Raw genomic sequence first — 429,678 nt, forward strand, 5'->3', positions numbered from 1 at the left:
CTCCAAAAGGATCAGTCGGAGATTTCATTGTTTTTCTCATTTTAACTAATTGTCATCAATTGATTCCACTGCAAAGGAGACGATAAATTACATATAAGGTTATATTTATATTTAATCAGTGTTTTTCAGTGACAAGTGACTCTCATTCTTTGTTTAATTTGCATATTTTAATGCTAATAAATGGTTTTGGCTGAAAAAGTTATATATATTGAGCTTTGAGACCTTGATCTTGCAGTTATTGCTCATCAAATTCACTCTTTCCCATTGTTCGCATTAATTCATCATGGCTGTTATTTGCCCTTGTTTATAAAAATTTATTTATAATCTGAAAACATTACTGCTCAACTGAAAAGGAAGTTTGGCTCAACACTTTTGGCAGATTAGGTCTTTCTCTTTGCTCTATAGGGGTATCACCATACTGGTCACAGAACTGAATTTATTGCCTTCATCTCTACTTTTAAAATTTTGGGATCACCGTTTTAATTTGAATGGTGCTATAATATATCTTAATTCTCTTGTAAGTAATTGTAAAACATTTACATGATGTGTCGATTACGAAAGAATATTTATACTGTCACACGCAGAAACAAGTGGAGGATTCTCTGTTCAAGTATTAACGAAGTGGTTTACCAAGAATTAGGGCAAATAAATAAAACCCTTAACTGACCATATTAAAGTTTAGGGCAATCACAGAAGCTTCCTTTAAATTCGTCAGAGACGTTTCAAATGACTGGATTATCCAAATTTCCTTCTGTTGATTCATTGCACTGTTATGTGTTTGTGCATTTATGATCCCGTATTGAGAAGAAGATGTGCATTTATGTTATGTGTTTGAGTTGTATATTTTATTCTCAGTCTCTTATTCTAGGTTAAATAGTAACTAAATAATAAATAGTGCAAAATTAACTAGCTAGTATTAGATTATATGAGAATTGTCTTACAAGGACTAGCCGTTCTATTTGTAATTTGATTCATGTATTTCTTTTTCATCATGGCCTGTGAGAAACTAAAATTGAAAAAGAATTAAATCATTATCGTTCTTAGAAGTCGCCGACAAAGTGTTCTTGATGGGCCTAGTTTTTCTTCGCATTACAAAAGATCATAGAAACGTAAAGAATCTTTTGAATGACCAGGGATTTGATCGTTATCCATCAAGGAACATTTTTCTGCAATTTGTTTCATGGGTGAAATCATTACCCTAAACTAGTGAAGCTAAGAATTATTGGGGTGACGAAAGTGTTGAAACAAGGATGAAGACCCTAAAACTACAGCAAGGATTGAAATTTTCGCATCACAAAGTAATGGTGAATAATGTAGCAGCAGCAGTAGGAGAGGACTATGATTAATTAGCCTTCCAAAATAACTGGAGAATCGACAAGCATAGTTACAAAATTATTATTCTACTTGGAAATATTAAAGACATGGTTAAACAACATTTATCTTCTAGTTCAGGTGTAGTTAGGCATCTAGCTATAATTTGTTTGGACTGATGTGATAATCTATGCATACGTACAAGCTAGCTGGTGTGTCAGCCACTGCGGTAACTGTAGAAAATGGAGATGAGGTAATGAGGGGCTAACATTGGGTGGCAGTAAGTCTGCCAAAATTTACCTTCCCAATATGGTGTATGATGAAAGATGATTTAAACATATGCATGTACCATTCTCTCTGTTAAAAGAAGGTCTCCCCTGCCTGCATTTGGCAGTTAAAAGAAGACCTCAAACTAGCTTTTCATTTCTTAATTTGCTTAAAAAAACCCCTTACGAGGACATTCTACACCAGCCCTCCAAACTGACTGTCAAGCTTCTCCATTTTACATATTGTTTTGATATTTAGTCTGACCCTAACTTGATCATTTGAGTGGTAAAAAAAAAATAATAATAAGATGGTAAATATGTTTGCTAGGGTAACAAACAAAACGTTAATCTCCATCCTCTCCTAGCATCATGCAATTGGGAAATTACCAAGAAGAGAAAGCAATACGCAGAGTTCAAAATTACCCACTCACTCGTACGAGAATCCCGCATTATACGGTCAATCTGACGGGACGTTCGATTTGACAAAAATAGGGAGGCGGGTCCCAGATTTGACCCAGGACCCCACCAACCGTGCTATCCCCACGTGCAAACCTGTCATTTATGTCGGCTTACTTCAGCAAGTCTACTGTTAATTAATTTACCTTAAAATTAATTTAAACCCCATCGCTAATCTAACTGCCAATCCAACGACATCCCATTTAAACGGTAGGTAGAAATAGGACGAATTTGCCCTCGGTGTGGGTGGTCCGTACGGGATCCTCGTGGCCTCCTTATCATTACCTTTTTTCAATACTAAATAGTGTCCAAACAGTCAAGATCTTGGACGTTGTTGGTGGGATGAGGCCTATCATTCCAATTTTCGCGGTTTGATTTGTTTATTAATAAAATATTTTTGTGTGTACGGACGCGTTGCTTAAAAGTTTGAAGTGAAGAAATAATAAAACAAAACAAATAAAATTATTTTCTTTTAATTTGTCAACAGAAATATATATATATATATATATATTTTTTTAGAAAAAATAAATTAAGTGGAAGATGTCATGTGACATTGAAGAAGAATAGGCTTTGCAAGAATGTGAGATTCTCATTGGGTCCCAATAATTCTTTCTTGTTTGAGTAAAAACAAACTCCTTCCACCTTATTTTTTACCCTCAAAGACAAGAAGAAGATAACGAATAATTTATAATGTCACCATCACCACTACAAATCCTGTATGTATACCCACCACCACCCCCCCTTTCTTAAGTGTGGACAATTATTGAAGTGATGTATTTAAAAGTGACAAGAAATCGAAACCCATCTGTCATTCACACAACCTTATTGAAGAGTTAAGCTAAGTTTGTTTTGTTATTAATGCTAAAAGAAAAACCTGACATCAGTTTTAATTACCAGCTAGGATGTACTGAATGAAGAAAGGAGGAGGGGGGGGCCTCTTTCCTCCCTCATCAACCGCATGCTTTGATTGTTTGCAGAATGCAGACCGGTCAATAAATGGCATTTATATAAATGTACTAATTAACGTAGATTGGGGAACCTGCCACTTCCGTTCTTAACAATTTATCGACTGTTTACCACGTGTGTGCGGTGGTTAGCTAGCTTCTTGCTTTTTAAACTGTATATTGTACGGTTTTGTCAGGTGATTTGTGATAGTTCTGTTTCCGTAATAAGACGACGACTTCTAAGCATCTGTGCTCGTTTGTCTTCAATGGCGCTTTTCAGTCTGAATGCTTCAAGATTGACATCCTACCTGTTTTTTAATTCTACTGATCACCTTCGAAAATGATAAATCACCAAGATTATTTATGGGCGTGGGAATCTCTGGTCCCTCCTTGTACAAATTAGCATGCATGGCTGAGTTATCAGATGAAAATCCAAAATCCCATAAAAAATATGAAACATTGTTATAGAAATTACATACCACAACACAGGAAAAAGTCTGATTAACTCTTCCTTTTTCTCCTTACTTTTTGTATGAAAAATTTTAAAATGGAAAAACTGATTCTACGTAACTTTATTGTATAATAGGGTTAAGCCTACGCATAAATATATATATATATATATATAAAAGATTTCAAAAAGTTTTGGGTTGGATGAAAGATAAATTAAATGTGACAAACTAGAGAAAAGAAAGAAAAAAGAGTCCAAGGATGACACCTATTGACATGATATGGTCCAATAGAATAACTAACATTAGAATTATGAACATTATTGCATCAATTTTTAATGCAAATCAGATTATACTTATCAATGTTAACAATTCTAGAGACATGGTTCTAGATAAAGTAGTGCGACAAGAAAATAATTTCAAATGTGACCCTATAAGCTAGTTTTTTCATTGTTGGTCCGTTGTACGATTTCTTTATCTATGTGCTTCAGAAAAATAAACTAGAGAAATCCAATTCCTTTATCAATATACTCCAATAATAAGCTAAAAAAATCCAAGACTTCATTGATCAGCCAATATGCCTTCATGTAATCAAAATGGGGTTATCAAATGACATACAATTGTAAGACATATGATGCAAGTAAGCTCATGTTAGGAAATGGTGTGTGAGGAAAGAGAGCAGCACATTTTCAACGGTGCGTGCGGGTTAAACTCTAGCCTTTAAAGACACTTATGTCATGAGTTTTGAACTTTTCGAAGTGTATGCCTTTTGTAGGTTACATCCACATGTGTGTAAGAATATGACCATTTAAGCTCCACCTTTGTATCACTATCGAGAATTTTGGAAGATATGTTTTTTCTAAGGTTGATACGATAAGAGAATGTATTCACATTTTGGCAAGTGTTTGGTAGAACAATATGTCAAAGATTGATGACATGTTAGCGTGTTCAACAATAAACCCTTTTTTTTAGGTGAGATATATTATTACTAATTTGATATTCGTAATTCAATGTCTTACTCAAGATAGACTATGATATTAACATTAAAGATCATTTATTGAATTTTAATATTCAATACTATTTAGAGTAAACGCAAATAAAAAAATGGACACAAAGTGGTTTTTAACACGGTTTGATTCATTGTTTGAAGCCAATGTCTTATAGTATTAGTAACTTTTGGGGAATGTCTAAACAAAATATCTTTATATGATTACAAGGAAGTGTCAAGGGAAGGATCCGATTGATGACAAGAGTCTAGGAGAAAATTATAGGATTTCATGGGAACCTCTTCACCTAACCTAAGGTGACTCTTATCTAATCCCAAGTATCCTCCTCTACTTCTTTTCCCCTCAATAATCTTTTTTATTTAAAGAATGAATAAAGCCAAATACCATCATATCTATTATATTCAAAATTGAAATAATAATTTTTAGTCATTTGTGTTTAAAGATAAGGTAATGATATGAAATTGACAAGGCAGGATGTTGTTAATTACCTTTTTACCATGGATAGATGAAATAAAATGGACGTTAATCCATGAATTATGTTCTATGAGAGATATGCATAGGCAAGTGCAAATGGTTGTTTCTGGAGTACAGTACAGACTCCGCACCGTATAGCATCAACCATGGGAGGAACTTTTGCATCTTGAAGATGATGGACTAGCTGACCGCACCTCAAAACTAGAAAGACAGATGGGTTTAATTTAGATAATTCATTGTTTGTGTTCAGATCAGTCAGCTCTGTGACCAGTCAGTTTAGATTAATTACGGCTACTTTTGAGACAATTTGGACGTCCAATCGTATTTACACCAAAATTTCTGCTGTTGGGACAAAATGTATTTATGAAGTGTGAAACTCTGAATGTCGCGGTTCTGATGTTCACTGGGCAACACGGCTCTAGACAATCTGTACATTTTTGCCTAAAACTGTTGAACATTATGTTTTGGTCCATGGGCTCAAGCAGTGTTGATAAGTCAGGCCCAATTTGTTACTGATGGATCAAACTCACCAATATTTGACGTGCATCACAAGAATGAAAATGCCTGAAGTGTAACTTTCTTTCCGTCCCATCCCATCCCTCTTTAAAATGAAGCCAGCATATTTAACTCCACACAGAAACCAAATCATGCCGCCGACATGAAAATCGTTTTCTAGTTTCTTCATTCCAACATTTACCGCCAAAATTAACGGCATTTAACAGGCTCTCTTCCTGCCATTCCCGTTAAATATTATTGTCTTCTCCTATGCACTCGCAGATCCGAAACCCAAACAATAAACAATGGGCTCTCTCCCTTCATCTCTAGACTTGGCGTCTCCCAAAATCTCTGAAAAAACCCTCTTAAACCTTTTCAAATCTCAACAAAACCACCTTAACTACTTCTTCCAACACCTTTCCTTGCCTCAAACATTGTCTTTCACCCAAACCCTCCTCAAATGTCGGGGCACAATTTTTTTCACAGGTGTTGGCAAGTCTGGATTCGTCGCCAACAAAATCTCCCAGACATTGATCTCTCTCGGTATCAAGGCCGGTTTTCTCAATCCTGTCGACGCTCTTCATGGCGATATCGGGATCTTAAACGATCAAGATGTTGTGGTTCTCTTTAGTAAGAGTGGAAACACGGAGGAGTTGTTGAAAGTCGTCCCTTGCGCCAAGGCTAAGGGTGCGTATCTGGTGTCGGTGACGTCGGTTGAGGGGAATGCGCTCGCCAGTGTTTGTGATATGAATGTGCATTTGCCGGTTGAGAGGGAGTTGTGTCCGTTTGATTTGGCGCCGGTTACGTCAACGGCTATTCAGATGGTGTTTGGGGACACGGTGGCGATTGCTATGATGGGCGCTAGGAATTTGAGCAAAGAGGAGTATGCAGCTAATCATCCGGCTGGAAGGATCGGAAAAAGCTTGATTTTTAAGGTCAGATTTGGATTAATTTTTTGATCTTTTATGAAGAATTGATATGTTATTGATTGAATATGAATTTGCCATTGTTTTGATATGCAATGTACAAGTTGTTACTATAGATAAACTTTTGGCTTTGGGTAAATTTAGGCCTTGTTCATTTCATTACTCTGTTAATTGTTTAATCTGGGTAGCAGAACATTTGATAGGGAAATTTTACCACAGAAAGTTTGGAAATTGTGTAGGTAACTATCTGTTGATGTTTTAGCCCTCTTGGTTGTGCCTGATCTTAGGTGTTTTCTTATTGGATTGGTAATAACGTGATAGTAATTATTTAGTTGGCTGTGTGTGTTTGGCGGTGCAGGTGAAAGATGTGATGAAGAAGCAGGATGAGCTTCCCGTTTGTAAAGAGGGAGATATGATAATGGATCAGTTGGTGGAACTCACCAGTAAAGGATGTGGGTGTCTGCTTGTTATTGATGAAGATTATCACCTGATTGGGACATTTACCGATGGTGATTTGCGGCGCACTCTCAAAGCTAGTGGAGAAGGCATCTTTAAGCTCACTGTGGGTGAAATGTGTAACAGGTAAATGAAATCACATTTAAAATTCTTTTTTTTTTTTGTTCATTAACTTTGCAAATTTCCTTGTGCACCATAGATTAGATTACATATCAGCCTGAAAATTCTAATGTAGTTTGTATATATCTGAGTAATGGAAGCTTAGAGTTTTTCATCCTAGTGCTCAATAACAATGAGCAATGGTGATCATGAATTAAGTGGGTGGAAACTGGAAGCCTATTTACGCACACACCTGTCCTTGCTATTAATGGAAGCTTACAACCATTTCAATTTTTTTAATCAGGAACCCAAGAACAATTGGCCCAGATGCAATGGCAGTGGAAGCTATGCAGAAGATGGAATCACCACCGTCTCCTGTACAATTTTTGCCTGTGATTAATGACCAAAATTTATTGATTGGAATTGTCACCTTGCATGGATTAGTTTCAGCTGGCCTTTAATTTGTGTAGCTGCCTTGTGTGTATTCTGAATATTAGCTGTAGCATGATTCATTGTTTCTGTTAAAATTTGTAATCGCCCCATTGGTGGGTTCTTCGCACACTTCAATTACTATGTCATTAGTTGAGATGGTATGGTTCGTCGAGTTATGAGAGAACTGATTTTTTCGCTTGAGATGCAAATATGAATTTCACTGTTATGCTATAAATACCAAATTGGATTAAAGAGAAAAAATATTACAATAAAATTAAGTATATACACTTTTGAATACACAACTGATGTGAAGTAATTTAAATTAAAGATAAAATTATATAAAATTATATAATAACATTTCAATTATATATTTAATTGTTTCTTAACAAATATATATATATATATATATATATATATATATATATATATATATAAGCAATACTATATGTATCCACTTTTAAATATACAAATATATATATATTTATATATGTTATTATGTGATTAGATGTTATTTTATTTTTTATTTAAAATTATCAAATTATATAATATCACAAATCAAATATATACTTATTTATATATTCAAAATAAATATATATAGTTTTATTTTTCGAGATTTCACCCGCTTAGGGTGAATTGCTTTCTTTCGTAAGTCTCTAAGATGGTAAGAACGTAAAGAAATTGAAGAGGAAAACAAAGTTTACAAATTAAGAAGGAAACCGTAAGAAAGGCCTACGTTAAGTAATAAAAATGTAATCCAAGTTATCCAAAATATGAAATATATCAGCTACTAGAATATATTTCACCGCTACATAGCGTTGAAGAAGATTACAATCTGTGTATATCACATCTAGGAACAAAAGTAAACTTCTTTAAGTAACAATCATCTAACAATGTGTGCCGTCCAAAAAATTATGCCAACTGAGTTATATGCATTACGCTGCTGTTGCATATTCAGCCTCTGCTTCAGCAAATCTATTCATGTTGGTCAAGTTTTTCTTTTGGCATGAAAATTTTGTTGAATGCACTGTAATGTAAAGCAGGCACACTAATGGCCGTGGTTAGTCAAGCTAAACACCAGTAAGGACCAAATTCTTCTTGGAGCTTTAATATGCTCAGCTTTGGAACTCAAACAGAGTATTTCCATGTTGTGCTCACCAGAAATACCTTTCAAAAGTCAAGATGAAAAAACTTCTGTTTCAGGATGGCCATGAGTATTTGAGATTGAAGCTAGGGATCATGTACTTTTGCCCCAACTGAAAGCAAGATCTTATGTCTACTCAGACTCTGACAATGAGACACTAGAACTGTCTTCTTCAGAAGAAATTTCTAACAACTCCTGTCTTTTTAAAAGGGAGCTATTTTCTACAGTTCTGCTTGAAACAACTGAAGGTTCTGAAGTTTTCTCTTCTTCTTTTGGTCCAAAACTTGAGCAATTTTTTTGAAGTATCCGGGCCTTCATTTCTTCCCTTATGCTAGAAAAGGCCTTCTTCCCAGTGCCATTCAATGTAGCAGCATCTAGGGATTTCTGATGTTTCTGTTTTGATTTTTCCGCTTGTGGGCTTAGGTGTAAACCATCTTTGGACACAGAAGAGTGGAGAGACAGCTTAAGATCATTCCTAGCCCACCTGTAGACTGCATTCAGTTTTCCTTCCAAAGCTTCAACAAGAACATTCAATTCACTGATCTCATAGCGCAACAAAAAAATCTTTTCACTCCAAGCACAAGAACAGAGCAGCTTTACATGATTTAGACATGAATATCTATTGGCAGAACAGGGACAACTCACTGCTGATAGGTGTAAATCGTAGAGACATATGCCGCATGCCCTTTTGCTGGAAACATCAGAGTCTTCATCCATGCTCGTTGATCTTAAATAGGAGCAAAGATACTCTCTTCTGTTGCTTTCTAACTTGATGCGTGACTACAAATGAGAGAAAATGGACATAGAAAGAAGAACAGATAAATAAATGAAAGTAAATTCCTCCACAAAATCACTTAATCAGGCTAAAATGCAGTTGTGTAGAAAAATAAAAGAAAAAAAAGGTAGAAAGAATCTGAAAAAACATGCCTCTACTGCCCTAGTGGGGAAGTGAATTTGACAATCACATCAATAAAGTTAAGGCAAACTAGTTCATACTCAGTTGTGTCACAAACAGGAAGGGAAGACATGAAAGCCAAAGGATTACCTTGAGTGCCTTTGTTAATATCCCATCCTTTCCACAAGCATCCTTCCACATTAAATTTTCTAAGGTTTTCTTACTTAACAGCAAAATTTCCCATTGTGCCTTAACAGCTTCCCTGGCTGCATCCAGTAACAGCTTATCATGGGATATAGATGTCTTTCTCCGCTGTTCTCTATAGAGTTCTACAGCATTCTGACCATGAGGTAACCAATCAATGGGAGCGAAATTTACTGCCTCTGAACAATTGAAGCCACAGTCAAATCCTGAATAATAAGCTCCGGGAAATACCAGAACAAACTCCCCAGGATACTGAATGCAATGATAAACAGGGATACCCTCAGACTTCAAGGCAGAAGGAGAAAGTTTTGTAACCTGTTTCAAATATTTTGAACCACATTACATGAAAGAACTCTTTGATTATATAATAATGTGCAACAATAAAATCTCAAATTTCCTCTTTTTTCTCATACAATAGCTTTAGCAAGTGGCCACTAAAACGATAACCCTTTATGGTAACAATGACAGCTCCTATAGTGAAGCTTAAACATTATTAGCAAAAATTTCACTACAAGATTTTCTGCAGAAGCAGCTTCTTTTTGTGTGAATTCACATACACATGTTTTCACAATAACAATTAACAAATTGTTCAGAGGCTGGAAACAGTGTTATGCTGTAACAAAAGGATCTTCTTTTTTGGCATCTACCAAGTGTCATAAAGGTTATTTAACTTCTTTTTCATTTTTTCCTTAAATTCTCCTTTCCATTATTACAATTTTCTTTGTTTCTATACAAACACAAAGAGGCACACATGGCCCCAAAATCATTGCTTGTGTTTCAAAGTTAATATTTAGTATCCACAAAGTTTTCCTGTTTCTTATGCCAAACAATACTTTCAAGGGTGGAGGAATGTCAGAAATCATACTTTAAAACCTGTTGGAAGCAGAAACAAATATTTAACAGAGTACAAATCATAAGATTTCTCTATGCCCTTGCCTCATTCTAGGGGAAAAGCATGCCAACAAAGTACTAAACATACATCAAATAACACAACTTATTGAACAGAAGCCTTTTTTTCTTACACAAAGTGATAAATAAAGAGGTAACCACTCACCGTCCTATCACAAATCTTAGACTGTTCAAATAACAAATCTCGAACACACTTCTTCCTAGCAGTGTCAAATTTGACAGCATATCTCGCAGAGATACCTTGCCAAATTTTAGGCGCACCCATATGCATATACCAGAGTGAGTATAAACAGTGCTCTTCAACTTTCTGCTTTCCAAATCCATTTGGATGATTAAAAGCAAGAACCAAAAAAATGGAAGGAAATTAAGAACTATGTAGCAATGACTAAAAGATAGGAGGAAAACAAAGAACTATGTGTAAGATGAACCTACAAAAATAATTATTCACAAAGCATAAGAAGTACTTCAAGATCTATAGCAATCACCATAAAGTACTTAGCATGAAGATGATGTAATTGAATGCAGATGTGCAACTAACAAGCAATGGAACCATCAATTTATTCCAGGGCAGAGGCAAATAATTAAATCTTACCCAATAAACTGAAGTAAAGCACATTCCTATCCATAGCCGAGGCACCAATATACCAGAAGTATTGCAGTTATGAGAAGAGAGAAGAGAACCAGGAAGCCTAGGTACGTTATTCAAGTTCCAGCTTGATTTCAAATACTTCTGGTAGTCAGAAGTTTCCAAAGAATTAAATAAATTTGGAAATCCACTGCAAAAATTCCTAGTATCCAGATTATAACCATAAAGCACCTACAACAGAGCACTAGCATGATAAATGAAATACTCAATATTAGAAAGCTTAAAAACTCACTGAACTCATTATATCCTTTCCCTACATACCTCAATTTCCTCAGATGGATTATTGAAAATACGTCTATATTCACCCTCAATGTTTTCCACTGATGGTTCTGATTGCTCTTGAAGCACTGTGGAATTGGGATCCACACTCTTAACTGTATCTTTCAAGCAAAAATACTGTTTCTTGAAATCATCTGCATATTTCTTGAATCTTTCAAGAGTAAATTCTGGACCAGGTTCAGATTCAAAACCCTCAACATTGAAGCATCCAACTTCATCTGAGAGCATGCCACATTCATTACCAACCCCACGCCCTAAACAAGCACTCAAGATCCTTCCCCTTTTGCAGTTCACATTTTGATCAATCTTAGCTGTTTCACTCTGCAAATACTGATTTTGAATCTTATCAATCCGTTGAATTTGAGTGACAAACGTAGAGCTACTCCATACATTTTTTTCCTTTAAAGGGCATGGTGGCTTCCAAGAAGGAGGTGGAACAATACGACATATTCCATATTGTTCTGATTTGAGACGTATGCTAGCGATATACTTAAGTGTATCACTAAATTCCTGCATATAAAATTCAAGCTCCTTCAACAAGTATGAATGCACACAGAACGCTCTAACATCAAACAGAAACGGAAGCAGAGCCACTATACTGTTCAAAATTCACTTATTACAGTTACAAAAGAGAGACCTCATCAGTTGGGTGAAAGATAGGAGCCTCTTCAAGTACATCTGTCTTAGCATCTTCAGGACACCACCTTGCTGTCACCTGTTTCAAAATTTAATTAAAAGTTCCATGAACACCAAAGCCTAAGAGAGAACTGTTGTGGAACGTACTGAAATTTAAATCTCATATAATACCTTCAGACAATCATCACAATCTGGGCAACCACGGGTAACACCTTTTGGAAGACAAGCTTTTGAAGGGAGTTCCTGTCCAAAAAAATATTACATAATAATTAAAACTTTAAGCAAACATAGAAAAAATAAACTAACCCAGTTATATATAGGGCTGGATTCGAGCCGAGCCAGCTCAAGCTCGAGCTCGGCTCGGCTCGGCTCGGTTAGAGCCCGAAACGAGCCAGGCTCTGCTCGGCTCGATCGAGCTCGAGCTGGCTTGGGTTGGCTCGGTAATTTTTTTATTTTATTTTTTATACAAAACGACGTCGTTTTGATCCATATATATATACAAAACGGTGCCGTTTTGATATGAAAAACGAGCCGAACCGAGCCATAAACGAGCCGAACCGAAAACGAGCCGAACTCGAGCCGAGCCGAGTTCAGCTCGAGTCGAGCTCGAGCCGAACTCGAGCAGGCTATAAAAAAACCGAGCCGAGCCCGAGCTGGGCTCAGCTCGAATCCAGCCCTAGTTATATATGTAATTATCCTCAAAGCCGTCCATCAGTTTAGCGAAAAAACAGGAGATTTTCCCTCTCATAGAAGTTTTTCAATTTCAAGGTTGCATAAGGACTAGACTAACTTATAAAATACCAAATATCTGAATACCTTAGTTAAATGTTTTAACCATATTAAATAAACTCATAAGTTTTGATCCATTCTATAGATAAAAATGATAAACTTAATATAATTTTCATCCAAACCACTATTTCTTCCATCAAATCATTCATTTCATGATTGCAACCCAACCCTAACCCAAAGAGTAACAATCTAGCAAAAAGAGGACAGCTAAACAAAACCCTCCATTGACATTTCTACCATTTAGAATATCTACAAATAAATGATTGGCTGCCAAAAACAAATAAATCAAGAAAGATCAGAGTATTTTTTATTGATGTAGTCCTTGGTCTTCTATTTTAGCACATCTCTCACTGATCTCATGATTAAACTTATTGAAGTGCCTCAATCTACAAGCCAAACCTTTCTTCTCTTCTCATTCATATCTCAACAACTTAATTTCCATGTATTTATGACGACAATACAACTTTGTAACATACTATGTGAAAGCATGTTTGCTCAGTTCTATGGATATGTGCATGTACATCAACTTCTCCAACCCCCTACCCCAGCCAATCAAACCTTAACTCACCTACACAGACCAAGTGTCATCTACATGATAAAATTAACAGTTTATAAATAGAGAACTCCCCATAAGGAAAAGATATCTAACCTTAACAGGTTGCCCAGACTCAGATCCCACTCGATTCAGATTGTTCTGTTCATAAAGTATCCAGGGCCTACTGCCACTAGATCTCTTTAGTATGGCATCATCAACTGTGCCAGAAACAGTGTTTGTCTGCTCTGAATTTTTGAATGTATCATGTGATTCCTCACAATTTTTTACCTTCTTCAGTAGGAAGGATGTACGAGACGTGAAACCTGGTGGAACTGTAAGTGTGTCCAAATCTTCATTTTTGGAACGTTTTTTTACACGTTTTGTCACCATTAGCAATCTGAAAAGAAGATTGACATTATTACTATAGATAGAAAATTATAGTATATGAACACATTAAAAAATAGAGTAGATTCCAAGTGTCAATCTCACTTTGGCAATTGCTTAACAGTTCACACTTCACACCGACCTAAAGCCGTAAGCATCTGCAACAAGTGAACAACAGAAGATAATGCATGAAAAAAAGCTTATAAAGATTAGGGATGCCAACCCAAATGGGTTAAGTTAACAGGACTTCTGTTCTCAGCTCTGAAACTTACCTACGCACAGTTTAGAAATATATATATAAATTGAATGTTTCTTCTGCCTGTCTGCTGTTTCTTCACTCAGCGGTTTCTAAACAAGGATGCATATCAACATCTGACGTGGTTTTCTATTTTGCATATTTCTTTAAGTTCTGTTCGCAGAGCTTAAAATATACAATGAGACAGCTATATTGATCTCCAGCTAACAATTAGAAACCAGGGCTTTTCTGCAAGAAGCAAACCACATTAACGGGTAATGGCACCCAAATGGCTGATGTAACGGAAAGAAATGAAACTTGGAAGCATTTAACCACTACTCAAAATGAATATTCCTCTAGGCATATTCTTTGGCGAATGGACACTTCTTATATATCGCATTGCAAATCGAATTAGTACAAAGTTCCTTATCAAATTTTGCAACATAACAGTGACATCATTACAACTAAAATTCCGTGTTTCAGCATAAAGGAAAAAAAAAAGATTAACATCTTCTCTTCATAAAAAAAAAGAAAAAAATTAGTAAAACCCAGAACAAAGGCTCAAACGGCAAAAATAGAAAAAAAACCATGAAATTCAAATTCAAATTAAAAAAAAAAAACAGAGACTCTATAACACTAATCATAGACTACACAAAGATAGTGTATAAGAATCCAAAATGTACATAAAATTCACTTACCAAAGATAAAAGATCGACGAAATACTTGAGCCAATACTTGTTGCGTAGTATACAGAATTTGTCAAGCCACAGATTGATTGGACGGTATTTGAGTCGGAGGCCGGGAGTCGGGAATCGGGAGTCTCAGTTCCAGGCGGGCCTCAGTTTGAATTTACGATTAAACCCTTCGCGCGTAATGCCTATTGCCTAAAATGTACTGGCTTGTCTAAAGGTTGAGAGAATTCGAATACTTCACAGTTCTCACTGGTTGATCCATCTTCCTTCCAGGGTTCTTAATTGGATCGGATATAATATATCATAAATTAGGGTATTTAATTAATTAAATTACTCAGTCTAGAAGATTATAATATTTTAACCTACTGTAATACTTGTTTCTAAACTGTTACCCTTTGAAGAAAATATAACTGCGAAAATAAAATACAAACTGTAAAATCTTGTTCATACGTCTCATTCATTGACCATGCCCTTTCATAATCATCGCTCATCTTTTTTTTCACAAAACATAGAAAAACGAAGAATGACAAAATGTAAAAAAAGATTTACGCACATTGTTTTCTCTATTTATTTTTCTTTTTTTCTTAGCGCAACTATGATGACGTAATATGTAATCTCTCTTAACAAAAATTAAAAATTGTAAAGGAATTTATAAAACATTTTCTAAAAACTTTACTTGTTATATTGAGTAAACTAGATTGAAGTAGAGATTTGATGTCATGATTACGTGAGTGACATAAACTCTCGTAATTTCTTGTGTCATGCACATAAAACATGAGTGAACTATCATAACACTCTATCATGATCGTGTGTGTGAAGGATTTTATAAGTATTCTCTCACAATAGCTCTTGTGAAAACATATCACATACTCATAAAAAAAACATATATTTTTCGGTGTTCATAAAATTGTTAACTCTTGAGATTAGGGCCCACAAATATGACTACATAACAATAAAACTAGGTGTATAAATAATATATATAACTTTATGCACAAATAATAACATATTATCATGTGATCGAGTATTATTTTATCTTTAATTTAAATTACTCAATCATATGGTGACATTTATTATTTGTATATAAAATTATACACATAACATTATTCAACTACATAAACAAGTCTCTCATAAAACTTAAATGCATTGAATGCTCTAGACAACATGTTAAATGCATACAACCACCTCATCTCATGCATAAAACTGGATATGCTTTCATATATCAGTAAACAAAAATAAATTGATTGAAGCAAATTTCTACAATGTAATTTCTAATAAAATCCAATAATTCTATACATAAGGTTGTAAAACACTGTAATTGAATTGTTGAGATTTTAGATAAACATGACTGTGCAATCTGAAGAAGAGATTGATTTGATGCAGCAACCCTTTCAATCAACTATCGATTTATGAACTGATCTTCTTGTCCGATAACCCACATAACAAAATTGCGATGACTATAAATGGTCACATGATTGCTTTTATATGCTTTCGAAATGGGACTTAACTCTTTTATAATAAATTAATTAGCCCTCCCATTAAAGGCCCAAAAATTTACGACAACCCACACTTTTTATTTAAATTAGAAAGTCTAATATGAAGTGTAATTTTGGAGTATATATTTACCTGATTTTATTTTAATAAAATAAAAATATAATCAACATGTGCTCACATAAAAAGTTCAATACCATCATGTGTTCATGTTCAAGCTCAAAACAATATTCTCATTACTTAAGATGTAATACAATTAAATATTTATCTCATAATTTGAATTTAACATTTTTCGTTACTTAAATTCATATTTTTTATATAAGATTTTAAGTAAGAGCTTCCGAGATATTAAAAATGGCAGCTAAGGTTTGGAGATTTTTGGGTACTTGTTGAAAGGCTAAAGATAAGGGTAAAAATGTACATTAAATTAATTTCATTTATTCCTAAAAAGTGAAAATATAGTCATTTTAATTAATAATTCTTTCTTATATTATTTTCCTAGTAACTATATGAACAAACTCAATAATCTATTCCCATATGATATTCTTTCTTATATACCTAAGACTAATATTATATACATAATTTTTATATATAATTTTGTGTATAAATAATGATATGTTATCGTATAATTGAATAATTAAAAATTAAAGATTAAACAATATATAATCATATAATGAAATATCGTTATTTATATATATAATATTATTATATATTTAATTCATGCAAATCTAATATTTCCTTGATGGGTATTCTAAAGGTACCAATTATTGCTCCCATAAAAGTAGTAGGAGAGAAATAAAAAGGTGATAATAACAACATAGAACAGAATAAGATTCATGATTTATACATACTTTGACTGTTTTTCTACTTATAGGTAAAATGATATAAACCCTAAATATATACACAACCACGTGCAATCTTCTAATCAACATCCCATATCATCAAACATCACTTCTGTCTTTCAAAATACTAAACAACTTAATTGAATAGACCACCATCGATAAATTAGTAATATTTTCTGGTGTAAGGTTGGATGCTCTTGTTCATAGGAGAACCATATTATTATCCATATCAAATCTCATATCCTCCAGGTTTGAAGTCACCCCATGATCTCCCAAGCTGTTTCCTTGCAGCTCCATGTCCCATATGAACCCATACTCATCATCATTATGTCCACCTTTGGACCCGATTTCAGAGATGTGACCGGTGTTCTTCTCTTGCGAAAATTGCAGAAGATTTAGCATAGAATTAGTTTGACAGTGGCTTTGATAGAAAGGAGTTGGCTGATATCCATAAGGCATATTGGTTCTGTCAGTTGCAGGAGATACAGCTGAATTTAAACAGGGAGCATTTGCTGTGGTATCGAAAATAAATTCTGGGCTGAGTTTGTTGCTATTCTCCCCCCTGCTCTTGTGAAAAACTCTACACAGCACCCAGTCCTCCTGTGCTCAAAGAATTTAACGTACAAAAATAATCAGCACACAAGAAGACACAAGTGAACAAGCACAAAAAGGAGTTTTATCATTACACTTAGGTGGAGGAAATTAACTGGACAGCAGCCAGGCCTGGGGCCAGCCACTCACTTTCCTTCCAATTAATTTGCCTTTTGGATGATTAATTCAGATTTTTTCAGGTGGCAACACATGGCAAGTGGATTTGCACTGCAGATGATGGTAATCCATGTCTAGCAACATCATCACTATCTCTGTCTCTAAGGTTTCTATAGAATAATCATGATAATAGTTAAAAAAGTAAACCGACCTTAGGGGGCATATGTGGGGTCTCCAACCGAAATTCATGCATAATCCATCCCGTTTTGATTCCATGGGGTGCTCGGTTTTTGTAGAATACCAACGTCTTCCTCATTCCTACCAGCTCACGTGTCGCCGGATCAAACACTGTTCGATCTTTTCCGGTGGCTTTCCAGTATCCAGAGGTCGTCGCACGATTTGTTCGAAACCCAGTTGCATATTTTCGGTCCCGGAAGCTAAAGAAGTACCACTCAGTTGCATTCAGCTTTGCCACCTCTAAAGTGATAAAAAAATAAATAATATTATTTCCATTAAAACAGTATATGCATAATGATAGCAGCAAGTTAAAATTTGGTATGGTTATGTAACTTTGCTTTCACTCTACTTGAGAAGATCAAACTAAGATTTGCTATGTCATCTTATGAGTTATGTTGAAGAAAACTGAGTTAAAATGATTTGGGTACTAAAAATAATCAAAGGGAAGTTTAACTTTTCAGTGGGCGCCCAGGTTTAATCAGATGCATGCTCTTCAGTAAAAAGGGTACCGCTTTGAATTTACTCATGGGGAGGTAGTGAGGAATGACGCCATGACTTAATAGTGTGAGAAAGCTTCTACCCCTTGTGATTTTGATTAGTTGCCACAGTTGTACAATTATGTCTGGGCAGTCACTGATGAATATGATGAGCATAGAATTGACAGACAGGAAAGAGATGCTCCAGGTAATTATAAGTGCTTTTACAAAGAAGAAGTGGCCCAATTACTTGAACCACAAGACAAATTCTCCTTCAGTTCATAGAAAGACTTGCGTTTACAAGAATCATCTATAATTTACTATTAGGCGCGTTCAAACGCCACGTCTTCTCACCATTATCACCTAAATATCCAATAATGTTTAAAACTCTGAAAAATAAATAAATAAGAAAGGTACTTTCGAATTGAAAATCTCTAATAACTTTAGTAAAGCAATTACCATGTGCTTGCTCGTAAAAACTTTTCCCATCGTGATATAGTGACCCATGTTTACTTGAACAGCAAGCTATGTTCGGTGATGATTCCTATCACCGTTTACAGAGCGAGCTATATTTCAATAGGCTTGAAAGACTATGTCATTTAAGTTTAATTTATATATAAAATCTAATAGTCATAAATGGATTCACACCTACACTGCTTGGATCTTTTTACTGGTGATGGCAACCCACATAAAGTTCTTCTAAACGGGGCTATTAACCTTAGCTAGTTTAATTATAGAAAAACAAGCTTCCTTGTGGGTTTGACTGTGTTTCTGGGTATAAGATATAAGAGAGGGGAGAGATATAATATATTGAAAGAAAAGGGAATTACCTATGAATGAATATGTTGGGCACCGTAATCCGGAATTACAGTAAAAGTAAATAAGAAGGATAAACATTATCAACAACATTATCAACTACGTTGATAATATATATGAATATGATGTTATACTATTGTCAGAGGTCATCAAAGACATTATTCCTTATCCCTTTTTTCCTGGCTATTTGGTTTCTATGGCTAGTCATTTACCATTGAACCAAAAGCTGCGAATATTCCCATCATATTTGAAGGGAGCAAAGGGATAATAACTTTGAGGGGTGTCTGTCTTGGTATATTAGGCCTGAATATTGGTTAGAAACTGAAAACTTAAAATCTAATCGCATTTGGGCATTCTCTCTCTCTCTCTCTCTGTCTCTCTCCTTCTCTCTGTACAAATATATTAGGAAAAGGGGATGACAGAACTGTTCTATCTAAACTAAACATTCTTGTGGAAGGGTGTCACTGAAGCAAGTTTGGCACTAACATCAATTCAGATGAGTGAATGAATGACATGTCGTACTGAAAGAATCAATCCTCTTTCTATATCTCATTCTCTCTCAAATGGGAAACATGCATGTTTGTAAGTACAAGTTAGCCATCTAGATCCATCATCCACAACCATGTCTGTTTGCCTAATATTCCATCAGGTAATGTCCTCCGTATGCTTTAAAATAGATACTAAACCACCGAAAAAACATATTCAAAATTGATTAACTTTTCAAAATCCGTGACCCAGAAAGATAAAAAGAAGAATATTCATAAATTATCACACGCAGAGAATAATCAAGTTAATTAATAAGAAAAACTTACCCGGGAGCTGCCATGGCTCACACGTATGCAAGTCAATCTCCACCAAAGTTCCCTTCAGAACATCCTCATTTGCAATCTTTTTGTAGAGATAATGGCAAACCAGCTCCTCATCACTAGGATAAAACCTGAACCCAGGAGGCAGTGTAGCTCCAATGTCTCTCAGACCCATGTTCATAAACTGTTCGGAAGTTGCAGGACAAGACAAGAAAGAAAACTAAAAATTATTGGTTTCGAGAGGAGAGAAGTAACACAGATGATCTAAAAAGAAGATAAGGAATATGAGACTTGAAATATAACATGGAAGAAGAGTGTGTGTATATATATATATATAAAGGATAGGATGACGAGTGCCTTTGCGCGTTAGAATTTCTTATAATATAGTAGCAAAGGCCATGCTTGTGTAACCTGTTAGTTATAGTAGGAAGCTTCAAGAAAAACCAAAATTACAAGAAATCTGTCTGCCGCAATAACAAATGGACAAACATCCAAACCAATTTATTAGCAGAGAAACCCTCCAAAACACGCCTTTTTAATTTATTTCTTATATCGATACTCATTAATTATGAACTAATTTTCAAAGACACATATTATTCCTGAAGCTTACTGATCAAGGTAACCATATAATTCAATTATATATTCCCACTTTTCACGTGCCAACTTAATTAATTCATCATCAAATCAATTAATCATATTGATATGTTTACTTCCCACGTATAAACTTTCTTGTGGATACTTTCATTAAATTACTTCAGAGTTCAGACGAATTAAATTTTTTTTTCTTATAGAAAGGCTTACTTATTTTACATGTTGATTAATACTATGAAATTTCATCTTTTTAGGGATCTTCCTTAACCTGTGTGACACTGAAAATAAATATTTTTTTTTAAGCTAAACTGATTAAATATTATTCAGATTAGACAAACACAAAATCAGAAAATCTTTGTAAGGATTCCTTGTCTCTCGCTGCATCCCATCCCCATTAAAAAAAAAAAAAAAAGCCCCTTCGTTTGAATAATATAGATAATTATCAACCTAACACAGAACGAACAAAAACAAAAATTGATAATATTGCTGACAGCATTTATAATGATTTATATATTACAAGTGAAATACAGATATACATGATACAAAAAAATAATGAAGAACCGAGTGAGGCTGTATCATATGTCCTATCAGTTTGATTGTTGATCATAGAAGAAAACTTTGGATGGATGCGAAAAAGTGGACCATAGAATTGTCTATGATTGGGGGCCACAATGATGATCAAGTAGATCAGAGCCATCATTCATAGAGAGAACTTATCTTTATTAATTTGGTGATTTTTGTTTTTGAGTGAGTAATGTTATAAAGGCTTTAATAATATTGGAAATATGGACAAAATGATATTTGTCAAATTTGTATAAAATTATTGGCATACTATACAGCAATTACAAACAGATGATGACTGGACTGGGGTCACCAATCAAAATGCCACCACTTCAGATTTTGATATAATAATTCAGTTCAAATTAATTTAGTTCATAAGTATTAAATACCCTTTATACAAAAAAACAAGTCTGGTATTCTTCAACAGAACATAATATTGGTTTCTTACGAATTAAAAAGATGAGTTGTTTGAAGGATATCCACAAAATCAAATAGAGTCAACATACAATTCATCTAGTTTTCTCAAAGCGTTAAGTTATTAAGTAAGAGATGATGAATAATGATAATTAAGAGTAAAATTAAGATGATGAATCGAAAGGAAACCCACGATTAACGGGAGAGGAATGCGGCGGAAGACATGTGAGACCACAAAGAAAGGTACACGTCATAGGAAGATGACGTAGAGAGAATTATAATTGAAAAAATAAATAAACTTTGAGTACCCAAGTAAAGAAAGGTTAGACGAATGATTGAGTTTTAGGATTAGGGTTTATTTCCCAGCAGGGAATTTTGGTTAGGTGTGAGATGTGGTGATGTTAGAGAAAGAGTGACGGCTTAATATTCCTTCCGTGGGGGGCCAATTCTTACCATTGATCTCTCCTTCTATATATGTCTTCTTTTTACTTTCATACTCTTCCTTAAGTCATGGCCTCTTTCTGGGACATACCCTCATTAAGATCCATTTTTACACGCTGCTTGCCCATCAAATTTATCTATTTCTAAATCAAACAATTGATGTTACAAACATCACCACTAAGATTATTATCCCTTTTTTATATAGAATAGTGTTATGCGTTCATATTTTAATTATACAAATAAATACATATTTAATGTATTTCATCAAATAATTGAGTGTTACTTTATCTTTAATTCAAAATTATCGATCACTTGATGAGACATATTAAATATGTATCTATTTATATATTTTAAATGAGTACTTATATTGTGGGATTTGCATTAATAATTATTTCTTGGTGGGCCAACTTAATTAATTCCATAAACATGACCATTGTCTAATGTTCATTGGCAACTTGTTCTTGATTGAAGAATCATGGATTTAATATTTTAAGTTTTTGAATGATATTGAAAGATAACATGTATTTCTACAATAAGTAGACAGCAACATATCTTTTAAGTTTATACGTTCATGGCAATATAAATATTTAATTGGGAACTGCTTCCTTATTTGCAGCAAGAAAAAACAATACTTTTGATTAATTTTTACCCTAAAAAAGTAGTTTTGGATGTGTTGGCGTCGGGCAACTTTTGCCTTAAAGATTAGCTTCTTAGCTTTTGTGCTTCGATTCCCTTTTGTCAAAAAGAAAAAGCATGTCGTTTCACTTTTGAATTTTGTGTTATTCGATAAGATTTTTATATCATACAGTGGTGTATAGATAAATATGTATCATCAGATAACGTTTCCCTTCTATCAGTATCCTTAGTGATCAATAAGCATTGTCTTGCCTTGCCTAAATTAATCAACGGTTGGGGTACAATCTTCAATACCAAACGTAGATCCTGATATTAAATGAATTGTCTTCACGTACATAAATAGAGTTCAAAGTTTAAAAATCTTTTCAATCAGCAAATAAATGAACTCAATCGATCATACATTTTATATTATTGGATGTTTCTGATAAGAATATGATAATAACTATTACAGAAGAAAAAGTAATTATTAAAGTAGGAAAGTCTAAATGACAAGAAACTAGATACCTCTTTGTCAACAAAGCTATCGTAGCAGCAGCAGGCAGCCATCAAAGGTAATTTTCAAACAGTAAATTTGAAGGTGATTTGGCATAAAATGGCGCTCTCAATGGCTACATGATTAGTCGGACAGACTGCACAATTTCCAACTTTATGTCTCTTTCAAAGTTTTAAAATTAAAAATACATCAAAAGATTCGGATGATAACTTCAAAACGTGGGAAATTGTTATCTACAAGTATAAGCTAGCGACATTGCTCCTGGATGTGATTGAATCACTATTATAATAAACTTTTTCTCCGGCATCTACAGTATTATCAACGCCTTCTTCCTCCCTTCAAAACACGGTTTTTGCAGCAATGGCGGCCAGTCTTTTCTGGGTTAATTCTCAAGACAAATGAAAACAAAAAAGCTTTTAGGATTTGACCACCCCACCCTTATTGCGTAGCAGGGTTCTTGTGGCGACAAATGGCTGAGATGATTGAGTGAGGAGGCTAGCGTGTGTGAGGAGGCTGAGTTGATGACTTACATACATGCCAGTGCCAGCTTTTAACAATTTTTGCGCCGCAAACGTGTGTGAGCCACAACTGAGAGACCAAGAGATCACAGAACATAATTTCGAAAAAATATATATATAATTGAATAGATCCAGATGATGGTTTGGTTTGGCAGAGGTGATTTGTTTGTAGAAATATAATTAACGTGGATGAGATGGGCTCCCTTCTATTATTAGGTTGAAACGCAAATGCATGGATGATTAATAATTAAATTAACAATAAAGCTCCTTTTCCCTTAATGTATCTAAATCGTCATAGCTTTCTTGTTGCGTTTGAAAGCTATGTTCTAACTGAAAAATCTTTCTCTCTTTATGGTTTTATCAAATTGCAGTTTTGGTTTAGACTTTAGTTTCTGGCTCATGTTTTCACCTTCTCTCTCGTACAATAATAGAGATCTATTGCCTGTCACTTCCACCAAAGATAGCTTAGAATCCGTGATCTTTAAGTTAAAACGAGACTTCTCACATACATTTCGGTTAAGATTCACTCCCTATGCGCATTTACTAATTGAATAAGCACAAAAACAAGGCCATGGTGCTATGCATTTCCGAAACGTTTTCATTTATAAAAACCTAAAACTAGCTACGAAATGTTTCAAACACATTTAAGAAATATAAAAAAAAGTAAAACACGGTTTCTTTTTCTTAGTTTTTAATCGATTAAAAATCAATTTCATATTTTACTATCCTTTACAATTTCAAACTTTAACTTTAATTTTTTTTTTTTACCATGTTAAAACTCATCTATTTATCATATCTAATAATTTCGCCAACTATTGATAAATATTGTAGAGATTAATTTTGTCAAATCTGATATACTCTGTTTATTGAATTGTTATTAATAGACTAATTTAATTGAGTGTAAAATTTATTGTTACTAAAAAGTAATTGTATTTAAAAAAAAAAATTCGTATTGCTGTATTTTTTTAAAGAGATTACTAAAAAGTAATCTCTCTCTCTCTCTCTCTCTCTCTATATATATATATATATATATATATATATATATATATATATATATATATATATATGCATGCAAATGGACCTACGAATTCTTGTAAGTATATGTGATAACACTAATATTTGCAATTATCAAATAATAATTAGTTTGGACTAGTCTGCATGAATGATCCGGATAGATCAAGGCTTGATTGGATTTAGCATATTGATTTAACATTAGAAGCCACGTATCCCTAAATCACAACCAATTATTATTCAAAACTTCAATTCCGTCACCTGCTTCATTAGGTCGGTAGGTGGCTAGAATTAGGCTTTCCCTTCAAACAAACCATCTTGATTGAGCCCACTGTTCGTTTTCGTTGTGCTTGTGGATAATTAACTTGTTTTCAATTTAATTAATCTGTTTACTTAAAATTAATCCTAATTTACCCAACTCCAATATCTACATATATAATATTTAGCTAGAGATTCGACTCGACTGATTCTCAACATTTAACCTGTGTTATTTATGTACACCACATGACATCTAAGAGAATAAAGAGTCTTGATCACTATATAAATTATTAATTTGCACAGAATCTATACTTTATCTTTCTCTTTTTTTTCTAATCTCATCTAAAGATAGACTAATCAGAAATCTGATGTGACCTTATATAATTAAAGATTAATAAGCCAACAAGTTTCCCATCTTCATCATCTCTGCAAATTATAGCAAATTAAAATACATTCCCAAGAGGCTAATAAAATTTCTCATTTGCTTGCACGACATTTTTTATATGGCTTTTTTAAATTAAGTTTTGCATGCACCAATATTATGACCTAAGGTCAATAGATTTATTTTGTCTTAAAATGACTCTAATCTTTTATCAGTTTGTACAGTAATAGTTTAGCCTCTCTTAAACGTGTTCTTCTAACTAACCACAATATGTATGTCCCATGGTTAGAACGCCCCAACAAGTGACAACAAAACTATATACGCTCACTCTTAAACACGCTTACCGACCTTGAGATGAGACACTAACCCTATACTCGACTGTTCTGTCCCTTTAAGTTTCTGCCATTATCAGCCTGATAGATTCAATGCTCTTCAACTACGTTTCAAACAAACAATCTTATATATCTAACTAATTCTCTCTTTTATATAAAAATATGCTTATAATCCAGTCAAATATTTAGCCCTTTTGTTTCAGCTTGATTTATGCTTCAAAACTATCCTTAGCAGACAAGAAATTAAAACAAAGATATTCTTTCAGCATGCAGTAACGTATTTACGTGGCTCTGAGGAGGAAAGATTGAGGGAACTGATTGATTGTGATGCATTTCAATTTATCCTTTTTTTAACCCACAACCACAAGAAAACTCTAATCACCATTCTACGCAGAAAGATCTCTCAACAGTGCAATGATGCCAAAGTTTTCTTTTCTTTTCTTTTTTATTTTTTGAACAAGCCACTTAGATTCCATTATCTTCTAATTAAAATCTTTATGTTCTTATCATGCATCTTACTGGCATATTCCCCCAAGTCTTCGCCAAAACTTTTCTTTCTTACTAGCTAGTGTTGAAACTAAGTTTCGTGGAAATACGTTCTGTTAAAAGTGTAAATAATCCAAGCAGCCATATCTGACATTCCATTCCATTCCATCCTCCTTTTTATATGAAGAATATTGCTTGCTTACAGATATTTTGGTCATAGAATTCTGCACATGTTAACCAAGCTTCAACACAATTATATAATGAATATTTTTCTTTAAAATTAAGCTATACATTCATTTAGTGCCAAATTCTTTAAGTTAATTTATTATTATAACCTGCCCTTCTTCTTTTTTTTTTTTCGCACGATTAGGAAAACCAACTTTATAATGTGTGTGTCATCGTCAAATAGTTATATTTAATCTCTCAAGGAGGAAAGAGATGAAGATTAACATTTAATAGGTGAGGAAGAAACCCTACCAGACTGGCAGCCCCATGACAAATTATTAATGTAAAAGTGATAGTCGAAATTCCAGCCCCATGTTCAATTATTGGCACCACACACAGCGATGTGGCCGTTTCGCCAATTAGCTCTTTTTCCTACAAAGGGCCGAATAACCGTTTCCTACCCCAAATTTAATGACAAGACAAAAGTTCATCCTTTCCCGGCCCCAGATCTGTTAAATTCGTTAATAAATTTTATTCATTATTTTATAAAATCTTTTAAAAGACAAAGTTACCCTCTATATTTACTGAAGCTAAATAATGATTATCCCAAAAAAAATTTATAAAATTTTTAGCACCCTGTTTTTCTCTTAATGTTGCCACTCATGCATCGTTGTCACTCCATCTTTCAACTTCCTAACTCTATGTGACAAGGTTGTTTCGCTCTAATCACATCTTCAACCATGTGTACACCTTTTTTGTGTTGTTATCTTTATTCATCGTTGATTCGATTTAGATTTGTTATATCTCACTCAAATTTTTCGTACACTTCTCACTTAGATATGTTACTAACAAGTCTTATTTTAGTTGATTTTATTGTTTCCACCAACCTTTAACATGCCTCACCACTTGCACAAGACCCTAGCAAGTATAGATTCATTGCTTCCCCCATGGGTATTTCCAAGGTTAAGAAATGAGAACGGAGAAAGGAAAAAAAAATAAGATTGGAAGAAAAAAATATAAAGTAAATAAAGTTAACATATAATTTGTTTGTACTATTAAGGATGTACGTCATACTCAATTTATTATATATATTGTAAAAAGTGAAATATCTTTTGACTATTAGAATTAATGTCTCACTTTATATTGAGACAAATTATCATTTGGTCATCTTTAAATTAAGACATTATTACTGATCAATATTTAAGTTGATGTACCAACTTAAGCCACTTGTAAAAGGACTTGTAGCTGTAAGAGCCTGAGCTTAATGAGCCTGCGCATGGCCGCTCCTTGCAAGATGACTTTATGAGATGCCACACAAACGGAGACTCCGGGAGTAATCTTCTCCGGATATAGCAAAACCGGGAACATAATTAAATTAAGCCAGAAATTACCCTACGTCTTATCTTGTAAGAATGAGTAAAATGGATGTTGAAGGCAGATGGCAGAGAGGCTCTTCAGTATTAATGAATTGTTCAACCTCAATCATAAGAATCTTTTTAATGTTGGGCGATGATGATACCTCACTGTCTTTTGTTACTTTGGTTTGATAATTAAGTGGAAGCGAATTGAGTTTTCTAGAAACATGGTCCCTCAAGCGACAATAATTCAACCATGGCTGGTCCAATGACGTGGAGCTGCCGAAACCCGGCCCGCCCTCATCGAACTCTTGTCAATCACTCTCAATTTGCCCAATTCATTACATTGAATTCTCAATCAAGCCTATTGCTATCACAACTTCACTTTGACTACGACCCTAACCAAGCATCTAATTAATGCATTATTCAACTAGTTAATTAGTTTTCCCACAAAAAATTAAGGTTGTAAAACAAATTTTATTTCATTAAAATGGGTTTTCGACGGATCAGATTCAGAATGAATGTCCTGCGCTGCCCCCACAACCACCACCCGTCATGTCATTCTTTAATCTGATTCAATTCTGTGTCCCGCTCTAAAGCTCTAATTGAGCCACTGATGCTTGTCACTTTGCCATAAATTTGTTTTCACTTGTTTTATACGTGACCGGGATTGTGCCTACATCAAATGATACTGTTTACTGCTTATATGACTTCTACTGTTTTTGTCTACCGCCCAGGTGTTTGGTATTGCAATAATTGAATCAGAATTTCTGTATTATATTCAAGACAATATTATAAGCATATTAAATAATCTTTGCAATTTGCCACAACACCAATTGACGCAGGGTTAGAGTGCCAAAAAAAGGCAACTTCCGTGAAATGTAAATTTGAAAAGCCTAAAAATTGACTCTCTCTCTCTCTCTCTCTCTCTCTCTCTCTCTCTCTATATATATATATATATATATATATAAAGCAAAAAAGAGCACTAATTTAATTAACATCCCCATAACTTTTGCATATAAAATGGTTGAAATTTTAAACTCCAGATCCCAAACTTCTCAAATTTTTTGGGCCCCTTACTCAGTTAAGTCTCCACACTCAAACTGAATACCCCAACCCACTGAGAATCATACTGAAACTGAAAACCTCTTCTGATCCATCTAAATTATCAGTCTGCCTATATTGTTTGTACAAACTTATTTGTACAATCTGATATGACAACTTATAATTAAATTATATAAGCATTTATTTTTTTCACACTTCAAAATTACCAAATCAAATGTTAATATTTCAATTTGTATAAATAAATTTACACAATTTATTTATACATGTAACATTACTCCTAAATTATATGCTTTTATAAATAGACACATATATTCCTTTTAATCGAAAAACTTATTTTCCTCAAAGCATAACCATTCTTCATCTAGCTCAGCCATTTATATCAACAATAAACAAAATGAAGAGAAGCCAACTTACTGACACGCAACACATGAAACTAGTATAGCAGTGTTGAGAATGACTGGAAATTCTGATTATGGCACAAAAAATAGTGGAGTTATGTACAATAAAATATTCTAGAACAGACTTTCTGCCATGGTTCTTTAGGAGGACTATGATAAGATGCTGCATAAATGACCTGAAGTGCTTTTATTGTTGAATCTCCCAGAGTTTCAATTAAACATTGAGAAGTTACAACTTGGTTCTAAATAATCAAAGTAACAAATAATAAATGATACAAGACCCAGAAAGAGAAAAAAAGACACTCGCACCATCTTACCTTCATGATGCTGATGCAGATGATCGCCTGAAATCCATTTTTGGATCTCAGTTTGTCAACCTCAAGAAGCATTGTACACGTTTAAGTGTTAATTTATAAAATGAATCAAAGCTAATTATTCTTAAAGAATGAGCAAGTGAAACCTCTTCTCATGATTGACAGGCAAAAGAGGAATATCACAAACCAATAGGAACTGGTATCTTCCTATGTTTAGTCTTTTAAAACCCGAACAACTAAACCAGTTGGTGCATGACTGGTTTTGAGGTTACCAGATCCAATCAAGTCACGAAGGTGAAATCTCATATCCAGTGGAGAGAATCGAAGTCGCTTCTTCTCTAGAGGAGCCAACATCATCTCTTTGTATCTTCTGCGGTTTAGTAAAGAAAGAAGTTCCTTTCTTCCCTGGATTGATAGTGAAAGAATAAATAAATTTATCTGACATTTGAACAGAAGAAAACACCATCGCCACATGCCACACTGTGCAATGAAACAATTTGTTAAACCCAGATAGCATTCGGGCAAATTTTCACTTTGTACTCTCGCTTTTGAAAAGCTAATTTTTACAATTATCCCTTTCTCTACATTGTATGAGTGGTAATTTACTAATTATTTTGTTGCATTTTTGCCTTTAAAATTTGAGAGGAAAACACTTTTAAATGCAAACCCAATGGTGTCCTAATTATTAAAAAATTAACACAACTCCATTTGAGAACTAATACTCAAAATGAGCACCTTTCTGTAGTTTGCTTCGATTACAACATAGCGCTCATGTTCAATTTCTATGCCTATGCCAAGGACCATAGGAGCCTTGGAAGTTACTTCCTAGGTTGTAGTCCAAACAAATATATACCTGCTGAGTGAATAAACGAACAAATACTTCCTATATCTAGCACTAAGTAAAGAAATAAAAAGCCTCCACATACCTGAGAAAGGCCCTTCAGTACTGAACCAATATTAGGAATTGCAAACCAGTACATGTTTGGATCAATTAGTTGGCGAGTCTACAAAGCACAAGTCAGTACAGAAACCATCAATGTCATTGGGGGCAAAAAATAAAATAAAAAAATGTTGAAGAAAAGTAAAATTATATAAGATATATTTGGGAAATTGAGAACAATTACAATTAACTGGCTATTCCATATTATACAAGTTAAATGGTTAGTGACACATTTATATATTTCTAACTTAAGTTTTCTATCATACATTAGCAGTAAATCACCCTGAAATATCATCTAGCTTAGTGAACTTGACCAAGGGAGCCTCAAACCTGCTCCAACTACAACAAATACAGGAAACTTACAATAAATAAATCTAAATTACCAAAAAAAGTACTTACAATAAATAAGTCTAGTTACGGTTGTATGATATAACCAGACTGTTGGAAAGCTTAAGCACTGAACAAATAAAACAAGAGGATGTCATGGAAAGCAAGTATCTAAGAACTGTGAAGACAAAAATGCATATGACATCCACTATATGAAGTACATACATATGAGGCACATTTGGGATAGATGTAGAAGGACAAAACTCCATGTACTCTCCCGGAAAATTCCTGTATTTCCCTCTAATCCATTAAGGTAAATAGCAAGGTTCAGATTTCAATCACTGCAACAATTTGACGGACTTACATTTTCATTTAAAAGCCTCCATGCATCATAATTCAAAATTGTTTAATTCTTCCCAAACAAATGGTGCATATTGGATCATACCGCAAAAGAGCCAACAAAATACACAACAAACAGTCAAGGAATTCAAACTGCCGCAACAATTTAATAGATTAAAGAGAAGACAAATTTCAGTTCACTTACAAGAAGTCCAGCATTAATCAATAGGGAGATGTGCTCATCCTTCACCTTTCCACCAAGTGATAGGAGTGAACACTGCAGAAACCAGCAAAACCATAAAAATTGAAGTAAACATGCACCTATTAGGGATTTTTTGAGTTAAGTTGAATTAGTTATACTTAATAAAGGATTATCAATAGGAATTGACATAAGAAGTGAAGCAAAACGAATGAACAACATAAGCGATTGACTTCATAACCACTCACTAGCTCTTGATGCTCAACACTAGGCTCAAGCTTGGAATCAATGACATGTTCTCTAAACCACTCAAAAACTTCAACATCGCCCTGCTTCTTTTCTTTAATTCTTTTCACAGCACGCTCTATCTACGCATGAATTTCAATGACAAGGTAAAACATTGTTTCCCATTTTTTTAAAAAAAAAAAAGAACATGACATTGAACGGTATTCGCCCACAAGTTAGTAACAAATCAAACCTAAATTTTTATCAGTCAGAAATTCAATTGAAGAACCTGATTCAGATAGTCATCCAAAAACATTATAGCATGATCATCTTGTCCCGTATTTAGTTTGAAAACGCGCAATACTTTCTCCCTCCTCAGAGACTACACAAACCAATTTCAAACTCAAAATATAACCAGTCAAATGAACCTAGGTTTTTATAAAACTTCACAATCACAGAACAATACCTCTAATTCTCTATCCACTTGTGTTCTGTCCTCTACACTACTGTATAATTGCGATTTTAAAATGAACGGTTGAATTGAGACCTGAAAAAAAAAACCACATTGGTGATTCAACGACTTAATTGAGCTTGTAAGAAACTTGTAAATCACTTTATGCGCGAAATTAATATAGCGTAACCTTGTCAATGTGCGGGAACTGAGCTCGGATTATGCGAAGCGCCACCAAAGTGTCACTAAAAGTAAGACTCTCCTCTGCATTCATCAATAATTTCAATTGAAAATACATAAAAAAAAAAAAAAGTCAAGAAATAGATTATTAGGAGAAAAATTGGATAGTACCGAGTGAAAAAGTAGAATCATCGCGGCTGCTTTCAGCTTCGATGTCTTCGTCTCGTTGGCGTTTTCTCGTTTTGGATGAATTTGAAATATTGTTCATCCTGTGAGTCCCAGACTTACACCATACCTGTCCCGGCTACACGGATATTGACTCGCTTTTGTTTTCAACGCGAGTTGGGGATTGGAATCTAGACTCGGTGCTTCGTGGCGGTTCAGCCTGACTGCTTCCAGCTCGCGGTTTAAATGTACTTTCCTTCCAAAACGACCTGCGTTTTAATGAGTACTGACTCAATAAATAAGTAAATAACGTTGGCCTTCATTAACTCCGGAAAAAGTACAATTACACCCACTTGATTTAAATAAGAAACCTTGACCTCCTTTTACTGGAATCTCCCAGGATTCCCTTTCACCCACCAACTCTACACTATGTTGGTGAGATCTAATAAATTGCTAAAAACACAAATATACCCTGAGATAGCAATTATTACAATATAACGAGAATTAGATAAAACACAAAAATAAATAAATATAAAATATATTTTTTAACGTGGTGTGATTTGATGATATTCTAGATCCCCAAATAGTATTCGTAAATGCGATTGTAATTAAATCATACATAAAATGATAAAATTTGATAAAATAATATTTTTAAAATCGATTGTGGTCAAATCATATTATCCAATCAAAAATAGAATTTTAAGTGATTAATATCCAAATTGGTGAAGGAAATTATTTATTTGTATTTTTAATGATATTAGTAATATTAATCCTTTAATATATATTCAATAAACGAAAGAAAATATTTTTCATTGCTAATATATGAATTTTAACAATGGATGGAAAATTTTTTTTTTGAAAATACAAAGGTGGCAAACCTGGGATGAAAATGAATTATTCATGTGATTAAAATATGAAGTTTCTATTTTTTTAAAATCTCATCAGAAGGAGAAAAGTATTGAAAAATAATAATAAAAAATTAAAAATTCCAGATTCATAATTTTTATATAGGAATAATGGTATATTCTTATATAATTAAATATTATTTTATTTTTAATTTTTAACTATTTAATCATATATGAATAGATATATACATTTTTTTTTATGTACAAAACTTACTCATAAAAAATATATACAGTTAATAATTTTATCAAAAAAAAAAAGTGTCTAACTCCTATATTTCACGTAAAATAGCTGTCGTTACTCATATCTTCATGATAATCACCTGCAAAATTTTAGGATAATGCAAAATCTTATACGAATTTTCTCATATATCTATCTATCTATGAATTCAAGACAGAGAAGATATAGCTATGGAGGTAGAGTGTCTGTATATGTAAGGAGAAGACAATGAAATATAAAAGTTGAATGTTGTGGATACATGGAAGATTGACAAATTCCAATTTCATAGCTAATTTTAACTGACAAGAACATCTAACGGAAGAATCGATATCCTACACTATCACCACACACGCATGCCCACAAAAGCGTCTACATTTTTTGAGACTTGTCACAAAAAATTCCATCTCCTTCTTCACTTCAGATCTCTCTTAATGCTTTTACTTCTTATTTTCTCTCTATTACAGGTATATTTCTATTCGTTTCAGATCTCACTGGCTTTTCAGGTCAAAATCTCTTCTTTTTTTACGTTGCACGGTGTTGTTTCATTGTCGTTTTCCTACATTCATTGCAACTATATGAACTTCGAACAATGCCGACTTGTTTTCGTTTCCTTGAGTGGGCTTGAATTATGAAATTGTCAACTGGGTGACTGGGTCTATTCAATCTCTTTCGAAGCTTAATTTTGCGGTGTCATCTTCGCATTGTAGCTGGCAACTGTCGGTCTGCTATTGCTTTATACTTGTCAATGCATTATTATTGTTGTTTTCCTTAGTCAGACTTATGTCCTTTTTAACATGGTCATTTCTCAGTTTTGATAGAATTTATTCAACCTTTTTCGTATAGATACTCCCTTTTGTCTCTTTTATCTCTTTTTATGATATGTACTAGTGCCTTTTAGATTCTTTTGTTTAGTTAATGCCATAATCTTTGTCAGTCTCTGTCTCTTAGTCGTTGCATTGTATATAATAGTTGTGTAAATTTCACATCATTCTCTCGTTTGATCAAGCTATGAGGGTAATGTTCTTCTCTCTTTTTCAATTATAAAATGTGTTCATTTGGCCAATTTGGGACCGAGTTTAGTCTTTGGATGAGTTAATGAAGCTTGGTTGTTTTATGGGTGATTCTGGTTTCAGAGCTTTTCTCGGTTGAAACATTCTGTTAATTGACACTTCTGATTTTTGTTGATTTACATTTCCGCAGCGTTGTTCATCAGTAGGTTTAACATAATTTGGTCAAATTCGAAGAATTTGAAGGGAAACATTCTATTTGAAAACTTTGGCCGGGGCCAGATTTTGTTTTGGGTTTTCAATATTCTACATGTTGCAGTCGAAGTAGAAGGCAGATTTCCTTTTGGTGCTTAGGGTTAGAATAAATAATAATGAGGGGGAGATCTGCTGAAACTCAAAAGAAGCGATTAGTCACTTGGGTAGTAGTTTTGGTGACCATTTGTGTTGTACTTTATATGTATCTTCAAAACCATAGCTCTTCTGCAGTAACTTATGGTAGAAAATCTTTGAGGAAATTTGGTTCCTCATATTGGGGTGGCGATGAAGATACTGATGATTCTTCCACCAAATTAATTGAATATGTAGATGATGGTCATCTACTAAGAAGTATTCCGGTGAGCAATCTGATGACAAGCTAAATATCTCTAACCCAGGTTCTTATATTGGTCTCTGTGTGTATATATTGAACTAACATCAGCCTCTGTTGTTGCATATGGAAGGTTTGTGATAATCGGCATACTGAACTGATTCCTTGCCTAGACAGGAACTATATGTTTCAATCAAGATTGAAACTGGATCTCTCTGTGATGGAGCATTACGAGAGACATTGCCCACCACCTGAGAAGCGCTTCAATTGCTTGATTCCTCCTCCACCAGGGTACAAGGTGAGATTCAGTTATGAAAACAAGGAAAAATGAAGTGTTAAGTATTTTACTAACCTTGATGGTTACAGATCCCAATCAAGTGGCCCAAGAGCAGAGATGAGGTATGGAAGGTAAACATACCTCATACACACCTGGCTACAGAAAAGTCTGACCAGAATTGGATGGTTGTCAAAGGTGACAAAATTTTTTTTCCAGCGGGAGGAACTCACTTTCACTATGGAGCTGATAAGTATATTTATTCACTAGCCCGTGTGAGTCAAGTTGATTGACCCTTTGCAGAGGAAAAACACGTTATGATCATTTCAATTCAATAAATGACTCTCTCTTTCTTCTGTATGATAACAGATGCTGAGGTTTCCACACAACAGAATAAACAACAGGGGAAAAATCCGGACAGTTTTGGATGTTGGGTGTGGGGTTGCAAGTTTTGGAGGATACCTGCTTTCTTCTGATGTTTTAACAATGTCATTAGCCCCCAATGATGTACATGAAAACCAAATCCAATTTGCCTTAGAGAGAGGGATTCCTGCATATCTTGGTGTTCTAGGGACAAAGAGACTTCCTTACCCAAGTAGATCTTTTGAATTTTCACATTGTTCTCGCTGTAGGATTGATTGGCTTCAAAGGAATGGAATTCTTCTTCTTGAGCTGGATAGGGTACTCCGGCCTGGCGGTTATTTTGCCTACTCGTCTCCAGAGGCCTATGCACAGGATGAAGAAGATCTGACAATTTGGAAACAAATGAGCGCCTTTGTGGAAAAAATGTGTTGGAAAATAGCTGCAAAACATGACCAAACGGTTATATGGGTTAAACCTCTGACCAACGATTGCTACATGGAAAGAACACCAGGCACTGAACCTCCACTGTGCAGATCTGATGAAGATCCAGATGATGTGTGGGGTGTGCCAATGGAAGCCTGCCTCACTTCTTACTCTGACCGTAAGTGACATTGCCTCTGTTTGCATGTATAAGATCAGAAGTTCAAAATGCTGCAATTAATTCTTCCTTTTTTGTTGGCCTTTGACTAGAAATGCATAGAGCAAGAGGCAGTGGGTTGGCTCCTTGGCCTGCTCGCTTGACAACTCCTCCTCCCCGTCTAGCTGAAATTGGCTATTCTAAGCAAATGTTTGAAACGGACTTGGTAATCTATCAGGAATTTTCCATCACAGTTTTTTTTCTCTCAATGACTATTATGGCATGTAAGTCAGGTGGGTAATATGATTAATGCATTGCAGGAACTTTGGCAGCAAAGAGTGGGACATTATTGGAGTCTTTTGAGCTCAAAGATTGAGCCAAATACACTAAGGAATATAATGGACCTGAAGGCGCACATTGGTTCCTTTGCAGCTTCTCTGAAGAACGAAGACGTCTGGGTTATGAATGTGGTGCCTGAAAATGGACCAAACACTCTCAAGATAATATATGACAGAGGTTTGATAGGCGTTTTGCATAACTGGTACGTATAAAAATTGAAATTACTCCTACTTGACCATTCTTGATTTTCCTGAGGGAGAAGAAAGCTAAGCTTCTTAAATGATGACGGCTCCATCATGCTAAGCAATTTACAGGTGTGAGGCATTTTCAACCTATCCAAGAACTTATGATCTGCTGCATGCTTGGAATATCTTGTCTGATATTGAAAAAAAAGGCTGTAGTGCGGAGGATCTATTGATGGAGATTGATCGAATACTGCAGCCTAGCGGTTTCATTATTGTGCGGGATAAGCCACCGGTGGTGGAGTTGATAAAGAAATATCTACTTGCATTACACTGGGAAGAAGTAGCAACAGCTGATTCCAACGGGGAATCACAACAATATGAAGATGACATAATCTTTATAATTCAAAAGAAGATGTGGCTTACTAGTGAAAGCCTTAGGGATTCAGAGTAAGAAGGTGAGTATTCTCTTGCCTCGTTCAAACAAAAGCATTGCGGGGCTTGATGTTGCCCAAACCGTGCTGCTGGTGCCACAAGTGATTAGCTTTGATGCTTTTGCTCACTAGTCAAATAACCTTCATTGGGTCAGTCATATTTTAAGATGATTAAATGTTTTACCATAGATAAAGCTCGTATAGGGAAATGTCGCAATCCTTTGAATAGTATTATTATTATTATTATCCCTTTTTTTAATGGAACAAAGGAAATCAAAATGAATATAGAAAAATACACCTCAAGTGGTAAAAGAAAACATGCCAGGACATAAATTGCAATCAAACTTCAACTTTCGAGATCCCTTTTCCAACGGGAACCTGCAATTTTATTCAAGGAGCATGAAACGGAACATCTCATCTCATGGCCACATATTCCTTGTCATCATGTTTAACCTATAATTTTCACTAGGCAATACGCTTAGCTTACATTATGCAGCACAAATGTCATGAATCAAAAACTAAAGGTATCAGCTTACCATAACTCTGGTCATTGAATAAAAAGTTTGATCTCCCTGAAGTTTCATTTAATAAACTTCCCTTTTCGAATATCTAAAATAACAAGTTGCTCATTATGGTCTTTGTTCCACTAAACTTTCTTCTGCCTTCTGCAAACTAACCAACCCATTGTGTGTAAGTGAGGATGGTTGGAGACTGTAGATGCCCGTCCCATCTTAAACTTTTGTCTTGGTCCATACAGGCACAACCAGGAAAGAAGAATCTAATAGTAAATTTGATGTAACAAACTATGGCAACTGAACTCCAAGAGAAAAAGATGCTGACCTTCTAGTTGCTACCATACAATCTTCACAGATTGGCAACACAAACGAGGGCCATGCGTGTAAATAAACTTTCTTTCCGGTGTTTCATTGTGAATGTGGACTGTGTGTACTAAAATTCTCAACAGGTTAATATAACTTTACTAAATAAGAGTCCTACAAAACTTGACCATGATGTCCATTGCTTCTCCTTTGAAGGAGAAATTTCCCCTCATTTTTGTCGAGTCACTATTGAAAAGGAATTTTGTTAAGCAGATTTCACTTTGGCTGAAGTTGAAGCCAGGTGTGAAAGGGTCCTGTGACCAACGAACATTAAGAAAACACTCAAGAAACCAAGTGCCTTCAATGTTGTGAATAGATCCAACTGCAGAAAGAAAATCACCAAATTTTAATAAACAACCAAAAATGTAATACTTTGACATAGTTAATAAAGCTCTCATCTGTTGTAAGGCATATGTAATTTAAATTGTATGTTCGGATCAAGGTACAGCCATCCAAACAATGGCCAACTGACCAGTACACACTAACTGAAAAATAAATAAAGATAAAAAATAGAAACTAACCTTCAACCAGAAAAGTACATAAAGTAACAGCACTGCTGCGATGCTGAGGTGGAAGAGGATGGCAAATGTAGCAGGCACGGTTACAGTAGGGAAGTTCTTCAGGTTCACCCCTAATCGTAATAGCTGTCCAAGACATCAAAGTACAGTTCAAATATTACTCACTGCACTGGAAAAGACAATTGGGACACACAAAGCTGAATGAATAATCCAAAGGCAATATATCATTCATGACTCACCCCAATTAAGAACCCAAGGAATGGCAAAAGAATGAGACCTAAGAAAGCAAGGGACAGCTCCTGAGGTGGCCGCTTTTCTGGCACCCTGAAAATGTGGGTTATCTCCGCTTTGGGCCCATATCTTGAATAAGGATCAACAGGTAATGCTGGAATTCGGGGTGCCTTCTCAGGGGGTTCTGGCAGATTTAATTCAACATAGCCAATCTCTTGTAATAGAGAGTTCTCCTGTAAAGAAGCACAGCATATTTAGCTCAAATTGTGAGTACACAAGGCCAAAAAATAAATAACGAAATAAAGAAACAAACTCATGCTCACCATGACTGCATCACCAACAGTGAGTTGAATCTTGTATCTACCTGAGAGATAGAAAAACTTCTCAACCAATCCAAGAAAATCCTGCAAGACAGATTGCCAAATACATGATCAACATAAAATTCTTATTTTTTTCCCAAATGATGGCAAGTTAAAAAATACAACTTTGTCTTTGATTTTGAGAGTCAGGCTAAGAAACACTGGCACACATTAATAGGTGACTGACTGAACATAAAGTTAAGAAAAAAGGGGTGAAGGAGATAAAAAAAGACACTTAACTAGAGTTATCTGAAACTTTTTCCCAGAGTTTTTCACCACAAAGATGTACTCAACCTTGCTCTCATGTCTCAGCTTGAGAAACGCCTGCACAGCAACAGAATATCTCAAACAACTATTGTCAGTAAATTCCTAAATAGGTGTTTAAACAACTACATACCTGATGTGGTATAAATGCATTCCCATAAGGGGTGATCAATTCAAAGGATAGATGAAACTTCTGCAGGTGGTTTGCTGATAATGCCACAGCATTATCTCCACCCAAATGTAGCCTATAAAAATTATGGGTGGAAAAATAAAAATCCAAATTATATGGTTGAAGTATAATTAAAGCAAGAAACAGTGAATTGGAATGGCTTCTAAAAGTATCACATCCAGGTATTCAAGTAAGCCTAAAATACCAGCATCAGTAATAGGTAGGAAAAAACTATGGCTAAAATCTGAAAACAGTAACAACATACTTTTTCTGTGTTTCTATGTTCCCATGATCACTATCAAGAACTGCAATTTCAGCATTGTTGATCTTAATAAGTCCAGTCACAAATATTGGTATTTGAGTTTCGGTTCCAGCAGCATAGACACTTTGATGCTCAGTATCATGAAGCACCACCTACAAAATTCAAATTTGGCATCAATCTACATACAGAAATATAGATATGAAGTACGATAATTAGTCCCTCACTGTAAGGGGTAAAAAACTGATAATGATGATGATGATAATAATACCTTAAAAATAAAAATATAATTTCCAACATCAACAGGCTTTGGCACCGAATCTAAGAAATAAGATTCACTCTGTGGATCATACTTGAGTTCCTACAATATATAAACAACAAAGAACATAGATTCAAGTTAGCCAAACACGAAAAGTATATTGCACCTATAGAGGCTAAAACAAGGATATTTTCCGCACCTGGTCCTCAACAATGGTAGTTTCCTTTGACCCAACGGAGAATGCCCGCACAAGTTTCACTGTCAGAGGAGGAGCATTTGCACCAAGCACAGTAGTGACCTTAATCTGATTTACAGAGCATAAGACAAGAAAGTCAAAATTAAAAAAAGAAATCATGTAAAACAGGCCTATAAAAATCAGAAAATTCAAATTGTCACAGGGCAGTGACAAGTTCTGGCAGAAAGGCATCCAAGTCTAGATATAGGACCACCAACACAAACCACATCGATTCTCAATTTGTAAAGGACACTGTAAATGTGATATATTACACTAAAAACATTGGAGGCATAAAGCAGCTGTAATAAGCATACACATTTCACTTTTTTACTCAGCAAAGACTATATTAGAAAATGGAGAGAATGTTGATACATCTAATGAAGATAGAACCCCAGAACATATCAAGAAAGAGTAAGAAAACTGAAGCAGTAACTAGGTGACAACGAAAAACATAAATGAAGTCAACTACTGATATCAGAGAAACCAGCCAATCAGACAATTACACAACTGCATCACAAACACAGGACCTATATTTGGACACAGACCTTTAGGTGCTCATCCTTGGTCACTGAAAGCACTGTATATGGAAGTGATATGATAAGCGGAATGGCAATTCTGCACAAGAAAAGGTAAAATTCAGTGCAAGTAAAAATGTCAACAAGAAAAGGCTGCAATGTAGAACCCCATAATTTAGCCTTTTTTTCTCTATACTTGAAATCCCTCCCCTTCCCTTTTGCTCACTGCTTTTTAAACTAGATGCTGCTTCTGACCTTACAACTTTTACAGCTAGTAAACTTGTGTGATATTATATGCAACGTAGGTGGCTTGAAGGAATTTGAACCTATGACCTCTAGGTTAGAAATATGAAATCACTCAACCTAACCCTTGGGATTAGAGAATTCAGCTATAAAGCTGTAACTGCCATATATTGAAGAATGGAGTCTGTCTTTTATGTTCCAAGAAAAGATATTGTTTAAAACTGTTCTTTAAGAAAGAAACAAAACAAAAGAAATGTTGTATTTCAAAGACAAGTCAGTTGATTGCTATCAAAATGAGTCTATCTGACAGCAGCATCACATAAATGTATTATATAGAAAGGCCAAAATACCGAAAACTCAAGAAAACAACTTGCCTATTGCTTTCCAAGCAAGCTAATGAGTCCACTTGGTTAAAGAAGTCTTTGGCATCACCAGGAATTCCAATGCCAAGGAAAAATTTCGCTAAACCGAATATTTTATCCCCTGGAAGCTGCAAATAGAATACAGAATCAATAGAACATTGTCCCATTAAAAAATAGCTTCTCAGGGATGTACTAATGAGTGAATTCCTACTCACATCAAAACTTCCAGTAGTTACAGCAGCAAATGCAGTCAGCCCTCTAACAACTGATGAAGTAATTGAAAGAGGACCAAGCTGTTCACGTGTGATAACACCATTCTCATCAAAGTAAAAGGCCCCATCATCTACAATAAGGAAAGTTGATTAGACATGGATACCTTCAACTATGAATTCAACATGTAACACCAGTTAAAAAACCATCATTTGGAATAAGTAACTGAAAATCAAAACATCCCAAAGAGGGGTATCTTACCTTTATGTTCAATTTACTAGGGGTGTGTGTGCATGTGTGTATGTATATCATAAAAAATTGAAAAAAACAAAAAGCAAGCTTTCCTAAAAGAGAGGTACCTTAAGCTATAGAAAATCAAACTAATAGGTACAATATAAATATGCATACAGTTCCATTCTTGATTTTCTCTAGAACCTATACTTCATTCTACATGCCTGCCTTTCCAAACATCCCTATCCCCAGTTATGCTTATTTCCCTACAATACTTCTCCACCATCTAATATATAGAAAGATAAGACAATATTTTCCCTTTATATTATCTTGTAAATGTTCTCTTTATACTCTAATGGGTACTCCCAAACAATCATAGAAGACCACAGACATAGCCATTTGATCCAGTAGGTTCAATTATGTGGCCAAGATCCTCCCAAACTTAGGACATATGATTCCTAGTAAAATTTTATTGCAAATTTGAAGTCCATGAGCATAAAATCATTAAATGAAAATAAGGATAAATAAGAAAAACACATTATTTTCAAACCAAATTCAAGGTAGAAACTACAATACCATATTTCTCAATACTGTCGAAGAGTTTCAGTACATCATTTTTTACAGTACCAATCTGACAATTGTAAGTAAATGCAGAATATGAATATCACTCAGCTGAAGAAAACAATTACAAAAAATGGTAAAGGCAAGAAGAAGAATATTTATGAAGAAAAATCATGTACAAGCACACATGCACGCATATGAATATAGGCAAAAGCTAATGAAAAGAAGTCCAACATCCTTTGAGAAGTTCCAAGATACCATAGATTGATCAATCTCAGAAGACGCTAATGAGATGACTCCAGCAAGTGTTTCAAGTGCTATTCCTGCAAGAATCACAATAAGTTAACAGAATAAGCAAAAGCCCATTTTAACAGATAATTAAGAATCAGAATAATAAGCAACATATGCATAGAAACTATGTTCAATAATAAAACTGAACTTGTATTATAGCTACATGTAAAAAGATTATAAAATAACACAAGCATATAATTACTATTAGCTGCATCCTTGAATATAATTACCAGCAGCAAAGGTACTTGACTCAGGATTGTTAGAACTATAACGCCACCTTCCATCACTCTGGCTCAGAGCCTGCAATCATTACTTCAATCATTAAGAAAATAATTGCCATAAGTAGAACAAGAAAGTGGTTGTAAGACTGAGAGTGACAAATGGCAGTTTCAGTTAGATCCAACAATAGACCTTCTTCACCTACTCATTTCAAAGTCAGTCAGGTTCTAACACAGACTATATTCCACCATAAAAAATATTGGTGGGTAAAGAAGCAACTTACCTTTATAGAGTATAAAACTCCTTCAGCATCACTAATATGTAAATCATTTCTAGAAGTTTGATCCTGCATCAACAAATCAATAAATTTATTTTATCAAAATGAGAAAAATGTAAAAGGCTATAAACTATTGAAGAGAAGATGCATTAAGCATCCCTTCAACAACCTTACATCAGTAAAAGAATTTCACAACCTCAGACATATCTTATTTTTCTAGAAATATAAATAAATAAATAAGTGAATAGAAGAACTAGCTTAATCCGTAAAAATAAAATGAGTGCTGAACCCTAAATTACAAGAAATTATATGTTTAAATCAGAGTTTACCTTAATAAGTTTCAAACTTCCAATTGAATAGTAGAAGTCAAGCAATGAACTTGCATCTTGTACAGCGGTTTGGAGTCTTGAAATGATTTCCTTTATAAAGAATAAAAAATTTAAACATCTTGTTCACATACTGCCACATAAAGGCAATAATTTCCAAACTGGGAATAAAGCGTCAGTGACATTAGCTCAAAGATACCTCAAATACTTGTTCTTCAATCTTGCATTTTAAAATGCCATTGACTTTCAACGCATACAACAAATCTTTTGAAGTTGAAGAGGATGACTCAAGGGTTTTTGATACAGAACCACAAGTAGTCTTGCTCACGTCAATATTTCCCTCAACTCCAAGAATCTCACAGGATCTGAGGGCCTCATAAGTCTCTTCTAAGCTGGTATAATCAAAACAAATTAAACAGTTGTTTCACATGAATGATGATGAGGATTATAATGAGAAGAAATGTTATATAAAAATTTTGTAAATTCAAACTGTCAAATTCAGCTGAACTGAAAAACTCATCTCTGAAAGCAATATCTAAAAATAAAAATCAAGACAAATGATCATAATTCCCTCTAACCACACGAATGGAATTCATCTCACCTACAAATGAAAGTGGAAAACTGCAAAGAGAAAGCAGATTCAAATCTTCCATTTTCCAATGTATAAACCCCAATAATTTTTTAAACAAAAAAAAAACACATATTTCATTCACAAGTAGACTTTCTATGAAATTCTTACATTGAAAACCAATTTTCTCAGCAAACAACCAAAGTAAATATAAAAAACAGCACATTCGCTTCATAATGCATACTGAAATCACAGGGAAAAAAAAAGAGTAAATCAGAGTCATAGAGTCGACATGGTACCTGCCAAAAGATCCATCGACAGGTTTGAAGACGTCTAAGGCAGCGGATCGGTGAGAGTCCGAAATCGGTTGAACGATCGAAGCAGCATGGCAGATCGAAATCGCCAAAAACAGAACCAGAAATCCTACAAGACTCGTGGCCATTCCTGCATTAATATTTACAGAATCAAAAAATTAGAAATAGAAATCATATAAAGGGAAAATTGAAACGAAATTGCGAAAACTAGGGTTTAGATCGTACGTAGCATTTGTGGAAGTAAGTCAGTATTCAGAGTCTGCCAAGACCGGGACCAGGACCGGCTAGAGTTGGAGGGAGGGAGTATTTCAGCTGTTATAAAATTAACCAAGTTGGCTGTGTGTTCCAATTTGTACAAATATACGGTAATACGACTACCACTTTGGTATTAAAATCGTCAACTTAATTTTTTTTTTTTTTTTTTTTTGATAAATTACGTTTCCTCGTCCAAGGATTGACCCAAAAATACTTCTTCATTGTTGGTGAAATCCAATATCAGAAAGAAACATTATTCCTACTATTTTATTTAAAAAAATTATCATATAATTTTAAATGAACAAAAAAAATTAAAATAAATTATATTACAATTATTTTATATTTCTTTTCTTTCATTATAATTTTTATTTTATTTTATTTTCGATCAATTTTTGCAATCTCTATTTTTTCAACAACTCATTTTATACTACTAATCACTCAATGTATCTTCTCTCTCCACACTGTCATTGTTCCCTCTCTCCGTCGCACATGACGTACCATTCCATTGATATATGGATTTTCCTTTAAAATCTAGAGTACTTATGTTTATTTATAGAATAAATTGTGGGTCAGAATGGTTTGATCATAAAATGTGAGTTTTTTCAGAGGAGATGATGCACTGTTTATATTATGAACTTGATTAAGAAAGATGGTTTATGTGTGAATAGAAATATCTTTAGTCGGATTCAGAATTTGATCATATGAGAAGGTCTCTCATATGAATAGCAAATATGGCTCAAATCAAACATTCAATACTTGGAATATTAACCATCCAACTTTACATTACAAAACCATTGAAAGATGAAAGATGAAACATTGCATTTAGAAAATATAAAGTTGAAAAATAAGCTCCTTGGATATAATTTCAGTACTTTGGGGGCGGCTTCTGAGTGGGCAAAAGTCCAAATCGCTTCTTCAGAAGAACTCTCTGCCTCGAGAACTTGTCATCAGGGGAAAAACGAGCTGCAGTTGGAACAAACAAGTTAACAACAGGAAATCACTATCAGTAGCACTTAGGCACTACACAGATTTTCATTACAACATATTAAAAATCTCTGAAAAATGAGAGGGATTCAGTTAATAACAGCTGCAGGTGAATGCAGGACGAACCCCAGATTGAATCATCTTCTAAAATGTATGCATGTGCTAGTGTTGCAAATTGGAGAAACAATCAAAAGACTGGAATATTTTTAGCCATCTCCAATACTTTCAGGCAATTACAGAAACAGACATGACTGTTATGTATGAGGCATGTCGTACCAAAACTATACATAACTGATTCAAGGGGAAGATTGCCTTCAAATAAAGTAAGACATTGAAGAAATAATCGAGATATAGTAGTACCTGGATGAGCAGATTGAGTAGGAATCCCTAGAGGTGATTCTTTCTGCATTCAATGATACAGTCAAAGGTTAATAGACAGATTGAACACAAGAAGATTCCACAGATAATAAACTTGAACCCAAAAACAAAACATACCTTAGTGGTATAAACTTTATCGCCATTCTCGTTTATGTAGAACTGAAGATACATCCTCGCAACTCAGAAGCTAACAGAAGACAAGTGAGAGAACTGGCAAAGCTAGGGTTTTAAAAGAGGGTTTTTCCTCCCCACGTGCCTCGCACGTGTCCTGGTAAGACTAACTTCTGGGCCGTCGTGGACCAGGCCCAAAAAGGGGATGATGAAATAGTTGACCAATCAGATGCCACGTCTCCGCAGCAGTGTAGCTTCCTTTTGAGTGATATGATGTGAGAACTTCTCTTCGCTTCTCTGGTTTCTTGTTCCTTTTCGTTCCTCCTGAGTAAATTTTTCAAGTCAGTGAACGTTTCTTAAATTTTCTTGCGAAACTACGATGTCGTTTGACGATGAAGAGTCATCCGAGCACACGCTCCTCGTAGTCCGCGAAGTCTCCGTGTACAAAATCCCCCCGCGTAGTACCTCTGGCGGCTACAAATGCAGCGAGTGGTTACAGTCCGACAAGATCTGGTCGGGTCGGCTCCGAGTCGTCTCCTGCAAGGACCGCTGCGAGATCCTCTTAGAGGATCCCAACTCCGGCGAGCTTTTTGCTGCTTGTTACGTCCATCCGGGCCAGCGCGAGACGTCCGTAGAGACTGTCCTCGACTCCTCCCGGTATTTCGTGCTTATGATCGAGGATGGAACGGGGAAACACGCGTTCATTGGGTTGGGTTTTAACGAGAGGAACGAAGCGTTTGATTTTAACGTGGCGTTATCGGATCACGAGAAATACGTGAGACGAGAAATCGAGAAAGAGAATGGTGAGACGAGTGAGAGCGATGGTCATATTGATATTCATCCCGCTGTTAATCATAGATTGAAGGTATGCTCAACAAGTTTAAAATAAATTTAATAATGATCATGATTAGCTCTTCTAGTCTTTCTTACTCTCATTGTTTTATTCTTCGACTGTCTCTATACTGTTATAAAATTTATGGGATAATTTTTGTATTTGATGTATAGCTTACTCAAGTTTGCGTTTTTCCCATCGGCTTCTTATTATTTGGATTTGCAATTTCTGTTGTGTAGTCTCCATTAATGAGAGAGTAGAATTTCGATTGATCTTAATTTTGGGTTTTTTGATGTGGGTCTAAATTGGTATTTATGTGTTGATTCAGGATGGATTTGACTTAATTATGTTTCCGATAATAGGAAGGTGAGACTATCCGGATCAATGTGAAGCCCAAACCAACTAGCGGAACTGGTATGCTTTCAGCCGCTGGGTTAAAAGGAGGGCCTTCTGCTCCAGGAAAGCCAAAGCCTAAAATTGTAGGGCTTGCCCCGCCACCTGAGACTGGGAAAATTAGGTCTCCTCTTCCTCCACCTCCTAATGATCCTGCTGCTGCTCAGATGAACTCTGCTAGTCCAAAAGTTGGCATCTGGGCACCAAAAGAAACCACAGGACATTCTACTATGGATGCTTTTTCAGATCTTTCTCAAATTGAGGTATGCAATTTGTTGGTAGTATTATACCCTGGGCTTATCAAGGAAGGTGACAGAATTTTGAGACATTCTGGTATGCCTGTTGATTTAAAATTAATTAATGAAATCATTTAATGTGTATTTGGTTATGAATGGAATTAGACTTCCAAAATATACAAACTTGTTGCATATATATAAACAAGTTTCATCATTCATGTCTGTTAGGACTACATATTCGTTACTGTAAGTGACAGAAAATTGGGGGCATAAACACAAATAAGTTGTTGGCAAAAAAAGAGCAGACCACTAAAGGGAGAAGGCAACATGGCTAAGGGTGAAGAGAGAAAATTAATAAAATGGGGAGGCATGAGAGAGGAAGAGAGGAGAATATTGTTTTGGGTTTCCAGAGAAGCCTTTGACTGATTGAGGGAGAGAATCTAGTCTCTCAAAAGTTTGACAAATTAAAGAGAGATTTGGGCCTCTTAGAAGCCAGACCTGGGGTGTTTTAGTTTTCATTTTCTTATTTATTAGTGTTGTCAGTGTAGGAAGCTTGAAGTCTTTTGTAAACACAGCCAACAATCAATACAAATATCAACTATTTCCTTCATTTCTTTTGTCATTTACACGATTTGTATTGGTTGAGGATTGGATAATTGTTGGGTTCATTGTAGTCGGAGCATGATGAGAATGGAAGCTAGGGTAGATGGATTGGAAAAGGACCTTGATTCGGTGAGGGGTTGGATGGTCTAGGTGCTAAACTGGAAAACTTGAATTCAAGATTGGAAGGTAGGAGAGTTGTGTAGTACCTCAGGGAGTTGAGGGTAATGATGGTGAACAAAGAGTTGCATGGTGGTGACCGAGGAATAGTGTCAATGGAAAAACCTTGTTGCTGGTGAGAGAAGCGATGCCACCTCCGCTAGTAGGGTTGGATTCAAATCAAGCTCAAGACTAGCTCAAGTTTCGTTTAAGTTTGAGCCTAAACTGAGTTTTGGGTTTGATTTGATACTAAAATGATGTTGTTTTGAAGTGTATTGGTTAAAATGGCATCATTTTGAAGTGTATTGGTTAAAACGACGTCGTTTTGATGCATATTAACCAAAACGACATTGTTTTAGTCAATTCATATCAAATTTTTTAGGTTTGTTAGCTTAACGAGTCGAACACTCTTAAAGCTCGAGTTTAAAAAAATTGAACTCTAAAACTCAAGCTTGTTTGAGTTGAGCTTGTTTTAGGTTCGTTCGAGTTTGAGCAAACTCGGTTCAAATTTAATCTTATCACTAGCAAGACAGGAATAGCATGTGACGGGAGAACAGAGGGTTGTTGGTGAAGGAACAATAGCATGGGAGACGGCCAGCGAAAACTAGGGGTTTGGTTGGTGAGACACATCTCACAAGTGATTGAATCTACCAATTATTATCGGCAATGACCTGTTAGGATGGATTTTTTGCATGAAACGTTATTACATGGTGAACTGATTGACTCAGGAGAAGCTTACCTTTATCGTCGTCTGTGTGGAGGGAATGACACTCAACTGGCTACAATGGCGTAAATCGAGCGGGTTTACCAATTGGATTGATCTAAAACATGCCTTTTTTCATCAATTCCAGTTGTGGCAATGCGGCAAACCATATGAAGAGTTGCTTGCATTTTGACAGACTGACACAATGGGAAAGTTTAGATGTTGCTTTGAGCTTCTCTTGGCACCAATGTAAGAAGTTTTATATGATATTTTACTTGGGGCATTTCTTAATGGACTAAGAGATGAAGTGAGGGTAGAAGTCAAGTTATTTGGGCTAATAAATTTATAAGAGGCAATGGAGCAAGCTCAAAATTTTAAGGAAAAAAATTGGGTCATTCAAAACCGACCTGGTCCAAGACCCATCTGGTACAACCCAAAAACTAACCCAACCAACACAACCCAATATGTTTTTCACCTTTTGTTTACCATTTAAGCCAAAACACTTTACACCCATCACCTACCACTCAAACCCATCTAACGTTACACAATCAAGCCAAAAATCCTCACCCATTTTAGCCCTAATATACACCACTTAAACTCATGCACATTAAACAATTCAAGCCCAATCCAAAGCCTAAACCAATTAACTCATTTTCAAACAGTTCCAAACACCTTGTTTTCACCCAACCGAACAATTCAGTAGAACAGAATAGAAAACATGCTAGCTCCAGCGGATTGATTTCAAGTGCACAGAGGGATGGGAATTTTCAAAGGTTATTGGATATCAAAATTCAATCGAAATTAGAAAAGGGACTGTTTTTTTGGTGTGATGAAAAGTATGAACCGAACCATCATTGCAAATTTTTGGAGTTGCGAGTGATATTAACATGCAAAGAGAATAGGGAAGAAGAAGAGAAATTTGTGCATACCGAAGACAAGGAATTAGAAGTGTTAGGCACATGATGAGGTGCTTAAAATATATATCTTAGATTTTAAGTTTTTTTATCCATTTTTACTTGGTTCTTCAAAAAAAAAAAATTAATTAAATTAAAAAATTTAAGAGCACCTTCCAATAGCCCTACCTTAAGGACCACGTATTTGTTATTGTTACCATAGGTGGCAAAAACATAAATAGGCTGTTGGCATAAAAAAAAGGGAGGACCAATCAAGGGAGAAGGTGATGTGGCTAAGGGTAAAGAGAGAAAAGGGATAACAAGGGTAGGTAGAAGAGGGAAGAATATTGTTTTGGGTTTCAAGACAAGCCTTTGGCTGATTGAGAAAGAGAGTCTAGTCTCTTAAAGGCTAATTAAATTAGGAAGAGATTCTAGCCTCTCGGTAGCTAGACTTGGGGTGTTTATTTATCCTTTTCTTGTTTATGGATGTCAATGTAAGAAATTCACTGTCGTTTGTAAACACAACCAACAATCAATACAAATATCAACTATTTTCTTCATTCTTTGTCATTTCTGTGTTTTACATTGGTTGTGGATTGGATAATTGCTAGGTTCCTAACAGTATATTTTCTCAATCTTGGAACTTCACTGTCGTGGTTAGTATTCGTATTTTGTGCTCTGCTTAAAAGTTACTTTTGAAGCCCATGTTAAGAAATGTACATTAATATAGCCTTTAAATGTAATTTTACCCAACACATATGCAATAGGTTGCGATTATCTTCCTCTTTGTATAATTGCAATTCTTTTGTTTCTGTCATAAAACTCATTTTTTGATATCTAGGCTTTTACCAATTAATAAAGGAGTATTTTGTATCCTGTCAATCCTTGTGAAAATGTTTTTTAGATCCTCTTGTTTTCTTTTGCCATTTCCTGCTCGTGAGTCATGACCAAGCAAAACTTTAATTTATATTGACATTTAATGTTTCACCTTGAACTTCTGTCTATCCGATTGGTTTTTCCTTTCTAATGATTTCCTTCTGTGGTGTTTATACGTCTTTCTTCTGCATAAACATTACAATGTGCTCTGCCTTTGATGTTAATCACTACTTCTACTGCTATAAGCTGGAACATTTTTCTATTAATTAAGGACATTGGTAAAAGACCATTTGCTTAGTTATTTGTTGATTCGTGCAGAGCAATCTCCCCTCATCTATGACATCAGGATCAAGCAAGACTACTACCGCATCAGGGTGGGCAGCTTTCTGATTCTGTGAGCATTTCTTATGTATAAGATCTTTGTTTGATGTTTTGTCCAAGGGAAAAATTTTTGATGAAGAAAAATTGAGGAAAAAATATGAAAGAATACTAAATACTTGCATAGTTTATGATGCTATATTGATGTGTCTTACTTCTTTGGGACTCATTATGTCTTATTCAGTATGATAGAGAAATTAATCATTTTTCTTTCTTCTTCCAGTTTGGCTGCTGTGTATATTTGTAATCTGCTCCAATAATGCTTGCCAAGCAGCTTGTATCTTTAGCACATAAAATAAAGATATACTCAGTTTGTTAGGCTTTTCTGGCAATGGTATTGTTTAACATTTTACCGAATTTGGCATTTCTTTTCTCCATTTCTCCATGTGGTTTTCTTTTCTTTCTTCTTTTTTTTTTTTTTTGGGAAATAATAATCTTGATTATATTCTTATAACTGAAAAGGTTAGAACTTTTATACGATGTCAATATCTCTCAAATAGTATTTTTACGTTACTAATCTTGTAAATTAGTAGAAATACTAATAAACAATAGTACAGTCTTTCAAAAATTAGCAGTGAAATTTGATGTTAGAAGAACTTCCAACTTTGTACTTACCGGGAAAAAAGGACCTTCCAGCTTTAGTCTTTGGTTAATCAAGGTATGGAATACACTGCAAATATTGAAGAAAACCTAGTACTCAGATCTGGAGCCTTCTTCCTGTATTGACCATCTAATCAACCTACCAATCATTATTTACACACACACACACAAATGTTCTATAAAATGTTCCATACTGTCAAGAAACCTATAAAATGCCCCAAAAAAAGAAAAATTCAATCCATTTGTGGATATGGGAAATGTAGATATATACATCATTGTCTCTATCTCCAATGATCTTTTGGTAAGTTAGAAAAAAAATCTTAGTGATATGATTAATGGCAATGCTGAAGCAATCATTCCGGTTGTTGAAACTCAGGCTTCAGCACCCAACATGATCCATTTGGGTCCTTTTTAAGGATAGCCATTTCCTTCAAAAGATTTTTAAATAAAGGAAGATCCTGTGGGGGTATCCTATCCCTAAAATGCTGGACTATGCTGGCTGAATCAGTGCTTCCACCCTCTTGTTGGATAAAAGTACATATTTGACGAATCAATACTTCAGGCTGCACACTAGAAACATTGTGAGATGACCGTGAGGTCCCAACATCTGTAGATCTTGATCCGGTAGCAGAACTTGAGTTCACCTTATGTCCAAGTCCAGCAGCAGCTGTCTTTTCTTGATTTCCTTGTATTTTAGATAGTAATTCAGATGAAGATAATGCCTTTCCTGCAGATGCCCCTGCTGCAAAGCCGCCCAACTTGCTTGTTTTGCTGCTAGATGAGTCATCTGAGGGCTTAATCAACTGACGGTTAACAGTTGAACCAAATTTCTGGCGAACAGATGATGGTGCACCAGCAATTCCAGATTTCCCCGTCCATGTCGGGACAGATATGTTGTCACAACTTCGAAGCATTCTGGACTGGCGCAAAGCTTCTGCTGCTCTTTGTGCAACTTGAGAAGCTTGCTCCTGCAGCCTCATCTTCTCTTCATCATGGGCATTCATGATTATGTCATGGTTCACAGCACTCTGGAGATTCAAAAGGGAAAGAGAAACAAAATCACATGATGGCAAGGAAAACCAAGTGAAAGAAAAGAAAACAATATATGCAATAGGTACAGTAATGGAGATCACTGAGGGTGCGATGGTGTTTTACCATCATTTTTTTTAAGTTCTTTGTGCTGAATGCCTTTTACAATGTGGAAAAAGTTGTTAAATATCTTTTGTACGAACAGTTGAGAGGGAAGACTCTTCTAACACAGACTACATCTCATGGATCAAACAAAATTTAGGAAGAAAGGCAATACTTCATTCCAAATAAAAATTACAAATCTTAAGGAAATGCTGAATTCGAATAAAGAAGGAACATCAAAGCACAAGTTCTACAACCATAAGAACAAACAGAGAGGAAACTTACATGTATGCCTTGTGCATCAAAAAGACTCTTTAAGATATTTGTTTCTTCATCCACTTCACCATCATTATTATCAGCTTTTTCTTTCCCTTTTCTTCTGAAAGATTCAACCTCTAAGTTGTTTTCTTTATTGCCTGCATCATCATCAGCATTTGTTGCAGCTTTTTTTCGTTTCAGCTTCTTTTCTTTCTGAGCCCCAACAACAAGATTCACATCTTCAGACAACTGACTGAAAATATTAGAAGTTTCAGTTGATCCACTATCCCCGTCATCATTAAAAGTGAAAAGATCCTTCATATCTCGAGCCTTAAAAAACCTTCTCTGCTGTGGGTTCCTCAATATCTTATTAGTAAGAAAATGCTTGTATATCTGGCGGTGATACACCTTCTCCTCAATAGTTCCACGTGTAATCAATCTATAAACAGTTACATCCCGTTTCTGACCAATTCGCCAAGCACGCTCCCTGGCCTATTATAAGCCATAGTTTCTTTTAATTCTTACATGAACAAAGTTTCCCAAGCTAATTACTAAAATTGAAATGACAACATGAACAGAGTTTTACACTAGACCATCCAACTTCAATAAATATAAGCCCTATGTAGAAAATCATGAAAGACAGAAGTGTTTCTTGTAGGCATTTCCAAGGAAAAAAGAATAAAAGAAGATACCATGAATAGGACAATAGTTAACACTTTCTATCTATATGTAGCAGAAATTGCACAGATATTTAAAATTTAGCAATTTCATACTAAAAAAGAAGATGAGTGGTAAAATGAAGAATAAATTACACAAGTACCTGCATGTCAGTTGAAGGGTTCCAATCAGGGTCAAAGATGATCACCCTGTTTGCACCAGTCAAATTTGTTCCCAAACCGCCAACTTTTGTAGTTAGAATGAATATAAACACATCGCTGGAGTTATTGAACTCATCTATTAAGGCCATTCTCTGCTTGACAGGAGTAACACCATCCATTCTCCTATAGTCATAACCATTAGAAATCAAGAAATTCTCTAGAATATCAAGCATCTGTTGAGTTTGACAAAAAAGAAGAACACGATGACCCTGCTCCTTCCAAACCTTCAGAACTTGGGCAACAACCTTCATTTTCCCACTGCGCTCAGGATTCCCGTAATCTGGGTTCTGGCAGGAATGCTCTCTCTCAAGCAGATCAGAGTGGTTGCATATCTTGCGCATCACATCGATTCCATATAAAGAGTTTTTTCTCCCACCCAGTATCTGTTCCACCTCAGAGCTAGCAAGAAATGCTCGATATACAGACTGTTGCTCAGCAGTGAGGCTGCAGAAGAGAACATGCTCAGTTTTTTTGGGAAGCTGAGCATTCACGTCAGCTTTCATACGCCGAAGAAGATAAGGCATGATCAAGTCTCGTAGGATCACAGCACATCTGCACAATGTCATTTTAGAATTAAGAAATTATTCAGAAATATCCGATTGGACATATCTGGTTACAAACAAAGATGCAGAAATGAATGAAAGACCATCTTAGAATATTCAGAGAAATCATAACTCACACCTGTAGGCTGTCGATACTTGTAAAGGAGAAGCATTGGCATAACCACCCACAGCTATTGGAACAGCAAATTCTGCCTCAAAAACAGGCAAAACCCCCAACTTTCCAGGGAAAACAAAATCAAACAAGGACCACAATTCTGAAAGCTTATTTTGAATTGGTGCCCCAGTCACTATTACCCGGTGAACTGTCTGTAGTTGTTTGCAAACTAGAGTAATTTCAGCATTAGGATTCCGAATTCTATGTCCTTCATCCAGAACAGCATAACCCCATTCAATATCAAGCAACTTTTCCCCTAACAAGCGTAGTTGCTCATAAGTGGTAATAAGCAGCCCAGATTCTGATCTTAAAACTCGATTTATCAAGAAATCCCATTTTTTGGTGTTTTTAGAGGACCATTTTTCCTCATAATCACCGTCCAATGAACCTTCACTATCATAGTCACTATCAGAAGATTTGCTTCTATTACCAGGATCCTGAGCAGAATCATGCAATATCTCCACACGGAAGCTAGGATACCACTTTTGTGCTTCCCTTTTCCACTGTTGCAACAGTGTAACTGGGCAGACAACAATGCTTGGTTTGTACATACCACTGAAATGCAATGCCCCAAGAAAGGATAACACTTGAACAGTCTTGCCAAGACCCATTTCATCTCCAATAATTCCACCTGCTCTCTGGCAATGCAATTCCCATAGCCACTGCACTCCTACCTTTTGATAATCAAAAAGATTACTAAAAATGTATTCTGGAATTTTGAGCCCACCTTCAAGTGTTACAAAAGCAGGCTCACTATCATCTGTATCTTCCACATCTTCTTGCTTTTCTACCTCATAACTGGAAGTAACCAAGTTATTTCTTCCATCTTCAACAAAGGAAAAAGCATAAAAGTTTCAAAAAATAAGGATACATAATACTGGCAAAAAGTGCAGTCTTAACATACAAAAATTATTTCTTGTATAGCTCAGAAAGAGATAATGCAAAGGGATATTATAAACAACAAAGGCAAACCTCTAATATGTACACTAAAGTCTGTTGTTTCTCCACAAAAAATATGATGTAGACATTGAAATGAAGATGCAAATCAAACAATGAGGTAAGTAGTGGACAACTTGAAACATGAACAAACCTTCTAAAAGACAAGGCACTTTTCTGGACTAAAAAGGGGTATTTTGTGAATTATTAAATGAGGAAAGCAATTGCTAGAGTTGAGGAATTAAATAACCTTTCAAAAATTATCGCAGCAAAAGCTTTACCAAACATAATTACAAATACTTAAAACCTAAGCAAGAATAATATTTAACATACCATTAGCTTCCACACCCGTTTCTTCAAGAGAAATGCGATTCCTCCACTTCTTGTTAGGCAAAGGCCGTTTCTTTTTCTTTTTGGTACCTTCTTTCTTTTCAACCTCACTTTCGGGAAACACAGGAATTTTCAAAGGTGTTTTTAGCCTCTGGAAAGGATGTGTTGGTCCATCAAGCTTCGGAATTTCTTCTGGATCAAGAAGCTTGGTCGTTGGACGAATTTGTGCAGCTTCTGACATTGACCGAACAGCTCTGTCAACACTAGCTGAGAAAAGATCACTACTTTTGCCTTCTTCTTCTAAGGTTACATTGTGCCAATTAGATGGTCCTGGTTGTTGAAGACGACGTTCAAAGCCCTTAAGCTTGTGAAAAGGAGTTAAAATTCCTTTGCGAACCAATTCATCCCTTTTCTAAGACATACATATAAAGTTAAGAGTCCACTGAATTAAATTTTGAAAACTATCAATTAACTATGTTAGAAAATAATGAGTGGATATATTTTGCGTCCTATCATAAATCACATAAAGCATTTTTTAACAAATAAAGAACTTTGTATGACTCACTGTTTCAACAAATCCTGAAGATGCTGCATCCAATACAGAATCAAAATCAGCATCATCATCAAATGAAACTGTTTTCAGCCTTTTTGACTGTTTTTTGCCTGGTTTCTGAGTTTCTTTTGCCTTTTTCTTGGGTCTGAATTCTTCCTTTACCAGATCTTGAATAAGTTTATCATGCTTAATATCCTTGGAAGTCTTCTCAAATTGATAAATTGAAAGTTCCTTCTCAAGCTGAGCCTTAGTTTCTTTGAGGCTTTCCAGTCTATCAGTAGCTAGGGCATGCTGAAGAGACAAACCATCGGAAGATGCCTGAACAACACTTTTATCATCCTCAATATCCAACTTTCCCTTGCCAACGTCAACATTAGTAGCTTGATCTTCTTCATCTTTTTCCCTTCTCAGATGATCAACAGTGTAAGCAACAGCATTTATTTCAAATTCTACAGCCCTTAATTTATCGTAAAGTTTCTCTTGACCAGTGGAGTACGGATCAATATTTTCCAATTTAACACAAGGCTCCTCCTCATTTCTCTGTTCGGCTTCATTGCTGTTTCCAGCATCATTTTCCACCTACAAAATAACAATAGCTTGTATCAAAGTGTACATCTAATAACTATCGACAATTCATACCATCTGAAAAAACAGACGTCATAAAATGTCTCCAAATTCCCAAGAACCTAAGTAGCACAACAGTTACCGACAAGACAAGAACAATCCAACGAAAAACTCCCTTTAATAAAAAATCTCAATCATCAATTATAATGTAGGGCAATGTTACACCTCTGCCACTAATGACAATAGCAATGATATTAAACACTGCTGAGTCCATAATAAAGAAGATAAAGCAAGGAAGCAAATACCGCGGCAGCAATTACATCACGTTCGATGTCCTCAGGATTTGCAGATGTCACACCCAAACTTTTCAGCAAAATCCTCTCCTCTTCTTCCTCCATCAGTTTCACCAATCAAGCAATCGCTCCCTCATTCCGCCATTCATAGCCAACTACAAACACCTGCTAAAACAGAGAACATGTCGAATTCAATCTTCACCGGCATCACATGTTAATTTCGTAATACTCTCACACATCACAAATACAATTTATATTATCAATTTTTCCTAAGGAAGAAATCAGCTCTTCATCCTCTAATTAACATTGAACTTCAAGTCTACAGTTACTTGCCGTAAGCTTCTCCGATCAAATACTAAACAGAAGAAAAATACTTCAATTTTTCTTTAGGGATTTTAGAAAAGTTATCAAATTGCAATGCAAGAATTATTATTCAGTAACAACATATAATGTAGAACCATTTGATTGAGGAAAAAACGCTTACCAAAAAAAATTATTATTCAGTAAACGTTTGCCCATAATATTTTACGGAATGAATCATTTTGCTTGGACCGTCTCTTTGGTTTCTCCCAGCCTGTATTGGTCGACCGGTCGAATTTAGACGGCAGCACAAAATGTTTCCACACAACACAACCCCGTTTTGACAATCTTTTCACCCTTCAGAAAAACGATATTCTGTCACTCAAAGTAAAACATTATCATAATTAACTTTGTTTTTTTTTTTTTTTTTTTATATGATTTTAATCAATATTTTGTGAGTTATACAAATATAACCAAACAAATCCATAATGTCGAGAGTACCCTTGTACTAATTTTGAACAATTTGAAAAATGAAAATATAAGATTGCTCACCACATCAATGCCAACTCTTATCAATCAATTTTCAATAAAAAACAATAAAATAAAATAATAAATTTAAATATAAAAATATATATTCGAAAAATATCAATATTTCTATTAAAAATAAATAACACAACACTAATTCATTGTGGTTTGGAAATCTAATCCCGAATATAACACAATTTTAAATAATAAAGGTATAAAAATTAACACCAGACTCTAAAATACATTTAATTAACAGTTTGTATTAAACCCTAAGCTTATCTAAAGCAAGTTTTAGTTTTAAAAAATTGTGATTTTTTTTGGGTCAAAATTTCTTTATTTTTATTAGATTTATGGGTTAAATACAGTTGTGCTTATTGCAAAACCTCCTTTATACAAGGATGAAATCGTCCAACTCTATTTTAATGGCAATATTTGTATAATTTATAGAAATTTAGTTAAAATTTAATAAACCCCTTAATTTGGCTAATTTAATTAATTACCCCAATTATTTTATTAATATTTGATTCAAAAACTTTCCCATATATATTTTTCACTTTTAAATTAATAATTATAAAATAATTCAAATTGTATTAAAATAATGTAGTTTGACTAAAAGCATACTTAGGATAATACATTCCTCTCGAATCGCATTTGATATAAAATAAAAGGATCGAATCACATTCTCTTTAAACCAACTTTTATCGTATCATAATTTTTAAATGTGATTTTAGTTAGATCTCTCGGATGTGATTAGTTAAGACTTTGATTAAAAATACTATTTCAATCATATAAAATAATTTAATTTGAGTTTAAACTAAACTCTAAATCTTAAGGGTAAGTGTTTTTTTTTTTTTAATTTTAAAGATAAAATTTTTTTCATTTTGCTGTTTAGACCAATCAAACTTAAGTGTGGATTCTTTCTTGAAAACGTGGCCCGCGATCACGTTAACAAATTTAAGCTCACTTAAACCGACGACGTTTCATTAATTAAATATTTAATGCCTTCCGGTTAAAGAGGGAAGCATCGTGGCTAACTGATGGCCTGCGAAACCAGAGAACACGCATTGAAATAGTATTGGCTGAGTTTGGCTACATAGACCCAAATAAAACGGCATGGCAGTCGTTGGTGCTCCGTAAGAAAAAATGGCGGAGAAGGACAAAGAGAGTGAGAAATCAAACAGCAGCAGTGTTCGAGTATGTGGGATGCAATTTTCTTACGACGGGCAGACTCCTCTCTTCTACGATTTCAATCTCGATATCTCACCGGGATCTCGCTGTCTTCTCGTTGGTGCCAATGGATCTGGTGATCTAATTCACTCGAATCTCTAGATTAGATTGTATTGTTTGAATTATTCAGGTACTTGAAATGTTGAGAATGGTGCCTGCATTGTACAGGGAAGACGACGTTGTTGAAAATTTTGGCCGGAAAGCATATGGTGGGAGGAAGAGACGTTGTCCGAGTGCTGAATCGATCAGCCTTTCATGATACGCAACTTGTTTGTAGTGGTGACTTGGCATATTTGGGAGGCTCTTGGAGTAAAACTGTTGGCTCTGCTGTGAGTTATAAGATTCTTCCCTTTTTTAACCTAATCGAGTTTATAGCTAACTGTAGGATAATCTTCGGTATCTTCTTAGGGCTTCTATTTAAATACTGTAGAGTTGTGAATTTGTGATTATTGAAAAGGCTGGTTTTTTACAGTTTCTTATGCGTTTTTAAATACATCAATTGATTCCTGTATTACCCCTTAAGTCCCTGATACTGGCATGCCAATATTTTGATGGATAGCTTATTGACTTTTTGCCAAAGTGCCGGTTTTGCTCTCCTGAAGTATTGCTTGCTAGCAATCAGTGACACGCAATAAATACTTTTTAAGTTACTGTTTGAAGAACTTTGCCTATTGATTCTTTGATTTCCAAATCATTGTTCTTCTGTTTTTCACTTTTTGTATTTACAAGCATGTTCAGTTGGAATTGAACTTTAATTCTTGCAAATATTCAGGGAGAGATTCCACTCCAGGGAGACTTCTCTGCAGAACATATGATATTTGGAGGTGGGTACCTTCTATAATGGCGAGAGGAGAAGGCCTCTGAGGACTTATTTAACTTTCAATTTCATGAGAATGTAGCAGATTTTACACAATGTCCTCTGTTTTATGAGCAGTCGAAGGTGCTGATCCTGTTAGGAGAGAGAGATTGATTGATCTGCTGGATATTGACCTGCAGTGGCGAATGCATAAGGTATCTGATGGGCAGCGGCGCAGAGTCCAAATTTGCATGGGTCTTCTTCACCCTTTTCAGGTAATAAAAAAATTATGAAATGTGATAACAGTAGCATATTTACTAAAAGCAAGCCCTTTGTAGTCTGTAAAATATAGTTTGATGATTATGGCAATAGAATGTTAGGCTTCTCTTTGTATCTGCTTTGTTAAAATCTGTTTGTTTCCTTGTACCATGAAAATATATTATATCAACGTAAAGAAGAGGGTATATAGCATAAAGATCAGATTCCATTTATTCAGGACATGACTTCGTGATGGTGTAAGAAAAACTAGATACATGTCTATGTAGTTATTTGTATACCTGTGACGAGATTTGGTTTGTCAACTTTCATTTGAACACTCTGCTTTTAACTTAGTCAAGCCTTTTTGTAACTGTTTAGACATATCTTGTCAAACTGATTGTTTAGTGCTCAGATATACATTTTTTTAATTCCACTAGTTGGCAGTTTACCATAATGCCAACTGCTGAAAGGGTTGATGTCATATTTATGACATTTTTTGGACATGTTATTTTGGGGGAGGATTTGGCTTGAATTTTTCTAATTATCCAACCCTGACTTGACCATGAGGTAGCGAAGTTGACATTTTTTTCTTATGACTCATCCAGCCAAAGCTATTTGCAGTGTTAATTGCTGAATCATTTTGCATTTGGTGTCTTTCCATTATCAAAATATATGTTTATTCTTTTCATATATCTGTTTTTTTTTTTTTTTAAATCACAAACTATAAGCAGTTTTTGTTTTCATTGCAGGTTCTTTTGCTGGATGAGGTTACAGTTGACCTAGATGTTGTTGCTAGGCTTGATTTACTCGACTTTTTTAAGGAAGAATGTGACCAGGTATTGATTTTATCCTCCTATAAGCATTTGCATGCTCACTTGGATACTGTGATGAAGGGCTACAAAATGTGAGACATTCCATATGTATATGGTGCTGGAGGCATAACCTTTGGGTTTGAACAGGGAATATAATTTGAAAAGAAACACTATAATCATTTTTTTTAATTATTTGCGTCCTTTTTTTTATTTGGTCCAGTGCTCAATCATCTAGTTTCTATCCAGAGAAGATATATATGCTGTCAGTTTTCTATTTTTTATTTTTTAAGGGGAAAGGGAATTTAGTCAGAATTTTTCAACTTAAATTTATCTGACCATGCATTTGACCATTACTTGATATAAAATAATAGGTTCATAGTACACCCTCTCACTAATGTTGTCCCTTTTAGAGAGGAGCTACAATTGTATATGCAACCCATATCTTTGACGGATTGGAGCCATGGGCTACTCATCTGGCATACATCCAAGATGGTGAGTTGAGAAGGGCAGAGAAGTTAACAGAAGTTGATGAGTTGAAAAGCTCGGCAAACCTTCTCTCAGTTGTTGAGTCCTGGCTTCGTACTGAGACCAAACTTGAAAAAAAGAGAAACATCACCCGTCCAGCACATTTTCAGAACTCCTCTTCCATTGGTTCCTCTCCTTTTATGTCATCCAGGCACATGGCATACTACCGTTGATCATTCTATTTCAGCAATTTTCATATGGGATTCAAGTATACAAGATAATAAATCATTTTTATAACTATTCAGTCATCGTTGACACACGTATATTTCTTATTATTTGAGTGTATTTGTATTCTGGCGGAGCTCCGTAAAGAAAGGAGTTTGCTCTGGTAAATGGTAAACCTAGGTTTTATGCCTTTACCATACCAAATCATGTTTTAATTTTAGCTTGTAGTCAATTGTAACTGCTGTATCATCTATGGCTTCGGGTATATGAAGCGACTTTCTAAACTCAACCTCTGTAACCTATTGAGCTCTGCAAACTTCCACATTCGAATGCCCACTTTGTGGCTCCTACAACGAATTTACCAACTACTAAATTGGTGCGATCAAATCACATAACTTTCGAAAGGAGACACTGTAAGAATAAAGTAATATGGAGCTCTTGATTTTTTTCTAATCTAGGCAAAATTATATGGACAATTCTTATAAATCTTGAGTGTGGTAGAAAGAGACGATGACGGGAACACCAAAATAGGCAATCAAGACATGAGAATTGCTTGTGCTGGCAGGCAGGCCACAACTTGATAGGTCTTCTTCTCCAACTTTCACACAATCAACCACCCCACATGGCAGCGCAGCAACACCTTCAGTTAAATGCCGCTTTATATTTGAGAATGTTGATACCATGTCATCTTGTTGGCCTCATCATTGGCTTCTTCATAACTAGGTGAAAAGACTTATTCCCACCCAAGGTATAGTGAAATCCCAAACATTCTCCCTCCAACTTTCAAAAACTCAAATACCTACTCATGATTTAAAAAACTAACAATTTACCCCTAAAATTAAATTAGGGATAAGGGTAAAATCATTATTTAACAATAATATTTAAATAATAAAAGTTTATATCATTTTACCTTCTTAAATTGAAAAACTAATAATTTCCCTAAAATTAAGTTTTGAAAAGTGATATTTTTACCTTACCTAGGGTTTCCAATGGCTGATCTCTCTCTCTCTCTCTCCTAATGTCGTCTTTTCCTTCGGTACTCAATATCAGACCGATGACGTTTGGATTCGATAAAATTCAGACGAAGAGTCAAAACTTTTCGTTTGGATCTTTGTTATCTAGATGAAGTTGGCTTCATCTGGATGACAACGACGACAATCTAGACAAGGTGACCGTCATCGTCGTCCAGATGAAGTTGACTTCGTCTAAACGATAAAGATTCGAACGAAAAGTTTCGATTCTTCGTTTGGATTTTGTCTGAATTCTATCAAATTCAAACATTGTCGATCTGATATTGAACACCGGAGGGAGAGATGACACCGAGAGGAAGAGAGATCGGCTATCGTTGGTTAGAAATTCATCGGTAAAATTGGATACTCTAGGTAGGGGGGAAAATGTCATTTTTTAAAACTTAATTTTGAGAAAAATTGTTAGTTTTTCAAATTAAGAAGATAAAATTATATAAACTTTTATTTTTTAAATATTATTATTAAATAATAATTTTACTTTTAACTCTAACTTAATTTTTAAAAAATTATTAATTTTCTAAAGCCCAAACGACTATTTTCCACCCAATGTATGTTGTAATGACAAGTTTCCACCCTTTAACTATGAAAACACCAAATACCCACCCATGACCGGTTAAATTTAACAGAATCCTAACGCCTGAAAATTTTATCTCTTTTTGCCCCCTAAACTTTAAAAACTAAAATTTTCCCTCAGCCCAAGTTTTAAAAAATGACAGTTTTACTCTAGAGTTTGGTTTTGAAATCTCCGACGACCTCTCCGGCTCCATTGCCGACGACCTCTCCCTCCCGAAGCATCCTCTCCTTCCGGCGATCTCTTTTCTCCCATTTGGAGGGTCGATCGGCGTCGGAGACGCCTTGAGAGACGAAGTTCGTCTTCCCCGACGAAGTTCTTCATCTCCCAAGGCATCTTCGACGCCGATCGGCCCTCCAAATGGGAGGAAAGAGATTTCCGGAAGGAGAGGATGTCTCGGGAGGGAGAGGTCATCGGCAATGGAGCCGGAGAGGTCGTCGGAGATTTCAAAACCAAATCCTAGGGTAAAATTGCCATTTTTTAAAACTTTGGCTGGGGAAAAATTTTAGTTTTCAAAGTTTAGGAGGGTAAAAATAGATTATATTTTAGTTTATTTTTTAATATTTTAGAGAAAATGATGATTTTACCCTTACCACCGTTATTTTTAACTGGTAATGGGTAGGTATTTGGTGTTTTTATAGTTAAAGGGTGAAAACTTGTCATTACAGCATATCTTGGGTGGGAAACAGTCGTTTTGCCTTTTCTAAATTATAAATAAATTTTTAAATTTTTAAAAGTTAAAAAATAGTTGTCTCAGATTTTACTGTAACTAAAGTGGGAATAAGTCTTTTAGCCTCGTAGCTAAACCAAAACATACCACTACTGCGGCATACTCAAACTGAGCTAATTGTATTTTGCCTCAAAGTATAATTATTATATTAAAAAAAAAAAGGCCTACTCGTTAATATTTATGCTCAACAAGAGGACAAGAAGTCATACTCATAAGGCAGGCAAGCAACAGGCGTCCGCCGCCGCATCGAATCTTCTCGGGTCAGTTTCTCGCGGGATCCAACGTTATGAAAATCATAAACTAATTATTATAAAATAAAAATACATGAAAAAAGAATTAATTAATAGATGAAAGGCAACACGTATTATAAAATAAAACGGACACGGCAGGAAATACAAAGGAGAGAATCAAGTGGACCGGACGACAAAAGAAAAGCAAAAACAAGTCTTGCTTCTGTTTTCGTGGATCTCGTTAACTTCTCTCTCTGATTGACTTAATTTTCGCGGTAATCCGAATTCCCAGCCTCCTTGATCCAATATTTATGTTTTGGTTTTCTTTTTTGTCTTTTATGTCCCCATTTTTTTTCTTCTGGTTTCATCACATCCTCTATGGTTCCTATAATTTTGGTTTGATTTTATGGATTTTGAAATTCTTTTTTTTTTTTAAGGTTCAATTGTGATTGTAATTTCATTGGAGTTTGGAATGTGTGTTGGTTTTCTTTTATTTTTTCATTAATGTTTTTATGTGCAGAAAGTGGGCGTTCGAATTGGAGAATAAAGGGGATGCTTTCCTTGTAGTTTATTGGGAGGGAGAAATGGATTCGGCGAGAAGTTGGTTGCAGAAGCTTCAACCGCGAGATAAAGTGAGGGGTTTGAGTAGGAAGAAGGAGGCTGGTAGCAATGGAAGTACCGACGACTGTACGGATGAAGAAGGTATGTCTAATACTACGAAGCAGAAGGTTGCCGCAGCTAAGCAGTACATTGAGAATCACTACAAGGAACAGATGAAGAATCTGCAAGAGAGAAGGGAGAGGTGTGTTCTTCTATTCGTTTTATGATATGGTATTGGTATGGTAGTTGCTTGACTTAGTTTTTGGACGCTATTAAAGCTTTTTTTCAATGCTGGTTACTGCCAATACATGAAGAAAAGTATGGCTAACAATTTTTCTTTCCAAACTGAGACCTCAATTATGAGCATACATCCATCACATTAAACCTTTTCACCGCATGTTGATCTTGAGCAGTGAGTGGAAGGAGCGCACTATTAGTCAGGGAGATTGATTTTTGTAACTGGAATCATTTGTCACTTAATTTTTTTATTCTGAGAATTCCCCTTTTTGTAGAGAATGAATAAGTTGGTGGTCTTCTAAGTTGTATTTGCTGCACCAATTCCATAAGCTTTTCTTTTATTACAATTTCTTTTAGGCTACAGCCTAGGCATAAGCTCTTGTGGATGACTTTTCAGAGCTTGGTGGTTCAAAATTGTGGGGAAAAAAATTATTTGGTAGTTGTAAATTTCCTCTTTCTTCTCATTGTATCTTTTTTTCTTCCAGCAGATGTAAGTTAGAAATGATGCAAGGGCAGATTCTCAGTTTTTCTATTCAGAAGTGGTTTTGTTTCATTATTATTGATTGATTGAAGCCTGTCTATTTTCATAGTTTAATTTTTCCTGTTCAGCTGTGCTTCAAGTATACTAGGGTTTGGACACTGTGTTGGATCATCTATTGTAGTGGTTTTCTTATGCTTCCATCTAATTATCCGAACATTATCTGTTTGCATAGTGTACCGCCCTAGGCAAATCTCACAATGACAAAACTCAAGATATATGTTGGGTATGTATAAGTATCTCATATCACTTGGGGATGGTAAAACAAAACTGATTAAATAACATGTGAACTCCTAAACTATCAAGACATGTTTTGGGTTGTGGAGTTCAAAAGCAAAATTATGATGGGTTGTGTACAAAGCAAATAGTATTTTGATAATGAGTCGGACTATTAAATCAGAGAGGTTGGAAATGGTATCGAAGTTACTTTGCACGTCCTTTTGAGCAATGATGAGATCCTTGAGCAAAGACGCAAGTCCCGTATAGGGAGTGAATATAATACCCTAAGCAAATCTTATATCGACAAAGTATGAGAGAGATGTTAGGTATGTAAAGGTATTCCACATCACGTGAGGATAACAAGATAAGACTGGTTAAATAATTTATAAGTATTCCTAAGCTGTCAATACATGTTTTAAGTTACAAAGTCTAAAAGCAAAGTCATGATAAACAGTGTGTCCAAAGCGAATAATATCTTGATAGTGAGTCGAACTATTGAAATAGGGAGGTTACACATAGAGTTTTTCAATAAATGTCATATATATATATTTTTTTCTTTATATCCTCAATTTAAAACGTAATCTAAGTTTCTTCTTTGGAAAATTATATATTGTGGCATTCTAAGATCTAAAAGCTTTCTAATCATATTTCCTTCTAAATAGGCGCAATATATTGGAAAAAAAGTTGGCTGATGCTGATGTCTCAGAGGAAGATCAAAATAACCTTATTAAGTTCTTGGAGAAGAAGGAAACAGAATACATGCGCCTTCAGAGGCATAAAATGGGTGCTGATGATTTTGAGTTATTAACAATGATTGGGAAGGGGGCATTTGGGGAGGTATTTTCTTATGAATATGACATTTTATAATCTTTTTTGCCTATCTTTTCTTTTCTATATTTTGGAACAGCATGTTAGCCCCTTGTCTTTCAATGAGGTACTCTGCAGTTGGTTGGTATTTTCACAGAGTTCTTACCTTGCTCAATATCTGTATCATTGTAATTCTTCGTTCTACATTTCTTGGTTATTATATTTATCTTGTCTAGTTATGACAGCCTTGATTTAGTTGTTGGTTCATTCTTTTCACATTTGATTTTCAAATAATCTTTTCCAATGTTTGTAGTCTTAGCAATTTGCTAATTGTCCCCGGGTATTCGAATATTGTAGATGTGAGGCTTCTCTTTTAAGTACTTAGTATTGTAGCAATAATGATACGCACATAAAGTTATGTATCATGGATGAATGAAGTTTTACATATTCCCCATGGATGTGTAGTACCTAATCATTCTTGTCAGAAGATTTTATGGAATATCTTGTATTATTGTATTAGTTTTGGCTTATGTATTCAATTTGACACAATGCTGGTATTCTGTTATTGGTTTACGATTTTAATAGCTTTTGGTTTGTGCTGCAGGTTAGAGTATGTAGAGAAAAGACAACTGGTCATGTATATGCTATGAAAAAGCTTAAGAAATCAGAGATGCTTCGAAGAGGCCAGGTATGTATTTATCTTTACTAAATCATTCACTACTGTTTTGTGCACTATATTTATTGCCAGATGCATCTCAATTTCTTAGGTTGAGCATGTGAGAGCAGAAAGGAATTTGCTTGCCGAGGTTGATAGCAACTGCATCGTCAAACTCTACTGTTCTTTCCAAGATGATGAGTTCCTTTATCTTATTATGGAATATCTACCTGGTGGAGATATGATGACTCTACTTATGCGAAAGGATACCTTGACTGAAGATGAAGCTAGATTCTATGTTGCAGAGACAGTTTTGGCTATTGAATCTATCCATAAACACAATTACATTCATAGGTTTGTTGACAAATGTATGAGTGCAATTTTCCACAGTACAAAAGGTCTGTTTTTTCGGTTTGGAAAAAATGAGCTTACCTTCTTTGGTTGTTAAATGTTGTAGAGATATCAAGCCCGACAACTTGCTGCTTGATAGATTTGGGCACTTGAGACTCTCTGATTTTGGTCTATGTAAACCCTTAGACTGCAGCACTCTTGGAGAAAATGATTTTTCTGTCATGAACAATGTCAATGGGGCTGCACAGAATCAGGAGCAGCCAGGAGTGCCAAAACGGACGCAACAAGAGCAACTGGAACATTGGCAGAAGAATAGGAGAACACTTGTAAGTCATCTCCCTTTATTTGTGATTCTTCCCTCTCTCTATATACTGTAAGTGCAGGTTTAGCAAACCGGAGTACTGGGGGATGGAATGAGTTTTGTAGACTTTCTTTGTAAATCATGTTTGGTGGTCTTGTGGGTTGCTCCACCGGTTTCATCCCTCTTCCCCCTCCTCTTTTTAGTGATTTGAAGAATTATTTTTTCAGGGTGTTTTAAGAGAGAATCATTTTCTTTTTCTTTAATAGTGATTGTTGAGCTTTCTGTCAAAAATTTGCCTGTGACTATCAGAGGGATTTATTTTGTTTAATTAATTGCTGTTGACTTTGCAGGCGTATTCTACTGTTGGCACACCTGATTATATTGCTCCAGAAGTCCTACTGAAGAAAGGTTATGGTATGGAATGTGACTGGTGAGTAATTATGCTTGTGCATTGATGTGCATTTGTAATATTGAGTATCTCATGATATAAATTAATTGGTATCTTCTGCAGTTGAAATAGGTCCACTATGTTTAACAAATTCCTCAAATCTTTTTTGGACTGATATTATCATTATGACTTGTGTTTTTTATTAATCAATCAATTAGGTGGTCACTTGGTGCTATTATGTATGAAATGCTTGTGGGATATCCACCTTTCTATTCAGATGATCCGATGTCAACATGTAGGAAGGTAAACCAAGAGTCTTGTTTTCTTAAATATCTTACTTCTTAAAATATCTGTGTTCTGAAAAATCTTCTGTTTAGCTGCACACCATACTGTTTGCCTGGATCTTTAATATCATACATTGAAACAATACTGTTTCGAAAAATTTTACAGTGCTGCAAACCTCTATACCGTGCATAGATCCCTGCCCAAAAGAAGAAAAGGGACTCAAAATTGACCAAGAAGAGTCTCAGGAAAAGTTACATTGGCAGAGTAACATTTTTTCCTGCTCTGTTTTATGCAGATAGTAAACTGGAAAGCCCATTTAAAGTTTCCTGAGGAAGCAAAATTATCTCTGGAGGCAAAGGATCTTATTACCAAACTCTTGTGTAATGTCAACCAGAGATCGGGATCGAAAGGTGCAGATGAAATAAAGGTGTCGTGTAGTGTGTCTTATTCTGGATTCTTTTATTTATCTGATAAGGTAGTTGCTAAAAAGGGATGACCTTGTGGCTTTCCAATTTTCAGGCTCATCCATGGTTTGATGGTGTCAACTGGGATAAGCTTTATCAAGTAGAAGCTGCTTTTATTCCTGAAGTCAATGATGAGTTGGATACTCAAAATTTTGAAAATTTTGAAGAGGTATTATCGTCAAAATTCATGTTGATTTTGTTGAGTCACTTGTGTTTGGAGATTTTATGTTGCTAAAAATTCTTTGGCTGGTGCTTCTTTTTAATATGCAGTCTGACCACCAGCCTAATACGTCGTCAAAGACAGGTCCATGGAGGAGGGTAAGCTAAGTGTATAACCGTACCTTATCAGTTTTTCTTAATTTCTTTGTGGTATCAAAGTCTTTAGTGCCTTTCACATTTCCTCAATTTTGCAGATGCTCTCATCGAAGGACATAAATTTTGTGGGCTATACTTACAAGAACTTTGAAATTGTCAATGATTATCAAGCAGCTGGGATAGGTATTTATCTGTTGTATTTATGTGGAGGAATGATTTATTATGTTATAGGCTTGGTTCAGGTTTCAAATTCACACATCTGCACATATATTTATCTTTTCTTTTCTTTTCTTTTGAATAATATGTCGGAAGATATAGAAGCTTTTTATTGTGCATTTGGAGACCTCATTTAGAAGGGGAAGAAAAATGTTATCTTGGAATAGGAACTTCACCAACACATAGCATATATGTATGCCCATAGAATTCTTTCTACCGATCAGGAACTCTTTTTCCTGCTTCTATGAGTTCGTTTAGTTTGAAAATTTTTTTCTAGGCATCTGATTTTGATTTCGTCTACTTGTAGCTGAATTGAAGAAAAGCACCAAACCAAGCAGGCCCTCCGTCAAGTCACTTTTTGGTAGCCTCACCTCTTCCACCATATATTCTGAAAACACATGCTCGCTTTTTGGTGATTTTATTGTTTGATATATTTTGCATACATGTACAATCATCTGTGAACGAAATATATATTTCCTTAACCCTGGGCTTCCTTGTGGCAGAGAATGAGGTGGAGGAGACATCAGAGTCGTAAGAAACAGCTGCCGAAGAGCAACAATCAGCCACTAAGGAGTAAAAATAGCCTACGCAAGGGAGCTTAACAAATTCACTGCCCAACCCATGAGTAGAACCGACTCAAAATCTGAGTGAATCCATTTATCTAGGCCAACCGACCTCTTAATATTTCAAACAGAGACAGCCCTCCTGCTCGCAACAGTTGGTAGATTATAACATTTCAGTTAATTTAGATCTTTTTGATGTTACCATTTTCATTCGATTTAGTTGAACGCTCAAATTCTTGAGGCCTGGAAGAAAAGTACTGGATTTTGATGCTACTGACCGGAGCATTGATGTATTTTTTTTTTTTCCCCTTCTTGTTCTTTTGGCACAAAGCATGGAAACAGGGAAGAGAAACCTAATGGCTAATGCTCTGATTCATTCTCCATACTTATTTAACTTTTTCTTTTTTTCCTTTAAGTTTTGGGGGCCAATAGTTGTGCAAAGGATACTTATTTTACTTGTACCCAGCATACATACATGTGTACATTTTATAAATGATACAACTTGTGTAATACAGTTTGTTTAGGGAAAAAAAAGTTCCTATCTACAGTGACTTGCCAAACTATCCTTAACCAATTTTTCACTTTTTTTTGTTACAAATGATTGTGAATGCATTTGATTGGTCCTCCTTTTGTCACATAAATTGGTATGTCACCCTACGGGTTTTAGCCATTTGGTATACTCTGGCCGAGCGTTTAAATTTGATTATAAATGTAATGGGAGTTACCTTTAATTAATTGGCAGGACTGGATGACTAGACGTTGACCCTCGGTCAAAGTTTGAAGATTTGACCAAGCAGTTTGGCAGATTCAAACTTTACTGTTAGTTGGTTTGGTACTAGATGACCAACTTGCTTTCATCACACTTCATCCCTGTGTACGTTGGGACAGAAAGGATCTTTTCAATGCTTGATTTATACCTAGAGGGACAATTTTGATCTGATTTTAAAACTCTAGACTCTAATAGAGAGATGATTCTTCGATAAAAATGAAAAAGGATGCGTGTGTCTCCTCCCTATCCCACCTCCATCATCGTTTCTTTATATTAATATATTTACTTAAAATATTAAATATCTTTATAGTTTTAGATTATTTAGGTTTTTAAAATTTATTTAGATTTTTATTATGCATATTAAAGTGGTTAATATATTATATCTGTAACATTTGAAATAACAGATTAGTTTTAATTTTACTTAATTTTGTTATTTAATATATTTATATTGTATTTAGAGAATATAAATAGAAATTTTTTTCTTACGATATAGAGAAAAGAATTTTCCCCGCAAGGATGGGGAGGGCAGGGGATGGAAAGAAGGTTTTTCTTTATAGGGAGGAAACAGAGAATCATTTTTATTCTTATAGCAAAGATGGGTCAGGGATGGGAATTAATATCCCATACGAAGACGGGGACGGTGATTGAGATCCCCTCCCCGCCCCTCTCTATTGTCATCTCTATTCATACTTAGATTGCTCTGTAGCCACTTGCTCTTCCTAAGCATCCCCATTCATCGAGTTATGAAGCGGGGGGAGATTTTCATATGGGAAATCTCTAAAATCTTTGAAGAAAGGCATAAACAGAAGTAACATCAAGTGAAAGTAATTGTGTTGATGGTAATTTGCGATTGGGTATGTAAGTGTTATAAATATTGGCAAGTTTTTATAGATAAAAGTTGGGTTGGTGGTGATTTCAATATTTGGTCTCTACCCTGCTTAAGCTTGAGCTCTATCTTCCTTTGACTCAATTGATAACTCAAGTTGTTGAGTAAGTTCATCCATTTTCTTCATCATCAGTCTAATGTAAGCACTTGCTTCAAGCAAAGACTCTTCTACTTCTAGTATCTTTGAAAAGACATCCAACTACACTTTCACAAAATGCATTTCACAAGCTTCCTCTTTTACCTTCCTACATAAAGCCCTTTTCTACAAGTAGAGTCATCTTTTCTAGTAAAAGAGTATCTCCACCCAAGTGTTGTCTCTTTTGACCAACGCACTAATTCTAGCACTCCAAAACTCTAGTGACATGATACTCCCCTAAATTCATATCCTAAACATACATTTCTCATATGTAGTTTTAGGTTGGTTTCAGTTCCTCGTGGGGTGGAAGTAAAATCGAAATCTGGATATCCAACGATTTCAATTCTAAATATGTTTTTTTCTCACCTCTATCCACCATTGATATTGTTGCCACCCTTTTGCCTCGACAAACTATTAATTGTGACCTATCCCACAAGATACCTTTTCATCCTCAAGCCCTTTGCCTTGTGCCATAATTTCATTGACATCAAAATGGCCATCATTATCCTTGTCGATGTGGTCATATCCAACGAAAACGTCAATTCCACCATTGTCAACATTAAAAAACTTGATAAGATCTTTGCATAAAAATCAATTTATGACTTCTTTGTCCACCTTAAGAAAAAACAATAAGTCGTTGATAACATCTCCAAGTCCTAAGTATTGCATGGACACAATGAACTTCTTTAATATGTCGATCAATTCTAAAAGGTTAGACATAATTAAAGATATAATGAAAGAGTTTGAGAGGGTAATAAATTTGCAACATTAAAGTTTTTAAATTTAGGATTATAGAAATTAAATTATAAGTTTTTAGATTAAAGTAAAATATTTAAAAGAATAATTATTTTTAGGCTTTCTTTTTTTTTAATTTTTGGGAGGAAAGAGTATGGATTTTGTGCCTAGTGATGGAAAAGTCTAAGGTATAACAACACGTGAAAAAAGGGTTTTTATATAATATTTAAATTTAAGACACGGTTAGTATAATTATATTATGTCATATCAATAACAATATACGTATAATTTATATATATAATTTTTAATTATCTAATTATATAATAATACATTATTATTTATATAAAATTATATAAAAAATTATAAAAATAACTCTACTCTGTATAATGCTAAGACAACTAACCAAAAAGGAAAATTCTATTGGCTACAAGAAAGTGGATATATATGTATATTTTTATTGACAGGACCTCTCTGTCTGCCATGTGATCAGCCGCCAGCTTCAACGTTTATCTTGACTTATTCTAGATTATAGAAATGAGCATACCAATCATTTCATCCTAATCCCTGTAAGCTCTTAATCTACCGTATCATTATTGATGATATCATGAGTCAAATCATCCTGAACCCACTTACATATCTCTGTAATGCGGATGTTGTATTCGAAGGCTTTACTGTAATCATAAAACTAGTAATTTAGATGGTGGGTAGGGTAGTCGTTCTTTCACCGTCTTGCTAAATCTACTCGCTAATTAAATCTTTCTGTCTTTTGATTTAAAGATTTCGGACCTCAATCTTTTTCACTGCTTTTTAATTACATCCCATATATAAATTTGAGTTAATTAATTATCAGAAAATCACCACCATGCTAAGTAAGGTGACTTAAGGCCAAGAAAAGCTAACAGAGAAGTTATTTTGATGCCAATGGCGGCGAAGAGCTACAATGGAGTAATGAGCTTGGAAACTAAACAAGCATCTGTGAAAGTGGATCAAGTAGTAGAGGATTGAATAGGTTAGACGAACAAGGGTTTAAGCCTAAAAACCCTCCTTTTGGAGTGTGCGGTTGCTAGCTATTTAGGTTGATGATCTTGGTGAAGCTCATAGAATGTCACTTGAGCTCACTCAAATGGCTGCACCATAGGGTCCTTCTTGCGCCGAAAGGGTTGCGGCTTATTTTGCAAGGGCCATGGCCAGTAGGGTTATCAATTCATTAGCCGTGCATTGGCTGCAACATTCATTGTATGATGCCACAGGAGCCAATTGGAAAACAATGAGACTCCTAGAAGAATTGGCACCAAGAGTTATTATCACATTAGTTGAGCAAGAACTCTCCTATGGTGGATCTTTCCTGGACCGTTTTGTAAGCTCTCTGCTTTACTAATCAACCCTATTTGATTCACTGGGAGCATATATATTTGCCTAGCGATGATCCGAGTAGACATGGGGTTGAGCATTGTCTGCTTTAAAGAGAAATAAACAACATATTGGCAATAGGAAGATAAGTTCAGGCATTGGAGAAGCAAGCTCTCAAGGAATTGCTTTATGCAAGTTCCAATGAGCAGCAACTCAATGGCTCAGGCACAACTTATACTAAACATGTTCCCTCCGCCTCATGGATATAGCCTCGTTCAAGGAGAAGGAACACTCATGCTTGGATGGAAAGATACTAGCTTGTTTACTGCATCTGCTTGGACCTCTCATGCTTCAATATTGCAACTAGGTAGCTAGCTGGGCAGTCCGGTGTGGTTAGTTTCCAGCCCACGTTACATAGAGTGAATAAGCTTTTGTCTTATACAGACAAAGGAACAGGAAAACAACTGTACCTTTTTACTTCTTACGAGGGAGCAGCTAAATCTCCAAATCACCAACCATCAATGAAATTAAAATTTTAATGAAAACATATTTTTTTAAAAACCCATTGAAAGAAACATGCCTGTTATTTACCCATGGTTACTGGATAGGTTGAAAGTGGGTTGAAATGATCAACCCGATATGACTTTTACTAAATGGGCCCAAATGGACCGGGTCAAAATGATGACAGAGTTAAAAATCAAAGTGACAGACAAATTAAAAGCAAAAATGGACGCACGAGGCGGCACAATACACATCCGCCACGTCACCTTCACTGCTTTCCTTGAAATCTGATATATTAATTAACAATAAAACTATATATACCCACTTTAGGTACATAAATATATACACATTTATATGTGTCATAATATGATTGAATGATTTTGAATTAAGAATAAAACAATAACTAATCATATGATGACACATATAAATATATATATATTTATGTACCCAAAATAAGTACATATAATATTGCTCATTAATTAAATTAAACCAAGCTGTTGCCTTTCGCCATCTCTTCCCCTCTCTCTCTCTCTCTCTGTTTTCAACACGTCTTCGTGTTTTTTCACAACACTTTCTTTGTTTTCTCTTTCTCTTCTCTTTTCTTCTCTTTTCTTTCTAATTTTTTATCATAAAACAAAACTTGTTTTTGTTCGGCTTGTCTTCCAACATTTTAAATTTCCACCATCGTCTCCATTTTTGTTTTACTTGCATCTGCAATTGAATTTCTGGTCAATGTGGCTGGATTTCTTCCAAAAATTAGGGTTTCCATTTATTTATCAATTTTAAGATTTGGGGGTTTTGGTTGCAAGCAATGTAGTTATTGAAGATGTTCTTTTTTCTTTCTTAGCTTTCTGATAATCATTTCATCCTCATTTTGGGTATTCGATTGGTTTTTTATTCTCATTTTGGCTATTCTTTTTTATTAATGCTAATAAATTGCTACATGCCACAATATTTGATTATCAATTTGGTATAAGATCGATTCAAGTGGAGATCTTTTGACTTTTGGGCGTTTAAATTTGGCAAATCTGTTGATTATCATTAAATTGATCACAAATCCGGGTTAAAAAAAAGCTAAAATCTGCCTGGGAAAACCACTAGATTGAGCTATCTCTCTGAGGTTTATTGAAGAGAGATTGAAGATGGACCATGTGATTGGGGGCAAGTTTAAGCTTGGGAGGAAGATTGGGAATGGCTCGTTCGGAGAACTCTATTTAGGTAATGTCTTAGTGTAATTTCATTATTTTTTATTAACAATGTAGGTTTTTCCTTTTTTGTATATTAAAGTTTTGTGTTTTGTGGTTGTTTGGTTTATTTGTAGGTGTCAATATCCAAACTGGAGAAGAAATTGCTGTTAAACTGGTATGTAATTTGTTTGGGTCTGTTGATGATTATGGTTTAGTTTTCCTTCTATATTTGTGATGGTGATTTCTTTGTTTATGTATACATCCACTTTACTGCACAGCTTCATTAATTAATTGTTAGAAATTTAATTCTTGTTTTTATCATTTTTTGTGACCGGTCAGCTTTAGGAGTTCCAATTACATTTTATTTTTAGAAGTTAACATGCTCTGTTTTTGGCAATTTACATCTGTTTTCAGAATCTGATTGTGCTACTAGATATACATGAAAAGCACTAGGAAGTCATTCTTTCTGAATTTTTTTAATGAACCTTAATATCCAGCTGAGTGGTAAAAGGAAGCTAAGAATGAAATTGAACCTAAGGGATTGGTTCACATGGTACCAAAGTAGCACGGAAACTTACAATGGGATGCGTTTCCACGTTTCGGAAACGTTTCCGTTTCCGAAACTCCTTGAAACTTGTAGGAAACGTTTCGGGGTCATTTCGAAATTTTTGAAAAATTTTGAAACACGTTTTTTTTAGAAGAAAAATCATGAAATCGATTAAACACATATCTTTCGTATTTTCAAACTGAAAATATCTTTAAATCTCATATTAAATTTATCTCCTCTCTACTCTTCGATGTGGTACTCATCTCTTCCCCGACATATCATATAGATTGATGTGTATTATTGCTTTTTTTTTAAAATATCTACATATTTTTGTTCAAGAACAATTTACAATAAGTTATATGATTATATTTTATATTATTTTTTCTCTTCATTCTTTTTTTATTATTTATTTTTACATTAAACAAGTTTATGTATTTTTGTCATAAAAAATTTAATATTTATAAAAAAACCCTTATATTTTTTATATTTATAAGTTTCCCCACGTTTTCGTTTCCTATATTTTTTTAAAAATGCGTTTCCACGTTTCCGTTTCCGCATTTCCACGTTTCTCCGTTTCCGTTTCCGTGCCTTGCTTACCAATTAAGAGGTTAGACATTCAAATTCTCTTGGTTGTAGGGTCCAATAGTGTCCCAATTCTGGAATTCAATGCATTCGCAAGAGGTTTCTTTATATTGAACATAATTGGAAGAGTGGGGTATTACTTTAAACATTTATTGAACTCATTTGTAACTTTTTTGTTTTTAATCTGATATTATATGTCATCATTCACGATGAAGGAAAAATTGATGATTTCTTTGATGGTGCATCTTTTTTTTTTTTTAATTTTTATGTTAAACCTCTATGCTTAACTGTTTTCCCTCCTAGACTTGCCCGGTGGTTGTTGCCCAATGCTCTTTTCTTGCAGATCCTTATTATAATTTTTTTTCTTCTTATTGTGATAAATTTTAGGAACCTGTGAAGACCAAGCATCCACAGCTTCACTATGAGTCGAAATTGTACATGCTTCTTCAAGGAGGAAGTATGCCTCTCTCTTTCTTCCTCTTCTCCCCCACCCATCCACCCACACACACTCACAGTGCAAATGCATGCATGCAATCTCAAACAAATATATAATAGTCAAGGTGTTTATGCTGACTGGATAATGTGGAAAGTACAAACTCCCCTGCTAACATGCACATACACCTTGTATGTTTACACTCACATTTCACAGGAATTATTATATACTGGTTGTTTACTTTTGGAAGTAAAACCTTTTTGTAGCGCTACTATCTTCTTACAGTTAGGAAAAGAAAAAACTTGAGTGGAGGGGATTGAAAACCCTTCAGTGGTGGGTCTGATGGGAACCAATATTCACTTTATTTACAAATATAACCCTTTCAAATTCACGGTTGATCCAAATAGCCGCCTGTAGAGAACTATAGCTTATCATCTTCCATAGTTGTTACATTTTCCATAATATATCCTCCCTATGGAGCAATGTATTTTGAAGCTCACTATGTTTTGTCATAAATTTTGGAAATGAAGCGGGAATTCCCCACCTCAAGTGGTTTGGAGTTGAGGGGGAGTACAATATCATGGTTATTGACCTGCTTGGGCCCAGTTTGGAAGATCTGTTCAACTATTGCAATAGGAAGTTCACTTTGAAAACTGTGTTGATGCTTGCTGATCAATTAGTAAGTGCATGCAACTCTTCTTAATCAAAGCCTGATTCTGGAGCCGTTAAAAAATGCTTCTCATTTTTGTTATATGTTCAGATTAATAGAGTTGAATACATGCATTCAAGAGGTTTTCTTCACCGTGACATAAAACCTGACAACTTCTTAATGGGCCTTGGCCGCAAAGCGAATCAGGTACTTTTCCTATGTTTTTCTCATCACATCAGCAAATTAAAGTACTTGTTCATGCTCATCAGATTGCAAGTGGTCTATCTTGAGAATTCTTTGAGGATGCGAGTGCTCACTCTCTGTTTACAGATCATCTGTTCGTTAAAAAATTCATGCTCCAATTATACTGTAAGAAGTTTTCTCTTGCTTCTACTTTTAATCAAATAATATCTCTTTATTATTGTAATGCAGGTTTATATCATTGACTATGGCCTTGCAAAAAAGTATAGGGATCTTCAGACTCACCGGCACATTGCATACAGGTAAAAGTGTGTCTTTTTTTTTTTTGGACTTTTTCAGTAAATTTTCACAATTAGATTGGAATAATTATATGTTGTGTAGTGTGATATATGTTTATCGATGAAAGAAACCAGAAGAATGTTTCTGGCTTATTCATCCCCTTTTTCAGGGAGCTTGTCAGTAGGTCTTCACAGTTCTTCCGATTTAATGCTTCAAGTTTTTCGTTACGCTTCAAGGTTCTTCCATTTTAAATGAAGAATGGCGTAATGATATGTACATTGTTTGTATTTTGTTTGAAGTAAAATTTTAAGTTTTGTTGGTATCATCAAATGATAAGATGATGGCAATTGCATTGGACCTAGTTAGGGAGGCTAAAGTTGGATACAATTAACCACAATTCAAGCTTTGGTTCATTTGTGATTAGCATAAATCCTTCCTCTTACGTATTTGATTTACTTGCCACAGGGAAAATAAGAATCTCACCGGCACAGCTCGCTATGCAAGTGTCAACACCCACCTTGGTGTTGGTGAGTTATTTATGTGTAGTGATAAAGCTCCTTCTAATTACAGGAATAAGAAATTTGACAGATTTATATTTATAGGACTCATAAGTTATGTTGCTGTGTTATAATTTTGCTTGCAGAGCAAAGCCGAAGGGATGATTTGGAGTCGCTTGGTTATGTCCTAATGTATTTCCTTAGAGGAAGGTTCAGTATAGAGTAGCTGTGCACTTTATTCAATTTTTTGAACTTGATGTTTGATACATTTGCAAATCATTCCCGACTTTTGCATTAGTAATTTATTTGTTTGGTGTTGTTATTACAGTCTTCCCTGGCAAGGACTAAAAGCTGGCACAAAAAAGCAAAAATATGATAAGATCAGTGAAAAGAAGGTGTCAACTCCAATAGAGGTTTGTTGTTCTACTTCACCCTTTAGAATAAGGGATTCCTTGGGAAAAAATTTTCGCCTTGAACCCATTAAAGAAATTTGGTTAATGTGATTGCAATTTTGACTCCCTGCCAAATGGATGGCTGTTGCCTGATCCTATATCTTTGTAGATCTTGGCATGTCATCAAAGTTTAAAAGACAGGGTCAGGCTTGAACCTATCTTGTCTTAATGTCCATACTGGAATTGGACCCATGAAATCCAACCTTACAAAAGCTGTCTGTAATTTTCCATTCATGATAAAACTTTGTGTTCTTTACTCAAATATGTTGTGTGTTTTATTTGAACTATCTATTTGTGGCCGTGTGGCCCAATTGATTACTGGGACAGCATTAGATTTCAAGTTCTGACGCAGCCTGGTCTATTGTTTATGGTTGTATAACAGATGCTTTGTAAATCATATCCATCTGAGTTTGTTTCATACTTTCACTACTGTCGGTCATTGCGGTTTGAGGACAAACCAGATTATTCATATTTGAAGAGGCTTTTCCGAGACTTATTTATTCGAGAAGGTGAATGACCAACCATAGCTGTATTTTTTCTCTTTCTGAGGTTCTGCCTTTAATTGAAAATATTTATGTATAATTAGCCTTGCACACAACTTAAATTATGAGGAAAGCTTATATTCATATATGTGTGTGTCAGTGTTTGTGTGTGTATACATACGAAATTTCTCTAGTCACGAAAGACCTGATATAATTATATTAGGACCATGTTTGAATTCCATTGGATCCACCTAGTGGACTTAAATCATATTTACACCAATAGTGAATAATTATGGCCCTAACATAATTATATTAGGATGGTTCTTACTAGAGAATTGCTCTCTCTCTCTCTCTCTCTCTCTCTCTCTCTATATATATATATATATATATATATATATAAAATAGGAAATGCATAATATTACTCAAAAATAGCCTATGATTTTGCACAATATTCGCTGTTGAGATAACTTCTATAAGAGACCTAGACTAAACTAAAGGGATCTTTTTCATTAAATTTGTTGCAAGAGTTAATTGTATTTTTCATTATGAATATGCCAAAGGATAAATGTGAAGAGGAAGGAAAATCTAGTTTAGTGATGGAGGATCAATTTATTCAGTGTACCAAATCCATGAACCTTAATTCTATATAATAAGATGTTTTTGTGGCAATAGTTGTTTTTCTGTGGGCCAACAATTACTCCTTTTATCTAGTAAGTAGTTATATAAACACCACAGACATAGACAAGGCAGTTTATTACTATTTAGTTGGCTTCTTTTAAAACTCTTTTCTCTTCCTTAACAATTTCAGTTTCTTATCAATGTAAAAAATAAAAATAAGATTTTAGTGGTGGAAGTTGAGTTATTTGTTCCAGCTGTAATTTAATCGCATATACATGTATGTGTAAATATATTGAGTGTAAAGTTGTATTTTTGCCCCACATATTTTATACTGCCTGGGTGCAGGGTTTCAGTTCGACTATGTATTTGATTGGACTGTATTGAAGTACCCTCAGATTAGTTCCAGCTCTAGAGGAAGGGTAAGTTCCTGCTAATTTGTTGGTGAAAATTTCTGTTTGCACAGGAAAATTACTTTGTGTCTCTATTTTTCAGCATAACAGTGGGAAGGTGGCTGGAGCTCCTGGACCGGCTGCAGAGAAACCAGAAAGGTTATCGGGTTCGTACTTAAAAAAAAATATATTCTTTATGTTATTTCTAATAAGAAATGGAGTATTCCTTAAACAAAACTGTTTGAAGAATTTTGTGTGAAGTACTGAGAGTCCTAAACAACAATTATGGAAATACTGACAAAATCTTGGTTGGTAATATTGTGATACTATTGTCTCATCCAGTTGGGAAAGAGATTCGAGACAGATTCTCGGGTGCAGTTGAAGCATTTTCCAGAAAAAATAATTTTGGTACTCTGCATCGTGAACATACAAGACACAAGACAGCAGAGGACTTACCTTCATCCAAGCAGGTGGTAAGTTTTAAATTTCCAAGACTATTTTGCTAAATTTCTTGCTTGATATTGTACCTTTTGGACAGTCTGTATTGCATATTTAAAAAACCTAGTGTCAAGATGATTGATGGATTCCATTAGAGATACTAATTATTGTTGTCACACTGCCATTTTTACTTCAGACTTCAGTGTGAAAGAGAACTAAGAATATTCTCTGTAGATAAGGTGGCACATGCACATGTTACTATCGAGTGTTGTTATATGCAGACTTTGGGTTATATTTTGTTTTCTAAGGAAAGTTTATTGATAATTGCTAGTTATCGAAAGAAAAAAGGAAGCAATGTTTCTAAATTCTCTGCTTGTGAAATTTTTTTTGACTGAATCCTGCAAGCAAAACAATCAGAGCAAGTACATCATATCTACAGAATATTTACAGATTTATGAGTAAATCTGAAGCAGCAGTATTCTGATTTTGTTTCCCTTCACCACTATCGAAATTGGAACTGAAGTACCAAGTTGTTCTTTCAACTGTTGTTTTCTTCAGCTTTGTTTCTCATGAAGGCTTTTTTTGGTTGTCAGATTCCTGATACTGATAAAGGACAAAGTTCCTCTCGATATGGTAGCACTTCAAGAAAGGCTATCATCTCAAGCAGTAAGCCAAGTTCATCTGGTGAATTCAGTGAGTCCCGCTCTAGCCGATTAGTCTCCAGCAGTGGCCGATTGTCTACCACACAAAGGACCCAACCTGGATATGACTCTAGACAATCATCTTTCTCCCGCACTGCTGGCGGTAGAAGCAACCATGATGATCCACTTCGGAGTTTTGAGATGCTCTCAATCAGGAAATGATGAGTAAATGGTTGTGAGAAGATATTGCATAAGCATGTATTAGTACTCTTTGAAGTGAAGAAATCAAATCATTCAAGTCATATTCTCACTTTTGTATATGGGAAATTATCTAGTCAATGGCATAACATGTCATTTCACTGGTACCACATTTCCTGAGCCCTTTCCTACTTCCTGCTTCCTGTTTCTTTCTTTCGTTCTATATTTTTTGGCATGCGGAAGCTTCAGGCAGGCCATTGTAACGTTTTTAGACATATCCAAGCAAGAGGAATTTCTGTAATGGAATTTTTCATTTATATACGAGACCTGGGTAGCTGTAATAAATGTTACTTTTGAAACGAAGATTAGTAACAAATCTACCTCGATGTTAAGAGAGAATTTTGCTTTCTTTCGGGTACTGTGTGGTTGGTAATTTGTTGACCCCCCGGTTGTGGTTGATGCTACTTCACAAAAGGCTGGGGTGTTTTTCCTATTTTCAAGGGAAGGGCAACTTGTGCTTTAGGTGATGGATTTTTCCCCCCAACTTTGAGTAGTACTTTAAGCTTGTTGGAACCCTAGCCTCGTGAAATTGGTATCGCAATGGTAAGGTTTTGGCCATTTTTATAGCAATACATCCCATGCATTAGTAGACGTACAGAGTTCCCGAAACATTGAATGGAAATACATCTTAACCTAAAATAGTCGGTGCTTATGATAAGTGGTTTATATGATTATATATCTTAATTTTCATCATTAATCAATATTAATTAATTGAAATTCAAACTCAAATTATCAAATATAAATATCAAAGGTACAATAATGAACTAGAAAATCCATACTGAGTAACCTATCAGAATGACATTTACAAAGCCAAGACTATCTGACAGCATATGAACTTGCAGGGATAAACTGTAGGCAGAAGAAGCAGAAAGACAATCAAATGGGGCTCGGTTTGAAGTCCTCAGCTCATGGATTTCTGAGAGCTGCCAACCGCTGCTCAAGTTCATCAATGCCCGAACTGCAGAGTGAATAAAAAACTAAGTAAACATATAGACAAATGACACGATTTACTATAACATGTTATGTTTTCAACTTCCTCATTATGTTTGAGGTAAAACAAGGTTATGGAATCATAGCATCGACTGCCACTACATCCATGTTTACAAGGCCAGAGACTATGATAAAATTTCATTAGTCCAAAATGAATGATGAAAAATTCTTGTGCGTCAAGATATTTAAGGAAGTAAATTGGGTATCTCAAGCAGAAATAAAAGGAGGGGAATTGAAATACTTGTTGGCATCAGCTGTACTTTTTCCAGCAACCTTGCCTTTTGGAGCTGCCGTCAACTACCAATGTTCAAATGTGTCAAATTAGCATAAGTTAAAAAAAATATTACCTATTGACCAAAAAAATACCATTACACAAACCTGTGAAGCAACATCAATACCAATTTCATCTAGCACCTGGGGAAGAAACATTTACAAGAAATATGTTATCATTTATTATTCTAAAAATCATCTAGCGATAATATCCACAAATATGTTAGATCTTAAAAATCATCCATCTACAGTTTTACAAACACTGAAGTAAGTGACCATCACTAAACAACATTCTTTCAACAGTTGTTTGGATTAACAAACTTGTTAGTAAAAGTTTAGTTATCAAAAAGCACTTCGATTGAAAATTTTCATTTTAACTGGAAGCTAACCTGATTTGTCAGCTCTTCAGTTTCTTCTTCAGCCTCGTCATTGTCCAAGGCATCATCAATGGCTTCAGACATCATTTCAGTCTGCAACAATAAATGTTAACAGCTGAGTTCCAAGAATATGTGAATAACAAGCAAATATGAACCTAGCTCCAACTTCAGAGTACTAAACTATTTAAAAATAAAAAAGATGGTCTTACAGTCATGTCCATTTGTGCTGACTGCTTCTGAAATTCCCGTACAACCTTCACTTGCTTTGTAGGGTCCATTTGCTGCAATTATAACAGACATGTCAACAGAAGAACTAGGAATAAGACAAATGAAGAAATCACAAATATTGCACAATTGTCTATATTACTTTAACTGGTAATGACTCTACAAAGCAGCTTCAAAGTCAGAGCTTGCTATCAGAGTCTAGTTGTAATCTTATAACAAATGAACAATATTCATACTTCCAACTTCAAAACTACATTATATAATACATATAGGAACATTAAGACCTTGCTCATAGCTGCCATTGCCTTAGTAGCCCCTTTCATGCCAACAGCAACTGAGGACTGTGCATGCATAGCCTGTGAACAGCACATAATCATTGGTAAGAGCACAATGCACAGATGCATTATCACAAGTTGAACCGTATAAAACTTCATAATCAATGAAAATAAATAAAGAGGTTTTGACATTGCACCTGTGTATGAGTGGCTATGCCTCTTATTTGAGCACGACTACCCTGTAGATTAGCTATTTGTTTCCTAAGCCTTATTAGTTGCTGTGCCAGAATTTTAGTCGCTCCCTAAGAAATGAATTAACAGAGATAATTATGAAATTTCAGAAAGGAGTAAGAAATATAACTTGTCCATTCTTGATGGTGGTTATATAGTCACTTTTTTTATCTGTTCAGATTAAAGTACAAAATATACCTCATTTCCAGTTTTAGCAGTTCTCTTAATCTCAGCAACAAGCTTCTTCTCCTGATGTGATCAAGAAAATATATATTAGATCTGAAGCACCATGTTAAGGCGACAACAATCCATCAGTATAAACTCTTGACTTACTTCCAATTGCAGTGATCCAATTTCCTTCTCTATACCTGAAGCAACAAATATTTGAGACAACAATATTAGTATCAGAATTGCTTCAAACTCAAAACATTATAATATAGGGAAGAAAAACAATATTTCTACAGGTAGATAACTGTTAATACCTTGCAGCATTCTGAATAGAAGAATGATGCTAGGTGAAATTGTAGATGGATATTCTTCTATTCACAACCCAAAAGAGAAGAATATCCAAGTGCTAAATTTACAAGGGAAAAATACAAGTAAGAAATAAATAATTGTTTGAATAAAACCTTAATTCCATTCAAATTGTCCAAACGGAGAAAAATAACACTCTCTCCTCGGACATTCTATGCTAACAATAAGCAACCAATAATAATAACAACAATCAAAATTAAAATAGTCATGATGAAAAATCAAATTCAATTCTTCGCGTCCCAACACCAAAAAAATAAAAAACCCTCAATTAATAAAGTTGGAGACAAACAGTACCTCTGGTCGCGTGTTGCATTTCTCGCTTGCTCTCTCGAAGAGCCTCTGAAATCAAAGAGAAAAAATTACAATTAAAACCAAAACCAATTTTATAAAAAGAACAAGTACTGTGATTGAATCTTTTGCCAACAAAAAAATCAACACAAAATCGAACGCGCGAATTTTCGTGCCCGAACCAAATCTCAGGCAATTACTGACAAATTAATCCGACGTGGATAAGAAATTAGTGAAATTTTAAATTGTCTGGTACCTCTAGGGTTAGGTTTTCGGGAGAATATGCTCATTTTTTCTGGTATTTTATGAAGATTCCGTAATAGAGCTGTATTATTACTAGAGAAACGAGGAGGAAGAAATAAAGTGATCGGCGAATGAATGTGCAGAGAAAGAACGCGGAAACCTTGCGGGAGGGTTTTCCTCAATTTTGTATGCAATTATTTAAAACTATCATTAATCTATAAATTATTATTAATCGTTATTAATTTGCATAGGCCAAAAAGATATTTAAAAAATGGCCAAACGACTATTTCCCACCCAAGGTTTGATGTCTTATCAAGTTTTCATCCTTTAACTATGGAAACTAAACACCCACCCATGACCGATTAGATTTAACAAAATTCTAATGGTGGTAAGGGTAAAATCGTTATTTTTGCTATAATATTAAAAATAAATAGAATATAATTTTACCCTCCTAAACTTTAAAAACTAAAATTTTCCCCCAGCCTAAGTTTTAAAAAATCACAGTTTCATCCTAGGGTTTGGTTTTGAAATCTCCGACGACCTCTCCGGCTCTGTTGCCGACGACCTCTCCCTCTGAAGCAATCTCTCCTTCTAGCGATCTCTTTCGTCTCATTTGGAGGTCTTATCGACGTCGGAGACTCTTTGGGAGACAAAAAACTTCGTCGGGGAAGACGAAGTTCTTCATCTTCTCTGACGTCGATCGAACCTCTAAATAGGAGGAAATAGATCGTCGGAAGAAGAGGTTGCTTCGGGAGGGAGAGGTCATCAGCAACGGAGCTAGAGAAGTCGTCGAAGATTTCAAAACCAAACCCTAGGGTGAAACTACGATTTTTTAAAACTTTGGCTGAGGGAAAATTTTAGTTTTTAAAGTTTAGGGGGTAAAAAGAGATAAAATTTTTAGTCGTTAGAGTTCTGTCAAATCTAACCGATTATGGATGGGTGTTTGGTATTTCCATAGTTAAAGGGGGGATATTTGAGAAAACATCAAACCTTGGGTGGGAAATAGTCATTTGGCCTAAAAAAATTTGAAGTCTTACCCATCACCCGAGTTCTATTTGAGTTAAAGGTAAAATTATTATTTTATTAAAATATATTTAAAAAATTATAGTTTTACCTCATTTTTTTTAAGTTGTAAAAAGTAACGATTTCATTTCAACCTAAAACTTTTTTAATTTAAAAAAAAATGGTTTTTCTCCCCTAAATATTTAAGGTTTTTATCTTCCATCTTTGATCATCATATTCAATGATGGGAATCATCAAATAAAAGAGGAAGAGATGACAACCATCTCCCAACAGAGGAGATTCACTATTGATAAAGAGACAAAGAGATGATTAGTTTTCATCTCAATCGATGAAGATATGTTGTTGTCTTTTTGTCAACATCTAGGAAGAGATGATCTCTTCTTAGACATCGACAAAAAGACGATGATGTCTCTTTGTTGACGACGAATCTCTTTTGTTGGGAGATGGTCATCGTCTTTTTCTCTTCTGTTTGATGGTTTCTGTTGTCAGATATGATTGTTGGAGATAAAAGATAGAAATTATAAGGATTTAAGGGGAAAAAAACCTTTTTTTTAAATAGGAAAAGTTTTAAGTTGGAGTGAAATCATTATTTTTCAAAACTTAAGAGAAAAATAAGATAAAATTTTAATTTTTTAATTTTTTTATAAAATAACGGTTTTATTTTTTACTCTAATAAAAAATTATAATAAAAGTTAAATGATGGGTAAGATTTTAAATTTTTAAAAATAGATGGATAAGAATTTAGGTTTTCATTAGGCGGTGGGTGGAAATAAGTCTTTTGGCCATTTGCGTATGGTTGTGAGTTATGTGATTATAAATTAGAAATTAACACTAAATTATATGCTTATAAATCTATGCATAAATATTAATATACATAGTTTTATCAAATAAATAAGATAAATTATTCTTTTCATTTTCGTTAACTTATACCTATTTGCATCCTCTAAAAAGTGAGATTCATTTTCTACCCCCTAATTATCATAAAATATCTTTACTCCCTCATTTTCGGAAACACTCGAATCCATTTCAAATTCGAACACTAAATATAAGGTAGACATTTTTCCTTCCCTTTCTTTTCTTTGATAAATTTTACACCTTCAAACTTGGAAAACAGTATTTTTGCACCCTTCATCAAAAACAATATTTTTAACTGTTAACTTTAATAGTCAAAAAATAATTTTGTCATTTTACAAAATATATATTATAAGATTAAAATCACTTATACTCTTAAATACAATATTTTAAGAGTATAAAATTGTAAAAAATAAGTGGTATAAAATTTTCTCAAGGTAAAACTATAGTAAAATTGTGCTATTCAATTAGGGCTGAACTCAAGTCGAGCCAGCTCGAGCTCAGCTCGGTCGAGCCCGAAATAAGCTGGGCTTAGCCGAGCTCGATAGAGCTTGAGCTGGCTTGATAAATTTTTTTTTTAAATTTTTTTATACAAAACGACGTCGTTTTGATCAAAACGACATCGTTTTGATAACGAAAAATAAGTCAAACCGAACTCGAGCCCGAAACGAGTCGATCTTAGCCTAGCTCGAGCTGAACTCGAACCGTCCATATATGAACAAAGCCGAGCTCGAGCTGGCTGCAAGCCGAGCTCGAGCTGGCTGCAAGCCGAGCTTGGCTCGGTTCGAATCCAACCCTATATTCAATTATAATAACACTAAGATGGTGCAATTATTATTAAACCTAAAATTAATATAAAATAAGGCAAAAACTCATTTAATAAATTTGAGAAACAAAATATTATTTAGCTTAAATAAACAATATAAAAAATATTTTCATATTTTAAATACATCTACCATATAAATTATATAAATTTATCTAATTATATAATAATACATATCAAATATTTACCTATTTTATTTATATAATGTCTCTATCGTAAATCAAATAATAAAGGCCAAAGGATATATTCCCAGCCAAGGTTTAGTATATCTCCAAAGTCTCATCCATCAAGTTTTAAAAATTCAAATATTCAATTATTAATTGTTAAAGTTAATTAAATCAGTTAGTTATAAAGATAATTAATAATATTAAAAATATAAAATTTTATATTATTTTTCTTTTTAATTTAAAAAACTAACAATTTTTTTTCAAACTTAAGTTTTGAAAAATGACATTTTTCCCTTATAAGGATTCTTTTTTCCTTCCAACATTTTTGGCCATCAAAATCCATCTTCGACCGCTTCTTCAGCAAGATCTCTCTCCCTATTGATGCTCCTACTCCCTCCTGGCACTAAGCGATGCAATCTCTCTGGCAATTTGGTCGCCTTCTTTAGTACGAACTGAAGTGACATGTTATCGCGTCTTTACCTCCTTGGTTTCGTTGCACTTAAGTCGTCTGTGGTCAAAGACGAAGACAACTCTTTGTTTTTGTTGACGACGATGATGGCTTCATTTTCATTAATGACATCGACGAGAGTTTGAGAAGAAAAGGGGAAGAAACGAAAAAAACTTTATAAGAAAAATGTGATTTTTTTAAACATAATCTTAAAAGAAAATTATTAGTTTTATAAACTAATAAAAAAATAAATAAAATTTTATTATTTTTAATATAATATTAATTAAATAATAATTTTATCACTAACACTAACTGATTTTATTAATTTTAATAGTTTATAAATAAATATTTAAATTTTTAATAATTATCCTATATTAATTTGGGTGATCAACAATTCTTGGGTGAAAATAGTACAATGGCCAATAATAAAAAGGAGAGAGAAAACAAGATAAGCATGAGCCACACCTTGGTCCGACCGCGCTTTTAAGTTAACCTAAGTCAAGAAGACCGTATAAATTACGTATATATGTATACCGTAGCCGCTTCATTCTTACATCTTGTCCAGTCACTCACTGAGGGCTCTGTCAGTTTCAGTTATACCGTACACCATTCCCTCAACCCTTTCCCCTATTCATTTTTTTGCCTCTCTTCTAGACACTTATCTCTTAACTGTATATCAAAACGCAGTTTCTTTAACAATTCATCAACTAGTGTTCCTGGAGAGTGCTTTCCCTGCCAGGTGCATGTTGCCGTTTCAAGACTTGCATTTGAGCTCTGTAATCTTTGTTTCTGGTTCGACCTTGAATTGTATTGTTGACTCTGGTAAGCGTACCGAGAGCTTTCAAGAAACGTCTAAGGAACATTCAAGATTTGATTAGTTCAAGCCTAGGGTTCCGAGAGCAAGCATTAGCGGTAATTTCTTAACAACTACTTAAAGCCCGAGGTCCTTGGAGCGTGGTTTAAGTTAATTGAGTTAGAAATACGAGTGATTGAATGTGATTAGTCATGATTTTAGCTTGTTAATGTGTGGTTGTTGATGGTTTATAAGAAGTAGATTGTTGCATTTGCGGATTGAACATTTAGGTTTCTGAGGTGAATATCCATTCAATGGATATTGATGAAGTGGAGGATTTTCCTTGTTTGGACCCCGAGCTTTTGCAGCTTCAAGAGCTTTCTTCTTTAACGATCAAACTGAGACCACAACTTGCTGAGGAGTTATTTGCTCGGTGGCTTTCGCTACCAGATACCGTCCGACTGGTATTTTTTTTTTAAGTTTCACTTCATCATAATATTTTTTTTTTCCCTCTAAGATCGTTGGAGTAGATGATCTTTATAATCTCTGGCTACTGTGTGTAGTTTCTGTTTTAAACAAATAATTCATCTGTGTCATGTGAGTGTAGGTAAAATCTTTGATTGCTGATGCTAAGGCAGGTGTCCCGATTAATGGACTTGGGAACTCTTCTACTGTGAATTTTTCTGGGAGCAATTCATTGCCTTCAACGTTTCCTGCTGGTAGTACACCTCCACTCTCACCCAGAAGTTCTTCTGGTTCTCCCCATTCCCCTCGCATTTCAAAACAGAGAAGTAGCCATTCATCTCTTGGGTCTCCATTAAAATTCTCCATTGAACCGGTGCAAGAAGTCATACCACAGGTTTGACTTGATTCTGCTGACTTTTATACTATTCTGACTTTTATTGACTTGATTCTGCTGACTTTAATTTGTGTAACTGTGTATGACTAGCTCTGTAGCCAGAGCCTTATATTAGCCATGTCAAGTGATGGCTGCCTACACGGCAGCTCTGATAGCTTGGCCAGTAAGTCCTTAATTACAGTGACCTCCTCTGGGAGGATTTTTGAACTCTGTGCTTACTAGCTGTTTCTAAGCAACTTGTAAGGCCCTAGTGTTTGAAACTTAACTGCCTGTTCTTCATTGTCACGGTGACCTCTTTTGAAAGCTATCAATCGGAATTGTAATGTTTAGCTTTGAAAGATAAGGTATCAGAAGAATATCTTTTCGCTTTAATTCTTTAGTATGGTGAGTTGCCATATTCTTTGACATGTGATGCATCCAATTATTAGGAATTGGCCTGAGATTCTAATGAGTGATTCCTGGAATTCCAGCATGGGACCAAGTTATAATCCTCTTTTCTTTACTGCCTTTCTGTTTCTGTTAATCTAAAATTACTGCAGTTTCCATCCCTCAGTTAACTTTATACCACACAGTTGCAGCCTTGCCTACCTCTTGCTGTTTATCAAGAGAACTTTAAGCTTTTGTGCCTCATATTTTTGTATTAAGTTCCATGGAAAATTTAATTTCTTGTGTGCAACATACTGGAGACTTTAATTTGCATATTGATATATGCTTGCAGTTCTATTTCAAAAATGGCTACCCTCCATCAAAGGAACTAAAAGAAGAATGTCTTTCGAGAATTAATCACCGTTTCAATAATCCTCTTGGCGGATTGCAGATTGATGGTGAGAAGATTATTTGACCTAGAAATGTCCTTATTATACTTAAAATGAAAGAAGGATGTTCCTTGGAAGGAATTAAGGCCACTTCTTTGTTTATGCAGAGTTTAAACTAGTTACAAAGGAAATATGCCGGCTACCATCCTTTTTCTCTTTTGCACTTTTTAGAAAGATAGACATTGACTGCACTGGCATAGTGACCAGGTATACACTTTTGCTACACAACCACTGTCCCATCCCTGCTTAATTTTTGTAAAGCATTATAAATGACCAGAGGAGTTTGATGTAATTAATCATGGACTCCATTAGAGTTTTGCTTCCTTTTTGGAACTATTATCTTCTCCTAATTTATTTTGCCAAATAAACCTTTATTTCCTTCTATTCCTCATAGTCTTGCTGAGTGCAATTCATTCTTTGTATAAATACCATTGCATATTCGCATAATCATACCATTTTTCTGTAGAGATGCATTTATTAGGTACTGGGTTGATGACAATATGGTGACAATGGATACAGCAACTAAAATATATAAAATTTTAAAGCAACCAGACTGTGAATACCTTACTCAGGTTTGTTTTTCAGGTCCTATATTTTCGCTGAGCATTTCTAGACAGTAATTGTATATTCATAAGGGCCTTTGGTCTTTATTTTGCTTGTATTTTTACTTAATTCTTATTCTCCATTTTATACTCAAACCTTTGCTGGACTTGGATAAAGGGTGACTTCAAACCTATCCTTCGAGAACTTTTGGCATCCCATCCGGGTCTGGAGTTCCTACATGGCACACCTGAATTTCAAGAAAGATATGGTGCGTGCTTAATCATTTGTCAAGTGATTTATTTGCTATCTAGTTGCAACAATAATCCATCCATGCTTTCTATTCACATTTTTTTCCTCATTCAAAAAATTTCAGTTCAGTAATAAGAATATGCTTTAAATTCTTGTTTGATTTCAATGGACCCTTTAAAGCTCACATGGAAGTTCTTATTCTCTGTTCTTTTTTTTATTTTTTTTGTTCATTACACATTCAATAGTACTTATTACTGATAGTGCTTATATAAATACTTGTGTTAATGGCCCAGCTGAAACTGTCATATACAGAATATTTTATCATATCAATAGATCAGAAAATGGTCGTCTCACCCTCGGGGAGCTGAAACGTGGAAATTTGATTGCTGCCATGCAACATGTAGATGAGGAAGAGGACATTAACAAAGTTCTGAGGTTGGTCTTCTGATTGAGCTTTTTACATGAATTAGTTCAAAGAAACAGTGACCAGCAAAACTCCCAAGCCTTTTTCTGAAATGTATCACTGCAACATGAATCTTTCAAATTGCAAAGCCCTATCTTTCGCATACAATGTTATATAAAATTCAGAATGTACAACTTTGCATTATAATTTCAAAGTTACATATTTGGCTTTCTCCTTATATGGATGCAAGAGTTTGGACCATCTGGAACATCACTTGCATCTTTTGTTTATTATGTTGTAAGTGTTCATAAAGTATTATGTTGTGACTATATGTTTCCTCTCTCATCTAGGTACTTTTCATATGAGCACTTTTATGTTATATACTGCAAGTTTTGGGAACTAGATACGGACCGTGATTTCTTAATTGAAAAGGAGAACCTAGTCAGATATGGCAATCATGCCCTTACGTATAGGATCGTTGATAGGATATTTTCACAGGTTAGTTATGTCTGAAAATAACTTCTTTTTTAATTTTTAAATCAAAAACTTCTCTTTTGAAGAGGAAACAATTATTTTTCTATTTTTTGGCAAGGTTGTTTTAGTTTGGTTTGATTATGGCTCAATTCATCTCAGGTCCCAAGGAAGTTTTCTAGTGGGGTTGAAGGGAAGATGAATTATGAAGATTTTGTTTACTTCATTCTTTCAGAAGAAGACAAATCATCTGAGCCTAGTATCAAGTATTGGTATGTTTGCTTTCTTCATCTTTCCTTATTTTATTTCTTGTTAAAGAAAATTTTGTGGAATTCTGTGTGACTTTGAGAAAAAGCAGCCTCTTCAGACTATATACAAGCTTGTTTGTAACCATGTGTATGGATGGATTCTCATGATGTTCATTTTTCTTGTTATTATTTAGTGTCAATTTACATTTCCCTTCACGAATCTACTGATGTTGCATTTGGAAGGAACATATGATCATATCTAGATTGTGAGCATGTCAAATTCTTGAAAGCTTCATGTTGATATACTTTGATCTTTTTCTAGGGGAATTTCAGTTTCACCAATTAGTAATTCCTTTGAAATATACCATAAGTAAAATAAGTACTATCAGAAACAGCTGTTTATTTGTGGCTAAATCTTTGTGTTCCTTGTTGGGTCTACTATATGCCTTGTTGTATCAAGAGAACCATACCTCAAAAGCTTGTTACTGAGATTAAAGAGCCAAAACCATAAATACTTCACAATAGAAGCTCATACTTTTTTATATGAGATCCAAGTCTCATATTTTGCACTTGGGATCCTAATGTATCACCACGTTTCACAATCCTGACACCTACATGGGTTGTTTGTGCGCTAGCTTCCAACTAGTTCTAAGCAAACATGCAATGATGGCATTACCACCCTATGTCGCACAATTGCAACTAAGAGACATAATTGTGACTCTGATACCAAATGACGTAAACCTTAAGAAAACCACACCTTAAAAGCTAATTGATAAGATTGGAAAAGCCAGTTGATAAGATTGGAGAGTTCAAAGTCATATAAAACCCATACCAAAAGTTCATATTTTCTGATGAAAGATCCAAGTTTCATATCTTGCACTTTGGATCCTAACAAAATAGACATATATGTGATAGGCAATAGGGGTTGAAGAATATAGCAGTTGTCAAATTGAATATAGTGACAAGATGCTAATTATGAAATAATATTGGCAAACCTGAAAGATGGGAAATCTTTGAACATTAGATAAAGGTTGAATTCATTTTTATATGCAAACCTCTGTGAACTTCATTTTATGTAGTACTTGAGCTTTTCTTTGTGTCTAGTTGTGATGTGTAACACTTACTTGCTCTTGTGTTTTGAGTGGCAGTTCCTCTTTGTTACATTAGCTGCAACCATTTATTAGGTTCTTTTTACAGGTTCAAGTGTATAGATTTGGATGAAAATGGAGTGCTTACACTTAATGAAATGCAATTCTTCTATGAGGAGCAGCTGCATCGTATGGAATGCATTTCCCAAGAGCCTGTGTTTTTTGAGGATATTTTATGTCAAATAGTTGACATGATTGCTCCACAGGTCTTTTTTTTTTTTTTTTTGTCTGATAGTCCAGGATCTTCTCCTATTTACTTGTTCATCATGAATTTATCATCGGCTACATGATTTTGCTTGCAGAGGGAAGATTGTATAACACTTCGTGACTTGAAGGGATGCAAATTATCAGGAAATGTTTTCAATATCCTTTTCAATCTTAACAAGTTTATTGCCTTTGAATCTCGGGATCCATTTCTGATTCGCCAGGTACGTTAAACATTTTTCTGTGTTTTAGTCATTGCACAAATGTCATAATGGTGATGGGTGGTGCTAATTTAGGCATCTTTGAAATAGCCTCATTTACAGTTTTGTTGTTGAGCAGGAACGTGAGGATCCATCTTTGACAGAGTGGGATCGCTTTGCACGTAGAGAGTATATCAGGCTTTCTATGGAAGAAGATGTTGACAATGTCTCAAATGGAAGTGCTGAACCTTGGGAGGGATCACTTGAAGCTCCTTTTTAAGATCATTGAGGTGAATTTCCAAAATTGCCAAAATTGTGCTGTTCTATGGTTTATATTCAGAAAGAGTACTACATGTACTAACTATCCATTGAAACTCTTCTAGAATCTACACAAAATGACTTTACCCTACAGAGTGATTTCATCTCTTTTTTTTTTCAATCAATACAATTCCATTATCATTAAAATAAGGCTAAAAGACTTATTCCCACCCAAGGTATAGTAAAAACCTAAATATATACCTGTCAACTTTCAAAAACCCAAACATCTATCCATTATCCAACTTTTGGTAGAATTTTTTGTTGGGGGTAAGGGTAAAACCGTCATTTTACCAGTAATATTTAAAAAAATGATAATTTTATCCTATATTCTCGCCCAAGTTTTGAAAGCTAGTAATTTCACCCTATTTTAAAAACTTTTCCAATTTTGAAAAGTTGCTTTTTCCTCCAAAATCCCTAGGTTTCTTTCCTCCCTCTTTTATGAAGGCAATAGCTGCAATGAGACAGCGACAGACATCTCTGTCTCCGTCGATGAAAAAACATCTACTGAAGTCTCGTCTAATTTGCCGCTATTGCTGAATGGCCGCTGGAGAGGAAGGGAAGAAACCTAGGGATTTGGGGGGGAAAAAGCTACTTTTCAAAACTGGAAAAAATTTGAAAATGGGGTGAAATTGTTAGTTTTTAAAATCTAGGAGGAAAAATAGGATAAAATTATAATTTTTTTAATATTACTGATAAAATGATGATTTTGCCTTTAACTTAACAGAAAATTTTAACGGAAGTTGGGTGTTTAGGTTTTTGAAAGTTGATGAATATGTGTTTGGAATTTCACCATACCTTGAGTGGGAATAAGTCTTTTGGCCTTAAAATAAAGCTATGTATCTCTAGTTTCAGTATAACCCAACTGTTGCCACCAAGTGATTATGATTTCCACATCACTTAGATGCAAAAATTGAGATAAAAACTAGGCATTTTTGGAACATTTTATTTGTTAATTTGGTCCTTTTTCTAGAATAAGTATTTTATGGTCTGTGTCCCAGGATATATGGATCATATTTGGAAATATGGGATTTGATTGCTCATCTATGCAAAATCACATGTATGAGATACAATGTTACGCATTGAATGCTTGACTCTTTTATTTTTCCTCCCTAATAAAAATATTAAGAAAATGTTTATCTTTTGGCATATGTCAGAAACTTTTTGTGGAAAATTCTATTTCTTGAATTAAAAATTAAAATATCATATTGTTACAATCTTTATTCATTGTTCTATAAGTGATAAATCTAAAGGCTAATATCTGTTTTTCTTTTTATTTTCATATAGTCACAGGTGCCTACAGCAAAGCTGCTCCTTTTATTCCTTCATGTGAGCAGTGAATAACAGAAGACTGGTCGTGTTGAAGACGAATCTTAAATAGAACTCATGAGGTGCTGCAAACTTGATCACTGAAAATTTGAAGCTTGGTCATGTAAGCTGATGCACATATTAACTCAGTAGGTTATACAATTGGTTTTTTGTGGCCAAAGAGTTCAGGGAACGTCTCTAGACAGAATTTTAGCTGCTCCTTAACAGAGAGAGTGCTAGTCTATCTGGTGACTATCATCATGGGTATCAAAATCATCGCCAGCAATGGTTATTTGTGTTATAAGCAGATGAGCTCCATAGACAACGTGTTCTTTTGATGCCTTGTTGGGTGGCATGTAAAGCCTTTTCTAGTTCATTCATTGGATGATCATGTCATCTTTCTATCCCTCTCGTTTCTGTACAGTGTATATGTTCTTTGATTGGATTACATAGAAATCGGACAGACGCTTTCACTAGTCTCTCATCAGGAAAGTTTGGTAAATATCTGAACTGTCTGTCCTTTTTGCTGCATTTTATGTGTTGATTTACATTGAATATGTCTAATCATATTAAATAGAGCAATGCTTTCATGCTTTATGCACCCAATCTCTCTTTATATCTGATTAGTTATTTAAAATTTAACACATAATTTTATTATCTATTTACAGGATTTGATCTAAAAACTAACTATGAGAAGATAAAATAATAATTTTATTATTCAAATATTTTAAAATATAAATATTTTAAATATGATAATTTAATTTAAACTTTTTTTTAATGTTAGATCTAAAAGATCTGAAATTTACAAATAAATTTTTACAATTCTTTGTGAAACATAGTCATTAGCATCACTTTTTCACCATCACTATGATTTCACCGTTGTGGGTGTGTACTGCCTTTGTTGTTGTCATCATAATATGAGTTATTGTCAACAGTTAACTCATATTGCAACATATCAAGCACGAAGCAGGAAACCAACTGATTGTGTTGTGACATGGTGGTTTATTGCTGGTAGTCACAGTTTCTATATTTCAAGTATGAAGTAATTTTGTAACGTTTGTTTCTTTTGCAGGCTCAAAAAGCTCAAAAGGTAAAAGTGCAAATAAAGGAAGCAATTCACATAGCTTTTTGGCGGTTTTGTAGATGGACGGCGGCTTACTACTATAACATTTATACCAACTCAGTAGACAACTTAATCTCCTATAATGAGTGATGTTTTACCATATGTACCTTGTATGGATTTAATTTATTCATAGCACATGGTCTCTCCTTGGCATCCTCAGGCCCAAGCAGTGTTCTCCTCCATGCATCTTTTAGTGAGCTTGTGGTTGATTTGATCTTTATAGGCCTGCAAAATTTTCAAGCAGTACCAGAAACAGGGACTGGTCGTGAATTTAACTCAAGAAGGGCACAGTGGAAAGAAAAAGAGTTTACTTTCAAAAGAATGCTCACTTGATATATATGCTAAGCAAGCAATTGACCCATAAAATGAAAGACATGAATATTTGTTGCATTATGATTAAATAAGGCAAAAGATTAAATATTTATCTCAAAAATTGCATTCCTCTTGAACTTACCAAAATCATTAGGAGAAGCTCTGAGAAGAGTGTTGATTTATTGCATGCCTATCAATCACAACAGGAACAATGCTGCAATTGCAATTCAAAGCGTATAAAAAGGAAGATTATATTAATTATTGATTATTTACTACCGTTTTTTTTTTTTTCAAAAATTCTACTGCTTTCTTTTTGTCAATGGCGAGGAGAGGAGGAGGAGGAGGAGATAAGCTAAGAGGAGAGTGTTGAAGTCCGATCAGTCTGTGGTTGCACACGGCCTTCTCTTCACTTTCTCTTTATGAATTTTCATTTCAGATTCCTTTTCCACCTCTCCACGTTCACAATCCCTTCTCTTTCTCCAAAACCAAATGCTGGCTTATCTTTTTGAATCATTCAAACACAGAAAATACGAAGTTCAGTATTTTTCAATAGGATGATTATTAGTTTCAATTGTAACTTGTAGCCATACATGCTGCAGTGAGAAATCCATCAAAGAGGTAAGTCTTTCAGGTGTAAAGACCAGCTTCATGGTTATGGATGAGATAATGCCGGGCACCAGCGACGAGGTCTTGCGAGATATTGAATTGTTCGAGAAGTACGAGTTGGCGAAGCTGATCAGAATCGGAGCATTCGCCCAAAACTTTTTTATTTTTGAAATCGAACAGTAAAACTATTTTTTTATTTTTTTAATTATGATGAGTATTTATAATTAAATTAATAAAATTACTCAAATTGGACAAGTAAAGGTAAAAACTGTAGTTTTGGCATAATAGGGGTAGGAAATAGTCGTACTCCCACAAAATGATTCAAAAGAAACTTATATTATAAGAATTGATGTGCAAGTCCTCGTCAAATATTTGTCACTCTCCTGAAAATATCCGAAAACGAAGGCGTAGAAGAAATTAAGAAAGGAAATTTCCAATGACGATGTAAGCGTCTTCATCGCTTGCAAACATCAACATCAAAATCAGCATCTGTTTAAGAATCCCGCTGAACAGTTTTTTTTAGTTTATGTATTTGAATTAAAGGATTTGCATGAAGACAATCAATTAGCAAGGGATTGGCGTTGGCGGGAATGGCGAGCCTATTTCGCAGGAAATCTGGAAATGATGATCTTCAAGCCTTTTATCCAATTCGACCCGAATGCGTTGCTGACGTCCCCAAGGCCCGTTTTAGAAACCGGGTATATTTCTTGTCTATTCATCTCTTGCAGCAATACCAATAAAATTTGGATTTTATTGGTTATTTGGTTATGGTTCTCTTTTTGCAGTTTTGTTGATCTATGTTGTTGGAATTTCTACTTTGTTTGGTCACAGGCTGGGAAAACTCTTAGTCCAAGAAGATGGCAAGCCGCATTCTCTGATGATGGTCATTTGGATATAGCAAAAGTGCTTAGACGAATCCAAAGAGGGGTACCTTTCTTTCTTTTTTATTTATATATTTCTTGTTTTATTGGGCGTTCTCAAGTTATAATCTGGATCTCTGATAGCAGTCTCTGACACAAAAAATTATTACGAAGATGGACTCCCTGTAAAGCTTACTGGAAGGCTTAATCAGGATTTAAAACCCGTCCCAAACTGGCAAGAAGTTGTTTGGAGCTGATCAACATAAGTTTCTTTCAACTTGCGTGCTTAGATTATTAGTCAATGTGGCCAAACTTGATTCAGTCAACAAAATTTGAATGATTTTGTTAATTTTATATGAGTTTTTCACATTTTGTTTGCTCCTGTAAGATGGCAAACGGTTTATGTAATTGAATAGCCCTGCATGTGGATTTTTTTATCTCTCTCAATCCACCCGGACCAATTATACATGTGTGATGTATATCAGTAATCTTGTAATAGCATTGACTTCCTTCCATCCTTTGAGGTTTTAAGATTACATGCTGGTATGCTTTATTATTATATAACCAACCTTTTCAGATATAAAATTACTCATTTTAATGAGAAATGATAACTTTTGACGGTGATGTTATTTTACTAATATATAGTATACTCCGCCTACATGAAGGCTGATTCTTTTTATTTGTGAAATGTAAAAACATGTAGAGTATTCGCTTCTTACTTGGATTCTTTGCTAGGGTATTCACCCTCAAATCAAAGGGTTCGTATGGGAGTTCTTGTTGGGTTGCTTTGATCCCAACAGCACCTTTGACGAACGAAGTAAACTGAGGGAACGAAGGAGGTAATGTCTCGTTGAGTTTATGATTTTGACTTGTATATTAGTAAATGAATTCGAGCATCATGGCTAATAAAATGAATGCTCTATAGTCTCCTTCCACCTTAGTTTTCACCAGAGATTTATAATTGTGTTGTGGAAACTGTATATGATTAGACAGTAGTATGAGTTTACATGCATCTCTGTGTTGTCTAGGTATATCTGTGTTGTCTAGGTACGTTGGTTGCTTCAGCTGAGAAGCATTTTTTTATGAAAGCAGCCACACACAACTACTACATTTTCCCAAACATGCATGTGTGAGTGTGTGTTTGCACGTGCGCGCATACATTTACCATCACATTAAAAATAAATTAATAATTCATATGCTTCTCACAGCCAGCATGCTGAACCATTTGATATATGAATGATTTGCCATTTCACAGTTTTGCCCTTGGTCTTTAAGTTTGATATCATTATCTTAATTATAAAAAGGTGTCTTTGCACGTGCCCCTATATGGCCTTGTATTACTGGTTAGTAATAAATTCCGTTTCTTCTTTACTGAACATAGTTGCTTAAAATCTTATGCCAATCATCTTAGGGAACAATTTTGTGGATGGAAAACTGAATGTCAAAACATGGTTCCCACCATTGGTAGTGGAAAGATAATTACAACTGCTATTGTATCTGATGACGGGCAATTGTTACAAGATCCTTTAGCAAACAATGATTCACAAGATCAGGATTGCCTTGTAAAAAGTGCTATTTCTGATAAAAAAGTGCTTCAATGGATGCTTTACTTGCCTCAAATTGGTATATATGTGGTCCATTATTTCATTTTCCACTGAATTTATATAATTATCTTGTGATTCTATTCTGTCTTTTATTAACTTACAGAAGTAACTAAGAGATGTGATAAATATATGGGTTGCAGGTTTGGATGTTGTTCGCACAGATCGAGCTCTTGTCTTTTATGAGAGTGAAGTGAATCAGGCAAAACTTTGGGATGTTCTTGCAATTTATTCATGGGTTGACAATGATATTGGTTATGTTCAAGGTGAATTACTATAAGCTGAATAATGTACTGCAAAATTGAAATAATTCTGAGTTCAAATAGTTATTTGGGATTATTTTGTTGGGCAGGAATGAATGATATTGCCTCACCAATGGTAATTCTTCTTGAAAATGAAGCAGATGCCTATTGGTGTTTTGAGCATGCAATGCGAAGACTGGTATGCTTCAAATTCATGACATTTTTGCTATAAAATCTTTTGTGCAAGTAGTGCACACTACCTCTTGTTTTTTTTTTGCTAATTACGCGGACCACCTTTTTTACCTTCATCATTAATAGAATAAGTATAAGAGAGTGCTTAATAGTGACACAATCCGACTGTTTTGGGAAAAAAATGACTTGAGTTCCTCAGTAATATTATTTTCTTGAATTATGCACTTTATAAATGCTTAACTGTATTCAGAATAACCTCTGCATGACTAAGATACTACCGAAGTTGGATCAAAGGAGAATATATAGGTCAAAATCATGTATCTGACAATTTCTTTTCTGTACATATAATTGGACGGACAACCTACTGTATGGATGGTTTTCACCTTACACTTAGCATATGTTACTTGTTTTGATTTAGTTTCTGCTGATTGTGATTCTACATGGTGATTTTGAATTGGTATTCCTCAAAGCATTATTTAATTTAATTCAATGTTTATAGCTTTTTGTGATTTGCTTTTTCGTTCTGAAATTTTCTTTCTTTAGGTTCTGTGATGATGAATGATATGTTCATGATATATTAGTGCCAGCTTTCTGTATTATTGACTCCAGCTTTTGTTTCTATAACAGAGAGAAAACTTTAGAACCACTACAAGTTCAATAGGGGTGCAAGCACAGTTAAGCACACTCTCACAAATTATTAAAACCATTGATCCTAAGCTTCATCAACACCTTGGTATGTGATCCTGTACTTCATTTTTGGGTGCAACTTATATGGTTTAATTTTTACTAATTCTATTATGTTGTTTTTGCATATTGCTTGGCATCATTGACATTGTTAGTTTGATTTCTTACTTGCTTAGCTACATCATGCAGGAAAGGTAGCCAAACAATTAAAATTTCAAACTGTTTTGAGACAATGGTGTCTCTAATCTGCATTCCTTTGAATTTGACTATAAGATTTTTTGTACATGTATAAATGAATAATATAGGACTTAAATGATGTGGTAAAAATTATGTAACTTCCTTAAGCAAAATTTCAGAATTAAGCTGAAGAGAAAGTTCCAGCAATAAAGCAGATCACAGTAAAGGTAAGAAAGATTGAAGTTCGGGCAATGAAATGCCAATTTTTTGGCTGAGTTCCAACAAGAAAAAAAAAATCACATATTTAACAAGTACAAAAACACAGGGCACAGCAGATTAAACTAATACATTTTGCACTCCCCACTCTTCTCTCCTCTTAACAAAAATATGTTGGATGCATGTTCTTGTGTAAGCTAAAGCCTCATTTCTTTCATTTGGCAGAGGATCTAGATGGCGGAGAGTATTTGTTTGCATTCCGCATGCTGATGGTTCTTTTCCGGAGAGAATTTTCCTTTGTGGATGCATTGTATCTTTGGGAGGCAAGGATGCATTATTGTTGTTTGGAATTTTCTTTGAAATGGGCTATATTTTTTTTAACTAAAAAAGCACTGTTTCCTGTGTTTTGACTGAATTTAAAGTCTTATTGATATATTAATATTGTTAAATTCTATCCTTTGAGTTTTTTTGTCATAATTTTATATTAATATGTAAGATAGATTGGTTTCAGCTGATGTGGGCCATGGAATACAACCCAAACATCTTTTCAGCCGATGAGTCAAATTCAAATAACAATGGTGCATGTATACTAAATGACAAGCAGCTAAAGCGGTATGGAAAGTTTGTGAGAAAAAATGTGAAGTCTGGACAGTCGGACCAACATAGTGCGCTTGCTGTTTTTCTTGTAGCAAGTGTTCTTGAGACCAAGAATAAGAAACTTTTGAAGGAGGCCAAGGGTCTGGATGATGTTGTCAAGGTCTTCCTCTCCCTCTCCTCTTTGTGTGCACGTGTGTGCATCAACATTCATCTAATTGTGGAATGTATTTTTTTCAGATTTTGGGTGACATTACTGGAAATTTGGATGCTAAAAAGGCATGTCACGAGGCATTGAAGATTCAGAAAAAGTATCTTAATAAGGTAGTAGAATTCATTCTTTTATCTATTTGCCTTTTAAACTTTTTTTATATACACTTCCCCATCTGTTGAGACAAAGAAATTTTGTTTGAAAGAAGGAAAGTTTATACAGTTGATCTTTCTAGTGCATTAAAAATTCGGAGCCTCCTGATTATGATTTATTTGCTTTCAAGAATCCTATATCATATATGATATATCCACTATTATTCAAGTGTAGTCAAGACTTGTTCTTTTTTCTTAACTATAAATCAACTTTATATACTCAAATAAAAGTTAGATTAGTAGAAGATCCTGATTGTTCAAATGAGATGGGTCACGAGGTTTTTAATTTGAACTGAATGATAACACTGATTCTGTGGAGGTTGTCTTCTTTTTTTACTGAAACGAAATTTGTGTCGCTGTCAGTAAAATCTAGATGTAGAAATATGTTGATGTATGTATGGTTGTGTTTGCAGACCAAGAAGTGACAGATGTAGCTGGATGGCATCACTCTGCATACTGGTTTTCATTCCCAAATTTTTGGTGGCATTCAGCAGAATTGCAATTTCCTGAGATTTTGGTATTTTTCTGATAGATTATTTTTTTAGCTCGCCCTGTTGAGTATATAATGACTTCCTTCTTTGGAAAAGCTAAGTAAATGAAGTATTGGCTTCAGCAGCATTATGAGATTTGCCAGTTTGTGATTCTTTTTCAGTGTCACTTTTATTTAGAGCAATATACAGAGATTGGCCTTGTGTGAAAAACAGAGTTACCAACATTTTTGTGATGTAATTGCAGTAACAAGTACAATTTATTCTTTAAAATCTCTAGAATTATATCTGTTTGCAATCAACTAAGTAGCTTATGGTTGTTACTTTATTCAGATAATTAAGTATGAGGGTTTTGCCACATAAATTATTGTCAATAATGGTATATAGAAATTTTTATTTTTGTGTAGATGAAAAATGGTAATAATTAATGAGGGCAATCTTAAAATATTTCATAACTTCATATCAGTTGAAATTCAAGTTATGAAACAAAAATCTGGTTGGATGTTGGGGAGTAGTAAATAAGCAATATTATTAATTTTGTATCTTCCTGTTTTCAACTCTTTAAAAGCTAATAGATTCTCATCTTCATTCACTGGTTGCTCCGACTCATGACTCAAAGAAGTGTTCATCCTGATACAATTGCTTATATTCAGTGGCTACTGCTTGGCAAGAAGAATTAACCATGCGAAAAAGCTAGTTGATTCTATGGCAAGCAAGGGTTATAAGCCTAATGTTGTTAATATTTTGATAGATGGTTTTTGCTCGGCAAATAAAATTAAGGAGTTATGCAAGCTATGAGTCTTTACTCAAAAGGAGTTAGGCCGGGGCATAGGTCTTTTTCTTACATGTAAAGATGGATATGCAAGGAAACTATTTGGGGAGATGCAACTAGATAATGTCCCACCCGATTTAATTACACATAATATTCTTATTGATGGGCTCTGCAAAAATGGGCAATAAAACTATTTCATACTTCCGAATATTGAAACTTTCAGCCTGAATCCATCAATTTACTACTGTCTCATTGATGGAATATGCAAAACAGGAAAACTCCGAATTGCTTGTGAGCTATTTCATATGTTATGCAAAATAAAGGTTAACATAATGATTGAGGGGCTTTTGAAAGAAGGGCTCATGGAAAAGGTAAATGATTAATTATTAGATGTGGAACAAAAAGGTTGTGCTCCAAATGTAGTCTTATTTCTACACCATAATCTTTGTTGTGGAGCATTTTAATGAAGTCAAATCGATGAAGCTGATGGGATGGATTGATAATGGTATGTTTTTTTTTTATTGGCTGCAATCGAAAACCTAATATTAAAATGTTCAATAAAATTATATATATTTATTTTGAGTATATAAATAAATATACACTTCATGTGTGTTATTATATGATTGAATGATTTTGAATTAAAAATAAAATAATATCTAATAATGTAAAAACACATATAGATATATATTCATTTGTGTATTCAAAATGGGTACGTATAATTTTGTTCTTAAAATGTTTAGTTTGTGTTATTGATGGATGGATTGTGCAAAACAGGTAGACTAGAAATTGCCTGAGAAGGAGACCCATCAAATCTAATATTAGATTGGATTATCATGTGGTAAATGAACACATGGGTTTGAAATTTCACTTAAAATTATCTAAGTTTGACGTGGTAAAAAATAAAAATGGATGAAGAAGCAATTTGAAATCCTATCTTACCCCAAAATACAATATTCTTAGATTAGATTACACCCAAAATCAACTTAATCCGATGAATCTGGAGAAGCGAGAACCAAAATCAACCCACAAAAAGCTATGAAAAGTTCATTTGTGTCACACAGGCAAATAACAAATGGACTAGCCATTCAAACAGCCTGTAACAGGACCTGTTAAATAAAACCTTGCTAATTTTAGCCACCCATATACAATATTATTACTCTTCCATTTCCATAACTCAAATCTCGATCAGTTTTTGGTTATTATTCATGCCTTCTTGGCCATTGATTTAACTAAACTTTTGCTTTTATCTGCATTTCCCTTGCTTCTTCATCCCTTTTCTCATCACTGCCTCTGCCTCTGCCCCTGTACCCTCCTCATGCATCGTTTTTGAATCAGTTTTTGGTTTCTCCCTTTCATTTCTTGTTCATCTTCCAACACACAATGATTTCTATTTGAATTGAAATCTATTTCATGTGGCCGTGGCTTCTCAACAAAATGCAATCTAAGACTCTTCCTTGCATCAGCTGCTGAATTTCAGCCTTCACGGCAAGTTTTCTGTAATATCAATAAGTTTAAAAACAAATTTAATTTCATATTCATTGCTATTTAATTTAGAATTGCAGAGTTCAACAGGAATATCTTATCTTTTTTGTTGTTTTATTTGTTTCAGATTTTTTAATATTTCACAGCAGAAAAAATGTCAAACAATAAGATGAAGGGCCTCTTAAAAGGCCTGAGATATATTTCTCAAATGTTTGGTATGTATTAAAATTCTGGCTATTATAATACAATACAACATTATTCATCAATTTTGATTAATCATACTGATGCAGAAAATGAGAAAGAGGCTGAAATGCAGATTGGTTATCCCACTGATGTAAAGCATGTTGCCCATATAGGATTGGATGGTCAATCGGTAAATTGTCCAAGCCCTGTAATTTCAGATACATTTTGTGTCAATAATTTTCACCAGTCTGATAGAGATACATGTTCAATAACTTGCCCAGGACGTGAAACCAGCAGCACCCAGATTCGTATCGGCACCTTTAATTCTTGGGGAGAGGGTAAGGAAGCTGTGATATAACATCACATCAGCAATGTTTTTCATGGCTTTCTTATTTGTTGATGTATTTTTGATAAAATTTTGATTTAATAGTTTGATATATTGTTAAGATATTGTTCGTCCATAGACACCTAACATCAGCACTGTATTTTGATTGCTGTATTCATTCATTTGTGTAGAATCAAGCAACAATGCAAACAGTTCAAGCAATAATGCAAACTGTTCTCCAGCACGAGACTTGCCTGATGTGCGGAAAGCAACAAGACGCCACGCATCCGCAGGTTCCGCGGCTGAGACCCCCATGAAGGAGAAGCCAGAAAAAACTAAGCAATCAAAAAAGTCACTTAATGTTGGCAAATCCAAAGAACCAAGCCAAAGCCAAGAGGGTGACTCACCCACCAAACGACCTGAAATTCCCAAAAAATCTCGGAGGAAGAAATCTGAGTCCATGGAGGGATCGTCCAGATCTTCAAGATCAAGGAGAGCTCATGGGCACAAGGATCAAACTTCTGAATCTGAGTTGGTATCCAGAGCAGCTGATCATTGTCAAAATTCTTCTGAGGGAGGGGAAGACAAGGGATTTATAGGGATTTCTTGAAAAATTGGTGCAATTTTAACTGTTACGTTTGTAGCTAGAAAACAACACTCATTTTTATATGTCACTCAGCCTTGTTTGACCAATCAAACAGTACATATTCATTGTTGAATCAATTCAAATTTTCTTAGAAATGTGAATTAATGATTTGTATCTTATTAATCATTCGTTCATACCATCTGCCCAGATTTTGTTATTATTGCTAGAATCTTAAACATACCCAGATGAAATCTACAGTCAATAATCCTGATAATGACCATTACGGCTCTCTGCATGTCCACATTAAGGCCAATTGCTCTTCATTTGTTATCTTGTCTGTCAATTACTTGTATTCCTGCACAAGGCAGTGTTCTTCTTTTGTCTCAAAAATAAATGCTATGCCACAATCACAATTCATAACTCCAACTGATGCATGAAGTTGCGTGATAACACAGTAGATGTTTTGTTGGCTATTAAATTGCAGAAGTTTAAACAAATTCAGAAGAACAGGGCATGAAAAGATGGCAACAATTTAGCATAAAAGTGTGCATAAGTCAGTAGAACATGTCACTAACAATCTCCACATTAGAAGAAAAATGTAAATAGAAGTGAAACCGGCCTTGATTGCTTGAACTCAAAAAATCTCCAGATTAAGCAAACTTCATATACAATAACCCATAATATATGCACCTGTCACTATCAAAAACCTAGATAATTACACATTTCGGCCCAAAAAAGAAGAGTCAATATAACATGTCCTGACTTATATCACTGTTTTTGGACACTGTAATTCTATCCTAAACCATCACCGTCTCTTTGCATTACCAAGCAAAGAGAATAAAAAATCCAAGAAACAACAGCACATGAAAATATGCCAACAGCCCTAAAGAAGAACCGCCATTGATTTGGACTGCATTGGGAATATCAGGCTTCTTGCACAACTTCAAGTGCCCCAGGCTGCCACTAACATTCTTGCTAATGCTGAAACCTTCACCAACACATAAATCTGGATTGCCATTTAACTTCAATTTGTGCCCAACTTTTGAGCTAAATTTGGCAGAAAATGGAACTCTACCGCTTAAATTATTGTTCTCCAGATTGATTTCGCTCACAAACTCCAAAACACCAAACTCCTCAGGCACACCTCCTTCAAGTTTATTGTTATCCAGCCTCAAGTAGCTCAAGTTCTTCAAGTGCAGGCCCATTGAAGCTGGGATTTCCCCAACAAGATTCATCGAAGAAAATCCTATCCCCAAAATACCCCTCAGATTTTCCCATATTTCTGGGATCTGCCCTCCTAACAAATTCCCACTCAAATACAATTCTCTCAGTCTCGGCATCTCAGCTAAGAACAGAGGTACCCCAAAGTTACCAAAGCGGTTAAAACTCAGATCAAGAAACTCCAAACTCTTCAAGGAACCAAAACTCTCTGGGATTTTACCAGAAAAGTTATTGTTACTCAAATCAAGCTTTAACAACTCTGTAAGATTACCCATCTCATCAGGGACATTTCCGTCAAAATAGTTTTGGCTTAAATCAAGAACTCTCAGTTTTTTCAACTTAGCCAAACCAAATGAAACCCCACCGCTTAGTTTGTTTCTCGAAAGTGTAAGCTCTTCAAGATCAACCAGCTCACCAACTTCATCTGGAACGTTACCATAAACTCCATTCCCTGTGAAAACTAACCTCCTGAGGTGAGGATAGCTTGCGATAATGCCACTCAGAGAACCAACCAATGATGGGTTCTCAATAAACACCAGCTCCTCAAGACTTGACCCGAAACTCTCTGGAAGGTTATCAGGAACGGAAACGGGCGTTTCGGTGAAGCATTGATAGAAGAAGAGCTTGCGAAGGTACTTGAAGGAGGTGAAAATAAGAGGACTGAGAGTAGAGTTTGGAGTACAAGGCGGGTTTGGCGTGTAATCGGAAACATACCCAAAATTTAGCTCAGTAATGTGAAACGTCTCGGTTTGAAGGTGGGAAACGGTGTTGTTGGTGGGCTCAATGAAGTATCCACAAACGACACCATGGGGAGGAGACGAACAAAGGTCGTCGGAAAAGAGTGAACGCCAAGGAATAGTAGGGTTAATGGAGTGAAGGACTTGATAAACAGCGTCTTGCTCAAGGGAGTCAAGAAGAGGTTGCTGGTTCGAGAAGAGGCAAAAGGACAAGAGATTTATGAAGAGGAGGACGGAGAAGAGAGAAACAGGAACGGCCATTTCGGTAGGAAGAAAAATGCAAGTATGAAGGCAAGTTCTGTTAGAAGAGAACTAAATAGGGAGGCGCGGTTAAATCAAGGGGATTTGTTTGTATTTGTGAATTTACGGAAATAACCTTGTCATTAATTGTGGCGTTTTGAGGTTTAGGCTAAAGGAAAGAGGACAGAAATAGGAGAGGGATAATGCTTGCTAGGTCACCATGGCTATCGTAATAATTGATCATCTTTAGCTTTGTGATTAATGGGGAGGGATACATCAATTATTATTGCAAAATAAATATCTTTAATTTTTATATATAATATTATAATGTTACAAATTTTTTAATAAATAAAAAGTTGGTTATTTTTGCAAGCGTCCAGGGTCATTTTGGACTTTTCATGGTAGACCGTACAACTTTACCATTGGCATGCTAAAGATCATAACTTTCGGAGCCTCAACCAATTTCGAGACTACCACATGTTAATAAACCTCGATCTGTTCAGGACGATAATCCTTTAAACCAACGGCTAAGATCACTTTCAAGGCTCGTCTTGGTTTTGGGTTGGCTCAACTAGCAGAGAAAAAGGAAAATAAAAGGAGCAGCCGACAATAACCTGCGGAGGTAAACAGCCGGGCAAGCCGACAATGATGCGCTGCAGCCGCCGACTTACTGTCTGATCTGATATGAGAGTGCAGAGAGTTGCAGTGACAGCGACATTTAACAGGAGTGGAACCAACGAGCCGAGGCGGGAATGGAATTTGTTGGATTACGTGTCGAGGTGGCAGTGGTGAATTTGGGACAGATACGTAGGTATAGTACGAAATATCGTTTGGGAGAAACGACGTAGCATGCCAATTCCATTTCCTTCTGTCCAGTAGAATTTCAAATAGTCATGACAGTAGATCCGTTTTATTTGTTAATAAAAATATTTAAAAAATCAAAAATATATTATTTTTTATTAATTTAAAATTTTAATAATTTTTTAAATATAAAATTTGAAAAATACCTTTCACTCTCATAGAGTTTTGACATCTTTAGTAATATCCCATATGGCTTCTCTCTCCTTCCCTCTATGATTGTTTTCATTTTCTCTTCGAGATTTTTAAATAACAAACATACAAATTAAAATATATATACATCAGAATCAATAATTATGGTATGATAATAACATATTTAACCAATAAGTTAATTCAATTTAGTAGGGATATAATATAATATAATATAATATAATAATCATACTTAACAAAAAAAATTCAATCAATAGAAGATGCCGCTTGAATTAAATTAGTGAATTATCCATATCTGTTTAACATATAATATGAGTAAAAATGAAAGATAATGTTTATCAAATTACGAACAAAAATATATATATAATAACGGCATTTCAAAAAACTGTGTACTCAGTCGCCAACTCAGCCCAGCCCAGCCCAGCCCATAGAATCCATCAGTGACTAGCCCACCCACAACCACGAAGAGTTAAATTAAAATGACCAAAGTTTGACTTGACATGGAGCGAAAACCTTGCTACCAAACCAATTACTTTACAGAAAGTGTTGGAATTTTAGGCGGGGGCGTCGGCGTCAACTTCACAACTCACACTATTCTTGATTCTTCCTATATTTGCTGTTCGCTGCTCTGCAAACTGATCGAAGGAGAGGAAGAAGTGACGTCGTTTCTGAAGAAATCCCTAACTCACATTAATCAAAATTTTTAACTTTTTGCTTAATTTCAACGAAACGTATATTTTCCATTACAAAGAGATCCGGTAAAAGTGGGAAAAAAAATAATTACCAAAATGGCAATGGCTGGTTTGTATAGACGAATGCTTCCTTCTCCTCCTGCAATTGATTTCGCATCATCAGAAGGAAAGGTATTCCTCTCCAGTCTGTTTCGATATCGTTGGGTTTGAGTTTAACCTTTTTTCTTTCTGTTTTTGGGATATCGTTCGTTCAATATGCTTTGAGCCGTCCAGTATTGAATTGAACGAAAATGTTGTATGTCAAAGAAATTAAGTGCTTAAATTGATTCATATGTTTGGGTTCTGCCGGTGTGATCTTTTTCTTTTTGGTGATCCAAGTCATGGTTATGATTTGGATGCTTAATAAATTTCTTTTTTTTTTTTTTGGAATTGCAGCAACTTTTCGTGGAGGCTATTCAGGGTGGGACAATGGAAGGTTTTTATAAGTTGATTTCTTACTTTCAGACTCAATCAGAGCCAGCATATTGTGGATTGGCTAGCCTTTCCATGGTGTTGAATGCCCTTGCCATTGACCCTGGGAGAAAATGGAAGGGTAACATTTTAACTTCGTTTGCATCTTGTGGAAAGTTTGTTTCTTCTAGATTCCTTAATCCTGTAACGGTGAAGTTTGGAAGCCGTCATATCTTATATTTTAGTTTTTCATTTTGCTGTGGATGAGCGTCAGAGTCGATGATTTTTATAGTTTCTGCATCATATTGGTTCTACTTTGAGAGTGTAGCTCAAATAGTTACTGATTTCCCATGTAGGACCTTGGAGGTGGTTCGATGAATCTATGTTAGACTGTTGCGAACCTCTGGAAAAGGTTAAAGAGAAAGGCATATCTTTTGGGAAGGTTGTTTGTTTGGCACACTGTGCAGGTGCAAAAGTTGAAGCTTTCCGCACAAATCAAAGCACCATTGATGACTTCCGAAAGTATTTAATGAGATGCACTTCTTCTGATGATTGCCATGTCATCTCATCATACCACAGAGGGATTTTTAAACAGGTAATTATGAACTTGGAATTAATTAATTCCCTTGATTTTCATTAGTTGGCTCCAATGTTTTTGTATATTCAATTCTGTGAGCCTTGTTTCTTGTTTCATATAATTGATAGGTATCATCTTCCTTGTTTTAAATTTATTGTGGATGTTGATTTTATGCAGACAGGAACAGGTCATTTTTCACCTATTGGTGGTTATCATGCTGGAAAGGACATGGCACTGATTTTAGATGTTGCGCGTTTTAAGTATCCTCCACATTGGGTTCCACTTTCACTGCTTTGGGAAGCCATGAATAGTGTTGATATAACAACTGGACAACACAGAGGGTAGGTGCTTGCATATACTTCAGTACTGAAGTACCATATAAAATATACCTTAAGTACTGGGAATTAATAAGTGATGCAATCAAATGAGCCAGAAGAAACTATTTAGGCAACCTCCCGAGAAGAGTGTCTTTTAAGTAGTTGGTCTGCTCTTAGGTTTTGATAATTTTATCAATATGCTTTTTAACTTTTGCTTGCGGAGAACTGCATCTGAGACATTTTTCATTCTACTGTTTTCCCATTTTTATATTATGTTTATTGTTAGGGAAATTTATGAGTTTATGTATTTTTTCTCTTTAAACGTGTTTTATAAACACTATATATGCATTCTAGTTTTGATTCTTGTTGACTCAAGAAATTTGATGTTTTTCAGTTTCATGCTCATATCAAGGCCTCATAGAGAGCCAGGACTTCTCTATACGTTGGTATGATTACTAAAATTTTCAGCTTACCATGCACACACACTCACACAATACTCAAGCTTGTCCTTTCTTTATGGATGTGCAATGCGACATAATCTTTCTAATCTGTCTGTCTGCTCCCACCCTCACCTCCGCCCAAATCAGTTATCAATTCTCTCTCTCTCTTTTTGGTTGACCTTCCTTTGTCAATATTTATTTTGTTGTCTCCACAGTTTATGCAATAAAGTTTATTTTTTTGCTTTGTTTTCGTTTCTTTTGTATCTTTTTCAAAAAGTTGAGAGTTATTCTTTGTTGGAACTCCTCGGTTTATCAAAATTATAATTCAGACTGATCACAAATACTGAATGTAGGAGCCTTCTGGTTATCTGGATGATCTTAGATCATTTATCATGTCCAAAACTCTCATAGTATATTCCTTCATAGATTTTTATACGGCTTCTTTGTCTTCATAGAACCAAGTAGAGTGAGAGCATCATCACAATCTCACAGACACTAGATATTTTACTTGTAAATCATCCTATAATCACAATTCACAGATCTTATCAGTTTTCAACTTTCCTGGACAAATTTGATTATTGTTATGCTGCAGAATGTGGAAATTGAATCATTTTGCTTGGGGATTTTAATTTTGGTAAAATTAGTTGGTACAAACATTATTCTGTAGGGTGGTATTACATAGTTTAATGAGCTCCTTTCACATGTTCATCTTGATTTTAAATTTATATGCAATTTAAGGACATTGAGAATGTTCTCTCTGAAGGGTGGCATCTGAAGCTTTTCTTCTTATATTTTATTATGCTGATTTAAAATATGTTATTTTGGTGCTTTTCACAGAGTTGTAAGCATGAAAGTTGGATAAGTGTTGCCAAGTATTTAATGGAAGATGTTCCTAATCTTATGAAATCAAAAGATTTTAAGGACATTGAGAATGTTCTCTCTGTTGTTTTTGCATCACTCCCACCAAACTTTGGAGAGTTTATAAAGCGGGTTGCTGAAGTCCGGAGGCAAGAGGACGGTGATAACAGACTAAGCCAAGAGGAGAAAGGAAGGCTTGCTGTTAAGGTGCTTATGAGCTTGACCATGACCCTTTCCCCCCTTTTTCTCATGGAGTGAGACTTCAATATACTTTTATTAATATACCTCCAAAGTTTAAAAAGCAAATGTTTTTCTTTTTCTCTTTTAGGAAGAGGTGCTAAAGCAAGTGCAAGAAACTGGTCTTTTTAAACACGTTGTGGCATTTATATCTTCAGTAAATTCTTGTTGCAGAAACATGCCATCTTTAAGTCATAAAGACAATCTGCCTGTTGTTGCTGCTAGTGTGTGTTGCCAAGGGGCAGAAATTTTATCAGGAAAGTTTGGTTCCTCAGAAAGGTTTTGTTGCCGGGAAACCTGTGTGAGATGCTTGAAGACAGATGATGGTAAGCCCATTACTGTGGTGTCAGCAACAGTTGTAGATGGTAGCAGTCAGCAAGGGGTTGATGTGCTGGTTCCTTCATCCCAAATGGGATATGATTGTAGTTGTGGCCCAAGTAATTGCATTGGGATGTACCCAGCTGGAAATGATATTTTAACTGTTCTCTTGCTTGCCTTGCCTACAGAAACATGGTCTGGTATGAAGGATGAGAAGCTTTCACAAGAAATTCATAACCTTGTTTCACTAGAAAATCTTCCTACTTTACTTCAAGAAGAGGTAATTACATTATCTTGGTCTACTCTTGTTCTTTTGCTTCTGTTTATGAAAAATGAGTCTGCATGTTCTATTAGTGGTACTATTCAGAAGATACAGGGAAGCTTTTTTTCCCTGAAAGGTGAAGATTATGTTATCACTTTTAACAAGTATAACCATCAAATATGGATTTGGCAGGTTTTGCATCTGCGGGGACAGCTCCGCCTTCTCAAGAGACGCCAAGAGAATAAGGTAGACGAGGATCTTGCTGCACCTTCCATGTAGCTCCCTCTTCATCCATGTATATTGTTTTTATGGTCACTCTTTTTTGTAACCAAAAAATACACTTTATGCACTGAATATGTATAATTTCACAAATGCATTGCACAAAGCCATTTAATACACATTTTTAGGTTTTACTGGAGGAAGCAAACCATGTATCCCCAGGATCGAAATGTCTTTATGAAGGAGCAAAAAGTGTTTTCCGGAGATCAAAACCAAACCCTCACTATGATGGGTTGAGAGGTATCCTTCAGGGATCAAAATCTCGCGGTGCAGAGGAAAGAGTTGTATTCCGTAGATTAAAATGTTCAAAATGGAGTCTGAGTAATAGGCCGAATTTTTGGTCATATACTAATTTATGTTAGACAATTACACGCAAACTCAAACTGTGATTTGGGTCTTTTCTTGGCCTGGATTTTCAAAAGCGAAAGGAGTTAAATTCACTTTTACAGCCTCGTGGGGTTTTTCCCCCCTCTTAACATCTTGAATAATGCAGACTAGTAGTAATTTGTTTTTGTGCACGACGCTGCTTCATTAACTGGTAAATGTGTTGTAATAATTTATCAATTAATATTCTATGCACAAACGATAACATGTCATTATGTAATTGAATGATTTTAAATAAAAAATAAAATAATATTTAATTATATAATGATATATTATTGTTTATGTATAAATTTGTATTCATTTTTTGTATACATAATATTATTGATAATTTATTTGCTTTTGGGGAAAGTCTAGATAGCAAGGTTTTTAAAACTGAATTGGTGATTCAATCAATTGTCTCACCAATTTACAATTTGATTGGTTCAGTTTATTCTTAAATGATTATATATTTCTTAAATAATATTAAACATTTATCATATTTTTTAACATAAAATATATGAAGTTCATTGAAAGCAACACCATATAACCATCAATAACAATTAAGTATATTTCCTTCTTTTTAATATAAATTTCAATTCAATAAAATACAAAAAAAGGTTAAAGAGAAATAATTAAGTTTATCGGTAATGATAGTTAGAAAAATTTTAAAGGAGAAAGTTCATTTTTCATATTTTAGATAGGAGTATTTATTAAATTTTAAATTCTAATGGGGGGCTGTGATAAATTTTTAATAATTAATATATCAACAAAAAGTCGGTCTCCACGGGTGGGAACTTTGACCCATAATTTATTGCATGATGGGACACCAAAACTAAACTTTATTTTATTGTACAATAAATTCATAAATTTTTCAACCAATTCGCATCCAATAATTAGTTTGCTCATTACTGCACTTTAACGACCCACCTACCCATCAAGTGCAACACTCAAAACTATAATACTCGCCTTCTTCATCAACACAGCAGCAAGACAAAAAAGATACAATGAAAGGAAGACAGAGTCATCCTCTGCTAAGCTGTGGAAATAAAGTGTTAGGTTTTAGTCATGATTTTTCTCCGGCTCAGATCCAATCTCTTGCTGCTATCTGTGAAACTCTTATACCATCCCTCCCATCTGATATCATCGACAAACAACACTCCGATAACCAGGCCATTTTTTCATTCTACAAGGCTTCTGCCTCTCACCCACCAATCCCACACGAGGTAAACTAGATTTCCTGATCTCTGTCCTTTTTTTTTATTTTTACTTTTCATAGAGATTTTTCTATCCTTTTCTGATACAAAGTTTTTTTTTTTTTGACTCATCTAAATGGGAAACAGGTAGCAGGAATAATGGTGAGGAGGGGCCAACCAAAAGCTGTGTTCGTAGTGGGCATAATTTTGACACTTCTTTCATACAGATTGGGAACACTATTGCTTTGTGGGTACCTTTGCTTAGATTCGAAATGGCCCTTCATTCAGAAGTTCTGTGAAATTCCTGTGGAAAGGAGAGAAGAAATTCTCAATAAATGGTCAAGGGAAAAGCGTCTGCTACCTCTAAGAGTAGCGTTTGTGATGATCAAAATCTTCTGTTTATTCACCTTCTTCTCCAGGGTATTGATGCTACTTTACCGCTCACTTTCTTGCCTTTCATTTTTTATTTCTTTCCATAATACTTGATGATATTTATGGCTCGATATCCCTTAAAGGTAGGATAAACTGTATAAATTAACGCTGAAGATTACAAAAAGATCATTTTTTTTAATTTAGCAAGTTGACTTTCTTCTCCGGCTTTCTGTCTGGAAATCAAGTCTGATTTTTAGTCTTGGGCAGTAATGATCTCTCGGTCTCAAAATTCCAGAAAGAGATAATAGTGAAAAAGGGGGGAAATGGATCTTTCTCTAAATGTAATTTTAGCCGGTAAAAAGTTGGGTTGTCATGAGAATTATGTCCATTTTGCCCCTTTCTCTTTCTTGGTATATTCTTTCGGTATTAGAAAATTGAGTTTCATCAGATTCAGCTGCTTTCGAAAGTGATACGTTTATTTCTCCATTTGCGCAGACTGATGAAAACTCACAAAACGCTGCGTGGGAAGCAATTGGATATCGCTTAGACACCAAGGAAACAGTGAAGAGACCCAAAGAAGAGAGACCTCTTCAGAAGGGAATTATAGAAACCATTTATGAAGATGACTTAACGTTGCTCCAGTGTTTCACCCAAAAAGGCCTTCAAGTAACTGAAGATCCAGAAGACAATGCCTATGAGATCAAATGTGATGTTGTGATTGTAGGCTCTGGTTGCGGTGGAGGAGTAGCAGCTTCAGTTCTTGCAAAATCTGGTCAGAAAGTGATTGTTCTTGAGAAAGGGAACTACTTTGTGGCTGAAGACTATTCTTCTCTGGAAGGCCCTTCCATGTTTGAGCTATATGAGTCTGGTGGCTTTCAATCAACTGTCAATGGCAGTATCATGATCATGGCAGGTTCAACAGTGGGTGGAGGCTCTGCTGTGAACTGGTCTGCCTCCATTAAGACACCAGATTCTGTTCTCAGAGAATGGTCTGTGGATCATAAGATTCCTCTTTTCGGGAGCTCTGACTATCAATCTGCAATGGATGTTGTCTGGAAGAGGATCGGCGTTACAGAAAAATGCAGTCAGGAAGGATTTCAAAATCAAGTTCTTCAAAAAGGGTGTAAGAATCTCGGTTTAAAAGTCGAGTCAGTTGCAACAAATTCGTCAGAATATCATTACTGTGGTTCTTGCAATTATGGTTGTAGAACTGGAGACAAGAAAGGAACTGATACTACTTGGCTTGTCGATGCTGTAGACAATGGTGCAGTGATTCTAACAGGATGCAAAGCTGAAAAATTCATATTCGTAAACAACAATGGTAGTAGAAGAAAAAAATGTTTGGGAGTTGTTGCAGCCGCTTTGAATAAGAACATAAAAAAGAAGCTGAAAATTAAGGCTAGAGTAACAGTTTCAGCTTGTGGGTCTCTCTTGACACCCCCTCTAATGATATCCAGTGGCTTACAGAATCCAAATATTGGCAGGAACCTTCACCTGCATCCTGTTCTTATGGCTTGGGGATACTTTCCAGAGCATATGACCGAACTAAAAGGCAAAAGTTACCAAGGAGGAATCATCACTTCCATCCATAAGGTGGTTTCAGAAGAATCTAAAGTTCATGCAATCATACAAACTCCTGCACTTGCACCTGCTTCTTTTGCAGCACTACTTCCCTGGACTTCAGGGCGTCAAATGAAGGAGCAGATGGTTAAGTACGGAAGAATTGCTCACCTTTTTGCTCTGGTTAGAGACCAAGGTTCTGGAGAAGTTAAGAGAGAGGGCATAATTAAGTATCGGTTGGATCAAGTTGATAAAGAAAATATGAAAGTTGGGTTGAAGCAGGTTTTAAGAATTTTGATAGGAGCAGGAGCGGTAGAAGTAGGTACTCACCGGAGTGATGGGCAGAGAATCAAGTGTAAAGGAAGGAAGGAGGAAGAGATTGAGGAGTTTCTTGACACTGTTGATGCAGTCGGAGGACTTTCGTCCAAGCACGAGTTTTGGAGCTTGTATTTTTCAGCACATCAGCTGGGAAGTTGCAGGATGGGTGTTGACGAGGAAGTAAGTGCCGTTGATTTTAACGGTGAAAGTTGGGAAGCTGAAGGCTTATTTGTGTGTGATGGCAGTGTTCTCCCAACCGCAGTTGGCGTCAATCCAATGATCACTATTCAATCCACTGCTTACTGCATTTCGACAAAGATTGCAGAGTTATTGCACAAAGACTAAATCATTCGCCTCCCAGCATTGATGTTGAGTTATGCATAAACGCTTTTTATCTATATTCTGTTTTATAATCCAATAAGAACTTGGCATGCCATTTCCGCTGGATGAAAATAAATTGCAAATTTTACAGTCTCGCTGGGAAGAATTTCTCACAACTTTAAAACTCATTTCTGAGACAATCAGAATTTAATACCAAAGAGAAAGTGAAAAATAAGTGAATGCAGAAGATACTGACAGAAATAATCGCAGGAATTTGGTTACGGTATAAAAAATATCCAAAAAAACACTACAACCCTCTCAACCACACAAAAATCGATTTTGAGAGGTTGAAAGGCATCAGAAGAATATTTTCTCCACCCTGCTTTATCAAAGATTCAATGAGATTTCTCATCAAAACTCGTAGGAATTCTAAAAATTATGAAGAATACGAACAAGAGGTTTGTATCTTTGATTTACTCATTTGGCAGTTGCTTTGACTGCTTTCTCGGCAGCATCATCCAAATCTTCGGCTGTTATTAGTGTCATACCACTTTCCTGTACAGCCATTAGTTAAAAATGAGTACCCAATAAAATTGTCAAGTCAAATTACTTTTGTTAGTAAGATTAGTATCCGGTCAAATTTCCCATTCAATAGAGGTCTGATACCAGATAAAGTCTAAATTTACCTTCAGGATTCTCTTTCCCTGGTCAACATTGGTGCCTTCAAGACGAACCACAACTGGTACTTTTAGGGAAACCTTGTATACAAGACCAAAAATAAATAAATAAATAATTCTGTTAGTATAATTCCTGAAGATATTCAATTATCAGCCATTGGCATCAACAAATTCTCCAGAGAAAATAGGTCTATTCCCTTCCCCTTCAATTTCATTGGCACTTTTTCAAAATTAGAATTTGTTGAAAAAGCAGGAAAAAAAAAAGTTGATACACAGTTATAAAATGAGTTGGTGACTAAAATACAAAATTTACTTGCTGAAAAGGGAAGATAGTTTAAAAGTAGAATTGTTCCTGTTTGACAATGAGATCTGAGCTAAAACTGTTTTATTAATTTCAATCATTTAAATTGGTAGAAATTGATTTCAATGAAAACGAAATAATTTGATGCACTACTCACCTGTTTGGCAGCATTAACAATTCCACTTGCAATCACATCACATTTCATTATTCCACCAAAAATGTTTACCAAAATTGCTTTGACTTTCTCATCAGAAGTCAAAATTTTAAATGCCTCAACCACCTGTTCCACATAATTTGTGAATCAAATGATAAGTTAGTTTGCAATAGATGGCACACAGATGGGACAAAGTGAAAAAAAAAACTACTGGATGATCAGACGAGTCTGCCCATTCAAAATCATTGTCTGAGCAGGTTAGTGACATGACAAAGCAGTAAAAACAGGGTCTTTAATCATTACCTGCCCTTCAGAAGCATTTCCACCTACATCTAGAAAATTGGCGGGAGTTCCCCCATGTAATTTGATTATATCCATAGTAGCCATAGCTAACCCAGCACCATTCACCATGCAACCAATTTCACCATCTAAGCCTATGTAATTTAAATCTGCTTTGGCAGCAGCCACCTGTCAGAAGAAAAAGAGCACAACTAAAAAGTAATAAATATAGCACAAACCACTGTTCAGCTATTCTTATATGCACTTGAGAATCTTTGTAATTGAATAAATCAATTCTAAGGTTGCAAATTGATATCACAAGCCATTAAGAAATGTTCCAAGTGAATAGTGAACAAGCAGTAAACACATCCTAACCTCACGAGGATCCTCCTGTGATGGATCACGCATAGCAAATATCTCTTTCTGCCGGAAGGCAGCATTATCATCGAAGTTCAACTTTGCATCAGCGGCTACTAACTGGTTACTAGAAGTCTCTGCAAGGGGATTAATCTGTTCCAAGGAATAAAGATTCACCCTAAGATATCCATTGGTAAATATAAACAACTAATGAAGAGATTGTGCAACACCTAAGTCTTAGAGAAATAGCACTTGTGACCCTCCAGACAAAAAATATAAAGACAAGGATGAATAAGATATCAGAAACGTTTATGCTCACTTCCAGTAATGTGCAGTCACACTTGCAAAAGAGTTCATACAATTTCTTCACTTGTTCAATGGCGTCCTTTCTATCAGCAACCTTGGGTGCCAAACCATCTACAACCTTAGCAGCATCTTCATCTGTGATTCCTTTGAAAACATCTATAGGCACCTATCAGAAATAAAAGGTGCATCAGCTATATTAATATGCAAACTTGATGGTCATGTTAAATCGGCAACAATGAAGATGAGGATATAACCTTAACAATCATGTCAGGGTATTTCTCCGCAAGATCCTCAATGCTAGTTCCTCCCTTGCTACACCCAATTATTAGCTGAAAAACAGTCATGGAGACATCTTTAATATAAAACAAAAGTAAGAACTACAGATAGGGGTAACACACATACCGGACCAGCACTGGTACGATCCAAAGTGATAGCAAAGTACATCTCATTGACAAGAGACAGTTTTTCACAAAGATAAACCTGTAAGCAAAAAAATATATTTATTAAATGAGATTCAAATGCTGCACACAAAGAAAAATAAAATATAACCTTCATCATGAATCAGTTTTACATATCTCAATGCTTGCTAAAGATGCAATAACTAGTAATTCACTTATAACGCAATTATCAATCATTGCTCACAATCATCCTCAAGTACTAGATATAAGCCCAGTAAAATCAAAAGTAAAACAGCATGTCATATGAAATTTTCAAGTAAAACTGACAATATTCGACCTCAATGAATATGAACAAGACTGTAAGATGAAATATAAATTTTCTTTTGGCAGTTGGAGAAGCCAACCTTGCTGACAATTTTTCCTTGCGAACCAGTTTGTTTGGTAACAAGTATTTGCCCAAGCATCTTTCCTGTAAGCAACAAAATCAAAAGATGCATATTGTACAATATGAAAGAAAAAGATATCAGTGTATAGAGTCAGAGAAATACAATTAAAGTTTCTTAATACAATAAACAACCCAGAAGCAGAAATCACAAAAAAGGAATATTTCATACGTTAAAATGAATCAACCAATTGAGGCATTGAACCAAATTGGTTATCCTAGGTTCTCTAGGGTTGATTGGTAAGGATCTAATTTTCTATCTTACAATGCTTAAGCTGAGGTGTTACAAAATGAACCTGGGATCAACTGTTCCTTACAAGGAGAAAGGGTCCAACTACAGGACTTTAGGGAAAGTGCGAAAAGTACTTGACTACAGTCCAGTACAGTAAGATGTGAATATAAGAACGGTTTAGTAAGGTCATGCAGGAATAGCATCTCATATAAGAACTTCTTTATAAATTGCATATCATCTCCTACATTATAGCATCATCCACTGCAAACAGGCCTACCATAGAACATAAAAAGAACCACAAAAGAATCAAAATCATATTATAACCGAAAAAAATAGTCGTTACCAGCTATATCTTCAACCTGGTCAGCCTTAACAATATGAACTCCACCCTTAAGACCAGATTTGAATGTTCCCAAACCTCGTCCACCAGCCAAAATTTGGCTCTTAACCACCAGCTGCACCAAATCCAATGTTAACATCACTAACTTTGTTTTAGGAAAAATCCAATAACACATTATAAAATTTCAATATTGATATTCCCCTAGATTTATTACTTCAAGAGTTAAAAACTTTTGCGAACAATCACCTCGCTTTCAGTAGGAAAAACATCCTGAATAGTCTTTCTGACTTCATCGACAGAAGAAACAGCCACACCTTTCGGGACATTGACTCCATATTTGCCCATCAACTCAGCTCCCTGATTCCCAAACACTAAAAGCTATCAATTTTCACATTCAATCAAAACAAATCTGAACATTTTTAGACAAAAAAAATCCCTAAGTACTCTTAACGATCACAAAGATCTAAAAGAGGCGAGCCCCTATGCGTATTGTCAGAAAACCTCTCATTTATTGGTAGGGAAACAAAAATTTAAAAAAATAAATAGAATTTTGTTTAATGTGCGTTAGTATAAGTCTATTTAAGGAAGGTGGGGCAAGATAGGAAACCTGATTCTCGTGGATGTTAAGATGGCGGAGCTGGTGGTGCTGCCATTTACCGGCAACGGAGAGAGCGCGATAGGCAAGCTTGTTCAGTAATGTTCTCACCATGAGGGTATAACTGAGAAGATTTCAGAACGTGAGAAGTACGCCAAAGGATACCCTAACGAAGAGAAAATGGAGGGTGGATGATCAAGTCGGCGAGCAGGAAAAAGAGGGCAATTAAGTGGAAGTAAAGGCCCCAGTTATTTCATTTATGTGTATTTATCAACTTATTATAATGAATTATAAGCATTTTTAAAATGGTCAAATGCTTCCCACCCAATGTTTGATGAATTTTTCTGTTACCCCTTAAGATTGAAAAAATTAATTTCTCACCTGTTATAAATTTTTGTAATTAAATTTTATATGTTTTTTGAAAAAATAATTGTTTCATCATTTTATTAAAATTACAAAACTGTAACTAACATTTAAAGTAAATATTAAATTACCAAATATATTTTTATCAATTTAAAAATTAACACTTGAATTCTTTAAAAAAAAATCAAAACTCTAATCAATTTTGCATTTTGGTTAAAACTATCTATGCGCATATTTAAAAATTTCAAAAACATTTATAAAATCTTTTGAATTTTCAAAAAAACCCAAAAAATTTGTTAATGTCCCAAACATTTTTTCAATTACAATTCATCCTCAAACTCTAGAAAAGGGAAAATAAAAAAATTAGGGGGAAAAGAAAAGGATTAAGGGAAATTAGAAAATTCTACACCAAATAAACTTCCTTCTCTTTCATTTAGTTAAATTCACTATCGAAAATGGATAATGGATAAAAGTTTGGTTTTTGAAACTTAAATGTAGTAATTTGTTAGTCCAACAAACATTAGGTGGCACATAGTCCTTGGCATTTTATAATATTAGGGTGTTTTAATTGGATAGTTCTTTATTAACAAAAATTGAAAGATTAAATTAATATTATATTTGGATAGGTTAGTACGTACAAATAATTATTATAATTGATTTGTGATATAAAATATATATATAAAAAACTAAACAATAATCAATATTTAAAATTATAATAAAATTAAGATTAATTTTTTAATTTTTTAATATGATAATTAAAATATCTCTTATATTATTTATTATTTATAATAAATAATAAATTTTTTATTTTTTATTAAATTTAATATCAATAATAAAAAATAAAATTATAGTTTATTGATAAAATCTTTCATTCCTTGAACTAAACAAACCTTTATAACTAAACAAACCCTTATAAATAGACTCAGAGACTTTTTCTCCGGCAACTAAAATCATCTAGTTTGGAAGAAGGATGACAATAGAGTTTTAAGGAAAAAAAAAGACTATTTGAATTAATAACCATATACTTTATTTTATTTTATTTTATAGGTATTATCTCATCTTTGACACACAGAATAATAATGGTATGGTTTTACAGAGTCTTCTGTTAAAATTGTGTATTTGGATTAATTTCAAGGAAAATCAAATGAAACGATGATACAGAAGCTCAACAATTCATTTTATTATAATATGAAAAAGATCAATTTATTGACTTTGAAGAGAAATTTGATGGATGTATGAATTTAGCAATCATAAGTGCACAAGCAGACGCTTCTACTGGGGTCATTTTGGCAGAGTCCATAGCCTTAAGGATACTCACGGTTGCACTGCTCCTTACAAGCTTGAGTAGAGCCAGGACAGGGCCACGACTGTACACACTTCTGATGATCGCACACCACCCCATCTTCAGCTGTCTCCATTGCCAAACCCATCACAATGAACTACTTTTAGGCACAAGGCCACCAATCAGCATTAATAATTAGTGTGGAGAAAGAAGACAGACCTGTTGCCAGCAGCATGAGCAAGAGAATGCAGGAGATTGAGGACAGCTTTGCGGCCATAGCTTTTACCACTATCTTCACTCGAATGCTTGCTTTTCAACATTTCTCGACCCATTTATATTTACAATGTACATTAGAAACAACCCGATTGCTTTCATACCAAGATCATGTATATCAGAAAATTTACATCTATTACTTACGATTTATATGTTCTGACAAAATGTAAATGCCATCCAATGATCCTTAGGTGCACTGCATTTGCTTCTGTTAAAACTTTTATTACCCAAAAAAATGAAAATGAAACCCTCCAATGAACCTTTAGCTGCTTTTGGTTCCGGTAAATTTTATTACCAAAAAAAATAAAGATTACCATATACATTATTTGGAAGATTCCTTAATTTTATTTTCTTTAACAACAGGTGCAGTAACTTTTTTTTACTTCCTTTTTTTTGTTTTTTTTACCAAGATAGGTTTCACCTCTTATGATAATTGTGATTACCTTCATACATTACAGATTGGAATCAGGGCAGATTGAAAGAAAAATGTATCATTTTTATGTGAAAGAAACTTTCTATTGTTTTTATTGTGGCGAAGTTTGAAATACAAGTTTTAATCAGAAAGCTCTATGCTCTTAAATCGTATGCAAGTCACCATTGGAATATTAACACTACAATTATCTAACCAAGATTGGACAAATTTGCATACAATATTGGACTAAGACATCAGAATCGTTCAAGATCCACAATCATTCCTAAGCAGAACTGATTTTTTGCAGGAAAATACATTAGCGTTTGGTCCTAAAGATGTCCCTAAATATTTCTTTTGCCTTTAATCTTTGGTTTTGCACATTGAAGCTTCTGAACAAGAGTGACCCCTAAGAGCCTAACTCAATTCAATATAGCACCATTTCGGAGTGCTTTGGATTCTGCAGCAAAGCAACACTAGATATGTCCGGCTGGTCTTCAGTCTAACAGCTACAGTCTGCCAAATCAAGTTACTCTTAATCGTAAACCACACCTCGCTAATGCATGCCAAGGAACTACAATGAAGATTCATAAGAAAAGCAATATTCAGAGGGAATAGCTGAGAAGTGTAGCGGATGATTAAATAAAACCTAGCACAAAAAAGAATTAACCTTGAAGAGAATTTAGATTGGATACTAGATTTACACTAATAACGACATATGGCATCTTTGTTGATCCATGAAGGCCTCTTTGCTTTGTAGTAGAAATGTGCGATCATTTGGACCAACTCATCTGCTGTGCGAAACTCTGCAAAGACCATCATTAATTGCAACTTGCCAAAGAAAATAAAATAAGGTAAAACTAATAAAACCATGCTTCACATCACTCTCATGAGAGCAAACTGTGTCTTGCCTTTCTCTCGGTACATGACCACGTTTCCTAGTAAAAATAAAATTTGAGGGCAGTCCTTAACTTTAAGAGCATATGCCAAATCTCTCTCGATATTGATGTCTATCTTAACTGCCTGTTTCCAAGAAATTTTGAAGGCTGTCATGATCAACATATAAGCAAGAGAAAACAATCTGAGGCAATCCAAGGCCCACTAAGTTTTTAATGGCTAAGTTTACCAAGTAATATAATGTAAAAACAGGACAAATGAAAGTACAAAATACCCGAGGAGGTAGTCGATCTTTGGCACTCCAATATACTTTGATTGCCTTCTCCAGCTCTTTTAAAGTCTTCCAGTTATCAGTTGCCCTGTTAATGAAATCATAATGGAATGGTGCTAACTCATATGCTATAAAAGTTCTTTAAGAAATGTGAAATTTAGAAATTATCAAGAGGAGGGTTTCTTAATCGAAGTTGCAAGTTTTCTTCTCTTTCACTAATTTTTCCAGAAACCAAAGAGAACACAGAGATCATCTTGAAGTGGAAACAATTAAGAGCATATACTCTGAGAAAAAGTTCAACATAGATCAAATCCACTAACAATCTAGAGGCCAATTAAACGGAGCATAAGAATGCAACCTTCAAGATGATCAGTTTACTTGTTCAACCCACAAGATGATTATAACTGGAGATATTTAAAGTGAAACTTCATAAGCACAAGCCCACTGAACAATCTACAATTGTTAGAAAAATTTGGTATAAATTGCAATTATGCACAGTAAATCCTACCGACACAACCCAACCAGCACCATTACGCACTTTCAACCACATACTTCTTTAAATGCATATCTACCATGATCAAATAATTTAAGCAAAAATTAAAGCATACATATTACATATTCTGCAATTGTCTTTGATTATTAGTATAAATCCTACATTCAAAGCAAGTTACCTATTGTATCTCTCAAAAACAAGAACCATCAGAGGGCTTGGATGGAAAGCAAAGCTCTCCCACTCCAGACAGTTGATCTCCTTCACCCAGCTATCATCAAGTTCTCCTTCCCAGTCAATCTCAAAACCATCATCCCCCACAACATTCTTGATAGGATGCTGCTCAAAATACTCAGAAGCTCTAATTCCCCACCCAACATCAGCATCTAATGGCCAATTTGGATCATCTTCCTCAACCACCATCTTCTTTTTCTTTCTCCTTCTACCAACATCCCCCTCCGCCTCCTCCTCCTCCTCCTCCTCATCATCATCATCATAATTTTCATCATCACTGGTTTCCAAATCTACATCCTCAACAACTCTTTCTCTCAAAACATTATCCTTATTCTCCAAAACTTCAGAGTTCTGCTGTCTAATAGATGCAAAGGTACGCTCAAGCCTGTCCCGCACAAAATCTTCGACTGCAGCCGCTTCACTCTCACGACCCCGCCTTGGCTTTCTTGGAGTAGTGGTTGGGAAGATTCTTTCGGTGTCAGGACTTTCATTTTTGCCCTCAGAAAGTTCTGTTTTTTGTTTGATCCTTCTAGTTTCCTGTTTACTTCTAGGCACAGAGCCAGATTCAGGGTCAGGATTTGAGTCAGATTTTCTTGAAACGGCAACATAACTAGGAGATTTAAGAGTGGAACTACGATTTCTTAAAAATGGCGACATGGGTCCAGAGAAAGAAACACGAAGCGGCGAGAATGATTTTGGCATAACGAAACCCTGTAAGATAAACATTTTCCCCAACCCAAAAGAAAAAAAAAATGTCGAATTCAATCAGCGCAGCACCCAAGTGGGTTCCAGAATCCAGACTATAAAAATCTATCACCCATAAAAAGTTTCAGAATTTGTGTCGTCTCATATCCAATATAACCAGCCGCTAAAACTATTCACCTGAGCCTGCAACCAAAGAAAGTAAATACTAAAATTTAATAAAATGGAAGAGGGGAAAAGCTTCATAATCATCAAACTTAGGATGGAAAAAAATTTGAGTGATTTTAGGCTTGAGTTCACCCAACTGGCTGGATAAGAAGTTACGCTTTTGGTTGTCTTTAGTTGAGATGAAAATTGTAACTGCGATTGAAGAAGCATAGGAAAGAACAAACCTGAAAGGCTGGTATTAAAGCTCGAGTGGTTCAGAAATGGTTGTGCAGGAAAAACAGAGAGTGCGACCAAGGAGTGTCGCAGCTTCCAACAATACCCAGACTAAAATAACACTGTTTTCAGCTGGTCGAGATTTTATTTTTCCCCTCGAGGCTATTCTATCATTGGAACGACGTCGTTAAAAGTTTTGTTCGTGAACTTTCATTTTTTTTTTTTAGAGAATTTTTATTTTGTAAAGCTACTGACTTATCTATCTCTCTCACCTAACTTTTGTTTTTTTTCAATTTTATGCAACCGAATGAAAATCTAAAATACATTGAATAGGCTTATAACTATTATATTAATTAAAATATTAAAAATCAAAATTTTATAAAAAATGTGAGTATACATAATAGAGTTTGATTCGGTAACTCAAGCTCGCTTGAACTCAAACTTGGCTCGACTTAATATTTTGATGCAATAATCTATTTTGCTTGATTTTATATTTTAGGTTTGAAATAGTAGAAATGCTGAGTTAAAAATTGATAATATTTAATGTTTTGTTAATCAGAATATCAAAGACAATATCAAAATTGTGTTATATTAAGGTAATTGCCTAGATATGATTAGATTTAAAATTAATTATTTTAATTAATATCTCTATAAATAAATGAATATTCTTATTGAGGCTTACATTGAGTAAATTAATTTGTCCCCCCAAGGTTTGATCAGAAAACACTTTCATACCTTAGATGGACTAACAACGTTTTTTAATCTAAAATAAATATTTTAAAAGAAATTGAAGGGGGTAAAAATAAAAATAATAATTTTATCATCCATAATTTAAAAAACAAAAAAAAATTTAAAATTCAAATAAGAATATTTTAAATATAATAATTAAACCCTTAAAAAATTTTAAAAACTTATAAATCAGTCTCTAAAATTTTGTAAGAACCATAATGTCACCATTATTCTTCACCACTATCACGATTTTACTATCATAACCCCCAAGGCTTAAAATATTATAATGACACCCTTTCAAACTAAATTAAAATTTGTATTTTAGGGATGTAATGTTATTTACTACAACTTTTGAAAGACATATGGATATTTCCCTTTTTTTGGGTTGCACAAATAATGTTCACTTTATGTATATTTGAAAATATTATTATAATTTTAATAACTTGGAATATAATATAAACACATTTGATTGGTTGCGTTTTATTATATTTTGAAAAAATGTAATTATTAATTTTTTAAAGTACAAATTTTAAAAATTTTCAGAGCACCCCAAACTTTTTTTCAAATTTTAGAAACCCTCTAAAAATGTTAACACTTTTAATTTTTTCAAAAATTATAATTTATGATCAGACATACATCTATAAGTTATTGACACTTATATCTAATTTTTATTAATTTAAAGTTATATAATAAATTTGAAACATAAAATAATGAGAATAAGATGGTAATTTAACTTTTTAATATCGTGTCAGGTTTCCATTATAATAAAATTATACATACACATTATAGTATATAATTTAGAAACATAAATGATGTGTCATTATATTATTAGATAATTCTTAATTAAAGATAATATAATACTCAATCATATGATAATACATCATCTGTGTATCAAAAGTGTATATATACAACATTGTTTTTTTCATTAAAAGAGTTTGATTTTAGATAAAAATGTGAGAAAAATATTTTTTATAATAAAATAATATGTATCTATTTTGAATATATAAATATATACATATTTATATATATTATTATATAATTAAATAATTTTAAATTAAAAATAAAATAATATTTAATTATATAATAACATATATATATTTATATACTTTAAATAAATACATATAATATTATCCATATTTTAAAGATACATCTCATGAAAACATTATTTTCACGCTTACATTTAATCTTTTAGGTAAGTATGGAATACTAACAAATTAATTGCCCTGTTTCAACAGGCATGTAAACGCCTGATTTGTTACGTCTTTAAAAGGATGCATGCATTTGTTGTGCACCTAACCCAGATTTTACGGTAAGGTAAATTATAACACTGACTTTAAACTTGAAGGTATTTAACTATTTATTTTTGGCCAAAGAGCTATTTCTCTCCAAATATACCTATAAAAATTAAAAAGTCAAAAGTTTTACCCATTTATTTAAAATCTTAGTTAGAATTAGAGATAAAATCATCGTTTAATAAAAACATTTTTAAAACTAAAGTTTTATTACTTTATCTCTCTCAGTTAAAAAATTTCACAATTTCCCTTGTTTGAAATTTGAAAAATCAATATTTTTCCCGTAAAGTTTGCAAACCGTTATCAGAGATGGTCGTCTATGACTGCGTTGACTCTCTTTCTCAACTTAAATCTATTTACTTATCACATCCTAACCACTAGTACAACTTATTTTCTCTGTCTAGGATAAAATCGTCTTTGTTAGAGTGTTTTTGTCTCAAAAGAAGGTAATTTTGTCTTCGCCTGAAATAAAGACTACCGTCGGAGGTCTCAGATGGAGACGGCGTGACTGTCTGAAACCTTCGATAGTCGTTTTTGTCTTAAATGAAGATAAAATCATTTTTGTTCGAGATGAAGACAATTTCATCTTCATTAGAGGAAATAAATTTTGTCAGTGATTGAGATGTGATCAATAGAGAGTTAGGTCAAGAGGGAGAGCCAACATAGCTGGAGACGATGAAATTCTTCGTCTTCGACAATCATTTGCAAACCCTAAACAAGAAATATTAATTTTTCAAACTTTAGGTGAGAGAAAATTATGAAAATTTCAAACTGAAGGGGGTTAAAATAATAAAAATTTAGTTTTTTTGTTAAATAATAATTTTACCTTTAACCGTAACTAAGATTTTAAATTGATGGATTGAATTTTTAGTTTTTCAAATTTTACCAGTATGACTTTGAAAACGTACCTAAATTTGGATAAAAAATAGTCCTTTAGCCTTTATTTTTTTCCTAAATTAAAAAAAAAAATCCATTATTAAATATAAGAAAACAAATTTCAATTCATTAGAAAAAAGAAAATATATTGATTGAGATGTTAACATTGATTCATGAAATGAATGCATGATTGAGTCTTCTTTCCAAGATTAACACTCAAATCTCTTGGATTAACTCTCCTTAACCTCCGTCCCCCTATTTTCACTACTGCCACCAGCCTCTCCAACGTCGTCGTTTCTTCTGCACGGGAAAATCAGATAAAAGTCCACAACTTTAGAGGAGAAACGATGACCAATGAGATTTCTCCACGTCCTCCAGGCTTTAAAAAAACAAAAAAGAAGAAAATGCTCGTAATACATCACATGTGTAAGAAGCGCGCTAGCTGCGTAGGGTTGACAACGCCTGGGATGCGGGCCCCACCTGTCTTTAGCAAATTTGCTACTTCCACGTATCGGTTATAATATTCCTCCTTCTGCGGCTCGGCTTCATCTTTCTTTTCCGGTTTAATCTTCCTTGGCTCCGCGGCTGATACTTGACCCGAACCCGGATCCTCTTGTACTCCGGCTGCATCAAGAGGCTGACCGAAGAGCGTACCCTTGGTAAGGTACTCGTAAGCCAAGTACCCGGCTAGTAGCTGATTAGAGGACGGATCAGGCTCGGGAGCTTTAAAAGATTCGGCTTGGGCGGGAGTCGGCTTGAGCAATTTTGTAGTTGGCAGTTTGTAGTTATCTCTCTCTTTCCGCTTGGTTGGCGTCAAAACGCGCCGAGGAGGGAGACGCATAGTTTTGGTATTCATACCGGTTTTATAGGTGCATGCCACGACTGCACAAAATATACCATAAAATAGAAATATCCCCTCTTAATAGGGAAGTATTTTAAAAAAAACAATTAATACAAAATTGTATTTTATCCCATAATTGATGGACAGTAAAAGGTACAAATCCAGAAAAGGTACAAAGGTGAAAAAAAAAAATCAGAGGGAAAAAAAATAAAAATAAAAATATTTTTTCCCAAAAATTAAAAAGATAAGAGGTGGGAAGATTATTATGAATTAATGAATTTGGCGAGAGATTGGAGAAATTGAGAGACAAGGGAACTGAATGGGAAGGAAATGAGAAGATGTTAAGGAATGAATTGAAAAGAGGATTGCGAGCATATATAGAGTTTTGATTAACTAATTACCCTTTCTTTCCAACTTATTTACAAAGCTACCACGGATGATTTGGAGTGACTAATATACCCTTCCATCTGAACCACGATTTTGTCACCCTTTTGACATTTAAAAAGCCAAAAAGATGTGAAGATTCCTGTTTAGCCACAGCCAATATTTAGCTAATTTACTTTTATTTATATTTTTTAAATATGTGTATATGTTACAAATAATTATAAAAATTTTGTAAATTATTTAAATATGTTTTGATCCAATCATTTATTTACACGGTCAATTAATTTGATACATTTGACACATAAAAAAAATAAATCCAAATTAATTATTTTTTACATGAATTCCAATTCAAATTATATTTGAGTAAACTTGTTTGCAAATTGGATCGATCCTTCGTAACATGAATGTTTTATAAAGATGAAACAAAATTTTACCAAATTCATTTATCAGTCTAATGGTGTGTTTGACCTTATTATCCCTACTATGTAACTTATGTATAATTAACCTCTAAATGCGCATGCTTGTAGGTTTTAATTATGTTTTTAATGCTTAATTGGTTTTTTTTTTAATTTTTATATATTTGCATAATTTTATTTTTATATATAAGATATGATATGTAAACAGTGATAGACCTAGAAATAAAATTAAGAGAAGTCGATATTGAATAAAAATAAAATATATTAAAATCAATAAAAAATTAAAATTTTAAGAATTATATTAATATTTTATATATGTAAAATGGATTTTTTTTAAATCTAGGGAGGCCAACGAAATTCTGTGTATATCAGGCTAAATTTGTTTAAAAGTCAAGAGGGTTAGTTGACCTTGGCCCATCTCGGTCTGCCCTTTTATGTGAATGAATACTAGTTTTATACTTTGAAAAAATTCGGTAAAGTAATAAAGTCATGCACGTGAAATATTAATTCTAAACATAAACATATCATAATCTCAAACAACTTAGATGATGTTAGGCTATCGAAGTCTCCGCCAAATTAATATGAGCGGCCAACGCCTCATTAATTAATGTCTACTTCACTTTAAACCCAAGTTTTTAAGGGTGAATTCTTTTTTCCCACCCTAGGTTTGAGGAAAGTACAATTTCCATCATTTGAATGGCTAAACTTTAATGGGTCAAATGGTGTAAGCCATTTAACGGGGTGTGTATAGGTTTATAATTCATTTTTTAAGCCCGACATTAGTTTTGAATGATTATTTGAAAATATGTCTAAAAGAACAAAAATTATATATATAAACAAATTATACAAATTTATCTGTATAAACTGACATAATAATTTATGATTGGATGATGTAATTGTTTACTTTTTTCGTTATTTCAAAATCATCAAATTAGATACTACTATATTAGATGTATAAATAAGTTTATATAATTTATTTACATATTATAGTAATCTTTTTAAAAACCGTTTTGTCTACTAAGTACCACATGATTTTTACTTATTATTTGAAAATCAATTTGAACATGGGGTTGAATATGGGTTTATGGGTAAATAAAGCTACTTCTGGCATAATTGGTGTAAATCTATAATGGGTTGTAGAACATTTTGGTCTTGCAGTCATCAAAGTAGGCAAGTAAATTGTTGCATAAGTAGTTAAGACAAAAATGATGTAATCTTTTGAAATATCGAATTATTTCTTGTTTTGAATTCAAATTTTATGAGCAAAAACCTATTTTTAATTACCCCACACATCGCGAAATCAACATTATAACACTATTAAGCCAAGGATACGGTTACAATTGAGTTGAGGTAAGTATTATTGGGCTTGATTTCAAGATAAAAACCATTGACTCGAATTTGATTTAAAAAATTACAATTAAATTTTATAAATTATATATTTATTAGTAATTTTTTATAATTAAAATCAAAAAATAAAATTGTCAGAGTGTAAGTGAATGATTTTAAATTTTTAAAAATTTATTGATATTATACTTTAACAAAGTTATAAATTTACCGAACCAAGTAACAAGAAGTTTGACTTTACAATAATCAAGTTAATTTGAAAGTAACTTTGACTCATTTGGTGCTCTAACGAGACATGCTATAATATACCAAATTCTAAAAATTATGAACCCCCCATTGTTGATTTTAACGAAAATAACTAAAATGCCCTTGATTTTCATTTGTTGTTTGAACCTTGAAGTTAATCTTTTTGTTAAATTCAATTATAATTACAAAAAAAGGGGAAAAGGTTTGTACCATTTCGGTTTAATACAAATTAGTTTAATTAATTAAATAATTAATTTCTTAAAAATAATTAAAGCTTACCAGAACTTCAATCCAACTACTCACTCAAAGATGTGCAAAACTTTAAACATTTATGTTTTTAAAGATGTTTTTCAAAAGGACTTGACAGGGACATAGTAAAAGGGTCGATCTGATTTAATTAGTAATTAAATAGTTTAATTGATTATTAAATTAATTAATTATTTAAAATAATTTATTTAAAATATTAAATTTAAATTACTTTAAGTTTAAAATAAACTAAATTTAAGGGTATAAATATTGGAAATTGGTGAATGATATTTTTTGTTTAAGTTTCAAGAGAAATTATAATAAATGTCCAAAATTAGAAGGTGTTAAAAAATTGCCCAAAACTCTAAGCTTTAAGCAAAAATACCCTCAATTTGAGAAATGACCAAACTACTCATATATATAAACCCTACATTTCCCATGGTTTTGCTGTTTAAAATCAGAGAAAATTTGAATCTCCCACGGGTCAACAGGTTTTCATCTTTTTCGTCGACTTTTTATGTTTTCTGATAACCGAAAATAACAAATAAAGTTAGTACATCATCCCACTTCTTATTTGAATCAATTTATTGTTAGAATCATTGAGACTGAGGGAGATTTTGAGGTTTGAATATTTAGGGTTTCGATTTTAAACAATACATAAATTGTTTTGAGTTTTGGTTGTTTTGCTTGAATTTCTTGAGGGTTTTTGTGTTATTGGATGTGTAGATTTGATTTGTGTTGAAATTAGAGGTTGAAATACCGATTTTTGGTCGGAAAATGGGTTAGATCTATCGGCGTTGTAGTAACTCCTACGGGTGCCCGTGGGGTGGGGGGGGGGGGAGGGAAATTTAACGTTTTCAAAATTTTAGGGGGAGGGGGAACAGGGGGAGATCTACGGGGGTCCGTGGGAAATTTTATACTGAATCGTAGGGCAGTCTGTGAAAACCGTGGGTTGGGTGGAAATTAACTTTTTTTAAAACTATAGGGTCTATATGAGATAGACTTTGAACGACCATAACTTTTGATCCAGAAGGAGTTACGGGGTCTGTAATATATCAACGCAAAGCTCGTTTCGAGCTCTATAACAACAATCAGCTTCGCTAGTTGCACCAAATTTGGAGGCCAAAATAAAACTGTTTCAATGTGTATTATGCAGTTTTTTTATTTTATCAAATTTATGATTTTCAGTTTTTATGATTTTGAGTTTGTTTGTGACTGCGCTAGACTTTTTTGATATGTAATTTTCAAATTTGATATTTGTAATTACGATGTACTTTTTTAGATACGTTTTACAATGTAATTACGAAATTTTTGATCGATTTTTTCGTTCATAAGCTATTTGAACGTATAGTTTTCAAAATTCAGATATATTTTTTTAGATTTTCGAGTAATTTTTTTATTATTGACATTCTAGAGTATTTCAATATATTTATTTATTCATAACATGTTATTTTCAATGTAGTTTTTACGAATTAAAATTTTTCGATTCGAATTCAAAAATATGAATTTTTTCTTTCTGAACGACTGTAGTAATTGATGTTAAGTAAAAATGAGAGTAAAAGTGAGTATTTAAGTTATATAAGAAATGCATGTAATGAGAGTGAGAGTGAGAGAGTTTATATAAATGTGGTGAAGGGTAATTTTGGTATTTAAAAAAAATAGGGCATTTTTGTTAGAAATAGTGAAATTGAACATTTTTGTTTAATAGAGGGGTAATTTGGGCATTTATTATAATTTCCCAAGTTTCAATAACCAAATTTTAAAAAAAAATTAATTTTTTATGTTAACAGTAATAAATATATATTTTTTATCTAATTTAACTATTTAAATTGTTTGATTCAATCCGATCTAATAAGCAGACCGATGTGTCCGGTCCAATCTTTGAAATGTTTTCAATGAGTTGACGCACCCTCGTTCAAATGACATGATATATTCCGGTACAGCCGTTAAAACGGCAACACAAAGAACGAATCTGCGCGGTAACAACTTTCCCGTAAACTGAAATCTGAATTGCAATTAATAAAAAATAATTTCATCTGGGAGTAGGACCCAGAACACAAGAGAATCCTCTTGATTTTCATCCTAAAAATCTTCTGTTTTACAATTCAATTTAAATTATATGCTCTGTAATTTTTCACGGTCAGAATTGTTTTGTATATAAAAGGAAGTTGTAAATTTGATAAAGGGGACAAAAGAGAAAAGAAAAAAAAAAAAAAATATATATATATATAAGTGAAGGGAACATTTTTTAAAGGGATGATTCTCGAAAGGTTTTGCTTTGGATGGATGCTTTAATTCATTCAAGGGATAAGCAGAATTGAGGAGATGGGTATTGTTGTTGATGTGTGGTTGGCTCGTTTTGCCTGCTTTTCTTTTTGGAAATTGAAGAGGTAAGTCCTTTTGGATTAGTTTATATGTTTGATTGTGATATATTTTTTTTAGAATTAGATATTTCCCTTATGGTGTATTTTCACTACTGGTTTGTGTTTGAAGCTTTTTTTTTCTTTTTTATTGGAATTATCACGAGGTAGTTGATAGAGGGACGTTTTAATTGAATTTGAGGCAATTCCTGAATCGGGGTTGGTGAAACATTTATGAGTTTTTGGTTTGGATTATCAATTTCTTGTCGGATCAAGTGTTTATGGTTTGAATATTGCTAAAGTTTCTTTTTTGTCATTCTCCTGAGAATTTTAAGTCTCCTGTGTTTCAGGGTGTTGAAATTCATTCCCATTTTGTTTTCATTAGTTGGACATTATAGTGCATGCAGAAAACAGGCAGAATCAAGCCGGAGTTTGAGAAGTTTATGAAGTGCATCTTCTCAGGGCAGCAACTAAAAGCAGCAGGGCAAATGATACCATCTTCTGAATCTCAAAATTGTTCAGCAAGCGGGTATTCTTCTAGACCTTGTGAGGCTGAGAAGCAGCCAGATACTGGCAATTTAGAAGAAGCAGAGTGGTCTCTGCGTGAGAGTAGTTCTTTGAATTATGAGGTTAGTTTCTACAAGTGCCTCATGTAACAAGTGACAGAATTCATCATTCATTTTTTGGACTCAGTTCATGTTTTTTTTTTTTTTCCGCTTTTGATGTATATGTTGTCTGTATTTTTCAGGAAGCAAGAGCATTGTTAGGAAGAATTGAATATCAGAAAGGAAATATAGAAGCTGCTCTACATGTTTTTGAAGGAATAGATATTGCTGCAGCAACTCCCAAGATGAAAATTACACTTGCTAGTAAAAGAGGAGAACGGCATAAAAGACATTCCAAAAATTTTGCATCACCACCAATGTCAAACCGGGCTGTCAGTTTGCTTTTAGAAGCTATCTTTCTTAAAGCAAAATCATTGCAGGTTCTTGGGAGATTTAAAGGTAAGTTTTTGTTGTACGTTCAATTCGATTCTTATCATAATCTGGTCTCCTTTGTTTATCATTATCACGAAATTTTTCAGTATCCTTTAAATTGATTTTTAATTGGAAATATTACAGATTCTGCATTATCGGTAGAATTTTTTTGAAATCTAGAGCAGCTTCTTTTTTAATTTAAATACGGGGAACAGTCTTGTTGTTTCAATTGCTGTAATATCTGCATGGAATGAACTGATTTTTTTTTTAATTTCTTAACACAGTATGGTAGTTGAAACTTAAATGAGCTTTTTAATTTTTATGTTTCTCTAGGACATTCATTTGCTAAGTATTGTCACTTTCCTCCCAATCCTAAATGGAAAACAATTAAATGCAATATGCTATGGTACCCAGTTGTTCAAAGTGAAAACAGACTTCTTTTTTAATTATTTTAACTGTTAACAACTTGAATCCAAATCACTTTGAGCACCATAGCTGACATCGCACTTGGTATCTTTTATATAGAGCTCAATATCTTGAGTTTGTGGTTGCCGATGTTTTGCAATATGTTAATCCCTTTAATCCATGGACACTTCACATGGTTTTGGTTGTATTCATTGGTTTAATGGTTTCTTCATTGCTTGTTATACTCTCTTGTTATACTCTCTTGTTTCGTCTCATCCTCGTATGCACTTGTACATTAAGGATCCAAAAAGCTCTTTTTGTCTCATCCACATAAGCAGTTGTATCTATTAAGGAACCCAAAAGCAAAACAAATATTTCTGTGGTATACAGCTTGAATTGTAAATCATCATCTAATGTATATTATTTTCAATCATTCTTGCAGAAGCTGCACAAGCTTGCAAAGTTATTCTGGACATTATTGAATCTTCATTACCTGAAGGCTTTCCTGAAAACCTTGGTGCTGACTGTAAATTGCAGGAGACAGTGAGCAAGGCTGTTGAGTTGCTTCCAGAATTATGGAAACTTGCCGATTCTCCTCGTGAGGCAGTCTTGTCTTACCGACGAGCTCTCCTCCATCATTGGAACCTCGATACTGAAACTACTGCCAAGATTCAAAAAGAGTTTGCTGTTTTTTTGCTGTATTTTGGAGGTGAAACAATCCCTCCAAACCTACGCACCCTAATGGATATTTCATTTGTACCCCGAAACAATATCGAAGAAGCTATACTTCTATTGATGATACTATTGCGAAAAGTTTCTCTTAAAAGAATTGTTTGGGATCCATCAATCTTGGATCACCTATCATTTGCTCTGTCCATTTCAGGTGACTTGAGGTCTTTAGCTAATAAAGTTGAAGAACTGCCTCCTGGGACTATCAGTAGGAAAGAAATGTACTACATTTTAGCTTTCTGTTATCATGGAGCAGGTGAGGATGCGGTTGCTTTGAATCTGTTGAGGAAATTGTTGAGTAGTGTAGAGGACCCAAGGTGTGTTTCAGCTTTATTATTAGCGTCAAAGGTTTGTGCAGAAAACCCTGATCTTGCAGAGGAAGGGACAAGTTTTGCTTGCAGAGCTCTTGAGTGCTTGGAGGGTGAGTGTGATCAGTTGGAAAGCACTGCCAATTGTTTGTTAGGTATATCACTTTCAGCCCAATGTAAATTAACCATCACTGATTCGGAGAGAATCACCAAGCAGTCTAAGGCACTTAAGGTTCTGGAAAGCACTGGGAGAAGTACAGGCATGAGAGACCCAAATATTCTATACCACCTCAGCCTTGAAAACGCTGAGCAGAGGAAGTTGGATGCTGCACTTTATTATGCCAAATCTTTTCTAAAACTGGATGGTGGGTCTAATGTCAAAGGATGGTTGCTGATGGCACGGATATTATCAGCTCAGAGACGGTTTGCAGATGCTGAAAGTATTATAAGTGCTGCTTTAGATCAGTCTGGGAAGTGGGATCAGGGAAACTTGCTGCGAACTAAAGCTAAGCTTCAAATTGCACAGGGTCAGGTAAAGACTGCTATTGAAACATATACTCAGCTTCTTGCTGTTCTTCAAGTTCAGAGTAAAACCTTCAGTTCTGGGAGGAAGCTCCACAAGGTCAGTTTACTAATATTCAATCTCCTATTCAACTTATTGCTATAGACTGATTATTTTATCAATTGGAATAAATGAAACACTTCAGAAACTTGTTTACCCAAAATCTACGTACTTTGCATCCTTGTTGGTGGTTAAATAAGATTTTTGTTTGAGGAATCAAATTTTCCTTTGAGGTCACTGTTTTTAGGGGGAAAACGCTAGTTCTTTATGGAATGCAAGATATAAATGAAGGTTCCTGCAAAAGCTTGGGAAGGTGGAAGAAGTATCTTCCTTCTAAAATTTGGCAAAGCCCTATGTTTTCTTAGAACTTGATATCAGCCCTATGCGATTAACATTTTTTTGGCTCTGTTTCCAAATGAATAGTATCTGCTGGGCTATGATGTTATTAATTCAGCCAGGCTGGTTATATTTAAATTTAAATAACAGATAGGAGACTTCTACTCTGAAAATTCAATTATTGGGTCCCTTTGCCAAACCTTGATCTTTTTCAATTGAATGCTACATTTGGAGTAAATTTGCTTCAAGGTAACAAGTTTTTATAAACTATTTTCTTTATTCCATCCATGGCAGGGCTGTGAAAATCCGGCTAGTAGTTTGGAGTTGGACGTATGGCATGATCTGGCTTTTGTCTACATAAGCCTGTCACAGTGGCGTGATGCTGAGGTTTGCCTTTCCAAATCGAAGGCCATCGGTTCTTTCTCTGCTACTAGATGTTATGCAACAGGTTAACTTTTTTATCCCTCAGTGTATATTATTTTCACAAGTTCTTTTTAATTTGCAATGAGTATAAGCTCCTGGACATTCAGTGACTACACAATTTTTTTGTTTGCTAGATTTTCTCCTCAATATTTCAAAAAGTGGTATAAAATTTTTCATTTTAGGGTATCCTCTCCTAGATTTCTTAAAAAAATATGTCACAAATTTAGTATTTTTTTTCAGATGCTTGCTTCCTTGGCTCCCTTAAAATAGGAGTTGTGAGCTGTAAATTGATATGCTTCATCTTCCCAAATTGTTTATGTTTTTTTGCCTCTGGGACAAGATAAATCCATTAAATTATTTGTCTTCTTGTCAGCTTCCTTTCATCCAGAATGATTGGGGATGGGAAGGGCTTGTTGCTCTGTGGAATAGACTCATTTTAATGTGTTTTTTGAGTGATCTGAAATTTGTTGATTTCACAGGTGTACTTTATCAAAGAAAGGGTCTCCATAAAGAAGCTTTACAAGCATTTGGGAGTGCCTTGGATATTGATCCCACCCATGTACCAAGCCTGATATCAACAGCCTTGGTTCTTAAAAAGCTAAGTGAAAAATCAAATGCAGTCATCAGGAGCTTTTTGATGGCTGCTCTTCGGCTTGATAGAATGAACCCATTTGCATGGTATAATCTTGGCCTGGTTTACAAATCCGAGGGTACTAAATGTTCAGCGCTAGAAGCTGCTGAATGTTTTCAGGTAGCAGCAACTCTTGAAGAGTCAGCCCCGGTTGAACCCTTCAGATGACCTGCCCCTGCAAACTTTGTGTCTGTAAACTGTAACAATTTTTTTCATTTTTTTGTGAATTTCTTCAACTAATTTGTATTTCACGTTGTATTAATAACCGAAATAGCAATAAGAAAAGTCCCTTTTCTGATAGATTTCATTCATGGGCTCTGTTTGTAATTGAAATTATACTAAAAAAAAATCAAGTTCAAGCTAAAACTAGATATAAAATTTGATTCGATTCTCATTCCAGAGCTCATTGCAATTTTTATGTTCATCAATATCAAAGATAAAACTAGTTGATTAAAATTTCTCGAGGTGGCCCAATTAGTTAATTTATCCTCAATAAAATGATAAAGACAAGCTGATGCCCCCATTTCAGTCAAGGTGAAGCTACCTTTTGTATTAATGGCTATCGTCTACCTGAACCAGTGGGTGCTCGTAAAAATAGAAGTTCACGAGAAACACTAGCTACTATTAATGGGGAGAAGACAAATAAATTTGGGACGTGTTGTTCCTTTTTGAATACTCATATGTTAATAAATACCTGTTCTTCGTCTTTTTGTTCATTCAATTTCACTGAGATAATATGGAGTTAGGAATTTAGCAGAAGAATGGTTTAATTAAGAAAAAAAAAAAAAAAAAGCAAGAAAACGACTACAGCTGGAAGGGAGAGAGAACGTGGTCGGAGATGCTGACGGCTGTCAAAAGTGCTAATAAAAAAAGCTTTATGAATATACTTTTTAAATTATAAATAAAAATAAATAATTAGATTTTTAAATAATAATATAAAAAAATGATATATTATTATATTATTAAATAATTTAAAATTAAAAATAAAATAATATTTAATTATATAATAATTTATTATTGTTTATTTATATAGTTTTATTATTTTAGTTTAATGATATTTTTATCTTTAATTTTAATAATAAATATCTGAGTTTTTGAAACTTTACAAATATAAGTTTAAAATTGAATCTTAGGTGGAATTAAGTTTTTTAATTTAATTTAAAATCATTTAATTATATAATGATACATTAATTATTTATTTAAATAGTGTATTAGGAGTGTTTACATGGAATTTTAACGGAAAAAAATTTATAAATTTTAGGAGGTAAACATTATTTAACTTCAGTAAATACAAACTGTAACTTTGTCTTTCTGCTCTACATGCAAAATTTAAGAGAATTATTAACAAATTTAAGAAAATGACAAAAGCGTGGAAAATCGCCTCACCAAAGTTTGGGTGGGAAACAGTCATCCCGCTTAAATAAAATAATTATATATAACAAGAAATTAGTTATTTTTGTAAAAAATTTAAAATAGAAAGAAAAAAAAAGTGAAAGCACAACATGCATCATGCGGATGCTGAACCACCATAGTCAAGACTTCACAGCTTTTCCCATTGCCATTTTTGACCGCCTCACTGGTCTGGTCCCCACTACTTTCTCCCACTTAAACAGTCTTCTCATTGTCACTACTGCTGTCCGCTCTTACATTTTAACATTTTTGTCTGATGCTCCTCCAAAGTTTTTGAATTAATCGATAATTTTGTTGAAAATGATTAAAATTATGTTCAACTTTGTGGTCTCCACTGTGGACTCTGACGCCGACACTATCCGTTCCACGCATTCATCACTCTTTTTTAAGACAGGAACGGACACAGACAGACCAACAAACAAACAAACAAACAAACTCCCTCCCCTGCAAGAAATACATAAAAAGTGTTGGAGACACACAGTGACTGAGAGAGGGAAGCTAATACGATTTTGAGTTCTGTCTGTATTCTTACTGTTTATTGATAAGTTTTTCATTGTCATTTGTCATCTTTTGAGCACTAAAGTTTTTCTTGTTTTTTATTTTTTTAATTATCGAGTTTTAGTGGAAAACTTGAAAAGGGTTGGAGCCCTTTTACGGATTGTTAAGTTACTGTAGAAGAAGGGAGAGGGAGAGGGAGATGGAGGGTGGAAAGAGAGCAGAAGCTGGGACATCAAGCGGTGTTGTTGGTGAGAAGCAAGAAAAGCTAAGAGAAATGAAAAGTGAAAAACCGCCAAGTGAAGTGTTTGATGATAAAGATGAAGATGAAGATGCAGAAGATGGCAAGGAAGGTGCTGGAATTGTTACTGCTGGTTTTGTTCCCGGGCCTTTGCTTTCTCTTAAGGAACAGGTTGAGAAAGACAAGGTATTTTTCCTTCTTCTCTTTCATTTTTTACTCTTTCGTTCAAGATGCCATAAATTTCTGGGGTTTCTCAGGTTTGCGCAGTTACTCATAAACTATCTTTTAAAACTAAAAGCACTCAAGAAAGTTGAAGGTATGGCTGTTGGCTGAGCTCTAACATGGTTGAAGTCTCAATTTTGCTTGGCAGGATGATGATAGCTTAAGGAGGTGGAAAGAGCAGTTGCTTGGCTGTGTTGAAGGCGATTTAAATGGTTTGTTTTACAGGGGTTTAATGTTTTAATCTTTTACTCCCCAATTTCATTTCTCCTTCACTGATAATGTTTGATTTCTACTTTGTTAGGGCAAATGGAACCTGAAGTAAAATTTCATTCAATTGGAATCATATGTGATGACTTTGGGGAAATTAATACTCCCTTGCCTGTAGCTGAAAATCAGAGTGGTGTTCTTTTCACTCTCAGGGAGGGATCTCGGTATCAGCTGAAATTAACATTCACTGTTCTGCACAACATTGTTTCTGGTCTAACTTACTCCAACACAGTGTGGAAGGCTGGGCTCCAAGGTGAAGCATTTTGTCCTCAACATTTAAGGTTTAAATTAAACAAGTTAGGCCAAACTATGAGTTAACTAGCAAAGCAAGCTGCCGGCTTTCTGTTCGTACGGATGGTGAAGGCTTTGCAGTCTCACTTTTTGGTTGAAACTCTTGTGGATCTGGATCATATTTTGTAATGTAAGTGTTTTCTTATTCTTTGATTATCAGTTGATCAAAGCAAAGGGATGTTGGGCACTTTCGCTCCTCAGCGGGAACCATATGTGCATACTTTGGATGAGGAGATAACTCCATCTGGTGTGCTAGCTCGGGGTATTTATTCAGCAAAGCTTAAGGTTAGTTTCACTGCCTGCAATTACAGAGGACTATCTTGCTATAATCAAGACTGTCTGTCATATTTATTGAACCTTTTTCCCTCAAAGTTTTTCATGTGTCTATTTTCTATTAATCGACATATATCAGCTTTCCTCACAGAAGTAAACTTAATATGTTTCATACAGTTCGAAGATGATGATAGAAGATGTCATATGGAACTCAAATATTCCTTCGAAATCAAGAAGAGCAACTAGCCCAATTATTTTTTCATGTCTCGCAGTCTTTTCTCCTATACTGTCATATGACCTAAACACTTGTTTCTTTAAATTATTGTTAAACATTACTTTGTAGGGAATTTTTATTACAGTTCAGTTTCTTTTATTGATTTGTGACTTTGAAAAAAGCAGATTTCATCCTATGACCATTTTCCATGACTATTAACGTCTATGAATTTAACTTATAGTCTGAACAGACAAGCAACAGAGGATTATCAAAACACAGTTTTGAGACTTCTGGCAAATGGAAGCAGAGGATAATTGAATGTTGTGAGCTGCAGGAGTAGATCAGTCATAACATATGGCACTTAAAACGACAATATTGGTTCAACTAAGAGAGCAAGTTAACGAAGAACCAATATACTTCAATTATTATTTCACATATCATCATTAAAAATCAAGAAATTGAAATGAATGACTACAAGTGTAAACGATCTAAATGAATGGCAGGGTCTAGTCTTGTTTAATGAAGTTTTGACTGCCGACTGCTCTTCCCAGATCGCGTATGTCGCAGATAAGCCAACACATTTCTCCATTAATCTACGCTATACTATGGTCAACATCCGAAACATACAAATTATTTGGTTCTCAAAAAAAGGCTTGGAGCAAAGTTGCAACACCGAGGTAACTAAAGTTTGTCAGATCTCAGATGATTCTGCAACAAGCAGTCCAACGATGAGACTTACCTGGTTCCGTGTTATACCAAAAAATGACTTGCTACAGTAACAACATATTATAAGAGACTAGATCCTTGTGGGCTTCATCATTCAAAGTAATTATGACCATGATCGTACTGCGACTTGAATTGCGTGATATGTCACCTGAAAGAACAACGACGAATGAAATATTGCATAAATTATGTATGCCAACATCCTTTTGTTCAAGAGCCATGACAAGACTGAAGGGGACTGTACAAAAAATTGTACTCGTATTCCTTGATTTGAAATTTCAGAGTAAGCATTTCAGTTCATTCAGCTCTTGTCAAAGAGCAGACAAAACTATGTATAATAATAATAATAATAATATTATTATTATTATATAATTAAATATTATATAATTTTTAATTTAAATATTATATAATAATATATTATTATTGATATTTAAATTACTCATATATATAATTTTATTATTTTAAAAATAAAATTATAATAAATAATATTAGCTATATTTATAATAAATACTAATAATGATATATTATTATATGATTAAATATTATTTTATTTTTACTCTAAAATTACTAAATTACATGATACGAAAAATCAGTACACAAAAAATTTTATTTGAACAATAATACATTGACAACAGACCTGGACTAATACCTCAACGGATAAAGACTGGTGGTGGAGTTCTGGCAGGCTTTAGGTGAAAAAATGACGACAACATTAAAAAGAAAAAAACAAAATTTCACGGATATCTAATATAAACCAAAATCATAATGGAAAATGAATTGTTATGAGAGGTCAATTCAAAGGGTTTGCAAAGTACAAGCTCCTCACATGATCAACGCTTAATATGTAAACTATACTTTTCACGGAGAAAGAAGAATAAAAACGGAGTTACCTTCTGATTTTATACGTAATGCAAGAGCAGATCCGCTGAAGAATTCTTTAGCCTACAGCTCTGTCCTAGGTGAATATCCCCAAAAACATACCTGCCTCACCAAAAATAAAATATTACATTCTCTTAAAAGCTCAGCTATATAGGAAATAATAATAAAAAAGATTAGCAACCTATATTCACAGTGCTCAGGCCATGCACAGCGAGCTTTCCCATATTCCCAGTAACAGTCCTTATCTCTCAGAGGTCCCCGCTTAGCTATTGTATATTATTTATCAGTTAAGAAAGATCAAGGTGAATCCCAAGAGAAGAAACAGAAACATGATGCCAGATTCACCTTTTGTTACAAATTTTGATGTTGCATCAGGATGAATATCATGCCACATCTGGAGCCACAACTCCCGCATTAGAATTGGGGAACGAACGATGTTCCTGTGATTTGCTACATGAAGATAGTGCCAATTTGATGTGAAAGTCATAGCCAAAGATAAATCTAACAAGTATTATGTAACTATTCCACCTACTTTTATCAAGCTCCCAAACTGCTGTCCTCCTCCCAGGGATACTTTCAGAATCTTCATAGTATGTTATGTACTTAACCCTTGGGATTCTTGTCATGTTAGGAACTATATCGGCATCATGATGATGTCCTACATTCAGTTCAACTTGTACATTGGATCCATCATGCTCAGACTGCAATTTCAAAAGAAAGAAATAAATATTCTGCTCTCACAACGCTCTTTAAAGAGCTGTTGAAAGAAGAGAATGCAAGGCCTGCCCAAGCATTCATGCATGCCACACATGCATGTATGCAAACACACACATACATTATTTGCTGCACCGCCTTCAATACCTGAGGAGCCCTAGTTATGTTTACTTTTGGTCCAAGCCAACTCTTACACCAGGAGAGAGAATGGTATGGTACCTGTAACAAAACTATGCAGTTTGGAAAAGTAACTAGCTTGTCATAAAATAGATGCTAGGGATCTTAGATAAAAATTATGATTGAAAAAACAATGACAAGTCAATTTCTTAGGCTTACCGTCTCATCCCCACTTGCTCTTCCTGGATTTCCTTCAACTTGACTCCCTGACCTGCCCCAGATCAATACAGAAATATATGTCACCACTTACAGGGTGATTGATTCTAGTATGCTTTAAATATTGGTACAACTCTGCTTAAGCCACAAGCAAAAACTGTAACAACAACTTTGTTTGAGTATTAAATATATAATGTGTTATACATACATATCTATTTCCAATACACAATTTCAAGTTACTGAAATGGAAAATTGGAAGGCTGTTGGTGATGGAATTTACAGGTGATATCACTGATTCTACTAAGCATTGGTAGGAATGGATACAAAGTAAAAAATGAGGCAGAAAGTTTAGTTTAGTAATAAACAATTCACAGCAGCAGATGTCTAGAAGACAGTTCCATATTAAATGAAGCAAGGGGAGTGGTGTATATTCTACTCTCGTGATCTAATATGACACTCAACTACAAAAATTTTCAAAATTCATAATTGTTTATGCAGAAGATGAAATCATGACCACAGGTAGAATCATTGTTTAATCGCTTGATTGAGCTTTGAAAAGCAGAAGGGCAGTTAAATTCAAAGCATAGAAAACTAAATATAGGTCATGCAGCTTCTATTAGTATTAACATTTCTTCCATTAGTTTCCTGTTGGAAAAGGACATAAAACATTGTATTTCACATCAGATCTTTATACATATGCTCAAGGATGTAGAGTATTTGGTGGATAATTAAAATGTAAGAGTACTTTGGCGGATACTATCGAGAAATTCTTCTTTATGTTCTTGCATGTGTATAGATCCTGTATGGTCTTACCTTGACAACAGAGATCCTTCAATCTCATATATGACATCTGTTATGATCCAATTATCAGGGTAAGGCTTGCCACTTGGCGCATAATAGTATCCCACCTAATTTTCATTGCCAATAAATCAAAACTATAATTCATCATAACAAGGCTATAATCTAAACATAGAATGGGAATCAACATACTTGTCAGTCATAAAGGGAAATATAATGAAATGGATTTGTAAATGATGTGCAAAAAATGTAAACACTATATTCAACAAAAATGACCACAAAACCTGTGGTCCAATACACACTCTGTTGCTGCTTTAGAACCAAACATGTAGATAAATCCTTCATAGACTCCACAAAGCTAAATATTGAAACTGGAAATCCGCTTTTTAATAACCAATTATAAGTAGAATAGCACCACACATCCTATTGCACAAACTTGGGATAGACAACTAGTACAGAGAAATATGTATTCCTCACTGAAGTCTCACCATCTTTTATGACTAAAAAATAAATGACTTTGCAACTTGTTTCAATAAAGTTAAATAATATGAAGGCCAGAACATATATATTAATACCACAGCCTCTCATCCAAATTATAAAGTTATAACAAATGAAATGTCCAAGACAATTAGATTTTCATATCTATTTGGAGAATGCAGTTTACCTCAGTCTTTAAGTCTATTCCATAGATACAAAAAATATTTTTTATAGGTGGTCTCTCCCAGGGTGAAAGAGGATTTAGAACAGGATCACTATGATATGACCTAAAAATAAAGCATTGCAAACACAGGTATATTAGAAAGCAGAATAATGCACATCATTTATATTTGATCACTCTATATATTTCAAAGAAAGAGTAGTAGTAACAGAAGTTTTTATATAGAATTAAATCACCAAAATATGAACACAGATTGTGAATGAAACGTTTGAAAATTTTTTCTTTGTCTGAATTTATCTTTGTACATGGCATAGATGCAAATCAATGTAAAACATTTATAATAAAACAACAACATTAAAGTTGTGAAAAGATTCTATAAGACAACTGAAAAATTCAATTCAGGCCCTTAATAATTTATTTCTTCCATTACAAAATTTACATTGCAGAATAGCACCAAGGGACTCTATCTCCAACATGGGCATTAATCATGAATATCCTTCCTTCCAAAAACTTCTAAAAGGTATCCCACTATCAAGCAGATCACCTTAGAACTGGAGTGAGAGGAGCTAAAAACCATAGCTGATTACTAGCATGGATACTGAGCATCTGTTATAATAACCTTCTAAAAGTAACAATGATTATAAAAATAAAATGAAGTCTATTTAATTGAAGCAAAAGATGTAATCTTGGGGTTCACCAAAAAGTTGCTCAGAAGATAAGTGGATTCTTCCTTGGCCAGGGTAAATTAATGGGAAAAATTTCATTATTTGATCTTTCACATTAAAGAGTTGGCACATAACATAAGGTACAAAAAAACTGAATTAACTATTGGTAAGAGCACACCCACTTGTCTAATAGATACAAGAGCCTTTTGCTTTCTGGGTCATAATCCTGTATCGATTTGAAAAAGGCACCATCTGATACTTCACGAGCAGAGAAGGATAGTTGACTAGGATGTCCACATTTCACAGTGGATAAGTTGGTCTCAGATTCTTCTGAAATTGATGGATAGGATACCAATCCTGCTAATATATGAGGTAAACAGAGCATATAAGCAAGATAACAACATTTTACTCATAAATCATTCTTAAAAGAGCCCGCGATCTCACCATGTACTAGAGGAATTTCAACATTGACTATATTAGTCGGCCATCCAGAGAAGTTTAACTGAAACTCCTGTGCATCACACTGATAAGCGTGATGACCATTTCTGGTATTCCCAGAGAAATGCTTCCAATAAGTGCTATCACCTATACAATGCTTTGAAAATGGCATCATCCATAATGAAGAACCAAATGAATTAACCATCAATCGAGCTGTTCCCTGATACCTTGCCAAAATAAATATTATCCATGTGTTAAGGAGCAACCAAACCAAGAGCAACAAATAACAGTACTATAAATTCCACCAACTTTGAAAAACTAGCAAAAGTCACATTGGTTCAATTTCAATTAAACTACACCACTGTACATAAACTAATTTAATACAAACATCATAGCGAAATTATTTCACAACATAAGATTAACATTTGAACCCTTACAAAACATTTTGGTACTTAACCATAATGACAGTTCCACTTAACATCCAACCAAGTTAGGTTACTAAAATCCCAAACAACAAGCTAGCTACCATGTCAAGACACCTAAAACTACAGACTAAAGCAACTTCATCTAGAAAATTCCATGCTGAGTAACACAACTACATATTCGAGAAGTAACTTTTTTTATGTAAGATAAGGAAAATAGACCATCAAGTTATCAAACAAAACTGAAACTACTAGAAGTGAAATGTAAAAAGAAAACCTCAGAAACAGGAAGACCAAAGGTGAGACCAGAGAGTGTTGCTTTAATTGTCTCAGCTGCACCAAGAAAAGGAGATCCTGGAATCAAGAAACAGAATATAGCCAAATAAATGTCATATATCATCATCCTAAGCAACTCTACCTTCTAAGAAAATAGATTTGATGTAAAGCAATCATACCAACAGCAAAATAGGCATGAATATGTTCATCCAGCCACTGCACATATTGTTTTGGAGCAATTTCTAGCTTAAGCCACTCCAGAAAATAACGGAATACATTGTTACCCAACGAATGGGCAAACACTAAAGAAGGGCCACCATGAAGTTTCAAGGCAGTTTCTAATGTCAACCTGTAATGATAACAATATATTTGAAAACTCTCAATCCTCATTCAAACACATGAAGTCCATGTTCATAACACAATTTAAGGACAGAAGATTAACATAATAAGGAATGTACTATTTCAAAAATTATTCTTGCAACGAAAAGAATTCACTGACATCAGTATCAACGACATATACTGGAACTTCAACTTACACATTTTCATTTCAGTAGAAAAATGATGTTGTTCTTCTCTGAGTTTTAGAAATGTAACAATAATTAAGCAGTGTCACCATAATCAACATTCAAGTCAATTTCAATTCTCAAGAAACAACCATATTATGTATCATACGTTCTTGCATAAGAAGAAATTCGTCAAAATATGGGACAAGGTAAATAAAAATATATATAAAGGAAAGCTTTATAGACAATTAGAAGAAATTCAGTTGCTCTAATCTTGTTTCTGGATCCAAAAGAGGGAAAAACTATTGTTAAATTTTGTTGCAGAATCTGTAAATTAGTAAATAAGGCTTAATTATAGGAATCAAATATAGGAATCAAATATTCATATTCCTAATACGGAATACCTAATATGTATATAAATGTATCTCTGTAACAGTAAAGATGAAGGAAAATAAACTATTAATTTCAGTATTTTACATGGTATCAGAGCCCGGTTTGCCCTGGTGTGCAAATACGGAAATTTCTTCTAGCCTGAGTGAGCAATTTCGTAGCCCTTGAGAGCAATTTCGTAGTTTATTGGTGTAGACTGACCATTAGTTTTCACCGCCGTCCTAGAAAGGAGCGCGCTTCGCCGATCGTCAGTTGTCTAGAATCCGGCCACCGGAAGCTCAGCGCGTGACCCACACGTGCCGCCTGTTCCTTCTGAAAACGAACACTCAGTTCTCCTTGTTTTGTGTCGTGTTGATTCTCACCGCCAGCACAGAGAGACTTAGACGACGCCGATCGTTCAGATCGCTAATCTTCCGTCACAGTTCTCTGTCGGACGCGCCGTCGACGTCGCCGGAACAGTCGCCGTCGACGAATCTCTCTCTCTGACCAGGTTTCCGCTTCTTTTTCACTGTTCTGTGTCGCTTGTGCAGTGTTGTCAGATCTTAGTTACTGCAGAAATCAATTTGTGCAAGGGTTTTTTCGCTATTGATTTTATTCGGCTGTGTTGAGTACTATTATGGCAGATATTAAACCGATAACCATGGCAGAGATGGTTCCTGTAATGTCAAAAATCACTGAACATAAGCTTAATGGTTCTAATTATCTGGAATGGAGTAAAATGGTTCGATTGTATCTGTTGAGTCTAGAGAAAGATGATCACCTTACGCAAGCTCCTCCTGTGGATGGTACTAGACAAGCATGGCTGCGAGATGATGCTCGATTATTTTTGCAGATCCGGAATTCTATTGAAAGTGAGGTAGTAAGTTTAATTAATCACTGTGAATTGGTTAAGGAGCTAATGGAATATTTAGATTTTTTGTATTCTGGAAGAGGTAATCTTTCTCGTATATATGAGGTGTGCAAAGCTTTCTATCGTGCAGAGAAACAAGACAGGACTATCACTTCTTATTTCATGGATTTCAAACGGACTTATGAAGAACTTAATATGTTGTTACCTTTTAGTCCAGATGTCAAGGTTCAACAAGTTCAGCGAGAACAAATGGCCATCATGAGCTTCCTAGCGGGTCTTCCATCTGAGTTCGAAACTGTCAAGTCTCAAATTCTTGCGAGTCCTGAGATTTCATCTTTGCATGACACTTTTACTAGGGTACTTCGTACAGAAAGCACCCCATCATTTCAGAATAATAGCGCTCTTGTTAGTCGAAGTGCTGAAACTGGACGTCCATATCATAGAACTGGTAATAGAGGAGGGAGCAGTGGTAACCATGACAGGGCGATTGATCGGAGTCAGGAATCTGGAGGGATTGTGTGCTATTATTGCCATGAGCCAGGCCATACAAAGCGCACTTGTAGAAAATTGCTAAATCGTGCTTCAAAATCTCAATCAGCACATGTTGCAGCAACTAACACTGCTACCAGTTCATTGTCTGGAGAGGCTATTATGATTTCTGCAGAAGAATATGCCAAGTTCTCTCAGTACCAAGACTCACTAAAGTCTTCATCGACTTCTATCACTGCCAGTGCTGAGTCAGGTAAATCAAATACATGTCTTGTTTCCTCCTCCTCCAAATGGGTCATTGATTCTGGTGCTACAGATCACATGACAGGTAATCCTAGTGTCTTTTCAACCTTTCAGTCATTTACATCCCCTTCTAGTGTTACTTTAGCAGACGGATCAATGTCATCTGTTCTTGGTTCTGGCACTGTTAATCCAACTCCATCAATTTCATTGTCATCTGTTTTGAGTTTACCACAGTTTTCATTTAATTTACTCTCTGTGAGTAAACTCACTCGTGCTCTTAATTGTTGTGTCTCATTTTTCCCTAATCATTGTTTATTTCAGGATCTTACGACGAAGCAGATTATTGGTAGAGGACATGAATCTGGGGGTCTCTATATCCTAGATATGCAAACACCAAGGTCTACTGCCTGTTCTAGTGTTTTGACCCCATTCGAAGCTCACTGTCGGTTGGGACATCCTTCTCTACCAGTGTTGAAGACTTTATGTCCACAGTTTCGTCATATATCTTCATTTAATTGTGAGTCATGTCAGTTTGCCAAACATCATCGTCTGTCTTCAGGGTCTAGAGTCAATAAACGAGCTAACTCTCCTTTTGAGTTAGTTCATTCAGATGTTTGGGGTCCTTGTCCTATGGTTTCTAAAGTTGGATTTAAATACTTTGTTACTTTTGTTGATGATTATTCTTGTATGACTTGGCTTTACTTAATGAAAAATCGTTCTGAAGTGTTTTCGCATTTTTGTGCCTTTCATGCTGAAATAAAAACACAATTCAATGTTTCTATTCAGACTTTACGTAGTGATAATGCCAAGGAATACTTTTCTGAATCCTTTCAGTCATATTTGAAAAATAATGGCATTCTTCATCAATCTTCTTGTGCTGCCACCCCATCTCAAAATGGAGTAGCTGAAAGAAAAAATAGACACCTGCTTGAAACAGCTCGAGCACTCTTGTTTCAAATGCAAGTTCCCAAACAATTTTGGGCTGATGCTGTTTCAACATCTTGTTTTTTGATTAATCGCATGCCATCTTCAGTTCTTCAAGGTCAGACTCCTTATAATGTTCTTTTTCCAAATAAATCTTTATTCCCTATTGAACCTAAAATATTTGGCAGTACTTGTTTTGTTCGTGATATTCGTCCTGATGTCACCAAACTAGACCCCAAGTCTTTAAAATGTGTGTTTCTTGGCTACTCTCGTCTTCAAAAGGGTTATAGGTGCTTTTGTCCGACCTTAAACAAATATCTGGTGTCTGCTGATGTTACCTTTTTGGAGAATATTCCTTTCTTCTCCACTTCTCCTGCTTACACCATTCCGAGGGAGGATGATGATTTGTTGGTGTATACTGTTACCTCATCTCACCCTATAACTGTTAGTTCTTCAGAACCTTCTTTACCTGAAGAATCAAACCCTGTCAGACCACCCATTACACAGGTCTATTCCCGACGTCAACAAACCCCAGATGCATGTCCTGAACCAGTCTCTTCGTCAGATCCAGTTTCTACTGACATTGATCTACCAATCGCCCTTCGCAAAGGTAAAAGACAGTGTACTTATCCTATTTCTTCTTTTGTTTCTTATGGTCATTTATCCCCTATTTCATGTTCCTTTGTTGCATCACTCGATTCTATTTCTATTCCTACTACCACTCATGAAGCTATATCTCATCCTGGTTGGCGTGCGGCTATGATAGATGAAATGCATGCTTTAGCTAATAATGGTACTTGGGACTTGGTCAATCTCCCTATAGGCAAGAAAGCCATTGGATGCAAATGGGTGTTTACAGTTAAGGTTAATCCGGATGGATCAGTGGCTCGTCTTAAGGCTCGCCTGGTTGCTAAAGGATATGCACAAACTTATGGGGTGGATTACTCTGATACTTTCTCACCTGTTGCTAAGCTGACATCTGTTCGTTTATTTATTTCTCTGGCAGCTACTTATAATTGGCCTTTACACCAGCTGGATATCAAGAATGCATTCTTGCATGGTGATCTTCAAGAGGAAGTATATATAGAGCAACCACCTGGGTTTGTTGCTCAGGGGGAGTATGGAAAGGTTTGTCGTCTTCGCAAATCCCTGTATGGTTTGAAACAAAGTCCTCGTGCTTGGTTTGGGAAATTTAGTGAGGCTGTTCAAAAGTTTGGCATGATAAAAAGCAAATGTGATCATTCAGTTTTCTATAGACAGTCTGAAGCTGGTAGTATTCTTTTAGTTGTTTATGTTGATGATATCATCATTACTGGAAGCGATACTGTGGGGATTTCCTCTCTCAAATCATTCCTTCATACTCAGTTTCAAACAAAAGATTTAGGAGGGTTGAAATATTTCTTAGGTATTGAAGTGACGAGAAGTAAGAAAGGTATCTTTCTATCTCAGAGAAAATATGTGCTTGATTTATTGACTGAGACAGGTAAATTGGCAGCTAAACCATGTAGCACTCCGATGACTCCTAATCTCCAACTTACAAAAGATGGTGAACCGTTTGAAGAACCTGAGAAGTATAGAAGATTGGTGGGAAAGTTAAATTATCTTACAGTGACTCGTCCTGACATTGCATACTCTGTCAGTGTTGTAAGTCAATTCATGTCATCTCCGACGGTTGATCATTGGGTAACTTTAGAGCAAATTCTATGCTACTTGAAAGGGGCTCCTGGACGTGGCATACTGTATGGAAATCATGGTCACACTAATATTGAATGTTTCTCAGATGCAGATTGGGCAGGTTCCAAGATAGATAGAAGGTCTACCACTGGTTATTGTGTTTTCGTGGGAGGGAATTTGGTATCATGGAAGAGCAAGAAGCAAAATGTTGTGTCCCGATCTAGTGCAGAATCAGAATATAGAGCTATGGCTCAGTCCGTGTGTGAAATAATGTGGGTATATCAACTTTTGACTGAAGTGGGTTTCCAGATATCGTTACCAGCGCAATTATGGTGTGATAATCAAGCTGCTCTTCATATTGCCTCTAATCCTGTGTTTCATGAACGAACTAAACATATTGAGATTGACTGTCATTTCGTTCGAGAGAAGATTCAGCAGAATTTTATTTCTACAGGATATGTGAAGACTGGAGAACAGTTAGGAGATATTTTCACTAAGGCTATAAATGGGGTTCGAATTGATTATCTTTGTAACAAGCTGGGCATGATTAATATTTATGCTCCAGCTTGAGGGGGAGTGTTGCAGAATCTGTAAATTAGTAAATAAGGCTTAATTATAGGAATCAAATATAGGAATCAAATATTCATATTCCTAATACGGAATACCTAATATGTATATAAATGTATCTCTGTAACAGTAAAGATGAAGGAAAATAAACTATTAATTTCAGTATTTTACAAATTTGAACTACTTTCATAGCCAGTGTCAAAATTTTCAATTCAGTAGCAGATTGTGCTTTGTTTGGACTAATGTTTATGTTGTAGCGAAAAGCAATGTATCTACAGGTGTTTCCTATAGCTACAAACAACAGTATGCGTTAAAGATATGTATGTAGGAAAATACAAACTTTAGCTTGTGAAAATATAGGTCTCGCTCTTCAAGCTTTGATGGCGACAATCTCCAATCATATGGAACAGCAATGATTGCATTAGCTTCTATGCCGAACTCAATGCACCATTTTATCCATTCTTTCCATATAGAGGACAGAGGACCTGAAACCGTGAAGCAAGTTTTAGTTGAGCATGTAATTACATGAAAAAGCTGAGGAAAAAAAAAATCAAAATATCCTGTACACATACTGCAAGCTGAAAAATTAGCAAAATGATATTAAAAAAAAAAAAGATTACCTGTTATGTAGCCTGGATCAAGTTCTGTAATAGCTGAAAGACCACTATCTGGCCGAGACTTGCATTCAGGATGATCTGTTTGATTGTAAGGATCTAGTATCATGCACTTGAGCCAACAGTTCACAGCAGATAGAAGCTGCGTGACACATGAATAAAAACCATCGGTTCATGCTATACAATTCATCATCACCTCTTTTACTAAACAATTCTTATAAATTAATGTTGTTGAAAATTCATCATAATATCTAATTACGTGTGGCCTCACATCTACTCTCTACACAAACAGAATTATATTAACCAACTTAAAACGTGAGAACTTATGTCTATCTGATTAAATTCTCCTGAAAGGTCTAAGAGCAACACCTTACCTTTAAAAAAATTGGCAACAATAATCAATGACATTGAAAAAAAATTATGGAATATTATGACTATTTAATTTCAAGAGACACAAACAATAGAAGGAAAACAAGATCATAAATCTTTCTAAACCATTCATCTTTACACGAGAGTTCGACGAAAATGAACAAGCAACATAAAGTAGCAATACGCAAACGCAATTAAAAAGAACAATACAAACACCAAAAGAGTGTACAGAACAGTTATAACGGTGAAAATTTACTTTGGTTGTGTCGAGCCAGACGAGGTCGAGAGGATTGAAATCGAGAGGAGAGTAAGGACAGTCGAGGATTGACCATGCTCTCAGTCGAGTGGAGGCGAAACCTGGTATAATGATTCCTGATAACTTGGAGTACTCTCCACTGAACTCGCCTCCACCATTTGCGGAGGCTTTAGGAAGAATTAAAAGGAGAATGAGGATGACGACAACGGAGATGGAGACGAAACGACGTGGTAGAACTGTTATTGGAAGAGCGGAGCTTGTTCTGACCATTTGGTGCTCTCTGTGACACGGGACTTTTTTACTTCCTAGAATGCCCTTTTATCGTTTGATTTGAATCTCGCCTTTTATATGATCAGTAAAAAGGGTCCCGTTAGGAAGGACTGTGGTTTCGTTGGATGCACCTGCCAAAAGTGACGGCGGAAGGGATAGCTGACTTATTAGTGATAATATTATATACGTAATTTTTATGTATAATAATAATAATAATTATTATTTTATTTTAATTTTTAATTATTTAATTGATGATAATATATTATTATTTATATATAAAATTTTATATATAATATTATTTATTTATTATATAGAAAATGATGAATTGTTATCTTCAATCTAATTTTTTTCGTCAAATTAATTATATATAGATTATAATTTTAAATAAAAATAAGAATAACAATATTTTTTTATTTTCCATTTTAAATAGGTCCCTTTTTCTTCACACCTCATCATTCGGCAACTCTTCCTTGAAATGTCCGTGACATTTTGTCAAGTTGCAAGAGTTTCAACAGCAAACGGCATTCCTGACCGGCCTTTGGGGTTCAAACTTATGTGTTGCAGTTGCAAGGCCAAAATGGCCATTTCCTTCTTCCATTGGCGTTAAACTGCGTTACATAAATTCAAATTCAAATTAACTATTCTCCTATCAAAGAATATAATAAATTATTTAATTAATATTTATGCGACTTGGTTCTAAATAGTCGAATGAGAATATTATTTTATTTTCTGAGGCATTATTAATTTGTCAATATGTTTAAATCATATAAACCCATTTTAGCAGTGGAACAGCAAAGAACAAAACGTCAAGAGGGCAAGACAAAGTTTTCAATTGAACGCAGAAACCAAAGTTTTCCGAAAGAAACAATGGCTCAAAAAGACGCAAGAGAGCTCCAAAACGTACCTTTTCAGTTCAGTTCTCCAGCAGTGGAAGTTGCTCGCAATCAAATTACATGGAGAAGTCTTCCTCGTCATCAAGATTTCGGTTCAGAGATCATCAAGAAAGGGAGAACTCGGCTCAATCCAGCACTAGTTCCGATATTTCCTCCGATTCTCATGACGAATCTGAGCTCCAATCGATGACAGCAAAGGTAATGTTCTTTCCTTCTCTCTTTCTATTTTTAAGATGTGTCTATGGCAGATGTGTTGATTTTGGTTCATAGATACATTTTTGTAATGTGGTGTTGATTATAGGGGATAAAGCATCTTTGTTCAGAACTGCTTGAGTTAAAGGCGGAATCAGATGAAGATTTTCACAGGAATATTTTTTTAAACTATGTAGCTTTTGTTAGGTAATGTACAAATATTTTCATCATATATATTTTATGGATCTCTATTGTTAGCATCGTCTGTCTGCATTAATTTAATGGAGTTTTAGCTGATATTTCTTTTTCCATATTTTCTGGATATCGTTTTTGAATTATATCTAGATACTCTAAATTGTTGCAGAGGTTATCTAAAATCATTTAGGTTTACATAATCAAAATTTTGAATGGATTTGCTATTTTCTGGTCAGAGTATTCGAGGAAGTGAAAGGTGTGGAAGACCAAGTGATGCAACTCAAGTCCCAAGTTAATTATCAGAAAAAACTTGTAACTGACCTTATGGATGACATATATTTAAAGGCTTCGTCGAAAGAGTCAATTGAATCGATCATTGAGGAATCTGTAATTGCTGAGCCATCTATCCCAAGTGAATTGGAGGCTCACATCAGTGATTTATCAGAAATCATGGACATACTCCTGGCTGAAAATAGAATAGATGAAGCCATAGACATTTTAGAAATGGAGGACGAGAATTTTCGGAGACTACAGTATGATGACAACTATGAAGAATCAGATGCGTTACTGTTATATGACGCTGCAATTTCTGAAAGGAGGGATATGCTCATGCTGCAGTTGACATTGATGGCTGAAAACCCAAGAATAGCTGCACCGGAACTTCAAAAGACACTAGCTCAACTTTGTAGACTGGGTGATAGCCATCTTGCAACTCAGTTATTGCTTAAATATTATCATTCACAGATTGCAACTGGGATACGTGATTTGCAGGGTTCAAAATCATATTTACATGGATTGTACATTAGGGAACTGGCAAAGTTTGTTTTTTCTATGATTTCTCAGGCAGCAAGGAGTTTTTGTATGCTATATGGGGAAACTTCACCTTATGCTTCAGAGCTTATTCAGTGGGCCTGTGAGGAAACTGAACTGTTTGTTTCTTATTTTAAAAAGTATGTTAAGCTCATCTCAGAAGTGAGTGGTGGATTGTCCATGGCGGTAGAAGGTGTAAAGTTTGCACTGTCATTTTGCACATTGTTAGAAGCTCAGAAATTAGTTTTGCGGCCATGTTTGATCAAGCAAATTCGACCTTTTATGGAAGAAGTTGTATGGATACATATAGACCATTTTAAGAAAGTCATATGTATCTTTACAGCTACTGATGCTTGGGTTTTGGGTAGATATCTTGTGTCAAGAATCTTGAATGAAGGGGGATCTTCACTTGTTGTTGGCCAACAACCAGAATATTGCTTGCTCACTAACAGTGGCCGGAAGTTTATAACACTGTTGCAGGTTTGTTTCATGTGCTTTCAATTAATTGTGAGAACAAACCCTCTTATTTCTATTGCAAAACATAAACTCAACATGTAAACAACTAGGCAGTGTTTATGTCCTTTTGATGAAACTCATTTCTTTTCATATCCTTTCTTCTTCTTCAGACTATCACCGCTGATGTTGTCCCTTTATTATCACTTAAAATGGAAGGTTCTATCCTCAGAGGACTAATGGACCTTTTTAAAGAATATATTGGTATCCTTGAAAAAGTCCTTACCTGTGAAACTAGCGATTCTGAGAAGGGAGGTGTCAGGATAAATTTGGCTGAGTCACTGCCACAACAGGTTTCTGTTCTGGCTAATCTATCAACATTACAACATTTCCTTTTTGGCACTGTTAGAAGCATCTTCAAAAACATCAATGAATTGGTTGGCCTTCAACAGAGGGAACTTAACAGTTGTTTAAAGTTCATCCAAGCAGCTAACAATCAGCTCAGAGTTCATTTTTGTCAGCAATTAATATATAGAATGATGTCTCTCAAAAGCGGTATTGGAAGTATGCCAGAAGCTTGCACTGACAATGTTGTTAATCGTGACATGTTGCCTGATCTGATGCCCTCTCATGTCTTTCAGGTACCTGCTTATTTTAGATCAGCACGAATTCATTACTTTTTATAGAAGGTTTATGGTTATCCTTGAACTCTTGATTAGAACTTAAAAAGGAGGAAGAATTAAACACAAATGGAGAATAGATTTCAATAATTGACATCAGTACGTCAGATTGATGTATATCTTCACACTTGTATATCTTGGGAAGCCTTCTTATGAAGTGTTTTTATGTTTCCAGTTTCATACTCATTCCAATAGTAAAGCTGCTGAAGTTGTCTTCATTTGTTAATCTTCTGCATGTAGTGACAAGAAAATTATCCTTACAGATAAAAAAATGTTAATTACTGTTTTCAATGCAGAATAAACATGTAAAATTAAAAGACAGATTCATTGATTTGTTAGATTGAAAGGAAAGAAAGAAAAAAAGGCACCAAGGGTTTATATGTACTGTCTATGTAAATCGACCTGTAGCAAGACACTTACTGCATTAATATTTGGGTAAAAAGCGGCTCTTTGATTTGTTTGTGCAATTGTCAGGATTTATTTTTAGAGCTAAGAGCATTAAACAAATTTGCCGAAGACAATGCTTTTGAACTTGATTGGCTGAACGAGCTGCTGAGGGAACTACTAGAGGCCATATTTGATTGGATTTCAAGCAACAAACAGATCTGGGTGCCTATCGAAAAAAAATTGATTGGTCAAAACTCTTATGATCACAATCAGGCATGCATTGTTATTATTGCTTCACCTGTTTATAAAGCTTGATACCTAATCCTTTTTCATATTGGAGGCATTCTTCTGTACTTAATGCTAATCTTTTTCAGTGTTCTGTACAGGTACTTTTGTCAACTCACAAGTAAATATTTTTTGGGCATTATAATTTTGATTTGCATTTTAATGTATTCATTCTTGTTCATTGTTATTGGAGAAGTTTGTATTCGACGTACATTTCCTTGTCGAAATCGCAAGGCATGGAGGGTATTTCTCCAGCAACCCCTCAGTTCTTGTGGATCTCATGAATTCAGCGTTTATTTCAGCCGGGCTGGATCCTAGAAGGTACTATGCCATCATTTACTGCACTGATGCTCATTGTGATTGGACTGAACCATCTTTAAGCAACTTGTAGATTAAAATTTATGTTATATTTCTAAATAATGTATGTCAAGAGAAAACATTTGTTAACTGAACTGTAATCCACTTTGTTTCTAACTAGAAGTCTTTTGTGCAGGGATATTAATGATGATGGATGGATCAGGAATTCTGCAGCTGAAGCAATTCAAAGGCTCACGGAGATTCAGGAATTGAAACCTCTTGATGATGCTGTAGAAGAAGATGAAACTGAAATGAAGTATGTAATCGACTCTTTTCAGGATGATGATAGGGGTTCTTTAGAGGATTCTGAGGCGTCCTCAGCTGCATCCGAAGGTTCCCTTGATACAGAAACGGTGACATTGGATACAAAATCCAACCCCCTTGAGAGTATTGTTGAAGCTTCTGAAGAAAGAGTCTCCTCAAGGGAGATATGTGCAAACAATGCACCTAATGCAACTGAATCTTTGATCAGCAAGCAGTCTGATGAAGCAGAAACAGAGTTTTTAGGATTTCAAGTTAATTATATAGAAGATTTTGCTCGACTACAAGGCAAAGATGAAAGAATCTCTGAAGAGAGATGAATGCCTTGGTTAATGAAAGATTGTGCAGGCAAACAGAAACTCAAAATTTGCAAACTGACATTTAATATTCATCAAGTTAATTAAGAAATATAATCACGTGTTTCCAATTTCTTAGCTCAATATCTAACGATATTCGCAGAAGTAATAATATCCAATTTTTAACATCGAAATTTTAGTATTTTACCTTTGTTACTTTTTGACTCATCTTATGTAAATGAAATTAATACGATTTAATAATTTTATATAGATTTCATGGATTTTTTATATATGATTTCTTTAATTGAGTTTTTATATGAAACAATTTAAAATCATTTAGTCAATTTGCATGAAATTTTTCAATAAATTTATGGTAGAGTAAATTAAATTTCGCATATGCCTTTAGTTTTGATTATTTTAATTAATAACCTACTTTTAAATATATTGTTTATAAATAAAATAATTACGTAATTTAAAAACATGTCTCCTAGCGGGAATTCTTTACAATCAACAAATGAAACGCGCGCGAATTTGGAAATCAAGTTTTGGTTACTTGGCTGGCCCTTTTGGCTCCTTAATTCAAAATACATTGCCACTCCCCGCTTATTCCTTGAAACCAAATCCTAACCGTCCACCTGTCCACATCTCACCTTTCTTCCAGCGAAAAAGCACTCTCACTCGCTACTATAATAATCCCTGTTCCCGCTACTGTTGAGACACTTTTCAAGTGTTTTCATTTTCATTTCTCTTTCATTTCGAGTTCAAGCGCTTCCTAACAATGGCTGATTCTACTAAGACGAGCCTCCGAGTCTTAAACCCGTGGGTCCTTCATGTTCAGAAGCTTGGTCTCGAACTCAAATGCCCTCTCTGGTTTGTATTTTTCAATTTATTTATTTTCTTCTTAACTATATATTGTTTCCGTTAAAGTGCACGATTAACAGAGATATTTAAGCCAATAGTATTTATGCTTCATTATGAGTTCGTGATGGACTGATCTCAGTCGTGCCCTTACAGCATATGTTATAGTTACAGCTAATTTATTCAAATTTGGGGTTTACATGGACGGACGGCCTAGGGCAAGTTGCTAGAATGTGGATGTGACAATATTGGGTTTTATATTTTGTTTGGATGTCTATATTTATGATAATTATAAACCGTAAACTAAATAATCATGTTAATTCCTTGCAGCTTAAGCCTATTTACTCGGCCATTATTGCTGCCTTGTGATCACATATTTTGCAAGTATGTAACTTATCCTTTATCTCCCTAGAAAGTTATTTTTCTTCTACATTTTTTACGGGAAATGTAAGTGTTGTATTTTGAATTATCTTTAGTAAATTTCCCGCAGTTCATGTATACCCAGATCACCACAGTTTGGTTCAGAATGCCCTGTTTGTAAATCTGAATGTTCTGAAGCAGGTATTGTTGTTTACTTTTGATCTTGATCAGATTATTGGAATGATTAGAATACTATTCAATAAGAAAATAAACTCTAGTTAAATTTTGTGATGTTGTACTATGTTTGACAGACTTAAGGCCTTTGCATTTTGTGGAAAATTTAGTGACAATCTTTAAAGGATTAGATGCTTTTTCTGGGGCCAATCTGAGTCATTGTCCTTCTGGTAGGTTGAAATTTATATCTTTGTTCAATGCTTTTTTAATTTTCTTTCCATCGTGTATCCTATGTTATTCTGCTTTGTCAAATTTAATATTGCAGTTGCTGGGAGGGTTTTGGACCAATGCCCACCTCAAGAGGATAATTCAAGTGGCCAATCTGTGTCAGCAAATAAGCTAGGTCAAGTTACATATGTGAGACAGATTGCATCTAGTAATGGTCAAGGTCCTGTATCATCACAACCAAGTACCCAGATACAGGGTGAAGGCATCCAAGAGTGTGGAGCTGGGAAAACTGATATGAATTGTGTGGAACAGACATTGCTTGGCAGTCCCCCTTCATTTGATGATATTAAGGGGTCAGATAATGAAAGTAGTGATCAGGGCAGTGAGCATGTGAGTATTTGATAATTGTTGCCTTCATATCGGTTTGAGCATGAACATTAATTGAATGGATTTTATTTTCTTATTGTGTGACTTGCATCATGCGCATGGTTAAATGTTGTTGGATTCTTCATTGTTTAGCTTGGAAACACTTCTGTTATCATGGGATAATCAGAACATGTAATGTTAGATTTTGTTGTTGAGTACCATAATGCCTTTTGGTTATAGGATAAATATTTTGGTATTTTTTTTCTTAATTATTTGAACTGAATGTGACTATGAGAACAGTAAGATATAAGTTTTTCTTTGCTTTAGCTTATGGATTGACTTTATTGTTTTGACAGAGTCCTGAAACTTATGCAGCCAATAGGCCAATCAAGAAAAGTTTTGATGGTAGGAAAACGCTGGAACATGGGTTTTCTGCTTCAGAAGTTGAAGATCATTTGAGGGACTCCAAGAGACAAAAGAAATTGAACTATAGTTGTGAGGATATGTGTGTGAAAAGTGCTGGTAATATTCAATCAATGGTTTTGTCAAGTGAAAGAATGGTGGCTTCAAATCCTGTATTGGAACCTAAATCTGGAGTACCTGTTGTGGGTGCAACACTGCCTAAAATTTCAGATAGCTCTCATGCATTAAAATTTATCTGTGGATTTTGCAAGACCAGTAAAGTCTCAGAGGTAGATCACTAGTAATGTTGTGCTTGCATATTAATCAGCATTATTTTAGCAACATATTAATGAACTTTTCCAGGCAACTGGCTCCATGTTGCATTATGCTAATGGGAAGCAAGTAATGGGAGATGATGCAGCCTGTTCAAATGTTATTCATGTTCACAGTAAATGCATTGACTGGTATGTAATCTTGCCACTTCAAATTATGAATGCTCAAGCGATTCAATGATATCAGCTCAATATGTTTTTGCAGTCTTCAGTTTGAAATACAGAACAGATCCACTTACAGTGAAGTAACTAGACAAGGCTATTTAGAATAATTTGCATGACAATGATACATATAAACTCTTTACTGCCTTTTATTATTGGTTGTTAGAGGAAGACATGAACATGGTAGCATTTAAAATCTCAGGGCACCACAAGTATATTATGATGGAGAGATGGTTAAGAATTTGAAAGCAGAATTGGCTAGGGGTGCACAGCTTAAATGCAATGCATGTGGCAAAAAGGGTGCAGCATTAGGCTGCTACATGAAATCTTGTCGGAGAAGCTATCATTTTCCCTGTGCTTTGGAAATTCCCAAATGCCGATGGGATAATGTAAGTGCTTTGTGCTGATCTACATGGTATTTGTGTGTAGTGCTTGATTTGAAATCTGATTATTTTAATTGTGATATAGATCAAGTTTTTTGTTAACAAAAATAAGTAATGCTTGTTATCTTTGGTTTCTTTCAGGAAGACTTTCTTCTGCTCTGTCCAATGCACTCTTCAGTCAAATTTCCAAATGAGAAGTCCAGAAACTGTGTTGTAAGGAAGGATCCTGTGCCATTGCAAGTGTATGCTCTCATTCCTTGCTCTTTCAATACTCCAATGACTTTGACAGATTTTTGCTGCTTGGATAGCTTTGAATAGTTGGGAATTGTTTGGATTTGACTGAGAAGTGGAACCCCATGATTTCATGTTTCTTGGTATCTAGCATCTAACATTGATAATTGGTGAAAGCTTAATAGAAATATGGTGAAAGAAGTATTGAAAATTGGTTGTGTGATTTGAACTCGTACTTATAAGCATGAGGCCTACCTACTTGTTTTTAGTTAAATATGGTCATCTACAAAAAATAATTATGATTTGGACTCTTTTAAGGTTCTAAATTGTTATGTTTGTCTGCATGCAGAACTCCACAGCAGTGCAACTTTTGGTCTGCCTCGCCTTATAAAGCAAAGAAGTGGGTTTTATGTGGATCTGCTTTGTCTACTGATGAAAAGGTCAGTTCATGTAGCTTGATGTCCGTTTCCTAAAATTGCTTGGGAAATTTTTATTTCTATCTGTATCTCTAAGTATAATCTACATCAATTTCATCTCAGAAGTGACTGCTAATTTCCTGATTGCAAAATCAATCATGAATTTCAGCTGATATATTTACTTGCACAAAGTATTAGGATCACTGAAAATATCTGCATTGTGGGTGCTGTGTTGTCAATATTCTTGTGAAAAGAATTTCATAATTGCGTGGCTGGAAAGGCATGCTTTATCTATTAATTTTGATGTGTTCTCTTATTAACCTGCTAATATGTAGTATTTGCCCCCATGTGCTGGTGCAGATTCTTTTGGTCAGGTTTGGGAGCAAGTTTGGTGTAACTGTGTCCAAGGTCTGGAGGCCAGATGCCACACATGTGATTGCAGCCACAGATGAAAAGGGTGCATGCATGAGGACATTGAAAGTTCTCATGGCCATTGCGAATGGTTGTTGGGTTCTTAAGATTGACTGTAAGTTAGACACAGAATTTTGCATTGACCAGAATACTTTTTTTTCCCGTAAAATTTTACTTTTCTTTACCAGTCATTACATGATTCCATAGATGTTGGTGAGTGCAAGGAAGATATATATTATGTTTATTTCATTGATCTGTGATTGTTAGTAAAGCTTCTACTTGACACTTTCAGGGATAAAAGCTTGCATGGAAGCCATGCGTCCTGTATATGAAGAGCCTTATGAAGTTAGTCTTGACAATCACGGATGTCAAGATGGCCCAAGAACTGGCAGACTCAGGGTGTTGGAAAAAGTAAGTCACTTAATGATTTTCGCAATCTTACTGTTGCACATAACAATAAATTCTGTTTTCATCTATCTGCTGCTGTACACTTAATAATTTGTGTGGTCTCATTGTAAGTTTTGTTTCCTTTCCTTTTCAGGCATCAAAGCTCTTTGATGGCTTAAGTTTCTTTTTTTCTGGTGACTTCATTCCGGCTTTTAAGGAAGATCTCCAAAGTTTGGTTATTGGTGCGGGAGGACTAGTTTGGAAGAGTGAGATTGAATTGCTGGCACAAGAAAGAAACGACAAGGGATCTCATTCAAAGATACTAATTGTCTATAACCTTGATTCGCCACATGGATCCCAATTAGGAGAAGAGGTTTCAATAATTTGGAAGAGACTAAATGAAGCACAGGAATTGGCAAACAAAGTTGACTCCCAGGTGATTGGTCACACTTGGCTTTTAGAATCAATTGCTGCACATAAGTTGCAGCCTCTTGTCAGCTGACAAGCATTCACGACTACTTTTTTGTATACAATTATGCCCATTAGAGTTATAATTTATTGTCTACCGACCAAAAATTAACAGCCCAGATAACATGTACTCTGATATGCGTGTAAAAGCCTTAGAAGAATAAATTTCAGTTTTCATGTTAAGGACATCTCGTATCCTTGGGTAATCTGTAACAACTGTAATATCTTGAGGCGTTTGTATTTGATTGCCTCTCAATATCATATGAATATGCTCATTTTTTTCTAGCAAGCGACCTCTTACAAAATGTGTAAACACTACTGTAGCAGAAATAGCTGGACAATCAAAGTTTTTAAGATACAGGGAGCTTTATGGGCTAAGTTTCCATGGCTTCAGGTAAGCCTTTATCCTGTGAAATTTCCAATGCTTCCTGCAAATCCCTTCTGTTGTCGACATCTACATTATAGACAAAGAACTTAGCCACAAGCAAATAGAAGAGGAAATTGATGAAGCTCAACACAGCTAAGAATGCATAATAATAGTCTAAGTGAGACGTGTTTAGATTATCCAAAATCCATCCGTTGTGTCCATCCTTCTTAGTTATATCAGAAACTGTTTTCAGCAGAAAACTACTGAGGAAATTCCCAATTCCCAAGCTACTTGTAAAATAAGAAGTTCCCAAACTTTTCATTCCCTCTGGAGCTTGGTCGTAGAAAAACTCAATCTTTGCAACTTCAACGAAGTTATCAGCGACCCCCATCAAAGCAAACTGAGGGAGAAGTATGAAAATAGTTAATGGAACGGTGTCGTGTTTACCAAGAGTGCCATGTGTTCTTGCAACTTCAAGTCTCCTCCTCTCAGCAAAGCAAGTGATGACCATAATAACAGTATGCATGAAAAGACCGACTCCCATTCTTTGAAGCAATGTGATTCCTCTTGGGTTGTTTGTGTAACGCCTAAGCAATGGAACGATGAAGCAATCGTAGATGACAATGCTGATTAGCATGAAGATGGTGACGAAGGCTGTGAGACATGCCGGAGGGATTTTGAAGTGAGGTCCTATGCTTCTATCCAGGGTGGTGCCTTGTTTAACAAAAAGTGTGCTCACTTGAGCTATAATGGTGCTTGGTATGAATGAGACTAGCAGGATTGGCAGCATCTTCACCATTTGCTTCGTCTCTTCTACTTGAGTCACTGGACATAGCATCCATGGCGACCCCGATGCACAGTTTATAGCAGCTTTGTCAAGGAATCTGCAGGTAACTTAATGAATTGTTTTCCTTAAAACTATAATAATAAGAAAAAATTCTGTTAAAGCTGTAGAATCTAAAAAAAATCAACCTCAATGAAGGGGTATGATCAATTCTGAATTTCCCAGACGCTGAGTACTCCTCCAAGCTCAGTTCATGGAGCTCTTTTGGGTCACTTGGAGCAGGTTCCTTCCATTTCCTCGCTGCAGCCACAAGCACCTGTACAATTCTTGTAAGAGGGCTCCCAGAAGGCAGTTTGTGCCTGTAAAACTTGGAGCCCACAAGGAATACCAATACAGAAACCATGAGCCCAATGGTTGGGAGTCCATAGCCAAGAGTCCAGCCCACATTGTCTTGTATGTAAATCAAGAAAGTGTTGGAGAAAAGGGTTCCAAAGAAAATACTAAACATCCACCAATTAAAGAAAGAAAGCTTTTGCTTCCTCTCTTTCGGCTCAAAATCATCGAACTGATCAGCACCCATTGTTGAAATATTCGGCTTGGTTCCTCCCGTTCCTGCTGCAATGATGTACAATGCACAGTAGAATATCCCCACTTGAAGAGCTGAAGCTTTCTTATCACAGTCCTCATCTTTGACCCCGGGACATGATGGTGGCCTCAGGGCTGACACTGAAACTGCTAAAGTTAACAGGGACATTCCCTGTAATTTACACATAATTTATGTTTAACATTTAAGAATAGTGAATTGAAGTTATCAGTTAATTAAGCAGATAGCAAAACAAGCTTATTATTATGAATGGTGCAACAGCCTTGAACAGTCTTACCAAAATTAAATCATATCTGGAAACTGTGGTCCCCACAATGAATAATAAACATCAGATTTATGTGGTTTCTGTTTCTTTTATGAATAATTACATTCGTGTTCCATTTTGCTTGGTGCATGGCGCACATGATCTATGTTAAAGAAACTCTTAAGCCATGGAAAAAAAATTAGGAAGAGCAGGTGATTCTGAGTTGGGTTCTACAGATTAATAATAATTACCGTCAAATAAATGGCGGATGCAATGACAAAAGTCCGGTAGCGGCCAAGAAAAGCGTCTGCAATATAAGCTCCTATAATGGGAGTCATCCAAACAGTGCCAACCCAGTTGGTGACATTGTTTGAGGATTTAACAGTGCCTTCATGGAGCTTGGTTGTGAGATACAGCACTAAGTTTGATGCTATTCCATAATATGCCATCCTCTCGAACACTTCATACCCTGCATTATTTTCACTGTAACTCATCAATATACTTGAAGTCTTAAATAGTTCTCAGTTTAAAATCTCTTGAATTTATATTTTTCTTACCTACAATGAAGGAACAGGCTCTCCATCTGCCAGTTTTTGATCTGAGGACTGGTCTCCCTTTGAGATCCACAGTCCCATCTTCTGTAAAATCTTGACTCCCATCTGCAGGGCCCTTATCTTCAACCTGCGCCATAATTTTGGAGAGAGGGAGAGGTAATAGGGACTTGGGTTGTGTTTCTAGTTGAAGATCATGTGATATATGTTAGCTTTATATAAAGTTATCTTATTGGCAAAACCTCACACCTCAAGTAATTAGGATCTTTCAACGTCTAAAATTATGTGTGTGTGTGTGTGTGTGTGTGTGTGTATGTATGTATAATAGTTCTTCTGTTGCTTTACTTTTGTTTGTACTAATGATATGACTTCCAAGCTGAGATTTGCCTCAAAATAATCGACAAACTATAGCGGCAGTGGGAACAAGACAGACATGTTGCAAGAAGCCACATGCAAAGTATCGTGCCACAAACTATCCCATATAGGAAAGACAAAACTCTCCTTGGGTTAAAGCCAAAATGTTGCGCAACAAAATCCACTTAAAATAATATAATTGTTCATTCAATCTTAATCCCTAATGGTAAGGTCGCTTCATTTGGAGATATGAATAGGCCACAATTATATTTTCCATTGCAATTAAAATGACTATATTGTCTCTAGTTTTGTTTGCTAATTTGAGCATCTTGGTTTCGGTACTAACGGTTCATTTTCCAACTTTGGCATCATATTAATTTCTTTTTCTTTTTCTTCATCAAGATGCTTATTTTAGTCCTTATCGAATGCTTGACCAAAGAGGTCATTTATGGATCATTATCTCAAGAAAACTCATGGAAATGATTCTGTCCTTGGGACTATTCTTTACTAAGTGTTTCAGAAGATTGCGCATAGAAAATTGACAAGAGAGCGATACAGACAAGGATCGTATGATAGGACAATTAAGTTCTTATTGTTAGATACAACCAATGGAATCATGGATATCTAGAAAGCTTAGCTGAAACAAGGGTTAGAATTTAAAGCACAATTGCCAAATTGGTGGCACATAGGATGATTTCAAAATGATATTATAATGTAAAAATGGGCAAGGGTTCATTTTTGCCGTCTGAACCATGAAAGGAGATTGTGAGATTGAGTCTCTAAACACAAGTGGCAATTTAACAATTTGTGACAACGGCTAAGTTCCAAATGAAGTACATAAAATTCCAATGAAAAGAAAATGGAGAGACTTGTGTTGAAACATTCCATACAAATTTCATCAGTCACACACTGGGCTCTATATAGTGTCTAGTATTGCATAATTCAATCTTTTCATTTCAGAATAGCATTAAATACATTGGTCACTTTCTGCCCTGTTGCAGTATAAAAGCAATCAACACTCTGTACAGATAACGATGTACTTCAAATGCTGCCGGAAGAGGGCTATACCACTGGTTATAGAAATTGATCTGCTGGGATGCATTGAACATTAAGTATAGAAACATTATTAGGATTACATTGCCATGGTCATAATGCCATATATTAGTGTAAAGAGGGCTACATAAACACCACATAATGCCAAAGCTTTCATAAGCCGTCTGTCAACGAAATAACATAAACTTATTTACTTTTATAACCTAAATCCTCTATAATGAATTGGCAGGGCAGTTTTCTTAATTTTTAATCTTGCAGTAGAAACAAACAGAAGAAGATTATAGAAGATGAAAAAATTAAATCAAAAAGGTCAGTTACTCTTAAATTGACACATACCATGAAGAGGTCAGAGACTTGGAAGACTCCAGCCACATTCATTTGCTGTTAAATCATGTGAACAAACCATCATTGAGCAAGCCCACTTTAATTTCCTGTCAACGCCAGAAACCCAATTAATTATCAGAGTTCCTCGACTTCCAACTTTCAGTATGGTATAATCTTAACTCCCATACAAAAAAGGCAAATATAGGAGTAAAATAATTATGTCTTTATAATGTCAACTACCACTTTGGTCCACTTCCACTCTCTAGGCAGTGATCATCGCTAGAGGTCAAGAGATCCAATCAACCAAGCAATCACCAGATTTCATTGTTTCAGAATCTCTAATCTTCAAGGATCAACCTCTATGATACCAAATAAAGGCAATACTGAAACACTGTTATTAAAGCAATAATTTAAAGAAAGGTATACGTGCAGAACATGATGATTAAATTACTATCCTAGCAAACCACAGAGATGACTGCTAATAAAGTGCACTAACCAAAAATTGATATCATCAACCCTCACAACAATAAAGAAAGCCCATACAACTACGCTAGCCTTCAATAAAGCAATTCCACAAAAAAAAAAAAAAAAAAAGCAGACAAAACAACGAATAACTTCAAGTTAAACACTAGGACTTGAAAGCAAAAACCCTAGATAATATATTGCCACTACTTGTAACTAGAGGCCACTGTATATGCGCAGAATGACAACTAGTAACTAAAACCGAAATTCAAGCAATCCAACAATTCCAAAAATCTTGTCACAGTAAATTAGGTTTCCAACAGGGAAAGCAGTGGTGTATTGAAGGATCTCTGATCATTGCTGGTGACCCTGTCTGGAATGCGAGCCACCATACCCACCATTAAAAGCACTAGAACCCTGGGAAGGATCAGACTGCCAAGCCACATTTGCATACCCTGAATTTCCATTGGTATCACTATAGTTATCATCTCCTCCAGCGCCACTTCCAGCATGCCCACCAGCAGCCCCATAACCACTAGAATAAGGACCACTGCTTCCACCATAATTACTGTAACCACCATAGCCTTGGTTCCCATACCCAGGAGCCCCACTTGGAGACTGACCCACAGGAACAGAACCAGTGTTTGAATCATAACTTGAAAAAGTTTGGCTTCCCCAAGAACTTTTCAAGGCACCAGGTGCTGCATTCATATAACCGGAATTTGGATTTCCATATGCCCCTGTGAGACCACCAAATCCAGTAGCAGCACTTCCATAACCACCGATACCATAACTGCCATAACCACCATATCCAAGTCCACCAGTTGCTGCTCCATAGCCATACGCTGGTCCCCCATAATCAGAATAAGATGGGAAACCACCTGCAGTACTTTGGGGCTGCATATATCTGTTTCCATCCATTCGGCCATCAAATGAACTACTATTGGCACCAGAGGCACCGTAGCCCTGGTAGCCTGCTCCACGACCCCCACCACCTGGATTGGCATCTTTAGGGAGGGCTCGCTTTACCTCAACTAGCTTACCATTCAACTCATGGAATACCTTGTGCAAAACCGTATCAACTACATCTTCTGTGTCAAAGGTGATAAAACCAAAACCACGTGGCCGCTGCGTATTCTGGTCATACATAACTACAACATCAGTTACATGACCATAATTTTCAAAATACTGGCGGAATCCATCCTCGGTCAAAGTAGGTGGTAAACCTCCAACAAATATCTTTTTAGTTCTAAAATTTCCTCCTTCAGTGCCTCTACCAGAATTAAAATTTCCTGATCCAGAGCTGTGTCGTTCTTCTCTTGATAAAGCCTTTTTTGCCTCCACCTAAGCAGCAAAATCAATTAATTTCCTACATAGATACAGCTATATCTACATATTTACATGTGTCTGCTTGTCAATATAATCAATATATAACTAGACCAGAAGCTTTACAGTTATACAGGTAAACAAATAATACGTAATCATCAATCAGAAAATGAACAGCTTTTATTTGGTTCCAAGACACAGAATCTAAACCAAGGTTTTAGCTATTGGGTGGATAATAGCATAACAAATACTTACTCAAGCCATGCAGGATATTTTAGCACTGATCTTAATACATAGCATATAAGAATCCAATTCAATAATGACAGACTTAGTTATAACACTATCAATTAGCAAGCTTGTGATCTTAAAAAAATAAACAAAGAGACATATAAGTAAAATTTCTAGAATACTACATGGGCAAGATATAAGAGGCAACATCAACTAAAAATTAATCTAAGATTTTTGGTTGAACAACCAGATAGTTAGATGAAAAGTAAAAATAATTCCACAACAATGAATCAATAAATCTCAAAGTGAGCTGACAAAAGCGAAGGTAAAAGAATCTCAACTATATTAAGCTGGAATAAGGTGCCCATAAAGGCACACAGAGTGGGGCTCCTTGTTACCCAGGTTCCTGAACATTAAGAAAGCTTATGATTCAAAATCTTAAGTTTCCTCCATTATCCCCACTAATCCCTCTGACTTATTTATTCAAAGCATGACTCATATGATCATGTCGGAAATATAAATTGGGTTTATAAGTGTGAAGATTGAAACTCATATTACACAAAACCAATTGGTTTGTGTTAAAGTCCAATCCACACACTTATATACCACTCTTTTATGTTCTATTTATTAGATGTGAGACTTTTTCTAGTCTCTAACACCCTTGCTCAACTGCAACCACTAAATTTAACATAAGCCAATTGGTTTTGTGTAATATGAGTTTCAATCTTCACACTTGTAAGTCTAATATATATTTCTGACATGATATCAAAACACAAACCAAACAGCAGACCTAATAGTTTAAAGTGTTTCTAGATACAAATGACAACGCACCCAGTCAAAACTGGTTGAGCCAAACGGCAGATATAACAGTGTAGGTGGTTATACTTGAACGGGGGTGTTGAAGACTAAAAAAGTTTCACATAAGAGAGTGTTATATAAGTGTGTGGATTGGACTTTAACACAAACCAATTGGTTTTGTGTAATATAAGTTTCAATCTTCACACTTATAAGCGCAATATATATTTCCGACAAAACATAACAAATCTCCACAAATCAAAACACTGACACTGACACAAAAACGAAAAAGCCTCATAAAAAAAAAAATTAAGTAATTAAAGGCAAAAAAGAACTTGATTATAAATCAAATAGAAAATCCCCACCTAAAATCGTCAACTAATACCAGTTAAACCACACACAAGCAATAAAGAACATAAATATTGATTGAAATAATCCAATTTCACTCCCTTCTAACAAGAAAAAACTTCAAAGCTCAAAGGGAATCTAAGTGTAAAAAGTATAGATATAATTGAAAGGGAGACTCACAGTACGGCCATCGATGGTGTGCTTATCCTGGAGGACTTGATCGAGAATAGAGGGATCAGAGAAGATAACAAAGCCAAAGCCACGAGGACGACCGGTGGTCTTGTCACGCATAATGACAACCTGAGAAACGTCACCGTATCGGGTGAAGTAATCTGTGAGCTTGTCTTCAGTAGTGTCCCAAGCTATTCCTCCAATGAATAGCTTCCCATCGTCTGAGTCCATTTCTGTGGTGGCTTTGATTTAGTTTGTTTTCTTGTTATAGTTGTGCCTCTCTCTAATAAACGAGGGCGGGGTTAGGGTTTGTTTTTGGTTTCTAATGTTTAGCTCCGGTGGAAGAACTGTGTCGCTACTCTTTTTAATTCTATTTTCCAATTCCGAAGCCTTGCGAGTTACGACTCTACCCGTGCAAATGAATGTATTTTTAATAAAATTCCTAACTCCGAAGTCTTCTAATTATTAACACGGTGGTCACTTTCTGCTTTCCAGTTTCTGAAGTCGCGGGTTCGAGCCGCAATTCACCCCGATTCCATTTCGACATTTTACTTTAAGGTTTGATTTCCTCTCACCCCAAGAAAAATCATCTTCCTCCTTTTTACTTTTTACTTCAAAGTTTGATTTATCTATATATAATGTACCAGAGTTTGAATACAATTCCACTCCTATATGGAAAGAAAGTAAGAGTAATTTTTTTCCTGCCAAATCTACCATGAGAAAACTTGACTGTAACATTAACAAACTCTTAAGCTTTAAAGTCTAAATAAACCATGCTTGGCTTTTAAACTATTTCCTTCATTTCATCTCTACTTCTGATCTTTCCTTTCCTATTTGGCACTCCGTGATGTTTTCTTTTATAATTTTGATAGTTATTTTGAACTTAATGATTTCTGATTTTAAGATGATAAAGATTCGGTGGCATTGTTCAGTAATTGATGGCTAAAAGACTTACCAAAATACACACGGGCACAGAGCTTGTAATAAAAATAGAGTTTTTATTTTCATAGGCCAAAGTACTTATTTTCACTTAAAGTATGTTATTTTCTCAAGTTTTTCTTTGTTAATTTAGAAAATCTCATTTATCCGTTTATGACCATTTAGATCTGTTAGTTTTAAAGACAAAATCGTCATTTTATATTTAATATTAAAATAAACTTAAATTTGATTTCATTTTTTTCTATAAACTCTAAAAACTAACTATTTCCCTCAACCCAAGTTTTCAAAAACAAAATTTTCCCCCTTAGGGTTTCTAATTTTTTAGATACAATTTTTTGATGACAAAGAGAGTTCTCTGGTGAATTCTAAGCAATGTCTCTTCCTCTTCGGCCTGTCATCTTTTTTATCGTCTTCCCCAGTGTCATTTCGTTTTCGTTGATGAAGAGTCTTTGTTGTCTCTAAACAAAGACATCTTTTTCGCCAGAGACGAAGATAAGAGGAAGACGAGTCGTCTTCCTTGACGACGACACCAAGGAGGACCACCGGAAGGATGATGCATCAGAGAGGAAGAGATATTGTCTGGAGATCGCTGGAGAACTCTCTTCATTGTCAAAAAATTGCATTTGAAAAATTAAAAAACCCAAGTGGGGAAAATGTTGTTTTTGAAAACTGGATAGGGGGAAATTGTTAGTTTTCAGAGTTTATGGAGAAAAAATGATATAACTAATGAACTTAGTTAATTTTAACTGCCTATAGGAAGGATGATGCGTCGAAGAGGAAAAGACATTGTCTAGAGATAGCTAGAGAACTCTCTTCGTCATCAAAAAATTGTATCTGAAAAATTAGAAACCTTAGGAGGGAAAATGTTGTTTTTGAAAACTTGGATAGAAAAAAATGGTTAGTTTTTAGAGTTTAGGGGGGGAGGGAGAATGATATAATTAAATAACTCAATTAATTTTAACCGTTTATAAGTAAATAAATAAGAGTTTCAAAGTTAATGAAGAAAAACTCAAGAAAACAATATGTTTTGGGGGAGGGAGGGAATAAGTTCTTTGGCCCTTTTTTATATTAGAAAGACTGAATTTTTAAATTTTCTCATCAAAAAGATTAAATTTTTAAATTTTTATATTGAAAAAATTAAATTTTTATTATTTCCTATAGGATGTATCAAACTAATCATTTTACTTAAAAAATAGAATAAAATAAATAATTTTAATGATATTTATTTAATACTTTTAAAGGAAACTATTGAAAGTTAGGCTCATTCTCTGAAAAAAAAAAATTAATAGAAATACGAGAATTTGATACCTTTGCCACAAATAAACTTTGAGTTTCTTACATCCAATTGAAACTAAAAAAGAATTCGTAAGTAAACAATCAATTAATTTCATCACTTATCAGTCAAAAAACAAAAGAATTACAACAATCAAACGTCACAGCCTACTACAAAACTATAATTCACAGAAGTAATCATAAAAGAAGAGATGTTGAACACACACACACAAAAAAAACTCCAAAACCTCTCAATCAATCCTTCTGACAAACATTAAACTTATGAGTTGAGTAACCAGCAGAATTTCTATTCAAAGCTCTCTCCAGCCTTGTTTCAAATGGGGTAGAGTACCAATTTACTGCCTTATCCTGCATACTCACACAATACTAATATCAGAACCCAGGAACACCGGATGCAAAAATTCCATGAAAGCTTACTTCATATAGTGTACCTCTCTGTACTTGCTAGTGGTGTTTGGTATGCCTTTATAAGAAGACACTGAGCCAGAATCCTTGGCATTGCTTGTGGGACTCCAATAGCTCCCAACACTCCCTATTATGGGCATCTCATCAGGGCTTCGACTTGGTGACTTCCTTGGTGAAGAAGAAGACGAAAACTGCTTGATTTCTTCCAGAGTTAGCGCACCTAAAATAGGTCTATCTTCTTGGCTCCACAGTGAGTTTGATCCTTGTGACATGGTTTTCTCGGGTGTAGTGTTCAACGAAATTGAGCTACTCTTGTTAATCGGTGTAGTTTCTGAAAATGGCAACCAGTTTGAGAGGCTAGCATCAACTGCAACTTCTTGGTTTGGCGGCTTCTTGGATTGATTGCCAGATTTTGTTTTGAAGCTTAAAGATAATTCCTTAAAACTCGGCTCCAAGCTAAAAGAAGCCCGGGGTTCTTGATCGTCTGTGAAATTCTCTTTCTGGTGCTTCAATTGCGGTTTCCCCTTATTCTTCACAGCTTTCCATTGAGTGAGATTTTCAACTGGGTTCAAAACAGAATGGACATAAGCACTTCTATCTCTTACCCTTCGATTATCCTGAATCGGCTTCAGACCTCCCTCATCCAAACGACTTGTTACCAAAGAACTGTCAACAGCCTTTCTTGTATCAGCTTTGCCCACAGCTATTCTTGATTTAGCAACCATATCATTGTCATCATCCTCAGACATATCATCAAAATCCACCTCCTTGTCATCCTCCTCGTCCTCGTCATTATCAAGATCACTATCCAATTCCAGTTCATCTTCTTCATCATCACTTTCTCTGCAGTTTTGGTATCTATAATTTGAAGGATAAGAGCCCGAACTTGATGTAATGGAACTAGCTTCAGAAGAAGACTGAGATTGCTTTGATTTCACTAAATTTTCCTTCTCTTCCTCCTTCTCCATCTCTTGCTTTGATTTCACTAAATTTTCCTTCTCTCTCTCCTTCTCCTTCTCTTGCTTTCTAACTTCACTGATCTCTGGTAAATAACTAGTGACCTCCTCAGGCAAAATAGGCTCAAAGGTTTTGACATTAGAATCGAAAGTAACTTTCTTTCGAGTACCCGAGCTCAACTGCTCCTCATCAGCCTTAATCCTACACCAGCAGCCCCAAAATATTAGTACGCAACAATTAAGAATGCTTAAAAAAGAACAAACGCAAAAACAGAATGCAACAAAAATCAGAACAAAAACTTCAGTTTTTATCACTCACCCCACTCCTGAAACAGGGGTCACAGGTTTTTCAGAGTATTGCTCTGCTGAATAAACCGTAGACTTCACCGGAGGATTATAACTTGCAACTCTTAGCTGCAATTCAACAAACAAGTAAGCTATATATAAGTCTTTAAGCCGGTTTGGTTTCCTAAAACAAACCGGAAATTCAGTTATTACTAGACCATATTAAACTTGGAAAATCTGAAAATAGAAAGTTAAAAAAACGACAAAATAGATAAATAAAACGCGCAATCCTTACATGACCGGGAGAGTGAACCCGGTGTCGAAGTTTGCGGTGTTTGGCATCTTTTGATGCACCAAAACAAGCAAAAAAGCAACCCATTAGAGAAGATGCAGTTGGATTCGGCAGTTACTTGTTTGTTCTTGGTTTCTCTGTAGATGAGAGTAAAGGGTTAATCTGGTTACTGAGATTCCATTTGTTCGGAGATACAGAAGGAGGAGCGGAAGAGAGGAAAAACAGTAGGGGTAAAGTCAAGGAATTTGAAGTTTGGAGGAGTGTATGGCTTTTAGAATTGAAAATAGAAGATGACCGTTGGGCTTGGGACTTCACGATTGAGAACACGAACTCTAAAGTGGGACCTTTTTAAAATTTTTTTTTTATTATTTTCAAGACCTTAATCATAAAGTTATGAATTTCGTTGATGATTTGGACCGTTGAATGGTAGGTCCCACGACGGCAAGACTCAAGAGTTAAAAGCTAATCCAGTCGGATTTAATTGGACACTCAAATTATTGAAATAAATATTTATATTTTGCATTGATCAAATTATATAAACAATTTTTATGTATAATTTTATATATAAATAATAATATATTATTATATAATTAAATATTATTTTATTTTTAATTATTAATTATCTAATTATATGATAATATATTATTTTTTATACATAAAATTATACAATTAACACTGCTTTTTTGCATTATTTAGTCATAATGTGTTGCATGGTGTTGCTAGAAACCAATTTCATGTCTTTCATCTGATGGGTCAACTGCTTAGCATATCAAGTGAGCAGTCTTTTGAAGGTAAACTCCTTTTTTTTTCACTGAGTTAAATTCACGAACAGTCCCTGTTTCCCGTGTTGCTTGAATAGTTAATATGATATGATCCATCTGGAGCCTTCAAAGGCACTGGCCACCTCAGAATCCTTGTAGCTTGAGTTTAAAAAAATTGCATCAACCTCCACACTAGACTTACCATGAGTGCCACTATGACCATGAGGGCACTCATGCAAGACTTCACCCCCTATGACCATGAGGGCCATTTGGTTAAAAGTTTATAAGAAATGTCATTTTGATCAAATGTAAAATGAAAAAAAAAATCATATTGAGAAAGGAATTATCAAAACTAAAATTTGCAAGTTTATAAAGATCAAATAAAAAACAAGGTCACTCAAAAATGCACAGAGAACACTGCTTGGGCATGAGGATGCCAAGTAGAGACCATGTGCTACGAATAAATGAAGTCCATACAAGGTACATATGGTGGTAAAACATAATTCATTATAGGAGATTAAGTTGTCTTCTGAGTTGGTATAAATATAATAGTAGTATGCCGCCCGTCCATCTACAAATCCGCAAAAAAGCTATGTGAATTGCTTCCTTTATTTGCACTTTTACCTTTTGTGCTTTTTGAGCCTGCGAAAGAACTAAACGTTACAAAATTGATTCATACTTGAAATATAGAAGCTGTGACTGTCATCAATAAACCACCATGTCACAATCAGGTGAAAGCTTAAGAGTTCAGACAGAAAACAACAGGCCTCCTGGAGAAGAAATATTACAGTGTTTGAAAAAACATGGTTCATGCCACCAGATGATATGAGCAATTAAACCAAAATTTATATGAAAAACAATAATTTCCATATTTTTTTCATCTCTCAGAGTGAAGAAAATTGACAGAGTCTACAAAATGGTTAAAACAATTTATGATCGATCTAATATTTGATGATATCAACAGCACAGGTAAGATTCTATTTATTCTGTTACTTGTCCAGTGGTACAAAATTTAGACCCACAGTCAACATTTATATTAGCACTAGATGAAAGATTAACGTATACAGATATTTGCAAGAATCTTAAGATACCTTTGTTATCTACTTCCATGTCATCAACATCACTGTCGCTGTTGCTATCTCCCATAGCAGCTTGACTTGTATTATTTGCAGAACTTTGTATTATGTCATCCAAATCCCACAACTGCGTGAAGGAAACATAACCAATTTGAGTAGAAAAAAATAATGAAGGTAGCAACAACATATATAAGAAAACAAATAAGATGACAAATAAGAAAACTGAAACCCTAGAATATAACTTAAAAAAATAGAAATAAAGTAAAAATCAAAGCAATGTATGTTAGAAATCAATATTAACTTAACAAAATGATATTTCCACAAGAACACCTAATTTACTGTTGCTTTGCTGCCCCCACAGCAATCTTGAATAATGCACCCACATTTGATCATATGAATTACACTTTTGACAATTTGCACATTATGTAAGTGCATAATACAATACAGAAAGAAGGCATACCCACATACCCACACAAAAACACATACTCACACAGAAAGAGAGTGAGAGAGATGGCATACCTTCAACATTGAATCATGTGATATGCTTCCAAGAAACTTTTTATCATGAGAAAAGGCTACAAGACCAAACCAAAGCGTTCATTAAACAAACTTTCTTTATTAGTCCAGCTTTGAAATGTGCAACTTAACGAATAGTGTTTTAAAAATAATAATAATATATGAAGTTAAAGGAAAAAGGATGTCAATCTTTGATGTGATATTCAAATGGTAGTTGACAATAATCAATATTTTGATAACACCATAATTATAATTTCTTGATCATTTTCATGAAATAGTCATTGTTTAGAACAAGGTCACTTCTATAATATGTTCATTTTAGTAACAAGGTCATTGTTAACAGTCTTGTCATCAGTACAGATATGTCATTGTTAATAATGTGATCATTACTAAAACATCATCATATAATAATTCTGTCACTGGAAAATATGGTTTTTATTAATAACTAGACGCACCAAATGACACCCTAAATTTAATTAATTGTTTCAGCATATAAATCTCTAAAAAGTATAGCAGAGCATTTGTTACCAAGGCCCTCAATCGGATATTCTGAATGCTCCGCAATCGGCTGAATGATTTTGTTCGGTAAAATGCCAACCAAGCTACAAAACAAAAGAGAAAACCAGGCAAAGTTAGTTAGGTAAATATTAATAGAATTATAATCCAATGTTTAAGATAGAAATTTCACCCCATGAAGCACATCTGTTTACCTGATGAGGCCATTCTCAGATCCAGTAATAACCCTTTCTTCATCAAGCTAAGAAAAGGTTTCATAATATAAATATTTCAATATAGTAAGCTCCAAAGTAGTCTAAACACTGAAAATTCCTACAATATTAAACAAACTCACCTTTAATAACACATCAACAGAATTGGGAGATAAACCAGTAAAGCGATCACTGCATATCCAAAACACCTATTTTACCCAACATGGACAAGAACATATACGTATCTATGGGTGCAAGATAAAGCAAGATAGACAGAACAAGAAAGATTGTAATTAAAAACCTGCAATCCTTGAAATATCCCCAAGAATACAGCAACAAAGTTCCATTCTGTGATCCACATACTACTTTACGACCATTCTGACCACATCATTACATAGCATATCAAAAAACAGTAAACAGCAAAATCAGCAAAATATGTGCATATAAACTTGTAGGTCTTTACTTAATAAATTTTAGAGAAAGTTAGTGGCAGGCAATACAAATTTGGCATTTGGTGAAGTTAATTTACTTTTGCAGGTTACAAAGAAGACAGGTCCAGAGGAATACAAAATTACAGCAGTTCAAGGATAAAATAAATCAAACCTTCATCAAAACAACTGATGTTAGCTCTTCTTCAGAGAATTCAGACCGACTTTGGACCTTTCATTAACATAGAACACATTTATAAGTTAGCATATTTCTGAAACCAAACTATGAATCAATTATTCAAAAACATAAATCTCAGAAATCAAGCACTATGAAAGTGCTTATCATTAAAAAGGAGCTTACTGTATTTTTTCGTAGACTGCAAACAGATAGGGTACCATCTCCACTAAAAAATGAAAATGCAAGAATAATTAGCAATTTTTTGTCAAAAAAGGAAGAGTGAAATAATTAACGGCACAACCTCTTTAAAACTATTTTTCTTTATATTCTCAAAGAGGTGAAAAAGAGTTATTGCAGTATACCTTGCTCCCAGCAGTTTCATGGCATCAGATGCAAAAGTCATATCTGAAACATAGTCCTCATGAGCATTAAAGGAATTACAGAGGGTACGTTGTCTGGTATCCCATACCTGCAACAAAGAAAAAATAAAATAAAAGATGGGTGATCAGTTTCAATTAAACTATTCAAAGAGTTTACACAGAGCCATCCAAAGCCATCAAGGAGGAGATATAAAAGACTATACCGAAGGGTATGTGAAAATAGAATGTCCAGATAAATTTTGACTCAAGTTAACTTTACAGGTATACACAATAAACGAATGATATATTATGAAATGTGTATCCATAAATGCCCAACCGTACTTGATATATAATTTAACCAATCTAGTAGATATCTTACTGGGGAAATGTACAACCTTAATGCAGCCTTGATCATCGCCAGACGCAATGGTAGACTCTGTCAGGTTGATCAAACTATATATGGCATCCCTGAAAAATTATAACATATTAGAACACAAAACCCACATCCTTTGAATGATCAATTACCAAAATTAGTTTAAGAACTTTCAAGACAGGATAAGTAAACTACTCATGGGAATTTTCAAGACGGGCAATAGGTGATCCCGACTCCAAATCAGTGGCCAAAATCGAGCGGTCGGTTGAACCTGTCACAATTGCTGCACATGCACACACCGAGTGCCACAATTAATAATGCAAAAAGTATGCAGAAACTACAAAATTATGAGCAAAATTCAAATCACCTTGTCCACCGTTAATGAATCGAACGGCTCTGCAGGATTCCTCATGTGCATGAACATTCAACAACCTAATGTCAACAACAGGGACCAGAAATTACGATTTAGTGAATTTTATTAACAATAAGTAGAAAGACTAGTGTCTGAATTGTAGCGTACTTCTGTGGTGGGGCGTCAACACTGTAACGGTACAAGTGAAGGTCGCCAGTGATAAGAGCAGTAGCTACCAGCTGGTTCGAGGGATGAAAATCTAAACCAAAGGGCAAATTTCCTAAATTTATTTGTATCTCCATCGCAAGAGGAAGAGCGAAAGAAACCGATTGCTAAACCTCTCCTCCACCGCTTAGGGTTTTACAGGAGGGTACTTTATACAATTCTTTTTCCCACCCAAAGTTTGATGTATGCACAAAATTCCACCAGATAAGTTTCACAAACATAACCTGTTAAGGTTAATAATTTCCGTTGAGAGGAAGGGTAAAATTATCAACTTTGGGTCCAGATGGGCTTTGGGGCAGAACTGCATAAAAAAGAATGAGGCCTGCGTCGGGTGATGTCACATAGCGATTCTTTACTATGCCCGTTGGATCTACTGCTACATGTGACATAATTTAACAGACGGTCAGATATCACTGTAACATCTGTCTTTTTCAATTAGAATTGAGTTTTTAATAAGGGTATGAAAATAACTTTAAAATGCCGTTTTGTGCCTTTATAACTAGGGTTAGTAGGATAGATGTTTCCATTTTATTTGAAAGGAAGAGTTATGAAGAACTCAGGGTTCTGCTATAAAGAGTGAGAACATTTTTGCATGAATTCAGAATACTGATTACACAAGAGAGGTTGATTATTTCTTGGGTGAGGGCTGCAAAAGAGATCATGGTAAAGTAATTGGAAATTTTTGTCCAGGGTAAAAATTGCTGATGGTGTTGGTTAATAAATGTGCAGATTCCATTTTCATTTCGTGTCAACTCAAGGTTTCAGATCCTTGATCACCGAATCAATGCCCTAAATGCTGCCATACCAGACACCACCGGCATCAGCTCTGAAGTCTGAATCAACTCAAGTAGAAGTTGGATTCGTCCTTGATCGCCGGGTCTGCTGGTGGTTTTCTCTGTTGAGTTGGGCCACATTTTGATGATTCCCCTTTGTTGTGGTTGATCATAAACCCCATATGAATTATGTCAATAAGGCGGACAGAGAAACATGTAAGGCCGATGCAATTAAAACGCAAAACAAAGAATTAAATATTGACAGTATGTGATAGGTTGAAATTTGGATGCTTGTTTGTTTCTGTTCAAGATTTGGAATTCTCAGTATGCTTGCAGGGATCAGAAAAATTAAAAGGTTGCTACACAAGAATTATTATTATTATTATTTGTGGTAATAATTGGGCAAAAGAATTTAAGTATCATCCCCCTAACCTACATTGATAATAATATTATTTATTTTCAAATAAATAATAAAAATGCCAATCATGCTCAAATATAATAACACCACTTACTTGCTGAGTGGCCTAAATGTCAAAATTAAACTCCTAATTTAGAAATAAAAAAGTCAAACTTCTGGCAGATGGGGGTGGAGCTGGACCTAGTTTTCAGTGGACAATCTCCAGCTTGATGAATTTGGTCAAAGATTCAACTCAACGACTTCTTATTTGCCCATCAATTTTATCTTTCTCATAAAAATATTAATTTCTCTGAAGTTGGACTTCAAATTGGTAAACTTTGTTATGGATAGGATTGTGATACCCAATGGGACGGATCATAAAAGATAAAAGTCAAACTATTATAAGCTGAAACGTTTCAGCGGGCGGGAGCAATGGGCGAAGAACATCGGAATATCTATCTAAGTCACCATGCATGCACAGCAGCAAACGAAAACAAATGAAATGAAATATAAACGTTTATAGTCAAAACATCAATGGCGACTGGGACTAGGACAACACGGGTTTTGGATGGAACAGATATAATTACATTGATCCATTATTATCAAGGTTTTCTTTTCGTTAAGTTATCCTTCAACGAGAGTACTCACTCACCCTCATCGTCCTCTTCTTAACTATCTAACATGTCTTCTTCATCAAACAATACTTGTCTGTTTCTCTTCCAGGTTCTGATCTTTTCGTTACTTATATTCAACATCTCTGAAACGCCCGCAACTCAAGCTGATGCTCTCATCAAATGGAAGAACACTTTCACTTTTCAACCTTCTTCTGTTGCTTCATCATGGTCACTTACCAATATCATCAACCTCTGCAACTGGGCTTCTATTGTTTGCAACTCCGCCGGAACGGTTTCTGAGATAAACCTCTCAGGGGCAAACATCACCGCGGTTCTTTCAGAATTCAACTTTACTGAATTTGCAACTCTCACTCGCTTTGACATTAGCAGCAACAATTTTGATGGGGATATACCCTCTACCATTGGTACTCTCTCTAATCTAGTTTACTTGGATTTGAGCTCCAACTATTTTGAAGGCATCATTCCTACAGAAATGGCGCAGTTGAAGAAGCTTGAGTATCTGAATCTTTTTAACAACTATCTCAATGGAACCATCCCTTTTCAACTTAGCAATCTTCAAAAGGTATGGTACTTAGACCTTGGGGCAAACTTGTTAGAATCCCATGACTGGTCCAATTTTTCAGCTATGCCTCTGTTGCAACACCTTAGCCTTTCCTACAATGAACTAAATTTGGAGTTTCCTTCGTTTGTGTTAAACTGCCGAAACTTGACCTACCTGGATTTGCCATTGAATATGTTGAGTGGTCAAATACCAGAACTTGTCTTTACAAATCTGGGCAAGCTTCAATACCTGAATCTCACAGATAATCAATTCCAAGGACCATTGTCAACAAATGTTTCCAAGCTTTCCAATCTCATACAACTTCGCTTTGCAAATAACAAACTTAGTGGGCCAATTCCAGAGGATATAGGTTTGTTGTCTGATCTTGAAATGATTGAATTGTATAACAATTCTTTTAGTGGGAAGATTGCATCTTCTTTAGGCCAACTCAAAAAGCTTCAGATACTTGATCTCCGTCTCAATGGCTTAAATTCGACCATACCCTCTGAGCTTGGCCTTTGTACTAATCTTACATACTTGGCCTTGGCAATAAATCAACTCAGTGGGGAGTTGCCTTTGTCCTTGTCAAATCTGATCAAATTATCTGAATTGGGTTTGTCTGATAATTTACTCTCCGCTGAGATTTCACCTAATCTCATTTCAAATTGGACTGAATTGGTCTCATTGCAGCTCCAAAACAATTTCTTCACAGGGAAGATTCCACCAGAAATTGGCTTGTTGACAAATCTTAATTACCTTTACTTGTATAATAATAAGCTCTTTGGCCCTATTCCTTCTGAGATTGGAAGCTTGATTAACCTAACAAGTTTAGACCTTTCTGGAAACCAACTTTCAGGTCCAATTCCTAAATCATTGTGGGATCTCAAGAACCTTCAAGGCTTACAACTGTTCTTCAATAATCTTAGTGGTACGATTCCTCCAGAGATCGAGAATTTGGCTTCATTGGTTACTTTTGATGTCAATACAAACCAGCTGTATGGAGAGTTGCCGCAGAACATTTCTCGCCTCCCTGCTTTAAAGTTAATCTCTCTGTTTAGCAATAACTTCTCTGGCAGCATTCCTACTGATTTTGGGAAGTATAGTCAGTTGACCTATGTTAGCTTCTCTAACAACAGCTTCTCCGGAGAATTGTCACCCGATTTGTGTAGTGGTTTTGCTCTTGAAGATTTTACCGTAAATGGCAATAACTTCACAGGATCGTTGCCTGCCTGCTTTGCGTAATTGTAAAAATCTGATTAGAGTCCGACTTGACGGCAACCAATTCACGGGTAATATCACAGAAGCTTTTGGAGTTCATGAAAAACTGGACTTCATTTCTCTAAACGACAATCCATTTATTGGTGAAATCTCCCCTGTGTGGGGGGAATGCAAAAATCTCAGTAATCTGCAGTTAGACAGAAATAGAATTTCTGGAGATATCCCTGCTGAGCTGGGAAGTTTGACTCGCTTGGCAGTTCTAAGCCTAGACTCCAATGAACTAACAGGGGGAATTCCAAATGAATTGGGAAACTTAGACAGGCTGTTCATGCTCGGTTTGAGTAATAATCACTTGACAGGAGAGATCCCTCATACTATAGGTAATTTAAGTAGGCTTGAGTATCTTGATTTGGCGAATAACAACTTGACCGGAGATATACCTCAAGAACTCGGGAATTGTGAAAAATGTTTGAGTTTAAACTTGAGCCACAATGATTTATCCGGAGAAATACCACTTGAGCTTGGCAGTTTGTTTGGACTACAGTATATGTTGGACCTGAGCAGCAATTCACTCTCTGGTACAATGCCTCAAAACCTGGGAAAGCTTACAAGGCTGGAAAATCTTAACTTGTCGCATAACAAGCTCTCAGGGAGAATTCCAGAATCGTTTTCTAGCCTGATCAGTCTACATTATATCGACTTCTCCTACAATGAGTTATCAGGTCAAATTCCAAGCGGCAGCATATTCCAGAGTGCATCTGCTGATGCTCTTATTGGAAATTCAGGTCTGTGTGGAGATGCAGCAGGATTACCTTCTTGCAATGTACTATCGGCTCCTGGAAAATCCACAGATAAGAAAAAGAAGGTTCTCATAGGTGTCACTGTTCCTCTATGTAGCCTATTACTTCTCGTGATCATAATGACTGGAGTTTTAATTTATAGGCACAAAACCAAACTCATTGATGAGGAGACAAAAAGCAGTCAATGGCGTAATCGTTATGAGTCACTGATATGGGAGAGGGAAGGAAAATTTTCTTTTGGGGATATTGTAAAGGCAACACAGGATTTTAGTGGGAAGTTCTGCATTGGAAAAGGAGGATTTGGAATTGTGTACAAGGCGATATTGCCAGCGGGTCAAATGGTTGCAGTCAAGAAACTTACTCTTAGTATGTCAGACACCAGTGATGTTCCCTTATCCAATCGTAAAAGCTTTGAGAATGAGATTCGTGTGCTGACGGATGTGAGACACCGAAATATTATAAAGCTACATGGGTTTTGTTCCAAAAGAGGATGTTCGTACTTGGTTTATGAATATGTAAAAAGAGGCAGTCTGGGGAAAGTTCTGTATGGGGTGGAAGGGAAAGTGGAGCTTGACTGGGCTGAAAGGGTGAAAATTGTGCAGGGAGTGGCTCACGCAATTGCGTACTTGCACCATGACTGCTCACCACCTATTGTACATCGGGACGTATCTTTGAATAATATCTTACTGGAGGCAGATTTTTAGCCACGGCTCTCTGATTTTGGCACTGCAAGACTGTTGAATCCAGACGCTTCCAACTGGACCACAGTTGCTGGCTCTTATGGCTACATGGCTCCAGGTAATCAAAACTTTATTTTGTGCATTTTGGTCTTGTCTCTTCAGAAAAACTTCACACAATACAGATTACTCTGGTCTCCTAGATAAGAAATTTTCCCATTATACTTTGTCCTTGAGACCTACTTTTATCTCTTTTTGATGCTAGATGTAGAATGTGTTTATATGAAAAATTTTTTACTTAATAAGCTTGGATTGTTAATTTACTATTAATGTGTAGAGCTAGTACTCACAATGCGAGTCATAGATAAATGTGATGTTTATAGTTTTGGAGTGGTGGCATTAGAAGTTATGATGGGAAGGCATCCGGGTGAACTCTTAACTTTTCTATCTTCATCAAGAACGTCTTTGTCAGAAAATCCAGGACTATTTCTGAAGGATGTGTCAGACCAGCGGCTCTCACCTCCCACTGGCCAATTAGCAGAAGAAGTTGTGTTTGTGATAAATGTAGCATTAGCATGCATGCATACCATTCCAGAGGAACGACCTTCTATGTGTTTTGTTGCACAAGAATTATCAGCGAAGACGCGGGTTTGTCTCTCTGAACCATTGGGTTCAATAACTATAAACAATTTAATGAACTTTCAAAAGTAGAACGAGATTTCATTGGTGGAAATTTGGGATTGGAAAGACCACTGCCAACGACATACTCATTCTTATCCAAGAAAGCTTGGTCCTGCCTTCCTGCAGTTGTATGTTTCAGAGATATGTATACAATAAGACTGTTGGGTCCTAGGTCCACCAGTGATCACTGGTGGGTATATACGTGTAAAATAATTTGCTTTTTTTTTTTAAAAATTAAAAATCAATTAAATTAATATTTGCCCTTCATTCAATTTTGAAAATTGCCCAGTCTTTGGTGCATCCGCAGTTATTGCTTTCTCCCTTGTTCAAAGATTTTCTGGTGATTACATAATATTTTGTATAACACAAGCCTTTTCGGAGATGTAGCATGAACTTTAGATGCCAGATTCAGACATGGACTTTAAACTGAATTGAGCTAGATCATGATCTGGATTCTTTGTTCTCAAACTGTCAAGACTGTGTTCCATTGAAACATGTTCGATGCAGTACTTCTTCAATTGCAGAATATTGATTTTATATCGTTCCAAGTATGCATGATGCCGGTGGCATCACATTAGACATAAAGAATAGAAAACATAAGGACTATAATAAGTATAACCTTTGTACGCTAACAAGTGTCTTTAAAAGCTTCAAATATTTGGAGAAAAAAACCAAGAAAAAGCTTCACAAGGCTGAACAAAGAATCATGCAGGAGAAAGGTAAAGGACAGCCGGAATCAAGACTAGCAATCCACGCCACATTGCTTGAGAAGTGGACCTGTTTGCTTGGGCAAGAAAGGATCAATTCGAACCCAGAGCAGGGAGAAAATTGATGCGAGAAGGACCGACCAAAGGACCACAATGGTCGGAGTCCTGTTCTGCTTTCCCATCAAACCTTTGAGGAAAGGATAGAGATGAACGATGACCCAGAATGCAAAAAATAGTTTTCCAAATAATGGACCCCATGAGCCATAGCCATTGTTAATTGCATCAGAAACTCCAGCCACGACTCCCACCATGTTTAAGATTATAAGAGTGGTCGGCGGGATAAGAAGGGTAGTCCACTTGAAGAGGTAAAGTTCCCCAAAATCTTCATCTTCTGCTGCTTTTGATGTTACAGTAAAGCTGGTGTCAACTCCAGCGAGGACCTTGAGCAGGCCTTGGAAGACAGCAAAAAGATGGGCAGAGACACCACCGATAACCCAGAATTGCTCATTACGCCACCAGTCTTCAATGCTTACGCCACTCCATCGAAGCTCAAGCACACCAGTTATGATGATGGAGAGGAAAAGTGCCAAGAACCATATGCTGGCAAGGTTGTTCAACTGTAGAAGCCAAATTTGGCACATTAGGCAAACTGAGTTAGCTGCATTAGAATATTTAAGAATCATTATTTTCTGAAAAATTTTGGAATTATACTTACAGTCGGGATGATAAACTTTCCAGTCAAAAGGCAGACAGCTGGAATGGTACAATAGGCAAGTAAAGGAATGGAAGTGAAAGGATAAACAATGGTGTTGGTGTAGGCAAGCCTCTCTAGCCATTTCAGCTTTCCTCCATAGCCATACCATAATGGGCAGTGGCGACTGAGACATATTTCAACAGAACCAAGAGCCCATCTCAGAACTTGGTGCAATCGATCTGATAAATTAATAGGAGCTGATCCCTTGAAAGCTGGTCTCTTAGGCATGCAGTACACTGACTTCCATCCTCTACAATGCATCTTAAATCCTGTCAAGATATCTTCTGTAACTGAACCATAAATCCATCCAATCTGCAAAAAGGAAACTCTACTAGTCATAAAGGCACATGTTCAACATATGTGAAAGGAAGTTAGCTGATTAATTGTTACCTCTTTGCCCCATTCTGTTTTTTCTTCATAGCCACAGCTTATCACGTGAATGGCTTCCTTGACAAGTGATGCGCTACTAGTTCCTTCAGGGAGGCCACCATCTTCTTTCAGTGTGGATGCAATAAAAACTGGTGACTGCCCGAATCTCTTCTCAAAATTTTTCTGTGACATAAGTGATGATTTCTCCAACTCTTCGTATCCTTCGAGTCCTTCTTCAATCTCTTCGAGATCAAAGACATGTCCGGACCCTTTCCTCACATAGTTCTTCCCCATCATTTTTTTCTTCTTGGTGTATAGTCCGCTGAACAGGCTTCGCTTTTCACCTTTCCTCTTTGACTTTGATTTCCTGGAACCACCACAGCAACAGCAGCACCATGAAGGCCAGCAGTCACAGGTCATCTTAGGCCGCTTCTCAGACACAGGTGGATCATAGCCATACAATGCCTGTCGATTGAAGACACATCCTGTGCCAACATAAACTGGTCCTTGGATCCCATCTAGGCCTTTCATGTTAATCTGTTACCCAAATATGGATGGAATTAGTTACCCGATTCTGATTGAGCTCAGTAGAAACCAAGAATGTGAATCAAATTAGTATGGCTTACATCAAAGAACACAATATTGCGATTAGCATATCTATCGTGACGATCAATACCATCAAACCTCTGCGGAAATTGGACATAACAGAGCTTTTTCCCAAGCTGGGGGTCCATTAAGAAACACATAGCTTCTCTTACGGCCTTGCTGTTGTTGATATAGTGGTCACAATCCAAGTTCAACATGAAGGGTGCATTGGTAAGTACTGCAGAGACTCGAACCTATTGATTAGATACAACAAACCAAAGAAATGCGAACCATTAATTGGATATCAACTGAATTGATGAACAGAAGTTGAACTTGAGATAAAGAGATACTCACAAGAGCATTCATGGCACCGGCTTTCTTGTGGTGGTTATAACCAGGCCGTTTTTCACGCGAAACATACACAAGACGAGGCAGCTCCTTACCCTCTATGTCAAGTGCACCCTCACTTCCCAAATATACCTGCAGAGCAAGTGTGAATCTAATGAAATCTGATAACTTCAGTAAGAAGAAAAAAAGAAGAGTAAAAAATCTGATCAGGGATGATCTTCCAAAACCTGAAGCATGCCAGGATGATCACGAGTGTTGTTCCCGGGCCATGGGGTACCATCCTGCATCACCCACCCTTCTTCTGGTTTTTTCTGAGCCTTTGCCACCAGTGCATTAATCCTCACTTTGAATTCTTCATACTCTCTCTACAATAGGTATAAAAAATCCATTAAGCTTAATTTAATAGTAGAAGTGAAACATTACTTAAATTTCTGGAGTCGGCTTTCTTACTTTCATGGCTCTGCGCTCCTTCACAAAAGTAGGCTGCACCTTATCTTTCAAGTAGTCAATCTTCTGATTAAAATAGAATTCAGGAGCCCTTGGTTCAACTGCATACTTCTTACAGAATGGTACCCATCTCCTCGCAAACTCAGCAGTTTCTGACAGTGAGTCGAAAAGCAGCATGGAAGCACCATCATCAGATACATAACAGCTCACCTTCTCAACCGGATAATCTAAGGCCAAGATTGACAGAACTGTGTTTGCTGTAATGATTGGCGGTTCCTTAAGAGGGTCAACTGTACTCACATAAACGTCAATTGGGGCCAGGCGGTTGGGTTCGCCCTCGCGCTCAAACCTCACGGACAGTCGATCCAGGTAGGTTTCTCGGGTTATGGGACACCATTTCGGAAATTGATCAAGAATCCAAGAGAAGGCAAACCATACTTCACAAATTACGGAGATAAGCCATAAGGGGTAAGCATCATTGGCTGGAGTTAATATACGGAAACGAAGGAAAAACCCCAGAACGATGAAACGGATGACAATGACAATGCGATATGGGCTGATTTTGCTCGAGGGGATGGGCACTTTTCGCCACAGCGGTTGCCTAGCTTCAGCCAAACTGGAGCAACAAAATGTGCTTAGTTTAGCATTTCAATGGTCCTTTTTTTATTTATTCAAATTTTTTGGACAAAAATATATTAAAAAATAAAATAAATCAACACATACAGGAAGTCATCTTCATCCCCTTGGTCATTGCCCCCATCATCTTTGGTGACTAAGCCTCTCTTTTCTTGCCTAATTTTCCACTTCTCAACTCTTTCTTGCCACTCCGCGCTGGTGTAAGCCTCCTTCTCACCTTCGAGGTCCTTTTCAGCAACTGCACCAGATTCCAGCATCAACTCGTAAGCAAACAAAAATTATTATTGTAGGAAAAAAACAAGAACCACCAACTAAGTAGTATGGAAACTTATAATACGATGCGTTTTCACTTTTCGGAAATGTTTCTGTTTCCAAAACTCCCAGAAACTTGTAGGAAATATTTTGGGTCATTTCAAAATTTTTGAAAAATTTTGAAACAGGTTTATCTTAGAAGAAAAATCATGAAATCAATTAAACACATATCTTTTATATTTTCAAACCGAAAATGTTTTTAAATCTTATATTGAATTCATCTCCTCTCTACTTTTTGATGTATTACTCATCTCTTCTCCGACATATCATATAGATTGGTGTGTGTTATTGTTTTTTTCTTAAATATCTACATGCATTTGCTTAAGAACAATTTACAATAAATTGTATGATTCTATTTTATAGTATTCTTTTCCTTCATTCTTTTTTTATTATTTATTTTTATATTATACAAGTTTATATTTTTTTATTATAAAAATTTTAATATTTATAAAAAAACTCTTATATTTTTCATATTTATAAGTTTTTCCACGTTTCCGTTTCCTATATTTTTTAAAAAATACGTTTCCACGTTTTTGTTTTCGCGCTTCCACATTTCTCCATTTCCGTTTCCATGCTACATAGACCACCAATATTGAATATTATAACGAAGAGAAATAACCGAGCATACTTACAGCTTCCTGCAAAGGAACCGGGACCATTGAGATGCCATGGCTGTTGGTTATAGTCCCCATGCTCCTGCGAAATTCAACAACTTGATATACACTCCTTTTACTTAACGAGAAAATTAAAGCGCTTGGTGGAGCTATAAATTAATTGTCATTTTGAAAGGGTGCAGGAGGTGTCCTATTTTATCAGTAGGTAATAGTTCACTGTCAGTTTTTCTCTAATATTCAATCTTTTTTTTTTGGTAAGTCTCTAATATTCAGTCAGTAGCTAGATTTGAATATAAATCTCCAACTGAGAGATTCCAAGTTAATAAGGTGTATTATATATCAATTACCGAGCGAGCAGTGACATGATTCTGATCTGGGTTGTCATCATAGCGATTTTTAATCTGAAACTCATCCTCAAAATCATCCACATCAAATTTTTCTTCCTCGTCTCCTGCAACTCTAGGACAACCTGCAATAGAAGAAATTAAACACCGAGCACGATATCTACAAGTATTTGATTTAAAAGAAAAAAACAATGCAGCTTTTTTGAAAAGCATAAAAAGAATGGCAACAAGAGTACGCCGTACCTTTTTGACGCTTGTAGCGAGAATTGCAGCCAGGACAACATTGGTTGCCTTCACTCCTTTCGTACTCATAACAAGGCCTGCAGACCGGGAACCCACATTCATGACACGCCACAAACAGCTCACCACTCTCTTTCAGTCCGATCTCATCACCACAAACTCTACAGGTTTTTGGCGCAGACTGGCGGGTGGGTGACCGGTTCTGCCACATATATATATTCATAAGAAACATGCACCACATTGATAGACAATTAAGAGAAAAGATCACCAAAGTAGTAAAAAAATCATGAAGAAATAGAAAAAGGTACCTCTTCAGAAGCATGCATAACATGGAGCTCGTTTCGGGTATGAGAACCAGCAACAAGACCAGCCATGGGGTTTGAAGCCATGGCAACGAAAAGAAATGAAAGAAAGAAGAAGAATGGTCGGTGAGAGAGTGAATGGGAAAGAGGGTGGTATTATAAGGAAGAGAAGATGATGAGTATGGCAAAAGAGAGAACGTGAGATATAGTGATGACTGGGACGTGTCTACCAAACTGTGAGTTGAGAAGTCGTAGGTTTGAGTCTAAGAGACGTTAAGGTAGCTAGCTAGGAGAAGCATATAGTTGAAGTTTGTTAGTTCGAAAGACGCTGGCAGAAGTGGCAACAGCTAACTTAGATTCAAAGAAATGCGTCCCTCCCAGTCTCAGGTGCGAACCTCTTATTAAACTAATAAACTAGATGAAGGGCTGAGACAAAGTATTATGTCGCTGATATTTCTTGTTTCTAGATATCCGAAAAGATAGCACTCATACACCAAATCGAAGGTGAATTAAGCTCAATGTTAAATCATAAGAACATCACCACTCAACCATAAAATGACCAATAGACGACACAGTAACTAAACATTAACATCATCAAACCACCAACACCAAATCCTTCATCTAGTATTAATTTCTTCTTGCCTTCTTTTTCTTCCTTAATACGACATTAATTTAAAGGTAATGGGTTTTAATCATCAAGTAATATGGAACATTAGTTTACTAATGTTATCAGATCAATCATAGCCGCAAGCTCAGTTGAATTATTGGGTAATATAGTATCAATTATGTTAATCTAAAGAATATAGACCCACTAAGTACACTATAATTATGATTACATACTTTTCTTACTACAGATATAATATGGGGCCAAGTTCATATTTCTTCTGTTATTAGTATTCAAGATTATATCCTATATATATGGTTCATTTCTCAGAAGTAACAGTTGAGTTAATGCAGAAGGGAGGGAAAGGGAGTATAGCAAATTACAGAGATAAATAGAGTGGTTTTGCTTTGGATGTGCAAAATGACCAGGGATTTTATGTAGAATGAGTACAAGGTGCGGCTTCTAAGCTTTTCATCTTCTCTTACATAAAGATGGCATTGCTGGGGCTTGAGGCTTATGTTCCTTGTTGACTTTATTTTTGTCGACCAAACAGAAGAGTCCACAGACAATGGCAGACATGAACTCAAGTGACAGAAGAAGGGAGAGGACTTCAAACTGCAAAAAGAAAAAAAAAAAAAAAGAACTCTTTCTATGAAATAAAAAAATTTCATGAAGGATCGAGCAATATTAATATTGCTTCGCTATCTGCAGCCGGTTACTCTCGCTCATCCATTATACTTGGACAACTTGAAGGTTTTAGTTGATTCACACGAGATATTAGGCTGCCTCAGAATTCTCATGAGCTTCTGTTTTTTGTGTGTATGATTCTTGTTCCCCAACTCAGAGTTGCCATTAACTGTCATAGATTCTTGATTTTCCATATTTGATGAGGATGCTCAAGTTTATCAATGACTTTAGTTACATGGTAAAACTCCTCTTTGTTTGCATGTACCATACGCGTGGATTATGAACAAAAACTAGTCGCAACAGCAGCGAGTCAGCGGTTAAACATGTCCCTTATCCATTAATCATCCAAAAGCACAGATATACCTCAGGCTCTTGCGTAGAGATGAAAATAATTTCACAAGAAAGTTAATTTTCTTAATATTTATAAAATTTTTTTACCCACTTTCTCTGGTGTCCACTGAAAAAAGGTTTTTGTGTTATACCAAATCAAGATCATGTCTAGCTCAATATGAATAAGAATATATCTTAACAAACATTTTTAAATTATGAATAGTTAAATTTGATTATTTAAATACCATTTTTTCTCGATGGGAAACACGCAAGGTTAAATTGAGTTTATCGCTAGTGTTATTATTACATATAAGAATTATTCTAAAATAGGATGGAAGACCATTAAAGACATTTAGTTATATTCCTTAAACTTGGTGTTTTCTTAATACACATCTTATTGTCTTTTAGGTTATGGAGGGAGGGAGGTTTCTGATCATACCAAAACAAACACGTTAAAATTTGTCGTGTTCCTTTTTTTTTTGTCATATTTAATTTATTCAGCGTCATGGTTGAACATGATTGGTTAGCATAGATTATTAACACTTAAATGTCTAAGAAATCTCATCATTAACTTGGTATATGAGATATCAACTTAAGCTAGCTTTCCTGCTTTTATGTTCCCTAATCCCGACGAATTTAATGAATCTTGAACTTGAGGACAGGCCCCAGCTCAGGAACATCGAGCCAAATCATACCCAGGCTGAGATTTTTCCAATTCTTTTCAAATTGAAGTTGAACCTGAATTTTGACATTCCAAGGGACTAGGAATTTGGAATGTTTTATTCGAGCCAACCCCAGTAAGCCAATATGTTCGTTCAGCTACAAATTCACATGACAAAGGCTTCTACTTACTTTTGGTGATGGCTTTTACTTGTTTGCTATCTTTTATATGTTTAATGTTTCTTCTTAGTTAGTATCCATGTAGTCGTCATATTCAGTGTCGGGATTTTCGGCAGAAAAATGTTACAAGCCTAACCCTAATATTGAGTTTTAGGACAAATTATTAATGAAGCTGAAGTCAAAATATAAAACAATAAAATTATTTATATTCCTTTGAAATATATAAATGATTAAATAATCTTAAATTAATGTTTATCATGACAAAACTAGGAAAGAAAAGACGGCTAGAAGTGTCTTATGTATTGTAACATAATCTCAGAATTTATCAGCACTACAGCTTCTATGAGATACACATCTCAATAAAAGTGTAACAAAATCAAAATTATCTTAATAATCTTTTAAAAAATAAAAATGGTAATAAAAGTAACTCATATATTACAGTAATATTTGATAACTTAACCAATGAAATGCTTTTGCAATCCAAAGAGTGGCTTTCTCTTGTTTCTTTACTTCAGATTCAGACTTTTTGGGTGTTGGAAAGATTAAAATACAGTACCAAAGAAGAAGAAGATGCTTTGTATATGCACTATTACGAGCATTTTAATCACCTGTGGTTTCATCCTTACTTAAACAGGGTACAATTACGGGAGTTGAAGCCTATAATAATAATGCTCAATTTATTGATCAATATTATTTCTCAACTAAACATAAGAGTGCAGGAGCAATTGCCCACAAGGGCGTAGAGAAAAGAGGGGAGGACTTCAAAAAGCTTTATCCATTAGATAAGTTAACTGACTCGATATAAAAATCTTCCTCTTGATTACCTTTGTCATTCTATGCTCATATGTCTTATTCATCAGTTCTGGGCCGCTTTCTGGGTTGAGAACTTGAATCTGAGACACTTGGCTCAGCATTCTCCGAAGTTTCTGCATTAGGTGACTTTTGCTTCTCGCCAACCTCCTGTGAACTTTCTTCCAATGTAGCTTGGGCATCAACTTTGCAATCAATTGTCTTTACAGGGTCCACCTGGGTGCCTTTCAATTCGCTTTTAGCAAGGGCATCTTCAATCTCATCTGAAGATGGAGTAGAGGGATTCTCCAGTTTTGATGGTGATGATTTCAGTTTCTCAATGCCTGACTTCTGCTTCTCAAACATCTTTTGCAGGTACCTTCCTTGCTCTTCTATCCGCAGCTGTAAATTTCTTTGAATCTGGAAAGAAGAAATGTAGTTAATAAAGAACCACATAATTTGCATAAAACCTAAAGTATCAGCACAGAATGATGGGCATGATAACTAGGCATGACAAAATAATAAGCTAGAGGAATGAGGGGAATTCCCGAATCAATAACAGGTTTAAGGCCAGAACTAACCGGCACTCAAGACCCAATAAACTTTAGACCCCAGAGCAGAATTCTTACTAAAAATAAAATCCCTTTCTGAGGACAAATCTATACCTCAAGTTGTTCATGCAGCCGCTTTTGAACTTCCATCTGTAATCGCAGAGCTTCAGTAATTTCAATACCCCTGTTATCAACATCAAAATAAATAATAAGATATTCAGTATAACACTGAACACAAACAAGGAGGCAATGATACACAAACCTTGTAAAGAAGGTTGAACTATAGAAAATGCAGAACTGGTGGACTCAATGGGCTCCTTTAGGATGAAATCCCTCTATCATAGTTCATTTTAATTCTCTTTGTTTAAAACTAGATGCATTAAAGATCCTTAAAAGGCTCAATTTTAAAATGATGGTGTACCACGCTTTATTGTAGTCCCATTACAGTCAATAAACCAGCCAAAATCAAACAATTAAATATAACTTGCAGTGCCTGCCTTAGGACTATTTCACTCATTCAAGAACTCTGATTGAACTGCCTAATCTCTTCTGACGGTGAAAAGCAAACAGTTCTTAATTTATAGCAACTGGACAATGCACACAGACAAAACTGAAAAGGCAAAGGGCAATGAAATTGCCATATACTCACAAAGCAATTTTTTTTCAGTCAGGTCTCTTTAAGTGGCTTTAAAAATACATATATGAAAATGGGAAAGTTTTCCACTTTTCAACTTATCAAATACAGTTATAAAAGAAAAACATCATAAACTCGTGGATGCTACAACTTAAAACAATATATAAGACTTGGCATCTGTGCAAGGGTCAGGAAATATCTACTTATCAACCCTTCTATGGTTTTAGGTTGATATCTACCTGTGGAAGTGACACTTCAACCAGTACACAGAAAAAAGAAACTAAAATTCCAATTTCAAGAAGTTACTGGTACTTACAATTTCCCATATTTCAAACCCATTCACACAGAAATCACTATAATTGTTACCCCATGGTGTATATATTTGGGTGTGATACCAAAGTCCCCAAAACAAGCATCACATGAAATAACCATAACAAGACACTAACAAATCAATATATCACATGACATGGTTGAAATTCTTCCATACAAAAATACAGACTTACGTTTTTAAGTCAAGAGAAGATATTTCATCAAGAGGAGTCAATCTTTGCTCTGAGAATCCTGCAACAGTAGAGAGCACCGGATTACCTTAACTGCATTCTACCAACAATGTCTTTGTATATTTCAGGATCATGAATATTAAGGTATCTGCCAAAAATATCATTTAGGTATAAAATAGAGGAAGAAAAACAATAGGGTTCAAAAATATTAATCTAATGTGCTTTCTGGAGCAGAGTGTTGAGAATCCACAGAAGTACAGTGATCACAGAACAAAAGGGACTTGTGAGATTAATAAGAAAATGATTATCTAAATTGGTATGCAGAATAGTATATGACTTCGTTAAACACACATAAAACAGTTAAACCACCCTTAACAAGATTCATAATTCCCAACTATATGCCTCTCCTTCTCTCTCTCTTATCTGTGAATGGCCTCTATGTTGATCTCTTCATAATGAATTACTCCAATGGAATGCTAAGTATACATAGAGGGTTTGGAAATATATGTGAGGGGTAGAATTATACACATACTAGCATCAGGGAAAAACATCCTGCCTCCTATAACAAATATCCATGTCTGAAGACTCAATTTTCCGCAAAAAGAACCGCAGAACCCAAATGTGAACAGCCCTTCCCCTCCCGAACCACCCAAATCCAACAACGATAAAAAATACATAATATATCAGCTTCTCCATGCTGATATTTAAAGCCACTGTTACATACCTTCCGTTGAATCAGGCCTAAACCTTGCTGTCCTATATTTCTGCAGTTCAAGGAGCAAATATTCATAATTAAAAGAATAATATACATCCAAATGCATACATAGAGGAACACATTAACAAGCATGTGCTGGCATGCATACATAAATAAATTGTTTGAATAACGAAGTAAACTCCAGGAAAAAAAAGAAAAAGAAGTGTTTGTACCTGTAAGTGGCTTTTCACATGGTAAATAGTCAAGCCATCAACTTTCATGAGCTTCAGCACACCCTTTGGAGTAGCTCCTGTGAGTAAAATACAAAACAAATGAATGGCAGTGTAAACCTCACAACTTAAGACAAACAAGAGGCCAGAGAAGAAACACACTTTCACTACCACCAAGTTGGTTAACAGCTTCCACAAAGGCCTCATGAAGTTCTGGTGTCCAACGCATCCGCTGCTTGGCTGGGGCACTATTTGTAGTGGAAGAGCGGGTAACAGCAGTGTGGATTTCTCCAGACGGAGCAGGAAGCTGGTGATTAACTTGGAGTTGATGTGCTGGGATACTTGTAAATGGTTTGGAAACCTGGTATGACATCTGATGCAACAAAAGTTGGAAATGAAGCACAAATTAGCACTAGAAAGTATTCAGTTTATTTTGCAAAGGCATCTCAATCACCACTTTTAGTGAGAAGCTCAAACCTTTGGTTCCAGGTCTGTCATATTGGTGTCAACAAGAAGATCATTCCAGTTAGAAGCCAAAGCATCATCATCAGTAATTAGCTGGTCCGCCCAATCCTGCCAATCATTTCGTTTACTGAAGTCCTCTGATGACATGACACCACTGCAACTACTGCTTTCTATTTGACTATTGTGGACAGGAGTGTTTACAGGAAAATCAAGATAACCTTGCAGTGACTCTGGACACCAAGAAGCACTACTCTCTTTGGAGTAATGACTGGATGTTGTTGACTGAGGCATAACTGAATGGGAAGACTGTGGTAGTTGCAAGGATGCAACATTGGTTGATGTTTGAGGAATAAAGGGAGAGTTCATATGCTTTTGATGAGGTGATACAGATGAATAATGAAGATCACTCGAAAGTCCAGATGATGATGAAAACATGTGCCCAACTACTCCACTGTTTGATGATACATGAGGTGCAGGTGTTTGTGGCCTTGTCTTAAGTTTCCTATCCGTAGAGACCTCTTGAGAATCTAGTAACTTGGTATATGTATCTTCCAGAGGGGTTGGAAGGACCGGTAACGATGAAGACATTGTTCCAGACACCTCCACACTGCTGAGCTGCCTAGCACCAGATCTCTGAATGGACATAGGACGCGCCTCCATTGTTATCCTTAAATCAAATAAAAAATCTGTCATTCAGTCAATTGATAGTATCTTAGTTTGTGCACCTGCATTTTTCAAATGAACACCCACCAAATAAAAATTCCCTGAAAGTACCTTTCTCACTTGTTTCCAATATAGTGTCAAGGGAAAGGTCATCAACTTATACCGGTCATAATAAAGATAAATTAATAAATAAAAAGGACCAAAGGGAACGCACTAGTTAAAAGTTGTTTCCTGCAGGAATAGTTAATGAGAGGCACCAACTCAGAGGGATACAAACAAAGATAGACATGTCCAAGGTTAGGGCTGAACGACAATAAAGCACTTCAGTGAAGGCAATCCAAAAGAGTGGCCAAAATTTTAATGTTGCAAACACATAAAACAACATATAACAAAGACACAGCCTTCATCACAGGAATAAGTCCTTAACTCCAATGCTTAGAAATCTTACAGCTTGTATCACATGCAAAAAGATATTTTAGGATGAAGCATAATGTATAACATAGTATGCCATCAATTGTCAAAAGACTAAACAATACATTGACTTGGATGAAGGCCTTAAATCATTGAGGTTCTGCAGATTACCCAACTCTGGAGACAGTGACATCTGAACTCAGAAAACCGAGCCAATCATAATAATCCTGTGAAAACCCTGTGAGTGCTAATACTGCCCTAAAGATTATCCATACACCAAAAATTTCCTATGCAGAGGTCACCTCTCACTCAACTTAGTAACTATAGTTACAGTCACTGCATGGAATCCTGAATTAAGGTTCTAATATTAAGTTGGCATATTAAAAAAACACATAAAGCTGGATGAGACCTTCCATCAGTGTGGTAGCAATTTTTGTATCCATTTGTTAAGTACATGGAGTGTTGTTTCCACTGGAGAATACCTTGCATATCAGACCCATGACAATAGATGCCATTTCAAGAACATGCTTTCGTCCAAAAACAAGTCCAGCATCATAATCAACCAAACAAGACCAAAACATCACACTCATGATAAAAAACAATATAACAGTCAGTCAATATACCGCTAGACATTTCCATTTGAAGTGAAAAAAAGAATTGCTCAGATGAAGTTTCACAAATTTACCATGCTTTAAGCCAGGCCTTTAGCTAACCTATAACATCAATACGGTTTAGGTCCACTAAACAATTTTTATTTTCCTTCATACTTCAACAAGTCATCATAATTTATATCATCACACCGAAAAAAAGGAAACTAAATTCGGTTCAAATATAAAGATTTTCTAGACCCGCACCCATCAATCCAAAACCAAGAAATTAAAAACACAACTGCTAGGCACCTCAACATGTAAATTGCTAAAATACTTACCATGCAAAAGCAGTAAAATTAAAAATAATACTAACAACAAATTTGAGATTGCATAATTCTAGCTGAACCTATTAGAGATTAAAACAAAAATGGGCAGCTGGAATCTAACCTGAAAAGAAAGGGAAAATTAAAGCAGAAAATTATGAAATGGGCATGTCTAATTGTTACCTGCAAATCCAGAAGAAACCTATGGAAATTGAAACCCCAGAAGAATCGAATCAAAACTAAGTGCCAAAAAACGACAGAAAGTATCTGGCGAGACAGGCAGGTGATTTAAATTGGGTGACTGGCGGTGTGAAATGATATTACAGAGAACGGTGATTACTGATGAGTGCGTTGCTATCGCTCTCTTTTTCTCATGGCGTTTTGGCCGTCTGTGATATTAAAGAACAGTGATTGGTCCTCCATGCGCTTTGAGGAGCGCGTGTGGGCTAAACTCTGTGGGACACGAAGTAAATAATACGTCATGAGTTTGGGGATCACTTCGGGAGTGTGTGATTGGACAGTGATGAAATATGTGATGCTTGCACGTGGAGTTAGGGTTCTGTCTTATGATAAGAGAAGTGTTCTTTCGGTTTGCCTAAAAGCCAATAGGGCCAAAGACATTTTCCATGTTATTTTTAATTTCTCCCCCGAGCTTCCACAAAGTCTCATTTCTCGTCGGGTGAATTTCTAAACTAAATTTGTATTTATAATCTTATATTGTTAAAAAAAATTAATAATTAAAAGGGCGTAAATATTATTTTTCCCACAAATTTCTGAAAAAAAATATAAAAGAATATAATCAAAATCATCGATTCACACTATTTTAGTGCTATTCTAGAAGATGCATGATTCAATAATATGACATCTAAAGTCGTACAATAAGATGATATCAATTTTATTAAATTTAATTTTATTACACTTTTTTTGAGGTTATCTTATTATATTAAATTTCTTTAATGCAATTCTAATGATTATGACCACTAAAATATATTTTGATTACGATTTCGATTTTTAGATTATATTTTTTCAAGTGCAATCTAATTGGATTCAATAAGATCACATATTAATTTGTATTATTTTATTAGATTAACCTCAATATAATTCTAATAATATGATCTAATTAGACTACTGATAATCGTGATTAAAGATAATATGATAATTTTAATAATAAAATAATCATGTATATTATAATAAGAGATAATATGATAATTTTAATAATAAAATAGATACAGATATGATGATAGAATATGAATAAAGACATATCGAAAGAGATAAAACAAAGAAAGTAAACTAGACATTATTCCCAACTATGAATTTTTACCATATTTTAAGGTATTGGAAAATTTTGGTGATTCTCATTTGTTACTGATTTCCTCTTTTTTGCATGATCAAATGGCTAATCCAAGGAATAAATCTAGGTTATTAAAAGCTAATTTACAATTATTTATTTTCTATCCATGGCATCATTTTGTATATCAATAAAGCTAAATCTTTGTTAGTTCTTATTTTTAACGGTAAAATCTTGGCTGGCTGCTTGGATAACAAATATAATAAAATCATATATACCTATTTTGAGAGTATAAATTGATATATATTTGATATATATTATTATATAATTAGATAATTTTGAATTAATGATAAAATAACGTCAAATCATATAATAATATATATAAATAAATATTTATTTATATATTTAAAATAGATATGTGAAGTATTACCGTAAAAAATAATTGTGACATGATCTGCAAGTTGAACTAGAGCCAAAACCCAACTGGGTCCAAATGCCAGCTTCGCCATTTTGTTGTTTGTTTGTTTGCTTGTATTACGAACTAATCAAAGAAACTTCACTGTCTAACACTGTCTCATCAGCAGATTTTATAATGCAAGAACAAAATTTTGCACTCTTGAATGTTTGTGAATAAATGATTTTGTCTCCCCCAACCTCAGGAGTCCCAAGTGAACCAACAAGGTCCATCTGTGCATAGAAAAAGTTATGCCAAAACCAGAGCTTATGCAGCTACATGTAGCTACACCACAATTTCCCACTTTCTGTTTGTCATTTTTGTGTTAATTCCTCGGCAAATTTTTAAGTGTCAACTGTTTGTCTAATTCATTATCTGAAAATTCTAATCATGTTTATGCAGAAAACACAAAGTCCCCACTCACCCTTCTGCAATTATGCAAGATTCTATAGACCTTATTACTAGTGGAGAGTAAAGTTAGTGTCACAAGAAGAAGCTACGCCCCAGTATGAAGAATAACCTCTATATTCTTTCCTAAAAGCATATCTACTTTATATGGATTTTCAAAGCTAGACTCTTCAGCTTAACTGTTGCCAGAGTTTTTGATTCATGAAGCTTCTGTTTACGTGGGAAAATAGGACGTAAACTGTTAAAGTTCCAATACTCATTGATACTTGACATGGTTTTGCCGCTATGAAACTTCATTGTGAGGCATTATTCTGCTTTGCAAAGATGGTTCTGTCTTCCACTTGCAGACTTGATAGAGAAACATCAAGCCCTTATCATAAATTGAGCTTTAGTGTTTTACTAGAGAAACTTCAAGATTTTTTAACAACAATCCCAAAAGGTTACTAAAGAAACAATGAAAATTTGGTAGCTTGAATGTTCTTTTTGCAGTGGGGAGTCCTTCGAACTGCTCCATTGATCTCCAATTATGGCCCAGATGTATTCATCATCAAAACCCTTGTTTGTATAGCCAATGGTTGAACCAAAATTAAATATCTGAACTCCACTAGGATTCTTATTTAAAAAAATTTCCTGAAACAGATAAAAACCAAGAAAATGAGATTGGAAGATGTGGAGAGTGAAGTGACCTTAATTCAAGATTAGCCCATCCATGGTAACCAATTTTGATGAGGTTGCCAACAGTACAAGATCTTAGAGTTTTCTTCTTGAAGAGACTAGGAAAATCTTAATCCCTCTTATGTTTGATGGCATGGTAGAGCTTGCGTGTTTGCTAAAGAGCTTCCATGATTCCAAAGATGTTGCATTCAGTTTTTCTCCCCTATTTTAATTTATGATTGAAACAGAAACTACATTTACATCAATAGAAACAGAAACCTTGAGTGTGGCTTGTGATTCAATTAAATCTCTAATGAGGAGGATCTGTCAGAAAACCAGATGGTGGACCTTTTTAGGCTTCTCATAAGGTGAAAAGGGTTTGTGGCATTTGATTCTTGGGGCTTTTAGTGGGGGCAGAGAATGGGGAAATGGGTCCATCTTCATTGGATTCTGTAAAGCTGTTGGAATCTCTTTCATTGATATATTCTAAAAATCCAAAATAGCTGTTTATTTAATTGAAATATTATATAAGAACAGTTATCATACAACCTTAAAATTAGAAGTTAAGTTTAGGCCTAGAAATAATTTCTTATGGGCTATGGGGGATCATATCAGAATTATATCTGAAGATCTTTTTTATCAATCAAACTGAAGATGCATAGCTTGAATGGAGTATAATTTTTGGAAGGGGCAAACTTGAGCTTAGAGTTTGGATCTAAATCTAGTCAACTAGCTACACTTTACCTTGAAACTAATAAAAAAATATGTTGAGTGATATACACGGGAGAGGATTTAGGATCCCTTACTTATGAATATCTTGTTGTCATTGTTAGTGAAAACTAATAAAAAAAAAATATTGAGTGATATACACAGGAGAGGATTCAAGATCCCTTGCTTATGAATATCTTGTTGTCACTGTCGGTGAAAATGAGTGATAGTTGAGTAAGAAGTCGATATTCACATTGTGATTAATCTTTATGGGGGAACTGAAATTCTTAATAATGATGATATTATCATGACAACATCGTTTATCCATTGAGTGACAGCGGTAAGGTCACTAATAACTATGTTTAGTGTCGTACTCATACTAAATATCGAAAGTTGCATACCAGTTACTGGGACTCGTTGATCTTCAATGGTAAGACTAGGTGATCCTAAAAGGGTTACATAGTCACTTCTTGAATATTTATTTTTTGTGATTTTGATAAAAAAAGAGTTTCAAGACACAACTTTACAACTCTTAACATGGTAAACACTAATGTGTTTGGTTCAAATAATCTTTTGTTAAAAAAAAACAAAAGATTGCCATAAAAATATATTATCTATAAAATTATTCGGTGTAAATAATTATTATTATATTTGATAAAAACATATTAGAATAAATTATTATTATGGTTGGTTAAATTTAATTAAAAAATACTAAGGTCTTATTTTATTTAAATATCTATGATATAATTACTCTAAAATATTATTTATATTATTTATTATATTAATTAAAAATTAAAATATTTTTATTTTAAAAAAAATAAATAATAATATAATTATAAAAAAAAATTAAGATTACCTTTAAACTTTAAGAATGAGATTGTAATAAAATTATTATTTATATTTCTTAGCTTATAAACATTACCAAAAATATTTTATTGTTTTATAAATCACACAAAATAAATTATTATAATATTCCTTTAATACCCAACCAAACACCCAGCGCCAACATCAATCATAGGTGCTATCCAAGTACTTTACAGGACGGTTCCTTCACAGTAAGTAATCTCACAGCATACAAGCTAAAATGATTTTTTGTTGCAATGGAAACCAAGAAAGGCAAAATTAAATGATGGTGATTCAGACAAAATGGATGCAATGATCCAGTGAAAAACATTGAAAAATGAACGGAAAGAAAAGGTCAAACTGGTAAATTCAAACGTCTGATTAGACAACAAAGAGAGGCATAATTTGGGGCATAAACTTATTTGGAAGATACATGGATTCAGTATTATCCTCTTTCTCATATCTCAGTTTAATGCTGTATGACTAACTTACAAGCACAATCCAATACTGTAATATGAAAAATTGTATATCTGGTTGTCTCACACATGACTTATTTCTGAAGTTCAAACTAAAATTTCTTCAACAACTGTTGTGCAAACGGTGATCAAGAAAAGAACCATCATCAAAGTTGAGAGAGTAACTGTGGATATCATAGCTATACTGCACATTCATCCTCTGCCATCCCAATGCTTGCTTCCAGAGAGACTTAAGTTTCCAGAACAACTGCATCACCACATAAGATGTACTGCAACCACCGCCACTCGGGTCTTTTCTTTCCAGACTCACAAGTGTGACAGCGGAACCGGTGCTTCCCATTTTCTTGCCCACTTCAAGAACTGGATCCCCTTCAACCTTTGTATACAAATTCAGGGAAGATGGCTTACAAGACCAAAAGCAAAAAGGAAACCAGGAGAAAATATAGTTACAAAGAAAATAATAAGACCAATCTTTCAAAGCATCAATGCCCATTATCATGTGTCATTGTCCATAACATTATGTATTTAAATTACTTTATTATCACTGGCCCATTCAACTTTTTCAACTAGGCCATCTGTCTCAACTCACTGTTCATATTAGGCTACTGATGTTATGTCACTACTGATCAGACCACAGTTTTGATATTAGCTAGTCCACCAAAGAGTTGCCAAGTGCTTTAGCCTTTGAGACTTTGCTTAAGTTTTACTCTAGAGTTGAACTTTCCCAGGAAGCATCTAAGGGAAAAAGGTTGCATGAGAGTGGACTGCCCAAGAAAAGTTCTCACCGTCCATTACTAAATGAGTGATAATGACATGATTAAACACATTCTTCCATTTGCAAAATTCATAGCTTTCTCAGTTAAAGTTTGATCACATTTTATCCAGAAAAGGCCCCCACAAGATGTGAAAAAGACATTGTGGGGCAGATAAATTGATATTTTTAGAATAAGGTTCAAACACTCTTCATTCAAGCAAAGAATGATCGACAATGATATATATGCATCAGATAAAGTTTTCTATCCATGTTTGTTCTATTCTACAGGAGATAACTTGTGAGCTCATATTTTCTGCAGTGTAACAGTACAGATATTTTATAATGTACCAAGTGTACACGTGTGAACACATGAATGTATCAGTCAGGGTGTAATTAATAAACTATACTCCTTTAATTCATTATCTTGTGTCTAGATAGATATAAGCTTTTACTACTGCAGTATTATACCAGAATACACATGATCAAAAGCAGTATCAGAGCAGAACACACATGCTCTATATTTTTGTGAGGACCGAAATTGAAACCCAAAGCAATCTTGAGCCCTACAACATGCTCACAATCAAAACATCAGAAAGCACCAAAACAGGTACTTATCTAAAAGAACTATCTTCTGTGAAGATTGGCAATAAAGAAAAGGAATTATATAAATGTGGAAAAGAGATTCTTACTCAAGAACAGAGGTAATGCTCAAGTTCACTGTCAAGCACTACTAGCACCAGACATTAGATGAGACCCACAAATATGAAATATGTAAAGCAACCAGATCCTTTCAGCAAGTTCACCTGAGAATAATTAGATGTTGATTTCTTGTAAGATTTTAGTAGAAATCTATATAATGATCTTTGTAATATAAACATAAGTGTAGTTTCATGTCATTTGGGCAAGGAGGACAAAATTTAATAAAATTTGCAAAAGATATTACCAAGCAGTAAATAAAGAAAAGAAATTTTCATAAGTTTCTGTTGTCGGGTATAACCATGCATGCAGAGCTTGTTTGTATCAAGGAGTTTGATTAAGCAGGTTGAACCTCTCAGGTAACAAACAGGCCAATGCCAATTTCTAATGTTCTTTTAGAAATTTCATTGTCAGAAAAAATATGATCTCGTAAATCTAAGAGGATTCTATGTATGCCAGACTTCATTTAAAAAGCCCTCAGTAGCATGACCATTTTCTATTAGTTCTCCATACCAGGCTCAAGTTACCAGAGCAGAGTATGCTTCTAATCTGTTATCTGCATAACAATTCAGGTTATGGTAGCTTAATTTGATCGTAGATTCTTTTGCCGAGATGAAAAATGCAAGAGACGTGTAACAAAGGAAATTATTATTTAAGTACTTTGATGCTCTGTTTTCAGTTCTATGCAAGAATATATCAATATCCTCCCCCTGCCTTAAAAAAAATGCTCATTTAAATACAGATCCCCTTTCCATCTAAACTTAATGCCATTAATTTTAACAATAAATCACCATTAATATAATCAACATATAATACATAAAAATGACTAAGCATCTGAATAGCTGCAGGGAAAAGAGACAGGAGAATTGAGATACTAACAATCCTTGTGTTCCTTCCCATCTTTAAGACATGTGCAGAATCTGCTAAGAAAATAGTTGTCAACTATTGATGGTAAGAAATATGTACCCAGAAAAAATTAAGATAATTTTTTTATCCTTATTACTATGAAACAGAAGGGGAGTGATAGTACAAACCTCATTGTTAAAGTATCTCCCTTGTAATGTGTCTCTATCTCACTCAAATAAAGTCCAAATAAAGGTGACCTGCAATACCAATTCAAAATCTTCAGTTGTCAAACACGCAGTGATAATGAGTTCTCCATCTCTCTATTCTTCAAGATCTTCCTTTTTTTTATTTTCTTTTTGTGTTAAGTTGAGTGTCTTTTGAATAAGTGGGGGATAGCAAAGTCTCATAATGTAGGTACTCATTTCTTTCCTACATGAAGTATGTGAAGTCCATAGCATATGTACAGAAACAATGAAGAATCATAACAGTACCACAATGGAATGGCAACTGATACAAGGACAGGCGGTAGTTTCCAGAGGTGATGAAGTTGACCACTTAATAATTTAATCAGATACTCCAGAATGCAAGTATCCTACATTAAACCAGCAAAAAGATCATAGAAAGTAATAAAAAAATTATAGGCACACACAAGCAGCAAAGAATTTAGAGCTAAAAGCTGGCTTAGTAGTTTCACTCACAAATAAATAAAAAATACATAACTAAAACAACAACTACAGCTCAATCCAATTAAAATTTGACCCAAAGTATAATTCATTTTCCCAAGGTTTATATAGTGATTGTATACTGAACAACTTCACTAACATGTGCTTTGTAAAATATTCTTTGGCACAAAAGAACTGCAGACATAATCTACCTAAATAGATATCCTTTGGACCTTGGATAAAGTGGAAATGGGGAGTGGTTTTGAGTAGATCCTAGGTTCTATATTTGATTAGACAAAGAAATATAAATATTTAGATGACATCAGGTTATGTATTAAATATTGAATCAAGCAAATTTTCATGATAGATGATTTTTGGTATACTTGTCCATTGATAAAGGGTAGATGAGGTACTAAACAGCTTTGAATTCATCATAAAAATAAAAGACCTTAAAGTTCATCATTTCCTCTTTAGAATGTAAATGTCGTATTCCCTTGCATAATTCATGATACTGCTTTGAGATAGGTAGGGAATCATAAGAAACTGACATGAAATATTCAATCAAACAACTCCATTTGCTTCCAATGCATCCAAGTAAGAGAAGCTCCTAAGAAAAAAAAGACAAATAATTTTTATTAAGAAGAAGAAGATTATCTAACAGAAATCAGCATGGAAATTGGACAAATTGAAGAGCATGACCTATAAAAAGCCACTATATGAACAAACTCAAGGTTAATTTAGCAATATGCCAACATAAACTGTATGGACCCGAGCAGAATCTTAAAAGACCAAATAATATAACTAACTGAAAGCAAAAAAATATGATATTTCCTTACGAAACCAATATGTGATTCAACCTAGCAAACAAAAAAAAAATCAGCATTGATTTAGTCAATACACACAAAATCAATCATAATGAATCTTTTACAGGTGGGCACATGTCTACAACTTGTATCAGTACAAATTACAGTAGCAAATACATCTGTACAGTTTACTGGATGAAATCAAGGCTTTAGAATTTGCTAGAACTATAAAATTTATATCATCTCGTTATATTTCAAAATTTCAAACAACTTACAATGATTTCACTGAAATCATCATCAGAGCCTTCTGCTGATATATGCAGCTGTTCAAATACTTGTACCCACTGGCTCTTGGGTGCAGAAAATATCATGCTTGCACCAGAGGCCAATCTAACGGTTCTCATATCAAGGAAATACAAGAAATTTCTTGATTTCCAGCAGTTCCATGTGACAAAATCAACCAAGTCATATTCACCCCTGGGAAGAAACTAAAAAACCTTTAGTTCAGACCAAAACAAAAGGATAAAGAAAAGTTAAGCAGAAAAGGTATAGAAAACAAATAGAGATGTTCAGCATTGACTAAAGGATCATTCTAATTGGTTATTTAATCAACCCAGCAAGGCCCACAAACAACTGCTAGTGGTAAAACATTGATATTTCAATTCCACCACTTAGGCAACTCTACCACATACCCCATCAATGCCAGAGCTCTAACTTGGTTCAAATTTTCTTCACTGAAGCTATTATAAGGCCTGGTGCAACTACTGTGTTTCACAGCAGTGGAGAGGACATCTAAGCCTGCCTTAACTGTTGATATGCATGACAATGCTGACTGCCTCTTGGACAAGCCTTGAACAGCAAACGAAGTGAAATCACCAGCCGTACATTTATCAATCTTCTTAAGTGGAGAAACATCTGAAGATGACTTATATGAGTCCTTCACAAAACCCCTTGGTTCCAGAACCAAGTCAAGTGATGAATCAAGAAGCATCAACTTTTTGAGATACATATTAAAGCAATCATCCACCATCTTGGAAAGCTCATCAAGATCCATCTCCACTGTTGCTCTCAGGAAAGCGCTGAGATGTGCATCCCTCAAAGGTAAAGCATGTATGAAATATTCAGAAACAAAAGCTCTGGCTCTACTGAGAGTAGAACATGATAGATGGGAAAGACCCTGATCACCACAAATACATAAAGAGCTATCACATCAAACTTACAGCATACTACTTAATATCTAATTGATTTCAAATCTAAATGCAGTGTAACAGTATAGGTATCGAAAGGCCAAATATAATCCAAAACCTGAGGGAAGGAAGGATTGGCTGTCATTTCATTTACAGTTGCATCAAGTTCCTTAAATGAGTCCAGGTAAACATCTTTAGAGCTCAAGTGCCTAATAACCTACAAATCATCACCAGATGAAATTTAATTTTAATAACCCAGCAAAGAAAAATGGAATTCATATACAAACATATTAGCAAAACTCAGTCTGAGAATGAACCTAAATCAAAATTCAAAACCATAACAGAAAAGTGGGGATATTATTTAAGGGAAAGAAGCGAGTCAATAAACCCCACTTATGGCAGAGGTATAGCACGTAACAAACACAATGTCCCCAATAACATTTAGCAAGTGAAGGCCAGGACTTCATTAATGATCACAGAAATTTCACTGACACCTGTTGTATTTTTAGTAGGCATTTCTAAATATACACAGAAATAATGATTTTTCAAATATTTCCAATACTAACTACAAAGTAAAGAATGCATGGAGGACGAATAATGCCTTTAAAACAAGAAACTGGGTCAAAAAAAAAAATGATAGGATCGTTTATTTAAAGAATTATAGATATGCTTTTCACTCATTGCTAACAAAATGCACCAAAATTGAGTAAGTACAGTGTTATAATAAAGACAGTCGATGAAAGAAAAGCGATAGAAAATGATAGAAGGTACTCACATTCTCAAAAAAGAGAGCCCATTGAAAAGCTTTCTTAATATTGTGGGCATCCCAGTGGGCAGGAAAGCCAGAAGACTGATACCCAGATGCCAGAATGAGTATATCTACAAACCCTTTTATCAATTTCATCATTTCATCTAAAGAAATTTCTGGGTAATTCCAACCCATAATCTTCTGTGCTTTGAAATGAAACCCAATTCGGTCGCTAGCGATCCAACTCAGTGGGTATTGAGTATCGCGTAAATAAGGGTAGACTTTTCCGTCATCGAAAGGGATAGGCGCTGCCGTTTTCCTGCCTCATACGTTGATGTTATGTGTTATACTAATACTTGCTGCTGCTGCGGCGCGGTTTAAATTCGAATTAATAAGGGAAATTATAATTAAAGGCCAAAATTAAGGGGTCTAAGTGAAATTGTCTAAAACAATCAGGGTAAAACAAAAAAATTCAACTTTTGTGAAATGACCAAACTGCCCCTATATATAAACAGGGAAAATTTTCATATTTCCCACGGTAAACTTCCACGGTTCACTGTACAAATCCAAAGAAAAATTACGCTCTTTCCATTGTCCCACGGTCATCGCACGATCAAACAGATTTCTGGCGATTTTCATGCTTTTCGACAACCGAAAATGGTAAAGAAGGTTAGTATATCTTCCGTAATCTTGTTTGGATCAAGTTATTGTTCATATTATTGAGATTTGAGTGAGATTTTACGGTTTAAAACTTTAGGGTTTCGATTTTGAACAATGTTTAAAATATTTTGATTCTTGGTTGTTTTCATTAAATTTGTTGAGGGGTTTTGTGTTATAGCCTATGTAGATTTGATTTATATTGAAATTGGAGGCTGAAATGACGAATTTTTGGCCGAAAAATACATCCGAAGTAATCAGCAGTGGGAACAGTGTATCCCACGATCATGACGAATACTCCCATGGTCAGGAGACATTGACCGTAGGTTAGGGGGTTAAGTAGTTTTTTTAAAACATTAGGGAGCTGGCCGTCATAGATTAGTCCACGACGAACGTTTCTAAAAGTTGTCATGTGATAGTGGACTGCTGCCGTGAATACCATGGGTTGGGGGGGAAATTTACTTTTTTGAAACTGTAGGGGCACTAATAAATTCAAAAATTACTAAAGGGGTAAGAGATAAATATTGGACATGTTTGCAATAGAAATTTTCTCACGGGGTAAATTGACATTTTTCACATATAGGGTTTCTCAACGTATAGTTTTTGAATTTTATATCTGTTTTTTTTTTTTGTTTTAGGGTTTTCAATATGTAATTTTCGAAGTTGAGATTTAGTTTTTTTATTTTTGTGCCTTTTTAACACATTTTACTATATAATGACGTAATTTCACTCAACATTTCGATTTTCTTGTTTATAAGATATATCAACTCGTATTTTTGAATTTCAGTTTCGTTTTTCTGAATTTCGTTGAATTTCAGTGTGCTGATTTATAATGCTCTTACAATATTTACTATCAAAATGCCCCCCATATTTTATAACATTTCATTTGACCTCTCATAATTATCTTTTTCTTTATTTAACACCCTTGTATGTTGTCTTGTATCAAAATATACCTATCTATTCTTAAGATGTTATTTAAATCCTTTATATATTGTATAATATCAAAATACTCTCCATATTTATCTAACCTTGCATTTAACCCCTATATTATTATCTAATATTTAAGTACCCCTTTATATGATATATAAAGTAGATTTAACAAATAAAATTAAGTTTTTAGATTAAGATTCGTATAAATACATTTTTTCTCACAAATAATCTTTTTTTGAATCGAATTCAGAAATACGAACTTCTTCCGTCCCAACGAACCTGTACTAATTGATATTGAATAAAAATGAGAGTGAGAGTGAGTATAATAAGAGTGAGTGAGGGGAGTTTATATAGATTTAGAAAAGGGTAATTTTGGTATTTTAAAAAAAGTTTAGGGCATTTTGTTAGGAATAGGAAATTTGGGCATTTTTGCTTAAGAATAGTGAATTTGGACATTTTTGCTTAATTGAGGGGTATTTTCGCTATTTATTAGAATTTTCCAATTAATAATATTCTAAAAAATAATAGAAAACAGTTTGAGGAAAAGCGAAGGTAATTTTCAGACAGGAGAGTTTTTATAAGATAATCCAAATTTAATACATACACTAGAAGAGCTATTCGGAATGAACTTTTATATTTTTTGGCAATTTTTAAGAGCTGTTCAATTTGCTGAAAAAATTCACAACCAGCTACATCATCAAACATTGTCAACATTGGCATTTAACAAATCAATCTTGAGTACTAATATTTCAAATCTTATACATAGTTTCCTTTTCCATTATTTTCGTTTGTCTGCATTCCCCAGTTCAAATCGTTTCTATTACTGAGAGATTGACCTGACCATTGACAAACGCTATTCTTCCTAAGAAAATCACAAAATGACCTCTACCATTAAGGAGGTTTCCAAAAAAGAATCAACAGAGTGCTTGCACTTGCAGAGTTCCTTATAAAGATGTTTGTGGGCAATTTCCATCTTGTTTTACTATGAATTCAATTAATTTAACATACAAACCAGGTAAAAGTTTGTTTCTTTTTTTCCCAAATTTGCAAGGTCAATTGGGATCGCAGAGACAAATTTGAATTCATTTTGATATCAAGCGTAATGCAGCTGCAAAAGTTACAGCAAAAGCTATCATCATGTTTGCCATAGCCAGTAGCGACCATAAAAATTCTTCTCCTGCATATCAATAGGGAAGTGGAAGATAAAATTAGCCCTAATGCATGTTATATGGCGAACACCATTATTAACTTGTCATGAAGAATACTGGGATGCATCCATTTGGTTTTTTGGGAATTTTCTTGGAAAGTTGAAGCGATCTATCAGATTAATACTTTCAAAATTCCATGAATTTTCATCCAAAGTTAATCTCATTAGCATTTTTCCACAAATTTTCAAAAAGATATTTTCTCACCATTCAATTCATTTAATCAAATCTGGTTGAAAATAAATGGCCCCAAAAATATATTAAATAAAACAATAAGACTATTCATCCACACTTTAACTTTACCATTTGGGTTTGTGTTTTCATATGAATAAATAATTTTGAATTAAAAATCATATAATAACATATTAACACATTATCTATGTACTCGAATTGTATACAAGTAATATTGTTGAACCCTTGCAAAAGACAATAACAAGAATTGCTGACTCCTACAGGGGTATCATTTCATGGTTTTGGAGTTACTCATATTTGAATTTCGGAAAAATCAACTCAAGATTGGGGTTGAGTATTGTTTTTAACTTGAGAGTTTGGCAATCACAGTGAACAAAATTGATCAGATCATACTCACAACACCACATTCTATAACAAGAAATACATAAAACAAAATTAAAAATCAGAATTAATACTTTCAAAACAAAAATAAAAAAAAATAACTCAAATCTCATCAGGCAAAATTACCAACCTAAAAAAATTTCAATCTCAGACAATAGCATTGGCAGCGCTTGCAATTCTTGGCCACAAATCGGCACACTCCTTTCCAATTGGTCCAGTTATAGCAGATCCTATTATCAAACAAATCATGTGTCACTTAAATGTTAATCAAATTACATTAATCAAAGTAATCATTCATATTACCTTTCATTTCCCCCTTCGGATTCACAATCACACCCGCATTATCTGCAAATAGAAACCTAAATCAACAATCTAAGCGCATAACTCATATGATCTAAAATTAAATATTCCATGGAGTTCAGTTGAACCTTCGAAGTACATGTAGACGCCGTCCTTTCGGCGCCAGGGCTTGCGCTGGCGGACGATGACAGCTGGCATGACTTTCTTCCTGAGATCGGGCTTTCCTTTTTTGACGGTGGCCATAACCATGTCCCCCACGCATGCAGACGGCAGTCTGTTGAGGCGGCCTTTGATTCCTTTGACTGATATTATGTAGAGATTCTTAGCTCCCGTGTTGTCGGCGCAGTTCACAGTTGCTGCCACTGGGAGACCCAGCGACATCCTGAACTTGTTCCCTGCCGACCCTCCCCTTCCTATCACAAAATAAATTAGATTACAACAACTACCTAAAGAATTTAGTAGCAACAAAATTAAATTAGATTAAATGAAAACTGAACCTCGCTTCGACATGGTCGATCGGCTCTATGTCTGTCAGCGATTTCTCAACTGAGATGGAAACAAATGGTTTATATAGGTGTAGGGTTTTTTAGAGAGTTTCTGAGTGCTTGGATGCAAGGACGAGAACAAACTTGATAAATTAATTTAACCACACGACACCGTATACCCTCAACCATATTTAAATGTTCTCCACGCGCCGTTTCAGCTCAGTAGGAGACGCAAATAGAGACGGTAATGCGTGACATTTTAAGGCTCTTTCATTGTTTGTCTCAGACTTGTGTTTCGATAGTCATTCTAGTGTTATGTTTGTATTGTACTCTGCTTGCTTTTCAACTGGTCGCAGTCAGGGCGGAGGCAGAAATTTTTCTCCCGGGGTGTGGGGGCCAAAATAAATTTTCAATGAATAAAGGGGTCACGTGAGGAAGCTACATTTAAAGGACTAATTTAATATCCCCAAAAAGAAGTTATCTCGAACTCTTATACAACTCCTTTGAGATGGCATTGGAGTCTGAACAAGGGGGGTATATCACCCACCACAACCCTTCAACAGTATATATTTTACTGGCTACCAATCTACAAATTCTGGTGCCACAGAGCAGTAAAACAGAAGCTGAGAAACGCTTAGTTTTACCAAATTACTGCTGTCAAAGTTTTGCCCCAGGCTATTTTTCAGTAAGAAATACCTGCGTATCAAAATCGCAACTATCTGGGACAAATTTTCAACATATTTACTAAACCCTAATACAACAAAAGCCATTTTGAAAAGAACTACTCCCAGTGCCAAACTAAAATCCATTTCATCTGTTTCCTTCATCAAGGGAGATACTAATATATAATTGAATGCCTCACAGGTTGGTTCATCTTGTATTCAGCATAGATTTGGATCCTGCAGTACAAAACAGAACTTAAAAGATTGGTTTAATTAGATCATAATTAGTAAATCATAATCTAATCAGGCTTTTGGTTAGTCTATTAATGCACTAAACAACAGTGCTCTTGCAAATTTGACAACGGAAGTTCTAGTGAATAATCAAAGTGACTCTGAGATGAGGCACAAAAAAAAAAAAAACCCATTAAATGATGAACGTCAAGTGGCTAAATCTCTCTTGAAAAATAAAGTGCTTTGGTGGAAGACCAAGGGTTACCAAAACCAAGCAATAGGACGATAACTTGTCATTCATCCCCTCAAAGTCTCATACATATCTTGCTCAAACCACAATATACTAAAGAAAAGAACAATTTTTTTTCTGAAACAAGCATCCCAACTGAATGCACTCATCCAATTTCCACACTGAAATAGTATTTTTACCTTGCCATCCTCTTGCCTAGCTAGCAAACAAAGATTTGCCTCCATGGACAGGCATTCAGATCAAGAGAAAAAGCATGCATGCATCACCTGACGCTCTCAAATCTATTTAAAATCTTGACCAAAATGCCAAGGGGGTAAAAATTTATTCAAACTCAAAATGCGACTTACAAGGTTACATATTATGTCAAACTTAGAATAAGAAGCCAAATTCATGGCGGATCTATGTAGTAATATTTTTTCATACAAACTAGCTAGTTTGCATTGCCATGGGTGAACTAGTTATATAGTAAACTTGCAGAAACTAGAAGTGCATACATAAAAAAGAATCAGTTCACACAATGACAATGCAAACTAGAAGTTTAATCATTCACAAGAATAAACAACACAGAGCTGAATAAATCATTCACACAGAACTACAGAATTTATGCAGAAGTACTTACTATATGAGCGTTTCATGTTCCTGCAGAACTTACTGCCACAACGACACCGGAATGCATTGGCAAGATGATCATGATCATCAAAATCAATACCATAATCCTGCAAACACATTCCTTAAGGCTTCTGAATAAAGGGCAAATAAAGATCTCATATAGAAACTTATACAATATAAAACCGATAAGTGCTACACAGATCATGAAGAATGGGAAATACAGTGAGCACACATGTGCTTATGCACCAAAAAGTTTGCAACAGGTTAGTTTTGCTATTTCTTCTATTTTTGGTTTCTCTTTTGAGGCAAGTGCACAAGCTTACAATAAGGAAGAATTGCAGGTGGCTCTTCCACCGACAACATAGAATTAATTGTTTTATTCATTATTCCTTTTAGTTGTAACAACACTCATACATGATGACCATTAAAAATATTGTTCCTCATTCAAAAGAAACAAATGCCAGAACGAAAAAATGATAGGCACAATTCTACAGGAACAACAACATAAGCTTGAAGTTTAAAGACTTTCCGAAACAACTAACAACTAAAACCTATTAATAAAAGTCTACTCACCCATGTTAACTCTTCAAACGCATCCACGTCTCTTGTTGTGAAAAATGCAAGCTGCATAACAGGTGAATAGACTATTTAGAGTCACTGTAGCAGTGAAACCAATGTCAGCAACAAAGGACAAAACAATAAGCATGAAGGTGGAGCTTCTAATGGGCTTTACATGATAGTAATGATGCTCAGGACTCTCAATTTCAACTGGAATCTCAATCAAGTTTGCATCAAAGCATCTACAAACACAAAAAAATATAACATAAATAACTCACAAGATGCTCCAAAAACTAAACCCACAGAATATATATTCTTAACCTACATTTGGAATAGGAAGAAACCTGTGAGATTTACACGGTACATTAGTAATATCTGGACAATTACCTATGATTTAAGAACCTGGCAACATTTCCATAGCATGTGGCATCCAAACAAAGAGCTTCTTCATCTTTTGGAACTCCTCCTGAAGCCCAATATGCATCTAGTAGAACTGGACAGTTATGGCTCTGCGAGTTCCTCTCGTACAACTCTGTAATGGTTATGATTTCTCCAACAAACTCACATACAAAAGCACCTTTTGGAAGCTTCTCTAGAGTTCTAAGCCCCCATCCCTTTCCATTAGGTGTAAAAAACACCTAACATGTAAAAGAAATCAGTTATTGAATACACATGTAACCAAAAAAAAGTTATCAATATGAATAAGTAATTGATGTTGAGTGTCACAATAACTCCAATTTGAAGAGAACTGAATAATGAACAATCCATAAAACATTTCCAATAATTTAGCTATTACAAGTTCCAGACATAAAAACGAGTGGCAAAACTTTGAGAATAGGGAGATACAACCTGCAGTTTACAATTTATGCCGCGCTGCACCACACGATTGCCACACTGTCTGTAACAGCCACATTTGCTCCAACATTCCTTTATAATATTTCTCTTCAAGTGACCCTTACATGGTTCTATAATACTCTCATTTCTTGATCTTTCAAGTGGGCAATATCCACAAGTCAATAGGCACTGTTGTTGAGGATCACGGGTCATCGAGATCCACTCATCTAAGAACTCCTCCTTAAGAAGGCCTTCTGATGTGTATACAAAATTCTCACTTTGGTAGGTGCAAGCACAAGCTACTGCTGATGATAGACAATCACCAAAACAAGAAGAACAACAGTTCTCATCACCAATCCGATAAAGAGACACATTCACACGAGCATTTTGGAATATCAAATTATGGGATATGTAGTGGAACGGGGGTAGACACTCATTGTTTATTTCATTAATCCAAGGAATTGCAACTCCTTCTTCCCCTTTAGCTATGTCTTTGACATCATGTAAAATCCTTAATTCATCAGCATTTAATTGACACTGCGGAACTACAACCAAACTAGATGAATTAGAAAATGCAGAGTCCTTTAGTTCTTGTTTTTTATCTCTTTCAGCTGCACCATTCATAGAAGATGATATGTACATATTTTCTTTGCTACCCCCAAAAAGAAGAGCATCCCCAGCAGTAGACTTCCTCAATTGATCAAGAGGTTGCATCACAGTTACCTTTCCCTGCGATTCATGAGATGAATTAGTGGCCAATTCCAAGAAGCACTCACACACATCTTTCATCAGATTCATGAAAGAAAAACTTGGGTCAATGATCTTATATGATCGAAGACACCTCAGTTCCATCAATTCTCTTAGTTCATCTAGGGTTGGCATATGAAAATTTGGACTTCCAACAGCAGGATTGCAGCTCAAAGAAATCTTCACCTCTCCCATGGTCGTAGATGATATCTCTAAGGAAGGGTGAGATCCTTCAGGAACATTTGCAAGCTGACAATTGGATCTCCTCTCGGTCAATGAAGGTAGATCCTCACTACTTCTAGATTCTCCCCCAACATGTTGGGATGGATGAAGCTCCTGCCCAACTGGCTCACACATTGAAACATTCCCATCAGATGAATTTCTTAAGTCTAATGAATCTGTGAAATTAAAAAGAAATCAAACTCTAGTCATGAGAAAAGCATCATTTGAAATTTTCACATAAGGTTCATGGTTTCGGATGGAAAAGAATGTGATCAATCACAAAATAACTAGCAGACAAACCATCACCAAGTATATGTGGATCTCAAAGCATAAATATTGTAGTAGGAGTCATAAAATGTTCAAACACATTAAATTTCTTTCCTATACATAACCAACAACATTAATTAATTGAAAAAATGCCAATATTAGATCAGCATGCAGATATATGCTAGCAGAGGTAGAATTGCATCCTAGAAGCACAAGTAAGCCCAACTCAAAGAGAATAGAACTGTATATTTAAATGGAGAGCACCTACTGAGATATAAATAAAATGTCAATTCTACTTCAGAGGTCTAACAAGAAAGCGAAAACTTTTAATAAAGATATATATAGCTAAATAAGAAAATACATGTATCAAAAGTACCTGGATGGATCATAGCAATCGGGAACTCATACTGTGGTGTGTCATCAGTAAAGGGCTCATCTTTTGGCTTGATCAATGGTTGACAATTGGACACCTTCTTAGGTGAAAGAACATTTCCTTCAACTGCAGGATCTCTAATGTTCACTCCATGAGATGCTTGCTCAGAAATACATCTGTTCCCTGCAGAAGCAACCATAGGCAAGAGAGGTTCCTTTCCTTTGTAAGTAAGACCTAATGTGTCAGTCTTTACACTGCCAGTACTGGGTTGTATTGCCTTTATCTTCTCTTGAGACTGCTGTTGCATAGAAGTAGAAGGTAGTTCACCCTCTTCCAATTTTGGCCTTTTTAATAAAACTCCACCTGACACTGGACTGGAGTTGCTGACAGAAGGTGTGGCCGGCACTTCCTGGCCTCTGCGCAAGCGCTTTAAGGGGCGTAGAGGCTCAACATCAGCAAGTGGTTCATCCTCAAAATTTTCTTCTTGCTAGTCAACATAATAAAAGAAAAGCATGTCAGTAGAAAAACTCACCAGGATCAACTTGGAAACTAGAATATAAACCCAGTGAAAGCAAGAGAAACAGGTTGCATACATCCACAATTTTAGTTTTCTTCTGTTCGGAAACCTGAAAGATTATATTAGAACATAAGAAAGAAATTTAGTGGAAAGAGAACAAGAATAGAAGAGACAAACATCACAACTAAACCATAAATGAAAAAAAAAAAGAAGATGAACCATAGCATCCTCCTCCTCAAAAATAGCATCAGCAAGAGCTCTATAATTTTCTTCTTCAATGAGTTCCCAATTTCTCTCATACAGTTTCAGCAGTTTCTTCAATACAGGTTTGGCTTTATTTTCACTAATTCCAATGGCCTTCATAGCCTTGAAAGCCTTCAAAACTCTGGGATCAGGTGCCATAGATGAAGAACAAGTCGTGGCTACTATAATTGCCAAATGTACCTACACACTGCCATGTTGGGAAGTCAAACAATTTCAAATTATAAAAAGGCTACAAACATGAAATCAGATTCTCACAATTCACTCACAAGGGCAAGAACTAAACGATAAAAAAATAAAATAAAAGGATAAATCAGCAAGGGCAAGATTAGTTTTATTTTAACTATGAAATACCAAAATATATATTAATACATGCATATAGTTTCCTTAAGAGCAATAATGTAACACCCCAAATCCAGAAAAAATTCGAATTGGAATGTTACTTATTTCTATGGCCTCCTTTACACTTGAACTTGAACTACAAACACTTGTCCCCTAACCACAAAACGCTCCTCACCAACCTAAACACAATTCCCATACCCAAGACTTTATCCGAGGCATTAGGTGACTAGAATTGGAAAACTACCATTAAGGTGGAGATGGAGGCTCTAGAGAAAAATAGGCCATGGGAGTTTGTGAAATTAAAGAGTGAAAAAATACTTGTAGGGTGCATATGGGTGTTCATCATGAAGTATAAATCAGATCGCTCACTAGAATGATACAAGAATAGGCTAATGGCAAAGGGGTATACTCACACATATGGAGTAGATTACCTTGAAACATATATTGTAGCTAAGGTTGGATTCAAGCTAAGCTAAGCTCAAGCTCGCTTAAGCTTGAGTTTGCTTCTAAGGTGCTCGAGTTCAACTTATTTCAAATGAGCCGAGTTCGAATCGAGTTTTAAACTCGGCTCAATACTAAAACAATATTTTTTTTAATATATTTTGGTAAACGACGTCGTTTTGTATTGAATTTTTTATACTCACAAGTTTAATGAGCTAAATACCCTTAAAACTCGAACTCGAAAATATTGAATTCCAATGCAGTTTCAAGAGTAAAATGTCACTTTTGAAAGTCAAACAGCTAGTTGTTCAAACCCAATGACACTATTGCAATTCCAGTCACACTAAGCCTACAAATTGAGCTATTTTGAAGTGGAGAAAAGTTGGAAAAACTCATTGATACATTTTTAAGCCCAAAAAAACCTTCAAAGCTCATTTACTCTCTTTCTCTCACTAAAGTAAACTCAAATACTTGAGAGAACTATTGTGCTTATCTTGTATTTCCAGACTTTAAGAGGCATCAAATACTCGAAAATTTGCATTCAAACACTTGTGGGCAAAATCCTATATCAACTATTGTATTGGACGCAATCACGGACAAAAGAAGTGCAAAGAAGTTGTTCAAATGATGGTAAAACTCCAAGGCGATTTGCCTAGAGGAGTGGACATAGGAGGCTTGCAAAAGATAGTTTCGAAACACTCTAAACTGAGTTCATCTAATCCTTATTATTCTTTATATTTGTGTCTTTATTCATTGTTGGTCGATTAATTTATAACTTGTGCATTAAAATTTTTATAGAACTTATTCACCCCCTCTAGGTTCTTTCATCCATTCAAAGAGTTTTTCAAAGACATATTATTAAACCTCCAAAAAAATTTTCAAATAGAAATTAATTATTCAAAATTCAGACTTTTTACTAGATAGTCTCTATTCTATTTTTAATAATTTCTAAACTGATCACAAAACCACAAATTTTTTATATGATTTAAAAGAACATGAATGAACCTTCAAGAATTTTTTCAGATAGAACATAATTCAATTTCATTATCAAAAATTCACAAAGTAAGAATATAAATATTGTCCAGAATTTCCGTTTCTGATTTGCACAAGAACAATTCTACACTCAATACTATTCTAACACAATGAAAATCAAATCATCAATAATTCAATGAAAGAAATCAAAATTCCTGAAATTTAACATACTTGGAATAAAAAAGGGAAAAGTTCTTAAACTTACATTCTAGGCTTCTTATTGAATTGACACAACACTTCCACCTTTGCTCCTTTAATTGCAAATAATGTGGAAAATTTAGAGTATTTTATATGGGATGGAAACTCTAGGAATTAATAAAAATATGAATTTATAGGTTCTCTCATAGTGTTTGTTATTTGATAGAATAAGCATTATTCTAATCTATATATCCCTTTAATCATAATTTCTCATTATCTCCTGATTTATCTATTACAAAAAAGCACTGTTTATTGCAAATAATATGCTTAACATCTGGTCAAAATACAAGAAGTTCTATGAATTTTTATCCAGAACACAAAGACATTTCTACACGAAAGTAATTTCCTAGAATAAATCACAGCCATTCAATAACAAAAAACATATAATGCATGCCAATTGAGAACTGAACTGAAGTTAATCTTACCAAGCCAAGTTCTTGAAGATTGATTCACAAAAGCATACCCTGAAAACCACCCAAAAATAGATACTAAGAAAATATATAAACAGGAAAGTTTCTCGTTGTCGCCCACAAATTAATTAAGAGAAAAACTGTGTATCTTGATAAGAAAATCATGAAGCATCTGAGGAAATTACTTCAAAGTCCACCCACATTAATAATATAATAAAGCCCTAGCACTGAATTTTAATTCAGTCTCTATTGAGTACTGACCGAAGAAGCATACTTCGCCGACCGTGATAATACAACAGCTAAGGTTTCTTCTCGGCAACAAAACTGAAAGACTATGACGAAATGAGCAAACACAGCAATCGATTTAAATACCGAAAACAAGACGGAAGCTAACATACATATGTAAAGGTTGAGCTTAAGCAAAAATTGCAACGAAAAGTGCTTTCAAAATCCAAAAAGGAAATACATTTCCTTGAACAAACGAATGAAAACAACAAGTGAAAACAACATTTAGTGTTTTCGAGAAACAAAAAACAAACCTGCATTTTGGTGACTTCTAACAGTATGAGCGCGGGTGTGAAATAGGGCACCGAACTGAAGCAAACGACCGGTGAAAAAATGGGTTTTCCTCATTTTAGCGAGAGAGCCGGAGCGAGTACTTGAATAGTTGCAATTTACTGCAACCACCACGCTATATCAAGCGCGTGAAAGGAAAGTCATTAGGTAGTAGGGCACGTCTGCAGCACTCCCCAGCTTTCTACTTCGATGGAAGTTCGCATAGCAACATTACAATTTAGAATAAAAAAATGTTAAACAAAAATTACAAGTCAATCCTTTATATTGAAATTATTACTGAGGACCCCTCGAATTCTGACTGGTAATTCAATAATCATATTTATTTATAGAGCAATATTATGTGTATTCATTTTGGATACACAAATATATACATACTCATATGTGTCATCATATGATTGGTTATTATTTTATTCTTAATTCAAAATTATTCAATCATATGATGACACATATAAATGTGTACACATTTATGTACCCAAAGTAGGTATACATAGTTTTATTGTTATTTATATTGGCAAGACGGATTGTAGACGATTTTTTTTAATCTAATCCAATATTAATCAGCTAAATCTACTTAATGGTTAATTGCATTTTTATTTTATTTTATTTTTAATATAATTCAGTATTTTATTTCAATAAAAGTATGCATATATATAATTTTATTCTTTGGTTTATCAAATTTCCATAAATAAAAGGAGAATGTATATATATATAAGGTACATAAAGCGCAGCCACCTTAATTATGCTACCTATTTAATACGTTAACCATTAATTGCTTAAAAAAGGAAATTGAGAAAAATCTCGATCCTTTTTTGAGGTAAAGATAAAAAGTTTAACTGTAAATATATAATTTTTATCATAGATATGATAAACTTTAATAAAAATAAAACTATTTTCCATCCCTTTTTCTGCATGATTCCCACCTTGAATTTTAAAAACAAAATTTTTCACCGCTGTTATGTTAGTAAATTTTTTTTTTTTAAATGCTAGGTTAAAAATGCAAAAATAACAAAAACGCAAACACTGAGAGACTGCACCAGAACACCCACCTCCCACACCCATCACCAACCACCACTACTGACTCCGCACTCTCACCTCTAACTCACCGCCACGAGTCACGACCATTGAGGAGATGTGAAGAAATTAGATACAGAGGAAGATGATGTGAGGTTAGATCGATCATGTGAAAAGATGAAAGGGAGAGCGGACGATTGACACGTTTATAATAATATCTATGAGAAAAGGAAGAAGAAGAAGAAAGAGACGAAGAACTTACGAGAGTTATAAAATGGCAAAGGTGAACATGTGGAAACTATTGAAGGAGAAAGTAGCAATGTTCGAAAGTTGATATTAAAGTCAACAATAAGATCAAAGGCGAGAAAATTGTTCAGTATACCGATCTATTGGATCATTTATTGAATAACATGGTAAGAAAGGTTGCTCCAAGAGACAGAAAATGTTTTGGAGGAAAAATGCTAACAGAGCAAATGGAGTATTAGTTGGAGGGTTGATTTGGCTAGTATTCAAAAAGAGGAAGTTAAGGATTCTTGTTGCAATCCATCACCACTGTCGTCACACACCCACACCACACCTTCGCCAACAACACCTTATCACCACCAAAGCCAGCAACATCAACATACTTTCACCAACCACGACAAATTTTGGGTACAAATTTAAAAAAATAATGAAAGAATTCTTTCAATACAAAAATGAAAGTAGTAGGAAAAGAGAATAATAAAGAAAGGAGGAAAAGAGCGTAAAAAGGACACGGGAAAAATTTCCAACTACGATGAGTTGATCGTAAAGGGAAAGAAAAAGGAGGAGAGAGGAAAGTGGGGGAAAGAGGAAAAATACCGAAAATACCCCTTCACCAGTTAAAACTAACGTCAAAACTTGACAGAAAGGTGGAAAATATTGTTTTTTAGTTCATGCGACGGAACAACTTGTTTTAGAACGAAGCCATTGTCTTGAACAAGGCACTTCCCGAAAAAATATAGCCATTCAAATTCACCTATGAAACCAAACTTGCCTCAATATCAGGAAAGCAAGTTTTGAGTCACTAAGCCAATAGCAGTTGCATTATGATAATCTGAAATATATTGAACTGTTTAGTCAGTTTCACTGTATAACAAGCAATGTTACATGATTTAAAATTGAGACTAAGAATTGCAAAACTGAGCACATCAAAACTATACAAGCGATTGTGCCTCGTTTCCAGATTGGTGGAGTCCTAACTTTGACTTGATGTTTTCCCGTCACTTGTGACTGCAACAACATGCATGATAAAACAACATCAGAATACACCTCAGCATTTTTATCAGAGAGGAAGATAACCATGTGAAAACTGACTGTGTTGAAGAAATCAACTAAAACCTCATAGAGCTGAGGGTTTAGTGAGCTGCCTTCACAATATACTTAGCATCTGTGACATATTGTGAGTCAAAACCATTTATTTGCGAATTCCATTCAAGAGATATTCTAAGAACAGAAATCTGTTCAAAATATGGCAATTGTATAGCTCTTTTGTGGAGTTTACCTTCTTCTTTTATCTCTTTAATCATAGCAATGATGACATTTCTCATGGCTTCAATGGCTCGAGAAGTTTCTGCAGCATCAAGATCTTGTTGCACAGCAATAGTCACTAAAGAGGCATCTGACTCTAGACCCTCTGACCCATCAGGCATTATTGCAAAACCTGATGGTTTTAAGTGTTTAGTGATCATTCCCGAGGAAAAAGCAGCATTGATATGTGATTGGGTTATTGGTGATGAGATAACAAAGGAACAGAATTCCTCTTTCGAAGCCTCTTGTAAGATGTATTCATAACGCTGCAAAGTAAAAAACTTCCCATGTGAGAAAAATGTTTACACTATGATGACCAATAGAATGAATCAGTAAGGCAAAGTGAAAAATTAGCACCTCGGTGGACTCATTTTGAGGAACTACTTTCCTATGTAAAGTAATACAGTTACTGTCATCTTCTGCCACAAGCTTAATCACTTCTTCAGGCTCTTCAGCATTTAACAAACTAGGCCACTGCAACATGTATTAAATCCATTAGCAGTTCATGTAGAATGAAACCAGAAGTTTTACAAAAACATTTTGTTGAGTTGTGAAGTTGCAGTTACCTGCAATTCAAGTTTCCTTTTGACCAGAAAATTGAAAACCCTAAGGGGTTTTACCGGCACACGGAAGCTAGTCAATCCAACAAAAGTGTTACAGCCCAGCGTATGTGAATTGTACATAGCTTTATCCCACAAAATCCTCACCCCTTGGTCTGATATAATATCCCATCTATATGCACTGGGAGCTTCACTAACACAATTAAAATAGATCATCTCCATGCAGTCAGTCAATTTTAGCATAACTGCTTGAGCTGCACAACCCACAATTTAAGTATGTGTTAATTTCACAACTTTGGAGACTTGAAAGTAAATGCGGCACAATTCTAAAATATAAAGGACCTAGTGAATCCCAACAGTCAAAGACAATAAGATACCCAAGAAAAGAGTAATGTTTGTAACATTACCTCTTAATTCGAGCGCATGTTAAAGATTATGTAATTCTTGGAAATACTTTCTGTAACTTATTAACTAGAATGTATATAAAGCTGAGAAACTAAATGAACCCTACAGCCATGCTTAGTACTTCAAGAACCTTATGTTATTAAAATTATTAATCAGTAAACTCTTGTCAAGCAATAAATATGCACAATTAAGACAAGTGAAACACAAGTAAATTTCAAAATAAGTAACAAATACAAACCATAAACCAGGTAAGAAGACCATAGTAGAAGGTTTAAAAAACTTGACCATTATATCTGCTACAAAAAATAACATGAAATACTAGGTGAGAAGAGAATGCAACCCAATCAATGAAACTTTACAGATTATTCAGTTACTGATACCCAATTAGTACCTGATCGGCCAGGGCAATATCAGATCATTATCCAATTTAAAAGCAAAAAATAGACTGTGAGATATAGAAAAAAGTGGGATTCTCAATGTATATTGAGTTGATCTATGCAGAATAGCACGATTTGTTTAATAGAAATGAGGAATTGGGAATTATATCTATTTTCTCCCTTCAGTAAACAATACATCAACCAATTTTGACTTTCTATAACATATATTGAAGTAAACATATATACCAAAAATGAGTAAATTGTATATTATTGCCTCCTTCCAGAAATTTAAAACCTACTTGGACTAAATAATGCAATACCTTGGTGGTCCACTGGTATCTTAAGATTGGTAAATGAACTAACACTTCGCTTCAACCTCTGTAGAAATGTACTAACCCATCGCTTTGCACAGAATGCCAGGTTTGAATTTACCATACTTAAAAATATATTGTTTTGATCTAGACATGCATCCACTTCCACACTCTCAATCCATATAACCTGCACAAGTTAAATAAACTAACAAGTTGGGAAAAAACAAAATTCGAGGATAAGAAATGCAACAAAGTAGCCCTCGTAAAAGTAGAACAAAACTGCAGAGTGAAAATGTTTTACATACAAAAATTCATGGATAAGTTATGTAGTAGATTAGACCTTCTAAAAGTAAAACAAATTATTTCAAAGTGCGAATATATTACATGTAATTAAAAAAGAAAATGTTACACTAACCTCACAAGAATCACCATGCGTCCTGATTATTATCCCAGAAGGCCTACGCCGATTCTTCATGGTAGAGTAAGGTGTATGAATAAAATAATCTTCTGATAAATCAACAATCACCCACACACCTGGTGGTATCATCTTTAGGCATCTTAAGAAACGGAATTTCCTTGTTGGCACAAACGGTGTTGGTAATTGAAATTCGGCATCAACCTAAAAGTATGTAGATGAAGATCATTTTCAAACTGTATGGATCAGTAGGTGGGCTAATTGAAGTAGATCAGATTTTGATTAAATAAGTCTAAAAACAGCCACCAAACATAATAACAATATTATTATCTCATCCTAGAAATAGTGATACATGGTTGGAGGAGAACTGATAGGTTAAAATCATAAAATGTGCCCTTGAAAAATTACCATTGCATAGAATGTCCTGGAGTTATCATCATCCAACCACTGGAAAACACCAGTAGGAGCATGGCTTGATCCTTCAAGTACAATGTTAGGCAAAAGTGAAGGCCACTGACTCTGTAAAGATTTTAAGGAAAAACAACATCAACAATAAAAATATAAAGGGTAAAAGAAGATAATATAAAAATATAATGGGTAAAAGAAGAAAGTACTACAAACTCATCTTCTCTTGTTTGGTCTACAAAATCAAAATTAACACACTTGCCATATTCACAGTAGTCACAATTGTTTCATATTTCAAATTTCATTTGTCATTAAACTTCCTAGGGCGATGCCATCTTTGTAACCAAAAAAAGAAAGAACTTTAAATTTTGGACAATTTAGAAGATGAGGAGTTTGACCATTTAATGATATGTTATTCAGCGAACTGTAAAAGGTGAAACTGGAATTTAAGCAGTCAAAAATTTCAGCAAACCTCAAAAATTCAAATTAAAAGAAAATTCAATGTATGTGGACTACATTACATAATTCCTGCACATTTCAATTATCAAATTCATTTGCAAGCACTGATTAAAGTATCATAAAGTGCAAAGATAATTTACAAATTATCTTAAAAGAGTTTCTTCCCTGCATGATTGTATAATCTTCACCGACACATAATGAATATATTCAAATTTATTTGCAGAAGGTCCTATCAGCCATTTACACTAAAAAAATGTTGTATTACATACACTCATCACTGGAATTTCACAATAACATAGCCATACCCATCCGCACCATAATGTCAAGCACATGGACCAAAAATGGAGAGAGTCATACTACGAAGAAACAGAAGTGACCATTCTCTATGGTCATCTAATTTCTTCTATTTTCATAATGGGACAGTCAATCCAGTATCATCCAGGATAAACAATCACACCCAAGTTTGTGCTTATTTGACTTAGACAGTTTATAAAGGGTGGCATGGTGCCAAACTTAAGGTCTTACCGGTTCCATTAAGATGGTAATCAAATTTCCTGGAGAAATTGGAAGAAAAGCACTTTCAATGGAACACTCAGCTCTCATTCCAGATGGAGGCGAACTTTGGAATATCGAAAGGAAATCTTCAACTGAACCAACTGCTGGTGTTCCAACAACCCAAGTTTTTGCTTCATAAGCCATTGTCATAAGTTCCTTGTAAGCTGCTTTGACAAAATTATTTGCCTCTTGTAGTTGTAGGAACTCACTGTTCACCAATGTGCTTTTAATATTGAGAGACATAACAATGGTCTAAGTTGCACACTGATTTTTACAGCAAGTGGAGTTATCAGTCTGCTAGGAAATATTCTGAGAAGATAGTCCAAACCCTGCTAGATAGTAAAACATTTATTAAAGAAGAAACCAAAAGACCAACTGCAAACAGCTAAAGAATTGAGCTATGGTATAAATATAGATAACATGATGTGAAACCTTAGACCAGCCGACAATTGCAAATTGCACTGTCCTTTATTATCAAGATGCAAATTGATAACTGGTTCTAGTCCAATTCATTCTGCCTCAAGTAAATTAACTAATGCTAACAATTATCTCTAGACATATAACTCTTACATGGTTCCTTGTCATAATCAGTATCCGTAAGCAAAAGAACCAAGTTAAATAATTAACAACACTAGTAGATTAGTCTTGCAAAACAGGATATCACATGGTTCAACTCTTTTTCTTGATACACAAAATCTTAGGAATAAAAACTTTGCAACAGATTCCAAAAGAAGTTCCAAATAATGAACAAAATTCTGTCCATACAATGAATATTTTTTACACTTTTATAAAATGAACAGACTAATTGTGGCCAAGAAATTAAAATGTGTTTACCATCCAAGTGAGTAGAACTATCATTGATCAACAACATAAAGAACATTAGGACTTAACTCTGTAGTGTTGAGCCAATTTTCTCACAAACTAATCTGAATTGATTAAATTTATTAATACATACAAGCCAATCATATTTTAAGTGAAATAATTTTGAAATTTGAGCTGATATCATCAATATATCTGAGATTCAAATTAATTTAATTTAACCTAATTCTACAGTTGTTAGATCGGTCAATAAAAACCTAGAAAATATTAACCAATCACAACTCAGAATTGATCAACCAAAGGAATACAAAAGAGTCTCAAAAACATTCACGTCGTCATCAAATCAAACAAATATGAAATCGTTTTTCCAAGAAAAGCTCTACCACAAATTGAAAAAAAAAAAGTGAAAACAGAACCACAATAACCCTAAGGAATAATCAAAATCAACAGTAAAATTGATCGGTTAACAACCAAAAAAAACTTGAGAAGGGGGAGAAGAGAATATAAAGATTAGTATAAATAGACCTTCTCGAGATGATTTTCAGTAAAATTGAATAACCAATTGTGCAGACAGAGATTGGTCTGGACTTTGGAGTTATAGTTGGTTTCTGTCTCTGTTTCCCGCCGTATGAAAATTTTGAGTGACGTGTTTTTAACGTTTCAATCTCCAGACCGCGGGCACGAGCAATGCACGTGAGTTGACAACCGCCTCAGTAATCAGCATTAATTAATTTTAATAATTTAATTAATTTTTTGGATATCTGCCTGTTACTTTCCTTAATTACACTTTCCCAACTTTCAATATTAAAAAAGATACAATTAACAATTAATTTTTGCAAATTTTAGGCCTAAAATACTATTTCTCACCCAATGTATAATAAAAACCCAAAGTATTTTCCTTTAACTTTTAAAAACTTAAATATTTATTCATTAAAAAACTCAGTTAAAATTAAGGGCAAAATCATCATTTACCCAAAAAAATTAAAAAAACATAAAATTCATTATATTTCCTCCCTAAATTTTAAAAATTAATAACTTTACATTTACCCAAAGTTTTCAAACTTTGAAAACTAGTATTTCCCTCCTCTCAAAACTTAGGGTTTTCCTCCTCCTAACTCTAGTCACCATCTCTGGAGAACGTAAGCTTGTATTTCTTCCTCCTGGTGAAACCTCTTTCTTTGGTAATCTCAAACAATGTTTAGATCAAAAAATTCAAACAAAGAATCCTTTGTCTGGATGCACTGTCTTCTTCTCATCATCATCGTCTAAGACGACGACTTGTCTAAACAACGCATTCGTTGTCTAGATGAAGGGCTCCTTCAGTTGGATTTTATGATTCAAACAAAGGATGTTTGAAATTTTTTGATCTAAATATAGTTTGAGGTCTTTGAAGGAAGAGGTTTCACCTAGAGGAAGAAAAATCGATTGTTATTTGTCGAAGATGAGAGGAAGAAAACTCAAAGTTTGGGAGGGAATGTTACTTTTTAAAGTTTGAAAATTTTAGATAATGGTAAAATTGATAGTTTTTAAAATTTTTAGGGAAAAATATATTAAATTTTATGTTTTTTAAATTTTTTTTGAAAAAAACGATTTTATCTTTAATTGTAGTTAAATTTTTTTAAAAATTTATATTCATAAATGAGTGTTTTAATTTTTAAAAGTTAAAAAATGTCACTTTGGGGTTTCACTCTACCTGGGATGTGAACAAATTTTGGGCCTAAATTTTAATATTAATGCTATGGGTTAAAGTACTTAATACCTTCACATCAATACTAAAGTTGCTATTTTCTCTTATTTTAATATTAAAATGACACTTTGAGGGGTTGAAAAGGAGTTGAGGTTAAAGCTTTGACAAAAGTAAGGGAAAGAAAGAGTAATATGAATGCGAGAAGATGATTTCAAGATTTTGAGAAGTGAGAAAGTTTTTGAAAGACTGCAAGTGGATAAGTGCAAGGGAGCTTTTGAGAAATGAGAGAGAGTTTCTTGTTTGGGGAATGATTTTGATTGTTCAGGGAAAATGCAAGTCGAGAAGCTGAGATTTTTCCAAAAATAACAAAGTTTTTCATTTTCCCAAAAAAAATCCAGTAAGGCAACGAATTTTTTTCTAAACTCTAATCTTTCTATGACTAGGCCGTCTTATTTTTGTTTCTTTTTCAACCATGTGTACAATTTTCTGGCGTTGTCACCCTTGCACATTGCTAATTCCATTTTTAAGTTTCCAGTGTTTGCCTTCTTACTGTATATATCGTCTATTAGATTGTACAGTTGAAACTTATACGGATTTTGAAGATGCGGTAAGCTAATTTCGAGGAAAGAACTTTTGATGTAAAAAGAAAAAAAGAGCAAAAATTAAAGAAAACTCCCTGGCCCTCTTAGTCTTGGTGAAAAGCAATTTGTTTTAGAGTACTGATTCACACTCTCAACAATCCCAAGACACTTTTGGCTAATACTTTGATGCCCATCCATTTTGTATGTATGTCCACCATATGAGTTTAATATTACTAAGTCACAAGTCATATGCCATTTTAATCAACTAGGAATAATGAAAAGTATATGGCATCATCGTTATTGTATTAAAGGGGCATGTATGAAAAATGAATGGCCAAAAAGACTGATTCCTTATTCTCCCAAAGGTTTAGTCTATTGTCAAATTTTCATCTATTAATTTTAAAAAATTCAAATACTAATATGTCAATGATTATCGTTAATAAAATTTGTTAATAATAAGGGTACAATTATCATTGTCCCAAAAACCAAATACCGTGTTAAGGTTTCTTTCTTTTTTCCCTTAATAGCGACCGCCCCTTTTTTTCCCTTCATGCAAAATCTCTGCCTCTCATCAGTCACCCATTTTCCCTCCCTCCCTAACCCAATCATCTCATCAGTCACCCATCTTCCCTTCCTCCCTAATCCAATCATCCTCCACCATGATAAGTGAAAAGTGAAATGCAAAAAACTCCAAGTTTCAAGTTCAACAGTGCCTTAGCTATTTATCCTCAATTCTGTTGTTCAAACAAGTATCATCGTAACAGAAAATCAGACAATACTAATCTAACACGCTTATTGTTATATGGTTGACAAATTATATTTCACGACAAACCAAACAATGCATTTTGCACAAAGAAAACCATGATAAGGCGCACTCAAGGATTATTTTGCTATGCCTGCAAAAAATTTCAAAACTTCCAGATGATTTTACTAAATTTTCATGACTCCTGAGAACCATTAGCACTAGAAACAGTACTGCACCAATTATACTACATAGAAAGGAAGCTCAGTCTCAAGATACATGGTAGATGAAAGGATAGCACAAAAACTAGTGAACCCCTAAAATTGTCAGGTCAACTATTACTGTGTATTAACTTTGTAACAACCTTATTTCCCTCCTCCCAAAAAAAAACTCTTGCTAGTTTCCCAAGATAGATAAAAAATTTTTACAGAACATTTTGTTTCACCCTCTAGTCAACTGACCTTACCATAGTTATATCATCACCGTTTCATCAACCAACATGCTTATGGCTATGAATAGTAAATGTTAATCAAAAGCAAATTCATTGACTGAGAAAGAGATATCCTTCCATAGCATATATTTTCTGCCTTGTGAGACCACCACCAATTTCCTGGATTGTGAATAACAAACATTTCCTGTGATTGTTAGTTGCATTAAGGCAAGAAGGACCCTTAAGGCACCAATAGAAGACTTTAACCCCACAGGTTTGCACTAAAACTTCTTTGGTTGGAAAGACAGAAACAATGCAAAAGGAGAAGAATGTGCACTACAATGGCCAAAAAGTATAAGCCCCATTATGAGAAGAGAATTTATCCTTTTACAGAACAAAATTTAGCAAATCATGTTAAGCATGAACAAACAATGAATTCTCTTCCAATCCATCTTAACCTCAAGGAGTAGACAGTGAGAACCCCATAATTTCTGTCTCATTTTCATCCCTCCACCCTCCCCGTGCCCCGCCCCCCCTTCTCCTTTCTCGTTACTGAACATAAAACAATATTTCCAGATCCAAACCAAATAAGCAGCAGATGAAGCTAATCAAATTGAAAGTAAATTAAACAGAATCCTTCAACCACACAATCTTTTGCTAGCTGATGGCACCAGTCTTCAATGAACCAGCTCGTCTAGAAATTGAATGTCAACAGTAAATTCTAATATTTTGACACCGTGTTTTTACCCAAAAACTTGTGTAAGTAATTTACTTCAAATCATACATCTGATACTAAAGCCATTACATTCCTAACATTGGCAAACAGGAGAAAAAAATGGGTCTCATAACCAAACAACAAATAGTTCTAGTATAAAACTAAAACAACGACAAATGAAGTTTTAAAGCAAACCTTTGAAACAGACAAATGAAATTTATCATTATAATAGCCTGATTACCTCAAATCTCAATACTACACTCAAAACTTTATTCTAGTTTTAAAAAAACTACATCTGCAGAGTAATTCAAATTTCTCTCCAGGAAAACACTTACACAAAAGCAAGCAAATCATCTACCTCGGAACCGGGTGTGTCGGGTTGACGGGTGGAGCTCCAAGAAGGCTGGCTTGTTGGAGCTCCAGCTCGTTTAGCTGCTGCTCGCGATCCATCTCAATAATCAATGGGACCACCAGAATAAGGAAGGTGGTGCCCGCGATCCACGCCGCCTTTCCCGTGCTGCGGAGAAGCTTCTTGGAGACATAAACGGCCTCGCATGCTGCTTGTTTGCCGTGAGAGACGATCGGAGAATTAGTGAGCTTGGCGATGATGCCACTCTGGTTGTTGTTCTTCGGGGCCCGCCGGTCCGGAAGGGAGACTCCGCCTCGTCGGGGCTGGGAAGCCATTGTGTAATATGTATGAAGAAGGGGTGAGCGAAACGGAATTTGCCCTCCTCGTGGGAGCGTGCGAGGTTCGCACCCAAGACTTAATGCTTACTAGTAGGTGGCGAAAATAAAATTCCACCTAATATTTTATGTAATAACATTCTGGACCAATAAAATTAAAAAACCATTTTTCACGGTTTGTTGAATTTGTTATAAAATTTGTTAATTTTTAAATGCCTCCAAAATTTATTGAATAAATTTTCTATCATAATTTATATTATTTTAATTTAAAAATAATAAAATAATTTATTAGTATAATTATATATAATAGTGTCAATTGCATATAACTGTATAATTGAGGGTAAATTATAATTTTTTAAAATATTAAAGATTTTTAAAATTAGAAAAAATTCAAAGTTTTTTTATATTTAAAAATTGTAAAAACCACTTAATAATTTAAAAAATATAATTATATTCCAAAAATAAATAAAATATAATAAATTATATGTATAAACATTATATTATAAACTATTAATATTATAACGTATTTTTAAAATATATAAAAATGAATAATATAATTTTCTAATCATTACAGGAAAAATATGTATTATCTCTAATTAGTTTTAAAAAATGTGCTTATACCTTATAATATTTTAAATTTAAGAGACAAAATGATAAGTTTACTTTTATTATAGTATTTAGATAAAATGATACATACTATTTAACGGTAAAATTTATAGGCTTGTTTTAATAGATATATTGAGAAAATGGCTTATTCAAATATAAAAAATAAGAATATATTATTTCATCAAACATTCAATAGATGGTAATTAATAATAAATACTTTTTCATCCCTTTTAAAGTTAAAAAAAATTACATCAAATTGCCCACTATTAAATTTTGGTAATAAAATTGAAATAGATTTATTAAATTTATAATAAATATGCTAAAAAATATGAAAATATGCTTGACTAAATAATCGGTACCAAAACTTTATATTTTTTTTGTTTGAATAATTAATTTTTCTATGAACTTTAATAAAATAACAATTTTCTTTGTATTAAATTTGAAAAGTCTATTACCCATTCATCATTCATTGTTGTTTGTAAAAATTGTTTTTACAAAAGGATGGGATGACCATTTTATTATACATATTAATTTTTTTCTTTTTAATAAAATCATAAAATGTCATAAACATTTAATACAAATATCAATTATTACTCTATCTTTATTATTTATTGGTTTTTTTATAAGTAATCTAAACTAATTTTAAATATTAATTATAATTATATAAATTTATTATTTAAGCATTTTATTTGTCAATTTTTTCAAAAATTTCCCGCAATAATTAATTAAGGCTTATAGGTTTTTTTTGATGTACCACATGCGCATATCCGACTCTATTTATGTTGAATCCATTTGTTTTTCCTTCATCATCATCAAACAAAGATGTCGACTTCTTGTCACGCCACCTTACCGGTAACATTGGATCGGTCATGGCTCGATAGAATTTAACAACGGAGGATAAAGATCTAAGCGGAGATAACTCCAACTCACCAACCGTTAGAAAATCACTTTCATACGTTGTCCCAAGAAACGGGCCCTGGGCTGAAGCTGATACCAATATTTACAGGCCCACTTTCGATTTCCAGTTGAGAAGTGAGCATTTGCCAGGCGTCAGGCGCCACACCAACCGGCCCTAAATCCTAGTTTCAATTTAGGAGCTAACGTGGCAAGAAAAGAGTATTCCACGTGACTCACCCAAAGCTCCCCCAAGTCAAGTAAGTTATCTGATCACCGGGTCTTTTAATCGGAAGGCCAATATCAAATCCATCACAAAGCAAAAGCGCCATCCATTCACTTATAAGAGGCACGCACGCAGCAAATTCAGAGCCCTAGCTCTCTCCTTATTTGCAATTCTTTTGCCCCTGCCAGGAAAGCAATACTCAAAGCCTACGAACAACCTTTCAATTCAGAAACCAAATCCTGAACTCTCCAGAAACTGCTCCGTCTCTCCTCTTCTAGTAAGTTCACAGCCATTGCTTTTTCCTTATCTCTTACGTTTGTTACACTTACGTTCTTAATTGCTTTTGATTAGGGTTTAAGCGCGATAACCGTCGGATTAGGGTTTGTTCTTTATTTTCTTTGTTCAAAATGTATGTTACTAAGTTCTAAGAAATTATTTTAGAATCTCGTGCTAGTTTCAAGTGCATAGGGTTTGCTCTAGTTTACAAATTAAATTTGTTTCTTGATACTAATAGGAAGTGAATTATCAGCTACAATTATAAGTGAAAGAGAGTAAAATTGTAATTATGAGTACGAATTCAGACTCATTGTATGTTTGCTGGGACTTGTGGCCGGTTTTATAATCAACTAGGCATTGACAAGTAATTGGATTAAATGACCGAACATTTTGTGGAGTAACCTGTATATTGAAGTGATGGTATCAGTAGAAGATTGGGTGCAAAATTGTCTGAAGACAAATAAGGTCTGGGGTAATTTTTCAGTATCTCTTTACTTAATATTGTTTTGTTTAGTACTCATACAAAAATAGATTGAACTGATAGCACGAACCATCAAAAGTGATATTATGTACTGGAAATGTAAAAAGAGGAATTTGTTTGTGATGAATTATCTTCTAAATCTTGCAGCTTCTACAGTGGAACTGATAGTCTGTTCATCGGGTATGGGAGACAGTGAGACTCTAGTTGCTGAAACATCTGCTGTCATGAGTTATTCATCTGCAGGCTACACAAACACTAGTTATGCTGGTGCCAGCACAAATTCTGTTCCTGATGCTGGTGCTTTTGCCTCTGGGGCTGCTGGAGATTTTGCTGCCTCTGGTGCTTCAGTGGATGGAACTTATACTGTACCTGCTGCTGGTTCTGGTTTAAGTGATGGGAATGCTTATAATATGGATCCTAATTCTGTTATGCAACAAGTTCCAGCTGCTGGGGCCACCGCCACAAAGGATAATGTTACTGGTTTGGAAAATGCATCCATGGCCCCATCACATGCTGCCAGTTATAGTTCTCTAAATGGCAATGTTAGTGAAACTGGACATGTAACTACAATGGAAAATGGAAATTCTTTAGGTATTGGAAGTGGAGCTCCCAGCGGACAAGGTGTTGTGGATGGATTGGGTATGTCTTTGTCATACTAAACTTCATCTAAGTTTTAGATTTTTTCTAATTTGAAGCCATAGAAACCCACACTGCCTTTGGCTGGAATGTTATTAACCAGTACTTTGGATTGATTATGACAATATTTCTTCCTAATTTAAATTGATATTTTCCCCTTCATATATTTTCTTGGACATCTTGGGTTCATTTTTAGGGGCCAATATCTAGATATAATGGTTTCCTTTTTAACCTCAATTTTCTTGTTTTGGCTTGTTTGGGATTTATTATAGCTGCCTTTTGAACTTGAAATAAGTACTTGGCAACAGTATTCATCTAATAATATCATCTACATGCCACTGATATTGTGGCTACCAGTAATATATGAGTATTTCTTCATTAGAAACTTTATAATTCACAGTTAGTGGTTACTGGTATGTTAATTGACAATTTTTTTAGAAAACATATATTTTTTTCTTCTAAAGTTAAGATTTCTATTGTTAATTTCCCCCCTTTTATTAGTAGTGTCAGCAATGTCAGGTGAAGAAGATCGATTGTGGAGCATTGTGAAGGCTAATTCGTCTGATTTTAATGCATGGACCACTTTACTTGAAGAGACAGAGAAGCTGGCGGAGGTATATTTGTTTAAGAATTGATATTAACAGTTAGTGTTGTTGGCTGTGTATGTTTGTAATTTATTGCAAGAGAAGATCGCACAAGCTATTTGTATGCATATTTTTGTGATGCAATGCAATCTCTATGATAGTCAATTTTGTCTTTTGATATCCATTGTGAGTGTTGAATTGCAAACCTTGAAAGCAGAGAATTAGGTACCTTTTTTTATATGTGATGCATGCATTTAGAGCATGCAATCTCAGCCGTAGTTTTTATTTTTATTTCCTTTCAAGTATATGTTTATTTTCTTTTTGAGTATTTTCAAATTTCTTGTTTCTGATGGCTCTGCTGACTACAGATTAGGTGTGTCTGTAACTTAGAATGGAGGTTAATATCAACTTTCTAACTATTCCTGTACCCTAAGATAATCTTTTTCATATCAAAGAATTATTTTGGGTCTGTCTGTATCCCAAAGGACATCCTGTTTAATATTGAAGAATAATAGAACAATGAATTACTTCTCACTGGAACAGATCCACTGGCTGGTTTTTCCAATTTGCATTGCATGCGGGTAATGGCTGTTTTGCGTTGACCTAATATCATGTGTTTTCTGCAGGATAACATACTGAAGATACGTAGAGTTTATGATGCTTTTTTGGCTGAATTTCCTTTGTGTTATGGTTATTGGAAGAAGTATGCTGATCATGAGGCACGCATGGGGTCCATGGACAAAGTTGTAGAGGTTTATGAACGAGCTGTTCAAGGGGTGACATATTCGGTAGATATTTGGTTGCATTACAGCATATTTGCTATAAACACATATGGAGATCCAGAAACTATCCGAAGGTAATAGTTGTTTATTTTTATATTGCCATTGTTTAACTGCATTGGGAGATGGTGACTGTGTGAATTTTCCAGTCACAAGGATCTGGTGATCTGTTTTGTTGTTTCTAACATCATTTCAGTATTCCTGCAACAGCAATTACACTGGCGGAAAGTTTAGATGGGATTGCACTTTTAAATATTTTTTGGATCATTCTTTTGTTGCAAATTCTTGAACAAGAGGCCCTTTTCATAGTCATATAGTTATTTATGATATTAAAACTCTGTTTGGCCTCTTCATACCTTTCTCTCTTTAATTCCTGAAGGTCTTGTGTTGTAGTCAAGTAGTTATTTTTAAATTATAATTGTCTTCGACTTTGACACTCCGGGGTTCATCATATTGCAAAATGCTGCTGGGAAGATCTCATCCAGTTAAGGGCTAAGATGGCCTGTTTCACTGCTTCATTTCAGACATAGTATGATATTTATCAGGAAGGTAAATGCAGCATTTGGATGTGTCATATGCTGTTAAGAGTGAATTGTTCTCCTTCAACGTTAGTGCAGCTGCTCCATTTTCTGGATGTTTGTGTCAACTGAATATATTTATATATATGTTATAACAATTTTCTTATTACTGATGGTGTTTCAGGCTTTTTGAACGGGGTTTGGCATATGTTGGAACAGATTACCTTTCCTTCCCCCTCTGGGAGAAATACATTGAATATGAGTACATACAGCAGGAGTGGAGTCGTGTTGCCATGATTTACACTAGGATGTTGGAAAATCCGAATCAGCAATTAGATCGGCATTTCAGCAGGTAATTTCTTGTTATGATAGCAATTATTTGTTTGTGTTGTATACTGAGTTATTGTTATATTTATAGTGGATAATTTTTTTTAATATTTTCCATTTTTTTATAATGAAGAGCATGTTTGAAAAGTTGTGGTGTGCTGTAGCTGGTTTTGGAGTTTGATCTTTGTTTTTTTAATTGACTTCTTTATTGGCATGTATGTGTGTCTGCATTCTCCTAATCAGTGTTTGTCTAAAGCATGGGCAAGCAGCTTTGGAATGTCTGAGTTGAGCGAATGGTTTGTGAAATTGTGATTATGAAGTTTATCTTATGATGTCTTGGTGTGGCATGCGTTTCTTTTAAGGTTTGGTGTTTACGGAAATATTTTGTCATATATTTTGGCATATGGTTGAGTATGTGGCTTGTAAGAATATGGTTATAAGGCTCTTGGAAAGTATTACTTCTTAATGGAACTATGTACCAATTGTTTTTAAAGTGGATTGTGTGATATATCTAGTTCCCTGCTTTATTTTATGTTGCTGTATGAGGCCCTTCTGGTTTTTTTTTTTTTTTGAATTTTTTGTAAGTTCATTAAGAAAATTTGGGATGTTATGCCATCATGCATAAGGAATATGCAAATCATTTTGCTTTGATATGTGTTGACTGTTGCTATTTAGATTGAATATTATCATACAGATTTGTTATACCCCTTTAATAAACTTAGTGGTGCAATTTACAGTTTTAAGGAGTTCACTGGAAGTCGACCTTTGTCAGAGTTGAGGATTGCTGAGGAAACAACTGCTGCTACTGATGCTGAAGCAATTTCTGAGGCCATTGATGAAGTAAAAGCAAATGAGGGAGAGGACCAACCTGAAGCAGCTGAGCATTCTTTTAAACCTGTAAGTGCTGGCTTAACAGAAGCAGAGGAGTTGGAGAAGTATATCGCCATTAGAGAAGAGATGTATAAGAAAGCTAAAGAGTTCGATTCTAAGATCATTGGTTTTGAAACAGCTATTAGGAGACCCTATTTTCATGTGAAGCCACTAAGTATTGCGGAGCTTGAGAATTGGCATAATTATCTGGATTTTATAGAAAGAGAAGGAGACTTCAATAAGGTATTTGGGTTTGTTAGCAATCCATCATTGAGAATCTGTGGTTTGTAATTTTTAGTTGTCCGCTTTATTATAAGTTGACTTACAGTTAAGTAATATCTTCTGCATCATATGCTTTATTGGCTAAATCGTTGGGTGAAGCAACTTTTTAAACGGGGAATTTGAACTGAGACTAAAGCATGGGCCTTCAATTTGGTTACTATAAGGCTAAGTACTTCAAACCCTCATTTGTCCATGGACATTTTAGGTTCGTAGTGTGCTGTATAGTAAATTTTATTCTTTTTAAAGTTCCCATGTTATGCATGCAGGTGTGTTCTTGTCTTCCTAACCATCTATCTGTCAGGCAAAGGAGGGTCCCTGTATATGAGGGGCCTCTCTATTCTACTAATGGAGTATTTCTTATGCATATCTCTTTTGTGCTTTACTTCTTTGGTTCTTTTTATGATAGATCATGGTACTTTGTAACCAGTAATGATTCTCTTTGTTTGGTTAGGTGGTGAAGTTATATGAAAGATGTTTAATAGCATGTGCGAATTATCCTGAATACTGGATACGCTATGTGTTGTGCATGGAAGCCAGTGGAAGTATGGATCTGGCAGATAATGCCCTTGCTCGTGCAACTCAAGTCTTTGTCAAGGTATTATATATGAATCTTTAGTTTTTTTTTTTTTTAAATGTTTATCTGTATCACTGCAACATATGATTTATTTTTGGCAGCTTCTGTTCCTGCATGTAATTAAATAATAAATGTTTCTGAGTTAACTTGAACTTTGACTTTTGGCCATGCGATATATTTTTTGCATTGCCATGAAAACGTGTTTGCTTGTTCACATTGATAAAGTTTTTTGCTTGAAAGCATTTTTGAAAAATTAAGATGGGTGATCAAGACACAGATACATGTTAGAACATTTCTGATGAGTATTACTGTAAATTATTGGTCTGAAATGAAATAGTGCTTTGAATCCCTACTTGTAATTTTTTGTATATTGTTTTAGAGAAAAGTGATTTTATGGGAATCTAAAGTTAAATGTCATTGAAAATAAAACCTGAAAAAAATTCATATTCATTCTATTACTAAACTGAAAATTCTCTCTCTTCAAAATATTTGAAATGGTTGTGGAGTGTGGGTTCCTAGTTTAAGAAATAGTTAAGATGTAGTTTGTAACATCAGGTAATATATCTGTTGGAAATGTAGAACCTGAATTAGGAAATGCTGGCAGCAGCCAGAAGAAGAGGATTAGTGGATATGGTGAATGAGAAAGAGCTATTTGCCAATGCTGGTTGTTTTATTTTGCTCTATTTTTTAGTTTAACCCATTTTGCTGATTATCGTGAGCGTTATAAATTAGTATTGGGCACTTTTATTTCTCTTTTATATCTTTTTTATCATTATTATTATTCATTGTTTATTTAATGTGAAGTGATCAGATATTTGTTGGTTCCTAGGGCATCATATACATCAATTGAAGGATAGTTTTGTTCTTTCATTTGAAATTATCTGTGTTTGGGCTGCTTGTGATGGACATTGATGCTCGAAGTTTACTTTTGAACATAACTGCCATAAGAGATTTTGATGCAATATTTTAGGATAATGGTTAACAAATTTCTGTTGCTTCTCTGATTTACTTATGAGAGTTATATGCTTATTACCACAATTTCAACAGAGAGTGCCGGAGATTCACCTATTTGCTGCCCGATTCAAGGAGCAGAATGTGGATATAGATGGTGCTCGAGCAGCTTATCAACTTGTTCATACTGAAATTTCTCCTGGCCTTCTTGAAGCCATTATCAAGCATGCAAACATGGAACATCGGCTGGTAAGTTTATGTAAGCAATATGTTAAGGGATCCTGTTTTGATAAACTTATTGTTTGTGTTAACTTGGTTGTATCTATTGGTTTTGCAGGGCAATCTTGAAGATGCCTTTTCTTTATATGAACAGGCTATTGCCATTGAGAAGGGAAAAGAACATTCACAAACATTACCAATGTTGTATGCACAGTACTCTCGTTTTGTCTGCTTGGTAGGTTGGCTTACGAGATTACTTTCACATGTGCTTATTGTTGTCAGAGTGTTGCTTATTTTAGGATATGATGACCACTATAGTGTACATTGTTGGGTCATCTATTTGTGACTATGCAGAGTTAACTCAATGACTACGTCTAATTGTTTTTCAATTTGAAGGAAAATTATAAGTTTTCCTATAATATAAAGTATACAGTCTGAAATTTCTTGTCAAAGTATTCAATCTAGCCTGCTACACTTAGTAGTTAGGCCTAGCATTTGTGAATTGATTTGCTGATGATTGCCCTTGTCATTCATTTTTTGTGTTTTAGTTCTCCCAACTTGCATTTTCCTTTCTTTTGGACAGTTCAGTTGTATAATTGTTCCTTAACATTTTGTTACCTTCGTCACAGAAAATTAACTCTTGTCAATTTTTGGATTATTTTTGCAGCTAAGTGTTTGGAAGAGCCTAAATAGTCCATTTTAATAAGACATTCAGTAGAAATCATGAAGTATGAAGTAATCCAACACATTAGGTTTAGGGTTGAAGAGTTTGTTGGGTCATCCCTCTGTGTTCTGTTTCTCTTTAATGTACTAATTAAAAAATATTATCGTAATTATTCTTGAGATTTATGATGTCTGTTCGCAATTTGTTTTTGATAGTTTACTAGAGTTTTTATTGCTTGCTCTTGTCTATTGGTAGGTTTCTGGAAACGCAGAGAAGGCTCGGGAAATTCTTGTCAACTCACTTGAGCATGTACAACTATCAAAACCACTTCTTGAGGTTTGCACACTTGTACCCTTTCTCTCAGATGCACACATACGGATGGGTTATACTCTTTTTCATTTTCTTTCATTGTGTAGCCCAATATTTTTTGGTTCATCATCATGCAGGCATTGATTCATTTTGAGTCAATTCAGTCTCCACCAAGGCAATTTGATTATTTGGAGTCATTAGTTGACAAGTTTATTGTGCCCAATCCTGATACCTCCAACACTGCAAGTGCTGCTGAGAGGGAAGAGCTATCTTGCATTTTTGTGGAGGTAATACATAAAATTTCTTTAAAAAGAACATGTGTGATTGAAACACTCATTTGTTTGCAAATGATCTAGCAGTTTCTCGGTCTCTTTGGAGATTCACAGTCCATCAAGAGGGCTGAAGACCGGCACGCAAAATTGTTCTTACCTCATAGGAGTATGTCAGAGTTAAAAAAACGTCATGCTGAGGATTTCTTGGCTTCAGAGAGGGCAAAGATGGCCAAATCATATTCTGGTGCTCCGTCCCCTGCCCATTCTTTGATTGGTGCTTATCCAAGTGCTCAAAATCCTTGGACTGCTGGTTATGGTGTGCAGCCCCAAGCTTGGCCACCAGCTACACAAGCACAGGCACAGCAATACCCTGCCTATGGTCAACAGGTAATTTGCCACTTAAAGGACTCATTAAAAGTAGTTTGGGATGGTTATATAATGCATGGTTGTTTTTTATGTTTAGAGGAGGATATTTTTAAACGTTTGAGCACTGCATCTCTTGGAGTTGCAGGCTCAAAGGGCTGCATGAGGGTCTGTAGATATGACAATTTAAAACTAGTTTCCATTTGTTCACATCTTTACACGAATGTTGCTATATAATACACGATGCGTGTTTCATCTCTTAACAGCAAGTTTTCACTTGTAGCAGGCTGCATACGGTGTATATAGTGGTTATGGAAGTAGTTATGCTACTCCTCAAATACCAACATCAGCACCACAAACTGCTGCTTATGGTGCTTATCCTCCTACTTATCCCGTTCAGGTATGAAATGCTCCTGCTGCAATGGTAGTTCTGGATGGTTCAAAACATAGCAGTGTTTATTTCCTGTTATATTTCCCAGTTCAATTTTCTGCATTTGTTCTTTCATGGAATGAAATCTTTCATTCTCATATTCTGAGTACCTTGTGATATCTTGCCTCTATTAATAGGGAATATTGGATGTTCTCTGGACCTGCATAAAGTTGTTACTTATGTTTTGTGTTGATGATGTTTGGACATCATCTTGTTTTCATTGCTTTTCTAGTTCTATTATTTCTTTTAGGTTTTGCTGCTGTACTTCGACTTTTTTTTTTTAAATTTCTCTTTCACCATTTCTGTGACCATTCATAAAAATTGGAGTACCTCACTGGTAAGGGAACACGGGTATTCGCTTGATAGCTGCCTAGGACAGTGGACCATATAAGGTTAGCAGCTATTAGGAGCGACCAGTGCATCCCAGAGTCGTAAACTTCTTGTCATCTTAGAAATTTGTTGAACCATGTAACTGATGGTAGGGCACTCTTAACATTGATTTAGTCATATGAAATGAGTTATACTATGCAGAATTTGTGTAGGCCCAAATCTTTTTCTTTAGAGCTGATCTTAGTCGTCTGATTGTATTTTCAGTCTGCCTTTCCCCAACAAAGTTATGCACAGCCAACAGCAGCAGCAGCAACAGTAGCTCCAGCCCAGCAACCTGCAGCCACTGCCGCAGTCCCACAGGCCTATTATGGAAGTTATTATTAAGAGCTAAGCTAGATTTGTACCATACACCCTTTGCTGTCCTGAAGCCCCTTTTTAATTTAATGTATTTTCAATGCTTTTGTGTAGGCTTGACCATACCTGTAACTTTGATTCCTAAAACGTAGGATGATGTAGCCAGAAAAGACCAGAGGAGAGGGGAGGATGGAGAGTGCTATTATTTTTGACACTGGTCTTTAGGTAACTTCTTAGAAGTGTAAACATGCTACTATGTATTTTAGGTAACTGGCCCTTTTTTTTTTTTCTGAAAACTGATTATTCAGCAGTTTTACTTTTTGGCTGATGAAGTATACTACGCAGAATTTGTCTAGTCTCAGGTCTTTTGCCCTCATGGAAATAGTTTGTGCCTCGTCAATTTTACCATTGAATTAAGTATTGGGCTAGACTTAAATGTTCAATTCCTACTCGTTATACAGAGTGGAAATTAAATCTAGCATAACATGTCATAATAATTCAAATGAATGAATTACACCATATAATTTAATACCACAATTGATTCTTATCTATTCCCATCATAACAATTGCAAACATATCAGTCAAACCAATCCAAAACAATTGCAATGTACCTAATTCATTTTAAAATCGTTCTCTATTGAAAATTCTTTTATGTTTGCGACTTGGCCTAAACCGATCTGTAAACTTTGGAATCAATGGCCGATGAGTTTATTAAACCAACTATTGATAACGGCGTCTCACACTAGTATTGTAAAATAATCTCATTTTAATGAAATGCATGTGCCCTTTGACTTTTCGGTCTCCCTTGAATGTATGACGTGCATTGAAGAGTTCAATGAACTTTCTGTCACATCAACATTTTTAAAATAAAGAAAAACTTACTTTTAGTGGTGACAGATTTTCGGTAATAGAAGAGGCTATAAAAAGTAATTTAATTATAATAAATTTACATGTATAATTCTTTTATAAATAAATATATATTATTATATAATTAAGTATTATTTTATTTTTAATTTAAAATTATTTAATCATATAATGATATATCATTATTTTGTGTATAAAGTTTTATCTATTATTTGTGTATATAATATTATTTATTATATTATAATCTCAATCTTAAATATTAAAAAATTATTATGATAATATTAATTTTATTATAATTATTTCTTATTTATTAAATTTTTTAAATTAACATACTCTTATTTTAAAATAATTATACTTAAAATATTTAAATAAAATAATATCTTAATATTATTTTATTATATCTAATTAAATATAATAATTATTTATATTTATTAAATTTTATCAAATATTATAAATAATTTATCTACATCATCTTTAAAGTGATAATATTTTACTTTTGGTTATTTAAAAATTACTTGAAACCAAAGGTGCCCTCGGTAAAAACCACCTTTTTTGAAACATTTTAAAAAATAGTACTCATACATGGACCAAAGTCCCCATTAACAAAAGAATTCTCAACAACATTTGAAAACATGTACTTTTAAATATGAATAATTCTATATGTACCCAAAATTAATACCCAAAATGATACCCACTGATGTGGCAGCCAACGTGACAGATGCCATTTCATGTCCCATGTTGACAACTTACCACATCAGCTGAAAAAAGAATAACAAAAAAATTAATGAAATGTCCCTTTTTTTATAAAATAAAGATATGACACAATCTATTAAATTTTTTGAAGAAAATTTTTCCTCTTATGTGGTAAATTGCTAATGTGGCAGATGAGATGTCATCTGCCATGTTGGCTGCCACATCAATGGGTATGATTTTGTATACCAAGCTTGGGTACATGTAGCTTTGCTCTTTAAATATTATGTATTATCTTCTTATTTATACAAAATAATATAAAATTATGATTGATGATGTAATTATTATTATTATTATTTGATTTTACTCAATCAAAGGATTTTAATTATTAAATTAAATTATATAAATAAATTATAAAATTATATATTATAATATAATAAAAATAATTTTGAATTTAAATATAAATACTCAAATATTGGATTGACGACACTGAGATCAAACAACTCCAATTGACATTTCGGTCATCCATTTAACTTTTCTACTTTCTCACAATAGGTAACTTTCAGATTCAGCTAATCAGAGTACATAATCTTAAAACCCCCTAAAAAGAAAAACAAATGAGAAATCCTAAGAGAAAATTCAGTCCAGTGTCGCCCACTGAGAGTTTGATAATTTTCAGATCAGACTGCTGTTTTTTAATTTTCCAAAAATAGACCGCCTGATGGGCGGCTAGGATTTAGTGCAGCCATCCCAGTAATTTATAATTATTATTATTTACCAATCAAACACTCACACACGGTCACACATCTATATCCAAATCCCAAACCCCCTTTCTTGAATCTTGGTCTTTCTCTTTTTATTCCTTCTCAAAACCCTTCTCTTTTCCCTAACATCAATTCCGCCAAGCATAAGACGATGATATAAGCTTTTACTCATAAACCCTGCTTTTAGATTAGGGTTTTGAAGCACTTAACTTCTCTGTGGATCTGTGATCGATCATTATCAAGAGGGTTTTAAGGGATTCCCTTCATTGCATGCTACCTTTTGTTCTCAACTGACAAATAATGGCTTCTTCATATCCAGGACCAATTCAGGTCATTCAATCGAATAACCAATTGCATATTTAACCCTATAATTAATTGCATATTCAATCCTATAACCAATTGCATCTCTCTTGTTTTCATAGATGTAAAGGAAAAGCTTTTTGCTTTCTTTTTTCTTGTTAATGATTGTTTGGAATGTTTCAGGTTGGCTCCTACTTTGTGGGGCAATACTATCAGGTACTTCAGCAACAGCCTGATCTGGTTCACCAATTCTACTCCGATGCCAGCTCCATGATTCGGATTGACGGAGATTCGGCTGACTCTGCTTCTTCAATGCTGGTTAGTAGTTTTACTCTTTGTGTATTTTTTATTTTTTTTTTGTTAAGTTGTAATTTGCAACTATGTTACCTGTTGTTTTGAATTTGTTTAGTGCTCCCTTTTGTTCTTTGTATTTCTTTGGTAAATAGCTGGTGGGTTAATTTCTTTTGATATTTGGGTTGGTTTTCTTGATTATTACATATTTATTAATATGAATAAGAAAGGTTGGTGTTATGTGTTATATACAATGATTTTATATATTAATTTTTGTGAATGGTCAAAACTTTTAATTCAGTGGTTTGAACTGTGCATCTGTTATTATCAAATGTTGCTTAATATATCAACCTGCCATATTTTATGGATTCTTTCTTTCTATTAATTGAATGAAGTTGTTCCTTAAGCGATGTATTTAGATTTTTCTGTTTGTTTTTTTTCCTTGTTTCTTACATTTATCATTTTCTGTAGCAAATTTATTCACTTGTGATGTCACTAAATTTTACTGCAATCGAGATCAAGACAATCAATTCTCTCGGTTCTTGGAATGGTGGAGTTATGGTTATGGTTACAGGTTCAGTCAAAACCAAAGATTTCAGCGGCAGAAGGAAGTTTGTGCAGACCTTTTTCCTTGCCCCTCAGGAGAAAGGTTACTTTGTTCTCAATGATATTTTTCACTTCATCGACGAGGAAACAATTTACCAACATCCTGCTCCTGCACTGTCAGAAAGCAAATTTGATGCTCAATTAGATGCTTCTAGCCCTCTCCCTGAGCAGCCAGGTATAAATAGGAAATCTTTTACTGGAATCAAACAGTTCCAATATCTGATGTTAAAGGATATATGTAACTTATTTTAACTTTTAACTAAGCTTATAGATTTTCTTCAATCATATTGTGGAACTTTTGTTTGATTAAACTTTGCAAATTGTTCACTATTGTCTAACAGTTACCTAATATCAGCTTAAGACTTGAGAGAATTAAGTTTTATAGTGATTTTTCTAACTCATTGGGTTTTGCAGTTTCCAATTATGATTTGGAAGAAGAGGCCAGGGAATATGTGAACTCGGTTCATATAGAAGATGAGCCAACTGACCAGTACAATCTCATAGAGCCTCAGCAGCAAGAAGACCCTGAAGCCGAAATTGTTGTGGAGGAAAATCCTGTGGAGGAAACTTCTGCCCTGTATCAAACTGATTTGAATAATTTTCAGGCCCCTCCAGTAGCTGCAGTTGATGAATCTGTGGGCGAGCTTGCAAAGAAAACCTATGCTTCCATTGTATGTGCAATTTCTGCTGTCTTTCCGTCATCCTCTTTCTTTTTGTGTGGATATAAGTTCTCAGATGTCTGTGCATGCATTTAGGCATTTACCTCTGCATGTATCTTCAAATGGTTTAAACTAACAACACCAAGAGATTGTCAACCACTTTTATCCATTATTTGTGAGAAAAAAATCCTGTTAAACTATGATGACAACAAGTCTATGCTTGTGAGTGGGAAAGTATAGTCATGTCTAGAGATAGATTAACCATTCTTAGTGGGGGCATGATCATGATTCATTCATGAGTGGAGATACAAATCTTGTAATAGTTTACAAGAACATAATTTGCTTGGGAAGGTGGTATACAACATTTTTTATTTGCTCTGATTAATTGGTGAAAACCATTTTTAGGTGTATGAGTTGGACTAATTATGATTTTTTTCCCTTTATGGTGAAAATACTGTAGTTACGAGTAGCTAAGAACCCGTATGTATCATCAGTTGCTACTCAACCATCGTTCAACAAAAGTGCCCCAACTACATCAGACTCTAATAATGCCCAACAGCCTGTATCTCAGCAGTCAAATCATGCATCTTCCTACGTGCCTGAATCTGGATCTTTGTCATATGTGCCTGAATCTGGATTTGATGCAGCAGATGAAAGCTTTACCATTGAAGAAGGTAACATATTCTCTGCAAAGGATGCATTGCTTGATATGAGAAATATCTTTGGTATGGATCATCAACTATTTAATGTGAGCCATTGTGCATGATAGTTTCACATGTCTTCTCTGTCTGATTAATTAAAAAGGCAATCTTATTGCTTTTAATTAGTTTTTAGAAGTTTGTTGTCTATGTGTGAGACACATTCAAAATTGTTGAATTCATTGAATGTGGTAAGGGTTTTGATGTTATTGCTTAGCAGAGTCATATTGATTCTAGAATATTTATCTTTACAGGTGAAGTAAAATCTGTCTATGTGAGAAACTTGCCTTCTACTATCACTGCTGCTGAAATTGAGCAGGAGTTTAAGAACTTTGGCAGAATCAAACCTGATGGTGTGTTTGTTAGAAACCGTAAGGTGTGTTCCTTTCCATCACACAAAAATTCTCTCTTTAAGTGAGGAAAAGGGCTAATTTAACATTTATTACACAGGATGTTGTTGGTGTCTGCTATGCATTTGTTGAGTTTGAGGACATTTCTTCTGTTCAAATTGCTATCCAGGTTTGTTCTAGTTATTATGAAATTTCATTTCTTTATGCTGGAAACGTGAGCATATCATGCTATTTGTGTGCGTGCTAGGCCACGGGAAGCCTCAAAAAATTTATATAAATCATCTGCTGTGACGAATTACTCATAACAAATCTGCTGGAAATCTCTGTGTTATTTGTGGATTCTGCAATACTTGCCTGACTAATTTGTGTTCTTTCTGTAGGCATCTCCTATACAGTTGGCTGGAAGACAAATCTACATTGAGGAGCGAAGACCAAACAGCAGCAGTACCTCTCGAGGAGGAAGTATGTAGTTCACTTTTTTCTCTTTTCATGCTTCAGAGTGGCCAAATTTTTATTTATTTCTTGAACTGTCATCCAAATTTGATTGACCAGGAAGAGGAAGAGGCAGAAGCAGCTACCAAACAGAGACCTCTAGGAGTGGGCGCTATGGTGGCCGTGGTTTGGGCAGGGGAAGTACCCAAGATGGTGGTGACTACAACAGACTGAGAGGCAATGGTTTCTATTAGAAAGTTTCACAATGAAAGCTGGGATGCTGGGAGACAAATATTAACAGCAAAATTGTTAGAGGTATTCCTCATAGGTTTTTTGATCTGAGGGTGGCTGAGGTTTGCTGATTTGTGGTTCAAAATTTTCTTGGATTCATGAGAAATATAAATGGAACTTTATGGGGTGTGCCATTGTGTGATGCAAGTGTGGAGGTACTTTTCTTTTGCCGTTTCTATTGTTTCAGAATATGTTTATTCCCCCCTTGAATGATTTTTATCATGCATATTCAGGTGGGATATTTTTGGGACGTTGTGTCTTCTTTCGCAGGAAATGTGATGGGCTATTTTCGTATATCAGCTTTTCTTGCGTGTCCATATTCTCTGTTTTGTTTTTTGATGCAATTTGATAATGCTAGTACATTACCTTCCCATGCATCTTCCTCGCTGGTAACTTGCCTAAGATTCATCTCTGACAGTCAGTAACCAGTAGCTTGTTTTGGTTGATTTATGACATCAAATAAGTAGAATGACTGCAGAACTTTACTGCAAGGTTTCCTTCTCCCTCTAGGCTCCTCTGTGAAGTCTCTTACCCATGGTATCCAGTTCATCTGGTACACTACATTTATCACCTTCTTCTGTTTCCCCGATAAAATTAGCATATGATGCGTGCACATTGCTGAAATACAAGTTGATTCTTCCAGCAGTAAAGTAATTAAGCTAAAGAAAGTGGAATGAATACAATGCCGCATACCTATCTTATGGAGAAGCTTGGATTGCTTTTTCAAAATAGATAGAGGCTCTATCTTCATCGCCTTGAAGCTCCCATGTCGACTTAGTATATTGTGACAGAATATCAACATCCCCTGGATTTCCTAGAATTGCACTAGTGTAGTACTCCTGTGCTCTCCCAAAGTCTTTCTTTGTCAAAATCACACAAGTCTATAGTCACTTGCAATTCATTGTTTAATGGAGAGAATAGGACTCACCTGATACAGAAATTGAGCATAATTTTTCAAGAATAAAGGGTTTCCAGGATTTTCCTCAACCATCCTCTTCTAATGTTCCTCAACCCTATGATTATCCCCACCATCCCCACTGGACTCTCCATTAAAGTCAGCGCCTTCCCCGCCAATGCCAATTCCTCTTGCAAGATACATTTCTTGATCAATAACTTAGTGTTTCCCATTTCGTTCCTGAAACTGAACTCACTTCCTCCATAGCCACTTTGTCAAATTCTAGATCATTTTCATCTTCCTCGTCTTCATGCCAGCCTAGTATTGTTTCCAACGTCAAGCATTTGCTTCTCCTTGAAAACATCTGGGGTTGGTTCTGATTTTTGTTTGTATTATTTTCTTCATCGCTCCAACAAGTATAAGCTAGTGCTTCCGAGTTTCCATCAGACAGGAAATCCATTATGGCAATCAGAGAAATGGTCAGCAACTGCGGGGAAGAGTTGCAAGGGACAGAAGGTGGGAGTAATTTATTGCCGCGGTTATGGCGGTTGGTATGGGGAAAGACAGGTGGGAGGTGGCACTGGTTCTTGGTTTCACGGTAATTGTTTATGTTGTTGTTAACGTTTTTGCTGGTACTTCTCTTAGAAAATGAATAATGAGAGGGTCAAGAATTGATGTTGATGCGCTCCTCATCTTCATCTTACATACACAAGAAGTTGCTACTTGACTGACTGACACTGTTCAATCGATTCATTTGACAACACGTTGCACAATACATTGTCTTCGAATTGGTCATAGTTAATAGCCAATGATATAAATCAATATTAATTTCTCAAACAAAATGGTTATATGCCCAACCCAAGAGCTTCATGCCACTTTCTTCCCCAAGGATCCAATAGAATACAAGTTGACTGCATGAACTGATTTATCTATGATATAGTAATTAGCCTTGGGTCGGTACGTGAAAAAGATGGCAACGGAGAGGAGCAAGGCGAGGATCTTAATCCTTATCTTCGTTTTTATAGGATATATCAATCATCGTTTTTATCTTTGCAGGATATATCAATCTCCATCTCCAATCATTCTCGTTACGGGAATGACAATGATTCTCCATCATTTTCTCAATAAGAAAAATCTTTTTTTTATCCTCGTAGAGAAAAATTTTCTCCTTGTACCTATAAGAAAAAAATCTCTTCTTCATACCCGTTAAATATAATATAAATATAATTAAATAACAAATTAAGTTAAATTAAAATCAATTTACTATTTCAAATATCACAAATATCATATATTAATCATTTTAATATGTATAATAAAAACCTAATTAAATTTAAAAAAATATAAATAATTTAAAATTATAAAGATATGTTAATATTTTAAATAAATTTATTAATATAAAAGGATGTAAATAGGGACAGGATAGGGCGAAATGGGACAAGGAGGGAACACATGTATCATCGTCCTCGATCCATCCCCAATTGGGGAGTTTTTTTGGTCTCTCTCTTATTTCAGTTTTTCATTTTTATCAAAGAATTTTTTTTTTGTTAGGATTAGAGAAGACCAAAACTTTTAAATTTTGTTAGAAATTGTCATCTCTAATATGTGGTTTTAAAAAAAGAGTAACCCTAATAACTGTTTGGAAGCTTCATGATGAATTTATAGTTTTCAGATGAATTTGTGGATCAAAGGTAATTTTCCCAAACCCTAATTCATCGATCAAAATTAAAAGCATCAGATCACATGTGAAAATATCACATTTCATAAATGAGCTTTTGAAAAGCATTTTTAAATCTCGTAATCTCTCTCTTTCTCTCTGTCTCTCTCTCTCTTTCTTAAAATAAAGAAAAATGGGAATAGTGGTTAATTCTCAAATATTAGTATTGCCATAATTCAGGAGGTTAAAAAAAAAAAGGTCCCACGAAATGTGAGATTTGATCTGACAGAAAATTGGAATACGATACCCAGCTAGAAGAGTGTAAAAGTTTCTGTGCTGCAACACGAAAACAAATTCGAAACTTAAAGATCGTCTGAGAGATTTGGAACGTTTTCAGGCAGCAGCATGTTTGGTTGCCACTGTTTTTATTGGAGCACACTCTCCGATTCATCTCCTGCACAACCTCGAACTTTCTCCTTGCCCGCTTCACTTCCCAATTGGCCTCAAGGTATCACAATTTGGATTATAAAGTTTTGATCTTTTTGCAAATTCAATCGTGGGCTATTTCATTTTTTGTTTAGTTCTTGTTTTTGGTTCATGGGTTGGATTACCGCTTCTGCATGTGGTCGCGTATTATGCATTAATGTTGATTTTTGTAGGCGTTAATTGATTGGTGTTGCTTTTAATCTACGTACATTTCATATAATTTTTACTGTAAATTATATTTATGGGCAGTTTGCGAGCTCATTACGGTTAAAACTTTAGATGATTTGGCTGGATGCTTAACAATTGGCCATCTCTTTGCTCTGTTTGTTTTGGTCAGTCTCTACAGGATCATTTGTCATGGCTTGTAGGCAATGAACAAGCTAATTCATGTAAACAACTTACTGGAAAAAGAAAATGTTTTAAAAATTGATAGTTGTGTAGGAATGAGCTTATCGAGATTTAAATTGATAATCTGAATGTCTCTGTTATAGTGGTTTATGGTTTTTCAGCATGAAATTATTTTCTTTTATCTGCTTTTTATCCTGTGTCTTTGTTCTTTATTGTATTTTATATTTTCTTTGTCAAAGCATTTGGAGAAGTGTGTCCTAGACAAGTTTATATAATGTGTGGAGGTTATACTGCAATCTGCTTTCTAATTTTGTAGTCTTTTCATGGTAGAATATTTCTGATTAAACTTGATTGGTGAATGGACCTGCTTCCTCCCCCACCATTACCTATTAGATTTCTTAGATGCCCAAAATTTTAAAGTAAATTCAACTGAATGATATAAAGCAATTCTTTTCTTTACGGGTTGCCATCTCTTTGAGTTCTTGCTTGCTATTATCATACTAAACTTTGCAATTGTTTGTTTACTTTCTCAGGTCAAGGATTTGCCTCCGGAAGAATAAATCTTGGAGAAATAGAAGTTGTTCAAATTTCCAGATTTGAGTTCATTTGGAGCTGTGATCTTTTGCAGGACAAGAAAAAACAGGTTACATTTTATAAGCCAGTGGGAATTCCTAATGGGTTTTATTGCCTTGGTCACTATTGCCATTTCGATAATCGGCCGTTGAGAGGATTTGTTCTTCTGGCTAAGGAGGTGGCTTCTTCTGTACCAGAAGCTAGTCATTTTTCTGATCATGTTTACTCACCAGCTCTTGAGAAACCTGTTGATTATACATTAGTTTGGAGTTCAGCTGATGAGGATGAGGAGAACTATGAAGGTTGTGGCTTCTTCTGGTTTCCCAAGCCCCCTGAGGGCTATAAATCCGTGGGATTTTTGGTTACCAACACTCCAAACAAACCTGACTTGGATGAGGTTAGATGCGTTCGAGGTGACCTGACAGGGAAATGTGAAGCTTATTGCCTTGTACTTGATACCTGTCTTAAGTTCTCAAATTTTCCATTCCGGGTTTGGGGCACAAGACCTCATGACCGAGGAATGCTGGGTAAAGGTGTCTCTGTGGGGACATTTTTTTGCAGTAGTGACTTGAACTCTGGGGAAGAGTTGAATATTGCATGCCTGAAGAATTTAGATCCTACGCTACATGCAATGCCAAATTGCGATCAGATTCATGGACTCATCAATCATTATGGACCAACTCTTTTCTTTCATCCTGAAGAAATCTATTTGCCATCTTCTGTTTCATGGTTTTTCAAAAATGGAGCAGAGTTGTACAAAGATGGGGATTTGATTGGTGAGGTCATCGATCCTAGTGGCTCGAATTTACCTGGTGGTGGGACAAATGATAAGAAATTTTGGATAGACTTGCCGCATGATGACAGGAGACACAGCGTCAAACGTGGAAACTTGGAAACTGCAAAGGTTTATGTTCATGTGAAGCCTGCTCTTGGTGGGACATTCACCGATATTGCCATGTGGATTTTTTGCCCCTTCAATGGGCCTGGCACTCTCAAAGTTGGAATCATGAACATTGCTCTCAGCAAGATTGGTCAGCATGTGGGTGACTGGGAACATTTCACACTCCGTATAAGCAACTTCACTGGAGAGTTGTGGTGTATATACTTCTCGCAGCACAGTGGTGGTGAATGGGTGAATGCATATGATTTGGAATACATAGAGGGGAATAAAGCCATTGTTTACTCCACAAAAAATGGACACGCTAGCTTTCCTCATCCTGGCACCTACATTCAAGGATCAGCAAAATTAGGAATCGGAGTGAGAAATGATGCTGCTCGTAGTAATTTATTTGTTGATTCAAGCACCCATTATGAACTTGTTGCTGCAGAGTATCTTGGAGATGGGGTTGTTACTGAGCCTGGCTGGCTGCAGTTTATGAGAGAATGGGGTCCAAAGATCGTTTACGATTCCAGAACAGAGCTAGATAAAATAATGAATATTTTGCCTGTGAGACTTAGGTATCCGTTTGAAACCATGTTTAATAAGCTCCCACTAGAGCTGTACGGGGAGGAAGGTCCTACTGGGCCCAAGGAGAAGAACAATTGGGTGGGCGATGAAAGAGGCTAGGTTGAATCTGAAATTCAAGCCTGTAATGCCTGTATTATAGTCATAATCTTATAGCGATATTAAAAGGTAGGATAGAGTTGCATTTAAAGCAAAAGTTGTTATCAGTATGAGGAAGGGTTGTGTGGAATATGCATCATAATCACTGGAAATGATTTTACATTGCAAACTGGAATTAAACAATTTTATATTGACAGAATTTCTTGGGAGACATAACAAGAGTTGTAAAATAGCTAAGAATGCAGAGAGACTGAGACAATTAATTTCTGTTGTGCAATTTCACTTGGCCAAGAATCTGGGTTTTGCATTGAACTAAAACTGATGACGAATAAAAGACTAGTTTAGAGAATTACATGAGTCTCCAAGAAGAGGTCTCCCAAAATCTTGTTCATATTGGTTTTTTTAAAGATGAATTGATCAAGTATTTCTGTTTTACGGGTCCATTGGGGCCGTGATATATGGGCTGCAGATGCTTAGTCTCTACCCGGTTCTAACCAAAAGCATTTTCGAGTCAAATTAACTCTTTCGAGTGTTCTGACTCTCCAAACAACTTAAATGGTGCAGCCGGTGCGGCGGAGGTACAAAGTAATCACCTGCTAGAGTCCATATAGTTGAGAAAGAAGAAAAAGTATCAAAAGTCAGAGAGATATGTTGGCGAGAAGGTTGAGTTCTTTATTTAGGAGCTCCCAATCTTCGAAGGGTTCTGGGTAGAATTTCTTCTTTTTCTCTTCAATTTTTTTATCAACTTCGTAAGGATTGGATTATTAATTCTCTTTATTATATCTTTATTTGGGTCCTTCGTTTTACTTTAATAACAATGCGTGTTTGATTTAGGGTTCTGGTGTTTGACTGGTAAAATGATTTTGCAGCTCCGCAAAGCCTTCGGATGATGAAAAAAGCAAGTCATATGTTTGTAAAGCCGTGTCTTTTGTCTTGATTATGGTTACCGGTGGTGTGGCTTTGAGCGCTCTTCACGACCTTGCTATTTATCATAGCTGTAGCAGGTATACTTGTTTAGTCATTTATTTATTCTGTCAGGCTTGCCATTGAGATATCTAAACTTAAAGTTTTTGTTTTATTAATCAAGAATTCAGGCAAGGCTTCGTAAGATTCTGTAATTTGCGTATTGTGTTCTTGAATTTTATCTTATTGAGCCCTTCATTCAAAAGGTAGTTACTCGACGTTTGGCAACTTGATTTTGTGTAAGGCTATCTGATTAGAAGTTATAGTTTATGGAACTTTCAAAAAGAGAGTTAGTGCCCAAATCAGATGTTTTAAATTTATTTGTATATTAATAAATTTTCCTTGCTTTAATGAAACCTAAAACTTCAAACTTTGTAGATCTTTTTCCTTTGAAAACCCAGCAATTAGTGTTTGCAGATAGTGTAGGAACTTTATCATAAATGGTGAACCACAAGGATGATGTTATTGTATGAATTATGAAATGTAGATATATGCTGCAAGCCTCTTGCAAAAATCATTGGTTCTGACTTTAAAAGAATATAATTCAACATTTAAACCAAAGGAATTATTTTTCAGATACCTAGATGCATACCTACCCAACATGATCTAATTGAACTAGGGAACTGATTTTACCTGAAAAAAGGAACCTCCAGCATAGGCACCAGCCAAGTTTGTTTACAAACAGTAATCTTATATAAATCCTGTAGCTCCTCTGCTGAACTAGAACCTATCAACTGGGACTAGTTTTGAACAAATCAGCTGGTTTCTAACTTTAGTTATAATTTTCATCTCCTAAATTTGGGTATCTGTGTTGGAAAGGGAGAAAGAGACCGGTTTCCTAGTACTTGAAGGTGGAGATAGGATGAAGTAGAGAAGTAGAAAGTGTTCTCTAGTGCTGTTCAATAGAAACTTTTTTGAGCTAGTCAACAAATATTTTGTATGTACCCAGTCTAGTTAGCAAGGGAGTAAATATGCTTCTTTCCTGCTAGTTCTTTGCACTATTCCATGTTATATCAATTTATGAACAGCATACTGGAAAGCCAAGAATTGCGGCATTTTGTGTGCGTTTTGTTTGTTGAAGGTTTATAATGATGAATGCCAGTTATTGTTGCTTTGAAAACTTCTTGGGTTTTCTGTGATTCTTCACTTTTCTAATTCTTATCAAAACAAAAACTTTACTGTATTCACAAGCAAAAACAATTTCTTAATCTTCTTCTAAAGGTTTTTATAAAATCATTTAACTGAGAAATTTGAAGGCTGCCAATTATATTTATCATTTGCTTAAAAAATTTTCAGCAAGGCCATGGAGAAAGCGAGTAAGAATGAGGCTATCATCTTCATCTAAATGTTTTTATAAAATCATTTAACTGAGAAATTTGAAGGCTGCCAATTATATTTATCATTTGCCTAAAAAATTTCACCAAGGCAAAGGAGAAAGCGAGTAAGAATCAGGCTATCATTAAGTCTATTGGAGAACCAATAAAGAAGGGCCCATGGTACAATGCATCTCTTGAAGTGACTCACAAGAGACATTCTGTTTCTTGCACATTTCCAGTCTCAGGTCCCCAAGGCAATGGAGTCTTCCAGTTGAAGGCAGTCCAAAATGGAGGTTTGTGCCGAATTTAAGTGCCCTGTCTCCTGTACTCTTTATGTTGGATAGGATTTCATCATGTTCTCGAATTTGATTACTAGTCAGCTTACATATCTGAGACATTTTCCTGAAACTGTGGTTGCTACTGCTTTTTACCTTTTTTCAGAAAAAGAAGTTCAGCCAAGGATTATTGTTAGTATTTTTTTTAAGGGAAGAAGAAAATACATGCAAGACTAGTGTTATGTTATATACCATGAGCAATGCTATGTGTATCCAATTTTGGGTACTCAGATGATGTGTCATCATGTGATTGAATATCACTTAATTCTTAATTCAAAATTATTCAATCACATAATGATATTGGATACCTAATTGGATACTCTGGGTGTACATAGTTTTATCAATATACTATATTCTTTATCTGATGTTTGGATTTGAGTTCAGTGAATAGAGTGAGATATAGTGGTAATTTGTCATCACTTTTTAATCTGTTGTGCATTTTTTAGCAATCTTGTTGTAACTAAATTCTGATATCCTTGTTTTTCCTCTCAGACAGCTGGTTTTCCTCTTTACAGCCACAGAAGTGGGAAATTCTAATCATGGATGCTCTTCTCCGCATTCCGGAAAACGAAGGGAAGCAACAAACAATGCGAATCAGCATCTCGGACAACTTGTCACCTTCAGCTTCCACCCCTCAACCACAGGAGAAACAATGGCAACAGTAAACTGTAACATTTGATGCTTTTATAGGTTTTCCTTTTCTCTTGCTATTCTTCATGTGGTCATCACAAAAAATTCTGCCACAAAAAATTCTGCAGAATTTTGTTTGTTTAATAAGAAAAGTTGGCACGTCCATTAGATACAACAGCTATTGTATTTGATAAGCTTGGAATTACAGTTCTGGATTTAGAGTTGGATATGATCACCAAACATGAAGCTTCATACATTTTGTTGGGTTTGTCCAATGAAACCCTCATCTAATGGCCAGTTTTTATTTATTTTATGCATAATGTATATATTATGAACATAAATAATGAATAAAAATTTATACAAATTTATATATAAATGATCTATAGAGATTATTGTTTATATTCTTATAAGATGCCGGAGCATTCAATTATGCGGGGTTTTGACGTGGACTCTGTTTCCAGGTCCATAACACCAACCTACACCGTCGATATGGACAACTGCCGTATATGAATTAATTGCTTTGCCGTAATTCAAACGGAGTTTAAAATGTAATTGATGGCGAGGGTGAGGTTGAGAGTTCGTAATTGATTGTGTTGTCAGTGAGAGGGCGGCGTTTGTGTAAATGATGTGGTCCTCTACGTGTCAGAACATCGTGATGAACACGGTGGTCTCCGTTGTCGCGTTGTCTTGGGAGCATTGCGGTGGTTGGCTGCGAGAATTTCGTGTTTTTATTATTTTTTGTCCAAGCAAACAAAAAGCTGTATGTCTTATCAATTCCAATTTATGATTTTTTTTTTGAATTTAAAGGAAGTTAAAATTAGTGGATTGAGTTGACCAACAACGATAGACTCCAGAAGAAATAAAAAAGATGGAGGCGCATAAAGCCGACAGGTGGGGCATACGGCAATCGCCATCACCACTACCACCACCAATCCTAATTTTGTTTTCTTTGTTAAAACTAGTTGTCGTCTATAGAATCCTCGAAACTTAAACCACTTCTTCTCTTTCTTCTTTGTTTTACTTGATCTTTTTATGTAAACAATCTGTCTTGTTTGTTCTTCTTCTTCTTTTTCTTTTCTCTCTGTAGATATGTCTGCAAGTGGGTCAGTTTCGACGGTGTCTAGAGATGATAATCTGGTTTCATCTTCTGAGGATTCTTCCTGTCCGGATGATTCCGACCTCCAGTTGGGCCTTGGTTTAAGTCTTGGTGGGGGTGGGGCTGGTAATTCTGCGTTTAAGCTTCAACAACAAGCGTCTTTTGGTGCTCAATATGCTACGAGTCTCACGGCTAAAAATTTCCCTTCTTCCTCTTCTTTCTCTTCTTCCTCTTCTTCTTTGGGCAAACCTAGTCATGCCTCTTGTGCCAAGAGAAGTGCTGATTCTGTGGCTAATGCTTACAGGTAATTCTTACTCTAGCTTTTTAAATTTTTCTATCTCTATTTCATGATTCGTTTTCTTTGTAAATTTTCAGCTAGTCTTGTTTCCACTTGTGAGTTTATTAATAGATAGGTCGCAACAGGGCTTAAATTTCTATTATTACATTTTTTTTATGATATGGTTATAGGAATTTATTGATTAAGAAATGATTATAGGTGCTTGTCTTATGATTATGGAATTCATTTTTGCTGGCACTTCGTTTTTAGCGTTTTGGTTGCTTAGTATTTTTGGTATCTGTTAAAGTTCATTATTATATGCATTTAATTTACTAACCAACCCTAAATTCAGGCTTGTGCTTTTTGGAGCATTTAGGGGATCCGGTTTCATCTGATGACAGGGTCTCTGTTTGATCATATTCCTTGTTTCTAATAGATGTGTTTGTTTGGCTCTTAACTATCTCATTTTAGGTGCAAAATTATATATATGTGTGTGTGTGTCTCCCAATTTTGTGAATTGATCCTTGATTCCTTTTATATATTTCAGTTTAGAGTTAATATAGGATTTTAGGATCAGACTATCAAGCATGTCTTCTTGTCTTTGGAACTGAGAAAATATATTAAATCTACAAGGAGAAAGTAAGCACAATACGAAATCATGCAATAGCATCCAAAACACCACTCTGATCCCAAAAAAAAAAAAAAAATCCCTTTACATACAAAACCCCTTCTCAATTGAGATGATTAAGAAAAACTAGTGATCTTGAAATTCCTTGGAGACTGCCGCCAGCATTCCAAGTGCAAAATTATTCTTCTCAGTGAAGTTTTCTGGTACTTGGTTGATTGTCTATATCATCGTTCATTAATGTTTGTTAACATACTATGAAGTTCTAATGAATTTAAGCTTCTTACTTTGGGTTCAGAACTTTTTCTGAAACTGATAGTATTGGATTTCTGGTTTAATATAAATCTTGAAGCAGTCAAGTAGTAGGATGGCCTCCTATTAGGGCATACAGGATGAACAACATAACCAATCAAGCAAAGTCAGTAGCCACTGATGAATACAACTCAATGATTGAGAAAAACAAAAGAAAGAATGGTGTGGTAGAGAATACTACCAATGGCAGCAACAAGAACTATGGTACTGGTAAAACCAAGACTTCCCTGTTTGTGAAGGTGAATATGGATGGAATTCCAATTGGAAGGAAGGTTGATCTGAGTACTCATAGCTGCTATGAGACCTTAGCACAGACTCTGGAGGATATGTTCCTCAGGCCAACTATAAATGTTACTGGAATAAGTGAGTTTTTCATATCTTCTCGTGGCTAAAATAATATTCAGTATATTATTTTTCATTTTATTCTCTGCTGATCATGAAGTTTGAATGTTTCTATTCTATTTTCCTGCATTCTGAATTGAGAAAAGTTTTAAGGGCTTGTTTTTCTCTTCTCAAATTTGGTTTGGATTATTTGATTTTTCTTCCCTTCAAATTTAGGCCAGCATATTGAAAATCTTACAAAATTTATAATCCTACAAGACATGAAATGATTCCAGAAAAGCTGAGTTCAGACAATGGCTAATTGAAGTTTATTTAGAAGATAATCATTAAAGTAGACATGCTGTTTTATTGATTGAGGCATCACTGTGTAATTAGGATCAGGCATACAGGAACATGACACAAGGGTAGAAGCAACAAGAAGTTTGAAATTGCTGGATGGAATGTCTGACTTTGTGCTTACTTATGAGGACAAGGAGGGAGATTGGATGCTTGTTGGAGATGTTCCTTGGGGGTATGTACTCACTGGCACATATATGCTTAGATATTAATCCATGAATTAGTTGCTCCCTTTCAAGGGTGCTTTTCACAAACTTACAGTTCCATGAAAACTTGGTGAAATAAACATCCTGAAGTTATGTGGCCCAACTTCTTCCAGCCGTTATCAAATTGAACTACTTCATTGAAGCAAAGATCTTTTTGCTGTTATTACTTAAGTATACTTAGATATGATGACAATTCCTTGGTAGAGTGCTATAAGGCACTCTATTTATTGTTGTATGTATGCCTGGGCACTTTTTTTTTTTTCTTCATACAATCATGTAATGCTGCTGGAGAATGGTGGAGAAGTTAGTAAACATGCTCCATTAGTTGTTTTGAAGAGTTATGTAAATACCCTGTTGTGGAAGTTATCCTCTACAGTTTAAAGTTTATTATTTGTCATCTATTTAGGTTGGCATTGAAATTAATTTTGTCACTTGATTTCTATTCAGGATGTTCCTTACCTCTGTGAAGCGGCTTAGAATCATGAGGACATCTGAAGCTACTGGACTTGGTATGCACATGTGCACCAAATGGAATGATTCACCATCCCATATGTTCTATTTTAATGCATTCTGATTATGCTTGTTTTGTGTTTATTTGCAGGTCCAAGGATACAAGAAAGTAGTGGAAGACAGAGAAACAAGCCCATCTAAGCTTGTTTTCTTTTTAACCTAATGAGATTAAAACTCACACATTTTAGGAGATACACAAAAGCGAAAAAAAAAGTGATACTAAACAATGCAGTTATTTTGAGAAATCGAGATCAGTCCCCTACATGTCTTTGTTTGCGGTTGCTGTTTTATTTTTGTTCATTCCTCGTTGCAAGTCTCTTGGAATTCTCACCATACTTTTTGGAAGCCAAAGCACCTTACTTGTCTATGTAATACATACATGCACACTTAGGTGAACTCTATGTTTGATGCTGTGTATACTGGAGCACTTCAGGTTTTGTTTTGACGCACCTAAAAATGAGATCTGTTTTTCCTTGTTTTTTGGTTTTCTGTTTCTGGGTTAAGCTGTTCCACATTTGTTTTTCCTCTTAATCATCAAAGTAGTAGTTAAACGTTGTAATGTTGGAAATATTTTATGGCACAATAATGGAATAACAGAGACTTATCATCATCTTAATGGAGCTTGCTGAGAAATATCCTGTCCTAGAAAGGAAAGTTATATTCTTTCCTGTTTGTGTAACTCAGTTCTTTGAAATTGTTGAATTATGGAAAGTGCTTATACAGGAGGAATGTTAATTGCAAAAGTATAGAAGTCCTTCAATTGAACACTGAAGGAGACTTTTGTTGCTCTCATGTCAGAAAAATGAAACTTTAGTTGCAACAAAAGTCTGAATTTCATGTACTTGATAATATTCTGAACATCAATATAAACCAGTGATTACAAACATTAACAAAACAATTCTACATCTCCCCCCCCCCCCCCCCCCCCCCCCCCCCCCCCCCCACCCCCCAAAAAAAAAAAATAAAAAAATAAAACAAATAACAGCCTGAAGGAAATCGAATTTTGTTCCTACGGAAGGCCATTTACAGGTGATGTGCTGAAGACAGGGGTTGGTTTGTTATTTGTAAATTGATCATTGATACTCGAGCTTTTTCTTCGAGGTTTTGCCTCACCAAGCATAGTTATTACATCCCTCATGGATGGTCTGTCCTTGGGGAGTTTAGCTGTGCAAAGAAATGCTATTCTAAGGACTAAGAGCATCTCCTCTTGAACATGCTTACAGTTTCCTACACTCGACTCTAACACTTCTTCTAAGTTTCTATTTTCTCTAATCTTCCTTCGAATCCATTCGACAATGTCTACACTTTCACCAAAATCTGGATCTACAGGCCTCTTTCCTGTCAGAAGCTCCAGAAGTACCACTCCAAAGCTGTATATATCAGTCTTTTCATCAACCTTCAAGGTGTATCCATACTCTGCAAACAAATTGTACAACTATTAATCTTAGTTCGAATTCAAGAAAAAAGACAGTCAATGGGACAAAAGCTGGAATAGAAGTAGTAACTCACCTGGGGCAATATATCCATATGAACCAGCCACCATGGAAACTGTCTCATTCTTTCGCACCATCATCCTCGCCAACCCAAAATCAGCAATCTTTGGCTCAAGATTTGCATCAAGCAATATGTTATTTGACTTGATATCACGATGGATGATGGGTGGGTGACAATCATGGTGGAGATAAGCAAGGCCTTGGGCGACTCCTAGTGCTATGTTGTATCTAGAAACCCAGTCAACTAACAATCTCTCTGCTTGCTTGCTATGCAAGGCATCTCCGAGGTTGCCATTGTGCATATACTCATAAACTATCATCATGTTGGTGTCATTGTGAAGGAATCCTAATAACCGAACTATATTTCTATGTCTTAGCTTTCCCAATACATTAACTTCTCCTACAAAATCGCCACTGCCTTCTGTTTCAACAGCTCTTGATCTCCATAACTTCTTAACTGCAACAATAGTGTTCAACCTCGCTATATCTGCCCTGTAAACAATTCCTGTTGCTCCCATTCCAATCACATTCGATTCCTTGATGCAAGCAAGAATGTCACCACTTGTGAAGCCAAGCCTCTGAAATGCCATTAATCTCCACGGCCACTCTCCATTGCCCATTTCTAATCTTTCTTCAAAGCAACTTCCGTTTGAATACCACCTTTTGTACAGAGATCGCGCACCTAAAGCTGCGATTACAACTGCTAAAACGGATGAGATCCCAATGATCCATTCAGCAAGAATGCGCTTTGTGTGTAAGCTCCTCTGTCTCAATGTCATTGGTGAATCCTGGATGCAGGGAGGGAGGACACCTCCACAGAGACCAGCATTGCCGACAAGGTCATTTGGGTTTATTGTTCTTAGCACACCATTTGCAGGAACTGGACCTTCTAGCTTGTTGAATGAAACGTTGAGCATTTCCAATGCAGGAGAGGTTCCGATGCTGTTGGGTATTCCTCCGGTTAGAGAATTATTGGATAGATCAAGAATAGCCAATGTGGACATCATGGCTATTGCTTTAGGGATTCCTCCGGTCAATAGATTGTTCCTGAGATTCAAGTTTACTAATTTTTGGCATGAAGCAATGCTAGCTGGAATGGTACCAGAAAAAAAGTTCGATGAGAGATCAAGCACAGAAAGTGCAGGGCAGTCCTGAAATTGGTCTGGGATTTCTCCTACTAAGTTATTTTTTGAGGCTATGAAAGTTTGCAGATTTGGAATGGAAAGAATGGTGGAAGGGAGTGAAGATCTGAGTTGATTTCTAGATAAATCAATGAAAGAAAGTGAGGTTGAAGAAGAAATATCATCTGGGATTTGGCCGGTGAGACTATTGTTTGCTAATTCTAACCTCTGGAGCTTCTCAAGTTTTCCAAGCCCAAGGGGAATTGTACCAGCTATCTGATTATTATGCATTCGAACTCGAACAAGCGATTGACAAGTTGATAAGCTAGTTGGGATTGGACCTGAGAAGGCATTGTTGAAGAGAATGAGCTTGGTGAGGTTGCCTCTATTGCACAAACTTGCTGGGATCTCACCAGAAAATGCATTAGATGATACGTCCAACCACTGCAATGGTGAATTCATTCCTAGATCAATTGGCAGTGAGCCTGAAAAGGAATTGTTCCACAGCTCAAGCACCTGCAATTGAGTCAACCTCCCTACTCCAGCAGGGACTTGGCCAGACAGCTGGTTGCACATCAGATTTAGGAGCTGTAAATTTTTCAGCTCAGAAATCTCATCTGGAATATCACTTGACAACAAATTGTCAGAGAGATCCAGCAATTGTAATGAAGTAATGTTGCCTATTGATGCTGGAATCTTTCCTTTGAGATTGTTCTTATACAAGAACACTGTCTCCAGTAGCTTAAGCCTCCCCAATTCGGTTGGAATCTCCCCACCAAGATTACCTACTGCCAAATCAAGATACTTAAGGCTGGTAAGGTTTCCAAATTCTGGGGGTATTTCTCCTTCAAACTCATTGTATCCAATGATAATACTCTCCAGGGATGAAAGTTGCCCAAGCTCTCGTGGTATGTGGCCAGTGAGATTATTCCCAGAAAGGCCAAGAAACTTCAACTTTTGCAAGTTCTTGAAGGACACAGGAACAGAGCCTTCAAAGAAACTTCCTCTGAGATCTAAAGTCTCTAGTGAAGTTGCATTGCCAAGATCCTCAGGAATAAATCCTGAAAAGTTGTTGCTCGAAGCATTTAACAAAGTCAGTCCAGCTGCTCCTCCGAATCCAACTGGGAGGTTGCCAACAAGGAAATTCTGGCTTACATCAATACTCTTCAGTGAAGTGAGATTAGCTATAGATTTTGGGAATGATGAAGATAATCCATTGCAGCACATGTTTAGAGAAGTAAGGCTTTGTAGCCTTTGAATGTCATCTGATATGCTGCCACTAAGATTTATGTGGGAGAGATCCAGCTTCTCAACAGCTCCATTGGAGTTACACCATACTCCCGTCCAGTTACAATGAGCTGAATATTTTCCAGCTCCACTGTCCGGCAACTTCCAATCATCAAGGTATTTTAATGGATCTATAAGACCAGCTTTTATGGATAGTAAAGCCAATACTTCATCATTCAAAGCAGTATTTTGCACCACCTTAGCAAGACCAAGATAAAAACAAACAATGTAACAGTAGAACAAGACCAAAAACTGAACTTTCAACTTCAACCGCATGCTGTTCTTCTTGATTGCCTTTACTTCATGACTTTTAATTCTCCACGATTGTCAGTCTCTACACCAGCTAGCTAGAGAGGTGAGGTGGTCTAGTAAAAAGAGAGAATGTGAGTATGTTATGCTTATATGAGAAGTAATGGGAAGAAGATTTGTTAAGCGCTGGTATAAAAACAATAAAGAAAGATGTGATTAGAGTTTAATTATTGAAGAGCTCGTGAGATCTTGGGTTCTGCAACAGCTGTTAATCAGCAAGTAATGACGGGGAAGTTTTTGGACTTATTGGAAGCTTCTCCGACATTAAACATAGGCAAAGAATGTGTTCTACCACTGATACTTCCTTCTACTTCTCTGAATTTATATCAATATGACAGTCTATTGAGTAATATTGAAGCCGTTCGTCTTCATTTCTTTTAATATTTTATATCATAATCTTATACCTTAATTATAACATTTAACTGCTATAAGGGTATTTGTATTTCACCCTCTGTCTGCTTTCTTCAATATTCTTCATTAGCATTGAAGGCTTTGACATATTTCACAGCTGGGATCTGGTTTTTACCCTGATGCATATTGATTACTTAGAATAATATATACACAGAATAGATTATTGTTAAAAGGTAACTTTCAAGTATTTTACAGAAGTGGTGCATGCTCAAATTATTTAGGCTTCATCCAAGACTTTCCCTCAAGCAAAGATTTTTGGGTAACTTCTAAGCATGACAAGGATTAAGAATCATGAATAATTTGATGAAGAACATGTGAACAATTCAAACCCCCAGCTTTGAGCCCACATGGCAATGAGTAGCAGTACATACGTATATATATTTTGGTCCCCTAGAGTCAAATAAATCTTTACTCTAATTTGCAATAATTCTGATGCAGATAATGCTGAGGTTGCCTCAGTTGAATAATCCACATTGTCCTGGTTTTAGGGGTTATTTTAAAGAACCAGATCAAACCCATCATACATTAATTAAATGGTTTTGGTTCCCTTTGGAGTAGGTTAGTTTTAGTTATTTTGGTTATGATTGAAAGAGAAGGAATCTATCCATGTTATGTCTATAATCCAAACACAGAACAAAGACAAAATCAACTAATTTTTTTTTTTTTCTAATAATTTTTATCCTTATATTCTCCTTTTTTACCTTCAAACACTAGCTAACACAGTCATCCAAAATGAAAATTTCACATATGGGAAGTAGCGGTACAATCTAGAGATTACCAGCAGTTTGCCTTTTTTCATTGAAAGCAAATGATCTAAAATAAAGAAGAAAAGGAAAGAAAAAGATGAAACTTTCCTTTCTATGGGAGGGAAAGAGTGAAAATATGTTACATTAGAAAGGAATGTTAGTGTTGTGACCACATGCAAACCAAAAGAAACCAGAATTAAAAAAGGGGAAACATGAGGAAATGGGAGGAAGTGATGCACATTATCAGTGATATTCATGAGAAAGATAAACATATAAAAACAGAACAAAACTGCAAATTCCCACATGGAGGCATGTGGAGGAGTGAATTAAAATGATCAGCTAGGAGAGAAGAGTGAATTAAAGTAGGTTAGAAGCCATGTGAAACAGCAGCTTCCTAGGGAAGGGAATCAGCGGTGGGTTTTTTGCCTATTATTAGAGAGAGAAATGGGAAAGAGTTTATAAATTGGAAATGGCGATTTGGTTAAGATGAAAACTTACGTGCCACCACATGGGTTTATGCCAAAAACCACCGATAACAGCCTTTCACGATCGAAAAGGGATCAGATGCTGCACATCATCAACATGCGCCCCTTCCTCTCCCTCTCCCTCTCCCTCTCCCTTCATGAATTCTGCTGCCTATTCCATTCTTAACCCACTTACATTTTCATTATTATGCGAAATTAATTGATTAATTAGTAGGATACTAATACTATTCTTAATTTTTATTCCTGTGTTTTTGAGAGGCGTTAGGGGTAATGACCCATAACCAAACTAAGGGCATTTCAAGACCCGTTAAGAAGGTTGATTTATTGTCTTTTGTCTTTAATCTGTTGGTTAGTTATTCCAAGTTCTATGAAGTTGAAATTCAAACTGCGGCTGCTAAGTTGAGATGGGTTCAAGTCTCCTAACACTCTAAGACTGATCATTGGATCCGAAATTTAACATGTCCAATATTATCCTAATCACACTCAACACTTCTATAATTTGAATTAAAGGTTCCCGACAATCATTAGTCAAAAGACATTGAATTAATTATACAACCCATTGGAATATTATTACTTTTCTCTCTCCAGCTTATGAGAAACTTCTTCTTCTTGCAAACACAGGAAGGTGTAAAACAAGACTCTTAACAATGTTGTTCTGAGTCTAGTAACAGATATCTCTATATTTTTGGTTGGCAGACCCTAAAGGAAAAAAAGAATTGAGGGCTTACCGGTGGCACTCCAGTAAAATTAGCCACTATCTATATCCTATTGTTGTAAATGAATCGATGATCGACTTTCTTCAGACAAAGTAACTAGATACCACTTAGAAAGGTCGCAAGTTATGACCCCAGAACAAATGCTTGTATTTCAGCCCAACTAGAAACTGTGTATAATGTGCCAGACATTCTATTCCATGTAAAGGAACCGCCATTAGTGAGTTCCTTCTGTTTCTCTACCAAACCCGAGAACAATGGAACAAAAGAAACACCAAACTGCTGACCCAGTCTCCTCAGGCTTGAACTTGAACCAATTACGATGCCAATATCTGCTTCGAGAAGGCAGAGCAAGTCACCTAAAGAACCTCCAATATAAATTGTCAAGTTCTGGTCATTATTTCTGCGATCCTTTACAATGTCATTGAAGACTTGACGCTTTTCCAAGGGAGACTCCAGATTCTTAATAAGATCACCTGTCGATATGGATTCTTCGTATACTAATTCATTTGAATGTACTTTCAGCATATTTGGATCCCCTGCAATGAAAGGGAAGATACTAATAAGCTTGAAACAACAAAAAGGAAGTCAAAATAAAAAAAATCAATATTCCTTCAATCGTGTGCAAAACAGAATGGCAACAAATTACAGATATGCATATAATCTAAAGGTTTATGCCAAAATAATCCTGTCAATCATGGAATTCTATCAATAAAGACTGCATAATATTATATTCTTCAAAATTCACCTTCAACAACGTCAGCTACATCCAGTAAAATAAGAGATGAAATTTCTAACCATCCAACATCCTAATCTTTGATAGGAACGAGAGCCTGTATATCACCCCATTTGTTCCTTTTCCTTAAAGCACTTTCATTCTTAGCTTTGTTGAATTTTAACGGTTCTTGCAAAATTCATCTTCCTCTCATCTCTTGATTTTTATAATAAAATCTATAACTCTACTTTAAATCTCAAAATTTTAAAACACTAATTCAAAAATCTTAACTACTTCATGAAGGAATGACTTGATGTGTCAACTGATAAAAGACCATCTCATTCCTTTCCAGTCATGTAAAAGATTAGTAAGTATAACATTCGTCGTGTATAAGCAAACAGCTTAATAGCAAAACTATAATGATTTGAAAGAATTTCTTTCTAGAGCCCCTTCAATAAATTTCCAGTTTCAGGCAAAGACAACAGGGTTGGTATATATGGTTAGAATCTTTAGTCTGTATGTCAAGTATCACCATGGTTCAAAGTAATTTTTTTTTTTTTTCAAAATGAACCAATCTAGTAAGTACAGCAGTAGACATGTTTTGGAATAAAGTTTCAGTATAGAAAAATAAAACACATAAGATATGTAAGTTCCAAATATGAGTACCTGATGAGAAAGCAGACCGAATAAGATCACCAGACCAACAATACGAAAGAACATGAACATCAGTCTTATAATTTCCACATTTTACAATCTTTTGGAAGAACCCTCTACATCCATCTTGAAGCATGAGAAGCTGACCAGTTCGTTTTATGTCCTCCAGATTTAAACCCTTCAGTACTCCTGACTCTACTACCCTTGAATTTATCTTTCTCTCGAACTCTCCAAGTTGCTTGAGAGCTTCACACAAACCTTCGTAATCAAACTTTCCCACTGCAAAAGCAGATGACACTGTGAGCATAGAAATTTAAGAAACATTTCATACTGCTAACCGAAAGTTGTATTGATTCAAAGGCAGCACAAGGGAAATATAGTTTAACACCGACACTGAAAAAGGAATATCTAGAGAACCCTACAGCTGCTACACTCATTTTATCAGGACTTCTGGATTACAAATCTAAATCATGCTAATACTTTGTTAAATCCTTGAACCAAACATGCCCTAAAAGAGAAGATTTTTTGCCACACCACTTTTAAACTACAAAGGCATATAAATCTACCATCAAATTTAATCAATCAACTGTTCATCACACCTGCTTCAGAAGGCATGATGCTATCTATGCATTGTTCATGCTCTTCAGTATACTTGGTGGAAAGAACTCCCCATGTATTCCTCAAATCAGCAGATGACATTCGAATGAGTTTTGATTCAGATTGATCAGGATCAGCCTTTTGTGATGTTACAATTGCAATTTCTGCTAAAATTGCAGAGGAATCAAAAGCAGTGCATGTCAAGTCAAAGTCACAGAATACGGTAAGTTGGCCTTCCACAGGATCCTTCACCCAAGACAAAGGAACTACTGTTGGCTGCACCATTGGTTGAGCAGAGTAAAAATCTACGTCAAGTTTCACAGCTTGATGATAGAGCTTTTCGATAATATCAAGCTCTTCTCCTGTCAGAGAAACACTTAGTTTATCCAGCAACTCCTCAGTTTGAGCAGTTGATTCCTGGAACCAGAGTATTTGTTTGATTTGATCAGCAAGGTATCAATGAAAACATCGTGAAAAAAATCTTGGTAATCTCACAAACCTCAAAAGTTTCAGAGCAATAATATTCAACCCACTTCTTATAAATGTGACTACTATCATTAGGATCTAGAAGAGGCTGGATCTCTTTAGTTATAAATGCAAAGAGCCTCAAGCAAGGTGATATAGCACCAATTGTATAAGCAGCAACTTTTGTCTTCTCAAAAGGTGTTTCAATTTTACCTAGAACTTTTTCTCCTTCAACTTTACCCGAGGCTGTTGCTAGCAAAAAGTCTGTGTATTTGAGTGTTGCATTGTTAGTAATGCACTCTTCTGGGAGTTCAAAGCCCCATTCCTGCAAAAGAGACTCCTTCAGAATATATACTGAAAACAACCACCAGCATGAATACAAGCGGAAAGGAAAATAATTATTGTGATGTATCATTGAAGTTCATAGCTAACTAAATAGGATTAATTACTAGGAAAAGAAAAATATCCAAAAGCCCATGGACCTGTGGCACACTCAAAAACATGCTGAGTCCTGAATCAATGTGGACAGGCCTGTTTATATTGAAACTAAAGCATGCTTATATCAGAAACAAAGAAAACATCAACATCTCTTGTTCCAGAAAAGAACAGAAGATAGATTCTATAGAAATTACAGCTTTGTCGAAAATGCTAATAAATACCAATAATTGTTCAACTTATACAACCTATCAGTCCCCTAAATCAAACCAGGTACTTGTTAGCATACTTGGGCAGAGAAAAATGCCACTTTGTCTTAAATTGTCTTGAACCAGCGGAATAATGCAAGCTATAGAAAACAACACCTTTTCCACTAATTTTCAGATAATTTGAAAAGTTTGTGGCTTGTTATACAAATCACAATCAGTAATCTATCAAAAATCTAGATGGACCACTCCAAACTGAAATACAATTTCCTGGGTTTCTTCAGCAATGGCCAAACTACACATTTACCCAACACAGGGAAATACTTGACTCAATAGTGTCCTATGTGCCCTTTCAACATTAACTGTTTAGAATTTATAACACGTTGAATCCTAGCAAACAAATAATTGTTTAATTAACAATGAAGGAAGTACAAAGAAATGCCCTGTTCAATCCTTGGGAAACAAATAATTGTTTAATTAACAATGAAGCAAGTACAAAGAAATGCCCGGTTGAATCTTTGGGTTTGCCAAAATCAAATATAGGTGGTTGGTTAGTAATAGGATGCAATACTAGTTGTAAAGTGTGATATTTCCAAATCAACTACTCGGCATCAATCAATAGCAGATGAATGTTAATCTTAGCAGCTACTAATTGACAAGAAAATGCCATGTAATCAGAAGAATTTTTTTTTTTTTTTTAAAAAGCAAGCTTACGCGGACAAGGGAATCGAGTGTTAGAAGCTTATGTTTAACACGTTTCCGGAGTTTGCGTATGGCACACTTGTCTTCTTCATCATCCGCACATTCTTCTGCCAATTCATAACTAAAAAACAAAGACGACAAGATTAAAAAAGGACGTTTCAATCTAATATAAATCTAAGATAGAAAAGTGATCGACGATGAAGATTATTACGAGTGAGCGAAGGCTTTGAGGAAATGAACATCTTGAGCAACGCAATTAAGAAATGTATCAGACTTCAAAGTTCCAGAGGCTAAAGAAACAAAGAAAGGACTGTACATAATGAAAACAAACTCATTCTTAAACTTATTCCAGAACTTCCTGGCTAATCTTCCTTCGTCGACTCCTCCCATCGTCATTAAAACCGACGTCGTGTTAAGATCTTAAAAACTTGAAGAGAAAGGAATAGAATGTTGGTTTGATCGGTTAGTATAAGTATATATAAAGAAAAAGTAATGAGTCCAAAATTGTGGGAAAAAAGAAGAAGAAGAGCCGGCGGTGAGGTCAACTGAAAAAAAAAAAAAAAAAAAAAAAAAAAAAGGAGAAACATGAAGTTCTCGTGACTCGTGACTAGGAGACTGAGTCACCACAGGCGTAATCGTTTAAAAACAGGACCGGGTTGTGGCCCGCTTCGCTTAGCAAAGGAGACGAGGAAAGTGAGAGAGGAGCAGCAGGTCAACTGCGCGTAAAGCGCGTAGGAATGTTATTAAATATAGACACGTGGGATTACTGGTCCCCACTCTAGTGGATTTTACAATATCCAACAACCCCACATTTAATTATAAATAATAAAATTCACTGAATCTGCTTAACCGAAGCTATGTACTGTAATCAACTGTTCTTAAATATTTCATATATTTTTTATAAATAATTCAAAATTATAAATAATATATTATTATATGATTATATATACAAATATATACAAATAATATTATTCATATTTTATAACATAATTTATCATTTAAAAAACCATTGGAAATAATTGTTAAAAAATTGTTAAAATAACAATATTATATTTTTTCATATAATTAAAATATATAAATAATATATCATCATATAATTAATTATTATTTTATTTTTAATTTATAATTATTTAATTAAAAATAATATATTATTTATATATTTAAATTAAATATAAAAAATATGTAACATATTTTATTGTGGGTGACAACCTCCTCCTCCCACCCATAAAATAATAAAATTTAATCTTAGTGGGTGGCCCATTAATGAAAGTGGGAAGCCATTAAAATTGAAAAAAACTTTAGTGGTTAGAATGCACAAATTTCATGCACAAATTTTAACCAAGAACCAATTTCGAAGATTTGGTGGGAAGCTGATTGGTACGATTCAGTGAATGTTAACCAATTAGAAACAATTGGCGGCATGGATGGATCCTTTGCCTAAATTTTGCTTTTTGAATTGAATGCCACAGAATCGTCCCTGCCACATCGTCGTATCATGCCTAATTTCTAGTATTAAAGAAGACAATAGCAGCTTCCTTTGCTTGGATTTGAATTTCATTACCTAGTCTCTGCCTGCCCTTTTCTTAATTCTAACTATTACTTCTTGTTGAAGGTTCAAACACGGTGCCTTGAAAACGACCAGCTTTAGATCAACAGAAAGTCACGTTGAATTCAATTCAATAATCAAGCATAGATTTTTTTAGATTTTGATTCTTACAATATGTAATATTTAGATGTGATGGTCATCACAAGTTTTGGGCTTTTAAGATCCATTGATATTGCTTTGGGCCTAAAGAATCTCAAGGGTAGAGCCACGTATGGAGGCATGGTCTTTAGAATCTGATGATGAAGACGCAAGGCAACAAAGTATTTGAAGTGAATGGCTATCGTTCTTACACATTTCTTACGGTTGGCTTCATATCAAACCACAAAACTCTCTTTTAAGCAACTCTTGTTTCATTGGCAGTGCCTCTGCAATGGCAATAACTCTACACTCACTCGCATTAGCAGCTTCGGTCTCACACTGCTGGCACCCACATCAACCACGCTCCCTCTCAGGTATTTTCCCTTGTCTTATCTTGCAACTTCGTGAACGGTGCTGAAATGAAACAATGAAGCTGTAACTCTGAAATGCCTGAATGTTTAAATGTTTTTGGTTATTTCAGTTATCTTCTGAATACATTTTTAGTTGTTTTTGTGTGTTTTATCCTTTTTTTTTTGGTGATATATAATACGTGGAGGAACGTGTATGGGTGAAATGGGGGTTTGGTTTTGCTTAATTTCGTTTGTTTCAAGTCTGCGCGAGTCTCAGTCCCGGGTTAGTAGATATGGGTGCTTACTTAAAATTACATCTTTCTGTATGTAACTTTTGACATTCTGAATACTGCATTTCTCCAGTTTGGAAAATTATTCGCTGGAGTGTTTCTGTGGAAATGTTTATATAAGTAGTAAATTGTTTATGTATAACTTGTTTGTCTGATAAAATGGGTGAGTATTGTTCTGAAGGAGAATTGTATTGAGCTAAAATCATAATAATTTACTAAGCAGCGGCAACAGAAGTTTTGTGAGCCTTACGAATTCTTCAGTAACTAGCTGAAAATTTTACATTTAAGGCATGCATAAGAAAAGTAGTATACAATTAGCTTTCCGGCTGTTATAAACATAGTATGTTAAGAGCAAAACATGTTTTGTGTATTTCGCTTTACAGGTATGTTAACATGGTCTGTTCATGGAAGTGCACACTCGCCCTTTGCAGGGCAATCTTTACACCTGACTCACCCATGCATGGCCCCAATAAGACAAAACTCTCAGATATCTGGACACATAATAATGATGGTCAAACCAACAATCCAGTTCATCCAAGGCACCGATGAATTGACAATACCAGATGTGAGGCTAACCAAATCAAGAGATGGTACAAATGGTATGGCTATATTCAGTTTTAATCAACCTTCGGTTTTTGACTCGTCCAGTGAAATTGGTGATATCACTGGATTTTATATGATTGATGAGGAAGGGGTTCTTCAATCAGTTGATGTAAGTGCAAAATTTGTTAATGGAAAGCCTTCAAGGATTGAAGCAAAATATGTAATGCGGTCTCCACGAGAGTGGGACAGATTCATGAGGTTCATGGAGCGGTATGCAAATCAGAATGGCTTGCAATTTGTCAAGAGTTGAGGCAATGTACATTCTCTTGTTTTTCCCTCAATTTGCTTGTATCCTGTACCTCTTTGGTTTCGTATAATGCAAGCGAAACTTGAAGGCCTCTGTTGATACTTTGTAGGTTTAATGCAAATACCATATGCTCCCCTTTCTCCATCAAGACAATAAATTTTGCTGTTTCTATTGATGTATGATTCTCTTTCCTTCATTATGTACATCTTAGTTGACTATCCATGTTCCTCAACTTTGTTTAATGAGTTAATCTGTCTTCGGAATTTGTCGCAGAAAAGATGAAAGTATATATATTTAATGAGTTGATTCATCATTGGAATGTTTGTCTGAGTGAGATATATCACGTGTACTGCAAAGTGTCACTTCTACGCATTGATTGCAGAATTCATCTATTATGCTTCTGGCTAAAGCATAATTATAGTACTGCCGATGTAAGAGTCGTCAGTGAATGACAAAAGGCTTAAGTTTTTGCCATATATTTTGGCCTCTGATCTCCATGAACATATATCATGGGAGTGAATAACAATATGAAAGCAAAAGCAAACTATCTTTTAGAAATAACCACTGCTTCTGTTACTTCCAGGTCACCGAAATAGGACTTCGAACCCTGTAAAAGCTGTTGTTGCCAGAATGAACCCATGTCAAGTGCCCGTGTGCAAAGCTCATCTGATCTTTTCCTGGACTTCTATTCATTGATATAAACCAGATTTTATAATTTAAACTCTGGTTTATTTTCTTGAATATTAGCCTTTGAGGTTTAACTCTCACTTGGACTCCCTTTGGAGCCATTACTTCCAGTGTGTAGATGGAATTAGGACTCCCCACGTTTGTCAGTCGCCTTCTGGTCATTTTGATTGTCTTTCCATTCTTAAAGATTACAGAAATGGAGGGATAATTGAGGCTGAAACCCCTGTTCATCCGCAAAATTTCTTGGCAGCTCAAATTCCTGTGTGTGATTGCTAAAATTTCTGATTTTGTGTATCCGAGAGTGCATAGATGAGTGATATATTCATCTGGTGTAATATCATATATCAGTCCAGGATTAATGGCTCTTTCTGGGTTTATATGACCTGCTCCAATAGCGAAAACTCCAGCAGGTTTATTCCTATCCATGATTGGTTTTCCAAAATGGTCATTTGTATCAGCAGTTGTCATCAGTGCAGACTTAATCGCTGCAGGGGTCCATTTGGGATGTGCCGAGTGGATTAGTGCAGCGATGCCACTGACATGGGGACAAGCCATAGAAGTCCCGGACATGACGGTGAAATTCACCCTCCTTGAATCTTCCGGAAGGCTGCTTGGACCTAAGTTTTGAGGCCAGGCAGCAATTATATTGACCCCAGGAGCAATTACATCAGGTTTCAGGATGGTAGGACAATATAAACTGGGTCCTCTGGCTGAAAACTGTGCTACAGCTGGTGCCTCTGATCTCCCAGTAACAGTTCCTCCAAATATGATTTGAGCTTTAGCCCTCTTTGTGTTATTTATGTAAGCCTTTAAACGAACTGCCTCTGCAAAACCAATCGCTGTGGCTGGCAAGACATGGACATCAACAGAATCCTCTTCCAGGTTTATCACTGTATTTGCTAAAATCATTGCAGCGCCACCAGCTTCTTTCACAACTTCACCTTTTTCTGCCCTTCCATTGATACCTCGATCACAAACCACCAACTTGCCACGAACTTTTTCCTTTGGGAGAGACCCTCTCAAGCAAAATTCACTTTCTCTATCATCACCACTTGTCACATAAACTAGTTCAAGTTCTTTCTGTAGATTGGATAATTGGTTTCCGGGGTACATGGATTCTCCATAAAGGAGTCCTCCATCACCCATCCGAACAGTAGCTGGAAAGCTTCTGTCAAGTGTGCTGGCACCAACTGTAGCTATCCAAGGAGCTTCATTAGCAACTGAGTTCTGGAGTGGTCCATTGTTTCCTGCTGCACATACAACAGAAATTCCTTGCTCCATTGCTCGAAAACTACCAATGGCGATGCTATCATCAAAAAGTGGCAATGGAAAGCCACCAAGGGATAGAGAGAGAACATCAACTCCATCTATAATTGCAACATCCATTGCCGCTAAGATATCAGAGCTATAACAGCCACTGAACCAACAAACTTTATATACAGCAACGTGAGCACCGGGGGCCATTCCTCGTGCCACGCCTGCTCCATTTCCAAACACACTTGCCATTGGAACTGAAGCTCCAGCAGCTGTTGATGCTGTGTGAGTCCCATGCCCCTGCGAATCCCGTGGTGACACATATTGCTGAATAAAATTTCGTGAGGATGACTTTGAAGCCACACGGTGGCCCCTAGCAAAGAACCGCGCACCAATAAGTTTCTTGTTGCAATTCGAAGCATTAAAGTTTTCGCCTTCTTGGCAAATCCCTCTCCATTTCTTGGGAACCGGGGGCATTCCCTGATCATCAAAGCTTGGACTTTCAGGCCAAACCCCAGTGTCAAGGACTCCAATTATGGCTCCATAACCGAAATGTGAGCTATACCAAGCTCCTCCACTTGTGGGCTGGTTTTGTCCTAAGAATTTGTAAGAGTAAGTTGTCTGAAGTTGGAAGCTCCTGTCAGGCCTAATTGCAATTACCCCAGGAAACGTTTGCAAATACTCCAACTCTGATTGAGAGAGTTCAGCAGCAAAACCTTCCATGGCAGAATGGTAAGAGTATAGAAGGCGAGAAGAGGGATCTTCGTCAGAGGAAATGGTTTGTTCAATGAATGAAAGGTGCCAATGAAGCTTAGAAGTGAACAAAGAGGTGGCTAATCCATGTGGGTGGAGCTGAACTATGTAGGTTTGAAGAGTGTCTGCGTGAAGGGAAACGAAGTAGAAGAAAAAAACAGAAACAAAAAGCGAAATCTTGGGTGCCATGGATAAAGCGATACGTGCAAAACAAAGCTAGAAGCTGGATGCATGGTTTGGTGAAAGGATAGTTGGGGTATTTGAAGGTGCTGAAGAGAATTCAAAACTGGGTTAGGGAGATCTGAGAGAGAAGATGAAACTCGTGAAATATAAGAGCTCTTCATCACGAGGATTGCTTGTTATGGCAGAGGGAGAGAGTGTGGTTGCTTGAGGAGCTGAAGGAGGGGGTTTAGGGCCTGCTTCACGAGAAATAAAGGTTAGTTTTAACGCATGTGGGTGCAGGCGTTAGGCTTTAAATTCCATGAATCTTTGTTTCTTCCGTTGAGGTGAGAAAGCATGTTGAGGAAACATGAATAGATTGGATGGTTGTCATTAAATGAAAGGCCAGTTGAAATGTACATTCAATTCTTTGCAGATGCAGACGCTCTTATGTTTATCCAAAAACAGAAAAGGAATAGCTCCCTCTACCCCGTGCAGCTTGTGTTTGCTTGAGTAGAAGATTCAATGCCCATAATTGTAATTGAAACTTATCTTGTAATATTTATGTGCCCACATTTGGGCTGGATGTGTTGGGCTTGACTATCTGGAATACCTTCAAAATGGCCCATTTGGAACGTTCAATGCAACGCGATTCGGCTAGCGCGTCAGGGAATGGGCTAGAATATAAAATGTACAAGTCGTGTCCAGCTTCAAAACATGTGGCATCGTTTGTTGGCTTGGCTGGCTACACTTGTATCCAGCTCTGCTTTTTTTATTTTTTTTGGCCTTGTCAAAGCCATCATTTGAACTCTAAAATGTGAGTTCCTGTCCTGATGATACATTTTCCGTTCTGATACCAGTTCATGTCTTTTATGGTTCAGTTAATTTTTAATCGATGTAGGCTTTTACAAATAATGCAACTAAATTACAGGCATTATAATCACTGGGACAGGGATAACAGTAAAAGTTTAGTTATTTTAACAGTAAAATCTACAACTTCAATTTCTGCAGTAGAAAAATTTAGAAATTCAGTCTTTTTAATTGAAAAAAAAAAAACAAAATTTAGTCATTTTAATTTAAGAAAAAAAAAGATAATTCGACAACGAAACAAGAGGTACATGATTGCGTCTCTACGTTTTGAAAGAATTTACCACCTTTTCTAAATGTTTAAACATTCACCAGATTTATTCTAATGCAATAGCACATTACTGGCTTAGCCAAATAAAAAACTACTATTTACTACAGTAATAAATGTTAGCACAAGGGTTTACAATGATTGACATAATCTCCCTGGTTTCCCATCAATTAGTATGCATTGATCGGACAATGATTCAAGGGAAACCACACTTGAAGCTTACCGCAATAAACTCAGACATCATTATCAATCACTAATGATTATTTCGAGTATGAATTGATTGAACATTGACACCTTAAGAAGACCCAAAAAAAAGTTCTGAGCTACAATACATTACAAAGAATTACTAAACAAATTCAGACTGCAACATGTAAGAGATTCTATATTAGAAACTGTATTAGAAAAAGAAAATGTGTATATTCTGGTTCAAACCATGGAGGATGGCCTTAACTTGATGCCAGTTTCTACAATGATTCATTAGCAAGGCCTACAACCTACCTGACTCAAGGTCAAAAGTGGTGTTCTAAGCAGCCAACTGCAAGTAGTATGTACCATCACATCGCTTGCGATATTATCAACTGTTACCGTGATTGATTTCGTTGCTCATTTTTCCAAGAATTTTTTGCAGCTTCTGCAGATGAACCATCAGATTCACCATTACCACCCTTCTTTGGTTTTGAGAAGAATGGATCCCACTCATGGCCTCCTACCTCACGCTGCCCCTCATCTAGCAAAGCATATTTCCATGCATTCTCCTCCACAAAATTATCATATTCTGTACGACCTTCAATGATATTTTTCCTTAACCTCGTAACTTTGTCAATGACTGCCTGTACAGCAACATCAAACGAATCTTTAAGAGTCTCCAATTTTGAACGAGGATCTGCATATATCAGCCTTGGGATAAGCTTAATAACAGTCTCCCTCATGATCTTAACCTGTTCAGGAGAAATTTCTCTGAGCCTTTCCTCTATGCTAATATTTCTCTTCCGGATATCATCCTCTGGAATGAAAACTGAGTATGTAGAATAATTCTTTGGAAGATGCCATGTATATTGTGTGTAAGCTGAACCTGGATGGAAGAATACAGGTATGCAACCTGCCAACATTGAGTCAAAAGCAGATCTCCGTGTGTATGAATCTCCTTGAGGTTGAAGGCAGAAGAGGGAGCTCTGAAACATCTGCATTATACTGCTTGGAGAATGACACTTGCTCTCCCCAAAATCACATTCCAGCAGCTTGCACACCTTCGATCTCTTACACTGATCAATGATCTGCCCTCTGATTGACTTTGGGTTGTCAGGACGTGGAGCACCAGCAAAAGAAAAGAGCCACTTCCTCTCCAATTTCCTCATCCTGTCTTGCCAAATAAAAACATCAGCATCTTTTGCCGGATGGAAGTACGTTGGATAAGGAATGCCAAAATCATTAGCATTCCAGGGACTTGACTCAACCACAAGCATGGACATATTCTTTGCAGCTGGGAGAAACAGAAGCTTGTTTCCCCAATCATTTCCATCCTCAGTTAATCTCCTGAAATCCCATGTTATCCTCCCTGCCACCAAAAAATGATCCCTCCCACCCATGATACCCCACTCAGGCCGCTTCATCAGCCAATCAACCAAATCAAGCGAAGCAGCATCTCTCATTGATATATTATAACCCCAAAGATACCTTGCAATATCAAACCCTGCATAAAATGGCACAAAAATTGCTGCAGCAATGGATGAATCATTCGTCAAGCAATCATATTGCTTCATCCGGTTACTAAATATCACATCAACTGCAAACTGATTCGTGGCATACCACCCAGTATTAGAAAACACCCCCTCAATATTCTCAAGTGGAGGTCCTAGTCCAGCATTTTTCATGAACTTACACATATTGGTCCAGAGACTCAATCTTCTACACTCTTTCAGCATATCCTCATTAAATCTCGGAGGAAGATCATGCACATAAATGTACCTACCTCCACAAGGATCACTCTTATTCTCGATTGTTTTCAATGCCCTTATAAATGGGTAATTCTCCTTTTCACGATCACCATCATCAGTGGCTTTCCTACCAGGTTCTTCTTTAACTCCAGCATTAGTTAAATGGGAAGGAAAGGGATCTGAGATAACGGGATTGGATTGTACTGGGGTAGATTTATCATAAAAAACATTGCTGGCTTCTTTATGGGGTTCAGTAACACGGGCATTGACTGAATGGACAGAGTTATATTCTTGGTTACTGGGATTTATTGGTAACTGGGTAGAATCATTGGCAGTATTACCTCCAAGTACAGCAAAATGAAAGTATAACAACAGAATCCAAAAGAATGCAGACAAGGAAGCCAAAAAACATAGCCTGTTTTGTTGATGCTTGCCCGTTCCCTTGTCCATTGGCGCTAGCAGGCTATTCGACGCCAGTCGGCGTCTCATCAAAATCTAATTAGTTCGATGGATCTATCAATCAATCAATAATTGCCACATTGCATCAAGAACACCCAGAAGCCCAATTCAAGAATCTAACAATCCTACCAAACCCAACACTTTAAATCCCCAAAATTTCACAAATAAATAAACCCTAAACCTAGATTTCCACGATTGAGCTGAATATACTGCTCTTCAACTTAAAAAACCGAAACAAAGAAAAAGAACAGTTATCAATGCTCTAACTTTCAATAAACTAATCACAAATATTAAAACCGAGCACAAGATCGTGAATTCCAGAAACAGCTCAAGTCAGCATAAATCACGATAAATTCTGAAGCGAGTCCCTCTGATCTGCTGCAGAAATTTTTGCAGGAAAATAGAACAATGTAAATACAGCAGATCAAACTAGCTTATAAAATGAGAAGGACGAGAAATGGAAGTAGAGAAGGAAGAAACTTACGCGTGGTGTGATAGTTTTGATTAGGCGAAAGTCAGAGATTGCGAAAATTTAGGAACAAATTTCCGAGCCCGGTAGTAAAGGAAAGAAGCATTAGCATATATATAGGAGAAAATTCTCAGTTGTCGGTGGCCGGTGGATTTTGCCATGTGTAAATGGGCTTACGTGTCGGCACAGTAACTGCTGGAATCACGCTGTATAATTATTTTTGGTGAGTATTGTATGATCGATTATAATATAGTGTGATGAGGGAGACGTGGCATGAATGAATGTGATTGTACGATGAGAAAGGGCAAAATTTATAAGAAGGTGAAAATGAGTTGCTGACGCTGGAATTAATTGGCTCTTGTATCCAGCAATCAAACCATCTGCTAAGGTAAAAGTGCGATTTTAACCTGTCCCTACAATTTTTTGAGCCCGTTTCATTTAAAAATAATTAGAATAATAAAAAAAAAAATTATATATAAGAGAATATAAATTAAAATTTTAATTTATTTGATTTAATAATTAATAAATCGATCACTTGACTTAAATTTATTATATTTAATGTTATTAGTTTAATCTAAAAAAATATTAATCTAATTTGAATAAAATTTTTTCTTAAAAAAAATTTAACCTATGATTTCATATTTAGAATTTTTTTTATCATTTAAATTATTTTTTTAAAATTAAATTTTGTAGTATACGAAAGATCTGAATTTTGGTATTATTGAAGGTCAGGAATTTCCTTCTTGTTTAAAGTCTTATAGAGTACTTTGATTGTGGTCAAGTCAAGAGGGAGGGACATCAAGATGAGGAACATTGAGTTAGAGGTAGCGCAGGTGGCGGCGTCCAGAGGAGTGTGGGACAACCACATGACATGAGGCAGGATCCCTATAATCAGGAGGATACCTATCAAACTACGAATAATAAGTTTTCGTCAACTGTGTATAGAGTTTGATGTTTCAGCAACCTTAAACGCGGATTAATATTGAAATCTAATTATTTATTACTAAAATATTGTTGGAACCTCTTAAACATTTCTAATATTTGCAAGTGATGGCATTGTTGCAATTATTGTAGTTAAATTATATATTAAAATTTTAATTTTATATATTATATATTAAATATTATATAGTATGTTATGATATAAATTTTTAAAAAATATAATTAATACATCATCGTTTTAAAAAGAATAATATTATATATATCGATAATTTTTTTAAAAAAGATATCAATTTATATCGGTAATATATATCGTATCATATATTATATTTATTCTATTATTTTAATTATGATACATCTTATAATATGTATTATTTTTTATTTATATCATATTATATATTATATTATATGTCATCAAATTCTGATAACTGTAGTTGTAACTATTACAAGCCGTCACTGTTGAAGTAAAGGAAGAAGATATTGCAGATGCCTCTGTCTAACAAGCAACCTATTAATGACTGTTGTTGTGGTCAAATTTATGCCTAATTCATCATTGTGCTCACCATGATAAGTTTCCACTTTCTAAAGCGCATTTACCATTATTATCGCAGTACTTTACACTAGTTAATGGATTGTACAGGAATGCTCATCTTTTTATAAATATGAACCAATGTGTAAAGTGGCTTCATTATTCTCGACTTTCTTAAAGTGGGAATGCGACCAATCAATCATAAACAACCATCAGCCGTATCTAACACAGAGTATTTGGGTCAGGGAAGAACATTTCTCAAGAAAGCTGTAATTATATATACACATCAAACCTAGCTGCTTACCACCAATGTAAAGATTAATACAGTTAGAGACTTCACAGAGAGATTCATAAATTAATTATATAGTACATGTTGCCAGCAGATACAGAGTGCAGCTGCCCTGCCCCTGTGAATGCGATAAAATTATTTTGTGGTTGATGGAGACAGAATTTGGGTACATGAATCTATCATTTATATAAACAATGGCCCTGCTGGCCATTGTGTTCAAAACAACGATGTTCATGGTAGATGAAGTCAAGCAAATTAAAGAAACAAAATAAGCGGATGAAAATTAATAGAAACCAATAAGATAGGCAGAGTAGAGTTGATAAATTGGGTGTTGTGGTGTAGTAGTCTTGGTGAAATGCAATAAGAAAGCTACAAAGTATGCATGTAGGGAAGGTTGTGCTTTTGCCTGCAGGTTGGACACCACAGTTAATTTAATGGGCAAGAGTGGGCAACCACTAACCCCTTTAACACAACGTGCTAATGTCAGCCATCTTTAATATTGACTGGCTCAGTTTGATCCATTGGTCTCTGTATGTGGGCAGCCTCATTCATGTTTATCATTATACTGTTAAAAAAAGGACAAGGATATCCATGTTTGTTACATCAAATTTTGTGGAGGAGAGAACTTGCAGTAAGTCAAACTTACTGCACATAATTCAAGAACCCAGTACACTTCATAAATTATATAAATGAAAGCAATAAGAAAAGTGGGATAAATAAAAGAAAAAAAATCACACTAGAATAAAAAATGAAACTATTATTTAACTGGGAATGAGGCCATTTTCTATCAAACTCGATATCTCCAAAGCATAAGCAAACTCCTGGATCTCTCATTCTTACCTCACTTCCAAGCAAAATGGAATTGTTTGCTCCCTGAATATTGTTGTTTACATAAATGTTGATGCAGCAAGAATGTTGGGAATCAGCTGAAGCGCCCCTACGGGTGGTGAACATTGCAGCCCCAATGTTTGTTCCTTCCAAAATGACTTGGTCGAAGGAGCCATAGCATCTCTCTGGAGGCATTACACAGTTGAACAGACGTTTGATGATAGATATGGAGAACTGTTTTTGTCGATTTGAGTGAATGAACTTATGGTTAGTTTTGTTTATTCAACTTTAGCTTGTAGCTTCTTTACTTGCATATCGAGTTTTAACTTTTCTCCTGCTACAAGGAAAATCAATATTCTCTTGGACTGACTTAAGCCTCAAGCCATACTCCAGTATTTTAAAGGGAAAAGAGTCATCTGTCTTCCAATTGAATCAATAGGTGGAAATTCTCACACACACATCAAGCTCCCTCACTGACCAAGCTAGGTTCAAATATTAACTTCCACTTCATATCAGAGAAGTTGGATAGCTCATAGCTAAAACATATCCTTTTAACTAGACCCACTACCGCAACAAGACGAGGCGCTGTCATTTTTAAAGAAGCATCAATCTCCATTAACAAGTAATAATGCAACCACAAATTCCCTTTGTATGTTAGCTCCACAATCAATGAAATTATGCGCAAATGCATTCCTTGATGAAGTGGACTTTCTTACCAAGATACGAATATATATAATCCAAGCAGCCAAATAAGTAATGGCGAGAGGATTTGTGAATCAACAGCTCAATTAAGTTTTACACTTGAAACAACAATATTGAGGATACCAAAAGCATAAGTGATACTGAAAAGATGACACGGGAACAAATGCAAAAACAATTCCTTTACATGAAGGAAAGTGCAGATCTCCAAAGTCAGCCAAAATAAATCATCTGGAAAATTTCTAAAGAAAACGAATGGCTAGAATTTATTGGTAAATATATATCCCATTATTGAAGAGCCTTTCACACCATTATTATTGCATAGTCTCAAAGGAAATATGCTCCTCTCCAGAAACCTATTGGATGCCAAAGCCCAAATCTTATTAGCAACTACATAAAAAATCCAAAAAACTAAAGCTGCAAAATTTTTGTGATCAGCAAGTATCAAACTTTTATTAACTATGATCATTGAAGTGATTATGAAATCTTCATCATCTGTAAAATCAACAAAAGCCATTCACTTACATGTCATTTTGTGGTAGAAAAGACATAAAAGTACCACATATCATTTCCAAGTTCCAACTGGATCGCTTTTTGACCCCAAAAAAAACATTTTTGAAATAAAAAGCTCTGAATATCATGGATAAGAATCAGGCGAAACTTTTTCACTGACTGTAGAACCGAATTGTGGACCGCCCTTTCGATATGAGATAAGATATTCAATTGGGTAACCCTTCAACTCATGTGGCACAATCCCCAGATCCTTGAAAGTTAAAGCTGCAAAGCCCACCCTAACAGTAAGAAAACTGATAGACTCTGACTTGGCAACAAGGGAACATACTTTGAAACAAGAAAAAACATAAAATGAAAGGGAAAAAAACCATATGCCAAAAATTAATGAACTAACCATTTTCTGACACAATTGTATCTGAAGAAAGGGCAATGATTTGGTCGAGATTGAAGATATCGGGATTTGGTAAAGGAAAAGGAGCTTTCTTAAGTAATATTTCTCGAGGCATTGCAATTGCCTGAAACCATACACACCTCCAAATGCATTAAATAAAACCTCAATAAAAAGTTACTGGGAACTATCTGAAAGAACGTCAGCAACAAATACAAGACAATAACACAAAATTGTGGCAGGAAAACACAATCCAAAAAGACAAAGTTGTCTATTTACTGAATAATTCGAAGAAAAATGGGAAAGTAGCAGTCCACTGCATGTTACACAAAACATAAATTTGTGTTATAATAACCAATTAAGTACTACAGGTATATCATTTGTCAAGTTCACCAACCTGATACTCTAAATTTATAGACTATATTATATTAGCTTGTCTTGATAACTTTGAGTGTGTTTTTCTCTCACTTAAAAAAAAAAAAAAATTCAATTGCTTAACCACTGTATCAAATATTTTTCTCACCCTCAAAGAAAAGGCAATTCCTCAAATCATTCAAATTCAAAAGTCACATAATTACCTTTGCAACAGGGAAAGGAACTTTCACATAGCGAGGCCATTCACGGATCATGTCATACATGATTTCTGCCTGCATGGCAATGTGATTAATTAATATCAACCAGGCTATACTGCAAGAAATTTAGAAAACAAGGAGAAAAATTACCAATTCATGTTGAGTCAAGATGTCTGGTCCACCCAGCTCATAGACTTTTCCCATGCTGGTGCCATCATCTTTTAAGGCTGCAACAATTGCAGCAGCAACATCTAAAACATATACAGGTTGGATTCTGCAAATAAGGTAATTTTGTAACAATATCAACAAACGGTTCAAACAAATAGTCTACATCAAGCCTGCAAAATGCTATAGAAGATATAAAAATTTAGCTTAAGTAAATTTGCTGTCACTAGAATAACAGTTGATGAGTCATCACATACCTGGTAGATCCATCCCCAAAAAGTGGAAGAAAGCTATATTTTTTAGCAAACTGTGCCCACCTATTCAATATCCTATCCTCTGTTCCAATCATTGCAGCAGGTCTCATAATTGTGGCCTACAGAAATAACATTCTATTTTAGATGCTGCATTTGAACGCAGTAAGGTAACATCTAAATTATAGATATATGAGGTGATCCACCATTTAGGTTGTGTATCCATCAGTCAACACCTAAATTCAATGTATTAACACCTTGCATGGAAATTTTCCGACACAATTTCTATATCTTCTTTCTGGATTCTCTATGTTGCTCTAATTTTTAAGAAAATTAAATTGTGCCCCTTGGAAAATTTTAATGAAAACATATTCTCAAAGCGAAAACTCATTTTGGCAACATTCAAAAAGTTTTCAACTGACATGTTAAAACAAAATCCAGAAACATTTACTACAAAATAATTACAATGACCTAAACTGTATCCAGTTAAGCCATGATCCATGTAAATATGCTATTACAGAACTTTCCAACCAGTGTTATATACTTTTGATACTTCTTAATTATTTTTTTAGTAATTGTTAACTACTCTTTGACTTATACACCACATAGATCCCAGCAAGTTGTTGACATAATTAATCTAAAGCTAAGATTCTGCATCTGAGCATAATGGTTTTAACCCTACCCAACTTTGAGACAGACTAGAAAGAAGAGAGATCTTACAAATATCAGCACAATAAGAAAACAATGTTTCAGACTGTCAACATGGGCTAAAAAATAATTAGTTGCTTTGCACTTGAGAGTGACTGCATTCTCCATATTGCTACTCAGCAGAACTCATGAGCAACCAGCAGTATAGGTTCAGCCTCTTAAAAAGAAAAGTTATAATTTACCTCAGGTAATTCTCTCAAAACAGATTCCTCTGCGGCAGCTTTAGCACTAAGATATCTTGAGGGAGATGATACAGACGCCCCCAAGCAAGAAATTTGAATAAATCTCATGATACCACCATGTTCTTTTGCAATCTGGAGAATTTTGGCAGTATAGTGGAAGATCCATCAAATTATATATAATCAAAAGAAAGGGTTAGCAAACTCAAGTAATAAATTTGGCCAACAGCAGCAGATGACAATGGGCAAAAGATTTCTCATAATATGACACACAAACCATGTATCAGTTAAGATTAGAATGAACTCAATGAAGGCTGCACACCGGATAATTTGGTCCATAAAGAAGATCACTGATTGACAGATCACAATTGCAGCCAAACACACTCATAATTTGCAACAAACACTCCAGAAATGAGCATCAAACTAATTCAATGTAGAAAGATATAATATAAATCAGCACATTACCATTATTTTCCCCAAAAGGCCAAATTATTAAATTAATATGACATTGCGTTAATAAATTAATAAATATAATATAATATAAAAATCACTTTTATATTATGTTAACTGGAGAAGGATTTAAAAAACCACACAATCAATCAGTCATGATTGTCCATGAGAAGTCTAACGGAAATTAGTCTCCAATAAATACATGCATTTTTATTGTTCAATAATGGTTCTAGGTCAAACTCCTAAATTCAAGTGAAGTAGGAAATTATACTAAAGTTGGAACATAAATTATGCATACTAAGAATGAATGTTCAGGAGCTTACCATGGCAAATCGTTCTGCCAAAAAATGGTTCACTTCCTCAAAGCTATAGTTTCTGGTCTCGTACTCTCTGCCTGCAGAGTAAGCAAAGTTACTAAGCATTAATTAATTCACTAACTCTAAGATTAAGAAGGATCATATAGGTAAGATATACAAATGAATGTTTACCTATAAGATTGATTACAACATTTGCCTTTGCCATTACAGCCTTGATAGTGTTTTCATCCCTTGGGTTGAATTTCATTGGTACTATCTGGGTAAGATAAGCATCAAATAAATCACATATCACACATTAGGTTGAACATTAAAAAAAATTCAAATGACTGACATGACAAAGATACTATACTACTCCACCTGTCCCAAATCTCCCATCAACTTAAGATGACGAGGATCATCCTCAGAACCCCGAAAAGGAACCAACACTTGAGATCCCATTTTGGCTAGAATAAAAAGTAGGAGAAAAAAAAAAAAAAACTTGACGGTTAAACCCAAAAAAAGCCAGCAAGAAATCAACACGATTGAATTTAATTCATGCAAGCGAAAACATACATTATAGGAAATAAAAGCAATAGCCCGTTCACATATAACTCACCAAGTTGTTGCACAACATAGCGACCGAGGAATCCAGTAGCACCAAACACTGTAGCTACAATGCCACTGCAAAACATAAAATTTCGTAAGCCAAAAACAAAATTCTTCAACAAAACAATCACATTTTACTAAAAATTCCCAATACTGATTTGATAAATCTAGAAAGGAACGTGAAGATAAATTAGAAGAAGAATACCTAACAGAGGATCTTCCACCAGTGCCCTTGCGAATAAGGTGGCCCACGCCCTTGCCGGGGACCAAAGTGGATCCGTACCTAGGATGATCAACTCCATAATCTGTAAATCAAACAAAAAATGAAGTTGATTAAATTTAGAATATAACCTAACCCTAAATCAAAAAAAAAAAAAAAAGGAAAAGGAAATCATGGTGTTACAGTAATCAGATGGAGGGTAAATGGACTGGAAAGATGAAATCGAAGGTGAGGGCTTTAGAGATTGTTGGCTTAATCGCTTAGCAACGGTCTGCATTTTTCCTTCTCAGATGCCAGAGACGAACAGAAATGTACAATACAATGGCTGGAGCTGGAGATGGCGTGCGTACTAATGTAGATTTGGGTCGGGTTTCACTCGGACCCAATTTACCACCTTTTTTTTTTTAACACAAAATATATTTAGATGTTCTTTTTTTTATAAATAAAGGATTATGGATTTTCTGAAATTATAATATTTATTTCCTATTAGGTTTATAAAAAAAAAATGTTATAGAAACATTTTTGTTTAAAACGTTGTTTTCTTTTTTTTTTTAATTATAAATCTTTAACTCTGAAAATAATAAATAAAAAAAAATTATAGATATTACAAGTACCAAAAGTTAACTTAATTTTTTGATTGTCTCCCTTTACTTTTTAACATGCTTTCAAACTAATTAAAATTATCAATAGAATTATATATATATATATATATATATATATATATATACACGATTTAAATATATCAATAATATATTATTATCTAATTAAATAATTTTAAAATAAAGATAAATAACACCTAATTATATTATAATATATTATTTAGACATATAAATTATATATCAAAAATATTATATAAAATATTGCTTTAAAATTATATGGACTCCATAATTGTTTGTATGGATATAAGGATGTAGCTATTTTTTGTAGAGCATAAAGAGTCATGTGAAGTTGATGCAGCTTTTGATTTGTGCCATATTTAAATCCTTTATTATTGAGCAGAATTTTACAGGGAATTGCCCATATATGATAAAACTTGAACGGAAAGACAAGATGAAACCCTTGTCTCTCGCATGGCTGCGAAATGCTACTTCCAGTGTGTTTGCAGAAAGCTTTAAAGAAGAAATTATTAACAAAAATGTATGTGCCTCGTGGGTTAAACTGGGATTTGGCACTAGAAATAGTGGAATTGACATTAACTAGTTCATCTCTACAAATTTCCTAACAACATAGGAACACGACCCTTCTGCAATCTATGACCTACTTTATTCAAGATTCATCAACAGATATCACCTGCCAGTTCTTCTCCCATGCCATTATTATCAATCTCTACCCCCGGCGACTTATTTTTCTTCGTTGCATGAATTCCCCAGTTAGGCTTTTAAGGGGATGAATTAACTCATAATGAACTCAACAAGAACAGATGATTTTCCTCCGATGGCACCTTTGTCAGGTTTTGCTTTCCAGTGAGTCTAAAGCAAATAGCAGTAGCAGTTCATTCTAAGTACTCCTCGGGCTCTTGCTGCCACTGACTTGACTTTTTCTGGGGCAAGCCTTCAAATTTAAATATCTGGAATGCCACTTGACCTTGAGGAGTACTCTGTAACCAACTTTAGAAACATGGATGATTTATCTTCTAAAAGTTGTTGTGGCGTATCAAACTCTGCAACTCGACCTGAAGAAATTATCAAAAATAATGATAAACAGGGACTGCATACATTCATTGGTCTGTGAGCACTAAACTAGTATTAAACTATATAAAATGTACGTACCATCACTTAGTACCAAAACCAGATCACTGTCAATAACAGTTGGGATCCGATGAGCAATAGTGCATACGGTACAATCCTTAAACTCTGTCCGAATAATCCTCTGGATGAGATTGTCTGTTGCTGTATCAACTGAGGCTGTTGCTTCGTCAAGCACTAGTATTCTTGCTTGCTTAAGCAAAGCTCTACCAAGAGAAACAAGTTGACGCTGTCCCACACTCCAGTTATCTCCATTTTCTAGCACTGAAAATTTTAATTTGAAATGAAACCAATGAATTACCAATCTGTAAACAATAATGATATTTCAATAATGGGCGGTATTGGATGGCTGCAAACCTACCCGGCGTATCTAACCTTCGGTCTTTCACACGAACTATCTCTCCAAGCTGAGACTTATCAAGAGCCTGTCCCATCAAAGACCAAAGCTTAATTAATTAGGGCAAAATGTGACACTTTGGAACTAAAATTTTTAAAACACTTATCTCGGATTTTATACAAACACAGCATTTATGCCTTATTAACCATAAGAACACAAAATACATATAGAATATGCATACCTCCCAAATTTCACAATCTGAATGCTCTCCAAGGGGATCAAGATTGCATCGGATGGTCCCTTCAAATAATGTAGGATCCTGGGGTATAATACCAAGACGGCTTCGGAGATCATGGAGGCCAATTGTTGAGATATCGATGTTGTCTATAATGATCTTCCCATTGGCTGGTTCGATCAATCTAAATAATGCTTGAATCAAAGTAGATTTTCCACTCCCAGTACGGCCAACAATGCCAATCTTCTTTCCACCAGGAAACTCACAGGTTACTCCATGAAGCACCAAAGGAAGATTCTCAGCATAACGAACCTTCAAAAATAGAAATGGGAACAGTAAGCAATTTATGAGCCAACACAATCATTAGGAATATAAAAACAGAAATCTTGTTAAATTTCCTTTTTCTTCCTTTTCAAGTTGTTTCTGCCAATTGTTAACATATTACTATTAGATCCTTAGCTATCCACTTTGTTGGAATATAAAAATCCCATATTAAGAAGAAAAATAAAAATGAAAAATATATAATGTAATTAATATCCAACTTAGATTAATTTAAATCATTTTAATAATTGCAATCTAAAACATGTTAAAATCCAAAATTAATAAAAATGTTGATCCACACTCAAAGTTTAGAAAGCCTAAGATTTCTAACATGGTATCGGAGTCTGTTAATCCAAGACCCGTTTGAGCACAGTGGGTTGACCAAAACGAAGTGATAACCTTGAGTTAAAACCTAGGTGGACCCGTGGGCTAGCTAAGAAAAGCTAGACTCTCTTTTGGGCTAAGCCAAGAAGAGTCAAACTCAAGTTTAAATGAGCTAGTCAGGAAAAACTCGACCTTATTTCAGACTGAGCCACGAAAAGCCAAACCCAAGTTTAGATGGGTCACCCCATAAATGACAAGTGTCAAACTAGTAGTCTAGTTGCACCTAAGGGGGAGTGTTAGAATATATAAGTCCCACATTAACAATTGACACTCAAAACATGTTAAAACCCATAATTAATAAGTATGTTAATACACATTCCAAGTTTAAAAGGGCCCAAGATTTCTAACAGGCTTAACTTTCAGGTCAAGTGGATCATATTCATCAAGAAAAGCAAAGCAGACATACATTGCAATCAAAATTTATCCAAAACAATGATTGGATCATGTAAGAACAAATTTCCAATGCCAAAATATTACACCTTATCATCAAAATAGAACAAAAAAGTGCCTATAGTAAGGTAGATCTGCAAACCTTTAAATCGATCAGTTGAATTGTTCCATTTTCTGGCCATGAGGATGAAGGTCGAGAGTCCTCAACAAATGGTGGAGCTTCACTTGGAATTTGGCTGTATTGATAGATTCTCTCTATGGAAATAATTTTGTTTTCAAGCTTGCAAAAGCTAAGTATCCACCTCGACAGACGTGCATTTAAATTAAGGCCATATGTTACAGCAAGGCCTGCCATGCCTGTATAAAAGAAGTAATGAACTTAGTGGCATACTATCACAAATGAAAAACTTAAATCTCCATTATTATGGTTATTTAAAGTTCACTAAAAAGAAAACCGAGGGGGACAACTGAAGCAATACGGTAAACAAAGAGCAATGCCAGAAGAAACCAAATGACAGAATACAATGCCATGGGCTATCTAACTTAGTTGTCTTTTCATCCAAATGCATGCAATATCTTTCAAATGGTCATTACGTGATTACAAGTTACTCATACCAAATGACATAAGATGACTAAGCAAATGATTCAATAATCAAGGATATGATTACTTACTTGGATCAATTTTTCCATGTGGAAAACTCACAAGCAAAACCATGCAAAAGGAAAACACAAAGGTTGAAAGCAATTCCATACGTAAGCAAAGCCATTCAATAGCTGCTATACTGCAGAAGAATGGACGAGCAAAGCAATCAAGAAGATATAGGTTCCTCTTCATGAACCTTTTTTCTTGCCCAAAACCTCTTATTGTAGCAGCTCCAGCAATGGATTCACCAAAAAGGTGGATGATTGGAGATTTCTGGATGCTAACGATACGCACGAGTTCCCTTGATGAAGCCATATAATATTTCTGCATCCAAATACAATGATATTTAATGTCTTCTCTTTCCAATGTGTAGATAAGTAAAGAAAAGGGCAAAAACAGAAGTCTACAGAAGAACCTAGAATGACAACATAAACATAGAGAGAAATATAATTGGTTACCTGCATCCACAAGCAAGTAACAGCCATTGGAATGACAAGCAGCAATACTTGCCAAGTAACTTTTGTCATTACACCAACAATGCCAAGAAGCTGTATAGTCGTTGAAGCAAACCCACCAAGTCTAAAAGGAATATCAAGATCCACGACACTTTGATCAATAGACACCTATAAAGTTACAAGTGACTATGTCATCATATGATGAAAGAAGATAAATCAGTCATACCAAAAAGCAAAAAGAAAAAAAAATTACACGATTCAATATCCTTCCTGCTGGAGTAGAGTCAAAGAATGACATAGGAGCTCGGAACACACTTCTAAGCATCTTTGAAAACAATTTCTGTGCAGCTGCTAAACCAAATGTAGCTACCAGAACAGCCCTGACAAATATAAACCAGGAGCTCCCAAAAGCAAGGGCTATATAAACAACAAGAAGGACCATAGGATTAACTTTAGATTGATCTCCTTCAGTTTGGGGATTTGCCCAGGCCATCCACCAACTGCTAGCTATTTGAAGGAATTGGAACAATCCTTGTGCAAGGATTATGGGTGGAATCAATAAGCCTCTATAAGCTGCAGCCATATATGACAAGTAAACCTTCATGCTAACCCTTCCTCTTACCCTTTCTTCTTCCTGAACAAGCTGCTTTTTCCTTGACCGTTTGGCTTTCTTTTTTTCTTTAATTGCTCTCTGCTCTGATGCCAATGCACCATCTTGCACTTCCTTTGCCAAACTGTCAATATTATTCTCAGCTGTGTCACATTTTTTACTAGGTATAGCACACCCATCCAGATTCCTATTTTCGTCTGAATCTTCTGATGAATGATTTGGAATGTCCATGGCTTCAATTGCTTCATGGTGAGCTGAGACCAGCATATTAAAATCTGTCCCTGCTTGTAAAAGATCGTCATATTTTCCTGCCTGTATGATCCAGCCTTCCTTAAGAACCTGCAGAGATGAGCGATGAATATTGTAGTTTAATTTCCCAAAATCAAAACATCAAATTCGCAGTGCAATGCACTTATTAAGACTGATGTAGAATCTCATAATAGCCTAAGAAAAGCACAACAGGTATTAGGTTACATGAAGCACCTAGAAGAAATGACCACATGAAAATAGTTCCACAAATTACTCATATAAACATATTGCACCAGATGAAAATTTAAAAGATAAAAATGGTAATGATAATAATAAATTAAATTTTTTTTTTTTAAGAAATCCTGTCACTTCAGCCACTTCACTAGCAACAATGTAGTCTCTCTCAATACTTTTTTTTCTTTTTCCTACTAAACTCACCCATAAACAGGTAATTACAAATCATTTTTTCTACTACTGATTTTTGCAGTTAATTACTTTAGGAGCTACAGCGATTTTCGTTTGGAATGTTTAGTAAAGTCCACTATTTATGACTAACTGTGTTATTTAAAATACCATCCTGGTCTAGAACTTTCTCCGCCTTATAACTTCCAAAACATGGCCAGCTAACATAACAAAGGCAAATATGACAAGGAACATTGATGAATGGTGACACAAGCAATAAATGTGTGCCATTAAAAGTAAAAAATATAAGCTGATACGAACAGCAAGCCTCTTAAATATTTCAACAACCTTAATATTCTAAGTCATGAAATAAAGCCTGAATTCCACATTTTCATACCAGTATCAAATCAGCAGCAGGCAAAAATTCAACTTGATGGGTCACAAATATCACAGTCTTGCTTGCTAATGCTGTCAATATATATTCCTGCATTTCCACAACACATGTTAGCCAAAATCCATTCACTAAATTGCATCATTTAATACATAGAGGAAGTCTAACCTTGAACAATTCTGACCCAGTGTGAGCATCAACAGCACTGAAGGGATCATCAAGTAAATAAATATCTGCATCTTGATAAAGTGCCCGTGCAAGCTGCACTCTTTGCTTCTGACCACCACTCAGATTTATACCTCTATCCCCGATAATAGTCTGATCTCCATGTGAGAAAAGTTCAAAATCCTTTTTTAGTGAACAAGCATGGATAACTTTTTTGTACTTTACTTTATCCATTGGACTGCCAAAAAGAATATTTTCTTCAATATTTCCAGACTGTATCCATGCTGATTGAGAAACATAAGCTGCAGTACCACATACTTTTACCTGAAAAGTATTCAATAGAGAAAAATGACTTACCAGCTCTTAATAGTAATGGAATAAGATAGTGCAAACAAGGGTAAAATAAGAGAAAAAAAATTTAATATCGACAATAGAAGGGAAGTTCTACAATGACTTACTTCACCAGAGATCTTTGGTATCTCCCCAAGTATGCAAGCGAGCAAGCTTGATTTACCAGATCCAACCATGCCACAAACAGCCACACGCATCCCTCTCTCCACTTTCATTGATATTCCAGACAATGTTGACCTGGAAGCACATTGGTCCCAACAAAACTCGCCATTTTCAATCTCTATGGCAATGTTCGTTGTTCCTTGTGGCAGAACAATGGTTGCATCCTCCTGCAATTCTTCTTCCTGCAGGAATCCAGAAATTCGGTCAAGAGAAACCTTTGTCTGGGCCATCATTGATACCAAGTCAGGAAAATTCCTGAGAGGTTCTTGGAGGATTCTGAAAGTTGCCAGAGCAGAAAGAACACCTCCTGCTGTAAGTTGAGCTCCCAACAATATAGAAGTACCAAAGGTTACAGCAGAGACAAATATGGGGGAGCTCCAGAAAATGAAAGTAATAAAAGCTTGAGAATAAAGAGCTTTCCGGAGCCACTTGAACTCTACATCTCTCATCTCCTCCAATGTCTTTTGATACCTTTCCTCCCAAGCTTGCAACTTGAGAATTCTCATATTCCTAAGGCACTCTGAAGTTTTCCTCATCCTTTCGTCCTTGGCAGCCATTAAATTGTCTTGAAATTCTTCTTGGATCTTTGCTAGAGGGACAGTAACAACAATAGAGACGATGGTGGCAATCAATGTTGCAACAGAAGCAATTCCTACATTTTTGTACAAAATTGCAAGAGCAAGAATTATTTGCAGTGGCAGCATCCATATGTCATGGAGATACCAAGAGTAATCCCCTATTCTTTGGACATCAACAGCCATGTAATTAACAATCTCTCCACTGGTGTGACTCTGCTTAGCCAAGCTCGAGAGCTTGAGTCCCTTTCGGTACACCATTGCTGTAAGAGCTGATCTCACATGCATACCCAAAATGTCAACTCCAAGATACCACTGCCGGGTTGTTAAGGTCTCAAGCAGCTTGGCAGCAAAGAATATCCCAGCAAGAACATAACCTTCATGACGGAAAGTTTCTTTTCCGCCTAAATAATCAACAAAGAAGCTAAGCATGAATGGACCGACATAGGAGACAACTGTGTTAAGCCCAGCAAAGAGAGCATTCCAAGCTGCTTCCTTCCAGAATGACTTCAGAATTGCCCAAGCCAAAGAGGGCTGCCTGGAAGGATTCTCAGCCTTCACTTTCTCCCAATTTGAATTCAAAATCTTATAATTGGTCTTAGCTCGATTTTTTGGTGCAAGAAGGGGAATATCCTTAAGCTCAAGCGGTCTCTTTGCACCAATCGAGAGAAGTGGATTCAACCAAGAAAGTGTGGCCCAGCTAAAGAGGCCAGCATCCTCATAAGGAGTGACCTTAAGACATCCTGTCTCTTCATCAAGAAGCAGTGGTTCCTGAAGGTCAGAGTTTCTACACACTTGTATACCAGTAACACCCCTAATTGCAACAAAACATAGGAATGCAATGGCTGGGGTTGCGGCAAAGTTTGCAACAGCATGAGAACATAAGTATCTTGCACCTTCTACTAACAGTCCTCTGCAGTCAACACACAGAGTACACAAGCAGATGAGAAATGACACAACCCACCACACCCTCAGCAAAAATGGGAATTTCTCAGCAACCTTAAATTTACAATGAAGAACTGAAAAACTCAGCACGAACCAAGCTAATCCTTGGGCAGTAGGCAAGCAAAGAGCAGACCAGTCCACTACCTTGCCATCAACAGCCTTTCTTATCAAACCAACCCCATCAAACCCCAAAACTAAGACTTGCAGAAACAACACATAAAAACAACAAAACACCGACATTTTGAACCAGGTACTAATTTTGACGTCTCTAATTTCTCCATCAACACTGCTACGCCTAACTGGGCTCGAACTGGCAACAGAATCATCTTTATGGATCCTAATTCCACCCACGCACACAAAAATTTGCCTTACGGATATTACGAAGAGAAACACGAGGAAAAGTGTCAAGTTGATGCAAACTGAGGACAATTCCAAAATTGGCAAGCCTAGAATAGCCTTCAAAAGGGCATAATGCGATTGCCTTGTTGAATAAGAAGCTGAGATTCTATTCAACAAAACAGTGATACCCATTATTGGATAAGCTGAGTTGTTGAAGAAAAAGATTTTCGAGATTGAAAAGAAAACTGAGTCGGTCTTTAGTTAAGCTGAACGAGAGATCGAATCGTCTACAAATGACGGGCATCTCACCATCTGTTCAATGAGAGACAAAACAAAAATCAACAACAACATATAAGTTCTATTGACACATTGCATATAACAACAAAAATGAACAGATTTTTATCAACAGCACAATAAAACGAAGGCAAACAAATCCAGCAGAAAAATAAAAAACAAATAAGGAAAAAGAGAATCATTCTTTTCGTATTGCACTTCTCTCTCACACTCTCCATAGCTTATGTCATCTGGAGAAAAACAGATGGGGACAAACAGAGAGAAGGCGAGAGCTCAATATCAACAAAAGAATAATCAAAGCAATTTCAGAAAATACAAAAAAACTGACCTGGGTTTGTTCTTGAAAATCGTTTTGATGCCGATTGTCGAAAAACGAGCAAACCCACACTATAAAATTGATAAAAACTATAGCTCTCTGTTTCTTCAATTCAACATACAAATGAAAAATATATAACAGAGCAAAACCATAACCATAAGGCCCTTAATCTAGCTTTCTCATCTCCCAAACAACTATTATAACACGTAGGAATGAATGAGAGAGAGAAAGTTCGAAAAAAGCTAAGAGTAAACGAAAACACACAACACTACTCTCTCTCTCTTCTACTCTTTTTATTGTAAATTTCTTTTTCTTTATCTTTTTTTTTTTTTTTCTCTCTACTTCGTTGTATCACTTGCCGTGTCAGAGTACGAGACTAGAGCAAAACAATAGGCTTCTGTTGTGTTTTGATCTATGGCTAGGCTGGTCAGTTTGTTAAATACAGGAACATCTACCGCTCTTGCAAATGTTTTAGTTTCTATTTATTTTAAGAGATCTCCATTGTTTATATAGAGAGATTTGAGACAATTCATGAGTTGTGAATCAAAAGAATGGAATATTATTTGGTTTTTTATAAGAATATTTCATCGATGAGATCATGATTGGGATCTCAGACTCTGTTTAATATTTTCTTTAGAGAGAATTTTTGTCTTTGAGTAAAAGTAAATAATTATGAACCCAAAACTTCAAAATTACTGTATAATAAAGTTTAATGGGTCTTTGTAATGGAGATGGGGTGTGATGCAATTGCCATGATGGGAAGCTTTTGAAGATGATAATAACTTTATACATAAGGTATGTGATGCAATTGCCATGATGGGAAGCTTTTGAAGTTGATAATAAATTTATATCATAAGGTCATGATATGAAGGAGTGTTAGTGGAGAAGCCCTCAAGTATGCCATTGGATTTTCATATCCATTTGTGATGTTAAAAGGGAAAGGGGCCCCAGGGTGAAAAAAAGGCATGGGCAATCCAAGTCATTTAGCATTTGTTTTTATGTTGAACACCAGCTAGTAGCTACCCCCACTTTCTCTTTCCTTGTTTGTTGATGTAAAATTACGAAAACCATCCAATTATGTATATTTAAATTATATATTATTATATGATTACGTAATTTTAAATTAAAAATAATATAATATATAATTATGTATCAATATATTTTTAAATATTTAATTAAATATTTAAAATTGAATACATGTAAAGTTGGATTCAATATCTCCTCATCGTACTCATAACATTATTTATACGAAGATTATGAGCTAAAACTTCGGTGGGTTTTTCAAAGAAAAAATGTTGGGATGAGGTGGGGACGATTGTTTCTCCATTTCTCTTACATGTACAATGTTGGGGCTTTTCTCAACCTTAATCATAGCAAGTGTTGGGTGGATGCATGGCAAGACTAACTTTGAGTACAATGGGGGATTTTTTTTGCCAATCATGGGTTCATTTTTAGAGATATTATAACACAAGAACAAATCATTTGAGTTTGGTATTGGTTCATTTTCTTTGTAATGGCTATGATTTCTTGTTTTTTTCTTTATAAAATTGCAACTACATCTTAATTGATGATCAAATTGTTCAATTTGGCATGGATTGGTATAACTATGATTGTGTTGGAAAGCATTATTGATTGTGATTTTTAGGCCATTATCAAAACCAATAACCTTTTTGAATTTTGTTTCTTAATGGACGAAGAGATTGCTTGTGAAATTGGTAATTAGAAAAAAAAAAAAAAAAACTATGGTCTTCTATCATAATAAAATTTGTTGCCATTAAATGATATATGTAATTTAGAATTGATATAAGATATATTATTATAACGATAGTGATAATTAGTTAACCGATCATCTTAACTACTACAATAAAAACTAAATAAAACATAAAAAAATTTAACACAAAATGTTCGGATGTAATTTAGTACAATTGTTGGGAAGCATGCATCCAAATTTATGTTATTAATTGTCAATAACTTGATTTTGGAGGAGGAAGAGTTACATAAGAAAAGAAATGTATTTGAATGTTTCATTATGATTTTCAATATTTATTCTTATTGTAATTAAATTAAATTAAAATAATTATATTATTCCGATCTAATAGAAAATAATAGCTTTATGTTGTAGACATAGAAAATAAATCTAATAAATGTTGTTTTTTTTTTAGTTCCATGTAATAAGAAATTAATCTAATACTCTATATATTTTTTTATTGTGATTACTTTGTTTAATTTGTAAGGTATTAAAAGATTTTTATAATTTTTTATTATTAAAAAGCAGTTTAAATAACAAAATAAAATATTTTATAAATAAAAGAATATGGGTTTAAATTTTTTTAATTATATATGTAAAATAAAATTTTATTATTATTTTATTACATCAAACTAAAGTTAAAAATATAATTTTTATTTGTTTATAAAATTTTATCAAATATAATAATAATTTATATTTAATAATTATTTAAATAAATTATATTTAAAATAATATATTTTTTAATAAAAATAATAGAACCAAACGTAACCTTGGAAATTTAACGATGACTTATCATGAACAAGTCTTATTATTAATATTACCACGGAACTTGGATATCCAAAATCTGATAGATGTCAAACCTTGCCTTGTTGGCTGGGACAACAAATCACATTCAGTCTAGCTAGGCTGCCGCTGGACAGACGTGTCCCACCATTTGGACTGTCCAAACTTGGACGTTAAGCCTCACGTTACCAGCGCTACTAGAAACTTCGATCCTCCAATTCACCAATAATTCTGAAAGGTGTGATGTCAATGTTTTCAAATGTTTGAATATGAGTGTACTTTGTATTATTATTTAATAACCACCGTGTTAATTTCTTCTATGGTAACTCTGAATCTAGTACCCTTTAGGGCTTCTGTTTTCCTGGATTGGCGGCTGCTTCACCATCCAAAGTCTACCAATATTTATACCCTAAAAGCTAGCAAACGAAATTTCTCTTATTTATTGGTAGCTTTTTGGACTTTAAATGAAAGAAGACTGGGTTGAGTGTTGATAGACCCAGATTTAGCCACGTGTTCAATCCACTTAAATTTTTGACAATTCACAATCTTATTCTCCTACGAAAACCTACAAGAATTATAACACGGAGAATTGCCGACGAGGAGAGCTGACGTCCGATGCCCGTTTTGAAGGAATGATACGGCGTTAAGGTTAAGGGGCCACTTGCCTTTAATAGCCTCACCACCCTGCAAAAACGAACGTGTTTTGCATGCGAACTTTTTCATCCTTGTCATCATCCTACAGCCATGCATGCTAAAACACTATTCACCGAATACTTTCAATCGGCTAGTGAGAATTGTGGGTGCATACATATATAAAAGGCCAAAGGACTATTTTCTATCTAAACTATATTGAATTTTTATAGTTTTTTTTTTAATTTTAAAAATTTTATTTATCTATTTATGATTGTTTAAATTTATTAATTTTAAGAGTAAAATAGTTATTTTATATTTAATATTAAAAATAAATTTAAATATAATTTCATTATTCCCTAAATTTAAAAAACTAATTTTTTTCTCCTAAACCAAATTTAAAAAAAACACATTACCCTCTTAGAGTTTAATTTCAAAATCTGTTCATTTTTTCTGACACCACTTTGTCATAAGAGCGGTCATTTTAGCGCATGTCTTCACCCTTCATTATTTGGTTTGTATGTATCTTATTGGATTTTTCAAGTAAACAATCTTATTGACCTAAATACCCTTAGTCTTTGTTGGACAAAAATTATTATATATTCTTTTCTTCCACTTAATTTATGAACTTGTCACGTCGGTTTTCTTCAATATTAAAGTATTAATATCCTGTTTAAGTAAAATAATAAAAATTAATTTTTCATTAATAAAATTTTTTTTTTCAAAAGTCATTTAAATTTGCTTTTTTTTTTAAATATAGTTGAAAAAAAAAAAACAGCTGCGAAGACAGCCCATTGAGTTGAAAACTTGAAGCGTAACATGGAAACGGTTGCAGATGATAGATTCTCAGGCTACAGAAAAAAAAACAATAGCTTTAGACAACTAGCGTGACGTGTAATAGCAGTAGCTTTCTTTTCTCCCAAAGAAATCTGCGGAAATAAATAAAAATTGGGAAGGGCAAAAATGTCAATAAAAAACGAAACGAAACATATGAAGGGCCGAGAAAGCTACAGAAAGCTAAGAAAGAAACCCTGATTATCGAGTTCTGTGAGATCTGCAAAAATAAAACTCCGAGAGAGAAAGAGAGAGGGGGCTTGTGAGCAAGAGAGAGAGGGAAGTGAAAAATTCCCAGACGAATTTGTCGTTTGAAAAGATGATTTCTCTTCTCAGACAATATCTCTTAGTATTGGATAGATTAAAATAAAGTTGAAATGAGCCGTAAAAAAAAAAAACTTTCAAAAAGGAGAAACGACTGATGATGAGATCAGAAAAAGTAAAAAGATTTTGAAATAAACCCGAGAAAAAAAATATAATATTTGAGAGAGAGAATATAATCTTTTTTAATTTGATTTAGAGGATAAAATATTAATATTTAAATTTTAAAAAATAAGATTAAATTTTTAAAAATTAAATTTTTATTAAATTTAATTAATTATAAATAAATAAATAATATTTTTAAAATTAATTAAAAAAACTTTGAAAAATCAACCTACATTAGGTGAAAATAAATCCTTTGGCCTGTATAAAAATCAAATCAATAAACAGAATTAGGTTGTTGAATATATATGGAATTGTGGAAATTTTGGCCTTTAATGTCCAGTTATATATCAAATCAATAGAGAGAAAGTTCGGAAAATGGTGTTAAAAAGGGGCCCCGGAGAGTGATTCTCGCTGGGTAGTCAAGGACTTATTTGTCCCCGAACGTACAATTGTGTTAAATCCAAGGTGGGTAAATATCAGGCAACAACACCACATGAAGAAGCAGATATTGCTGTACGAATACCATGAAAATGAAAATGACAAGGCTGACTGCCACTGCCAGACAGCTGATAATTAAACTACAGCTCTCCACTTCACCATTTGTGGAGGAGCTTTTTCTTATTTTGTTGTGGTTAGGCTTTGAAAATAATGTATTATCGGTGATGCCAACATTCAAATTCTAACTAACTCATGGCAACATGATCACTGTTAAAAGAGAATTAGATTCTCGTAAAATTTTAATTGTGCATTTCAAAGCCATGTTTCCCAGTTACAAATTGAAACGTCAAAAGGGCTTGCTATTTGAGCCACCATATTCCCATGTTCTAGATGAAGAATTTGAATCCAATTCTCCCCTTTTTCTAAAATATTCCCCACATATGTCACTGATCATTTTGATTAAGTGGACAAATATTAACCATCTCCTTTTGATGGATCACCTTCTCTTTCCATTTTTTTTCTTTTTGTTTGTGATCAATCATTCATGGACAAACAATTCCACAGGTGGGCTCGGAACTTTTACTTGTTTCTTGACGTAAAACAGCATAAAAAGGGAACTTTCATGCCTAAAAAGAATAAGTTTCAATCACAAATCTTATGATACAATCAGAATTTCTTAGTGGACTCAAAAAACTTCTGCAATACAAATGCTTGCAAAATTATAACAGGTTTTTGGCATATGCTTCTATATATATAACATCCAATGGTAACCTCATTTGGGTCATTGTCGAAAGAGGGAAACCTTTTCTTACACTCTACAAAAGTATAAGTGGATATGGGTATGCCATTAAGAAAGCTCAAGCTTATGAATATGCCAAAAATAATCCTGATTGCTCGCATAACTTGTATTTTTAGTGGCAAGTATAAGATCGAGTATTATTTGAATAAGAATCAATATTTCCAGTGGCAAGTACAAGATTGGATAGATTTGAATAAGAATCAAAGTTTATTATGAAATGGGGCAACGGAGAGTCCCATGTTCGAGGAGAATAATGAGGATGGATGATTTCAGCAATCTTTCCTGGGCCACTACCATTGCATATCGGCATATATCACCACTTTTTCGTACATTTATTCGTGCGTCGTTTCAATTATAAGTTCGGAATTGCAGAAAAATTGGGCAATAATACAAAATCAAAGTGTTATCACTTGAATATTACATCCAAAATATGACTTTTGTTGAGAAATATATTGTCTATCAAATTAAGTGCACCCAGTTTTAAAAACATAATTAAATACTTATAAATATCATCACGTGAATGAGTGATTTTAAATTAAAGATAAAATAATATCTGATAATACATTATTTGAATACCCAATTGGGTACTTAAATTTGAATACATATAAAATTGCTTATATAATATATAAGATTATTCTCTTGATCTCTTAAATAATAGATGCCGTGCCGAATTTGGTATACATATTTGAGGATAAGATGTAATATTCTTCCTTTTAGTTGCACTTTTGCATTACAACTTCCAAATTGAGAGAATGGATCAATGGAATAAACCCAGTAACAAGAATGATTGTGGCTCCCATCCAATTTAGCCTAGCCTGTTTAACTTGTCAGGTGAAGCCATTTTACATCAAAATCCAGACCCAACAGATCTATACCTTCCTGGGTTCAAAGGTCCAAATTAGTTCGACCTAACATAATGAGCATGGGTTCATTTTGTACGGCCTACTCTACTTAAGCCCACAAAGTTTACTTACTGCCGTCTAGATCAACCGGTCTGTCGGTAATGTATCCATACCCCTCACCTAGATACAGTGGCAGTAATGGGCCACATCCAACACAGTCTATCATGTTCACGGGTCATGCCATATCAGGGCTTGTCGAATAACCGGTTTTTGTTAGTGGGTCAGACCAGTCAATCAGCCTAATTCTATAACCCAAACTCAGCCCATAAATCTGGTACAGCCCATTGTTTTGTAGGTTATGTTGTGCATCGATTCGACCCAATAATATGTCTACACTTATCTATCTGAGCCCAAAACAAAAATCCATTTTTCTTTATCCATTCAAAGATATTTAGGTAACAGCATAAATCAAGAGAATCAAATTCTAAGAAATCACCATTGTGGAGCAACAGGAACAATTAAGGTGCGTTTGGTTGGAAGATTTTATAATTACCTTGATAATCTATCTTTTATTCTTTTATTTGATTTGTCAGTAATAAAAAATTACAGTAATCTTCTATTACCAATGCTGACGTGATAGGTAATATATGTGATAATCTGATTACCACCTTCACCTTAGGTATTTAAAGATTACTGAGGTAATCTTGAGTTTATTATAATTATATTATTATTTATTAATTTTTTGAGATAAAAATAAATTTATTTTTAATTAATACGACAAATAATATAAAAAATATTTAAAAATAATTATATTCAAGGACATTTAAGTAAAATAATTTACTAGTAATTTTTTATTACCTTTAACCAAACACAATAATTATTTATATCTATCAAATTTTATCAAACATAGTAATCATTTATACCCAGTAATCTTCTAAGTAATCTATCTTCAAGGTAATCTTTCTATTTTAGTAATTAAGCATTACCCAAACCAAACGTCCCTTAATGGATTAAAACTAAACAATAAACACTAATTATTCTAAGACTTCTCCAGCAAGGTAGAGGCCTCGTCTTGCAAAACTTTCCAGGCTGCATTCACATGCCTCTCTTCAGTCAATGGCGCCCCTACTGCAAATCGCAATATGTATGTACCTGATAGAACCTGTATAAAAAAAGGTTATAAACGATAAGCTTATTTCATTTGGCAGTAAAATAGAAGAGACTAGAGAGAGGACACTGCAAAAATATATGTATCTCGGAAAGAATAATGAGCTTACTGTGTGAGATATGAAGATTTTCCCAGTTGAGTTTACAATATCTAATAGCTCACGGTTCAGTTTATTGCCACCATCTTGGTTATTTTGGGGTGGCAAAAGGCGGAAACAAACCAATGAAAATATCCTCGGGGTAACAACCTGCCCATATCGGTTACCAAAAAAAAAGAAAGCAACTTGCCCATATGAATTATATGAACCATGGACTGTAATAATGATTCAGAAATGCATGTGTAAAAAATTTAACTTCTAAATATGGACATGAACAAAAGATAATGCAAAATATGAGTGAACCAAATATGTCAAAGAATAGACACACTTTATGGCTATTTTTGCACTCCAACAAATAAGAAAAATAGCCACCAGCAGCCTCAATCCCAACCGAGAAGAATGAAACCATGCCAAATTAAATTTTAAGAAAAAAGGAAAATCACATAAATACAGCTTACAGGAATTTGTATTATAGTTCATTAAAAAAAACTTCATAAAACGCAAAACTACCTCAAATCTAGGGTCTTGCTCTACAAGCCCTTCAAAATGTTTAGCCAGCTGGATATGACTTCTTATATAGCACTGTAGATTTTCCAAACCATAAAGTCGTAACACGAACCATAGTTTCAATGATCTGAGAGCCAACATTGAATTAGTGAAGTTAATAATGTATTATAAATGAGCACATGGAGTTCATTTCATCCATTAAAAATTAGAGTAATGTTTCACATATATACTTGTAGTACACAAAATGAGTAAATAGATTATATGTCATAATGTGATCGGGTGTTACTTTTTTCTTAATTTAAAATCATTAAATTACTTGATGACATATCATTTATTATCTATTTTGTGTATTCAAAGTGTGTATACATAGTTTTATTGTAAAAATTAATAGACAACTGGTCATAAAAGTAATTGCCACAAATACACACTTAAAGAGAGTTTTTCTACTTGAAGTGACTCAACAGACACGTGCACACATGTTCTCCTATACATGATTATCAAGGATATGCTTTTATGTTGAACAGCATCATGGGTATTATAAGCTTCTTTCAGGCAAAATGTTCAGAGGAATACCTGAATCGACGTCCAAGAGGAATTTGCCAATCTTTATAGTCCACAACCATGTTTGCTTGAGAGGCCTAATTATCAGCCACATAACCAACACTTAAAAATGAAATGCCACCTTTAGCCATGACAATACCAGCATGTGGTATCATTTGCATCTTAAACCTTCCACCAAAACATTGCACAAGTATAAATGAAGAACATATAGTAAGAAACTTTACCTTGTTTTTCAGAAACTCTGGATTTGTAGAGAGGGACTGAATCAAAGCATTTCTATCCTGTTTCCATGAAAATAATGTTAACATTGAAGATATTTAATGTTTTACAATTTAAAAATATAATTAAACTAAAAGGTGAAGCAGCAGAAAGAACTTAGATTATCTATGAAATTCTAATTTTTTAAGAAATGACAACACATGTCTGAGTTTTTATATCATAAGCATGCCTATTATTTGTGTGATTGCTAGGTAAAAATTAAGGATATTGTCACACCGAACTACTGGAGTAACTATCAAAATCATATATAGATGACCATTATCCTCTGGAAAAATACAGAGAGCCTGAGGAGACATAAAAAACGCATTTGCTTTATTTTGTGATGGCAACTAGCAAAACAAGTACTATCATACCTTTATCCAAAGTGCTGAACAATCAAAGTTTGTTAGAAGCCACTTGTGTGCATTCATGTTAAAAGAGTCAGCTTCTTCAACACCATTAATATATTGTCGATATTCCGGACATATACATGCACTTCCAGCATATGCAGCATCCACATGAAACCACATTCCATTACTCTGCAGAGAAACCGTACATGCAGGAATTGTTATTTTTCTCACTCTTCAATGATGTATTAATTGGATAAACATAATAAAATATGAAATTTTTAATCTTTTGAATGGCAAGTTTTCTCTATTTTATGCTGGTTATACAAAATATATCCAGTTATAATCATACTATGCAGTTAGCTGGTATTTTGGCTCAGACCTTGCGAAAACTGAGCATAATAATATCCTAACCAATTCAACTAAATATGACCTTGGCAATCTTTCCCAGTTCAAGCAAAGGATCAACAGCTGTAGACGATGTAGTGCCAACCTGCAAGAATAAATGATAATTAAAATTCATAGCATTAATCCATGTTACACAAGCATGTAAAAGACAAAGTCACAAATTGATTGATCAACATGGAAACATCGTTTTTATCATTTACAAGAATTAAAAAATATATAATTTACTCTAAAATCCACATTTGCTTTCAAAGTGAAAATGTTGTATGATTCAGAATACCCAGATCCTGTTTCCATTGTGGTAGGCATCCTTGTTACTAAACACCTAATGCTCACATAAATATACCCCATTGTCTTGAGCATGAACAGGGATATACTCACAACTTGTGGAATAAAACAGGGGCATTATTAATCCAGAGCATTTTATAGTATTCTTCCCAATTACTAGTTCATGTGAAATATCTAACAAAATGATAATATTAAAAAAAATAGGTGAAAGCAACTGAGTCACCTACTGTAGCACACAAAAAGAAAGGTATTAATCCAATGGCAAGGTCATGTGAGATAGCTTCAGCAAGTACATCTGGGGAAAGGGAATAATTAGTTGAAGAGTCTGTTTTAAGCACCCTGCAATTCTCTGGATAAATTCCCCCAATCTGTATCAAAATATCAACATCACAATGCAATACACAGGCATTAGATATAAGCAACATACATGGTGCATATCCATTGTTTGGTCCTAAAATAAGTTAACTGTTTTATTGGTATAAAATATGATATGAAGGGCAAAACAAAATTCATAAGAGGCCCTAGCCTAATTCCAGAAGAAAAAAGGGCAGTCAGCATCATATACAATATGTTCAAATTCTACAGACTTAAAGGAAAAAAAAGGCATAGCCAAATCAGTAAAGAATAAACTCTGCCTCCTGAACCCACACTTAGTAATTGATTTAACACATTCTAGATTTTATCAAGTAAATTTTGTTGATCACCCAGCACAGAAAACATCATTTCAGAATGACATTTGATTGGTTTTGAAAAAAATAATCCTTTTATAAGATACCTGGCAAGCTTTTTGTAAAGCAGAATGTGTCTGATCAGAGGCATATACCACAAGCTTTTCAAGAGCATTTTTACCAACCCTCCGCAAAGCCTTATCACGAGCTGCGAGCAGTACAACTAAAACAGCTTCACTTGCAGTGCCTTGTATAACTCCACCACCTTGTCCTGTAACATCATTTCATTGGCTTCAAAGACTTTGCTTCACTAACATTAATTAAGTTTCAAAACATCAGTTCCTACAGGCTGAGTTTTGAGGTTTAAAATCTTAAAAACAGTCAACTTCTCCAGAATCAATGACTTGGAACATGCTAAATCAACCTAATCAATCTTAAGATGAAGTTTAGAACCTTTTTCTCATAGAAGCAGGGTGATTAGATACTCTTTGTATCATTTGCCAAAAGAAAAAGAGGAAAAGTGAACTCATTGTGGATTACCTTTACTGCATTTAGATTTACTAGACACAAAAAAAAAACCATTCATCACCCCTAATAAAACCACACATTTTGCAATGTCTGACCCCTCTAACTTAGGTCAATATATATTCCTATCAATGAGAATTTTTTCTAAAAATTGACCTGAGGTACTTCAGCATCTAACAAAAACATCATGAAAAGCTTAGCTACAAAATGGCTTACAACTTTAACTCATTAACTTGGGAAAAATCATACACCCATCAAATGCACGGACTGTTTACAGATCCACAGAATCACACTGGCAGGTTTAGTGGGTTTCTTCTCGGTATAAACAGTGAGTTGAAACAAAAATATTAATATATCTTCAAACCATCAAAGTGATAAATCAAGAGAAATTAAAAAAAAAAAAAAAACAGCCCAATACAATCATCAGATGGTTACCTGTTGAAAGGAAGTCCTCAGGTAGCTTAAGCATTTTACCAAGCCAGTCTAGAACAATCATCTCAAGTTCTGTTGCAGCAGGAGAAGTTATCCAACTGAAACCCACAATGTTAAGAGCACCACTAAGCATTTCTCCCAAAAATCCAGCAACACTGCTATTAGAAGGATAATATGCAAAGTAATTTGGGCTCTGCCAGTGAGTTACCCCTGGCAATATCTTTGCCTGAATATCTGCAATCATGCACATGTTTTGTCCTTAGACTTCAGTAAGAAAATATTAAATCAAGTTTAAACTATAAAATTCAGCCAGAGTAAGAGGGTAACTTGGTGAAGAGAATAAAAGAATCGTAAGTTGTAATCATAATTGAGCTATAAACTATGTTTTCTCAAATAATTCACATTCACCAGGCAATTAAAAAAAGTTTGAGAACTCAAATGAGTAATTTCACCGTCAAGAACATTTTGCAGTGACTCAGGATGCTTTGGAGCAGAATCCGGTACAAGTTCACGAAGATACCCAGGCTGCAAAGAAAAACCACAGAAATGCTGCTAATGAAGAAAACTACGTTGATAACTTGATATCTCCTAATGGAGTTACCCAAAAAAAATGATGAAAGAATTCAAATTGTTGCACTTCAGTCAAACACGGAAAACACATTCAAGAGATCAATGATTTCATTTATCCATGTGCACACACATACAGTAAATTACGTAAACACGAATAGATGGAAGGAATGATCAATGAAGCCCGTGAACAACTTAAAAGAAGCTAGACCATATATAAATAAGGATAATATAAGATTGTATAACCTGAACTTGGCTAAGAACTGGAAAATTCTCAATAGTTTTGTAGTAATCAGCAATGAAATCCACCATTCTATGAGCATTCTCCCTCAGTTGCTCTGCATCCATTGGCTTCAACCCACGACTCTCCCTATATGTATAAATCAACCATGACAGAAAACCATGTCAGCAATAACTGATATCCATGTTAAGAGTAAAAATTATCATACAAATTAATAGAGACCTACATTTTGGTGAAAAGGAGTTGACGGTTGAGAGTGTTACGGAGAAAACAAAGTTCAATGGTATGTTCGCCTTTACTGTTATGAAAAGAGCATAAAAGCTTAATAGGGCAGTGAAAAGACTCTGGTTAGTGGACAAAATCTAAAGGGCAAACATCAGGCACACCTGCTCTCCAAAAGAGACTTAAACACACGCGCCTTATGATTTACAGATTCTCCTGAACTATTGCCGCTTGCTCATTGTGTGGATGATATGATCCTGTCAAGTGATAAATGTGAGGTTATTTTGTTGGTCTCTCTTAGGGGTTTGGACATATCCAAATGTAATTTTCTAAAGCCTCTTTGGAAGAAAGGAAGAAATGGTTTTGTATAATCTTATATTCTCGAAAAGGGTCATTCATATAAAAAACCCAGCCCATTTTCCATGTCACTGTCGCTCCTTCCAGTTCAGTAACGCTAATGGCGGGCCTATAAATTGTCTCCAAATTGAAAAATAACGCACTCATAAACATCACAACACAACTCAATGAGCTAAGAATGTACGATGAAGCACATACGTACGATAGAATTAAAGCCCAATTCCCGCTCTTATTTGGCAAACAATCCAAGCCCCAAATATCTCTTGAAAATTTCCACGATGCCACCCGCCGATCAGAACCGCCGCCTTCCACTACCACAACCGGCACATTAGCCTCCAAGAGAAATGGCTTACCTTCTCTTTGATCGAGCAAAGCTTGAACTTGTTTCAAGAGTTGGAATATCACTGACTTGTAGTGTAGTGCAATGTACTTGGCACCCAAAGCTGAATCAAGTAATATTTTTCTTTCATATCTTTTCTGTTTTTCTATATTCTTTTTATTTATCCACGAATTCAAGCTACTTTGATTGAATCCTCTATTAATTGTCTTTGAAGCACACACTCAGAGACTTGTGCAGTAAACAAAATGAATTTATACTTATATTACAATTGCCTTTCTTTGCTTAAAGGTCTTTGCAACAGCTGGAGATAAGAGTCAGGGAGGAAGTCACATATTATATGATCCCACCCTTAGTGAGCGAGGAGCTCTTGTGTGTGTTGCACGAGCACCAAGGACAAAATTTGTTGATGATTTTGGGTGTGCAAACTGTGATTCACAATCCCCATGCCCTTATTCAGAGATCAGCCAAGTCGTAAGCGTCAGTGAGAGAAAATATTGAAGGACCCTATTAAGTCCCATAAGCCTGAGCTTCCCATTACAGGCCCTGGTTATGGTGGGAGAGTTGGTGCAAGCAAGGGAAGCTTACCGACCCAATACCTTATGAAGGTATGGTGTTCTCCTCATCAGTGCTCTTGTATTTGTTTTTTTTTTTTTTTTTTAATAATCTTTCATGTTAAGTGAAGCAAGTGGGGAGTTGCTGATATATGGAGTTACCTTGCAGCAAGGGGGAATGATCAAAGAGACATGGATGGATGAGGATCCTAGAGAAGCTATACTAAAGTATGCTGATGTTGCAGTGAAAGATCCTAAATTTATTCCTCCAGCATATGCAGAAACCCAGCCTGAACCGGTTTTTGCAAAGTCTGATTCTGAGGACAAAGAGAAATGATCTGATTGTGGTAGTGTACTTATGCTACACTTTCTCCCTGTTTTCTGGTTTTCTGGTCATTAGCTATCCAGTGATGGGATATTAGTTAGGATCTTTGTCATATTTTTTTATTGAAAGCATTTTGTTGTACTTCTTTAATTTTTCTAATGCTTGTGTTTATGTTATAACACTTGTATGCTGCTGGTTTTAGGTATTTTCTCCTTAAGTCACCCCGAGTTTAATTTGAGCACCCAAGGAATACAATAAATTGAGCATGGTTATGCTGAAGGTATTATAACGCAGTACATATGGTTTGATGCTGTGGATTTAAGAGAACTTTATAGTCCATATCTGATATACATGTTTAGTTCCCCTTGTCCACTTAATGTGGGGTTTTCAATGATATATACTCTTATAGAAACTCTGTTTATCTGTAAATTTGATAATAATACTTAAACTTAGACGGGGCAAAAATGCACTAGAGCTGTATATGCTCTTGCTAATTTAGATAGTTTTGATCTGTCATACGAATCAGAAGAGAAATTGAGTGTTGATGAGATGAATCAATTCTTCTTGTAGAGTGTAGTGTTGTCTGCCTGTGTGAATTATCTATTTTTAGATGACTAGGATAAGTATTAGCACGTTTTTTCTTTTTTCACAATTAAATGAATTAATACATTTTGAATTTACTACTGAAGTTATTTATTTGACAGTAAGGAAAGGAAGCTTGCATAGGATTGCTCTTATTGGGCGCCATCTGCAGTTGGACTGTCTGCACTCCAAAGCCATAAACAATGTTAACTTCTCCTTGTCCAAGATTTTATTGTTCACTTTTCTAGTGAAATAATGTACCATAACACATTGTATTATGTCATCAATTAGGAAATTGTGTTCAGGTTTGGAACAACAATTTAATGAGATATCACAAGTTAAAACCTTCTTGTTATCTGTAATCAAAAAAGTGGGTTTCAAATTGCATTATCATTTTCAACACTTGATGTTAAATTTAGGGTAATATGGTATGCTACAAGAATCTTTTATGTTTTTTCTTCCTGATCTCTCTCTTCTTCTTTTTTTTTTTTTCCCTCTTTTTGGAATATTCATCTTTTGGGAAGCAAGGGGAAGAAAGAAGCAATATGAAATATAGTAAAAAGAAGAGCCTACAAGAGCGAATTACATATAAAACAGGAGCAACAGTTAAATTAAAAAGTCAGTCAATCTACAAATGATGTTTAACTTTAACATTTACAAGAATTTGGCATAAGACAGATTTGAGTAACCCCATCATCATACCCTGACAAAAAAGGGGATGATTTGTCGTAGGTTGTACAAGAGACATATTGGTGTTGGTGGGTGTGTACAGATAATTGCTGTGAGGCATATTCAAATATTACTACCACAACTTGAAGTTAGAAAGATCACTAACACAATCTTTTGGCTGCAAATTAATTCACAGTTGTTGCTGGCTTCAAATTTGCTCTTAGTTTATCATCTGATATCCTTATCCAACACATGACTTGTTAGCAGTAGCCATTTTCAAATCTTGATAAACGAAAGTCTGACAGAACACTAAACAGTTGAGTCTCCAGGAATAGCTGCATCAACCACAATAGGCAATCCTTAATTAACAAAATGACTAGCAAAATGCAAACAATAACAGAATCTGTAATAGTAATTTGTACTGAAGTTTGAACAATTTAAAATTTAAATACAAAATTACCTTGATAAATGGGCGGTCCTTACTAGGAAAGGAATCAATAAAACTATCTTTAAGAAGTAAAGAAACCTGGAAAGTTAAAACCAAAATTTCATCTGTTAAAGAGGAGAACATGATACAGATTTATAGTTGTTGATCATAAAATTTTGATAGTAGATTTTCTAACCCTGTCATTGTTTGATTGTACACTAGTTATTGTATGAGATCCAAAATTAGAACAAAGAGACTCCATGTACCGCCCCATGACGTTCAAAAATTGGGTTGCAGCTTCAGCCTGAAAAACACTTCAAATATTATTATTCATATCAACACACAAGCTGAATATGAGCAGGAGAGATCTGTAACCACCTGCACTTCGCTGCATTTATACACAGGATGCCTTTTTGCAATTGAACTTTCAAAGGACAATTGAGCATGGATTGGTCTGAGTTCAGAGACAAGTTTTCTTTGTCCAGGAAGTGATGGTATGCGACACATCTTCACCTGGAAATAAAAAATAAAAAATTGAACAAGAATAGGATACATAAATCCCTCTATATTTCAAGAATTTGTGACACTTCCCAGACTGAGATGACGTGTTATAATTCTGCTATTAGGGGTAGTGGATTTGGAATTATTTCCAAAATGAATAAACAAAACGGTTTATTGCAATTTCCTTAATTACCAATTTCCCTCAAATTTCTGAAATAACAAAATTTACAGTTAGGAGTTCCATTAAAGGCTGTGTGGAAGAAAGAAGGGGCTTTCGCTAATTTGGTTCGAAAAATGCGGGCAAGGTTAGATTAGTTTGTAATTGTTGAATAAAGAAAACAACCAAGACATGTTAACTACATTATAACGCTTGCAATCCGAAAAAAAAAAAGATCAAGTCATATATAATCTGTAATTCCAGAAAAGATTAAAAACAATATATAAAAATTACACACCTGGTCCTTGAGAACATTTACAAGCACAAGGTTTGATGTTTTCATCCTGAAATCAGCAGGTTTTTTTTGTAACCCAACCTGTAAAATTACATCGAAGATCAAAATATCAGTATTTTCTAATAATACGTCAAACAAAGTCTTGAAATCATTGATCTTATATAACTCTAGTTTTCACTGACACAAGAGTAAGTTTCAACAATTTTAGTCTAGGAGGATGCTTTAAGATTTTGAATCTAAAAATTTGAAACAAACATTCAACTAGCCAGCAAATTAATCAAGCAACAGAAACATTTGGATGGAAGATTCATGGACAAGCGTAAATCAATAAACAGAGTAGATATAACTCCTTAACATGTACCAATTTTTAAATCTTATGATATTTCATGTTATAAGCATGCCGACCTTAGGGATATGGAACTCACAATAAAGGGAACAGGTGCATCAAGAAACTCAAGCATCTTCCCTGGTAAAACCTGTAAAAGATCAATATTGCAAAAAGAAAATCGATTATCACAGATTCACATGTGTTAACACCAGCATCAAAGGCATCAAAACTACACTTATTGTGCGATTTTGCTTCCAATCACACATGAAAATCACAATAAAAAAATTCCAACTTAAATTATGAAGTGGCCACTGTAAAACCACCTTGGCTGCCTTCTTGTGATTGCTTTATTCCAAGATTTATTTTGGGTAGACACAATTATAAGAGATGAATTTTATTGAAATTTTCATAGCTTTTGACTCCCAAAGGTATCATTCAAGCCATATGTTTCTTTTTTCATTTTTTGATAAAATAAATTAAAGCACAGTGTTGGCTGAATTATATCTAAACTTACTGGAAGAAGCAAACTCTGCCATTGAAATGGACGAATCATTGGACCGAGAGATAACACTACAGCTGATAAAATACCCTGCAATACTTGAAAGTGATATTAATGCCTAGAGCCCACTCAAAATAATTGCTTACTCATTTCCAGTTCCTATAAAATATTAACTGTATTCACAAGTCAGTGGTGATGACACATATTTAACAGGCCAACTCACCAGATTAGGACACACTACTACCAGTTGTTTCTCCAGTAACACTCCAGCAACCAGAGCCAAAACCTGAAGTTGTATAATACCAAATTCAAATCTCAATATGAAAATGGTTCCCATTTCTTCTGAATAGGCATGCAACACATCTGTCTCAAAATGTAAAGAAAAAGGGCAACTACGTCGAAATGAGTGAATGGATTAGATGTCATTACACTTTCAATTGAGAGAACCCGACAAATCGTTGCTGTTGTCCATAATGAGAGTGCAACAGCTTCTTCTGCAGAAGCCAACTTTCCATTGACCTTTTTTAATTAATTACACAAAAATCAGTTACATATACATACGACCGTATATTCAGAATATTCACCAAATAAGTACCTCAGCAGCTTCAAATGTATCTAAATCTTTTTCCGAAATGCCAAGGGCAGAAACTGGATGTCGGCTGTATTTAATAGACTGTAAATGCTTGAGTGGCTGGAAAACTATTTCACTTCCTCGAGGTGGAATGAGGAGAGCATGATAACTACAAACTATTTGTAGCAAATCATTCTTATGTTCCTATAACATGAAAATAATAATAATAATAGTCAAAGGGTAGTCAAAATATCACCTACACTCTGTAAAATGGGCAATAACAATAAACTCACCCTAGCCCACTCCATTATCAAATCATCCCCAAATTCTCTTTCATGATTTGGGGAAAGATCATCGACCTCATCCTCTGATAACATGCTTCTAGCTTGACTGCCAAAAGTAACAATATATCACAAAAATTGTCTCAGAGGAAAAGTACATTAAAGAATGAGGAAAGATGCAGACTGAAGTGTCAACAGATGCAATAAATCATATGATATAATTTAGTTTGTCAATATATACAGTTAACCACACGATAATAATAAATCTACTACCTGAACAGAGATTCAGAACTTGCAAAATGCTCTAGTGTGCTGGTCCTAGAACATGTCCCAATCTCTGGAGAAGCTCGACCATTCTCAAATCTTCCATAAATTCTTTCTAAATTATCAGATCGATTTTCTAAGGCCTCAGATGCACAGTCATCAAAATATTGCAAATTTTTCTTGTCATCCTTATCTATTTCCTTTGAATGACTATCTGAAGCCTCACTAGCAGTGACACTTTCAGGGGAATGAGGTTCCCATATCTTTAGTGAAGATGGGATCTCATCATCTGGTATAATTCCAGCAGCAGCAGCAGTAAGGGCAACTGCATTGTCAACAGGTATTGCAGAGGCCATCCACTCATTAATAGATTCCCCATTCGGCGAGTCAATGCTGCCATTTATTGGATCATGTAGTTTTGATGGTGAATGAGTGAGCTCAGTGAGAGTCATTTCATTAATAAACTGTGTAATCCGATTCAGGCGCTCCTGTGCAATTATGCTGCAACCAAGAAAAAATATAGGGGATTGTATTAACTAAAACACAATATTGATTTGTCTCCATAAGAAAAGACATCTATGACAACAAATGCTCACAACAAGGAGAATAAATATAATTTTTTGAACCTGTTTAACATCTCATAGTGTAACTCAAAGAAAGGAACCCTTGTTAGCAAACAATAGCAGCGAGGCGCAGAAATCAAAAAACGGCTACATCTTCCAGAAGACTGAGAAAGCAGTGGTGATGTTCCTAAGATAGCAGGTGGTCTCTGGACAATTTCTGATATGTATAAACAAACGCCATAAAGTGTAGCACTGTTGGCAACCTGACCAGAAAAAATGTTTCAGCATCCAACAATTCATGTTCCTTAGATCATTAATCTATGGGAACTAAAAATTGGTCAATTCACTCCCACTAAGCAATTGCAAACATTTCCAACTTAATATAAGTGAACTTTGTGGACACACATTTTAACAATATAAGGAGTAACTTTTTCAGGAACCATTTGGCACAAATGGACCTTATTAAATCTCCAATAAAAAGCAATGAATATTATTGCAAAAAGAAGGAGGAGGAGGAGGGAACAGAAGGAGGAAATAATTTCTACAAAATACTTGCTACAACTGAGTCAAAGAAAGGGACAGAAAAGGCATTAGAATAATAACAGAACAGAAGTTACACATGCTGAAATGGAGAGTAAACATTTTTTTGAGAGAAAAAAAAAAGCTTACAACATTGTTCTGAGAGAGGAAAAAGATTACATGATATTCATTAGTAATAAGCAATTTAAAGGCATGACACTGATCCTCTAATCAAAAAATAGCATGACAAATGTTAAAAAGAACGGAGAAATATAGATACTTGGGACCATCAATTGCAGGGATAATAACTCCTATACTAGAAAACTGATTTCATCATCCATATCTTAAGTTCCAGTTCTAAGTCAATGATACCACAAAAGAAAATTCAATTATAACAACTGAAGTTCATCTAGGCAGTGCTTTCTTTAAGAAATAAGGTACCAAAAATTAACAAATGAGACAAAGAAGATACAAAGAAAGAATGTACCTTAAGTGAAAAAATAAATGATGAATCATCTCTGCTTAAATGCTCCTGTCAAGAATGCAGAGAAATTAAATGGCATCTTCGGTGAAAGGTGCTTATACTTTGAAAAGAACAAGATTAACTCACAGGAGTTTATTATAGAAAAAAAAAAAAAAAAACATAATCAGGCAGCAACAATTTTAGATGGAGATTACTTTTGACAAATTATATGGAATGCCATGCAGCCATGTTTGCTGTATACAATGATACATTTTATAAAACTGCAATCCCGTTTAGTCAATTTAAAAACATATAGGTTTGAGTCAATGAATCCAACATTCTCTAGCTATGGTGCTACAAAAAGGAACAATAGCATTGAGTAATCTATAGGAAAAACTAAATCATTGCAATATATAAGATCTAACTTTGAAAACAATATCAAAGAAATAACAATGCAAAATGTCCACATACAAGTTCATTTAAATCACATAAGAACAATATCATTGTTACAGGAAACATAACAGGGACAGTGGTTGGCATACCTGTCCATATACAAGTTCATTTAGATCACTTAGTGATGGAGTCCTCTCCACTAGCCGTGCCTGTATAATAAAATGATATGAGATAAAACAACCAACAGACCAGCATATGCAAAATGCTGAATAAAACAGATGTTATTAACTAATCAAAGTAACATCAGCAATAAATAATATACAAAAAACACATCACACACAATTTTGAAACAACTATATATTTTATGATAGGAAACTGAAGAACTACTTCTAGAATAATGGGGTTCATACAAACTAAACTTCCAAGATTACACAATGAACAAATAGAACAATTATTGATCACATTTATTTACTAAAACCTCATCAAAACTCTTTCTTCCTGTTGTCATATAGTTGTAAATATCTCTTCTATAAGTAAACAATTGGGAAGTAACAAAGTGTCAGCAAGATAACAATAAAATTATACCTTAACACCCCCAGGAAAACAGAAGGAGGCTAAATCCTTGATGCGCAGAGGTAACTTTTTCCCAGGAGGATATTTAAAAAGTATCTGCAAATGCCAAACAAACACAAAAAGTAATTATCAGCCCATATATTATTATGACCACAAAAAAGATCAATCAATAAACATAAACTGTTGACCAAAAATGAAAGGCACGTAAACCAAGTCATCATCATGGAAATAGAACAATAAAATAAATGTTTGTGAAACAGGCCAACAATTTCAATGATGCATGGGGTATAACAACTGCATTCCAGTTGCAGTAAACACATAGGCCCTGGTCAAAATGCCAAAAACAGAAAGATATCATAAAAAATTCTATGGTACAATACACAGTAGCCTTTATTTTCATACAGCAGATTGCTTAAACTAAGGCAAACACAGCAACCACACAGTACACTTGGATCATATTGTTAAAAGTGGAAAGAATTTATTAATTTAGTCAGTAAATAAACCTGAGATTGAAATGTCGGAAGTGAAGGACCCCGTGGTTGTATCATTCCTAAGTCAAACACTTCAGAATTTTCCATCTCAAACTCCCACTTTTTTCTTCTCACAAATGCATCCTCCACACACTCAAGATTGGCATCTGGATGAAGCCCCGCAATAATAAAATGTTCGAATAGTGAGGTGGGCTCCTTATATTGTGTATAATCCTACAATAAAATCCCTTCATTTATCATTTAAAGAAACATACAGGTAATTTTTTTTTCCATGTGATTATCAATATTATGTGCTTCAGAACATTAAACAGCAATAAGCACTGCAAATCTGAAACTAAGAAAAAAAATGCAGATAGCATAACATATGATGACTAAAATGCAAGGGCATATGGATCACAGTCCAATCTCTGTTTACTTAGTTCTGACTGCCTAACATCCTCTAAAAAAGATAGATGGAACTTTTCAGTTCAAAGGCACCACCTAACTTATATCCCGTCTTACAATAAAATCATTGAATGTGGTACATGAATCAAAAGTTAAGAAGGTGAATTTTTGGAGAGTAGAAAATCTGAGAAGTGAAGTATCTTAAAATGAAGTATAACAAGAAACAACTGTTAGGAAAGATGCGTAACAAACTAGATAATACTTTGCACTTTACAGTAAACAACTTTTCAAACTCAGAACAATGTAACCAGCGCAAAATGAAGAGAAAGAGAGAGAGAGACTAAAAACCATGGTTGTTGATTTTGAGTGAAGCTGATACCACTGGCGTTTTTGGTTTGCCAAGACCTCAGGATTGAAACAATACCGGTAATCATCATCTTCCCGCAACAAGCCACCCCATCGCCAAGCCCTCTGCACCTGACTTTTTAATCTCTGAAAACTATTATTACGCCCAATTCCCCCCTGCCCCGTCAAAATCTCACTCTGACTGCGCCTATGTCGTGACGCCAATGAATTGGCACCTGAGGGCAGTGCTTCCCCTGCCACTTTAACTGCATCCTCAGATATCTTCTGTATTACCCGAATCTGTGATGAGGGCGTATCTTTTTGTGCATCACAATCTTCTTTACTCTCCATTTTGAAATACTTAACTCATCTTCGTAATGCTCAATTCACAGATTAAAGTCAGCATCCTCCACCAAATTGCACAGTACAACCCCTTAAACCAGCGTTATATCCACACCGTTCAGACAGATTATACCAAATATCAACGTAATTAATCTTATTTACAACACCCCGTTACAAACAATAATCAATATGTAATAGCCGTAACCTCCCCTCAATTGTTTTTAATCCTTAGATTTTGTGGTCACCTAAATCACACAAACATGTAATTTGATCCCAAATGTTCTCACAGAAACTTTAAAATCTGAAAAACGTTTTTGCCTTGCTTGTGCATTCACTAAACACCCTGGTAGCAAAAAAAACATCCAAAATAATTCAGATGGAAAACAAGCATAACAATGTGCATAACAGAATATCCAAATCGAGATTTTAAACATACAAACGGCAACATATGCTTCAAAATCTGAAAGTGTAACGGAAAGCAAGCGCGTAGCGCATGAAATAAAACCCAGTAAATGCATGAAAAAAAGTAAGCTGAAAAGGGAAAAGGGAAGAAGAAAATCTCATGCATACCTCAATAAATGTCAGTTGTGTTTGGTTTTGTGAAAGAGAATGAAAGAGATAAAATGATTTGCTAAATATAGAAGGAAGTTAAATAAGAATATAGAGAATGAAGAGGAGGTTACTCTTACACATGCCATGACAGAAGGAGATTTTCAGAGGATGAGAAACAGACAAATTTAAACGATTTTATTTAGCTCCCTTATAGTTTGAGAATTTATTCCCTGTTGCAACAATGTAATAAAATTAATCTTCAGGGACTAATCGCAATTATTTAAGTTATATTTAAATATTCATTCATAAATTCTACGACAATCAAAGGACTGAATAAAAATATCTAATTTTGAATATGCACGATTTCACAGAGAGAAAAAGAACATAGGAATTAGATTGGGATGGGAAAGGGGAGTTGAGTGAGAAAAGAGAATCTGGCGGGAGGCATTCTAACATTGACCTAATTATTTATTTTATATTAATTACAAATAAAAAATAAAAAAAGGGTAATAACTTCCAATAACGAGAAAGTGACTTTGACTTGCCAAAATTCAACGTGTCTCGTGCTGAACCAGCCACATTTTTCACCAAAAATACCGTTAAACGCAACGGGATCTACTCTTCCATTCAATTCAACCGCCACCATCACAGAGTTTCCGGCGAGTGCCTCCTCTTTCTATCAGAGCCGTCCATCAAATTTCTTGGTTAGTGTTTAATAGAAAAACCATGAAATACTACTTCCCATCTAAGTGCGTCTTTAACACGCGTTGAAATGCAAGGATCAAACCTAATTTTTTTATTTTTGAGAGAGTCATGCGATGCATTATTTTTATTAATTTATTTAATTCATGCAAATTTTAGATAAATTTAAAATCTAAGTAATTATTTGTTAGTCTGATTTAAAAAAAATTAAATAATTATTATAAAAATTTATTACATTTATTGGATTATAATATAATTGAAAGAAAACAAGTGAGAGCGTGACAGAAACGTAAAAGAAAGTCAAGCATGATATCTGAATCTGAGGTTGGCACATGCTCAACGCCGTCCTTTAATCTCGAGAAGCGTTTCTATTCATTTATTTATTGATTCTCGGACCCGAAAGTTAAGTTGATTTTCCAATCACGCCACTCGCATGCACCACCAATTCCAGGGGCAGAGCTGGGCTTCTGGGCCTACTCTCAGTTTAAAAAAAAAATTGATACAGCTTTTCAGCCCAAATTGTTACACAGCCCATAGAAGTATTTCTTTTCAAGGTTAAAATATCCGCAGACTACTTCCCTCCCGGTTTCCCTTCAGCACCAACTTATCTCTCTCTTTGTGGTAATCCCGAAAGTTTTGGTTAGAATTTGGGATATTTCATTCGGGTAATCAAGGTATGCAGACTTGCTTTCTGTTTTTCTAGTTTTGATTGCATCAATTTCTTTTTTGGGTGCAGATTTGAACCATTTGGTTTTTCCTTCTACTGTCACAACACAGACACACTCTCTTACCCCTTCTTTATAAAAACCTCTCCCTCTTTTTCTTTTCAATCCATAAACCCTCTCATTACGATTTTCCCACCTGGAAACCCTAATTTTGATTATTTTTATTGGGAAAGTTTCTTCCCCCTTTTAATTTAGCTTTGTGAAAAAAAAAATCTCTTGTTGTAATTTTTTGTATTGTTTCTAATTTTATTTTCTAATTTTGAGTTAACATTGCCGTCATGGAAGCTTAACATTACCCATTTGTTAATACGGTTTAAATCAGGTTGCACCCGATTTTACTCAGTTGGTCACTAGACCTCACGAACAAATTTTCAGAATGTTTACCCTAAAATCCGCCGCTCTCCGTCTTGTACAATCCAATCAACTGCAGCAACAGGTAAGCCATTTCCGCCTTCTCAATCTTCCTTCATCCTCCCATTCAATTAATTAGGCTTTTGTGGCATTGCTTCTCAGAGATGGCTGCACAGCAGAAACAAGAAGGCCATGGAGTTGATAGCTAAAGGATGGAGTGCGTTGAAAGAAGTTGACAGAGTTATCGATTACTGTGAACTCAAAGATCGGCGCCTTATCCCTCTTCTCAAGGTATTGCTAACCGCTTCTATGTCATTTATGTCCAGATTTTTGGCCTGCTTTTTAATTTTTAGTTTTGATACTTTCGATTTCAGACGGCAAAGGAGAATTTTGAGTTGGCTCTGGAGGTGGACAACTCAAATACGCATGCCCGGTATTGGTTATCAAAATTGCATTTGAAGTATCATGTTCCTGGGGCATGTAAAGCCATGTAAGTGCATTCTTTTTGGTGTCTCAATGGCCTACCATTAGAATTCAAAACTATTTAAACACTATTTTCTTTGGCTGTTTATTTTTTCTCAGTGAGAAATTTGGAATTGAATGCCATAACGCAATATTATTAAGATAATGTCATTTAAAAGACATACATACTTCCTGGTAAATTACAAAGTCATGCATGCTTAAATGATTGATAACGTTTCTACTTTTTCCTATGATAGAGGAGCTGCATTACTGGTAGAAGCTGCTAATATGGGTGATCCAGATGCCCAATATGAATTAGGTTGTCACTTGAGACGAGAGGTTAGATTCTTCATTCCCCATCTCGATGGTAATATATTTTCTGATGCATTTATAAGATATTAGAAAGTAATAGTGGCCTCTTTTCTATTGATAGAATGATTATGTCCAATCAGATCAACAAGCTTTCTATTATATAGAGAAGGCCGTTGACCAGGTATGTCCCCTGTAGCTGATGCATATTATCATATAAGAATGTCTCAAAATCTTATAGAACTGTTATATTTTAGTTGCATCCAGGTGCTTTATACCTTTTGGGTGCAGTATATTTGACAGGAGACTGTTTGAAGAAAGATATTGCCTCAGCATTATGGTGTTTCCATAGGGCATCAGAAAAGGTAAAGTTATTCTTAATACTTGACATATCACAATTATTATTGGATGTTGTTAAACTGTGCTTGATACACTATGTTTTAACATGCCCTGACCCATGTCATGCCTTGGTTGGGGCTTGCCATGGTGTGGCACTACCCTGTGTCATACATTTGTTTGGACATGCAAGTTTAACAGCAGCATTGCCAAAACACAGAGCATGCCTGGTGCAAAATGTTAAAGAATTTTGAATGGTGTTTGGGAATATTATTCAGTACAAATCTCATTTCTCCTCTTCAAATGTATGCAGGGACATGCTGGTGCTGCTATAGCATATGGATCTCTCCTTCTAAGAGGTTAGGTTTTTCTTAGCTTCTTAGCATTGGACATCTAACTTATGCTTTCCCAAAATATTTTTAAGCTTATTGGTGATTTTATAAGTTATGATTTATAATTCACATTGGATATCCTAAATTTGAGAAAAATAAGAATCTTTATCACTCCTTGAAAATACATATATGATTTGTGAATGGCACATGATTGATCTAAGTTCACAAGATCCAATTTATGGATGTGGCCTGTGCTGGGTATGTTTTAGTTCCTTCCTAGAAGATCACTTGTACGGAAAAAAGAGTCATTTTCCTTGGAAATCGTAGAACGTAACTGATCTGTATGGTCTGTTCCCATTTTGGGTATCCCTCATTGGTGTTATTGTCATGCCTCAGGAGTGCAAGTTCCAGAATCCTTGACAAAGTTTGATTCAAAGAAGAGTTCTGCTGTAAAAAGAGCAAGGATTAATGCGCAGAGCCCCTTGATGAATCCAGTAGAGATGGCAAAAGAACAGTTTGAGGTTGCGGCAAGAGCGGGATGTGATCTTGGATTAAAGTGGTTGCAAAGACTTGAGGAGGAAGAGAAGCGATTACTAGCTGAAGATGGTTCCCTGGCCTCATCTTCATGATGCTAAGTTCATATCAGGAAATGGAAAAATATATTCATAATTCCCCAGTCCAATGCGGTGAAGGTTTAATTTAATTGTTTTGAATAATCTACCCCATGTGATTTTAAGAGTTTTGATTATTAGTAAACTCATTATGAATCACTCCAAAAGCAGGTAAAGAGTCCTTTGAAGTTGGAGAGATGGTTTATATTTCTTTAAAGAGGCAGTAGTTTTGCCATTGAATATGGAATAGTATAGACGAGATGTGAAAGTAGAATGCATAAACGAGGGATGATAAGGTATTTTCATTGCAATTGCTACAATTTAGAGATGTATTGATCTTTTAAATAATGTTGACAAACCCATTACGAGTTTCGTGTTCAGCCCAACATTGGCCCTCCTCAGATCCATCTCATCTAATCTAATCCATCAAATTTACTAAAACTTGAGTAAAATAACAATAAAATTATATAAATTTATTTTAAATATATATATATATATATAGTTTATATATTATAATATAATTAAATAATTTTAAATTAAAAATAAAATATTATCTAATCATATAATTATATATATTTATTTATTTATTTATATAAAAAATTATTTATATATTTAAAATAAATGTCTATAGAATTACTTATAAAATATAGGTAATTTCATCAGAAAATGACAGCATTTGACTTGACAAACAAACTGGTATTTCTCGTTTTAATTTATTAATAGGTTTATTTTATTTTATTTTGAGAAGAAGTATAAACAGGTTGTATCGTTTTAAATTATTACACTAGGAAAGGAAACGATAATCATAAAATATACATGTCAATTGCACTGGGTATTGTTTTAGTTGAATTTCTATGTGCCTACGTCCAATCATATTGCATCACCTGCATCACTCACCACCCTACCCTTTTTCATTCCTAAATTGCCTCTCTTTATTTTCCTTATTTCCAATTATATCCTTCCTTTCGTTGATTACTTCGCTTACACTTCTCCCTCGCTAGAGTCACAACGCGAACACACTCTCTCCCACCTTCGTTCTTTTCTAAAAACCTCTCCCTTTGTTTATTCTTCAATCGATAAACCCTCTTATTACGCTTTTCCTGCTTTTCCCACCTGAAAACCCTAATTTTCTTTTTTTCTTTTTTTACAGGGGAAGAAGTTTCCTCCCTTTCCCCCATCTAATTTAGCTCTGTGAAAAAAATCTCCTTTTTTCTAATTTTTGTAATGGATTCCAACACTTATTGTCTCTTTTTTTTCCTTGTTTTTTTTATATATCTGCCCAATTATTTATCAATCTAATTAAGCAAATTGAAAGTTTTAATTTTTTTATGAGAAAACAGAAAGAGGAACCCTAATTTCTTTATTTCATTTCTATTCTAATTATGGGCGAGAGTCACGTGGTTTTGGATATAAGTTCCGATGAAGAGAAGGCCTTTGATGAGCCAGAAGGGGACGCCTATAGCTGGTTATCCCAGCTTCTTTGTGATGACGTAGACGATTCTGATGAGGTGGTAGTGCTGGGTGAGATCAAGTCAAAGTCTTCCAAATCAACGGTCAATGATGAAGACGACGACGATTGTGTCGTTTTAGACGCTGACCCGGACAAACCCGTATCGGCTGATAATAATAAGGCGAGTGAGGGTGAGGGGGAGGGTGATGGAGATGGAGAGGAAGATGATTTGGTTGTAGTGAGAGAAAAGGGACAGGTCTGTATAGATTCAGCTGTGTTTTATTTTTTGTTAATTTTATGTTTAATTGATTTTTTTTTATTGAATTCTGTTGTAAATTAAAGAGAAAAAGTCATTGGCAATGGAAAATAGCGTCAAGAAACTTGAATTTCTGAATTACGTTTTTATTTTTTTGGGATGGCAGTTGATGGTTAAGCTTTGCTTTAGGTTTATGATTTTTTGGTGGTGGTTACTATATTACAGTTATTTGGTATATGTTGATTTCAGATAGGTGTTGATGGTTTGATGTATTTAGAGTTTATTTTTGGTTTAGAAGCCTCTGGGATGAGTGTAATTCTTGTTGGATTTACATTTTGGGGCTGGCCATTGTAAATCTAAAAACAGGGTTAATGAGCTTGAAAATGAATTCAGGTCTTGTTGTAGGCCAGCTTCCAGTTTCTTGCAGAATGTTTACTGATTCATATCCTATGATTTGGTATAATTGGCTTAGTTTTGTCCACTTATACATGAACTTTTCTTCAGCAACAAGGCAATCTGAAAGGGTGAACCTTTGGAATCTAGATCATATGGTCCATTGAGAGTAAGTGGACTTTTTGTTTCTTGTAAATATAATTCCCAAACGCTTGTCGGATTTATTGCTGTCCTCTAGATGGTGCTTGACCTTTTTTTTTATTTTGGGGTGGGGGGGGTGGTTACTGATATGCACTCAGCACTACCTTTCAGTTTTCTTTGTTCACTGGATATAGTCTAAGAGAACTGCAATTTCAATGTCCAATGCCCAAAAAGATGACTAACTCCTGAAACTTGAAAGAAAATTTGTCTACGATATGATGTATGATTTCCTAGAGCATTTTGGATTCCTAAAGAGCATTAAACTATCTTTGAGATTTCTCAAACTATGGAATTGTCTGGGCCCCAGTACCTTAAATACATTTGCTGTTGAGCTATTCTGCATTCACTGCTTATCTTGACTTGATGTTAAAACGTTTCGTTTTACTTTTTTGCTCATGGATGACCTTGTTAAGTCACATCACATTATCAATTTCTCCGATATAATTTTTATTGGGAGATGTAGCTTCATATTTCTGACAAAAATGGTTGTTCTGTCTTCATTGTGATTGTAGATTGCATGCAGAGACTTCCCTCATCCACGACATCATTGTGTTAAATTTCCTTTCAGTTCTACTGCACATGAATTGCATTGCGACCAGGTAAATTTTATGGTTTTCTTTTTTCTCTGAAATATTGGCAGATGCCCAGTGGTTGACATTTTATGGTGTTTATTTATGCTCTTTCCTTGCTGAAATGCAGTGTCATTGTTATGTCTGTGACTCAGTTGCTCCATGTGCTCATTGGGGTTCTGGTGTTTGTGACATGGATCATTGTCATGCTACTGAGAAGCAAGAGTTCTGGAAATCTCTGCGGAAAAATTTTAGGCTTCAGAAAGATACTCCTGTACCAGTGAAAGTTCCAGACGCTTCTCTATCGACAACATTTTCACACCTTAACCGAATCCCACCTCGTGATATTATTCAATTGGCATCCAATTGTGTACCACAGAATCAGCTCTCCAGGCCAGGCATAGTCCGTACTTGCTCCTCTTCAAACAGATTGAACATTCCAAACATCATAAGTCAGAGTAGAAGCCGACTGCTAGGGCCAGTTGTTGCCAAAAACCGGTTACAGACACGCATGGTTTCTCAACAATCACCATTGCTTAGGGTACGCAATAATGTCATCCGCAGGGACAGAGGTCTTAATGGTGGTAACTTGGGAATGTTTAGAAGACCTGGGATTGCTGGAGGTGCCTCCACAATGAATCAGACTGTTTATGGCTCCTCAAACAACAGCAGAGGCCCTTATGCATCACAAGTTACATGCACACCTGTTACCCAGGCCAAACCTACTGATGGGATTAACATGCAGTGGGTCCCCAACATGAGTCAGGATTCATGTACATATCAGAAGGGCTCCGAGACTGGCACAGGAAGTGTCTTTGTGAGTACAGTGCCCTCCCAATCCCTAGTGTACAGTCAGACAATTCCAGAACCTCAACTATACAGCCAGCCTATGTCTCAACAACTGATATATAGCCAACCAATTCCTCAACTGCGAATAGACAGCCAGCCTATTCCTGAACCTCAAGTAAGCAGTGAACCTGTTCCTCAACCCCTTGGATATGCTGAGCATAGTTCTCAATCAAATAATGACTTGATTACTGGTGAGCTTGGCAATCAAAGAGAAAATACGAAAGGTCCAAATCTTGACCTTTCTGATTGTGACCCATGGGTAAACGTCATTGGAAGCAATCAACAACCTCCAATTGAAAATTGTCATCTCCATAGAACAGGGTCTACAAATGAGCCATTACCTTTCCAGGACTTCAATTCGCATTGTAATGGAGGTGCCAAATTCCATTACAGTGACCATGAATTTGATGATATCTGGTTTCAAGAAAATCGTGCAGTGCAGGTGCCAGAAGCATATGGACCTGCACATTTGGTTGATGCAGGTATGCTCTTATTTGATTTTGAAACCTCTTTCAATGGTCTGGCACATGTATAGCCAATTATAGCTATTACTTTGCAAAAGAAGTTGAATATAATTATGTGCTTAGGTTGGGCTTACACTTTGTCATAGGACCTATTCTAGTGCACTACTTATATGAAATGAAGTGTACAAAGTGTATTGGATGAATGAATCTGTACAGAGTAACAGATGCAGGCTAATCTTTTTTCTTAGTGAATCCCAAACCTTAAAATTATGTCTCAGTTTCCTCATGAATTTTAGTGGATTTGGATTTTTCCCATATTTTCTTAATGGTTGTCTGCAATAGTTCTGTTAGGAAGGTTTGCTTTCTCACTGGGCGTTGCTGTAGCCTTATTGGCATGTGTTGTATTCGAGGGCCCCGAGTCAACTTTTGCTTCTGTAATCAGGTGAGCAATTTGATGGTCACCATGTTTGTTAATCAAGTTTAACTAGGTCTGTGTAGTACGAGAAGAAAGCCATCAGCGATTATGTCAATTAGATCAATACCAAGAGAATCTCACATATTGGCTACTTTTCAAAGGGGACACAGGAAGTTACATGTCTGTTTTCGAAATGACAGTAACAGCATATTTCGTTATTAAAGCCAATTTGAACGATGAACATAATAATTTAAGAATCTAGGACGTTTGAAGGAATTCAGAATACAGAAGTAATTTAATCCATGCATTTAAATGCCCCACTTAAAAAAATAACTAGCTTTTATGTTCATAAAACCATAATGAATCAAAGGTTGAGAATTTCTATTACAACCATAATTTACTTATTATAATACTTTAGCAATTATAAACTATCAAATAAGATTCAATGATACTACGAGCGCTAAATAAATTAAAACCTTTTTCTTAGGCAGCTGTGGTAGATTTCCTTGCATGCTGTGCTCACACAGCCAACAGCCAAAGGAGTTATGAGTGGCTAGTCAATGCAGTGATCAAAAGCTACGCTTGATAAAATAACCACTCATCCTACTAAAAATAAGACGCCAACCGTGGGTCTGACCTATGTGGAAGACCAGTTCGAGCTCCCAGAGCCCTACAGCCAAGAGCCGCCTGCAATCAAAAACAAATTCATGTTGCATTGATTTGATTGCCTTAAAGAAATTTCACTGTTTTAGTAAGTCTACATACCACTTGAGCAGCAAATGGCAACATTTTTTCTGAAGGCATGCTGGCACAGATGGCTACAAAAACAACAAACAAATTTGTATCATTTGTCCTCGTGAATCAAAAGATATGTAAAACCAACCCCCAACAGGTTCTAGAGATGACAAATAGGTCAGTTGAATTGTAAGTTACAAAAGATGGTTTTAACATCTGAGAGTTAAACCACAAAACCATGCAGTAAATTTTTAGGACAAATATGAAAAACCTTTACACCTACATGGAAATAACGGTGCTATCCTAATTAATATGAAACAAAAGAAATTTAAAAAAAAAAAAAAATTGAGATCAACTGATTGCTATGATCAATCTCATCTTTCAGCAATATACCATCCTTGGAAGCAGAGAGGCATAACAATATTATGTTATGATTAAACAGTTATTCAAATGACAATATAAACCAATGAAGTGACAGAAAGGTTTGTAGAGGATGAAAAAATATATGGACACACTGGAATCTTAGGTAGATTAACATTTTGGATGGAATGGTTAACTTACCGTAAAGAACTGCCCCAATAAATGCATCCCCAGCGCCAGTAGTATCAATAAGCTCTGACGGTGGAATCTTCTCAGCTGTTCCAACAAATAACCTCCCGCTTACAGTTCCTATCCCATCTGCTCTCAATTTCATCTCCAACTGGAAGAATTTAAAGGGAAAAGAAACACAATAATATATTCCAAGCTCAGTGTTTTCCTTGTTTACAGTTGTAAGAGAAACTAAAAGGAAAATTTTGTTCACGATAGTTCACACGTGTAAAGGCTGCAGCTCAAATTTACTGCACTGGGTTTCTTCCCATATTATGAAGCAATAAGAAAGGATCACACACAGAAGTTTGTTAGAAGCACAATACCGATGATACACATGTTGGGTAGGCTACACTCTCATCCTTTCTCTGGTTCAGAGATTCCAATAAGCTCTCCACATCAACTTCTTCCAACTCGGCACCCTCTACAGAAACTGTAACAATGAAAATCTGTATATATATATTTTTTTTTTTCAAATAAGTGGACTAAGCGGGGTCACTTTAGCACAGTTTCCAACACTATGCTTACAAATCCCCCACACCACAAAAAAAAAAAAAAAAAACTGGGCATTTAAATACTCACCATTTTTGCTTCTCTCAAGCATTATGCATCCATTTTCACCCAACGTTACGATGACAAATTTTAAATTTGGCAATCTCAAAAGCATGGAAACAAGTGCACTTGGAACAGATGGTGCCTCAGTCCACACCTATCACATGAAAAGTATACAAGGTTTCCCATGCAAATTATCTCTAAACCAAAAATTAAACAACTACATCAGATAGATAATACATTAACCACTGAGGAATTGAAAAACCAGTTTCTATTTCTAAAGTTAGCTTGCCACACAGAGTAGATATAGAATACTAGAAGCGAAATTACTAAACATTGAGTTCAAAATTTAATAGTGTAACAACTATAATTGGTTTTCATGCATGTAATTTGTTTCCTATAGCAACATTGAAACATTGGAATCATAGGACCAGTACATATTGATAACACAAGCAAGTTATGCCCATGAGTGAAAGTTGCAGTGAAATATTTACAAAAGGAAAATAATTCAGGGATACAAGTAAATCACAAAGAGCCACATAGACTGTAATTAAGTTTAATTACTCTTCTGTAATTATTTCTTCAATCATTGATATTCTCGTGTCTTTTTTTTTTTTAAAATAAGGGATTGATTTGAAAGAATGATTTCATCACTGAAACACTCAAAACAAATTTTAGATTGTTGACATTTCTTATTGAGGCAGACTAACTCAACCACCAACAACATTTCATTACACAGTAAACTTGCCTGAGGAAATTTTGCTGAGCATACAGCATAATTGGTCAATTTCAGAAAATCATCCAACCTTTCTCTTTTCCGTTCTGCATCAAGTAAAATAGGTATGTTCCTGCAAGCAGCCTGTGCTGGAAGAATCCAATAACAGCTATTTAGTTCCCATTAGTTAGCATTCATAATTCTTGTACAAAGTAAATCAGGAATCGCCAAAATTACCCATAAACAGAAAGTACGTATGTAAATTCTACAATTCATGCAGTCATTCTGACAAGCTTGGGTCATTGTAATATTAAAAGAAAAAGACATGGAATCATTTCAAAACATTTGTCTTGTTTTTGCTCCGTTTGATATCTCATAAATAAATTAACCACCCATAATCATCATAAACTTCAGCCAGCAATACACTTTAGGGGTGAGCAAAATAGCTGACGGGAACTGGAACTGCCAGGTATCTGGCTTTCGATTTTGGTTCCTACCCGGAATTAGTCTACCTCGAGTAGGTTTCCGTTTCAATTTTTGTGAAACTGACCGGTTCCAATTTTGGTTTCACCCCCTAAGGAATCGGAACCGACCTGAAAACCAGATCCAAATCAAAGTTAAGGTACTTGGTCAGTTGATTATAAACACATAATTTTCTTTTTCTTCTTTTCAGTTCTTTTACAACTTTATTATTTCCTCTTCTCTTGATTTTGTCTCTTTCTTCCCTTCTGTTCTTTTCTCTTGTCTTTTTTTTCTCTTTTCTTCTTCACTTCTTCCTCTTCCTTCTTTTTTCCTCCCCTCCCTCTTCTTTATTTGAAGGCCAAGAGGCTTTAGCCATGGCAATCTGGCCAACTGATGGCCAAATCGGCCAATCAAATCCAACAGTTCAACAGGTTGTTTGTCTTCAATACTTCCTGCCAAGTTTATTCTCTTTTCGAAATAAGCAAGCTTTGGGGTGGGACATGTAGAAAGTGACTGAAATTTGAAACTTCTGAGGGAGAAATTTTGTGAAATAGGTGGAGTAAGATGTTGAAGTTGAAGCCTGTAATTTTTTTTTAAATAAGGGTAAACGGTACCAGGAGAAACCGGAACCAGAACTGACCAGGTAGGAACATCTCCTGGTCGGTTCCAGTTCTGGTTCCCTGTTTTATAGTAAGGTACCTGGACCCTAAACCCCTAAAACTTTACTACAAGCACTAATGTCACCAAACATAATAACAATTACCTCTTGTGCAATAAGTATAGCAGTTTCAGGCAACCTTGCATCAAAATAAGCAATCCTTGCTCTATCCAATGCAGCTGACATGGTTGATTGTGGAAAATCTTCTGGTATCAAGGGAGGATATCCAGGAGTGTGTATACAAGTTCGAGTTTTCCTGAAATAATTACTAACAGTTAAACTAGAAAAAGTGACTTCCAAACAACCTATTTGATGTTAGACAATTCCTTTAAATTAAGGTTAAATTACTCATCATGAAATATTAAGTTGTCCTATGACTCTGTTGAGACAATATAAATGAAAATGCCCTGCTAGCACTCTCAAGCATGCACTAGATCACTAGCATTGGGCGTGGTCATTATACAGTGCAGCATATGATGGACCTATGCATCAATTACAGTCTACTTGGACAGGCAGTAAAAAGAATTTCCCAAAGAGCTAGAGATGTCTTATATTATTATTATAACAATAATAATAATATATTGACCTCTACAGCTTGCACTTAAAGAGAATAAGTTCATTCCAGTGTCACTGAGAAGTTCCCCTTCCAAATCAAGGCAGAAATTTCAATTTGGTTCCAAATCCTAACAACATTTTGTTTCCAGAAGTGAAAATAGACTAATAGGATGATCAACTCCTCCCACAATTTTATCACCAAAAGAAAACCTTGGTATATCACTGAACTCAATCAAAGCAAATCATAACTACAAGTAATTCTCAAAAACAATGTAACGAAAAAAAAAATCCCTTAGGTGACATCCATAAAACTCAAAAACAAAGTTGAATGAAACTTTTTCCTGTTTAAGAATTTATATTTTGCAATAAGATACAATTTCAAGGAGTTTAAAAGTTCCTCACGTTTGGTTGTCCACAATTACATAGGTAAATGGTGAATTACCCTCCTTAGAAACCTGAACATAAGAAAATATAAATAAAAATTAACGGGATAATTTACTTTAAATAGATCAATTATTTTAAGGCACTTTAAAGAGTAGTTAATTTATTTAAGTGGAATAGACCAATGTTTTGTGAAGATTGTAAAAAGTACATAATCTGAAAATTACCACTAGAAAAGAAGTATCGACCCCATCAGCTCCAAACTCCTCCAAAATACTCTTGCCTTGCGGGTCATCGGCTATCTGGTCATATTAATTGCAACATAAAACAAACAGAAATGTAAAGACATTGAAGATTTGAACTGCTGTTTATACAGAGTTGCAGTTCAAAAGTCAAAACAAAATACCTTGGAAATTATCCTGGGATTTAAGCCCAAACGAGCCGTGCAAGTTAAAGCGTTGCCTGCATTTCCCCCACCTTGAAACTAAAGAAACCAAACACTAGTTATACTTTACAACAAGCACACAGACTGCAATACGAGAGGATGTACCTTCAAGCTTGTACTTCGGATTTTATCGTCAGGATTAGGATAGGAAGCCACTGCAGCCAAGTAATCCAATCCCACGCCACCGCATCCTACCTGTTAACAACACACGCCACCGCTTCATCCCTAGCTTCTACATAAATTTTAGTACAGAAAACACAGAGAGAGAGAGAGAGACGCACGACGATTCGGTTTTCAGGGAGAGGAGGCAGAGAATCTGACGACATTTTGAACCTGCGTAAGAGATTAGAAGAATTACAGAGTAGATTGGACAAACGCGGATATGCGAAATGAAAGATTATCACTATTGTCGAATTCTACCTTCTTTTTTTTTTTTTTGCTGTGAGCAATAAAATCAAAATAAACTAGTAAATAAGTGAAACTTGAGGTGAGGGGGGCCAATACTTGACCGCGTGATTAGTTAATCATAATGAGTGAGGTATTCACCTGGAAGTGATGGAGAGAGGGAAAGAAGGAAGAGGAGGAAATAGAGAGGTTGAAGAAGAAGAAAAAGAAAGGAAGGACGATGAGAATGAAATGGAATTAGAATAATACGTGCAGCGTGAGATCATCTTTTTGGTTTCGGTAAGGAGAGAGAGAATTGGAGTCGATAGACAGGACAGGAGACAGAGGGAGGGTCCGGAAAGAAGACTTCAGAGTTTGATCAAAGAACGGGCGATAAAGGCCAAAGGACTATTTTTCACCCATGCTATTATCAAAAAGTTCCCTGTTAATTTTAAAAACCTTGTTTACCTACCTTTAAACCGTTAAAATTAATGAAACTCTAACCTCTTAAAATTTTATCTCTTCAACCCTTTTCAACCCCTAAAAACTAATCTTTTTCTCTTAAATCAAGTTTTAAAAAATAACATTCCTCTCATAGGGTTTAGCTTTCAATCTTCGATGCCAAATCTAACGACAAAGCTTTCCAAAGGTATCACCATGCTCCAGTTGTCTCTCTTTTCTCCTTTGGAATATCGGTCAATTGAGATCTAACTTAGAAAGTCAAAGACAAAGCTCTTCATCTTCTCAGATGAAGACAACGATCTCATCTTCATCTGGAAAGATGATCATCTTCTTCATTTAGAAAGACAAAGAGCTTCATCTCCCAACAAAGCTTTTGAACTTTTTAAGTGAGATCTTGACCGATCGGTGTTTCAGAGGAGAAAAGAGAGACGGTTGAAGCATAGTGATATCTCTGAAAAGTTTTGTCGTTAGCAATGGTATCGAATTTGGTGTTCAAGATTGAAAGTTAAACCTTAGGGGAGGAATGTATTTTTGTAAAAGTGGTATAGGAAAAAATGATTAGTTTTTAGGGATGAGGGGAAAAATCTATATTAAATTTTAATTTATTTTTAATATTATAGATAAAATAACAATTTTATCTTTTAAACTATTAATTTTAGTAGTTTATAGGTAAAAAAATAAAATTTTTATAATTAATAAATAAAAAATTGAGGATACAGCATACTTTGGATGGGAAATTCCTTTGGCCGGCAATAAATCAATGGTTATGGTAAATTTGGATTGGATGTGTCATGGTATGGTACATTTGGATTGAATGCGTTCTGGTCTAAGTTTTTGTCGAAAGGTGGGGTTTGAATTTTCATTGCTGGCACAATCATAAAAATCGGCTACGTCAGTCCAGTCCAGTCCAGTCCAAAGTACGCGGACTTGGCGGAATTAATGTGGACACTGGAAAAGAAACGGCTGCGTTTCCATCACGTCGTGTGAGACCAAATCTTGAACATTTCTTTTAGTGGGCCAAATGACAATTTCCCAAACCATCTTCCATAAAATACTGTTTCTAAAAGGGCAAAGGTTTATGTCGCACCCAAGTTTTAGTTTGATTTTGAAATTATATGCAAACAGTTAAAAAATTTAAATACTCACCTAACTATTATTAAATTTTTCTATTAAAAATAAAAGTAAAATCATCATTTTACTATTAATATCAAAAAAATATAAAATTCATTAATTTTCTCTCTTATATTTTAAAAATTAAAAATTTTACTATTATCTAAAGTTTTTAAACTTTAAAAAATAACATTTTTTTCTCTCAAACTTAAGGTTTTCATATTTTTCAAATTCACTCAAGAACTTTCAAAAACAACAGTTTCACCTTCATTTTTGACTTCACTTTCCAACATTCATCACATCACCTTTTTTGGTCGACTTAAGCGAAGGAAGAGGTCGGAGAGGACACTAGAAGAGATGTTAGAAGTTGAAGTTCAAGAGTAGGAGTAAAAATTGCTATTTTTAAAAGTTTTGGAGGGCCGCAGCAATTTAAAAAAGATAAAAACTTAGGTTTGGGAGAGAAAATGTTATTTTTCAAAGTTTGAAAATTTAAAACAAAAGTGAAATATTAGTTTTTAAAACCTACGAGAGAAAATATAATAAATTTTATATCTTTTTAATATTAACAGTAAATTAACAATTTTACTTTTAACTCTAACAGAAAAATTTAACAGTAGTTAAGTGATGAATAACTGTTTGAGTTTTTTAATTATTGTATATATGTTTTTGGAATTAAATTAAAACTTAAATAAGAAATAATTCTTTGCCCTTTCTAAAATAATAAAATTATATATATAAACAAATAGCATAAACTTATGCATAAATTTTGTAAAAAGTTCTTTTATCAATCTTTTATTTATTTTTGTTAATATATTTTATTTGATTTTAATATAAATTACTGTTTTATTTTTTGCTTGTATAGAGACAAAAATTCCCTCACCATTCAATTAACAATATATTCTTAATTAGGTGCATTATTTCTCTTCTAGCTCAACCCCAAAAGAGTAATGTTATATGTATTTATTTTTTGTACACAATTCGTGTACATAGTAATATGTCATCATGTAATTAGTTTATTTTAAAACATGTGTCATCATATGATAAAAAAACATCCAATCACATAATAACACTTCATTTGTATATACAAATTGTATACTAAAAATAGGTATACATAATTTTATTGAATTATTAATGGGGTGAATGGATAAAAAAATACACATTTCAAAGACTATGATATGGCTACTTCAGATGGGAAATGACCATTTGGCCTATTTAGTTTGATGTAGCGTTAGGACGTTAGATTTTGAATTCAAAGTCAATTCAATGAAACTAATAATTGCTTTCTTTCTTTTCATGAAAATAATAATAAAATATAAAAGGCATCTACAATTAAAGGAATAAAAACCCTATTTCTAATGTTGTAGAAATCAGTTTGTATAGATTCTTTCTGCCTCAATTGGGACTGAACAAATAACGAAAAGTTAAAAACTCACACTGCAGCTTGAAATTTTACCAAATTGTTTTGTGAGAAATGTATGAACCCGAGATATTCATCCAAGCCACTGTGGTATTTGAAACTACAGGTGACAACCATTTTAACAGTAATAAGGGTGAATTTTCACATTAAAAAGAATTCGTCCGCAGCAGCCAACACTGTTCCCACGTTTACAGCCACCAACCACGATGGCCAAGGCTTTACATGGAATGGAGGACTACATAGGGACAAGAGACACTATGGTTGGTACTGGTTATTGTGTTGGGAGTGGAAATTCCACAATGCCAACCAATCTGAAATCCTACTGTAAAAAAGATGCCAACCGTGGATCTGTCCTGTGCGGAAGACCACCTCGGGCCCCCAAAGCCCTACAATTAGCAGCCGCCTGCAATCAGCTCATGGCATTAGAAAATTTATGTCGCATTGACTGTCTTAAGTTGATATCCACAAAAATAAAAACATACCACTTGAGCTGCAAATGGCAACATTTTCTCTGGTGGCATGTTGGTGCAGATGGCTACAAAAACAAAGTAGACATAAAAACTATATCAATCATCCTGTCATTAGAAACAAAGTTGAGAAAAAGCTCCAGGGATCATGGATTATCGTATAAAATGCTTTAAGGTGACCACTTATATGATAATTATGACCTCAAGATAGTTTATAACCAAACATGAAGACCTTTATACTTTTAGAATTATAACAATGGTATTCTAACTGATATAAATTCATTAACTAGTTTTAATCACATTTCTTCTTCCAGAAATTTTCAGTCCTTTGATTTGGACGCAGAAAAGTGTAAGAATTATGGAAGCAGATGCATGTAACGATCATTCTTGAACATCAAATAATTATCTAAATCAAATCAACAATAGAATGCCAAATGAATTGTGAACAACAGAATATGGAAACACAGCAATCTTGTTCAGATTTATTGGATTCCATAGTTAGCCTACCATAAAGAACTGCCCCAATAAATGCATCCCCTGCACCAGTGGTATCAGTAAGTTCTGATGGTGGAATCTTCTCAGCTGTTCCAACAAATAGCCTCCCGCACACTGTTCCTATCCCATTTGCCCTCAATTTTGTCTCTAACTGGGAGAATTAAAAAGAAAAAGCACACAGTATACTCTCAACTCAGCTTTTCCCTCATTATATAGCTAAAAAATACAACAGAAATTAAATGGGGAATTTATGCTCAAAAGCAAAAGAAGTTCACACTAGTAGTAGGCAGCAGCTCAAACTTACAGTATTGAATTATATGCCCAAAAAATACAGCAATAAGAGATCCCATATTGTAGATTGTTATAAGTATATTACCGATGATACACTTGTTGGGGAGGCAACACTCTTGTCCTTTCTCTGTTCTAGGGTTTCCAATAAGCTGTCTACATCAATTTCCTCCAGATCCAGATTCTCTGCTCAGAAGAGTACACAATGAAAACCCTTATATTTCTTTTCGCAAAGTATAATAAGATTGTGTGGTTCACTAAACCACATGTTCCAACACTATGTGCACAGATGATCTTCCTCCCAACAAGAAAAATTAGGTAATTGAATCCTCACCATCTACACTTCTCTGAAGCATTATGCATCCATTCTCACCCAAGGTCACTATGACAAATTTCAAATTTGGCAATCTCAAAAGCAGGGCAACAAGTGCACCTGGCATAGACGGTACCTCTGTCCATGCCTGTCACATGAACAAATCACAACATAAACCAAATGAATCATTAAAAAAATTAAGTTTAGAAGCAACATCAGATAACTGACTGAAGCACCAGAAATCCGGTTCTAGTTCTCTGTAATTTTCATTCTGTTAGGATCCCAAGTGCAAGGTATGGGATTTAGATCCCACATTGGAAAGTATGGGCAACTAGTGTAGGGTTTATATAGCCTTGGGCTCTCCCATCTCAATAGTTAGCTTTTGAGGTGTGGTTCTCCTAAGGTTCGTATCATTTGGTATCAGAGTCATCACCATGTCTCCCAGTTGCAATCGTGCGGCGTGGGTGGTGATGTCGGCATTGCAGTGTTCACCCGGGGCTAGCAGGGAGCTAGCGCACAGCTAGCCCGCGTGGGCGCCGGGGCTGCGGAGCGTGGTGGTATGTTAGGATCCCAAGTGTAAGGTATGAGACTTATATTCCACATTGGAAAGTATGGGTAACTAGTGTGGGGTTTATATGGCTTTGGGCTCTCCCATCTCAATAGCTAGCTTTTGAGGTGTGATTCTCCTAAAGTTCGTATCACATTCCCTACCAGAGTTGTGGTGCAAAGTCAGCACTAGAAGCATCTATCTAAAAAGGAACTATGTAACAGCTTGTTCAAAGTTTAATGTTATAGTAAATGGAGGCAGGTACAAGTTTGATGTTGCAAAACATTAGAATCAAAGGATCATTACATATAAATCCCACGTGTGAGTTCTGCCTATGGATGAAAATATAGGCAAAATATAAATAAATAAATAAATATATATATATATTGACAGAGAACAATTTTAAGTGACAAAGAGAAAAAAAAAGATTGAGGAACAGAGAAGAAGCACAGATATCTTGGGATGAAGCAAAATAATGAACAATGAAGAAATGAAACATTCATGGATTTACACCAATAAATTGACTAAAAGTCAAAATGTTCACTAATTAGCTGGTTAATCTTTCAGCATACCAAGGACCTCAAATCTAATCTAGTATATGGGAGGGGCCACCTTTGTAGAGAAAGATTAGACCGGACAAGAAAAGGACAGAATTGATTGGAAAATGAAAAAAAAAAATCATCATAAGTCTTCATAAAGAGGAAAAAGAAAAGGGATTGATGGGAGAATCATCAATGCTGTATATTCTATATATCTGCAAAAAAGAAGCTTTTTTTTGGATTTCAAAATTTCCTTGTTCAGGCAGTAAACTGAACCATCAGTAGTTCAGTAAACAATAAACTTGCCTGGGGAAAATTTTCTGAGCATACAGCATAATCTGCCAATTTTAGAAGATCAGCAAACCCTTCTCCTTCCATCTCCACATCAACTAAAATAGGTATGTTCTTGCGAGCAGCCTGTACCAGAATTATCCAATAAATGCTACTTAGTTCCTATTAGTCAACATAATTTTTTTTTCTTTAACAATGAAAATCAGGAAAAATCATATCAACCATTATCAGAAAGTTTACATGTAAACCATAACGCTCAAGCAATCATTCTACCAAATTCAGTTGTTGAACAGTACATCATACTTTATTTTGCAGGATACATAGTAGAATTCAGATTATAGACAAATCAAATGAAAAGGCAACAGGCAAGCATAGTGGAAGAAACAGTTTAGGGAAAAATAAGACTACAATAAGCTTCAGAGTAAGAGCCATGTGAACAATCTTTAAGGAGAACTTATTGATAGTATTTCAGTAGCTTGTTATTCAGGACATATCATTAACCACAGATTATCAACAAAGATTTTTGAAAGTAGAGATTAATAAAGAACCTATTTATACCAATGACACTGATTAAAAAGGGCTGACAATATACAGTCTTAATCTTCAGCTCTTTTGCACAAAGTTACTGCTTGCAGAACTAGAAGCAGCAGTTGTACCTAGTGGCTCATGCCCGAAACATCAATGGAAGCTTATTGCCAATTATAAGGAACAGGAAAAGGACCAACTACATCTGATGCATCCAGTAGTACCCATAAAATATTGATAGAAGTGGAAATTTAGAGACATTCAACTCATAACTTCTCCAAACTAAAAAGAGAAAACACAGAAAATCTTTCCCAAAATTTGATCACAATCTTGTATCATTTGACATCTCACCAACAAATTAACCTCCTGTGATCTCCATACAGTTCAGCACTTCCAGGTATATTTTAATATGATGAAATAGATAGCAATTACCTCTTGTGCAATTACTATGGCAGTTTCAGGCAACCTTCCATCAAAATAGGCAATTCTGGCACCATCCAATGCAGATAACAAAGTTGATAGTGGCAGTTCAGATGGCATAAAGGGTGGATATCCAGGGGTGAGAATACCAGTCCGAGTTTTCCTGAAAATTATAACAATTAATCAACCAGAAATGCAACCTCCAAAAAATAAATTGGGTAATTGATGATTCCTTTAATTCAAAGCTCACTTAGAAAAGTTGTTAAATTAACTGGATCAGCAGAGAGAGCAAAGTATTTAATGCTTACGCTTGGTCGTCAATGATTACATAGCAAAATGTTGAATTACCTTCCTCAGAAACCTGCCATAAAAAATGGGAGTACCTACATATAAGATTAAGAAAAAAGTGGCAATATGATGTTGCACCATTGGCAAACTAACAACCAAGCTAAGCAATACATTAGGATATAGAATTAAAATAAACAAATTATGCTGATATATAAATTTTGATAATATAGTGATATACACCTATAGATAAGTGATGCAAGAAAACTGAAATATCTGAAAACAAATTTACAGGGATAATTGTCAATTAAAATAAATATTTTATTACTCAAAATTTCATTTGTGGTTAAGTGGCAATTGAAGGTCGCTTAAAGCTTACCACCAAAAAAGAAGTATCGACATTATCAGCTTCTAACTCTTTCAGTATACCTTTGCCTTGAGGATCATTGGCAATCTAGTGGTCACACACGAAGACAATTAAAATACTGTGAATATTAGAATGAAAAGAGTTGCTTCTAGAAGGAGATAAATAAATACCTTGGAAATTATCCTAGGGCTCAAGCCCAATCGAGCTGCACAGGTTAACGCATTCCCTGCATTGCCACCACCTGCAACCTTAAACCAGCAAACTAAAACATTATCATATATTATGCAACAGGGTCTAGAAAGTATAATGAATATGTAAAAGATATACCTTGAAGTCTATACTTCTGATCTTATCGTCAGGCTTGGGGTAGGCTGCCACTACCGCCAAGAAATCCAATGCCACAGCCCCACATCCTACCTGTAAAAAACAAGCGCTTCCGCATCATGACCGGCTATAGGAAAAAATAACCGGTGCGCGCAATAAGAATAAATAAACAGTACGTATAGAGAGGCAACGCACTACGATTTGGCTTTCAGGGAGAGGAGGAATAGAATCTGACGACATTTGGAACCTGCGTATCTCCCATGAAATCATAAAAAATATTCAAATGAATTGAAATTAAAAAATAAAATACCAAAGAGATGTCCGAAATTCAATATAAACCATTAAAGTCAGTGAATTTTGCGAAATATTATTTAGAAAGTGTCTTGTTGAATGATAAAGAAACAAAATCAATGAACTAAGTTAAACTTGAATTGACCTCATAGTCATCGATTATTGAAGAACCTGGAAGTGTTGGCTGTTGAGACGAAGAGAGAGAGAGTGAAGCGCCGAGGTAATAAAGATTTTGAAGAGCTGGAGAGAGAGTTGGACCAAAACGAAATGGCTCTAGAAGAGGTTGACATTGACACCAAGAACATGTCTCCGGTTTTAGTCTTCAGCGACTTGCGTAAATCGGGGGAGAGACAATGAGACCGAATGTGGAATGTTGGCTCAGAACCCCACGAAAGACTTTACATTTCAGTCTTCCAAGTCAAGATAAGATTTTAATTTTCTTTTTAAATGCTTTTTGCCTTTTATTTTTTCACTTTCTTTGCTTTTTTTTGACTTATCCTCGCGGTAAAAAGTACATTAGGTTTCTAATTGACCAAAGGGATGAACAAATATTTTCCCAGTAAACATTATAAATGTAATCAATTGGGTAGAAAGTTTTCATGCGGTCAAACAGAGAATGGTTCCCATTTCGAAAGGTTGAAATGATTCCCGTAGCGGTGTGTCATGATACAGCATGCATCCAAGAATCAATATTGGCGCATATAATAAAAGGAGTACGCAGCTTACACCTCAACTTCGTATACTAATGAATCAATACTATCAAAATTAGACGCCAAGGACCCGACATGAAAATAGCAAGAATCACAGAGGCCGATTGACCGCTAACTGAAATGCCCTGTCCTTCAGAACTGTACAATTAAAAAATAATAAAAAACAATCAGTAAAGAAACCTCAAGCCCAATATCCAAAGCTCCGTAAATGCCTAGAAAGGAGTCCTCCATGTTCACTCATGCTCCCTCTTAATCTATAGAAGCTTGCTTTACTTCGGACTGTTCTTAAGGGGCCTGATCTATTTCCATGCCTAATTGGTAAAGACAAGCCATCCCCGCCCACACTTGAAGCTGAAAAAGCTCTGTTTTGCACATCTTCAAGACGGCCAGAACTGTACTCCATTGTTACGAAAGAGGATGCCTGTCCGAATATTAATCGTGGCGTGAGTGCACCAGCATTCCACCAACTACTATCTGAACGTGCAAGCTCACCTTTAAAGTCAGAATCTTGACCAGATGACTCCTTTTGGCTACAGCAATCCCCACAGGTTTCATCTGTATCATTATACATCAATTTAAGAGCCTGCACAACTTCACCCATAAATGGTCGGTTGGTCACCTCCGGGTGAACACACATTGAAGCAATAGCTGCCACCTTTGCCATGTCATCAAAGTCATAACTTCCAGCCAAGGAAGGATCCACCAACTGCTCCAAACCTTCTCTGCAAGTCAGTAGTGGTCGTGCCCAAGTTACAAGATTTTCTTGTCCCTGAGGTTGGGACATATCCACGGGTTTTCTTCCAGACAGAAGCTCAAGTAGCACAACCCCATAGCTATAAACATCACTCTTCACAAGTAAATGACCCGTCATTGCATATTCCGGGGCAACATATCTGAAATCCATAAATTGACATTCTATCAAAATCTGACACACAAAAATGACAGCAACAAGTTCTTGCATTTTATTATACAAACTGTCAGTCATTTTGACCATGGGTAAAGGAGTTATTTGGCCGAGGAAAATCTCTAGAATTTAGAAAACTAAAAATCGAATGTGGACACCGGATGGGATTGTATCTGAACATGAGTTCACAGTAACAATTTGGTAGATTTGGCAATGAAAGATAACGATGAGTACTTGAGTGAAATTAAAAGTACCCGAAAGTTCCCATAACACGAGTAGAAATATGATGACTGCCTTCGGTTGCTTCTCTAGCCAATCCAAAATCTGAGACCTTCGGTGTAAAGTCATCTTCTAGTAAAACATTGCTAGCCTTGAAATCTCTGTGGATCACACGAGGGTTCGAATCTTCATGAAGATAAGCCAATCCTCTTGCTGCTCCAAGGGCAATCTTCATGCGTGCTTCCCAGTCAAGAGGCCCTCTTTTTTGGTCAACACCTATAACATCAATATGAGAGAAACTTATTAGAAATTTTTCTAAGAGCAACTAGAATCAGACAAGGACTAAATCAATGTTGCCACAAAAGAATGTTTTAATAGTGTGGTATGGTAGAATTGGTGTTTTCATACCACTAAAGCAAAAAGCCAAATGAAGTGCCTCAGCTTATGATTAGAAAGTAATTTATAGTACTTTAAAGGTCAGAGGGTTAAAGGACATACCATGTAAGTGGGATTCAACGCTGCCATTGTGAACCAGTTCATAAACCAGGCAGCGTGTGCGTCCTTCAATACATATACCAATCAATTTCACAAGATTACAGTGATGTAATCTGCTTAGCATCTCTACTTCGGCAATAAATTCACGGTCCCCATTTTGATTATTCCTTGTAAGCAACTTAACTGCAACTTCTGTTCCATCTTCCATGGTACCACGAAAAACACGTCCAAACCCTCCTTCCCCCAAAATCCTCTTTGAACTGAATTTCTCAGTAGCCTTGTCAAGCTCAGAAAGTGAGAATGTTTTAACAGAGAGAATACAAGTAGCCATGGGGGACACAAGGGACACTGAGGTCGAACTAGTGATACTACTAGATAACAGTGACCCAATGCCTGCGTTACACATTAGATCCAAACAACTCCATTACACATAAAACAATGTAGATAAATTCAGACAGGAATGCTGAAATCTAACTAAGCTTTCACTATCAAAGACGATAACGTTACAATAAGATCCAAATGTCTTCAATATTTGACACTTTTGTACAACATATTCAAGACATGTTAAAACTACAATCAATTGCGTACTTACCAGATCTTTTGTTTATAGATGATGCAAATGCTGGACGCACAGCACTTGATGGCCTTCTAGCCTTCCTCCACTTTACAAGGATGGAGATTGCTCCAATGGACACCAGTAATACTACAAATGCAGACAAAGCAATGATACAAATAGTTCTCAGATTCATCCTCTGATTTTTATTGACAAAATTTGCACTGATAGGGAGACCTCCAACACTTCCACTAGGACCACTCCCCATGTAACTGCCATATGGTGGAGAAGAGGGAAGCCCTGAGAAAGAATCTTAACTCATAACCACATGTAACAAATGATTTGGTGAGCAGGAGATTTTAGAGTTGAGGAGTTTCCTACCTGGATAACTTATATAAATGACTTCATAATTACCAAATAGAGTCGCATTTAAAGGAACTTTCTTAAGCAACAATCTTTCATATGTCAGATTAGCAGTCATATTATCAAATTTATCTCCCAGTGGAACCAAGTTAATTTCTACAACTGTCTTTCCCTGATTTTGACTATCAGCACTGGCACCCATAATTTTCACTTGACTTTGTTGCAAATAAGTTCCAGCTGCAACTTCAATCTCAAGCTCCTTCATCAATGGAAAAACAGCATAAGGAGCTACATCCAAAAGAAGCTTGATTTTCAAAGGAAACACACAACCGCAAGATGAACCATAGGGAGCAGCAGTAAATGGCTCCACACAAATTTGATCACAACCTACAGAAGAATCAGTAAACAATGTACAAAACAACTCGTAAGAGACAGATTGTAACCTGAAAAGATTGGTGTCAACAAATACAACACTACAACATGGAGCAACTTGAACAAATTTATTATGACAACCAAGATTAAGACAATGGTTATCTTACATGTTTGTATTTGTAAACCATTCCACTCTATAAGTAAGTGATAAGCAAAGGAATCACAAGGCACAAACTTTTAGAGTAAAATATATTCTTATACCACAAGTAGTCTCTAAATAACAATGTAAAGGTCAGTAGACATAAAAATGGCTTTTGGTTTGTTTTACTATGAGCATTATTACAAGATTTTTGTTCAGAAAACCCAAATTCAAGAACAGAAAAGAAATCCCCAGTGACGACACAGAAGAATTCATATAGCCTCAAATGGAAAAAAATTATAGACAAATTCGATCTTTCTTTCTCCCATCAGTTATTCTCTTTAAATTAATGAGTCGGTATAAATTTCCAATAAGTGATTCCTGACATCTGGAAAGAATAAAGAAATTGAAGTTTTGGAAAATAGCTATGCATCATCTAATACTTCTTTTTCCATGCTAGCCATAGTGGCAACAGAGATCCCTTTGTTTATATCTCCTTCACCTACCCTGTGAGATTCCACAGATTGCTGGCATCATATATTTAATGGTGAAGAATACCATAAACATTTACCAATGAATACATGTGCTAGGATCAGATATGATGCAAAAAATTTATTGAATACTCGCGATTTCTTTGTAAGTTCTCCACTGTCCAATGGTTATGAAAAATTGCGGAGAGGGAGAGAGAGATTCTACAACACAATTAAAGACCATCACTGAAATATTACCTTGTCTTTCAGGAGGGGATGGAGTGACAGCATGAGGCTTCACATGATGATGATGACGATGATGACGACCATGACGATGCCTTCGAATTGGATGAATACCAGGACCTGAAATGAAGGCTGAAGTAGAGAAGACAATATATGTTATTTTTCTGTAACAATGCCGCAAGAAGGAGGGAGAGCACAGGGCGCAGTAAATGATGGACCAAGTGGTAGAGAAATGCATGGGAAGTGTGTGGGCAGTTATGATGAAATAGGCAACAGTTAGCATGAAGTGGGCAAGAAGAAGAGTCGGGATGAAGGGAGGAGAGAAGTAGGGAAATGCGGAAACATAAAGAAGCAGTTATGAAATGGCCAGGTATAAAAGAGTGATTGCAGAAGGAAGGATGCAAGGAAAATCAGAAAGAAAGCATAGGTGTAGGGAGAGTTTTGGCCTCTGAAAGCCAATAGAATTGTGTTTGGTTTCTGTTTTTGTTCTTTGTAAATACTACTATTATCCATTACAAAAATCCTATTTTCTGTTGTTTGGTTTGAGAGTTTACGAGATTCATGGGTTCCTAAGTCCTAACACAATGTGATGGCAAGATGCTAAAAATAAGATCATGGTAGATACCTTGATGGATAGGGGATGGTGTAGGTGCCAAATAAGGTCCCAACAAAGGCTTAACAACATGCGTTCGACTTGGCCTTGATTGAGCAAATGACATCCTAATGGAAATTTCCCTAGCTGCTAGCAGCACAAAAACCTCAAAAATTATCCATGTGTGAACATTTACCCAAAAATATAGAGAGAAAGAAAGAGACCTATAAATGATACCAGTGAAGGTGATCAATTTTATTTGGTTATTTTATACGGTCCAGTTTTCTTCTCTGGAAGATTGTAATTCATGGATAACTTTTTCTCTAACAATTTTGATTTCTAAGGGATGTTATCAAGCCAACTTAGCACCAAAGGAAGATTTTCTATATATCCATAAGTTTTTATATGAAAACTTTTGGATGGGAATTAAAACTTTACAAATCAAGGTTGGAATAAAGTCAGCAAATTATAGCAAGTAACAGCCTTACCATGTTCAACTAAGACTTCTCTAGTTGATAAAGGCTTATTTGATTGCGCGGAAGGAGATAAGTATATGCGGAATAATGAATGCCCTGAAGTTAAAAACAGCATGTCCGTTAGCTTTCAGAACTGCACCAAACCTTATAATAGACAATACACCTATGTTGAATAAATATGCTACAATGACATATGTATGACATCACAACCATATTTTACAATGAAGATAAGAATGTAACATAGAAACCATGATCATTCTTCGGAAAAGATAAATCCAAAATAATTGTTGTGATCACTTTAAGAGACATTAAAGATTTTATATTCCCTTTACTAGGCCTGTTCAGGAAACGAAGATCAAAACAATTATCTCACTCTGGTCCCAAGATCCGAATGTCTTTTAATTACATCCTGTATATTCATAAATCTCTCATGGATACACATCTAAAGAAATATTCCAATGCCTTTCATTCTAATCTTTAATTCACAAATCAACCGAATCTCCTACTATTAAAAATCAACATAGAAAGCGAAAAGTATATACATTAATGTCTAATGCCATATCACACACATGCAATAAATAAGAAAAACGATGCTCCAACAGGAAAGAAAAAATATCAAAAATCATTGAAACTGATTTAACTTTCAGAGGGCAGCCAGTTATTTTACATTATACATGTAAAGATGCTGAAACATGATAGGGAAACTGTTGCAACCCGTAACGCCATCCTAGTTTTACAATTTTCTTTGAATAAAAGAGAATTACAATTAGCTTAGCTTGGGTGAAGGACCAAATTGTACTCCATTACTCAACGGTTCACAAAAGGTTTCCGAAAAAGCTAATTATTTAGTGAGAGAATAACAAAGAAGAATAAAAAGAATAAACGTTTGACCATTTGGTGACGTGTTTCAGTTTCAAATTCAACTTAGCTAGTAGACAAAAAAATGTACAGCTTCTTTTCCAATTGTTCACACAAGAAAGACAAGAACTGAAGTTAGCTGCTTAAAAATTATTTAATACCAAAAACGCCAAAACTAATCCTCCAAAAAGGCTAAATACAAACAAAGGGCATTGTTTATCCATAGTAAACTGGAGGCTTCTTTGCCCTCAGATAAAATGCCGTAAACTGGAATGGCATTAATCTTAAAGAGAGCAGTACCTAAACATGAGGAAAGAAAGCTGAGAAGGTGAAGAATAAGCAGAGTTAAAGCAAGCATCTTCTCGTTTTAAACCGAAATCCAAACAGAACATTGTCAACAACCAACACTTTCCAGCTCAAGCACCTCGCCGGGGACTGACCGTAGCTTCCTCTGGTTTCGTCGAACCACTGGGCGCCGGCAAACCTCTCCATCGCAGTCCGTCGCCACAATAAAACACTCCATAACTATCAAAAGCTACCACGAAGACATCATCACATGCCCTCAGCTTCAAGTTCCAAAAGAGCAGAAAATAAATAAAACCCTAGGAAAGAGAATGTTGGTAGCTGAAAACAAGACAAATTACAGATCCAAAAAACACGGTAAAGATCTAGCAAAAGAAACAAATACAGATACAGAAAGAGATGTCCTAAAAAAAGCACGTACAAATGGAGGATCTATGGAGTGAGCGAGAGGAGAAGAGAAGAAAAGAGAATAGAGAGATCCTGAAATGAAATGGAGGGCGAAACCAAAAATGGCCGAGGTTTTGATTTGAATGAAGAGTGCGTGTGAGAGTTTGGTGAAGCTAAACAGGGGGAGAGAGTGAATGTGTCTGAGAAAGAGCGAGAGAGTGAGGCTGAGAGTGTGGGTGAGGTGGTACTGGTGGGGCCCTTTATTGCTTGCCTTGCTAGCTTGTGTGTAGCTGCGGCAATGTTCTACTCCGTCTACGTGCCTATGGAAATTAATGATGAATGTCTGGTCCACGCGTTCATTAAGGCGCGTGCTAGGAACGAATCATTGAACGACAAGGAAAGGGCCATTTGGTACCGTCGGTTGGAAGGGTTATGTCTTTCCGGAATTTCAGAAAAGTTAAAAAAACAGCCAAAAGATTCATTAGAAAAATAAAATAAAAAGTAAACGGAAAGGATAGAACGTTTGTGCGGGGAAAGTACATCAATGCTTGCAATGGCCGTGGACTGGCTTTTATGCGCAGAGTTTTATCCGGTTCGTGTAGTTGATCGGCCCGAATATAAAACAGTTCGATTTGAATACAATTTTCCATCATAGAAAGTAGCCCCAAGGCCTTATTCCCACCCAAGGCTTGTTGAAATCCCGATTAATATTTGAAAACTAAATACTTATTTATTATTCAAATTTATTAGAAAATTTTGTTAATTTAATTAAAATTACTATTTTACCCTTATTCTAGGGTTTTATATAATTCAAAATTTTTTCTTCAATTGTCCCCCCAAAGTTTAAAAACTTTATATTACACCCCTATTTCCACCATTTTCACAAACAATGCCAACAACTTGTCCCATCCTCTTTGGGTGATGAAGAAATTTGAGAAACTCTGGTAACTACTCCATTCATTTATAGTCGACAAAGAAACCATAATCGATAAGAAAAACGATGGTCTTGTGAGTAAATCAAATGTTGACGAAGAAAACCCAAGAATCATGATGTTCCTTAAAGCGAAAATGAGCATCATAGCAAAAAATGAGCGTTGAGGAATTGACCGAGATATCATATACACAGATTGTCATCATCAATTGAAAACAAGAGCATTATAACAAGCGTTTTATCCAAATCTTTCACTTGTTTTTTAATCGAGAAATCATGATTGAAGTGTCGGAAATTCTACCAGAGAGAGAAAAGTATGGAGAAGAGAGAGTTTGATCACCAGAGGAATTTCACCAAAGAAATTGAAACCTAGTAAAGGAAAATGTAACTTTTCAAAGTTTAATCTTGAAAAAAAATTATTAATTTTCTAAACTAAACGAAAAAATGAGATAAAGTTTTATAATTTTTAATATATTATTAGTTTAATAATGATTTTACTCTTAAAACTAATTAATTTTAATTGTTTGTGAATAAGAATTTAAATTTTTAAAAATTAACTAGTATAAGTTAGATATTCAACAAACCTTAGGTGGAAATAAGTCTTTTGGCCTAAAATATATATATATATATATATATATATATATATATATATATATATATATATAGTTCAAAATTCTTTTTATTAACATTGAGAAATTTCGCAACCAATTGTCTTCCTTGTTTGAAGTCATTAATTAAATAAAAGCTAAAGTATTATTTCTCAGCAAAGTAGTTATGAAATTGACGGGTAATTTTAATTATTAAAAAGTATTTATATTACTTTTAAAATATTATAATAAATATGTATTATTGAGTAATGTTATTTCTTAAACACTTATAGAAGATAAATATATATATTTTCTTTATTTTATTTATAAAATTATCATTTTTACGTATATACTTTGAAAATATAATATATCATCAATAGTTTTAATACAATATTTATATTTTATTATGTATTTTACGGATATAGGTATTTATATCATTTTTTTAATATTATATTAAATATATATTATGGGATAATGTTATTTTTTAAAAATTAAGGGTAAATGTATATTTTTTATTTAAAAAATTATCATATTTATTTTTATATTTTAAAAATAAGCAATATTATGTATACCCACTTTGGGTACATAAATACATACACACTTATATGTGTCATCATATGGTTGGTTATTGTTTTATTTTTAATTTAAAATCATCAAATCACATGATGACACATATAAATGTGTACACATTTATGTACCCACTTTAGGTACACATAGTTTTATTGTTTAAAAATATAATACATTATTAATAGTTTGTAATATGACAATTAATAGTTTATAGGTTTAACAGTAAAAAATTGGAATTGTTAAAGAGCATATTGAGATTTTATAAACACCATAAATATTTTTCAAATTTCAAAACTCTTTTAAAATTTTCATTAACACTCATAATATTTTTATTAACAACAGTTTCACAATCCATCAAATAGGCACGGGGATGACAGTGAAGATACCCAAGAAAAAAAGTTGTTGAAAATCATTTTTACAAGAAAGAGAAGAAAACGCGAGAAGCAGAGCTTGAAGATGAACAACAGAAATTAAATGAGGAAGAAAGAAAGAATCGGAAAGAGAAAAGCATGGGGGAGAGAGTGTTTATGAACCCAAGGCTGGCAAGAAGTGGACATTAGATGGAGAAGATTCTGATGATGAAGTACCCCCAAACTGAAAAAGGAAAAATTTAGGAGGGTATCTTCAACATTATAATAAACAAGGGGATAAATTGGTGATTTAAAATTGAATTACTAGAAAATACTATATTAGATAATAAATAAATATTTAAATTTTTATAAGTTAGTGGGTAAAAATTGCCATTAAACTAAACCTTTGGTGAGAATAAGGTTTTGACTATAAAAAAAAGATAAGCACATCAAATTTGTAGGGGAATGTTTGGCTGACAAAGGTTTAGAGGTAAGTTGAAATATTAAAATTTATTATTTAATTGTAATGGCCTAACCTAACAAACATGATAGCCAACCTTAAATTATTTCAGAGCAGCAAATGTTTGATCCCTAACGTATCAAAATTATGTCAACAGAAATTTTCGAAGAAAATTGCTAATGAAGTAACTTTATCGGTTGGCCGCCCATTAAACCTACAGTTTAGGTGCTTCCAACAACAAAAACTGAAAACGACACCGTCTTTATCCAGAAAAGCCGAAGCCGGCAATTTCCGGATCTATCAACAGGAACTTTGCTTCTTCCACCATCTTACCTCATTACTGCAACACACCAACGCCAGTTAACCCAAATTTTGTCTTCTGCTCACTTATTTTCGTTTCTTTTTCATCTCTATCCCTGTCTCGTTCTATTCGTTCGGTGCACTCACTTCTACGTCTCATAGTTCTATACTTCTATTGTCGTCATATATAAATCTCCGCTTATTTTCCACGTCAGCCGTCTACTCTCGTGAGTTGTTATGAATCTTTTGCTAAGTCTTCGTATCTGGTAAGTTCGTCTGTTTGCTTGTTGGTTCTGAGGATTTATTTTCAACTGTTGATTAATCGTGGAAAATTTACGCTGCTGTTGTATTGATTTTGTAAACTCATGATTAGTATGGCGTAGAATTGGCCAATTTGATGGATAATTCAGAAATATTGATTGGCCCGAGAGGTCTGATAAAGAGGCATGAATTTGTCAGAGTTATAGTTCAATGTTTATATTCATTAGGCTGCAAGAATTCGGCTTCTTGTTTGGAGTCTGAGTCTGGAATATTATACAAATCTGTGGATTTTGAAAAGCTTGAACTGCAAATACTTAATGGGAATTGGGATGGTTGTATTGATACACTTAATGCAATTTCGGGTTTGAATTTAAACGATGAGGTGAGAGCTTCAGTGTTGTTTTTGGTATTTAAACAATGTCTTTTGGAGTATTTAAATCGTGGGGAGGAGTCATTGGCTTTGGATGTTTTAAGGAAAAAAGTTCCTTCATTAATTGTGAGCAAGGAGAAAGTTCACAACCTTGCTTCAAGTATCGTTTGCTTGGAGGAGAAAGAGTTGGGCAAAATTGATGAAAATGCTATTTTTGAGTTCCGGAAGAGGTTGTTGGTGGAGTTGGAGAGATTGCTTCCTCCACCCATTGTGTTGCCTCAAAGAAGGCTGGAACATCTTGTTGAAACTGCGGTTACATCACAGATTGATTCATGTTTGTATCACAATTCACCTGATGCTGTTTCTTTGTATGAGGATCATTGCTGTGGTAGAGATCAGATTCCCACGGAGACTGTTCAGGTGTGCTTTCTGCTGCTTTTGAAACTGTCACGGCTAAGATAGATCTAGTATACTAGTTTTTATCTCAATTGTTATATGTGTTTTTTATTACATTTTGGGTATTGTGTTATGACTGTTACTAATTTGCGTGTTGGCTGCCTTTTGTTGATCAAGTGTATGAATGTTGTGGTAACTTGGAACTGGTAAAATTCTTTGTGTTAAATACACAAACTTAGACAAGCCCATGAATTAAGGCATGTTGAGTTTACAGGATCTGATTTGTTATTATCTTTACTTAAATCTTTTTATAACCTGCACACTTGGCAGTTGGTACAGGATAAAATTTTCCCCCAAGTCCTATTCCTTGAAATTATCTTTAGAATAGAGAACAGAAATATTGATAATTTTCCTTAATCTTGATTTGTTGATGAGATTTTAAAAGTTCCTTGTTGATCTATTCATGTGATTATAATAGAATTTTTTTTTTTAATTTACTGATTGGAAGCCGACACCACATTTACCATTATATAAACAAAATCCATAAGATATTGTCTTATATTTATTGCACATGGTCGTTTGTATTCTTCTTCTAGCATGTAATAGAAAAACACTTGTATAAATGAATTTATCGGAGGATGATTTACCTCCTCCATACATCCTTTTTTTTTTCCTTCTAATTCCTGTAAAATTATATTTGCCTTGGCTTGAGCGAAGTAATGAACTGAAAACAATATTATTTCATGTTTCTACCTACGTAAAATTAATGAGGATGGCAGTTGAGCATGTTGGTATCATTAAATAGTAGTTTTTTCCCACTTCAAAGAGAATGTCATGTCAGAAAATATTAAATGTTCTCTTTGAGCCAGTTTCTTGAACAAGAGCATTTTTTTATTTACAGTGTAACACACTTGAGCCTTTTATATGGATATGGTCACTTCTACTGTCATTCTTCTGGATAATTGAGCTTGTTCTTAGCAGAAGAAAAGGTTATCTAAGCATAACCCATGGAAACAATTTGTAAAATGTGATGTATGTGACAAAAAAATATTGCTTTGTGATTTCTATTGTTGCAGATATTGAGTGAGCATAAGAATGAAGTTTGGTTTGTACAATTTTCTAATAATGGGCAGTACTTAGCCTCTTCGTCGAGTGACTGCACAGCTATTATATGGAAGGTATTGTCCATATGTTACTTTCTGGCATTGCCTATTGATGTATTGAGTCAAGCATATTTATGATGCTCTGATGTTAAAATTGTTGCTTTAAAATTGATAACTTGCATACAATGTGTCTATACATATTGTTAGATATTGTGCTTCAGAGTATCAGAGCTATGTCTTAAACATTGCTTTCTCACTGGGTACATTTATGATTAAACTTACTGAACAAATCAATGAAAATAAAATTTTTGAGGGCTGTTATCTTATATCTGAGAAACCATGGGGAAGTTAATCGTAGTTTAGCACGCAAAAATGAAATATGGGTATGTTTATACCTATGATGATTGTTTGAAAAACTTACATTTACATGTACATGTTATACTGAGTTGACATCCATATTACTGTGTAAACTTGTAAAATTGATTCATTATATATAATTCTTCTGCTAGGTGCTGGAAGATGATACACTGACATTTAAACACACGCTCCGAAGCCATGAAAACCCAGTTTCTTTTGTTGCATGGAGTCCAGATGACTCAAGTCTGCTTACATGTGGTAATGCAGAAGTTCTCAAGCTTTGGGATGTGGAAACAGGTATATGCAAGCATACATTTGGAGATCATGGCTTCATTGTAAGCTCTTGTGCTTGGTTTCCCGACTCAAAGCGACTTGTGTGTGGCAGTTCTGACCCTGAAAAGGGAATCTTCATGTGGGATTGTGACGGGAACGAGATTAAAGCATGGAGGGGAATGAGGATGCCCAAGGTGCTGGATCTTGCTGTGACACCAGATGGAGAAAACCTTATCAGCGTATTATCAGATAAAGATATCCGGATACTAAACTTGGGGACAAATGCTGAGAGGGTGATCTGTGAGGAGCACCGAATTACATCCCTTTCAATATCTGTAGATAGTAAGTTCTTTATTGTTAACTTAAACAGCCAAGAGATCCATTTGTGGGATGTTGCTGGAAATTGGGAAAAGCCACTAAAGTATAAGGGCCACAAGCAAAACGAATATGTGATACGGTCCTGCTTCGGTGGGTTGGATAGTACATATATTGCTAGCGGGAGTGAGAATTCTCAGGTACATCATTATCCCCAAGGCCATGTGCCTCTTAGTTATTACATTTGAAGAATTCAGATATGTGCTCATGCACCTAACTTCTATTCAATTTTATATTGGTCCAAAGTTTCTATAGTTTCAAATTGTTGTCTTAGATGTCATTTTTAGCTTAAAATTTTGGTCTGTGAAAGTATCAAGTTTGATTTTGTGCTTGGGAGCAAGTTGTACTGTTAAATGAATTGAGAAGGATAACATTCCCATTTCTGAGCTCTTTCCTTGGGTATGATGCATCACATGTACAATGTTAATGCCCTGAGAATGTCATCCAGCCAGATGGTAACTCTCAAGTGTCTTCACCTCTCTCTCATTGCATTCTGACCCCCGGGATAAATTGATGGCTTTTATGTTGTATTCTATCTAATTTTAGAGTAACAAACATGCTCATGTGCTCACACACATGCACATATAGTTTATTACGTTATTGTAGTTTTTGATTAATTCGTTCACCTTCCATTGAATGTTAGAGCAAATGGATCTTTAACTTGCATGTCTGTCTTAACAGGTCTACATCTGGAATCGGCGGAGCTCTAAGCCAATTGAAGTTTTAATTGGTCATTCGATGACTGTAAATTGTGTGAGCTGGAACCCTAAGAGGCTCCAGATGTTGGCATCAGCGAGTGATGATCATACAATCCGTATCTGGGGTCCAAGCCTATCCAAGAAGACACAGTCCGAAAGACTCATTTGAGCAGAAGAGATATAAATTTGAAGTCCTTTGTATAGCTTTCCATTGATATAGATTCGTCAACTTATGTCAGTGGCCTCTCCTAGTTGCCCTGGTCCAATTTTGAAGCACGGTTCCATTTGTAAATTTCCATTTCTTGCTGTTTTTCTCTTCTGTCTTGTTGCTGTCAATCTTTAGGACCTAGTTTTGTTAGTATAGCTGGGACTTACTGACATTGGTCCAAGCGCTATGCGCAGTCTTTGCCTTGTTATCTTAGACAATTACGCATTTTAAGGTCGTGTATTTATACCATAAATGAATTCATCATCCTGTAAATTAAGTTTTTGTCTACCTCGAATCTGTAATAGTTCCAATTGAGTTTGGTCTACGAGGCTGTGATGGAGAGGCAAAGTTTTAGCTGACCCTCCATCTGAGCTGATCCCGGATTAGGGTGGCATGTTCGAATTTGAGTGGACAAAAAATCTTGCCTTGAAGGGATGGGTGTCTATTCGAAGTACATGTGTTTATATATTTTTCAATTTTCCCTAGCCAACGACTATAATTATTATTTTTGTAGAGGATGTGGATATCGGTTCAAGTTGTTCGCCCTGGCTTCCGGTTCGGGGTATATTCACTGATTTTTTTTTTCTAATAAAAAACTATTTAAAAAATAGATAAAATAAAATATAAGTTTTTAATAATTACTATTATTACCTATTTTAAATCACATTGTGTAAGATAGAAACAACGGTCTGCCTGATTATTAAAAATTGAAAATATTTTCTAATATGTTTGAATTAACGGTATCAGTGGTTGTCTTTTTTATTTTTTTATTTTTTTATGTATCAAGCAATATTTATGAATGGTTTATCCGATTTGATTTCAAGTTTAAGTTTGGTTGACTCCCCTCAATATTGTATCAAATTTGGAGCAAAAGAGCTATGAGCCAGGTTGGACTCTAGTTTGACCCATGTGAATAAGGTCATTTTGGTTTAATTACACGCAACATAAAACACATGTAAATGGCCAAAAGACTTATTCTCACTTAAAGTATAGTAAAATCTTAAACTTATATCCATCAATTTTTGTAAACTCATATCTATCAACTTTTAAAAACTCGAACATTTATCTATCATCAAATTTTTGTTAGATTTTTTTGTTAGATAAAAAGTAAAATTATTATTTTATTGATAATATTAAAAACATAATAATCTTATTTTATTTCTCCTTCTAATTTTAAAAATTAATAATTTTTTTATGATCTAATATTTTTTGATTTTAAAAAGTAACAATTTATCCCCCAACTTTAGGGTTTTTCTCTCTTTTAAGTTTTTTTTTGTTATTACATTGTCCACTCTAATTTTCTAAAAATTTTATTTCACCCTTAATGGTCTGTACTTCTTATTTCGATGATGAAACTCTTCCATATTTGGTTACTTTGTCTGCCTAACGTCAGCTCTGCTTTCTCTCCAACTCTTAAGTTGATGTCAAACCAAAACTGCATATTTCTGGTGAAGAAAATTGTATACTAAAACCACGAAAATCACAATAGAACAAAGAGTGCACACATGAAAAAAGATGTTAGAGAAACGTGCAGGAGAGAGGTTGAAAATAAGAAAAACAAAGAGAGATGATTTTGCCAACGAAGAGAGGACAGAGGAGACAATTCATCCTCATCCCTCTTTGTTGACGATCTCTTTCAAGAGGAAGAGATCGATGAATCAAACTGCCTCCTATGATGGTCATTTGAACTATTTTGATGGTGAGGGTGGGAAGATGAAGGTGTTAGTGATGGAGTGGTGACTTGAGAGGAGAGAAAAAAAAAATCCTAGGTGTGGGGGAAAATAATTATTTTTTAAAACTTGAAATATATGAATAGCGGTGAACTTTTTAATTTTCAAAACCTAAGAAAAAAATAAGATAAAATTATAATTTTTTAATATTATTGATAAAATAATAGGTTTACTCTTAATTCTAATGAAAAAGTTAACAGATTTTGGATAATAGGTAAATATTTAAATTTTTAAAAGTTTTAGATATAAGTTTGAGATTCTCTTATACCATGAGTGGGATTGGGAATAAGTCTTTTGGCCTCTATAAATAACCCGCCTGGCCGCTTTCCGCTAAGCCATCCTGGCTCAGCTCCTCGGCTTTAGGTTTTGTAGCTATCTGTTGTTCCTCAATTCACCACCCGGTTTTCTTCTGTTCAATAGAGACAGAATTTGTGAAGTTAGGGGTACAGGACGTGCATCTCTATTCTATTATCTCATTTCATAATCAGATAATCATTCCCATAATTCTTTAGAGTTTTCTTATGACGGTCGTCTAGAAAGATGACGGGACTTGCTAGACCACACGATCGAAACACCCTCCAGTCACTACCGTCCAATCATTCCCATCGCAGGTCTGAATCTTACGATTATGTTGGTTTTTCCATTTGACGGTTTGTATAATTGTTGTCTGATAGGTTGAATTTAAATCTGTCGTATAATTTGACATCGTTTGACGTTTTTCGTCATAATTCATTCAATTTTGTTCAGGCACATTAGATCAGGACTTTGATTTGAACCTGTTCGTCAAAATTAAGTTTTGGGGTCGTTGTCAGTTACTTTTGTTGATTTTAGAGTTTCTTACGTCTATTTGTCGCGATTATTTTCGGTGCTAGAAATGTTTGGCACTTGTTGGCGCTGAGAGAGATTTCGCCGAGAACAAAATATGTGCCGAGAAGGCAGTGGGGCGAAGCTTCTAGATTGAGTGCTCGTGGGTCCAGGAATGAATCATTGAGAGACGTAAAGCACGGTCTTGTTTCATGGTGGGTTGATTAGGGTTTCAATAGAAAATTGTTTGAAGATTTAGGATTTTGTTTTGAGGTGCTGCTTTGTGTCAATTATGGATTGTTGTTCTTTTCCAGGGTTGAGGCTGGATCATTGCGGCACTTATCAGCCAAGTATTGCCCTTTGCTGCCTCCTCCTAGGTCAACTATTGCTGCAGCATTTAGTCCTGATGGGAGAACACTTGCTTCTACGCAGTAAGCATTTGATTTTGTTTGTTCGCTTGATTTTAAGTTTCACTGCTATTTTGAATTATGTGCTATTTATGTTGCAATACTTCCAGTGGTGACCACACTGTAAAGATACTTGATTGCCAAACTGGAAACTGCTTAAAGGTCTTAAGTGGTCATCGGAGGACACCTTGGGTGGTAAGTTTTGATCTTTCTTATAATTGTTTGATTAATCGATACTTTTTTTTGGGCTCATTTTATGTCATGCATTAACATTTCAGTCGGTCATTTGTTCTGCATATATGATGGAAGTCTTTTTTGTAAAGTTGATAGCTTATGAAAGAAATATATTAGGAAGAGACTGTAAGACTTGATACTCTAATGATTTTCTGGTGGCTTAATGAAGACCCCCCTCCCTCTTCTCCCTCAATATTCCGCTAAGTAAAGTCATTGTGCAATAACATGTTTTGTAGGTGTTATGCTTTTATTTTTGTTTTGCTGATGGAGTGTTTACAGGTTAGGTTCCACCCATTGCGTCCTGAAATACTTGCAAGTGGGAGCTTGGATCATGAAGTTCGCCTATGGGATGCAAACACATCAGTGTGTATAGTGTCTCGTGATTTCTGTAATCCACTTGATTCTTGCTCTGGTTACTTTTGCAATAGTGATATCTTTTTTTTAAAAAAAAATCTCAGCTTATTGTTCACCATGTGGTGATTCTGATTGCTGGATGTTTTTTCTTTCATAGATCGACCCATTGCTTCCATTGCTTTCCATGCTGAAGGTGAACTTCTTGCTGTTGCATCAGGCCACAAGGTGCTGATTGCTGACCATTTTCCCTGTGCTTCAAATATAGTTTTACTTTCCTTGAAGGTTCTCTCCTCTCTACTTTCCCTCCAATTGTAAATATCTAATAGCATTCCCACTTTAAATTGTCTTTCAGCTGTACATATGGCCCTACAACAACAGAATGGAAGATTCCAAGCCAACAGTTGTGTTGAAGACAAGGCGCTCACTTCGAGCTGTACATTTTCACCCACATGCTGCGCCATTTCTCTTGACTGCTGAGGTGAATATCCAATGTGTGTTTAATTGTTTTTTCCACTTGTTCTCTCACATAAATTACATTATTGGAGTGATATGCAGGTGAATGATCTTGACTCTTCAGATTCCTCGATGACAAGAGCAACATCTCCGGGTTACTTGCGATATCCTCCACCTGCCGTTTTTGTGGCAAATACTCAATCTAGTGACCATGTTAATTTGAATTCAAAACTTCCTCCCATGTCCATGCCTTTATTGTTTGTGCCTTCTGTTTCTATTGATAATTCAAGAATGGATATGGATTCGCAGCATGCTAATAGGCATGTTGGCTCAAGAAACATGCAAGTGGAGTCTTCTGCTGCTAAGCATTTCCAGTTACATGTAAATGTTCCAGAACAGCAAGATACTACAGTGTCTCCTATGGAGACGTTTCCTGTGAGTCTTCCTGGATCGTTTCCCAGTACAGAAGAACCTATAAATAATTCTTTCCCTAATGGGATAGAAAGTGGTATTTCTGACCACCAAGGGGATGCCATGGATACCGATGAAATGCAGCCGGTAGAAGCAAGCCAAAGAGGTGACTCAATTAACCTAGATAATCTTAGTGGTGCAACAATGGGAATGCCTGCACATATATCCACTCGATCATCTATCACTGAATTTGGCCAAATTCAGCGGTTTTTACCCATTAGGGATCCATCTTGTTGGGAGCTTCCATTTTTGCAAGGATGGTTAATGGGCCAAAGCCAAGCTGGTGTTCCCCCAGTGCTTCCTCTTAGTGGCAGCAGTCGTGATCATACAGCTCAATATGGGGGTTCCACCTCAATTCCTCATCCGTCTACATTTAATGTTGAGGCCACGGTGGCTTCATTAGCAGTTCCTGGAAGCATGAACTTATCTGCAGTTCGTGGTAGACCCAAACGATATCATATTCCACACACCCAGTTCTCTGGATCTGTGTCTGGAGAAGCTGCGTCTTTCAGTAATGCCTTACGTGATGGTACTGATCCTCAACCTATCATCAGTAGAATTCAGTCTGAACTCGCCACGTCACTGGCTGCAGCTGCAGCTGCAGAGTTACCTTGTACTGTGAAGCTCAGAGTATGGTCACATGATATAAAAAATCCTTGTTCTCCACTTAATGGTGAAAAATGCCACCTGACAATACCACATGCAGTCCTTTGTAGGTAAAATTTTTGTATCTTGTTCATATGACTTTATTCTCATGAATTTACTTATTGAAGTAACAATGGAAACTGTATATTTCATTCTGGAAAATATTATTTGTTTAACTTCTAGATTTTCAAATATTTTTAAGTTTCATTCTAAGAAATACATATCTTGTTTTGGTCTAAGTCATGAATTTTATTTACATAACTATAATTTTCTAGTCTATCATCATGCACTTTGAGAATCTTGCTTTGCTGTAAATATGCTTGTAGTGAAATGGGTGCCCATTTTTCACCTTGCGGGAGATTTTTAGCTGCTTGTGTTGCTTGCATGCTTCCTTACTCTGAAGCTGATCCAGGGCTACAAACATTTGTCCATCAAGAACCTGGCACTACTGCAACATCCCCAACTCGCCATCCAATCTCAGCACACCAAGTCATGTATGAGCTTCGTATATATTCGCTCGAGGAGTCAACGTAAAGCTCAATCTCTTCATCAACATATTATTTTTTGGGTGAATTTGACTCTTTTTGTTCATAATCTGATTGAGGGTCATCTTATATGATGTTTTATCGATGCAGTTTTGGTTCAGTTCTTGTATCACGAGCGATCCGAGCTGCTCATTGTTTGACTTCAATCCAGGTTGGTTGGTATTAATAGACAAACGTAGATTTGCTTTTCAATTTTACAAGCTAGTGTTATACATTATGAGTTAGTTGTTGCATGTCATTAATTCAATTAGCTGACTCATGGTAATACTTAGGATCAATACAGATATTTTAGAACTGAAACCTATTGAAAGAAGTCTGTGATGCATAAAAAATGCTTTGGAACTGAAACAGGTATGGTTGCAACCAATCTATACCTAAAAGCTCAAAGATAAGAGTCCTTTTAGTAGAGCAAAAGATTTGTTATGCATGAGTGTTTATGGTTGCAACCTTTTGTTTTGAAACTTAATTATTGTGATTTACACTCTCAAATTGTACTTTTAACACACTTTTTGTGGGTCTTATCTTGAATTGGATTTCTCTTTACTATTTTTTTTCTTAGGTTTTCAACATGTTCTTGTGGTATTGTGGGAGAAGACTCTTGATGATGTAGGAAGCTATAACTGAAACAAACCATACTTAGTTCTGTTAATTTTAAGGGTTCATTTGGTAAAGCTTTTTTAAATAGAGCTTATACACACCTTTTTAAATCAGAGCTTTTTATAGGAAAAATGTTGATTTTTTGGTTGTTTAAATGTAAAAGAATACATTTTTAGTTGTAAATTACTGAAAAGGATTTTTAATTTAAAAGAGAGGCAAAGGTAACATTTTGACATTTAAAAACTTAATAACCTCAACTTATGGGAAAAAGCCCATGTTTCTGAGTTTTGTTGTGGTAGACAGGGAAAAAAAACTGTTTCAATCAACCCAAAAATGAAAAAGCACAAAAGAAGTTGAAAATAATTTTTGATATTAGAAAAATATTCTTAGTCAGTAGCTGACAAGGCCAACCAAACTGTCACTAGAATGGTCACTTATATTCAGCCAAAGATGGGACCCGATAGATTTGATGGGAAATTTTCAATGTCTCAATTATGCTGATGCTATCATGTTTGGGTGAAAATTAGGTTTCTGAGAAGCTGGACCTGAGGAGAAAAGTTATTCTTTGTGATTGAACTTTAGTGTTTGATCAAATTTCTGTGGAGGATCTGAGTCTTAAGTTAGTTGTTTGAACCTTTAGACATTGATTTTTTGTGTGGTATCCAAATTAAAAGAATTGGTTGTTGTCAGTTCGAAACTGGAATTTACTTTACATATGAATTATTTTTCACTTAAATGTAATGCTAATCTCTACATATTCTGGTTTGTATTAATTTCTCAATAGTTACAATTCTTTGTATTACACATGCAGTTTTCACCCACTTCTGAGCACATATTACTTGCTTATGGTCGGCGTCATGGTTCTCTTCTTAAAAGTATTGTCATCGATGGGGAAACATCATCACCTATTTACACTGTTCTTGAGGTAAAAGTTCTGATAATCATTTTTTATAGTATATGTGAAGTTGTCGTTCTCCCCCTTCTTCCCTATGAGCCCTAAAAATAAACTTTACTGATCAAGCTAGAATAGCTGTCCTATGTTGTTAGAACACTATAGTGGCTGCAATTATAAAGCAGCATGCACGAGAGAGTACTTTGAAGATGCTAGTTCCATTTCTTACTGACAGCACAACTCTGTGCAGTCACTTAATTGCTAGCACTTTTCTTGTATGGCTCTCTTTGGTGCAAAGACCTTCTTCCGTGGTGCTGTTGATTTAGTAACACAAACTCCTGCTATTTATGCAGTTAAAGAAATTCAGCAATGAATTGTTTGCTTGTTTATTGAGTCTGTACTTTTTCCATTTATGAGTTGCAAACTGAAAACTTATTAAACTTTACTTTCCTTGTCTGGGATTAGTTGCATCGGACTGAAAAGAAAAATTCTTTTATTTATCATTCAGGTTTACAGAGTTTCAGATATGGAACTTGTAAGAGTGCTTCCTAGTGCAGAGGATGAGGTCAATGTTGCTTGCTTCCATCCTTTTGCTGGAGGAGGTCTTGTTTATGGGACCAAGGTTGGAATTCATCGAGCTTATAAATGTTGCATTTTATTGTTTGGTATTCTTTGATTCAAGAACATTGCTGTTTGTAAAAGCAGGAAGGAAAGCTTAGGCTCCTTCAGTACGACAGAGCTCCGGATGCAAACTGCGGTGGACCAAATTATTTTACTGCAGAAAACATGGAAGAGGTAGACTAGTAAGGTTACAACAAATCATTCTTTTGGTGTTTAGATACTACTTTTGGTTTAAAAAATTGAAAAATACACTGCTTTCGTTATAGGTTCTGTTCATTTTTTCCTTTTTATCTTGATTCCTACTCCTTTTAACTGATGAGAGAACAAGGCAAAATATTTTATACATTTGATAAGCCTAAAGTTTACATCTTCAATGTATTTTATTGGATTTCTAATGGGATTGAGGCTCAAGATCTTCTGTAGCTCACTTTAAATGATATATTGCTGATCTTTTATTGTATGTCAAATCACATTTTTTGAGATAAGAATTTTAGGTGTTTGATCTGATATATTTTGAATTATTCCCTGTATATCTATGATATTTAAATTCAGGAATTTCATATGGCCAACAAACCAGTAGCTTATGCTGTTGTGTGGTGAGAATTGTGCTTGTTTACTGATTGTGTATTGTTTCGGTCCTTGTGCTTTTATTGTTAAAATATTCTGGAGGCTGAACTTTATAATTTTTATGTCATCTTATATCCAATGACAAGTATGTGTTGAAAATTTATCAGTTTAATTAATTAGAAGATAGGACAACCTGTTGATCATAAAGAATCTTGGTCATATTTTATTGAAGTTTCACAATTCCTGGGCCTTTAGAATTGTCTTTGAGATTTTTTTTTTTTGGTTCTTGCTTAATGAATTAGAGAGTAATGATTTGCCTTGTTGATTTCAGGTGGAGACATATGCTTTAGAATGCTAGACATTAGTGATCTACTTCAAAGGAAGCTGTATAACATTACCGGCCTAATGATATAAATCAAAACTGAAGTATGATTGATAGTGGTAGATCAATAAAAAGTATGAGGATTAGCGAGTGATTAGGCTTATGGTTTGCTGCCCCAAGATTTGGGTGTTTATTTCCAAGGTATCTCTACTAGGTGGAAACTCTTGAATTCCAGCTTCTAAAATACGTAGGGGATCCCAGTTTTGAAGTCAGAGCTGGTGCAATGCAGCTTCAGGGCCACAACTGGGTTAAAAGAAGTTTGAGAACAGTTATTTTGCTGGTTTCTTCAGTCCAGCACATCAGATGTTCGTAGAAAAGCTGTGAATTTATTATTGGCGTTGGGAAAAGTATCAAACGCTGATTATGATGAGCAGACCATTTGTGTTGATACTTAACAGGAGTTTTTGGCTGCTGCAATGCAATTATGTGTTTTTAAGACCTTCCATTCCACCACCGGTAATCTGCAGAATCGTGCTCTTGAGTATATCTGTGCCAGAATGTACAAGAATATATGCCTCAGTAGTATTATTCTAACACAAGCTTTTTATCTTTCTTTCGATTTTTCTTTTTCTTTTTCTTTTTAATTAGAACTGTTGTTTAATCTATACCTTCTCTTTGTAAGTAGTATTACTATTACCATACAGCATTAACTTTCTTTTGGTGCTAATTGATGATACATCCACTCATGCAATACTGCATTGAATCGTTGGTTGAAATTTCGCTTTTGATAATACAGCGATCTTTGGAGCCTTACCGGTTCATTTTGTACTGTATGTATGATCATGCTGATTATTACACGTGTCAATAATAAATAAATAAATATTTATAAAATATTTAAAATTTAGAAATATTTAAAAAGTTTCATCCACGAAGGGATTCCATTCTATCCATAGTACCCCAGTGGTGGTGGTCATCAAATAGTCTTCTGCCTCAACTTTTTGACAAATTAGAAGAAAAAAAAATATATATTATCTTGTAAATTCACTTTTTGGTGACCTAATCTTGTACTTTTATTTGTTTATTTATTGTTTTGGCAATTGTTTCAAGTGCTATTTCGGAAGGTTTTTGTTACGGGCACCTTACCTGACTAAGCGGGTGTCTGAATCATTTCCAATAAAGAAAGGCGCAAGTCAAATAAGCATTAAAGGATGCATTGACTAAATAAAGATCATTGTATTCTAATTAATCCACTAGCATAACCAATAATTAATTCATTGATATTATTAAATGTGAAAGAATAACTGAAATTAACAAAATCAAATCAAATCAGAGCATCAATAAGATATTAATGATAAGAGTAGAAATAAGAAAGAATATCAAGTCGATGATGAAGAAGAAGAAGAAGTTGACTCAAATTTGTAGTATTTATCAACGGCAACAGAAACGTCCCACGTGCAACTGAGTCCTTTTGGGATAATGACAAGATCTCCAGCACCAAACTCTACAATCTCTGATGAACCTTTTGGGTATACTTTCACCTTCCCTTTCAACAGGTAGCAAGTTTCTTCTGCATCAAACTTAAGCTGGTACTTCCCCGGAGAGCAACCCCATCTTTTTTACAAGCAGATAACCAAAAGTTAACTTGATGAAATTCCAATCAAAATTTTATATATATATATATATAAAGACAGACTTAAACACAAAAAAGCTGCGGGCTTACTTGGGCCAACACTTGATGTTTAATTCGGAAAGCCTTGATTCTGAAGGGTTTCTTTCAATAATGATTCTTAGGTTATTGTCAGCCATGCGTGAAAGAATGAAAAAGAAGAAGAAGAAGAAGAAGAAGAAGAAAGTGATTAGATTGAAGTTAAAGAGAAACAAGAAAAACTATTTCAGGAGATTCAAAAGCTGCTTTTCAAAGTGTTTGACAATAGACTGGATAACCATTTTGACGTAGAAATACAGAAGGATAAGAAGAAGAAGAGAGAGTTGGCATATATATAAAGGCAAAGATTTGGATTGGCAAACTATCTGACTTATCGCATCACGCTATGTCATAATCCCATGTTGGCTCGTAATATCGCCATGCCAAAATAAAATTCAAGTGGTAGGGTTACTTGCATCCTGCAATCTACCGTTTCTTTCATTAATATATTGTTATTATACAGTACACAGAATATGAAAAAGAAGCTTGCAGTCTGATGCTTGATCCTTCGTCACCAATTTGACTCATTCAAAAACTGTTTTATCTTACGTTCACAGCACGGGCAGTAAAAGTACAACGATTAATCAAAATTTCTGAATTCCAAAACTGTATAAAAACTACAGCTGCCAGCATACTGACAGGTACAACTCAGCTGGAGAGCCCTTAATTTGTAAACAATAATGACGTGGCAGAAAGTGATTGGAAATGAATGATGGTCAAAGAGTTTGCTGACAATGAAAATCTGGCAGTTTGACCAGGGTATCAGATAAGTGTGATATTGTTTGCACGTGCAAACCATGTTACAGGGACTAAAATAATATTCATTATTTTATAAATATTCACATGTGATCACACGTGTTAATAGCTTTTGATGATCAGAAAGCCCAAGACAATGTCTATTGGGCTTTTCAAGTCGCTGTCAACTTTTGGGCTATCCATCTAATTACGGGATTAGAATATTATGAACAAAAATAACCAAATCACGTTCATCTCATGATCTTAGGTAAAACACACCGTCTCATCAAGTCCTTTTTTCTTTAAACGTAAACCTTTTCAAGGGCAAATGGTGTCACAAAAAATTCGGAAGAACAGATCTTGGGCTTGTCAAATTCATGCCCAATTTTTTCAGTCGTGGGTAGTATCAACGGATCTCCATATATGACCCAGAATCACATTAAAATGAAAAAAGCCCAAATGACTATTTCCCATCCTACCTATAATCAAATGTCAAGTTCCCACTTTTTATTTGTGAAAATTTCATTTACCTGCATGTTATGTTAAAAACATCGTTTTGAGCCATCAAACTCATTCCTTTTAAACCTACAAAAACATCACTCCTACCCTCACAATATAAAAATAAATATATAATCTCAACTATTATCAAAGAAACAATAATTATTATAAATTAAAAAAAAAACATATATTAAAAACGACAATCATCAAAGGTTTTTTAATAATAATGCAGAAATGTTAAAAATAACATTTCTAATAATACGTTTGAATTTGAGGACATAAAATGTTGGCCAAATTTAGTTAATGCATGACTCTTGTGATAACATATGTGGTCAAAAACAGAAACTTCAAATGTCAACCGTATATGTTCAATCATGAGGGTGTTGTGACAAATCTTATAGTTGATGTTTGGTGTTTTAGCATCTATCCTATTTGTTACTCTATTAAAATTGTTCTTCCATTTCTTCTTCTATCAAATCTACTTTTACTCTAATAAAAAAAGATTCAAGGTCATGATATGATTTTCTATATATTGTGATTATCATCATCTATAGTGTTGCCCCCTTACATATACCATCAAATTTGTAATGAAATTTTTTATGCAAAGAAATTAAAGAAAAATGAGGTTAGGTTTTGAGGAAGAAATATTTGAAATTATATAAGTCTTTAGCTTTGAATTAAAAGCTGATATATTGATAATTTCAATACTTGATTTAACCATGATTAAATGAGAGTATTCTCATAATTTTAATGAAAACAATGACTTCCATAATTGACATTTGTATTAAATATTTAGTATAGTTTTGTAATTTTATTAAAATTGATAATCTAATAATTAGCCATAAACCAAATTAATATGATGAATGAATTAATAAAGTTTTCAAATTTAATGGGTTGTTGTTCATTTCATCATAGTTTGGGTGGGACAGAGTTATTCAGCCTTAAATAAATAAATAAATAAAAATCCCAGTCGATTATATCGCCGACACTTTAACAAAGTACACAGTGATCTGTGACTCTAGCCTCTCAATAATATCATCTGTCTCACTTCATTCGGTAGTCATGGCTACTCAAGGTCAAGTCATCACTTGCAAAGGTACGCTCTTTCACTCTTATGTCGGCTCTTTTTGTGTGAAAAATCTGATCTTTTATGTGATTTTGATTTGGGGTTTTGTGAAGCGGCGGTGGCCTGGGAACCCAACAAGCCATTAGTGATAGAGGATGTGCAGGTGTCTCCACCGCAGGCTGGTGAAGTCCGAATCAAGATACTCTTCACCGCTCTCTGTCACACTGATGCTTATACCTGGAGTGGCAAGGTGCTTGTTTTTTGTATGTTTTGTTTTATGTTTATTGTTGAAATGTGAGTGGTCTTGTTGTTTGATTAGTAATGCTGTTTTGTGATTTGAATGGCTTGTTACGAGTGGTGAGTTATTTGTTCAGATGGGTTTGTGATTTAAGTGGACAAGTTTTTGTTGAGGTTCTGAGTATGATTGTACAGCGATGGGTTTATTGACTACCTGCATTGGTTTTGATTTGTTAATAAGAGAGGAAGAGTAAACTCGGTCATTTTAGTGTTTAGAACAAATAGCTTCAGTCTTGTTAAATGACCTCATGACACCAGCGGTTTTCTTTTTCCCGAATGTTATCTAAAATACTTTAAGGCATTTTGTTTTATTTATTTTTTCCTGTTTGTGGTTTAATTGGAAAAAGTTTCTTGTTTTTTTGAGATTGTTGCTGAACTTCATGGTTTTTGTTAGTACTAAAAGTAATTTAGAGAAAGGGAATGGCGCAGGTATGCTGAAATAGGTGGGTAAAGGTTCTGAGGTGCAGCTAGTATGACAAATTCTTTTTTCATTTTTTTGGTATCTAACATGACAATGTAATAGCTGTTATTTGTAAGTTTGACACTGATGTGAATTTCACTTGATTTTCCTTGCAGGACCCTGAAGGTCTCTTCCCATGTATCCTAGGTCACGAGGCTGCTGGGTATTTACTCTATATATCTCATACTGCAAATTTAGCCTCTGGTTTCTTTAAATGCTGAAGGGAATTTTCTGATTGATTCTTGCTTTTTTATTTTTCTGGCACAGAATTGTGGAGAGTGTTGGTGCAGGCGTGACTGAAGTTCAACCTGGAGATCACGTTATCCCCTGTTACCAGGCTGAATGCCGAGAGTGCAAGTTTTGTAAGTCAGGAAAGACAAATCTCTGTGGTAAGGTTAGGGGTGCTACTGGTGTTGGAGTCATGATGAATGATAAAAAGAGCCGATTCTCAATCAATGGAAAGCCCCTTTATCATTTCATGGGAACCTCGACATTTAGCCAGTACACAGTTGTCCATGATGTTAGTGTTGCGAAGATTGATCCACAAGCACCTTTAGAGAAAGTGTGCCTTCTTGGTTGCGGTGTTCCTACTGGTATGGGTTTTTATATATTCGTAGTTTCTTCTTATGCCATTAACCTAAAGTTCTTACTGTAGATAATGTATTGTATTTTTTTTCTATTTAATAATTCTGCAAACCTTGCTGATTTATCTATTCTGTTTGGAATTGTGTACAATATGTAAATTGTTGAGTTGTTTGGCACCATTGAGTCATTAGATTTTATTCATTCAATAATGATAGATTGGTTTCTCTAAAATTCTTTTTCTTATGTTACATTGTATAATTCACTGATGTTTAACTTTCTAAAACTTGCTTTTTTGCATTATTACTGTGGTGGTTAATTCCAGAGATTTTTGTCCACGTCTCTGTAATTGCTTAGTGATGGGTGTTTTACTTTCTTCCTTGGGTTGAAATTATTAGAAGTTGCCAAGCTAGTTCTTGTGAAACTGCCTTAAATCTTTATAATGTCTGTGTTTTATAGGTCTTGGAGCAGTTTGGAACACTGCAAAAGTAGAAGCTGGGTCTATTGTTGCTATTTTTGGCCTGGGAACTGTTGGCCTTGCAGTAAGCATCTAATATGACCTACTTCAATTACTTCTCCTTTCTCCTTACTTTCTGTCCTTGTTTATTTCCATCTATTTTTGGGTAAGAATTAGGAGGTTTGAGGTATTTTCTTGTGCTTGTGTCATAGTCTTTAAAATATTATTTTTATCTTAATTTGATAGGTTGCTGAGGGCGCAAAAGCAGCTGGAGCTTCACGTATAATTGGCATTGATATTGACAGCAAAAAGTTTGATATAGGTGCATCTCCTGTATTATAGTAGATTATCATCTATAATTTAATAAATCATGGATATTACAATTATTAAAGTGGAGTTTGCTGTTCTTCTGTTACTTTCATAATGTATTTCCCCCACTCTCCCCACACGCCCTCTCCCTAACTGTGGCTGTATGCTTGCAAAATTGAAACTGGCAGCAAAAAATTTTGGAGTCACTGAATTTGTAAATCCAAAGGACCATGATAAGCCAATTCAGCAAGTACTTGTTGATCTTACTGATGGTGGTGTTGACTATAGTTTTGAATGCATTGGAAATGTCTCTGTTATGAGGGCTGCTTTGGAGTGTTGTCACAAGGTTAGTGTCTTCGGAATTTGTAGCATAAACTAATGTGTGGAAGGTAGAACATTTCTCTGATGCTCAAAAAATTTCAGGGCTGGGGAACATCAGTTATTGTGGGTGTTGCAGCATCTGGGCAAGAGATATCCACCCGGCCCTTCCAGTTGGTGACCGGTCGTGTTTGGAAAGGAACAGCTTTTGGTGGTTTCAAGAGCCGTTCACAAGTGCCTTGGCTTGTAGACAAGTATATGAAGAAGGTAACTGCCATCTTTTCTATGTATTCAACATTTGAGTTCAGTTATAATTTGGCAGAACTTATGATATTTTTCACCTCCATTGCTTGTCTCTCAGGAAATAAAGGTTGATGAGTACATAACTCACAGTATGACACTTGGGGAGATCAATGAAGCATTTCACTTGATGCATGAAGGGGACTGCCTCCGATGCGTGCTTAAGATGCATGACTGAAATTATCAATTACATTAGTTCATGCCTCAAGTTTTTATAATATATGGAAATAGCTTCTTGCTGCTATTAAGGGCTACATGAAAGCGCATCCCCTGTAAGAGGAAACTGGAAACTAGACTGTTTGAAGAGAAGTACTGTTATGTCTGTGTTATGATCTTGAAGAAGGTTTGCTTTGAACTTCTAGACATGTTGACTGATTTGGCGCATATTCCAAGTGTGTTCCGTTGTTTTGGGTGAGACTGCCATATATGTTTCAATAATCTATTCTATACAAGTGATGTGTTGGTATGCTACCATGAAAGTTATGTGTGATTTTGTTACTTTGTTGTATAAGAGAAGGTTTAAACTAATGTTTTGTACTGGTGGAACTTCGAAGGAACAGCCATGTTCTCAGTAGAGTAGCATATTGAATCGAAGATAAAATCACTGCTGGTATTCATGTCAGGACAGCCGGGCATGAATTCCGTTTGAGATACACCTCTTCAAAGATAGACATTAAGATCAGGCAGTCTTCTAGCTCACTTTTATCCAACATCAGTTTAGTAAAGGAACAGGGATAGATTACTTTCGTTTAGTCAACAAAAACAACTACTAGAATTAATGCTTAGCTTTATTTTTTATTAAACAAGTGAAAACAAATAAGCTTTTCAAAGTTAGTAAACAGTCATTTTGATAAAATTTTGGTTTAAAAAGTCATTTAGCATAGCCATCAAATTATGGAAAGAGAATGTGAGCTATTCTAAATTCTAATATGCCGTTGTATTTTGCAGTTTACTATCCATTCTTGTTCTTCGTATTGCATTAAAAGATATAAGCAGTTTCTTTTCCCTGATCGAACGCATACCGAATAAATACTTTTGGCTAAGTTTCATGGCTTCAAAACAATCAAGTAAACGAGTATCCAATTAATAACTGAAGAACTAATACGCAATCCTCGAAGAAAAGTGATATCCGTACAAAAATGACCATATGGCAGAACGCCTTCAGTCCGGTCCTCTGATTTGGTGGTATACAGTTAAACATTGTGGATCTATGAACATTACTGAACAAAGGTCCATGAAGAATTTTTCTTCCACCGATTAACAAAATGCCTTCACTTTCATTATCAACAATATATATCTTCGGAAAAATAACTGTGCTACTAGTTGTTTTGATTATGCTATCCACTCATGGAGGTGGAGTCCACTTGCCTGATCTGAAATCTTTATAGAAGCTAGAGGTCTTTGAAACAACATGGAAGACTGCATACACAACATTCACAAGAGAAACAATGAAAACATGAGAGAAAATGGTTCACTTGCAAAAAACATGCCAGTGTCCAGCGTGTCTTTTTGCTATGTGCATGTATAAAGAGATAGTGTACAAAAATAACATGTCAGTGTTGAGCATGTCTTTCGCTATGTGCATGTATGAAGAGATAATGTACAAAATTAATTCAATAAGAGAATAGAGAAACCTGGGATCCCAGGGATGATCAAGTTTGCTTCTTTCAAAACATCATAGAGCTTCCTTTTTTCGTTTACCTTGATCCATTTAGAGCCCCTACCTGTGGAATTACAAACATAAGAGCTTAAATGTACAAATAAATTTTAAATCACCAGAAACAATTAATCTTTCTTAAGCATCCACATAAAATTCAGTAAAGAATTATAAACAACTTGGAAAGATAAAATGATTTCTGAAAACAAATTTAAAAACTTGTTTAGCACGACAAAGACAGAGATGCAACTAATAGCAGCAGAAAAGAAACCAAAAGTACCTATTGAAAGATAACTAGCATAAAACCTCGTCATTCACATAGTTTTATCAAATGTTCAACAGAAACAATCTAATACCACATTTCAAATACCTGCAGAGTAGTCATATGTAGAACCATCAATTGCATCCTTCTCTTCATCACCGATGCTTTCAGCATTAGCACCGGCAGTCCCCTCTAGCAGATAACGGAGAAGTTTTGTCTTTGACAAAGCAACTCCAGAACCAGCCTGATAAAGCAAGTATATGAACTGAAAATAATAATCATATAAAAAATACCACTAACGATGCACAGTAAGGGCTTCCTGACAACAATGAAGGTGCTACCTTGAGTCCTACACTGGTGCCAGTTAAAATTTTTAGCAGTGGGGCATTATACCACAAAGTGAAGTCACAAAGTTTTTAGATAAAAAAGAAAACCAGAAACACAAACTAATTTGCCCTGAAGTTCAATTGAAAGGAGCAAATTTTTTCTACATGCCATATAATTAGATATCTTGAAAATAAATAGCTTACCTCATAGTAAAGTTCAACTGCTTCACGGGTATAGCTATTTTCTTTGTCCCATGGCAATGGTGGACAACCTTCTGAAAACATGTTTGGTAGCTAAGGATATTATAAAGTGGCACAAACAACAGAGGGTAGAGAATGTATAATGCAACATTTGATGTCTATTAACAATAAAGACAAAGTGAAAGAAAGCAATTAAAGATTTTTGCTAAAACAAAAGGCTCTTTGAAATTGGATATCATGTCAAGATGAGCGGCAAAAATGTCAGTCTCACAGAAGTCCTCAATAAAGTCACTGGACATAACCTCAGCATACAGAAGAAGAACTGGCCAGTGAAGAATATTATTTCTATCTAAAACCGGTTTCCTTAATCCAGTAAGTTCTTGAAACATTGCCTTCCCAATCTTCAAGCTTCTATTCTCTATTGCAGAAGCAAGGTCCTAAATATATTCAACAAAGTAATGAATATGATCTAAGGGTTAACAAACAAAAAGAACTGGTTTCATAGAGTCCAACTATACCTTAGCCTCTGACACTGCCTTGGAAACTAGAGCCTGCCGCTCCTCTTCCTCTTGCTTCCGTGATTCAATCTCCCCAGAAAGTTTCTTTAGTTCCTTGTTATCTGGGTCCTGCTCAAGTCCCTTTCCACAAAATTCTTTTGCTTCAATTAATAAATTCAACACCAAAGATGCTTTAGCTGCCCGATAATATGCCTAATCAATATGAAATGTTGGTTAAATAAGTAAAACAATTAAACTAACAACAGAGAAAGACCAACTAAGAACCTGAACATGAAATAACTACCAACCTTAACATTGGTAGGGCATAATTTGATTGCCTCCTCAGCATCCATGAGAGCGCGTCTATAATTTCCCAGTAGTAAATTGACATGAGCTCTATTTGCAAATAAAATTGAGTTCTCAGAGCCAGTTAAAACATTCTGATTTATCGCCCTCGTGTAGCAATCAATAGCATCAGAATAATGCTTTTTACCCTGCTTAACATACTCATTGCCTTTCTCCTGCAACGCCAATGACAAGAACAACAAACCCACAGTCATAACAACTTTCTCCAAAAGAAAATTTTCAGTTAATGTAATAAATTCCAAATGCTTACTTGAGGCAAACAAACTAATAAGCCTCAAAATAACACAACTGAAAAGTAGCTTATATAAATTAAATCGTATTGCAGGTGTTTGAAGAAATTCCATAGTGAAAAAGAGAGAGAGAGAGAGAGAGAAAGGACCTTGAGTTCAAGGGCAGCCGACTCTTTGAGGGCATCAATAGCATCAAGGTCAGCTATCTCGCTTTCGGTTTTGGGTTCTGATCCGGCCTCCATCCATAGCGCCATTTGTTTGATTTGTTGTTAATTAGTCTTCCCACAATGACTCACCTAGAAACTAGGCAAATCATTCACCGCTGGCTGCATAGGACCAATTAAAATTCGGCTGAATGACATTGCCCCACCACAGCCACGCGTACTTTGATTAAATAACCTTTTCCGCCATTTAAGTTTGAAAAGCTCATTTTCACACCCATATAGTAAAGATTATTTTTGGTATTTCATACAAATAAAATAACATTATTATCTCTTAACTCAAAACAGTATAAATTAATTTTTTTATACTTAACTATTTTATATTTATCTTTTTTCTCTCTAATTTTTTTATCTCTTTTCTCATTTTTTAGTTATCAAAGAACATTAACAAACAAAAAAAGTTGACAACAAAATTGAAGAGGAGGAGAGGCAAGACAGACGACAAAATCAAAGCTGCAAGGCTAGATGAAAATTTGTTATTCATCTGTAATTATTATATATATTGAATTGTCCTCAAAGAAATTAACAATTAGTTGTTTTTATTGTACCTTTTTTTTGAAAGATCAAGCTCGGAAACAGACAAGCTTCATAATGCAATGCATAGTATGTAACAATTATTTTAAAATGTGCATTAATATAAATTATAATTTAATTTAATAAAATTTGATAATTATGAAAATTTACATAAGGCTTAGGGAGAGGAAGATCAAGCGGATTCAAACAAATTTTAGAAACTCTACGTATTCAAAAGATATAATTCAATCAAGTATTTCTTTAACTTCAATTTTAATTTAGTATTTGATGACTTGGGTGAGTGCATGCCTGCTTGCCCTGAATAGATAGATCATGCTGTTGACCTATGCTTATAATTAAATTTAGTTCATGTGATGACTTCTGCAATTTTTCTGATTGGCAGGGACCATCGTGTCCTTAACATACATTTGTACCTAAAAAAACTTTACTTTTGTAGCTGTCTGCCTCAATAAGCCACATTTGCCACTCAGAGAGTCAGAGAGTTCCTGTTTTTAAATTCCCACAAGAAAGTCAATGCAATAGAAATTTGTTTGTTTGCTTGCTTTGATGTCTGTGGTGGGCAGATTGCAAGCATCAGCTGGTGCAGAGCTTTGGAACAGACCCATGGTTGCCATATATTTTCAAATCTAAATATTATCATAATTAATTACCCTGTTTAGGTTACTACCCCATTTACCAGAGGATGACCCAAAACGGCATCTGAAAGACAAAACAAAACAAATAATTACAAATAATATATAATAGATTGATTCATAAGCATGACACAGAATATAATGGTTCATACTTAGTTTCCTTAAATGTGGATTTGGTCTCCTAAGACTCATAACTAAAAATAACAGCAGACGTGAAAGAACAAAGATAAAATCCTAATCATTAGACATTACACTATATTATATCCATCCCCATTATCCATGACAGGCTTGTTGGCTAATAGTCTACAACAAATTATCAGCCTTTGAAGGCAACCTCCGGAGGAAACTCAAAAATGGAGAAGGCAATTTGCTCCTGAACCGCGGTGGCCTCAGCTCATACAGCCCCCATAAAGCAACCACCAATTTAAATGGCACAGCATAAAACCCAACAGCAGCAAACAAGCAGAAAACCACAAACAGGAAGGTGGCTCTGGGGTCTCTCCAACTGAGCAGTGCTTGAAATCGTTCACCTTGAGTTGCCATATCCCCGACCACGGATTGAATCCTTCCAGCTACACTCCTCAGTCGATCATACCTCGGTCTAACAATATCAGCATTTCGATTTGTTGGAAATGAATCAAATTCCTCATCCAATTCATCAGGGAAAACATTCTCAGCTTGAGAGAGCCTGGTGTCCATATGGGGTGGATAGCGTGGCCTCGACCTAAATCGCCAAAGTCCCACAAGTGACATACAGAGCAACAGGGAAGGGATTATAATCTCAGGAAACGATACCACCGTAAGAAAAGATGATACAAACAAGGTTGAGTATATCGGTTTGCTCCAATTGCGCACAGACTCCACCCAACGACAAATGGTAACAAGACCAGATATCACATTCATTAGCCTAAAAAAGTTAGCCTTGCTTCTTCTCATGCTCCACATGTGAGAGTCGTGATCAAGCATATACTCAACCACCTCTCGCCCCAACGGTGGCTCTGCCCGAATAAGTCGGGATGAAACCACATTCATAGCTTGGTACCTCAAGCTCTCCAATTGATTCACAGCTAAAGGATGCACATAGTGCATCTTAGGTAGCAATGGCATTGTGTACATATGCAGCATATTAACCATATTAGAACATGAGAATCGTACAGCCAAATGAAGTTCACCCATTTTCTTCACACCTGTAGAGTGCAGCATGAGGAGCGGGTATGAATGAGTGTAAACACGGTCAGATTCAAGCGTAGACAGCCTGATTCTGACTTTCCCAATTCGAGAATCACGACCACCGGTGTTGTTAATCATATTCTTTTCAAGCCTGCAGTTATCAAAAACCCCGATTGTGATAACCGTACAAGGATCAAAAACTTCCCAAGTATACTGCTCATTCCATTTGGGAGACAGACTATCAACCACGGTTCTTGTTCGCACCCATTTCGGACCATACTTAGCCACACAATAAGCATCAACGGATCCTCCTTTGCCTTCTTTTATCTTCATTGGCATAAGCCCTGTTGCACCCAAAATGCCCATTTCAAGTACGCCAATGTGAGGTTTCCATAGCTGTTTTGCCGTTGGTTTAACATCACTGCTGTACAGTGTGGTCTCATCGAGTACGTGGTAACCCCCGTCAAGAGAGACACTAAGATGAATTCTAGACCCAAATCTTGTCAGAGCTTTTGTATCAGCAGGGTTACCAAAATGGTTATCAAGATTAAACCACCTAGAAACCACCGGTTTATCGTCTGTTCTTCTCTCAATGGCACTCACAGGAAGCAAAACTCTGCCCACAACCTCGTCTCTACCAGCAACACGATCTTCAACTGCAATCAATAGATAATCCTCAAACGGCTCCGCAACCACAAACAGAAAATCCTCATTCCAGTAAGGGTTAGACAAAGTTCTTGTTGCACTAGGAACAGCAATTCTGGTCCTCGAAACCTGACTCCCCACCTGCACTTTTGCATATAGCTCCGGAAATCTCATCATTGTAGACCCTTTTTCCCCGGGAACAATATCTTGCGCTTCAATGACTGAGACTCTCAAATACCAAAGTTTTGGTGAAAGATAAACCTTCGACTTTATCGAACAAAGTCCGTCAAAATGCACGTTTGCGGCCTTCGAGTGCCACGCCTCTGCAAAAGCCTCATCAGCCTGAGTTCCAAACCATATTGAGACCATAACTTCTCCGCCTTTCGCCCTGTCACCCTTCTTATCTTCCATTCTGTACCATTGTGGAGCCAACTGGCTATCCGGAGGTACCCTTCTTGGCACTTCGCTTAGATCAAACCAAACTCTGCCCAAGAAATCATCTTTGTTGCTTTCTTTGACCAAAATCTCCGCCATCGAGGACTGCATACAATCGTTTGAGAATGCAAAAACCTGGTCCCATTCTAAGTTGCTTGAACCCGCCCTCCTTGTGATTCCTCTGTAGTTCCCTAGTTTCACCTCAGCAACGATATCACCACCACCAAACACTGAAATATCTTTAGCTTTCACTACTCTTACATAAAGATACTGCATTTGCTCAACAAGATCATAAGTAGAGCTAGTTTTGTCCTTATTCAAAGGACCACCACCAAGATCAGGACTTGTCTCTTTTAATGAAAACTCACCAGAACCATTAAAGAACGTACCTAACCCCCCACCGCCTCCGCCGCCGACGGTGGCCCCACCACCGGTGATAACAGGACCAGGACCAGGACCAGCAGTGATCACAACAGGCTTAATGTCACCGGGGTTAGGCTCCACAGGCTTTGCATGGTTTTGACCCTGCTGTGTAGACTTGTTAACCTCCTGACCCAAATGTTGTTGCTGCATTTGCATAACAGGATTTTGTTGGTGTAGCTTCTTGTTCTTCTTTAAAAACCCCGAAGGAGTAGAAGAACCAGAACGGGAGACCACAACTCCATTACCATAACCCACTTGCTTAACCTCTCTAGTGGATATATAAATCTTCAAGCTTAACTCTCCCCTTATATGAGAAAACAAGCTTCGTTTATCAAGAGTGTATAACTCAGGATTCCCTTCACCTTCTTTAGAAATGTGCATGCCAGAAACCCTAACCTTACCAAGAAAGTTTCGGCTATTGCTTGACCTTCTCTCGTTGAAAACATTGACGTCAATGTTCATATAGGGAAGATCTGCAACGTTCTTAATGTCAAACACCAGCTTCTCGTTCCAAATGGGGTTTAAGTCCTTGTACTTGACTTGAGTTCTCAACCTTTGGTTGTCAAACTCCACTTCCACGAATGCTGATGATGAACCTTCTCCATCTTTAGGCATCAAGTTGTGAGCTGCAACAACCTCTACGACTAACTTCTCTTTCCCGTTTGTTGAGTTCATGGCTGGTCCTCGTAAAGGAAGAGCAAGAACCAGGATGAGAAAATGGTGAAAAGACAGAGAGAGAGAGTTGAAGAAGTTAAGAAGATAGAATGAGAGAGAAAACAGACAATGTGGGAGGCTCAAGAGAGAAGCAAAATAAGAGCAGGTAGAGAGAGCCAGCGACTCAGAGGAGCATGCAATGCAACAGAGTTGTTCTGCTGGCGGTTTAGAGGGAGACTTAGGCATCTATTTCCAAAGTGGAGTGAGTTGGTAAGAGAAATATCTCCGGTTCTAGTCCACGTTTGTTCTGGCGCGTGAAACAAGAACCAACCAATCAGAACCCGAACAGCCAGATTGGATATGGTGAGACCCACACAAACATTCTCAACGATAACCTGATTACTTGACATATAAAACTAATTTTCAGATTCTAAAAGCAGGGTCAACTGGGTAAGACCGGGCCATAATTTTCTGGTAACCGGGTACACGGCACTGTAGTTGTATTGGTTTAATTGAGGTGATATCAATATGTTGCCAATTTGTGCCCATAATAGATAACAAAAAAAAAAAGGATAATGATAAAATCTGTTATGACAGCAACGTATTTGAAAGATAGATAAAATAGGCATGAATATATCTCAAATCAAAGATTTGTTTGAGGCGTAAGTGAGTACCTACGATGATTTATTCATTTTGTTGGGAAATATTCCATGTGAGATAAATAGAGAAAATATAAAAATGACTCTGGCAATTCCCCTCTTGACTGCACAAGAATCGAAGTCTGACCCTACAACCTACTTAGAAAGGGGCTACTTCGTCACATAGCTGCAAATTTGCAACTCTGCAAGCAAAAACATAGCGCGTGTTTCGAAGGCATTGTTCTAAAGCATGAAATGTCGTCAGCCTTGAAACAACAGGACAGTAAGGCGTGCTAGAATCCCACAGATAATCGCATGTTGTTTTCCATTTTCTTAAGGCAAGATACACGATCTCCGGAATCTCAAAGTCCAAGGTTCGCAAGTTATGTATGTCCTCTCTATTTTAATATTTCGTAGTCCGTTACTTTTCAGAATGCTTCGCGTTGCCTTTGCAGTTGCTACGCGCGTGTAAAAGAGGGGCCTCCATGCAATAGTCTGGATTTGTAAACCGCAAGGCTCTCAAACGGGCCCCCACTCCTCTTTAGAATTCATTTAATTACGCAGCTTGATTACCTGAGATAGCATGGATCACATGGCTGGCATTCAATCACAAAGAGAGTAAGAGGGCAATTAACGATGATGATTATATCTAATGGAAGGTGGAGCGTTCAAGTCCTGCCAAGTGTAACTTAGTAATCCTGTGAGTTGCTTGGAGAATATGAAACACCACTGCAGTTTGAAACACATTCGGATAGATAAAGGAAAACATGGACTCTGCCAGAATTAATACATGACAGATCGATTCAAACACGACTGCAAAGGATGTCAGGTAAGATAAGGTATGGACGTGAAGTAAAGTAAATGGGTTTGTGCTTTTTTTCCTTTACGTCTAAAAAGCTACTGTTTCTGTTTGTGCCTCGAAAGGGTATAAATAAATGTTACATGTCTGGTGACCAACTAAAAATTTGTCTCTCCCTCTGCCAATTCTTGGGCCTAACAAAGAACACAGACAAACCTCCGTAAAGAAGTTACTCACCAGGATTCACTACTCGCTTCTACCCAAATACCCGTTCCTTTTTAATGTTACGAGGTGTTTTCGTTAATGCCGAGTAATTATTTTCCGCCAAAACTTGGACGAAACAACTATTCTCCACACTTTAAGAATATTATTTCCATCCCCATTTATAAAATTTGCTAATAAAATTTATTTATTTATTTTTTTAAATTGATAAAAATCAAAAAACATTTTTGTCTTTATTGAAGTTCAAAAAATGGCCCAAAAAAAAAATTACAAAATTTAACTCCTTGCGTATTTAACTCTACCACCACCTAAGCCCAGCATTTCAAACCCATCACTGTTCCTCCTTGTGTAAACCACCGCCATCACCATCACTCTATTTACCATCATTTTCATTTGTTTCACAATTTCACCATCATCTCATGCTAAAAGCTTTGTTTGTTTCTTCAATTTTTAGCCCCCTAAAAGTTTTCTTTCTTAGTAAAGTGTTCCATAAATTTGTTCATCCTTATCCAAGGGTTGATTTTTGCTTGCTCTTCTTTATCGCACTTGGTCATTCCCAAGAAATTAGTTAAGTCCTTGGGAGGGATTTGTACACGATCCTTGCTGTTGTACTTCATCATCCCAAAATATTGGATTGACCAAATGAAATACCTAACTACATGCATGAACGGATAGATAATTGTGACAATATTGACCAGAAAAATAACAATAAACAATGATGATGATTTAGATTGAAAAAGAGAAATGATTTCTACAAATAGGAAAAACAACAATAACGGTCGAAATAAGACAAGAAGCTAGATATCGAAATGCAAAAATAGAAATCGAATTAGAAATTAAAGTTGAATTGGTCAAAGAATCAAGTTAATTAAGAGAAAAAATCCTTATATAATCTGTAATTTATAAAAAAGAAATCCTCACATTATATTGGTTGTTAGTTATCAAAAAAGTTTTTCAAAGCTGTGTTTTTAGGTTTCAAATTGCAAATTTGGTTCGAAAATGTTTAACTTTTCACAACTTTTTGCATAAATACCGTTTGATGATTGATTTTAGAGGACCTACACATAATTTCCCGACACTCACCAACACTTGGAAAAGCTTAAACCCCACTAGGGTGGGGACTTCCAATTCCATTATCAATCAAGATCCCTAGCCAATTGTTTCAGTCCACCACGTGTGCCCGTATCAGATCCTCCACCACTTCTCTCCTTGGTTATATTTTAAGTATTTCTGCCTTCTTTCTATTCAACTCAACTAGCATACCAAAATCCTAAAGTGGCAGCCACTCACCCTCTGACCCACTCCGTTGCAAACCGTTACCCCAGCCTCAAACAACCTTCCACAAACACATCTATTGATTTATCAATCAAATCATTACAGACCAACAAGCCAATTAACACGATCCGTCCATTCACAAAATTATTGAAACAAACAAACAAATTTATACAATTTTTATCTTGAATTTAAATATCTATTTTTTTATTAAACCTTAAAACTAATGATGTTGATAATGATAGTTTACCAATAAGGAGGGATAGAATAGTCATAAATGAAAATGATTAGAAAGCCAATAGATTATTACTTACATTAAGTGCAAATAAATTTGTGGAATATATGTATTCTCCTATTGAGTGGAAGAAATGCAAAGTTGGGGGTTTAGGCTTAGAGTTCATACAGAATGAAGTTGACATTGATAGACAAGTTTGGTTTGGTGAAGTGCTAGTCAATGGAGCTTCGTTCAACCATTGATTTTGAGAGTGAAGATTGAGTGGTGAGATGAAGATGCATGGAAGAAGAAGAAGAAGAAGAAGAAGAAGAAAGAAGAATTATAGTAGGGTTATGGACGATGGTGGGCTGGAAAGAAGAATAAAGAAAAAAAAGAATTTTTTTTATTTTATCAAAATCATAATTTAGATTAAAATTTAGATAAATAAAATCATTTAAATACTCTTCTATAACTAAAATTGACAAAAAATATTGAACAAAAGGTAAAAGAATATTGTCTTTGAAATTTACGGGTGAGAAATTGTTGTTATACCTTTTGAAAAATATACAAATTGCTTTAATTTGGGTAAAAATAACCAATCATTTTCTTTCTCATTTTTTTTAAATAATTTCAACAAAGTTTCGTAAATAAAATAGGAATATTCTTGTTTATTACAAAAAGAATATAACACGTGTATTACCTAAAAGTAAACAATTTTTTTATTAAATAGAAAAAATTTAACTCAAGTTGCAAAAAGGAAACGCCAGCGGGCTTAACGTGTGAGGGTGAACCTCAACGAGCGTATTCTCTGGCTGACTCCGTCAGTTAAGGCGGTGACCCCGAACCAAACACCAACGGTCCAGACTGCACCGATAGTATCTTCTATCATCTAAACCGTTACTTTTAGGGTCGAAAACACGGTTTCAAAAACGCGGAAGGATGTGCTCTCAGGTGAACTCAGCTATTTGTGCCCAAAGCCACGCTCAGAATTTCACGCGCCAGATTATGGGACGCTACAGCCAATCATGAAGAGCCATGTAGGAATGACAGACCCACGAAGTAATTAGGCTAGGACATTATTAAGTTGAACATTTATTTGGGTCGCATACGTGGCGAAATGTTATTGAGTTTTCATCGTACCTCTTGGCAGTGAGCTGTAATTTGATATTTTGCTAAATTTTATAGTCCCTGTATATTCTTTGCCTGTCCCGATCGAATAAAATCTCAACCATAACTAGATTACCTCCTTGTTGAAATGTTAAATTTAGTACGTTGCCAATAAAATAAGTTTGCCGAATTTCCACGTATGCCATCGCATTTCAGAGTTAATTACGAGAGTGCCACATGGCGCCTGAATTTGTGGTCTCAAACAGGTCGTACTTGCAGTTCCTTGCAAGAAGGAATAAAAAAGAAAAAATGTTGAAATCTGAAAGGTAGCCTAATTAAATTTAAATTACGTTTCAAAGTTAGGAATTTATACCTGGTCAATAAAAGGTTAATTTTCCAATGTTTTAAATGTAGGTACTTATGATTAATTAGGGTAAGTCTAATACATTCTTTACTATTTCTATCAGTAATAGTAAAGAATGTTAAACCATTCTCTCAACTCAAATTACTGCCAGTAAACCATTTATGTTAAAAAGCCGATGAACTATTTTTTAATTAAGCTAAATCCATTTATTTAAATTATAAAATAACTCAGATATTCAAAATTAATTTCAAATAATAATTCAACATTTTAAAATTGTTATTATATATATATAAAACCAAGGCTTTTAGTAATAGAAAATTTCTTATATTATAATATAATAATTTTTTTAATTTAAATTTGAGATTCAAGTTAAAGTAACTTTTTCCCTCCTAAAAAAATAAATAAATAAATAAAAAAGCTTTAATATTTGTGTAATAACTCTTACAGCCTTGGCAATTTGATTTGCAAGACCCAGACAACTTTTGCCGACAGTATCCAAGCTGACCTCGTCATTAAAAGATTGTAATAAAAGCCAAGATTCGGGGTACTTTTGTAATTGCGCCTAGCTCTTTGAGAAAACGTTCGCTTCAGTTTTATTACAGCTGTTAGCTTAAACCGAGGGGGGACCAATCAAAAAAAAAAAAAAAACCAAGGAGAACAGCAAAGAAAAATTTACAAAACTAGATACAGAACGGTCTGCGTGTAACAGCAGTGCGAGGGATAGAGAGAGGGGCTAATTCTCTTCTTCAGTAGTTTGGTCTAGTTTAATGGTTTAAGCTTCTCATATTTTGATCCTTTTTTATTATTCTTTGTAGACATTCTTTTATTGTTTTAATTCTATAGAAATCAATTATAGTTGAAAATCCAAGACTAGTTCAACTTCAGAGATTTGTGTCTTCAGCGTTTGGTAATCTATCCTTATTGAAGGCTCTGAAAATAGATCGAGAAGCAAGCCAAGCCTCTGATACAATCAATCTTTATAAACCATGGTATTTTAGATAATGTTTTTAATTATCTTTTGTGATTTAATTGTTTAATTCTTGTTTATTTCATGTCTTGCCGCTAATAATTTATTGGAAAATTTATTATTTGGTTTATGATCTGTTGTCATTTCAACATGTTAGTGAACTGATCTGAACTTTGTTGAAGCAAAGCGGATACTAATGTACATTTTCTTGATGTTTTAGATTTATTTTGATGAATGTGTTTTGATCTATAGATTCTTTTCACTATTTATGTAGCATTTTAAGTTTGTATCTCCTGCCGTCAGGTGTTGACTTTTCATTGACCGGAGCTTTTTGTTCCGGATCTTGGAGTAAATTTTGATTTCTTTTTTGTTTTGTTTTATTTAGTATCAGAATACTTTTGAATATGATTTTTATTAAATTCATTAAGAGTCAGGTTTAGGGCCTGGGGTTTCATGTGGAGGCTATGATATCCAATTTTTCCTCTTCGATTTCTAGTCATCAACCGTGCACTTATGCTGAAATTTTGAATAATGTTCAAATCATTGTGAACAAAATGTAGGTCACATCTTTAACATGGTGAGACTTAAGTTCGAAGAATCTTTGGTCTTGGCAGCTGCTAAATGACAAAATCATTAAATTTAAATTCAGGAGGGAGATTTTCTTGGGTGCTTTATACAACTGAAGTAGTTTTCTATGCCATTTCTTTGATAGTTTTTGAGTTTCCCAACAGCGAAGAAGGGAAATTATTTACATTTGAGTGTACGGCATATAGATCCAAGTAACTGGAGTTTCGAGTAAATTTAAATTTCCAAACCTGGTTCTGTAAATTTGTACAAAAATTTTTCTATTGCAAACTCAATATGACAGGTTATAGGTGTCACTGATGTGGGTAGTGGTGATGGAGGTTATCTCAAATGTGTTTTAGGATTGATATTACTTAGCTTGTTTTATAGAGTGTACTTAAGAATGCTATCCTGGATTCTTTTCTTCTATAAGTTATGTGGATGATAATACTTAAGGTAACTTAGCACCTTAGCCAATATTTCTGCTTTTCAATTATTTAACATGCCTTTTTAGCTTGCATGTGATAGAACTAGTATCAGCTATATGGTGTTTAGAATAGCAATAGAATTACACCAGTGATTCAAATAGTGAATCATTGACACTCTGGCTTTGCAGGCTGCTGCTGTTGCTCTTGCAGTTGGATCTCTTGTATGGGTGGAAGATCCTGAAGTAACTTGGATAGATGGTGAAGTTGTGGAGGTTAATGGAGATCAGATTAAAGTCCTCTGCACCTCAGGGAAGACTGTGAGTGCCTTTTAAAAAAACATTTACTCTTGAGCCTATTCTGTTAAATTAACATTAGCTTGATATATTTTGTTAACTGCCAAGCAACAAGTTGCTAATTATCTTTTGTCATTATATAATAAGCAAATAGCTTATTGCTGAAGTTTCCCTTGCCAGAAAATGAAGTTTAAACTGATATTTTTGTTCTTAACTTTATCGAGAACATAGGACATTGTGATCAAGGATATTCTGAATGTGGTTCCTTTTTATAATATTTTTGAAAATTTCAGGTTGTTGTTAAGGCTTCTAATGTTTATCCCAAAGATGCTGAATTCCCATCATGTGGAGTTGATGATATGACAAAACTGGCTTACTTGCATGAACCAGGACTCCTGCAGAATCTAAAAGCAAGATATGATATGAATGAGATTTATGTAAGTGATAAAGAAAAAAGTTAATCACTCTTCTTCTTTCCTTGCCTTGCCTTGAGTTGGAGTGGAGGGTTGTTAAAATTGTATGAATGGGTGTTGAGGAGTGTTTGTTTAATTTATTTGCATTGCCAAAGTTTGCTGGCATAGTCAGGTTAATACATTGAATGTTTATTCCAGACTTACACTGGAAATATACTGATTGCTGTGAACCCTTTTAGAAGACTACCTCATCTTTATGATAGCCATATGATGGCACAATATAAAGGGGCAGCCTTTGGTGAGTTGAGTCCACATCCGTTTGCTGTTGCAGATGCTGCATACAGGTATTTTTCCTCATACTGGTTCAGTTATTCTATCCATTACTTGTCTTACTCTGATAATACCATGGATATGCATGCAGACTGATGATCAATGAGGGAATAAGTCAGTCAATTTTGGTTAGTGGTGAAAGTGGGGCAGGTAAAACAGAAAGCACTAAATGCCTCATGAGGTATCTTGCGTACATGGGAGGTAGAGCTGCTGCTGAGGGGAGGAGTGTGGAGCAGCAAGTTCTGGAGGTACAGAGGCCTTGAATTTCCTTTTAGTTCTTTTTGAGAATTTCAAGGTTGAAATATTGGATCTTTGGAGTATCAGTGTTACACATGCTTTTGGTTTATTATAATTTACTATTAAATTATATGGTGGTTTCATTGTATCTGCAGTCCAACCCTGTTTTAGAAGCATTTGGTAATGCAAAGACTGTAAGAAACAACAACTCGAGGTTAGAGAATTATATATTCGAATTCTTTTATATTGTAAATAATTTCTCACATAATTTGTCTTCTTTTTCATTTTTTGGGGGATTTATTTTCATTTCCTACTTGTGAATTCCACAGTCGTTTTGGTAAATTTGTGGAGATTCAATTTGACCAGAGGGGAAGAATTTCTGGCGCTGCGATAAGAACTTATTTGCTAGAAAGATCACGTGTTTGTCAGGTGTCTGATCCTGAGAGAAATTATCACTGTTTCTACATGCTTTGTGCTGCACCACCAGAGGTAATTATCCTTTAAAGGGGTCATAAAAGGTTGTGCTTTTGCTCCACAGAAATTGCATTCAAGTACTATCACCTACTATTCCTTTCTTTCTTAAATTAAAATTGCTGTTGAGCATTTGCATTGAATCTAATTTGGCCCTGATAATTGCCCCTTAAGTACTTAGATTCTTGGCCTAAGGTTTTTTGTGGTTTCTGCTGAGGTTTCAGTGTGTTCACATATCTAGAGATGTGCATTGCTCCTTTTGCTGGTCCTCAAAACTGATTGTAACAAAAAGTGTTTGGCGATTTGAATTGTGCTATTATTTTTGAATTAAAATTCAAGCAAGATCAAACATAAAACATTATGTTTCCAGAAAATGAGCTGTTCTGTAGAAATGCCTGAAGATTAGTTTGGGGATAAAGCTCTGGAGTTGTATATGCCCTTTTCTTCTTTCTCATACCTGGAAATGGAGTACAGAAAAATTTCCAGCTAAACCTTAAATGGTCTTCTTCTTTTGGCCTGATTATTCGCAATTTACTGTGTTTCATTTGTCAGGATATTCAGAGGTTCAAGTTGGGAAACCCAAGAACATTTCATTATTTGAATCAATCAAACTGCTTTGAGTTGGATGGAATTGATGATGCTAAGGAATATGTTGCAACAAGAAAGGCAATGGATGTTGTTGGAATAAGTTCTGAGGAGCAGGTTTTTCCCCTCTTCTTTAGGGAGTTTTTCAACTGTAACATGCTATGCTTCAATGCAAAATATCTATAAAGCATATTTTTGTTTATACAATAAACCCTTTATCAGGATGCAATATTTCGAGTGGTGGCTGCTATTCTTCATCTTGGAAACGTTGAATTTGCCAAGGGGAAGGAAATAGACTCATCGGTTCCTAAAGACGAAAAATCTTGGTTCCATCTAAGAACTGTTGCTGAACTTTTAATGTAAATGAACAATTGCATTATTCCTTGCTCACGGTCAAACTCTGTTTTTAATAATGTGGGCTTTATGCACTCATGAAATTTGAATTTTCCAGGTGTGATGTCAAGGCTCTGGAAGATTCTCTCTGCAAACGTGTGATTGTAACCCGTGATGAAACCATTACAAAATGGCTGGATCCAGAAGCTGCAGCTCTCAGTAGAGATGCTTTGGCTAAAATTGTCTACTCCAGGTTATTTGACTGGTATGATTTGCTTCCATCCTGTTAAGGAGAATGTCAGTATTGACTGTGCTCACTGTTTACCCGTTACTTTATTCAGTTGTATTCTACTAGTTTGAGACTCATTTAATGATTGTTTCTCTGTACATCTCTTCTTGGTCTGTCAGGCTTGTTGACAACATCAATAGTTCAATCGGTCAAGATCCTAACTCAAAGTCCTTAATTGGAGTGTTGGATATTTATGGATTTGAAAGTTTCAAGACAAACAGGTGCTTAACTGGTATGCCTTTTGTTTACATAATCGATTGAAATTGGTTTTGAAAGCCACTTAGTGCAAGCACCATATATCGGCGTCAAGGTAAAATGGTATTTTTCAAGCTTGCTATGTGGCAGTAATATATGCCTCCTTCCTTTTAAAATAAAAGCAGTAGTCTTCAAAAGTCATGTGCTTGATTGAATCATCTGTCAAGGCTTAATCAAAGGTGTAATTGCTTCACCTTGACTGAAGAGGCATAGGCCTCATTGACTGAGTATTTCTTCTCTTATGATATTTCAAGTAATCAAATAGTTTTTGTTGAATTTTAATTTTATATGGTTTTACTTATCACAACCTTCTCTCAGAAGACAATGAAGGATTCACTATTCTCTCCTTATTGATGATGTGATTATAATACCAAAAATGGAATTGAAGATTAAAAATTTTGTTAATGTTATTTTCAGTCTTATATTTTACCTGTCTAGGGAAGGAAATTTCCTTTACAATTGTTACGGGTGTAAGAGCAGCTAAGCAAGATTTCAAATGCTCTTTATTTGTTGGCTTCAACTGTTCTTGATCTTTGAGGTGTAGCTAGGACTTGTTATCATTATTTTTTATTCTAGTATCTGTATTAGTGGTGTTTTGTCTTCATTTAGCATAAAATAGTGTATGTTAATTATCCATATCTGCTTTCTCCCACACAATTCATTTTCAGCTTTTTCGTAATCTCATGATGCAAGGTTTGCCATCAATATATTTTGATGTTTATCATAAATTACATTGAGCACACTATGATTTTTATTACACATTTTTTTATGCAAAATAAATGCAGGTAACACTATTTGGTAGACATTGTAAAGAATTTTTGGGAAGGAAGAAAATGACATTTTGATGACATTATAAATTTATTGATTCGGAAGATATTGTTTTCCTTCTCAAAACCTTATAATAAAATACTAATATTCTTATGTTTCCAAAATAGTTAGACATCATTACCTCTCAGTTCTAGTTCTATTGTTGCATGACCACATCAGTTCACTAGGTTCAAGGGAGTATATTTAGTGGCCTACCATCATTCCAATAACAGTTTGAATTGCTGGATAGGGCATCAAGAGATAGGTCATCCCCTAGTCTTATTAAGTTATTGCGTATATTTGAATGGAAAGCATAAGGCATTTTGTTCACTTGCGGTGCCACTTCTTTTTGGGAATCCAGAACAGATAAAGTTGTTCATTCATTAAAATCTGCTTTAATGATATAATTATTTTGTGGATGCTTTGGTTGATGGATTCCTCCATGTGATTTTGTGATGCTAAGTATCTTGTGGCTTTTGCAGTTTTGAGCAGTTTTGTATCAACTTGACAAATGAGAAACTTCAGCAACATTTCAATCAGGTTGGTTTCTTAAATGCATCTTTGTTTCTTCAGCATTCTTGGAGTCTTTTCTGTTTACCTATGTGTATAGTTGCTGATGCATAAACATTTCTGGGCAGCATGTATTCAAAATGGAGCAAGAAGAATATACTAAAGAAGAAATTAACTGGAGCTACATAGAATTTGTTGATAATCAAGATGTTTTAGACCTCATTGAAAAGGTTTGTGGTGTCTGTCTCTGTGTAAAAGCTTGGCTCTAGCATTTTTGACCTTATTAAACCTAGGTGATTGCTTAAGAGCATACAAGAACTTTTTCAATAAATGAATGTGATCTTTTTTACATAGAATTTCAAATCCCTTTGGTTGACTCATAAATTTGCTCATTAAGATCATCAGGCAGAACAAACCTTTTTTACTCAATAGGCAAGATCTGAATAACTGTTTTGCAAGGCTGTAAGGTTGCTCTTGCTGATCTTCTTGAACCTCCTCTGCTGCATCAAAACTTCCTTCATCAATTTGAGAATCACTTTGTGTTGTAGAAGAACCAGAAGTTTGATTAGGTTGAATAACAACTTCAAACTCTACTTATGCTTTATCATTCTCATTGTCTTAAAGACATGACATCGTTGCTTCACTCTTGCCTTTAAGCATGGAAGATTTATCAAATGTCACGTCTCTACCAATCATGAATTTAGAACCATCTTGATATAGACACCATAATTTGTATCCATTCACACCAAACGAATACCCAAGGACCACACACTTCTTTGTTCTAGGTTTTAGCTTTCCTTCATTCATGTGTACATAAGCAGAACATCCAAACACCTTCAAGACAGAGTAATCAGCTGGTTGGCTAGACTATACTGCTTTTGTAGTCTTGCATTCAATAGATATGTTAAGAGATCAATTAGCTAACCAAATAGTTGTGTTCACGACTTGAACCCAAAAGTCCTTCCCTAAACCCTGCATTTGAAAGCATACACCGGGCCTTCTCAGGTAGTGTTCTTTTATCCTTTTTGCAGCTCCGTTTTGCTGAGGAGTTCCCACAACAGTTCTATGTCTTGCAATGCCTTCATTATTACAAAAATTCATTGAACTCTTCATTCTGACAAAGTCATCTCTTACATAAGTGAAAACTCAAATTTCTATGCCTTGACTTGAACCTAGACTTTCCAAAACTTGAATTTCTTTCCTTTGTTCTTCCTCTATCAATAAATAGAGTGACACCTTGGTCATTCCCTTTAACATCTGCCAAATTCTTATCAATATTTTCTTTCATCTCTAAATTTGATTTAACCTTTTCTAGGGAAAGTTCATCTCTTTCATAGATCATAGTGTCTCTAAAATTTTGATAGGAAGCAAACAATTAACAAAATAGGAAAAGTGCTTAATTCTCATCCTCAGTCCTCACATCAATCTTACTTAAGTTTGTTATGATTGAAGAGAATTTTGCTAGATGTGAATTTAGTGAAGTACTTTGTCAGATATTTATTTTCCAACTTCATCCATGCTCCTGAAGTTGACGCCATTGGAAAAATAATGCTTTGATATCGCTTGTTGGGCCTACCAACCAAAAGCTGGCTCAAGGGGTGACATTTTCTCTCCACACTTATATATCCACACCCAACTTAATTCCCAACCAATGTGAGATGCTTAATATATTCCATATCATACTTTTATTTCTTCCCTATTTCCATTTGTATTTTTGTTTTATTCTTCATTTTGCACTAGTTTTCAATTAGTGTAAGAATGAAAATGCTTTTCCTTGGGATCAAAACATAGCTTCAATTGTGTGATGTATGTATATGAATTGGTGCTTCCAGCTGTTATTTATTTAATCTATCTCAATCATTTGTTTATTGTGATAAAAGTGGAACATAACTGTCATGTCAATGAGGTAATGTAGAGACATGGTCTCAATCAATCATTTTATTTGTTTGTCTTTTTTCCCAGAAACCTGGAGGCATAATTGCTCTTCTGGATGAAGCTTGGTAAGTACAATACTGAGCAGTACTGTTACAACATGTTGATGCCAATAGTTCCTTATACACCAGTTTTTCTTGTTAATTTACTCTTTTTAAATATTGGATTTGAGAGTTCTTGTGATGAGATAATGAATGCTTACATTTTGTAGCATGTTTCCGAGATCAACACATGAAACATTTGCTCAAAAGCTGTATCAGACATTTAAAAATCATAAGCGCTTTACCAAGCCAAAATTGTCTCGTAGTGACTTCACAATTTGTCATTATGCTGGTGATGTAAGTCTAATTTATTTGCTTCTGTCTGTGTTAGTATTTGTTTACATTATAGAATCTAGACCTAAGGAGTGTAGGAATCTTTATGTTTCAAGTATTCACTAAGAAATTGGACTGTATTTTGACAGGTCACTTATCAAACAGAATTATTTTTAGACAAAAACAAAGACTATGTTGTAGCTGAACATCAGGCACTGTTGGGTGCTTCCAAATGCTCCTTTGTAGCATCTTTGTTTCCACCTTTGGCTGAGGATTCTTCCAAGTCTTCAAAGTTTTCTTCAATAGGTTCTCGATTTAAGGTTGATAATTTTTCTCTTCTCAAGGATTTTGATTGGATTTTGTTTACTTCTGTGGATTATGAAGTCATCTTTTGTCCTTGATGCAGCAACAATTGCAAGCATTGCTTGAGACTCTCAGTTCCACCGAGCCACATTATATTCGCTGTGTAAAGCCCAATAATCTTCTTAAGCCTGCAATTTTCGAGAATAAAAATGTTTTACAACAACTACGTTGTGGGGTGAGAACTGAAATCTATTGGTTGGACCTTGAATAATTTATTGTTTTAGACAAAATCTACTTGTATATATACATTATAACTTAATGTGTATAATCTCAGGGAGTCATGGAGGCAATTAGGATAAGTTGTGCTGGATATCCGACTAGAAAACCATTTGATGAATTTTTGGATCGATTTGGCATACTTGCACCTGAAGTTCTAGATGGGAGGTATGGTAATTGTGCTCTTTAACTTCTTGGATATTTTGCCAGGCCATCTTCTGACTGCTTATATCATTTTATGTTAGTTCTGATGAAGTTACTGCTTGCAAGTTGCTCCTAGAGAAGGTGGGACTTGAAGGCTACCAGGTAATCATTTGATGATTGACAAAACCATCTTCCCAATATGTGATTTCTGTTATTCTGATGCTGAGTTGCTGATTTTTCTAAAATTTTATGATCGTATCAATTCTTTTAATGACTGTTAGATTATTCTCAACTTTTTTGCTTGATGTTTATATATCAGGAATCCTGTCAATCTATGCTTTTCGTTGGTCACTTGTATTATAAGGACTAGTCTGTTGAGTCCTTCATGGCTAATGGCATTTTACATTTATATAGCGCCAATCCTTTTTTGCAATTTCTACAACCTAAACTGCTTTAGTTTATCTTTTCTTGGGCTTTGAATAGTTCCATAAACATCTTCTGGGCTGAATGTTGTTAATTCATGCACCCAAAAAAAAAAAAAAGTTGATTTAGTTCATTGATGAAACATGAAAACAATGATAATATTCGTTTTGCTGTCATGTTGACATATGCATGTTTTGCTTACATTTTTGGTATTTTGGAAATGTATTAGCTATTCTTTAAGGCATGAAGTGTAGGAAGTCTTCTTGATAGTATGTTGCCTTGCACAATTACTGGATTGTTGTATGCTTTTTGTACTTTTTTGGAGATAATGACCACTTTGTTGGAGATATACTTTTTGTCTTCCAAGTCTTATATGCCTCTTATCTGTTTTCTGGTTAGGTTTTTGCAAGTTTGTTATTGATCTAGTTTGTATTTGCAGATAGGTAAAACAAAGGTTTTTCTTAGGGCGGGTCAGATGGCAGATTTGGATGCACGTAGGAGTGAAGTCTTAGGAAGATCTGCCAGTATTATCCAGAGGAAAGTCCGTTCTTATTTGGGCCGCAAAAGTTTTATCTTGCTCCGTCGATCTGCTATTCAGATTCAAGCTGCATGCAGAGGTGCTTAACTGGGTTTTGACTGTATTTTTACATCTAGGGCTTTTTAGGTTAGGTTTATAATCCTCTCCACCAAGGCTTTTAGAATGGACTTACTCAGTTTCTGTGTGGTGACTGCAGGACAACTTGCTCGTGAAGTGTATGTGAACATGCGAAGAGAAGCTTCCTCTCTTAGGATTCAGAGAGATTTCCGCATGTATATTGCTAGGAAAGCTTATAAAGATTTGTGTTCCTCTGCTACTTGCATTCAAACAGGGATGCGTGGGATGGCTGCTCGGAATGAGCTCCGGTTCAGAAGGCAGACTCAAGCAGCAATTATAATTCAAGTGGGTTATTATTTTTTTTTTGGCGACAAAATAAGTAGTTGTTTGTTTACTTATTTGTTCATGGTAGCCTTGAAATCTGTAAAATGTTTCTTGAAACTCCAATGTAAGTTTGGAATCTTAAAGATTTAGGGAAGATATGATTTATGATTTCTAATCTCTTTTGTCTTGCTTTGAGTGGCTGAAGTTCTTTGGTACTTGGATTAACTTCAATTATATACTCCAGACCCAATGCCGCAAGTACTTAGCACGGTTGCATTATATGAATTTGAAGAAAGCAGCCATTACAACACAGTGTGCATGGAGAGGAAGGGTTGCTCGCAAAGAGTTGCGGAAGCTTAAGATGGTGATGATCTCTTTCATCTTTTTCTTTTAATTCTTCATCAGATTGTTTCTTACAATATTTTTTGGGAAAATTTTATTGTGGTAACCACTGAAATTAATGACTAGGGCTGGAATCGAGCTGAGCCGAGCTCGAGCTCAGCTCGGTTCATATATGGGTGGCTCGAGTTCGAGCTCGGCTAAGGCCAACTCGTTTCGGCTCGAATTCAGCTTGGCTCGGCTTGCTTTTCGTTATCAAAACGATATCGTTTTTAATATATATTGGTTAAAACGACGTCGTTTTGTATCAAAAATTTTAATTAGAAAATCTGACAAGTAGCTCGAGCTCGAGCTCGAGCTCGGCTAAGCCTGACTTGTTTCGGGCTCGACTGAGCCGAGCTCGAGCTGGCTAGGCTCGAGTCCAGCCCTATTAATGACTACTTTTCCTTCTTGTCTGATCTTTTAGCATTATCATATGTACAGGAAAATTTAGTCTTCATTTTCACCTCTGAGAAAGTTTTGTTTGAGAAGTTACTTATTACACTGAGATGTTGGGTTTATTACACTAATTATTGGTTGAGAATGAATCTTAATTTAATAGTTTTTATTATCTTTGTAAATAATTGTTTTTTGTTTTGCTATTTAACATCCTGATTTGAAGGCTGAAATTTAAGATATACATTATCAGAGTGTGATTTTTAAAGGAACCAACCTCTTGCATGAGAAAGAAGGAAATTAAAAAGAAAAAGGCTGTTGTTGACATCGTGCCTAGTTGCTAATCGGTTCTATGTGATTTTGATTGCTAGTTTTGTTTCTGAATGTAGTCTTTTTAAAACACTAGATTCAGTTCATATGTTGCTTTTCTTTTTCAGAACTTAGAGTTTATCTGCTTCTATTCTTATTTACAGGCTGCTAGGGAAACAGGAGCTCTCCAAGCTGCCAAAAATAAACTGGAAAAACAAGTTGAAGAATTGACATGGAGATTGCAGTTAGAGAAACGCATGAGGGTAGATATACCCATTTTTATTAGTTGAAATATGATTTTAAATATACACATTCCTATTATAAACTGTCTGATCTAAGTTTTGTTAAGCTTTCTAATCTTTGTTTTATCATTGACAATCTTTATTTTGAAAGAGTATCAGTGATAATCCTTATTTTCAAAGTTTTGAGCTCTGTGACAACATAGAGAACAAGTAATTGTACAGAATAATATCTAAATGCAATTTTATTCATGGAGCTTCTGTTTTGCCTCTTCGCTTTTGCTTCCACATTTGGGAAGTTCCCTGATTGAGACTATAATCCGACATGCACCTCTTAAAACTACACAAAAGTTGTGCTACTTGTTATTCTAGCCTTGGCTTTGATGCCACTTGTGGCACAAGGGAGTCTACCAACAGGGGCCTGGATATGTGCATGGTTTTACCTCCCTTTGACCCGAAAGGTTAAGTTGATTGGTCTTGGTGGCCCCATATATATTAGTCCCTCTCACTATCTTTTCCCAATGTGGCACAAAATGTTTACCTGTCAACTCACCCCATAAAAGAAAAAGGGAGTGAAATTTTAGAACTTATGCATTATGTGCTTTTTATAACTTGTGAGTTATGTCTTGGTTTCAATATTTTTCTGTCCCTAATTTCTCGGTCCATAATTTACCTTTGTAGGTTGACATGGAAGAAGCTAAAAACCAAGAAAATGCAAAACTACAGTCTGCTTTGCAAGAGATGCAGATTCAATTCAAGGAAACCAAAGCAAAGCTCATGAAAGAAATTGAGGTTGCCAAAAAGGAAGCAGAGAAAGTTCCTATTGTACAGGAAATTCCTGTTGTTGACCATACAATGCTGGAGAAGCTTACAAGTGAAAATGAAAAGCTCAAGGTAAGGAGGTTGAGTGTGATTTATTTTCTGCTCAAAAGAGTATTATAGCACTGAGGAGAGGTCATCAATTTCTCATTTCTTACTATTTGCTTTTCTGCTTATTAATTACAGGCATTAGTAAGTTCACTGGAAAGTAAAATTGGTGAAACTGAGAAAAAATTTGAAGAGACCAGCAAAATTAGTGAAGAAAGGTTGAAGCAAGCTTTGGAGGCAGAGTCAAAAATAGTACAATTGAAGACCGCTATGCACAAGTTGTTTTCTTTCTCACTTCACTAAGTTTCAAAAATGATACTAATATCCAATATTATTGTTGAAAGTAATGCCTATGCTACTCTATTTCCTTAATTTAACTGGTTCTTGCCTCTTTCATTTGCAGGCTTGAAGAAAAAGTTTCTGACATGGAATCTGGGAACCAAATTCTTCGGCAGCAAACCCTATTAAAAACACCTGTTAAGAAGATTTCAGAACATCTATCATCAGTGGCATCTCAGGTGCCGTACTGAAATATCATATGGACTTTCCTTTTGTTGTCTGGCTCACATTTTCATTCTTTTTCTGACACTTCTCAATTTGCAGAGTTTGGAAAATGGCTACCATGTGAATGAAGATGGAAAATCCAATGTAATGTTTCTTTTTCATGGATCTATCAATATATTTTTGGGTTTAAACTTGCTGTTATTAATGTCATTGACAAAAGCTGTTTATGCAGGAACCATGGAGTGCTACACCTGTGAAAAAGTTGGGCACAGAATCTGAGAGCAAGTTCAGGAGATCTCAGATTGAAAATCAACATGTATTTTCTTGCCAATGCTGGAATCTGCATCATTTCTCAGCCTTTTCTCTTTGGCATAATGTGGCTGAATTATTCTTACATTTTCAATTTTACTTATGCAACAGGAGAATGTTGATGCACTTATCAACTGTGTAATTAAGAACATTGGTTACAGTAATGGAAAACCTGTTGCGGCATTTACTATATACAAATGTCTTCTCCAGTGGAAATCTTTTGAAGCTGAAAGGACTAGTGTGTTTGATCGTCTAGTTCAGATGATAGGTTCTGCAATTGAGGTATCTAGATAGCATTATTAATAATAGTGGTTTGTGTGACAGTCCACATTTTTGCACAGATTGTGGAATAGTTTTTTTTTCTTGTCTCTTGTAGTTTTATGTAAACTTTTGGGTAATTATTGTTATGTCCTTATAGTATGCAAGTTTTAAGAACTAAAGTATGGTAACACTTATTTATCACAGAATGAAGATGACAATGATCATATGGCATATTGGTTATCCAATACATCTACATTATTATTCTTGCTCCAACGAAGTTTGAAGGCTGCTGGTGCAACTCCACATAAGAAGCCACCCACTGCAACCTCCCTATTTGGGAGGATGGCCATGGTATTTGAATTTTTTTTTTAATTGAATCTAATTCGAATTCTTTTTCTGTCCAATCTGTGCAACAAAGCCAAATTACTGTGGGTTACTACAAGATCTTGCCATTCTATATTCATGCAGGACGTTGGAACTTTTTGGTATAACTTTGGATTTGCATGGTTCTCACTCTTTGTGGATGATTAGGCATGAAAAGAGTTGCCACATCTTTGTGGACAAAATCTGACCCTTTTTTTTGGGTGTGAATTTTTTGGCATCTATTGCAAGAAACTTTTGAAATACCTCATTCTTCTTTACTTGCCTAGGGATTCTGCTTTGAGTCACAGGTTGTAGTAATCTTTTCTTTTATTTTGGTATTCATACTACACGGGATACTCAGTACTTGTGCTTTGTTGTTTTTTTGCTTTGGCCGCTGTCCACTGTTATGATTTCTTCATTTTGAAGTAGCAACGTACTTTTCTTATGTTTCCTATAAAATAAAATTCTTTGTATGATTTTCATTAGTTTTCAAAAAAAATAAATGATAAGATATGGTTCTTCCTTTTCTGTGTTAATTGTAGGGTTTTCGCTCATCTCCCTCTTCTGCAAACCTTGCTGCTGCTGCAGCACTTGCAGTAGTACGGCAAGTGGAGGCTAAATATCCAGCTTTGCTTTTCAAACAGCAGCTGGCGGCATATGTGGAGAAAATTTATGGAATCATTCGAGACAACTTGAAAAAGGAGTTATCATCTTTCCTTTCATTGTGTATCCAGGTATGTTTGCTCTGAAGCTTGCAGTATTGTTGAATACTTAGATCTTTTGTATCATATTGCTTCGGTGCTCCTAAACTTCAGTTTAGATTTTATTGCCTGTAGCTTAGAAGCTGCAGCTCTAAACTGTTTATAACTTTCAATTTTGAATTTCAGGCACCAAGAACATCTAAGGGAAATGTGCTACGATCTGGGCGATCCTTTGGCAAAGATTCTCCTTCTAGTCACTGGCAGAGCATTATTGATAGCCTCAATACTCTTCTTAGTACATTGAAGCAAAATTTTGTATGGGATTTTATCTTTTTCTCTTTTACTTTTGTTGTGCATGGTTTGAGGGATGATGAAAATTTATTACTGTATAAATGGAAGGATTTTGAATAGTTCTGGTGTTTCAGGTGCCTCCAGTTCTGGTCCAGAAGATCTTTACTCAGACTTTCTCATACATAAATGTACAATTGTTTAACAGGTAATTGGTCTTTAATTATAATGTTTTATTGTATTTGTACCAAATGGTTTGATCATACCATAATTTTTCTTATGATTTTCCAGTCTTCTTCTACGTCGTGAATGTTGTACTTTTAGCAATGGAGAATATGTGAAATCTGGCTTAGCTGAGTTGGAGCTATGGTGCTGCCAAGCAAAAGATGAGGTAATATTCTTTTCATGGGTTCATAACTTTTACCTTGGTTCATTGTTGTTACTGTGTACATCTTAGTAGTGATTACTTATCGTATTATATAATGCACAAAAAATTTCCCAATTTTTATTTCTTAATTCCTGTGATTGCAGTATGCAGGCTCCTCTTGGGATGAACTTAAGCACATTAGACAGGCTGTTGGTTTCCTGGTATGCTGTCTGTTGGATATCAAATATCATAGCACTATTTTAAAAATGAAAGCCAATGTGATGTAGTTATGGTCTTAAACTTAAGTAATATCTCTGCAACATATTTTTGTGTGTCTTTTAATGCTTTATGATTATGTTGGCTTTAAGAAACTTTTCTCTTTATTTTGTCATTCTGTGATTGTGTAACCTTAGAACATTAGCCGTAAAATTTCTATAAGAACATGCTGCAAATTGCACATGTGGCAAAGCAAAAAGTTGAAGGCATTCACATGGTGAAATGTCTCTTTTATGCTACCTGCATTGCCTAGATCTGTTAACAGAATCACTAATGGCAGGGAGTTTAAGGCTTTTAGGTATATACCTCAAGGGGTTTATTCTACATTCGGGAAATCTCAAAAGGGTTACAACTATTAACTCTATTATATATTCCTTTTTCTTATTTCATCAACTGAACTTGCTACAACTAGTGTTCTTTTACTTAATAATATTTTATGAACATGGTGTTTGCTTTGTTTTTTGTTCTTTCCCTATTCTATGTGATGGACATTAATGATATGTTTTTAATTTGATTTGCTCTGATATTTATCCACAGGTTATACATCAAAAATACAGAATTTCCTATGATGAAATCACTAATGATCTGTGCCCTGTAAGTCTCTCTCTTTTTTTCTATTTTGTTTGTGTGTGTGTGTGTTTGTTCTATGTATGCACATGCACACCTGCATGTTTCTTGAATTTAACGAAAGAAATTACCAAAGTGGATCCACAAGAACCAATTTCTCAATGCTCATTTGTTTAAGGGTCAATTTGGGTTGGCTGCTTTTTTCATTCCTGCATGCTGCATGCAAGCACACATGAGCAAAACCAGTCTCTGTTATTGATTCACATCAATGTTTGGTTTGTTCAGATTTTGAGCGTCCAGCAGCTGTATAGAATATGTACTCTGTACTGGGATGACAACTATAATACTCGAAGTGTGTCTCCACATGTAAGTTTGTTTGTTGGAAACTCATCTCAGGTGTTAGCCTTTGCTGTATGTGCTTGTCAAGAGGATCTGAATGAGTTGCTACTTAATATCTTTTGCAGGTCATTTCCAGCATGAGGGTGCTTATGACCGAGGACTCTAATGATGCTACCAGCAATTCCTTCTTGTTGGACGATAATTCTAGGTGAAACTTTCATGAATGATGATAAATGAAATAAGTACTGTGTGGAACTCTCATTTGCATAAGATGAGGAAAAGCTCTTTTGAGTTTTTCCATTTTATCTTCGTTCGATAATTATCTACTTGTTCTTGACTTAGATATTTACTAATTATCTGTCATTCATGTCCTTGTTTATTAATATCTTTTGAGTCATTTTAGATTTACTGGCCGTGACGATAATAACTAATTCATATTTTATTTTCATAACAGCATTCCCTTCTCCGTTGATGACCTTTCTAATTCAATGCAAGAGAAGGATTTCATGGATGTCAAACCAGCAGAGGAACTTCTTGAGAATCCAGCCTTCGAATTTTTACACGAGGCATAGGAATCTGAGGCTGCTCTACTTTGTTTTTTTGGTCAAGGTAGGCAGTGAAGTTAAAACTCTGGTCAAACACGGCACAGTTGTAAATCCGGTCATTTTTTTCCTTTTATTTCACTACATATATTTTTTGACACCCAAGCCCCCTGCTGTAAAATTTTCGATTTGTTTAATTTTTTGGTCATTCAGCTCTGTAAAATCCATCATTGTGAAGGGGCTGGGCTATCATATATATTCTTGTTTGATTGAGTGTGCATTCTTTTTGGTTTTGTATTGTTCTATAGGTGCCAAAAGGGGCGGCAATTTTTATAGTTAGTCAAGTAAGAATGCATAGTGTCAGTTGTTCGGTGGCTGAGGCTCTCAACCCAATTTTTATTGTATAAAAATAACAAGTATACGAGCATTGTTGTACCTTTTGATTGCTATGCAACTTGAAATGGGATTTAATTGATAATTCTGCCACTCAACATTGTTATGCCTTTTGATCATTAAATGCACTATTTGTGCTTGTAGTTTGCACTTGGTTTTTAGGAGATATTGTAAAAAGGCCATTTCCCAAGTAAATTACAAAATATTCCCCGTCTTGAATACTGGGCCTGCCCCTCGGCCTAACTGGGTTAAAGCCCATTTTCTAACTATGACATGGCTCGAGACTGTTCAATCTCACAAATTGGGTTAAAGCTCAGTTATTTTTGTGTACGTAAATTATTATTGTCAATTCATAATGGGAATGTATGGTGAGAGAGGAAACAACAGGAAGGTTAAAAATGATTGATGAATGATGTAGGTAAGAGGCTAAAAGGGTAATATTATGTGTACATATTTTTTAATATATAATTAGATATATAAATAATATGTTATTTTATGATTATGTATTATATTTCTTAATTCAAAATTATTTATTCAAACGAGCGCTGTTGATTATTCTCAGATCACTTATTATATCTATCAAAACAATTTCAAAATAGGGCAGCTTCATTTTTAGTTGGTCTGAGCTCTCAACTATAAGATATATAATCATCTTTCTAACCTGATGTAATTCCTGGTTTGTCAGGCAGATAAATATATGTGGGTTGAATGACGCATCTGATATCACACTTTCTAATCATGAAAATAAAATCCATTTTTTAGAAGGATGACATCCAGTTCCAACCAATTCGACAGAGAATTTCATAGTTTGTTCTACAAATTTGTTGGAAAGGCTTAACAAAATTCAAAGTTTCTTTCTATATGAAGTCAAATGAGTTGGTGTACAATAATGAAGTTATTGAAAATGAAGTTGAATTGAGGGCAAAAGTAGTGCAGTAGAGCATGAGGAATCCACATGGAGAGTGGAAGCAACTTCACCCACTACACAAGGGGCTTCACTTCACATTCACAACACTCTTCTTCTTCTTCTCTTATCTTCACTACCACAAGATCAAGTCTTTAGCTTCAGGGACCACTAAGCCTTAGATTTTAGTTTTTTTTCAGGACCCCTACTCTACTCACTGGACCACCTTCACAACTGTAATACATTTCTCTAATTTAGGCCTTTTAGAATGTTGCCATGTCGGCATGCATGAGCTAGCAATTTCTAGAGAAAATGTGAATTGGCCATATCCATTTGACGATTGTTGGATAGATTTTGATGGTGTCAATTTGTAGCCTTGTGGGTAGTCACATTCACAAGGGTTCACCATGGGTTTAACCATTTTAGGTCCCCGCCTGGCTTTTCACTCTTCTTTGCCACCTGGATAATGGCAAAGTTGGGTCCATTTTTAAGATTTTAGGATGGGATTCAAATTTCCAACCCCAGCAACCGAAAATGGAAAATTTTACGCAATGCTAAAGGCTTGCATATTTCACAAAATTAACCCTTGAGGATCCCGAGTAAAATAATAATAATAATAACTCTTGGATTTAATGTTATTAACAATCTTATTATGCTCATTAACTACTTATTTTCATTGAATTTCGAAGTATAATTATGAAATTAACATTGCAATTAGGTTTACCAACACATAAAAGACTTATATTATCATTTCTAAACTTAAAAAACAAAATAATAAAATTATACATACGAATAAATTGTATAAGTTTATTTATACAAACTAAAGTGATAACTTATCATTAAAGATATAATTATTTAATTTTTCTTTTATTTTAAAATCACCAATCAAAATTTATAATATTAGATTATATAAATAAATTTATACATAAAAATATTACTCAAATTAGAAACTAGATTCTAACTGAGATATCCAAATCCCAAAAATAAACAAATACATAAATGTACATAAATGATTGACTCTCCAGAAGGGTCGATCATAATCTATATCATTCAATTGATGAAGATAATGGATAGAAGAAATTTGAGTTTAGGAGGATCAATCAGTACCACATCACAAGGAAATTTGTGGTCGCAATTAATGCGTTGACATCATTTTCTTCCTTTGTGGTCTCTATTTCACTCATAAATGCTCGTCTTTTACACAAATATACCTTAGGATAGTTGCTCATATCTGATTCAATTATAGCTTTTGGCGAAGGAGCCTTTTGGTTGATTGGTGCAGCCATGTATCACAGAGATGCTTTTTATGTTTTTAATCCAATTAATTTTATAATATTATTGCAAAGAAAATTTAAACGCATATGAGTCATGTTTACATGAAAGAAAATATAGCCGAATGAATTGAATAAACATCAACTTTGTGCGGACGTCCCAGTCAAGTCAAGTCAAGCCCATTCACGCGTTTTTGTCCTTTTGGCCCAACTGCGACCACCCACCTTAATTTACACTTTATGCATTCCCAATTCCATAAATCTTCTTCAGTGGACATGGTAATTTAATAAACCCTAGGTCAAATTCGGTAGCCCAAACTTAAAGACGAAGAAAAATAATTAATATTGGTCGAAACCAAGTTGGGCCGATTAAGGGTATTTGTAACTTTACCTAATTAACACTTTATGTGAACAATATAGAAAAATCTTAGGTAAAAATTATGAATACCCTCCACAGGTATGAAAGGTGTCTGATACTCCTTTATTAGTTGATTTCAACCATTTTTTCATCATCTTCAACCTTGGGCTGCTAAATTTGACCAATAACCCATATTGATAAAAAAAACTCGAGGCCATTATATCATTTTTCATCGTTAACAAATGTTAAAACCACCTAAATTATGCTATTAAAAAAATATAATCAACCCAATATCACATCCTAAACCGACAACTCTATCAAAAACCTAAATCTAATATAATAGAACAAAATCTTCAATGCAATTCAAATAAACTAAAATATGGTACCAAATCAAATAGCAAAATTGGTTTATAATATTGGTTTTCAATGTATAATTAAGACAGGTTTGAAGAAGATGAGTAAATGGTACCTTTTATATAATTTCTTAACATCTTAAAAATAAATATTCTTATGATGTAATTTCTCCATAAGTATGATTTCAAGTTTTTTTTAAACTGATGATTATGATTCTAAAATTTTCTGGGCAAAATGAAGGATAAACCATTATCATCGGTAATTATGAAGTAACTGATATAATATCTTGTTTATTTTATTTATAATAATATGATATCACACATTGAAACATTGAGATACATAAATAAAATTTGGAAATTATTTGCATTGTTGAGCAAAAATCTTTATTATGATTGATGGTCTAAAAGTAGTGCTTTGACATGTGTTTGATCATGTGAATTAACATATAGGAGAATTAATTACCAAAATATATATATATAGAGTTGTTCAAAGAGCAGAATCGTTTGAAGAATCAAATTTAATTTAATTCAACAAATCTTATTTGACTAATTTCGAAGCTTTGGTCTTGTTCAAGTCTTAATATTCGAATGGGTTGGTCCATGTGGTCTCATGTGTTTCCACATTTCTCTCTATATGAATATCCTGTGCTTCATGACGTAATAAGAATCATATAATTTTTGTTGTATTCTTTGGTAAACCTTGAGTCATGTTCTAATTATTTCGATTCTCAGCTTCTTAAATATTCTTGAAATTATTCAATGGTTGCTGTTATTATAGTTAATAGCTCCAAACTTTAATAATTAACTACAAGTCAACATTACATCTTTCGAGATGAGGTAGTAGAAAATGAGAACGCAACAGATTAGGTATAGGTCAAATGCGTTAATCCTTGTCTTTGCTCTTGCAAGAAATTTTTTTTTTCCATTTTTTGTTGTTGATATAGGGACGACGGACTCTTCATTCCCAGCAAAAAATAAAATAAAATATTTATTAGATATTAAAATATATTTATAATAACTTAAAAATTTTAAAAATAATTTAATATATAAGAGTTTAAAAAGTATGTAAAAAAAAAATAAATTAGAGAGAGATAAGTTAAGAATATATTTACCCTTATTCTTACTTTGTTTCTAATTGTGAGGATTATAAACTTTTTTTTTTTTTAATCTTCATTTTTATCGAAGAATCCGTTTTTTGAATGAGAAAAGATAGGTTAAAGACTTTGTTTGGTAGATCAAATTATCATGTAGAAATGCCAAAAATGGGAAATTTAATTGACTTTCTACTTTGGGAAGAGAACGTAAATGGCTTGCTACCCATTGAAGCGTCACATGGTTCTAGAAGTTGAATTCAAAAATTCAATCGCAAGCTACTATAAAATATAAATTTTAAATCTGGACGGTTAAGATCAATTTTACCTTTATTCTCCTCAATGCCATGGCCGGCCTTGGCCTACGATAATGCTGGCCACGCCACATGCAGCAAAAACAACGTAAACCCGTTACAAAGACACATAAAATATTTATGGGAAATATATAAACTTAAACGGCTAAGCCCTCAAAAACATTTCTTCTAATATTAATTACAGGCACTAACATGCCTTGGAGGGATCAAAGCATGCTAATTGAGGCTTTGATCTAATTTAATTAAGTGTATGTGCATGAATCTGTTAAAGCTAAAACACACCCACGTAGACAATTTTGAGTTTCGAAACTTTGCCTCAAATAATAATAATAATTTACATGTTACAATATTGGACAATGAAGTGCACTATTGGAAGAACTAGTGAAGGTGAAATGCATTATGGTCTAGCATTTTACAGTAAGCACATGGAGCGCATATGACATTGTAAAGACTATAATTGACCCATCTTTAATTTATTTATGGTATGAAAATTACATTAATAATAAGAAACCCTAATTTAATTTAGATGGTCATTAGTCAAATGACCTTAAGTTGTATATTAAGATTAGTCAATTTGAAATAATGTGGGATGGTCATCTACTTTTGACCTAACTATGAAGTTCATGTGACTTATGCAGAGAACATAGGTTTTGAATTAAATAGGAAAAAAAAAAAACTATTTCAAGTTCTCATCATCTCTCATTAAGAACCAAGCAGCACATGTTTGAACCCTAAATTGAATAAATTAATAGAAAACCCACCTGATCTCTCTCTACCAAACTTGGAAAACTGAATCTACGCGGGAGGTTTTGAGTTTAACCAAGAATCGATGGGGGCGGCACCTAGAAATGAGAGAATTGTATTAGAAAATACACTAGAATTGTAAAGACATGTTTCATTAATTTTCTCTGATTAAGCTTATAAAAAACTTGTATTGTTGCCACATGCAGAGCTTTGGTAGCGCCAGGTGCAATGACCCTAGCACGGTATCTGGATAACTAAACATAGAAGGAGAGAGAAGAATAAAACAGATGACTTGCAGCTAAATATAAGTAGGGTTTTTAAATTAATTGACCATATTTATATGGGTTTTAACATAGATAACCGTAAACACCAATTGTGTATACTTAAATACGATTTTTCTTCCATCCCTAACCTTTCAACAATTTTTCTATAATCCTATCAATTTTAACTTTCATTTCCAATATCTCACCAAAAATATAAGATATCAAGCAAGGAAAAAACTGCATCCAGGAATTTAGATTAATCTTATTTTTAAATTTGTGCTCCTGCAAATTTTTATAATTTCATATTAGAATAATGATTGTGTATTTAAATTTTCCTATATCTTTTGTGCTGCTTGTGTAAGATTGTTTACAATGATATATGTGATCGATTTGGTTATATACGAAAAACGAGAGCACATAAATCTAAAAGTAAAAACAAGTAACAACCTCTTTGAAAACCCATACAAGGTCAAAATCAACTCTAAAACTTCAATTTACAATAGAAAATATTGGAATAGATGATGGATTATTTTTTTTATTTTTCTAAATTGTGAAAAATAGGAAAACTCAAGTTTATTTATAAGGGCATTGTTGTCAAAATAAGTATTTATGGTTACCCTGGTATAATATACGAAATGCTGGTTATTTCATAAAACCCCACAAATTTGGTTATTTATTTAAAAACCCACATATATTTAATATGTAAATTCATTCAAAAAAACTGTTTTAACGACCTAATCGACCGAATTTAGCGGTAGGGAAAAGTTCTTTTAAATTAAAAGGAATGAAAGGGAAGTGAGAAGGCTGGAATGAGGTCACCCACATTCAAATTCAATTATTAACATGCCTCAATTGTTTTAATTTATATTTATATATTCGTTTATAAAATATAAACTACTACTCCCATGTGATTATCAAATAAATATCAACTAAGTAATAATGCTTCTAGACCTATTTCTCTTATCTATAAAATTGACCCAGCCGAACATTTTCTCATCTTATAATAAGATTTTATACTGTGTAGGTGTTTATATTCTGCAAGCATTAATTATCAACGATGAATTCACTGATATTTTCTATGTTGTCTTAACGGTTTCCCACCTCTCTCATCTCACAAAGCGATTTATAGAAAAAAATAGCACATATCATTTGAAACTTAAAATCATGTTGATGGGATTTGAAATATACCTTTCTTCAAGTGGAGTTAGGATTTACGTGACATGGTTTCATATGCCAGCAATCGGCCTTCTCCTTCAAAAGAAAAATAAAATTAGATTTTCATTGGATTTTTACCTATTTTTAAAAAATATGTCTCCCGCAACCATTTAACATGACTTTATTCTCCAAAGCTAAAGAAAACAAGAACCAACGAAAATGATTCCAACAAACTGAAGTAACAGCTCAAAAATGACATATATATCACTCATAAAATTAACAAAAAAAGATTCCTTGTTTCCTAGCAAATACAGCATTGCGTTTCATTTACATACACAATCTTACAAAAATCAAAGATTTATGATGTATATGCTTCATCTACATTATGTAAAATCCTGACATCTCAGCTTGAGTTAACAATGTTCCCCAAAATTCTTCAAACCAAAGACAAAGAATCAATGTGTGTGACAGCTGCTGGTACGTGACAACTATTAGGCCAAGACAAAGCTAGCTACGTAGGAACTGAAACGCTTGTAATAGTTCATGAAACCTTCTTCTTTCACCTAAACAAGGTTTAAGTGGCATATTAATAATTTAATAACAGCATTTATTGAATGTTTTGACCACATATTTTGGACTCATAATCTTTCCATTCCTTGACAAAAATCTTGTAAGAACTAATAATTTTATTTTATTTTGGTTCCAATCATTTCCACTAAGATTTTATGTTCTCATATATATCTGATCAAAATCTGAACACATGCAAAGAAATATTCCAATTAGAGTTAAGTATTACTCTTGTTTTGGTTCTATATTAGCGGGAGGTGTAGTGCGTCACATGAGATGATACAAGAGAGAAGAGGGTTTTGAATAAGATCTTCTAAATCTTTCTAAGGTTCTATTGTATATACTTACCCTCATATAATTTACTAATATTATTGAATTTCTAATGTGGTGATATAGATTTGTTTAGATTTTCTTTTTTTTCATCACATTGTCTTTTGTTCCTTATGAGTTCTCATCGTGCCATGTGACCATCTTTAACCTTCTAATTATATATAAACTTTTAAGGGACTAAATTATATAGTTAATTAAGATTAAAGATTCCTAGTTATCAACTTAGCTTAGCATTTATTGGTGTACATCAATAATCACTTTCCCTGTCAGCCCTACGATCAAACTATCAAAGGAGACATACTACTTGGACTCTTCTAAGTCGTTGATTTATGATGGAAGAGAAGGCATTTATCTTTTAAGTTGTTTTAATGATTGGGTAGCGAGAAGATGCAATATTTTATGTCGCAACAATGGTTAGGGTGTTAAAATTTTGAAGCTGTGGGTGCATATGCAATGAGAATAATACTATATCTCCCCTTATATTATATTTATACATTTATATAGAGTACTTGAGAGAGAGAGCTTAAAGGTCTAATGAATTGAAGACTAACCCTTGTAATCTTTTGGGGCCCTTCTTAACATGAATTGAACCTAACCACCACATTCTAATAGCTATTGCAACTAATAAAAGATATATATTCCCTTAATTATAATATATACCCTGGTCAAATAAGTGTGTAGATGAAAGGAGACTCCACCAGACTCTGCAGAGAAAATTAAATGCAAACGAAAATTAAAGGGAGAATTCACACCATATGCACAGTAAATTACCCAGTGAACACAACTTTCACCGACTTGAACTCTTTATGATTCTCCGTCTTCAAAACGTTGTATTGACACATTCAAGTCATGTTAGAAAAAAATTAATAATGACAAATAACAAACCCATTCATATCATAATTATATACCTAAAAATAAACGCATTTCACTAAAAAAAATCACAAGTAATTTAGGCAGAATATTTCAATATTTTATGTTTAATCATGTAACAAATCTTTTTATTAATGAAAACTGGTAACATCAAGACCGGAATTAGAATTAAAAAGAAAAAAGACTAGCTAGTAAATAAGTAATCATCATATATGGAATAGGATCTTGAATAAAGTACAAAATAGTGACCAATAACATTTTCATAAAATATTCAACATCAAACCTAATTCCAATATCAATCCCATATTATAGGAGATCCTTTTCAATAGTTTTTTTAATTACTCAAAACTAATTAAGATGGCCCAAAACAATAGATGAGAGACAAATTACTTTGTACTATCAACTAACCATCAGGCATCCAGGTAGGTAGCTAGCTAAAACATCGTCCTTTCCGCTCCATGCTCTTACAAGCTATAACACATTTAAATTAACTAACAGGCCATGCATAGTGATACTACTAGCTTTAACAGAAAGAAGAGTTCACATTATAATTAGTATTCTAATAGAATTGGAATGGCACCGACGCACCGCTATCTAGTTGCATATATATAGTCAATCCTTGAACTTTTTTTGCCGAGTGAAGTTGTTGGCAACTAATATTCCAGCGAGCCTAAACTTGAAATAAGCCAGTCATATACTAATAATTTCGCCTTTCTCGAAAACTTTTCTTCACGCGTGAGTTGAACTAATAATAAATTTAACAAAAGTTTTTCATAGTTTAGTTAAGCACTGTATAGTAAAGATATACATATATTCTATTCTACAAAAACGCGATAGCTTCCTAGCCAATTCCGCCGACCATAGAGAAAGAAAGAGCTTTAACGAAAGCCCTAGGATCTTGCTGTAATAAAAGGGGAGAAGAGTAAAGAATAAAGTAGAAAGCTTGATTTCTCACAATAGCTTGCTAAGCTCCACCAAGCTGGATGCAGAGAATGCAAGGCTGGTGGTGGTGGCTATAGGGATAACAAAATCACATATCCCTATCACATCATGCATGGGGTATGACTAAGAATATATCGAATTTATCTCTCTCTTTCATATCACATTTGTTATGTAGTAATTGGAAGCTTCTTTATAAAAATGGGGCTTGCTGGGACTGAGAGAGCCAGTAAAGTCGGCATGATTATACTACTCATTCATTCCGAAGCTAATAAATTAACCATAGAAACGCCAAACTCATATCCTCAATCTTTTCATGAAAAGGAGAGACTCTGTGGAATTCAAGGTTTCATGCACATGCGGCCTCTACTTCCTATGAATTTCACTCGAGAGCACCCACTGGGTTAGTGGGACACAGTATAATTTTACAACTCAAATTCTTCGTTGTAGTCTGTAAGTTGTATTTTAATTGTACTTGGCATGGCCTATACGCTAAAAAGCACAAGCCCTAAACCCTAAAATATTCTCATTAATCACCACAATAATCTACTTCGAATTAAAAAGCTAAAACCCCACTCTTAACTCTTAATCATGAGGAAGCGAGTCAAATTATTATCTTGATAACCGAAAGCAACAACGACTATTTAACTTCCACGTATTGTGAACAAATGTAATAATGAAGATTCACACTGAAAAACTTACATGACTTGCTGATTGATATTTTCTACCATAAACAATACTTCTAGTGACATTAAAAAGAAATCAACACCGGCAAGATAATCAACATTCTCATTGAGGTAGTTGGGCATGCATGCAATTTGCCCTATCTAGGGTTCATCTACTATCAAGGGCACAATTGCCTTTATTCTTTCTTTTTGTAAAAATTAAAAAAAAAAAAAAAAACTACAAGATTGACAACAATCTCTTATTCTTCTTATTATCATTTGAAGAGTGACATATCCATTCTAATGTTTGGCTTCTCGATATATCCATGAAGCATCCATCAATTGTATGTACTTATGTTCAAACATGTCCCTACAATTGAAGTTATAACCCCTAATTGTTAACCTAAAAGTGAGAAACCATTAAAGGCTTATGGTGTGAAAGGCTGAAAGAAAACAGTAGGGTGGACTGAAGAAGATTTTTTTTGAGTCAGATTGGAACTTGGAAGGTAGAAAGCACTAGTATAGAAACTAGCAGAAAAATATTGTTGGACGAACGTGGAGCCAACACATGGCAGCAGTGTGGTGAAGAAGGTGGTTGGCAGAATGGGCTTTGTGAGCCGAGGACATCTTTCAAGTCGCCATCTCTAAGCTTGGAGTCTAGTCGGGGTCCAAGATTGTGACATTAGTCCCCCAATAGCAACTAGTAGGGCTGGACTCAAAATGAGTCTATTAGAGCTCGAACTTGGTTCGAACGAACTCGCTCTATACGAGTTCGATCGAGCTCGAATTTGAGCTCGAGCTACTTGTCAATTTTTTTAATAAAAAATTTTAATACAAAATGATATTGTTTTGATCGATATGTATTAAAACGATATTATTTTAATAATGAAAAATAAATCAAAACAGATTTGAATTGAGTTCGAATTTGGTTTTCATGAGCTCGAGCTCAAACTCAAGCTCAGCTATATGTAAACTTAGCCGAACTCGAGCTCGGCTCGGTTCGAATCCAACCCTAGCAACTAGCCTCATCCAATCCACATGGGCGCATCATAGATGTCCTAGTCAGCACTCCCTCTGCCACGTGAGCATCAATTTCTAAAGATTTAAAAACCCTATAGGCTCTCTAAGCTCTTGGTGCGTTCATAGAATCTGATGAGGAGCATAAGTCATTTTCGTGCTCCTAAATTCTCCCCCTAATACTTCGATTGACTCTATGTGAGGTAATTTTATGTCAGTAATATTCCCTATATGGATTTTATTTCTTAAAATTGTTGGCAGTATTCGTTAGAATGCTATGAATTATGAAATATAAATATCAATCAAAATAAAAATATCGGCAGTTTTACAGGAAGCATATATAACTGAATTTACTACGCCATTTGATTTTGTCATTAGCATCAATAAATTCTATGCCCCTATAGAAAAAGAAACTATTGAAGGCCCCGTAACGGCTTCCGGTATTGAAATGTTTCCCAAGAAAGAATAAAATAAGGCCAAACGACTATTTCCCACCCAAGGTTTAACGTTTTCTCAAATGTCCCCCCTTTAACTATGGAAACACCAAACACCCACCCATGACCGGTTAGATTTAACAGAACCCTAACGTCTAAAAATTTAATCTCATTTTTTCCCCTAAAAGTTTAAAAACTAACATTTTTTCCCTAAGCTAAGTTTGCAAAGATTGCATTTTCCCCCCTAGGGTTTATTTCCAAACCCTTCCAATTTCCAAACCCTTCTCCATCGCTTTCTCCGGCGCCATCACCGGCCGTCTTCCCCTCCCAACGGTTTCTCTTCCACTGACGACCCCTCTCAACTCGACCTCAACGCATCCGATGATCTGGGAAGCCTTCTGGGAAGACGATTGTCTTCCCAGATGAAGACGACTCGTCTTCCCAGAGGACGACGAGTCGTCTCGTCGTCTTGTCTTCGTCTGGGAAGACGTCGTCTTCCCAGACGACGACGACGACTGGGAAGACGAAGAACTTCGTCTTCCCCGATGAAGTTCTTCGTCTTCCACAGCTTCTCTGACTCCGATTGGAAGTCCAAATGGGAGGAAAGAGATCTCCGGAAGGTGAGGATTCTTTGGGAGGGAGAGACCGTCGGCAATGGAGCCGGAGACCGTCGGCAACGCTTCGGGAGGGTGAAACTGCGATTTTTTAAAACTTAGACTGGGGGGGAATTTTAGTTTTTAAAGTTTAGGGGGGCAAAATATATTCTATTTTAGTTTATTTTTAATATTCTAGAGAAAATGACGATTTTACCCTTATAGGCGTTAGGGTTTGGTTAAATCTAACCGGCCATGGGTGGGTGTTTGGTGTTTCCATAGTTAAAGGGGGGACATTTGAGAAAACGCTAAACCTTGGGTGGGAAATAGTCGTTTTGCCATAAAATAATCCCTAAATATATGCCAATCCTAAATTTTTTAAGCATCTATAATTTAGTAAGATTCAATAATATAATGTTTATAAAAAATTGAATAAAATAATAAAAGGCAGCTAAGGCTTTTGCGTTGAGAATGACCATCAAAGCGCATTAACTCTCCATTGAAAGCACGTGCCCTTGCTCGACTCCCCTATTTAAGCACCCCCACCCCCACCCCCACCCTCCCTCCAAACCAAAACTGCATTTCTCTTCTCAACAACAGCAGCAAACAGGCATTAAGCTCTGTGTCTAATCAACTCTATTTGATCCTCTTCTAAATATTCAAGGCTCTTCTTCTAAAACAGTGTCATCCTTTAGCTCACTCCAGAAACACAAACACTTCCACTTTCTCCTACATTTGAATTAGTATTTCAAAATGGAAAATTTGTTTCGGCTTGTTGATCATGAAGATTTCTTCTCTCGTAGATGCATTTGGGTTAATGGTCCGGTCATAGTTGGGGCTGGACCATCGGGCCTAGCCACAGCTGCTTGCCTTAGAGACCAAGGGGTTCCCTTTGTTGTCCTTGAAAGAGCTGACTGCATAGCTTCTTTGTGGCAAAAACGCACCTATGATAGGCTTAAGCTTCATCTTCCTAAACAATTCTGTCAACTTCCTAAACTACCATTCCCTGAAGACTTCCCCGAGTACCCCACAAAAAAACAGTTCATTCAATATCTTGAATCATATGCAAATCATTTCGAGATCAACCCAAAATTCAATGAGTGTGTGCAGTCAGCTAGATATGATGAGACCAGTGGCTTCTGGCGAGTCAAGACCGTATCCACAAGTGGCTCAACCAGAACTGAGGTTGAGTATATTTGCAGGTGGCTTGTGGTGGCTACTGGTGAAAATGCCGAGCGTATTATGCCAGAAATTGAAGGATTGACTGAGTTTGGTGGTGAAGTTATTCACGCTTGTGATTACAAATCCGGCAAAAATTTTAAGGGAAAGAATGTATTAGTTGTTGGTTGTGGCAATTCTGGCATGGAACTTTCTCTTGATCTCTGCAACCACAATGCTAATCCATCAATGGTTGTTCGCAGCTCGGTAAGTAATCGTAAAACTACTTTTGTTAAGTCTTGTTTCAAGGAAAATTTGAATTTATAGACAAGATTCTAATGAAGTTTGCTCTGGACACGTTTCGCAGGTTCATGTCTTGCCAAGAGAAATCTTTGGGAAATCAACATTTGAATTGGCAGTCTTGATGATGAAATGGCTACCTCTTTGGCTTGTTGACAAGCTATTGCTGGTTTTTGCATGGTTTGTGCTCAGAAACATTGAGAAATATGGGATAAAGAGGCCATCTATGGGTCCACTACAGCTAAAGAACACTAAGGGAAAGACCCCTGTATTGGACATTGGTGCACTAGAGAAAATCAGATCCGGTGATATCAAGGTGGTTCCCGGAATCAAGAGATTTTCACGTGGTCAAGTTGAACTTGTTAATGGTGACAAGCTTGATGTTGATTCAGTTGTCCTAGCAACGGGATACCGCAGCAATGTTCCTTCTTGGCTTCAGGTGAGAAAATGCTCTAAATTACTGATATAAAAGACAGTTTTTACAGTTGGGTTCTATTAAAAAAAATGATAGAAGAAAATGTCAGAAAGTTAATATTTATGATTTTCTATAAAAGGAAATATGTTTAGTCAACCACGGACAAATGAACTAATCCTTTTTTTGTTCTCATGATGTACAGGAGACTGATTTCTTCTCAAAGGATGGATTCCCGAAGGCACCATTGCCAAATGGATGGAAAGGAAATGCCGGTCTCTATGCCGTGGGGTTCACAAGGAGGGGGCTCTCTGGTGCATCCTCTGATGCCGTCAGAATAGCACAAGACATTGGCAAGGTCTGGAAACAAGAAACTAAACAGCAGAAAAAGAAAACCATCGCTTGCCATAGGCGATGCATTTCACAGTTCTGATCGTCGATCAAAGCTTACGGAACACTAGGATTTTGTTCATTTGTTTTTTTTGTCTAGTAAGGTTTATGGTGTAAAAAAAGATGTTTGTTGTAGCATACACAGGAGAAAGAAAGAAACGGATAGCACACAGAGAGAGCCCACTCCGAAGGCCCAAGTTTTGAAATGTTTGGGCATTTTGTAAACTGAGGATGATGAGGCTTTTTTATTCTTTTTCTTCTTAAAGTTTCATACAGTTTTTGTACTTATAATCTAGTGTTTAACTTAATGAATTGCCTCTCCTCTTTTTCAAAATTGCTACTCTCTGCCTCACATTATCAGTTCAAGATTTTAAGCATAGTTTTGCTAAGAATATTTTAGATGTCTTTGACTTATCCACAGTGATTAAGAGAGATACAGTATCACATCTAGTATATACCTGAGCTTATAATTGGCTTTTCTAAACTCCCTAATGAAGAAGAAACAAAAGGAGAATCACAAGTCATAATTCTTAAGTTTAAAAGAATAACAGTAAATCTAAAAGTTCTGTTTTTTCCTATGATTACCCAACAAGCTTTAGAATCTGATAAATCCACAAAAATAGTTGGGATTTCAATAAATTCTATTAAGTTTTAAATATTAATCTTTAGTTTTTTACAAGAATTTAAAGAATCCAGTCAGTTTTAAATTTCAACCTTTTGGCAACTATTGATCAATGTAGTTGAGGAAGAATTTTTTTTCTCTCTTATCTTCAGAAAACTAGTTCATTCATGTTAAAAATGAGGCTGATTATACTCACTGGACAGATACATATACTTAGAATACCCATCAGACTCTTTTCAAGCAAAGCCCCACTGATTCATTGCTTCTGATTTGCAACTTGCCTATAAACATGTGTGATCATATGAGTAGGACCCATGAAGACAATGCGACCCAGCTCCAGTTCCACCACACCCACCACCTTATTTTTCATACTCTTTTTGAGGATAGCCAATTCCAAGATGGGCTACACATCACTATTCCCTTAAATATTATTAACTTTTTGTTTGACCAACTTACTAAATAATAGACTTAGAATCTCTGCTGCCTTGCACGTGATTAGACTTGGAGCCGTGAATAAACCATCTAGCAAAATAACAGTTAAATCTTTTCTAAGCATAATTGCAAACTTTAAAACAGTTCAAGAGACCTTGCTTGAAAACTAACAAAGATGTATGTACCAATGGGCTATTCAAAAGAGTTTAATTAGGTAACATAACTAACTAAACCTGTGGCTCTGTTCTGAATCTTGAATTAAAGAAAGTTAAATTGGTGACACCTGGACTCAAACCTGAGACCTTCGGTGTGCTAGATTAACGTGATAACCAACTACACCATGGCACTTCACAACATGCTAACCCTTAAAACCAAACAGCTTATATAAAGTCATCAATGAATGAATAAAGAAATTTATTGAACGAAAGGTTCACAGAACTAATATAAATGGATTTGTCCATGCGTATATGGTAGCATATTCACCTAGTTCATCCGTAAATGTGCACCATATGCATCTCCTACCACTATCTAAAGAAATTAGGTACCTGTTGTTCGGTATCCTTATTATAGTTGCAACGGATAAGAGTACAGATGTGGTAGTTCTTTTCCAAAGCTTATGACAGAACTTCTAAACTCTTTTCATCTACTAATATTAATTTATAAGACCGACATCAGAATTTTGTTTTCAGTGAAAGTCTTATTCCAAGTTCCCTAGCTTCATTTTTACCTCAGAGATTGTACTACTACATGGGGCTAGAGCACCAACAAAATGCTCTTAGAAACATGAAATGACAATCAGATAAAGTTTTATCGGAGAAACTTTCAAAATCTGATAGAATTTGATAGTGTAGTTCATCTTGTCTAGGATGTGACAAGATATGGAATGGCAAATTCAGAAACACGATAGAATAGAAATGAAGGGGAACATAGGAAATATATAAGATGAGGTTTAATAGAGGGCAATTTGAAACTAAATAATAAAATCATACTACATAAAAATTGGAACAAACTATTTGGTTTCATAGACATGACATGGTTCTAAGTCAGAATACGATTTCTCATGAGCTAAGGCAAATGGCAAACCGGAAATCGTACAGCCTCCAAGAACTGTCCGTTGTGTTCAACTTTCTTAAGCATTTTTAAGGTTTCCTAATTATAACTCAGCTTGGTAGTAGGAGAATTTCTGAAATTCCGGTCTAAGAAAGACGGCGCACAACTGACACGATCAGTTTAACCAAGTGCCTTATGGGGTCTTGTTTTACACTCCAGAGCCTGGAAAATAGCTCGCCTTACCATACATATATTCTCATTTTCGCTAGGCCAGTTGCCCTTAAACCATCATAGTTTTCCGCAAAACCTTACTTCATCTAACCTATATGTCCTCTTCTCGTTGTATGTATATGTTTCCATTGTCTTCTTACTTGACATCTTGTGTTCCACAGTGAAAAGAGGTATAATAACACACGGGATGGCCACCATTTTCTGTAGCCACAATATCATAACAAGGGCCCAAATTTTTCAGCCACAGTATCATAGCATAATATAGTGTTGTTACTCTTCACATGCCTATGCCAACTAGATATTGCAAGGGTGGACCTAAATGAAATATTTTAACTTGGAATATTCAATCCCTGATTAATTGATCAATTTCCAGATAATTCAGCATTGAAGTGCTGGGGACTCAAATGAATAGATAGCAGTTATTTTGAAACCTCTGAACTCATAAGCAATAAAGTTTTTCTCCAGGGTCAATCGATTTTTAGCTGTTGATTCTCTTTTCCTCTGTAGTTTCTTCATCTAGCCGTTTCTATATTCTTTCTAGACTCTACTTCGAGGACACTTAGGTTGACCCTATTATTAGTCGTCATCTAAGACACATCGATATTTCCCAGTTATAGACCAGCCCGTTGTTTACCTTCTGCATTCAATTTCATTGTTGTTTGCAGAAAGATTCAAAAGACTTCTTATATAAAA

The 429,678-nt window shown here is 35.1% G+C and overlaps 64 protein-coding genes, 1 long non-coding RNA gene and 2 pseudogenes across 148 annotated transcripts; 30 read left to right on the forward strand and 37 right to left on the reverse strand.

Annotated features, from left to right (window-relative positions):
* The first annotated feature begins 5,486 nt into the window (after window positions 1-5,486).
* Window positions 5,487-7,470, forward strand: LOC123215927 (probable arabinose 5-phosphate isomerase). Its single transcript, XM_044636237.1, has 3 exons — window positions 5,487-6,334; window positions 6,684-6,907; window positions 7,185-7,470. The coding sequence occupies exons 1-3, from the start codon at window positions 5,705-5,707 to the stop codon at window positions 7,339-7,341; spliced, it is 1,011 nt and encodes a 336-aa protein (XP_044492172.1). The 5' UTR covers window positions 5,487-5,704; the 3' UTR covers window positions 7,342-7,470.
* Window positions 7,471-8,071: 601 nt separating this feature from the next.
* On the reverse strand, window positions 8,072-14,973 carry LOC123217320 (putative lysine-specific demethylase JMJ16). 2 transcript variants are annotated; one of them, XM_044638280.1, is made up of 11 exons: window positions 14,664-14,971; window positions 14,003-14,214; window positions 13,836-13,888; window positions 13,461-13,743; window positions 12,194-12,265; window positions 12,024-12,101; window positions 11,369-11,896; window positions 11,054-11,278; window positions 10,607-10,768; window positions 9,499-9,867; window positions 8,072-9,233 (listed from the first exon to the last, which is right to left on the reverse strand). In XM_044638280.1, the coding sequence occupies exons 4-11, from the start codon at window positions 13,734-13,736 to the stop codon at window positions 8,586-8,588; spliced, it is 2,358 nt and encodes a 785-aa protein (XP_044494215.1). In that variant the 5' UTR covers window positions 13,737-13,743; window positions 13,836-13,888; window positions 14,003-14,214; window positions 14,664-14,971; the 3' UTR covers window positions 8,072-8,585. The 2 variants fall into 2 exon arrangements, with proteins under 2 accessions (XP_044494215.1, XP_044494216.1); XM_044638281.1 differs by lacking the exon at window positions 10,607-10,768 and having other exon boundaries at window positions 14,664-14,973.
* A 1,990-nt stretch (window positions 14,974-16,963) lies between these two features.
* LOC123215961 (protein CUP-SHAPED COTYLEDON 3-like) lies at window positions 16,964-20,489 on the reverse strand. Its single transcript, XM_044636287.1, has 3 exons — window positions 20,037-20,489; window positions 17,907-18,172; window positions 16,964-17,587 (listed from the first exon to the last, which is right to left on the reverse strand). The coding sequence occupies exons 1-3, from the start codon at window positions 20,209-20,211 to the stop codon at window positions 17,189-17,191; spliced, it is 840 nt and encodes a 279-aa protein (XP_044492222.1). The 5' UTR covers window positions 20,212-20,489; the 3' UTR covers window positions 16,964-17,188.
* An 8,808-nt stretch (window positions 20,490-29,297) lies between these two features.
* LOC123215516 (serine/threonine-protein kinase 19 homolog) lies at window positions 29,298-32,552 on the reverse strand. Of its 5 annotated transcripts, none has more exons than XR_006502082.1 (10): window positions 32,283-32,551; window positions 32,122-32,195; window positions 31,947-32,027; window positions 31,770-31,862; window positions 31,504-31,623; window positions 31,262-31,333; window positions 30,943-31,017; window positions 30,790-30,847; window positions 30,377-30,454; window positions 29,298-29,855 (listed from the first exon to the last, which is right to left on the reverse strand). XR_006502082.1 is itself a non-coding variant. In XM_044635643.1 (8 exons), exons 1-8 carry the CDS (start codon window positions 32,377-32,379, stop codon window positions 29,664-29,666), a joined length of 882 nt encoding a protein of 293 aa, XP_044491578.1. In that variant the 5' UTR covers window positions 32,380-32,550; the 3' UTR covers window positions 29,298-29,663. The 5 variants fall into 5 exon arrangements, 3 of the variants coding, with proteins under 3 accessions (XP_044491578.1, XP_044491580.1, XP_044491581.1); XR_006502083.1 differs by having other exon boundaries at window positions 29,797-29,930; XM_044635643.1 differs by lacking the exons at window positions 30,790-30,847; window positions 30,943-31,017 and having other exon boundaries at window positions 29,298-29,930; window positions 32,283-32,550.
* A 1,647-nt stretch (window positions 32,553-34,199) lies between these two features.
* On the forward strand, window positions 34,200-37,448 carry LOC123216962 (probable methyltransferase PMT3). The gene is made up of 7 exons (XM_044637669.1): window positions 34,200-35,019; window positions 35,125-35,289; window positions 35,358-35,540; window positions 35,635-36,229; window positions 36,319-36,431; window positions 36,526-36,746; window positions 36,859-37,448. Exons 1-7 carry the CDS (start codon window positions 34,777-34,779, stop codon window positions 37,178-37,180), a joined length of 1,842 nt encoding a protein of 613 aa, XP_044493604.1. The 5' UTR covers window positions 34,200-34,776; the 3' UTR covers window positions 37,181-37,448.
* A 45-nt stretch (window positions 37,449-37,493) lies between these two features.
* Window positions 37,494-44,879, reverse strand: LOC123216961 (dolichyl-diphosphooligosaccharide--protein glycosyltransferase subunit 2-like). Of its 2 annotated transcripts, none has more exons than XM_044637667.1 (20): window positions 44,675-44,879; window positions 44,435-44,579; window positions 43,767-43,959; window positions 43,571-43,660; window positions 43,248-43,310; window positions 42,976-43,045; window positions 42,689-42,777; window positions 42,470-42,524; window positions 41,668-41,795; window positions 41,465-41,580; window positions 40,878-40,947; window positions 40,297-40,401; window positions 40,110-40,199; window positions 39,845-39,993; window positions 39,544-39,655; window positions 39,387-39,470; window positions 39,111-39,191; window positions 38,796-39,020; window positions 38,560-38,682; window positions 37,494-38,360 (listed from the first exon to the last, which is right to left on the reverse strand). In XM_044637667.1, exons 1-20 carry the CDS (start codon window positions 44,679-44,681, stop codon window positions 38,244-38,246), a joined length of 2,112 nt encoding a protein of 703 aa, XP_044493602.1. In that variant the 5' UTR covers window positions 44,682-44,879; the 3' UTR covers window positions 37,494-38,243. The 2 variants fall into 2 exon arrangements, with proteins under 2 accessions (XP_044493602.1, XP_044493603.1); XM_044637668.1 differs by having other exon boundaries at window positions 42,713-42,777; window positions 44,675-44,877.
* Window positions 44,880-45,436: 557 nt separating this feature from the next.
* LOC123217133 (H/ACA ribonucleoprotein complex subunit 3-like protein) lies at window positions 45,437-46,339 on the reverse strand. Its single transcript, XM_044637925.1, has 3 exons — window positions 46,184-46,339; window positions 46,049-46,091; window positions 45,437-45,667 (listed from the first exon to the last, which is right to left on the reverse strand). Exons 1-3 carry the CDS (start codon window positions 46,235-46,237, stop codon window positions 45,570-45,572), a joined length of 195 nt encoding a protein of 64 aa, XP_044493860.1. The 5' UTR covers window positions 46,238-46,339; the 3' UTR covers window positions 45,437-45,569.
* An 82-nt stretch (window positions 46,340-46,421) lies between these two features.
* On the forward strand, window positions 46,422-53,107 carry LOC123217132 (uncharacterized protein At1g03900-like). 9 transcript variants are annotated; one of them, XM_044637915.1, is made up of 4 exons: window positions 46,422-47,042; window positions 47,372-47,735; window positions 51,188-51,263; window positions 52,581-53,107. In XM_044637915.1, the coding sequence occupies exons 1-4, from the start codon at window positions 46,557-46,559 to the stop codon at window positions 52,627-52,629; spliced, it is 975 nt and encodes a 324-aa protein (XP_044493850.1). In that variant the 5' UTR covers window positions 46,422-46,556; the 3' UTR covers window positions 52,630-53,107. The 9 variants fall into 9 exon arrangements, with proteins under 9 accessions (XP_044493850.1, XP_044493853.1, XP_044493859.1 ...); XM_044637918.1 differs by having other exon boundaries at window positions 51,188-51,243; XM_044637924.1 differs by having other exon boundaries at window positions 47,372-47,665.
* LOC123217131 (protein CHROMATIN REMODELING 8-like) lies at window positions 51,927-58,187 on the reverse strand. Of its 2 annotated transcripts, none has more exons than XM_044637913.1 (8): window positions 57,992-58,187; window positions 57,520-57,672; window positions 56,663-57,229; window positions 56,101-56,509; window positions 54,796-55,657; window positions 54,057-54,666; window positions 53,264-53,728; window positions 51,927-52,875 (listed from the first exon to the last, which is right to left on the reverse strand). In XM_044637913.1, exons 2-8 carry the CDS (start codon window positions 57,610-57,612, stop codon window positions 52,201-52,203), a joined length of 3,681 nt encoding a protein of 1,226 aa, XP_044493848.1. In that variant the 5' UTR covers window positions 57,613-57,672; window positions 57,992-58,187; the 3' UTR covers window positions 51,927-52,200. The 2 variants fall into 2 exon arrangements, with proteins under 2 accessions (XP_044493848.1, XP_044493849.1); XM_044637914.1 differs by having other exon boundaries at window positions 57,520-57,675.
* Window positions 58,188-59,350: 1,163 nt separating this feature from the next.
* Window positions 59,351-62,404, forward strand: LOC123217727 (ABC transporter I family member 19-like). Its single transcript, XM_044638832.1, has 6 exons — window positions 59,351-59,635; window positions 59,728-59,888; window positions 60,332-60,383; window positions 60,494-60,630; window positions 61,363-61,449; window positions 61,836-62,404. The coding sequence occupies exons 1-6, from the start codon at window positions 59,476-59,478 to the stop codon at window positions 62,121-62,123; spliced, it is 885 nt and encodes a 294-aa protein (XP_044494767.1). The 5' UTR covers window positions 59,351-59,475; the 3' UTR covers window positions 62,124-62,404.
* Window positions 62,405-64,658: 2,254 nt separating this feature from the next.
* LOC123217102 (serine/threonine-protein kinase 38-like) lies at window positions 64,659-71,160 on the forward strand. Of its 2 annotated transcripts, none has more exons than XM_044637882.1 (14): window positions 64,659-64,949; window positions 65,195-65,476; window positions 66,931-67,105; window positions 67,680-67,763; window positions 67,843-68,084; window positions 68,188-68,407; window positions 68,733-68,812; window positions 68,989-69,073; window positions 69,351-69,482; window positions 69,575-69,688; window positions 69,790-69,837; window positions 69,948-70,017; window positions 70,358-70,411; window positions 70,554-71,160. In XM_044637882.1, the coding sequence occupies exons 2-14, from the start codon at window positions 65,259-65,261 to the stop codon at window positions 70,583-70,585; spliced, it is 1,554 nt and encodes a 517-aa protein (XP_044493817.1). In that variant the 5' UTR covers window positions 64,659-64,949; window positions 65,195-65,258; the 3' UTR covers window positions 70,586-71,160. The 2 variants fall into 2 exon arrangements, with proteins under 2 accessions (XP_044493817.1, XP_044493816.1); XM_044637881.1 differs by having other exon boundaries at window positions 64,661-64,949; window positions 69,933-70,017.
* Window positions 71,161-75,501: 4,341 nt separating this feature from the next.
* LOC123216218 (casein kinase 1-like protein 6) lies at window positions 75,502-82,982 on the forward strand. Of its 2 annotated transcripts, none has more exons than XM_044636616.1 (14): window positions 75,502-76,208; window positions 76,312-76,352; window positions 77,694-77,763; window positions 78,270-78,418; window positions 78,500-78,595; window positions 78,821-78,891; window positions 79,334-79,395; window positions 79,512-79,575; window positions 79,694-79,778; window positions 80,200-80,326; window positions 81,263-81,336; window positions 81,410-81,473; window positions 81,649-81,776; window positions 82,338-82,982. In XM_044636616.1, exons 1-14 carry the CDS (start codon window positions 76,133-76,135, stop codon window positions 82,605-82,607), a joined length of 1,377 nt encoding a protein of 458 aa, XP_044492551.1. In that variant the 5' UTR covers window positions 75,502-76,132; the 3' UTR covers window positions 82,608-82,982. The 2 variants fall into 2 exon arrangements, with proteins under 2 accessions (XP_044492551.1, XP_044492550.1); XM_044636615.1 differs by having other exon boundaries at window positions 75,505-76,208; window positions 81,649-81,779.
* Window positions 82,983-83,350: 368 nt separating this feature from the next.
* On the reverse strand, window positions 83,351-86,289 carry LOC123216219 (vacuolar protein sorting-associated protein 2 homolog 3). The gene is made up of 11 exons (XM_044636617.1): window positions 86,090-86,289; window positions 85,840-85,884; window positions 85,345-85,379; window positions 85,210-85,260; window positions 84,978-85,082; window positions 84,790-84,861; window positions 84,490-84,561; window positions 84,293-84,373; window positions 84,012-84,047; window positions 83,875-83,930; window positions 83,351-83,601 (listed from the first exon to the last, which is right to left on the reverse strand). Exons 1-11 carry the CDS (start codon window positions 86,121-86,123, stop codon window positions 83,550-83,552), a joined length of 639 nt encoding a protein of 212 aa, XP_044492552.1. The 5' UTR covers window positions 86,124-86,289; the 3' UTR covers window positions 83,351-83,549.
* A 3,658-nt stretch (window positions 86,290-89,947) lies between these two features.
* Window positions 89,948-98,250, forward strand: LOC123216228 (serine/threonine protein phosphatase 2A regulatory subunit B''alpha-like). The gene is made up of 14 exons (XM_044636626.1): window positions 89,948-90,646; window positions 90,790-91,041; window positions 91,760-91,865; window positions 91,964-92,063; window positions 92,323-92,428; window positions 92,577-92,667; window positions 92,942-93,083; window positions 93,402-93,549; window positions 93,685-93,794; window positions 94,968-95,124; window positions 95,221-95,346; window positions 95,462-95,612; window positions 96,925-97,442; window positions 98,018-98,250. The coding sequence occupies exons 1-12, from the start codon at window positions 90,497-90,499 to the stop codon at window positions 95,600-95,602; spliced, it is 1,629 nt and encodes a 542-aa protein (XP_044492561.1). The 5' UTR covers window positions 89,948-90,496; the 3' UTR covers window positions 95,603-95,612; window positions 96,925-97,442; window positions 98,018-98,250.
* Window positions 98,251-99,298: 1,048 nt separating this feature from the next.
* On the forward strand, window positions 99,299-104,705 carry LOC123216229 (rab GTPase-activating protein 22). Of its 2 annotated transcripts, none has more exons than XM_044636627.1 (12): window positions 99,299-99,430; window positions 99,510-99,684; window positions 99,818-99,913; window positions 100,582-100,685; window positions 101,258-101,469; window positions 101,591-101,713; window positions 101,800-101,888; window positions 102,509-102,614; window positions 103,184-103,281; window positions 103,470-103,715; window positions 103,793-103,876; window positions 104,329-104,705. In XM_044636627.1, exons 2-12 carry the CDS (start codon window positions 99,577-99,579, stop codon window positions 104,338-104,340), a joined length of 1,278 nt encoding a protein of 425 aa, XP_044492562.1. In that variant the 5' UTR covers window positions 99,299-99,430; window positions 99,510-99,576; the 3' UTR covers window positions 104,341-104,705. The 2 variants fall into 2 exon arrangements, 1 of the variants encoding a protein (XP_044492562.1); XR_006502206.1 differs by having other exon boundaries at window positions 99,326-99,684; window positions 104,329-104,432; window positions 104,568-104,705.
* A 2,078-nt stretch (window positions 104,706-106,783) lies between these two features.
* LOC123217773 (CRIB domain-containing protein RIC7-like) lies at window positions 106,784-107,912 on the forward strand. Its single transcript, XM_044638900.1, is given in 5 exon segments — window positions 106,784-106,872; window positions 106,948-107,030; window positions 107,122-107,178; window positions 107,357-107,478; window positions 107,481-107,912. Coding segments are annotated over 5 exon segments (618 nt in total). The 5' UTR covers window positions 106,784-106,811; the 3' UTR covers window positions 107,776-107,912.
* Window positions 107,913-108,339: 427 nt separating this feature from the next.
* LOC123216211 (piriformospora indica-insensitive protein 2) lies at window positions 108,340-110,006 on the reverse strand. The gene has a single exon (XM_044636609.1). The coding sequence runs from the start codon at window positions 109,968-109,970 to the stop codon at window positions 108,573-108,575; it is 1,398 nt and encodes a 465-aa protein (XP_044492544.1). The 5' UTR covers window positions 109,971-110,006; the 3' UTR covers window positions 108,340-108,572.
* Window positions 110,007-111,448: 1,442 nt separating this feature from the next.
* Window positions 111,449-115,835, forward strand: LOC123215385 (glutathione gamma-glutamylcysteinyltransferase 1-like). Of its 2 annotated transcripts, none has more exons than XM_044635446.1 (9): window positions 111,449-111,820; window positions 112,085-112,241; window positions 112,456-112,694; window positions 112,854-113,017; window positions 113,388-113,439; window positions 114,271-114,545; window positions 114,703-115,126; window positions 115,301-115,354; window positions 115,516-115,835. In XM_044635446.1, the coding sequence occupies exons 1-9, from the start codon at window positions 111,746-111,748 to the stop codon at window positions 115,747-115,749; spliced, it is 1,674 nt and encodes a 557-aa protein (XP_044491381.1). In that variant the 5' UTR covers window positions 111,449-111,745; the 3' UTR covers window positions 115,750-115,835. The 2 variants fall into 2 exon arrangements, with proteins under 2 accessions (XP_044491381.1, XP_044491380.1); XM_044635445.1 differs by having other exon boundaries at window positions 111,451-111,820; window positions 114,271-114,498; window positions 114,620-115,126.
* An 805-nt stretch (window positions 115,836-116,640) lies between these two features.
* On the forward strand, window positions 116,641-119,664 carry LOC123215383 (long-chain-alcohol oxidase FAO2-like). The gene is made up of 3 exons (XM_044635444.1): window positions 116,641-116,973; window positions 117,091-117,363; window positions 117,811-119,664. Exons 1-3 carry the CDS (start codon window positions 116,755-116,757, stop codon window positions 119,536-119,538), a joined length of 2,220 nt encoding a protein of 739 aa, XP_044491379.1. The 5' UTR covers window positions 116,641-116,754; the 3' UTR covers window positions 119,539-119,664.
* Window positions 119,665-119,766: 102 nt separating this feature from the next.
* Window positions 119,767-123,849, reverse strand: LOC123215386 (succinate--CoA ligase [ADP-forming] subunit beta, mitochondrial-like). Its single transcript, XM_044635447.1, has 12 exons — window positions 123,608-123,849; window positions 123,247-123,357; window positions 123,004-123,115; window positions 122,391-122,455; window positions 121,991-122,068; window positions 121,843-121,917; window positions 121,602-121,754; window positions 121,301-121,435; window positions 120,950-121,114; window positions 120,650-120,772; window positions 120,201-120,272; window positions 119,767-120,069 (listed from the first exon to the last, which is right to left on the reverse strand). The coding sequence occupies exons 1-12, from the start codon at window positions 123,707-123,709 to the stop codon at window positions 119,992-119,994; spliced, it is 1,269 nt and encodes a 422-aa protein (XP_044491382.1). The 5' UTR covers window positions 123,710-123,849; the 3' UTR covers window positions 119,767-119,991.
* Window positions 123,850-126,110: 2,261 nt separating this feature from the next.
* LOC123217348 (thioredoxin-like fold domain-containing protein MRL7, chloroplastic) lies at window positions 126,111-129,079 on the reverse strand. 2 transcript variants are annotated; one of them, XM_044638335.1, is made up of 6 exons: window positions 128,822-129,079; window positions 127,762-128,702; window positions 127,094-127,178; window positions 126,834-126,945; window positions 126,593-126,728; window positions 126,111-126,496 (listed from the first exon to the last, which is right to left on the reverse strand). In XM_044638335.1, the coding sequence occupies exons 2-5, from the start codon at window positions 128,538-128,540 to the stop codon at window positions 126,628-126,630; spliced, it is 1,077 nt and encodes a 358-aa protein (XP_044494270.1). In that variant the 5' UTR covers window positions 128,541-128,702; window positions 128,822-129,079; the 3' UTR covers window positions 126,111-126,496; window positions 126,593-126,627. The 2 variants fall into 2 exon arrangements, with proteins under 2 accessions (XP_044494270.1, XP_044494268.1); XM_044638333.1 differs by having other exon boundaries at window positions 128,909-129,075.
* A 2,840-nt stretch (window positions 129,080-131,919) lies between these two features.
* Window positions 131,920-132,979, reverse strand: LOC123215950. The gene has a single exon (XM_044636269.1). It carries the CDS (start codon window positions 132,648-132,650, stop codon window positions 132,213-132,215), a length of 438 nt encoding a protein of 145 aa, XP_044492204.1. The 5' UTR covers window positions 132,651-132,979; the 3' UTR covers window positions 131,920-132,212.
* Window positions 132,980-137,234: 4,255 nt separating this feature from the next.
* Window positions 137,235-142,302, forward strand: LOC123217176 (protein NPGR2). Of its 6 annotated transcripts, none has more exons than XM_044637988.1 (7): window positions 137,236-137,661; window positions 137,803-137,850; window positions 137,982-138,260; window positions 138,380-138,635; window positions 139,456-140,672; window positions 141,243-141,396; window positions 141,851-142,302. In XM_044637988.1, exons 3-7 carry the CDS (start codon window positions 138,033-138,035, stop codon window positions 142,168-142,170), a joined length of 2,175 nt encoding a protein of 724 aa, XP_044493923.1. In that variant the 5' UTR covers window positions 137,236-137,661; window positions 137,803-137,850; window positions 137,982-138,032; the 3' UTR covers window positions 142,171-142,302. The 6 variants fall into 6 exon arrangements, with proteins under 6 accessions (XP_044493924.1, XP_044493925.1, XP_044493923.1 ...); XM_044637993.1 differs by lacking the exon at window positions 137,803-137,850 and having other exon boundaries at window positions 137,237-137,661; window positions 139,456-139,722; window positions 139,897-140,672; XM_044637989.1 differs by lacking the exon at window positions 137,803-137,850 and having other exon boundaries at window positions 137,235-137,661; window positions 138,017-138,260.
* Window positions 142,303-143,679: 1,377 nt separating this feature from the next.
* LOC123216863 (rho GDP-dissociation inhibitor 1-like) lies at window positions 143,680-145,574 on the forward strand. Of its 2 annotated transcripts, XM_044637480.1 has the most exons (6): window positions 143,681-143,930; window positions 144,035-144,334; window positions 144,519-144,582; window positions 144,672-144,890; window positions 145,089-145,213; window positions 145,379-145,574. In XM_044637480.1, the coding sequence occupies exons 2-6, from the start codon at window positions 144,110-144,112 to the stop codon at window positions 145,445-145,447; spliced, it is 702 nt and encodes a 233-aa protein (XP_044493415.1). In that variant the 5' UTR covers window positions 143,681-143,930; window positions 144,035-144,109; the 3' UTR covers window positions 145,448-145,574. The 2 variants fall into 2 exon arrangements, with proteins under 2 accessions (XP_044493414.1, XP_044493415.1); XM_044637479.1 differs by having other exon boundaries at window positions 143,680-144,334.
* A 242-nt stretch (window positions 145,575-145,816) lies between these two features.
* Window positions 145,817-158,496, reverse strand: LOC123216862 (phospholipid--sterol O-acyltransferase-like). Of its 5 annotated transcripts, none has more exons than XM_044637476.1 (16): window positions 158,201-158,496; window positions 157,582-157,717; window positions 157,302-157,446; window positions 151,501-151,670; window positions 151,323-151,378; window positions 150,630-150,843; window positions 150,368-150,545; window positions 149,527-149,626; window positions 148,878-148,972; window positions 148,068-148,119; window positions 147,879-147,950; window positions 147,550-147,718; window positions 147,363-147,467; window positions 147,199-147,283; window positions 147,029-147,119; window positions 145,817-146,289 (listed from the first exon to the last, which is right to left on the reverse strand). In XM_044637476.1, exons 1-15 carry the CDS (start codon window positions 158,468-158,470, stop codon window positions 147,038-147,040), a joined length of 1,929 nt encoding a protein of 642 aa, XP_044493411.1. In that variant the 5' UTR covers window positions 158,471-158,496; the 3' UTR covers window positions 145,817-146,289; window positions 147,029-147,037. The 5 variants fall into 5 exon arrangements, 4 of the variants coding, with proteins under 4 accessions (XP_044493411.1, XP_044493410.1, XP_044493409.1 ...); XM_044637475.1 differs by having other exon boundaries at window positions 150,368-150,542; window positions 151,323-151,399; XM_044637474.1 differs by having other exon boundaries at window positions 151,323-151,399.
* A 743-nt stretch (window positions 158,497-159,239) lies between these two features.
* LOC123215306 (exocyst complex component EXO84B-like) lies at window positions 159,240-163,410 on the forward strand. 2 transcript variants are annotated; one of them, XM_044635346.1, is made up of 7 exons: window positions 159,240-159,561; window positions 159,665-159,762; window positions 159,987-161,040; window positions 161,187-161,654; window positions 162,168-162,353; window positions 162,562-162,686; window positions 162,859-163,410. In XM_044635346.1, exons 1-7 carry the CDS (start codon window positions 159,424-159,426, stop codon window positions 163,301-163,303), a joined length of 2,514 nt encoding a protein of 837 aa, XP_044491281.1. In that variant the 5' UTR covers window positions 159,240-159,423; the 3' UTR covers window positions 163,304-163,410. The 2 variants fall into 2 exon arrangements, with proteins under 2 accessions (XP_044491281.1, XP_044491282.1); XM_044635347.1 differs by lacking the exon at window positions 159,665-159,762 and having other exon boundaries at window positions 159,427-159,561.
* Window positions 163,411-163,993: 583 nt separating this feature from the next.
* On the forward strand, window positions 163,994-168,746 carry LOC123216120 (BRCA1-associated RING domain protein 1). The gene is made up of 13 exons (XM_044636484.1): window positions 163,994-164,149; window positions 164,468-164,521; window positions 164,628-164,698; window positions 164,809-164,901; window positions 164,997-165,289; window positions 165,622-165,957; window positions 166,031-166,131; window positions 166,364-166,550; window positions 166,686-166,786; window positions 167,125-167,215; window positions 167,552-167,717; window positions 167,895-168,013; window positions 168,144-168,746. The coding sequence occupies exons 1-13, from the start codon at window positions 164,058-164,060 to the stop codon at window positions 168,489-168,491; spliced, it is 2,052 nt and encodes a 683-aa protein (XP_044492419.1). The 5' UTR covers window positions 163,994-164,057; the 3' UTR covers window positions 168,492-168,746.
* On the reverse strand, window positions 168,716-171,353 carry LOC123216121 (protein NRT1/ PTR FAMILY 5.2-like). Its single transcript, XM_044636485.1, has 4 exons — window positions 171,014-171,353; window positions 170,708-170,925; window positions 169,797-170,365; window positions 168,716-169,708 (listed from the first exon to the last, which is right to left on the reverse strand). Exons 1-4 carry the CDS (start codon window positions 171,144-171,146, stop codon window positions 168,832-168,834), a joined length of 1,797 nt encoding a protein of 598 aa, XP_044492420.1. The 5' UTR covers window positions 171,147-171,353; the 3' UTR covers window positions 168,716-168,831.
* Window positions 171,354-172,179: 826 nt separating this feature from the next.
* Window positions 172,180-176,459, reverse strand: LOC123216122 (heterogeneous nuclear ribonucleoprotein 1-like). Its single transcript, XM_044636486.1, has 4 exons — window positions 176,078-176,459; window positions 172,979-174,544; window positions 172,751-172,845; window positions 172,180-172,449 (listed from the first exon to the last, which is right to left on the reverse strand). The coding sequence occupies exons 1-2, from the start codon at window positions 176,297-176,299 to the stop codon at window positions 173,555-173,557; spliced, it is 1,212 nt and encodes a 403-aa protein (XP_044492421.1). The 5' UTR covers window positions 176,300-176,459; the 3' UTR covers window positions 172,180-172,449; window positions 172,751-172,845; window positions 172,979-173,554.
* A 1,914-nt stretch (window positions 176,460-178,373) lies between these two features.
* Window positions 178,374-180,540, reverse strand: LOC123216075 (myb-like protein X). Its single transcript, XM_044636433.1, has 4 exons — window positions 180,242-180,540; window positions 179,981-180,075; window positions 178,732-179,863; window positions 178,374-178,648 (listed from the first exon to the last, which is right to left on the reverse strand). The coding sequence occupies exons 1-4, from the start codon at window positions 180,323-180,325 to the stop codon at window positions 178,535-178,537; spliced, it is 1,425 nt and encodes a 474-aa protein (XP_044492368.1). The 5' UTR covers window positions 180,326-180,540; the 3' UTR covers window positions 178,374-178,534.
* Window positions 180,541-181,342: 802 nt separating this feature from the next.
* LOC123215645 (WD repeat-containing protein 55) lies at window positions 181,343-185,409 on the reverse strand. Its single transcript, XM_044635839.1, has 14 exons — window positions 185,157-185,409; window positions 185,004-185,068; window positions 184,832-184,919; window positions 184,659-184,731; window positions 184,267-184,373; window positions 184,088-184,130; window positions 183,902-183,958; window positions 183,600-183,676; window positions 183,442-183,490; window positions 183,302-183,348; window positions 183,120-183,193; window positions 182,595-182,650; window positions 182,091-182,202; window positions 181,343-181,641 (listed from the first exon to the last, which is right to left on the reverse strand). The coding sequence occupies exons 1-14, from the start codon at window positions 185,288-185,290 to the stop codon at window positions 181,571-181,573; spliced, it is 1,053 nt and encodes a 350-aa protein (XP_044491774.1). The 5' UTR covers window positions 185,291-185,409; the 3' UTR covers window positions 181,343-181,570.
* A 1,612-nt stretch (window positions 185,410-187,021) lies between these two features.
* LOC123216997 lies at window positions 187,022-191,349 on the forward strand (annotated as a pseudogene).
* Window positions 191,350-191,453: 104 nt separating this feature from the next.
* On the reverse strand, window positions 191,454-196,755 carry LOC123216996 (cellulose synthase A catalytic subunit 4 [UDP-forming]). The gene is made up of 12 exons (XM_044637723.1): window positions 196,600-196,755; window positions 196,295-196,493; window positions 196,055-196,176; window positions 195,726-195,789; window positions 194,869-195,019; window positions 194,149-194,761; window positions 193,926-194,063; window positions 193,705-193,830; window positions 193,392-193,604; window positions 192,787-193,302; window positions 192,358-192,708; window positions 191,454-192,259 (listed from the first exon to the last, which is right to left on the reverse strand). The coding sequence occupies exons 1-12, from the start codon at window positions 196,678-196,680 to the stop codon at window positions 191,678-191,680; spliced, it is 3,156 nt and encodes a 1,051-aa protein (XP_044493658.1). The 5' UTR covers window positions 196,681-196,755; the 3' UTR covers window positions 191,454-191,677.
* A 708-nt stretch (window positions 196,756-197,463) lies between these two features.
* LOC123217635 lies at window positions 197,464-198,123 on the forward strand. The gene is made up of 2 exons (XR_006502511.1): window positions 197,464-197,650; window positions 197,751-198,123. It is a non-coding gene; the product is annotated as an uncharacterized LOC123217635 (long non-coding RNA).
* Window positions 198,124-199,704: 1,581 nt separating this feature from the next.
* Window positions 199,705-205,357, reverse strand: LOC123216947 (protein PHOSPHATE STARVATION RESPONSE 1). Of its 4 annotated transcripts, none has more exons than XM_044637645.1 (8): window positions 205,088-205,357; window positions 202,930-203,603; window positions 202,615-202,825; window positions 202,456-202,532; window positions 202,253-202,292; window positions 201,532-201,589; window positions 200,509-200,578; window positions 199,705-200,263 (listed from the first exon to the last, which is right to left on the reverse strand). In XM_044637645.1, exons 2-8 carry the CDS (start codon window positions 203,575-203,577, stop codon window positions 199,904-199,906), a joined length of 1,464 nt encoding a protein of 487 aa, XP_044493580.1. In that variant the 5' UTR covers window positions 203,578-203,603; window positions 205,088-205,357; the 3' UTR covers window positions 199,705-199,903. The 4 variants fall into 4 exon arrangements, with proteins under 4 accessions (XP_044493580.1, XP_044493579.1, XP_044493581.1 ...); XM_044637644.1 differs by having other exon boundaries at window positions 202,930-203,584; window positions 205,088-205,356; XM_044637646.1 differs by having other exon boundaries at window positions 202,930-203,584; window positions 205,029-205,095.
* Window positions 205,358-209,603: 4,246 nt separating this feature from the next.
* Window positions 209,604-215,776, reverse strand: LOC123216938. 4 transcript variants are annotated; one of them, XM_044637622.1, is made up of 10 exons: window positions 215,459-215,776; window positions 214,802-214,900; window positions 214,189-214,673; window positions 213,772-213,973; window positions 213,142-213,300; window positions 212,523-212,623; window positions 212,220-212,288; window positions 212,065-212,105; window positions 211,179-211,292; window positions 209,604-210,111 (listed from the first exon to the last, which is right to left on the reverse strand). In XM_044637622.1, exons 1-9 carry the CDS (start codon window positions 215,624-215,626, stop codon window positions 211,210-211,212), a joined length of 1,407 nt encoding a protein of 468 aa, XP_044493557.1. In that variant the 5' UTR covers window positions 215,627-215,776; the 3' UTR covers window positions 209,604-210,111; window positions 211,179-211,209. The 4 variants fall into 4 exon arrangements, with proteins under 4 accessions (XP_044493557.1, XP_044493555.1, XP_044493556.1 ...); XM_044637620.1 differs by having other exon boundaries at window positions 212,065-212,108; XM_044637621.1 differs by having other exon boundaries at window positions 209,604-211,052; window positions 212,065-212,108.
* A 1,955-nt stretch (window positions 215,777-217,731) lies between these two features.
* LOC123216939 (60S ribosomal protein L23) lies at window positions 217,732-219,884 on the reverse strand. Of its 3 annotated transcripts, none has more exons than XM_044637626.1 (5): window positions 219,594-219,884; window positions 219,225-219,509; window positions 219,100-219,141; window positions 218,927-219,026; window positions 217,732-218,195 (listed from the first exon to the last, which is right to left on the reverse strand). In XM_044637626.1, the coding sequence occupies exons 1-4, from the start codon at window positions 219,604-219,606 to the stop codon at window positions 218,944-218,946; spliced, it is 423 nt and encodes a 140-aa protein (XP_044493561.1). In that variant the 5' UTR covers window positions 219,607-219,884; the 3' UTR covers window positions 217,732-218,195; window positions 218,927-218,943. The 3 variants fall into 3 exon arrangements, with proteins under 3 accessions (XP_044493561.1, XP_044493560.1, XP_044493559.1); XM_044637625.1 differs by lacking the exon at window positions 217,732-218,195 and adding an exon at window positions 218,718-218,823; XM_044637624.1 differs by lacking the exon at window positions 217,732-218,195 and having other exon boundaries at window positions 218,718-219,026.
* A 136-nt stretch (window positions 219,885-220,020) lies between these two features.
* LOC123216935 (probable inactive histone-lysine N-methyltransferase SUVR2) lies at window positions 220,021-228,352 on the reverse strand. Of its 9 annotated transcripts, none has more exons than XM_044637609.1 (13): window positions 228,075-228,351; window positions 227,797-227,859; window positions 227,551-227,589; window positions 227,133-227,178; window positions 225,071-225,302; window positions 224,928-224,960; window positions 224,338-224,821; window positions 222,741-223,870; window positions 222,279-222,529; window positions 222,067-222,133; window positions 221,907-221,957; window positions 221,344-221,440; window positions 220,021-220,498 (listed from the first exon to the last, which is right to left on the reverse strand). In XM_044637609.1, exons 5-13 carry the CDS (start codon window positions 225,251-225,253, stop codon window positions 220,452-220,454), a joined length of 2,343 nt encoding a protein of 780 aa, XP_044493544.1. In that variant the 5' UTR covers window positions 225,254-225,302; window positions 227,133-227,178; window positions 227,551-227,589; window positions 227,797-227,859; window positions 228,075-228,351; the 3' UTR covers window positions 220,021-220,451. The 9 variants fall into 9 exon arrangements, with proteins under 9 accessions (XP_044493544.1, XP_044493551.1, XP_044493545.1 ...); XM_044637616.1 differs by lacking the exon at window positions 227,133-227,178 and having other exon boundaries at window positions 222,741-223,454; window positions 223,659-223,870; window positions 228,075-228,344; XM_044637610.1 differs by lacking the exon at window positions 227,133-227,178 and having other exon boundaries at window positions 225,071-225,295; window positions 228,075-228,352.
* A 1,835-nt stretch (window positions 228,353-230,187) lies between these two features.
* LOC123216937 (homeobox-leucine zipper protein ROC2-like) lies at window positions 230,188-235,657 on the reverse strand. Of its 3 annotated transcripts, none has more exons than XM_044637618.1 (9): window positions 235,502-235,657; window positions 234,128-234,486; window positions 233,147-233,257; window positions 232,739-232,942; window positions 232,333-232,510; window positions 231,237-231,484; window positions 231,028-231,144; window positions 230,648-230,936; window positions 230,188-230,373 (listed from the first exon to the last, which is right to left on the reverse strand). In XM_044637618.1, the coding sequence occupies exons 2-9, from the start codon at window positions 234,398-234,400 to the stop codon at window positions 230,339-230,341; spliced, it is 1,455 nt and encodes a 484-aa protein (XP_044493553.1). In that variant the 5' UTR covers window positions 234,401-234,486; window positions 235,502-235,657; the 3' UTR covers window positions 230,188-230,338. The 3 variants fall into 3 exon arrangements, with proteins under 3 accessions (XP_044493553.1, XP_044493552.1, XP_044493554.1); XM_044637617.1 differs by having other exon boundaries at window positions 230,645-230,936; XM_044637619.1 differs by having other exon boundaries at window positions 230,361-230,530; window positions 230,645-230,936.
* Window positions 235,658-239,261: 3,604 nt separating this feature from the next.
* Window positions 239,262-239,894, reverse strand: LOC123215785 (mitochondrial import receptor subunit TOM9-2). The gene has a single exon (XM_044636026.1). It carries the CDS (start codon window positions 239,813-239,815, stop codon window positions 239,486-239,488), a length of 330 nt encoding a protein of 109 aa, XP_044491961.1. The 5' UTR covers window positions 239,816-239,894; the 3' UTR covers window positions 239,262-239,485.
* Window positions 239,895-241,663: 1,769 nt separating this feature from the next.
* Window positions 241,664-251,115, forward strand: LOC123215784 (pre-mRNA-processing factor 39-like). 9 transcript variants are annotated; one of them, XM_044636017.1, is made up of 16 exons: window positions 241,691-241,818; window positions 242,172-242,282; window positions 242,446-242,937; window positions 243,436-243,548; window positions 244,145-244,374; window positions 245,000-245,167; window positions 245,880-246,255; window positions 246,561-246,644; window positions 246,746-246,889; window positions 247,916-248,068; window positions 248,157-248,273; window positions 248,958-249,038; window positions 249,149-249,298; window positions 249,371-249,670; window positions 249,930-250,046; window positions 250,671-251,115. In XM_044636017.1, the coding sequence occupies exons 3-16, from the start codon at window positions 242,481-242,483 to the stop codon at window positions 250,788-250,790; spliced, it is 2,610 nt and encodes an 869-aa protein (XP_044491952.1). In that variant the 5' UTR covers window positions 241,691-241,818; window positions 242,172-242,282; window positions 242,446-242,480; the 3' UTR covers window positions 250,791-251,115. The 9 variants fall into 9 exon arrangements, with proteins under 9 accessions (XP_044491951.1, XP_044491954.1, XP_044491956.1 ...); XM_044636016.1 differs by lacking the exon at window positions 242,172-242,282 and having other exon boundaries at window positions 241,664-241,818; XM_044636019.1 differs by lacking the exon at window positions 242,172-242,282 and having other exon boundaries at window positions 241,664-241,818; window positions 243,439-243,548.
* Window positions 251,116-253,102: 1,987 nt separating this feature from the next.
* LOC123216004 (nuclear transport factor 2) lies at window positions 253,103-256,999 on the forward strand. The gene is made up of 9 exons (XM_044636346.1): window positions 253,103-253,408; window positions 253,562-253,696; window positions 254,141-254,450; window positions 254,690-254,946; window positions 255,395-255,608; window positions 255,887-256,008; window positions 256,083-256,151; window positions 256,363-256,444; window positions 256,535-256,999. The coding sequence occupies exons 1-9, from the start codon at window positions 253,379-253,381 to the stop codon at window positions 256,666-256,668; spliced, it is 1,353 nt and encodes a 450-aa protein (XP_044492281.1). The 5' UTR covers window positions 253,103-253,378; the 3' UTR covers window positions 256,669-256,999.
* Window positions 257,000-259,242: 2,243 nt separating this feature from the next.
* Window positions 259,243-265,725, forward strand: LOC123216003. 6 transcript variants are annotated; one of them, XM_044636340.1, is made up of 6 exons: window positions 259,243-259,762; window positions 260,622-262,294; window positions 262,790-262,932; window positions 263,095-263,229; window positions 264,485-264,797; window positions 265,332-265,725. In XM_044636340.1, the coding sequence occupies exons 1-2, from the start codon at window positions 259,660-259,662 to the stop codon at window positions 262,226-262,228; spliced, it is 1,710 nt and encodes a 569-aa protein (XP_044492275.1). In that variant the 5' UTR covers window positions 259,243-259,659; the 3' UTR covers window positions 262,229-262,294; window positions 262,790-262,932; window positions 263,095-263,229; window positions 264,485-264,797; window positions 265,332-265,725. The 6 variants fall into 6 exon arrangements, with proteins under 6 accessions (XP_044492275.1, XP_044492276.1, XP_044492274.1 ...); XM_044636341.1 differs by having other exon boundaries at window positions 259,244-259,762; window positions 260,622-262,932; window positions 263,060-263,229; XM_044636339.1 differs by having other exon boundaries at window positions 259,244-259,762; window positions 260,622-262,932; window positions 263,313-264,797.
* Window positions 265,726-266,305: 580 nt separating this feature from the next.
* On the forward strand, window positions 266,306-269,783 carry LOC123216005 (auxin-responsive protein IAA11-like). 3 transcript variants are annotated; one of them, XM_044636349.1, is made up of 5 exons: window positions 266,306-266,869; window positions 267,820-268,142; window positions 268,503-268,632; window positions 269,111-269,172; window positions 269,265-269,783. In XM_044636349.1, exons 1-5 carry the CDS (start codon window positions 266,559-266,561, stop codon window positions 269,312-269,314), a joined length of 876 nt encoding a protein of 291 aa, XP_044492284.1. In that variant the 5' UTR covers window positions 266,306-266,558; the 3' UTR covers window positions 269,315-269,783. The 3 variants fall into 3 exon arrangements, with proteins under 3 accessions (XP_044492284.1, XP_044492282.1, XP_044492283.1); XM_044636347.1 differs by having other exon boundaries at window positions 266,326-266,869; window positions 268,497-268,632; XM_044636348.1 differs by having other exon boundaries at window positions 266,351-266,869; window positions 267,823-268,142; window positions 268,497-268,632.
* Window positions 269,784-270,122: 339 nt separating this feature from the next.
* LOC123216006 (MDIS1-interacting receptor like kinase 1) lies at window positions 270,123-275,440 on the reverse strand. Of its 2 annotated transcripts, XM_044636352.1 has the most exons (3): window positions 275,039-275,440; window positions 270,683-273,439; window positions 270,123-270,589 (listed from the first exon to the last, which is right to left on the reverse strand). In XM_044636352.1, the coding sequence occupies exons 2-3, from the start codon at window positions 273,348-273,350 to the stop codon at window positions 270,183-270,185; spliced, it is 3,075 nt and encodes a 1,024-aa protein (XP_044492287.1). In that variant the 5' UTR covers window positions 273,351-273,439; window positions 275,039-275,440; the 3' UTR covers window positions 270,123-270,182. The 2 variants fall into 2 exon arrangements, with proteins under 2 accessions (XP_044492287.1, XP_044492285.1); XM_044636350.1 differs by having other exon boundaries at window positions 270,683-275,440.
* Window positions 275,441-275,549: 109 nt separating this feature from the next.
* On the reverse strand, window positions 275,550-280,358 carry LOC123216007 (bifunctional TH2 protein, mitochondrial-like). Its single transcript, XM_044636353.1, has 6 exons — window positions 279,724-280,358; window positions 279,525-279,633; window positions 278,204-278,494; window positions 277,707-278,121; window positions 277,120-277,386; window positions 275,550-276,277 (listed from the first exon to the last, which is right to left on the reverse strand). The coding sequence occupies exons 1-6, from the start codon at window positions 279,906-279,908 to the stop codon at window positions 275,865-275,867; spliced, it is 1,680 nt and encodes a 559-aa protein (XP_044492288.1). The 5' UTR covers window positions 279,909-280,358; the 3' UTR covers window positions 275,550-275,864.
* Window positions 280,359-281,406: 1,048 nt separating this feature from the next.
* LOC123216009 (photosystem II reaction center PSB28 protein, chloroplastic-like) lies at window positions 281,407-282,904 on the forward strand. The gene is made up of 2 exons (XM_044636355.1): window positions 281,407-281,570; window positions 282,220-282,904. The coding sequence occupies exons 1-2, from the start codon at window positions 281,489-281,491 to the stop codon at window positions 282,687-282,689; spliced, it is 552 nt and encodes a 183-aa protein (XP_044492290.1). The 5' UTR covers window positions 281,407-281,488; the 3' UTR covers window positions 282,690-282,904.
* A 227-nt stretch (window positions 282,905-283,131) lies between these two features.
* On the reverse strand, window positions 283,132-286,395 carry LOC123216008 (subtilisin-like protease SBT1.2). The gene has a single exon (XM_044636354.1). It carries the CDS (start codon window positions 285,567-285,569, stop codon window positions 283,260-283,262), a length of 2,310 nt encoding a protein of 769 aa, XP_044492289.1. The 5' UTR covers window positions 285,570-286,395; the 3' UTR covers window positions 283,132-283,259.
* A 519-nt stretch (window positions 286,396-286,914) lies between these two features.
* LOC123216010 (xyloglucan galactosyltransferase MUR3) lies at window positions 286,915-289,705 on the reverse strand. The gene is made up of 2 exons (XM_044636356.1): window positions 289,552-289,705; window positions 286,915-289,445 (listed from the first exon to the last, which is right to left on the reverse strand). The coding sequence occupies exon 2, from the start codon at window positions 289,095-289,097 to the stop codon at window positions 287,256-287,258; it is 1,842 nt and encodes a 613-aa protein (XP_044492291.1). The 5' UTR covers window positions 289,098-289,445; window positions 289,552-289,705; the 3' UTR covers window positions 286,915-287,255.
* Window positions 289,706-292,812: 3,107 nt separating this feature from the next.
* LOC123216011 (NADH dehydrogenase [ubiquinone] 1 alpha subcomplex subunit 9, mitochondrial) lies at window positions 292,813-297,537 on the reverse strand. Of its 2 annotated transcripts, XR_006502182.1 has the most exons (13): window positions 297,349-297,537; window positions 297,151-297,250; window positions 296,956-297,020; window positions 296,718-296,803; window positions 296,532-296,616; window positions 296,367-296,437; window positions 295,597-295,728; window positions 294,713-294,828; window positions 294,441-294,564; window positions 294,297-294,365; window positions 293,725-293,845; window positions 293,343-293,594; window positions 292,813-293,173 (listed from the first exon to the last, which is right to left on the reverse strand). XR_006502182.1 is itself a non-coding variant. In XM_044636357.1 (12 exons), the coding sequence occupies exons 1-12, from the start codon at window positions 297,440-297,442 to the stop codon at window positions 293,455-293,457; spliced, it is 1,203 nt and encodes a 400-aa protein (XP_044492292.1). In that variant the 5' UTR covers window positions 297,443-297,537; the 3' UTR covers window positions 293,243-293,454. The 2 variants fall into 2 exon arrangements, 1 of the variants encoding a protein (XP_044492292.1); XM_044636357.1 differs by lacking the exon at window positions 292,813-293,173 and having other exon boundaries at window positions 293,243-293,594.
* A 724-nt stretch (window positions 297,538-298,261) lies between these two features.
* On the reverse strand, window positions 298,262-306,997 carry LOC123216012 (ABC transporter C family member 5-like). The gene is made up of 12 exons (XM_044636358.1): window positions 306,487-306,997; window positions 303,951-306,176; window positions 303,496-303,816; window positions 303,334-303,420; window positions 301,929-302,624; window positions 301,679-301,843; window positions 301,250-301,544; window positions 300,720-300,934; window positions 299,489-299,794; window positions 299,272-299,335; window positions 298,935-299,174; window positions 298,262-298,837 (listed from the first exon to the last, which is right to left on the reverse strand). The coding sequence occupies exons 2-12, from the start codon at window positions 306,054-306,056 to the stop codon at window positions 298,725-298,727; spliced, it is 4,608 nt and encodes a 1,535-aa protein (XP_044492293.1). The 5' UTR covers window positions 306,057-306,176; window positions 306,487-306,997; the 3' UTR covers window positions 298,262-298,724.
* A 6,381-nt stretch (window positions 306,998-313,378) lies between these two features.
* On the reverse strand, window positions 313,379-319,577 carry LOC123216013 (tyrosine decarboxylase 2). Its single transcript, XM_044636359.1, has 15 exons — window positions 319,424-319,577; window positions 319,264-319,335; window positions 319,043-319,166; window positions 318,682-318,754; window positions 318,233-318,463; window positions 317,380-317,543; window positions 316,832-316,972; window positions 316,345-316,404; window positions 315,939-316,103; window positions 315,531-315,587; window positions 315,319-315,383; window positions 314,749-314,872; window positions 314,251-314,388; window positions 313,980-314,135; window positions 313,379-313,495 (listed from the first exon to the last, which is right to left on the reverse strand). Coding segments are annotated over exons 2-14 (1,467 nt in total). The 5' UTR covers window positions 319,266-319,335; window positions 319,424-319,577; the 3' UTR covers window positions 313,379-313,495; window positions 313,980-314,012.
* LOC123216014 lies at window positions 319,561-321,754 on the forward strand (annotated as a pseudogene).
* Window positions 321,755-321,996: 242 nt separating this feature from the next.
* LOC123215881 lies at window positions 321,997-330,195 on the reverse strand. Of its 2 annotated transcripts, XM_044636152.1 has the most exons (19): window positions 330,050-330,195; window positions 329,141-329,822; window positions 328,421-328,621; window positions 327,930-328,013; window positions 327,494-327,553; window positions 326,976-327,020; window positions 326,033-326,232; window positions 325,416-325,907; window positions 325,155-325,251; window positions 324,886-325,065; window positions 324,720-324,809; window positions 324,514-324,576; window positions 324,306-324,380; window positions 323,889-323,939; window positions 323,467-323,544; window positions 322,889-323,023; window positions 322,707-322,814; window positions 322,544-322,609; window positions 321,997-322,418 (listed from the first exon to the last, which is right to left on the reverse strand). In XM_044636152.1, exons 2-19 carry the CDS (start codon window positions 329,486-329,488, stop codon window positions 322,344-322,346), a joined length of 2,448 nt encoding a protein of 815 aa, XP_044492087.1. In that variant the 5' UTR covers window positions 329,489-329,822; window positions 330,050-330,195; the 3' UTR covers window positions 321,997-322,343. The 2 variants fall into 2 exon arrangements, with proteins under 2 accessions (XP_044492087.1, XP_044492088.1); XM_044636153.1 differs by lacking the exons at window positions 321,997-322,418; window positions 322,544-322,609; window positions 322,707-322,814 and having other exon boundaries at window positions 323,869-323,939.
* A 1,060-nt stretch (window positions 330,196-331,255) lies between these two features.
* Window positions 331,256-334,245, forward strand: LOC123215627. The gene is made up of 9 exons (XM_044635813.1): window positions 331,256-331,407; window positions 331,781-331,894; window positions 331,972-332,100; window positions 332,184-332,299; window positions 332,529-332,610; window positions 332,705-332,764; window positions 332,838-332,945; window positions 333,230-333,275; window positions 333,645-334,245. The coding sequence occupies exons 2-9, from the start codon at window positions 331,835-331,837 to the stop codon at window positions 333,875-333,877; spliced, it is 834 nt and encodes a 277-aa protein (XP_044491748.1). The 5' UTR covers window positions 331,256-331,407; window positions 331,781-331,834; the 3' UTR covers window positions 333,878-334,245.
* Window positions 334,246-334,836: 591 nt separating this feature from the next.
* LOC123216186 lies at window positions 334,837-338,356 on the forward strand. The gene is made up of 3 exons (XM_044636571.1): window positions 334,837-335,565; window positions 336,672-336,758; window positions 336,859-338,356. Exons 1-3 carry the CDS (start codon window positions 335,242-335,244, stop codon window positions 338,110-338,112), a joined length of 1,665 nt encoding a protein of 554 aa, XP_044492506.1. The 5' UTR covers window positions 334,837-335,241; the 3' UTR covers window positions 338,113-338,356.
* Window positions 338,357-338,777: 421 nt separating this feature from the next.
* LOC123216187 (ribokinase-like) lies at window positions 338,778-344,306 on the reverse strand. 5 transcript variants are annotated; one of them, XM_044636573.1, is made up of 13 exons: window positions 344,094-344,306; window positions 343,829-343,880; window positions 343,653-343,742; window positions 343,509-343,586; window positions 343,330-343,404; window positions 343,124-343,176; window positions 342,272-342,422; window positions 341,080-341,190; window positions 340,362-340,488; window positions 340,106-340,203; window positions 339,753-339,891; window positions 339,222-339,274; window positions 338,778-339,143 (listed from the first exon to the last, which is right to left on the reverse strand). In XM_044636573.1, exons 1-13 carry the CDS (start codon window positions 344,216-344,218, stop codon window positions 339,063-339,065), a joined length of 1,233 nt encoding a protein of 410 aa, XP_044492508.1. In that variant the 5' UTR covers window positions 344,219-344,306; the 3' UTR covers window positions 338,778-339,062. The 5 variants fall into 5 exon arrangements, with proteins under 5 accessions (XP_044492508.1, XP_044492507.1, XP_044492511.1 ...); XM_044636572.1 differs by having other exon boundaries at window positions 340,106-340,212; window positions 344,094-344,305; XM_044636576.1 differs by having other exon boundaries at window positions 340,106-340,212; window positions 344,057-344,228.
* Window positions 344,307-346,926: 2,620 nt separating this feature from the next.
* Window positions 346,927-352,495, reverse strand: LOC123216315 (ribokinase-like). Of its 3 annotated transcripts, none has more exons than XM_044636740.1 (13): window positions 352,244-352,495; window positions 351,977-352,028; window positions 351,785-351,874; window positions 351,628-351,705; window positions 351,470-351,544; window positions 351,114-351,166; window positions 350,818-350,968; window positions 349,876-349,986; window positions 348,505-348,631; window positions 348,259-348,356; window positions 347,895-348,033; window positions 347,403-347,455; window positions 346,927-347,323 (listed from the first exon to the last, which is right to left on the reverse strand). In XM_044636740.1, exons 1-13 carry the CDS (start codon window positions 352,375-352,377, stop codon window positions 347,240-347,242), a joined length of 1,245 nt encoding a protein of 414 aa, XP_044492675.1. In that variant the 5' UTR covers window positions 352,378-352,495; the 3' UTR covers window positions 346,927-347,239. The 3 variants fall into 3 exon arrangements, with proteins under 3 accessions (XP_044492675.1, XP_044492677.1, XP_044492676.1); XM_044636742.1 differs by having other exon boundaries at window positions 352,218-352,385; XM_044636741.1 differs by lacking the exon at window positions 351,470-351,544.
* A 203-nt stretch (window positions 352,496-352,698) lies between these two features.
* Window positions 352,699-359,414, reverse strand: LOC123216313 (receptor-like serine/threonine-protein kinase ALE2). Of its 9 annotated transcripts, none has more exons than XM_044636732.1 (10): window positions 359,191-359,413; window positions 358,767-359,032; window positions 357,621-357,704; window positions 357,166-357,282; window positions 356,556-356,672; window positions 355,335-355,703; window positions 354,993-355,253; window positions 354,404-354,793; window positions 353,941-354,181; window positions 352,699-353,675 (listed from the first exon to the last, which is right to left on the reverse strand). In XM_044636732.1, the coding sequence occupies exons 2-10, from the start codon at window positions 358,822-358,824 to the stop codon at window positions 352,964-352,966; spliced, it is 2,349 nt and encodes a 782-aa protein (XP_044492667.1). In that variant the 5' UTR covers window positions 358,825-359,032; window positions 359,191-359,413; the 3' UTR covers window positions 352,699-352,963. The 9 variants fall into 9 exon arrangements, with proteins under 9 accessions (XP_044492667.1, XP_044492666.1, XP_044492674.1 ...); XM_044636731.1 differs by having other exon boundaries at window positions 358,767-359,090; XM_044636739.1 differs by having other exon boundaries at window positions 357,166-357,279; window positions 357,621-357,638; window positions 358,713-359,414.
* Window positions 359,415-361,925: 2,511 nt separating this feature from the next.
* Window positions 361,926-366,680, forward strand: LOC123217264 (WD repeat-containing protein WDS homolog). Its single transcript, XM_044638169.1, has 4 exons — window positions 361,926-363,402; window positions 364,455-364,556; window positions 364,991-365,626; window positions 366,168-366,680. The coding sequence occupies exons 1-4, from the start codon at window positions 362,749-362,751 to the stop codon at window positions 366,351-366,353; spliced, it is 1,578 nt and encodes a 525-aa protein (XP_044494104.1). The 5' UTR covers window positions 361,926-362,748; the 3' UTR covers window positions 366,354-366,680.
* Window positions 366,681-368,441: 1,761 nt separating this feature from the next.
* Window positions 368,442-375,797, forward strand: LOC123216802. Of its 3 annotated transcripts, none has more exons than XM_044637376.1 (14): window positions 368,442-368,733; window positions 368,995-369,141; window positions 369,241-369,357; window positions 369,444-369,528; window positions 369,847-369,955; window positions 370,079-370,146; window positions 370,274-370,399; window positions 370,477-371,561; window positions 371,817-372,020; window positions 372,126-372,186; window positions 373,444-373,557; window positions 374,033-374,146; window positions 374,230-374,332; window positions 375,044-375,797. In XM_044637376.1, the coding sequence occupies exons 1-13, from the start codon at window positions 368,663-368,665 to the stop codon at window positions 374,326-374,328; spliced, it is 2,400 nt and encodes a 799-aa protein (XP_044493311.1). In that variant the 5' UTR covers window positions 368,442-368,662; the 3' UTR covers window positions 374,329-374,332; window positions 375,044-375,797. The 3 variants fall into 3 exon arrangements, with proteins under 3 accessions (XP_044493311.1, XP_044493310.1, XP_044493309.1); XM_044637375.1 differs by having other exon boundaries at window positions 374,230-374,327; XM_044637374.1 differs by having other exon boundaries at window positions 368,443-368,733; window positions 374,230-374,319.
* Window positions 375,798-376,297: 500 nt separating this feature from the next.
* LOC123217491 lies at window positions 376,298-377,162 on the reverse strand. Its single transcript, XM_044638551.1, has 2 exons — window positions 376,755-377,162; window positions 376,298-376,645 (listed from the first exon to the last, which is right to left on the reverse strand). Exons 1-2 carry the CDS (start codon window positions 376,838-376,840, stop codon window positions 376,411-376,413), a joined length of 321 nt encoding a protein of 106 aa, XP_044494486.1. The 5' UTR covers window positions 376,841-377,162; the 3' UTR covers window positions 376,298-376,410.
* A 1,751-nt stretch (window positions 377,163-378,913) lies between these two features.
* Window positions 378,914-382,289, forward strand: LOC123216690 (alcohol dehydrogenase class-3). The gene is made up of 9 exons (XM_044637205.1): window positions 378,914-379,068; window positions 379,152-379,288; window positions 379,912-379,958; window positions 380,063-380,388; window positions 380,837-380,919; window positions 381,081-381,156; window positions 381,332-381,489; window positions 381,567-381,728; window positions 381,823-382,289. The coding sequence occupies exons 1-9, from the start codon at window positions 379,035-379,037 to the stop codon at window positions 381,937-381,939; spliced, it is 1,140 nt and encodes a 379-aa protein (XP_044493140.1). The 5' UTR covers window positions 378,914-379,034; the 3' UTR covers window positions 381,940-382,289.
* A 521-nt stretch (window positions 382,290-382,810) lies between these two features.
* LOC123216691 (tetratricopeptide repeat protein 4 homolog) lies at window positions 382,811-385,609 on the reverse strand. Its single transcript, XM_044637206.1, has 8 exons — window positions 385,450-385,609; window positions 385,013-385,225; window positions 384,726-384,917; window positions 384,444-384,644; window positions 384,211-384,291; window positions 383,789-383,924; window positions 383,396-383,485; window positions 382,811-383,180 (listed from the first exon to the last, which is right to left on the reverse strand). Exons 1-8 carry the CDS (start codon window positions 385,552-385,554, stop codon window positions 383,107-383,109), a joined length of 1,092 nt encoding a protein of 363 aa, XP_044493141.1. The 5' UTR covers window positions 385,555-385,609; the 3' UTR covers window positions 382,811-383,106.
* A 1,167-nt stretch (window positions 385,610-386,776) lies between these two features.
* Window positions 386,777-390,193, reverse strand: LOC123216692 (FT-interacting protein 4). The gene has a single exon (XM_044637207.1). The coding sequence runs from the start codon at window positions 390,033-390,035 to the stop codon at window positions 386,991-386,993; it is 3,045 nt and encodes a 1,014-aa protein (XP_044493142.1). The 5' UTR covers window positions 390,036-390,193; the 3' UTR covers window positions 386,777-386,990.
* A 5,081-nt stretch (window positions 390,194-395,274) lies between these two features.
* Window positions 395,275-412,615, forward strand: LOC123216693 (myosin-6-like). The gene is made up of 39 exons (XM_044637208.1): window positions 395,275-395,619; window positions 396,778-396,906; window positions 397,176-397,319; window positions 397,494-397,639; window positions 397,717-397,873; window positions 398,018-398,076; window positions 398,192-398,351; window positions 398,886-399,035; window positions 399,141-399,277; window positions 399,370-399,516; window positions 399,660-399,761; window positions 401,085-401,142; window positions 401,241-401,342; window positions 403,075-403,112; window positions 403,256-403,382; window positions 403,508-403,678; window positions 403,765-403,896; window positions 403,996-404,105; window positions 404,183-404,243; window positions 404,944-405,121; window positions 405,239-405,444; window positions 405,668-405,787; window positions 406,671-406,769; window positions 407,427-407,639; window positions 407,751-407,890; window positions 408,016-408,130; window positions 408,216-408,260; window positions 408,349-408,432; window positions 408,537-408,707; window positions 408,891-409,037; window positions 409,592-409,783; window positions 409,937-410,065; window positions 410,176-410,246; window positions 410,330-410,429; window positions 410,570-410,626; window positions 411,219-411,275; window positions 411,534-411,614; window positions 411,713-411,795; window positions 412,042-412,615. Exons 1-39 carry the CDS (start codon window positions 395,617-395,619, stop codon window positions 412,157-412,159), a joined length of 4,539 nt encoding a protein of 1,512 aa, XP_044493143.1. The 5' UTR covers window positions 395,275-395,616; the 3' UTR covers window positions 412,160-412,615.
* Window positions 412,616-425,143: 12,528 nt separating this feature from the next.
* Window positions 425,144-426,828, forward strand: LOC123215314 (probable indole-3-pyruvate monooxygenase YUCCA5). The gene is made up of 3 exons (XM_044635353.1): window positions 425,144-425,815; window positions 425,916-426,287; window positions 426,466-426,828. Exons 1-3 carry the CDS (start codon window positions 425,144-425,146, stop codon window positions 426,691-426,693), a joined length of 1,272 nt encoding a protein of 423 aa, XP_044491288.1. The 3' UTR covers window positions 426,694-426,828.
* Window positions 426,829-429,678: the final 2,850 nt, after the last annotated feature.

Source organism: Mangifera indica, chromosome 5 (genome assembly GCF_011075055.1).
Source record: "Mangifera indica cultivar Alphonso chromosome 5, CATAS_Mindica_2.1, whole genome shotgun sequence".
In the NCBI taxonomy this organism is placed as follows: Eukaryota; Viridiplantae; Streptophyta; class Magnoliopsida; order Sapindales; family Anacardiaceae; genus Mangifera; species Mangifera indica.

What these genes read in the sequence shown, in the direction of transcription:
- LOC123217491 (XM_044638551.1), bottom strand. Translation starts at nt 376,840, where the DNA reads ATGGCTGACAATAACCTAAGAATCATTATTGAAAGAAACCCTTCAGAA. An exon ending in AACATCAAGTGTTGGCCCAA is followed by an intron (nt 376,646 to 376,754) that starts GTAAGCCCGCAG and finishes CTTGTAAAAAAG; the next exon opens with ATGGGGTTGCTCTCCGGGGA.
- LOC123216187 (XM_044636572.1), bottom strand. Translation starts at nt 344,218, where the DNA reads ATGATCTCACGCTGCACGTATTATTCTAATTCCATTTCATTCTCATCG. An exon ending in ACCCAACATGTGTATCATCG is followed by an intron (nt 339,892 to 340,105) that starts GTATTGTGCTTC and finishes AAATTCTTCCAG; the next exon opens with TTGGAGATGAAATTGAGAGC. An exon ending in TGCCATTTGCTGCTCAAGTG is followed by an intron (nt 339,144 to 339,221) that starts GTATGTAGACTT and finishes TTTTGATTGCAG; the next exon opens with GCGGCTCTTGGCTGTAGGGC.
- LOC123216935 (XM_044637612.1), bottom strand. Translation starts at nt 225,253, where the DNA reads ATGGCACCTGATCCCAGAGTTTTGAAGGCTTTCAAGGCTATGAAGGCC. An exon ending in GCCAGGTTCTTAAATCATAG is followed by an intron (nt 222,134 to 222,278) that starts GTAATTGTCCAG and finishes TTGTGTTTGTAG; the next exon opens with ATGCTTTGATGCAAACTTGA. An exon ending in CTGAGCATCATTACTATCAT is followed by an intron (nt 221,958 to 222,066) that starts GTAAAGCCCATT and finishes CCTGTTATGCAG; the next exon opens with CTTGCATTTTTCACAACAAG.
- LOC123216006 (XM_044636352.1), bottom strand. Translation starts at nt 273,350, where the DNA reads ATGCGGTTGAAGTTGAAAGTTCAGTTTTTGGTCTTGTTCTACTGTTAC. An exon ending in ATATGGATATATTGCCCCAG is followed by an intron (nt 270,590 to 270,682) that starts GTGAGTTACTAC and finishes ATTTGTTTGCAG; the next exon opens with AGTATGGATACACCTTGAAG.
- LOC123217264 (XM_044638169.1), top strand. Translation starts at nt 362,749, where the DNA reads ATGGATAATTCAGAAATATTGATTGGCCCGAGAGGTCTGATAAAGAGG. An exon ending in GCACAGCTATTATATGGAAG is followed by an intron (nt 364,557 to 364,990) that starts GTATTGTCCATA and finishes TTCTTCTGCTAG; the next exon opens with GTGCTGGAAGATGATACACT. An exon ending in GCGGGAGTGAGAATTCTCAG is followed by an intron (nt 365,627 to 366,167) that starts GTACATCATTAT and finishes CTGTCTTAACAG; the next exon opens with GTCTACATCTGGAATCGGCG.
- LOC123215950 (XM_044636269.1), bottom strand. Translation starts at nt 132,650, where the DNA reads ATGAATACCAAAACTATGCGTCTCCCTCCTCGGCGCGTTTTGACGCCA.
- LOC123216013 (XM_044636359.1), bottom strand. An exon ending in ACTGCAAAATGTTCTTGACG is followed by an intron (nt 318,464 to 318,681) that starts GTGAAATTACTC and finishes GCATGATTGCAG; the next exon opens with ATATTCAGGCAAAGATATTG. An exon ending in AAATCTTCATATCTCACACA is followed by an intron (nt 314,136 to 314,250) that starts GTAAGCTCATTA and finishes TTTTTTATACAG; the next exon opens with GTTCTATCAGGTACATACAT.
- LOC123216003 (XM_044636340.1), top strand. Translation starts at nt 259,660, where the DNA reads ATGTTTGGTTGCCACTGTTTTTATTGGAGCACACTCTCCGATTCATCT. An exon ending in ACTTCCCAATTGGCCTCAAG is followed by an intron (nt 259,763 to 260,621) that starts GTATCACAATTT and finishes TTACTTTCTCAG; the next exon opens with GTCAAGGATTTGCCTCCGGA.
- LOC123215314 (XM_044635353.1), top strand. Translation starts at nt 425,144, where the DNA reads ATGGAAAATTTGTTTCGGCTTGTTGATCATGAAGATTTCTTCTCTCGT. An exon ending in CAATGGTTGTTCGCAGCTCG is followed by an intron (nt 425,816 to 425,915) that starts GTAAGTAATCGT and finishes CACGTTTCGCAG; the next exon opens with GTTCATGTCTTGCCAAGAGA. An exon ending in ATGTTCCTTCTTGGCTTCAG is followed by an intron (nt 426,288 to 426,465) that starts GTGAGAAAATGC and finishes CATGATGTACAG; the next exon opens with GAGACTGATTTCTTCTCAAA.
- LOC123216802 (XM_044637374.1), top strand. Translation starts at nt 368,663, where the DNA reads ATGACGGGACTTGCTAGACCACACGATCGAAACACCCTCCAGTCACTA. An exon ending in AAGCACGGTCTTGTTTCATG is followed by an intron (nt 369,142 to 369,240) that starts GTGGGTTGATTA and finishes GTTCTTTTCCAG; the next exon opens with GGTTGAGGCTGGATCATTGC. An exon ending in CCACATGCAGTCCTTTGTAG is followed by an intron (nt 371,562 to 371,816) that starts GTAAAATTTTTG and finishes ATATGCTTGTAG; the next exon opens with TGAAATGGGTGCCCATTTTT.
- LOC123215881 (XM_044636152.1), bottom strand. Translation starts at nt 329,488, where the DNA reads ATGGAGAGTAAAGAAGATTGTGATGCACAAAAAGATACGCCCTCATCA. An exon ending in TAAATGTTCTCAAGGACCAG is followed by an intron (nt 323,024 to 323,466) that starts GTGTGTAATTTT and finishes TTTTATTTCCAG; the next exon opens with GTGAAGATGTGTCGCATACC. An exon ending in TACAATCAAACAATGACAGG is followed by an intron (nt 322,610 to 322,706) that starts GTTAGAAAATCT and finishes TTAACTTTCCAG; the next exon opens with GTTTCTTTACTTCTTAAAGA.
- LOC123215645 (XM_044635839.1), bottom strand. Translation starts at nt 185,290, where the DNA reads ATGGAGATACAAATAAATTTAGGAAATTTGCCCTTTGGTTTAGATTTT. An exon ending in CGTCTTGAAAATTCCCATGA is followed by an intron (nt 184,732 to 184,831) that starts GTAGTTTACTTA and finishes ATAATTTTTCAG; the next exon opens with GGATGCCATATATAGTTTGA. An exon ending in CATCAGTTGTTTTGATGAAG is followed by an intron (nt 183,677 to 183,901) that starts GTTTGATTTATT and finishes TGATGTGGTCAG; the next exon opens with AATGGTCGTAAAGTAGTATG.
- LOC123216962 (XM_044637669.1), top strand. Translation starts at nt 34,777, where the DNA reads ATGAGGGGGAGATCTGCTGAAACTCAAAAGAAGCGATTAGTCACTTGG. An exon ending in ATCTACTAAGAAGTATTCCG is followed by an intron (nt 35,020 to 35,124) that starts GTGAGCAATCTG and finishes TGCATATGGAAG; the next exon opens with GTTTGTGATAATCGGCATAC. An exon ending in ATAGGCGTTTTGCATAACTG is followed by an intron (nt 36,747 to 36,858) that starts GTACGTATAAAA and finishes AGCAATTTACAG; the next exon opens with GTGTGAGGCATTTTCAACCT.
- LOC123216007 (XM_044636353.1), bottom strand. Translation starts at nt 279,908, where the DNA reads ATGACGATGGGAGGAGTCGACGAAGGAAGATTAGCCAGGAAGTTCTGG. An exon ending in CACTCGATTCCCTTGTCCGC is followed by an intron (nt 278,495 to 279,524) that starts GTAAGCTTGCTT and finishes TCTCTTTTGCAG; the next exon opens with GAATGGGGCTTTGAACTCCC. An exon ending in CATCATGCCTTCTGAAGCAG is followed by an intron (nt 277,387 to 277,706) that starts GTGTGATGAACA and finishes CTGCTTTTGCAG; the next exon opens with TGGGAAAGTTTGATTACGAA.
- LOC123216690 (XM_044637205.1), top strand. Translation starts at nt 379,035, where the DNA reads ATGGCTACTCAAGGTCAAGTCATCACTTGCAAAG. An exon ending in CTTATACCTGGAGTGGCAAG is followed by an intron (nt 379,289 to 379,911) that starts GTGCTTGTTTTT and finishes TTTTCCTTGCAG; the next exon opens with GACCCTGAAGGTCTCTTCCC. An exon ending in TGGTTGCGGTGTTCCTACTG is followed by an intron (nt 380,389 to 380,836) that starts GTATGGGTTTTT and finishes TGTGTTTTATAG; the next exon opens with GTCTTGGAGCAGTTTGGAAC.
- LOC123216229 (XM_044636627.1), top strand. Translation starts at nt 99,577, where the DNA reads ATGGCGAGCCTATTTCGCAGGAAATCTGGAAATGATGATCTTCAAGCC. An exon ending in GCTTTACTTGCCTCAAATTG is followed by an intron (nt 101,470 to 101,590) that starts GTATATATGTGG and finishes TATGGGTTGCAG; the next exon opens with GTTTGGATGTTGTTCGCACA. An exon ending in AGCATGCAATGCGAAGACTG is followed by an intron (nt 101,889 to 102,508) that starts GTATGCTTCAAA and finishes TTTCTATAACAG; the next exon opens with AGAGAAAACTTTAGAACCAC.
- LOC123215306 (XM_044635346.1), top strand. Translation starts at nt 159,424, where the DNA reads ATGGAGAAGTCTTCCTCGTCATCAAGATTTCGGTTCAGAGATCATCAA. An exon ending in AACTATGTAGCTTTTGTTAG is followed by an intron (nt 159,763 to 159,986) that starts GTAATGTACAAA and finishes TTTTCTGGTCAG; the next exon opens with AGTATTCGAGGAAGTGAAAG. An exon ending in ACTCTTATGATCACAATCAG is followed by an intron (nt 162,354 to 162,561) that starts GCATGCATTGTT and finishes TTATTGGAGAAG; the next exon opens with TTTGTATTCGACGTACATTT.
- LOC123216996 (XM_044637723.1), bottom strand. Translation starts at nt 196,680, where the DNA reads ATGGCTTCAAACCCCATGGCTGGTCTTGTTGCTGGTTCTCATACCCGA. An exon ending in CGGTTCCTTTGCAGGAAGCT is followed by an intron (nt 195,020 to 195,725) that starts GTAAGTATGCTC and finishes AATCTGGTGCAG; the next exon opens with TTGCTGAAAAGGACCTCGAA. An exon ending in GAAAGTTTATCATCCCGACT is followed by an intron (nt 192,260 to 192,357) that starts GTAAGTATAATT and finishes TGGCTTCTACAG; the next exon opens with TTGAACAACCTTGCCAGCAT.
- LOC123216691 (XM_044637206.1), bottom strand. Translation starts at nt 385,554, where the DNA reads ATGGCGCTATGGATGGAGGCCGGATCAGAACCCAAAACCGAAAGCGAG. An exon ending in CAGTTGAACTTTACTATGAG is followed by an intron (nt 383,925 to 384,210) that starts GTAAGCTATTTA and finishes TTGCTTTATCAG; the next exon opens with GCTGGTTCTGGAGTTGCTTT. An exon ending in TACATATGACTACTCTGCAG is followed by an intron (nt 383,486 to 383,788) that starts GTATTTGAAATG and finishes GTAATTCCACAG; the next exon opens with GTAGGGGCTCTAAATGGATC.
- LOC123216228 (XM_044636626.1), top strand. Translation starts at nt 90,497, where the DNA reads ATGGATATTGATGAAGTGGAGGATTTTCCTTGTTTGGACCCCGAGCTT. An exon ending in TACCAGATACCGTCCGACTG is followed by an intron (nt 90,647 to 90,789) that starts GTATTTTTTTTT and finishes ATGTGAGTGTAG; the next exon opens with GTAAAATCTTTGATTGCTGA. An exon ending in TGCACTGGCATAGTGACCAG is followed by an intron (nt 92,064 to 92,322) that starts GTATACACTTTT and finishes ATTTTTCTGTAG; the next exon opens with AGATGCATTTATTAGGTACT.
- LOC123217348 (XM_044638335.1), bottom strand. Translation starts at nt 128,540, where the DNA reads ATGTTTATCTTACAGGGTTTCGTTATGCCAAAATCATTCTCGCCGCTT. An exon ending in GTTTTTGAGAGATACAATAG is followed by an intron (nt 127,179 to 127,761) that starts GTAACTTGCTTT and finishes TTTCATTAACAG; the next exon opens with GGCAACTGATAACTGGAAGA. An exon ending in AAGATCGACTACCTCCTCGG is followed by an intron (nt 126,946 to 127,093) that starts GTATTTTGTACT and finishes TCTTGGAAACAG; the next exon opens with GCAGTTAAGATAGACATCAA.
- LOC123215927 (XM_044636237.1), top strand. Translation starts at nt 5,705, where the DNA reads ATGGGCTCTCTCCCTTCATCTCTAGACTTGGCGTCTCCCAAAATCTCT. An exon ending in GAAAAAGCTTGATTTTTAAG is followed by an intron (nt 6,335 to 6,683) that starts GTCAGATTTGGA and finishes TTGGCGGTGCAG; the next exon opens with GTGAAAGATGTGATGAAGAA. An exon ending in GTGGGTGAAATGTGTAACAG is followed by an intron (nt 6,908 to 7,184) that starts GTAAATGAAATC and finishes TTTTTTAATCAG; the next exon opens with GAACCCAAGAACAATTGGCC.
- LOC123216692 (XM_044637207.1), bottom strand. Translation starts at nt 390,035, where the DNA reads ATGAACTCAACAAACGGGAAAGAGAAGTTAGTCGTAGAGGTTGTTGCA.
- LOC123217176 (XM_044637989.1), top strand. Translation starts at nt 138,033, where the DNA reads ATGCAGAAAACAGGCAGAATCAAGCCGGAGTTTGAGAAGTTTATGAAG. An exon ending in CTGGGAGGAAGCTCCACAAG is followed by an intron (nt 140,673 to 141,242) that starts GTCAGTTTACTA and finishes CATCCATGGCAG; the next exon opens with GGCTGTGAAAATCCGGCTAG. An exon ending in TACTAGATGTTATGCAACAG is followed by an intron (nt 141,397 to 141,850) that starts GTTAACTTTTTT and finishes TTGATTTCACAG; the next exon opens with GTGTACTTTATCAAAGAAAG.
- LOC123216186 (XM_044636571.1), top strand. Translation starts at nt 335,242, where the DNA reads ATGGGCGAGAGTCACGTGGTTTTGGATATAAGTTCCGATGAAGAGAAG. An exon ending in TAGTGAGAGAAAAGGGACAG is followed by an intron (nt 335,566 to 336,671) that starts GTCTGTATAGAT and finishes TTGTGATTGTAG; the next exon opens with ATTGCATGCAGAGACTTCCC. An exon ending in ATGAATTGCATTGCGACCAG is followed by an intron (nt 336,759 to 336,858) that starts GTAAATTTTATG and finishes GCTGAAATGCAG; the next exon opens with TGTCATTGTTATGTCTGTGA.
- LOC123216315 (XM_044636740.1), bottom strand. Translation starts at nt 352,377, where the DNA reads ATGTTCTTGGTGTCAATGTCAACCTCTTCTAGAGCCATTTCGTTTTGG. An exon ending in TCAACAGCCAACACTTCCAG is followed by an intron (nt 352,029 to 352,243) that starts GTTCTTCAATAA and finishes GGAGATACGCAG; the next exon opens with GTTCCAAATGTCGTCAGATT. An exon ending in GCTCAGAAAATTTTCCCCAG is followed by an intron (nt 348,632 to 349,875) that starts GCAAGTTTATTG and finishes TTCATGTGACAG; the next exon opens with GCATGGACAGAGGTACCGTC.
- LOC123216121 (XM_044636485.1), bottom strand. Translation starts at nt 171,146, where the DNA reads ATGGCGCAGGTTGAAGATAAGGGCCCTGCAGATGGGAGTCAAGATTTT. An exon ending in AGCCTGTTCCTTCATTGTAG is followed by an intron (nt 170,926 to 171,013) that starts GTAAGAAAAATA and finishes AAAATAATGCAG; the next exon opens with GGTATGAAGTGTTCGAGAGG. An exon ending in CATCCGCCATTTATTTGACG is followed by an intron (nt 170,366 to 170,707) that starts GTAATTATTATT and finishes TGTAAATTACAG; the next exon opens with GGAATGTCCCTGTTAACTTT.
- LOC123217133 (XM_044637925.1), bottom strand. Translation starts at nt 46,237, where the DNA reads ATGTATCTTCAGTTCTACATAAACGAGAATGGCGATAAAGTTTATACC. An exon ending in ATAAAGTTTATACCACTAAG is followed by an intron (nt 46,092 to 46,183) that starts GTATGTTTTGTT and finishes CATTGAATGCAG; the next exon opens with AAAGAATCACCTCTAGGGAT. An exon ending in TACTCAATCTGCTCATCCAG is followed by an intron (nt 45,668 to 46,048) that starts GTACTACTATAT and finishes TTCCAACTGCAG; the next exon opens with CTCGTTTTTCCCCTGATGAC.
- LOC123215785 (XM_044636026.1), bottom strand. Translation starts at nt 239,815, where the DNA reads ATGGCTTCCCAGCCCCGACGAGGCGGAGTCTCCCTTCCGGACCGGCGG.
- LOC123216947 (XM_044637643.1), bottom strand. Translation starts at nt 204,480, where the DNA reads ATGCAAGGTATTCTCCAGTGGAAACAACACTCCATGTACTTAACAAAT. An exon ending in TGCTACCACACTGATGGAAG is followed by an intron (nt 203,585 to 204,400) that starts GTCTCATCCAGC and finishes ATTTGATTTAAG; the next exon opens with GATAACAATGGAGGCGCGTC. An exon ending in TAGGCCTGATTCAACGGAAG is followed by an intron (nt 201,590 to 202,252) that starts GTATGTAACAGT and finishes CTACTGTTGCAG; the next exon opens with GATTCTCAGAGCAAAGATTG.
- LOC123216863 (XM_044637479.1), top strand. Translation starts at nt 144,110, where the DNA reads ATGGAGGGTGGAAAGAGAGCAGAAGCTGGGACATCAAGCGGTGTTGTT. An exon ending in AACAGGTTGAGAAAGACAAG is followed by an intron (nt 144,335 to 144,518) that starts GTATTTTTCCTT and finishes TTTGCTTGGCAG; the next exon opens with GATGATGATAGCTTAAGGAG. An exon ending in TGTTGAAGGCGATTTAAATG is followed by an intron (nt 144,583 to 144,671) that starts GTTTGTTTTACA and finishes CTACTTTGTTAG; the next exon opens with GGCAAATGGAACCTGAAGTA.
- LOC123216011 (XM_044636357.1), bottom strand. Translation starts at nt 297,442, where the DNA reads ATGCAGACCGTTGCTAAGCGATTAAGCCAACAATCTCTAAAGCCCTCA. An exon ending in TGATGGGAGATTTGGGACAG is followed by an intron (nt 296,617 to 296,717) that starts GTGGAGTAGTAT and finishes TATCTTACCCAG; the next exon opens with ATAGTACCAATGAAATTCAA. An exon ending in TGTTGTAATCAATCTTATAG is followed by an intron (nt 296,438 to 296,531) that starts GTAAACATTCAT and finishes CTTACTCTGCAG; the next exon opens with GCAGAGAGTACGAGACCAGA.
- LOC123216313 (XM_044636732.1), bottom strand. Translation starts at nt 358,824, where the DNA reads ATGCTTGCTTTAACTCTGCTTATTCTTCACCTTCTCAGCTTTCTTTCC. An exon ending in CTTTCTTTCCTCATGTTTAG is followed by an intron (nt 357,705 to 358,766) that starts GTACTGCTCTCT and finishes TTTTAACTTCAG; the next exon opens with GGCATTCATTATTCCGCATA. An exon ending in CATTTATATAAGTTATCCAG is followed by an intron (nt 355,254 to 355,334) that starts GTAGGAAACTCC and finishes ATTCTTTCTCAG; the next exon opens with GGCTTCCCTCTTCTCCACCA.
- LOC123216122 (XM_044636486.1), bottom strand. Translation starts at nt 176,299, where the DNA reads ATGGACTCAGACGATGGGAAGCTATTCATTGGAGGAATAGCTTGGGAC. An exon ending in ACACCATCGATGGCCGTACT is followed by an intron (nt 174,545 to 176,077) that starts GTGAGTCTCCCT and finishes TTTGCTGCTTAG; the next exon opens with GTGGAGGCAAAAAAGGCTTT.
- LOC123215516 (XM_044635643.1), bottom strand. Translation starts at nt 32,379, where the DNA reads ATGAACAATATTTCAAATTCATCCAAAACGAGAAAACGCCAACGAGAC. An exon ending in AGTTCCCGCACATTGACAAG is followed by an intron (nt 32,028 to 32,121) that starts GTTACGCTATAT and finishes TTTTTTTTTCAG; the next exon opens with GTCTCAATTCAACCGTTCAT. An exon ending in GTGTTGAGCATCAAGAGCTA is followed by an intron (nt 31,334 to 31,503) that starts GTGAGTGGTTAT and finishes TGGTTTCTGCAG; the next exon opens with TGTTCACTCCTATCACTTGG.
- LOC123216693 (XM_044637208.1), top strand. An exon ending in TTGAAGACCGCTATGCACAA is followed by an intron (nt 407,891 to 408,015) that starts GTTGTTTTCTTT and finishes TTTCATTTGCAG; the next exon opens with GCTTGAAGAAAAAGTTTCTG. An exon ending in TATCATCAGTGGCATCTCAG is followed by an intron (nt 408,131 to 408,215) that starts GTGCCGTACTGA and finishes CTCAATTTGCAG; the next exon opens with AGTTTGGAAAATGGCTACCA.
- LOC123215627 (XM_044635813.1), top strand. Translation starts at nt 331,835, where the DNA reads ATGTTTACCCTAAAATCCGCCGCTCTCCGTCTTGTACAATCCAATCAA. An exon ending in CCTGGGGCATGTAAAGCCAT is followed by an intron (nt 332,300 to 332,528) that starts GTAAGTGCATTC and finishes TTCCTATGATAG; the next exon opens with AGGAGCTGCATTACTGGTAG. An exon ending in TGGATCTCTCCTTCTAAGAG is followed by an intron (nt 333,276 to 333,644) that starts GTTAGGTTTTTC and finishes GTCATGCCTCAG; the next exon opens with GAGTGCAAGTTCCAGAATCC.
- LOC123216939 (XM_044637626.1), bottom strand. An exon ending in CGTCTACATGTACTTCGAAG is followed by an intron (nt 219,142 to 219,224) that starts GTTCAACTGAAC and finishes TTCTATTTGCAG; the next exon opens with ATAATGCGGGTGTGATTGTG. An exon ending in TCCGAAGGGGGAAATGAAAG is followed by an intron (nt 219,027 to 219,099) that starts GTAATATGAATG and finishes GTTTGATAATAG; the next exon opens with GATCTGCTATAACTGGACCA.
- LOC123216012 (XM_044636358.1), bottom strand. Translation starts at nt 306,056, where the DNA reads ATGGGTATCACTGTTTTGTTGAATAGAATCTCAGCTTCTTATTCAACA. An exon ending in CAGGAAGGATATTGAATCGT is followed by an intron (nt 301,844 to 301,928) that starts GTAATTTTTTTT and finishes GTAACTTTATAG; the next exon opens with GTGTCTATTGATCAAAGTGT. An exon ending in CAGATTGTGAAATTTGGGAG is followed by an intron (nt 299,336 to 299,488) that starts GTATGCATATTC and finishes TTGATGGGACAG; the next exon opens with GCTCTTGATAAGTCTCAGCT.
- LOC123217102 (XM_044637881.1), top strand. Translation starts at nt 65,259, where the DNA reads ATGGATTCGGCGAGAAGTTGGTTGCAGAAGCTTCAACCGCGAGATAAA. An exon ending in AGAAGAATAGGAGAACACTT is followed by an intron (nt 68,408 to 68,732) that starts GTAAGTCATCTC and finishes TTGACTTTGCAG; the next exon opens with GCGTATTCTACTGTTGGCAC. An exon ending in TTATCAAGCAGCTGGGATAG is followed by an intron (nt 70,018 to 70,357) that starts GTATTTATCTGT and finishes GTCTACTTGTAG; the next exon opens with CTGAATTGAAGAAAAGCACC.
- LOC123216961 (XM_044637667.1), bottom strand. An exon ending in GAGTTTTATACTCTATAAAG is followed by an intron (nt 43,046 to 43,247) that starts GTAAGTTGCTTC and finishes TAATGATTGCAG; the next exon opens with GCTCTGAGCCAGAGTGATGG. An exon ending in ATTATATTTTTATTTTTAAG is followed by an intron (nt 39,994 to 40,109) that starts GTATTATTATCA and finishes TGAATTTTGTAG; the next exon opens with GTGGTGCTTCATGATACTGA.
- LOC123216937 (XM_044637617.1), bottom strand. Translation starts at nt 234,400, where the DNA reads ATGTCTCTCAATATTAAAAGCACATTGGTGAACAGTGAGTTCCTACAA. An exon ending in CCAGGACATTCTATGCAATG is followed by an intron (nt 232,943 to 233,146) that starts GTAATTTTTCAA and finishes ACATACTTTTAG; the next exon opens with GTTGATGCCGAATTTCAATT. An exon ending in CGCATGGTGATTCTTGTGAG is followed by an intron (nt 232,511 to 232,738) that starts GTTAGTGTAACA and finishes TAACTTGTGCAG; the next exon opens with GTTATATGGATTGAGAGTGT.
- LOC123216219 (XM_044636617.1), bottom strand. Translation starts at nt 86,123, where the DNA reads ATGAGCATATTCTCCCGAAAACCTAACCCTAGAG. An exon ending in CAATGGCAGCTATGAGCAAG is followed by an intron (nt 84,562 to 84,789) that starts GTCTTAATGTTC and finishes TTATAATTGCAG; the next exon opens with CAAATGGACCCTACAAAGCA. An exon ending in CAGCACAAATGGACATGACT is followed by an intron (nt 84,374 to 84,489) that starts GTAAGACCATCT and finishes TTATTGTTGCAG; the next exon opens with ACTGAAATGATGTCTGAAGC.
- LOC123217320 (XM_044638280.1), bottom strand. Translation starts at nt 13,736, where the DNA reads ATGGTGACAAAACGTGTAAAAAAACGTTCCAAAAATGAAGATTTGGAC. An exon ending in AGTCTGGGCAACCTGTTAAG is followed by an intron (nt 12,266 to 13,460) that starts GTTAGATATCTT and finishes TTTTTTGGACAG; the next exon opens with GAACTCCCTTCAAAAGCTTG. An exon ending in ATTGTGATGATTGTCTGAAG is followed by an intron (nt 12,102 to 12,193) that starts GTATTATATGAG and finishes ATTTTGAAACAG; the next exon opens with GTGACAGCAAGGTGGTGTCC.
- LOC123216005 (XM_044636347.1), top strand. Translation starts at nt 266,559, where the DNA reads ATGTCTGCAAGTGGGTCAGTTTCGACGGTGTCTAGAGATGATAATCTG. An exon ending in TATAAATGTTACTGGAATAA is followed by an intron (nt 268,143 to 268,496) that starts GTGAGTTTTTCA and finishes CTGTGTAATTAG; the next exon opens with GATCAGGCATACAGGAACAT. An exon ending in ATCTGAAGCTACTGGACTTG is followed by an intron (nt 269,173 to 269,264) that starts GTATGCACATGT and finishes GTTTATTTGCAG; the next exon opens with GTCCAAGGATACAAGAAAGT.
- LOC123217132 (XM_044637915.1), top strand. Translation starts at nt 46,557, where the DNA reads ATGTCGTTTGACGATGAAGAGTCATCCGAGCACACGCTCCTCGTAGTC. An exon ending in CTGTTAATCATAGATTGAAG is followed by an intron (nt 47,043 to 47,371) that starts GTATGCTCAACA and finishes TTCCGATAATAG; the next exon opens with GAAGGTGAGACTATCCGGAT. An exon ending in GTGGGCAGCTTTCTGATTCT is followed by an intron (nt 51,264 to 52,580) that starts GTGAGCATTTCT and finishes CCTTTCCTGCAG; the next exon opens with ATGCCCCTGCTGCAAAGCCG.
- LOC123216938 (XM_044637620.1), bottom strand. Translation starts at nt 215,626, where the DNA reads ATGGGTTGGAATTACCCAGAAATTTCTTTAGATGAAATGATGAAATTG. An exon ending in CCAATCCTTCCTTCCCTCAG is followed by an intron (nt 214,674 to 214,801) that starts GTTTTGGATTAT and finishes TGTGGTGATCAG; the next exon opens with GGTCTTTCCCATCTATCATG. An exon ending in TGGGAAGGAACACAAGGATT is followed by an intron (nt 211,293 to 212,064) that starts GTTAGTATCTCA and finishes AATTATTCTCAG; the next exon opens with GTGAACTTGCTGAAAGGATC.
- LOC123215385 (XM_044635445.1), top strand. Translation starts at nt 111,746, where the DNA reads ATGGCAATGGCTGGTTTGTATAGACGAATGCTTCCTTCTCCTCCTGCA. An exon ending in AAGGAAGGCTTGCTGTTAAG is followed by an intron (nt 114,499 to 114,619) that starts GTGCTTATGAGC and finishes TTTCTCTTTTAG; the next exon opens with GAAGAGGTGCTAAAGCAAGT. An exon ending in AGAGACGCCAAGAGAATAAG is followed by an intron (nt 115,355 to 115,515) that starts GTAGACGAGGAT and finishes ACACATTTTTAG; the next exon opens with GTTTTACTGGAGGAAGCAAA.
- LOC123216075 (XM_044636433.1), bottom strand. Translation starts at nt 180,325, where the DNA reads ATGGGTTGCTTTTTTGCTTGTTTTGGTGCATCAAAAGATGCCAAACAC. An exon ending in GGGTTCACTCTCCCGGTCAT is followed by an intron (nt 180,076 to 180,241) that starts GTAAGGATTGCG and finishes GTTGAATTGCAG; the next exon opens with CTAAGAGTTGCAAGTTATAA. An exon ending in CCACTAGCAAGTACAGAGAG is followed by an intron (nt 178,649 to 178,731) that starts GTACACTATATG and finishes GTGAGTATGCAG; the next exon opens with GATAAGGCAGTAAATTGGTA.
- LOC123216010 (XM_044636356.1), bottom strand. Translation starts at nt 289,097, where the DNA reads ATGAGACGCCGACTGGCGTCGAATAGCCTGCTAGCGCCAATGGACAAG.
- LOC123217131 (XM_044637913.1), bottom strand. Translation starts at nt 57,612, where the DNA reads ATGGAGGAAGAAGAGGAGAGGATTTTGCTGAAAAGTTTGGGTGTGACA. An exon ending in GTGATGTAATTGCTGCCGCG is followed by an intron (nt 57,230 to 57,519) that starts GTATTTGCTTCC and finishes GTTATTTTGTAG; the next exon opens with GTGGAAAATGATGCTGGAAA. An exon ending in CAAGTATCGACAGCCTACAG is followed by an intron (nt 54,667 to 54,795) that starts GTGTGAGTTATG and finishes GACATTGTGCAG; the next exon opens with ATGTGCTGTGATCCTACGAG.
- LOC123216004 (XM_044636346.1), top strand. Translation starts at nt 253,379, where the DNA reads ATGGCTTCTTCATATCCAGGACCAATTCAG. An exon ending in CCCTCTCCCTGAGCAGCCAG is followed by an intron (nt 254,451 to 254,689) that starts GTATAAATAGGA and finishes TGGGTTTTGCAG; the next exon opens with TTTCCAATTATGATTTGGAA. An exon ending in AAGCTTTACCATTGAAGAAG is followed by an intron (nt 255,609 to 255,886) that starts GTAACATATTCT and finishes TTATCTTTACAG; the next exon opens with GTGAAGTAAAATCTGTCTAT.
- LOC123216211 (XM_044636609.1), bottom strand. Translation starts at nt 109,970, where the DNA reads ATGGCCGTTCCTGTTTCTCTCTTCTCCGTCCTCCTCTTCATAAATCTC.
- LOC123216008 (XM_044636354.1), bottom strand. Translation starts at nt 285,569, where the DNA reads ATGGCACCCAAGATTTCGCTTTTTGTTTCTGTTTTTTTCTTCTACTTC.
- LOC123215961 (XM_044636287.1), bottom strand. Translation starts at nt 20,211, where the DNA reads ATGAACATGGGTCTGAGAGACATTGGAGCTACACTGCCTCCTGGGTTC. An exon ending in TGAGCCATGGCAGCTCCCGG is followed by an intron (nt 18,173 to 20,036) that starts GTAAGTTTTTCT and finishes TTATCACTTTAG; the next exon opens with AGGTGGCAAAGCTGAATGCA. An exon ending in CCCCACATATGCCCCCTAAG is followed by an intron (nt 17,588 to 17,906) that starts GTCGGTTTACTT and finishes CTTTGAGCACAG; the next exon opens with GAGGACTGGGTGCTGTGTAG.
- LOC123217727 (XM_044638832.1), top strand. Translation starts at nt 59,476, where the DNA reads ATGGCGGAGAAGGACAAAGAGAGTGAGAAATCAAACAGCAGCAGTGTT. An exon ending in GTAAAACTGTTGGCTCTGCT is followed by an intron (nt 59,889 to 60,331) that starts GTGAGTTATAAG and finishes GCAAATATTCAG; the next exon opens with GGAGAGATTCCACTCCAGGG. An exon ending in AGAACATATGATATTTGGAG is followed by an intron (nt 60,384 to 60,493) that starts GTGGGTACCTTC and finishes TTTTATGAGCAG; the next exon opens with TCGAAGGTGCTGATCCTGTT.
- LOC123216862 (XM_044637474.1), bottom strand. Translation starts at nt 158,470, where the DNA reads ATGGTCAGAACAAGCTCCGCTCTTCCAATAACAGTTCTACCACGTCGT. An exon ending in TTGGTCTTCCTGTTTCTGAG is followed by an intron (nt 150,844 to 151,322) that starts GTTTTCTTTTTA and finishes GCAAGGTATCAG; the next exon opens with GGAACAGCTCGATTGATGGT. An exon ending in ACATAACTAGGGCTCCTCAG is followed by an intron (nt 147,719 to 147,878) that starts GTATTGAAGGCG and finishes TTGAAATTGCAG; the next exon opens with TCTGAGCATGATGGATCCAA.
- LOC123216009 (XM_044636355.1), top strand. Translation starts at nt 281,489, where the DNA reads ATGGCAATAACTCTACACTCACTCGCATTAGCAGCTTCGGTCTCACAC. An exon ending in TCAACCACGCTCCCTCTCAG is followed by an intron (nt 281,571 to 282,219) that starts GTATTTTCCCTT and finishes TTCGCTTTACAG; the next exon opens with GTATGTTAACATGGTCTGTT.
- LOC123216120 (XM_044636484.1), top strand. Translation starts at nt 164,058, where the DNA reads ATGGCTGATTCTACTAAGACGAGCCTCCGAGTCTTAAACCCGTGGGTC. An exon ending in GAACTCAAATGCCCTCTCTG is followed by an intron (nt 164,150 to 164,467) that starts GTTTGTATTTTT and finishes AATTCCTTGCAG; the next exon opens with CTTAAGCCTATTTACTCGGC. An exon ending in TCTGAGTCATTGTCCTTCTG is followed by an intron (nt 164,902 to 164,996) that starts GTAGGTTGAAAT and finishes TTAATATTGCAG; the next exon opens with TTGCTGGGAGGGTTTTGGAC.
- LOC123215784 (XM_044636016.1), top strand. Translation starts at nt 242,481, where the DNA reads ATGGGAGACAGTGAGACTCTAGTTGCTGAAACATCTGCTGTCATGAGT. An exon ending in AGGTGTTGTGGATGGATTGG is followed by an intron (nt 242,938 to 243,435) that starts GTATGTCTTTGT and finishes CCCTTTTATTAG; the next exon opens with TAGTGTCAGCAATGTCAGGT. An exon ending in CAACTCAAGTCTTTGTCAAG is followed by an intron (nt 246,890 to 247,915) that starts GTATTATATATG and finishes CAATTTCAACAG; the next exon opens with AGAGTGCCGGAGATTCACCT.
- LOC123216218 (XM_044636615.1), top strand. Translation starts at nt 76,133, where the DNA reads ATGGACCATGTGATTGGGGGCAAGTTTAAGCTTGGGAGGAAGATTGGG. An exon ending in TTGGCCGCAAAGCGAATCAG is followed by an intron (nt 78,596 to 78,820) that starts GTACTTTTCCTA and finishes ATTGTAATGCAG; the next exon opens with GTTTATATCATTGACTATGG. An exon ending in AGGTGTCAACTCCAATAGAG is followed by an intron (nt 79,779 to 80,199) that starts GTTTGTTGTTCT and finishes GTTGTATAACAG; the next exon opens with ATGCTTTGTAAATCATATCC.
- LOC123215386 (XM_044635447.1), bottom strand. Translation starts at nt 123,709, where the DNA reads ATGGTGAGAACATTACTGAACAAGCTTGCCTATCGCGCTCTCTCCGTT. An exon ending in TTAACATCCACGAGAATCAG is followed by an intron (nt 123,358 to 123,607) that starts GTTTCCTATCTT and finishes TTTGGGAATCAG; the next exon opens with GGAGCTGAGTTGATGGGCAA. An exon ending in ACCCTGACATGATTGTTAAG is followed by an intron (nt 121,755 to 121,842) that starts GTTATATCCTCA and finishes TATTTCTGATAG; the next exon opens with GTGCCTATAGATGTTTTCAA.
- LOC123215383 (XM_044635444.1), top strand. Translation starts at nt 116,755, where the DNA reads ATGAAAGGAAGACAGAGTCATCCTCTGCTAAGCTGTGGAAATAAAGTG. An exon ending in ACCCACCAATCCCACACGAG is followed by an intron (nt 116,974 to 117,090) that starts GTAAACTAGATT and finishes AATGGGAAACAG; the next exon opens with GTAGCAGGAATAATGGTGAG. An exon ending in TATTCACCTTCTTCTCCAGG is followed by an intron (nt 117,364 to 117,810) that starts GTATTGATGCTA and finishes CCATTTGCGCAG; the next exon opens with ACTGATGAAAACTCACAAAA.